The sequence below is a fragment of the Xiphophorus hellerii genome, chromosome 2, assembly GCF_003331165.1.
Source record: "Xiphophorus hellerii strain 12219 chromosome 2, Xiphophorus_hellerii-4.1, whole genome shotgun sequence".
Lineage (NCBI taxonomy): Eukaryota > Metazoa > Chordata > Actinopteri > Cyprinodontiformes > Poeciliidae > Xiphophorus > Xiphophorus hellerii.
Window position 1 is genome coordinate 4,935,315 of NC_045673.1, and position 438,716 is coordinate 5,374,030.

At 39.0% G+C, this 438,716-nt stretch overlaps 22 protein-coding genes, 4 long non-coding RNA genes, 1 other non-coding gene and 3 pseudogenes across 40 annotated transcripts; 23 read left to right on the top strand and 7 right to left on the bottom strand.

Moving 5' to 3' along the window:
* The first annotated feature begins 5,207 nt into the window (after nt 1-5,207).
* On the top strand, nt 5,208-26,022 carry rpgrip1l (RPGRIP1 like). 3 transcript variants are annotated; one of them, XM_032548612.1, is made up of 26 exons: nt 5,208-5,295; nt 6,936-7,031; nt 7,600-7,744; nt 8,659-8,972; nt 10,120-10,219; nt 11,133-11,276; nt 11,355-11,460; nt 11,982-12,128; nt 12,204-12,277; nt 14,100-14,239; nt 14,327-14,433; nt 14,518-14,568; nt 15,291-15,470; nt 15,566-15,683; nt 16,645-17,097; nt 17,549-17,667; nt 17,781-18,114; nt 18,637-18,914; nt 19,005-19,103; nt 19,941-20,009; nt 20,088-20,226; nt 21,068-21,156; nt 22,167-22,353; nt 23,060-23,144; nt 24,516-24,652; nt 25,333-26,022. In XM_032548612.1, the coding sequence occupies exons 2-26, from the start codon at nt 6,944-6,946 to the stop codon at nt 25,434-25,436; spliced, it is 3,807 nt and encodes a 1,268-aa protein (XP_032404503.1). In that variant the 5' UTR covers nt 5,208-5,295; nt 6,936-6,943; the 3' UTR covers nt 25,437-26,022. The 3 variants fall into 3 exon arrangements, with proteins under 3 accessions (XP_032404503.1, XP_032404509.1, XP_032404517.1); XM_032548618.1 differs by lacking the exon at nt 11,133-11,276; XM_032548626.1 differs by lacking the exons at nt 5,208-5,295; nt 6,936-7,031; nt 7,600-7,744; nt 8,659-8,972 and having other exon boundaries at nt 11,098-11,276.
* A 104-nt stretch (nt 26,023-26,126) lies between these two features.
* Nucleotides 26,127-45,217, top strand: nox5 (NADPH oxidase, EF-hand calcium binding domain 5). Its single transcript, XM_032548637.1, has 17 exons — nt 26,127-26,848; nt 31,001-31,130; nt 32,685-32,835; nt 33,777-33,987; nt 34,052-34,289; nt 35,448-35,601; nt 36,474-36,646; nt 37,867-38,049; nt 38,467-38,599; nt 38,814-38,956; nt 39,531-39,722; nt 40,241-40,285; nt 41,190-41,314; nt 41,673-41,757; nt 41,849-41,948; nt 44,352-44,518; nt 44,740-45,217. Exons 2-17 carry the CDS (start codon nt 31,011-31,013, stop codon nt 44,869-44,871), a joined length of 2,352 nt encoding a protein of 783 aa, XP_032404528.1. The 5' UTR covers nt 26,127-26,848; nt 31,001-31,010; the 3' UTR covers nt 44,872-45,217.
* A 631-nt stretch (nt 45,218-45,848) lies between these two features.
* On the top strand, nt 45,849-72,207 carry ambra1b (autophagy/beclin-1 regulator 1b). Of its 4 annotated transcripts, XM_032583360.1 has the most exons (19): nt 45,849-46,137; nt 53,904-54,114; nt 55,067-55,125; nt 55,716-55,899; nt 57,072-57,244; nt 57,461-57,527; nt 58,263-59,773; nt 61,017-61,103; nt 62,233-62,421; nt 63,470-63,550; nt 63,629-63,729; nt 63,978-64,088; nt 64,740-64,928; nt 65,006-65,160; nt 65,704-65,843; nt 67,046-67,150; nt 68,039-68,226; nt 68,810-68,929; nt 69,248-69,759. In XM_032583360.1, the coding sequence occupies exons 2-19, from the start codon at nt 53,983-53,985 to the stop codon at nt 69,757-69,759; spliced, it is 4,104 nt and encodes a 1,367-aa protein (XP_032439251.1). In that variant the 5' UTR covers nt 45,849-46,137; nt 53,904-53,982. The 4 variants fall into 4 exon arrangements, with proteins under 4 accessions (XP_032439251.1, XP_032439269.1, XP_032439259.1 ...); XM_032583378.1 differs by lacking the exon at nt 61,017-61,103 and having other exon boundaries at nt 69,248-72,207; XM_032583368.1 differs by lacking the exon at nt 45,849-46,137 and having other exon boundaries at nt 53,983-54,114; nt 69,248-72,207.
* Nucleotides 72,208-75,623: 3,416 nt separating this feature from the next.
* chrm4b (cholinergic receptor, muscarinic 4b) lies at nt 75,624-78,799 on the top strand. Its single transcript, XM_032581270.1, has 2 exons — nt 75,624-77,111; nt 77,988-78,799. The coding sequence occupies exons 1-2, from the start codon at nt 76,242-76,244 to the stop codon at nt 78,381-78,383; spliced, it is 1,266 nt and encodes a 421-aa protein (XP_032437161.1). The 5' UTR covers nt 75,624-76,241; the 3' UTR covers nt 78,384-78,799.
* Nucleotides 78,800-79,176: 377 nt separating this feature from the next.
* Nucleotides 79,177-89,515, bottom strand: mdkb (midkine b). The gene is made up of 5 exons (XM_032581283.1): nt 89,350-89,515; nt 83,478-83,566; nt 81,542-81,715; nt 80,435-80,593; nt 79,177-79,595 (listed from the first exon to the last, which is right to left on the bottom strand). Exons 2-5 carry the CDS (start codon nt 83,563-83,565, stop codon nt 79,576-79,578), a joined length of 441 nt encoding a protein of 146 aa, XP_032437174.1. The 5' UTR covers nt 83,566; nt 89,350-89,515; the 3' UTR covers nt 79,177-79,575.
* Nucleotides 89,516-90,919: 1,404 nt separating this feature from the next.
* dgkzb (diacylglycerol kinase, zeta b) lies at nt 90,920-163,383 on the bottom strand. Of its 3 annotated transcripts, XM_032581240.1 has the most exons (34): nt 124,262-124,761; nt 122,171-123,134; nt 120,807-120,906; nt 119,061-119,156; nt 118,834-118,911; nt 118,702-118,758; nt 118,544-118,612; nt 117,059-117,130; nt 116,873-116,989; nt 115,769-115,843; nt 115,305-115,406; nt 114,956-115,038; nt 114,813-114,873; nt 114,625-114,738; nt 113,353-113,493; nt 113,198-113,276; nt 112,243-112,298; nt 112,097-112,159; nt 110,561-110,634; nt 110,355-110,466; nt 109,157-109,356; nt 107,997-108,097; nt 106,405-106,517; nt 106,233-106,302; nt 106,126-106,166; nt 103,349-103,497; nt 102,051-102,128; nt 100,938-101,006; nt 99,413-99,447; nt 98,092-98,135; nt 96,055-96,175; nt 95,317-95,353; nt 95,121-95,220; nt 90,920-91,798 (listed from the first exon to the last, which is right to left on the bottom strand). In XM_032581240.1, the coding sequence occupies exons 1-34, from the start codon at nt 124,359-124,361 to the stop codon at nt 91,682-91,684; spliced, it is 3,888 nt and encodes a 1,295-aa protein (XP_032437131.1). In that variant the 5' UTR covers nt 124,362-124,761; the 3' UTR covers nt 90,920-91,681. The 3 variants fall into 3 exon arrangements, with proteins under 3 accessions (XP_032437131.1, XP_032437149.1, XP_032437140.1); XM_032581258.1 differs by lacking the exons at nt 122,171-123,134; nt 124,262-124,761 and adding an exon at nt 162,673-163,383; XM_032581249.1 differs by lacking the exon at nt 100,938-101,006 and having other exon boundaries at nt 124,262-124,760.
* Nucleotides 163,384-173,988: 10,605 nt separating this feature from the next.
* Nucleotides 173,989-209,183, top strand: phf21ab (PHD finger protein 21Ab). 4 transcript variants are annotated; one of them, XM_032581305.1, is made up of 19 exons: nt 173,989-174,484; nt 181,462-181,501; nt 182,449-182,500; nt 182,593-182,682; nt 182,766-182,798; nt 182,884-182,949; nt 185,292-185,444; nt 186,298-186,528; nt 190,304-190,399; nt 191,748-192,074; nt 192,643-192,822; nt 192,928-192,979; nt 193,069-193,148; nt 193,757-193,817; nt 198,474-198,496; nt 199,051-199,206; nt 200,687-200,762; nt 201,974-202,077; nt 202,349-209,183. In XM_032581305.1, the coding sequence occupies exons 3-19, from the start codon at nt 182,459-182,461 to the stop codon at nt 203,012-203,014; spliced, it is 2,436 nt and encodes an 811-aa protein (XP_032437196.1). In that variant the 5' UTR covers nt 173,989-174,484; nt 181,462-181,501; nt 182,449-182,458; the 3' UTR covers nt 203,015-209,183. The 4 variants fall into 4 exon arrangements, with proteins under 4 accessions (XP_032437196.1, XP_032437186.1, XP_032437212.1 ...); XM_032581295.1 differs by lacking the exon at nt 198,474-198,496 and adding an exon at nt 198,613-198,719; XM_032581321.1 differs by lacking the exon at nt 199,051-199,206 and having other exon boundaries at nt 173,990-174,484.
* A 1,313-nt stretch (nt 209,184-210,496) lies between these two features.
* Nucleotides 210,497-210,568, top strand: trnam-cau (transfer RNA methionine (anticodon CAU)). Its single transcript has one exon. It is a non-coding gene; the product is annotated as a tRNA-Met (tRNA).
* Nucleotides 210,569-211,639: 1,071 nt separating this feature from the next.
* LOC116731533 (uncharacterized) lies at nt 211,640-217,811 on the top strand. 3 transcript variants are annotated; one of them, XM_032581346.1, is made up of 8 exons: nt 211,640-212,368; nt 212,957-213,097; nt 213,664-213,827; nt 214,053-214,398; nt 216,013-216,122; nt 216,475-216,781; nt 217,426-217,480; nt 217,697-217,811. In XM_032581346.1, the coding sequence occupies exons 1-8, from the start codon at nt 212,125-212,127 to the stop codon at nt 217,701-217,703; spliced, it is 1,374 nt and encodes a 457-aa protein (XP_032437237.1). In that variant the 5' UTR covers nt 211,640-212,124; the 3' UTR covers nt 217,704-217,811. The 3 variants fall into 3 exon arrangements, with proteins under 3 accessions (XP_032437237.1, XP_032437246.1, XP_032437253.1); XM_032581355.1 differs by having other exon boundaries at nt 214,053-214,392; XM_032581362.1 differs by lacking the exons at nt 217,426-217,480; nt 217,697-217,811 and adding an exon at nt 217,069-217,367 and having other exon boundaries at nt 211,643-212,368.
* LOC116731554 (probable serine/threonine-protein kinase samkC) lies at nt 217,735-224,324 on the top strand. 2 transcript variants are annotated; one of them, XM_032581374.1, is made up of 5 exons: nt 217,735-218,022; nt 218,599-218,739; nt 218,960-219,123; nt 220,471-220,906; nt 222,171-224,324. In XM_032581374.1, the coding sequence occupies exons 1-5, from the start codon at nt 217,779-217,781 to the stop codon at nt 222,530-222,532; spliced, it is 1,347 nt and encodes a 448-aa protein (XP_032437265.1). In that variant the 5' UTR covers nt 217,735-217,778; the 3' UTR covers nt 222,533-224,324. The 2 variants fall into 2 exon arrangements, with proteins under 2 accessions (XP_032437265.1, XP_032437273.1); XM_032581382.1 differs by having other exon boundaries at nt 220,471-220,900.
* A 1,065-nt stretch (nt 224,325-225,389) lies between these two features.
* On the top strand, nt 225,390-234,031 carry prdm11 (PR domain containing 11). Its single transcript, XM_032581335.1, is given in 10 exon segments — nt 225,390-225,998; nt 227,281-227,444; nt 227,514-227,655; nt 227,657-227,774; nt 227,855-227,922; nt 228,545-228,734; nt 229,593-229,964; nt 229,966-230,014; nt 230,439-231,769; nt 231,771-234,031. Coding segments are annotated over 9 exon segments (3,111 nt in total). The 5' UTR covers nt 225,390-225,998; nt 227,281-227,416; the 3' UTR covers nt 232,584-234,031.
* Nucleotides 234,032-238,319: 4,288 nt separating this feature from the next.
* On the top strand, nt 238,320-242,774 carry cd59b (CD59 molecule (CD59 blood group) b). Its single transcript, XM_032577401.1, has 3 exons — nt 238,320-238,560; nt 241,422-241,523; nt 242,417-242,774. Exons 1-3 carry the CDS (start codon nt 238,506-238,508, stop codon nt 242,614-242,616), a joined length of 357 nt encoding a protein of 118 aa, XP_032433292.1. The 5' UTR covers nt 238,320-238,505; the 3' UTR covers nt 242,617-242,774.
* Nucleotides 242,775-243,813: 1,039 nt separating this feature from the next.
* On the bottom strand, nt 243,814-249,354 carry kcnj11l (potassium inwardly rectifying channel subfamily J member 11, like). The gene is given in 8 exon segments (XM_032581415.1): nt 243,814-244,961; nt 244,963-245,217; nt 245,219-245,370; nt 246,303-246,510; nt 246,584-246,853; nt 247,697-247,936; nt 248,175-248,337; nt 249,211-249,354. Coding segments are annotated over 7 exon segments (1,308 nt in total). The 5' UTR covers nt 248,334-248,337; nt 249,211-249,354; the 3' UTR covers nt 243,814-244,937.
* A 6,815-nt stretch (nt 249,355-256,169) lies between these two features.
* On the top strand, nt 256,170-262,231 carry LOC116731617 (uncharacterized). The gene is made up of 8 exons (XM_032581433.1): nt 256,170-256,408; nt 257,173-257,266; nt 257,337-257,424; nt 258,802-259,108; nt 259,199-259,292; nt 259,625-259,712; nt 260,670-260,981; nt 261,967-262,231. Exons 1-7 carry the CDS (start codon nt 256,291-256,293, stop codon nt 260,784-260,786), a joined length of 906 nt encoding a protein of 301 aa, XP_032437324.1. The 5' UTR covers nt 256,170-256,290; the 3' UTR covers nt 260,787-260,981; nt 261,967-262,231.
* A 6,080-nt stretch (nt 262,232-268,311) lies between these two features.
* On the top strand, nt 268,312-276,662 carry LOC116731647 (protein FAM3C-like). The gene is given in 11 exon segments (XM_032581466.1): nt 268,312-268,402; nt 271,899-271,937; nt 272,471-272,557; nt 273,335-273,391; nt 273,467-273,575; nt 273,748-273,806; nt 274,610-274,635; nt 274,637-274,661; nt 274,733-274,817; nt 275,715-275,841; nt 275,933-276,662. Coding segments are annotated over 11 exon segments (720 nt in total). The 5' UTR covers nt 268,312-268,383; the 3' UTR covers nt 276,020-276,662.
* On the top strand, nt 268,409-269,643 carry LOC116731689 (uncharacterized). Its single transcript, XR_004341609.1, has 2 exons — nt 268,409-268,569; nt 268,640-269,643. It is a non-coding gene; the product is annotated as an uncharacterized LOC116731689 (long non-coding RNA).
* Nucleotides 276,663-281,873: 5,211 nt separating the features above from the next.
* Nucleotides 281,874-293,950, top strand: LOC116731567 (GTPase IMAP family member 8-like). Its single transcript, XM_032581395.1, has 5 exons — nt 281,874-282,000; nt 290,591-290,687; nt 291,599-292,285; nt 292,382-292,450; nt 292,702-293,950. Exons 2-5 carry the CDS (start codon nt 290,657-290,659, stop codon nt 293,586-293,588), a joined length of 1,674 nt encoding a protein of 557 aa, XP_032437286.1. The 5' UTR covers nt 281,874-282,000; nt 290,591-290,656; the 3' UTR covers nt 293,589-293,950.
* On the bottom strand, nt 281,980-286,012 carry LOC116731606 (GTPase IMAP family member 9-like; annotated as a pseudogene).
* LOC116710420 (GTPase IMAP family member 7-like) lies at nt 288,762-369,580 on the top strand. The gene is made up of 4 exons (XM_032549443.1): nt 288,762-288,842; nt 304,819-304,962; nt 341,683-342,242; nt 369,059-369,580. The coding sequence occupies exons 2-4, from the start codon at nt 304,941-304,943 to the stop codon at nt 369,443-369,445; spliced, it is 969 nt and encodes a 322-aa protein (XP_032405334.1). The 5' UTR covers nt 288,762-288,842; nt 304,819-304,940; the 3' UTR covers nt 369,446-369,580.
* LOC116731657 (GTPase IMAP family member 9-like) lies at nt 296,482-300,147 on the top strand (annotated as a pseudogene).
* Nucleotides 309,178-330,822, bottom strand: LOC116731572 (GTPase IMAP family member 8-like). The gene is made up of 4 exons (XM_032581406.1): nt 330,728-330,822; nt 313,741-314,332; nt 312,732-312,778; nt 309,178-310,036 (listed from the first exon to the last, which is right to left on the bottom strand). Exons 1-4 carry the CDS (start codon nt 330,735-330,737, stop codon nt 309,318-309,320), a joined length of 1,368 nt encoding a protein of 455 aa, XP_032437297.1. The 5' UTR covers nt 330,738-330,822; the 3' UTR covers nt 309,178-309,317.
* LOC116731677 (uncharacterized) lies at nt 315,805-317,628 on the top strand. The gene is made up of 3 exons (XR_004341604.1): nt 315,805-316,308; nt 316,550-316,718; nt 316,901-317,628. It is a non-coding gene; the product is annotated as an uncharacterized LOC116731677 (long non-coding RNA).
* Nucleotides 321,564-328,692, bottom strand: LOC116731637 (GTPase IMAP family member 9-like). Its single transcript, XM_032581456.1, has 2 exons — nt 328,581-328,692; nt 321,564-322,941 (listed from the first exon to the last, which is right to left on the bottom strand). The coding sequence occupies exons 1-2, from the start codon at nt 328,609-328,611 to the stop codon at nt 322,085-322,087; spliced, it is 888 nt and encodes a 295-aa protein (XP_032437347.1). The 5' UTR covers nt 328,612-328,692; the 3' UTR covers nt 321,564-322,084.
* Nucleotides 333,926-340,041, top strand: LOC116731624 (GTPase IMAP family member 7-like). The gene is made up of 2 exons (XM_032581445.1): nt 333,926-333,971; nt 339,021-340,041. Exons 1-2 carry the CDS (start codon nt 333,962-333,964, stop codon nt 339,914-339,916), a joined length of 906 nt encoding a protein of 301 aa, XP_032437336.1. The 5' UTR covers nt 333,926-333,961; the 3' UTR covers nt 339,917-340,041.
* On the top strand, nt 336,254-338,772 carry LOC116731695 (uncharacterized). The gene is made up of 3 exons (XR_004341610.1): nt 336,254-336,453; nt 337,168-337,170; nt 338,762-338,772. It is a non-coding gene; the product is annotated as an uncharacterized LOC116731695 (long non-coding RNA).
* LOC116731682 (uncharacterized) lies at nt 345,675-368,990 on the top strand. The gene is made up of 2 exons (XR_004341607.1): nt 345,675-346,997; nt 368,541-368,990. It is a non-coding gene; the product is annotated as an uncharacterized LOC116731682 (long non-coding RNA).
* A 6,435-nt stretch (nt 369,581-376,015) lies between the features above and the next one.
* LOC116710430 (basic proline-rich protein-like) lies at nt 376,016-377,851 on the bottom strand. The gene is made up of 3 exons (XM_032549454.1): nt 377,781-377,851; nt 377,458-377,692; nt 376,016-377,299 (listed from the first exon to the last, which is right to left on the bottom strand). Exons 1-3 carry the CDS (start codon nt 377,849-377,851, stop codon nt 376,496-376,498), a joined length of 1,110 nt encoding a protein of 369 aa, XP_032405345.1. The 3' UTR covers nt 376,016-376,495.
* LOC116731594 (GTPase IMAP family member 4-like) lies at nt 377,261-382,207 on the top strand (annotated as a pseudogene).
* A 365-nt stretch (nt 382,208-382,572) lies between these two features.
* Nucleotides 382,573-409,043, top strand: zfc3h1 (zinc finger C3H1-type containing). Its single transcript, XM_032581485.1, is given in 44 exon segments — nt 382,573-383,274; nt 384,048-384,443; nt 385,006-385,184; nt 385,347-385,355; nt 386,256-386,282; nt 386,284-386,681; nt 386,949-387,150; nt 387,236-387,359; nt 387,428-387,468; nt 387,470-387,523; nt 388,492-388,683; nt 389,729-389,887; nt 389,987-390,061; nt 390,063-390,125; nt 390,749-390,867; nt 390,946-391,074; nt 391,159-391,333; nt 392,337-392,465; nt 394,334-394,420; nt 394,422-394,901; nt 394,903-394,959; nt 394,961-394,978; nt 395,550-395,656; nt 395,989-396,070; nt 396,072-396,121; nt 396,464-396,585; nt 396,685-396,786; nt 396,868-396,996; nt 397,956-398,130; nt 398,206-398,392; nt 399,363-399,551; nt 399,855-400,040; nt 400,042-400,093; nt 400,170-400,275; nt 404,690-404,888; nt 404,976-405,070; nt 405,648-405,755; nt 405,828-405,932; nt 406,019-406,172; nt 406,537-406,637; nt 406,733-406,834; nt 406,972-407,011; nt 407,547-407,609; nt 408,389-409,043. Coding segments are annotated over 44 exon segments (6,207 nt in total). The 5' UTR covers nt 382,573-382,745; the 3' UTR covers nt 408,500-409,043.
* A 1,403-nt stretch (nt 409,044-410,446) lies between these two features.
* Nucleotides 410,447-424,782, top strand: tbc1d15 (TBC1 domain family, member 15). The gene is given in 19 exon segments (XM_032548988.1): nt 410,447-410,536; nt 411,119-411,220; nt 412,487-412,528; nt 412,530-412,562; nt 412,650-412,797; nt 413,836-414,043; nt 415,517-415,619; nt 416,376-416,573; nt 418,711-418,806; nt 418,808-418,840; nt 419,258-419,361; nt 420,300-420,394; nt 421,287-421,403; nt 421,898-421,998; nt 422,108-422,207; nt 422,295-422,392; nt 422,887-423,003; nt 423,105-423,191; nt 424,178-424,782. Coding segments are annotated over 19 exon segments (1,968 nt in total). The 5' UTR covers nt 410,447-410,518; the 3' UTR covers nt 424,346-424,782.
* The last annotated feature ends 13,934 nt before the right edge of the window (nt 424,783-438,716 follow it).

Genomic DNA, 438,716 nt, shown 5'->3' on the forward strand with positions numbered 1-438,716 from the left:
AATAATTCGAACCTTTTCTCTCAGAATTTGCACTTTTGTTTCTCGGAATTCAAAAGTCGTAATTCTTTTTTTTCCTAGTGTCCTTATTTCTCTTCCATATATGAGCCAATTCTGAATATTAAAGAAAAGAAAGAGCAGCTGTGTGTTGTTTTATTTTTTCAATAAAACCATTAAACAAATATTACTATTTTAGATCCAGATTATCTTACAGTTGCAAACCAAACCAGAGCAGAAACAATAAATCACATGTTTTTGCTGCTTCCCCTCAGAAACGTGTTTGACTCCTGAAATCTTGATATGGATCTGAATAATTAACTCCAGCTGAGTGCAGAGGAACCCCGGCTGCAGGCGGTTTGTTGGCGATGTTTATCTGATTGTAACGCTTTACTTTTCGCACGCGCCGGAGAGAGAGAGAGAGAGAGAGACTGCAGAACAAAAGCAACAAAGTGACAGGGAGAGGCAGCAGCAGGGAAGACGAACAGATTGGAGGAGATTAATCTCCCAATAAGGCAGAAACAAAGAGGACTTCTTCTGTTCTGACGTATTTACTCCTAATGAGGTGAGTGACCCTCCCTCTGAAGTGCCGCTGATTAAACACCGAAACCAGCAGAATAATGGGATTAAACCAGACAAACACAAGGAAAAACAAACCAGAGCTTCACTTCATTGTGCTTCACATTTGAATTGGAATTAATAAATTTCACAGTTTGGTTTTAATCTGCATTTAATAATCATTACAGTTTATTAAAGACGCAGAATCCCTGAGCTGTTAGAGACTCAATCTGCAGTAATTATGATCAAACAAAATGGCTGCCTGATGGCTCAGGAAACACCTGAATCATCAGCTGCTTATTAACACAGATGGAAACATGGCTGGTGCTCATCACCATGGCAACAGCCCAACAGGAAGTTACCTCATAGAGAAGATGGACAGATGGGAGGTGGAGGGCTGGATTCACAGCTCCATCCATCCATCTATCCATCCATCCATCCATTTTCCAACTGTTCATCCATCCATCATCCATCTGTTCATCCATTATCCAACTGTTCATCCATCCATCCATTTTCCAACTGTTCATTCATCCATCCATTAGAACATCCATCCATCGGAACATCCATTCATCCATCCATTATCCAACTGTCCATTCATCCAGCCATCCATCTATCAGTCATTGAATTTCTGCTAGATTAAAATGAAGTTTTATAATTATTCATCTTTTCCTGGTTGATTTTATTTGAAAACTTTCAGACTCTCAGACAGACATCCTCACCTGAGCAGGTTGTTAACCCACATAAAAAATAAACGTGTGACTAAATCAGTAAAATGGACAGAAGGTGAAGATCTTATTGATCTGAATATGTACCAGGAGTTTGTTACTGATTGTTTCTTGCCTTTAAATGCAAAATATGAAACCCTGATTTCTTCTGTGTTTATCAGTGACAGCTCCTTCAAATCAGCGCCGGTTCTTCCCGTACTGACGGTAAATAAAACATTAGTGAGTTAAAGCTGCGGCTGTAATTGGTTCAGCAGCGACGGGAGATGGGTTTCCAACCTGACACGCAGCGGAGGTAATTACACCTGAGCGCTGCGCCGCAGACCGGCCGACATGTCGTCACATCTCCAGCGCTGACGGCGGGATGAGAGGCGACGACAGAAACACTGAGCCGCGCTGACAGCGGAGTAAACAAACACCATTCATCTGTCCTCACCGGAGGAACAAGCTGACCTTTTTTAACTCTGAAGACAATTCAGCAGGGAGCGATTTAAACATTTCAAAGTTTAATCGGCTCCAATTTGAAGTGTTTTCTTCTTAACTGACACCTTTGTCTTGTTTCAACCCTCCATCATGATCCCCAGGAGGAACAGATTAAACATTTTAGCAGCAGATCGTCTTTTCAAGAGTCTGACTGCACACTTAAAAGATGGTTTGAAAACACAAAGCAGAGGGATGACCTGCTGACCTCAACCACGCATATGAAAAGCAGCGTATATTTCTTGATATGACGAAATGTCTGTCTGTCTGTCTTCTTTTTTGGGAGCAAGTGAGAAGTCTGCAGGAGTTCACACTATTCATGTCTGTGGACCTGAAGGCTTGACTTCTGAAAAAGGCAAATTTCACAAGACATTTTGGTGTGTGTGACTGACGGTGAAGACGTTACTGCATGATCTCACTTTAGTTTTGTTTCCAAGATTAGGCAGAAAGAGCCACAGAGCGAACATGACGCTATCAGGAGCTGCGATTCCATTACAAATGTGTGCAGAGATATTCCAGCAATGTTAAAAAAAAACAAACAATTTTGACAAACTAAAAAGGAAACGCAATTTAAATCATATGAGAATACATTTGTTCACAATAAGTGATTAAAATCATACCCCGTCATCATCCTCCAACTACTTCCTGTTGCCTTCTTTGTCTTTTCCGCCAGTAGTAACATCCTGATGTGATGCGACAAAATGGATTTCCATTGCAGTTCTTCAAAATATACTGATCTTGACATGGCTGCTGAAATACGCCTTCCTTTGAGTGTTAAAACATTTTAGCGAAAAACATGAGCTATTTCAAAATTTTCATGTTTCCATTAAGCTATTTTGTTTTGTAATTCCACTTTGCGCAATTTTAAAATCAGCAGAAACACAAATACTGAAGACATTACTGCAGAATTTTAGCTTAGTTTAGTTTCCAAGATCCGGTGGAAAAAGCTGCAGAGCGGACATGACATCAGTAGCTGCATTTCTACTACAAAAGTGCGCAAAATGTTGACGATCGAAAAAACACAATTTTGCAATTGCAGTGTTTCCGTTAAATAAGAAACACAATTAAAATCAAACATGAATAAGTTTGTTCATGTGAGAAGTCATTAAAAACATGTAGAGTCATCATCCTCCAACTACTTCCTGTTGTCTTCTTCGTTGTTTTTGCCAGTAGCAAAGTCAGGTTGTTGATCACATGACTGTTGGTATCCAAAACAAGTATTTCTATTACAGTTTTCCAAAATATTCTAATTTCAATACGAGGGAAAATCCACCTCATCTTACTGCAGAAAACATTTTATCAAAAAATATTAGATTTTTTTTCTTTAGAAATTGGCGTTTTTCCATTAAGCTAATTTATTTATATAGTAAATGGAAACGCAACTATTAGGTCAGAGGTGGCTTATTATGCTATTTAAACTACTGGTATTCATAAGTTCTGTAAAAACAGGCAAGTGTCAGTAAATCATGAGATTATTTTTGAATTGTCTCTTATTCGATTCTTTTAATTTTTACATGCAGAAAATAAATAAACTTTTTTATGAAGCAGAAACTAAAAAAAATGAACAATGCAGCTTTCGGAGGAGCAGACTTGTGAATGAAGGACAAAGACAGCACGATCCCCTCTGACGTTCAACAGCTGCCACCTAGCGGTGCTTCGGGATATTTCAGAGATTTCTGAATAATTCAGAGGACCAGGGTGCCGCTTTAACTGATTTTAAGTCTTTCACAAACATTTAATCCAGATCAGAACCATCAGGTGTTGTAAGAAAAACTGTCAAGGCAACTTTAAATTCAGTTTTTTGCTTCTTTTAGAGTCCATACTATAAATTTTATATAAATAACTAACAATTTTTTGATGATATTTATTTTCTGATGACAAAATCGTTTTTGCACACAAAAATCCAAATGAGTTTGGATAAATAGCAAACTAAGGGCTAATAAAAATAGATACTTGGTGTCAGTACATACTTTTCTGTTGGAATAAAACAAATGATAAGATTATTTGTCCAAAAATACATGAATAAAAAAATGCAAGAGGAAGTGTTACAAAATTCCTGTTGGTCTTCATTGATTGTTAATCTTAAATATTATATTGAAGATTTAACAAAAGAAAAAAAGTCCAAATGTACTGCTTTGTTTTTAAGCAGTATATCTATATTTTCCCCTATTGACCATTTTATGATGTAAAACCCTTTAAACTGCCTTGTTGCCAAAATACAAAAAAACTTGACTTTTACTTGACTTGATTTTGAGTCTAATTTACGTTATTGCCGTTTCTTATGATGTAATGCTTTTCCAATTCATGCAAAAATCTAGAAAATCTCAAGAGTTGTCAACATGTCTTAATACTACAAAATAATCTAACAAATTAGAATATTTGTTTGTAGGGCTATTACATGTTCTTTGCACATTGCTGTGTGGAAGAAATATTTTCCTGCTGTTTATGCAAGAAAATGTAACAAAATCATAAATATGAGTTGCTTTGACCTGCTGAACATTAATTTCACTCAAAAAGAATGAAACCCAGATGACTTAGCTGTAATTCCTTTTGTTATTTGATGCATCTTAATTTTCCATTTGCTTCCATCTCTTTCTGGTCACTTTGCATGTTTTTTGTATTACTTTAAGTCTTTTATGGTCAGCGACGCCTGGATTTCTCTGGACCTGCAGACACCAACATTTTCCCTCTCCCATTGAAGAGTAACATTCTCAGACCTACCTGCCTCCCTCCTTTTTGTAAATCTGAATAAACAGCCTGACGCCATATGCTTTGGGGGAATCTGCCTATATTAGAATAAGGGGGTAGAGATGACTGTACGAAGGTCCTGCACGCTCGTCTGATCATGCACTTGACAGCTGCTGCACGGACCCATGCATGGCCTGCTGAACACCAGCTTGGTGGGCATCATGAATGTGAACGGCAGACCAACTCCCTGACAGATTTCACTGCGTTACCAGAAGAGGGGAGGGGTCAAAGGTTACAACACACTGTGTCACGGCCCAATGGAGTCTGACATGTGGAGAAAACTCATCCTTTCCAGCCGGATTGCTCATCTCAGGATGCAAAATTAGATCCATCGGAGATTCATGAGAGGCGTCTGACAGCCGGCCTGTCAGACTGTGTGATACGGCAACGAGTCGCCTCTGCATCACGCTGCTCACATGTGCATGTACAAACTGTCAGGCTGTCATGGCTTAAACATGATTTAAATCACAGGAGATGAAGGAGATACACAAATATTCATAAACAAACACAAACACAACCTCTTTGCACAGTCAGACAAAGTTTTGAACTGTATTTATTTAGATTCCTGTTCGCTTTAAGAGCTTTATATCACTTAACATTACTATTTCAATCCTTTAAAACTGCATAAACACAAAAAGAAAGGCGGTGAGCCATTATTTAAAAAAAAAAAAAAAAAGACTACAATTCCCAGAAGGCTTTACCCTTCTGCGCATGCGTTCCAATACCATAGCGACATAAACGGTTGTTTTCGGTAGCAACCGTGACTCTGAGCGGAATAAAGTCTTTTTTAAAGGTAAGAAGCGATTAAAAAGTACTTAAGATACTAAAGATGGTACATTATAGTGAAACATACACTTATGTATATTAAAAAGGTCATATTTGACCTTAAATAGGTGATTGAGTGACACCGTTAGCTTCGACGTTAGCTTCAATCTGATGGAGATAAGCTTGAATAAACCATTTACTCTGGAAAATTTCTGGAATTTTATTAAGATGTTTACAGATCAGGATAAGTATGATATGAGAAAATATAGCAAAAGGGAAAATAAAATATTTGTGTCATTTCCAGAAGGTTCCATTAATTTCCATCCATTCATCCAACCATCGTTTTATTTAATCATCCGTCCATTTATCCATCCATTTGACCTGCCAGAGAGGATTTGGTAAGTTTCTCAAGAGCATAACCCTCAAAATAAACTCGCTGTTCAATCCACAAAGGCATTGCTCTTACAAATGTGCCTCCATAAGGAAATAAAGAAACTTTCCAACGTATTATTCTGAAGTGTTGTTACAAGAAAGTCATGATAAAACGAGTTTTGTGGAAAGTTTCAGACAGAATCTCTGTAACACGTTGATATTGTTCAATTTGACGTGAGGGAGACTGTAAAGTTGTACTCAGTTTGCTTACTTTTTATTACAGTACACGCTTAGAAAAACATTGTAAACATTTTATTGAAATGTAACTAAAATATATTAACTCTGGAAAATAATGCACAAGTGTGCCTGAAGGAGAAATGGTGCAATCAGCAAGTCTTCTTATCGGATGTAGTCATGTATGAAATTAAAAAATAAATAGCAGGAAGTCAAAAAAACTCAAATGTTTGTGTTTATTATAGTTCCTGAACTTGACCTGTGGTGTGTTTGTGCTATTTAGGGATGGATGATGTGGACTTAAAATCTTGTCATAATATTTTAACGTATTTATTCCAATAACAATGAAAGTGATGATAAAAAGCATTTAAAATGTTTAATTCTGCCTTTTTGTGGCAGTAGTTTGTATGGGTGGGATTGTGTTGCACTTGTGTCAAAGCCTTACAGACTACAACAAAATCAAAAAAAAAGAAAACTTACCAAACTACTTCAAAATAACAGTTTGAAATCAACAAACGAACAATAATTGTAGTTTTTATGGCTTGTCGACATCATCATGGATAGCAGAGGTCTGCAACTCCAGTTCTCAATGGTCGGTGTGCTGCAACGCTTAGATGTGTACCCAGGGTTGGCCCAAGGCGTAGCAAACTAAGCAGCCGCTTACGGCCCCATGGAGGCTTGGCCCTGTGTGTACCTGCTCCAACAAGTGGCTGAACTACCTCCTCAGTATGCAGTCAGGTTCTCCAGAGTCCTGTTAATCACCTGGTTATTCAGCTCAGGTGAAGCAGAGACACTTCTAGAAGTTGCAGGACATCTGATGTAAAGTTCACTGTTATTACCATAAACTGTACATTAAAATTCTTATAAACTTTGCAATAATTCCTCAACCCCAGTGCTCTTTCTGCTGTTTGCTTTGCAAATCAGATGCTGAGGTGGAGCTAGTTCAGGGGTTTGCAGCAAAAGCTGTCTACAGAGAAATCCTATATTAATCTAAATGTTTGTGGCTGGATGTCGTCTGTGACTGAAATCTGAGAATTTAAAGAAGGTTGTATTTGTTTTCAGATTGGAACATGTCGTATGTCCTCGATGAGACGGCTTCAGACCTCCCGGTCAGAGACATGACCATCAACTTGTCCCGACTTACCGGCGCTCCACAAAGTGCGTCACGCCTCCTGGATAACGTGTGCACAGATCTATGTGTAGGCCTGTCACAATAAATCAATTAATCAATTAATCACAGGATAAATTTAAATGAGCCCAGTAATTTCTATTTGCATCATTTATTGCTTTTTTTCTTTTCTCTCTCTTTTTCAACCAAAAACTGAATAACAAAAGTCATCCGTCTGGTTTATTTTGGATATTAAAAATGTCTTCCAGGTCCAGTGTTAAACATTTGTTAGAATTTATTGATCTTTGAGAGAATGTGTCCTTTCATTATTATAACATTACCATTATATTACTCTAAAATGGTCTCAAAACAACAATTTTATTGTTTCTTCTGGGACAATTAATCGTCCAGCAAAATTTTTCCATTATTATTGTGACAGGCCTACATATGTACAGTTCCTATTTCTACTGTTAAAAGTTCAACCAGCAACTGGACTTAAATGCATCGAAGTGTATTTTCAGTTAACTCAAACATGTCAATGTATTTAACTTTGAAATGTTAAATACCCAGGCTGAGGTCTGACGTTAGTAAAGGTGTTGATGCTGTTTCCACCTGCAGATCTGAGTGTGCATCAGCACGCCCGGGAGAAGCAGAACATCGGGAAGATGCCCAGGGACGAGCTGGAGGACCGCTACCTGCGTCTCCTGGAGGAGACGCTGCAGCAAAAACAGCAACTTCACACACAGAATGACAAGATTAAGAAGTGAGACACACACCCCAATCAGTATTACTGTTTTCAAATGGATCTGTTCCACACAAAGGGGCTGACCTGATTTTTATCCTACATGTTTGCTAGTTATCTTTCTCACTGTAAGCAATGTGTATGTCTTATAAAAGAATTGCAGTGTGGAGTTCTGCAAGGCAGCTGCTTGGGACCTGTGTTGTTTTCAGCCTGCTTTTTGCCCTGCAGCAAGCCACGATGGCGATTTATGCTAATGATGCCACAATATACAGCTCTGGAAAAAATTACGAGCACTGAAAACCTCCTGGTTATTCCACCAAATATTGATTTCTGAACTCTTCCTGAGTTAAAATATTAGTATTATTGTTTCTAAATGAATATGAACTTGTTTTCTTTGGATTATTTGAGGTTTAAAAGCTCTACATCTTTTTTGTTATTTTGACCATTTCTCATTTTCTGCAAATAAATACAAAATTTTTGCTTGGAATTACAGAGACATGTTGTCAGTAGTTCATAGAATAAAAGAACAAAGTTCATTGTACTCAAACATACCTATAAAGAGTAAAATCAGAGAAACTGGGATGTGCTGTGGTGGCGCAGGGGCTAAGCACAACCCACATACGGAGGCCTTAGTCCTCGACGCAGCTGTCGCAGGTTTGATTCCCAGTTTTTTTCAATGTAAAATTTCTGAAACTTTAACAAAAACTGCAGGTGTGTGTCTGTATCTGGTGAATTTTTGGCTAAAACATGTTTGTGGGTAGAAAATTTAGAAGTTTTACCCAAGTAGGAGTAGAGATACTTAATAACAAAATTACTAAAGTAAAAGTAAAACGTACAGCATAGTAAAAATACTTCTAAAAGTAAATGTTTTCCCAAAAAAAGTTACTCCAGTAAATGTAAATCTGACATTCAGTAACACTGCGACTCTTGACCAGGTTGGGCACGAAGCTGATGAAGCTGGTGAAGGACCGCGGGCGGATGGAGCAGCTGGCTGCCGGCACAGCTCACGCTCCGACCCGATTCAGAGACGTGGAGATGGAGGAAATGGTCGAGGAGCTGCAGGATAAAGTCAGAGCGCTGCAGGGTGAGAAGGAGGGGTTGAAACAGCGCCTCCTGGTGGCCAAACAGCAGATCCTCAACTCGTACAGCCGGAGGCAGGCGCAGTATGAACACGTTCCTTCCCGGGTGAACTCTGGCCTGAAGAAGCTCAGAGACGATGCTTCATCTCCGTCTCCTGCTCGACCAAGAAGTGAGTCCAGGCTGAATCAGTTTTTTTTTCCCTAAAAAAACTGATAATGAAGAGAAACATTTACAGAATGTCAGAGGATGGAGCCAGTTTATTTCATTATAAACACATGGCTGTAGACTATGTATAGAGATGTTCCAATCTGATACTAATGCCTGTTTCGGTCCCAATATTGACAAAAATTCTAAATCAATTTGTCCAATCAAAAGGGCAGATCTATTCAGTCTAATTCTACACTTTGTTCTCTGAGTGACATTATGCTTTATTATTTATTTTAAATTATACGATTCCTAATTTCACTTTCTGGACCATTTGACTGAACATTTGTTGCAATTTATCTAAAAAGAAATTTGACCAAGGTAGTCAACCTATTGTTTTTGAAAGTTTATTATTTATTTTAAATTTGTTGTTTCACTCCTAATTGCACTGACCGGATAAATTAAAATTGTTTTTACATGTTTGACCAGGCTTGTGAAGCTGTTGGGGTTTTTAAATGTGCTGTACACATGTGCTGTGCAGAGTTAGCAAATAAATCTGCAATGCGGTACATTTATGTCTTAAAAAAAAGAAAAGAAATGTTTTTAGTGAGTTGAGCTGTTTTTCTGTATCTGATCAATATCGACCGATACCAAACCTCAGATATCGGTGTCGGGATCAAAAGTGAAAAACGTGGAACATTGTGTCCATTACAATTAGGAGACCAAATCTGTTCAGTCAGGATTTATTAAATCATTATCATGTGAATCTGTTCATTCAGAACTAACTGAATCTGTTCAGTTTAGACCAACTGAATATGTTGAGTCAGCATCCTCTGAATCCATTCAGTTAGGATCATTTGAATATCTTAAGTCAGAACCATCTGAATCTGTTCATTCAGAAAGACCTGAATCTCTTCAGCCGAGATGAACAATGAATCTGTTCAATCAGTACCAACGGAATCTGTTCAGTAAGGATCATCCGAATCTATTCATTCAAAGCCAACTGAATCAGTTCAATTCAGACCTTTTGAACCTAGTAATTCAGAACCAGTTGAACCTGGTCAGTAATGATTGTATAAATCAGTTCAGACCACCTTCATCTGTTCAGTTCAGACCATTTGGTTCTATTCAGTCAGGATGACAGAAACTCACTCAGTATGTCTCTTCCTCAGGTGGGAGGAGTTTGGAAGGAGGCAGGAGACCTCCGACTGGCCCGATTCCTCGATACGGACACAACCTGCTGGGAGAGGCGAGGGCCGAGATCCGCAACCTGTAAATTCTGTTTGTTTTGCATCATTACCACAAAATCATTAATTATGTGTCTTTTTGTATCATCTGAGTCATATGTTCCATGTTTGTCTCAGAGGTCTCTTGGTTGAATACTATAGAGCCGTTGCAGCGTAACGTCACGCACGCAAGATCCCGCCCCCATGTCGCTGCTGGAGAACAAAAAGCTGACAATGACTAGGATTGTTTTTAGCTGTCAATTTATCAACGTAACACGCTAAATCTTAAATGTATGCCTGATATATAAAAGAAAGAGGGATGCAGTGCTTTGCTACTAATTGTCAACTTTATGACAACTAGATAACAAGTCAGGAAAATGTTTTAATTCAGAAAAAAATAGCGAGAGAGAAGGAAGTAGTTTGGTTACGCTAGCTTGACTTTGACAAATTATTAATTATTGCAAAATAAACATCAAGCCTAAAAACATGAAACTGTAATGGACTGAATGTTCTGTTCTTTGCGTGGGAAATGTTTACGTGGTTTTTTTTGTGTTGAATCTTGATACAGTCGCTATGGCAACGAGTCTGCGTGTAGCGCAGTTGACACAGAGAGTGAGAAAAACGTGGTTTTGCGTTGTTCTTCAACGGTTTTTCTGTTTTATTTTTCCCTTTGCTGTGGCGCACTGTAATAAATTAGTAATACCTATATCTCCAGGTTTCATTTTGTGAACAGAGTTGTTCTACAGCTGCAGCGCGGTTATGGACGGCATGTAAAAGAATCATCTTTTTGCCTTGCAGCGTTGTGCGTATGTGCAAAACGTCCGATGTAAACAATAACATGCAAAGGATTTCTTACTGTAGTGAAGAATTCGCTGTGTGTTTGTTTGAAAATGTTGAGAAAAAGCTCATTCAGAAATGTTTTAGGAGCTGTAGTGAGTGGATGTTTCATGGTGCTCCAGAGAGAACATGGTGGAGTCTCAGCGGAGTCGTATGGAGGAGCTGGAAAGAGCGTCAGGGGATCTGAGGGAGGAGCTGAGAAGGAGGGAGGAGGATTTCGAGGAGAGGCTCCTTCTGGCCCGACAGCAGCAGTCTTCCACTCTAAAGTTGGTTTCTTCATGGAGGAGAGCTGCCTAACTGCAGCCCGAGCACGGGGATCTAAACACACCCTGTTTTCCTCGCAGGTCGCAGGTCAGCAGCAACGTGTCGATGATTAAACTGCAGAAGCAGCTGGCTGACAGATCCAACACCGTGACAGAGCTGGAGAACCGATATCGGCTGCTGCAGGAGGTGAGAAGTTTGATCTAGGATGATCAAACATTTAGAGAAACAACCAATCAGAGTCAGGAGGAGGGTCTTAGTGCTGCCAATCACTCTTATGCTCACACCGTAACCCTTTCTCCTTGCTCTGCTACAGCTGGTTCACCACAGCATAGCCTGTCATGAATGCTCAGTTAGTTAGCATGTCCACCAATGATGGCAGATAAACACACATTCACATTAAAATAAAATTAAAAAGGCATCATAATGCAAAAGTTGTAAAAATTTAAGTCAGATAAAAACTGGACAGAAATTAGCTGTTAAGATCATCTTTATTTGATTGGTTGTTTTTGAAAACAACCAATGAGAGCCAGGAGTGTCTTAGCACTGGCAATCAACCTCATGTACACGCTGCTAAATGTGGCAATGATGCTTGACGCCCAAAATTTCCTTGGGTCAAACAAAGCAGCTGAAATGTTTCTTCTCGTGAGATTTAACGTCCGCATTCAGCGCCGCAGCAGGAGAAACTGAAGCTCACCTGTGTTCTCCAGGCCCAGCGGACAATGAAGGCGAGTAACGACGCGGCGATGGCGAAGGTGGATGACCTGACGGCCCAGCTGAAAGCTGAGCGCATGAAGAATCTGGAGCTGGACAAGCAGCTGCAGACCGTCAATGTCACCAAGATCCTGGTGGAGCAGGTGAGATGCAGAGCCGTTACCGTAGTTACAGGCATTCCGGTGAGCGCGCTCAGTAGCCTCCGTGTTTGTCGACAGTTACAGGAGCGGATCGGTGACGTGGAGCAGGAGAAGGAGCTGCTGAAGGAGAGCAACAAGAAGCTGCTGAACAGGTGAGCAGGGAGGCAGGTGAGCAGGTGAACGGCTGAGGCTATGAACTTAAAGTTTAGAGTACAGTGAACCCTCGTTTTTCGCGGGGGTTAGGTTCCAAAAACAACCCGTGATAGGCGAAATCCGTGAAGTAGTTACCTTTATTTGTTACAATTATTATACAGCATAATTAAATACTCTACATTGAAACCAAAGAACAAAAACTGTTTTCAGGCCTAAGCATTTTTTTAACAAATAGAACGCTTTCTTACAAGTAACTACAGTAAAATAATAATTTTAGTCATCAGTAGGAAGTACAGTAGGACAAATTGTGACTCGCGTATTTCACTGTTCCTCTGACTGTGACGCTGCGGCCTCACTCCGCTCTCTAGTGGCTTTTTCTTCTGAAGCCTGTGGTGCAGGTGTGTTTTTTCAAGAAAAGAATATAGTTATCGGTAGTTGTTGTCGCTCTTTTTTCTTCTGGGCAAAAATATTTGCCAAAATTTGCCAGTTTGCCATTACGTATATTTAAATACCGTAATGTTATTGGCACACAGGTAGAGAAGAAGCGCGGAGACTGTTTAGCCATCAGGACGCAGAACACAATGCACGGTGAAAAAAAAAAACTGCACAAAAAACTCAGCGAAACAGCGAGGCCGTGAAAGGTGAACCGCGTTATAGCGAGGGTTCACTGTACCCAAAAATTGTTCTGAAGTAAGTGTAGCACTACTTCTACATATTCTTACCCAAGTAAAAGTAAAACGTAGCCGTCCGATAAGTGATTTAAGTAAGAGTAAAAAAGTATTTTTTTAAAAAGTCTGCTCAAGTACTGAGTAACTGATCAAATTATCATTTAATATTTAAAAATTACATCGTCAGAAGGATAATCAAAAGAATGAAGTTAAGTGAAAATTTTGGTATTTTAAGGACCAAAAAGACAACAAATCATATCAGTAAAAAAAACTAATTCAGGCAAGAAAAATGTTTTATAATCAATTTCTTTCAATAAAAACTTAAGAAACTTGAACAAAACCTGCAGGTGTGTGTCTGGTGAATCAAAATCAAAGTTATGATGATGAAAATTATCACAATAAATTATAAACGATACGATAAATGCCCAGCCCTATTACCAAATAGGAGTTAGGGATTGAAAGGTTAATAGTTGGACAGGTGAGCAGGTGGACAGGTGAAGAGGTAAACAATCAGCTAGATGAGAAGATAGTAGGGTTACAGCTAACAATTTTCCTATTTATTGATTATTGTCGGATACAAATTTGGCTGATTCAGATTTTTCGCCAAACCACTTAAGCTTTTTTATACAATATTAAAAATACATTAAAATATAATAATAAATAATAAAATAATATAAGCAAATAATTCATTTCCTATTTGAGCAAGAAAATAAACATTTTACTTCCTAAAATGCAATAACTGCATTGCTTTAGTGAAATTGAACATGATGAAGCTAAAACTATTCTAGGTAATGTGTTTCAGCTTAAGCATATTTTTATCTTAAATGCAAAACGTATATTTATTTTACAGTTTTGGTTTAATTTCCTCTCTGAGTTTGTTGTTCTTTCAGCAAATGGTGTCGTTTTAGTCCATATTAATTGATTACTAAATTAGTTGATGATTATTTCAATAACCGATTCATCTGATTAATTGTCTCAGCCCTAGAAGTTATAGAGCTAATTAAATGGACAGGTGAGCAGGTGGACGGGTTGCTGACCTTTAAAGTTGTCCAGATTCTCTCAGACTTTAGGTTTCTGTAGTTTCGTGCCTCTGTCGGGTCTCAGCTCAGCTGTGTCTCACCGTCATCGCCTCCGTTTCTCGTTTTGTCCGCAGCGCCTTCGATGTCTCTCAGCAGCAGAAGTGGCATCTCCAGGAGCAACAGCTGAAGCTACAGATCGTCCAGCTGGAGACGGCACTCAAGGCCGACCTTGTGGACAAAAACGAAATCCTGGACAGGATCAAGTCTGAGAGAGGTCTGTTCCCGTCTCATAACGTCAACCTCCGGGTTAAATCAGGATAATAAGAGACGTAAAATAAGTAAATCTCTCTGACTGATTCAGACAAAAATGAGCGGCTGACAGAAGAAAACCAGAAGCTTCAGCTTCAGTTTCTGGAACAGAAGCAACAGGTGGAGAAACTGAATGAGCATCTGAAGTTCCAGAGCAGAGTGAGCATCTCCACCAAACCATAACCCTGAGATCTGATCCTTCAGATGATAAATGTGCTCAATCTGACGCTCCTCTCTTTACAGGAGAAGGATTACACCGCGGCTGAACTCACAGAGGCCCTGCTGCTCATTAAAGTAAGAAGATCAAATATTATCATTGCAAAAACACAAAATATGACCAAGTCTATCAATCAATCAGTCAAGTTTATTTTTATTGCACATATCAGCAACAAGGCAGTTCAAACTGCTTTACATCATCAAAACACAAAAATACAAAGTCACATAACAAACAGTCAACTATTGAGAAAACAAGTAGACATTACATCATTACACATCAAAATGTTGCTTAATGTTTCATTTATTATGGTTCAAAAGCAACTCTAAGCTGCTTGGTTTTTAGCTTTGATAGGGACTCAGTGTTTCTGCTATTTTGCAGTTTTCTGGAAGTTTGTTTCAGGTTAGAGCAAATATCTTAGTGTGTTTGAATTAAGACCAAACTAACTTACAAATAACACTTTAGCAAGCCACAGGAGCTTGTCAGTAATTTCTTAGTATTGATCATAAATGACTAAATCCACTGACAGATTATTTTACTGATACTGATAACAAGACATTTTTTCCATGTTATATACAAAATAATCTGCCAATGGATCAAGCACTTTTTCAACAGAATTAAGGATTTATTGAGCTAAAATTAGCTCATATATCTTTCTAAAAAGTTACTTGTAAGTTAGTTTTGTTTAATTTAAGTGCACCAAGATATTTGTACTAGAAACTAGACCAAAATTTCTTGGTAAGATTTTGCAGTGATCCTGTTTATCACCCTGGGCAAAAATAACATCCAGATCTTTTCCCAGAAGCAGAAGTGTGAGAAGAGCGGAGATCTGGCCTTCCTGGTAGAGGTGGATGAGGATGGGAGCGGCGCCCAGCAGGGCTCCATCAGAGAGCTGCGGGCCGCTCACGCTGAAACCATCCAGGAGCTGGAGAAGACCAGGAACCTCCTGAACATGGAGAGCCAGATCAGCAAAGACTACAAGGTGGAGAAGCACACACAGACCAGCAAATATCATTTTTGCTTCAGAGTTTAGCCGATAACTCTGTTCCGTCTGTTTTCTGTTCCGTCGGTCTTCAGGTGGAGCTGGAGGCGGCTTTACGGAAGATGAGCAGCGATAAAGTCGGGTTTGAGCAGAAGCTGGAGCGTCAGATTCAGCTGCTGGACACCAGAGCAGCAAAGATCTCCAAGTTGGAAGGTATTCATCGAAACGTCCATCTACAGTTGGATTTTATTTAAATTTGTTTATTTAAAACCAGAGGTTACTGTGTAGACAAAAGACTGAACCTTTCTAAATATTTAGGGCCAATCTAAATATAGCTTGCTAACTAAATATTTACCTCCAACTTAAATATTTTTTAGCTTTCTTACTGAATATTTAGCATCAAACTAATTATTGGGCTTGCTAATAATATAGTTCCAAACTAAATATTTAGCTCCAAACTCAATATTTAGCTCAAAATTAAATATTTGTTTTTAGCTTTTTAGCTAAATATTTTACTTCAAACTAGTTTTTTAGCTTACTAAGAATGCAGCTCCAAACTAAACACTTATAGCTTCCTAACTAGATATCTAGCGCCAAACTAAATGTTTGTTAGATTGATTACTAAATATTTAGCAACACACTAAACAAATAGCCTTATAACTAAATATTTTTGCTTTAGTTAGCTAACCAAATATTTAGTTTGCTCATTAAATATTTAACTCCAAACTAAACATTTAGCTTTCTAACTAAAAATAAGCTCCAAACTAAATCATTTTAAACTTGCCATCTAAATATCTTGTGAATATTTAGTAGTTATTTTGTAAACTACATATTTAATTAGCTTATTAAATATTTTGATTGAAACTGGGAGATTTATAAATGAATTACTAACATTGGCAAAAATATGATTTTGAAAAATGAACCTCTTCTTTTATTACAGATTTTAAAAAAACAAAATTGTTAAAGAATCTGAATTTCTAAGATGAATTTTGTTCTCATACAGTATCACAGTTGCAGGAAAATTTGTATCTATAAACGATGTTTGTTTGTTTACTAGAAGCAAACAGTTGACTCTGATCGTCTCCTACTGTGCATCCTTTCAAACTTTGGGTTTCAGTTTCTGCTTCTGCAGCTTCGATGATCCTTCAGCTGAGTATTTGTTCTGATTCTGTAGGTCAGCTCAGAGACATTGCTTACGGCACCAAGTCCTTTCCCTTCAAACCGGACATGACGGCTGAAGATGAGGCGGAGTTTTCCGATGAAGACGTCCATCTGGACCGAGGAGAAAACCTCCTGGAGCTGCAGATAGTCGGCGCCTCGCTGACTCCTCCGGCCCTGCAGGCTCTCGGCGACGCAGAGCCCTCCACCTTCTGCACCTACTCCTTCTACCTGTTCGAGCCGCACGCCACTCCGGTGGCGACGGGCCGCAGCCCAAGGTACGGCTTCACCTCCAAGTACGTGATGAACATGGACGAGCGCTCGGTGGAGTACCTGCGCCGCAGCCCGGTGAAGGTGGAGCTGCACCAGGCGCTGGGAGTGGACTGGAGGACGGTGGCGACGGCGCAGCTGCGGCTGCAGCAGCTGCTGGAGCAGCAGGGGAAGGTTTACGGCAGCATCCCGCTGGTTGGTGAGTGACAACGCCCACATGCAACCCGGCAACATAAATAAAAGCACGCGGGAGACGACCGTTGGTCTTATTTGACAGAAATGACGGAGCACAAACCTGGAAAAAACAAATTTTGGAGGACCTGAGTGAAGTTGGCGCCCCCACCTTCAAATAAAAAGAAATTGGTGTGAAACTTTTGTAAAGCAAAAATCTTTGTTTGTGCTGCTGTTGTTTTAAAGATATTAATTAATGTTTCCAGAGGTCATGAAATGTCAACCAGCCTCATCCAACTTCTTCAAATCAGACAAAATTGATCTTAATCAACTCGACTATGTTGGGCAGTAATAATTTTCATTCGTGCTGCTTTTGCTTTGAAGATGTTGATGATGACCTTTTTATGAGCACAAGTCGAACTTTAATCAGTTTGGCTTTTCTGTGTAAAGAGTAAAAAGTATTTTTACATTTTAATCAGGAATTCATGAAGACGCCCGAAGCTTCGGGTCCCTGGAATACTGGCTGCGACTGAAGAACCCAATAACAGAGACGACCAGCGCCAACCGAGACAAGATGAAGGCTGTGGACCAACCACAGGTCATCCATCAGAACATCCATCCACCCATCAGAACATCCATCCATCCAGCTGTTACAGATCATTCAGTAATTTTCTGTATTTTTTTCTCCCTTCTTGTATTTTTCTAACTCAGCCACCGACCGGCGCCAGCAGGAACGAACTCCTGATCTGCGTCCAGCGGTGCCGAGGCCTTCGGTCCAGGAGCTCCAGCTCAACGAGTCCCTATGTCGTCTACAAGTTCTTTAACTTCCCCGATTATCCGACGGCCACCGTGGACGACAGCGGCGAGCCGGAGTTCAATGACCTCAAGTCCTACTCCGTCCTGATGGACGATGACCTGGACCGGTTCCTGAAGACGGAGGGGCTCCAGTTCTACGTGTTCGACTACAAAGAGGAGCAGCTGGATGCCTACCTGGGGAAAACCCGAGTACCGCTGCTGTCCCTGACCCAAGATCAGGAGGTCTCAGGTGAGATTTATGAGGGATTTATTGGAATTCAGGTAAATAAAACACTTTAATAATCCTGAGTGGATTTACTCAGAGTTACTGGGCCAGACTTTAGAAAGGCTAACTGGGCCAGTAGAGCAGGGCCCCGATTTATGTTTGGGGGGGCCTGAAAATATTTTTCTTTTCTTTTTTAACAAATGCGTGTTTTCCAAATATTTAATTAAATATATTATAAGTAGTATAAGTAGCTGTATTCTAAGTACTATATCCAATGTTCAAGTATGTAAAAATTCTGAAGCTATAATAGATTTCACACTGCAAATACACAAAATCTTAGCAAGTATTTTTGGTTTAGTTTCTTGTGCAAACATCTTATTACACTTGAAATAAGTAACTTTTCAGCAATATATAGGAGCTTGTTTTAACTCAATAAATCCTTAATATTAATGAAATGGTGCTAAATGTTTGATTTTTTTCTGTGAGAAAAGTGAATCAACCTTGCTTGTTGTTGCTGCTCAGTTTGGTGTGTTTTTTTTTCCCCAGGTATGTTTGAACTTACTGATCCCTCTGGAAAACCTGCCGGCAGCTTAGACGTAACGCTGAGGTGGAAGTCCGCATACAGTCCCTCAGCGGGGATCACCAGAGCTGCTGAAGAGCCCAGCTTGTTCCCAGAGCAACAGGCTGGAGATCCGGTCGATCCTCATCAGGAACAGATGAACGTTGAGGCGGAGAAAAAAGACGGATGGCGGGAAGATGTTGAAGAGATGCTGGAGGAGGAGATGGAAAAGTTTAGGAGCTCTGACGCTGCAACTGTTTCTAAGGTCAGACATTCACCTTTGGCATCTTTGAGTTTACAGTCAATGTGCAGAATTTCAGACAGAAAAAGGTGTTATTGTCTGTTTTAACATTAGGCGGTACTGCCCACAATCAGAGGACAGAAGACGCTGGAGCGGGACGGATCAGGGGCCAAACGGGTCACGTTTGTTGATGTGACACCTGAAGAAGAAAAGGTGAGATCTGTGGGATCTGTGGGATTAAATTGTTTGGTCCCAAAAACTCTGATTTGAACTGGAGAAACAAACAACTATCAAAACAGAAAAGTACCAAAATGTGGTAGGTAAAAGGGACTTATTACTCAAAATTCACATTTTACACAAATTTTGTACTTCCATTTGGGTTTCCACTGCTTCAAAACAGCCCAATACTTAAAAAAGCACGTTTTTTGGCAGTAAGTTAATGTTTTTGGTGTCTGGAAAATTAGCCATTTAAAAAACCTCCCAATTGTTAAGTCACATTCAACGGGAAATTGCTGCTACCTAGCAACCCACGTTGAGCTCCAGCCCGTTACCTAGCAACCCAAACTGAATTCCACAATGTTCAGTCAGCTGGTTTTACTGCTACAAGCGCTGAACAATGGCTGCTGGAAAACACAAGTGCCTAGTTGTGTGCCTGGGCACTTGTGTGCCTAGTTGTCTATACAACTAGTAATGTCTATACAAACATGTTTGTATAGACCCTAGACCTGTCCTAACCTGTTTAAGGAAGCGTAATAGGTCACCTTTATTGCCTAATATTCAGTTGACAATATCGATTAAGCTGCATTTTCTCCATCACAATGCTCCCATCGCTGTTTGTGAGCTTTAGCACCTCGACCAGTAAATCAAAAACAGGCCAAGCATAGTGTTGGAATGCAGAATTGAATTTTAACATACCTAAAGTTTGAAACAAATCCACCCTTTGCAGTTTTGATATTGAGTAGAGTCGGATATTCTTTACTCTTCACAAGACTTCAGGCCTTCGTCTTTTATGTTCAGTGTATAAAAATTGTTTTCATGTTTCTTTCACAGTTTAATAAGCAGAGCTCAGCAGAAAGCCTTCCAGATAAACAGAAGACAACGTTTTCACCTGATGTTCAGGTAAACTTAAACATGAGTTATTCTAACAGTGACTCTTGTGAATGACTCGTCCTCACCCTGACCCGTTTGTCTTCACAGGCGGCGCCCAAAGCTCCTCACAGGACAGCAGAGGAAGGCAATGATGAGGAGGAAGAGTCTCATGTTTCCGAAGGGCAGCTGGTTCAGGACGCGCAGTCCTACTCTGACGACTCTGACATCTCCGAGGAAATCATCGAAGGTTGGAATGCTGATCATTAAAAAACATTTTCCATATTTCAGGATGGATTTATTTAGCTTTTAATTTATAATAACTTCCAAATAAAGAGGAACATAAAATGCAGTGATGGAGAATCAGTCTGACATGAATTCCAGGGCTTCGTCTTACAGAGTGAATAAAATCCAGCAAGTTTGATGCTTTACCATGTAAATAAAAAAAAGGTATTCCGACTTATGATACAGAAACACAAAATCTTACCAAGCATTTTTGTTTAGTTTCTAGTTCAAATATCTTATTACACCTGAACTGAAACAAAACTAACTTACAAGTAACTAAGGAAGGCAGTTACTTGTAATAGTTTCATCAGCTCTTTTTGGCGACTGTGAAGAACCGGTGGCAGTAGAGAATCATTTATTAATTCCCACACTAATTCACCTTATACTTGTAATTTGCACATAATTTTGTTTCCCATGGTTGCCTTTTTTTACTTGTAAATTTGTATTTAAAAAAATTTCAGTCCAAATTAGACAGATATTCCCGTCTAACTTGGGCTGGTAACCCCTACAATGCTATGTGAATTATGTGCAAAGAATTTTGGCACTTGTATATAAAATATGCGATTTTCTTATGTCTCTTTCTGTTTCTTTCTGTCATGATACAGGTCTTAAATTTAATTTATATTGGTCTTAAAAATTCTTAAATTTGAGTTGGTGAAACCTACAAAAACTCTGTTTAACATCTAGCTGATGTCCAGCTCCGTCTGAAGGGGATTTTAACTTTTTTTCTGATATTTCCTCAGAATAAATTTAAAGCATAAAAGTTTAATTAATGTTGTTGTTGTTGTTGTTTTGATTTGTTCCAGATGTGGAGGAGGCTCCAGCTGCTGCTGAGCCTCAGGGAGCGTCCGACAGTGACGACTGCATCGTTCAGGGACAGGCAACACGGAGGAAGGTCAGTGAACGCCACATGATGTCATTTAACTAAGGGCGTCCAAAATGTGGCCTGGGATCCATTTGCAGCCTTTTTAATATTTCGTTCTGTCCTTTTTTTTCAGGAAGCAAATGTCAGAATATTAAAATAAAAGATGTGGAAAGATGACGCTGTTTGCATTTTAGTTTTATTGTTAATTATTAATATCAGCCAGGACAAACACAGACCCAGGTCTTGTTGCTACGCTAAGCCTATATTAAAAAATGTTTCCAGCCACAAAAAAAGACACAAATAGCTCAAATCTTAAGCCTGATTTGTTAAAGCAATTGTCCAAAATATGGATACACCAATATAAAAATTTGGCCCGATATCAGTATTGCTGTTAAAGCCGATAACCGATATTTACAGATATCATAGGTATTTTTCTACTGTTCTGATACCGTCTGGGGGAAAAAACTACCAGAGACAGATGGCAACAATATGGGCATAGACATTGATTATTAATTTCGGCCCAGTTTTATTTATTGTGCCGATACCGATATATTAAAAATGACTAATATTGGCCAATACTGATGTTAGTAACGAGATATTTTTTGCATCCTTTGCCCGAAATGTTTTTTTACATTTTGGACCTACAATTGCTTAAATATTACTGTTCCACTATTACATGTTTAATTAATTATTTAAAAAAAGTCAGACAATTTGTTTTTGTATTTTTATTTTCCAACTGAGCATTAAAGTTCACAGATTTGTGATTTAAAGGATTAAGAGTGACTTATTGTTACATTTTATTCTATTTTCTAACATTTTAAAACACTAGAACTAAAATGAACTCCAGTTTTTTTGATTCAATATCTGAAGTCTAATTTGTTTTACTGGTAACTTTCATGACAAATTTGAAAGAAAAACATATTTTACATATAACAGTTTTAGTCTGTGAGTTTGTGTTGTGAACTGAACCCTAAAGTTAGTTTTTAAATCCAGCTGCAGCTTCATTAACCTGATTCAGTGAAACGATGTTTGGTTTACAGCTGTGTGAGCGAGTCCGGGTGGAGGTGGTTTCTCTCAGCTTGATGCCTGAGTCCCGGCTGGCGCGGGACAACACTGTGGTGCGTCTGTTTGTGGAGTACAACTTCCTGGATCTGCCCACCGAGGAGACGCCGCTGTCGCTGCCCAAACCCCCACTGGGGCGCAGCATCAACTTCAACTACAGCAAAGGTCTGTAACTCCTGGATCATGCTCGGTTCTGTTCAGAGACTCTTGAGTTTCTGTTTTCGTTTTGAGCCAAATTCTAGTTTCTGATGCTGAATTTAAACAGGAAGTTTGTTCTGTTAAAGATAGAAAATGGATTTAAGTCTACGTTCTCACTGCAGCCTGAGGTGACCCAATCTGACTTTTTGTCAAATCAGATTTTTTTGGCCAAAATTTTAAATTAACTTTATATTTTGGTCCATCTGGTAGCGTAATTTTTTTATATTAAATGACAGTTGCTCAGTACTTGAGTAGACTTTTTACCAAATACTGTTTTACTCTAACTTGAGTAATTTCTCGGATGGCTACTTTTTACTTTGACTTAAAATTATATTGAAGTAGTTCTACTCTTACTTGAACCCAATTTTTGGCTACTCTGCCACCTCTGACTAAAACAGACTCTGACTCATCTGTATTTTGCCAAAATCAGTTTATTTTGGTTGAAATCTGCAGCTCTGCATACTTGAATGTGCACAAATACAGAGAGATCTTTTTTTACTTACATAAAAAGGCTAGTTTGTACTGATAATCATCAGTTAAACTGGTTTAAATGTACATCATTTTACAAAATCAGATAAAGCCAACTTGTTTCACAGTTTGAGAGCGTAATTACAGAAGAAATCCCGTTATGCTTATTGTTTGTCTGTTTGTTGGCTTGTTTGTGTTTCCGTAGTGATTCTTGTAGACGCAGAGAACAACGCAGCGAGGCGACGGCTGCTAAAGGAAGTCCTTCAGGGCCGAAACTCTCAGATGGAGAGGTAAGCAATATCATTATATTTAACTAAAACCAACTAATAACAAAAACTGGAATTGAGAAAACATTTTCATTAACTGAAATAAATAAAAACCGTAATTAAAGGGGGAAAAACTACAACTAACTGGAACAATATTGTGTATTTATAAAACTTCTGTTGAGTATTCATTACCCATTTGATGTAAACATAATCACAATACTTTGACCTTTTAACCAAAGATTGAAAAAACTAAAACTACTACTGCAACTAATAAAAGCTAAACTAAAACTAAACAATATGTAACTAATAATAACTAGCAAATCCACTCTAAAAACTAATTAAAACTAACTGAACTGGATAAACAAAAGGTCACAATAAAATAAAACTATAATGAAAAAACCCAAAACTATTAAAACTGTGGAGGTCAGGAGATGAGAACGGTGAGACAGGAAGTGACATCGAGATGATTACCAAGTTTGCTATCTCTAACCAGATTACATGGAATGTATTTAGAATGGAAACACCTTTATTGTGTTGTATATATTATGACAGAATATATAAATAATAATAACAGTGTAAATGTCTTCAGGGAAGTGAACATTTATTGGTTTTAAGTCTGTTGGGAGGAGCTTTGAGTTTAAACAGGTTCATCTCCATATTCATTTTGTTTTTCCAGGAATATTCCTGTTTTTATGCATCAGATTGCTCTGGAAGTGTTCCAGTGTTCAGTTAATCTCTTACTTTAATCTTCGAGTGAATAAAACATGATTCCTTGATGTGGCCGCATTTCCTCCAGCAGGATCTGGAGATCATATATGAAGGAAGGAAACCAGAGCCAGCTGTTAGGCTGCCAACGAAACAAAAGAAAAATCAACAAACCTGCAGGCCAGCCCCTGAGGAAGATGCTTTGTCAAAGAGATTGATATTTAAATATACAATTTAAAAGTTTCAAGCAACTTTTAAATTTTAAACCAAACAAAAAACAAATCATCATGAGAGCCTCGGTTTGATCAGTTTCTAGTTTTAGCATGAAATTAGATTTTATATCTTCATCGAATGGTTGAATGTATGGAAATTAGCCAAAGTTATAATTTTGGCTCATTTTAGCTTATACACTGTTCCATCTGACACTGTGTTGAATTTCTCGAGACAACTGTTTGTGATTTTCTACTAGATTTTAAACCAATCCCACATTTCAGAAAGGGAAGGACAAACGTTTGTGTCACTCGCTGCGTTTCTGTTACAAATGTGATCAAAACTTTGTTTATATTCTGCTAATGTCGAAAAAACAAAACTTTGCAATTGCTGTATTTTCATTAAATATAAAACACAATTAAAATCGCACGTGAATAAGTTTGATGATGATGATGATGATGATGATGCGTCTGCCAACAGAATCCGGTTCACAGTGGTGAGCGAGCCGCCGGAGGAAGAGGAGCAAGAGAGGGAGTGTGAGGACGTGGGCGTGGCCTATCTGAGGATCCCAGAGATCCTGGAGAAACAGGCGGATATGATGGAGGCCAGCCTGAGCGGTGAGCGCACACACACACACACACACACACCTCCACACACTGAGAGTAAAAGGATCATCTGATTCAGCTCCGTCATTAAGATCTACCAGTTACGATTTGTAAAGTGGACTTGTTTCAATATGGCTGCTCTTCGAAGAGCGGCCATATCTAATATATATTCATCATCTAATAAGATGTGGTGAAAACATGTTTATTTTTACAGGAAGTCACACATGTAAGAGTTCATCTAAAATCAGCGTTACATGCAGTGCCTGCAGCTCTAAACTGAATAAATTGAAAATGGTGTTAGCTTGTGGAAAGTAAAGTTTAAATGATATAAGAGCTTATGAAAACAGATTTTATGGGCGCCGCCATGTTGAAATTCCGACTTGTTAACTAAAACGTTATGTCAGGTTTGATGCCAAACCCAGCTCCGTTCCCACTTCCCAGGTTTACTGGAAAGCAACATGACTCAAAGATCTGCACATTTTTATATTCAGATGCCTGCTTTAATAAATATTTTAAAGATTTGAAGAAGGTTGCAAATCTTTTTTCACCAACAAATGCTACTTCTTCCTGTATTTTTTGTTTTTTACTTTTTTTTGCTCCAAAATCTGCAGATCTGTCAGTTTCTTTGCTTATTTCTGCAGCTGTATCTCCCCTCTGCTGCTCATTATCTCCATGTCTCTGTGTCACTGCAGTGCTGGACATGGAGGACAGCAGCCAGGTGGTGGGACAGCTGACCGTGTCCATGGAGGGACTCCAGGCTCTGCGGGCCATCATGGAGGACCAGGACCTGGAGTGAAGCTGCAGCTCTTGATTTCAGGAGGATTCGGGTCACTGTTCTGTTGGTCCATCAGAATAAACGGAGAGTAAAGCGTCCTGGTTTTTAAACGTCCAGGAGAGACTTTGAACTGCACAGTGGGAATCAACCAGAGTGATTCTTTCAGCTCCAGAGCCTCAGCTGACAGGAAGCTCTCTGTAAATATGATTACTCCTTAATTTGTTAGAATCTCTGATCCGTTTCCCGTCTTCAGATCTCTCACTGCTAATCAGACGAAGTCAGGACAGACAAGATAATGTCAAACACGGCGTTCTGCATTTTCTGCAGTCTGTGAGCTGTTTGGACTCAGGTTATCTGCAGAAGCTGTTATTCTGCAGGTTGGAGCAGCTCCTCTGGCAAGTCAGCCTCAGGTGGTTCCTCCTCCAGCACCGACAGGTGAGAAAACACCTGAATGTTTTACAGTTTCACTTCCGATGACGAGAAACAAGCAAAACAATGCCTCATTTGATTTCATGTTTTTATACCAGACTTAGCAAACAGTCTCACTCTGTGCCTTAAATTATTTTGAACATAGGTTCTTCTAATAAACGTTTCTTCAGAGTCCAAACATGTCTGTTCTGGAAAATGTTATTCTCTTTATTTCAAGACAAAACACGTAAGTTTTAAAAACCTTGTTGAAAGTAAGACTGGAGGATATTGGCTGAAAAACTTATATCAGTTTATATCAATAATTATTGATTATTTTATTTGTTTTAAATATCTGAAATATTGCCAAACTGGCGATGTGAACTTTCCTCTTTTATACAGCTTCCTTCCACACTGTTGTTTTTAATTTTAAGCGTTTTTAAGGAATGGTGGCGAAACCTGAAACTGCTGCTGCGCAAGTTACTCAACAGGTTGTTGCTAGGCAACCCAGGAGTGAGTGAGCTGTTGCTAGGTAACCAAAGAGTGAGTGAGTTAGTTGATATCACCAACCCAGCCTTCATGTCTCAGAATGCTGTCGGTTCTGGATCAGAGTTCAGTGAATATTCCATAGATTGAATATTCAGACAGAATATTCAATCTATAGAATAAGATATATATTGTAATAGACGTATTGATCACATGTCTATCACAATATATATTTTTACTGATTTACTGTCCAGCACTAAGTTTTAGCTAAAGAATTTAAACAGTGAACCGTTTTTCTGGGATTGTTTTACTTTTTCTGGGATTTTAGGAAATTTTAGTGGAGCAGCGTTTTTTTTCCTCCGTAGAAAGGGAGAGTTGCAGATTGGGCTGCGCGCGCGTGTTATGCAGCGGCTCAGCGGGCGGCAGGATGTCGGCTGCAGCTGACTCGCCTCAGAACAGCAGCAGGAGAAGCAGAACCAGACGAAGGAGATCCGGAGCAGCAGCAGAACCCACGCCGGACGGAGCCACTTCCACTGCAGCAGGTAAAACTGACCTGAGAACAGTTTCCCTTTGAGAATAGAGCAGATTTAGTTGCTTTTACTGCAAAAGAGACTACTTAAATTAATAAAAGACTGATTTTATGTTCACGATAAAATCCTACAATAACAAGAAATAAAATACAGAGAAAGGTTTGAATAGTTGTGGAATATTTCTGGTGGGTTTGGTCCAGAATAAAAATTATACTACAAAGTTTTTGGAAAGAGTAACTGAAGAAAATGCTCTGCTAGATCCATTGTGGATTTCTCTGCAGCTCTGAAAGAACTGTTTGTGATCTGTAACTTCTCATCTGTAATTTTTTTTTTTTGCCATTTTCAGTTAAATCTGCATTCAGTGAAGTTTGCAGACTGTAATTAAAAGTTAGTCTTACCATAATGTCATTATTATTATTAAACATTTCAGATTCCCTAGTTATCCTAAAAAAAGTCAAAAATATTCAGAAATATTTTAATATGCCACAAATGTATCATAACTACAATAACTGCTATGCACAATATTAATATCTGTGGGTTTGTTGCTGTTATATTGTGTCATGAATTAACAGTTTGCATGTAAGAAATCAATTTAATCTGTAGTAGAAGCTCCTACATGATCTAATAAGAAAATAAGGATATATTTATATATTCAACAGTAATGTTGCCACATAATTTACTGATATACAGTCCCACTTTAAGCACAGTAAAATCTTCATTTTCCTTTTAAACTTTTCTCCAAACATCTTCCAAGGTTTGTTTGTTCTAATTAGCGCTGTTGCGAAGCTGTACAAAATCAAAAATGTAATGTTTTAATACAGAAAATTAAAACATGTTCCTATCTGAAGGATTGTGAATCAAATCTCTGATTAAATAATAATTTCAATAAGATTTCTCTTTTCTAAAGCAAACCAATCAGTCATCAGTAAACATAATCAGCTGTATTGATCCGAGTTTTTTGGAAATAAAAACATGAGGAGTGTTCCTGGTTCTGGTGTCAATGATGGCGGTGTTGTCTGCAGCTGATGTTGCTATGACAACAGCCTGTTCTTTGGTGTTGAACCGAAGGACGATCAGCTGGTGCTGAAGGCTGAACGAACCGCAGCAGCAGATCGTCTCTGGGAACAGTTTGGAGTAGTGACGCAAACAATCAACAAATTTACTATTAACTGTTTATTGCTGGTTTATTAATTTAAAATTATTTCCAATATATTAACTATTAACTTCCGTTCAGACCGCCTTTTAGTGTTGTAGTTTGGCCGCCGTTCAGCAGAGGGCGCCGCTGGTCATCCTTAAACGGAGCCAGTTGATCGATACAGAAACAAAGATGGCGGCCAGACCAGAACAGGAAAAAGAAACGGCCCAATCTGAGTCCGGTGTTTGACGCAAAAACCACTTTATGCGGTTCTGTTTAGAAATATAAACACTCGGCAAGCTGCTTAAATGAAGTTTGATCTTAATATCGCTCATTCAGCCCAGCTGCTTGATGGAGCAGCGTTATTAAAAATGTAATAACGTTGACGATAAGATAAATCAACTTTGCATCCCTAGTTCGGAGTATTGATTATTGATAAATCAGAATATGTTAAGCTGTAGACAGAACTCTGAGTTGTTATGATGGAGCAGCTGCTAGATGCAGAACAAGATGACTATCAAACGGCTGGACTGTTGAGGGAGAATAGAAGAAAATTTAATGAGTAGGACATGAGATCCACATGAATGGTGCGAGATTTAAATAGATTTTTTTTTCTTTCAAAGAATTCAAACAGGGAGTTTTAACACAGTTTTTGAAACTACGTTTTGTCATAATGACAGTGAACATAGTTTTCACATGTCCACACTCCCACAAAAAACTTTGATCTCAATCCGATCTGGACATTTCTACCTGCTGAGTGCAGCAGATCAATTTGTTCTTGGACATCTGGGTTTTTACAGGAATCATTCCCACTTTTCTGAGAAAAAACCCCCCAATAAATTACTCTGCAGTTTTTCTGATGAGTGACTAGATCACTTCACCAGCCCAAAGTATCTCCTGGTGGATGATCATGACTGAGTGGTGCTGAAAATCACCTGCATTGTGTAATTGACTTTGGAGCAAAAAGTGTTTGGTTGAGGCGCAGTTTTCTAACCTATATGTATATAGTTGACCCTATACGGATTTGAGAAAATTATCTTGTTGTAACTTTCAAACCATCATTGGTAAGAAATAATCAGTCAGGAGTGCTGACATAAACATTTGCTGCATGTTTTCCCTACGCTTCTTGCTCAATAAAAAAAGCCATGAGAGACAAAACAAAAACTTTTTAAAAATATGGCAAATTTGAAACTGACAATAAAATGTCAATAACAAAGTTTGAAAGTAGAAATCCTTAAAGGGGACCTGTGATGCAAAAAACATTTGTTTTTTTGTTCTGTTTTTTACATTTTTGTCCAGTTCAAATTCAAATGCAATTCAAAAATACATTATCCCAAAATTAAATTAAATATTATTGTAACAAATTTAGTCAGTTATTGTAGAATAATAATAATTGGGTCTCAACTGCTTCTAAAAGCAGCCCAAGCACTTAAAAATATACCCAGCTATTTTTAGTGATAAATTAAAACTTTTTTTAGTTTAAAAAACCTTATGAATGTAACATCACAAATCAGCAGGCACTGCAATTTACCTAGCAACCCCAGTGGAGCTCAGCCTGTTACCTAGCAACTCCAGTGGAGCTCTTGCGCATTTCGTCAGCTGGTTTTACTGCTGCATTCTCTGTACAATGGCTGCTGGAAGAGACAAGTGTTTTGTTGATGACTTACCAGCTGGAGACCACTTTCTGCATTCTTTTTGGCTGTGCAGGAGGCTCCACTTCTGTTTTTCGGAGATGTATGGTTGTATAATTGTGCAGCTGTTTGCAGCTATTTTCACATGCGAGTGTAAACGTTGAGTTGGCCAGCAGCAGCTTATTTAAAGTTAAAGTGACAAGACGCCCTAAAACAACTCATTCTGAAAGCAGCTCAAAATAGGCAGAACTGACTAAATTAAAATCTGATCATCTAAGGATGATTTTGTGCAAAATATGTATTGAAGATATTTTGTATTGTCCATAGACTGATTCTAACCTGTTCAAGGAAGCATAATAAGTCACCTTATAAGCAACTTTCTCACCGACAGATCCAGGAACATCAAAAAGTTTATTTGCGTTGCTCATGTAGAGCCGACTTAAATTTTGTTTCTGCACGGCTACAGTTTCCCTTCAGACACGAAAATCCACAGATCTCTGTTATCCAGAACGGAAACGTTGTTCCTGTGTGACCTGACCCTAAAACGCTGAGTGCTGGGCGTCGGCCCACGGGGCATCAGAAAAAAACCTACACACTCAGGATGACGGCTGTGTGTTTTGGACTGCATTCAGCTCTTTACTCAGTTCACATGAGAAGAATTTTTTTCTTCAAGGAAAAACATACGGATCCAATCACCTCCTTAATGTCCCCATGTTCTTTAAACTACTGAATATCTGTTTATTTCAAAGAGAATCAGATTATAGCTGCTCTGTTCAAGCACCGAAAGAAATGCAAACAGAAGAAATCATATTAAACAGAATCCAACATTTTTTATCTCCAAACTAAACAAACACCTTACATTTGTTTTGGAATATTCAAATTCAAACTGTACTGATAAATTATAATTGATTCAGTTCAAGTCTTTTTTTACACAATAATTCAAAGTTTCTTATGCAAGGCAACTTTATTTATATACTAGCTTTCAGCCAGAAGCAACTTCAACTTAATAACAACCTTCAAGATAAAACACATCAAAACAAATTTAGATTAAAAGATTTAGATTAAAAAGCTTTAAAATTAAATAAGGTTTAAAAAAACACAGTAGGAAGAAGCTTTGGGTTTGTATTTCAACAGCAAAGATGTTTAGTATTTTATACTTTAGGGAGATTATGTAGCAATTAGTAATAAAATGAAAGTGGCCCGAGATTGGCGCCTTGAGGGACCCCACATTTGATTCTTTTTTGGTCATATTAGCAATTAGCAACTGTTCCCAGCTGGCCAAATAAAATCTCATACACTTTTCCAGTCTGGATCAATTTAAAATGGGTCACCAGTGAAGAGTGAGATGAGCGAATAGTGATGCCTGAAATGGTGGATAAACCTTTCTCTACACTGAAGGGCTTTAATCATGAGTGTGGATGAAGATTCCCGCTGGCTGGAGTGGGTAACCAAACAGTTTGAGACCATCGCTGGAGACGACAAAGAAATTGACATCGATGAGTTTAAAACTGCACTCAAAGTCAAAGAGGTAAGAAACAGCCAAAAATCTTAGAACAAAACCTGATTTTACCACAAGGCAAAAACACAAGGTGGTCTTCTACTACCAGATAAGGCAGGGGTGTCAAACTCCAGTCCTCAAGGGCCGCTGTCCTGCAACTTTTAGATTTGCCTCTGCTGCACCACACCTGAATAGAATAATTAGGTCATTAGCAAGGCTCTGGAGAACTTATCCGCACAAGGAGGAGGTAATTAAGCCATTTCATTCCAGTGTTTTGTACCTGTGGCACATCTAAAAACTGCAGGACACCGGCCCTTGAGGACTGGAGTTTGACACCTGTGAGATAAGGTAATCAGGGTTTAGATGCACAAAAAAACTGAAAATATATCATTTAGATCCACTATTTGTTTCTTTCCCTGTAAAAATTAATTGTATAAGTTGTTTGGCATTGAAATGCAGACGCTGCTATTTTGAATCTTTGTTCTTGTTCTTTTTCCATAGAAATATTTGGTTTCCATATATTAAAATTTAAAGCTGAACCCGGAATAGTTTCTGCACCTTTTGGCTACGACAGAAACCTACGTAGCTCAACTATGCTTCTCAGAAAAAGTAACATTTAAAGTTTAATCTGCTGTAACGTTGTTGGATAAATACTTGGTTAAACATGCTTATTGTTTAACACAATCACTGGTTTAATTAAGGTTAAAAGGGGCAGTATTATGTGAAATCAACGTTTTTTTTTAGCTTTACATCATGCTATAATGTCATCAAAAACATACATGGAGTGTTGTTTGATTCTTTCAAGCATGTTTGAGAAATCCTTTAATCTCCATTCAGCTGTCCAAAACACCTGGTCGAACCTAGCCCCGCCTTCGAGGCGCAGCTCCTCCTCAGAGCTTCAGCTTTCAAGTTTCTTTCTGCCTCACAGAGCAGCCCTCCCCCACTCAGCTCCTTCAGACTAGCCAGCAGCAATTAGCAAGCACATGGCGGAAGAGTGTGTCAGCTGAGCCCATTATACGAGATACTTTCAGTGCAACGCCTGTAAAAACGTTGTGAAAGGGTTAATAGAGGAGCCATGTGGTGATGACTTCCTGAAGGCGGAGTTTCAGAAAGAGCAGGAGTTTTTAAAGAACCAGTGGTCCGACTTCAAGGCATTAAATTACAAAGTCAAATTTCTTTTAAGTCGTATTTGATGTGTGCAGATATCAAATAATACTATGTGGCCATGTATAAAATGGCCACATAGTATTATTTTATAGATGTACTATAAAATACATAATACTGCATCTTTAATGATTTTTTTTCTAACTTTCTCACAGAAAGTTTGATGTTTGATCAGATGCTGCAGATTCTGATCCAGAGAAATATTCAGAAGCATTCCAGTTCAAACTATGTTTATGCCACAGTTTGATCTCCACATGTACGGTTTACACATCAAAACGTAGATATTTCCGCTGACTGCAGGGAGAACAACCAAAATCAAGGTGCTGTTGAAGGTTTTTCATGTTTATGCTGCTTTATGATTGTTTCCAGGAAGTCTTGTGTTTTCACAGTCTGTTCTGATTATATTTTGCTTGTTTCCAGTCTTTCTTTGCCGAGCGTTTCTTTGCTCTGTTCGACTCGGATGGCAGCGGATCCATCAGTCTAGACGAGCTGCTCAAAGCTCTGAACCTCCTCATCCACGGCGACGAGACCGACAAGCTGCGCTTCCTGTTCCAGGTCTACGACGTCGACGGTGTGTTCGCACTATGACCGTAAACAGTGGAGGCAGGGCAGAGATGTATGACGGCGTATTAATGCCTTTGTAGATATTAATAAAGGAGGTGTAAATTTTGGCCAAACATTTTTTATATTTATCTGAGAAATTTTCTAGAATATGGACATTTCTGATTATGAAAAGCTGAAAATAGCCAACTTTTGAAAATCAAAAATGTCCATGCTTTTCCACAACATTTCTGAGAAATATTAAAATTTCAGATTTTTTTCTCACCAATTTTCTTTTTTTTTTTTCTTCGAAGAGTTTTTGCGGCGCTAGTAGCTCTTTTTTTTTGCGACAGTAGGCAGACAGGAAAGAGGGCATGGAGAGGGGGGAGGACATGTGGCAAAGGTCGCCGGGAGTCGAACCCGTGACATCCGCGTCGAGGACTAAGGCCTCCAAACGTGGAGCATGCTAACCCCCTGGTTTCTTTTTAATCTCAAAAATGTCCTAATTTTTTCTTAAAATTTCTAAGATTTAAATTTTATTTTGGTAAATTTTCAACTTCCAGAGCTCAGTAATTTACCTGTTTTTTTAAGAAAATTTCTAAGATTAATCTTAAAATTAAAAAAAAATTTTGCTAATATTTCTACTTTTCAAAATCAGAAATTTACTATTTTCTTCTAGAAAAATTTTGAGGTTAATCTCAACTTCTGATTTTTTTTTTTTTTATCCCAAATTGTCAACTTTCAGAACTCAGAAACTCAGGACTGATTTTATGTTTGCAATTTTTTTTTTTTACTTTTCAGGCTCAGAAAAGTCCTTATTTTTCAAGAAAATTTCTAAAATAAATCTCAAAATGTAATTGTTTTTCTTGCAAATTGTTAACTTTTGGAGTTCAGAAATTCCTTGTTTTTTCCAGAACATTTCTGAGTTTCTTGGCAGAAATGTAAAATGTTGTATTTGTTTCGTGCTAACAGGCAGCGGTTCGATCGACCCAGACGAGCTGAGAACGGTTCTGAAGTCATGTCTGCAGGAGAGCGCCATCTCTCTGCCAGAAGAGAAACTGGACGACCTGACGCTGGTTCTGTTCGAGTCCGCCGACAAAGACAGCAGCGGCTCCATCACCTTCGAAGAACTGAAAGCTGAGCTGGAGAACTTTCCAGAGGTGATGGAGAATCTGACCATCAGGTGAGCGCGTAGTTCTCCGCTCTGTGATGTCAGAAAGACAGGTTTTAACAGCTGTCGTCCACAGCGCCGCTAACTGGCTGAAACCGCCAGATCAGGAGCAGAAGAAGCCTCAGACGCCCCGGTACCTGACCCGGGCCTACTGGCAGAACAACAGCCGGAAGCTCCTGTTCCTGTGCAGCTACGTTCTGCTCAACCTGATGCTGTTCGTCGCCGCCATGTTGTACCACCGCAAAGGCGGCGGCTGGTTCATGCTGGCCAAGGGCTGCGGCCAGTGTCTGAACTTCAACTGCACGTTCGTGATGGTACGGCGGAAATATTGTCACCAGTTAGCGCCTTTTCTACTTAAATACAACAAAAATCCAACATTATTTCTGCTAAGGCTGGTAGGGTAGGTCAATAGCTGAAATGATTGTTTCCGACTGCAGAAAATGGAAAATAGAAGAGGATTAGAGCCACTAAAAAAAATAATTAAATTCTGATTGTAACTCTGAATTTTGACCTTTATAGAATTCTTCAGCATTCTGACTTTTAGTCTTAGAATTCTGAATTTTTCCTCAGAGTTCCGAGGATTTTTTTTTCAGAATTCTGACTTTAACCTCAGAATTCTGACTCTTCTTCTCAGAACTATTTTTTCCTGAGTTCTAACATTTCTTATTAGAATTCTGACTTTTTAAATCAGAATTCTGTTTGGTTTTTGTTTTCAAAATTCTGATATTTTACCTCAGAATTCTAACTATTCCCCTGAGACTTTTGACATTTTTTTTCTCAAAATTCAGAATTTTTTCCACAGAATTAACATTTTTTTTCTAAAAATTGTGACTTTTCCTTTCATAATTCTGACTTTTAGTCTCAGAATTATGACTTTACACCCAAAATGCTTATTCTGTGTCCATATATATCAAAATTCCAAATAAATAACCAAGTTTACATTCTTAATTGTGTCAGATATGTTGCTTGTATATGAAAAATATTCACATAATCTTTTCTTCCTTGTTACAGGATTTGTAAACCTGTACTTTATCCACACTGAAACCCCATCTCAGATTTACTTGGTATATTTTACGACTAGATTTGTCTGATGGTGCATAAACAGTTTTTATCCGGAGAAAAGTCAGGATTCTGTGATTAAAGTCAGATTTTTTTCAGTGGCCTTAATCTCCTTTCTTAGAAAAAGAGATTTGTTTTTCTTCACCTGATCATCAGGGGTCTGGAACCTGTGGCTCCATTGCCTCCAGTGGCTCTTTGGACATTCCACAATGGCTCCTTATAACATGGCTGAAATACTGAAGAACTAACTAATGTTTTTTTAATATCAAAAAGTATATTTTACTGGTATCTAATAGAACAGTTGCATTGAATTTCTACAAAACACACACCAAGTATGTCTGTCTAGGTTTACGTTTAGTGAGCCTCCAGTTCATCTGAATCAGTTTTCCTATCTAGTGTCTGCGTGTTTTCAGGTGTTGATGCTGCGACGCTGTCTGACGTGGCTCCGGGCCACCTGGGTCGTCAGAGTCCTTCCTTTGGACCAGAACATCCTGCTACATCAGATTGTTGGCTACGCCATCCTCTTCTTCACACTAGTGCACACAGCGGCACACATCATCAACTTTGGTACTCAGCATAAACATGACCTGCTAATCAATAATGAGTTTTTTCAGGCTGTCCTCGCATCCTTAAGATGTTGTAAAAAGTCTAAAATCTATGTATCTAAATTAAGACTTTAGATGTTTTAAGTTGATTTCTTAAAAAAGTAAGTAGCCTTTTGATATGTTAATGACAGATCTTTAATTTTATCTTGACGTGACAATTTAATTCTGTATGTATTTTCTTCTGTGAGGTAGGACGAAATATTAGGGCCAAATTAAGAAAATAAAAAGAACAAAATTACAAGAATAAAGTGATAAGAGAACAAAGTCAAAATAATACAAGAATAAAGTAGTAATAATAAGAGTCGTAAAAACACGAGAATAGTCATAGATTGGAAATAAGGTTGTAGTATTTCAAGAATAAAATCGTAATTTTGTGACTTTATTCTCTACATGACTTTATTCTCGTACGACGTTATTCTTGTAATAGGACTTTATTCTCATAATATTATGACATTATTTTTTTATTTTCTTACTTTATTCTCATTATTTTATTATTTATTTATTTTAAAGTTTGAGTGGCATTCAGACATATTCATTGCGTTTTTATGTAGTTGTGAATAATTTTGTGACTTTTTACTGACTGCTAGCATACACTTGCTAACTAGCTAGATGGCTAGCTTCTTAGCTTATTTGCGTTTATCACGAGCAAGTTCAAATGTATCGCCAGTTTGCTGGACAACGTTCGTACGTTTCAGTTGAGATATAGATCTCAAATTCTATTCATAATTGTCTTTAAACGTTTTAAAATTTTAAATTTGAGTTTGTGAAACCTGAAGAAACCCTGTTTTTACAAAAAGCTAATTACACCTGTTGTTCTGACGCCTTGTATCTCAGCCCGTAAGTCACAAAGCGGGGGGTTCAGTCTGTGGGAGTACCTGCTAACCACCAGGCCGGGGATCGGCTGGGTGAAGGGGACGTCGTCGCTGACCGGGGTCATCCTGCAGCTGCTGATCTGCCTCATGGTGTTCTGCTCCAGCACCTTCGTCCGTCGCAGCGGACACTTCGAGGTCTGAATCTGTAGAAACTTAGCCTGGCCTTTGAATTCCTATTTCGCTCGATTAAAATCTCGCTTCACAGACAGCTCGGACTTTCTCCCGTTTACAAGGATTCCCTCCAGTACAGTTTTTTTATACTGAGCCAATCAGCAAATGTAAGAAAAAAATTGTGACACATAATGTTGATTTTCTTAGTCTGTCTGTAGTTTTTGCAAGTTTTAGCCGTTCACTTTGTGATTGTCATTCTTCCAAATATTGGATTAACATTAACAGCCATCTTGTTCCACCAGTGGAGGATGGTTGCTTATATGCAATTTCTGGTAAGCTTCATGGCATCCAACTGGCACTTTACACTCATCATGGTCAAAAATTAACGATTGGGTAATAAGGTTGGGCGATGAGGACTTGAAGTTTTATCAGGACACTTTGTGGTAATATTGTGATAAACTAAGGGTGCACTGATTGCAGTTTTCTGGCCGATGATCAATTACGATCTTTAAAAAGCCTCACCTGCCGATTCTGATTTTGGCCAGTACCAACTTTTTTGTCTCAAATGTTGTTAAATATAGTAAAAACAGTTGCTGAGTGGGCTGACTATTGTTAACTGCAAACATGACCTGGTGGGTCGGTCTGTCAGTCTCACAGAGAGCAGAAGAGGACAGAGATTGATTTTTAGACCTTTGCTAAGTTAGATAAGACTGGGGAATAAGATCAGTTTCACATGTCAGTATTGACCGGTCACCAATCTCCCAAAATAAAGGAAATCAGCAAAGATAAATCGGTGCACCCCTATTATAAACAATAAAATATTCTCATTAATTGTAGTACCCTTCACCTAAACCATAGTCACACAGATTAATGTGATTTGTATCACTGAACTGCACACAGTCATGGCACTGAATCATATTTTCAAATTTATTGATTCATCTTTTTTGAACAAACAATGGAGAAAAATAGTCAAAATAATAATACTGAGAATACGGACAGTTTTGGGGATTTAACTGGAATTTATTGTGATAAATCAAAATATTATAAGAAATTTATCAAGATAAATAATAGACAATAAATTTTTTCCTCTAAATGCCCACCCCTATTGGGTAACATTTAACACTTCAACAGACTCTAGGAAGCAATCGTTTCTTAACAGCTCAGAAAAACTATTTTGCTTCATAACTCTTTCAACAGCTGATTATCTGTACTTTTCTGATCGCTACCTGTTCTGTCTCTTCCAGGTGTTCTATTGGACTCACCTGTCCTACATCTGGGTCTGGATCCTCCTCATCATTCATTGTGCAAACTTCTGGAAGTGGTTTGTGGTTCCAGGCTTCGTCTTCCTGCTGGAGAAGATCGTGGGAATCGCCGTGTCTCGTATCGGAGGCCTTTACATCGTAGAAGTCAACCTGCTGCCGTCCAAGGTGCACAAAACAAATCTCCTCTCCAGTGGTGTCCTGAAGTGATTGCAGGCAACAAAAATAAGATTTTCTATTTTAAAACCCTGAAATTTGTGAATTTTTTTTAGAATCTGCACATGCAATATTGAAGTATACTAAATACAACAGTCATGTTTTAGGTGTGCTTTTACTCTTATTAACATTTTCCCCATTCCTTTTTCCCTTTTCTGTTTTTTTAGACATTTTTCTTTCACTTTTTCTGCTTCTCCAGTTTTTCCTTTCTATTTTTTCCTTTATTTTCTTTTTTCCCTTTTTATCTGTTTTCTTCCTGTTTTTTTAAAGGCACAAACTGATTTGATATGTTCTGATATGTTTGGTTGATTTTAAATACATAGTAAATTTTCCTGTATCAAGTCTGCTCTCTGTTCCTGAATTAACCAGGTGACTCACCTGGTGATCAGGCGTCCCCAGTTCTTCCAGTTTAAACCTGGAGATTACATCTACATCAACATCCCAGTGATTGCCAAGTACGAGTGGCACCCGTTCACGATCAGCAGCGCCCCCGAGCAGCCAGGTGTGGACAGACATTCACCCCCTTTCTCATTAAAATTCACCTGAATCCTTTCAGGAAGTAAAAACTTTTCTGAAGTGTAAATTCTCAGTAGGTCACATTCACAGTTTTGAAATTTGTTTGGATTTTGTCACCAAACACGTCAAATAAATGTACAGTTTTGTCATTCAGAAAGCATAATAACATGAATTGTCTGTTCATGACCTCTGACCTGCAGACACCATGTGGTTACATGTGCGCTCCATGGGCCAGTGGACCAACCGGCTGTACGAATACTTCAGACAGCCGGAGAGCCAGGCGGTTTGTCCCAAGCGGCTGGCCACCAGTCTGAGGAAGCGGCGCCAGGAGAAGAGGCAGCAGGTAGGAACATCCTGACGCTCTGTAGCTGGTTCCAGTTGTACCCAGAACTGGGAAATTCCAACTTCCCAGCTGGGAAAAAATTAGGGCAATTATACAAGTGTACATCTTTAAAAAGCAGAAGTAGAGCCTTCTGCACAACCAACATGAATGCAGGAAGTGGTTTCTGGATGATAAGTCAACAACAAAACACCTGTCTTTTCCAGCAGCCATTGTACGGCACATACAGCAGCAAATCCAGCTGACCGAAGGAGCTGGAGCTCACTGGGTTGCTAGGTGACGGGTGGAGCTCTGCTGGGTTTGCTGGGTAACGGACAGTGCTGGCTGATTTGTGACGTTGCATTATGGAGGTCTTTGAAACAAGTAAACAACAGCTAGATGTTTTTTTTAATTGCTGTGCTGTTTTTAGAAACAGTTGAGACCAAATTGTTGTTATTCTACAATAGCTCCTTAATTAAATGAGTTATAACAATATTTACTTTCCTTTTTGGATAATAAAGTATTTTTGAATTTTATTTGAACTAAACTGGACAATAACTGAAACGCAGTATTTATCACTGACATCTGTGCTCCTCAGAAGGGCCAGATGTTCCTCTCCTCGGAGTCACAGAAAGCCGTGGCTTCGAACCAGGATGACACCATCGAGCTGACGATGTTCCGGCAGAACTGGTCGCAGTCCGGATCGGCTTCAGACCCAGAGTCTCTGGTGGAGTTTCCTCTGGAGGAGCCTGGGCTGACGGAGAGAGGAGAGACCCCACCTCTCAGAGAGGTCAGAGCTGCTGACTGGCTGGATAACAGTACTGGTTCTGACTGGCTGGATAACAGTACTGGTTCTGAGACAGATCCAAAGGAAAGGAGACGTTATGCTGGAGGATTCTACCTCTAACACCCAAAATTACACACTGAAACACTGCAGCCTTTTAAAATGGTTCCTCGTTTAAAAGCATCCCTCTGTCAGAAAATAAGCTGAGTGCAGCATCTCTGTTCAGAGAAGATCTCAGATCCGAGCCGCTAAAGAAACACACCGATAGTTCAGATTAAAAACTGATTAAAATCTGAAGTTTAAATGTCAACAAGTGAAAAAATATATTTGGTTTATTTGTTTGAACTGACATCCATCCATCATCATCCTACAAACATGTTTTCATTACAACATAATAATCTGTAGGGAATCTGTACAGTGAATTGTTTTGCTGCAGCGTAAACTGTAAAACAGAATCTTCTCTAGTTTATTTAAAGACATTTTAACTCTCGGATCTGATCCTCTGCTCCTTGTTTTACCTGCAGGTTTCTGCCAAGTCTGGTGAGAATCACCAATTCTGCAACATAAAGGTACCAATCTGATAACTCTGATAACTCTCTGGCTTGTTACCAACCTCTGTACTGTTCATGTCAATTCAAAGTGTGAAGATGGTTGTAAACCTACAGAAAATATTCCTCCCTATCTCTGTTTTATGATGTTTCTTTTTGGTGTTTAGATGGTTTACATTGTTATGCCAAACTGTTGCAGCTCATTTAAATTCTGTTTCACTACAACCAGAGATTTTAATGTGTTTTATTAGTATTTTATATGATGGAGCAACACAAACGGCTGAATAACTGTGCAGTGTTAATAAGATACAGTGATGTTGGAACATCACAAAAAGTGTATCTGTCAGGGCAGATGACTCTGAGTAGAGATGCATCAATACGATATTCATGTCTGTATCGATCTTGATATTGAGAAAAATTCTAGATCGAGTATCAGTGACAATGTTCCTGATCTATAAGGGCAGATCTGTTCAGTCTAATTCTATGCTTTGTGTTCTGAGTGACACCATGCTTTATTTATTTATTTTACCTTACATTAAAAATTTGTTATTACACTTTCTGAACCTTTTGAAGGAAGATTTGTTGCAGTTTAATTTTATATGTTTGACCAAGGTGAACAATATTGTTTTTGTCAGTATTAGTTTCATTATTTATTTTACATTGGCTATTCTACTCATAATTGCACTGGCTGAACATATTAAGGTTGTTTATACATGTTTGGCCAAGCTTGTGAAGCTGTTGGTGTATTTAAGAGTTATGAAATAAATTGGTAATTTGGTGCATTTATGTCTGTTTAAAAAAAATAAGCATTTCATGTCAACTCAGTGATGTATCGGCCGATAAAAAACCTCAGATATCGGTATCAGATATGAAGAAAGCGTATCGGTGCATCTTGAGTTCTGAGTGTGTTTGTTTTATGTGTCAGTGTTACGTAGACGGACCGTACGGGACTCCGACCCGGCAGATCTTCGCCTCAGAACACGCCGTGCTAATCGGAGCAGGAATAGGAATCACACCTTTCGCCTCCATCTTGCAAAGCATCATGTACCGGTGAGAAAACCCTCCAACGCTCAGTCTGTTCCTAGTCCTCTGGTTTTACTGGTTATACTGGTGGAGAGCACACGGAGCTACTGATTAGACCATTTTACCATCCAGCTATCCATCCTCTCTCTTCTTCTTTCACTCAATCTGAAGTCTTTACTCGCCTCCACTTTTCCATTACATCTCTTTCAACCTGACCTCTAAAGCTGCTCAAAGATCTGCTTGATGAAGTTCATCATCTCCTACAATAAACATCTGAATCCAGATTCAGAGTGGAGTTATCACATTTCCTCTTGGCAGGTCTTCCTGTCTGCTCTGATGTTGATGAGAGCCACCTGTCTCTAACCCGGTTGTTGTTCTACCTCAGGTACCGCATGAGGAAGCACACCTATCCCAACTGTAGCTCCTCAGGGTGTGAAAACGTTAAAGACAGCGACATGAGGCTGCGTAAAGTAAGAACACGTCGCCCTGCAGTCTGTCCTGAGACATTAACATGTCCTATCTGATGGAGCGGACGTGTTTCCGTCTGTTTCCACTCTGCAGGTCGACTTCATCTGGATCAATAGAGACCAGAAGTCCTTCGAATGGTTCGTTAGTTTGCTGACTAAGCTGGAGATGGAGCAGGCCGACGGGGAGCCGGAAGGTGAGAGTAAATACCTGCAGCTGGTCACAAAAAGATGAGCTGATTGAGAACTAAACTGCAGGGCTGAAGAAAGAATGGATCCAGATGTTATCATGTTATGAAAACAATTAAAACACTTACAATTAATTGTCAATTAAAGGTCTAATAAATTAAAGTTAGTTTCAATCCATTGACTAAAACATGTCCTTGTCTATTAGTCTTGTAGTTTGGCCGCCATTGCAGCAGAGGGCGTCGATGGTCATCCTTAAGCGCAGCCGTTAGGAACAAATATGGCGGCCATACCAGAACGTGAAAGAGAGATGGTCCAAAGAGAGTCCGGTTTGGGATGAAAAATGTACTTTATGTAATTCTGTTTAGAAATATAAACATTCAAGAAGTTCCTTGAATGTTTATTTCGGTTGAATGAGCGCTATTTGTCACCTTAATAGCGCTCATTCAGCCGAGGTGCAACGGCGCGTCAACTTCTCAACCAAAAACTACTGACATGTTCCAAAGATTAGAATATGTTGATAGAAAAGCGGAGTAGATGATGGAGAAAAATTGTAACATGATTGAAAAAACACGATGCCAATAATCAAGGATTTAGCATTCCTTCAAGGCCAACCACAGTTCTGTATGAATATTTCTGTTAATTGGGGAATTAAGTGTTTCATATATTTTATTCTTTTCATTTTTTAATTTTTCTATTCAGCAATATAACAGGTTCCTGTTTGCTATATTTTATAAATATGCCTAAGTTTATTAATGTGAGAAAATCACAGTTTGCTGTTTATTCAGTCAGTGTTAATATAGCTGACAAAAAATATGTTAAAATGTAATGTTTTTTTAAATTCAGCATCTTTTTAAAAAAATAGCCTTTTATGTTGTGGAAAGACAATTATCCCTCTTAACACAACGTAAACTCAAGTTTCTAAGAGAATAGCAGCTTATTGATTAATCGTTAGTGATAAGATCTAGCTTTAGATAAACTTATCAACTGATACCTTGCATCCTTAACTACACCATATTTCAAAATAAATCTGAAATAAATGATGATAATTTGTTTTAATTGTGTTATATTGGTCTAATGTCACGCCATAAAACAGTTACATCACAGCAGCAGCTCAGGTTTCATTGACAAATAAATGTCCATATTGCTGGGTTTCAGACACGTGACCCGGGTGACCCGGATGACGCTTGAAATTCAGATGGAGGGCCGGAAGGGAATTTCTCCGGTTCAAAACAAAGCTAAATTGATCACAACAGTACCCTAATGTCCTAAATAGGCTGGAACCGACAAGGCATCTCAAAAAAATACGCGTATATTTAGGATATGATTCGTATTATCTCAGTAAAAAAAAAAAAAAACTTCTCTTATAATATTGAGAATTTACCCGCATTCAAGGATCCAGAAGAAACTTTTCAACTGCCTGGGGAATACAGTTATTTAGTTTCAAGTTGGGTCAAGCATTTAGGATCAAAAGAAACATTAAATGGCTGTCGACTTGTTTCTGCCGGGTGAGTAATGAATTGTGCTATTTTAAGTAATTAGTCTGTGATGACGAGGCTATCGCTAACAACGAATTAACTTATGTTATTTCTATGAGCTTGGATATGCCGGTAGATCATTTATTTAGCTTCTGTAAACCCAAATTCACGCTGGAGTTGTATGTTAATGTTGAGTCGTTGTAGGACGCTGGTCAACGATTTGCTCCGATCTACATAAACCCCTATAATCGTGTCTGGACACGAATGTAGTTCATGGCCAGACACAAAGCATGTGGGGGAACAGTCACAGTTCACTGTGACTGTATGGCTTCGTAGGTTTTATTTAATTTATTTAGCTTTTTTTTTCTAGCATGAAAATCCCACTGAATAAACATTATGTTTTTTTGTCTGTGACTCGGCACTGAGCTAGCTGCTAACAACATCTCTGAGGTCAACCACACTGGGGCATAAAAATAATATATCTTACCTTACATATGAATGCTTGGCTTTCTAACTAACTGTCCAATAAAAAATCTGAAAATACAATTTAAACAATGCGATTGTTAGAAAGTGGCACTGCAAACTCTGGCGTTGTTAGTTTCTGCACTTCCTGTTATTAGCTGTAGATTGTTGATCCACTTTTCTCCTCTTTTTTCGGTATTTAAAAAAAAAAATTCCCTTCGAAACACGAAAATAACGTTTATCTTACTCTCTGCTAGAACGGTTGGAACAACCATACATGACTCAAACTATAGATATTTGGTGCTGGATCAGCAGAAATAAATGGGCCGCATTGACTTCCGGCCCTCCATCTGCATTGGGTGACGTCGGTGCTACGTCATCTGAAGCCCAGGAATTGTTGCATCGTTTTGTTATGAGTCTCATCTCCTCAAAAAGGGTGAAGTCGGGTTTATTAACACAGCTGCTGTTTGCCAGGTCAGTTCCTGGAGATGCACATGTACATGACCTCAGCGCTCAGCAAGAACGACATGAAGGCCATCGGCCTGCAGATGGCGCTCGACCTTCTGGCCAAGAAAGAAGAGAAAGACTCCATCACAGGTCTGAGGACCAGAACTCAGCCAGGCCGACCCGAATGGGAGAAGGTGAGAATCCATCGGAGGAGGAGGATGATGATTCACTTATTAATCAAACTATTAGTTTATGTCTGACATTAGTTCATTTGTTCATTTATCTCCAAGGTGTGGTGCTGGAAAAGATTGAAAACTTACCTTGTAAAATGCTTGAAAAGTTCTTGAATTTTGCTGTGGGGACAGTGAACGAACCATCAGTCTGGTCTTCAGTTGTTTGTGTTTCAATCTTTCAGGTTTTCCAGAAACTGTCCGAGGAAAACAAAGGAAAAGTTCACGTGTTTTACTGCGGCGCTCCGGCTCTGGCTAAAGTCATCAAAGCTCAGTGTGAACACTTCGGCTTCAACTTCTACAAGGAAAACTTCTGAGGATGTCTTTGTTCATGTGATTTAATATTTCTATGAGGACAAAACCTGACAGAACACCAGCTGAAGGAAGCAAACTGCAGTCACACTAAAGATTTAAGACTTATTTAGACTTAGAGTTAAGTTTTAGTTAGATTTAATTTAGGGATTCAGTTATGATGCTTAAAGTCTGCTCTGTAAATAGAATGTCTCTATATGCCAAAATATAAATCATAATTGTTGGAATTAAAAGTGATATTTTTTTCTGTTTTAAAGAAATAATAAAAACCATGAACCATAGATCTCAGTCAGTCATTTGTTACAGCTAGCCTTTGTTAAATTCAATAAAAGGATAAATTACACACATTGATTCAGTCTACTTTAAGCATTTCTTTTCCTGGTATAATGCCTTGTCTCTCATTCCTCGCAAAGCTGTCATCATCCCTGTAAGCTACGACACTTTTTCTTCCACACTTTTTCCTTCCACTCAACTTTCTATCTCTATGTTTGAATACAGCACAGTAAAGAACAGCTTCTTGAGCAATGATCTGTGGTGACTTACCCTCATTGTGAAAGTCCATAGCATAATTTCGTAATCTACAAATAGTTTGAGTGTATTTCTTATGAATTTTATTACTAAAATAAAGAAACTTTTATTGCTAATCTAATTATTTGAATTAACCTCGATTTACCCATATGTCTGTTAGTTAAAATAATTTTTTTTTGCTTATGTTTTTTTTCTGTGACATTATTTTTAGATTACATCAGTGGATGATTTGTAAACCGTTTGACTCTGATTTATCTAGTCCATTTAAGGAGCGCCAGTCGACTGAAGAGCAACTTCTCTGTCAGAATTAACGAAACAGCCTGATTTTCTAGAAGCTTTATTGTTTGAGAATTAGTGCAGAATGCATACACCAACGTTAAAGCTAATATTTCACCTTTGCGCCCTACGTTGGTGGTTTATATTAAAAATATCCTCCTTACATTAGTAGAGTTCGATTACTCGGCGATCTGCGAGCCAACCTGCGGAGTTAGCCTGGTTAGCCGTTAGCTGGATGCGCAGCAGCAGAGTGCCGTCTGGCAGCTATTTAACCATCGGACCGATGTCTCAAAAATCAACCTGGATTTGTTTTACCTCGTTGGAGACGAACGTTGGCCGCTAATCTTAACGGAGCCTGCCCAGCAGAGTGACCCGGAGACGCGGATGTTTCTGTCTGACGGTTTATTGTTCAGCGGCTAACCGAAGCTAGCCTGTTAGCAGCTAACCCGTTAGCAGCGGCTGTGAAGGTAGGCCGAGCTCCGATTATTCGGCTTTAAATGTGGATTTTTTTTTATTTTGTGATTTAAATGCTGGGTTTATACTCTCACCTTTTACTATAGCTTTTTATAAAGGATATTTAGAAACACTGGATATACTTAAACAGCTATTAATGTAGGTTTTAGCTTCATCTAAAGGTTAGCTGGACATATCGAGCTAACATCACCAGATTAACGATTACTGGTTTGTTAGTGTCTCTTTTAGGTTAGTTAGTGACTTTGTTGTAAATTAACTATGCTTGGGTGACTTGGTACATTGAACTCCAGATGATGTTGACATTTTATAATGTTTTTAGGTGTTAGAGAGTCGAAGTTGGACACAAACAGTGTTCAAAATGGATTTATCCAGACCTTATTTCTCGGTATCACACAAGAATATTCACACAAGAGACAAATACAAGACCAGCAGCAATAAATGATATACAAATGTAACATTTTTCCGTAAAAATATAACTCTAAGCAATAAAAAAATGTAATTAAATACTGTGACATGAGATAATTTCTCATAAAGGACAGTTTTTCTTCAGGCCAACATCCTAGTTTGCAGAAACTGTTCCTGAATCAGATTCTTGGAATCTGGAACCTCCTGTTACTTCTGCCTCATGGTAGGAGTTGGAAATGATCTTCTGCCCCCACATAGAAATCCTGGATGGCTTCAGATCTCTACTGGCATCATGCTGAGCTCATCAGATCGTTACAGCTGTCCCACCATGATGCAGAAGTTCCTGGAGTCCTGCTGATTCTTTGACCAGAATCAGGATCCTTTTTTTCCAGACAAGAAGTAGTACATATTTAAAAAATAAGAAATAAATCAAGTGAATATCTATCTGGTATATCTAAGTCTGTAACCATAAGGAATAAATCAATAAATTGCATAATAAATTAAAATAGGTGTGATATTTTCCATTTGCGTGCATGTTTGGGTAGTTTGCCTAATCGTTAATGTGATGCTGGTCTTTAATATTGAAAAGTCACTATTTTTGAAAAATACAGCAAACTTTTGACCCGCAGTACAATGTGGTTAGTTTGACTCTTTATTTTGTTACAAAAGTCCTGACTGGAAGTTTTGCTTGTTTTCCCACTCTGAGCCTAATGATTCCTATGGTGTTTTGTTGAGGCTTCATAATCTGTTTTGCTTATTGATTTATTTTGCATATTAAAATGTCTTCCAGTTCCAGTGTTACGTGGACATATCAGTATGTTAATACTGATATCAGTATGTTAATACTGACATATCAGTATGTTAATACTGATATGTATTAACATACTGATATCAGTATTAACATAACATATCAGTATGTTTCTATTGGAAACTGTTTTCTTTCCAGTTAACCAGGAATTTCTGCTCTTTATCTCTGACTGACTGTATTAGTTTGAAACCTAGATTGAAATCAGATCCTTTTTATAAAATGGTTGCTGTTTGATCTGATTGGTTCACTTTGATTTATGAAGTAAGACCAATCATAAGAATATGTTAGTTAATTGGAAATGTGAAGTGTTGTCTCATTAGCTTTTTTAAAATAATCATAAAGCTCCATTTGAGGGATATTATTGCTTGTTCTCAGTTATAATGGGAGTTCAGGTTGGTTATAATTTCTTGTGACTATTGTCCTCCTGATCAGATTTACTTTTTTTGTTACCAGAAAATGCTGGGAATGTGGTTTGCTGATTTCAGTTTTCATGACTCATTCTGACTTGCAGTCCTCAATCCAGACAGTTTGTATTTATTTTATTGAAATAAAAAGTGTCCAGTGCTGTGTGTTTAATTTATGCATCGATAAGTGAGAAAAACGTTGTCATAACTGAAGGAAAATGCAGATCATCCATTAACTCGGTTTGTGCTTTTTAGACTGGATTAGGAAGAAGTTGGAGAAACTGAACAGAAATTAAAAACCTAAACTGAAAAGCAAAGCTACAATCTGGCTGGGATTTAATCCAGGATCTTCCTGCTGTTTCCCTCTGTGTGAAACCTGTTAATATTATTATTAAAGAGGCTAAAGTGGAGGAAAATTCCTCCCTTGATGTGATTTACAGTCCTTACTCTGCCCTGACGACTCATTCTAATAGAGCAGTGTGTTACGGACAAAAATGTTACATTTCCATTTATTTTTCAGCTATTTCAATTATTACATAAGCCTGTCACAATAAGCTATCTATTAATCACATGATCAGTTAAAACAAGCTTGATAATTTCCATTCTGATATTTTTTTGAAGGGTAATATTGTTTAGGGAGGCAAAATAATCCATTTTATTTATGGTTTCTATTGTGTGTGTGTTTCTTTTTTTTTGTTTCATTGTTTTTATGGTTGTTTTATTTTGGATAACAACCAAAATAATTGGTTGTTATTTTGTGTATGTTGTTAAAACATACATAAAGTGTATGTTTTGCAATACATTTTAATTACAAAATTAAAATGTATTGGTTTTTGAGAGGGAAGACTTGTATTATTATACCATTATCATTGTATTATTTTAAAATTACATAGAAACAAAGTCTTATATTGCAATATTTTATTGTCCAGTAAAATTTATCATGTGACAGGCCTATTATCACAATATGATTTCAGATTACCAGTCGTTTCTAGCAAAGCACGTTTCATTACAAACTGCAACGACAAATTAAAATAAACATTAATTACTAATAATATCAAAAGTCACAAACCTTTCCGTTAAGCATTGTGGATCACAAATAAACAAGATTTAAAATATATATACTTTCTAATCTATCAGTTTGACGATGAACAAAATCAATTTGCAGCTGTTTCTATGAGTGATTATGTTGCATGTTAAGCATAGTGTAATTATAATTTACACAAACTGGTTGCAAAATATGTCGAATCGCATTATGAGTGTGTTCTGCATTCATATCACAAAGAAATTGTTTTTCTCTTTTCTCTCTTCCAAACAAAAACTGGATGACAAAAGTTCTTTGGTCTTAACTAGTCCTGCTTTTTTTTTTTTTTGAGGATGGTTTTGTTTACAGAGACTTAATAATTTATTTTATTAATTGTTTTTGTTGTTTTGCTTATTTATTTTGGATATTTGAAATGTCTTCCAATATTATCGCAGTAACGTCTGGAGCAATTTATCGGCCAGCAAAATGTATGAGTTATCAGGCCTAAATATAGTGATAGCGCAACTGTTATGCTCATTGCAATATTTTCTCATATTCTGCAGCCCTGCTTCCCCATCTTGTAAAAATGCTTAAATGTTAGGTCACAACTAATGTCTCTTATTGAACTTTTAAGTTTTTCTTTGATAATTTCTGTCGTTTTCTCCTCAGTAAAATGTTAAACTTTTCTTGCGTTCAAAATGAAAGTTTTTTTCTGAATTAAATGTGCTGACTTCCTTCCCTCTCCTCTGACTGAGATTGATGCTTTAAATCCAGGTGTCACCCCGATCCGCCCCGCTCTCTGAATGAAACCCAAGCGCTGCGGCGGGGTCAGCGAAAGGTCACGTATTAATCACGCAATAATCCACACAGTTCAGCTGTGTGGATTATTCTGATCTTAGGCACTTCATGCCGACCTGTTTACTCCTTAATCTGGCGGTGACACATCATCTGGTGACACTGTTCATTCCACAGCTGATACTGACTTGTAGCGGAGTGTGTGTGTGTGTGGGGGGGTGTATGTGGACAGGAGTAAGATATGCAACTCTAAATTAAGCTTTGTGTTTAAAGATTTCAGATGGGATCAGTTTTAGAGGTCAGGTAGAATCTGTTCATGTGAATAGACCCTTTTCACATGACGTCACACAACTTCCGTTTTGGCTCGAAGCTGTGTATCCTTAGTTCCGGTGTACATAGTAAGTAATGATAAAGTTGTCTATTTCATATATATATATGAGAGAGAGAGAGAGAGAGAGAGAGAGAGAGAGAGATGTATAAATCTGACAGCATATGTTGATCAGACAGATCACCGGAGCATGGAGTTTACACAGTCTCTAAAACATTTGCCTAAAATAAGATTTGAAGATATATCACGATTTGCAAACCAGTTCTCTCTGACAAAAAAATCTAAATTAGACAAAGGCTACAAATTCTTCACCGAACAATACCTGTTTGACTATGAAGGTAGGTATTTTTGTTTTGCGTAACCGTTAGCTTAGCATTAGTGAATTTTGTTAGCTAGCTAACTACGTGACATAACTGTTCCTTAACCAGAACTTTTTACTGTTTTTGAACTATAACGTTTTAGGCTCTAATCTTGATCAGATTATTAAATTATAGACTGGAGTTGCCACTCATCCCATAAAATAGGGATTTGTTTGTTATAAGCAGAGATGTCCGGTGCCGCCGCTGCTTTGTAATGCCTTTAATCGGACCACTTTTTCAGTAACGAATAATCTAACGAGTTCGTATTTCAAATCCAGTAATCAGATTAAAGTTATTTATCCAAATCATTGCACATTAATATTTTCTTGTGTATTTATTTTTATTCCTTCTTTGCGTCTTTGGGAGAGACTCTGTGACAGTTAGCAGTGACAGAAACATGAACAGTGCATGGAGATGCGCATTTTGTTGCTGGAAAAACAGAAATATCGTCAAGCCCAACTGTTATTTGTGGCTTTTGTCTTGTTTTTTCTAAACTTATAAAACATAATGATTCACCGGTAAATGAACCTCTAAACGTTACATCACTGACAGGCGGCGGTGTATATGTTTCCTAACTGTGGCTAAAGCTGCTGCTAGCTGGTTTACTCATGATCGGAAGCTGGTTCCTTTGAATACAGTTGGAGAATGGTAAATTGACAATGACTGATAACGGTTATCTAGCACGTAAACACCGTTTTATAAAATACAGAGAGTGAACCTCTAACGTTACAGCGCTGACAGGCGGCGGTGTATATGTTTCCTAACTGTGGCTAAAGCTGCTGCTAGCTGGTTTACTCATGATCAGAGGCTGGTTCCTTTGAATACAGTTGGAGAATGGTAAATTGACAATGACTTATAACGGTTATCTAGCACGTAAACACTGTTTTATAAAACACAGAAAGTGAACCTCTAAACGTTACAGCGCTGACAGAGAGTATATTTTTCCTAAATGTGGCTAAAGCTGCTGCTAGGTGGTTTACTCTCCGATCGGAGGCTGTTTATTTTATACACAGATAGAGAATGGTGAATTTACAATGATTAGTAACAGCTATCTAACACTTAAATGCTGTTATTATTAAACTTACCTTTTATTATATCCTTAAGATTATGAGAATGCGGGAAGTTTTCAGCTTGGTTCCCAAGGCAAAATCACACCGGAAGTAAAGATACCCAGTTTTGAGTTATGGCGGCCATTGTCTGACGTCACTGTGAAAAGGGTCTATTAGGTCAATAATCAATAAATCACTTAATGGCATTTTAAGTTAAAACAAGCTCAATAATTACCATTTGCATGAATTTTTGTCTCTTTCTCTTCTTTTTTCTCCTTTTCTTCCAAAAACTGGATGACAAAAGTTTCAGTCTGGTGCTTTAGTCTCAACTAAACCTTTTGTTTTTTAACGACAGTTTTTGGATATTTTGGGATATTTAAAATTTCTTCCTGTTCCAGTGTTAAATGTTCCTCAGAATTTAAAGTTTATTAACTTTGAGAATGTGTCCTTTTATTGTTACATCAATATCACAGGGTTTTCCCTAGAAAACATGCTAAGCCCGGCGGCCCGCCAGGCTTATAATACACTGGGGGAAGCCCTGTATCATTATATTATTTGAAAATGATCTCAGGACAACAGTATTATTGCTTATTTCAATAACTTCTGGGACAATTTAGCTGTAATATATTTCTTGTTTTTACATAATCAGTAAGCAAAACGAAATTTTATGCTGGTTCTGATAAATATCAGAATCAGAATATTGTTTGTTTTAATAAAACAAAGTATTCTGATGAAAATGCTTTAGCGTGTTTGCCATATTTGAGAAGAACAAAAAGAAGTGCCTTAATTCTTCTTCTTCATGTAGATTATCTCAGCAACAAGAACAGGAAGTGGGTCAGTCTTTAGAAACTTTTGCCTTATTTAGCAGAGTTTATCGTTGGTTCCACCCAGGTCTGCTTTTTTTGAGTCTGTGGTTTTATTTACTCTAAAACAAAGTTGCAAGTGAAAAATGTGGTCAGAAAAAGTTTCCATTTTATGATTTTAATTTGTATCAGTTTTGAAAGCTCAGGCCTTTAACAAAGAAATAACAAAACGGTATGTCTGAATCAATCTACCTGGACCCATGAAACAAGTTTATTTGGCTCACAAATGGCCCCCGGGCCACACTTTGGACACCCCTGAGCTAACGTTACTTTTACAGCGGATTTTGAACTTTTCTCTGCTTATTTACAGGATTTTTATTTTTAAATTTTTGGGGTTTAGAAAAGAGCAGATTGAACATATTCTGTTTTTTTTCTGTGAATCAGTGAAGCTGCTGAACTTGTATACTTTTTTTAAATAAAATTTTCCACCTTTAATCAAATATCTGGAGCATATAATCAGCATCATAAACTGTTTCTGTTGAAGCATTGTGAAAAAACGAGACGGAGAAGCGCTGTGTCATGGACGTTTTATTTATTGAGCGCTAGCTGCTCGTCTGACGGCGTTCCTGTTCCTGTGAGGAACGTTGCAGATGGAAACTCTGTAAATTCAAGTGCTAGTTAAACCTTAAAGCTGCAGAGATCAGCAGACTGAAATCTGAATAAATGCATGTTGTTTTTTTTTCGTTTCAAAGTGAGAATAATTATTACTCTGGATTAACGGCTGCTGAGGAAACGAAACTCCTCATCGTCTCTGATGCAGCTTTGGTACTTTTTTTATTTTCTTCCTGGTCTGATTCAGAGGTTTTATGGTTGCTTGAATTTCACTTTGGTGTTTTTAAGGTTTGGAAAGTGCTTGATTTCTTATAAAGCCCTTGAAAGTGCTTGATATTGAAATTGCACAGTTTTGTAATAAAGTGCAAACCTTTGCTTGATTAAAATCTGCTTATATATTTTAGGAGAAAGTTGTTATACTGAACATTTCAGACTACCTTGTGAGCATAATAATATTTTGTTTACCAAAATAAAATAAAAAATATATATATTACAAATAGTGTCCTTTTCCCTCTTAATGCATAATAATCAGTTATCAATGATCAAAAAAAGACATTAATTCTTAACTGATTTGAGTTTTTTGGGAAATTGCTGCAGCTGAATTAAATTAAGCATGTCTTGGTTTTTATTCATGTTAGTTTTTAGTAATTTCTGACAATTTTATAATTATTATTTTTACCAAACTTAATTTAATTTTCTGTTTCATCATTTATCCACCTGTGATGCTGTGATTGTTGTGAAGCTCTTTGGTCAGCTGAGGTTGTTGTAAATGTACTACATAAATAAACTTTGACTTGATTTTTTAAAGTGTTTACAGATGAATTGACAACGTATCTATAAACTATTTATTAGTCATCTATAAATGGAGCATTACTGTAGAGTGGTACCAAATTTTGCTACATTTTAGTTTACATTGTAAATGTCAAATTCTATAACAATACATTATTAATAACAGTAATTAATGATATACAATAATGAATTGAAACTGTATCTTTTACTTTTTATTTTTTTATCCCCAAAGTGATGCTGGAAAAGTTTGAAAACTTACCTTGAAAAGTGTTTGTACGCTTTTCTCACAGTAAAATTCAAACTGCTGATAGTTCCTCAGTGTTTTTGCTGTTTTCTAATAGAATTATGGTGAAAATATTTTCTGAATCGATCTGTTTCTGTCATAGCCTGACCTCTGCATGGCGACAACAGACTGACGGCAACAGGAGAGAGCAGCCAATCAGCTGAGCCCCGCCCCGTAGCAACATGGCGTCCCGTCAGAGGAACTCGGTCCGGATCCTGTCGAGCCGGGAGCGGGGATCCCAGACATTCGGCTCGCAGCGGCTCCTGCAGCTGCTGGTGGAGGAGAAGGTCCGCTGGATGAAATGGCAGAGTCAGGTGGGTTAAAAACGCTCAAGTCCCAACAGCTTGGATTTAATGAAACTGGACATCCTCAGCACATAAATGCTGCAATCAAGTGCAGCCTTCCACCAAATGCCTAGTGTTCTCCTGATCATCCATTATGAATGGCAATAAACATAGAAATACATTAATGGCTCAATAAAGTAATGTTGATCAAATATTGCATCCAAAAAATATACAGAAAAAAACACTTATTTTATTTGATCACAGTGTAGAAAAATGTATATTATTTTTAACATGTCGCTGTTTAATTTTTCATTTTATTTCCAATCTTACAGTTTTTATTAACTTTTTTTTAAAAATTGATAATTTTTTGTATTTACCATCAGATTTTATTTCAGTATTTATTTATTTTTGCATATTCTGTGTTTATTTACCCTCCTCTATTATTTTTTACGTTTTCACAAAGAATCAGAAGGGAAAAGAGAAAATGATGAAAACGAAAATATTAATCTTCAAATAAATGGAAAAAGAGAGGAGAAAATAAATCAGTGTACAATTAAAAAGTGACCCAAAAAATACAAAGTAAATACAGGTAATTAAATGTAACAGTAGATTAAAAAATAACATTTATGAAATAAAAATTGGAAATGAAATGGAAAGTTAAATAATACCAATCATTTTAAATTAATACTGTTGAAAATGATAAACACTGATTTAAATGAGTCAGGAAAGTTTTTATTTTTTGGAATCAAAATTGGCACTTTCATTATTTTATCAAGTCATTCATTTATTTTTATGTTTATTGACCAATTTTGTCAGGATAAGTCCTCCGTAGCCACCTGTAAAGGACTCATATTTTTCAGCCATCTTGTTTTTTGTTATTATTAACAGGACATTAATTTAAAGTGTTTCAAATAACGGATGTTTTAGGATTATTCATTTATTCTGGATTGAGTTTAAATGTTTTGGTTTTTGTCTCTTCTAGAAAGTGGAGCTTCCAGACAGCCCTCGATCAACGTTCCTGCTGGCCTTCAGCCCGGACAGGTCACTCACACGCATGCATGGACACACACATGCACGCCCCCACACACCCGCCTTCAAAAGACTTTGTCTGCAGTACTAGAAATGCTTTTAAAAACATAAACATTAGAACTAAAGACCAAAGAAAACTCTTGAATTTTAGAATAAAAGATTAAGCTTTTAAGCTTTGATTAGCTTTTTATTTTTACATTAGCGTCCTTAATCAATTAGATTTCATCTTTAAGAAGTAAAATCTCTTAACTTCTCCCTCCATGGTCAAGACGGGCAGCGACACCGAACGAGTGAGGTGGGTCGAAGAGCTGTCGCCATGAAGCGAGGCCGGGAACCCAACCGGAAGATTTAACCCTCCAAAACGCTGCGTCACACTGAGGCTTTAAATAAAAACATGTTTAGTTTTAGTTCAGGCCTTTTGGAAGTGAGCTTCTGTTCAGTTTAGGAGAGGGTGATATTGTTTGAATAAAATCTGAGATCGCTCTGAGTTCCAGAACAATGAACAAAGTCTCCATGTTTTCAGTTATTCCCCTCATGTCAACTTAAATGTTAAAACCAACTGGAATCATTAATGATTAAAACTGCCTCATTTGTTCCTGCAGGTCTTTAATGGCCTCCACACACGTCAACCATAACATCTACATAACGGAGGTGAAGACTGGAAAGTGCCTCCATTCCTTAGTGGGCCATCGAAGAACCCCCTGGTGTGTGACCTTTCACCCCACTATTGCTGGCTTGGTGGCCTCCGGGTGCCTTGATGGGGAAGTCCGCATTTGGGACCTGCATGTGAGTGCAGAATAAGTTGGGACTGTTTCAGGAAATCTCTTCATCTTTGTCCAGTAATAAGTGTAAACTGAGAAGACATTCAGTACGACTAGAAGGAATCCTGAACCAAACAAAGTAAAACTTTAAAAATTGTGATAAATGTTGCAGTTTGACATTTGGATCAGATTTGGTTTGGATCATCTAAGTTTTACTCTTTTGTTTGCTTGCAAATATTATAACAAAAAACAGAATTATTTCATTTTGGGCTGAAACGATTAATCTGATTAATTGATCATTGAAATAATTGTCAACTAATTTACAAATTCATGAATATTAACTGGAATATGTATGTCAAACATGGCCATTTGATGAAAACAGCACATTCAGAGCAATAATAAAGCCAAAACTGTGCAAAAATATATACATTTTGTGTTTAAGAACTGTTGTCTATAAGTAAGTTCTACCCAGAACTTTACTTGGAACATAGTTTTAGCTTCACCGGAGAAACTTCTGTTTAAAAAATTTTTCCCGCTGAGCTCTTTTTGTTATCTAATTATTATCGAATTATTAATCATTTAATCCAAAAAATAATGATCAGATTAGGTCTGCACTGTATTGATGTTAAGCCAACCAGAAATGACTGAACTTTTTACATGTTGATGTAAAGCTTTCAGCTTCAAGCTTTAAGCTACACAAAAGAAATGCAGTTTTATTGCATTTTAGGCAATAAAATGTTTCTTATTTAAAAAAAGAAGTTGAAATATTTGTTCATTTTCATCTTTTAATGTGTTTCTAACATTGCATAAAAAGGCTTCAGAGGCTAGATGAAAAAAATATACCAAAGGTACCATTTCTTTTATCTGATTAATCAATTTTTAAAATCATTTTAGTTGCAGCTTCACTTTCATTAACCTGCTGATTATCCAACAAAAGTCTTAATTCATAACTTTAAATGTAAAAATTCATAATATTGTTCTTGCATTGAAAAACAATAGAAAACCTGAACTTCTCATGTTGCACCTTTAACATAAAACCTGTCATGAAAAACAACAATATTTCAACTGCATGTTTTGTACTCAGAAATGTCTGAATTATGACTGAATGAAAACGGGAATATAAGCATTAAAAACATACCAGTACAAATATTTTATTTCCATTACTTTGTTGGGCTGAACTGGGTGATTTGCTTTCAGGGCGGCAGTGAGAGCTGGTTTACGGAGAGCAACGTGGCCATCGCCTCTCTGGCCTTCCACCCGACCGCCCAGCTCCTCCTCATCGCCACCAACAATGAGCTTCACTTCTGGGACTGGAGCCGCCCGGAGCCCTTCGCCGTGGTCAAGACGGGCAGCGACACAGAACGAGTGAGGTGGGTCGAAGAGCCGTCGCCACGATGCGAGGCCGGGAACCCAACCGGAAGATTTAACCCTCCAAAACGCTGCGTCACACTAAGGCTTTGAATAAAAACATGTTTACTTTTAGTTCAGGCCGTTTGGAAGTGAGCTTCTGCTCAGTTTAGGGGAGGGTGATAAATTGGAAGAAAATTGTAAAAAAATAAAAGTCCTGTTCTTGTTGTTTGTTCCAGGTTGGTGAGATTTGATCCTCTGGGTCACAACCTGCTCACGGCGATTGTGAATCCGTCCAATCAGCAGGTGAGTTGTGCAAAAATTTCCAAATTCTCTGGCATATTTCAGTTTCACTGAAAGATGTTGACTTTTATACTTTTCGCTGTTTATTTCTGCCCCTTTTGCTCAAGCTGAATTGGCAAGAAGGCTTTCATTCACTACGCTCTCTCTTCATCAAACTCATTACAAGAAACTTTTAGATTGACTGTACTTGCCTTGTTTAGTTTCTTTAAATATAAACTAAAATGTCTTGAGGCAGATTGTTGTTTTTTTAATAGCTTTTCATTTTCTTTTAACCTTTTGGTTAAGATTTCCTTGAAAAACAGGTTTAACATCTCAATGGATATTTTTATCCTGGTAAAATAAAGATTAGTTCTTAACATTTGTCTTGTGATTTTTCTCCACTTGTAAGATGGGAAAAATATCTTGCTATAAGTGAAATAATCTTGCAGATGAACTAGCACTTTTTCATCAGTATTAAGGAATTATTGGCTTAAAAGTTCATTTCTTGCTGGAAATGTTACTTGTAAGTGAGATGTTCCTTGTTTCAAGTGCACTAAGATATTTGCATTACAAATTACTTAAAAGACTTAACATTTCTTTTAAGTCATTACAAATCTTACCAAGTATACAAATACTTGGTAAGATTTAGTGTTTCTGAAGTGACGTTTTAAATTGCTATTGGTGTTAATCAGTGTTTTTATTTTGAAGAAAATCTTCATGTTGGTCATTTCCACGTTTGATGAGTTTCTTCTGTCCCAGAATGAGGAAGACTCTGAGGTCCCGATGGACAGCGTGGAGATGCCTCACTTCCGCCAGCGCTCCTTCCTGCCATCCCAGCCGGTTCGCCGGACGCCAATCCTCCACAACTTCCTGCACATCTTGTCGTCTTCTCGCTCCCCGGGACCCAACGTCGGAGCCGAGCAGCAGCCGCCGCCTCCTCCGCCTCCGCGGTCCATAAGCGGCAGCGGAGTCAGCGAATCGCCCGGCGGTCCCAGTGGCCCCTCGCTCCCCGGCTGCACCCAGCACCTGGGCATGGTGTGCGTCTGCACCCGCTGCTCCGTCAGCCGGAAGCGCTGCCTGCCCACCGGCGCCTCCACATCGACACCGTCGGTTTCCACGGAGACGCCAACGCTCTCCACGGCCTCCACCTTCTCTTCGGCCCGCACAGAGCCGCGGCAGCCCTCGGAGCGGCCCTCCGCCTTCACCTCCGTCTATTACAGCGCCGGCGCCTCCCTGAACCCCATCATGCCGAACATCATGGAGCCGCTGGGATCAGCGCGGCCCGGCCCGGACTGGACCCGCAGCCTGCTCAACATGCGGGACAGCGCGGCAGGCCCCGCCATGCTTCCTCCCAGGACCTCCTCCTCTTCCTCCGTCAGCCTGCTGTCGGTGCTCCGCCAGCAGGATGGCTCGTCCCAGTCACCGCTCTACACCTCCGCCTCCGAGGGGCGGGGCTTTGCCCAGCAGGGGGAGCCGGGGAGCCGGGACGGCGCCGGGACGAGCAGTGGCCACCACCCGTTCTGGGATGGCGGCCGCGGCTCCTCGGCCTCCTTCCGGAACGTTCTGCAGTGCAACCTGAGCCGCTACTTCCTGGAGTTCGACCGCATTGACATCGACTCGTCGCTGGGCGGCAGCATCGCCGATGGCAACCAGGAGCCGAGCCAAGAGCTGCTGAACAACAACATGGATCCGGACAGGCCGGCCCAGTCCTCCTCTTCCTCGCCAACCATCATCCACTACCAGCCGCCAGCACCACCGCCCGCCTCCCACAGCCTGGAGAACAACGTGCCACCGCCACCGCCGACCTCCAGGGGTCACCACCTGAACCGCTGCCGGGCCTGCCACAACCTACTCACCTTCAACCAGGACTCCCAGCGCTGGGAGCGCACGCACCAGACTTCCTCCACCACCTCCTCCTCTTCCTCGCTGGATCCTCCCTCCTCTTCCTCCTCCTTCCCCTCGCCTGCCGCCGCCTGGCAGCCGGAGGAGAGCAGGAGGACGCTGGAGACCCAGGAGAGGGAGAGGAGGGCGGCGCCAGAGACCAGCGAGCAGCCACCTCTTCCTCCAGGTGGAGGAGGAGCGGTGGCGTTTCCGCTGGCGCCGCCACCCAGTCAGACCACCGAACAGACAGTGGGCCTGGTCTACAACCAGGACACGGCGCAGTGGGAGAGGGTGTACCGGCAGGCCACCACCAGCCGGGCCGTTGAGCCGCCAGAGGCCTTAAGCCAAGAAATGCCTGTTGACCCGCCGGATGAGGATTCCCTGAGGAGGTACGGCGCTGCAGTCGGCTCCGATCCGGGATCAAAGTTATCGATTAAAGGGGCAGTATCATGTAAAATTAACTTTTTTGAGCTTTACATCATGTTATAATGTTATTCCCTCAAATCATACCTGGAATGTTGCTTTGATCCTTTAATCTCCATGGCAACCATTCAGGTGTGCAGAACCACCTGGGTGGATCTAGCCCCACCTTCAAGGCGCAGCTCCTCCTCAGAGCTGCCGTTTCTGAGCTTCCGCCTTACAGAGCAGCTCCTTCAGACTAGCCAGCAGCAGTTAGCAAATACCTGCTGGAACTGCTCATTATAGCAGCTACTTTTCAATGAAACGTAGCTGCTTGTTGTTAAAGGATTAATGGAGGAGCCATGTTGTGATGACTTCCTGAAGGTGGAGTTTCACACAGAACAGAAGTTTCTTAAAGAGACAGCGAAAGTAATATTTCTTTTAAGTCATATTTGATATAACTATATATGTATAATTTTTATGTCAATTGAAGGTCACATGGTTACTTTATTTTGCTATAAAATGTCACTCTGTGCCTGGAAAACACAATACTGCCCCTTTAAAAACCTGAGTTTTCTTTTGTATCAGGAGGGCCAGCCGTCTTCCTCAACATAAAGAGCTACATTTTCCATAATGTTCTCAATTAAAAAACAAAAGCAGGTAGTTATGGGGTGCTGATTGTAAACAGTCAAACATTAATAGCAATTACATGTTCAGCCCAAGAGGAAAAAAACATGTGGACTAATATTTCATAGCTGTTAAAAAATCCTAAGTAAATTTGATCTAACTTGAATAAATTAAAATGTAAGTCATATTATAAATAAAGTATCATTCATACATGGATAAATGTCAGCTTCAAAATAAAATTGTATTTTAGTTGCAAACAAAATGTCTATAGTAGATGCGGGTGCAGTAGCTGCAGATGGTCTCTAACCTAATATTAGGAAAAATGGATATAAAAATATCGCCCCTTTTAGTGTCATTATGTTGTGGAAATTTAACGCAATTATTCCATAAAACTGCTTCAAAACAGCTAAAAACGTAATTTCTTATATCTATATGTGGTTTTTAGTGAAGTCATTCAGAGCCATTTTGAAAGGTCCAAAGATCCACTTGATTTAGTGTTTGAGGAAGGCCAGAAAAAGTCCTAAATCCGTCCAATTTTTCTATTTTAACACTGAAGTTCCTCCACGCTGCAGAAATCCCGTTCTAACAACGGTCTGTTCCCGACAGGCGGCTGCTGGAGTCATCCCTGCTATCGTTGTCTCGATACGACATGTCCGGGTCCAGAGACCATCCCATCTACCCAGACCCGGCCAGGTACCACACAGCTCTCACCGGCCAGACTTTTATTCTCCAGCAGGATAGAGCTGTTTATCAACAGGACTCTATCCAGATAAACGAAAACAAAACTGAAGTTATTATCTTTGGACCTAAAGAGGAACAATCTACAGTCAGACACAGCTTTAGTTCTTACAGCTGGAAACAAGAAATCAGACCCGAAATCTGAGTTTGAGCCTTCAGAGACGCATAAAGACGGTTAAAGATTCAGTCTTTTATCACCTGAAGAACATTTCCAGGATTAAAGGACTAATAGAGAAACTATTCACAGGTCTGCCTAAAAAGTCAATCAGATCCAGAACGCTGCTGCTGGTGTTCTGACTAAAACCAGGAAGATAGAGAACATCACCCAGTCCTAAAGTCCTTCCACTGGCTCCCTGTTGCTCAGAGAATAGACTTTAAAATACTGTTGTTAGTTTATAAATCACTGAACGGCTCAGCACCACAATACATTAAAGATCTGCTGTTGTCATAGCAACCTTCCAGACCTTCTCAGGTCTTCTGGTTCTGTTCTGCATCCCCAGAACCAAACATGAAGAAGCAGGATTCAGCTTCTATGCACCACAAATCTGGAACAAACTTCCAGAAAACTGCAAAACAGCCGAAACACTGAATTCCCTTAAACAAGACTAAAAATTAGAAGTGTAGACTAGCATGTGAAACCGATCTTCTCTACCTCATCAAAGGTCTAAAAATCAGCCGCTGTCCTCTTCTGCCCTGCACTGAGAGGTCTGACTGACTGACCGGGCCCACCAGGTCATGTCTCCATGTTTACAGTTAACAATAGTGACCCCACAATTCAACAACTTTCTTGCTATATTTAACAACTTTTCAGACAAAAACCATCGGTATCGGCAGGTCAAAAGTTTTGAAGATGGGTCATCGGCTAGAAAACTGCAATCGGTTCACCCCAACTAAAAACCCACCTGTTTAGCTTTGCCTTTGATTAGCAGTAACTGGAACAGTGGTTAACTTATATGATGTATGTTACTGATTTTTATTAACTGCCTAGTTGCTGAAAATGTTCTATTTATATAAAATTGATTTTAACTGTGATTGGCTGCAGTTGAACCCGTCTGTGACCTGAAGCGCTTTCTTTGCTCTGCAGGCTTTCTCCTGCAGCCTACTATGCTCAGAGGATGATCCAGTATCTGTCCAGGAGGGACAGCATCCGCCAGCGTTCCCTTCGGTACCAGCAGAACCACCGCATGCGGACCATGTCCACGTCCTCCGACAGCCCCACCCCCAACCCGTCCAGCGCCATGGACAACAGCGACGTCGACTTCGAGGAGCTGGAGTTAGTGCTTACTTTGTGTTTAACTTCCCCGCAGAGACACGATTCCTTTAGGCAGGATAAGAATCTGGAATTTAATCAGCAGCCGGAAAATTATTCTGCAGTTTTGTGATTTATTAGGCCTACAAACAACAAAAAACTATTGTTTTATTTAAACATATTTGCATATTTGAATCGGAAATCTGAGGTAAATTAAATTAAACTTGGGTAAGAGTAGCTATCCTTCAACATAATTTTACTCAAGCAAAAGTAAAGCAGTATTTGGTAAAAAATCTACTCAATTACTGAGTAACTGATCAAATTATCAATCATTTAATATTTAAAAATGACATAATCAGATGGACCAAAATCTAAAGTCAAATGACAATAATTCATATAAGTAACAATAAATAACAAAATCAAGCAAAACAAATATTTATTTCAGTTAAAAACTTGTGAAACTTTAACAAAGACTTCAGGTGTGTGTCTGATGAATTATTGGTTAAAACCTTGGTACCCTCAGTGATGGATAACGATTATTTTGGTAACAGATTATTCTAATCAAAGCAGATAAATGCAGAGTTTTCATTTAACTATTTCAGTTTGTTACTCAGTGCATTAAAATGCAAGAAATAATTATTTTTTGTCCTTTTTTAAGTTAGAAAATAACATTTTATTTCCTGGACTTCAACAACACAGTATTTTTTTAGTGTATGCTTAATTATTTGCAGCTAAAAATTACTTCTAACATCAGCATGTAAAAAGTTCCTCCCTTCCTGCTCGACCTGTAATCAGTACAGTGTTGGACTGATCTGTTGAAGTACTTCAGTAATTAATAATTGGATTTAAAAGGTGCTTAATTGCAGATTTATTTATTTTTACTAAATTTGTACCAGGTGAAACTAAAACTTCTGGGTAGAACACATTTAGAGACCAATAGAAAATATATAGGTTTTCTGTACAGTTTTGTCTTAATTATTGCTCTAAATATGTTTTTTCAGCAAATGAAAGTGTCTGAGTCCTTCAGAAACAGTGTAAGGAACAAATACGAACCTTTCCTGTTTTCCTGCAGTGATAATGGAGACCGAGCGAGACACCGGACACCACGGAATGCCAGGATGTCTGCTCCGTCGCTGGGGCGATTTGTCCCGCGGTGAGTCCGTTACACGATTAATCCCGGGTTACATTTGGTTTCCACCAAATGCTGAAATAATCTGGTTTGGTCCTGCAGCCGCTTCCTCCTGCCGGAGTACCTGCCGTACGCCGGGATCTTCCATGAACGAGGACAGCCGGGTCTGGCTACACACTCGTCTGTCAACAGAGTTCTCGCTGGTAAGGGAGACTATAATCTGTTTAAAAGTTTAAAACATTCACAGATGAGTAATATTACATATGCATTTGAGCCGCATCAGAGATCGCTTTAACCAAACCGAGACCTGGTTTCTAGACAGACCAGAGTTTGATTCACACCTCGCCAAACGAACCAAACTTTCTAGACAAACAAATTAGATTTTGATTTTAGTGGACCAAGCAGAGCTGGTGTGAATGCAGCCTTGATCTGTTTTCTACTCCATTTTTAGGAGCCTCTATTGGCGAAGGTCAGTCGGCGGTCGCCAGCAACATCGCCAACACGACGTACCGCCTGCAGTGGTGGGACTTCACCAAGTTTGACCTCCCAGAGATCAGTAACGGTACGAGAACTCCTCCATTCCTCCCTCGTTCCCCTCATTTCTTCTGATTTCTTGATGATTTTAATACTTGTTAGGCGTCCAGTACCGGCGAAGATGTTAACTTTTTTTCTTACACTCATTACTGCACCTCATATTTGGTATCCATGGAAACATCAGACTCTTGGCTAGAAGTTGATAAAAAGTATTTAAGTTTATGTCCAACGGCTGCAGGACAGATGTCAGTTACCAGAACCCTTCATGAAAAAGACATTGTAGGGAACTCTGTGAGTGCCAAAAAATATTTTGGTGTTTTTATAATTTAATTTTGTTTATTGTATTCATTTGCAGTTTAACATGTCACGTGTCAACGCAATAAAAGAAATTCACGAAACTTTAACAAAAACTGTAGTTTCTGTGTCTGGTGAATTTCTGGTTAAAACATGTTTGTTTCTCATTCAGTGGGTGGAAAATACAGAAATTTTACTCAAGTAAGATCAGAGAAACTTCATAATAAAATTACTCAAGTAAAAATAAAAAGTGCAGCGTAGTAAAAATATTCTTTATAGTACTTTTTTTTTCAAAAACATTACTCAAATGTAATTGAGTAAATGGAACTAGTTACTACCCACCTCTGAGTTTGAGTTAATGAATGTTTGTGTTTCTTGTTTACAGCCTCGGTCAACGTTCTGGTGCCAAACTGTAAAATCTACAATGACGCCAGCTGCGACATTTCCGCAGACGGTCAGCTGCTGGCGGTTTTCATTCCCAGCAGTCAGCGGGGTTTTCCTGACGAGGGCATTTTGGCCATCTACTCTCTGGCGCCACACAACCTGGGAGAAATGCTCTACACCAAGAGATTTGGTACGCCGCCGCCACCAACCGCCGCTTTATCTTTTCCTGACTCCGCCCCCTGTTAAAGCTGTTCTTCCCCCCCTCAGGTCCCAACGCCATCTCCGTCAGCCTGTCCCCTATGGGATGCTACGTCATGGTGGGCCTGGCGTCCCGCAGAATCCTGCTGCATCCCTCCACCGACCACATGGTGGCGCAGGTGTTCCGCCTGCAGCAGCCGCACGGTGGAGAGACATCCATGAGGGTGAGAAGAAGAAGAAACAAGGGCGGAGCAATGTTTTTCTGTATTTCCTAATACAGAACAACTTAAATTGACTTAGAATGTTTCTTTTTATAAACACAGACATAAATGTACTGAATTATACATTTATTTGATAACTGCACCAGTACAGCACACTTAAATACACCAAACTGGTCACATCAAATCCTGGTAACTAAGCTTTTTTTCTCATTAAAGTAAATTTTTTCCTTGTAATTTTAAGACATTCGGGTAAAATTGGGCCTTTTTTTCCTGTTGACTGTATTCCCTTAACTAACAAACATTTTCATATCCTCTCCCTGACACTTTGTCTTACAATTCAGAAAAGGGTTTACTCTTAAAAAAATGCTTTTTGAAAATATTTTCTGTCATGTCTCTCTTTTTTTTTTTTTTTGTTTAGAAAAGAAAGCGAGCAAAAAAAAAAAAAAAATCGGACCTTCTTTGTTTAAATCTTTGGAAAATAAAGTTTTACACCCAGATTTCCTGACGTTCAGGTGTTCAGGATGTTTGTGGTTCTCTGCCTCCCAGATGGTCTTTAACGTGGTTTACCCCATGGCTCCGGACCAGAGACGCCACGTCAGCATCAACTCGGCCCGGTGGCTGCCGGACCCGGCCATGGGTCTGGCCTACGGCACCAACAAGGGAGACCTCGTGATCTGCCGGCCCGTGTGAGTCCAACACCTCCGACTCTGCCTGAATGTCACAAATCTGAACCAGAAAACACAAAAAACGTTGGCTGTTCACCTCATAAAGCAGGTGAAGAATGGTACATCCTGTCAGAAACTAATTCTGACCAATCAGAACCAAGGAACGGCGTCACTTCCTGTGCCATGGAGAGAGGAGGAGGTCAGATTTTTGTTTAGTATCCTCAGGTTTGTCTGTAGAATCATTCAGAACTGAAGGGTTTTTGATTTGTTCCAGGTTCTGAATATTTCTGGAGCACTTTGGGATTAAATTTAACCCAGATTTTGAAAAATGTTGGAGAATAAAAAGTAGAGTCAAAAAATAAACTTGCATTTCCAGGTTTTATTCTTTATCCACTGTCTAAATGTTGCAGCCTTCCCTCTTTTCATTAGCATCCTTTACTCTTTCCTGTCTTCCTTTCTTTTAATCTGTCCTTCATTTATCTCTCCATTCCCTTTTGTGATAATCTCTCTCCTCCTTCCTTGTTTCCTTGTTTTCTTTATACGTTTCTCTGTCCTATCATTCCTTCCATTATTCCTTATTTTTCCTGTTTCCTTCTTTCCTCTTCTACTCTCTTGATCTTTTTAAAAAATCTTCTTTTCTTTTTCCCGTTTTTGTTTTTTCTATCTTTTGTCATTTTTTCATCTTTGTTTTTTCCTTTTTTCATTTTTTATTTCTTTCCTTTTTTTCCTCTTCCTTTCTGTTAGTCTTTTTTCTCTTTTTCCTTTTGACTGTTTCCTTTTTTATTGTTTTTCTTTTTCCCCTCTTTTTTCTTTTGTCCATTTTTCTTTTCTTTATTTTTTGTTTTTCTTTTCTCATTTTTTCCCACTTTTTCTTTTTTCCGTTTTTCCTTTTTCTCTCTCTCTCTCTCTCTGTCTCCCCCCTTCCCGTCCCTCCAGATCTTCAGTTTCATTTATCAGACGGTTTTTTGTGTCTCTCTGCTCATCATTCGCTCTGACCTCCATCATCCTGATGGAAACTTAAGCATCATGTGACCCGGCCTCCTCCTCTCCTCCATGTAACCTCGTTATCCTAATGAACGCCCTCACAGGAAGAACTCTAAGTGGAAAAGCCCATTTGGATCCGTTAACGAGGCTGCGAACCGAGTGATTCCTTCCTCCACGCTGCAGATTTCCTGATTGGACCCGCATTAACCCGGGACACGTTTCCGTCCGTTTGTGTTCAGGTTCTACAGAAGCGACGGTGAGAGTCCTGCAGAGCCCAGCAGCGAACCGCTGTTCTCCGTCAACAACAGCGGAACCGGCCGGACCCGAGGTTTTGACAGACCAGGGTGAGAGATTCAGAGGCCGAGTCAATCTGGACGCTTTATTCATGGAAACGAATACGAAAATTATTTTATTTTCACAAAATGATCTAATTATTCAATCCCTCCAGGAATCTACCACCACAATTATTGACGCAGATTCTCTCATAATTTGCAGAATTTGGGTAGATTTGCATTTTTTTCTTATTTTTATCTTTATTGATTCCCAAAGAAGCAAATTTTACTAAATGGTCATAAAAGCACAACACTTGATGGGAAAAGTCAATTAGACTCGTGCATTATGATAAACAAAGCAACCGATACTTTGACAGCGATTTTAATAAACAATAGGAAGAAAAATGTAAAATAAATAGTAAGAAATGTAAAGAAATAAAACGGAATACACATACCAATATTAAATAATAATGGGTGTAGGCTTGTCACAATAAGCAATAAATCAATTAATTTCATGATAAATAAATTATTTTCATTTGCAGGACTTGTTGTTTTTTTCTTTCTTTCTATGAAAAACTTGATGATAAAAGTCCTGAAAAAAGGGGCCAAAAGACTGAAGACTTTTTTCCATCTGGTTTTTGGTAGAAAGAGAAAAACAATAAATCATGCAAATGTAAATTATTGAACTCGTTTTTATTTTTCATGCGATTAATTGATTTGTTTCTTATTGTGATTTTATTCTGGTTACTCAATTCTTTTTTTTTTTCTCTGCTTTGCCGTAATACTCAGTCGTAGAAAATAACGTAAAGTTTGTGGATTAATGAGACGATATAGAATATGTTAATATGAAATGATCTGAAGTGTGACGAGTTTATGGAACAGATTCAGGTTGAGGTTTAAAAGCAGCTCAGAGTGAATGAATGAATGAATGAGTGAATCCTCTGTTCGTTTTTTCCTCAGACCAAACCGCTCCGGCTGGAGGCTCGACAGAGACATGGGGCTGATGAACGCTATCGGTCTGCAGCCCAGAAACCCCGCCCCCTCAGTGACATCACAGGGAACGCAGACGCCGATCGTCCAGCTGCAGAACGCCGAGACGCAGACGGAGAGAGAGCTGTCGGAGCCCGGCGCGTCCCAGCAGCCCCCCAGTACGAACCCACTCTTCTGTTAGAACATCCCGGCATTCTGCCGTCATCTCTAGTTTTCAGATTAGTTCATGTTAAATCATCCAGATGAACTGATTCTGTCACAATAATCAATATAAATCAATCGCATAATAAATTAAAGCTCAATTTTCATTTGCATGATTTATCGTTTTTCTCTTTTTTCTCTTTCTGCCAAAAACTGGATGATAAAAGTCTCCAGTCTGGTGCTTTAGTCTCAACTAAACCCTTTTTGAAGGACAATTTTGTTTCATAGTTAATTTTATTTGTTGTTTCTGTTATTTTATTTATTTTGGATATTTAAAATGTCCTCCAGTTTTAAATGCTCATCATAATTTAAAGTTCATTGATCTTTGAGAATGTGTTCTTGCATTATTATGTTATTACTATTTCTTGAAAATGGTCTCAAAACAACAAAATTTATCTCAATAACTTCTGGGACAGTTTATTGTCCAGCAGGATAGCCGATCCGTTCTCTACGTCTCTCAGAACCGGTCTTTGGTTCTGTTTGGTTTTAGTAGAAATGCAGAGACAGAAACATCCTGATGGAGTTTTTGTCTCTCCTCAGGCGCTGAAGCTCCATCTACGAGTCGAGCCGCTCAGGTTCCTCCAGAGACGGCCGAGAGCAGCGCCGTCCAAGATGGAGTCCGGACTGAAGCGTCCGCCGAGTCGGGCGGTCCGGCAGCCGGTAACTGACTCACCGTCTGGATTTACTGTCTCGTTCTCTGGAGGATTGTTTTCATATAACCACATTGAATTTAAGTCGTGTAGTCAGGTGGTCCGCATCTTAAACATTAAACATATACGTATTTATATAAAATTAAATGTGTGTGTTTTTAAAATGAGTTTTTTTGTTTATCAAAATATATGCATAGACTTAAACTTGGTGAAACCTGCAGGAACTCTTTGTTGTGTGAAGAAACACAGCGAACCCGGATCGCATCGTCTACCTGCTGATGATCCGGCGGTCGTGATGGAGGGATGAATCGAGTCGTTTCTCTTTCAGGTCCGGCCGAGTCCGCCGAGTTTGGTTCCGGAGAGGACGCCCTGGCTCGGATCCGGCGGCTGATCGCGGAGGGCGGCATGACAGCGGTGGTGCAGCGGGAGCAGAGCACCACCATGGCGTCCATGGGCGGCTTTGGCAACAATATTATTGTCAGCCACCGCATCCACCGGGGCTCCCAGACGGGCCCAGGGGCCTCCAGGGCCCCCGCCGACCCACCCCTCCTCGTCCCCCAGCCCTTCCCGCTCCGCCCCCTACCGGCCGCCGACCGCCTCTCCCCCATGTGGGGCCCCCAGGTGCTCCGAGGCCCCGCACCATCAGGGCTCTCCGTAGCAGTGGACATGGACGACGTCTTCGACGGCGGACGGAACGACGATGACGACTCGCTGCCTGGACCTTCTGCCTCCTCCCTGCTGCTGTCCTCCCCTTCTTCCTCCTCCTCATCCTCTCACAGCCCGTTGTCCGGCAACGGAGGCAGGCCCAACAGTTACCCCGGCGACCCGTACAGCAGGTAGTGCTCTGATTGGCCGAGAGGAGCAGGTCCGGAGTGCTGCTCAAAGCCTTAACTCTCACAGAAACAGGTGCTGCTTTGACACTGAAGGCCCCTTCCTCACCCTGCCTCACTCCTCTTCCTCACTCGTCATTAGTTTCCCACCGCACTTTTCAACCCAGGCTGAAGCTGAGCTGAACTGCTGTCATTCCTCCTCGACTTCTCCGCTTCGAAGTGCCATCTCTGAGGGGGTGATGAAGAGGAGGAGGAAGAGGAGGCCGCTCACCTTCCTCACAGATTGTCCGCAGCGCGCCGCGTTCGGCGCCGTGTGATGTAGAGGCTTAAAGCAGAGACTGAAGTGTTCAGCACCGAGTTTTTGTTATGTGAGACTCTTTGGTTTTTGGTTTGGGGGACGCCGTCCTGTGAGAGGACAGTGGGGGTCGGGAGGTGGGCGGGGTCAAAGGTTATAGGTGGACAGTCCTGACTGCAGACTGATTGGACAAGTGAGACTGAATCTGCGGATCATGAAAAAAACCCCGTGTTTTTTGTTTTTAAAAGGAGAGCGACCGTTTTCCCACCGATGGGGGAAACCACAGGACTGTTCAAGCCCCGCCCCCTATCCTTCTTAAAACCCAGTTGCACTACGGTGTGTTTTGGTGCTACATGAGCCTGAACAGAAGTGTGTGTGCGTGTGTGTGATTTTAATGAATGACTTTTGATTTCATCCATCATGTCTGTTTGTTCACGGTTCTGTTCCAGAATCCGGTCCGTCATCTAGACCTCCAGGAGTTCTGGAAAACTTTGGATCAGCGAAACCGAGTCAAAATCTACGGCGGGATATCAAAGGCTAATAAACAAAATTTAAATGAAATTACAAGAATAAAGTTGTAACATTATGAGAATAAAGCTGTAGTGTAATAACTTTATTCTAGTAGGACCAGACTAGGTGGAAAAAAAGAGAAACTTCTTTACGCGAAAAGTCGCAGTATTGTGAGAAAAAAGTTGTAATATTACTGAAAGTTGTAGAAGAATAAAGCCGTAATATTACAAAAATTAAGTCAGAATATTATAATGTACCATGCGCACTACTATAACTTATTGTAATATTAAGGCTTAATTCTCGCGCTACTACAGCTTTATTTGTCGTAGTAGAGCGACTTTGGAGAACAGTCATCATATTACAGTAGCTTATTCTCGCATTACGACTTTATTCTCGCATTACGACTTTATTCTCGCATTACGACTTTATTCTCGCATTACGACTTTATTCTCGTGATGCTTTGAATTTATTCTTGTAATATTACAAACTTTTTCTCACGTTCCAGGATTAGTTTCATAATTTAATTTTTTTCTTTTCTTATCCTGGACCTGATACTACGTCATCAATCTCATCCAGAATCCTAGCAGAACTTCATCAGGAACAGAACAGCAGACCCGGTCCAGGAAGGTCTGTTTGAGGAGCAGAAATGGACCAGAACTGCCTAACGGATCCGGGTCGGAAACTCGACTTCTGTCTCCTTTTCCAAAATGACTCCTAACAAATCCTGTGTCTGCCAGAACCGGGTTCTGGTTCCGTACCGGGTTTGTTTTTGAGTCAGAACGTTCAAAGGCCCAATCAGGTTTCTTTTTTCGCCCTTTGAACGCCGGCCAATCAAATCATGGACTGACTTTGTTCCTGATCATGTGACTGATCCAGTTGTTTCTGCAAAGCAGCGCTGAGTTCTCCTCTTCAGCATCCGGTTCCGACCCAATCAGAACTCTGCTGCAGGAAATCTCTTCATGAAGGCATCTTCCAGCGGTTCTGATGGACTCTGCACTTCAACAGGATTACGACCAGAACTTCTCCTGAATTGATCCCACGGAGCCCACTGGTGTCGTCAGTGTGTTCAAACTCTGAACCTGGACTGGTGAAGTTCTGTTTCTGGTTCCGGTTTTAATCGGATCGGAGTACCAACCGAAGCTCTAAGCGTTTACCAGCTGATCTGGAGTCAGATTCAACATAAGAAACTGGAGAAGTGCCCTCAAAGCATCATGGGATTCGGAGTTCTGTTCGGTAAAATTAAAGCAACTTGACTCCTCCAGACCTTCATCTCCTCCTCCTCCTCTGCTGTCTGGATCCATGTGACGTTCGGTACCGATCACCGTGGTAGTTACATATCTGTTACCATGGCAACAGCAAAACCTCCTGAGCTGACTTGATTGGTGAATGCTTTAGACCCAGTTTCTCTGTGACGTGTGTGTGGTGTGTGTTCAGGTTGCGGAGGGATGAGTGTAAACGCTGAACGGTACTGCTGTGTCAGGATCCCACTGTGGAGTTCGGACGGCTCCGACCCGACTCTTTGACTTTTAGACGTGATGTAATTAAAGAGCTTTGAGAGTTTCTCTGTGATGTGACGAATGTTTGTGTCTTATCCACACGATTCAACACTAACATATTTCATTCATAAAATACAAAAATAAATGATAAATATGCCTTTTTTTTTTTTCTTTCTTTTTAACGTTAAGTCAGAGGTGTTCAAAGTATGGCTGCGGGCCGTGTGTGGACCTCGGACTGAGTTTGTGCGGCCCCCAAACTGCAGCTCAATAATGATGCAGAAAATGTAAACTTTTTATTTGCAACCGTGGCGAAATTATTACTGACATAATGTTCCATGGAAAATTTTAAGTATGACACAAATTTTATATCTTTTTTTATAAACAAGCTTTTATAAGTAGAACCATGTTTATCCAGAGACTTTTACTAAAAAACCGGCTTTGCTGCACATGACTCAGCTTTGAATTTGGCTAAATATAGCTACCATTTAGAAAGGAAGTGTCTTCAGTAAACGTGTGAAATCTTTTTCTCTTTTTTGAGGTATGGTGGTTAACATCCTTTTCTACAGAAAAATGCTATTTGTTTCATTTTAGTTTTTTGGTTTTTTTTTTTTTTTGCTTTTTTCTTGACCCAGCTGTTTTACTAGACAGTTATGGTCCATGTGACAAAACTTTTCTCTTAAACAATGGAGTTCTTTCTCTATTTTGTCCCAAAAATCCCTCACAACTGATCATTATTTGCTTATTTCTTATTATTCCTGATCAGTCCAAATTAATTTCAAATAACTGCAGTTCTTAAATTCAGATTCAGTCAAATTCAGTTTGAGAATATTGGGTATCTAAATAATCCCAGCTGATTGTGCCGAGTCATTGACTCACTAGCAATTCTCTTCTTGAGCAAGCATGTGGGGAAAGTGGAGAGGAACACTCCGCTTTTAACAGGAAGAGACTCCCATCACAATCCAGCTGTGACTCAGGGTTGAGAGAAAAATAAACAGGAGGACTTGTAGGGATGCACCGATGTGTAAAATTTTGCTGTTATGGCCAATATTTCCCGATATTTTTACTAATTTGTTTAAAAACTGTAAAAGCATGTAAAACTAAATCTAGGTCACACCTAAACAACATGTGGGTCTGAGTTTAGGAATATTCCTCCTATGATAAAAACAAATTCAATCTTAATTTCTTGTAATTATTACAAAACCGTCAAATTAAATCAGACTGAACAAACGATACTTGGGATGTTTTGTCCGGTCAACTCGGTCCGGTTGGCAACAAAATCACAACATTTCTTACATTTTCAGCTGCTGCGGTTCGTTTTCACAACAATCCAAACCGTTTGAGAAACCTTCAGCAGGGAGGTTGTGTAGCTGAAGGTGAGTGAAGAAGGTATTCCTGAGGTTAAAGGGTCAAACCATCAGGGCTTGAGAGAAGGACGAAGATGTGAGCTACTGTCGCCATGGTAACACCTGTCCAACGGATCAGACAACGGCTTGATCTTTTTTTCAGAGACGACTGTATATGAAAGATTTCCTTAACAGAACAGAAAGAGGAACGGTTGGATTCCCGTTGGGCAGAAATCCTTTAAAGGAGACTTATTATACTTCAGGTTAGGACGGATCTGTGGTCTATTCAAAACATGTTCATTTTTGCACAAAGTCATTCTTGGTGAGATTTTAGTCAGTTCTGACAACTTAGACCTCCTTTGGGACCTCCTGTCACTTTAAATCCAACTAAGCTGCTGCAGGCCACGCCCCCCAACTCAACGTTTACACTCCCACATAAAAATGACTGTAACCGTACATCTTTGAAAAGCAGAAGTGGAGCCTCCTATGCAACCAACAAGAAGGCAGCAGGTGGTTTCTGGGTGGTAAGTCTACAAAAAACATTTGTCAGTTCCAGCAGCCATTGTACAGTGGCAAAACTGGCTATTACCTAGCTTGGGTTGCTAAGTCACAATATAGCTTGACTTAGCAACTTTTGAAACAACTTATTTTCTAAAAACATCAACTTATTGCCGGCAACAGTTTTTTTTTAAGTGTTTGGTCTGTTTTTAAATAGAAGTATAAAAATGTGCAATTGTGAATTTTAATTGACACGTCCCATTTAAAAAGAAGACGGAGGATCCTGGAAATGTGTGTTCTGGACAGAAAGAGACCAGGAAGAACTAAGCTGAGGAGTTCCTCTTTTTAACACGGTAGTGGCGGTGTCATGGCACGGGCCTGTGTGACTGTACTGCAAACATCACTTGTTAAAATTACGGAAATATACACAACAGCTTTGGAGAACTTTCTCATTAATTTAATGGAATTTAGTCACTTTTTTATCAATGATCAATAATACTTCCACTGATCAGGTTTTATGTTTATATTAAAGCTTATTCAACATTTTGTCCTTTTTTTTCATGTGTATTTTTAAATCTATAAACTTTTCATGCCCTCCTGCATGAAGCTGACTGCTGCTGTTGGTCAGTGATGAAGACGGTGTGATGTTTCCTCCTGCTGCCGGCGTTACGGCCTCATGAGGCTGATCTGAGGTCAGATCAGGCGGCGGCAGCAGTGACCGCAGGGTGAGGCTCTGACGATGAGGAGGGACGAACTCTTCCTCACGTCCTTATAAGCCGCTCTGAGTGAAGGCGACGGTGATCAGCCTGAGCAGCTGCAGCAGCTTCATAACCAGGTGAGATTTTTACTGATTTATTTCATTCATTTAAATTTCCTGCATTCAGAAGAATCAGGAAATGTTTTAATTACATTTATGGCTTTCTGTATAATCATTAAAAATGCTGCTAGATCAGAAATTATTTAGAAATTATCAACTTTCCCGATTGAATGTATGTTTTTTAATTGATTTCCTCCACTTAATGTGGACGTAGCTCACATTTGGAGTATTGAGATAATGTCTTTATTTGAAACTAAATCAGCTTTTAGACAATAAAAGTTGTGAATAAGAAGATTTTTGTTATATTTAGAGCTAAACATTGTGTAAGAAGACAAATGAAAATAAAATCATAGCTGGAGGGATTTTGGAAAAATAACTGCAGGAACTGTAAAAATTCAAATTAAATTAAACAAATACTTTTTTGAACCCAAAAATAATTTAATTAATGGGCTTTGTGCGTCTTAAGGTGCTGAAAGATGGCAAAGCAATTGATGTAATTTGGCACCTTACAGATAAATACAGCTTTAATTTGATTGAGAAAATAAAACTTGAACACACAGTTGTTATTTTGATTTATGTCCAGAGGTCCACAGAAAACGTTGTGGCGGGCCGGATGTGGCCCCTGGTCCTCGAGTTTGACACACGTAGATGCAGCGTCAACTCTTCTCTCTGGCCTTCATGTTTCTCCTAGAAAACCTTCATCGACGTTAAACTTTGACTGCACAAAGATTCACTTTCACAACAGTAGGAAGAACCTGCAACTTTTCAGATGATTCTGTCGATGAATCGTATTCAAATGGCACATTCTGCAATTTTTTTCATTTAAGCCTTTTTATGCAATGTTACAATACAGTAAAATAAATACATTTGTTTTCTTAAATCAGAAAATGTACATTTTATTGCCTAAAATGCCGTATCATAGCATTTCTTTAGGGGAGGTTTGATCCTGGATGCATCTGCAGCTCAAAACATCAACCTGTGAAAAGCTACAACGCCTTAGCAGAATGCTCAGCCCGTCTGCTTGACAGAATACAGCGTAGCGCTGATCTATTGGTTATTTTTGGAGATTTTTTTTGATGAAGGTGATTAATTAGGTGAAGCTAACACCTCAGCTACTAGAGGACTTCTGGGTAAAATATATTCACAAGAACTTTTTATCTTAAATGGAAAATGTATGCATTTTATGTAGCGTTCTGGTTTAGTTTCTGCTCTGAGGGAGTTATTCTTTCACCAACTGGCCTTTATATGAGGGTATACGCCAGTTAACGTAATCGATTACTAAATTAGTTGCCAATTATTGAAATAATTGATTAATCAAAATTAATCTGATTAATCAATTAACTTCTAGTCAGTTTTCTTTTCTTGTGACCTCTGGTCATGATGTTGGCGCTCTCACAGGCTTTGGAAGAGAAAAAGGTCCACAGAGTCACAGAATACTCCAGTCAACGATTAACTGATTGCTAAATTAGTTGACAATTAAAGTGATTAATCGTTTCAGCCCACATTGCTCGCAGCTTGGGTGGAGGCAGCATTATGCCTGGGCTCATGGTGCCTGTAGGAAGCGTGGGTCTGATGGCGGACCCCACCCTCAACGCCTCCACTTGGTCCCGCCCTTCTGTGAACGCCTCATCCCAGTATCCAATCGGAGCATACGGCACTGCCGAGCTGATCCTGGTTGTCATGGCAACCGTCTCCCTTAGCGTTCTAACAGTTGTCGGCAACACGCTGGTCATCCTGTCCATCAAGGTGAACCGCCACCTGCAGACCGTCAACAACTACTTCCTGTTGAGCCTGGCGGCCGCCGACCTGTTCATCGGCCTGCTGTCCATGAACTTGTACACGATGTACCGACTGCGGGGCCGCTGGCCGCTGGGGGCCGCGCTCTGCGACACCTGGCTCGTCCTGGACTACGGGGTGAGCAACGCGTCGGTGCTGAACCTGCTGCTGATCAGTTTGGACCGCTACCTGTGCACAACATGGCCGCTCAGCTACCCGGTGCAGCGGACGGGCCGCGTGGCGGGCCTGATGATCGGCGGCGCCTGGCTGCTGTCATTCCTGCTTTGGGCGCCCGCCATCTTGTGCTGGCAGAGCGTCGGCGGCCGGCGGGTCATCCCGGACGGACACTGCTACATCCACCTCCTGGCGAGCCCCGCCGTCACGCTGGGCACCACGCTGTCGTCCTTCTACCTGCCGGCGCTCGTCATGATCGGGTTGTACAGCCGGTTGTCGGCCGCCAGCCGCCGCAGGCTGACTTGTCTTCAGGCGGAGCAGGGGACGCCTAAGACGGGGGACCCGCCGGTGAAAGGCTTCACCTGGAAACGACGCAGCTGGATGGCCAGCAACCTGGGCTCTGATCTGTCTCTGAACCAGCGGGGAAGTCCGGCGAACAGCTGTAAACGCCTGGTAGGTAATCTACCTACAGTATGGAGTATTAGGGCCGTACTAATAAAAATAAAAAATTGAAGTCATATTTCCAGAATAAATTAATATTTAGAGAATAAAATCTCAATGTGACAACAATACGAGAATAAAGTCATATTTTGAGAATAAATTCATAAGAAAAAAGTCATAATAATGGAAATAAAGTCATAGTAATATGAGAATAAAGTTGTATTCTGGAAATAAATGTATATTTTGAATAAAAAGTTAGAGTTATAATATTTTAAGAACAATGTAATAATGCTACAATAAAATAATATTTCCAGAATAAATTAATATTTCGAGAATAATGTAGTAATATGAGAATAAAGTCGTGACTTTATTCTGGTAATACTATGAGTTTATTTTTGTATTATTTCCACTTTATTCTCGTAATATGACTTGATTTTCGTTTCATTTTTCTTTGCATGGCCCTAAAACTCTGTCCAACATCTGCGTCTTCATAGCACATCAGTAATTTTTTAATTAGAAGTTGACTTTGCTCCGCTATTAAGGTAAAACTTAAGGTGCTTGTTGTGTGTTTTCATTTATAAAAGGAAGCATAAAGTGCATTTTCCATCCCAAACCAGACTGGACCGTTTGTCTTTCCTGTTCTGGTAAACCTCCGCCATCTTTGTTTCTGTGTCAATGGCTCCGCCTCAAGATGTCCAGCGGCGCCCTCTACTGGATGGCGGTGAAACTACACCACCAAAAGAAGGCCTGAGCGGACGTTATTGGTTAATCGATTGGAACTCATTTTAATCTAATAAACAATTAATCGACAGTTGTTTGCATCCCTGCTGCTGCCTGTCAGTTCTGAAGGAACTGTGTCTTCACAAAACGAACTGTCTGTCTCATCAGCAGCCGCTCTCCCGAACCTCCTCATGTGCAGCGGGAGACGAAGACGCCTTATCGATCACCGACCTCCACAGCTCGGCCTCCGCGGCGCTGACCTCCTGCCCCAGCTTCCGGTCCCAGGAGCGGAGGAGGCGCCGGGTGATGGCGCGGGAGAGGAGGCTGACCAACACCATCCTCGCCATCTTGTTGGCCTTCATCATCACCTGGACGCCCTACCACGTCATGGCGGTCATCGCCGCCTTTCGTCACATCCGAATCCCCGACGCTCTGTGGACTACGGGCTACTGGCTGTGCTACGTCAACAGCACCATCAACCCCTGCTGCTACTCGCTGTGCAACGTCACGTTCCGGAAAACCTTCTGCTGCCTGCTGAGCTGCCGCACCCGGAAGCTGCATTAACGCGGAAACAGGTGAAACAGGAAGCAGGTGTTTACCGTGACGTATTAGTAGAACGAAGATGGAGTTAACGTCCGCCAAATAACTCAGAAAATGTCCGAGTCTAAAACATTCTTCTTTCGAAACTCAGAAATGTAAATGTTTTTCTAGAAAATTGTTCTGAGATTAATCTGAATATTTCCGAATTGTAAATGCTATGTAAATTTGCATCAGGTATTTAGCACAGCATATTATGAGGTAGGAAAAAATGAGTAAATTTTTTTCAAAGGACTCAATTGTCCAAAAGTCTTAAATTTTTTAAGTATTCAATTAAAAGGAGCATTTTGGGCCTTTAAAACTCATTAATGTAAATGTTTTTCTATAAAATGTCTGAGATCACTGTGAAAATTTGTTTTTCAAGAAAATTTTTGACTTTTCAAACTAAGTAATGTCCTTTTTTTTCATAGAAAATTTGTGAGGTTAATCTCAAATTTTCTGATTTCTTTCTAACAAATTTGCAACTTTTCAAAGTTTTTTTTTTTTTCTAGAAAATTTCTGAGAATAATCTCGAGAATCTATTAAAAAATAATTAGAAATTTGTGCAGAATCTGTTCAGTCAGGAATTTGCTCAGGTTCAGGAGCTCATGAAGAAAACTTTAGTAAATAATTTAAAATCCTTTTGAATCAACAATCTGAAATTGGGAATCTGTTCAAGAATCTGTTCAGGTTTGTAGCTGAAACATTCCCCGTCGTATCTGATCAGTTTTCCGTCAGCCTGACAGAAATCATGTTGCTTTAATAGACAAACACACAAAAGTTTTCACCAAAACAATGTACAGCATTTATTTGTTCATTTGTACAAGTCTTATCAATAATCTGTAATTCCAAAAATAAACTTTCCCTCAGTTCAGATGTTGAAGCATCAAACTGTGGATGATCTGCCGGATCAACTTTTCCCCTAAAAACTTTTAAAACTACAGGGAGGAGCATTAAACTACCAGCTACTGAACGAAGGTTATTCTGATCAGCTAAAGCTTAAATCCAAGGAAAACAGGAGAACATCAAATCAGAGCAGGAGTCAGCGAGTCGGACGGGTCAGTTTGAGGACAGGAAGTCTGTTTTGGAGTCTCTGGTTTTAAATTTGAAGAACGGAAGACGATTGTTCAGCTGGCGGAGGAGGAGAAATCCTGTCGTCTTCTGGTCCACTCTCCCTTCTTCAGTTTGATTTCTTCTCCCCTGAAGACGAAAACAAAAAAGTTTAAAGTGGAGCCGAGCCTTGTTGCTAGGAAACGGTAAAAGTATTGATCATGTGACCAGTTAGAAGGAATCATCATTTAATGAAGTCTGAAGGTGGTGAGAGTTTTATTTCTTTAAAAAAATAAACTTTTTTCACTTTTAAATGTGAATTTTGTTTGTCATAGGTTTAATAAGAATTGTTTTTAAAATAACAGATATTTTTTATTTTAATTGTGCTATGTGAATTTTCACCCAAAAACTCAGAAATGTTTAAATTAATGTCAAATTTTCTAGAAAAACATTGGAAAGTTCTGAGCTCAAAGAATCAAACATTTGTGTGAAAAAAACTCTAATTTTTAGATTCATCTCAAATGTTTTCTACTAAACACCAGGACATTTTTGGGCTTAAAAAGTCGACAATTTGCAAGAAAATATTTTGTTTAATCCCAGAAAATTTCTGGAAAATAATGGAAATTTCTGGGATTAAACTAAATATTTCTCGAGTTTTTGTTTTGCAAGGTTTTGACTTTTGGAGCTCAGAAATTTCAAAGATTTTCTGTAAAATTTCTGAGGTTTTTCTCACTAATTGCTTTTTACTTTTTTAGCACCAAAGTAAAAACATTTAAGAAAATTTTTGAGAATCAAGAATTTCTGATTTTTTTTGGCAAAAATTTACTCCTTTATTGCCCCAATATGGCGCTGTAGTTTAGCAGTAAAACAGTTTTTTCTCATTGTTTGAAAGGAAGCTCAACATCCTGAAATATGTACAGATCTATAAGTTAGTGAAGTAGTGATGAAACTGAGCCTGGCTGCTGGTGCTGCAGCCGTTGAGGCCTCACCTCTGGTCTTCTTGGGTTTGTGGGAGCAGGGCTTGGACACCTTGACGGTGCTCTGGCAGTCGGCGTTGAACAGAGCCCTCTTCAGCGTTCCTGACCGGCTCTTGGTGTTGGACCCGGTGTCGCAGGAACTCCACGCTCCGAACTTGTACTTACAGTCGCCTGAGAACAAGAAGATACAATTACCGACCCAAAGTGTTCTTGCAATCACAGTCTAAATTTAAAGATTTTTGTTTTCAGATTAACCATAAATGTTCAGCTGAGAGTGTGATGATGTCACACACTGATTTTCTTTTTTATTAAACTGCTTTATGTTCACAGTTTCAGCTCCACATCTACAGTTTGTATATCAAATTGAAGGTTTCTGTTAAACAGATTTCTGTTAAATTGTGCAGAAACTCCACTTTATCTCATTACTAATATTATATTTCAGCTCCAACATTTTCTTTTCAAACTAGAAAATCCAAGTTTGGAAATCTTCTGCATAAAACTATCAAAATTTAAAAAATGTTTTTTTTTATTAAGAAAAACAAAACAACTTTTTTTAAATAAGTTTTTTTTAATATTTCATTTCCATAATGAAATAAACAAAACCCCAACAAGAAATTTCAACTTTCAGTCATAATTATGTGATTCAAAGTCATGATTTTCTAATAATTTAATAATTATAACTTTGTATATTATAATTTTCACTTTATATCTCATAAATTTGATCTTTAAAGTTGAAATCTTGACTTTGTATCTCAAAAGTATGACTTCATTTTATAATTATGATTTTGAATGAATATAGTATTCATTAATTAATACAAAATATTTTCAGTTTTTTTTCTTTATTTATTTTGTGGTTTTTCACTAACACGTATCCTGTACTTTGATGTAAAATAAATTTCTATTTAAAAAAATTCTGACTTTTATTGTTGTAATTATTCTGATTCAAACGTTGACCACCAGGAGGCGCCATCATTCACTTTACTGACCTTAACTTCATTTCCTAACAAAGTACAGTTATTAACTTTAAAGCTGTTTTCTGTCCCCTGGGGGTCCCTCTCCTCCATAAGCCCCTCCCCCTTGCGTTAGTGACCCCATGACCCCTGAGTGTGAGAGTCTCACTGATGTCCTTCTTCCAGTTGCAGGGGATCCTGCAGTTGATCTTGTCGGTACGATCTTTGCACGTCGCCTCCCTCAGTCCGTCTCCACAGTCTCCGTGATCCGGTACACATTTCCCGTACCGGGTCTCTGCCGCGGTGCATTCAGAGGCCGGTCGGGATTTATCAGGTTTCCCACCTGCAGAGCGGAGAAACGTCAAACCAACGTGACACCATCATCATCATCATCTGTTTTAAACGTTTCTACTTCCTCCAGTCAGATTTCTTGGTTTTAAACTCGTTTGTTGAGCCGTTTCTAAGTATTTTCATGCTCTGATGTCTTCATCCCTTAGACAGGGGTGTCCAAAGTGTGGCGCGGGGGCCCTTTGTGCCCGTTGAATGCATTTTTTTTTTGTGGTCCCCAAGCATAATAGTTTGGGGTCTTTCATTTTAGTTAAGTTTTATTTAATTGTGACTTTTTGTCAAATTCAGTTTTAATTTTTAATTAGTTTTTAGTGTGTTTGCTAGTTTTTATTAGATGAATATTGCTTTGTTTTTATTAGTTGCAGTAGTAGTTCTAGTTTCTTCATACTTTGGTTAATTTTTAGGTTCAGAATTCATGAATTAATTAATGAATACTCAATAAAGGAAAACGTTTTCTAAAAATGAACAACCAGCCGACTGGAGTTTTATCCCAACTTTTGCTGTCGGCATTTTGCGGGACGATTATGGAGCCAAAATTATAGATCAGTTCGAAAGGCTAATAAATAGATTCATAAACACGGAAACGAAAGATATTACATCTATAATTTCAGTATGTAACTGAAAACTAACTTTTATAGTTCCAGTTAGTTTTTCCACATCAATTACCGTTTTTATTTATTTTAGCTAGAAATTTTTTTTCTCAATTTCAAGTTTTATTGTTTTGTTAGTTTCAATAAAAACCAACTTCAGTTCAAGAATGATGCAGCTGGTTGATGAAAACGACTTACAACACAAAGTATTTATGTTTTTATAAACAGTCTTTTACAATATGCCATGTTTATCCACGATGTTTCACGGAAAAGTCGACTTTGCTTCACTAAAATAAGCTTTTGTTTAAGTTATTAAATTTGTCTAAATATAGCACTTTCCATAGATAGTGACCCAAATCCTGTTCTTATAGTGAGAATAAACATGTTCAATCGAGCCCAAATGAATAAACGTGCAAAATGATTTATAAGTTCTGATCTATGATGAACAACAATAATTCACACATTTAATAATAATTTTAAATCTTTGACTCCTGAACGAAACGGGGCCGATCACAAAGCCTTGAGGGACTCCATCAATCAGAATCTGTTGGCACCCGGTCCAAACGTGCATCCTGAGTCAAGGGTTAAAGCGCGTTTCATTTGGAAGAGGATTGGGGTCACTGAAAAAAGAAATTCTGAATATTCTCATAATTCTTCCTCTGTATTCTAACCAGATTTGCACCCTGGGGAAACTATTTTGGTCTCCTTTCAATGAAATGGGACTTTCAGGGATCCGTCAGCCATGAAAAACTGGTTTAAGTCCAACATGCTCCTCCAGAAAGTTTATTATCCTAATCCACAACTCGCATCGTGTTCACTGAAGCCGGTTCCTCCCAGGTGCCAATCTCCTTTAAAGTCAGAATTTTGATTAAAAAAAGAGACAGGATTCTGATAAAGTCAGGATTCTGTTAAAAACGTCAGAATTCTGATAAATTCTGATGAAAAGATTCAAAATTCAGATTAAAAAAAGTCAGAATCTGATTTTAAAAAGTCTGAATTCCAATAAAACAAAAGGTCAGGATTCTGTCAAGAAAAAAGTCAGGATTCTGATTAAAAAAAGTCAAAATCCCTACAAAATGTTTTTTATTTACAGTGAAGCGAGAACTGAACGGAGCAGAGTAGCGCAGGACGGCATTTAGAGCTGATTGTGGCGGCGTTTTGTCTCACCTTTGTGATGTTTGGCTCGTTTGTTGGCCTCGACGGCGAGCGTGAGAGCCAGGAGCAGCAGCAGCGTCACTGAGAACAAACTTCGCATCCTGCAGAGACCAAAACAGGGAGGGAGACACAGTCAGGCTCATCAGCCAGCAAAACACGCAGAGATGACGGGGTCGGGGGTCGTCTCCCTGCAGATTACTGAGCTGCAGCTGCTGGATGCGTCAACACAAACACCGACACGTGCACAGATGTACAGTCAGGGGGAGATGCCCCACTGCAGGGATTACTGAGCAGGCTTAATGGGCTCAAAGGGGGTCAGGGGGCCCAAGTCACTCAGATTCACAAAACAGCGAGAGAGAGTTCACAAAGAGACACAAAGCACGTTTACAAACTCAGAAAAATGGATCATAAAGAGACGAGGCTGGAAAAGAGCGACCCGATACGCCGCAGAAAACTTCAACAAGAGACGGAAACAAAGAGGCAATTAACTCCTGAAAAACGATTCTGAAGAGATTAAATGAACACAAACAGGGCTGGATTTCACTGCATAAACAGGCACACATCAAATAAAGCTCATAACAGGGCGAAGCAAAACTAAATTCATCCCAGTTAACCTCAACAAGGTAACTCAAAACAGACACAAAGAGATGGATGATTACTAAACACCGACCCAGAAAGCCTAAAATATTCTGCAAATATGACATAAAACTGGAAACAAGTTAGAAAAACAGACGGATGATTACTAAACACTGACTCAGAAAGCCTCAAAAGAAACAAAACTGCAATAAACACATGCAAATCTGACATAAAATGGAAAATTAAATGATGTGAAACTGGAAAAAACCCCAGACACAAAACACCTTTAGAATCTCGTTATGTTTTATAAAGCAAAACAATGAAATCCTATAAACTGACCCAGAAAGGCAGAAACATCGCAGACAGAATCAAAGAGCATGAAAAACGCAGAAAACATGTCTGCAAAATTCACTACAACACAGAAGCAAAGCAACACAACAAAAAACAGCCTAAACAGAGAAACTCAGTAACAGCATTCATTACAAAGTGTTTTTATATAAAATACTAAATAAGACCAACAGAAAATAGAACACACAGGAAGACACTCAAGGAAAAAATGAGTAACAATCCAAACTTTTTGTCAAACAAGAAAAACAGACTTCTACAGTCTCGATCAGAGAAAAGCAAGAAAACCTAAAATCAGCCATGGAGGCAAACTGTCAAGCCTGTTAAGCCTTCTGATTGATCAGAATCAGGATTTTAGTACTGAATTCGGAGTATTAATCGAAGCAAAAGTTCATGAAATAACTGGATTGATGAGATTATGAAGGTGAGGCAAACTGAGCCTCACCTGGGATTGCGCAACCTCTCGTTAACTGCACTACCTGCCATTCTGAGAGCATGTTCCTCCTGTCTGTACGCCGCCAGTAAAATGGTTAAAAAACACTTAATATATTAACTGATTTAACCATAATTTAGCTTATATGATATAATGTACAGTGTTTTTTGTCACCAATTGTGTGTGTAACGTGTTTCGTGGGCTGAGGAGCGACCAGAAACGGCAGAGATCAGATTAGAGGTGAGGCAGGCAGTTTCCTGGCCTCATGGCAGGGGGCGCTCATGATCCCACACATTGTGACTCCACAACGGCAGAGTAAGAGACAGTAGCAGCGAGCTAGCCATGGAGATAGCCACAGAGCTAGCCACGGAGTTAGCCATGGAGCTAGCCATGGAGTTAGCCATGGAGCTAGCCACAGAGCTAGCCACAGAGCTAGCCACGGAGTTAGCCATGGAGCTAGCCACGGAGTTAGCCATGGAGCTAGCCACGGAGCTAGCCACACAGTCAAGTGCAGCGATATATTTATAGTTTTCTCCTCTTACCACAGCAATCACTTATTAATAATCACAAAATAAACCTAAAACCATACCACTGCAACAGACTGAATGTTCTGCTCTTGGTGTGGGAAATATCTGAGTATTTTTAAAAAATTTTTGCGTCGTTGTCAGTTGCTATGGCAACGAGTTTGCGCTGCGCTGTTACAGAGAGCGGGAAAGAAGTGGTTTTGAGTTCTTTAACGGTTTTCCCTTTGCTGTGGAGCACAGCACGAAATTAATAATATCTACACGTCCAAGTTTGATTGAGTTAACGGAATTATTCTGCAGCGGCAGCGCGGCTATGTAGAAGAATTGTCTTTTTGTAAATGAGCTGCTAAATGAGCTAACGGTAGAGAAACAACTGACTGCTACAGAAAAACAGGTTATCTGCCGTCAATGGTAGCCATGCTAATTAGCATTAACATTCATGGCAGGATCTGCATATAGAGGTTGATTGACAGCACTAAGTCCCGCCTCCTGGCTCTAATTGGTTGTTTGTAGTTTGCACTGGGAGAAGACAGAGGAGTTTGATTTTTTCATAGATTATCCGTCTCATACCAAACCATCACGACACAGTTTCAACAAATATGTAAAAAACTATTTTTTTTTATAAACGTTACATACTGCAGCTTTAAGTCAATTATTTTAACATATTTTAGTCTAAAAATGATTGAAAAACAGAAAACCTTCAAGATTAAAAGTACAGTGCGTTAAAAATACTCCAAAAAGTACTTCTTTTTCTTTTTCAAAAAAGTTACTTAAGTAAATGTTAGTTGGTACCTTTTACTTTTATTTGAGTCATTTTATTATGAAGTATTTCTTGTCTTACTTGAGTAAAATGTCTGTATTTTCTGCCCACTGAATGAAAAATAAACATGTTTTAACCACAAATCCACCAGACACAGAGACACACCTGCAGTTTCTGTTACACTTTCTTAAGTTGTTTTTTTTTAAAGAAACTGATTTGGAAGAAATGTTCATTTGCCTGATTTTGTTATTTTTTTGTTACTTATATGAATTATTGTCATTTTGGTCCTTAAAATACCAAATTTCCATTTAATTTGGTAGTTTGGTCTGCCTGATAATGTCATTTTTAAATATTAAATGATTGATAATTTGATCATTTACTCAGTACTTGAGTAGACTTTTTGCGTAATGAGTAATACGGCTATATTTTACTTTTACTTGACTAAAGTATGTTGAAGTAGTGCTGCTCTTCCTCTGTATAAAGTTTTTGGGTACCAAAGTCTCCTGGTGACGGTTTCTAACAAAATAATCTGATTTTTCAGCTTTGAAGCCTCCTGTTGTCACTTTAATCTGCTGAAGGCTCCGTCCGGCCGGACCAGATGGTCCAAACTGGGACCGGGTCAAATCTCCTCCTCCTCCTCCAATCTGAGGCAGTTTAAACCCAATAATCTGAGCGCGGGGGTAGCTGCAGGATTATGGAAGTGGGCTAATGTATGCAGAGCGTGTTGCGCCGCCAGCACACGTCCTGATCCGTGTTTCTGCGGGACGATGGATGCTTCAGATGTGAGCTGGCTCTTTGTGCTGGGAGATGACAGACTCCTCTTTCATGCGAGCTCTGCTTCTCTTTCACGCGAGCTCTGCTTCTCTTTCACATGTCAGCTGGCCTCCTCGCTCCTCCTGCAGCCTTTCATCGAGAAAGAACCGGCTCTCAGCAGGCCTCCAGTCTGCTCCCTACCAACGAAGAAGAGGAAGAGGAGGAGGAGGCCAGGGCAGCTGAAAGAGCTCTTTAGATTCCCACTCAAAAGAATACTGATTCATTGGAGCAAAACAAAGCCTCCTCTAGCCTGGTTTCACTTCTCTAAAGCTCAACACAGATTCCACGCCACCTCCGAGGACCCCAAGCTCCCCCACTGGTCCTGGGGCCTTCGCCTTCGTCCCTGAATGGGAGCCGATTAGCATGAGAAAACAATCAGATCTTCACATGAAGAAAAGGAAACGGGATGCTCCCTTTGGTTGGAGGGCAGGAACAACATTTAAAGAACTTCCTTCAGGAATCCCGAGGTTCATGTTGGAGAGAAAAAGAGTCCCCCCGAAAAAAAACAACAAAAAAACGCCACGAGAGTCCCACGTCCCTGAAGATCCTGATCCAGGATGCTCTCAAAACACAACATCTGATTTCTGAAGTTAGCTTCATCATTCCTGATCTCCTTCTTCTTCTCCAGCTAGAAACTTGAGTTTCCGAGAGGAAACCATATTAGTATTAATCAGTTTACGATTAACTGTCGATTAATGGTTCATTATTTTCAAATTTGTTTCAAAAGATTAACCAATAATGTCCATTTAGAACTTCTTTTAGTGTTGCAGTTTGGCCGCCATCCAGCAGAGGGCGCCGCTGGTCATTCTGAAGCACAGACTTTAATACAGAAACAAAGATGGCGGCGGTGCCATACCAGAACGGGAAAGAGAAACGGTCTAAACAAAGCCCAGTGAGCGATGAAAAATTGACTTTAAGCGGTTCAGTTTTGAAATATAAACACCTCAACTCGTTAAGTTTCACGATAATATTGCTTATTCAGCTGTGCTGCGTCAAAAAATTACTGATGTGGTACAAATATGAGGAAGCGGAGAAAAAACAAATATGATGCTAATTAGCAAGGTGTGTAGTGAGTTAATGCACTTAATAGAGAGAAGAGCAACCAAACATCTGCATGAATATCTCTCTAATCGTGACGTATTAAGAGTTTAGCATATTTTCCTCTTTTATTTTTCCAGGTAGCAACTTATTTGGTTCCTGTTTTGTTATATTTTATAGGCATGCCTAATTTTAAAAACGTGAGTAAACAGCAATTTCCAGTTTTTTCCAGTTAGCATTTAATACAGTGGGCACAAAATAATGTTAACATTTAATTATGGTTTTAAAATGTAACATATTATGAAAAATGTAGCTTTATGTGACAGTCGGTAATCAGAATTTTAAGAAAATGGCCGCTTATCAACTAATCATTAAAATGAATCGATTAATTAATTAACAACTTACATCCTTATTGAGAAATCTTTATCTGATTAAAAGAAAAACACACAATCTGAGTCCAGAAGGTCAATTAAAAAACATTTTATCTCCTGATTGTTCAGACGGTTCTGCAGGTCGATGAAGATCCGACTTTAGGCTCTGCAACGGATCTTAACTTTGGCTTCAAATTAAAAAGAACCAGTTAATGTTTTTTAAAATACAAATAATAAAAAAGGCAAGATTTTAACCAATTTTTTGGATTTTTTCCTGCAGTATTTGTTCCGAATTTCGACACAAAAGGAGATTAAAAGTAATATGCTTTTACACTGGAATCTCTCTGTGTGTGTTTTAATATTCATACTTTTTTTCTATTGATCTTTCTTTTACATCCTAGAAATAAAAAGAAAACTTTAAAAACTACTTTTCAAAAATAGAAATGTTACATTTGCGGTTCTAAACGAGTTTTATTTTCTGTCCTGAGAGGAAAATGGCTCTTTAGGAAGGAAAGGTTTTACATTCCTGATCTAAACCAACATTTTCCAAGAGTTTTTCCTCAGGAGCAGCTGCTCAGTGAGTCAACATGCACGGTGAATATTTCAATCTTCTAATTACTGGAGAGAGAAAAAAAACCTCACCGGGAGGAGCTTTCAACTGAACACAGTAACCCATCCCCACTTTGCATTCATTTTTAATCATTACTTTTTCCTTCATGTCCATTTTATCGCCATTCTTTCACTTCTTTTCTTTTCTGACTGTTTTTCCCCTTTTAATCACAATAAGCATCATCAAGCTTGAGCCAAATCAGTAATCAGATCCATATCTGAACACATGATGAACAAAAGAATCAACGATTAAAGCGGAAAAACTCATAAATTCCTCTAAAACGAAGCTTTTCTTCCCTGTAACCAGAGATGTTTCATTTAAAATGTCATCCTGCTGATGAACTGAGTGATAAATGCGGGTTTGAATCCGGAATGAAACCTGAATCCAGAGCCGATGGAAAAGCTGCAGACTTACGTGTTAAACTCAGAGGAGACGCCTGTCGCGCTGTGGAGTCGTAGCTTTATGTCTCCGGTTCAGCCGCGGCTCCTCAACAACCCCTCAGACACGCGCGCGCGCACGCACACACTTCGTGCACGTGCACGCCGCTGAGTACCGGCCTCGCGGTGACGTCGCAGGCCGTAATCCTGCTTCAGATAACTGCAGCGCACATTTAAGCTATGTTTGACGGGAACGCCCGCTTGATACACACCGAACTGAACCGGAACTAAGTTCACTAATGATCCGGAACCGGCTCTGGGATCCGGTTGCTCACCATAGAGACAGCAGTCTGTGATCACCCATCCACCCATCCTGATGAAGAAGTACTAGTTCCATTGATTATTTCACTTATAAGATGGGAAAAATTAAATTTAAAGGAATTGTTGACTTAAAACAAGCCAGTATATCTTGTTAAGAAGTTACATCTAAGTTAGTTTTGTCTTATTTTAAGTGCATTAAGATATTACCACTAGAATACAGACCAAAAACACTTGGTAAGATTTTGTGTTTTTGCAGTGTGTGAAGCACGAAGGTGGAAGTGTCATGAAACGTTACTGAAGTTGTATGAGATAATCTATCTGGAATCTGGAAAACACTTTTTGTTTCATGTATATATTTGTTAAATTAGTGAAAACGTGGTCAGTTTTTACAGCAGGAACTGGTTTCCTGAGGCTGAGAGCGATCTAAGCGAGTCATTTGTTTAGTTTTGTTGTTTCTCAGATGTTTTCTGTTGTGTCTGAAGGATCTTGTCTGGTTTTCCAGAGCGTCTGCCTCAACCCGCCCGGATCCCGATGGCTCAGTCATGCGTACGGCTCTTTGTTCCCGTCTGCAGCTGGGAGCAAAGCGCAGCAGGAGGCAGCCGGGTCATTCAACCCTGGAGGAAAACCTGTCATTACTCACGTCTCCTCCTCCAAATGAATTCCTGAAACATTCCCTTTAAAATCCCAAACAGGTTTGGACCCATCGTCCACTCTGCAGAGCCCGGGATGTTTCACCCACTGTAATCCCAGTTTCATCCGACCTGACTTCACAGCAAAACATAAAATCTTACCAATTTGTTGTTTTGTTTTTGGTCCAGTTTCCACTGCAAATATCTTTGTATGCTGTTACATGAAAGTTAGTTTTGCCTTATTTGCACAGAAGAGGATTAAGGCGACTAAAACAATTACTGATTTTAATGTCAAAGTTCATTTGAGATTAAAATTCTTTTAATTTTTTTCAGAATTGAGTGTTTCAGAATTTAGAGCTTTTCCTCAAAATTTTGATTTTAATCTCAGAAATTTGACTATCATCTCACAATTCTATTTTTTCCCTGAAAATTTGGATTTACTTCAAAATTCATATTTTTTTCCTCAGAATTCTGATTTTAATTAGAATTTTGATCTCAGAGTTTTTATAATTTTTTTCTCAGAATTTTGCCATTAGTCTCACAATTTGACTAATCTCAGAATTGTGTACTTTTACATGTTTGTTTTTTAATCTCAGACACTTGTCATTTAGGCTGAAATAGGGGAACATTCATCAGTTTTGCTTCATGAAAACCAAATAATTTTGTTGCCGACATGCTTTATTGCAGGTCATTCAGAAATGATGAAACCAAACAATCCTTACATGAATATCTTACAGTGATAAGAGTCTCCTGACTGACGTAGAAGCTCGTTATAATCATTCGTGCTGCTTTGGCAGAATCTGGATTCGGCTTCTTTTTACTAAGGGCTTTGCGAGTATTTACAGTCCACAGACATCAAAACGAAAGCTCTCCGCTGTAACAGACAAGTAAAACATTAAAAACTGATTACAGGCAACGTGAGTTTATCTCTACAATCTGATCATAAATATTTAAATTCATCGCTGTCTACATTAAATATCCAAACATTTATTTGTTTGCAGTGAACATCCAAAAGGTCACTAGAAGCTTAACAGAAGACACGTTTTGCTTTATTGGATATGAAAGCTGCAGAAACATGAATGCTGTCGCTGTGGGTCGCCAGCAGCTGCGTCGCTCTCTCTGTGCGTCCTTGTGGCTCGAAAATAAAAACTAGTTTGAGTTTGTTTTAGTGTCCACGAGCCTTTTGTGTCGCTCAGTTCGGCCGCGGCACTGAGCTTTCTTCAGGCAACCGGATTCATCAAGACGCCTCGTCTCTCATCAGTTAAAGCACAAAAAAAAGAAGAAGAAGGAGAAGAATCCATCTGGCTCCGACAGCAGAGAGGATCTGTTCAGTTTACATTCCGACATACGGAGCTCTGTGGAGAACGAGAACGAAAAAATAAAAAGAACAACAGAGTCGGCAGGAGAAAGGCGTCCGGGTCACACCGCCGTCTCCTGGTCCTCTCTCTGGATCATCTGGTAATGTTGGCAGTTCTCCAGGTAGTTGGCCAGTTCCTGGTCGTCGGCCTTGGCGGCCCGATGTTTGGGAGTGTCGCCCTGAAAGACGAGAGCAACGGGTGGCTTTAGTTTATTTAAGGATTCCTATTAGTTTCTACTGTAATATTCTCCTTCTACAGCACAAACATTACAATAAAAATTACACTATTACCTGTGAGTATTAGGAACATCCTAATACAAAAATGAAAAAAATGTAATTATGAAAATAAAATGGTAGTAGAATAAGTGAAATTATGAGAATAAAGGTGAAATAATATGAGAATAAAGTTATAATATTACGAGTTATACTGTTACAAGAACAAAGTTAAAAGTTGGGATAATAATAATGAGAATAAAGTCGGAATATTATGACTATATTCTTATAATGCTATGACTTTACATATACTTATTATTTTTGATATACAGTATTCAGAACTTTATTCTTGTAGTGTGACTACTCTCAATTTTTTTATTTTTGTAGTTGCCTTAATACAAACTTTACAAAAACAAAAAAATATATGTCACAAGATTTCTTAAAAACAAAAAATCAAAAATACAAACCAGTCACCTCAACAATTTAAAAGTATTAAAAAGAAACAATAACCAGATTTTTAAGGGTCTTTTTAAACATTATATGATCACCAAGATGATTTTTTGGGAGCTTAATTTCTGGGCCCAGATAATGTCAAAGTAACAATAAAGGCTCTTCTAATGTTAAAACCATGAAACGGAGAACAGATCTGTCTCCAAACAGCAGAGCTGGGATTTCCTGGGCTAGTAGTTATTAGTTAAGCTAACTACTATGACAGGAACGGGTAATTTACTAGGTATTGGCTAGGCTAATGGGTTAGCTACCAGCTCGACTTACTGCTATGGTAATAGCCAGGCTAACTATAATGGATGAGCTGACTGTTAGACAAAATGGCAGGCTAACAAGTAATATTTAGAAATGACTTGACTAAGCTAACTGCTACGTTAATGGTTGTGCTAACTGCCAGAGGAAATGGTGAAGCTTTACAAGCATCTGCAACCAGGTGCTAATAGATAGCTGGATAAAATGATACCCAATAGCTAGCCTACGCTAATATCTGCGACTAAAGCTAGGCTAACTGCTATTGCTAGCTGAATAGTTAACAACGTATGTTAGTAAAAGATTGGGTGATTAACTGTTGAGCCAAAATCTAAGGAAATGGTCATATTAACTAAAAGGCTAGCTGTTGGGACACTGGCTGGGACATTCAAGCTATGCTAACAGGCAGGTTAGCAGCAGAAATGTGTTTTTCCTAACACTGGTGAACGATTAAAGATAAATTAAGAGCTTTAAAGCTAAACCTAACATCCAGGAGCTGGGAACCGTTCTGAACTCGAAAGTTAAAGATAACCTGACTAAATCTGATCTTTTCATCTGAAAACGTAGCTTGAGGCCAAACGGACGGACGGATGGATGGATGGTGTGAGAAATGAGGGAGGAGAAGCCTCTCAGCCGTCTAAACTCCTGCGGTGAATTCCCGCTCAGCACCAACTATGGACTCTAAATAACACATAAACTCTTTATTTGTGTAGCGGAGGAGAGAAAGCTCAGATTATGGGCTGTTTCCTGTTACCACTGGCTTCACCATGGCGACGGTGAGCCAAGGCTTTTGTGTGTTGAGGATGAAGGCCGGGGAATCCCGCGGAGCTTCGTTTCTCACTGACACACAACATTAATCACTTTATAAAAGTGGGTCAAATACTACTGGAGATCCATTTAAAGTGCGGAGGGACGGATCGGGCTGGTGGCCGCCGTCCTGCCAGCAAAAAAAAAAAAAAGAAAAGAAAATGGCTTCATACAGCAAGAAGCGGTTGCTGACCAGAAACTAAATCTTTACCGATAATTTGCTGACTCTGAGTTTGAAAAGAACCAAAACATTTCCAGAAAAGCTCACTTAACAATGATCAGACGCAGATAGAAAATCGGGGCTAATTCACATGCAGCCAGATATCTGGGAATAGGAATATATTTTTATTTGTTTTGACCTTTCATCCACACAAAAACTCTGTTTTATATCACTAAAAATTATTATTTATAAAAACTCTGACATGGAGATTTGAGAAAACAAAGATTTAAGGTTCAGCACATTACAGTTTGCAACAAATAATGCATCAATACATCCACATTTTGCTTTGATATGATTTTTCTGATTAACTTTATGTTCTAATATGCTGTTTAAAAATAGTCCAACCTAGTTATCTGTCCAAACAAATGAACCTCCTGGCGCCATGTTTAATTACAAACAGGAAGTCATGAATGATTTGATGCAATCTGATTGGCTAGCAGGTTTTAGCTTAGCGCTGCACTGCCCCCTATGGGTTTGGCATGTTAAAAGGAACTTTTGGGGTCAGATTTGTGGGGATTGTTGTAAATTTTCTGTGTACTTTTTATTTTTTAAGTGATGTAGTAGAAATATTTGGTTATATATAGTCCCGTCTACCTGTGTGTAAAAGGCTTTAGACTCACAAACACTTAAAGATTTTCAGAAAAACAATCAGAAAAAGACAAAAACGAAGGAGATAATCTGGGCAAAGACGAGTAAAAAATAACTACATTAAATTAGCACAAAATAACCAGAAAATGGATCAACCAGAACTTTGAAAAGAGGAAAAATATTTAAAACTTATTAACCAAAATTAATGCCATGTTTTTTGTTGCTATTTTTCCCCGTCTTTTCCACTTCTACTAAAAATATCTGTGTGATTCTAGATTAAATGAAACAATGAATTTTAGAGAAAATAATAATAATAAAAATGAGAAAATAACTGCCAAGATGAGGCAAAAAATAAAGTATGTTTTTCCATTTTTAGTTGTGACACCACTTGGTTATGTTCCGTTTATTTTTTCTTTGTCATAAATGTACCAATTTTAATGTGCGCTTCTTTTTGGTTTGTTTATTTTTATTGAATTATTTTTGTTGTTCCTTCTCTTATCTAATTGGTTATTTGTTATTTTGTCAATCAATAGCTCCGCGTGTTGGTCTGTAATATTTGTTTGGTAAGTAGCAATTGGTGAATAAATAATAATAAAAAAACCCAAAATGAAAACAGGGTGACAGAAAACAACAGAGAAAAATCTACCAAAGAGACAATCTATAGGGAGGATAAACAAATTTCAAGAACTGCAAAACTCTTCAGAAATATATCAGGACAGACAAAAGATTTGAATGACAAATTCAAAAAGATGCTAAGAAACAACAAATTGATGAAAATGTACACAAGTCTAAAAAAATCCCTCAATTTGTCTGCAAACTGAGAAACTGAAAACTTTTTCTAAAGCAGAATAATTGAATTAACGTTCTGATGAAAGAGTAGTGTGGTAAATCTGACTTTGTGCTCCAGGTGAGTTTACCTGCAGGTCCGTCTTCATGAGCGACGCCCCCGCCTCCACCAGGAAGTGACAGATGCTCCTCTGGCATAGAGCGGCGGCTTTATGGAGCGCCGTCTCTCCTCTGGAACAAAACCGGGGAAAACGGATTCACTTCCTGGAACGTTTGGACTTTGTTAGGACAGAACAAATACGAAACTTCGGGACAAAGTGGACTCACGTCTCCGTCTCTGCGAGGTCCAGGTGGGAGGCGGGAACTGATGGGAGAAGAAAACAAATTCAAGAGACTGAAGCTACAAACTCTTTAAATATAACGATGAATGTTTGATGAAGTGATGAAAAGGAGGAGAAGCGATCAGTTGAAACTGATGATGACAAAACGAGCTAAACAATTACGTTTTTATCGTTTCATTCAGGCCGAGGTGAAAAACCTGCAGATGTTTTACTGCTTCATTTTTATCTGATCACAACTACAAAGGCCTCATAAAGTTTTTTTTTTTTTTTTTTTACCCCTCCAGGGGGTCTTTTGTGGGCTCTAGTGTCCCTTATATGACAGTAGGCTGACAGGAAACGGGGAAGGAGAGGGGGGAAGACATGCGGCAAATGTCGTCGGGTCCGGGAGTCGAACCCGCGACGGCCGCGTCGAGGACTCAAGGCCTCCAAATATGGGTCGCGCTAACCGCTACGCCACCACGGCACGCCCAGGCCTCATAAAGTTGGAGGGAAGATGAAAAAAAGGGGAAATTTTAAATTTCAAGTACCGCCCTGGGCAACTGCCCATACAGCAGATTTAAAGACCAAACTGCCACTCAAGATTTTCTGACAGCTGAAAATAGGAGCGCTGTGAAGCAAAAACAGCGGACATGTTCTGCTTTTGTTGCCATGGTGATCTCCCAGGTCTAATCCCAACCATGACCGCTAGTTTTCTGATTCAACAGCAGCTTTTGGGGCGTCTCACCGTTTTCGATGAGGTACTTGACGATGTCTTTGCTGCCGGTCTGGACGGCGTGATGCAGCAGCGTGAAGCCGTCTGCGTCCTGCAGCGCCAACTGCGCCCCCTGCTGGTGGAGCTCCGTCAGCTACAGGAGGGAACAGACGCATTGAGAGAGAAATCTGCATCATTTACAACATCTTGTATATAAAAAAGCTGCTGAAGTTCTGCAGTTAAAACAAAGCTTCAGGTTAGAGTTTGGTGGAAGGAAAAATATTAACCTGGTTCACAGAGAAAAATATTCATTTGAGGTCCAACTAATCTAAAAAAAAAAAAAGAAACCTGGGAATTTCACTGAACTGAAACTCAGGAGTTTTAACTAAACTAACTTTAATGTAATAAGGTTAAAATGTGCTAAAATATATCAGAGAAAATGCCTCTAATGTCGTTCAGATCCTGGTATTTTATGATCTATTTAAAAATCTATACCTTACTTTGTAGAGGAATATAATTATATTAATAGTTAATTATGTTGTTTGGTTGGTTCGCACTAAGATATGTTTTAACCTAAAAGAAATGTATTGTGTCAAATGGACTGGATCAACCTGACCTATAAGTCAGGAAAGAATTCAGATTTGGAGAGAAGTGGAATAGAAATCTCTAAAGAGAGGAAAAGTTGTTAGTTTAAGTTGTTGTGCAAGAAAGTTCTGGCACCAGACATTTCCTTGCTCGCCAGCAAGGAACCGGGCCGAAGCTCGAGACGTGGGAAAGAACCTCTGTTTGGACAGATAAGGAACAAACAATTTGACTAATAGAACCTCTGAAATGGAGCAGATGTTGAGGTCAAGACGCCTCTAATTATTCCAGGAGGTCAACTCCTAATTCTCGGAACTTCCAATACACATCCAGTGAAAGATGGAGCCAGAAGAGCTACGCAAATGGAGGAGAGCAACGCCATTGGTCGAATACACACCAGTGGAGCTGGGACTCTATACAAAAACTGATATCAGAAGTAGAAAGCAAGAGATTTTGGGTTTCTGTGATGATGTGAATGTGATGTTTTGGTTCCGCAGAAAAATCTCTTCCCGTTCGACTATGAGCAGAAGGAGTTACAAGTCTACGAGTAATTCTTTATTTATATATTCTATGAGTTTAGGCACCTTTAGAATCCTCTATAACTTTTAACGGAATTATCCCAAACTTTGTAGAAGTTTGATATTGTTAGTAAAAGTTAGACAAATTTAGCACTTAAGGGCTTTTTGTAATGTTTAGACAATACTGAGCATTAAAATTGCAAACAGGTGAAACCTAAAACTCTGATCTAATGTCTGAATCCAAGAAAACCAATGAAATGCTAGAGAAACTACAAAAAATTATCTTTTAAAATTTGTTTTACACTAAATATTGGCAAAAAACAAACAAAAATATATTTATTCGAATATGTATGAAAAAAAACAAAAATAAAAACTATGAGATTGTAAATCAATTTGATCCTTTCTAACTTTTTTAAAATTAAATATTTGCACAAAACAAAGAAAAAACAGCATTTTTAAAGTTTTGGATCCAAGGAAACCAGTAAAATTGCCTTTTCTCTCAACTCCAAAGCTAAAGAAACTAAAAAAATAAATAAGAGATTTGATAATTTCTACTTTGTTTTAAAGTTTTCCCACTGTGGTCTGGGATTTGACAGAGACAGTGAGCAACTTCACAGCTTTTTACACTAAATCTTAGCACAGAACAAAGAAAAAAAATATAGTTACAGAGAAAACCTATCAAATTGTTTAAAATTTTATAACTTTTAATCTTTCTAAATAGAAAAACCAAGATTCAAGTTTGAAAACTGAAACTTTTTTATTTTGACAATAAGTACAAGATTTTACTGAACTGTTTCTACTAATCTGTGTTGAGCAAGAAACTTTGAAATAAAATATTAACATTTTTGTTTCTTCTTCTGGGCGTTTTCAGGTCCTGGTTACATCAGTGAATGAAATAACTGAAGGATCAGCAGGTAAAAAGTTTCAGTACTTTCTGGTTTCTCCCAGTTTCTGAGGTCTGCAGACTCACCCTGCTCAGGTTCTCATTCTTGACGCAGCTGATCAGCTCCGCATCTAAAATCAGAAACAGATGAAGGCTTGAAAACCAAAGAACAGCGTCATCTAGTGGTCACATCTAGAACATACAGTATTTAAAAAAAATTGCGTTTGCTTTGGTTTTGCATCATTAATAAAGGTTTAAAAAAAGGAGGGCGGCCCCTGGACTGATTTTGTGAATCAAATAAATTAGGACAAAACTACGACTTTTAAACTAAAATCTACTTACAAAAATGTTACTTGGGTTTTTCCCGGTTTTCTTCTATTGTCATGGTAACATCTACTCATTGACTTAAACTCTAAAGTACAAATTGTTGCACCCAAATCTGTTTTTAATTGTTTTATTAAACCTTAACTAAACATCACATGAAGACTAACCTAGATGTTGTTGTTTTTTTACTTTTTGCTGAGAAAATACTACAAAAAAAAAAAAATATATATATATATATAGAAAAAATAAGTTTTTCTTCCAGCTTTCATCAAGCCCAAAATAAGTAGGCTGGATGAATTTCATTTAATAAGGAAAACATTTAATTTTTGGATCTGCAAACCTTTTTCTACAACAACAAAAAAATCTTTTGTTTAATTGTTTAATTTAAAAAAGTACATGCTTAGTTTATTGTTGAGTATGTTAAAACCCATCACTTTGGTGACTTTATTTTAAAAAAATTATATTTATTTGACCCACAGCGCTTTTGAGCTGAAGATTCTGGTCCACGTGACAAAACGTTTGGACATCCGCAGTCCAAAGTAATTTAAGCATTAATTTAAGACCATGCCTGCTGCAGGATGTGTCACTATGGTAACTGCAGGCATGTCTGTATTAATGCAAACCATTAATCGATTTACAATTAACTGATGACGGTTTATTAGATTAAATGAGTTCAAATCAATTAACTAATCCACTCAGATCTTCTTTTAGTGTTGTAGTTTGGCCGCCATCCTGCAGAGGGCGCCGCTGGTCATCTGGAAGCAGAGCCAGAAACAAAGATGGCGAAACCAAACCATAACAATAAAGACAAACGGAGTCCCGTGAGGGATGGAAAACGCACTTTATGCGGTTCTGTTTTAAAATATAAACACTCTTTAAGTAACATTTCATCTCATTAATGGTTATTCAGCCGAGCTGCACGACGAAGCTGCATATTATTCAAAATGCAGCCCTTTATGTTATGGAAAGACGATCAGCCCTCTTTATACAAGAGACAATTCTGGATTGTAAATTAATTCTGTGTCGATCGATAACATCAATCAACCTTAGATTAACTCACTAATCTCCAACAGGTCAGATTTACCTTTTTCAGGGTCCTGTGAGGTAGCAGTGGAGGTTCTGTGAGGAGATAAACGACAGAATCAGAACCAACCGGGATGAGAGTGAGAAGATATTCAAGCTTGACCTTTGACCTCAATTAAAACACCAACCAGAACTCCACCCAAACACCACAGTAAAACTCTTTACTACTCAGGAAATCTGTGCACAACACAGACTGTTCCCACACCACCACATGTTAAAGCCAAAACACACAGAGAGGAGATTATCTACTGCTTTGGTCTGAACCTTCCCGGCATGCATTTGTTTCATTATTTTAAATAATCTGCAGTGTTTTTATAAAACGAAGACACCATTTTCCCCCCTGCAAATATCTAATACAGCCTGTTCTACTTCTGTCCAGTAGGCGGCAGTACTCAATGTTTTGAACCTGTTTGAATTTAATTTTATTTCCAGTTTCAAAAGTTCTGGATTTTAGATCCAATTTTGTTTTCCCTGCAACTTTTTGTTAAAGAATGAAAATTGAGCAGCAGTTAGAGCTCGTCCAATCATAAACACTTTTCATTTCTAATTTAAAATAACAAGAAAATAAAAAGGATTGATTTCTAATTTTAAAAAAATCTAAATAGTAATATTAAAATAAAAATGTAAGAAATAATTAGATTTCAGAAATAAGTTTTAAAACGCATGCCCCGCCCAAATTTATAAATGACTTGAATAAGATTAGAAATAAAAAATAAAATGTATAAGAAAAGTAAACATCTGATCTTTAAAAAGCATTTTTTCCCAAAATTTATAAATGAATTAAATTAATAAGAAATAAATTATAACCAAAAATATTAAAGTATTTTAAAAAGCATTTTCCCCAAAAAATTTATAAATCAATTGAATATAAATATAAATAAAATAAAAAATGCATTCGGTTTCTAAAATAAATAAATAAATACATTTTGTTTCAATTAATTAATTAAAAGACAGAATATTTTTAAAAATATATAAATAAGTGTAAAATGAAATAAATATTTTAAAAAGTATTTGATTTCTCAGGAGAACAATTTAAGACTCTGCTTAGATCTGTCCTGCTCTGCTGTTGTCTGGAGAGTTTCTCTTGAACCGTTTTTTCTGCAGGGCGTCTAAAGCAGAAACTGTGAGAAGTTAAAACCAGCCTCTCAGTGTGAATGCATCAACATACAAACACATCATCAGAAATGAAGGCAAAGCCGCTTCGCCACAGCTGCACATCATCTCCTCCTGCAGAGCTCAGCATGTTTCGCAGAAAGAAGTTGAGACAGAGGCATCAGCAGAAAGCAGAACCCAGAGCAGAGGAGAAACCAGGAGGAACCAGGAGGAGCCAGGAGGAGTCAGGAGGAACCAAGAGGAACCAGAAGGAACCAGAAGGAACCAGGAGGAAACAAGAGGAACCAGGAGGAATCAGGAGGAGCCAGGAGGAGCCAGGAGGAAACAAGAGGAACCAGGAGGAGCCAGGAGGAAACAGGAGGAACCAAGAGGAGCCAGGAGGAACCAGGAGGACAGAGACAGTTTGGTCCTACCTAACTGCTGGTCTGAAATCAGCCGCGGTCGTAACGGAGCGATCGACACTGATTATCTTTGCTCCTCTCCTTCACATCACAGACAGGAAACAGCAGACATGACAGCGGGAGGAAGTTAGCGGGACCTACAGGCGATTCTTCACTTCACACACGACACAAGCAGAGCCGCTCCAGCAGGGGGCGCTCTGGTCTCACTCTGCAGACGGTCAGGGCTGGAGGAAGTTCTCAAAAACTGATCTGAGTCAGTTTGTTTTCCATTCGGATCAGTCAGGAGATGCATTCCAGAAATGGTCTGGATCAGAACCATCAGATCATGTCTGATGGTCCATTTTCTCTAAATCAATATTCAGTTTCTCTTCTTGTGATTTTGAAATATTTTTAAGCTGAACATGAATTTATTTTTGGTCATCATTTGAGCCGCAAACTAGGAAATACAAACAAGTGTTAAACATTAAAACTTTGATTTTTTTTAAAAACAATCAAAAAATGTATTTAGTTCTAGTTTTAGTCAAACGGTTCTGGACCATGTGGACTTCTCAGAGATCGGTCAGAGTTTTTCTCTGGACTTTGGTTCCTTTTCTCTCTGAGTTTCAGTCTAAAATCCGACTGTTGTGTGACTCGGACCAGACTCCTGAGAGAGAACGAGTCTCTAGTGGTGAACAAGTTCCTGACTCGAAACAGAGCTAAGACTCGAGAACTACAAACAGAAGCCAGACTTGGATCAGAACCGTCATTCCATTTAAATAGTCCTTTAGTCTGCAGACCAGAACCAATGATCCAGACTAGAATGATCCGGGCCAGAACAATCTAAACCAGAACAAGCCGGACTAGATTAAACAATCTGAACTAGAACGATCCAGACCAGAATAAACGATCCAGACTAGAACCAGATCCAGACCAGATCCAATGATCCAGACTAGAATGATCCAAACTAGAACCAACGATCCAGATCAGTTCAACAGATGACAGCAACCTCTGACTGCTTGGACAGGAAACTGTCGCAGAAATGGAGCCTCTAACAGCTCCTGGTACCAGAACATTGGACGTGAAAATTTCCTCCACCCCAGCTGTCCAGAGAGGCGTGTGTGTGTGTGTGTGTGTGTGTGTGTTTACCTTTGCAGAGTAGTTTTAGGTGAGGTCTGGGTCAAAGCCTCTGACACCGAATTGTCACTGGAGATCCTCTTCCTCTGCCTGAAACACAGACACACACTCTTCACTGTGTGTTTTCCAGTTTATCCTCGGGGACCGATCGATCATGACTGAGTGACCAACGCAGAGACAGATGAGCGTCTCCGTGGCAACAGCACTCCAAACAGCAGCTGGAGCTCATTTCATTACTGATTTCTGCATTAAATGACCTCCCCTCCTACTATCTGAGACGATGAGCTGCTCCAGTACCAACATCCTCCAGCAGGAGGCGTTCTGCTCACTTAAAGGTGACCTACTATGATTTCTTGAACACATTAGGATAGATCGTTATCCTACATTAGGATAGTATGCTAAGGGGCACCCCTGGTACCCCTTGGCATACCAGGGGTGCCCAAAGTCGGCCCTGGAGTGCCGGCATCCTGCATGTTTTAGTTCTCTCTCTGGTGGTAGCAACAGCCTCCTCAGCAAGTCAATATTCTTCTTAGGCTTCTAATGAGCCATCAATGGATCCAGGGCAGTTAAACCAGGAAGAGAAGTAAAACACGCAGGATGCCGGCCCTCGAGGACTGACCACTGGCCTATACAAAGCATGTTTATTATATGTTTTGCACAGAGTCATTCTGAGATCATGATATGAATGATAATGTTTGGTCAGAACTGTTTTAGGGCATCTATTATATCCAAATAAGCTGCTGTTGACCACGCCCCCCCAACACAATGTTTACAATCACACATGAAAATAGCTGCAAACAGATGCGCAATTATACAACCTTACATCTCTGAAAAGCAAAAGTGGAGCCTCCTGCACAACCAATAAGAATGCAGCAAGTGGTTTCTGGATGGTAAGTCAGCAAAACACTTGTCTTTTCCAGCAGCCATTATAAAGCAGTCAAACCAGCCGATGAAACTGGCTGGAACTCTGCTTAGGTTGCTAGGTAACGGGCATAACTGTGCTGGGGTTGCAAGGCAATGTCACACTGCCTGACGAATGTCACTTAAAGGGAGACGACTCGTTTTCCAGGCACCAAAAAAACATTAACTTATTGCCAAAAGTGTTTAGAAGCAGAAAAGACCCAAATGGAAGAACAGAAACATGCAAAACTTTGAATTTTGGACGATAAATCCCCTTTAAAGGAGTTATGTTTATAAGCTTAAAATATAAGTCTGTTTTTTCAGCTTTAATCTTGATAAATGTCAAACTAAAATGACACGTTCCTGGACATGTTCTTAGATTTCAGCAGATGAATCAGAAAGAAACTCACCTGGGAGAGGTGGGTGACGAGGGGGAGCAGGGGAAGGAGAACTGGTCCGGCAAACTGGGGGAGGTTCCCACAGTCTCCTTTTCCACCAGCTCTGGGTCCAGGATGTAGAGCTCATCCTGAGAGATCTCCGTCACGTAGTTCAGGTGTTCCTGGGGGGGGGGAAATAAGAAAAACATCAAGTCTCACATCAGCTCAGATTCAGTTTTAATTTTTAAAGTCAGGAAAATTGTCTTTAATTAAAGAAGTTTGGTAAAAACAAAAAAAATATAGATATAAATATTACTTCTGCACTGATGATTTGGTGGCATTTAGAAATATACAATAATTCATGGAATTTTCTTTGACTAAATTATTTGCCCGAGTTTTTGCCTCAGCAAAAAGTGGGAGGAGTTTGGAGAGGCCATGGAGAAAGACTTCCGTACGGCTTCGAGGCGATTCTGGTCCACCATCCGGCGTCTCAGGGGGGGGAAGCGGTGCAGCACCAACACTGTTTATAGTGGGGATGGTGTGCTGCTGACCTCTACTCGGGACGTTGTGGGCCGGTGGGCAGAGTACTTCGAAGACCTCCTCAATCCCACCAACATGCCTTCCACTGAGGAAGCGGAGCCTGGGGACTCTAGGTTGGGCTCTCCAATCTCTGGGGGCGAGGTCGCCGAGGTGGTTAAAAAGCTCCTCGGTGGCAAGGCCCCGGGGGTGGATGAGATCCGCCCGGAGTTCCTTAAGGCTCTGGATGTTGTAGGGTTGTGTTGGTTGACGCGACTCTGCAATGTCGCATGGACATCGGGGGCAGTTCCCCTGGATTGGCAGACTGGGGTGGTGGTCCCCCTGTTCAAAAAGGGGGACCGGAGGGTGTGCTCCAATTATAGAGGGGTCACACTCTTAAGCCTCCCTGGCAAGGTCTATTCAGGGGTCCTGGAGAGGAGGGTCCGTCGGATAGTCGAACCTCGGATTCAGGAAGAGCAGTGTGGTTTTCGTCCTGGTCGTGGAACGCTGGACCAGCTCTACACCCTCGGCAGGGTCCTGGAGGGTGCATGGGAGTTCGCCCAACCAGTCTACATGTGTTTTGTGGACTTGGAGAAGGCGTTCGACCGTGTCCCTCGGGGAGCCCTGTGGGGGGTTCTCCGGGAGTATGGGGTACCGGGCCCTTTGATACGGGCTGTCAGGTCCCTGTATGACCGGTGTCAGAGTCTGGTCCGCATTGCCGGCAGTAAGTCGGGCTCGTTTCCGGTGAGAGTTGGACTCCGCCAGGGCTGCCCTTTGTCACCGATTCTGTTCATCACTTTCATGGACAGAATTTCTAGGCGCAGCCAAGGTGTTGAGGGGATCCGATTTGGTGGCATTAGGATCTCATCTCTGCTTTTCGCAGACGATGTGGTCCTTTTGGCTTCATCAGATCGTGATCTGCAGCTCTCGCTGGAGCGGTTCGCAGCCGAGTGTGAAGCGGCCGGGATGGGGATCAGTGCCTCCAAATCCGAGGCCATGGTCTTGAGCCGGAAAAGGGTAGAGTGCCTTCTCCGGGTCAGGGGGGGTGTCCTGCCCCAAGTGGAGGAGTTTAAGTATCTCGGGATCTTGTTCACGAATGGGGGAAGAAGGGAGCGGGAGATCGACAGGCGGATTGGCGCAGCGTCTGCTGTCAAGCGGGCGCTGTACCGGTCCGTTGTGGTGAAGAGAGAGCTGAGCCAAAAAGCGAAGCTCTCGATTTACCGGTCGATCTACGTTCCCACCCTCATCTATGGTCATGAGCTTTGGGTCATGACCGAAAGAACGAGATCGCGGATACAAGCGGCCGAAATGGGTTTTCTCCGTAGGGTGGCTGGACTCTCCCTTAGAGATAGGGTGAGAAGCTCAGTCATCCGGGAGGGACTCAGAGTAGAGCCGCTGCTCCTTCACATCGAGAGGAGCCAGTTGAGGTGGCTCGGGCATCTGGTCAGGATGCCTCCTGGACGCCTCCCTGGTGAGGTGTTCCGGGCACGTCCCACCGGGAGGAGGCCCCGGGGAAGACCCAGGACACGCTGGAGGGACTATGCCTCTCGGCTGGCCTGGGAACGCCTCGGGATTCCCCTGGAGGAGCTAGAAGAAGTGGCTGGGGAGAGGGAAGTCTGGGCCTCCCTTCTGAAGCTGCTACCCCCGCGACCCGACCTCGGATAAGCGGAAGAAGATGGATGGATGGATGGATGGATGGATAAATTATTTGCAGATTTTTTCCAAGAGAATATCTAAAATATTCAGCTTGGGAAGTTGAAATAACTCGGCGTAATGCTGCAGTGCAAAGTAGTTAATCAGGGAGCGCCATTCATTCTCCTTGGTGCTGATTGGTTGAAGAGCAGAAATAGTCCTACACTGTATTGATACGTCCAGCAGAAAGAACTGCGGTAGTGCTAACCAGGAAGTGGACTACAGCGCAAGGCATTCTGGGTAAATACAACTAAAACAAACCTGCGAGTAAAGCGCTGGTTTATTATTAGACAAAAGAGAAATCCTACAAACACAAAGTTTCATTTAAATAGGAGAAATTAAAATTAAAGTATTTTTAATCAGTCTCGCTCACAGAGTGGACTAGACTCATCCAGAACCTCCACTGGGTTCTGGTTCTGACTGTCATGGACCAGAATTAAGTAAAAATATAGAGTTGAGTTTTATTTAACCTCGTATCAGTTGCTAGTTTGTGATCCGTTGAACAAAGAAAACACTCAGGAAAACACTAAGGTCTCTAAGGTCATAAAGGTCTCCACGTTTTGTTTCCTGAAGGTCTGCAGAGCAGAAACCTCTGGTCCTACCTGAGCCCGGTCGATCCTGTAGAACCGGTCTGCAGTCGTACCTGGAAACAGAAAGGCCGGTCAGGATTGGTCAGGATCTGAGGTGAGATGTTGAGTGTGAGGCTTACAGTCCAGGAAACACCAGTTGATGGAGAGTTTTTGTGACGACAGACTCTCTCCTTTCATCTCATCTCCGTCCTGCAGGATCAGAAAAAGAACCAGGATGAAACCCGGTTCTACCAGACTCCTGCCAGATCTGCTCCACCGTCACCAGCAACACCTGGATAACCAGGTACGCACCTGCTCTACTTCCTGGTCCTGGTTGTCCTGGTTGTCCTGGAGACGCTCGATGTGCAGCCGGCACATCTCCAGGTCGCTGTCGCCAGGGACGACGATGACTCCCAGCGGCGTCGCTGCACAAACGATCGTCAAATTTATCATCTCTGGGTTTAGATTGGGGTGTTCAAAGTGAGGCTCGGGGGCCATTTGTGGCCCTTGGAACAATTTAATCAAAATTTAAGACTGACTTGAAGTTGGTTTGCCAGGATGTCGATGCAAATGCATATTTACACATTTAGGGGTGCAATTTTCAACCTTTTTCCATAACGATACAGACAATTTAAAATCCTAAAATGGAAATTATAAGGTGCAACACAAAGTATTCATTAAGGTTTTTGTTTTGAATTTAATTTATTTTAATAGTAAAAGGGACAAAAACCTTCATTAAATTGAAGACTTGTCCCTAACCGTTTAATAAAGTTAATTGTTGTTTTTGCTGAAAAGACACAAAAGGTATCTAGAAAAAGATAAACAACCTAAAAAGTTTCGAACATAAATTGCTGGGTTTTGTTAGTTTTTTTTATCTGGCAAATCTGAAAGACCCTTTTTATGTTTTAAAGGTTTTGTGTCGACAAAATATGCTTATTATTTGCTTATTTAATTAGATATTGTATGCGTAGAATATTGTTGAGCAGGTACAAATAAAATGATTTAACAATTTTAAACGAGACATTTTTCAGCCCTCATGCTAAAAAGTTTGGACGCTAATAGTTTAAATTCTTTAAGATGCAGGTTGTGTGTCCAGTTGGGACCAAACTGAATTTATGCTATCCTGGTTCAGTTTGGCGTCACTTCAGGGATTTTTACTGGAAATAAGAACCGAATCCAGAGCCAGTCATCTAGAGATAAATTCAGAGGTTAAATCTGAGTTAAAATCTCTTTTCTTCAAAAACATCAAGTGAATTTAACAATGAATGAAGGGCTGGATATTAGGGCTGTAACTAACGCTTTCTTTAGCAACCGATTATCGGTTATTCTGACGATTAAACATATAATAATTGGCATAGTCATTTTTCAATGTAACCACTGAAATATTTTACACATTATAATAAATACAGCAAAAGATGCAAATAAAAAAAAACAATTAAATCATTTTTTAAAATAAAAAAAAAAATACACATTCATTATTTGAATCTGCAGCTAAAAATACTTCAAAATGTAAAAAGTTCAGCTCTTTCTGCTGGACTTAATGTTGATCTGGTGTTGGACGAATCTGATTATTATCTTTCACATTGACTAGATAATAATTGTAAAGCAAAAGTTGCTTTACAGAAGTTTTTTTGTTGTTTTAACTGAAAAAAAATCATCTTAAATGCAAAATGTATGTAGTTTTTCTACAGTTTTAGCTGAATTACTTCTCTGAGTGTGTTTTTCTTTCAGTAAATAGCGTTTTTGGAGTCTGTATACTCTAGTTAACAATTAATTGATCACTAAATTAGTTAGACGATTACATCAATAATTGATTAATAACAACTAAGCGGATTAAGTGTTTCAGCCCAGCTGGATTTCAGTTTTAAAGTGTGAGGAGAGTAAAACCGGAGTCCAGCACTCACAGGCCTCCTTCAGCTGGTCCTTGTCGTAATGCAGAGCCTCGTACGCCGCCATGCTGATCCGGTTCACCCTGATCTGCAGCTTCTCAGGAACCGGCTGCTGGCTGCGCACAAACACACACACACTGACATTTACACACTAACCTAAAGAGGACACACACACACACACACAACGTTTCAAGAACACAACACAGACCGAGACGAGCAAGAGCTAAGCCTCCGACTCCAAGAAAAAACCTGATAATGTCCAACAGTGCACTGCAAAAACACAAAATCTTACCAAGTAAGTTTGGTCTAATTTCTAGTGCAAATATCTTTGTAAGTTAAACTAATTTAAAAGTAACTTTTCAGCAAGATATAGAGACTTGTCTTAAGTAAATAATTCCTTAATATTAATGAAAAAGTACTGGCTCCACTGGCAGATAAATTAACTTGTAACATAGGAAAAATTTATTTTTATAATTGAAATAATCTGCCAGTAGTACTAGTATTTTTTCATCAATATTAAGGAATTATTTACTTAAAAGAAGCTCCTACATCTTGCTAAAAAAGTTACTTTTAAGTTAGTTTGTCTTATTTCAAGTCTACTAAGATTTTTGCATTAGCAATTAGATGGAAAATACTTGGTAATATTTTGTGTTTTTGCAGTGTACTCACTGATTTTTAACTTTAAAAGGGTCCACAATTAGTTGTAAAATCAATACTGTAGGTACTTTAGTTTTTATAAATGTTAATAAAATATCGTCACACAAACGTGTTGCTCACGCTGCAATGCATTATGGGTAAATGACTCTACGGGTCCGACTGCGCTAGCTCCGTCCAGCCCAAACAGTGATGAGTAACGTCCTTTTTAATTTGAACCGGAGCTCGTCGAAATCGATCGGATTGCATCCTTCCTGTGTTTACTCTGTAGATTCTGGTACAGAACGGACCAAACCGCATCATGAACCCAACGGGTGAAAAAGTTTTGGTGCATCACAAATAGCAATTTTTTTAGTTAATAGGAAAATTACGACATATTTAGGCCAACATGTTCAACTAATCTTGGATCCCTTTAAATCTTTTGGGGCTTTGGAAATGGGCTAAGAACACAGCCCTGAGGCACTCCGTCAATAACAAATCATCTCCTCCTGAGTTTAGCACCGTTCAGTCCCGACTCTTACTCGTTCAGATGCGGCATGGAGATCCTTCTCTTGGCCTTCTGGACCATGTTGGCCTGGTTACGCAGGTTGATGCGGATGATGGACGGCGCCAGCTTGCAAGGCTCGCCGTCCACCTGCATGGGGATGGACTTGAAGGTGGTGAGGGTCACCTCTTTGCACTGGTGAAGACGCTCGCCGTGGCCGCCCACCTGCAGCGTCGCCTTCACACAAAGCACACGGAAAAATGAGCGGAGTCAATATGATGACACTTAAAGGGGCAGAATTATGCATATGTGCCAGTTTAACTATGTTACCTTCAGTTGTTATAAGAATGCTGTATATATCAAACATAACTTAAAAGAAATTTGACATTGCAATTTAATGCTTTGAAATTAAAGCATTAAATTGAGGGCCTCTGTCTCTTTAAAAGCTTCTGCTCTTCAAACGCCGCCTTCAGGAAATTATAAAAACATGGCTCCTATATTAACCCTTTAACAACGTTTTATCAGCGTTCCACTGAGAAGTAGCTCCTATAATGAGTTCAGCAGATGCTCAGTTCCACCAGCTGTTTGCTAATTGCTGCCGGCTAGTCTGAAGGAGCCGAGTTGCAGGGAAGGCTGCTGGAAATATTGACTACTGTAACTTGGCAGTAAACGGTTAAAAACCACTGGTTTGATTAATAAAATCATATTTAAGCACACAATGGTTATCTTGAAGGTTCTATTTATGCATAAGTCTGGAGTATAGACGGCCACATAAAAATCTGTGGCGGGCCGGATTTGGCCCCCAGGCCTTATGTTTGGCACACGTGCTCGAACTGATAGCAGGTTGTTCTTTTGACTGAATAGCTGCTGCTGTATGTATTTTTTATTTATTTATTTATTTTCTCCCCTCCAGGGTATCTTTTGTGGGCTCTAGTGTCCCTTATATGAAAGTAGGCTGACAGGAAAGGGGGAAGGAGAGGAGGGAAGACATGCAGCAAATATCGTTGGGTCTGGGAGTTGAACCCGCGACAACCGCGTCGAGGACTCAAGGCCTCCAAACATGGGTCGTGCTATCCCCTACGCCACCACGGCACGCCCTGCTTTATGTTTTTATCTAAATTAAGGGGATTTTATTGTTCTTTTTTGCCAAATCAAACACCAGAAGCATTTATACCCAAGTCAAAAAAATTTGCAGCCAATTCCATGTGATCGCAGTGATTGAACTTTGACCTCACCAGAGAAGTCATGGTGAACCCGATGACCTCTATGCAGCCGTCGTCGTGACGCTGAGGTTCAAAGTCTTGACTCTCACTGGGGTTTCCCCACGGCGTGGTGCCGGCACAGTACCTGCAGAAAAAAACAAGAATTTAAATGATTCGCTGGAGACAGAGAGACAATGCTTTAATGCACTGTAAAAAATATTCCTCTACTGTTCTACAACCTGGGAATGTTGAGGAAGAGGAGGCACTGCAGCTTCATCTCCTGGACTTTGGCCGTCAGATCCGTGCCGTCACACTTTGAAAAGGTGAGATGACCGTAATTAAAACTGTGACCAGAATACACTCGGTATTCTGATCACAGAATACAGAGTGTGTACAGAGAGCAGATAAATAAAATCACAGCTCAGCTGAAGTAAATCAGGGAAACTAACCTAAAAATATTTCAATAAAAGTGGGAAAATGACTGAAAAACAATAAATATTAAGCAAAAGAGGCTGGAAAACACAAAGGAAGACCTGCAGCTTCAGAGAAACTCGTATTCCAGCTTTCACATCCTTATTCTTTCCATTTTGCTGTTTCTAAATAATCAAATTTCAGGACAAAATCTTCACTTGCTGCCAATAGTGGTTGAGATTAATTTTAAACATTTTCAAACAAAAGCAAGACAAGTTCTTAGTTCCAAAAGTCGAACATTTGCTAGAAAAAAACAAGAATTTAGAGATTAATCTCAGAAATTTTCTACAAAATTTGGTAATTTTTAGTTTAGAAAGCCAATAGCTTTGGACTTTTGAAACTCTGAATTTTTTGTGCTTTTTTCTGGAAAATTTCTGAGTTTCCTTGCGGAAATTTAAACGGCCCGTCATACGTTTCTTTTCCTCGTGGTCTCGTTCAATTTTCCCCCCCAAATAACTTCATTTAAACATTTATTTGTACATACTGGAGGAAAATAAAACACGGACAGCAGAGAACAAGATATACACATAAACATAATAAAATATGTAAATTATAATGTCAAAATTAAATTTGTGCTTGATAGTTGTAGTCTTTCAAGTTCAGGTATTATATAATTTTGGACTGAAGTTAGCGCTTTAGCATTAACTTCCACCAACACAAAATGATGGTGTAGCGCTATAGCATTAGCAGAACAAATGTTTACAATTATTCTTTAGGGTTAGCACAACTTTCTAGTTAGCATAACCCACCACTAACATTATGCCTGATTATTTATATTTTTGTGTTAAATATCTGCTACATCACAGCTGTGATAAGCTAGAATAGAGTATTGTTGATTTTAAAGAGAAATATTCGCTATGTTCAGACCAAATATATCCTGTGGCAGCGGTGGTTGTGTCAGAGTAAACATGAAGCTGGTTAGCTTCAATGTTTGCTGCGGCCTGGGTGGGATAATGCATCTCAGAGGCTATAAAAAGGACAGAAGAGAGGCAGTAACAAAGCCTGGCGATTTTATTGAAATGGATGAAAATCTGTTGTATCTCGTCAGATACAAAAGGCTCTGCAATGTCTCTTAATTGTGTTTTATTCTCTCTGAATGCAGGTTTGTTCAGATGGAAATAAAACCAAAACCTGCGTCTGCAGCAGTGTGTCAGACCTCAACCTGACCCGGTGATGGAAAATGATGCACAGAGCGAAATACTGGTTTTCTGAGCTTCAGAAATAAAAACCAATGGCTGTTTTTAAATGCTGCTCAGTTCTGAGAAAACGGCGTAAAGGAGAAGCTAGTGGCTGCCTTCACTCACCACCACTCTGATGTGTTTGGCGAGATCTTTGGAGCTGCCGCTCAGAAAGTCCGAAAAGGCCGTCTAAAAAAACCAAACACATGTGAATGGATGTAAGATGTTTCTGAGGAGATGGACTGAAGGAACAGGATGAGAGTCGGACTCACCCCAGCGTAGAACATCTTATTCCTGAAGCGGCTGTTGAACTTCTCCGGATTGGCCTCTGAAAACACAAAACAGGAGAAAATGGGATTGTTGTTAGGATTATAGTATATTTAGTATTTGATTAAAAACCAGCCAGCAATTAAAAAATATAATGCCAAAAACTCAATCTTCAGCTCAAACTGAAGTTCTGTGTTTGACCAAACATAGCAACTGACCGACGACTACAGTTGCTATGTTTAAATCCTGATAGACGTATCAGGATGTAACACCAAGAAACACTCAGACATTTCCCACACAAACAACAGAACATTCAGTCCGTAACAGTATTACGTTTTCAGGCTTCATGTTTATTTTGCGATTATTAATAAGCGGTGGTTGATTCTGATCTGTCAGAGATTTGGTGTTTAGGTTCCCATTTTTTTATTTTTTAACTGAACCGAATCTCACCAAATTCCACAGCACATCTACATGATAAAGTTGTCAAAGTCAAGCTAGCTTAGTTGACCTACTTCTCCCTCCCTTGCTATTTTTTTATTAAACATTTTCCTGACCTCGTAATCTAGTTGTTGTAGTGTTGACAATAGCAAAGCACTGTATCCCTTTTTCTTTTATATTTCACACATACGTTTGAGATATAGCGTGTTATGTTGACAACTTGGCAGCTAAAACGAAGCGCTAGCCTGCAAAAAGGTGACACCAGTTGATTGTTCCACAATTTTTGGAAAATTGTCTCTTCCTTTTGAATTCTGCACGTAAAAATTAACCAAAGTATGAAAAAGCTTAAACTGCTCCTATAGGTCATAAAAACTAAACTAAAACTAAGCAATATTTAATTAATAATAACTCATTGAAAATTAGCAAACAAACTCCTAAAACTAACTAAATTAGACACAAAGTCACAACAAAATAAGATATAATGAAAAACCCCAAACTACTATAACCCCGGGCCGGACTGACCTCTGGATTCATGGAAGCCCAGTGTGACGTGAGCGTCGAAGCCCAGACTGAAGTAGTTGTTGAAGACATCGATTGGGAGCTGAAAAGCAAACGTAAACAAACCGTGACGCAGCTGAGGGAACGCTCGGTTTCATCTACGCCAAACCAGAGCTGACCTTGTCGGTCTGCTGATCATCTCGCTCCTCGGGTCGAGCCTCGGCGTTCGGTTCCACGTTGAGGTTCCATCGATCCAGCTGGACAACGTTCCCGTCCTCCACGTGCGACAGGATCTTTGTGATGGGTTCGTCGGTGTAACCCTGAGACAGCAGGATGACCGGAAAACATCTTCATTTATGCTCAGGGTCTTAACCTAAAGTTTACATTTCTAAACAGGGCTGAAACGATTAATCGTGATTAAGTAATCTACCATTTTAGAAATTGATTAATTGCTTACTTGAGTATACAGAGTAAAAAAAAAGTTATTTATTGAGAGAACAACATACTCAGAGGAGCAATGAAGTCAAAACTGTAGAAAAAACACATACATTTTGCATTTAAGATTAAAAACCCATTTTGTCTGTACATGCTGTATGTTCAGACAACTTGCAATTTTAGCTTAACCTGGTTCAAATTTTGTCTATTCAATTATTAATCCAACAATAATCAGGCCTACACTGCATTGATAAGTAAAGCAGAATGGACATGAATGGTTTTCACATGTATTTTTAGCTCCAGATTCAAACCTTTACAGCTGCAACTAATGATCATTTTAGTTGCTGATTAATCGATCATTCTGATGATTAATCAAATAAAAAAAATTGGCACAATCTGCAGATTTTTCATGTAAGCCTTTTTTATACAATATTAGAAATAGATTACAATAAATAAACTAATAATTCAAATAGCCATTTCATTGCCTAAAATCTAATAGCGATATTTCTTTAATGAATGCTTAATCATTTGTAGCAAAGTACAAAGGTACTTAAATGCAAAATGTATATATTTTTTGTACAATTTTGCTTTCATTTCTGCTCTGAGTGTGTTGTTCTGTCAGCAATGGCCTTTTTTGAGTCTGTCTACTCCAGTTAATGATTAATCAAATACTAAATTAGATGATGACTATTTCAATAGTGGATTCATCGCGATTAATCGTTTTAGCCCTTTAACACAAATGATCAAATGTTCACTAAAGGAATACTGTAACTGGATTTTAGGCAATAAATTGTATATTTTGTTATTTAAAATAGGAAATGAATTATTTGTTTATTTACATCTTTTAATGTATTTCTAATATTGTATAAAAATCTGCAGAAAGTGCCATTTTTTATCAAATTAATCGATTAATTACCAGAATAATCATCAGAATAATTGGTAACTAATAATCATTACAAGAAGCTTTATTTCTAATTCAGACTAAAGGAAATAAAACCTGAATCGGCTGGACTCACCCCTCCCCAGTTCAGAGTCCTGGCCAGGTCGTTTCCCGTCCCCAGAGGAAGGATGGCGACCGGAGGCTGGGGGCGGAGCTTCAGCTGGTCCAACACGGACAGGATCCATCCCACCTGAACGGACAGAGGTCATGTGACCACAGGATCTGTTTTATTCACAGCTTTGTTTAATTCATCGTTTAACTCACGGTGCCGTCGCCACCGCAGGCCAGGATCCGCAGGTTGGGAACTTTGGAGTACATTTCCAGCCTGCAGGGGACAAAGAAACGGATCTGGCTGAAATGTTTGAGGTTCCAATGAGGAATTACATCGAATGAGGAAGACTGCTTACCCCTCTCTGGGTCCTCCTTTGGTCAGGTCAAACACCTGCCGAGGGTTCAGGTACCACATGAATGACTGGATGATCTTTGCACCCTGAAGAAGAAGAAGAGGAAGAAGAAGAGGAAGAGGAAGGCGACAAGTCAGCTGCTGAGTTATAGTAGTTTTTGATTGCAAAGATCAGAAAAACAAATGGAGGAACTGATCAACGTGAAAAGATAGTCAGTATTAGTTAATCTTAAGAAGGCACAGAGCGTTATTTATTAATATTTTAACAGTTTGTTAAGTTTTATCAATACATTTTGGCACGGCTGGTTCCTGAGAACATTTAGGATCTTGATATGAACCAAAATGAAAACTACCTGATTCCCGCCGCTTTTCGGATTAACAAACACCAGCAGAGGCTTCATTAGTTGGGAGGGGAGGGGCTTCACCAGGAAGGGCTTCCAGCGGCCATCTTGGAGCTGAAGAGCCACCAAAAGATCAGAAAGTGAGCAGACAAATGATGCAAAACGCTGCGTTCAATGTCAGTTTTAAACAAAATGTTGCGTTCAATGTCAGTTTTAAACAAAATGCTGCATTCAATGTCAGTTTTAAACAAAATGCTGCGTTCAATGTCAGTTTTAAACAAAATGCTGCGTTCAATGTCAGTTTTAAACAAAATGCTGCGTTCAATGTCAGTTTTAAACTGCATTCAGAGTCACTATGAACCAAAAAAAGCTACATCCAATGTCATTACTGACCAAACTGAATTCACTAAGGAAGAAGATTACTTGTGAAGTAAATACTGTATTTAATGCAGCACATAAAGTGGCTTTTTGCTGACCTCTGCTCCCTTCTTGGTCGACTTGTTGCACTTCAGTGACGTCCGTTTCTTCTTTTTACTGGATTTCAGAGACGTCTGCAGAAAAAGTAGAACCTATCATCAACTGCAGACTTTTCTCTAGGCTTTGAGCAACTGATCAGTCTTTGGCACACCGCCCCTCCCATTGATCCTTCAGGCATAAATCTGAAGATTTATGAGTTAGACTGAGGATAGAGTTACTAGAGATTCAATTAAAAAATACTTTATTGATTCCAAAGAGAAATTAAATAAATTAAGATAAAGTCAGCTCTAATTTATAAGCAGATTATTTATCTTTGTCAGTCAAACAAGATAAACTGAGGTTCATGTGTCAGGTATTTGGTAAACGTTTTTGCAGACAGGACTTTAAAATTTACAATGTTAGAAGAACTGTAGGTAGAAAAAAGGGCGTAAATTAACATAAAAAACCTCAGAAATGTTAAGATTAATCTCAGAAATTTTCTATAAAAAATAAGGAAATTACTGAGCTTCAAAAGTTAAAATGTGGAAAGAAAAGAAATTCTGAAATTTTGAGATTAGTCTCAGAGATTTTCTGGAAAAAAAAAACAAATTGAAAATTTGATAGAAAAAACAGAAATTTCAAAACTAACCTCAGAAACTTTCTAGAAAAAATCTTGAAAATGTCTGAGCTCCAAAAGTTATGAATTTGCGAGAAAAAAACCTGAGATTTCAAGATTAATTTCAGAACTTTCTAGAAAAAACTTGGAAATCTCTGAGTTTTAAAGGTTGAGAATCTTTAATTTTGAAACTCAGAAATTTCTTTTTAAAAAAAAGGTTTCTAGAAAATTTGACTAATCTCAAATCTTTTTAGTTTTTCGATGGAAACTTACACCTAATTTTTTTCCCCCATATAAATTGACCCAAATATGCCGTGATAAAAACTGAGTGAAAAAGCAGCAAGAACAAAATAAAAACTTCCATGAGAAAACCTGGAGATCCAGACCAGTTTAAAGGATGATGGGGAGGTCCGGATCACAGAAAGGAAAAAGAGGAAGTAGTTGGGAGGCGGCACTGGAGTTTAAAACCCAGGAGGCTGCGTAAAAAACATTTCTGGACAGTAAATACCTGCGGCTTGCGGACTCTGATGATCCATGTTGGAGGGACGATGACGGCAGCGTGGGCCCCCAGAGAGCAGCACTCCTCTATCTGCTGCAGCATGAAGCACGTCACCTTGTTGTGATACTGAAACGGAGACGGAGAGTCAGCTGGCAGGAAGTTACCTGGAGCTTTGTGTTAACGATGTCAACTCACCGCCTGTTTGCACCAAGAGCAGCTGATGGCTACGATCTCTTTGCTGTGAAATGTAAACTTCTGCTGGAAGCCCTGTTGGTGACATGATGGAGGTACAGTTGGAGGAGCTGCCGATCTGAAACTCGCACATTTGATTCCAGTTTCCTCCTTGCACAAGTTGATATGCAAGTTGTCCATTGACCAACGGTCAGTATGACTAGAAAACTGCTAAATGAATTCATTCTTTTATTTAGATCCCCATTAGTTGCAATTTTCTGCATCTACTCTTCCTGGGGTTTCACACATTCAACACAAACAAAACAATACATGACATACATACTGTAGATCACACGATAAATTCAAAATAAAAGAAGAAACTATAAAATAAACAAATACAATATAGAGGCCATCGATCAAAAATAAATTATACTATAATGAAAAACATATTAAAGAGCATTTGCTTCAATATGTCAAGCAACACATATGCAGAAAACATACACAATCAATATAACATAAAATTACAGAGAAATACCTTCTTAAAGCTGTTCATAATTCATACCCGTTTCACCATTTTATTTTAGAAAACTCTCTGCCCTAAACTCTTGAAACAGTTTCTGATTGTAACCAGCAGCAGAAACTTTGCAGCTTCTCTGTGTGTGGTTGCTATGGCAACTCCCTCTTCTTTTAGGGAGCCTACAGCGCCGTTCCACTCACCAGCCTCTAACGGTCACTGTGTACAAACTATAAGTTGTATCAGAAAAATTTCTGAACCATGAGTGTTAGAACCTTTTAGCGGGCATTCATACACGTTTTTATGCGTCTACAGAGTTTTATTTAGGAGGTACGAAAGGTTAAAGAGAGCCTGCAGTTTTATTTTAGAAAGAAAAATTCTGAGTTAAAATACAATGGGAGTGAATGAGAGTAAGTGTGAGCTCTCTGCACTTAGGGCCAAACTGATGGAAAACTGTAAGTCCTATTGCAGTGAAAGAGAAACTGTGTGAAAGTGGAGAGAAACACCAACTTTTTGATGTATTAAATGCACATATGGAGATAAAACTGTGGGGGTGAGAGTAGTTTAAATCAAACAAATTTCAGAACTTCTCTTGAGGTTAGACTCTAGAGTGTGTGACATTATTACTCTGTGCTAAATATTTTGATGGAAAATGGAAAAAACCCTCAAACAGTTACTTTGTAAAAACAGAAACAAGTTGTTTAAAGTTTGAATGGTTGTTTTATAAGTTGATGTGGGAAATGTTAGATTTTTTTCCTACATTTTTAAGCTACTGCCTAAAGTCATACTATTCTTATTCCTGAGACGTTCTGATTAACTTTTTGTTTTTCCAGCAATGTTGAAGGAGTAATAAACAGAACATTCTTTAACTGCTAAATGTCCCCAAACCAGCGATAATTTTAGACAGAAAACAACTATAAGGAGAAGAACTACTGAAGGAAATTGGTAAATCTGGTTTAGAAACAGAATAAAAACTCATCCAGTCAGAAACCAACCTTCCCACACTGCCGACACTTCCCAGTCTGCCGTCTCCTGTGGACCCAGTGATGTCGAACGACGTTGGCCTGGAGAACGAGATGTTTTTCAGAGCATTATTTACCTCAACGTTACGTCAACAGTGGACACTTTCAGATCGTGAACATGAGCCGCTGACCTCTCGGACGGCTCGAGACGCCGGTTCCCTGAACGACGGTTTGCACCTGAAGTTAATCTGGGCAGAGGACAGAAACCTTGAGCTGGGGAGGAGAGACATCTGAGACGAGGTGCTGACCTGGAGCTCATTTACCTTCTCCAGCTGCTCCATGCACATGACGTGCACCGAAATCTTGCAGCCAGCACATTTCATCCGTGGTACAGACTTTTGCTGGAAAAACAGATTGAGTTCACAGTGAGTCAGGGACATTTTCCCAAACCATGCTTGGGGCCCCAGAAAGGCTTGAGCCGGCCCTGATAGAGTCGCTCCTCTTTTCTCACTGACTGGGACCAAAAACAAACCAGTGGAGGTGAACTCACCAGAGACTTGGCGACGCAGTACTGTTCTCCAACATAACAGAAGTCTCCAGAAACACTGGCTTCGAACCAGATGTGTTCCCCATACTGGGCGTTCTCCTGCAACCCAAAATACACAAAACTGATTCACTGGGAACCAATCGTGAGCCAAACACAGAGTTTAGATCCCAAACTGCTGGATGATATGACTGAAAAATGTATCACTCTATAAGGCAGGGGTGTCCAAAGTGTGGCCCTGGGGCCATTTGTGGGCCTTGGAACAATTTTGGCCCTCCGGTGGGCACCTTTGTAATTTTTTTTAGCATGAAACTTTAAATTACATATTATAATTTAATTCTAATTGATCTTTAATGGAGCATGTTAGGCACAAAGCATTTTTCTCTTAATAGCTGTGTTTTATAAACATCCAGTGACTTTTTAATCAAAAATAAGACGAAAACACGCGTGCTGTGGTGGCGCAGGGGGTTAGCCGCCCCACGTTTGGAGGCCTTAGTCCTCGACGCGGACGTCGCGGGTTCGACTCCCAGTCCCAACGCCCTTTGCCGCATGTCCTCCCCCCTTTCCTCACCCTCCTTCCTGTCTGCCTATTGTCACAAAAAATACGAGCCACTAGCGCCGCAAAAACTCTTCGGAGAAAAAAATTTAAAAATAAGATGAAAACACATCAATTTATCTATTAAACTTGGTTAGCAGAAGAAGTGTGTTTTAAAGAAAGTTTCAATTTTGTTGCAGAGAACAGATTAAAAGATTTTCTAGACAAAGTAAACAGAAAAAAAAGAGTTAGGAAACTGTCTATCATTTTTTTAAGACAAAAAACGTCAGAATTTTAATTTTTTAAATATTTTTTTTAAAAAGGGAGAATTCTGAGAAAAAAAAGAAGATTGTCCAACCCTATATTGTATTGCATTTTTAACTGGAAAAACAATATTGACCCCAGAGTACTTTTCATTGTGGAGTTCTGGCACATGTTGCAAAAGATTTGATATATCAGTTGATCTTAATAATTATATATATATATTTTTGCTTCAGATATCTGAAATACTACCAAACTGGTGACTTTGTTGTTTTAATCTTAATTTCCCCTTGAGCTACTGCACTTCTTTTCTCCTTTCACTCTACGCCAGTATTTTTTGTATTTTTAAGCAGTTATAGAATTACTTTATTCATCCCTGCAGGGAAATTATTTCCATTTTTATGAGGCAAAACCTGAAACTGCTGCTGCGCAAGTTACTCAACAGGTTGTTGCTAGGTAACCAAAGAGTCCGAAAACTCTACATGGTTCTTTAAGTGACCACGGTTTAGTTTTAGTTCCTTTTAAGGAGGGGTGGGCAACATGGACTTTGGGTTTTATCACAATATTTTGTGGAAATGATAAAAGAGAACAACTGTTGATGCTCACAAATAATTTAAAAAATAAACAATAGTTATTCCAGTGAAATGTAGAAGTTCAGAAAAATTATGACCCAGGGGATTTTTGAAGAACAATTTTGCTTCTGCACACAGAAAAAATATTGTAATGTTTGAAAAAAAATTGAAATTTTTTTTATTGTTCCGTTTAACAAAACTTGGAAAATACTTCAAAAACATGTACATTTTCATGGGATGGAACGATTTTGTGTCCTTTGTCTATTCAGATGTTTCTAGAACGTAAACTGATGCTTTTCAAAAAGTGAAACTAATGTTGAGTCTGTGTTTTATTGAATACAACTCAGCTGTGTTTCATTTCTGAATGAATGAAACGTGACTTACGCTCCAGTCGATGGTGCTGTTGGGCTGCTGAGAGTCCGTCTGTCCGGACGCATTGGACTGAGTCGCAGCGTTCTGCAGGCCCGACTTGGCGATGGCTTTCCTGAAAACGGTAGAAGAAGAAAAAACCCTCTGAGAAAGTTTCATTTACATTGGGCGTTAAAGCAATTCAAGATTAATTGTACTAAATGTGACCAGAACTAACATCATTTCAGTTACATAGAAATGTCTTCCCATCATTAATAAATAAAATAAAATGTATGATGTAAATTATTGGAAACACTAATTACTACAGAAGTATTGATCACTAATTTTATGCTGTCCTAAAAAGAATGCAGCCCAAACTCTTCTAAAAATAGTGAAATAGTCCTTTAATTTCCACTGTACTGATTCCACTGAACTTCAGTGATATTCAGAGGAGCACAAGGACGTTTACGCACAGTGACAAAACAGTGCAAAGCACTAGGGGGCGCTGTTCCATATTGATTTGGTTCAATTAATAGAAAAACACATTTGGACTCCAACCAACAACACTTTGAGAGCTAATAGTGAGCCATGCTAACCTGGGCGGAGAGACGTTAGACCGATATACGTAACTGTCCACCATGTTTGAACAAAGAATTATTATGCTTCTAGGTTATAATTTTACACATTTTTCCCCTGGTTGACTCAAAAGAAATGTTTTTTCTTCTGAGTCAGCTTTCAAAATTTCAAACTTTGGAGCAAAACTTTAACTTTGAGCAAGATTTTATCCATCCTTACAGTATTTCTACATTTAGAGATTACATCATCACACATAGTCATCAGTCCAAGTTTTCACTCTCCTTTGTTTTCTGTAAAATAGCAACCCCAGTAGAGTTCTGGCCGTTACCTAGCAACCCCAGCAGAGTTCCAACATGTTTCGTCAGCTGCTTTTACCGCTGTATGCACTGTACAATGGCTGCTGGAATAAACAAGAGTTTTGCTGTTGACATACTTTTCAGAAACCACTTGCTGCATTCTTTGTTGGTATGCAGGAGGTTCTACTTTTGCTTTTCAAAGCTGTGTGGTTGTATAATTTTGCATCTGTTTGCAGCTATTTTTATGTGCCAGTGTAAACGTTGAGTTTGGGGGGGCGTGGCCAGGAGAAGCTTATTTGGATTTACAGTGACAGGAGGCCCTAAAACAGTTTAAAATAGCCTATTTTGATCAGACTAAAATCTCATTATCTAAGAATGATTTAGTGATAAGAGGTAATGAACATGTTTTTTATAGACTGATCCTAAACTGTTCAAGGAATCATAATAGATCATCTGTAAGTTCTTAGATATTTGGGTTTTCATCACACAGAGCTAAATTAGTGGGCAGACAGCAGCTGGACTACATACAGCAAGAAGGCACTCAGACTCTCCAGGCGGGAGTCATAGCTGTGGGGCCCCAGCGGGCTGAGGGGCCCGGGGCCCCTGTAGAAGGCCGGGTGGTTGAGGTAGTAGACGGAGCTCTTGCGGCAGGGCAGCGGGTGGCCTCTGCCCGGCCAGGGGCTCCCAGCCTTGGAGACGGTGGAGATCTTCCTCCTCTTCCTCTGGCTGGAGCTGCGGTAGCAGACAAATGGGGACAGGTCTCCGGCGAACACCTGGGAGGAGTTCCTGCGAAGGCAGCGAGGGGCCCGGATCAGGGGCCGCGATTGGGACAGAACATCAGGGGGCTTCCTCAGGACCTGCAGGGCGGAGGTAGAGAGGGAGGAGGTGGAGGCTTCGTCCTCGTCTTCCTCCTCAGGCAGCTGCTCCGTTGCCGACAACAGGCTGCCTTCTGATTGGCTGTTGCTGGAGTAATCGCTGCTGTCATCGTCTCGGTCCGATTGGAGGCTGCTGGAGCGGGAAAATGCCGCTCTGTTGTTGACTCCGCCTCTCACCTCCACCTGCTGTTCCCCTGTGGGAAGCCCCACCCCCAGGCCGCCGCCCTCGCCCTCCTCGTCCTCCTCCGCCATCTGGATGAGGCTGGCCAGCAGCATGGACGGCCCCAGCAGGTGGGTGTCAATGGTCCGCAGCTTCCCCACCTTCTTCCGACACACGGCGAACCGCGGATTCAGGCTGGGCGTGGTGGTGCTGGACCGCCGGCGGCCATGCTTTCTCTTTGGTGCCGGCGGCTGGACGGTAGAGCGTCGGCGCTGCGTCAGGGCAGAGGATGGGAGGCCCACGCTGGAGCGGCGGCGGGCCTTACTTGTGGGGATGGCGACGCTGGGCCGGCGCTGGCGGCAGGCAGCGGCAGGGTCCGCCTCCTGGGACGCTTCCTTCCTCCTGAAGTGACGACGGAAAAATGTGTCCATGTTGGACGCGGAGGGGTCTCCTACGGCTGTTGGTGTAGAAAATTATGCTGAATTACCGGAACTGATCTCAGTGAGATGTAGGGGTTGGTCATATCGTTTATCGTTTATCACGATAAATGATAAGATTTTGATTTGTCGTTAATGATAATTAAAACCCCTAAAACTGTCTGAATTGTTGGGATTGTTAATGTACCAGGGCTGCACAGTAAATCAGTCATTTGGACCACTGGACCACCTCTCTCAGTAGCTGCGTTTCCATTACAGATGTGAGCAAAACTTTGTTGGTATTTCGTTAATGTCAAGAGAAACACAATTTCGCAATTCCGTCGTTTCCATTAAATAAAAAACGCAATTGAAATCACATCTTCTATCACTTCCTGTTGTCTTTATCATTTCCACCAGTGGTAACATCCGGTTGTTGATCACATGACTGGTGTGATGCGAAAAAATGTTTCCATTGCAGTTTTGCAAAATACACTAATTTTGACACGGCCGAAAAACCGCTGGCAACAAAACGTTTCTCAAAATTGCCGTTTCTATGAAGCGAATTTACTTTTGTAATTCCAGTTTGCAGAAATGTAAGAATCAGAGGTTAAGAACGGTTGTAAATGGCATAATGGAGGAGCGTTGTTGTGACAACTTGCTGAAGTCGGTGTCAGAAGATTAGAACCTTCTTAAAGAGACAGAGGTCCATTTTTCAAGGGGTCTAATTGCAACATCAAGTTTCTTTTAATTTATTAACCACTAATCGATTAATCAAATTAAAAATTTGATTTCATTTAACCATTTTTCATGCAATATTAGAAATGCATTAAATAAAGACAACTGTGTTTTTATCCTGAATTAAAAATTTATATAATTTTCATACAGTTTTGGCTTAATTACTGTTCTTAATGTGTTGGGTTTTTTCATCAAATGCCCTTTTTTGAGTCTGTACACTCCAACTGTTAATTGATTACTAAATGAGCTGACGATTATTTCAATAATCGATTAATCACAATTAATCCGATTAATCCTTCCTGCCCTACTCGATTATGCTTTAAAATGTCACCATGTGCCTGGAAAATATGTCATGCTGCCTCTTTAAGGCTGGTTAATCCACAGGTAAATGACCTGACATGTTTTATGTCCAACAGGTTCACTTTAAACTCACATCTCAGCAGACTGCAGGACCAGGCAGCTTCTTTCTCCTCTTTTCTGTCTCTTCTGTTAAGGAAGTTTGTGTGGTTTGGTGAAACCGGACTGAACGCCATTTATCTGCAGAATTTCCCCTGAAATCTTTGAACTCCTTTCTGTGGAAGCAGAAGACGGTCTACCTCCTCTTGGTGGCGACAGCAGCCCTCTGACTGCTCGGTTCATTCAGGCTGAATAAAGGTCTCCTCATGTTACAGAAGCACCTGGAGCATGAATTATAAATCGCTCACGGGAAGTGAGGCTTTCACTCCTCAGGAGAATCAGCACGACGACAGGAAGCCGTCATCGCCTTAAACCACAACTGTAATTAAAGCCACGACAACCTGCTGCGTTCCAGGCCTCTGAACAGAAAACATCAGGAATCTGAATCTGAAAGGCCACCGTCAGCGGTCTGAATGCTCAGGCTGAGGCTCGATGATCCAAACATCACCATCCATCACTGCAAAAACAAAAACTTACCAAGTACTTTTGGCTCTAGTTTCTATTGCAAATATCTCAGTACACATGAAATAAAACAAAACCAACTTTTAAGTAACTTTTCAACAATATACAGAAGCTTGTTTTCAGTAAATAATACCTTAAAGTAGATTTTTTTAAAGTACTTATTCCACTATCAGATTATTTTTTCAAAATGTCATAAGTGAAATAATCTGCCAGTGAAAGTAGTACATTTTATCAATGTTAAGGTATTTACCAAAAACAAGCTCCCATATCTTCCAAAAAACATTACAGAAGCTTATTTTTGGAAGCTCCTGTATTTCAAGTTAGTGCACATGAAATATGAGAAAACTAAGATTTTTTCATTAAACACTAAACCAAAATACTTGGTAAAAAATTTGTGTTTTTGCAGTGCATCGAGAAAGTGTGAGCCTCTGTACAGAAGTCAGAACCTCAAAAATCAAACAGAAATTTGTCCGAAAAAAAACACACAAATGGTGAAAAAATGGTTAATAGAAGAAAAAACTACAAAGAGAGACAGAAAAAGTCCATAAAAAACAGCAAAACGCCCAGAGAACCCAAAAGAACCAACCCAGAAAGAAGCTAAACAAGCTCCAAAACAATGCAAAAACATGCATCGTGAAAACTGACAGAAAGGATGGCAACAAAACAATCAGAATTAAAGAAAACAACCCAGAGAAGTATAAATTAGAAAAAACAAAAAGATGTGAAACAAACTAAAATCAAGTTAAAGGAAACAAAATAATCTGAATGGATTATCTTTAAGAGGTCAGAACAAACAAAAAGATCTAAACGTTTAAACAGACGAGTCAACAGAAACACGGGAGGAACCTGGACGACAAGTCGCTACTTCCTGTTCTGCCAGCCTTGCTCCACCTTTAGAGAGGGTCACCAGTATCACCAGTGTTCCCAGTATTCCCAGTGTGTCTGCAGCAGTGGGTGTGATCCCTGATCCCTGCTGTGTTTCCTCGACTGTCGGCTCCAGCAGATTAGCAGGAAGACGTTACGTGAGCGTCTGCCGGCAGATTATCAGGGACAGCAGCTATTTATAGACCCTCGTCTTCTTCACCGTCACTCTGCAGTCTCACCTTTTACCCGTCTCACCTGCTCCCCATCTCACCTGCTCCCCATCTCGCCTGCTCCCCATCTCGCCTGCTCCCCATCTCGCCTGTTACCCATCTCGCCTGTTACCCGTCTCGCCTGTTACCCGTCTCGCCTGTTACCCGTCTCACCTGCTCCCCATCTCGCCTGCTCCCCATCTCGCCTGTTACCCGTCTCGCCTGTTACCCGTCTCGCCTGTTACCCGTCTCACCTGCTCCCCATCTCGCCTGCTCCCCATCTCACCTGTTACCCGTCTCGCCTGTTACCCGTCTCGCCTGTTACCCGTCTCGCCTGTTACCCGTCTCGCCTGCTCCCCATCTCACCTGCTCCCCGTCTCGCCTGTTACCCGTCTCGCCTGTTACCCGTCTCGCCTGTTACCCGTCTCACCTGTTACCCGTCTCACCTGCTCCCCATCTCGCCTGTTACCCGTCTCGCCTGTTACCTGTCTCGCCTGTTACCCGTCTCACCCGTTACCTATCTCGCCTGTTACCCGTCTCACCTGTTACCCGTCTCACCTGTTCCCCGTCTCACTTGTTCACTAGCTCGTTATCTGTCTCACCTGGTAACTATCTAAACTAGTCCTCCGTCTCACCTGTTCCAACCATTACCTGTCTTACCTGGCCTGTCTCACCTGCTACCTATCTCATATGATAATTATCTAAACTGTCATCTGTACCTCTGGTTAACTTCCTCACCTGGTAACTGTCTCACACTTTACCTATTTCACCAGTCACACGTCTCACCTGGTAGCCATCTAAACCTTTCACATGGCTTTCTTGTCACCTGTTCCAACCATTACCTGTGTCGAATGGTACCGTCTCAACTGTTAACTATCTCACCTGACACATGGCTTAATTCTCACCTGTTCCAACAATTACCCATCTCACCTGTAAACTATGTTTGTTTCGGGTCCAAAACCGCAACATTTGTTACATTTTCAGGTGGTGCGGTTCACTTTTACATTGCACTGTGTCAAACGATTCAAACTTATTTACAAAGTTGTTTCCATCCTTGCCTGTGGGGGCGCTGCACCAAGAAACACTAAAGGAAACCAGATAAAAACCTCAAAAGAAGACACTGAGCGCAACTTCCTTGCACTTTTCAGAAGTTTCTAAAAGCGATTGATGCTACTAACTGGTTATAATAAATAATTTGTATGAAGAAAAATCTTTGCTACAAAAAGAAAACCAAGCTAATCTATGAATACTTTCACAATAATATACCTCAAATTGTGTTTGTATTTATGATTCCCAGCTTCATTTGTACATATTTCACACACACCGTTTAACATTTTGCATTGCTGCTGTTGCTGTGTAAAATATAATTCAATCCTAAGATTAATAATCTGTAGTGCGATGAAATATAAAGCCCTGAATTCTGTGTCACATGTGGGAGATTTTTTCTGCACGAGGCAGAGCTTGTTTCCATACATTTGCATGTTTCACAGCGCCTCTCTTGTTTTCTGCCTCTGTATTAGAAAGCTGGGACGCTCTGCTTTGCCTCGACGTTTTTCCAGGCGTCTGGATCGTTATCTGCAGCAGCATGAAACCAAACAGTTTATCAAACAGTCAACTAAACGCCGGCTGCTTTTTAATTATAAAACCATTGTTGCCTCGGCAGCTGACGAAGCTGCTAACGTCTGATGATGAAGATGAATGCACTTTATAAATTATATTTTACATTAAAAACTATATTTGAATGCTTATATTTTTTATTTTTACTGTTTAATAGAGTATATATTGAAGTTTTGGATTTTTTTCATCTTTATTTTTGTAGTAAAATAACCAAGAATCATCTCTATCTGCAAAGTTTGTGAACACAGGAAATTTGGTTTCATCTTGCTCTCAATCAATCAATCAAATCAATCAAATTTTATTTGTATAGCACATTTCAGCAGCAAGGCATTTCAAAGTGCTTTACATCATAACAAACGAAGATATTACGTTAAACCAGCAGGAACTGTTGCTAAATTCAACAGGTTTCCACTTTGCTCTCAATGAATACATTTTAAATATAAATATATAAGAAGGGAAACAAATTAAAAACTTTAAAATAATTACACTTTTTTTTTTATTTAAAGTTTTTTTTTAAATTTACCATTTGTTTCCTGAAGAAGGACTTTCAGCTCTGTGTTGCTAAATTTACTTCAGATTTTTTCTTGTTTACAAACCAAGTTTCTTAAAAAACCCAGAAATAATCATTTTTAAAACATGAGACAAGATTTGAAAGTCAAACTTTACGATTTTAAGCAAATATTTTGTATCCTGATTCGTTAAAATTAAAAATAGCAACGTAACAGGAGCAGCAGCGACGGTTTTAAGGGTTTGATCGTATCGGGAATGTTTTCTGGCAGCAAACAGGAGCATCAGAAGATCAGGAGAGGAAATCTGAGCCTAATCTGAGAGCAATCTGTCTCATTAAAGCCGAGATCGATCCGCCAAGAGGCAGAAACACCGGCTGAGATGGTCCAGTGGTTTTAAAATAAATCAAAACACCAAACAACAACAGAATAAAAGAAAAGCAGCAGATCTTCGCAGCTGAATACAACCTGACAGGCGGCGGAGAGACGCTGGGTCCTGCGCAGATGGAGACCAGAGGCAGCACTGCGTGAACGCACAGCAAGCGGCCGGTTTAAATAAACTCTGCGGGCTGAAAACTGCAGCTTCACCTCAGCTTCCCTCCTCTGAGCCGAGCCGCTGATCCAGGACCAGCTCTCTGCTTCACATGTAAATAACCCAAACTCATCCCGATTTAGCTTCCTGGCGGAGGAGACCAGAGCTGATCCAGGATCAGGTTTATGTTTGTATCCAGAGCGGTAAGCAAGTCACCAACAACTGATCCAAGACCAGTTAACGTGTGAACCGCTTAATAGAAATGATCTAAACGAGGCCCAATTAAGATCATGAATGTTCCCAAAGGTCCGTTTGAGCCAGAATGAGTTGATAAAAACCCAGTAAACTGCACAAATATTAAGCTGTCAGTACCTTCAATTTAAAGGTGACCTATTTTACTTCCTTGAACAGATTAGAACAGGTCTGTGGTGGTACAAAATATGTTGGTTACATTTTTTGCACAAAATAATTTTTAGATGATCAGATTTTAGTTTAATCAGTTCTGCCTACTTTGAGCTGTTTTAGGGCGTCTTGTCTCTTTAAATCCAAATAAGCTGCTGCTGGCCACGCCCCCCAACTCGACTTACACACGTACATGAAAATGGCTGCAGACAGATGCGCACGTCTACAACCATACACCTTTGAAAAGCAGAAGTGCACAACCAACAAGAATGCAGCAAGTAGTTTCTGGATAGTATGTCAACAACAAAACACTTGTCTTTTCCAGCAGCCATTGTACAACAGTAAAGCCAGCTGAACAAATGTGCTGGAGTTCAGCTTGGGTTGCTAGGTAACGGATGGAACTCTTCTGGGGTTGCTAGGTAACGGCGCAGTGCCTGCTGATTTGCTATGTTTTATTGGTTTCATTTTCCAGAAACCAAAACACATGAACTTATTGACAACAAAAAGGCTAAATGTTTTATTAAGTGCTTGTACTGTTTTTAGAATCAGTAGAAACTCAAATATAAAAACATGGAAAACATGAATTTTCAATAAATATCCAACATCTTTCACATTGATCAGTCCCTCCAGGATTTTGCGATTGTTTTTGTGATTTTTTTTTTGCAATCAAAATCACGGATTTTGTGGTGCTAATTTAGTGATTTAAGTAATTTTGCAATATTAGCGCTTATGTGACAGTAAATGTAACTTTTTGATAGATCATGGACTATAACTTGACATCAAGTAATACCAAGGCAGCAGTGCAGAAGAAGTCAGAAATACTGCCACCTACAGGTGGGAGTTAGCCTCAATTAAACTCAATGTTTTGACCATTTGTGAGGAGAAATTGTAATAAATTCACAGACAGAAAAAATGCAGGGATCTGTTGATTTTTTGTGAATTTCTCAGCGGCTGATCCAGGACCAGCTGATCTGCAGCTGCTTTTTATAAATTGCTCTTCAGTAGAGATGAATGGAGCCGCCGGCCGCTCCAGCGACTCCTCATTAACACTTCAAGGCCAAAGCGCGCTGCTACATTATGGATCCAATTAGGGAGAAAAATGACAGGAAGCGAGGCCGCATGTTAATCTGTCCAAACACGACGTCTGACTCACGGCTCGTCTTCCTGCAGACAGGACGGGCTGATCGCGGGTTAATTAGAGACTCTGATTCTGGTCCTGGTTCTGCTTCTAGATCAGCCGATCTGATTGTTTTAAGGCAGAAAACAACAAACTGAATTCAGGATGCTGTGAAAACGGAGCTGCGCGATCAGACGATCATATTGATTACAACATTTTTTTTCCCCCCACCAATTCACTCCTTGGGTTTCAATAGTTAAAAATGAGCCGCCATCTTGTTTTACAGCTTCTGTTTATTTGGACTTGAATTCAGGTCAACTCCACGGCAGAATGGTTAGGCTTCGATTTTACTTGGCCTTCACAAAGTTCGCTTTTGAGCCGCCATTTGTTTTCCTTGCTGCTGATTGGCTGAAACTCCAACAGCGGAAATACGACAGACTGCAGTTTCTGCTCCTAGTGCTTTGACTGTTCCACTGTGTGTTGATGCATATTAAGGTAAATCTGGGGCTGGAACTAATAAAATATTAGCATTTTTAGAGGGTTTTTCATTTATTCTTGGACTTTAGCTGTTCGCAGGCCGCTGCAATTCCTAAAACAGCAGGAACTAGTTTGGTTTTTCTTTAAAAACTATTTTCTGCTTTTTTAAAGAGAGGTTACTATGTACTTTTCAGGTATATTCTGCCTTTTTACTGCACAATGTATATATTAAACATAACTTGCAAGAAATTCAACTTCTAAAATTAATGCCATGAAATTGGGCCTTTGTCTCTCTCCTACGATTTCCCTTTAGCAACATTTGTACTATCATTGCACTGAGAAGTAATTCCTATAATAAGCTCAGCGGATAAACGGTTCCACCTGGTGTTTGCTAATTGCTGCTGGCTAGTCTGTAGGAGGAGAAACTCAAAGATTCCTCAGACATGTGTGAAAGAATAAAAGCAACACTCCAGGTATGTTTTTAATGAGGGAGTAACATTGGAAACACGAGTAAAGCTCAAAAAAGTTGACGATTAAACCTGAAGGTGCTTCCACATAACAGAATGAAAATATTTAACATTTTGATTGTAAAAATATTCTGTGTATTTTGCCGTTTATCCTGGCAAGTATTTTTCATTTTTTATGTTTTTTAGGAAGTTTGATTCCCACTTTCTGCAGTAGATATAAACCAAAGCCAGAACCTGTGATTCGTTCAGTTAAAACCTCAACCTATGCATAAACAAACTAACCATTTTATGCTAGTTGTGTGGGTTTTGTTTAAGACATAATCTTATTTTTTTGGTTTAGTTTCTTTTTGTTTTACAGCTGGGAGATAAACCAGTTTTATATGATTCCAGATGTTCTGTCTGAAGCTCTGCCCTGTTTAACTGATGATAAAAACCTTCAGTTTTTGCATCCTGATCGTAAAACAGCGAGCTCCGCTTCGTCCGCAGGCAGCAGGAATTCATTTGAGACTCTCTTCTCGTTGCTATGTTTCAATTAGAGGACAGATTTGAAACCTGGAAGAGGCTTAAAAGATCAGCAGCTCCCATTGGGTCGCCTCCTTCTGCTGCCTGGACAGATTAGCGTCAGCTGCTAACAGGAAGGTGTGACTCTCAGATCCTTTCCTGTGCAACGCTTCTCTGGGAAAAATGGGAATTTACTTCTTATAAGACAAAAATGTTTCAGATTAAAAAACAACACTGAAGAAACGAGGATTGGAAATTGAGTTAGAGAGAAGTTGGTTTTAAACATTTTGGATGTTAAATATATCCAGAAAGTCTGAAACAAGCTGGTATTCTCTCCAAGAACTTCTTCAAAGTTCAGTTCACAGAAATTAAATCTCACAATAAATTAAAACGAGCTCAATAATTTCCATTTGTGTGATTAATTGTTTTTTCACCTTTTTTTTCTATCAGAAACTGGATGATAAAAATCTTCAGTCTGGTGCTTTGGTCTCAACTAAACCTTATTTTTAAAGATTATTTTGTTTATAGAGACTTAAACATTAATTTTATTTATTGTTTCTGTTTACATTGGATGTTTAAAAAGGTTTCCAGTTCCAGTGTTAAAAATGTTCATTAGAATTTAAAATTTATTGATCTTTGAGAATGTTTTCCTGCGTTATTATTGTGCCATTATCATATTACTTGAAGATGGTCTCAAAACAACAATATTATTGTTTATCGCGACGATTCCTAGGATAATTTATTGTCCAGCAAAATTTTTTATCATGACAGACGTAGTTCAGCTTAAACTTTTTACAACATCAATTCAACATTCAGAAAACGTTCATTCCTCATGACGCCACCTGTTTTTGTTAAAGCGCACCAGTCGCAGTTTCACCAGACCAAGGACAGCAGATAAAGGTCCAGAAAAATTAAAAATTTTGCTGGACGATAAAATGTCCCAAAATTTATTGCACTAAGTAATAATATTACTGTTTTAGAAACAATTTTCAACTGATATCATGGAATAATGGAAGTTCACCCTCTAAAAGATTAATAAATATTAATTTTGTATCAAACACTCTACACTGGAAGTTTTCTATACAAGATAATAAAACCAAAAACAATAAATAAAAAGGCGCAAAACTGAAATCATATTTAAAATGGGTCCGGATGAAGCAAAATTATGTCAGAATAGAAATGATCAAGCTTATTTTAATTTATCATGTGATTAATAGTTTGCTTAAGCACTAACACTTAAAAATGCTGATATAAATTTAATTGTAAAAATTATTGTTTACATCAGTGTAAAACAAAATGTAGATTTGTTTTCCCTTTAGGGATAAAGAACAAGAGTATAAATCTAAACATTTCTTATCCTGAATATTTACACACACACACACACACGCAATGTCAAATTTATTTTTATAGCACCTTTTAAAAAAAGGTTTGAAATTGCACCAAAGTGCTGTACAAAAACAATAACACAATAGAATAAGTTGATAAAAAGAGAAAGAGAAAAAAAATCATAATACAAAAGACTAATAATAAGTAAATAAAATAAAAATAAGACATCAAACAGAAAAGTTACAGTATCAGGCCTCAATTAAATGCCACCGAATAAAAATAAGTTTTAAGAAGTGATTTTGAAATGATCCAGGCGGCTCTGATCCAGACTTTTAAGATGATGAAACCCTTTTCCTCACTATGAACCTCATCTGTATCCGGTTCCTCTTAATGCGGCTGTATCCAGTTGCAGGGAAACTGATCCCAGATCAGGTGAGAGTGATGGATCGGCTTTCTGATCCAGTCAGACGGGAGACAAACCACTGAGGAGTCACTTCAGATCCGCAGCTATAAGGGTTTAATAAAAACAGAACCGGCTTTCTCCTTCCTGCCTCCCGGGTTTGTTTTGCAGTTTTTGTCCCTGTGCTGCCATCTAGTGGTCAAACTAGTTACAGCCCATCAGCTCGGAGCGTGGAGGTGTTCCTGGTTCCTTTCCATCCTCTCCTCTCCTCCTCGGAGTCTCGGCCTCCCCTCCGGACCCGGCTATTTTTAGAAACAGGGCAGTGAGTGACAAAGATAGTCCAGGAAGTGGGTCTGTGTAATCCCTGGGTTCTGACGGCCTCACACACACTGTAATGGGGTCAGAGGTCGTTCTGCGGGTCTGTCCCGCTCCGATGGACCTCATCTGCAGAGACGGTTCTGACTCTTATCTCAAAGTGGTGAGTTGGTGCAGTAACCCAGTTCCTCTTATAGCAGAGAAAACCACCAGCACACACACACACACACTTATATTTCTGACCGTATTAGGAAATTACAGTAACCTCCATTCGCTTTTTTATTTCTCTTTGCTCTTCACCATGACTGACACTTACCCTTAAATAGGAAGGAAGAAAGGAAAGATAAGAAAGAGGAAAAAAAGATAGGAAGGTAAGACAGAAAAAAGGACAGAAAGAAAAAGGAAGACAGTGAAAGAGAGATAAAGGCAGAGAAAGAGAGAAAGGAAAAGAGAAAGAGGAAAAAATAGAGAGAAATAGTAAAAAAAAAGAAAGAAAGAATGAAACAGCCAGAAAAAGAGACAGAATCTAAATATGTTTTAATTCAGAAACTTATCTGTGAATCTGTTCAGATTGGAATTTTGATCAAGTTCTGGAATCAGTTCATAGTTGAAAATCTGTTCATGAATCAGTCCAAAATCTGAAATCTGAAAAGAATCTGTTTGCAAAGCTGTTGATGTTAGAATTTTGATTAGATTCTGCAGTCAGTTCATAGTCAGAATTCTGTACAAAGTCTGAAATCTGTTCAGGAATCTATTCAACGTCCTAATTTTGATCAGAATCTGGAATCAGTTCACAGTCATATATTGATTCAGAATCTGGACTCTGTTTAGGAATCTGTTCAAAGTTGGGAAATTACCACAAATAATCAATCCGACCCAGAACACAATCTGTTCAGAATCTAGGCTTAGAATCCATCAATAATCACATTTTAAATTGTTCAAATTTAAAATCTGTTTCTTACTTTTTTTTTGTCACATTTTCCTTCTGTTGACAAAAGTTCACTTTAGAAGATAAAAATCTGGAGCTGTGAGGTTCCTGGTTGTGATCAGAACCAGATGAGAACTTATGGTCCGTTTCAGCCTGAACTCAGAACTTCACGCATGACAACCTGCAGACCAATTACCCGCGAGCTCAGACACTTCCTCACGTGTCAACACGCCGTTTAGCAATGCCGTGTTGCTAAATGCCGTGTGTTGTGCTGTAGAGCCACACAAAACCTCTAAAACAAGCCGGACCCGACCCGAAAGCAAAAGTGTCTGCGGCGAGACACTGGCGTGCGGCACAAGCCCTGCTGACCTCCGGGTCGCAGAGTTTCTGTTAGTGATCCGAGAACTGGCTCAAAGTCTGAACGGCGGGAGGAAACAAAGTGGCGACGCTTTTATTAACTTCCAGCTCCTGCAAATATTTACCTCGGATACACAGTCGCAGCATGTGAGCCGCGCGGCTGGGAAAATCTCCCAGGATTCATTTCCACTCAAAATGCAGAGAAAACGTTACATATCTCAGATTCTTCATGAGTTTGTGATCAACTCTGGCTGGTTGTGTTTTCCGTTCCCTTCGTTAACGAGCTCTGTAATGTTTTTCAAATGCAGCTGCACGGAAACACGGCTGTTGTGTATTCATAAAAATGAGCTGCTTTTCATTAAAAACACCAGGGCAGCGCAGATGGTTCATCAGATCTGGATACAAAACGGACAGAAAATCCTGAAAGTTTGGGTCGATTTGCCCTTAAAGATGCAATATCTGACTTTGATCAGAGAGAAAAATATTTGTTGAAACTGTCATGTCATGACAGTTTGATATGAGACGGATTATGTGTAAAGAAAAATATATTAGCCCTCCCAGTGTTAACATTAAACAACCAATCAGAGCCAGGGGGCGGGTCTTAGCGCTGTCAATCATGTCTATTTACCTCTCCCCGTTGTGAATAATAAGGCTAGTTAGCATTGTTACCAAAGATGGTGCATAAACAGTTTTCCTGTAATGGCGAGTTGTTTCTCCGTCATTAGCACATTTAGCAGCATATAAACGAGATTGATTGACAGCGCTAAGACCCTCCTTCTGACTCTCATTGGTTGTTTTTGGTGCATTTCTTCAGACGGCAATAGTAGCTCTGGGAAGAGGTGGAGCAGATCGATTTTTTAACAGATGATCTGAATCATAGTTGGGACTTTTACAATAACAAACTTTGCTGGATGAAAAATTGTCCCAGATGTTTTCGCAATAAACGACAATATTGTTGTTTTGAGATCATTTTCAAGTAAAATAAGGGTTATGGCATAATAACGTAAAAGCACATTCTGACCGATCTATAAACTTTAAATTGTAATGAACATTTAACACTGGAACTGGAACACATTCCAAATATCCAAAATAAATAAACAAAAACAACAGAAACAACAAATAAAATGAACTATAAAGTCAAAAAACAAAAATGGTTAGTTGAGACTAAAGCACCAGACTGAAGACTTTCATCATACAGTTTTTAGTAGAAAATGAGAAAAACAATAAATCATGCAAATGGAAATGATTGAGCTCGATTTAATTTATCTCACAGTTAATTGATTTATTGTTTATTACGACAGGCCTAACAACATAGCTTCTGCCAGTCATGAATGCTAAGGCTAGTTAGCATGGTCACCGATGATGGCAGATAAATGGTTTTCCTGCATCTTTAAGTTGTTTATCCTCCTTTAGCACCATTAGCAGCTAATTCACAATCTTAACTGACACCACTAAGACCCGCCTCCTGGCTCTTACTAGTTGTTTTTGGTCTGGAGATCAGAGAAAACGCCGATCTTTCCGCAGATTATCTGTCTCAAACTGTCACAACACAGAGACTGTTCCACCAAATATGTGTCTTTTATAAAAGTTACATACTGCAGCTTTAAATTCTAAACTAGGGCATGGAAATCATTTCCAGGATGGAAGAAAATCTCAGTCCCAGTCACACCCATCATGCCACCTGTCACACAAAGCCAACAAACTGTTTGTTTCCTGAAAGCATAGCTATCATGTTGCCGTATATAAACAGACGAACCTGTAAGACACAACTCAGGGCATAAAAATAGACATCAGGTCTGTTTTTTCCCCTCTGTCCCCGCCCCAAGCTGTGATGTCACAGCAGGTGTTTTCCATCAGGTGTGAGAGGTCAAAGCCCTGCAGTAGTATGAGAGAAGCCGGCGGCGGGGATTCGGTTTCAGGCTGAAACAGAATCAGAGCTCAGAGAGCGAAACCCGATCCGCCGGCGGATCAGAGTTCATCTCTGAGGAAACATAGAAAACACTCAAACATTCACACAAATCACACCTGAAACGATCAATCAGATTAATCGTGATAAATAGACTAAAATCAACTAATTTAGTAATCGATTAATCGTTAACTGGAGTATAAAGACTCAAAAAAGTCAGTTTGATGAAAAAACAACAAATTTAGAGCAGTAACAAAACTGTACAAAATAAATATACATACAGTCAATGTAAAAACCGTTGACTGTTAGAACAGAAGTAATTATTTATTACAGTAAAACTGTATCTGGTTGTAAATACATTTAAAAAATACAAATTGCATCTCAGTCTCACGATGAAAACTATGATGGGAACAACTGAGAAAAGAGAGAAAACGGTCATTCAGACTTAGAGTCAAGCTGCTTTCTACCTTTCTGCTATTTTAGGACGATTTACAGACATTCACAGTCATATTTTCAGCTGATTGTGATCGATAAATAAGTGAGGGTGTAAACGACCGAATAGTCTGGGGGTAAATGATGGAAAGATGGAAATATTCAGGTCCAAATCAGGGATATCTATAAACAAATCGCTGAGACTGACTCACATCTAAAGCAGGCCAACAAACTGACTTCTTCACTCAGGTTTCAATGAAGAAATAATTTTTATTTTCTTCAGCAATATGACAGAACCTTTAAACAAACCAACCCAGACCAGACTATTAGTTTTATTAGTTGTGAAGCTTTTCTGATGTCAGTAGTTAAGATTCTCGTACAATCAGCTGTTTCCCAGATTTTAGAAATGTTATTTGTTCACATAACAGCAAAAGGTGACATAAAAACAAAGGATGCATTCCCACCGTCCCCGTTTGTTCCGATTTAATCCAACTCCAGTTCATCTGTGTAGAAAGTCTGGTTTGTTTTTGGAGGAGAGAATGCGGAAATCGAACCAAAACAGTGAACTCTGGTCTGTCGAATGATCTAAAAATGGTTTGGTCGAACCGCAGTTCGAGTAAATATGTAAATGTAAGCAGACCGTTCCATAAGCAGGAAGTGAACTATATCACATTATCGGTAAATAAAATTTTTTAAAAAAAGACGCTAGGCTAGTGCTTGTGGGAGAAATTACTCATTTTGCCAAAGACAAAAGAGAAATCCTACAACCGCTAAAATCTGACGATATGGGATTTTTTTTTACATTTCTCAAAGAACAAAGTCTTCTTTTCACGTCATTTCCTTCAGTGGTTTTTGGTGCAGCACCCCCACAGGTGAGGAGGGTAAAAGTTTTTCAAAGGGTTTGTATTAGGGGTGCACCAATTTATCGGTGTCAATTTCCTTAATTTCGGGAGATCGGTGATTGGCCAATATTTATATGAAAGTCAATCTTATCCACTGATCTTATCTAAAAATCAGCCACTGTCCTGTTTTGTGAGAGGTTTGACTGACAGACCGGCCCACGAGGTGATACCTATATATTTGGAGTTAGCAACATTTCAGACAAAAATACTTGGTATCTACCAAAATCGGAATCGGCAGGTCAGGCTCTTTAAAGATCAGTAATCGGCAATCGGTCAAAAAACTGCATCAGTGCAGCTTTAGTTTGAATAATTTGACACAAACCAATGTGAAAGTGAATCGCAGAAACTGAAAATATAACAAATATTTCAATCTTTGTCCCCAATCGATCCGAGTCTACTGGAACAGAAAACACCCAAAGTGTCACGTTAATCCCTGATTAAATCCAGATTGATGTTCCTGCTCAACCTTTTCAGGTTCACAGGGAAGTCTGTTTGTACCGTAAACACCATAAATCTACTGAAAACCATAACAAGAACGCCTGTTCTCTGAGCTAAAACTGACATTTACAGCCTGTTTGCAGGCAAACAAGCAGCTTCAATCTAAAGAGCAGAAATTTCTCAACAAATTGAGGAACCTGACCGCTTCTTTCCTCTTCAGACAAGAACTTCAATCTCATGCAACACAAAGTTGCAAAACATCTCAAAGTGTAGCTGAGATCTAAGAACTCATGCAGCAGCAGACTGTGTTCAGGTGGAAACAGCCCAGAGTTTTCACCTGCGATCAGAGGAAGACAGACACGACCTCGACCTGACAGAGACAAGCTCCTGCCGAGATCCTTCAGGATCACAGCGAATGAAGAAGAGCTGCACTTCCTCCGACTGTCGGTTCTCATCAGCTACTCCACCCACGCTCCAAATCAGAACAAGTATCGACCAGCACAACTTCACAAAAGTAAAACATGAACTGTTTAATTAGAATTGGCTTTTTAAGCAAGCACAAGTTGTTTTCTGAATGAGATTCCAGAGAAATGGGAGGAAAAAAGAAATCGGAATCAGAAAAAAGATCAGTTTCAGGGCTGAACAAAGCTCTGATGGCATCAGTGTGAACAGAAACCAGCCGTTTGGACGGCTGAGTGCTCGTCTGTTGAACAGGTGATGACAGAACAGGTGAGATGTGTTCACAGCGCAGCATTTTGAAACCCAACTTATTCATTTAAACTGAAAGTAAGCAGCTTAGATCCGGTCCTTCTGATCATTACTGATAAACACTCTGAGAACAGATTTAAGATGCACAGACATGAACGAGTTTCACTGCCAGTGATTCAAAAATGAAGAATGAAGAAGGAGAGCAGATGAGAGAAGGAGCCTCTGTAACTATAAAAATTTGATTTATTTTGAGTTTAACAAAATAAACTGAAAAATATGCAAATAAATCTGAGTGTCGTCGGCGCAGAGCGTGATCAGAAAAAAAAAAACAATCACATGAAGAATCTAAAAAATGGGAAGCAATGTTTTACTATTAAGTGTCAAAACTATGACAGCTGGATAACACAGTAGAAAGGGATTTTATTTCGCAGTTTAGTAAAGAGTTAGTTTAAAAAAAATGGTAATAAATGTATGTCTGGAGTGAAGGCGACACAGAGGAAAAGAACAAATCAGGTGAGTTGTTCTCCACCTGATTTTCAATGTTATTTTTCCCCTTTGCTCTGGCGCACTGCAGATGCTGCGATTCCTGAAAGTTTAGTAAACAATAAAAACTGGACTAATTACTTTGTTACTTTGAGTTGATTGTGATCGATATAAAAGTGAGAGAATAAATGACAAAATAGCCTGGGGATAAATGATGGAAAGATGGAAATATTCAAATCTAAATGAGAAACTGACTCGCATCTAAACCGGGTTTACAAATGGACTCCGAAAAATCATATCTTTAGCTCAGGTTCAGGTTTCAATTGAGAATTAATTTTTATTTTATTCAGAAATATGACACAACCTTTAAATCAACCAACACTCTTTTCTTTGCACTAGTTGTAAAACAGCTTTTCTGGTGTCAGTAGCTCCATTTCCCCTACAGCCAGATGTTTCCCAGCTTTTAGAAATGTTTAGATAATATTTTTAATAGGTTAGAATATATCACAAAGTATACTTTATGTATATATATTTTATATATATTCAACAAACTACATGTCCTACAGCAGCAATTACTGGTATGTAAAATTAAATTAATTGTCCAATATAAAAAACTAAATTTGTTTCATCCTCTTTTGCATCTCGACAGAAATGAAACTGTTTATAATACTGATACTTAAATATGAAGCAGATGTTTTCAGCAAAGGCCTAAAAATCAACCACTGTCAATCAATGAAGTTTATCTGTGTAGCACATTTCAGCAACAAGGCAGTTCAAAGTGCTTTACATCATAAAAACACAAAGAAATATCGTCCTCTTTTGCTCTCCTGTTAGAGAGATTTGACTGACAGAACGGCCCACCTGGGCATGTTAACCCAGCTGGGCTTTCTTTCTATATTTGGCAGCATTTCAGACAAAAAAAGAAAAATAATTAAATCAGTATCGGCTGAAACTGTAGCCGGTAATCTGTGATCTTGTTCATAGATCAACAGAGAATACAAATTTTATACGGATCAAGTATTGGCAGATTTCTCGGCTTTAATTTGTGTTATATGTGATAGCAATCAAATAAGAAATAACCATTTTAGTGACATATTCAGGCTCATCCTGGATTTTCATGGTTTGGTGGATATAAATCAACGTTTATGGTGCCTGAAAGTGAACAGAACTAGCTATGGCGGCTAATAGGCGCCGTCCAAGCAGCTGGACTTGTTTATAGGTCAGAGGTGTCCAAACGTTTTGCCACTTGGGCCAAAAGGATTAAGTCAGAGGTACTTCCGGGCCAAAAATTTTTAAATAAATAATAGAAAGACTAAAATAAAATTAAGCAGTGAGATTTTTTTTATAGAAAAGAGATGATATTTTCATTGTAGATCCAAAACGTTCAAGTAATTTTACTAGGGGTGCACCAATTGCAGTTTTCTGGCTGGTCGCCAATAACCCATCTTTAAAAAGCTTAACCTGCCGATTCCGATTTTGGCCGATACCAATTTTTTGGTCTGAAATGTTGCTCAGTATAGCAAGAAAGTTGTTGAGTTGCAACAGTGGGGTCATTATTGTTAATTGTAAACGTGGAGACATAACTTGGTGGGCCGGTCAGTCAAACCTTTCTCACCGGAGAGAAAAACAGGACAGTGGTTGATTCTTAGACATTTGCCAAGCTAGATAACATCGGTGGATCAGATCAGCCTCACATGTAAAAATCGGCCGATCACAGATCTCCCAAAGTTAAGGAAATCGGCACCCATAAATCGGTGCACTCCTAAGTTTAAATTTAATAAAATTACGGTTTCTGTATTAAAATAAATTTTACCTAGTTTTCATCTATATCTTTTGAGTTTGATTGAACAAATTTATTCTGTTACAAGAAAAATATTTGAGTCACTTTCTTTCAAAAACAATTCCTATATTTAGCCAAGTTTATTATTATTACTTATTATAAAAGCCCCGGTTATAAAAAGACAATACTTTGTGCTGTACTTAACATTTTCTACTGTAAGAAACGAAAATTGGTTATAATTTTACCCTGATTACAAATAAAAAGTTTGGCCAAATTTGTATAATTCTTGTATTGAAGTTCGGGGTCACAATAAAATCCCTCCAAAGGTCAGAAATGGCCCCCACGCCGCAGACACCAGGTGCTAGGTGTTCATTAACAGATCAATAAGACCTCGAAGAACCCGTAGGATCAGAGCCTACAATCAATAGCACCATGTTTAAGAGAAGTGGGCCGGGAACGCAGCCCTGAGGTACAGCACAAGTCAGAGAGACTGACTGAAAATGACAGCTGCTGATGCTGCAAAAGAAACTGATCTGCAGATCAGCTGAGTTGATAAATACCCTCAAATACCAACAAACTGATCGACAAAAGAGGTAAGAAAGTAGAAAATGTCAGATGAGATCAAACAAGCCAACTTGCATGCAAAACGAATGAACATTGGTCGAGATTACTGCACAAAGTCAACGACAGGAATGCAATTACCCAAGCATACAAAAAGACAGAAAACATGTCAGGATCATCAACATGCAGATCATTTCCTGACTCACTGTTCAAAACAAGAGATTATTATTAGTTACAAGATTTTTGCATGTCAGGCAGTTTTTATGTGCATTAATTTAAAACTCCAGACAACCGTAGAGTATCATTTGGGCCCAACTGGTCACCACTTCTACTTTCTAGAGGCGCCGCTGCAGAATGAATGTGAGGATCCTACTGAGTAATATGCAATCACGTAAAAACGTGAAGTAGACTTACAAACAGTTAAAGGTCAACATCAATATGGAGATAAATGTCACCGTGTTTAAACATCAGCAGCTCCGTTTCAAAACAGGAAATATTCTTTACTAAACTGTAACGTCTGATCATTCAGAGCAAGGACAGAGAAAAAAGATAAACATTGAAAAAATTGGAGAAATTACAAATTTCACCTCATTTGCTCAGATTTTAGAATAATCTCAATCAGTTTTAACCAGTTTTGTGTCAGAAGCTGTAATAGCTTCAGATTGGGGTTTATGCCAGTTTTTTTATGGGGATGTTTGTTTTTTGAAATATATAAGCAATAAATCAATTAATCGCGTGAAAAATTAAAGCAAAATCAATCATTTCCATTTGTATGATTTATTGTTTTTCTCTTTCGACCAAAAACTGGATGATAAAAATCTTCAACCTGATGTTTTGGTCTCAACTGACCTTTTTTTCAAGGACAATTTTGCTTAGAAATTTCATGATTCATTTTATTTGTTATTTCTGTTTTGTTTGTTTATGTTTGATATTTAAAATGTCTTCCAGTTCCAGTGTTAAATGTTTCCAAGAATTTGAAGTGTATTGATGTCTTAGAATGTGTTCTTGCATTTTTATGTCATTATCATATTATTACTTGAAAATAGTCTCAAAACAACAATATTATCGTTATCGCAATAACTTCTTTAGCGATTTATCGTCCAGTAAAACTTGTTATTGTGGCAGGCCCACCTACAAACCTATGCCTCAGGTTGGTTGAAGTGAAATCTGGTGTAGTTCGAATGCCAACTGGACCGCTCCAAAATCAGGAAGTGGTCTAATGTGAAGGGGATTCTGGGTAAAACAAACTAGCATCTAACATTAGCAGTGGAAATAAAAGCAAAATCCTACAAAATATGATGTCACTTCATTTTTGTTTACGTTTTGTGAAGAATGAAGTTGAGCTCAGTGTTTTCTTCAGAGGTTTTTGTATTGTTTTCTTCAGTAATTCTTGGTGCAGCGCCACCACAGGTGTGGAGGGGAACAGGTTTTTCAAAAAGTTTGGATTGTTTTAAACATTGCAGTGTGAAAGTGAACCGCAGCTGAAAATGTAACGAATGTTTAAATTTTGCTCCCCAGTTGAACCGAATCTGTCAGGTGTGAAAACACTAATAATCAGACCAGAAAAAACTATTGATCTTTTGAAAAACTTAGTTGAGTTCATGTTGTTTTGGTGCTGGAGAGATAAACCAGACATCACCAGGCCTCATGGCCTTCAGTAGTTTATATTTCCAGTAGCAGCAGCCAAAGGATGTGGCAGCGTCGTTCTCCTTTGAATCCGTCGCTCGTTTCTTGAGCGGATCAGGAAGGAGAAGAGGAGGAAGGAAGTGAGGAGGAGGAGTGGAGTCTACCTCCTCATCCTCGGAGAGAGCTGTAGATTGAATCCTCTTCTCCGGAGTCCAACGCTCCCAGCAGGCACTAAAAATGAGCGCCTTTAATTAATTGCTCTGCCAATCCATTAATAGCAGCTATAATTAGAGGACCATGGGAGATCGCTGGCAGATTAAACGATCCAGCTGAATGAACCTCGGGTTGCACTTGTTACCTTTTTTATTCACCACAGAGACTTTCTAGGGCCTCATATTGTTTTTTCTAACAGACCGCTATGCTTCACACTTAGTCATATTTCATAAAAGTGTGAATATTTTCAGCTGACGGTGGGTCTTGTGCAACAAATTGTGACTCTCTTTAGTGCAACAAAGGCAAAACTTTTTGTTTCTTGATGGCTCCTGCTAACCATGATGACAAAAATCCAGTTTGTGACTAAAAAGCATGCTGGTGTGTTACTCAGAGGTCCCTGCAGATCAAGGAAGTCTCAGATCTGGGAACACATGAGCTCAGACACATGCGTGTCCTCTGCATGTGAACGGCTCATTTAGAGCAGCAAGCATGTGGGTCATTCCAGCAGCAGGTGAATCTGTTGGGTATTTTCCTCATTTAATGCATCAGTTTAGAGTCAAATAACTACTGGGTGGATTAAAACTAATAATAACAGTAATAATTTAGCTATTAATTGCTTAAATTTAACCCTGAAAACAAAGTTGCTGCAGGGAATTAAAAGCTTGTTTCTTTTTTTTAGCATTGTTGCTAACTGTGGGCAACATAAACCTGTATTGAATAAACAGTGGAGAAATGCAGTAAAAATAAAAATACTGACAGTTTTAGGGGTTTTAAATGTCATTAATTGGAATTTATTATGAAAACAATAAATCAAAATCTTATTATGATAAGAAATTTATCACCATTAATGATAAATGATACGATACATGGCCCAGATCAACTGTTGTTTGCAGCAAGAAGACCCTGGGTTTACATGTTCTGCCTGTGCATACATCAGTTCTTCCTGGGTACTCCAGCTTCCTCCAACAACATGACTGGTAGGTAGGGCTGAAACAATTAATCGTGATTAATCGATTGTTGAAATTGTCAACTAATTTAATAATTGATTAATCGTTAACTAGAGTTTACAGACTCAAAACAAGGTAATTTTGCTGTAAGAACAACATATTCAGAGCAGTAGACAAGCCAAAATTGTATAAAAAATATGCATATTTTGCATTTTAAGATGAAGAACCTGTAAACCTGTTCTACCCAAAACTCCTCAAGTGGCAGTTTTAGTTTCACCTGGTTTTTGCATCCAGGCAATAAAAAGTATTTTTATCCTTATTTTGAAAAGAAATGTAATTGTTTGTATATTTTCATCTTTTAATACATCTGTATTAAAATAAGCTTAAGAGGTTTAAAGAAAAATCTGCAGAATTTGAAAATTTATATTTGATTAATCGATTAATCATCACAATAATCGATAACTAAAATTAACGGCATCCCCTCTGTTAGTCTCTAAATTGGCTCTGTGTATATGTTTGCTTCCCAGTGACGACCTGCTAATAAACGACTACAGATGACGGATTGATGTTTCTTCCAGACATCTCCCTTTGCGAAGACAAAAAGAATCAGAAAAATTACTTCAGCGTAGATCAGGGGTGTCCAAACTTTTTGTCACATGGGCCAAACTCATCAAGTCAAAAGTATTCATGTGTTGAGAAAATTTAAATACCTAAAATCAAGCAAATAAAGTTGTTTGATTGTTTTTGTTTTCTAGGAAAGGAATGTTGTTCATCACAGATTAAAAATTTGAAAGTATTTTGCACATTTGCTGTATTAAAAGAAAGGCATCTGGTTTTTAGCTTCTTTTGTATTTGTTGAAAAAAATTATTCCCAGTAAAAGAACAGGATTAGGCTCTCTCAAAAGGCTATCCAAATGTAATAAATTAAATAAAAGCTGATTTTGGTGCAACAAAGTTGGCATTTCAGAAAAACTCTCTGGATGTATATGACTATTTATTATAAAAGATTGTTTATAAAATCACATGTTTTTATAAGTACACACATAGTTTAACTTTTTATATCATAAGAAAATTATGTCCGTAATAATTTTGCCCAAAAACGTAATCTGCACCGGGGCGTGCTGTGGTGGCGCAGGAGGTTAGCACGCCCCATGTTTGGAGGCCTTAGTCCTCGACGCGGACGTCGCGGGTTCGACTCCCGGTCCCGACGACCTTTGCCGCATGTCTTCCCCCCTCTCCTCACCCTCCTTCCTGTCTGCCTACTGTCGAAAAAATACGAGCCACTAGCGCCGCAAAAACTCTTCGGAGAAAAAAAAAAAGAATGATGATGAAAAAGTAATCTGCATCAACCACCTGTGCTGGACAGGACAGATTATTTTTTAACTGAAGTAGGAGGCCACAAAAATATGGCCAGGGATCACAAATGGCCCCTGCGCCGCACTTTGGACACTCCTGGTGTAGATAAAACCCATCTGGTGCAGATTGTGTTTTATCACAGGTGTTTAGTTTCCCATTTCTGACAGAAGCTCACAGAAAACGACTCTGTCTCATCTTATTCAGGTTTAGCTTCACCAAATTAGCATCATGTGAACCGTTTCCTCTAAATTCATCTTTCAAAGTTGCTCCACTCACGTCGCATGTTGAACGAACCGCACGCATTATGAAGCCTGGTTAAGTTCTGATTCGTCCGTTTTGTTTATTTTTACAGTAACTGCGTTTCCCCATGAGGAGAGTAAATGTTGTAATGCTTCATAAAACAGGAACAACAAGATTCAAATGAAATGCTTTAACGACCAAACACTTCAGCAGGTTTTAAAAAGCATAATTCATGTGAAATATGAGAAATCTACATGTTAATTAGAAACTGATTCTCAATTGTCTCCATAGAACTTCATCCTGCAGCCAATAAATATGAATCTAGACCAAAAAATAACTAAATGAATGGTTTTAGATGTGAAAATGAAGAAATTAAAGGTATTTCTGTAGAGGAAGTAGAAAAACGGATTAAGTAAAATAAGTCAATTTCTCTTCATATTAATATTTCTAATATTTCCACTGACATGAAATTCACACAAGATGTCAGCAGCAACCCAAGCAATCGACTACTGGGTTGGAAATCAAAGCAATTAATCCACAAATGAAGGAATGGATGAACACAGAGACAACAGGAAGAAGTATTGAACAGATGGTACTAAAAGTACTGATGCACTGATATGAAAATTTGGGCCGATTTTCCAGGCACAAAGTGCAATTTCATACCATAATCAAGTAATTATATTACCTTCAGTAATTATAAAATTCTATATATATTAAATATGACTTAAATTAAATTTTACGCCTCAAAATTGGGCCTCTGTCTCTTTAAAAACTCCTGCTCTTTTTGAAACTCTGCTTTCAGGAAGTCATCACAACACCCCTCCTCTATTAACCCTTTAAAAATGTGTTGTTTTTTTTTACCAGCGTTTCACTGAGAAGTAGTTGCTATAATGAGCTCAGCAGATTCTCAGTTCCACCACATGTTTGCTAATTGCTGCTGGCTAGTCTGAAGGGGCGCTCTTTGAGGCGGAACCGTGGAAACTGCAGCTCAGAGGAAGAGATGCGCCTTGAAGGCGGGGCTAGGTCCACCCAGGTGTTTTGCACAGCCGAATGGTTGCCATGGAGACTAAATGATTTCTCAAACATACATGAAAGAATCAAAGCAACCCTCCAAGTTTGTTTTTGATGAGGAAATAACATTAAATAAAGTGCGAACTGAATACAACTTTCCAAAATGTAAACAAAAAATTATTTCTACTTTTGGATTATTGCTCCAGTATGATAAAATTTTAGAAATGTTGTTTTAAATCGTTTTGCGTTGTTTTATGGAGTTTGTTTTCACCAATCATATAACCTTGTTCAATACCTCTGTAATTAAAACTTTTTTTTTAAATTTAAACAGTATTCCTCCTTATATCTGCAAATGCATTTCAGCAGATTTCTTTGCTTTCTGTTTCCTTCCTGTTCAATTCCTATTTCCTGCATCATCCCAATTCACTCCAGTAACTTCCACTGTGGATCAATTTTCCTTGATTTCTTTGTATGTGTGTATTTTACATCAAAGGTGAGAAAAACATTACTTACTTCACCCGCTGTAAATAATTACTTAATTTCCTGTTAAAAAGTTTCTAATTTCAAAGGATAATCCTGTCAACAGTCTAGACTTTTCAAGTTTGTTGTTTGGAAGTTCAGAGATCAAACATTTTGATGATTTCTAACCTTTGTCTGTTTTATTTGCACACATTTATCTGCCAGTAAATGAAAAAAGGAAGCCAGTCATGATTGCTAAAAATACCAACGATGAGTCAAGATGTCAGGTCAACGACGGTTCAAACGGTCAAACAGAAACTTCAAACGGAAACCGCAAGAGAAATAAAACATGATTAAGGAAAATCCAGCAACAACAATACATTTTAGCTGTTAATTAAGTCACTTTCTAGAAGGAAATGCTTCTCTGGTGTTAAAGATTTGAATCTTTTCTTTTTGTTTGCATGAATTGAAAAGTTTTAGGGTTTCGGTTTGTCCTTTGGACCGACTCTTTTTAAACTTCTTTCATATTTTTGATATTTTTCTTCACTTTTAGATGCATACAAAGGAATTCCTGGTTTATAATTACAGCATTTTGTTCATACCAGATCCGACTTTATCGCTTTCTTTTCTAAAAAAAGAAATTATGAATGATATTTTCAAAAAGGAGTTCTTATTTCGATCATTTCTTCTGTTCGTCTTGGGACCAAGCTACAAGAATTTTTGTTTAGTTACGAGAATATAATGATAATATTATCAGAATAAAGATGTAATTGTACCAGAAGAATGTCTCAAAATTATGAGAAAAAAAACCTTCAAGTTTGAGATCTAATGTGGTCAAATAAATTAATGTAGTTCTTGTTGTTGCTCAGTCATTTTAAAGATAATAATTTCATGCTGATGTGTTCAAATATTATTTTATTTGTAAAACTGATACCAAAGTATAACTTCACAAGATGCTCAACTTTCCTCATTTTATGTTTTTTGTGTAACGAACGTACGAGTCCTCATAAAATTACTGCTTCATTCTCCTAATATCATAACATAATTCTGGCAATATTACAAATTTATTCTCGTATTATTTAAACTCTTTTGTCATATGTCTTCATTGTACACATATTATGACTTTATTCTCCTATTTCAAAAATAAAAAAATCGTAGCCTGGCCCTGAATTAGTTGACCTGAATTAAAAGTTCAAATAAATTGTTAGGAAAGTTATCCTCCTGTTCATTTACTCATGAGTTTATTTTACAAGTTATGTTTTCATATTATTCTTTTCATATTATTCTTTTATATTATTACTCTCATATTATTCTTCTTTTTATATTTACTTAACTTCTCTTTCTTTTGTAGTATGTTATTAACTTTGTTTAGGATGTTTGCTTAGAAGCTAAAAACGTTAAAACATTCATGTGTTATTAGTTCCATATGTAACTGATTAGTTGTGGTCAGCCACATGCCCTTATAAGGGCATGTCCATGAGAGGTTCCAGAATGTAAAGACGGTTGGTCAATTCTCTGTGTGACTGTGTGAAGAGAAGCCCAACCTCCTTTTTCTATACAATAAAGAGAAATGCAAAGAAAGAACTGGTAGAATTGAGTCCGGACAGTGTTTGACAGCGATTCGTCGCGTCTGTTCTCAATTCTCCTATTCTGCAGAAAAGAAATCAAAAGAAACCTAATCTCTGTCTCTGGCTGGTTCTTTGCAGGTTGTGACAAAATAAACCTATCATTTTTGGGGGCTCGTCCGGGATTCCCAACATACCCGCCGCTGACAGACGGAGGACAGACGCGCTGAAAACTGCCGGCAGTCAGGTTCTTTAACCTGAAAGTCCCGGGGGGTAAATTCCCCGCTGGGCCAGTGTCTTAGGTCAACCTCTTTCGGCCAACGGCGGATTGACGGGACTCAGGACCGAGACAGAGCAGGAATCAGCCAAGTAAGTAAATAATGTGGTATCCGGGTGGTTTTCAGTCCCCCGTTTGATGTAAAGTAAAGAAGGGAAAGTATAAAACACACACACGAAGGGAAAGAAACCTGTGAAACCTTAAAAAAAACAGTGGGAAAGCAAGTGGTGGGCCTTGTTGGGGATGTGTAGCAAGAATCCTCCACTCAAATCATTTATTGAGTTGAGTCGAAGCGAGGATTACCACGACAAGAATTTAACCACCACCCCACTTCCAACCCCCGTTCTGTAGCGTCCACCCTAGGTGTCATAAAGAACGGGACGAAAACACTGTAAAAAATGGGTTCTTCACATGGGAAGGTGAAAAGTCTTAAAGGGGATGAAAAGTTTATGTGTGAGATGGAGCCAGGTAACTTAAAATACCTCGCTAAATGGAAAAAAAAGTACGGAGTAAATGGTGTATTGAAAGTGGAACAATGGAAGGACGTGGTGTGTAAATTAGAAACAAGTGTTAGTTCAAAAACTGGTACCAGACAACAGAAAAAATTAAAGGAACTTGTAGTTGCACGTAAGTGGTTAACCCAGGCACAAAATAGACATAATGCGCGTGCTAAAAATAAATTAGGCCGAAAAACCGAAGCTTTGTTTGTTAGACCAGAAGATAATGAAACTCAACCTCGAGCTCAAGTATGTGCACAAAAAACCCCACCCCCAGCCTTTGACCCAAAGGAGGACGCTCCTGAGGCATTAAGGGGGGTTTCAACAGGCCAGCCTGCAAAACTAGAAAAAAAACAGGAAACTTTGGGTCCCTCTCAATCTACTCGCAGTAAAACAACCCCAATAACTGCTAAAATCCATGTACAAATGGAAAATCCTCCTCCATATAATTCTTCTAAAACTCCGGGTTCTTCTAGCTCATATCAAAAGTTGTACCCTTCACTGTCTGAGCCATCAGAAGAGTTATATCCGATGGTTCAGGTTGCAAATCCTAATCCGGGAGAGGAAAATAAACAACCTACAATACTAGTTTTCCGTCCGTGGTCTCTTGAAGAAGCCAGAAAAGCTGTAGAAGGTGTAACTTCTCCAAAAGAAGATCTTGATAAATGGATCATGGATATGGAAGGGATTTATAATTCTTATGGATTAAATGGATATGAATTTGGCCAAGCCTTGCAATCTTCTTTAGGGAAAGATTGGGCAAAAGTCCGGGGCACTTATACTGGATACTCAATCCGTTCTCCAGGAACTGCTTTACCATACCAAACGACTATGGGAGGTGAATTACAACATCAGTGGGATCAAGTTCAACAAAAAGCTAGAGAGGTTTTTGCTAGGCATGCAGATTATTCCCACCTTGGTTCAATTAAACAAAAATCAGGGGAAGATGTCGATGATTTTAAAATCCGTTTTGAAAACGAATATAAATTTCATAGCGGCATTATGTTCAGTGATCACAACGGCTCTCCTTACTAACAACAGTTAAAAAATATGTTAATGTCCGGGTTTCTCCCACACATTGCTAAATGGATTAGAAAACATCTGGTAGCATTTAACACCTCCACCGTTCATGAGTTAATGGAGTATGCACGGCATGCAGAGAAACATGCAAAAACAAAGGGAGATGCACAAATCTTCTGGGCAGATTCCACCTCTGACCCAGAGGAAGTGTTTTCATTTCAAAGCACCCGACCCCCTCAAGGAAATAGAGGTGGTTTTCAAGGAAATAGAGGTGGCCCTCGGTCTAGGGGGTTGTCTCAGTTAAGAAATAGAATACCACAAACAGAGGAGGGGTGTTGGATTTGTGGGTCACTAGATCACTGGTCAAAAGAATGTCCTAATCAGAGACAGGCGCCACACCAAAGGGGGAGGAGGAGAGGTCGCAGGGGCAATTCACGACCTTATCAGGCGTGACTAGATGAATCAACTGTTAAAAACGAAGTTCAGACTCAAGTTGTTAATGTGTATGGGACAATGGAACTATTAAATGCATTAAAAGAAAAGCCGTATATTGTTCTGACTGTCCATGGTCAGCCTGTGACTTTCTTATGTGACTCTGGAGCTTGTAAAACTTGCGTTAAAGACAGTGTAGGACTCAAATCCTCCAATACTCCTATATTTGTAAAATCAGCAAATGGTCAAACTTCACAGGAGTGGATGTCACGCTGTACTGACATCTGTGATCCACAGACAGGAAAAAGGCTGCACGCCCCTGTTGTAATTTCACCTAGCTGCCCAATTAATCTCTTAGGGCGCGATTTGATGGGAAAATTAGGCATTGCAATTTTCCCTACAAAGGGAGGAATGAAAGCTGTAAGAGTTGAAAATGTTATGGCCACAGTAACTGAAAAACCAATGTATTATGCTCTGCAGCTGCCATTTCTTAAACAGATAAGTGAAAAAAGTGAACTCTTAATCAAAGCAAAAGAGTCTCTGTCTGTCCCTGTTGATGAAACACCGTTAGCAGAACTAGAAGTTATCATGAATGTGTGTTTAACAACAGATGACAGATATGCAAAAAAATTCTTAAAGCAGGAACCAATGTTGGTGACTACTCAGTATTTATATACTGACGGAAACTCATTTGCAGCAGCTTCTGTGCTTCTGCCCACACAACAGCTATCTCTTTATTGCCTACCAGGGGTCCCACATCTGTCTTTGTTTAAAGCTGATGACACACAAAGCAGAGACACAGGTCCCCGTTTAAAAGCAGCAGAAATGGCATCTGATTTTCTGCCTTGTTCTCAAAAATTAGGCTGGACGTACAGTCCGAGTACACAGCTTTGGAGAATGTCGTACAAAGTTCTCTTCGATACAGAACCAAAAGTTACAGATTCTCCTTGACTTAATCTAGATTCTACAGTCCTACTATCGCAGTCTGATGAGGATGACCTACAGACTTTGCCTGCTTCATTATGGTCCACAGGTCCAACAGATGTAGGATTAATTACTATAGTGGAACCAGTCACTATTACTCCAAAATCACAGTGTAGGCCCAGAATAAAACAATACCCGTTAAAACCGGATGCACAGGAAGGAATAAAACCTGTTGTACAGGACCTTTTGGATGCTGGAATAATTAGACCATGTTTTGATTCACCATGTAACACTCCAATTTTTCCAGTACAAAAGGCTGATGGAAAAAATTGGCGGATGATCCAAGATCTCCGAGCTGTAAATGCAGCAGTCCAAACTCGAGCCCCAAACGTTCCAGATCCACACACGTTGCTTAATTCCCTAGACCCAGAAAGCAAATTTTTCACCGTGATCGATTTAAGTAATGCTTTTTTCTCAATACCAGTACATCCTGACTCACAATACTGGTTTGCTTTCACTTTTGAAGGAAAAAAGTATACTTATACGCGTTTGCCACAGGGTTTTGCTGATAGTCCAACTATTTTCACACAAGCAGTTATGACTTGTCTGGAAAGTTTTACTCCGCAAAATGGTAGTCAAATCCTGGTATATGTAGATGATCTTCTCATAGCATCTAAAAGTAAAGCAGCATGTAAAGCAGATTCTCTGCAACTTTTACATCACCTTGCATCTACTGGAAATAAAGTTAGCAAATCAAAATTACAGTGGGTTCAACAACAAGTTCGCTATTTGGGACATCAGATTTCTGAAAATGGGAAGGAAATACATGATGAGCGTAAATCTGCAATAGCGAATGCTCCAAAACCTGTAACAAAAAAACAGATGATGGCTTTTCTAGGCCTCTGTAATTATTGCAGAGCCTGGATCCCACAGTTTGCAGAAAAAACACAACTGCTACTTAATCTCATTTATGAGACTCCTATGGCCATGTCTGAGGTGATAACATGGACACCTGAAGCTGAAAAACAGTTCACAGATTTGAAAACAGAGCTTATCTCATCCACAGTTCTTGCGCTACCTGATTACAGGAAGCCATTCGTTCAAACTGTTGATTGTAAAAATGGGTTTATGTGTTCAGTCCTGTTACAGTCTCATGGAGGAAAATTAAAACCTATCGCATATTATTCCAAACGGCTAGACTCAGTCGCATCTGCACTTCCTTTATGTCTACAAGCTGTATGCTCAGCTGCTCTAGCGGTAGAAAGTTCAGCAGAAGTGGTCTTATATCACCCACTAAATTTATTAGTTCCTCATGCTGTAGATGTGCTGTTGTTGCAGGCAAAAATGTCTTTTCTGTCACCTGCTCGACAGCTCTCCTACACAGCACTTTTGCTTTCTCAGCCTCATTTAACAATTCAGAGATGTACTGTTCTTAATCCTGCTACTCTTGTTCCAACTGCTACAGATGGTGTTCCACATGACTGTGTGTTTGAAACTGAAAAATTACAATTACCTCGTCCAGATTTGTCTGATGTGCCATTAAAAACTGGCAATGTATGGTTTGTGGATGGATCTTGTTCCAAAAATTACAAAGGGGAGACTCAAACAGGTTACGCAGTGGTGACCTCTGCTGGTGAAGTAGTTGAAGCCAAACAGATCAAAGCTCATCATTCAGCCCAGGCTGCTGAACTAGTTGCTTTGACCAGGGCTTGCGAGTTGGCTAAAGGTCAAGATGTCACTATTTATACTGATAGTCAATATGCATTTTCTACAGTTTTCTTTTTTGCTAAACAATGGGAACGCAGGGGTATGACTACTAGTACTGGCAAATCTGTTACACATGCTAAGCTTCTGTTATCGCTGCTTCAGGCCATACTTTTACCATCTAAGTTGGCCCTTCTCAAATGTGTTGCTCACACTAAAGGGACTGATTTTGTGTCTACTGGTAATCGTTATGCAGATAACACGGCTAAGCTAGCTGCTACAGGCGCTTTTGGTGTGTCAGAGATATATCATGCGACATCACAGGAACTTCTTATTGATCTAGAAATTCTCCTGTCACACCAACAAGCTGCTCACCGTGCTGAACAACGCTCATGGTTCAGTAAGGGTGCTGTTAAGAACACAACAGGCCTTTATATGCTTAACAATAAACCTATTCTTCCTAAAAGTCTTTTTAATGCTGCAGCAATTCTGACTCATAGTTGTTGCCATGTGTCCACAGGTGGGATGGTTCACATAATTCAGCAGCATTTTTCAGTGTTTGGGTTTAATGTATATGCTAAAACTTTCTGTAGAGCATGTACAATCTGTGTAAGACATAATCCACAAGGAAATGTTCGACCAAAGAGGGGTCAATTTCCTAAGCCACAATACCCATTTGAGACTATGCATATGGATTTCATTGAACTTTCTCAAAGTGGTCCCTATAAATTTTGCTTAGTGATGATTGATGCTTTTTCTAAATGGGTTGAAATTGTCCCATCAAAACATGCGGATGCCCTAACTGTAGCTAAAGCAATATGCAGAACTATCATTCCAACTCATGGCATCCCACAGAAAATCTACAGTGACAATGGTCCACATTTTGTGAATCAAGTCATTCGGTTAATGGCAGACAGATTGCAGATAACATTAAAAAATCACTGTTCATACCATCCCCAAAGCGCTGGGTTAATTGAAAGAGCAAATTCTACTGTTAAATCCAGACTTAAAAAATGTATGGAAGACACTAAAAGGCCATGGCCAGAGTGTCTGGATTTAGTGAAAATGTACATGAGAATTGTGCCCACTGAGAATGGTTTAACTCCTTTTGAAATAGTACACGGCAGAGCTTTTAAGCTTCCTTTATTTAAAGACACCACACCACCACCAGATGACAGTGAAAAAACTTTAGCTGATTACATGAAGGAAATGTTACAGTCTAAAGAAGTGTCAAATGCAAATTCACTGCCAGAAGAACCTTTGTCTTCACAGGACCTCCAGGTGGTGAAACCAGGCGATTGGGTTTTCATCAAGGCCATTAAGAGACAGAACTGGGCCTGCCCACGGTGGGAGGGACCGTTTCAAGTGCTTTTGACCACTCCCACTGCAGTAAAGATCGCTGAGAGACCATCCTGGATTCACCTCAGCCACTGTAAGTTGCAGAGAGTGTTGGAGACCTAGGTGGGGGCAGTGGGGAAGTTCTGACTACAAAGGGGTGTGGCTATATAGGGTCACACATCTCAACGTCAGCAGAAGAACTCATCACATCCCTGTTCCATAGAGTCCTAGGTAAACTCTAACATCTCTGTAACTGAGCAAAGATGGGGTCCTCATGGAGATGGGGCCTCTTTTGTGCTGTGGCTGCTGTGTGCGTGTCCTGTTTTTTCAGTCCAACCTCACTAATCCATCTGGGGAGAAGATTTGTCCATACCACTGCTATGAAGATCTGGCTAGGACACCTTCCAGACCATCACCATGACAACATATGGCAGACTTATGTGGAGATGTTGGCCAAAGAACGGAACATGACCAACTGCTACGTCTGCTCGGTGATGCCAAAGTCTACCAGAAAACCTACTCTGTATGTCAGTCCCATGAACAGGTCCCAAGCTGTCTGTTTTGCCTCTTGTGCTTTACGTTTCATGCCAGCGACTCCAGTCAACACTTCAGATGGTGACATCCTGATGAAAAGAGTGTGCACTGGCGTGACGCCCATCTTCACCTACAGTAATGTTACTGGATACCCATCACGGATGAAAGCTGTCACGATGTCAGGGACAAAACATCCGGTCTGTATCCATTCTCCACCAGGAAACTGGACTGTTCGGGTAGGCCATGTACCTGGATGCCAGCAAAATATCACTGATTTATTTCCTAGCTCCGTTTGTCCAAGTGCTGATGGGACTCTTATTCCATGTCCCATGTGGACACCTCGAGGAAATTATCCCACTGAGGGTGGTTGGTTTCTGTGTGGAGGAAGTAATATCTATGCATCGCTACCCATGAACTGGTCAGGTACTTGTGCTCCTGTGTTTGTTTCTGATCATACCATCATTGTATCTACTGCAGCAGTACACTCTCATCACCTGCGACGGCGGAGAAATTCAGAAATTGTTTTCCAGCCACATGATCCTATCTGGGGTTCAAATGTTCCCAAAGAACACAAACATTGGAGTACTGCTGGGAAATGGGGACTGTCAATTTTTCCATGGGTTGGAGTAGCAAAATCTATGCTGATGATTGAAACTTTGGATTACAGAATGAAGACCCTGGTAAATATTACCATGGACATTGAGAGAGGACAGAATCAACAACTTAGTGAAATGCGACTGATGGTTCTCCAAAACAGGATGGTGTTAGACATACTTACAGCTAGTCAGGGTGGTGTGTGTGTAATGATAGGAACATCTTGTTGTACTTATATTTCTGATGCTAATGAAACTCATATTGCTGAAGCCATGTCTGCCTTAAAGAATCTGCAACAAGCCATGTTACAGGATGCTGTTCCCTCACAAGGAGATTTCCTTTCTTGGTTCATATCTGGACCATGGTGGCACCTGCTGTTGAAATTAATGATGCCTCTTCTTATTATTCTTTTCTTGTTTTGTATTTTTACTGCCTGCATAATCCCATGTCTAAAATCTCTGATAGCCAAAACTGTTGGACATGTTCTATATCAATATCAACTTGTTGCCTCTATCACTGAGGGGCACCCTGATGTCTAACGTTATGATGGATGCATTGAAAATGTGCCAGCAAGTGATGTATTCCTGATGTCTGTGTTAGACTTTTCATGCTTAATATGAAAAACAGGTGGGAAATGTTAGGAAAGTTATCCTCCTGTTCATTTACTCATGAGTTTATTTTACAAGTTATGTTTTCATATTATTCTTTTCATATTATTCTTTTATATTATTACTCTCATATTATTCTTCTTTTTATATTTACTTAACTTCTCTTTCTTTTGTAGTATGTTATTAACTTTGTTTAGGATGTTTGCTTAGAAGCTAAAAACGTTAAAACATTCATGTGTTATTAGTTCCATATGTAACTGATTAGTTGTGGTCAGCCACATGCCCTTATAAGGGCATGTCCATGAGAGGTTCCAGAATGTAAAGACGGTTGGTCAATTCTCTGTGTGACTGTGTGAAGAGAAGCCCAACCTCCTTTTTCTATACAATAAAGAGAAATGCAAAGAAAGAACTGGTAGAATTGAGTCCGGACAGTGTTTGACAGCGATTCGTCGCGTCTGTTCTCAATTCTCCTATTCTGCAGAAAAGAAATCAAAAGAAACCTAATCTCTGTCTCTGGCTGGTTCTTTGCAGGTTGTGACAAAATAAACCTATCATAAATACTATAAAACACGCTTGTAAAACAAAATGGCCGCCCTGGACGCGCTGACATCATTCTGAAGAATAGCAGAAAAAAAAAACAGATTTCCCAAAAAGTCTTCAAAAACCAAATATTTGATTGATAATTGATTTATTACCCAGTCCTACTATAAATATCAGTCAGAAAGACAAAGTGTCTGATACGTTTTGGTTCTTTTCGGTTTTTATTGAATTTGTTTCAGGTTAAAGTAAAAAGCAACAACAACTCTATGTGGAAAAGGGAAAAAAAAGGTCAAGAAACTGAAGCATTTGTCTTTTTTAGGGCAGCAGGTTTCCAGATCTGGTCTAAACAGCATTTACAATCTTTTTATAGTTTCTGTGGCAAAATAAAACAATTAAAAAACACCCCCAAGATCAGATCATATCTGTAACCGTTTTCACTGAAACTCTGACTCGCTTCAGCGCTTAACGCCAGCTGGAAACATCTGGATGAAGATGAAAACCACAGCAGGATCGTTTCTCTCTTCCTGTGCATGCAGAGGCGTCCGCCGACTGTCACAAACTAATTTCACTGTTTTCTAATTCATAGAGGCTCCTTAAATCTCCTTCTGATTCATTTTAGAAATGAGTGGAGTAGAAGCATCATCATCAGGAAAACATCTTTCGAGCTGTAAATATTCAGAGTTGATCTGAAAATGATCGCCTCTGCTGGATTTTTCGCATGTAAACCTCCGACTCAAAAGTTTCCAGTAAATTAAAACGTCAAGCACGTTGTTTTGGAGCATCTGAATCGGCATTTAATTACACAAAATGGCAAAAGATGATGAAAAGTTTCCGAATCGAGGCTTAAAACAGCAGAAAACAGCGAAGGCACAAGGAAACTGAAAAATGTTTTGTAATGCGAACCGATCTGATGGGAAACAGATTCATAGAAACTAAACTGGTGACAAAACATTTACTTAAACAATAATAGAGAGCGGAGGAGTCGTATGGTAATTCACAAAGAGCGCTGAAACGTCAAATGAAACTAAATTCAGATTCATTCCCATCTAAACATCCGGTCTCAGCTATAAATGGGCTTCATGTCGTTCCATCAAAGAAATAACGCAAAATCCAATAGATAAAATAATAACTCAATATAATATGTCTGATAAAATGTTGATAATTTCACTGAATTCCGATCCAGAACAGCAAAGCATTCTGGGGGATGTAGGCAGATGAAACGCTTTAGCAGCTCAACCTCTCACAGCTAGCTAAAAAATGTTGGTGGAATCAACTGACTCTCTCACTCTTTGGTTACCTAGCAACTCTCTCACTCTTTTTGGTTACCTAGCAACGGCCTACATGCAGCAGCAGTTTCAAGCTCCCCCCACCAACATATTCGGCAATGTTGCCAGACGAGGCCGGTTTCTGCTCAGCTTTTAAGCTTGTTTGGCTGTAAAAAAACAACTTTGGTGGGTTGTTAAAATTTTTACTGTTTTTCACAACAATGGCTGGGCTTTTTAGGAAGGTTTCATATGGAAATTCTTTCAAAATAGTTGTCACTGTGTGGCAGAAAACCACATAACTTTTAATAAAATGCAGTGTTACTGCACTTATCTTGTTAGTTCATTTATTTTGAAATGGCTAGTATTTGTTGAATGTGACATCATCAATGATTAGTTATTGGTTAATCAAGTGTCGCTAGTGTAAAACAGAGGTTCCAACATTATTTAAAAAGACACCTGAACGCCCCCTACAGATTGGAGCCCTGGGCTACTGCCCCGACATCAGGCCCAGTTTATGAATAAAAACATGGCCACCACCAATACTGTTATGTTTAATGCCGAAATATTGTGCAACTCTAATATAAATGTAGTTCGACTACAAAGTAAACATGGAGAAAAAAAAGCATCAATAATTTCTAAGAGGAATTCATCTTTTAAAATCTTGAACACAGAAGAATTATTTTCTGTATCAGGTTTTCGTATTTATCCAGAGCTGAAACACACAGAACCAAATTTCAGGTTTTCTGGGAAATCTGACATTACTGATGACCGGCGGATCAAAGAACCAATCAAATTCCACAAAACAGCAACAACTATGCAATATGTTGAGTTTCTTTTTATCTGCAGTAAAATAAACCTGTCAGCTGCACACTGCAAAAACACAAAACCTCACAAAGTACTTTTGGTCTAGTTTCTATTGGAAAATATCTTAATACACTTAAAATAAGACACAATTAACTCACAAGTAACTATTTAGCAAGATTAAGGTGCTTGTTTTAGATCATTAATTCCTTATTTCTGATTTCAAAAACATATGAGTTCTACTAGCAGATAATTGTACTTATAACAAGACATTTTTGAATGTTTTAAGTGATATATCTGTCAGTGGAACTGTTACTTTTTGATCAATATTAATATTATTGTGCCTAAAAGTTACTTGTAACTTATTACACTCGATTTTCCTCGATGGCAAATTTATAAAAGCATATTGTTTGTGTTCACTTAATATCTGTACGTCTATAAGTCAAATTCTGTTTCTGTCCACAAACTTGGCAAATAAAGCTAATTGTGAAAATCGTTTTTGGATTTTTTTTTTATATTTAAAGTTAAGCAAATAGTCTGAAAGCTAAAACTTCCCATCAGCGTTACCTGCAGATTCCTGCATCATAAAACAATAAACTGGCCTAAATTTTCAGCCCTCAGTTAGTGGCAGAGTTGAAATAAAAACTAATTATTTCAGCACTGTGTCGTCTTTTCTGAATGTTCGTCTCGACAGAGGAGAAATTCCTGGGTAGTCATGAAAACTTTCTGTTTCAGGCTAAACTGCTGCTCTTCCTCCAGACGTGAAACCGTCAGAAACATGTTGCTGCTGCTGCACCAACATGCTGCATCATCACAGCTGGATGCAAATCAAAACAGGACTTGCAGGTTATTTAACATCTTCTGCTGTGATCACGGTTTTACGTTCATTACTAAATATCTTCCTTAGACCTTAAAGGTAGGGAGGAAAACACTTTACACTTTTGTTCCCACGGTGGCTCAGCTTTATTCTTCTTTCACATTTAGAAAATATTAAACGAAATCACATGGACATTCTGCAGAAACACGGATCTCTCAGCTTTATGAGCAAATTGATCATTTATTCATTTCAAAACGGCGTCTTCGGTCAGAGGCTTCTTCAGATTCACTGTAATACAGACTGCTACAGCAGATCTTTCCTGCCAACAGCCATCACCATGTACAATAAGTATTTGAAGAATTTTAATTAATGTGAGTTACAACAACATTTAATTTCCCTTTGGGATCATATGAATTGTGTTTCTTCCTCCCTTCAGGTTTTATTTCCGGTTATTTAGTCTAAATAAAAATTTCTACGGATTAAACCCATTTCAATTACCATTTCTACTATTTGTCAGTTATCTTTAATTGTTTTCTGGACCTGATTTTGTCTGTAATAAGTTTTCAGTCATTAAAAATATGTTTATATTGCGTTTTCTACCATCTGCTGGTTTTTTGGAGCACATTTCTGCTCACGCTCCAGGACTGAACGGGTTCAGAAAATGTTCTTTTCTAATTCAAACTGAATGAATCATTTTTTTCAATCAATTTTTACCCAGTGCAGTTTAACAACTGACATACAAGTAACTTTTCAGCATAGGCGCTTGTTTTAAGTCAATAATTCCTTAAGTTAATATAAATGAAAAAAAAAAACTAGCTCAACTGGCAGATTATTTCACTTAGAACAATAAACTTTCCCTTCTTACAAGTGAAATAATCTCGTGCAGCTAGTACACTGTCAATTTTTCGGAATTAGTTAAGAAGCTCCTATATCTTGCTGAAAAGTTACTTTTAAATTAGTTTTGCCTTATTTCAAGACTACTACGATATCTGCACTAAAAACTAGACAAAAATACTTGCTAAAATGTTGCGTTTTTGCAGCTGTTCTCTTTTTATTTTCTGAAAGAAATGTCTGATTCCTGCTCAGATCACCCAGGTCGACAGGTTCAGTCAACCTGGGTGTATTTGTTGCAATGCTCCTTGTGTGTTCTCATGTAATAAGTTAAATAATTTGTTGTAATTACCGGGTGCAGTCTTCTGGCCGATCACTAACTGATCTTTAAAAAAGCCGTTCTGCCGATTCTGTTTTTTGCCGATACCATTTTTTTTTTTTTTATCTGAAATGTCGCTCAATATAGCAAGACAGTAGTTGAACTGGTAACAGTGGGGTGACTATTGTTAACCGTATACGTGCAGACATGACCGGGTGGGCTGGTCTGTCAGTCAAACTTATCTCACTGGAGAGCAGAAGAGGACAGAGGTTGATTTTTAGACCTTTGCTGAGGTAGAGAAGATCGGCTTCGCATGTAAAAATCGGCCGATTACCGATCTCCAAAATTAAGGAAATCGGCTGGCCGATGAATTGGTGCACCCATAGTTGTAATGCTACTTATTGTGTGTTCCCATGTTATAAGTGAAATGATCTGCCACTGAAATTAGAACTTTATATCAACATAAGGAATTATTGACTTAAAACAAACTCCTACAGCTTGGTGAAAGTTAGTTTTACATTAAATCAAGTGTACTAAGATATTTGAACCAAAAATACTTGCTAAAATGTGTTTTGCAGTGTTCTGGTAGCATTTATGATAATCTTCTATGTTTGCAGCTGTTCTCTTTACATTTTCTGATAAAAACGTCTAATTCCTGCTCAGATCTGTCCAGTTTACGCTCTCTAGCCCTGTGGGTTTCACTCAGCCATGTGTGCGTCTGTTGCAAACCCGCTTTTCGGCGGAAACGCATCAAAAAGGAGCAGAAGAGGAGCAACTCACTTCCTGCAGAAGATCCTGAAGCCGAAGGTCCTGCTGTTTTGCTGGCAGCTGGGCGCCGGGGCCTCGGAGGGCAGCTCTGCGTTGGAGGCTGAGGAGGACGATGGGGAGGTGACGGGCTGCTCCTCCTGCTCCTCCTGCTGCTCCTCCTGCTGATCCATATCCCCCTGCTCCGCTCACAGGCTGGGCTGGTCCGGGGTCAGCTGCTGCGGGCTGCACGCAGCCATGCTGACAGCTGCTCAACTTTCCACTGACAGCTCTCAGACACAGGAAGTGCAGCTTCAGATCTTCCGCGTGCCAAGCTTCACTTCACAGCAGGAAGCTGAAACTCTCAGTTGTTTTTTCTTGTTGTTGTTGAGGAGGTGGAGGTAGTTGGGGTAAAATGGGGGGTGTTGGTTTCTACGCTCACCTCCTTACTTCCTTCCTGGTCCTAACTAACCCTCCCAGCCTGAGGAAGCCTCTCTCCTCTGCATGCTCTCTGAACACAGCTGCATATCCAGGAAGTTTCCAAACAAATGAAGAGGGAAAAACTCGGGGCTCCTCTTCCTCCCGGCTCCTCTTCCTCCTCTCGGGTCGACCTGTTGCTGCTCCTCTTCACAGTTTGGCCGAGTCCAGCGTCTCTGCTGTTGTGCTTCACTCTTTTCTCTTGACTTTTTATCTCAGCTCTCTGTCTCTCCCTCTCCTTTTCCTCCCTGTCTCCGCCCACAGTCCCGCTTCTCGGCTTCCGATTGGCTGGTTACAGAGAGGGGAGCTCTGCTGCCACCTGCCGGCGCCCGAGTCGCCCTGCAGGTGCAGAAAGGAGACCTAAGAAGAAAGGAAACGAGAGGAGGAAAGTAGTGAACTCATTTTTTTTTCCAGGAGACTCATATTTCGTTTTCTTTGTGTTTACTAAAATCGGAGGTTTCAGGTGAAATTAATCATGCTGCTCCTCTTCACCGCATGAGTTTGCTCCTCTTCACTTGGATCGCACCTCTGCAGCTCGGCTCGGTTTGCCCTCCCACATACGTTTTACATAAAGATGGTAAAAACATCCCACACTGCAGTGAAGCTGAGGTCGCGCGGCCGCACCGAGACCCACGCACGCTACTTCACCGCATGCACGTGGCGGCTTCATCCCCCGGGTTCCCGCTCTAAGGAGGAACCGCACCGTGAGATGAGGCAGGTTATTTTTGACAGCCAATTAAAACGGAGGTGCAGCGGGCAGGAGGACGGTTACCTTGAAAAAAAAAAAAAAAAGATCTTCCACGTGCGCTGCGGAGCACACAATGCTAGAAATCATAAAAATAAAAAAAACAAACAACAACAAAGAGAAAACATTTCCAAATCCTCCAACTGTATCTGCTTCAGTTCAGAGAGGGACAGCTAATATGCAGACACATTTTCATTGCACAAACAGCTGTCAAACACAACACGCAGACTTGTGGCGCCCGCTGCAGCCTGGCGCCCCCATGCATCACATATAAGGGCCGCAACACAGAGAGAGCGACAAATGACAGCGACGAATGGCTCTAATGGCCTCTAGCTGTGATTTCCATTAACCATAAAATTGCACAAATTAAAATGACAAAAATAATTTTACTTAAAGTTTTGTGCACTAGGATGAGTTGGTTTTTGAGCCAATGGAAACATTAGTCACATGATGAACAGCGAGATGTTACTACTGGTGAAAACGCTGAAGAAGTTGACAGGAAGTAGTAGGAAGATTTTGTTTTGTTTTTTTATTATTTTATTTTAATCATCCAGCAAGAACAAGTCGTTGATTACAGGGATAACCGCAAATGCAGCGTTCGAACCGAGTCTACTACAATCAACACTCTGAAAACTCAAAAACTTGTCATGGATCAGAGCACAGGGAACGCTGCGGCATGGTGCTACGGTGACCTGCTGTCAGAGTGGATCTGGTGGATCAAACGAGTGGGACGTGAAGCCTGTTTGGGGCCCGGTTCGTCCCACATAATCACATCATGCGGAGCGTCTGCAGCTGGGCGGGGACAGATATCTGTCCTGCAGCTCCGACAGCACACACACACACTCTGCAAGTAATCCCATTACCGATCCCTGTAACACAGTACCATCATAAACTACTGTTTGATCCTCACTTATTACATTACGCATAATGAGCCGATGAAACGTGCTCAGAACCGAAGGAGGCGTGATCGCAGACACCAAACTCACATTTATTCATTTTAAAAAGTTAGGACAGTAAATCTGCCCTGCTACAGACTGGCGACCTGCCCAGGGTGACCCGCCTCTGGCCCAGAACGCCAGCTGGAGAAAGTCACCTCCCGACCCGTTTAGGGACAAGGGTGTAAGAAAATGGATGGATGGACAACTAATCATAAAGATATTTAATATTTATTTTAGCAAATCTGAATATTTCATGTAACTAAAACAACAAAAACAAAGAAAATTGAACTTTAAAATGTTCTTATATAAAATGCAGTTTATAGAGAATTAGAACACACAAAGTTTTTTTTGTCAGATCTCTAGTGTAAATATGTTAGCACACTTTAAATAAGACAAAACTAACATATAAGTAACTTTTCAGCAAATGTCTTTTTATGAGGGAAATAATCTGAAAACAGAAAACGTTTTTTCAAAAAATATTAAGGAATTGTTTTAAACAAATTCCTGTATATTGCTGAAAAGTTACTTGTAAGGTATTTTTGTCTTATTTCAGTTAAACTGGATCAAAATACTTGGTAAAATGTTGTGTTTTTGCAGTGCAACCTCACATTTATTCCTACTAAAAATGACTTAAACCACAGTTAAATCAACTTGAGGTGGGCGATATAGACTTAAAGTTTTATCACAATATTACATGGAGTTACTGTCATAACAATAAAAGTGACAATAATAACTATTGCTTGTTTTTTAGCTAACTGTAAAGCTAATACACCAATCATATCCCCACAAATATAAATACTGTTGTTGAAAAACATTTGTAACGCTTCTTTAGGACATCGGTGAGAAATAAAAAAATATGATTTGTATCACTGAACTGCACACAGTAACTGGATATAATCATATTTTCTGATTTATTGATATATAATGATTTAATTTATTTGGTAGGAACAATGCACATTAACATTTTTGTAAATGTACCAGAATTAATCAAAAGGTCAATTTGTCTTAAAAACAAGCAAAGGTTATATAAACAAGGTTTAAATGACTTAATTGTACAAATTTAGTCAATAAATGCAAAACTTTATTGAAAAAACAGTAGAATAAAATAGTAAATATAACAATCCCAACAATATGGACAGTTTTAGGGTTTTTAAACATCATTACTTGGAATTTATTGTGACAGCGATTAATCAAAATCTTATCACAGTAAGAAATTTATAGCAATAAATGCAGCATAAAAACTGACCTAGATCGGGTTTTTTGCTTTTTGTTTTTGATGGCTGCTTCTCATATGTGGTTCTGGTTCCGCGGAAGCAGAGTAGGGTTAGTTTTTCTTTCATGTAAATAATCCCCCCCGGCATTTTATTAATAGCAAACGAAAGTAAAGATGTGTTTGTTGATGTTCGGCTTCCATCGGTTTGAGTCAGACATGACGCGTCTCTGTGAAAAGCAGCCAAAGAAATTCCTCATCTCGTCTTTCACCCAGCAGGACCAGAAACTCCAGTCGGGCGCGGAGCCTGAAAGGTGAGCCGATGGGGTCGCGTCAGGACGCGGATCAACTCCGATCCGGGTTTGTTTAGACGCGGGGCTCGTCCTGTTCGACTTGTCATAGACTCAAGGAATTTTCTTGCAGAAAAGATCCCTGCGGCTATTTTTTAAAAACATCTTTCTGTCTTTCACACCCCTTTTTGTTTGACAGTCATTTCTTCCTGTCATCTGGATGTAGAGATAAATCATTTAACTGCCTGCGTTTGTCTGATACGGACCAGATCTGAACGTGTGAGACAACAGAATGGGTGCAGTCCCACCAGCTACGTTTAGTCCGCTTTAATCAAACAGTTTAGTTCGTCTACAAGGTCCAGTTTGTTTGGGGAGGTGTGAATGCGCATTCGAACTCTGATGCGGACCATAAAAGCGAACTCTGGTCCACCTAAAAATCTCGGCCTTGGTTCGGTTGAAATTAACTCTGGTGTGTTTTGTGAATACCAAGCGGACAGGAGGTCACCAAAAACAAAAAGAAGTGGAATATAGCGCAGGACATTCTGGGTAAATACAACCAAGACAAAGTAGCACCTTAGCTGGAGAAATGGCTTGTGTGGGTTTTTTTTGGTTGTTTTACCAATGACAAAAGAGAAATCCTACAACTGCTAAAATCTGACGCCATTTTTCTTTGCATGCAAACAAGGAGGTTTCGCTCAGTGTCTTCTTCATGTCGTTTCCTTCAGTGGTTCTTGGTGCGAAAGTGAACTCTGGTCCGGTTGGGTCACAGGTTGGCTGAAGTGAACTCTGGCTTGGTTTAAATACATATGTGGATACAACAGGACCAGAGACGGCTCCAAAATCAAGAAGTGGAATACGGCGCAGGGCATTCTGGGTAAATACGACCAAAACAAACGAGTCTCTAGAGCTACCAGGACTTTGACCAAAGACAAGAGAGAACTCCTACAATGGCTAAAATCTGACACTACTCCAGTTTTGTTTACATTTCGTGAAGAAGGAAGTTGCTCTCAGTGTTTTCTTCTGAGGTTTTTGTGTCGTTTCCTCCAGTGGATCTTGGTGTAGCGCCTCCACAGGCGGGGAAAGGTACAGGTGTTTCAAAGGGTTTGGTTTGTTTGACACAGTGCAGTGTGAAAATGTAACAAATATTGCAATTTTGGTCCCCAATCGAATTGTCTACTGAATTATCAGCAGTGAAAAAATCCTTAGTCCACTTCCTGGTTTGGAGAGGTCTCCGGTCCGCTTGGTGTTCACATATGAATTCAAACCTCACCAGAGTTCACATTTTTGGAGTTCGATTGTGCATTCACATCTCCCCAATTGAACCGGACCTTCTGGACAATTGACTGGACCTTCTGGACAAACGGACTGGAGTATGATGAGAGTGGACTAAACAGGGCTGGTGTGAATGCAGCCTTAGTTTGCTGCAGAGTGAACCTTGTTCCTCAACCCTGGATCTCCTTAGACTGTCGGTTTTCTGGACCCGGTTCCTGTAGCCTGAACCGGCCTGCAGCCTCGTCCTGCTGTGGTTTCTGAGTCTGTGTGGGATGTGGAGGATCAGTGGGAGGCTCAGCAGCGTGAACGTTGGAACATCCGAAGGAGAATATTTGTGGATGAAATCCGCAGATGTGGAGCGGAGCCGCAGTGGAGGTGGAGGCAGGTGGAGAGGCGCCACATCCAGCCCCCTCCTCTCCGTCTTTTACATAAAGAGCGTTATGAAATCCCGTCGACAATCTGCTCGGATTCACTCAAGCCTCTCTCATGAGTCACTTCCAGCTGCTAAAAGTAGCAGAGCTGCCGTTATGTCATCAGAGGGCAGTGTTTCCCTGCGTCGAGGAGCTCTGTGGGCTCAGATACTGGAGTGTGAGCTTGTTTCCTCTTCACACCGACTCTGCTGCTTCCTACAGAATCATGACTCCGAGTCTGCTCACAAAAACCCTCCGAAGGTCTTTTATAATTAGGGGTTTAGTCATTTATCTCTTCTAATTCACAAAACATTTAGAGCAATTAGAGACTCTTTAAAAATATCCTCTAAAACAGCTGACTGACCTTAAATAAACTGTGCAAATTGGAATTTGGTAAATAAATTTGCTTAATAGAAAAATGATAGAAAAAATGTAATCATGATCAATAAATTTGGACTACTTCTTTCACACACACACAAAAAAAACAGAATAAACTTTAATATTCAAGAGGAAACTGATTTCTGCAAAAAATAATGACAGTGAAGTAAAAATATGCAACATGATAGGTGACCCAATTCAACAGAGGTCCAGCCAAGTGGCGCTGCTTGTCCCACAGTAGTGGCATTGACCAGATAACCAGAATGTCTAGTTTCCAGTGCACATGTCTTAGTACAGCTTAAATAAGACAAAACTAACTTACAAGTAATGATATAGCAGCTTGTTTTACATGAATAATTCCTTAATATTAATAAAAATGTGCTTGTTCTACTGACAGATTATTTTACTTATAACATGGGAAAAATGTCTTGTCATAAGTGAAATAATCCACCAATGGAGCTAGTGCTAGTAAGGTATTATTAATTGAAAACAAACTGCTATATCTTGATCAAAAGCTACTTATAAGTTAGTTTTGTCTTATTTTATCTGTAAAATTTGCACTAGAAACTAGACAAGAAATACTCAGACAAGAATACAGGACAAGAAAACAAGAATAGATGAATTATAAGAGAAAAAAAGTTAAAATTAGGTGAATTTTTTACAGCTTCATAAAGACAGAAAATAAAAATAGGAACAAATGTATTTGAGTGTTTCAAAAGCGGTTTTATTATGTGTTTTGACATTTCATCCCATAATCAAGTAACAGTTGTTATTAAAAATGGTGTGTAAATCAAATATAACTTAAAAGAAATTTAACTTCCTGATGTAATGCCTTGAAATTGGGCCTCTGTCTCTTTAAGAAACTCCTGCTCTTTCTTAAATTCAGGAAGTCATCATAACATGGCTCCTCTATTAACCCTTTAACAATATTTTCACCAGTGTTGCTCTTAGAAGTAGCTCCTATAACGAGCTTAGCTGATGTTTGCTAATTGCTGCTGGCTAGTCTGAAGGAGCATATTGAAGGGGTCTTGGGGGAGGATGCGCTCGGAAACTGCAGCTCCAAGGACTAGAATCGTCTTGAAGGCGGAGCTAAGTCCACCCAGGCGTTTCCCACAGCTGAATTTTTGCCATGGAGATTGAAGGATTTCTCAAACATGCATGAAAGAATCGAAGCAACATTACAGGAAATAAAACTACAGCTAAAACTATAACTAAAGCTTAAAAAAGTTGATTTTACACAACGCTGCCCTTTAAAAAATGATTCTGCACAAAGTTTAGATGAGATAAAGCAAAAAGAGACTAAAAAAGAAATGTGTGTTTCAGTGTGTTGGCCCACACAGAGCATCTCCTCCAGCTCTGGTGTCCTACTTGGATTCATAGTTAATTTTTTATTTATTTATTTATTAATTTATTTATTTTTGCTGCTTTGAGTTTTTTCTCTCTGATCAGTTTAACGGGTTTAAATCCAGATCTGAGCTGCAGAACAAAGAGGCAGAGCTGCTCTTCGAAGGAGAACAGACACCTCTGGAAACGCATTAACCACGTTATCAAGATCTAACACGGACCGGAAGTTCTCTCTCCATGTCAACATCCATCTGCTGCGCTCTGATTGGACTACGCGGAACCACAGAGCCGCCTGATTGGTCCTTTCTCTGGTTTCATCTTGTTTGGTTTTAACATGAATCAGAAACATGATGCTGATAGTTTCCAGCTGTGTGCGGCATGTTGGTGGTATCAGCTGATTTAAAAACCATTAATGTTCAAGACTGATAGATGTTTACTCTTTACGAAGAGAATTAGCTGATGAATATCAAATCTTAATAACCAAGAAACTAAGTAGGAAGTTTATTCAAAAACCAAAAATTTGATTAACTACAAAATCGATTTACCACCCAGTCCTAGAAGACGTTAAAAAAAGAGACAGAATAATTAATTTTTGGAAAATCTGTATTTTTTTTCACCAATTTCCTCCCTGAGTGATGTCAGTGCGGCCAGAGCCGCCATCTTGTTTTGAAATTTACAGCTTCTTTTTATTTGGACTTTGAATTCATATCAATCAAAATATAGAGGTCAAGCTAACATTTCATTTTAATTACAAGAATAAATTAATAAGATTGCCGTAATAAATTTGCAGTTTTAGGAGATTAAAGTAGCAATTTTATGACAACTCCAAGACAAAACATAACCAAACATTAAAATGAAGAATATTAATCTTGTGAAGTTTGGTATAAGTTTTAAAGATAAGGAAATAATCTTTCAACATGTCAGCATAAAATTATAACCAGTTGCAGGACTTTGGAAGTATTGAGCAAACAAATGTATAACTCTATAGGTTGTCTTATTTTTAAAAATTATCCTAACTTTAAAAGGTTCATCTGTTAAACATGGTCTTTTTTCTGATATTATTAATATATTCTCATAATTAAGGAATAATTCATTTTCTTTCTGACATTAGATTTTATTTTTTGCAATTTTTTTCTTGTCAAAAAGCCAAATTTTGTTATTTTTTTGTTGATTTCTAAAAGCAATAAAACTGTAAAAAGTCCAAAATGGACTTTTTTTTTTTTTTTTTTTTTTAAATCTAATGTGTCTTACTGAGTGATGGAGTCACTGGAAAATAAATTAAATTCTCATCAGTGTCCTAATAAATTGACTGTGTGGGTGTGAAATGGATGTTTCTTTTTATTTATTTGTAAAGCACATTGGGACACTTTGTTCTGAATAAATTGACTGGTACTGATTAGAAGTATTTCCACCAAGAAATTATATTATTATTTATTAGAAATTATTGATTGAGGATTTTTTTTTTGTAATTTAAAAGAAAGAAAGGAAGAGAAAAAGAAAGGGAATTTTGTTTGTCCATCAGTTTCCTCTTTACTCACAGCTGGTTTGCTGATTGGACCGACAGAAAGTATCAGGACGCCGCAGAAACTTTTCCCCGTGTCTGCGGACCTGGATTGACCCTCAGAGGTCAGAGGTCAGGGTGAATCTGAAGGTGACGCTGCGATGTGTTCACCGGTGACATTGCTCCCTCTAGTGGCGGCTGTGGCTCATTACAGAACAGTAAATAACTGCATGAGCAAACAAAGAGCAGCAGCTGTTCGGAGCAGCAGGTTAAAGTCAATTTGTGCGGAATGAGCCTGAATGCATCTGAATCATGAATCCTCAATCAAAACTCAGACGGTTTAGATGATCAATCATCTCTATGTTTGTTTTCTTTTGAGTCAGGATTAATGTAAACTGAGCAAATTTATAATTTCTGGGTCCATAAACCTCCCTTCATTATTATTTAATCTCAAACAAAAGGAAGATTTTTAAAAGCTTTGCCTGATTGATCATTTTTATTTTTAAATGTCAATCAATTTATCATTACAGACTATTATTTGTAATTTAGTACTATACACTTTTTGATAATTCAGAAATATTTTACGTTTTTATATGTATTATATTTACTAATGTAATTTTTTTTTAATTAACATTAATTAGCTGTTCATATAAAGTTATTTACAAATGATTTATTTATTTTTCTTATATATTTTATTAAACTTCTAGAATTACTGTCATTATTAAAGTTGTATTTATTAGAAGTTAAATGTAGAATACTAATTATATCTATACTTTTATAATGTATTGTACTTTGAGATAATTAAATGTTTTCTGTGTTCATTTGTATTATATATTTAAATTGTTGTAAAATTAATATTTATGAATTATTCATAAAGTTATGTAGAAATGTTATTTACTTTATTAAATATTTTATTGCATTAGTCAGAGAAAAAAAACTATTTTGCAATTGCTGTGTTTGCTATTGCTATTGCAGAGTTATCAAATAAATTTGTAATTCAACACATTTATGTCTGTTTTTGTTTTTTTTAATATATTAAAGAAACATTTTAAGTAAATTCAGCCGTTTTCCTGTATCGGATCGGCATCAACTGATACTAAATCATATCGGTATCAGAAGTGAAAAAAGATAATCAGAGCATCTCTACTCATTTTTGTTCTATTATATTTTTCATTGGACTTTCAGGATGAAAATCATTCAATTCTGGTTGCCTGCAGAGAAACATGTGCCAACTTTCACAAAATAAACCAAAAGACACAAAAACAAACTGAAAGAGCAAAAAGTTCAGGAAACTGAATTTAAACATGCACAAAGAAACAGACCAGAAAAGTTCACAGAAAATACTGTAAACAGACAAAATGGAGTCAAAAATTACAGAAAAACAAACTGTAGATGACAAAATGCTACAAATATGAAGTAGAAAGCAGCATCACAGTAGCTGTGACTCCATTATATTTATGTGCAAAACTTTGTCAATATTCAACCTCTGTTGAAAAACCGACAATATTACAATTGCAGTGTTTCCATTAAATAAGAAACAAAATTAAAATCACACGTCGATAAGTTTGTTTACAATAAGTGGATAAAATACATGCCACACTATCATCTATCATCCTCCCACCACTTCCTGTCATCTTCATGTTTTAACTTGGACATTAAAGGACTTAATGGATTATTTTATTGTAATTGTTTTGTAAAAAAAAAAAAAAAAAAGCCTAAATTTGTTGACATTATCAATTTTTAAAAGCAACAAAACTGTAAATACTTTCCAAAAGAACTATATTCACCAATAAAACAAGAAGTTCAAACTGATGTTAAACTGTTTTCAGTTTTACTTCTGCTAGCTCCAGTTGGTTGGACCTCTGTTGAATTAGGTCAGTGGTTTTAAAGGCCTGATATTTATATCTATTTTGTTTCATACTTTATTTATCTTAGACATTAAATGACTTTTTATTTTGTAATTTTTGTAAAATAAGTTAGTCTAACTTTGCTGACCATGATTGTTTTTTAAAAGCAACAAAACTGTAAATACTTTCTAAAAGAAATGTTTTCAAGATGTCTCACTTAGTGCTACAATTAGTGGAAAAAAACAACAGATTTTTAAAATAATATTGTAACCTATATGAATGTATAGGTTTAAATTTGATGTTTTTTGTAAAGCACCGTGAGATATTTTTGTGAATTATAAATGTTTGGGATAAAATGCTTAACTAATGTATTAAAAACTGCAGGCAAGGTGTTAGCAGAATGCCACAATGTTAAGAGTGATTTAAAAAAAAAACACAAAACGCTAAAATAAAAGTTGTTTTTTACTACTTTCAGTAAAAAATGTACTAAAAAAATCTAAATTTAGTGTTTTCAGTCTTTCTTTTAACAGTGTGGTATTCTGCAAGCACATTGCTAGTTTTTAATTCATTATTTAAAGATAGTTCAGCATTTTAACCTCAAAGCACATTGAATAAATAAATAAAAAACTGATGCTAAACTGTTTTCTGTTCTATTTTTGCTTTCTCATTCCTCCAGGTATGTGGTTCTTTGTGAAGCTGCTCTTCAGCTAAAACACTGCAGCAGAGGGAAAAGGCCGAGCCACCTGCCTTCTTCTTCTTCTTCTGTTTTTATAAAGTGCATCAACAGTCGCGAACAGCTGAACATGGAGGCTGGGAACGGACGGCCCGCCTGTGAGAAGGAGAACACAACAAGAACACAACTCCATCCTCGGCGTGTGTGTGTGTGTGTGTGTGTGTGTGTGTGTGTGTGTGCGAGAAAGACTTTCTCTCCGTAGAGTTTCACTGAGTTTACATCCGGGTTTTTTCCCTAGGCAATGGGAGTCGCAGCACCGCCGTTCCTTAGGCAAAGTGAAATAAATTCGCCGCACCGACACAAAAAGTAGTCCGCTCACCGAACAGCCTTTCTGTCCGGCTCGGTTTTATGATCGGTCCGTTTTAACGAACTTTGGCGCCGAACTAAGCCGGTATCAAACGCTTCGTGGCGGATTGGGGAGGTTTTTGTGGGCCGCGGTGTAGTTTTTGTGCCCCCTTCCTCCAGCTTGGCGGCGCAGGGATCTGTGTTGTGCTGAGGCTGAGCTGAATGAGATTGAAGAAGAGTTCTTCTTGTTTTGTAGCTTCAGTTTCTCTGTTTTTACTCGTTTTTTTTACTCCAACAGCAGAACAAAGTGCAGTTCTGCGGGCAGGAGGCGGCCGGACTCCCGCTCAGCTGTGGCTCCACCGTGGATCGGCTGCTGGGAGGAAAATATTTAATTAATCTGGAGGAGGACTGCTGCTGAGTAAGTGGGCTTTTTTTAAATTTCATAACTTTAATTCAGTCCTGTGTGGAAGTTCAGAAGGCTGAAGGATGAGTCTGATGCTCTGAGCAGGTGTGCGGGCAGGTGTGTGAGCGGCCGCAGGGTGTGTGTTCCGGCTGGCTGTGTGTGTTTAGCTGCGGACCGAGGTTCTGGAGTTCTGGAGGACAAGGGGCCGACAGAACTTAGAGCCACCGACAGACGGCGGCTCTCCGTCAGGGTTTGTTCCGAAAAGATGGCGTCCTTCAGGGTTGTTGCTCATCTTCTCCCTCGGTTTTTTCTCCGGGTCTCCAACGGAGGCTCCTCACGGCTCTTTGCGTGAAGTTATCCGCCTGCTGGCGCCGTTAGCCCGGGCAGCTAGCAGGGTAGTTAGCATTAGCGGCTAACGTTAACGGTGCTGAAGTTGGCCTCTGATTGATAGCTATTTAGTAAAGGAGCATTCCGCTGTTTTGGGGAAAATCTGGACTAAAATTTATCAGCTGTTGCTTAAAATTTACAATACCAAAATTAGTGAAACATGAACTGAATAATTGTAAATTATGTGTAACACATGATATGGTTTATGTAACTTACTCTGATTGTTTTGACACAAGTTAGGAGGACAATCTAATTCTCTTCTTGGCATCTATTTTAAATAGGGCTGTGCCTGCCAACTTTGGACAAGTCAAACTTGTTCTGTAGTGTTAGAAAGATTTCCTTAAACATTTCAATATGCAAAAGTTTGATTCTATTTATAAAAACACAAGCTGTCCATTTTAAGTCTACCTAAATTAGGGTTCTGCCTGAAAACTGCTCTACTTAAACAATCTAAAAGTGATTTAAGTGATCCAGACTGGGTAAATATTCTTTAAGAAAGCAGTTTGGCATTTGTAAAACAGTTTACTCTGTTTATGAAAACAAAAGTTAAATGCAAATATTTTTATTTTAAAATATATGTTCCTAAGCTGCTTTAAAGAAATTTGGATTCATTAAAACAAACTATTAAAAGTTCACATGTAGTCAATTTACTGATGGTATTTATTTTGGCTGAAATGCTTTGAAATTACTCTTAATGGGACTTTGACAAATAAAACAAGTTTATTTTATCTCAAACTGTGTTTTTAAAGCTATATAAGCATTTACAATAATAATTCTGTCTTTACTGGTCAGTCTGAGTTTTATAACCGAGCTTGATATAACAAAGTCCAGATGGCAGAACAGTGACAATTATAATTTTCTTTAACTTTAAAAAATGATATAAAAGTTTCTTCCCATATGTTAAAGTATTTATTAACGATGCAGAATAATTAATTCCAGGTTTGAACTGAGCAAGTGTTTCAGATTTTTACTCGGTACTAATCTTAAGGTAGTTCAGTATTTCGAAAAACAGCGGAATGCTCCTTTACTGGCATCTGTGAATCAGACACCAACTTCAGGCCGCATCCACTTGTTCTCGGTGAACGGTCGGAGCTTTCACACCGACAAAAAAAAAAAAAAAAAAAAGAAAAAGCGACAAAACAACGAAGATCCTGCTGAAATGTCCCCCGGTATCCCTCTGCTGGGAATCTGTCAGGCAGCTCGGAGGGTGTGTTGAGGCCGGCCGCGGTCGGTTAGCAGCGGTTTAATGGCTGGTTTCCCCCTGAATCGAAAGAAAAGCGGAGTTTGTAGAGCTGCTCGCAGGATCAACCCTCCATCTTAGCCTCACTTCTTGGTGTTTTCGGGCCTCTGCTGCTGCGGCGGCATGCAGCTTCATGGAAGTTTATATCCCGACAACTTTCCGACCCAATCAGCTTAATTACACAACATCCCGTCCGGGACGCCGAACCTGGTGCTTTCACTTTTATTCCCTAGTCACTGGGAATACTGGAGTGTAATCTGGAGCTGCTGGAAACGCCAGCAGCTGTTAGGATTTAATTTCAGAGCACATGAAGCATCACTGCGGGTTTACAATAACAATAAAGACCTACTTTTTCCTGCTTTTATAAAGAAAAGTGATTATTTTTTATTCTAAACTACTTTTGTTATTGTTTCCCAATATATCCCAGTGGGAATACTGGACTTTTTTCTATTTTCTCTGTGAGGATTCCCTGGTAGTTTGTTGTATTTTAGTAGTTTAATGTAGTGCTGATAATAGTACTTTTGCTTTCCACCAAACTGAAGACAGAAACAATCCTTTAATATAATTGCATCATTAAAGCTATAAATTTTAGCTCTGATTGACATCAATATTTTTTATTTATTTAGATTTAACTAGGGAATATAATCTGTTTTTAGAGTACTAATGTGTACAAACCATTTAGATGTACTCTGACAGCAGAAATATTTAAATATTCGGTGTGAATTTAATATATACTCTACTTCAACTACCTTTTTAAACTTATAACTAAATAGAAACTGAAACTTTCATTGTTTTCCAGTACATCTAACAGAAAATACTAAATTTATTCTGTTTTTTTTCTGGACATTTAAAGCATATTTATGTTTGAAAATATTACAAAACCTCAGTAGTTGGTTATATTTTATTAGTTTTTAAGCCTTATTTGAGTTATTTTAACTTTTCCATTAAGCTCTGGATGTGAATAATTAAAAATATTTTAATAAAGTCAAATAAATATTTGGTAAAATCCTCCTGGTATAGTTGACAGTTTGATTGTTTTAATATAAAAGTTTTCATCAGGTAGTACAAGTTTCAGTTGCGTTAAATCTAAATACTCGACTGTTTTCCAAGAAAAACATTTTGAAAAGTTTTTAAAAGGTACTTTGTTCCTTTTGTTTGCCTTTAAAGTACTACTGCAAACACCTTATTAAATTGTACTTGAAAAACAGAAGTACTAAAGTATTTTTCTATTTTAAAAAGCTGTACTTGTACTTTCCTGCACTTCAAATTAAATATATTTATTCAGATCTTGAAACTGTAATTTTTACTACAGATTACTATATGAAAGTACCTCATTAAACCACTTTGAAAGTATTTTTATCCTGAGTTAATTTGTAATTTTTCCTCCAGAATATTTTAGTGAGAAAGCTGTAAAGTGTTCTTAAGAAACAAAGTACATTTTATCCACTTTAAAGTACTACAATGTATGTAGAAATGAGCAAAACTTAAGTATTTTTTCCATTTTAAATACAATAAACAGTACTTTCACTTACTTTCAGGGTAAATAACGCAATATTTCACATTTAGATTCAGATTATATAATCAAACTTTATTAGTTTGCTGTATTGTAATAGTTTTCAGTACCAATGAAAGTATCTTTCAGTTGTATTTCAAACAGAAATACAGTCGGTTTAATTCTGATTTATTCATATTTGCAGTTTAATATTGAAGTAGTTTTTAATCAGGTACTACAGTATCTGTTAAAGTTCAATAATGTAAACAAATATTTGACAGTTTAACGTGTCAAAACAAAGTACTTTGAAGTACTGCTGTGTTTTTGGAAAGTAGTTAATAGTAAGCAGAACTTATTCAACATTTTTTCATTAAAAACAAAACTATACTTTTAATTCTCGTTAGAATAAATGACGTACTTGTGAAACTGGGGTGTTTTCATTATTGCTTCCCAGTTTGTTTTACTGGGAATTCTGGCTTTTACGCTGGTTATTTCTGTGGACGGAAAGAAAATTCAGGACTAAAAAAATGAAGTATTTTGTGATTTATTTTTGCAGAGTACTAATAAAGTACCGAGTATGCACCGATATGCAGTTATCTGTATACTTTGGTTTCTTTACTGTTCCAGTTTGTGAAACTAAAGCTGGCAAGTTGTACTTGTATAAAACTGACGGTATTGCAGTTAAAAGTAACTGTGTACTACTTTGTACTTCATATATATTGAGCAGTTTGATTGTCTTGGTTTCATTTTGTTTTTATTTTTCTGTTCATTTTACAGGAAAAGTTGAAAGAACTTCAGTCTGGCTGATCTGAATCGGGTTTAAAGTTCTGATAAAACTATTACTGGATGATCTTCTGCTGCTTTAACAATTAAACCACGTCCTTTATTTAAATACTTCAGAGCTCAGCAGTATACACTGCACAACTTTAAAATGCTTTTTTATGCTCATTAACGGGTTTTAGAAAGTATCTTGTAGTACTATAGTAGTTTCTAACTGGTAAAAGAAGCTTAAATCACTTTTTAAAAAAGCATTTTCAGCAGATTCTCACAAAGCTTCAGGTGTTTTTATGTATTTAGAATAGTTTAGAAACAAATGCCTCTGTGTTGTTGTAAAGTATTTTGATATTCAAATACTGAAGTGACAAAGTTTCTGCGTATTTTTACTTCCCTCCTGCTTGGTTTTACGTTTCACATGCAAATGTTCTAACAGAGTTCTGACGCTGATTATTTTACGCTTTAACCTCACAGGGTGGGGATAGTTTAGGTTTCAGGACGGGAACGTTTAGTGGAAAAGTACTTCCAAAGTTTTTGATACTTTGGAAGTAAAAGTATGACAGTTTTCCACATCTGGAGCAACTTGTAGGACTTTCACCCCGTTTTAATACTTGTACTAGACCTCAGCAAGAATAAAGTACTGCAGAAAGTTAAGTAAATACTTCCTGGTTCTGGAAGAACTTTAAGGTTTTAGTATCAGAACCCCTAAAGTTCAGTTCAGTTTGAAATTTTCACTGTTTTATTTTTGACTCTGCTAAACAAAACTTTGTCACTTCAAAAATGTTTTAAGTTTAGCAATGAAAAAAAAAAAAACTTTATTCAAAATCCAGACAGAATTTCAAAGTATTATAGTACTTTACGTCAAATAATATTCAATTTAGTATTTTTGTTTGCATTTGATTTATAATAAAAAAAATTTTCATCCTTGTGAGGAACTAACGGATGTTTATCTCTAAGTAAAATGTAAATACTTGACTGTTTTCACCAGAATTTAAACTTTAAAGGAAGTTTTATTTCTTTACAACAGTGTTTAAAAACCTAATTTATGTTATTCCTAAAACACAGTTAAAAAACAAACAAAACCAAGACAATAATAATAATATAAAAACATTAATAGATTAAAATGATGCACTAAAAAAACACATAGTTGTAAAAGCAGCTAGAAACTATTTTTCACTTTTAAAAGTTCTGCTGTCTCTGTATTAGTTGTACTTTGATATTTAAAACGCCGCGCGTCACTGGCTTGATTCACAGGTTTAAAATAGTTTTTATTTTTTGTTTCCAACCAAGTCTTAATAATAAAAGGTTGTAGAGTAAATCAACTTTTAAATCAAAATGCACATACAAAAACGTTGGATGCAGCACAAAGTAATCACCGTTTCCTTCTGTTGTCATGGCAACTAGGACCACATCTCCTCATTGGCTTAAACTTTAAAAAAAACACAAATCTGCTTTTAAAACTCAACTAATAACAGGAAATGTTTTTCAATGTTTTTACAGCTGAGAATAAATTTTATTTTATTTTTTTCAGTTTTCTTTAATAAAGTCCAGAATAATTTAAGAAGAAAAACAAAAGAAAAACATTACAATTTTTGGATCTACAATGCTGTTCCCACAATAAAATCTGATTAATTAGAATAGTTCACATTTAGTTTATTTTTGAGCAGGGAAAGAAAAAAAAAATCAACATTTTTGGTTATTTTAGTTCTTAAAAATTATATTTTTAAAAGTTTTTACACGACTTTTTCTAGAGGGTCTCTGTGCTGCACAGAAAAGTCTAGAAAACAATAAAAATGTTCTAAGTGGTGTAAGGATAGAAAACATAACTGGACTGTGTTCCTGTTGCTCTGATGTCTGTTTAATTTGCCAGATTAGATTATGAGTTCAACCTGTTGGCCTCCAAGATCTTAGTTGTTGGATTTGGTAATCTGCAGATTCTGAGATTAAACGCCTCATATGTTGATGTATTTGGAGAAAATGGGGAAAAATGTTTTTTATTCCTAAAGGTTGAAGCTGCTTGAATGAGAAACAAACTGAAAAATGATCAAGTTTTTAAAAAATATATCTTTTTTTTAAAGAATATATTTAGCAGATTTGAACCAGCAAACTACTCAGCAGTTCCTGGTTATTTTAGATCAACTTTATCTCTGGACTGTCTTTTTTATTAATTAACTTTGTTTAATTATTTTATTTTTTATGATTTAAATTTTTTTTTGTTTATTTTATGTAGTTTTTTTCCTAGTCTTTCTAAAGAAAATCTTGATGTTCAGAGGAATATTTATTATTAATAACCACTTTAAAGCGGTTTTATGTTTCTGCAGTGTTGCACTTTCTCTGAAGCGTTGCTGCAGTATTTCTCTGGTTGGAAAATGTTTGTACAAATAGTTATTTTCAGCTACATGAGGCTCAAAATAAAGACTGAGTCAGATTTATCGGCATTTAAATGAGAAAAAGAAGTCACAGAGTTCAAACAGGTAATAAAATCTGAGCTGATTTTTATTTCTCTGCTTGTTTTAACTCTAACTTTGCTTTTCAGTGAAATTTCCTGAGTTTTTAGCCTTTCGTTTCTTTGAGTGTTTTTTGTTTCCCCCTTTTTGTGACTGCTCATTAAAAATAAACGGGTTTTGTTTAGGTTTGACTTCCAGCTGTAAATCTGCCAGATCTTCTCCAGAATAATTTATGTTCTTGCTGATGGATGAGTTTCATTTCAGACCTTCAGAGGATTCGGACGTTTTTGTTTTTCTGTAAATTAAACTTGTTTTATCTAACCCGTAGGCAGCCAGCAGGGGGTGCTGTGGAAAAAAAAAATAATTATTGGACCATTAGATGAAATAGGAAGGTTTCTAGTTGAATATAATGAAATTTTGACCCGATTATGAGTTATAAATGACTAATTTCATGTTTCTAGTAATAATTAAGGATCTTGAAACATTAATATCTTTGGATTAGTTGCAAACACATGGAGCCTGATGTCTTTTTTGTGATTTTTTTTTTTAAAGACATTTCTTTATTCTCTTTTAATGGAAATCTGTTGATTTGCTGTCCTTTATGAAAATGAGGGTTGATTTTGTGATGGAGTGCGTTTGTTGTGTTTTCCAGGGCAGCACAGAGGCGTGGAGTCCAGTCCCACAGCCAGGTGGTAAGTCCTGTTTAATGACAACAACAATGCATAAAGTCTTAATTCAAATACTGTACAGATTTATTTTTTTGTTTAGTTCTTTCATCTATAACTTTTAGTGGAACATTTGCATCATTCTGTCAAAAAAAGCTCCTAAACTCAAAGGAAAGTAAATTAACTGGATATTTTGGTTGTTTATTACCATAAAAATCTCAAATGTAACATATTTTAGCTCCAGTAAAAACAAAATTAAAGCACTACAGATGATTTTCTAAAGGGGAAATGATGTCTGCTGTCTTTTAAAAACGGGATTTTCAGATCTGGAGGAGTTTCTGTGTTTTATAATTGTTACTTTGTCCTCCACTGGACTGAAACGGAGAGTGAAATCAGCCAAAACCAAAAGAAAGATCTTCAGAAAGTGTGTAGATCTGCTGATGTAAATGAAAACCTGCATCAGGACCTAAAATCAGTTTCAGATGATGTCAGCAGGGCGTGGTCTCTGTGTTGCGTTCGAGTGCTGTGGGTTCTCTCTGATATAAGGAGCCACAGAGCAACAATTTTAATGTTTTTTGTTTGTTTGTTGTTTTTTTTACTTTTCCTCACTTTCTTTTCTAAAAAATAGCTTATGGAGAATATTGTCAAAAAGTGGACTTTATTCCAATCATGGCTATGAGAGTTTTTGCTTAATATTGGCAGAAAGAAAGTCGCATTTTTACCAGAAAAAAACAGGAGTTATCGAGAACTATAACTCCTGATTTCTTCTTAATTGTTTCAAAGTTTTGCTACTATTGACATTGTTTTAATTTATAATTTTATTAACTGATTTATTTCTTATTGTGACAAGCCTGTTCAAAAACCAATAATCAGATTAATAAAATCGATTTCTTGCCCAGTCTTTGTCGGTATATTTATTCCTAATAAGTCCGGAATCGATTCCAGAGTTTAACACTTTTCCTTTTTGCTTTCAGCGGCACTTTAATGCTTCAGTTGGATGGTTTTCCTACTGGAGAAGGTGTTCAGGTAAAAACGCAGCGCCGCTTTGAATGCACCGCTCAGACAGGAAGCCGTCATCGGCAAACAGGAAGTGGTAACCGGACGGGTTTGTGTTCCAGGCTGATCGATCGGCTGGCAGACTGACTGGATCCATGATGGAACTACAGACGCTACAGGAGGCTCTGAAGGTGGAGATCCAGATCCATCAGGTGAGTCTCCGGGTCCAACACCCGCAGGATGCTGCTGCCACCACCAGGTGTCGCTGTGACCTGTTATTTTTCTCCTTCTGCAGAAACTGGTGGCCCAGATGAAGCAGGACCCGCAGGTAAAACCCAGCAGGTCTCCGTGTGGGTCCAGTCCAGGATCCGGTCCGGTTCTACTCAGCCTGACCCGCTTTGTTTTTGTTTCAGAATGCAGATCTAAAGAAGCAGCTCCACGAACTCCAGGCAAAGATCACAGCGCTCAGCGAGAAGCAGGTGAGTCCACAGGTAGACCGACTCACCTGGAGGTCAAGGGTCAGGGCGGGTCCTGGCAACACGGACCCAGGACCGGTCCGTGTTGCCCGGTCCTGGGCAGTACGGACCAGTTCTACTGCTGCCTGGACCGGTTCTGCTTATACAGATATTTGTACCCTTCTCTTTTTTTTCTATCATTCCTTCCTTCCTTCCTTTGCATCCTTCCTTCATTCCTACTTTGTATCCTTTAATTCTTTCCTTCATTTTATTTTTTTTTCAACCTTCTTTCCTTGGTTGTTTGTGTCCTTCTTTCCTTTTTTGTTTGCACCTTTCCTTCCTTTTATATGTCCTACCTTCTTTCCTTCATTGCATCTTCATTTCATCCTTCCTTTTTTGTGTCCGTTCTCCCTTCCTTCTTTGTATCATTCCTTTCTTCCCTCCTTCCTTGTTTTCTTCCTTCCTTCTTTGTAGCCTTCCTACCTTGTATCCTCTCACTTTTTTATGTGTCATTCCTTCCTCCCTTCCTTCTTTGAATCCTTCCTTCTTTTCATCTTTCCTTTTTACTTCCTTGCTTCCTTCTTTCCTCTCTTCCTTCCTTGTCGATACCAGTGATCTGGTAACTTTAATTTAACTGAATTAAACTTGGTGACAGGATGATGTTGATCTTCATAACATGCAGAGAGGTTCTGACCTCCTCTGAGTTCTGCTGACCCCTGACCACTATGACCTCTCCGTGGACGACTAGTTTGGCCTCAGAACAAACCGGAGACTCTTGACCCGTTCTGATGTGTAACTTGGAGCTGATGATCTCGATGTTCTCCTGGTTTCATTCTGCAGACAGGAACCTCAGACTTTTATTCTGAAAATAACCAGGAAGTCTAAAGCCTGATTTCCTCAGTTTTAAAGGAGAAATTCACATTGTTTTGGTTTTTTATGAAGTGATTTAAAAATATATATTTTTCTCTCTTTCTGGCTGACATTTCTGTTTATCTGCAGGTTATTTAACAGATTTTCTATGTTCTCTTTTTTTTTGCTTAGATTATTCCATCAATGCTGTTTTTGTATTTCTTTTAATCTTCTTTATGGCTGATTGTGGCTTTGCCGTAACTTCTTTGCAGTTACTTTTTGTTCTTGAGTATCTGTTTGTTTCTTTATGATAATGTGAGTAATAATGTAAATGAGCTGCAGCAGTTGTCGCTTCAGATTGATTTTTCTTTAAAAACTGGAGTTGTTTTTTTTAGTTTCAGCTTCAGGATCCTGAAGACTTGATGCTGAAGCGTCTTTGTTGTTGGTTGCAGATCTATTTTTGTCGTCTTTCTGAGCGTTTCTATTTCTGTCCGTTCCCTGCAGGTTGGATTTTTTTATTTGTTTTGCTGTGATGAGTGTGGACTCTGAGGTGAAACGCACAGATCAGACGGTTCCCATCATGCAGGATGGAGACGCTTGGTTGTGAAAAGCTGCTTTAATCTTAAGTTTTATTTCATATCTGTGGGTCAAACTTCCCATTCGTCTTAATTATACTTCTTCTAATGAAGCTGAAAGCTCAGCAGGGTTTGTATAGGTGCTGGAAATCCTTGCAAATGCTTTTATTTTAATTAGTTTGGCATTTCTACAGTCTGGAATAATCCAGAATCTGATTTCTGTAGTTTTTTATGAGCCTTGAGAAACGTAGAAGAAATTATGGATTAGAAATAAACTTTTGTCAGACTTTATTTCTGTTCCCACTGTCCAGAACTTCTTTTCTTACTGACTTCCTTCCTTGTAACATTCCTTCCCTCCTTTCTTTTACCTGTCCTTTCTTTTCTTTTTTGTGTTTTTCAATACCTTCATCCTTATAATGTTCCTTCCTTCCTTTCTTCCTTGTTGCATTCCTTTCTCCATTATTTCCTTCCTCCTTCTTTGTAACCTTTCTTTATTCCTTGTAACCTTCCATCTTTCTTTGTATCCTTGCTTTCTTCCTTCCTTGTACTTTTTGTTTCTTGTCTTCTTTATAAATTTATGTCATAATATAAAAGAAGATCATTAACACTTAGCAAAAATATTGATAAATAATCAGTAAACAGATTGAATGTTTTCAGTTCTGACTAAAAAGAGTCTTCTGGTTCTGGTACTGAGGAGTTCTGGTCCAGGTCGGGTTTAACACAAGCCCAGTTCCTGTTGCTGCTCATCAGTATTTTTAAGGTGGTTCCTTCCTGATAGATTGAATGAATCTCTGACTGTCATGAAAAGAGGAGAAATGTTCCATGTGTTTGTATAAAAGTAACAAACTACAATAAATAAAAGTGTTCACAGTTTGATTTTGTGGACATTTCAGAGGTGAATAAAGGAGAAAACTGATTTTTATTTGTTTTGTTTGTGTTCAGAAAAAGGTGGTGGAGCAGCTGAGGAAGGAGCTGCTGGTGAAGCAGGAACCAGAGCCCAAACTGCAGCTGCAGGTTCAAGCTGCTCCAGTAGGGGGCGACCTGAAGCCGACCAACCTGCTGCAGAGCCAGCAGATAACTGGAGGACTGCAGCAGGTGGGTGACTGCCACCTCTCTGCTCTGATTCAATTCAGTTTGATAATATTTTATTTATATAATTGTTAAAACTGTCACCATGTCATGACAATGTAATATGAGAGATGGCCTGTGAAAAGATTGATTACCATCTGAAGAAATTCACCACAACAACCAATCACAGCCAGGAGCATTGTCTTAGTGCTGTCAATCAACCTCGTGTACTCACTGTTCAATGTGCTAATGGTCAAAACACAACTTATACTGTAGTTACAGAAAAACTGTTTATCTGCTGCCATCGGTGGCCATGGTAACTAGCTTTAGCATTCACAACAAACTCTTCTATGGCGCTAAATTGGGGTCATAAAGTTTGTTAAAAAAAACTCAAAACTTTGGGCTTGAAAAATTATTTTGAAACTAAATAAAGTTTTGAAACTGAAGATAAAGTTTTGAAACGGAAAAACAATTTCAAAACTACTCTTCAAATTCAAGGTTTTTTATTTTTTCATTTTCAAATTTGCTTTTTTTTTTTGACAAACTTTATGGCAGTAGTATGCTAGCGGCAGCTTAGCAAGGGAATGAGCGAGATGGTAGATGAGCAGCAACACACATGATTGACAGCGCTAAGACCCGCCCCCTGGCTCTGAATGGTTATTTCTTGTTAGTACTGGAAGAAGGCAGAAGAGCTAAATTTTTTCACAGATTATGTCTCATAACATACTGTCGCAGCATAGTAACAGTTTCAACAAATATATACAAAATATATTTTTTACAAACATTACGTACTGCAGCTTTAAATGTTTTAACTCTTATGAATTCTTCAGATTTAATCCCGTTGTTCTCCGAGTTAATCTGGGTGAATTTCTCTGATCAGACGCTGACGGTCACGCCGGTCCTCACCGCCAAGACCCTGGTGCTCAAAGCCGCCGCCACGCCCACCCTGCCCGGCGCCATCCTGTCGCAGCGCCCGCCCACTGTCGCTATGGTAACCACAGCCATTACCAAGCCCGACTCGCAGAGCGTCCCCATCAACCTTCAGGTGGCCAGCCGGCTGACCAATCAGAGCTCGGAGCCTGTACGGCTGGTGTCCAAGAACGCAGTGGTGGTGAGTTCGTCCCGCCGCGGCTCCGGGGCCAGTTTCTGAGCACCAGGTTAGACGCTTCCCAAGATGCTCCCGGACCTCAGATAGGCTCGCCACGTCTGGAGCGAGTTCTGCCAGGCCGTGGTGTGAGTGGTGGCCGTTCAGCTGCTGCGAGATGGAGTCCATGAGGCGCAGAAATTAGACGGTTCATTTCTGATCTCCTCAGCATTTGCTGTTTGTCACAGAGGAATCCGTTTTCCCTAACTCTGCAGCAGCTTTACTTAAAACTGACCCGCTGAAGTGAGTTTCCATCAACAGCCCCCCATAGGTCGCACAAAAGGTTAATATAGATAAAAATCAACCTCAACCAACTTCATGTACTCGCTGCTAAGTGTGCTAACGGCGCAGAAACAACTTACAGTTACAGGAAAAACGAAAGCGTTTATCAGGTGTCATCGGTGGCTATGCTAACTAGCCTTAGCATTCACAATCTAGTCTGAAAAGTGTGGCATGCATTTATATTTAGGCTTGTCACATTAACAAATTTGTGGCCCTTAAAGTGATTTTATTTTCCTCCTGACATTAAGTCAAGATGGTAAAAATTTGGCCAATGAATAGAAAACTAATGATTCATAAAATTGGAAATTGTCTTGACTCTATACAGATTTAATTTTTTATTTTAAAAATTTTAATTAAATTGTTTATTGTTGAGTGAAACAAAAAAAATCACAAACTAATTTTAGCATTTGTAATATCTTAAAAGTGTGGTGTGTATTTATATTTAGGCCTGTCACAATAACACATTTTTGTGGACAACAATATGTCTCAGAAGTTATTGCGATAAACAATAGTATTGTTGTTTTGAGACCATTTTGGATTAAAATAATAATAATCCAACTGTACCCTCTCAAAAATCAAATAACTTTCAGCCCTTTTTGTGTTTTGGACTCTTAATAGTATACAAATTTCAATTAAAAAACAAACATTTATTGTGAAGTTAGTTAGAAAAAATCACAAACTAATTTTTGCATTTTTAATTTTGTAAATTTTGTGACCCATCAGTAGTTTAAACTTCCCAGTTTTGGAATCCAGGGCAAAAACTTTGGACACCACTTGTTTAGATTAGATATTAAATGCAATGGCCTAGTCAAAGTTCAGAACTAAATCTATCTGAGAATCTGTGAACATCAAAGTCCAGATTTTCTCCAAGTACAAGAACAATTTTGCAAAGAAGAATGAAGAGAAAATTGTTTCCCAAAGCTTGGGTGGTTGAATGTACAAATGCATGCCACACTTTCCAGATTTTGATGTCTTCTTTTCTTTTAAAGGAGCAGTATATGATATTGACTTTTTTAAGCCTTAAATCATGTTTATAATGTTGTTCCCTCATCAAAAACATACAGAGTGTTTCTTTGAGTCTTTTATGTTTGAGAAATGCTTTAATCTCCCTGGCAACCATACAGCTATGCTGAATGCCTGGTTGGACGCAGCCCCACCTTCAAGGCACTGCTCCTCCTTAAAGCTGCAGTTTCCAAGCTTCTGCCTCTCAGAGCAGCCTTCCATACTCCTGTAGAGTAGCCAGCTCCTTCAGACTAGCCAGCAGCGATTAGCAAACACCTGCTGAGCTCATAGGAGCTTCCTCTCAGTGAGACGCTGGTAAAAACGTTGTTAAAGGGTTAATAGAGGAGTCATGTTGTGATGACTTCCCCAAGGCGGAGTTTCAGAGAGCAGGAGTTTTTAAAGAGACAGAGGCCCATTTTCAAGGTGTTGAATTAGAAAGTCTTAAAATTATTTTAATTCATATTTGATATATACAGCATTTTTTAACAACTGAAGTAAAAATAGTTACTTGATTGTTGTTTAAAATGGCACTGTGTACCTGGAAAACACAATACTGCCTGTCAGTGTTGTAGTCAAGACCACCTAACCCAAGACAAAGACAAGACCAAGACCAGAGTGTATCGAGTCCAAGTCAAGACCAAGACTTTTAGGGTCCGAGACCGAGTCAAGACCAAGACCAGCGCCCTGCGCTACATGACACGATAAAATGTGAAATATGATCAAAATTGCTAATCAGATTGATCTGAAAGATTCACATTTCCATAAAAACACCTAGATATTAAATACTTAGAGCTGAAGTAAATTTAACCAATATTAAAAGCGGAACAAGCTCTTTGTTCTGCTTATCTAAAAAGATAACGCCCTGGGCATTTGCCCATATCATTCATATCAGAAATCACCACTGTCTGCACCATTAAACATAGCAATTGAGGCAATGCCCTGACGGTAAACAACGCTCAACTATGAACACTGACCAGAGCAACAAGCAAGAAGTAACCAAGCACAAGACTCTCACCATGACTGTTCTCATCCTCTCCCACTGCATGAAGCCAGGCAGCACAAAGCTGTAATGTCTGTCATCATGGCAGACATTACAGCTGCCACTTTGAACGAAAACAATCAAAGAGCAATGCGCGTGTTCTGCGTGCTCTTTCGTTCTTGTGTTTTATTTATTTGCTAATTAAATAAATATCAATGTATATAATTAAATAAAATAATGATAGCCACTGCAGTGTACGCAGAGCATTACAAGAACAAAGAACGGCTCTCAGTGAGGCTCCAGTTCTATCTTCTTAGTAAAGAGAAGTTTAGAAGACTCGGATAGTTCGTGAATGTCACATCACTATATTGCAGACTTTTGGACACAGTGTTGTCCCATATATCTGACACGTTAGTCAACACCCCCGCACAATAATTCAGCGCAGTGAGTGACTTTTTCTCATCACAAATGCTTACGTGTCTCTGTACAGCTAGCTTTGCTAACATTACGTCAACGGAGCTCACCTTTCTTTGAGCTTCTTTTCTAAGTGACGAAAAAAGTTAGACGTAGTCCCCCCCGTGTGTGAAAGCGAAGCGCTGCTGAATTAGCTGTCGCCATCGGATTTCTTATGATTTATGCAGCGCAATTCTATTACTGACGATTAGACAGACATCTTCTCAAATATGGGCTCAAAGAAAACCACTGCGCGTGTCTTGGAGCGTGGCGTGCGAGTGAAAGGTGGGGAGGTGGGAGGAGAGGGGAATAACAGAAACACGTAATGGGTAAGTCACGTTATTGCTTGGATTTTAATCGGTGCGTTTTGCATCCAGTGAAAACAATCATGTTGACAAATAAATTGGACAGTATGCTGTAAGTTTAGTCATATTTCCACAATTGCACTCTTGACTGGTCTTGAAATGAAATCCCGAGTCCTCAGCGCCCGAGACGAGACTGAGACCATCAATAAATGGTCTCGAGACCAAGACCGGTCTCGAGTACTACAACACTGCTGCTTGTTTAATCATCTTTTGCTATCCAGTTATTAATCGGTTAATAGAGGAGCGATGTTGTGACAACTTCCTGAAGAGCAGGACATCTTAAAGAGACAGAGGCCCAATTTCAACGCATTAAATTGTGAAGTCAGATTAGATATAGAAAATTTTTTAACAACTGAAGTTAACATAGTTACTTGATTGTTTTTTGATTTGCAGTATGGGCCTGGAAAACACATGATACTGCCCCTTTAACTAAACTAATTTGTGGTGGACTGCCATATAAAGCTCTAATGAAACGCAGAGTTTTGGTTTTACATAACAAACGAAGCTAAACCGATGTTGGTGCGGATGCATCTCAGAGGAGCTGAAAGATGAGTCGTGTTGTGACGGCAGCGGTCGGTCTGTCGGTTGGTCGGGTTGATCAGCTACCAGCTGTGTGGGTGTCGGACCCACAGACCCACATTCTGCTGTGGTTTTGTCTCAGCTGCAGGCCACCACCACCTCCTCCGCCCAGCCAATCAGAGTTCCTCAGTTTGTCCCTCCTCCTAGACTGACGCCTCGGCCCACCTTTCAGCCACAGGTGCGTCCCAGAAGCCCCGCCTCCACAACCTGACCCCCTCCCCTCCCGCTCCTCCTCCCCTCAGACCAGTGTGTGTGGCCCTACCTGAGGTGATGTGCTCACTCTCCAGCAGAGGGCAGCAAAGCAAACACTCCTGCCTTGCTCCGTGGCACTAAAACATTGTTTTCTCTGTGCCGCCTCATCCCTTTTCCTCGTGTTGTGCTTCCTTTTTGTTTTTTTTCCGACTGACCCGTGAGCAGGTGGTTGTGGAGGGGTCGTGACCCCCTCTGACTCTGTGTATGCGTGTGTGTGTTGACCGTATCGTGGTGACGGTTTGTTCTCCTGCAGCTTCTTGGTATTTTTTCAGTTCCTGGCTGTTTGTGTGTTTTGTTTTTTTTTTTGTTTTTTTGATTAATCCTGGAAGTTGAAGCGGAAATGTTGGCAAATATTTGAGCTGAGTAACGCCTCTGGGAGCCGCCTCGCCCCCTGGTGTCTGCAGCATGAACTGCAGCAGCCACTGCAGAGACCAGGAGGCGTAACGATAGAGACAAGCAGTACAACCTGTTTGTAGTGATCAGCCTAGAGTTGGGCGATGTGGACTAAAAATTTACTTGTTGCTCATTCATTTTAAAGCTTTGCTATTAATAGTTTGATGCTGATTTGTTAGAAGGTGAAGTATTTCCTTGTATGTGAAACAGATAGCATAAAACATAACTACAAGATGCTCTATATTCTTTATATTAATTTATTTTTTGCCTGTTGGAGTTCTCATAAAATAGCAACTTTTATTCTTCTAATATGACCACTGTACTCTAGCAACATTATGATTTTATTCTCAAAATTAAAAATGTTAGCCTGACCCTTATATCTTATCGTAGAGTTGACCTAAATTCAAAGTCCAAATAAGTGGAAGCGGTAAAACACGAAACAAGATGGCCGCCCTGGGTGTGCTGACATCACTGAACTTTTGAAACCCAAGGAATTCATTGTTTAAAAAAAAAATCCCGATTTTGGAAAAATGTAATCTCCAAAAACCAAAAATTGATTTGTTGCCCCGCCCTAGATTAGCCTTCATTGAGTCTTGAACATTTTTGTTACCATGGTGATATAATACATACCCAGCTGAAGACGTGAAGGAAGCGCAACTGAAGATATCAAACACGGCACAAATGGAGCTTTAACACTGATGGAGAGAATGATTAGAACAGAACATGTTGGAGAACAGGAATACTTGGGAATACTCGGCGTCCTGGGAGCCTGTGGAAGTTGGTTTCAGGAACACCAGTCAGCCTGAAGATCTCCGAGTCGTTACCCAGCCGTGTCTGATTTCCACACGCCCGTTTCCTGACTGGTTGTTTGTCGTCAACAGGTCAGGCCGAGGCTGGCCACGCCCACCAACGTCCCCATTGCCCCGGCCCCTCCCCCGCCAATGATGGCGGCCCCCCAGCTGCTCCAGAGGCCCGTCATGCTGGCCACCAAGCTGGCGACCTCGCTGCCCTCGGCCGCGCCCATCCACCAGGTCCGCATCGTCAACGGGCAGCCGTGCGGCAAGACGGGCGCCGCCCCGCTGACCGGCATCGTCATCACCACGCCCGTCACTGCCACGCCCACGCGACTTGCAAGCCCCGCCTCCCTCCCTGTTCCCCCGCCTCCAGCCCCGCCCATTCAGATCAGCAGCCTGATCGCTGAACCCAAGGTAAGAGTCCATGATGGCTATCAGAGTGCCACTTCACAGTAGCTGCGTCTCCATTACAAACCTGCACAAAACTTTACTAATCTAGAAAAAGCACAATTTCAAAATTCAAATTTCGCAAAAGTTATTTGTTGGACAGCTACTCTTTACTTTTACTTGACTAAAAATATGTTGAAGTAATGCTACTTTTACCTGAGTACAATTTTTGTGTACTCTGCCCAACGCGGTATGAGCAGCGCCACACAGAGGTTGATTGACAGCTCTAAGACCCTCCCTCTGGCTCTAATTGGTTGTTTGTAGTTAGCAGCTCATTTTTTCAGACCATCTCAAATCAAACTGTCACAAGACACTGATGGTTTCAACAAATATGTAAAAAATATTTTGTTATATAAAGCTACATACTGCAGCTTTAAGCAGATTTATTTTCAGAATTCCAATTTGCACAGTTATGTGTTGAATGGAAACGCAGCCATTGGTGCAGTCTGGGAGCTATCTGTAAACTATATGAACTATCTGGGTTTTATTTCAAGCACCATGTGATTTCTCATGGGTCCTGGTTATCCTCCTGCAGCTCTTCATCTCTCCAAACCTTAACCTGCTGTCGTCACCTTCCTCCTCCTCCTCCTCATCCTCCTCTCAGCAGACTGTTAAACTGGAAACAGCAGAACAGAAAGCTGCGGTCAGCCTGCCGTCCTCCTCCACCCCGTCTCTCTCTCCACCCCCTCGACCCAAAAAGGAGGAGAACCCCGAGGTGAGACCAGCAGAACTCTTCATATTGAAAGCTTTCTCTTAGTTTATCCAAATATGATTTGAACTTCTCCATGTGCTGTTGATAAAGCCGCTCTTCCTCTTTCAGAAACTGGCCTTCATGGTGTCTCTGGGCCTCGTCACACACGACCACCTGGAAGGTGAGCGGTGCTCCCGGCAGCTGCTGGTCCAAAAGCTGCTGCAAAACAAACGTTTTCAGCTCTGAAACTTTTGGTTTCTGTCCTTGCAGAGATCCAGAGCAAAAGGCAGGAGAGGAAGAGGAGAACGACGGCCAACCCGGTGTATAGCGGAGCCGTGTTCGAGCCCGAGGTAACGTCGATTTGAGCACACAGGTTTATTTTAATCAGTCCCTCCTGGATATTATGGTTTTTGTGATTGTTGCAGTCTAAAATGACTGATTTATCAAAATGCAAAACAAGAATTCCTTATTGGTCAATTACACCATGACTGTATACAAAGAATAAGCAAATCCGACAAAACATCACAGAATGATTTTCGAACATTACCGTTTTGCATCCCACATGCTTTCATCTTGCAAGTTTGACTTTCAAGACATGTCATGAAACAGGAAGTTAAATTAAAAGGAAGGGGATTGATAAAAATTCAAGTGAGTTGCAATGATTGATCAGAGAAGAAGGAAATGCAGAAAGCATTTGCAGAAAAGTTGCGACGAGTGCTTAAAATTGCAAGTATATACTGTAAATAATTTGCGAATGATGACTGAATTTGCATTTTTTGTTGCAAATGCAACACCATAACTTCCTGGAGGGACCGCTGAAGGAGTTTGAGGACCAGATCAGCAGCTCTCATGCTGAGTTAACCTACAGATTCTCAGAGTTTAGTTTGGACAGAACTAAACTCAGATAAAATCAGACTTTTTTTCTGTTGTTGATCCAGTTGTTCTGTTTATGTTTCAGAGGAAAAAGAGTGCAGTGAGTTACCTGAACAGCCCTCTGCACCAGGGGACCAGGAAGAGAGGTCTGTATGAAACTCAGAGACCAACTCCCAGTCCAAACCAGTTCCAATCTGTAGAGACTAGATTTATTAACACGCTGTGCAACTCCTCCTCCTTTCCTCTACTGCTTCCTTTCGCTTCCGTCAGGCGGATTTCTGCTCGTTTGTCAGAGCGCTTCCATGAACAACCTCAGCGAAGTCGGACTTTGGTCTCCTTGTGTGTCTGTTAAACGACGTTCAGTTGAATCCAAACATGTTCACATACGTGTTCTTTGAGGCGTGCAGTCAGATGCATACATGAATAGTCAGGGAGAGAACTGGGAGCTTAGAAAGTAGTTTCGTAATAAAAAAAATATACACAATCATTTGGAATCAGAACTTCAAAGCTAATTTTTAAAATTTTGGCTAAAAATCTGAAAATGATAGAAGATGGTAGGTGTGGTAACATCCTCAGCCTGCTGTCCACAAATTTATAAAACCACTTTGATCAGGTGGTTCAATTGAATAGTTATAATAGTATTGAACAGTACTCTAATACTGTTCAATAGGTACATGCAAGCTAATCAAAAACAGCCATTTGGTCTATAATGGTTTTATTGGGTAACGCTAATTAAAAAGTTAGTTGTGTTAACCCTTAATCACTAATCATAAACATTAGTTCTGCGCTATACCAACACGGTACTTAGTCGAAGCTAACGCTAAAGTGCTTCGGAAATGGAACTGTTGGGTAAAAATTTTACCCCACTTCAAAATAAGAGCATAAATATTAATGGCTAATTACTTAAGTCGATAACCAAAGCTTTAACTCTTTAGCACATGTTGAATAAAGGGAGTTAGGGTTTAAATGGAAAATGGTTTAAATGAAGTTGGGTATAAATGGAGAAAGTTTGTGTGTGCTAACCGTTTTCAAAGTTGGCAAAAACGCGAAAGCAAAATCAAAGAAATTGGCTACAATGTTAGCGGAAATGTGCCTACCATTGGTTCTCAGTTTGGAACGTCTCAATAAGCTCTTCACTAAATGGATGGGAGGAAATTTGAGGGTAACTGCACATCACCAGGGTATTTTATTAACACCTAATGGCACTATACTTTATAAATACCAAGTGGAGTACAAATTAAATCCTAAAGGTCTTTCCATAAGAAGCTCCTCCCTTTCTTCGGTCTCCCAGCAACCAGCAAATCTGAGCTATGGTGGTGGTGGACTAATGGTTCCTGCTTGAGTGGCTCGCTGTGGTGGGTTCAGACTGGTTTCTGGAGCTCTTTGATAAACATCCATAAATCCAGTTTAACCTTTTAACAGAAATGCATCCTGGAATCTGAAGGCAGTACTAATGTCTAATTTCAATAATAATAATAAGAAAAAGGTGTCTGTTTCTGAGAGTCATGTTCCTGCTGTAACACGACTAACAGGCAGCTGCTGGTGTAACATCTCACTGGTCTTCGACTGGGGGACTATACTGGTTTAACAGGAAGCATTTTAAACTTAATAAACGGATGAATGTTGTCGTTTTAACTCGGAGCTAGATGCTAGCGCACCTTTAATTGGATCTCAGGTCCCATTTGGGCCCTCAGAACGTCAGCTTCACCTACAGCTGAGGTTCTGACACGCTTGATGGGGAAGTGAGGCGATGGTCAGACTCTCCTGGTTTCATTTACTTCACTTCCTGTTTGTCTTTTGACTTTCAGCCTTGTTAAGTCCCCACTGTCATTGGTTCATGGCCTGATGATAATGGATGTCGCTATTATTTGCCAATCAAGGCAGGTTCAGTGGCGGGTTAATGAAATCTGAAGCTGGGCGTACACTGCGCCGTATTTTCAGTCATATTCAGCTCGCTGGGTTCAATAAATCACATGTTCTCACACTGTATCTGCGTTCCCAACGCGTCTGAATATGAAGAAAAATAGAAGAAGTTTTCGTGATTATGAAACAAAAGCAAACATTCTTTTTTGCCAATCCTTTTTTCTTTTTAACTGTTCAGAATTGGACTTGAATTTATTTATATAAATTCATATGTGCATATATATATATATATATATATATATATATATATATATATATATATATATATATATATAATCCCATATAGGACAAGCCCCTACATGGGATGTACCACCAGCAAATAACCCAAGTGGCTGATATCAGTAAATCCTACCAATGGCTGGAAAAAGCTGGACTCAAGGACAGCACAGAGGCCCTCATCCTGGCCGCCCAAGAACAGGCCCTAAACACCAGAGCAATAGAGGCCCAGATATACCACACCAGACAAGACCCAAGGTGTAGGTTGTGCAAGGAGGCCCCTGAGACAGTCCAGCACATAACAGCAGGGTGCAAGATACTGGCAGGGAAAGCGTACATGGAACGACATAACCAAGTTGCAGGCATAGTGTACAGAAACATCTGTGCAGAATATGGACTGGAAACCCCGAGATCAAAGTGGGAAACACCCCCAAAGGTGGCGGAGAACGCCAGAGCTAAGATCCTGTGGGACTTCCAGATCCAGACAGACAAAATGGTAATGGCGAACCAACCAGACATTGTCGTAGTGGATAAACAACAGAGGAAAGCCGTTGTGATAGATGTAGCAATACCAAGCGACTGCAACATCAGGAAAAAGGAGCACGAGAAACTAGAGAAATACCAGAGCCTCAGGGAGGAACTGGAGAGGGCCTGGAAGGTGAAGACCACAGTGGTGCCTGTGGTCATCGGGGCCCTCGGGGCAGTCACCCCCAAACTGGACCAATGGCTACAACAGATCCCAGGAACAACATCAGACATCTCAGTCCAGAAATGTGCAGTCCTTGGCACAGCCAAGATACTGCGCAGAACCCTCAAGCTCCCAGGCCTCTGGTAGAGGACCCGAGCTCAGAGGATAAGAACCACCCGCGGTGGGTGAGAAGGGAATTTTTTTTTTTTTTTATAACATATAATACAAACTCATATTTTGTACATTTTTGTACTTCCATTTGCGTCTCTACTGCTTGTAGAAGCAAACCTAGCACTTTTTTAAAATCATTTTTGGCAAAAGTTAATATTTTGGAAAATGACCCATTTTAAAAACTTCCAGATAAGTCACATTCAAGGGGCACAGAGTAGTTACCTAGCAACCCCGGCCAAGCCCAGCCTCGTTACCTTGCAACCGAAATGGAACTCCAGCATTTGTGGTCAACTACAGTAGTTTCACCACTATATAATGACTGCTGGAAAAGACAAGTGTATGTTCTGTTCAAGTAATTTTTGAATTATGCTTTTCTGGCAGTAGTGAAACCGAACAAAAAAAATTTGATTATGGACCAGATTAGTTACAAACAAGTAAAAACAGAAGAACCCTGGAGTGGGGGGCAAATACTTACTCACTGATCTGTCTGTAACCTTACAGTGAGTTCTGGATCTATTCTAGACTATAGCCAGACCCAGTCTGATTAATGGATGGGCATTTATTCTGGTCATGAGAATTCTTATTTATTTTTGCAATGATACATTTCAGTTATTGGTGGTGGATAAATGAAAACCAAAGTGACTGTATGATCAGAAATTTTATTTTTGCTATTTTCTCCACTTTGTTTCACTAAATATCAGTAAATTCAAAAATGTTATTAGATGCAATTTAGTGATATAATCAGACTTCTTTATGCGGTTGATGTCCTAAAGAAGCGTACTGCAAATGGAAATGTTTTTCAAGAGCAGTATTTGTGTTTGTGTGGCTACAATGCCACATAGTTATAGTTACCTAAAAAATAACTATTAGGTCCTTTTTAATAGAATTATAGTTCTTATTAAAAAAGAACTAACAAGTTCTTTTCTTTTTTGCCTAAAAAGAACTAACAAGTTCTTTTTTAGGTAGATGTATGACTGTATCACAATAGTACCAAAAATATTGTGATAAAGTACATATCACCCACCCTAGTTCAGACGAGAGACACACTGATCCGATATAGATATCGGTATCGGACGTTATTAAAAAAAGTCTTAATCTGGTATTGGTGACAATGTGTCTATAAGTGAAGATCTATTTGGTCTAATTCTATGCATTGTGCTCTGAGCGACGTCATGCTTTATTATTTATTTAAGATTATATTTAGAATTATTAATAATTGCACTTTCTAAACCATTTGACAGATGGTCTGTTGTAGTTTATTTTTACATGTTTGACCAGGTAGTCGACCTATTGTTTTAGTCAGTTTCTTTATTTATTTTATATTGGCTGTTATTCTCCTAATTGCTCTGACTGAACAAATTAAATATGTTGTTTTTACATGTTTCACCAAGCTTGTGAAGTTATTGGTGTATTTAAGTTTGGTGTACTGATACAGAGTTATCAAATAAATTTGTAATTTAGTACACTTATGCCTGTGTTTAAAAAAAACAAAACATTTTAAGGTAATTCAGCGCTGTTTTTTTTTCTATATTTGTGTGGCATCGGCTGATGCTAAACCTCAGATATTGGTATCGGAAGTGAAAAAAGTGGATCGGTGCCATGAAACGGATGGATTTTGGTCGCATTTTCCTGCGGTTTGAACGTAGCTGAAGTTAAAGACAAATAGGGCGTGAGTTTGGTTGAGAGGTGTTACCTGAGCAGGTGTATTGGCCTGTCTGTAGCCTGCATGGAGCTGGTGTCGTTCACTAACACTGCTGTCTGTGCTTCTGACTCCTCTTCCTCACTGCTCCCTGATTCATGCTAGCCAACGAAGACTCCCTTTCCAAGGTATGTCATACAGACGCTCTGTTTTTTTTGTCTTCTCCCCCCTCTCCATCTTTCTTTTTTTTTTGTTTTGTTTTGTTTTGTTTTTCCGTCTTTGTCGTCTGTCTCATTCCACCCAGGTCGCCCACCCAAATTCAGCAGCGTCCCGGAGCTGGGCAGCCTCACCCCGACCTCCCCCTCCAGCCCCGTCCGTCCCCTCCCCCTGCCCAGCCCCGGCTCTGGGGACGTAAGTAACGATGGGGGAGACGGCGGACGCCCCCGTCACACGCAGCCCCGCTGTCGCCCATTCACACACACCGCCATCACTTTGTTGTCCATGTGGTAACCATGAGCCATCACTTCCTGTCATTCAGCCTTACAAAGTGAACAGAGTCCATGAATAACACACACATCCTAACAGACACACACACATCCATCAGAGCTCTAAACGAGACCAGCTGTAAACTAAACCAGATCACGGTCCCGCCCCCTTCCCTTTGCCCCGCCTCGCCCCGCCTCTCCATGCAGGGTGGGTGGGGCTCTTACGGAAACTGATTTGGTCCAATTCTTCCTCGCAGGGAGACATCCACGAGGATTTCTGCACTGTGTGCAGACGCAGTGGCCAGTTGCTCATGTGCGACACGTGTTCTCGTGTTTATCACCTGGACTGCCTGGATCCACCCCTGAAAACCATTCCTAAAGGCATGTGGATCTGTCCAAAATGCCAAGACCAGGTAACCGCAGCAGCAGAGACTGATCCAGAGTCAGGGGAGCGTTAGCTGTGCTGTTGTCAGGGCTGAAACGATTAATTGGATTGATCATGATTAATCGATTATTGAAATAATCATCAAATAATGTAGTAATCGATTAATCATTAACTGGAGTTTACAGACTCAAAAAAAGGCCATTTGCTATACAGTCAGAGCAGTAATTTAGCCAAAACTGTATAAAAATATATACATTTTGCATTTAAGATGACATACTGATCTACCCAAAACTTAATTTGCATAGTTTTAGCTTCACCCAGTTAAAATTTTGTGGAAAAATATTTTATTAAAGGGACAGAATTATGTCAGATTTACTTTTTTGAGCTTTACATCATGGTATAATGTTATCCCCCCCTATCAAAAACATACCTGGAGTGTTGCTTTGAATCTTTCATGCACGTTTGAGAAGTCCTTCAATCTCCATGGCAACCATTCAGATGTTCAAAACACCTGAGTGGACCTAGCTCCGCCCTTAAGGTGCAGCTCCTCCTTAAAGCTGCAGTTTCCAAGCTTCCACCTCACAGAACAGCCCTTTCTCTGTGACTCCCCCCTCAGTTCCTTCAGACTAGCCAACAGCAATTAGCAAACACCTGCTGGGCTCATTACATGACCTACTTCTCAATGCAGCCCGGGTAAGAATGTGTTAACGGGTTGTCTTCCTGAAAGATCCTGAGTTTTTAAAGAGACAGAATCCAACATCTAGGCGTTTAAATTACAAAGTCAAATTTCTTAAGTCATATTTGATATATACAGCAGTTTTATAACAACCAAAGTTAAAATAGTTACTTGATTTGCTATAATATGCCACAATGTGTTAGGAAAATACATAATACTGCCCCTTTAATAACTTTTTGCTATCCAAGTATTAGTAGATTAAAAGAAAAAGTCATAAACTTTGTTGATGAGTCAAGCAGAAAGGTCTGAGCGCTCCATATTTTGATTTTAAGAGTATTTTTTAGCTGCAGATACATCCTTTGCTACAAATGATCGAGCATCCGCTGTAGGAATGCTATGTTGTTGCATTTTGAGCAATAAAATGTTTGTTTTCTTATTTTAAAAAATGTTTATCTGCAATTTTTAAATATACTCTAATACATAAAAAAGGCTTAAATGACATTTCTGCAGAATGTGCCAGTTTTTTTTTTTATCCAATTAATCATCAAAAATAATCAATAGATTAATTGCTAACAAGAAAAATGGTTAGCTGTAATATTAAACGCTGTTTCAGCTTTAGGACTGTTCAGTACTTTGTAAGCACACACATGATGCAGTACTGTTTTTTTTGTGCTTATGTCTCATTCATTGTGTCAGTTGAGGTTGACATCTCACGTCCATCCACTCCATCACCCGTTCCCCGTCAGTCCCACGCAGCGTGGAGGCTAACCTCGACTCTTTAAATCTGTTCTGGGTCTCAGCCTTTGTGACACCCCTGAGCTTGTCCCCTCAGATCCTGAAAAAAGAAGAAGCCATTCCCTGGCCCGGCACCCTGGCTATCGTTCATTCCTACATCGCATACAAAGAAGGTGAGTCTTCCTCAAGGTTCCTCCAGGGGCTTGAAATCCTCAAAAATGCTTGAATTTCAAGTTTGGAAAGTGCTTGGTTTCTGTTTAAAGTCATTGAAAGTGCTTGATATTCAAACTAAGTTTCGGAATAAAGTGCAGTGTAACCTTTGGGTAAAAGTTTAAATTTGTAAAGTGTTATTTACAGTTGAAACCAGATATTTAAATTGGTCCTGTTGTGCAAAATTCACATTTTGGAGGTTTTTTGTATTTCTGGTTGTGTTTCAAATGGTTCTAGAAACGGAACAAGCGCTTAAAAAAATTAAATCCTAGCTGTTTTTTGGCAATAAATTAGTGTTTTTTGGTGTCTGCAAAATGACCAGTTTCATTAGTCACATTCCAGGGGCACTACGCCTGTTACCTAGCAACCCTAACCTAGCCCAGGTCGGTTACCTAGCAACCCAAGCAGAATTCCAGCACGTTTCACCAGCTAGTTTTGTTGTTGATAGGCTGTTATACTCCTAGTTGATGGAACAGAGTTCTGTTGTTTTTACATGTTTGATCAAGCTTGGTGTATTTAAGTGCTATACTAGTGCAGAGTTATCAAATAAATTTGTAATTTAATACATTTTTACCTGTGTTTTAAAAAAGAAAAATTTTAAGTCAATTCAGCACTGATTTTTTTTTTTTTTCTGTCTCGGATCTGAATCGACCAATATTGAACCTCAAATATCTGTATCGATATCGGAAGTGAACAAAGAGGCTCGGTACAGCCCTACCTAGCATCCAGAAACTAATTGCTGCATTCTTGTTGCTTTTGCAGGAGGCTTCTGCTTTTCAAAGATGTGCGGTTGTATAATTGCACATTTGTTTGTAGCCAGTTTAATGTGCGAGTGTAAGTGTTGAGTTGGCCAGCAGCAGCTTGAATTTGAATTTAAACCGGCAAAGGCCCTAAGACAGCCGAGGTAGAACTGAGCAGACTAAAATCTTATTAAGAATGATTTTGTGCAAAAAATGTAATGGACATGTTTTGTGTAGCTTATCAACCTATCCTAACTTGTTCAAGGAATCATAACTGGTCACCTTTAAAGGTAATAATAAGACAGACACATTTTTTTTGTCATTGTCTGAAGTTAAATCTGACTAAATTTCTCGTTTTACACAAGCTGCAATTATTAAAATTATTTTTATTTGCTTAACTGTTGCTAAACTGCTAAGACTGTTCTGTGTTTCAGCTAAAGAAGAGGAGAAGCAGAAGCTGATGAAGTGGAGCTCGGAGCTGAAACTGGAGCGCGAGCAGCTGGAACAGAGAGTCAAGCAGCTCAGTAACTCCATAACGGTGAGAAACATCCGCTTTTCAACAAGATATATAAGCTTCTTTTAAGTCAACAACTCTTGAAAAAATTTATTCTAGTATCACTTGCACTTATAAGACATTTTTCTCACAAGTGGGAAAAAAAATCTGTTAGTGGAATTTGTACTAGTCACTAAAACTCTTTGTTTTATAGAGGTGATAATATCCTATGATGATACATTTCTGCTACATTTCCTCTTAATTTTGTCAACAAATTTTTGCCTGTCTGATCTGATTCTGCTGCTTCTTTCTGCAGAAGTGCATGGAGACCAAAAACACCATCCTGGCTCGTCAGAAGGAGATGCAGCTTTCCCTGGACAAAGTCAAGCATCTCATTCGCCTCATCCAAGCCTTCAACTTCAACCAGGCCCTGGCGGAAACGGAGGGAAAGGACGTCCGGGTGCAGGACAGTCCTCGGATCGTTGTCAGCTCCGGAGCTGCAGCTGAAGTTGGCGCGGCGGGGAAGCCGGTGGTGAGCAGCTCTCTGGTCAGCAGCAAACAGGAGGAGCAGCAGACAGAAGGAGCAGCAGCAGCAGGGGGAGATGGCGGAGGAGGAGGAGGAGGAGGAGGAGACGGCAACAGCACAGTGCTGACTAACTGCCCTGCTGCTGGGGCAGGGGTTGCGCCGGGGTTAGGGGGTCACACAGAGACCACTCCTTGTGTCGAGGTACAGCCTGAGACTGAGGCAGCTCCTACGGCTCCTGCAAAGGTTGCCACCACCAACGGTACGACGGAGCCGCCGCCATGCCCCGCCCACAGCCCCTCCGCCGCTGAGAACAAGATATCTGCCGTGAACCCTGCAGAGACGGCGGTGGAGAAGAAGCAGGAGGAGCTCAGCGACGGCAGCAACAACAGCAAAACCTCAGAACCCTCCCAGCATTCTTTGCCAGCTCTGCTTAGCAGTTTGGACGATAAAAAGTAACACTGCGTCCCTGTGGCTGCAGGAAGTCAAACATATATATTAAAAAAAAAGACCTTTGCTTGCACCGCACGGTGCCCTGAAGTTGCCAATCTGTATAAATGTTGTTTGTTTGCATTGTATTGTCAGACTGTGTCAATGGTAGATGTACAGCCCAAGTCACATGACTCTGGGAAGACCCGGGTCATCATGCCAATTAGTGATAGACGTCATGGAGGGAACACTCAAAGGAAGATTTTCTTCATCATCACACCGGTGTGTGCCTGTTACAGTGGCCCCTGTGTTCTGTTGACGGCTCCAAGGAGAACCCAGAACATGGAACCAAACATCTGTCGGGGGGAGCTGGTCCAAGAAGCAGTGTTGTAAACGTTTGTGTACTGAAAAGAGAGCCTGTTTGCGTCCTCGTCCCGTTGACCCTGACGGGAACGGCGCTCCACAGTCCGAGTTCTCAATTAATTTCCTCACCTGAAACCAAACCAGAACCCAATCAGGACCGATCTGTCCTAACCCAAAGGCTTCAATTTGATTCAAGCTGTCATCACAAAACAAAATTGATGAGGCAAATGTGACCATGAAGTGTGTTTTCAAAACTTGAGGTTTGTCACCCATTACTTGCCCAGTCTGCTCTCACCAGGTTCCGCCCTTTTTTGGTCAGACCCCGCCCACTTTTGGTCAGACTCCGCCCACTTTTCTTTAGACTCTGCCCATGTCCTGCATCAGCTCAGTTTAAATTTGATTGGATGAAAAGTTATGACACACCCTTTAGTTCAGGAGGAGTTGCAAACATTTACATTTTTTTTGGTTTTATATGAAAAGAAACAAAATGAGTTAAACACATGAGGGCACTCCAGCCTTTTGTAGATTTATAGAAAAGTGTTGCGACTAATCATAAATTTAAAAACCGAAGTTAAACGCCTTAATCCAATAACCCTTGAGTTATTGGATTATTTAACTCAAGGGTGTCCAACGTGTGGCCAGGGTACCATTTCTGGCTCTTGAAATTATTTTGTCTGCCCCATGACTTCAAGTCAAGAATGGTAAAAAAATTTGGCTAACAGAATAGAAAACAATTGATGAGCCAAAGAAATTGCCATTTGTCAGTTCTTCTTTTAATAAGAAACTGGTCCAAAACCTATTTTATGTTTTGGATTTTTAATATTATCTAGATTTAATTAAAATGTTATTTATTTTTAGTAGGTAGAACTAAAAGAAATTGCTATAATAAAATTGTTGTATTTTAAATATATTTAATTTTGTGGCCTGCCAGTAATTTAAATTTGCTAGTTTTGATCCCCAGGACATTATGGAAAAGCTCTCATGTGTCTCTGGTGCAGGAAGTCCAAACCATATATTTCCAAAGTTTTATCTTCAGTTTAAGTTTTGACTTGAGCTCAGTTTGTTGAGTTACTTCCTCTTTATAGGGCATTTCACCTTGTCAAACAGTTCAGAGAACATTTCAGGGTCCCCAAAGGTCCCACCAACCAGTGAAGAAAGGTCTAATGTAGGTCCAGAACTGGGTTTCCTTTAAAAGTGAACTCGCACTGAGTCGCAAAGTTCCTTTGAGTCATGCTGAAGCCTTTGAGACTTTAAATTAATCCAAAAATAGTCCAACTCCGTCGGTTGACCCTGTCGCCCACCATCATCACCCTCCTTTCAGTCCTAGGTTTTGTACCAGGGTCTCCCAGTGAAGAGGGTCCAGCCCTCTGGGAGATTACAGATGTTCCCTGATGGACACCGGGTTGAACCCCGATTTGGTCCCGAGATGAGGACGAACAGGAGCGGTAGCCTAACAGATGTTCTCAGTGGTGTCGGTCAGTGTAGTGATTGAGTTTTCATTCGTGAGTCGTGTGTGTGAGTGCGTGTGTGTGTGTGTGTGTGTCAACTGTGAGCACTAAATGTGAATTTGCAATATTGCAACGTCAACACACACAAACTCTATCTGGGCTGTTTGTTTTTTATAGGAAAAGATATTCAGGTCTTCCTAGTCTCCAGAATAAGTGCTTTCTGTTCCTGAACCTGCTGGACTGGCATCATCATCATCATCATTGCCATCGTCGTCATCATCGCCGCTGCCGCCGCTGGGCGGTGGTGATCGTTTGAATCCTGAACTGCCAAAATCCTGATGTTGTTTCCAAATTCAGCAGGGACTCGTCCTCTTACTGTCCTCCAAGATCAAATCATCGGAAAGATTCAGATGCAAAGTCCCGGCCGAGACAGGAGAGTGTTGGGAACAATAACCACAGCAGGACGTGTTCCAGTCCGGAAAAACGGAGGGATCTGTTGGAGGTTAAAGGACGACAACACAATTCCTGAGATTAAAGCACAAGCTTGCTGCATTACAAAGAAGTGCTGAAGAGCTTTTTGTACGTTCCCGTGGAGTTAAACAGAGTATGCATCTCTTCATTGTCGTGTGATTTCCCCTTACATTGCCAATATGTCCCCTCGGTATGACCCTGAGGCTGGAGTCCGATTAGGAGTTTGTCCCACTGAGTCTGGCTTGGAGCCGGAACATGAAGCCGATGGTTATCGGAGCAATTGATCGGAACGTTGACAAGGTGAATAGAGATTAAAGTTGCCACCATTTATGCTGGAAACTTTAGTTTTACTTGGGGTTCCTTTGGTTCTCTGACGTGCTCACTCCTTCCTGAATGTGAGGAAATGTTTCAGACATTTTTAAGGAGAATTCCCTCTGAAAATTCCTTTTGTTACACAAAATCAGTCCAGAAGTGTATATCACCAACTCAAGTCCTCAAGAGCTACCATCCTGCTGTAACTTTTAGATCCAGCCCTGCTCCAACACGTCTGAATTACCTCCTTACCTTGTCATAAAATACTGCTACGGTACTTTGTACCTTGAGATAACGAGGCATTTGTTTGATTCTGGTATCTTGGAGCAGGGATGCATCTAAAGTCGAACTTGAGGACTGGAGATATGCCTTATTTCTACTGAGTGGTGCTGTTCTGGACACTATTTGGTCTGTTTGAACAGACCTGTACCACAGCCTTCCTGGGCTCCCTTCAGTTGTACGTCTATGGGACAATAGTACAGTTAGAGCAGAGATACTTGTGTCACACCACAGGCCATTTGGAGGATATGAGATAAGCATGAGACATACTAGTAAGTTATATTTGTTGTTTCATTGCAATATTGTGTTTAGGTTTAACCCTGCCTGCCCAGTGAGAGTCCAACTGGCAATGGAAACACTCCCTTGAGAATGCCTGACTGTACAGTAGAGTATCATACAGACCTATTATGTACCTCTCAGTCGAAATGAGGCAAAAAGATGCTTCTCTGCTCCAACAAGAAGAATCCCTGTTGGATACTGTCCACTAAGGACAAGCTAATTCCTTAGCTAAGAAATTGTTATAAGTGACATTTCCTTAGCTTGTCACTTATAACAAGCTAAGGAATTACCTACTTAGCTTGTCATAAAAAACTGCAGAGGCCTGGTAATGAGTCATTTGTTTGATTCTGGTGTCTTGGAGCAGGAATGTATCGAAAGTAGTATTTGATGAATAGACATATGCCTCTTTTCCACTGAGCGGTATGGTTGGTGCAGTTCAATGTACTATTTTTTTTATGTTTCTGTAGTAAAAGAAGCTCATACAACAACCCATACTGCACCATCCCTAGGCATTCTTCAATTGTATGTCAGTTAGGCTGGAGCTATTGGTGTTTCACAACACAGTCCATTGTTTGGGGGACACGAGAAATCCTAGCAAATCACATTTGTCGTTGCACTTGTATGAGGCAGCATTAGACGTTTGGGTTTGACCCCACTTGTCTGGTGAGAGTCCGACTTGTGGAGGGAACGCTCTTGAATATACTGGATCATGACTCAGTGCAAACAAGGCAAAAGAGGCCTCTCTTCTCTAACACACCTGCATTACTTTCTTAGCTAGTTGTGAAGTACTGCAAAGGACTAGTAACGGGCCATTTGTTTGATTCTGGTGTCTTGGAGAAGGGATGCATCTAAAGTTGAGGACTGGAGTTATGCCTCGTTTCAACAGAGCAGTGCAGTTTGGTATGCTTTTTGTCGGTTTCCAATGAAAAAGCAGCCCATAGAATCAGTCTATACTGCACCATTCCTGGACTCCCTTCAGTTGTAGGTATATGGGACAATGGCACTGTTATGGTGGAGTTACTGGTGTCATACAGTCCATTGATTGGGGGACAGAAAAACATTATTGCTTGAGACATACTAGTTCTCAACTTTGGGCATTTGGGTTTAACTTCCTCTGCCCGGTGAGAGTCCAGTGTTGGTGCTGGAAATGCTCTCCCTCATGAATAAACCAGACAACAAAATAACATATTGGACCGTACTGACCAATACCATACCGCTCAATGAAAGCGAGGCTCTAGAGACCCCACCACTAAGCTCAACAGACAAATATCCCAACACTTCTTGGATTTCTGCTCTCCTAGAAAAGACCCGTTTCCTCTCATGATGGTGGGGGTGAGCTCCTGTTTGGGTGGTGATCTATTGCAGGCGTCTTAGTTTTTATTTAAATTCATATCATGCAGACTCTTGTGAGTGAATCAGCATATCCCAATGGCACCTGGTTTTCTCCCATCAGCTGCACAGACTGCCTTCATTCCAAACACCCCAGAGAAATATGTGTGTGTGGAGGGTGTGTGTGTTGGGTGTGTCCTGTAGAGTTCAGCTGATCTGACGGGGGATGAGCCAGACAGGAAACCCAAGTGTCCCCGCTTCCTTTTGGGTCCCACTTGTCTTGTGTAAATCTCAATTGGGTGGACGTGGTTCTCATTCCGGCCCGTAGATCCGACTGGTCATCAGGTCTCTGGATCCTTCCCTTCTGTACAGTAGGTACCTTTGAGTGCCTTTCTTCAAACAGCAGATAATATTTGTCTCTTGACTTGCACTGTGACTCGTAAAACTTAACAAACCCTCCGGGATCGCTCCCCACCTGACACCGAGCCCTGTCCACAATAGCCCTGCCCCAGAGGAAGCTGCGCCCTACTCCGCAGGCTGCCAGGAGTCGATGCAAGCTCGCCACTTCACACCAACCCGTTTGATTTGACCACATAGTGTTCTGTTGTTCATCCCTAGAAGTTGCCTTAAATGTATTTTATTTTCTGGTGAAATGTTCAGATTTTGGGTCAGAGGGGGTGGGGTTTGTGCAGAGGCAGTCTGAGATCGCACTCTGATCCGTTTGTCATGCACTTTCAGTTTGATCAGTATTATCAGAGCAGAGATGGGTTATGTTTTATTTTGAAAAAGCCCCCCGCCCTCTCTTTCTTCCTGTCTCTTATTTTGGAGGAGGGATGAGTTTGCAGGATCAGGTCACATGACCCGGAACGCATTGAACAAACCTGGGCCCAGCCAGCATCACCTGTGCTCGCTGTGGTGCAGCACATGCCTTCTTATGCAAGTTTTTATACCAACCTTTTTTATTATGCATTGCTTCGGTTTTTTTATGTTTTTATGTGAAACTTAAGTCACCTTTTTTCTGTTTTTCTCTGAACATTCTGGCATCTCGATGCCAAACGTGTGCATGTGTTTACACATTCAGGTAGCCATTCAGGGTGGGTTTTCCTGACGGTGCCGAGAGGTTTGCTTTTATTAGGGGGGGGAGGTATTCTGTTGCAGTACTGCGAGTGACCACCGGGGGGCGGACTGGAGCGAGAGTTTGGCGCCATCTCGGCTCTCCTTTTAGCTTAGCTTTTGTTTAACTGCCGTTGCTGCGTGGAAACGGGGCGTTGAGATCTAAAATGCTCCTTAGTTGAAGTCTGGAAGCAAATATATCCAAAGAACTCTGCATATCATCGGGGTGTGAGTTTTCTGCGTCGTCCATCGACGGTTTGTGGGACACGCTCGGGGGGCTTCGGCGTGGGTCCTGGGGAGGAGGTTTGCTTTTCATCTTTCGGTTTTAAAGCGATCAAGTCATGATTGTGGCCTTCTAGTATTCTGTGGGTTCATGACGTCATTCACCTGTTGTTCCCGCTCAGCATCCATCTATCCACCCATTTATTCTGTCTGGATCCTCTACACCTGCAGCTTCTTACCTCATCCACAGCTGAGTCCGTCGGGGGGTGTGTTGAGTGCAAAAAATCTGAAAAATACTACAAAAAAATAAAAATAGAAAAAAAAAATGAATCTAAAAAATGAAAAGAAGTCTTTTTCTATCTTCCATTCGGTGAGATGCATTGTAGCGATCAGAATAAAGAAAAAGTTCACCTGGTGTGCTGAATAATGTGTAAATTGGTTATTACACAATCTGAATATTTGTATAATTGTTTGTATTTTTTCATAATGATTTTGGAAAGGAATGTGTTTATTTTTTTGACTTCTGTTCCAGATGTGTCTTCTGTTGGCCTGACATTGTGACTGGTCTGGTGGGATTCTTACCTCTGTATTGAGCCTCTTCTGTGATGAATTCTTTGTATGCAGTGTTTAGGAAATACTGTAGGGAACATGGGGAGGAGTTGATATTAGGAGCATTTGATCAATTTGTATTTATTTATTTTATCATTTTGTTAAAATAAATTGTGAAAAACAAAAAAAATCATTTCCTGAAATTATTTATTTGCAATCTACCTTTAAGGTAATGCTTACCTTGATTATAGGCATGAATTAAGAAAAATAAGTTGACTATGCTAATTTAAACTTAATGAGGAGACATTAGTACTCTTAGTAAAAGAAAAATATAGCCAAACAACTCTTAGTCTCCGTCAGTTTTTTATGCATTGAACAATAAATTAAGTGAATTTGTTCTCAAACAGTTCTGCATAAATACAGAATAAACACCAAATATGAACGTTTATTTTAAAAAATCCTTAATAGTTAACACTCAAAACTGTGGAATGAGAAATACTAATAAACATGTAGCAGGGAAACCATTTTTATTGTCATTTATTGTTTATAATTATTGTACTTTATCTTTTATATTCACAACTGTTCTGCTTTATCAAAATGACCGTTTTATTTTAATTGACCTCTTGGCCCTTTTAAAATAGACCTTTCTTGGGCTCAATGAATTCTTACTAATTAAATGAAGGTTAATTTAAAAAATAAAACTGAAACTCCAATAAAGTTTAGTGTAGGTTTGAAGAATAAATGTTATGAGGAATTTGAAATGAGGCCAAATTTAAGAACAGCTAGTTCATAATGAAAATCAGAAAATAAAACATTATTTTAATAAAACAGAAATCGAAAAGGAAATCGTTAGAAATCTTAAGTGCATTTTGTTTAAATATGTTTCTTTAGCTCACTAATACTGGATGTTTTTTTCACTTTCGACCTGAATGCTAGATGCTATCACGTGTGGGCGGGGCCAGGAAACGCATGAAAACATACATAGAAATAAAAATTGCATCTCATAATAGCGCGTATTTTCGTCCTCTACTGAATATTTGAACTGGCGCTAACATGTTGATTTAACACTACAAGCAAAAAACATTTTGGGGGAAAATTTTCATGGGTGCTAGTATTACATAGCGATATGTTGCCATTGAACCACAGCAGCAGAGTGGCGCAGCGGAAGCGTGCTGGGCCCATAACCCAGAGGTCGATGGATCGAAACCATCCTCTGCTATGGTTTTATTTATTTTTTGGATGTAGGAAAACTTAGGGTTAACTTTTATGAGTAGAAGATTAAACACAATGCCTTTTAAGATATTATTAGCTTGGTTGTCCCCAGAAAAGGCGTGAGTGCTAATGTTGTTAGCAGCTAGTTTAGTGCCGACATTATCATTTTACAATTTACTCTATACTGGTTTTTAGGTTGTCCAAGCGCAGCAGGTGATGCTGATTCCCCAGACTGGGCCCTAACAAGAAGTAACAAGAGGCCGCAAACAGAAGCATCACGACAGCAGGTGGGAAGAGCCAGGCCAGGTAAGCTTCCCTACGCTGCCATTGAAGAGGAAGTAAACAGTCTGGAAGATGATCTCCGTGATGAAAGCTCACCAATCCCCGAAAATTAATAATTTTTTAAAAATAAATTCTCTGAACCTAATTTTTAATAACTAAATATTTGTACATTTTCCACGTTAAAAACCATTTATTTGTCCTTAAAGTGACGTCACATACTTGTGGATTGTGGGTATTGCAGTGCGTGAACGTCGTCGGGATTATAACGCGGCTGTATTGGTGAAACTCTCAGCTGTGTATGAATTAGAGGATAAGAAAATAGCTCAGTTTAATCCGATTAGTGTTATTCCTCCATGGCTATTTCCTGAGGTAAATGTAGATATGAGACTTCTTAAAATTAAAAATGAGTGGAATTTAAATGAAATAGGGATAAAGACTGATATATATTTAAGAAATTCATATTATAATTACCTTGAAATATATTTAGATGGTTTTAAGAATTTAAAAGAATGTGTGGGAATATGAATATATATACTAGAGTTTAAAAAATATATTTCTAAAAGAATATCAGATCAACAATAACAATTACAATTCCTTTTGGGAAAGGGGAAGGGAAATCACTTATTAAGAGTAAAGAAAAGGAAAAATGGCAAAAAAAAGGTGGAATGAAGATAAGAAAGGAAGAAGATTATATGAAGTACAAAAGTCAGTATTAATTAGAAATATTAATGAGAGAAACAGAAGGGGATAAATAATAATGATTAGATTAGGTCATACCTATTTAAATGACATTTTGTATTTAATAGGGAGGAAAAATAATGATTCATGTGAAGGATGTGGTGAGAAAGAAAATGTAGAACACATATTGATGAACTGTAAGACATATGAACCTGAACCCGATGGCACTTTTTAAATTTCGTTGTTCTTGTGACAATGACAATAAAGATTCATATTATCTTATCTGAAAGGGAGAGATTGAGAAGAATGGTTGGAAGGACAGGTCAAGAATGGAGTCTTAAAGGAATATTGGGGAATGAATTAAATATAATGGATATTTACAGATTAAGGAAAACATTATTTATTTATCTTCAGAATACAAAATTAAAAAATAGAATTTGATAGATGTGAAATAATGTTGCTACACACTCGTGTACAGTAGGTGGCGGTATGCACCGTAAAGTTGCTTGCGATCCGCCATAATAGAAAAGAAGAAGAAGAAGAAGAACAACAACAACAACAACAACTCTCAGCTGTTTCCTGCGTGTTTGTTCCACGCGAGAAATGGGGGGCAGAGAATGTTGCGTGATTAGCTGTGGGAGCAGCTCCCACGACCACCAGGGCAGGATGTTCCTGAACGGCCTGAGCTTCCACTGCTTCCCTGCGTGGAGAACGAAGGAAGGCGACTTTATATCGGAGCTAACGAGGCGGCGGAGAGACGCGTGGGTGACCGCCGTGGGCCGCAGAGAAATCACCTTCGACCGCATCCCGTCCTCCATGAGAGTCTGCTCCAGACACTTTCTGTCTGGTGAGTCCAAACAGGTTTTATTTCTCTGCTCAGGGCGAAGAAAGAGGATTCAGAGAGATATTAGCATCAATGCTAATCACAGCACAGCCGCCATATTGGTCAGGGCGACTCTCCTTTCATATCATCGCTTTTTTAATGCCATATAAATTTATCTTCAAATCATTGGGTTTAATACTAGAGAAAGTTTATCTGTGGTAACACTATAATTTATTATTTAATGATAATACAAAACTGATAATAGGCGTTTTTAAATTTGTGAAAAATTTTCGGTTCATATAAAGGTAAAAAAAAAATAAAAATCTTGTTTCAAGGCAACATTGCTACCAACTTTGCCACCATACAGCAGTTTACCTTCTTCCCATATCTGGGGAGAAACCCCACACAGTAGCAGTAGAAGTTATTTTTATTGTTTGAAAATATTTTTAAAAAAAAACCTTTTCATGCACTGGAAATGCTAATTATGAATGTTTGGTTGCATATGGACAGAAAAATCCTGTTGATGCATAAAAGTTTATGGAAGCACTTTCTGTTGGGCCACTCTTTGTAAACAAGCTTGAGCAAAAAAATTTATTCATTGTTCTATTAAAGGAAAACCAGCGTATGAGATGCTGGACTCGGATCCAGACTGGGTGCCGTCTCTACACCTGGGTCATGATGGTGATGATGAATATGAAGAAAAGTCCTGGAATAAAAGAAGAAGGTTGTCTTCGAATGAGAAACCAGGAGAAGGTGGGTCTCAAAGATTAGTTTCAAACATTTTTTAATGTGCGCTCAAACCTGCATCACTAACAGTCTGACGCATGTAAAAACCTAGATGTGAGAAGACAGTGAATCGCATTTTTGTTGAGAACAGGGTTCGTAGGTCAGACCAAATCAAGTTCCGGGGATCATAATGTTATGCCTCCTCCGTGTATAAACTGAGATTATTTTCTGTTCCTGCACAGAGCATCGCTTAGTGGGAACATGCCCAATTAAAACAACAGAACAGAACCGGGTCAAACTAAAGCTTTTCCACTTGAGTTCTGGGTATCAAGTATTTCAGACATTTTTTGTACAGTTTTGGCTGAATTACTGCTTTGAGGAAGTTGTTGTTTTAGCAAAAGGCATTTTCTTGAGTCTGTATGCTCCACTCATCTATTAATTGATTACTAAATTAGTTGATTATTTCAATAATCGATTTATTAATAGGTTGAAGTAAAAGTCATCAGCAGAAGTAAGCATTAAATGCTCTAAAATATCCTGTTAGTCGGCTGCCTTGACAGTGAACTGACTGAATGTTGTCCCTCTGCGTTCAGGAGCAGATGGTGCTGCTGAAGCCAGGAAGCCTCCTCCGCCTGCGTGGAAAGAAGTGAAATCTGCCCTGCAGTCTCTTCTGGAGGGTAAAACCGTCATCAGTCAGCAGCAGGGAGACGATCAGCAGAACCAAGGCGCTGAGACGAGGACCGACTCCAGCTTCCGGGTACTAGAGGCGTTTGATTTGGTTAAACAGTTTTCTTTGTTTTTTTTAAACTAGGGATTTAAGTTATCAATTAATAAGTTAATCTGAAGTTGATTAATCTTATCTATGAATTAACAATTGATTAATAAGCAGTCATTTTCTTAAAAACTCTAATTCTCTGTTTTAAACTGATATTTGGGGTTCTATGAAAGAGAAGAAGTTTGACTAATCCTCCATTTTTTGCAGGACTTCTTCAGGAACGCTCTGGAGTTGTCTCTGGAGGCCTCCATCCAGGCCAGAGCTCGCTCCAAGAGTCGGCCTCCGTCCACAGAGTACGAAGTGGAGCTGAACGTCAAGCTTCCATCTTCTCCAGGAGAACCGTCTGCTCTGGAAGAGCCATCCTCTTCACAGCCATCTTTTTCACAACCATCCTCTTCACCGTCGTGTGCGAACTGCTCCACGATGCTGCAGAGGATTCGAGAGCTGGAGCAGAAGTTGTTTGAAGTCACCAACAAACATGAGATCAAAGTGCTGAACAGACCCAAGCAAACGATCACAGAGGAGACCAGACCCTCTGGGGAAGAGGGTGAGTGTAAGTTTCAGGAAGCTGAAGAGCTGAAAGTCTATTTTCTCTCTTTTCTCATTTTTACATGTAGTCATGAACTAATTCACCTGTTGAGATGAGAATCTGGACCAAATATTTCCCAGAACCTGCAATAACAAATGCAGACCTTAGCAGTTTTGTTTTTTAATTTCTGAAATAGTTCCTGCATTGAATTACATTGTTTAGTTACATTAGTTTTGCATGTTCTTGAAAACACAGTTACCACAATAGTATCCGTGATATTATTTCTTTCTTGTCATTATGTTAGAAATGTTTTTGTTTACATTATTTTACACAAACATCGACATCCAATAGACACAAATTTATCCATCTTGTTTCTGGTATTATTTTATGTTTATATTTATTCTAAAACCTAAAAAAGAATAAAATGGTGGTTCTTTAAAAATAGGCACAAATTTCATAAAGCAGGTTAGGGCTGAAATAATTAGAGCTGGATTGTTGTTTTAACCTCAAGAGGGACAAAAGTCTGATTTTTTTATTATTTGGAGATAAAATTCCCACTTTATCATTATATTTTCTAACAGACAAAAAAAAGTTTTATTTTAAATTTTTTTGTCCTGTGCTAAAACAACTCAGAATATTAACGTCATCATTCTCCACCTCTTCTGTTCACTGATTCGGTAAAAATTCTTCCAGAGAAATCCAACTCAATGGGAGAAATCCCAGAGATGAGAATCGAGTGGCAAAAGCCAAGCTGGTTGTATTCCAAATTAATATTTCCTCACAATTCTACATTCAAATACTTTATGATTTTCTATCCAATTACTAATCGGTTAATCCAGAAAATAATCAACAAATTAGTCCTACACTGTATTGATAAGTAAAGCAGAAGGGGATAAACTTTTCACATATTAGAAGTATTTTTTAGCTAGAGATTATGGTGGCCCTGAGGTCCAAACCACTTCAGCAAATTGAAAGCACAATTACAAATTACAAAAGCCCTACAACATTAACGAAACGGAAGAGGTATGTTCCAGTGGGAGACCTAAGAAATCGCTGATTGGACTACAGCCCGTTTTACTTTTGAACCTGAAGTTATTCTGGTGCGCTTCGTTTTAATGAGAAGCAAAGCAAGCGGGAATACGGTCATGTTGCCATGTATTGCCCAAACTGTGGAAAAGAGCTGGTTGAGCTGTCACCAAACTTTTGTAGCAGTTGTGGCAAGAGGTTTCAAGAAATTTGCATGGAAGATACTCCACAATGTTCAAGTGAGTTAATAAGCATAAAGATATATTTATGTTTCCTATGGATGTAGTAACTTGCTAACTTTGGTGGTCTCCAGACCGTGTCCACTGTCGTTTAGTTGTTCATTGTAAATGCAATTAAAAGTACACAAAGTCGATATAATACAGCAGCATGGTATTAGCGATATATAGTAAGGTCCGTTACAGCCTTAGGCACTGCTTCTAGGGTAATTTTGTCGTTCTGGTTCTTTTGCACTGCGATCAAGCTAGCCGCCTTTTCGGAAGCGAACCCGCACTCAGTTTAGACCTGTTTTACTAGCTTTACTGCAGTTTGTAATACATGTCGTCTGTTTGCATGAATGTGATGTGCAACATTTTTTCTTTACTTTACTTCTAGCACAACAGCCTGTTCCATCCTGCCCTGCACCAGCCCTCAGCACCTTCCTTGAATACAGAAAAAAGAAAAATGAGGAGCGGTTAAAGCAAAAGGAAAAAACGAAAGTCCGGGTAGGTCCGGTATGGCTCCGACCAGAAACAAGCAGCTTTTAAGTAATAGACTTGGTTAAAAAAGTTCCACATAGCAAAGCTATACAGAATAATTGTTTAACAGTAACAGCAAACTGTCAATTAATGATCAGTCAGAACAGTAAATCATCTACTGATTAATTATTGAGTAATAATTTTCCAATCATTGTTCTGTTTGCATCAGTTCAAAAGTAAAAGCTTGAAAATGACTGATGATAGTTAATGGATCTATTTGGATGTTATTGTAACATAATAGAGAATGAATTAAAACAGTTGGCTATTCTTTAAAAAACAAACATTGCTCAGTCTTCCACATAATTCTTTTTTGTTTCAGATAAATATTGGCTTGATGGCCATTCACAAGGATTGTCTAAAGCCACAGCGTGGAAGAACCATTTCGCTTGCAACAGATCCAGATGTCTCTGCCACACCTCTGCTCAGTCTTGCTGTTAAACAAATGAAGGACTTCAACAAAGATGTAAACGATAGACCTTTCCTCCTTCTGTACCCAGATGGGACAGAGGTAATTAATATCCCTGGGACACAAACACCGTTTACTCTTGCAGCTTATAAGGCTGAAGTTGGCAAGTCATATCAAAGGATCTCTCTTTTCCTCTGCTTGACAAGGGACTTTGAAGAAGGTAAGCTCAGATGTTTGTGTCTGGCACATTGCACTAACTTCAATAAATTTAAATTTTAAAACTGTGCAATTAAGCATTAGTGGCATGAACCAATTAAGTAAAAAGTATACATAGATTGGCTCCTACATGTCAACTTACTACCCAGAAACTTGATAGGTAGACACTCAGTTATTAGTTTTTACCAGTGCTGTGTTTGTGCTTCCAGATACAATGTAATATAGTTGACCGGTACTATCACTTAGTAGAAGTTAAATTGGCTTGTTTTGTTTTTTCCCCTTGTTTTGCAGTTGGAAAATTGTCAAACTTATCCGATCCAAATTAAGTCCAGACTAAAAAAATTTATGGAAGAGACCAAAAGGCCATGGCCAGAGTGTCTGGATTTAGTAAAAATGTACAGGAGAATTGTACCGACTGGAAATGGTTGAACTCCTTTTGAAGCAATACATGGCAGACCTTTTAAACTTCCTTTGTTTAAAGACACCACACCCCCGCCAGACGACAGTGAAAAACCTCTAGCTGATTACATGAAAGAAATGTTACAGTCTAAGGAAATGTCAAATTAAAAGAAGAAATCTCTTGAACCATATTTGCGAAGTCAGAATATAATTAATAATACAATTGTGACGGATATTTTCTATATTTAGTACAAGTACTTGGAATCAGAAGCATCAGGACAGCAGGTGGGAAGAGCCAGGCCAGGTAAGCTTCCCTACGCTGCCATTGAAGAGGAAGTAAACAGTCTGGAAGATGATCTCTGTGGTGAAAGCTCACCAATCCCCGAAAATTAATAATTTTTTAAAATAAATTCTCTGAACCTAATTTTTAATAACTAAATATTTGTACATTTTCCACGTTAAAAACCATTTATTTGTCCTTAAAGTGACATCACATACTTGTGGATTGTGGGTATTGCAGTGCGTGAACGTCGTCGGGATTATAACGCGGCAGTATTGGTGGAACTCTCAGCTGTTTCCTGCCTGTTTGTTCCACGCGAGAAATGGGGGGCAGAGAATGTTGCGTGATTAGCTGTGGGAGCAGCTCCCACGACCACCAGGGCAGGATGTTCCTGAACGGCCTGAGCTTCCACTGCTTCCCTGCGTGGAGAACGAAGGAAGGCGACTTTATATCGGAGCTAACGAGGCGGCGGAGAGACGCGTGGGTGACCGCCGTGGGCCGCAGAGAAATCACCTTCGACCGCATCCCGTCCTCCATGAGAGTCTGCTCCAGACACTTTCTGTCTGGTGAGTCCAAACAGGTTTTATTTCTCTGCTCAGCGCGAAGAAAGAGGATTCAGAGAGATATTAGCATCAATGCACACAGCACAGCCGCCATATTGGTCAGGGCGACTCTCCTTTCATATCATCGCTTTTTAATGCCATATACATTTATCTTCAAATCATTGGGTTTAATACTAGAGAAAGTTTATCTGTGGTGACATTATAATTTATTATTTAATGCTAATAAAAACTGATAATAGGCGTTTTTAAATTTGTGAAAACTTTTCGGTTCATATAAAGGTAAAAAAAAGTCTTGTTGCAAGGCAACATTGCTACCAACTTTGCCACCATACAGCAGTTTACCTTCTTCCCATATCTGGGGAGAAACCCCACACAGTAGCAGTAGAAGCTATTTTTATTGTTTGAAAAACAAAACAAAAAATACCCTTTTCATTCATTTTAAATGCTAATTATGAATGTTTAGTTGCATATGGACAGAAAAATCCTGTTGATGCATATAAATTTATGGAAGCACTTTCTGTTGGGCCACTCTTTGTAAACAAGCTTGAGCAAAAATTTTTATTCATTGTCCTATTAAAGGAAAACCAGCATATGAGATGCTGGACTCGGATCCAGACTGGGTGCCGTCTCTACACCTGGGTCATGATGGTGATGATGAATATGAAGAAAAGTCCTGGAATAAAAGAAGAAGGTTGTCTTCGGATGAGAAACCAGTAGAAGGTGGGTCTCAAAGATTAGTTTTAAACATTTTTTAATGTGCGCTCAAACCTGCATCACTAACAGTCTGACGCATGTAAAAACCTAGATGTGAGAAGACAGTGAATCGCATTTTTGTTGAGAACAGGGAAGTAAGCAGAAGTAAGCATTAAATGCTCTAATATATCCTGTTAGTCAGCTGCCTTGACGGTGAACTGACTGAATGTTGTCCCTCTGCGTTCAGGAGCAGATGGTGCTGCTGAAGCCAGGAAGCCTCCTCCGCCTGCGTGGAAAGATGTGAAATCTGCCCTGCAGTCTCTTCTGGAGGGTAAAACCATCATCAGTCAGCAGCAGGGAGACGATCAGCAGAACCAAGGCGCTGAGACGAGGACCGACTCCAGCTTCCGGGTACTAGAGGCGTTTGATTTGGTTAAACAGTTTTCTTTCTTTTTTTTAAACTAGGGATTTAAGTTATCAATTAATAAGTTAATCTGAAGTTGATTAATCTTATCTATGAATTAACAATTGATTAATAAGCCGTCATTTTCTTAAAAACTTGAGTTTTCTCTTATGTTATTTGGGCCGACAGTCTTGCCATAACACAAATTTCTAAATTTCTCATTTAGAAAGAAACACATCAGTGTACTGTTATCCCTACGTGTTGGATACACCGTGTATGTTAACGTAGATTAACAGCAAACCAAACTCAATGTTTATGAGCCAGGAAGCCGAGCGTCTTGCTCCTTTATTACGGTCTTACAATTCTCTACAATTGTGTGGGAAGCTCAATGAAAGCGTTAAGTGAAACTATAAACAGAAAAGAAATATGCATTAGCTCTAAATACACAGAATAAACTTCTAATATCAGAAAACAATAATTACAATTAACTCTAGCTGTTGTTAAGAAACAGTCACGATCATTACTACTCAAAAAAAAATAGTGGGACATGGCTAATTACTGGAGTACACATTTGAAAAAACCGATCTCTAAATAAATCCTAATAAAACATATAACACCAAACAGAACACAGATTAAACTTTCAGCCGTTGCTTTCGGAGGTGTTGGAAAAGATTGACGACACAGAAGTCTGTAGATTAAAAGGCAGGTTTCCTTTCTGCTAACACCTGTTCCTAGCTGCTGCTGCCTCTGCTACGCACAATGCACTGCTACCTCAAAATTCCCCTTCAAAATAAAATACAGATAAACCAATACTGTAGAAGTTTCTAAACTAAATTATTAAGGCATATTCCTAGCTTCTAGCCTTGGGCAGAACAATCAGTATTTTAACATTTTTATGTCAGCTGTGTTAAATACTTACTGAATAAACGGCAACATTGTGGTTTTCTCACATTATTAAACTTAGACGTGTTTATAAAATGCAACAAAATGGGAACATCTTGGTTTGCTGGGTAGAAAAATAAAAGATGAAAAGAATAAAACTTGATACTGTCTTTGAGGAGGAACGAAAACTTTATTTCTACTCTGAGTCAAAGAAAATGACAGAAAATGTGGTGAAGTTCTCTGTTGTCAGGGAGTTTACGATTCAGAGAGTTAGTCCTGCGTCTTGGTGTAATGCCTTTGAAGAAATGAAGAACTTTGCTGTCTCTTTGGTTTGTAAAGGCTGCAGAGCCTAGCAAACGATATTAGTAAATCGATTTGCAACTAATTTATCATCTAGTAATTCTCTGTTTTAAACTGATATTTGGGGTTCTATGAAAGAGAAGAAGTTTCACTAATCCTTCATTTTTTTCCAGGACTTCTTCAGGAACGCTCTGGAGTCGTCTCTGGAGGCCTCCATCCAGGCCAGAGCTCGCTCTAAGAGTCGGTCGCCGTCCACAGAGTACGAAGTGGAGCTGAACGTCAAGCTTCCATCTTCTCCAGGAGAACCGTCTGCTCTAGAAGAGCCATCCTCTTCACAGCCATCCTCTTCACAGCCATCCTCTTCACAGCCATCCTCTTCACAGCCATCCTCTTCACAGCCATCTTTTTCACAGCCATCTTTTTTACAGCCATCTTTTTCACAACCATCCTCTTCACCGTCGTGTGCGAACTGCTCCACGATGCTGCAGAGGATTCGAGAGCTGGAGCAGAAGCTGTTTGAAGTCGCCAGCAGACATAAGTTCAAAGTGCTGAACAGACCCAAGCAAACGATCACAGAGGAGACCAGACCCTCTGGGGAAGAGGGTGAGTGTAAGTTTCAGGAAGTTGAAGAGCTGAAAGTCTATTTTCTCTCTTTTCTAATTTTTACATGTAGTCATGAACTAATTCACCTGTTGGGATGAGAATCTGAACCAAATATTTCCCAGAACCTTCAATAACAAATGCAGACCTTAGCAGTTTTGTTTTTTAATTTCTGAAATAATTCCTGCATTGAATTTTCACAACACAGTGACCACGATAGTATCCGTGATATTATTTCTTTCTTGTCATTATGTTAGAAATGTTTTTGTTTACATTATTTTACACAAACATCGACATCCAATAGACACAAATTTATCCATCTTATTTCTGGTAATATTTTATGTTTATATTTATTTTAAATATAAATATAAGAAAGAATAAAATGGTGGTTCTTTAAAAATAGGCACAAATTTCAGAAAGCAGGTTAGGGCTGAAATAATTAGAGCTGGATTGTTGTTTTTACCTCAAGAGGGGCAAAAGTCTGATTTTTTTATTATTTTTATTTTTCCTGGAGATAAAATTCCCACTTTATCATTATATTTTCTAACAGACAAAAAAAAGTTTTATTTTAAATTTTTTTGTCCTGTGCTAAAACAACTCAGAATATTAACGTGATCACTCTCCACCTCTTCTGTTCACTGATTCGGTAAAAATTCTTCCAGAGAAATCCAACTCAATGGGAGAAATCCCAGAGATGAGAATCAAGTGGCAAAAGCCAAGCTGGTTGTATTCCAAATTAATATTTCCTCAGAATTCTACATTCAAATACTTTATGATTTTCTATCCAATTACTAATCGGTTAATCCAGAAAATAATAAACATATTAGTCCTACACTGTATTGATGTTAAGTGAATCAGAAGGGGATAAACTTTTCACATATTAAAAGTGTTTTTTAGCTGGAGATGCATCCGTTGCTACAAATGACCAAAACATCAACTAATAACAATAAAATGCTTATTTTCTTATGTGAAGAGGAATTTAATTATTTGCTTATTTACATCTTTTAATGTATTCCTGATATTATATAAAAATTCTTAAGTGGTTAAATAAAAAAGTTGAAGTATGTACCAATTTTTATATGATTAATCAATTAACTGTCAGAATAATTGATTGATCAATAACTAAACCATTTGCAGCCCTATGATGGACAGTTCTGTGCCTTTCGGGTCAAGAATGAATGATCAGTGGAAACGTGTAACGTTTGAGTTTCTAAGCCCATTTTCCAGTTCCAGTCTCGTCGTTCTGATGGTTCTGATTGTTCTGTCTCCGCAGCGACGGCTCACGTTGGACCAGTTCAAGCCACTCCTTCCACCTCCCGCCCTCCTCGTCCTCCTCAGCGCCGCCGCCACTGCTTCAGGAAGGAGTGGGTCAAGATCTTCCCGTTCCTCCGGTACTCTCCAAGCCTCAACATCATGTGGTGCCACGTGTGCCGCGTTCACGCGGACTCGTTCTGCCAGAACCATCGTCTGATCAAAGGCTCCAATCATTTCACCAAGTCCAGCATAAGGAAGCACACCAACTCCGCCTACCACCAGCAGAACATGCAGCGCTTCCTGTGGAGCAGCCACACGCCGCTCGAGGAGCCGTCGGGTCCGTCGGGTCCGTCAGATCCACCCGCGGAGCCACAATCATAATGAAGAAGCAAAAACAAAGGCTCCGGAAAAGTTTTTACTGAATAAGCTCAACAGCATAATAGACAAAGCGTTAAAAATGGATCCTTCTGTTGGTTTGCAGTTTTTGTGTGGTACATTGGTGAATGTTTTTCCTGTCAGATCAGAACCTTTTCGAGGCCTGAAACATCTGTGCAAAGTACCGAAACAACATGGTACTTTGCACAGATCGATTCCATCGATTCGCTACTTTCTGATCTTCCTGGTGATTCTACAACTTCTGAACGAGAGAAACTGGAGCTGAGTGGTTTTTGAGGACTAAAGTTTTGGAAAATACATTTGTGTTTTTTCACCACACACTCCTTTGTTTACATATTCTAGAGTGATGTCAGCGGACCTAGAGCTGCCATCTTGTTTGCGGAGCGTGTTCTACTGCTCTTTATTTATTTGGACGTTGAATTCAGGTCAACTTTACAACAGAATATTAGTATGAGGCTAAGTTTATTTTTGTTTAAAGTATAATAATGCCATAATATTATAGGATTCCCATTTTTTTGAGTAACGTCAGCGCACCAAGAGCCGCCATCTTGTTTGTTAAATGTTACAGCTTCTCTTGATTTCAGGTCAAATACGTCGAAATATTTTAGGTCAGGCTATGATATTTTTATTTTAGTTATGAGAATAAATATTACAAAAATACAGTCTTAGCCTGCCTGGCGCCCCCCAAGATGTCGCCCGTATCAGAAACCTCAACCGGATAAGATAATACTTCACCTTTTAACACATCAGCGTCAAATTATTGGGACTTTGAAACAATTGAGCAATGACTAAGTCTAAGAAAGAATAACAAACTGGACTGGTCACGTCTGATAACTAAGCCAATTTTTATCATTTTAAGAATTTATTTGTGATAAACTTGTCTTTTTCTGCTAATACTGTGAATATATTATTATTAAACAAATTCTCTTGTAGATGGCCCTGATGTCCGTAGTACCACTCCAAGAAGAAAAGATATTTTCTATCATTTTGAGGTTCTTTTTCTTCTTTTTAGAAAAGAAAGCGGTCAATAAAAAACATCAAGTGAAATCGGATCTGGTATGAAAAAATGTGGAGATATTATTTTTAAACCTAGAAACATTCCTGAAATCGATCAAATCAACTTTTGAAACGTCACCAACTCTGGGTCAGTTACCATGGTAACAAACCCCGATAACAGCCGAAGCAGGTTGTTACGATACTACTGACCAGGTCGTTGTGTTAGCCGGGAAGCTAAAGCACTCAATTCACACATAATTGGATCCATGGAAACGTCCATTTTGGTTAAATCAATGGAGACTAAAAGAACCGTATCCCAAAGGGAAAACAAATGGTTCCGATTGGAGCCGTCTGTGTTAAGAGCTAGTAAAGCTAACGTCCGGTTCTCACAATGATGGCTGCTGCTGCTGTTTTTCACTCGGGTGTTTCTCACTTCCTGTTATGATCCTGGATTAGAAGAATCTGTGAGCTGCTGCCGTTTTGGTGAGAAAGTTCATATTTTCTGACTAAATCTGTGAAATACGGAAGCATTCAACTGTCAAAGCTTAGAAATAAATTCTGGAGCACTAAGAATAAGAAAGGTGGTAACAGTAAAACAGAAATGCCTCTTGTGACTTTTTTTTAAAAACATGTATAATAAATTTTGCATTTCGTTTGGAGACACTTCACCTGAATTTATTTCCAAGCTCTGGCAGTTAAAACCATTAAGCTGTGAATTTATGACACTAAACCTTTTATTTTATTTTAAAAGTGCATTAAAGAAAGACATTAATGGAGTTGATATTTGTGTTGCCTCCCTCTGTTTGTGCTGATTTTTATTACTACTAAGAGTTAAGAAAGTTGTTCTTGAGCTCAGATTAGTTCTTGTGGATCAGGTCGGATGGGTCAAAGTGAGCCAGGTTCAAATGAGGAGAACCAAACCAATCAGAAACCACAAGCTCACACGTTTATTTTTACCACATGATCAAACTGATGAGTCCTTTGGAACACCAGCAGGGGGCGCAAAGAGTCAGTTCAGATGCAGGATATATCGCACTGACATCGGTATCGGTCCGATAAATAAAAATGGTCTGATATTAACAAGCGATATTTATTATCATCTTGTTACTGTTTGTCGTGTGGCGTTTGGTCATGTGACACTAACTATGTTTCCAGTGACCATATAATTGTTTAAATTGGCTGTACAAAACTACATTTCTTTAATAGAAACACACTAATCTTGAGGAGGAGCTTTGTCCACCTAGGTGTTTTGCACAGCTGAATGGTTGCCATGGAGATTCGAGGATTTCTCAAGCATGCATGAGAGAATAAAAGTGACACTGCAGGCATGTTTTGCCGAGGGAATATCATTATAACTTGATGTAAAGCTAAAAGAAGTTTATTTTACATAGTTCTGTCCCTTTAATAAAGGATTTGTAATATAAACGATTTAAATTGGGCCTGTTTCTTTAAAAACTCCGGCTCCTTCAGGAAGTCATCACATCATCGCTCCTCTATTAACCCTTTAAGAACATTTTTACCAGTGTTGTGCTGAGGAATAGCTCGTAATGGGCTCACCAGATTTTTGCTAAATGCTGCTGGCTAGTCTGAAGGAGTAACTGGGGGAGTTGCAGAGAAAAGGGGCTCTGTGAGGTGGAAGCTCAGAAACTTGCAGTTCGGAGGAGGAATGTTGTTCTCAAAGGCGGGGCTAGGTCCACCCAGGCGTTTTGCACAGCTGAGTGGTTGCCATGGAGATTACAGGATTTCTCAAACATGCATGAAAGAATCAAAGCAACACTCTTGCTATGTTTAGACGAGGGAATATCATTATAACATGATGTGAAGCTCAAAAAAGTCAATTTTGCATAATTTTAATGCAAATAATAAATTTATGTTTGAGGGGCCCCTAAGCTGGGTTCTGCCCTGGGGCCGGCATTCTCCTAATTCTGGCCCTGCAGAAGTGCTAACGTGATTAAATTGGATATTTATTACTGTACCTAGAGGCTTCTTTTCAGGTTTATAAATCATAGAAGGGCTGTAGGGGAAAATCCAGATGTGTTTCTCCACCCCAGATGATCAGGGTAACCTCAGCATAGTTTGGAGAAATTTACTGATAATTTTCTTGCTGCAGATCAGTTTAGAGCCGATATTTAACCTGCAGGATATAAATCTGTTTAATGTCCATTCACAGCGGGCGTTAGAGCCCCGTCCAGCCGCCGCCCGGTGCTCGCCGACCGGACTCTGCATCGGATTCCCACCGTTAACTTTAATATTCGCGCAGCTGCTTTCTTCCGCCTCTCCATGTCATTTCCTGTGATAAAAATGGTGGCCACTGCTAAAGAAGGCGACTGAGTCGGTGCAAACAATTTAACGCAAACTTTGCCACCGCAGAGCCAGCGGCCGGAGGAGGAAGAGGAGCAGAGAGGAGCTTCAGCCTAGGGAGAAGCTCGGCGTCCCCGCAGCGTGTCTGGTCCAGGTGGGTCCGGGTCTGTGGCCACCGTGGCCACCGAAAATGGCTTCCGAAAACAGCAGGCAGATCGCCAGCAGCCTGCAGGTCCTCTGGTGCAAGGGGGGAAAAAGAGTGGCGCAGATCTGCGCTCAGCACAGCCGCAAAGTGCGCAGTTATCCGTGGATTTGACCGGAGGTGACGCACAAAGTTAAAGAGAAGTTTTAGTTTGGGAATGTTTTATGTTGCAGAGATTATTTCATCTATCACAGCTTCACACACAGGAGTAAAACTCGTTTTCATTTTGGGCCATTTTGAGATCCTGGATGTCATTAAATGGCCGGTTGCGCAAAAATATATCTATAAAAACCCTTAAACAAACTTAAAATATTAATAAATCACTGTTTCTGCATCAGATAAGTTCCTAAAATCAAACAATGCTTAATGTCTTTTCACATTAATCGGTCGGACCTTCACGAAATGAATTGGGATTTTTTGCAATCAGAATCACATTTTTGTGAATTTTTTTTTAAAGGAATTTCGCAATTTTTGCACTTATGGGTAACGATAAATGTGACTTTATAACTCAAATTATCAATCACCACTGTGTACTAGGGCCATTGTAAAAAGGCAATTTTTAGATAAAGGTCTGAAATGCCCCCCCTATAAAAAAAAAAGTAAATTTATGGTTATAACGTCAAAGATTTGTTAGAAAAAACTGTTATGTTGTTAGATAAATCCTAGAAATGTTTTAGAAAAACAGCAAAATTTCTCAACTTAAAAAGTCAAAACATTTTGTGGAAAAAACGCATTTAAAAAAATGCAATTGTAATTGATTTTGTAGATTTGTCTCTGCCAAAATCTCAGAAATTTTGTAGAGAAAACAAGAATCATTTCTGAGCTTCCAAAGTCGAATGAAATGTAAATTGACGTCATCGTAGAAAGTCGCGGGTAAATCTACTTTAATGGGAGGAAATCCAGACAGAGCACTGAGGAGAAATTAGGGCGGAATTGTGCACGTAATTCCGTCTCAATCACAGACTCAGTGTTGTTTCATGAACAACGGATGCAAAACACTTTAAGTTTATTTCTGCTTATGTAAATATTTTGTTAAGTTAAGTTCAGTAATGTGATCAGTTAACTTGATTACATCAGTCCCGCTGACTAAAACCCAATATTACTTATTACAAGTGTTTATTTATCTGCAGTGTCCAAACTTATCTTTGAAATCTGACCAGCAGGGGTCGCTGTTTGCCCACTTTACCATAGTCGTAAGTGTTTCCTCATCTGTGTTTATTTTCTTAATTTGCAGATTCAGGTTTCAGTACCGGAAACCAGGAAGACGTTTCCTGTGATGAAGATGAAAAATCAGTTTTCAGCAGCAGTAACAGCCCTCAGATGTCTAACACCAGAACCATGAGCTGGATTTCTACCAACATGGTTCCATCATGACCCAACAGCCATCGGACTCCTGGTGTGAGTGTCTTCATCATCTCTTTCCCTCAGTGTTTAGGTTCTTCTTCTGATGATGTTTTCGTCCTCCAGTCTGCGAGGACTGTCGGACGTATTTCCAGGAGGAGTGTCCGTCCCACGGGCCGCCGCTCTTCGTCCCCGATACGCCAGTGGCCCCTGGACCGGCCAACAGGGCGGCTCTCACGGTCCCATCAGGCCTGGAGGTCGTCACTGAGGGAGGGCCAGGTAGATATTCGCTGCGTGGATGCAATCTTCCCAAAGGGGGCGCTGTTTGGTCCGTACCAGGGTGAGCTGGTATCCAAGGAGGAACCAGCCAGCTCCTTCTCCTGGATTGTAAGTTCAAACCAGTCTAGCTCCAGTTTGTGACCAGTTTAGGACAAAATGAAGCCTAAAGTAGCTGTTTGGTGTTCCAGATTGTCGGTTTGAACAATTCGTCTCAGTCCATCGATGGCGGCGATGAGACCAAAGCCAACTGGATGAGGTAAACATTTCTCTGAATGGATAAAATGACTCCATATTAGGGACGATAAATCAATTTTGACGATTAATGAAATGTTTGGTTTTTGAAGATTTAATATTTTGAACATTTGAATTATTTATTTATTTGACTTTTTTTTTTTTAACAAATGCACTCCTTGGGTTTCCATAGTTGCAGAGTGTTGTCAACGTGCCCAGAGCCGCCATCTTGTTTAATAAACATATTTTTATCTTACAGCTTCTGTTTATTTACACTTTGAATTCAGGTCAACTTTACAACAGTTTATTAGGGCCAGGCTAATATTTAATCTTTTTAAGTTACGAGAATTAAAGTCGTAATTTAAATAGTAACTTTATGAGAATCCCAACACAAAAAATAACAAAAAAATTATTATGAGGAATATGTTATATTTTAGTATCGGTTTTAGAGATTAGAAAATTAATCATCAGAATGGAAATTATTGAGCTTATTTTCATTTATCGTGCGATTAACTGATTAATCGTTGACAGACTTTCTCCCTCATGGATTAAAAACTGGGATCTGGTTTCACAGGAGAGTCTGACAACTCAAGCCTCCCATTTTACATTTATAATCTCTTAGATAACGGCTTTGGCCTGATCCACAGGTTTGTTCGTACCTCAGTCAGAGGACAGCGACAGGAACCTGACGGCCTTCCAGCACAAGCGGAAACATCTACTTCAGAGTCTGCAGGAGGCTGGAGGCCGGAGAGAAGCTCAGGGTTTGGTACAGCGGCGACTACATCCAGAAACTTCAGTGCGTCTCTCAAGACAGCATCAATCGCAACCTGGACACAGGTAGGGCTGCAGCTACTGATTCATTTAGTAGTCAGTTATTCTGATGATTAATCTGAGTTTTAAAGCTTGGCACGTTCTTAGATTCTCAATTTAACCACTTAAGCATTTTTATATAATATTAAAATGCATTAAAAGATGTAAATAAAAACATATTTCAGTCCACTTGAGGAGTTCTGGCTAAAACATATTTATAGTCACAGGTGTTTTACCTTAAAATGCAAGATATTTATTTATTTATTTCATTTTCAGTTTTGTCTCAATCACTGCTTTGAGTTCTGAGTCCATATACTCCAGTTAACTACTAATCAATTCCTAAATTAGTTGATGATTATTAATCCAATTCAGCCCAAGATTATTCCATTGATTATTCCGACAAGTAATCAATTTTTAAAAATTGGTACATTTTCAGATTTTTCATTTTTAAGTCTTCTTTCTAAAATATCGGAAATACATAATAAGATGCAAATAAGCAAATAATTAAATTGTTTTTTAAAATATGAAAATAAATATTTTGTTGCCTAATATGCAGTAACATAGACTTCCTTTAATGAATAAACTAGATAAATAATAATATTAATCAATTAATCACAATTAACCCGATTAATCGTTTCAGCCCTAGACAAAGGTGAAACGCAGCAGATTAATAAGAACCGAAACTTTGGTCCCTCTAGTGACATATGAACGTATTTGTCCACCAGATGGCGCTGTTTTACCGAATTTTTTGTTTATAGTTGTTTTGTACCATTTGAACTTACAGCACTCTGCCCACCTGTACTATTTTTGCCTTTTGTCCCCCATATGAACAACTGAAGACCTTTAGGCTTTTATCTGTAAGCGATGTATCTGGTTCTGTTTCAGGTCCTGAGACAGTCAACAGTCCCCCAAAGTCTCCATAAGGAGCTTCCAGCTCCTAAACTGTGCACCGGCAAGCAGTCCTGTGAAGAAACAGACGGTCAGCCTCCTGCCAAGAAGAAGAAGATTGATCTGATTTTCAAAGACGTTATAGAAGCTTCTCTGGAGGACTGCACTAAGCCCAGGTCTGGATCCAGTCCCAGTGTTCCCAACTTAAAGGTGGAGAAGGGTGAGGATAACCTGACCAGCGGAGAACCCTCCACCTCCTTCTGCCCCAACTGCGTCAAACTGAAGAGGAGGATTCTGGAGCTGGAGGAGGAGCTGTCTCATCTCAGAAAGCAGCAGGGGAACTCGGTTGGTCCATCAAGTTCTGAACTTCCAACCGGATCCACCGCATCCCGAACAGGGTCCCATCGAGGACTCTCAAGGTGGGTTCAAATACATGAGCTGTACGATGCAGTTGGTGAGTCCACAAGTCATTTAGACGTAGGAAGAAGTTGCTTAAGCTTTAGAGGTGAAGATAAGAGAGCAGCAGTTTGGTTTCGTACAAAGTTCTCCAGATATGGACAAGAAGAAACTTCCTGGAGAACCTGCCTCAATGTCTCAGTTTCCATTAACCATACAATTGTCCAAATTGGAAATTAGAAAAATACATTTGCTAAATAGAAACACCTATTAAAAAATAATAATAATAATTTGTCCACCAGATGGTGCTGTTTTTGCACTGGGATCTGGTGTTTAGTTGTTTTGTGTTTCATACGGAGCCGTTGGATCAGATGCTAAAACGGGTCCGGTGTGTTTTGGCCTTGGCACTTTTCTTTCAGCAAAGATTAAACAAGTTTGTGTTCACAGGTATGGAACCCTTGACGCCCACTCAGATGGTACTGGATGAAGATGACCAGGAAGTGGACTCGGCTGATGAGTCGGTTTCAGCCGACCTTGTGATTTCCCCAGAGGACTCATCAAAGCCTTACTCTGGATCAAGCAGACGAATTCGCCGCTTCAAGCAGGAGTGGCTGAAGAAGTTCTGGTTTCTTCGGTACTCACCGACCCTTAATGAAATGTGGTGCCATGTCTGCCGCCAGTACACCGTCCAGTCGTCTCGAACGTCAGCCTTCATCATCGGCTCCAAGCAATTCAAGATCCACACCATCAAGCTGCACAGCCAGAGCAACCTCCACAAGAAGTGTCTGCAGCTCTACAAGCTGCGGATGCATCCTGAGAAGACGGAGGAGATGTGCAAGAACATGACGATTCTGTTCAACGCGGCGTACCACCTGGCTCTCGAGGGACGGGCCTTTTCCGACCTACGTCCTCTGGCTGAACTACTGAAGAAGTGCGAACTCAAAATTGTAGATCAGTACATGAATGAGGGTGACTGTCAGATTTTGGTCCACCACATCGCTCGAGCTCTGAAGGAAGAATTGGCTGAGAAGATGCGTCTGTCTCCTTTCCTGAGCGTCATTATGGATGCTCAAAATGACGACCTTTACTCAGATTTGGTGGCAGTTTATGTCCAGTTCACAACCAGTGACAGTTCCCCACAAATGGAGTTCCTGTCCTTAGAGAGAGTGAGCATGCCGAACGTGGATGGATACCTCCAGCTTCTGGATCGGGCCTTCAGCGTCTTGGGACTCAGATTTCAGGACTTGCTGGTTGTAGGTCTTGGAGTGGATGGCACCAACATCTCCTCAGGGATTAGAGGAAGCCTTTACATATCTGTCCAAAAGACTTTTCCTTGGATCCTCTGTCTTCCCATATTGATCCACCGGCCTCATCTGGAGGTACTGGACGCCATCAGTGGGAAGGAGCTCTCCTGTCTTGAGGATCTGGAAAACAACCTGAAGCAGCTCCTCAGTTTCTACCGCTACTCTCCACGCATGATGGCCGAGCTGCGATCCACCGCTCCGACTCTGTCCGAGGAGACGGAGTTCCTGGGTGACATCAGAGCCGTTCGATGGATCATAGGAGAACCAAACGTCCTGAATGCACTCATCAAGGATTACCTGGAGGTTTTGGCACACCTGAAGGAGATCAGCAACCAAACACAGCGGGATGACGCTGCAGCTATAGCCCTCACACTCCTCCAGTTCCTCATGGACTATCAGTCTGTGAAACTCATCTACTTCTTGCTGGACATCATAGCTGTTCTCTCGCGACTGGCCCTCACCTTCCAGGGGGAAGCACCTGCTGGTGTCGCAGGTGGAAGCCAGGCTAGAGGAGGCGATTCAGGAAATTGGCCAGTTGGTGGATTGTCCTGGTGAATATCTGCAGGAGTTTGAGGAAAACTTCAGGGAAAGCTTCAATGGTGTCGCTTTGAAGAACCTTCGTGTTGCAGAGTCCAAGTTTCAGTCCATCCGGAAAAAGATCTGCAGCAGAAGTCAGGGGATCCTGTCACAGAGGCTGGACCTGCAGAGCCGCTCCTTCACCAAAGCCTGCAAGGTGCTGGACCTGAACAGCTGGCCCGGCAACCGTGAAGACCTGAAGACGTTCGGTGAGGAGGAAATCCAGATCATATTCAACCACCTGGACTCCATTCCTTCTGCAGGTCAGGACGGCCGGACGGAGAACAGGAGCAACCTGCTGGTGGAATGGAAGGAGCTGAAGGTGGACTACTTCAGCATGAACAGCTTCAAAGACATTCTGATTCACATCTGCAGGTACAAGCAGCGTTTCCCGCTGCTGAACCAGATTTTGCAGGTCGTCAGGGTCCTGCCCAGCTCAACGGCCTGCTGCGATAAAGGTAGAGGCGCTCTGCAGAGGATTTGTAAGAACAACCGTTCCCGGCTGACCCTGGAGCAGATGAACGACCTGCTCACCATGGCCGTCAACGGACCGCCCGTCGCAAACTTTGACGCAAAGCGAGCGTTGGACAGCTGGTTTGAGGAGAAGTCTGGGAGCAGCTACTCTCTTTCGGCCGAGGTGTTGAACAGGATGTCGGATGTTGATCCAAAGTCAGGCCTGCACAGCGGTGACATCAATGCAGAATATCTGTAGTCAACAGGATAACAAACCACAAAAAACTAGAAGAAAAGAGGAGGAAAACCTTTATGCACTGGGAAGTGATGACAGGAAAAGAATTTATTACAGACGGATCAGGAAGGAGGTTCTATCTAAAACAGCTGTGAAAGATGTTAAGGTTCTAATTTGGGATGCAAATTATTGACTTATGAGTTAATATAAAGTTGATTGATTTTATCTATCAACTTATGATTAATTTCTAAGAGACCATTTTCATGAAAACCTCAGTTTTCTCTTGTATGAAGACGGCCGGCCGCCTCTTCTGCATAACATAAAGGGCAACATTTTCATAAAATGCAGAATTTAAAAACAAAGTCATTCAATTTTAACACTAAATTCTCTCCTGGAAACAGAGCTGAGCGATATGGCTTAAAATTGAAATCTCCAGAATTTTTTCATTCCAGGTCCAACATCCCATTTCAATGGATTTTTTATTTTTTCGCTCATATTCTTTTGTAAAAAAGAAATTACAAATCACAGAAAATACAGCTGTAACATTCTCATAATATTACAACTGAATTCTGGTAATGTTACGACTTTATTCTCATAATTTAATAAAATAAAATCTTAGCTTTGTACTAATATTTTATTGAAGAGTTGACCTGAATTCAAAGTCCAAATAAATAGACATTGTAAAACAAACAATAAAGATGGCGGCTAACTAATTATGAAAACTGGTGGGGAAAAAAAACATCCAGATTTTCCAAAAATTAAATTTTCAAAAACCAAAAATATTTAATGCAATCGATTTATCGACCATCCCTGCCTGGAGGCAGCTGTAGATTCTCTTGTTCCGCTTCTAGATTCTCCTGCGTCCTTTTCTGGATCCTCCTCCGGATCTTACTGGATTTTCTTTGCGATTTTTCCCTCTGCTTCCTCCCGTTGGTTCTCCTTTGGATTCCTGCTCCGTTTTCTGGATCCTCCTATGGATCGCTGAAGTTGTGCTCCGAGCTGCACGTGCTGGCAGAATAAGACGGTCACCCTGAGGAACAATGAGTTGGTGTCAGAGTGAATGTCTGTCTCTGTTTCAGCTGATTTAGCAGCAGGACGCTCAGTCTCAGTGCCTGACAATAACACAGTGTATGGATGTATAAAGGCTTTATAATTCTGTATAAAAACGGTGCAAATGCTGTCGTGTCTCGTTTTTAAAGAGAGTATTTTTCTCTGCTATGTAAAGATTGTCGAACTGAATGAATGCTAAAGCTGCTCTGGGTGTCTTTTCTTCTGCTTCTCTCCCTGTTTGTTTACATTTTCACAGCAGTGAATGACTTGAATTAAAACTTTCCCTTTCAGTGATGCAAAGGCTTCCCAGCTGCATGATCAACACGTTTAATGCATTAACGAATGCTGGAATAGAGGGTTTATTTTTCATTAAATATCAGTGGTTTCTTTTGGTCAAATAAAGGAATAATGTGACATTTTTTAAAGCTTTCATTCTGAAGTTGTTCCAGATGTGAAGCGTTGTTTGTGTTTCTACTTTCCTAAAAAACACACCATTGGTTTTTGGCAATAAGTTAATGTACTGCAACACCAGCCAAGCCCAGTTCATCGCCTAGCAACCCAAGCAGAGCTCTAGCACGTTTGGTCAGCAGGTCTTACCACTGTATGCACTGTACAACGGCTGCTGGAAAAGACAAGTGTTTTGTTGTTGGTCCAAAGAGATGAAAACACAGTTTCTCTGTGAATCTTCTTCTCACTGATAGTCAGAACCGACACTATCCTGCCTCTAATTTATGTTTTTAAAGGTGACCTATTATGAAAAATTCACATTTTGCACATTTTCATATTTCAGTTTAGGTGTCTCCTGCTTCTAAAAACAGCCTAAGAGTTCAAGATATGTAGATGTCAGTTGGCAAGTTAATGTTTTTATTTGTTGTTTTTTGCTTGGAAAATGAGCCATTTCAAAAACCTTCCGATTGTTAAGTCACATTTGACGGGCACTGCTTTGTTACCTAGCAACCCCAGCAGGTTGTTGTTACCTAGCAACCCAAGCTGAACTCCAGCACGCTTGGTCAGCTGGTTTTACTACAATGGCTGCAGGAAAAGACAAGTATTTTGTTGATTTCCCATTCTTGTTTGTTGTTTAATTGTGCATCAGTTGGCAGCCATTTTGTGAGTGTAAATGTTGAGTTTGGGGGCGTGGCCAGAAGCAGCTTCTTTACATTTAAAGTGACAGGAGACCCTAAAACAGCTCATTCTGAGAGGAGCACACTCTAAAACCTCATTATCTAAGAATGATTTTGTGCAATAAATGTAAGAAACATGTTTTTATGAACCATAGGACCTATCCTAACCTGTTCAAAGAAGCATAATAGATCATCTTAAGACTTTGGTTTTCTGGCAGAGACTCAGATTTTAACAAAGTTCACAGCTTACGTTTGGATCTTTAGCTAATTTATTCCTTAACCTTTTATCATCCATTCAAAAACAGTTTGGGATTCTTTCCCTGTAGGAAAACTGGTCAGGATGTTTGGGATCATTAACTCAGAAGTCACATGTTGGAAAGCTCCTTTGCAGTGCAGGCTTTAGTGGGACCCAGTGGGAGGGCAATGGGCCCAGTTGGGTCAGAGATTCTGAACCCATTCAACAAACAATTTACCCATCAGAGCATCAGACCACATCTACGGAAATGAAATTAATACAAGGAGTCGTTTGTCGCCAGGAGACGGCGACCAGAGAAGATTTAATGAGAGCACAAAACAACTTCCTGCCAAGTTTTCCAAAAATTTGGACTCCAGTCTGCAGGAGAGAAAGAAACTGGGAGCACTGGGGAGAAACGGATCAACAAAAAGAGACAATGGAGAGGAAGTTCTGTGACCCAATGTTTTCATATGAAATATGAAAGAGACGTTTATTAGCTTAAAACACCAACAGAATCATTTATTTAGCTCAAATATCAGAGGAGCTTCTCTTGTATTTACAGCTCATGTTTGCATGTGTAACTAGTTAGTAACTAGTTACATTTACTCAGTTACATTTACTTGAGTAACTTGGGAAAAAAAAATATACTTTTTACTTTTAGTTGAATAATATTTTTATAAAGTGTTGTTACTGTAACATGAGTAAAAGTTTTGAAAACTTTCCACACTGAGAGGAAATTCAATGAAAAAGGAAAAAAGCAGGAGAAACAAACACAACAAGCTAAAGCTTCTGGCAAACATTTCACCTTGTCCTTTTTTATTTTTCCAGTTTCACTTTTTCTACCCCATTTTTCCTTTTTTTAAATTTTCCTTTTTCTTTTTTCCTTTTTTCTCCTTTCTTTTTTCTTTTCCTCTTTCTTTCCTTTTTTTCTTTCGTCTTTTATTATTTTTCTAATTTTCCTTTTTCCCTTTCTTTTTTCTCTCATTTCTTTTCCCCTTCCCCTTTCTCTCATCCTTTTTTCTTTCTTTCTTCCCTTTTCCTTTTTCCTCGTCACCCTGTTCTAACTTACAGTATTTGAGCTAAAGACTATAAGCATAATAAGATTTTTTTATGATTTGTAAACGTGTTGCCTGAATATGTTATCTTGTAATCATGTCATTTATTTGTATTCATTTTTTTTTATCATTTTAGTCCTTAAAATACCAAAATTTGGACATAACTTTAGATTTTTGTCGGTTTGATGACATCATTTTTAAAATATTATATCAGACAGTTCAGATTTTGTTTCCCATAATCACATCTGACCTGATTTCATGTAACTTAGAAATCAAAGTTTCCTGGTGGAAGATCAGTGATTAAATTAAACCGAATTAATTTCGTATCCATCAGATTATTTCTCCTCTTTTAGCTGCAGGGACGTTTTCACAGTAAAAGGAAAATGTTTGTCTGCAGCAGCAGCTGGAGAGCAACAGTCGCGTCTCTGTGAGCTGCTGCTGACGGTCCCGTCTGTCACCAGAACGAACCTCCATCCTGAACAGAATAAGTTTAGTTTTTTATCTTGCCGTACAATAATTGAAGCAGTGGTGTTCAAACAGGAGCGCATGGGCCACTTTCAGCCCTTTGGATTATTTTCTGGGGCCCTCAGTCACAGTCAGTTCTTTAATGAACTGACTCTAAACCTCAATTTTCAGGATTCAGTTCAGCTGACAGAAATCGGGTATTTACTTTCCGACTGATGGCTGCCCTTTTTAAAATCTCAAAGTTAACAATATAACTATTTTAGTTGAAAATTTCAAATAAAATACACATGAACAGACATAAAATATTAGGTGATTTCCCAAAGGAATTTAGAACTAGTAAACCCAAAGTGAAACAAATCAGTTCCACGTTTCTGGAGAAACCTTTAAAGGTTTATGCGGCGTCTGGATGTCTGCAGAAACACAAAGCCCTCATACCGAAGCAGAGCCAGTTTCTCCCACGTCACAGGCTGACTGCAGACTGGCAGTCGGTTCTCTCTCAAAACAAACCCACTCAGATCTGACGGCATCAAAGCCCTGAACCTCTGAACGTTCAGGGCTTTGATGAACGTTTGAGACTGACCACCAGCAGGTCAGTCTCAAACTGTTTTATCACGTGGGCCAAAATTGTCAGCGTGAAAGATACAAGATAAAAGTAAAACAAAAAACATAAAATCAACAGAAAGTCATCTAGTGATTAAATTATTATGGGCTTGATAGAAAAAAAAATATTCTCAGTTATAAAAACAGGATTTGGGTCACTTCGTTTCAAAATGCTTGATATTTTAAGGCAAGTTTATTATGCAAAATTCAGATTCTGCAGGTTTTTGTTTCTTCCATTTTGATCTCAGCTGCCTCTAAAAACATTAAAACGTAAAAAAAAAAAAAAAAAAAACATTAAAAAAGAGAAACACCAGCCAGCTTTGGAGGAATAAGTTAATGTTTTTAGGTGTCTGGAAAACAAGTCACAACTGACACATTGCAGGTTACCTAGCAACCACAGCTAAACTCTGCCCTGCTACCTAGCAACCAAACCAGAGCTCCAGCACATTTGGTCAGCTGGCATTACCATTGCATTGGCTGTATAATGGCTAGTGGAAAAGACAAGTGTTTTGACTTACGATCAAGAAATTACTCGCTGCATTCTTGTCGGTTGTGCAGGAGGTTCCACTTTGGCTTTTCAAAGATGTAGCTATAAAATTTGGCATCTGTTTGCAGCCATTTTCAAGTGTGAGTATAAACGTTGAGTTAGACTAGCTCAATACTTTTGCATTTGTTTTGGTTGTATTTACCCAGAATGCCTTGCACTATAGTTCACTTCCTGCTTTTTGAGCAGTCTCTGGTGCATTAGAACAGTGCCAGAGTTCACTTTACTCGAACTGAGACCTCAGTTTTTAGTATGACATAAAGTATTCATGTTTTTACGAAGAAACTTTTCGAATAAGTAAAGTCAAGCTGCTGACCACGTCCCTAGTGGGAGAAATGACTTGTGGTCTTTTACCAAAGACTTAAAACCGCTTCTCGTTTTTTGTTTACATTTTGTGAAGGAAGTTGTGCTCAGTGTCTTCGGAGGTTTTCCTGTCGTTTCCTTCAGTTGTTCTTGGTGCAGCGCCACCACAGGTGAGGAGGCGAACAGGTTTTTTAATTAGTTTGTTTAATTTGACACAGTGCAGTGTGAAAAAATGAACCATACCAGCAGAAAATGTAACAAAAATCACAGTTTTGGACGCTTATCGAACCGAGTCTACTGGACTATCAGGTGTAAAAAAACAAAACAAAACATAAAAACCCAGTTGGAGCAGAACCTGGATCAGGAATCAACACAGATAAACAGTCTGAGCAGACGGGAAGCACCAGAGGCAGAGTGGTTGTTTCAGAGGAGGAGGAGGTTCTGAACACTGCGGGTCTTTGTGGTCCGGTGGACAAAGAGCTGCTGTCCGGCGTCCTCTGCGGGTCACAGCCGAACAGACCGACACCGAGCAAGACGCTCCGCTAACAACTGCTTCACTTCAGCTGCGACATGAAGCGCTGCCTCGGACTGGTTCTGCTGCTCTGGTCCGGGATGCTGCATGTGGGTGAGTGGAACTGGACCCGGCAGAACCTGATCTTTAGAGAGAGAGAGAGAGAAACAAACTGCAGAGAAGAAACGCTCCAAGGAAAATATTCACATTAGTTAAACATTTCTGATTTTAGTTTTGGATCAACTAACTTTCATTTTGGGATTTTGTCTCTAAGATTGAAGCTGTGAAGAGATTTTTGTTGCCACAGATTCACACATTTCTGATTTTGAGGTTGAGCACATCGCAAAAACACAAACTCTTACCAAGTATTACTGGAGGTATCTTGAATTAAGACAAAACGAACATAATTAACTTTTCAGCAAGATATAGGAAACTTGTTTTAAGTCAACAATTCCTTAATATTGATTTTAAAAAGTCAATATTTTGACTTTTTCACTCCTATAGAAACTTTTAGGTAAAGGGAAAAGGTGTGTGAGCGAAGCGGCCTTCACACCTGGCTCAGGTAAACCAGTTCTGTCAGGAGGAATGAGATAAAATCCCAGCAAACCCAAAAGAGTTTGATTTAATTCATAAAGTTGAGAGGTAATATTATCCACTACTAGAGAAAAGTGTCACAATCTATACATGTTTGGACTTTTAGTTTCATCTGTTTATTCAGTCTTTTTAAATCATTTGTTTATTTTGGTTTTAGATTTGGTTCTTTATTTTATTTCATTGTGTGTTTCATTAGATTTGAGTTGTTTTTGTTTATGTTTTGGATTATTTACTTGCTGTTCATTCTCTTTCATTTTGCCTTCGTTTACTTATTGGTTGTTACTTAATGTGTTTTAAGCTTTAGCTTCTGCTGCTGTTTCTGTTAATGTCAGGGTTTCCCATCGCCTCATTTCTTCTGCCTGTGTTGGAGAATTGAAAGGTGGCTAACTCTTGAATATGTAGGTGAATAAATCCCACGGAGACGTAATTCCTTGCTAGCCACGACGGGTTTGGGAGATTTATTACACTCTTCCACGGATTCGTCTTACAGCTTCATCAGTACAAAACCAAAAATCTCTCCGTATTCTTAACATCACCCTTTTTTATACAACCTCATCTTTACTGATGTGAGTTGGAAAGTTTCAACCAATAGCAATACTGCCTTTGATTTACTTAAGGATCCTGGCAGCCTGTAGACTGAGTGTGTGTTGGACGTCCTTGGAAATATTCTGACCTCTTGACCTCAACATCTGCTCCATTTCAGGATTGCCAAATAAGTCAAATCATCACAAATTATTGTTCTTATTTGTCAAAACAGCATCCTTCCCAAGTCATATTTGGTCCAACTTTTGTGCTTCGCACGCAAGGGAAGGGAGAGCGTCCCGGAGAGGTGCCAAGAATCCTCTCGCAAAAACAACTCCATAAATAATACTTCCTCTCTTACACCTGCCCTCTGTTTTCCAGCTGCCTCTACTCACCTCTGATTAGCCGAAGACAGTTTTATTCAAAAATATGAAGGAAAAAAACCAAACAAACAAAAAAATAAAACACACCTGGCTCAGGTGTAATGTGCCAGAATAATGAGAGAATCTCTCAATAATATTCTGGCTTTAGACAAATAGAAACAAATTTATTACTACCAGCTGAAACAGGAAACATTCAGTCTAATTTGACATCAGAGAAATGAAAAGCTCACAATTTATTTTTATTATTGATTATTGTCAATAATCGATCTGAAATACAGTTCCCCAGAAATAAAACTTTTTAAGGTTTATAGGCGTTACGACCCGTAGATGAAAGTTTATTCAAATTATGTAAAAAATTTGAATCAGCTTTAAAAGCTTCTGTTCGGGGCTGGAATTAACTATCAATTAATCTGTTGATTATTCTGACAATTAATCGAATAATAAATTTGGCACATTCTGCAGATTTTTCATTCAACCGTTTAAACCTTTTAATACAAGATTAAAAATACATTAGAAGACGCAAATAAACTGTAGCGGCTAAAATCCTATATTTTAGGCTACTGGTTGTTGTGCTTGAAGGCGTTGTTCTTACGTGCGTTCAGTAGAGATTATCATGCCGATCTTTAGTTTGACTTATAAAAAGATCATTTATTGTACAGAACAATGTCCATTGTTTTGCTACTTCCATGTAGTTACACATAAATTCGACATCAAAACCTAAACCAAACACAATGGAAAACTGTTGCCTCTTCCCATTAACAACACCTGAACCGAATCACGGTTGACCTTAAATACCCATCCCCCATCAGACACACAGAACTCAAAATGAAATTCGACCCCTGGTGGCGATAAACACAGAAAAGGATAAATGGCTCCTACATAAACAAATAATTCACTTCATTGTTCAAGTGAGAAAATCAACATTTCATTGCCTAAACTGCAATAAAATCCTTTAGTGAACGTTTGATCATCTGCAGCTAAAACATATTTCCACATGTGAGAAGCTGAGCTCTTTCTGCTGGACTAACTTCAGGCCAGTAGCTTCTGTTTTTACTAACTGATTCATAACTGAACATCAGTTTGGCTGATCAACAGGAGATTTTGTTTTACAGAATTTGAACCAGGTGAAGCTAAAACTTGCAACTTGGTACAACGTTTATCCGACAAACAAAGATTTTTTTGTATCTTAAATGCAAAATATTTATATTTTTTCTCCAGTTTAGTCTCAATTAGTGCTTTAAATATGTTGCTTTTCAAGAAATTGACTTTTTTTTTTAGCTGTTTATTCCAGGTAACGATTAATCAGTTATTAGTTGATGATTATGTCAATAATCAATTCGTTAATCTGAATAATCGTTTCTGCTCTACTAGTCTACTGTCTGATCAGTCAGATTTTCTTCTAAAAATGACATCAGATCTATGAACAATGGGAACCAGCAGCGATCTTCCTCCTGACTCTCTGCTCCTCTTCTTCAGGTTCTGGGCTTCGCTGCTACAGGTGTGCGGATTATACGGGTCGCTGCGAGAACGTGCAGGAGTGCACATTTGAAGACTCGTGCATCTCTCTGAGCGATCAAGGTCGGTTTAACTAGACCGTACTTACACACACTTTCATACCAAAGAGCCTTCTGTAGGACCCAAGATGACATGTTAGGGTTTTGGAGACTTCTCTCAGCATTTTGCGGCCTGCTTTAAAGGTGAACTTGCTTAATGACCAGACCTGGGCTCTTCTGCAGCTGTTTGTCCTCTTAAAATCCTTTATCAGACGAATAAGCTTCTTCAATTCATTTTCTTCAAATAGCATTTTAGATTATACTTCTTCACTCTCACTTTACACCAAATTATATATTTGAAATTTAAACCTACAATGTCGTATTAAGGCCATTGTAAATAGAAAAAAAGAAGCGTAAGTTTCAGCCAAAAAACTCAAGATATTTTCTAGAAAATAATTGGAAAATTTTGACATCCAAAAGTCTGGTAATTTGCTAGAAAAACATCTGAAATTTTGATCTTAATTCCAGAAATTTTCCAGAAAAAAATTGAGTTTGAAAAGTTGAAAATTTGACAGAGAAAACTCAGAAATTTTGCGATATTAAAAATGTTCTAGAAATAAATTGGAAATTTCTGAGTTTGAAAAGTTGCCAGATTTGACTTTTGAGACTCAGAAAATTTGCAAAAGTATAACATTTGTGACTTCAGAACTCAGACAGTTTCCAAGTTTTTTCTAGAAGATTTCTGAAATTTATATTAAAACTTCTGATTATTTTCTAGCAAATTTTAAAGTGTTTTGGCAAAAGTTTACTCCTCTATCTACAGTGGCCCTGATACGCCGTCCGGTCTGGTCCGGTCATACAAACCTCCACCACAATGTTCCCCTCAGGATTTTAAGACTTTTATTTCTTTTTTTGTCTTGTTATGTTTAAGTTTAATATTCGGACTCTGCCCAGGTTCTCAGGTGTTCTGTGTTGCAGGTGGGAAGACGATCCGGCAGTGTATCCGGTACACAGACTGTGATGTGTCCCGCCTCACCCAGATGTTCCCGTCCATCTCCAGATTCACATACAGGTGCTGCAACAGTAACCTGTGTAACTCGGGCTCCACGGCCCCCGCAGCCGGCCTGGTCTTGGTTCTGCTGTGGTCCCTGTTGAGCCTTTGGTGGTTCTGGTTCTGAATCGCTGCAGCTGCTCTGGATATAAACGTTAACTTTATATCGCTGGTTGTTTTCAGGCTCCTGCGGCTCCTCAGGTCTCTTCTGTAAATCTGATTTTACTAATTTGAAATGTGATTTTCTGTTGGTTTAGCAGGAAATAAAATGTTCTGGCTTTTAAATTCTGGTTCTGGTTGGTTTTTTTTGTTTGGTTCTCGGGAACAAGATGTTGTTGCATCCTTGAATCTGGTTCAGGTCAAATTGGGTCAATCAGGGGTTTTTCTGTGGTGCTGAATTGAGGCCATAAAGTTTATTCCCAAAACTTTTATTTTAAACTGAAAAAAAAGAAAAAAAAAAGAAATGTAAAACAAAATTGCCTCTGAAAATAAAAAGATCTGAAACAGAGAAAAAAATAAATATGAACAGTAGTTTTGAACTTTTTTAGTTTAAAATCTTTTTTCAGGATTAAAATAGTTTTTCTGCTTCAAAAAAAATATTTTTTCACATAAAAAAACAAACAAACATCTGAGCAAATTTTTGGCCCCAATTTAGCTCCATAGATCTCCTGAATCAAAACCTTAATTTGACCTAGTTATAAAAGCAGGCTACTGAGTTACCTTTAAAGGACTATTAATTCTGGTAATAAATAAACACTTTAACACCAACAAATGTTATATAAACATTGATGATATTTTAGTGATTATGGTTCTTCCATACAGTCGAAATCTGCGTTGACCTTTGCTTCACTCTGACCAGTCATTACCTTCAGCTACTGAAGTCTAGACTGGATTCAAACTAATAAAAATACAAATAGACATCTAGTGTAACTATGATATTAACTGCTTATCATCTTTCAACAGAACTTTTGTTCAAAAATCCTGAACTACAAGAAGAGGCAGCAGCGCCCCCTGCTGGACGAAACATCTGATCTGTGGACTGAGTTTGCAGTTGGTCCTTTGGTTTCATTATTTTCACTATCATAATGTTGCACTGCTCTCACTCAAAGAAAGCCTGCTTGCTTACAAATATCCTCTAATATCCCTTAAAACTGAATTTGTGTATGGAAGTCCATTCCTGCCAAGAAAGAAAAAAAAAAAAAACCCAACAGAAAGTCATAATTTAAACTTTCAAAGTCAAAATTATGAGATATAAAGCCATAACTTCAACTGGATTGATCTCAAGACGACAGCTATTTTAAAGTAGATAAATGATACAAAGAAGTTGCAGACAAAAAATACAAAACTAATTTATTTAAACATTATAAATAACAAGAACAATAAAGATTATTTTTCCATCTACTGAGAGGTAAAATATCCAGAGCAGTCCTCTGAATATCCTTTATGTATTCAGTAAATAATCTGGATATGTGAAAGTCATCAATAATTTACAGAAACAAGAAAAAAGCACCACAAAAACATGACAAATCAACAATAAAACAGGTGACCTATTATGCTTCCTTGAGCAGGTTGGGATAAGTTTATGGGCTGTACAAAACACGTTAATTTAATTGTTTGAACAAAATGATTCTTAATTAATTAGATTTTAGTCTGGTCAGTTCAGTTCTGCCTATTTTGAACTGTTTGGCCTCCTGTTACTTAAAATCCAAATAGGCTGCTGCTGGCCACACCCCCTAACTCAATGTTTACATATGCACATGAAAATGGCTGCAAACAGATGTGCATTTATACAACCTGGGTGTTCTGCTTTGAAAAGCAGAAGTGGAGCCTCCTGTACAACCAACAAGAATGGTGCAAGTGGTTTCTGGATGGTAAGTCAAGAAACAAATACTTGTCTTTTCTAGCAGCCATTGTACAGCGCATACAGAGGAAAAGTCATCTGACCAAATGGACTGCTTAGGTTGCTAGGTAACAGGTTGCTAGGTAACCCGCAGTGCCTGTGGAATGTGACTTAATCTAAGGTTTTTGAAATGGCTCATTTTCCAAGCAAAATACCCACTAACTTTGCTTGAAAATGTTTGTTTTTTTAAAACATCCATTTGGATGGGTTTAAAAAAACCAACAAAAAAACCAGTTGGGCTGTTTCTAGAAGCAGGAGAAACCCAAATTGAAAATAAAAATGTGAATTTTGTATAATAGGCCCCCTTTAAAGAGCGAAATCAGAAGCAGGATAGAGTCTGTTCTGACTACCAGTGAAGATTCACAGATGAAGTCTGGTTTCATCTCTTTGGACCTTCTCAGTAACTGGCGCTCTCTGTCTTATTTTTTATGTCTCTTTGGTCCTTGTGGGTCTCAGAGGATGTTTGAACTTTGAACAGCTGGAATGAATCTAAATTTAAAGACACATTTGAGTACGAACACACTGAATCAGGAATAAGTTCTGTTCGTTCAGTCGCTCAGGTCTCCAGGGTCCCTCCTCCTCAACCTGCCGTCCAATCACCTCCAGCTGCACTTTCTTCTTCTGCCCCTTCTGCTCCGTGTCTTTCTCCTGCTTCTCTGATTGGGCGTACCACGGCTGGGGGGCGGAGCCGTCGCAGGCGCGCCCTCCTCTGCGGAAACCCCCCCTGCCGGCTCTGACCAGCCCCCAGCCCTGCAGGTGAGTCTCGGACGTCCCCTCATGGACGCCCCGGGTCTGGTCCAGCTCCTTGGCGCTGAGCGACGACATCCGGAACCGGCACCGTGTTTCCGAACTTGGAGTAGTCCACGCAGTAGCGGCCGTCTTCCTCGGTGATGATGGAGACGAACCGCCGCCCCCACAGGATCTCCTCGGGGGTGTAGGAGGTGCGAGCCTGCATGCTGATGCCCGTCGTCTCCACCACACCTGGAAGAAGAAAAATATCAGAATCGGTTTGTGGAAACAGAACTATAAATCCCCCAATGCTGCATCAGAACCACGTGGGCCAGGAGTCTGCAACCTTTATAATACAAAGATCCAGTTTGCTCTCAGTGGAGCCACAAATATTACATGCAACGGTATACAGGGCCATTGAAGACATAAAAGAAGTAAGGAGTTAATTTCTGTTTTAAAAAAAGTCAGAAATGTTTTAGAAATGTTGGTAATTTCTGAATTTGAAAAGTTGAAAATGTGTTAGAAAAAAACTCAGAAATTTTGACATTAATTTCAGAAATATTCTAGAAAAGTCATGGAAATTTCTGAGTTAGAAATTTAAGTAAATTTCTAAAAGTCTAAATTTTTCAACTTTCCAAACTCAGAAACATCCAGAAATTTTCTAGAAATTTTCTGAGTTCTCAAAATTTCGGAATTTTTTATGACAATTTTCTAACTTTTCAAGCTGAAAGGCAAAAATTAGCTGGAAAAGCTCTGAGTTTGAGAAGTCGGATGTGTTTGACTTTTAGACGTGTGAAAAGTTGAAAATTTGCTATAGAAAAAACTTAGAAATGTTTAGTTTTATCTTAGAAATTATCTAGAAAACATGGAATTTTTTTTAGTTTGAAAAGTGGAAAATGTAAAACTTTTCAAACTGAAAAAATTTCTAAAAGTTTAACATTTTGGACTTTTCAAACTCAGAAAAATTCAGAAATTTCCAAGTTATTTCTAGAAAATTTCTGAGATTAACTTAAAAATTTCAGATTTTATTTAATTTATTTATTTTCAGAAATTTTACTCTTACATAGTACTGCCCCTTTAAGAGCCATCGTGAAAGAGCCACTTGCAGGCTCGGGAGCCTCAGGTTGTAGATCCCCGGTGTACAACCTGTAGTCAGGTGGAACCAGGTGAGGGCGGGGCCTGACCTTCCAGGATGACGATGATCTCCAGGTCTTCTGCGGCCAGGGAATGGGCGGACAGGTCGTACAGCGGACTCCCTCTCTCGATGGTGTGGCTGATGATCAGAGGAGAAACCAGGAAGATGCCGTTGCTCCTCAGAGGGTTCTCCACCTGGATGTCCAGCTGGCACACCGGGATCACCTCCCCCTCAGACGTCACGGTGCGTCGGATCACCTGCGGGGAAGCAGCGGCGCTTTCGTTAGCATCGTATCCGGTGTTGGTGGTTCCAGAGGAACTGAAGTTTCACCTGCAGCTGCACGGTGGCGGAGATGATCATACTCTTCCTCAGGTCTCCGACTCGTAACATGAAGGTGGGTCGGCCGTTTCGAGTGGCGATGACGGCGTTCCTGGAGAAGATGAGCGTCTCCGCCCTCCGGTTGGCCTGCGCCGTCTTCATGAAGACGCAGCCGAGCATCACGGCGTTGATGATCAGCCCCAGGATGTTCTGGATGATCAGCATGATGATGGCGACGGGACACTCCTCCGTCACCATCCTGCCGCCGAATCCGATGGTCACCTGGAGTCGGAAGGGGAGCGTTACCAAATAAGGGTTAGATTAGAGTCGAATTAGATTAAAATTAGTTACTTTAATTATTAACGTCTGCTAGACCATATTTTAGTGTTGTAGTTCGGCCGCCATCCAGCAGAGGGCGCCGCTGGTCATTCTTAAGTGGAGCCGTTGGAATAGAAACAAAGATGGCGGAGCGATATCAGAAATGTTTTGAAATATAAACACTCGACAAGCTAATTTGTTACCACTTTAATATTCTGATATTCTGCTGAGCTGCATGACGGAGCAGCGACAAGTTCTCATTCAAAAATTACTGATGTGCCGTAAAGGTGAGAACGTGATGGCAGGAAAACAGGCACAACACAGAAAAGTTGTAACATTATGGAAAAATACATGATCTCAAGAAGCAAGGTTGAGTTTGACGGCTGTCATCAGTTAAACTTTATGGAAGCAAAGTTTTAACATTCTTTCAAGAGCGAATACAGACAATACTTGTACATGAACATCTCTCTGTTAACGGGGGATTTAGTGTTTAACATTTTATTCTTTTCATCTTTTTTTCTGTTCAGCAACTTCAGTGTTTCCTGTTTTGTTATTATATTGTGTTACATAATGTGAGAAAACCTACATGTGTCTATTTAGCTAAATACAAATAACTAAAGTTAAAATTCTAGGATATCTTCTTTAAATTCAGCATATTATGAAAAATTAGCCCTTCGTGTTACAGAAAGATGGTCGACCCACTTGATACAAGAAAAATAAGTTCTTAAGAAAGAAAACGTTTCGATCGTTAAGATCAATCAACTTTAGTTTAACTCATTAATATCTTGCAGCAGCAGAGATGTTCACCTGGACTTCGATGGAGAAGAGGAAGGCTGAAGTGAAGGAGTGGATGGCGGTGACGCAGGGCACCGGACCCGTGTCGTCGTCTGGGTCACGGGGCTCCAGGTCTCCATGAGCGAAGGCCAGGAGCCACCAGATCATCGCGAATAGCATCCAGGAGCAGAGGAAGGCCGAGGTGAAGATGAGGAGGGAGTGCTGCCACTTCAGGTCCACCATGGTGGTGAAGACGTCCTGCAGGAAGCGACCCTGTGAGAGAAAACGAGAAAACATCACAACATGGCTGACCTCCGACCCCGCTGAAGGCTCATCTTTCTTCTTCGTCATGTTAGGACCACCTCTGCATCGAGTCCAATCTAGTTGCATCTTTATAACAGAATCTATTATTATCCTGATTTCAGAAATATGCGAACGTTTTTCACCAGAACCGACCCGCATCCCGGGTCCACAGTCTCGAACTAAACAGAAACAGACTCGGCCCGTCTACCTGCTCCCTGATGTTCTTGTGAGCCACGTTGCAGGATCCAGTTTTGGTGATGAAGCGAGCTCGCAGGGACTTGGTGCGGCTGCGGTTCGGCTGGTTCTGGTCCTCGGCCAGCCGGGTCAGCAGGAACCCGTCCGGCAGGAGGCCCTTCCTGGCCAACATGGTGCTACAATAACAGAACAACATGCAATATTTACTTCATCTGATGGGACAAAAGATCTTCGAAAGCAAGTTTTAAAGCTGCTTTTCTTGCACATAAAACATTTTTCTTTTTTCCATTTTATTAAATGTTCAGGTTTGGTTTAATAAGCTGTGTTGCTAAAATAAAACAGAAATAACTCATCACAAGCTGCTCGGTTCTGGATCTCTTTTCCTTTATGACACTAATTAACGTGAACCCAACCTGCAGCGTGTCACTTCCTGAAAGATCGCCATCAGGTTTTATGAGTAAGAACATCCAGAACCAAACCCTCTGACTTCATTAATTACAGTAAACCTGCAACTAAAGATTATCTCAGTAAAGAGGTAAAGAAAGTTTTATATCTGAAATGCAAAATATAAATATTTTTTGTACAGTTTTGACTTAATTACTGCTCTCAGGGTTTTCTTGTTTAATCTAACGGCCATTTTTATTTTAATATCAATTATTTTAATATCTATTATTTTAATATCTAAAGGAACAATCTGATCTCCCTGGCCTGATGCAGGAATAGTAAATAAGGTCACAGAGATCCGCTTTCTGCAGTTAGCGCTTCTTCACAATATTTCTGTGCTGTTGTGTTTCTGTGTTTAGGATCTGATCTCATCCTGCGCTTCGGTTTTCCCAGATTTTCCTGAAAGATCCTGGAAAATCCTGGAAAAATCGCCGATAACGAGGAAACGACGCTCAAGTTAACGCGACTCCTTCACCGGGACACGTCGTTTCACCTTCATCCTCATCCTCATCATCATCATCGGGTAGATAAACATCAGCACCTGCAGACGCGCGCACAGGAGTCCGAGCGCGCGCGCACACGGTTGCGATGTCACGTGGTGTTACCTGTTGAGGTGGGAAGCGGATCAAAGGTGATCGGGGGAAGTTTTCAGGACGTGATCCGCGACACGGACTCCATCATTCCCATCAGGATGTTCTGAGACAGGGAGAACCGAGTTAGGGTGGAACAGGTGAGAACACAGCTTCCGGTTCGACCCTTCAAAATAAGACAGGCATGCAGGGTTTTTTTTAAGGTCAAAAACGGATTTATGCTATTTTTATTTGTAAATGTAAAAATGTAAATTGTATTACCAACTTAATAATAATAATTATTATTATTTTAATTAATTTATTTATAATATATATTATTATTATAATACCTGTTATTATAGGTCACGTTATTTTCTACTTTGTCTTTCACATTTTGACTTCTTTTAAAAAACTATTTTCAATCTTTTATGTGTTCAGTTCTTCAAGACAAGAAAAAAATCATTTTTACAATTTTTCTTCTCACGTCACACACAAGATAAAATCAAAAGCTACTTTTAAACACTTTATATTTTATTCATCATTCCATCCACTTAAATGTTCATACGGCTTTTAAAACGTCTAGTCTGAATTAAACTGTAAAATTAGATTTCCTGCTTTTTAATTGTATGAATATTTTAAACTTGACTTTATTCTGCAGGATCCTGAACAGGTTCATTGTGCAGAGACTTCCTGCTGCCTGCAGGGGGCAGCAGAGCCCAGTTTAGATCCCATAGAAACATTTAAAGTCGTTATTGTCATAATGTTACTGTCTCAGATTATCAGCCTCACCACCGAAGTTTGAACAAATTAACAACTTACAGTTACATGTTCCAGATCAGCCATCATATTATGACCATAAATGTCTAGCAGATTTATTTTTTACCACTAAACTGATATCTTGTGATGGAGAAACAAAAAATATCTTCCCAGTTTACGGACCACAAAGTCAGTAAAGTCAAAAGGTGTGTGCCCAAGGTGGGCTTCACTTATTTTGTCTACCAAAATTCAATAAAAAAAAAGATACATAAAAATCTATAGAATATTCAATCTCTAATTATTATATTAATAATTAGAAATCATAATTAGATCATAATTATTATATTATCATAATTAGAGAGCATTGCTAAAGTTAAATAACCTTAGCAATGCTTCTGACCTAAAAAAAAAGAAAAGAAATTTGTGTACATATATATATATATATATATATATATATATATATATATATATACTGTATATATTTATATACATATATAATTGTAATTCATCTTTCTTTTTAGCCTTGTTCACGTTTCTTCTGGACAAAAATTACAACAATTTGTGTCTATCTGCAAACAGACACAAATATAAACACATCAGAGTATTTGTTTACGATAAATTAAGACTACTTCAAGACTTCCCCCCTATATACACCTTTACTGACTGAGAAGAAAATAAACTGCCCCTCATTCCTTATTTATTAAAGTTAGAATCCTGATCTCAGTTTTTTCTGTCATAATTTGTTTTTATTTACAGTAAAAGACTCCCTCAATTTCCTGAGGGAGTCTTCCCAAGGGATCAATAAAGTACAAGTCTAAGTCTAAGTCATTAGAGTATATAATATAATATAATATAATATAATATAATATAATATAATATAATATAATATAATATAATATAATATAATATGTGTCTGTAACTCCACCCTCTCCAGATTTCGGTCACATGACTTCAGGGAGGTTTGGGCGGAGGTATCGAGCGCTCCTTTCTTCAGCACCAGGAGCAGCAGCAGCTAGCTCTGGTACCTCCATCGGGTGTATTTACGGTTCTGCCCGATGATTCTGCGGCGGTGTCATTAAGTTCTGACACATGCCGGACATCGGAACCTGTCCCAGCTGTCTGTAACCGGACTCTCAGCTCGGCAGGAAGCTCGGATCTGTTTGGTTTGTTGTGTTGTGTTAGCCGGAAAAAAAGCTAACGGACGGTTTAACCAGTTCGGAGCTCTGCCGAACCGAACTGGACCCAACTTGCTGAATGGACCGAAGCTGGAGGAAGCTGGAGGACCCGAACTACACGATGAGCTAACTTGTAGGAAGCGGGCCCGAACACCAGAACGAGTCCCCGCTCTCCCATGATCACCATGGAGCCCACCCTCCAACCGAGCCTGCAGCCGAACCTCCAGGAGAACTCCTACAAGAGTGAGTATCTGCAGCCCCTCTGGCTCCTGTCCTAGCTGATGCACCCGTGACCTTTGACCTCTGACCTACAGTGACGGAGGAGGACGTGAAGAGGCTGATCCACTTCCGGGCCTCCAACGAGGTTCTGTTCACTGGGAAGAGGAATTCGGCTAAGATCGCCTGGAGGTGAGGAGGTCTCAGCATGGTCTGGGCCGAGTCAGGATTGGTTCTGTGGTCCAGGTCAAGGTTTTGTCCTCTGAGTTGGAATTGAAGGCACCAGAGACACACCTGCACTTTTTAAAAAGTTTAATCAGTTTTTTTATTGAAAAAAATTGATTTGGAAAAATTTTCTTTTGCCATGATTTTGTTATTTTTTGTTACTAAAATGAATTGTTGTCATTTTTGTCCTTAAAATACCAAAAATTTCCACTTAACTTTATACTTTGGTTCATCTGATGATGTAATTTTTGTTTTGATCTTTTACTCAGTACTTGAGCAGACTTTTTACCAAAATACTTTTTTACTTTTACTTGAGTAAAACTACGCTTGAAGTCGTACTACTCTTACTGGAGTCTAATTTTTGGAAACTCTGCCCTCATCTGGAAATACATCAGATTAAACCCAGAGACTCCTGCTGTAGAACAAATGAATCCAGAGTTTTGGCCTCGTTTTAAATCATCCCGTTCGACGTCTGCTGCCCGTTTCATCATTCCCCACACATGGAGTCTATAAACTCTCCGTTCTTGGGTTATCTCAGTCTCAGATGTTATCCTCTGTCGCTCCTCAGCACCATCCTGAAGGGTTTGGGTCTGGAGGGGAAGCTGACGGCTGACCAGATCGCCAAGAAATGGGACAACCTGCGGACCAAGTATAAGGTGAGTTCAGGTTACAGAGGGATGATCGGCAATTTATAAACTGTTTTTCACATCAGCACAAACTGCTGTTCAAGATAAAACATAAAATAATTAAAGAGATTGTGAGAGTTAAGCAATTGAAAGAAAAATGCATGAGTGAGATAACTGGGTCTGTAACAATCAGTCGCATTAATCTTGAGAAATCGGTTATTCAAATAATCGTTGACTTATTTAGTTACTGATTAATCTAGATATAACTAGAGTATAAAAGGCTATTTACTGAAAGAACAGCATATTCAGAGTAGTAATTTAACCAAAACTGCAAAAAAAAAATAATTATGGTTTGCATTTAAGATTAAAAAAAAACCTTGGTCTGTAAAAATGTTCTACTCAGAACTCCTAAAGTGGCGTAGTTAAAGTTCACCTGTTTCAAATTCTGTAAAAACAAAACAAATCTCATGTTAATGTTAGAAGACTGTATCTTTTAGCTGCAGATGCCATAAATCATCAATCATTCACTAAAAGGATTCCTTTTTTGTTGCATTTTGGCAATAAAGTGTTTATTTTCTTATTTAAAATATTTGTAATTTTTAATATATTTCTAATATTGTATAAAATAAGCTTAAGTGGTTAAAAGAAAAATCAGAAAATGTGCCAGTTTTTGTTTAATGATTAAATCGTTTAGAATAAAGTAATCTTTAGTTAAAATCCTAATTTATACCAGGAATGCACTGATGTTAAAATTTGGACCGATATCAACATATTATGACCGATAACTGATATTTGTTGATATATGTTTGTACACCGATTAATCATCAGAACAATCAATTAGTAAGATAATTTTTAGTTAGAGCTCTAAAGATAATATATATTGACATTAATAAAGGCAAATTAGATAAATAGATGCATCTGGATTTATTTTAAAACAAAAAGAGCAGCTGTGAAGGAAAGTTGTCCTGTTGACTTTTGGCCACAACCTGAAGACTTTAGGAAAAAACTAACAAATTCAGATTTTTAGCACAAACAGAACAAAACCTAATTTTAAGACAGATAAACTGGACCCGATCAGTCACTGGTATGTGAAAGGACTGATATTTTTAAAGTGAACAGGAAGACATTGTGATTAATATAAAACTGGTTTGTTTCTGGGTCAAACCTGAACGTTACGGTTTGATTTCTTCAGGTAAAACTCGTATAACTTTGGTTGATTTTAGCTAGAAAAAAAGCTGTTTTTTCCTCAACATTTTGTTATTTTTGTGTCACATGTTGAGCTCAACATGTTTAATGTTCAGGGTTCGGTCAGGATAAATGTAGGAAAAGACACTCAGTACCAGACTGCCATTGTTTAAAGGGGGCAGGGAATGCTGTGTCACCACTTCCTTCCTTCCTGTCTCGTATCCTGTGACTTGTCTTTCCTTTCTTTCTTCCTTCCTCTCTCATGTCCTTTTGTCCCTTGTCTTACATTCTTGTTGTCCATTTTCCGTCCATGTGACCTTCATTTCTTCTTTTTTGTCTCTGATTTCTTGCGTCCTACTTCCTTTCCTGCAGTACTTCCCTCTTTCCTGATTTTCTTCTTTCTTTTCTTGTGGCCTTTCCATGTCCGTTCTTTCCCTGTCATCTCTTCCATCTATGAAGATCTGACTCTGAATCCCAAAACCTGTTAACCTGGGTGTGGTTAAGAGGGGAGCAGAAAGGAAGATGCATGTGGTTTCTGTCATTCCCCCAAAATGAGGGATCTAGAGTTTTGATGATAAAATCTGAATAAAATGCCACCACATGTTTTGTACATCACCAGATGTTAAGATTCACAACAAGGTAGCGTAAAAAAACAGCACATCTCATTATTTACCTTATTAGAACAACATGTTACTATATGTTTTATTTTTGATACTAATGGCTTGCCATACAGTCTATGGAGAAAAACTGGAAGTGGAAAAAGTAAGAAATTTGTCTGACCTTGATGAACTCTACTTTCCTTTACTTCCTTCTTTCCTGTCTGTCTTTTTTTCTTTCCTTATTTCTAGTTATGTTTTAAATTTTTCTAATATTTTTGCTTCTGTTTTACTGGATCAAGTGATCAATTTAGATAACTTTTCAAAAACACACACACAGTTAGATATCATCAGCGTAAAAATGGTGAAGGACTTGAATAAAAATACTGAATAATATCGACTAGATGGCAGAATACAGGATGAAAATAGGGAAGTGCCCGGTATTGAGCCATGGGGAACCCCAATAATTTAAATAGTGTTAACAAATGGAGCACTTTTTAGCATTTACAGAGTAATTACTAACAGCAGCTGCTACACTAATAAGGATTTTGATGGGTTCTGTTATCTTTTTGGGTCTTTTTAATCAACTCCCCCAAATATTCCTGCATTAAACCCTCTGCTGTAACAGCTGGATCTCTCACAGAACCAGCCCTGCTGTGAGGACGCAGTCAGACTATAAACCGGCTTTAGCTCATCATTTATTTATCCCTCCTTCAGATGTTTGAGTTCTGTTCGTGTAGCTCAGCGGGACGGGATGTGACCAGGGAATCTGCATAAACACAACACCGAGCTGCAGGGGTTTTTAATAACACAGCAGTGGAGAGGTTCTGGGTTTGCTTCATCTGCTGCTGCAGCCTTTTTAAAGCTCTGATGTTAGCTAAACTTCTGCAGGAGTTCATAAAGAAAAACAGAAATTTAGAGTAATTTCAGTAAAAAATGAGAAAACACTGGTTTTTTTTTTACCATTTCAAAACTTTGGTAAAAATCTCCTACATCTTTCCAGATACCTGGATTATTTAGGGTGCATTCACACCAGTCATGTTTAGTCTGCTTTAACCAACTCTACTTCATTTGTCTAGAAAGTCAGGTTTGTTTGGGGACGCAGTTGAATCAAACAAGCGAACTCTGGTCCACCTAAAAATCTCAGTCTTGGTTTGGATGAAGTGAATTCTGGTGCGGTACGAATCCATATGTGGATGTCAAACTGGAAACCGCTACAAAAGCAGAAAGTTGACTCAAACACAAGGCATTCTGGGTAAATATGACCAAAACAAAAGCGAGAGTGCTGTTAAAATCTGATGCTACTCTAGGTCTGGACAATAAATCAATAACAATTGGACATATATCGATAGATTATATGTCCAATAGAATATTCAGTAATTTCACCGAACGCAGAATCGCACAGCATTCTGGGAAATGAAGGCAGAGGAAAGACTTTAGCTGCTCAACCTTTCATGGCTAGCTAAGATAGATTTGTGGAATCAACTGACTCACTCACTCTATTGTTACCTAGCAACTCTCTCACTCTGGTTACCTAGCAACTCTCTCACTCTTTGGTTACCTAGCAACAGCCTGTTGAGTAACTTGTGCAGCAGCAGTTTCAGGTTTCACCACTGTGCCTCAAAACTACTTAAAAATAAAAGAAACAAAGGCGTGGAGTGAAAACTGTGGATAAAACAGGAAAGCTCATGCCATCAGTTTGGCAATATTTCAGAAATTTAAAACAAAAAACAAATCAATAATTATCAGTATCGACTGACATGAAACGCTTACGTCATGATGCGTTTTTCAGCCGTATCATCCAAACCTACTCCACTCTGTTTTTGTTTACATTTCGTGAAGAAGGAAGTTTCTCTCAGTGTCTTCTTCAGACGTCTGTGTCGTTTCCTTCAGTGGTTCTTTGTGCAGCGCCCCCACAGGCGAGGAGGAGAACAGGTTTTTCAATTAGTTCGGATTGTTTGACCCAGTGCAATGAGAAAGAGAATTACAGCAGCTGAAAATGTAGCAAATGTTGCAATTTTGGTTCCCAATCAGGTGTGAAAAACCCCCTTACCGCTTCTACCAGTTACTGCAGTTTCTCGTCTGAGCCTGCAGGGGTCACTGTGTTCCTCTTTCAGGACCTGAAACAGCCTTACCAGGGCCAGGAGCATCTTGGGGTCGTGGTGGAGTCTTGGCCCTGGTTCCACATCATGGACGAAGCGATGCAGGGCCGCCTGTTTAACAGCAGCCTGGTTCTGAGTCCGGACAGTCCCTGCAACGCAGCCCACCCCCCCGACTGCCAGCCCTGCCAGAACCAGGAGAACACGGACATCCTGGAGTTCCTCATCAAGACAGGAGATGGACGAGACGGTGACGGGCGAGCCGGTGGAGGAAGACGAGCCGGTCCACGCCGAGGCCCTGCCCACTGGCGGCGTTCCCATGGGATGGCGGAGGATGACAGAGTGCACGTATAAAAGTAGGTGAACCTTCCTGAGATCATTATAGTAACACATCAACATAATGATTTGGAAAAAAAATACTTTTATGAGTTATTTTACTATGAAGTATTGCTACTCTTACTTGAGTAAAATTTCTCCACCCACTGTGAGTAACTTAAATGACAACGTTTGTTTTAGCCAAAATTCAGACAGACACACAAACCTGCAGTTTTTGTTAAAGTTTTATATTGAAAGAAACTAATTTGGAAAAATATTTCTTTTGCTTGATTTTGTTACAAACATCTTTCAGGGATGAAAATCTAACAGTAACACAGAAATGAACTTGACTCTTTAGCTGGACTAACATTCACCATAAAATTGTGAAAATTGGAATTGCAAAAATAAAATTACTGAATAGAAACACGCCACCAGTTTTGACAAAAGGTTTTTGCACCAGGATGAGGTGGTTTTTTTGGCTGTATTAAAATTTTGTGAATTTAACAAAATTGCAATGGAAACACTTTGAATCAGTCATGTGACGAACAACCGGATGTGACAGGAACTGGTTGGAAGATGATAGTGCAGCATGTTTTGTTTTTTAGTGACTTATCACATGAACAAACTTATTCATGTGTGATTTTAATTGCGTTTCTTACTAACTGGACATAGAATTGTGAATTGTGTTTTGTGGACATTAGCATATCGTGATAGTTTTGTGCACATTTGTAATGGAAACCCAGCTAGTGATTTTATTATTTTCACCTTGTGCTTCTGTTTCTAACCCGATTTTTCTGCCCAACAGTGACCGAGGCAGAAACCGAGAGGATGATCAAACTTCGAGCTGCAAACGAAGCGCTGTTCACGGGGAGAAAACACTCGGCCAAGCCAGCCTGGAGGTGAGATTCCCTCACTTTAAATTATAACTTTTTCAGCCTAAGTTAGAAACGTTGCCTTTGTTTTCCTCAGAGCCATCCTGTTCGAGCTCGGCCTGCAGGGGCGGCTGACCACAGAGCAGCTGGCCAAGAAGTGGGACAACCTGAAGAGGAGGTATAAGGTACATAAACCGCCTGAACCCCCAGAGCCTCCTGCAGCGATGCTGTAGGGAGAGAAATCTGCCCCAATATTACTGCAAGCAAAGAACATGTTCCAAAAATAAAAACTAGGAATCTACCAATATGGAAATATTTAACATTGCTGTTAGAGTCGGTAACAGTTACTTACTGTCACATGACAGCAAATATGTGACAGCCTCCTTCACTTCCCCCACAGAAGCAAACGGAAACAAGATGGAAATAAATACTGGTTGCTAATATTAGAACAGTTTTATTTACCAAACTGACACAAATATGTAAAAAAAAAAAAGACAAATCCTGATATTGTACATTAAATGAATAAAAATAAAATGATTTCCAAACTGCATCATTGAAACTTTACAACATGTATGCAGTAGTTGATCTACTTTTTTGTAGTTTGCTATATTTATGGAGGGTTTTTTTTTTCAAATTGTTTTTCAAATTTTAATTTTTTTCAGATTTACTTTTTGCAAAAAAAAATTCTGATTTATTTATCTACTTATTTTACTGAATTTTATTTTTCTCCAAAAAATATAGAACAAATTTAACAAATTGCATTTTTGTCAATAATACTGGAACAAATTTCTCTCCATACAGTGAAGGCATCGAGGTGCCTGTGAGCGATCCAAAACACTTTGTCTGGCTTTTTACAACGTCTTTAAATTTGTGATATAAATGGTTCACGGGGCAGGAAAAGCTTTACAGCACCAGCTGTTAATTAGAGCCTTACGGTGCATTCAGCCCTGTTTGGTCCACTTTAAGTCGAACTCTGGTTCATTTGTCTAGAAAGTTCAGTTCGTTTTGTGAGGTGTGATCGAGCAATTGAACTCCAAAAAAGAAAACTCTGGCCCGTCTACAAACCTTGTTCTTTGTTCGGTTAAAGTGAGCTCTGGTGCGGTTCAAATGCTTATGTGAATCCAAGCAGACTGGAGACCGCTCCAAAAGCTGGAAGCAGACTATAGTGCAGGGCATTCTGGGTAAATACAACCAAAACAAACATGAGAATTTAACCCTAGCAGGAGAAATGATTTGTGGTCTTTAACCAAAGACAAAAGACAAATCATACAACTGTTAAATTTTTGTTTACATTTTGTGAAGAAGGAAGTGTCTTCTTTTGAGGTTTTTGTGTTGTTTGATTCAGTAGTTGTTGGTGTAGCGCCCCCTCAGGCAAGGAGAGGAACAGTTTTTTCAAAAGACTTGGTTCATTTGACTCAGTGCAATGTGAAAGTGAACTGCAGCAGCTGAAAATGTAACAAATGTTAGAATTTTGGTCCCCAATCTAACGGAATCTACCAGACCATCAGGTGTGAAAACTTCCTTAAACGATGGTGATGAGGATCTGTGTGCGTCTCCTCCAGGAGCTGAAGTTTCCGTCCCGCGGTGTGGAGGCCAACCCAAGCTCCTGGCCCTGGTTCTACCGGATGAACGACGCCATGGAGGGCCGAATGGCCAACGCCGCGCCCATCCTCGCTCCCATCGTGGAGGACGGAGACGAGGAGTGCGAGACTCTCTTGCCGACGCCAAAGAAACGAGCGCGGCGAAGCCGGGGCGGGATGGCCGAGTTCCTGACGGAGTCTGAGATGGATCTGTTGGTCGATAACGAAGAGAAGATCGGATCATCGGCTCTGGGAGATCTACATCGGAACACAGAGTTCACCTACAAATGTAAGAGACCGGAAACAGGAGGGGGTTGTTGTTGGGTTGTGGATGAGTTCACTCAGATTAATGTCCCGGTGAAACTGGAAATGTCCACAGTAACAGAAGACGACACGAGGCGACTGATTGAGCTGCGAGCTGCTAATGAGGTTCTGTTCACTGGCAGGAGGAACACGGCGAAACCTGCCTGGAGGTCAGGAATGTCAACACTTACACTAACATCACTGACGGAGACCAGGGGTCCCATCACTAATATAACAGGATTATTTTATTACGTTGTGTTCAATTGATTTAATTGTGACATTTAATTGACCATCCTTCCTGTATGGCGAGAATGTGGGAAAATATTTTAATACAACTGAAATAAAGAACCATTTTGTTGGTAAATCAATTAAACATAATATCAATAATCCTATTTTATTAGTAACAGAGCCCTGGTCTCCATCACAATCACAGTTGAAGCACCTTTAATATTCATGATTCCAGCTAAGCTTCCTGTTTAAAAAGGTTCTGGTTCTGATTCAGGGGGATTGTGAAGGAGATGGGTCTGACTGGGAGGATAACTCCAGACCAGGTGGCCAAGAAATGGGACAACCTGAAGACTAAATTCAAGGTTTGTTCTAAAGTATCGACTGTTTTACTGTGAAAAATGTCTTTTTTTCTCTCTCAAATTCACAACAAACTTCATAAAGTTAGTAAATTTATTTATCTGACAGAAATTAACAATTAAAACCTGATTAAAAATCTCAAGGAAAAACTAAATAGGACAGATAATTAAGGCTGAAATGATTAATTGTGACAAATCGATTATTTAAATAATTTAGTTATCGATTAATCGTTAACTGAAGCACAGAGACTTAAAAAAGATTATATGTTGAAAAAACGATACGGTATATTTAGAACAGTAATTGGGATAATTGGGGAAATTATTTCTGTCATTTGTAATTTCTTTTTTTAGAAAAATAAAGCGAGGAACAATTGATTCAAATTGGATCTAGTACAGAAAAATATTAAATGTTATTTTTAAACCATAATGCCTGACGTATCCTGCACTGCAAAAACATAAAATCTTAACAATTAATTCTTGTCTAATATATAGTACAAATATCTTAGTATACTTGAAATACGACAAAACTAACTTACAAGTAACTTTTCAGAAAGATATAGGAACTTGTTTTAAGTAAATAATTCCTTAATATTGAAAAGTTCTAGTTTCACTAGCAGATCATTTCATTAATAACAAAACATTTTTCCCATGTTATAAGTGAAAATAATCTAGTACTTTTTCACCAATATAAAGCAATTATTAAGCCCAAACAAGCTCTTATCTGTTGCTGAGAAGTTACTTGTTAGTTTTGTCTTATTTCAAGTGAAATAAGATATTTGTGCTAGAAACTAGACCAAAATTACTTTAATATTTTGCAGTTTATACAGTGTGATTCTTATAATTACTCCCAGATTCTCTGGAAACTGTTGCGAAGGTCATTCAATTATAAACTATGTAAATTTATCAGAATAAATCCGTCTTTTTAGTGCTGCTGGTTCTGAATCTTGTGTCCTGCCTGTGAAGGACCTCAAGTTTCCTCCTCGCGGTATGGAGGCCCAGACCAACCCGGCCTCCTGGCCCTGGTTCCAGTTGATGAGCGACGCTCTGGAGGGCCGGCTGGCAATAAAGCCCCCAGAGTGACGCCGGTGTGGACCAGCGAGGAGGACGCCGTGTTCGGGTCGTCCCCGCCCCCCGACTGTCTGATGGGGGAGCGGAGCGGCATGTCGGAGCTGGACGGCATGGTGGGCGGAGACCACGGCGAGGCCGACGCCACCGTCACCTACATCGACGCCAGCGGAGAGGAGTGCGCCACGCCGTCAGAGCTCTCCTACAAAAGTACGTACAAGTACTTTCCTGGTTCACACTCTATGATTTTCTTCATCTTTGTGTCTTTACTATTAATCAATAAGCCTGTCATGATAACACGTTTTGTTGTCCCAGAAATTATTGTGATAAATATAATAATATTGTTGTTTTGAAGTCAGTTTTAAGTAATTTAATGATAATGGAATAATAATGCAAGAACACATTCTCAGAGATCATTAAACTTTAAATTTTAATGAACATTTAACACTGGAACTGGAAGACATTTTAATTACCCATTATATATCAACAAAACAACAGAAACAACAAATAAATGATTTATGAAGTTGCTGTAAACAAATTTGACTTTCAAACAAAAGACTTGTTCAGACCAAAACATCAGATTGAAAACATTTGTCCTACAGTTTTAGAGAGACAGGAGAAAAACTATAAATCATGCAAATGGAAATTGAGCTTGTTTTAATTGATCATTCTATTAATCGATTACTTTATCTTGTATGTACGTTACACAACTTTACATAGCTCCTATTAAGGTAACCTAAAGAGCACGTATTTTGCAAAAATGTAATAATTTCTGCTCATTTTAAAATATTCTTTTGTTAAGAATGAAATAATTTTATATGTAAATTGCACAGTACCACATTGCATCAACAGGTGGCGCAAATGTTTAATTTATTACTATTAATCTGAACTAAAAAAAGATATTCTTAGTCAAAATCAACAATTAATATTTAGCTTAAAATCATATTCATGTTGGAATAGTTTAGCAGGAAGTCAGGACTTAATTATTTCATAAACTGGCCAATGTTCCGGTTTATCTTGGTCCGGTTTGTTTTGGATTTCTTATTAACACTAAAACTAACTGAGGTCAGATCAGTCTACATGCAAAACCCCTAGGATGGAGCTGCAGGAAACGTTTCCTCTGCTGTAATGATGTGGACACAAGCTGCTTATCTGATCTGAACTCATCCTGAATCCGTCTCATCTGTTTGTTCAGGAAGAAGGAAAATATGGGTCGCTGCTTCAGAACCTCCAAAATACGGGACAGATCCAGCACAACGCCAGGCTTAACAGCATGATAATGTGTTATCGTGATGTCAATGCACAATACTTTTTATTTCACCAACATTTGAGATGAATCCACCTAAACAAGATTTAATTTGATTCTGCTCTGAATGTGAGTGAATGTAAGTAGTTACTGCCCATCTCTGGCCATTTCCATCTGACATGACAGATTAAAAAGAGGAATTTAATCAACATAATATTTTTATTTATCTCTTATTACTTACATCTTTCCAGCTGATGTCTTTAAAGCAAGATCGCAACCTCAAGAAGAGTGTAAATAATGTCTTTAAAACTAATCCAATAGCAACTTGCATTTTTATTCTAAAGCACATTACTTATTTATCATTAAGTTTTGTTTAAACAGCTGCTTTAAATCGTTCTCACCTCCATGTCCAGTTAAAAACTCCTGGCATAAACTATAAAAAGCTAGAATCACTGAGAGTTTTCTTTTGTTCCCGTTACTTTTTATAGTTGCAGAGTCTCCGGTTCTTTGTACATTTATCCATGCAAGTCTATAAAATACATTTTTCGACGTAGCTGCGACTTTTGACCGGAAGAATCGATTACAGACGAAGCACAGTTGCGCCACGCTTTCTACGTCGACATAATATTTTTATCTAGATGTAAGTCAGTAAGGAGAGGAGTGCCATCTAGTGTCTGTGAATACAAATTGCAGGCTAAAGTCAACATCCGGGCTATACGCGACCTTTGGCAACGGTATCAGTGATTCAGGGGGAAAACGAACCAAACTTACCAGAGGTCAAACAGCGAGTAATTTCCAGGAACACGTGACTGCAGCGGCTCTCTGTTGCGTCTGCTTCCCAGTGAGCGACCAGGACACCAGAAGGATGATCAAACTCCGAGCTTCCAACGAGGTGCTCTTCACCGGGAGGAGGAACGCTGCCAAAGCTGCCTGGAGGTGAGGCGGAGATGCTTTCTTTTGCAAAAAAAAATTAATGAGTAGTGGTTCGTTAGATTAAAACTGGTTCCAGTCGGTTAGCTAAAAACTTAAAACTTTTAGTGTTATAGTTTCGTCGCCATCCAGCAGAGGGCGCAGTTGGTCATCGTTAATAACCGGAGCCGTTGATACAAAAACAAAGATGGCGGAGGTTTCCAGAATGGGGAAAGAGAAGCGATCCAAACGGTGTCCGGTTTGGGATGCAAAATGCACTTTGCGCGATGATAGAAAAGCCGTGGGTATAACGCAGAAAATAAAATAATATAAAAAACATAAGATTTTGATTTTGATGGCTGTCTGAGTTGATTTACTTCATGGAGTGAAGTTTTGACATTCCTTTCAAAGCGGTATTTCTGTATAAGTATCTCTCTTTTCATGGGTATTTAAGTTTTTCATACGTTTAATTTTTTTATCTTTTATATTTTTAGTCATCACCAAAAAGGTTCTTGTTTTTGTTATATATTCTTAAATATGTCTGTTTAATAATGTGAGAAAAACAAATTTTTTTCTGTTTATTCAGTCGGTATTTAATACAGCTGACACAAAAATGTCTCATTCAGCATATTATAAAAAAAAAAATAGCCCTTTATGTGATGGATAGGACGGTTGGCCCTGTTGAAACAAGCTAAAACTCAGGAAGATCAGCCAACTTTAGATTAACTTATCAATGGATAACTTGCATCCGTAGTTGATGATGATGTTATGACCTGCTTCCTCAGAGCCATCTTGAAGGAGCTCAGCCTGCAGGGAAAAGTTTCCACCTACCAGATGGCAAAGAAGTGGGACAATCTGAAGAGGAGGTACAAGGTGAGACATTCCCACCATCCTATCACAGGGAATGGTGAGGCTTAGTCCACACGTAGCTGGATATCTCTGAAAATTAATACATTTTTATGTATTTTGGCATTTAATCCACATGAAAAATGACCTTTTTTTATCACTAAAAGTGATTATTTATAGAGACTCAACTTAAAAAAAACACCAACATATCCACCTACTGGCTTTTACAAGATTCCCAGTCAACATTGTCTTGTGTTTTATTAACTTTAGGAGTTCTGGTTAGAACATATTTACAAACTAAGAAGTTTATTTAATCTTAAATGCAAAATGTATATATTTTTGTGCATTTAGTTATTTATTGTTTGAGTGCAGTTCCTTCAGCAAATGGCCTTCTGTAGAGTTTGTTTTCTCCAGTTTTTGACTATTCAATTACTAAATTAGTTGATCATTAATTCAATAATCATGATTTACTCAATTAATCATTTCAACCCTATTTCTGTTGTGAGTCAGGTCCCTAAGAAAGCAGTATTCTGGAAAGTCAACTTTTTTTAAGCTTTACATCATGTTATAATGTTATTCCCTCATCAAAACAGACCTGGAGTGTTGCTTTGAATCTTTCATGCATGTTTGAGAAATGCTTTAATTTCCATGACAACCATTCAGCTGTACAAAATGCCGGAGTGGACCTAGCCCTGCCTACGAGACACGGCTCCTCCTCAGAGCTGCAGTTTACAAGCGCCCAAAGTCCTTGCAACTCCCTCACTGAGCTCCTTCAGACTAGCCAGCAGCAATTAGCAAACACCTGATAGAACTGAGCATCTGCTGAGCTCATTACAGGAGCTACTTCTCAGTGAAACGCTGGTAGAAACGTTGTTAAAGGGTTAATAGAGGAGCCATGTTGCGATGACTTCCTGAAGGAGGAGTTTCAGAAAGAGCAGGAGTTTTTAAAGAGACAGAGGCACAATTTTAAAACGTTAAGATGTGCAGTCCTATCTGATAGTGTTTTTATAACAACTGACGGTAACATAGTTACTTAATTATGCTATAAAATGGGACTATGTGCCACACAATACTGCCTCTTTAAATTTAATTCATAATGGTCTTGAACTAAATTTGGTGAAAGCTGCAGAAACCGTGTCCCACCTTCTGTTCAGGACCTGAAGTATCCTCCCGTTGGGATGGAGAGTGCTGCTGACAGCGCCTCCTCCTGGCCGTGGTTCCACCTGATGAACGATGCCATGGAAGGGGCGTCTGGCCGGTAGCGCCCCCCTCCTCACGCCTCTAACTCAGGATGACTGACCAGCATCCAGACCCCGCCCCCAGACACAAGCTCCGCCTCCCTCCTGCTGCAGCAGCCGTCCTCCTCCACGGACTTCCAGGAGCCGTGCGGCGGGACGCTGGGAGGACTGGAGCGGGAGTGGGAGGCGGTGGAGCGGGAGCGAGCGTCGTTGGAGCGGGAGCGGGAGACGGTGGAACGGGACCGGGCGGCGGTGCAGGTGGAGCGGCTGTGGTTGGACCGGGAGCGGGCGGCCGTGGAGCAGGACCGTGCCCTGGTGGAGCAGGAGAGGGCGGCGCTGGTCCGGGACAGGGAGGCGCTGAACCAGCGGGCCCTGATGATGAACCCTGTGGGACACCTGAACAGCCTGATGTAGGCGGGACGATGTGGAGACGCAGAGCGTCATCCTGCTGTGGATCCAGACTGATGCTGCTGGAGGAAAAAAGGCTGGTCCTGGCTCAGGTTCAGATCCTGGTTCTGCAGGTCCACCGGGTTTATCAGGGAGTTATTGTCTCCTTCTTTACTGCTCATCATCTCGGAGTCAAACCGACTCAAATCACAAAATCTTACCAAGTACTTTTGGTCTACGTTTCTAGTACAAATATCTTAGTTTACTTAAAATAAGACAAAGATAACTGAAAGGAAACATTTCAGCAAGATATATGACAGAGGTGTCCAAACATTTTACAAAATGGGCCTGAATCCTAAAGTTCAAAGTACTCAGGGGCCGTACTGTCCTTCTAATTTAAATAAAAAATAATGCTGTTATGAATTAAAGAAATGTTTTTATGTTCTCAATACAACAGCATATTAGAGCCATTGTAAATAGAAGAAAAGTAGTAAATTTTCACCAAAAAACTAAACTAGATTAATCTCAGAATTCTTTTTTCTTTTTTTTGAAAAAAACATGGAAATTTCTGAATTTCAAATGTTGAAAAATTTTGAGTGATTAATTGGAATAATTTGAATAATTTGAGTGAAACTATTCCAGGGCACAAACTTTACGCATCCCTGATATAGTAGCTTGTTTTAGGTCAGTAATTATTTAATATTGATTTTAAAAAGTTATAGTTCCAGTAGCAGATTATTCCACTTTGTTATTCAGTGTTATACAGGAAAAGGTTCACTTTGTCAATATGAAGGAATTATCAACTTAAAAGAAGCTCCTATAAATCTCCGAAGTTACTTGTAAGTTAGTTTTGTTTTATTTCAAGTCTACTACAATATTTGCACTAGAAACTAGACAAAAATACTTAGTAAGATTTTGTATTTTTAGTGTTTTTATTACTTTTTTAAAATTTAAGACAGCTTTCCTCCTGGTAAGAAACTGCGTAATCGGGTGAAACGGCGGCCTCTTTGGGTGAACTCTGGAACTGAATCCTCATCCAGTCACATCTGCAGCGACTGTGTGAGTCCATCACTGGTTAAAAGAAATAAGTTTGTTTTATTTTTATAATCTCTGACGTTCTGCTCTGTAATTTATGACCCGAGTTGAAGAAGAAGAAGAAGAAGAAGAAGAAGAGAGATGCAGCAGTTTCCGTCCTGAAGTGCTTTCACAGAAGCAGCGCCCCCTGCTGCTGGAACAGACATTTTAAAAACGTTTGAATGTTTTACACCGTGTTGTAAAAACTGCCTTTTAATTTTCTGTCCTGACATTTGTCTGTTCATGTGTCAAGTTTCTGTGGAGGATTAAAACTCTGAGTCTTTATCGATTTGATAATATGATCACTGTCGTCCACTTTCTCTTATTTGGTTTCTTATGAATTTGATCAGGTTACTGAATAAAATCGAGCAGAATTTTACATTTAAACAATGCAATAAGCCTTTTAACTATCTATCTAATGTAGTTTGTGCAAAGTCAAGAATTTTGTGTTCGTCGGGCCCCAAAGCCGTAGCCCAGGGCCCCACATCCTTCTAAATCCGGCCCTGCATACCGAGTAGGGCTGAAACAAATAGTAGTGATGAATCAATTATTGAAATAATCATCAACTAATTTAGTAATCAATTAATTGTGGAGTATAAAGACTAAAGGCCAATTGGTGAACAAAACTTAAGAGCAGTATTAAGTATTAAGAGACCTATTAATCTATTAGGACCTTTAAGAATAGATGAGAGCAAAAATGTATTTAACATGTATAAGTAATACGTTCCATAATAAAGTAAACAACATTTTTAAACAAAAATATTTTATGAAATTCACAATAAATCCAGATTAGTTTATAAATTTTGTACACAAAGTAATAAAACACATAAAAGTATAAATAATTATAGGATATTGAAGTAACCACTGAGAGAAAAGATTGAAGATTAGTTTCCTTTCAACTCACTACAGTAACATTCCTATAGTGAAAGTCAGTGTGAAAGTTCATAAATCAGCAGCTGAGTGCCAGGAAACACTGAGTGTCATCAGCATACAGTATTCACAAAGGTAAAGTCTGTTTCTCCTGAAGGTGTTTCACAAAGGCTGCATGTAGGTATCAAAAAAGACAAGGGATCTAAAACTGAGCCTTGTGGAACACCGTATTTAAATGATTATCGGTGCTTACAGAAACAAACCTCTTTTAAGCAGGAAATATCAGGATGTTTTAAGTAAACCGTGTCAGAATTATTACTGATCAATATTTTGATTTAGGAGAAAATTAATATCTGACATGATCATGGATGAACTGAAGCTTTCACACCCTGGAGGCAACGAGAAAAACGGGCTCAGGGCAACTAAACTGGAAACTAAAACTTAGATGCTGCGACACTCCCTGAACGCACCACGCGGCGGTTTGACCGAACAATCAGCCGTAGACCCAGACGAACGACTTCATGCTCTTAACAGAAGCCATGAACCTGAAACTTCAGGCTTTAACATTCAAATTCTTTTCAAACTGAACAATTGTGTGGTTCCTCACACTTTAGATCCTCCTGTGGGGTTTAAACCTGCACACTGTTTGGATTAATTGCAACAAAGACGATTTACATAGATTTTGAAACAAGTAATACAAAATAATAATGACTAATAAACATAAGTATAATCAAAAGGGTTATTTTTACACTATTAAAGTGTTAAATTCTGATAGATTATTAATTATGAAACTCAAAGAACCGATGCAAGCTAAAAATAAACATTCCTAACTTCTAAGTTAGGAATGTTTGTGAGTGTAATGTGAATGTAATTATCTATAAAGGAAACTTAAGGAAACTTATCCGGCCTCCGCAGCCGGACTGTGACTGTGCAGCTGCTGATTGGCTGTTTGTAGGCAGCAGGGGGCGGAGCAAGTTCAACCTGTTCCTCCTGGATTCCACCTGAGGCCGATCACAGTGAATGGCAGCCGGACGTAAGAAACATGTTCTCCTTCAGAGTCGGTCAGTTTGATCTCATTTCTTCATGATTTTGATTTATTTCTCTGCTCTGTTTGAAGGTCAGCTGGCTTACCTGAACAGGTGTTTACAGTAGAGCAAAATTACCTATACAGGTGTTGGTTGTTAGCAGTAGAGAAAACATACCTGTACAGGTGTTAATCATAGAGTAAGTTACCTGTACAGATATTAAATGTTAGCAATAAAGCAGAAGTACCTGTACAAGTGTTAATAATAGAGTAGAAATAATTGTATAGGTGTTAATAGTAGAGGAAATATCCTGTACAGGTGTTAGTTATTAACAGAGTAAACATAACTACAGGTGTTGATATTAGAATATTATTACCTTTACAGGTGTTAATAATACACCAAAACATTCTGTGCAGGAGTTAATTGATAGTATTAGAGCAGAATTACCTTTTCAGGTGTTAATGATGTAGCTAGTTTACCTGTTCAGGTGTTAATGAGGTAGCTAGTTTACCTGTCCAGGTGTTAGTGAGGTAGCTAGTTTACCTGTTCAGATCTTAATGATGCAGCTAGTCTACCTGTTCACCTGTTAATGAGGTAGCTAGTTTATCTGTCCAGGTGTTAGTGAGGTAGCTAGTTTACCTGTTCAGGTTTTAATGATGTAGCTAGTTTACCTGTCCAGGTGTTAATGAGGTAGCTAGTTTACCTGTCCAGGTGTTAATGAGGTAGCTAGTTTACCTGTCCAGGTGTTAGTGAGGTAGCTAGTTTACCTGTTCAGGTTTTAATGATGTAGCTAGTTTACCTGTCCAGGTGTTAATGAGGTAGCTAGTTTACCTGTCCAGGTGTTAGTGAGGTAGCTAGTTTACCTGTCCAGGTGTTAATGAGGTAGCTAGTTTACCTGTCCAGGTGTTAGTGAGGTAGCTAGTTTACCTGTCCAGGTGTTAGTGAGGTAGCTAGTTTACCTGTCCAGGTGTTAGTGAGGTAGCTAGTTTACCTGTCCAGGTGTTAGTGAGGTAGCTAGTTTACCTGTCCAGGTGTAACTCGTGTATCTGGTACAATCCTGCCTCATCTGTTTGCTAACGGTTAATATTTCAGGTATTTCCTTCCAACAGTCTGGATTTGATTCATTTCACCTGCTTAAGATTTTAATTTCCGCTGTTTTAAAGTGAATCATGAACCGGAGTTTCACTGAAAATGTTTCTTATCTTATCTTCCTGTAATCTCAGTGAGTGAAGTTCAGATCTTTATCTTGATCAAACTTTAAGAGACAAATGAGCGAATACAGTTTGGCAGTGAGTCAGGTTGAGACGACATGCCAGTAAAACTAAAGACCAAACCAACCGGAAAGTCCAGCTTCTTGTCTCCCAGGATTTTCTGCTCTGTCTGTTAAAGTACATAAAATATTTCAGTGTTTTTGTTGCTGTGTTTCTGAACGTTCTGCCTGCTGATCAGCAAAGAGTCTTTGTTGCATCAGCGATGGAAAAGTGTTGACATCTTGTGAATCCTGATGAGGTTTTCCTCAAAGCATCAAGAAGAAACCAGTTTCTAATGTTTCACTTCTGACAGAAAAAGTGAAGATAAAACTTTGCACTGTTCTGTGCGAGAAGAACACAAATGTGTCAGAAAAATGATCATAGTGTTCTTATTTCTTATCTGATTGCTATAACATATATGCCTTACATTAAAGCTGAGAAAATTAATGTTTTGATACATATAATATATATTCTACATAGATATATATTTATAGACAGTTTGGTTTCTATAATTTCTGTCAAAATGCAAGAAATAACTAAAATAATTTCTCTTTTATATTGGACAATTAAGTGAATTTGACAAAATTACAGCTGTACTAGGAACCAGTTTGTTAGATTTTATGAAATATTTTATCCTATCTGAAGATTATGAACCGAGACTTTCTGAACTAAAGAGTAAATTAGTTCAGCTTCTGCCCTTTACTGAACTTTAAGGAATTACAATGGCTGCAATGCGCCACAACAATGGGAAAAATAAAAACAGCAAACATTTGTTGCTGAAAAACAAATGAAGAACAACTCAAAAATTATTTCTTCACGCCGTCTGTGTCGACTTTGTGCCTCGCCGGAGCTCCGTTGCCGTGGCAACCAGATGACGACAGCTCCTCTAGCCAATAGGGCAGAGATTAAGTTAAAGTGTATCAACGGCAAAAAACACGCAACATTTTCCTCTCAACAGAACACAAAACCTGTAACGGACCGTTTAGTTTGGCTACATTAGATTTTCAGGTTTGATGTTTATTTATTGAGTTAATTTCTGTTACACAATAGGCTCATTTGTAGTTGATTAATTGAAGGGTTACTAACAAAAATACACACAGAACGACGAACGTTGCTTCCATAAAACAGTCAGAAAACTGTATGGAACCAAGCTAACTGCTTCACGTCTTCTTTTTTGCTCTCCAGCATTTTTATTATGAATTTTCAAGTATTTCCACTTGAAAATACTTGATGGAGATTTTACACAAAAACATACCAACACACCAAGATCTTAGTGATGAGAAAATATCTAAATATAAAAGAGGCGTACAGTAATCATATACAATAACAAATAATGTTACGAAATGAACAGGCAGCTTTCTTTACCCTGCCAGTTCACAGCATAAGTGAATAACTGAGGTTTTTAATTCAGTTCAAAAGTACTTTATTGATCCCAAAGGGAAATGAAACATTGTTGTAACTCATTAATTAAGATTCTTCAAAGAGTTATTTCTGGTGATGGCTGTGTGCAGAACGATCTCCTGCAGCAGTCTGTATTACAGAGAATCTGAAGAAGCCTCTGACTGAAGACACACTGACAGCCTCATGAAAGCTCAGAGTTAGCCATCATTTTCTTGATTTTCTGATGAATCATTCTTTCTGATAAGAACTGGATGATTCACATTTTTATTTCCTGTTTTTGATTCATGTGAATCCTGGTGGAACAGGAAACCAGAAAATCCCAAACAAAAATATCCGGCAATCTGCAGCAAGTTTGAGTTTATTTCTCCTCATGTCTGTTCAGGAAATGCTCAGCGCTCACTGCTTATTCTACTCTATTTATTTTATTAGTTTTATGTATATCTGAACATAAAACAATGCATAACAATGGCTGTATCCGTACATAACCTCTGAATAAACCCCTGCAGCCATCATCTGTGTTCGATCTTTACTGTCTCTTCAAGACGCTTCAACTTTTCCCTTATTATTAGTTATCTGCAGAAAGTCATTATTTTATATCTGATTGTAAAGATCAGTTTAAGTTGTCGACTTGTTAACATGTTTGAACAGTAATCTTGGTCTGAAGCTGATTTGTTCACAGATTATTGATGTGTTTTAACTCTAATCTAGTCTGTGTTTTTCTGAGTTTGTGCTGAAGTTCGTTTTAAATCCTTTAATCTTTGGTATAATCTTGAAACCACTCGGAGGATTTACCGGCCGCAGACGATGATTCATCCTCTCACCTGTCTGACCTGTTTGCCCTGAAAAATTCAACACTCACAACGTCACTTCTTATATTTCAGGGAAAAACAACATTGGGAGTCAATGCAACGTCATCAGATGTAAGTTTCAAACCTCCCTGATTTTATCAGTTTGATAAAACTGGAAAAACACAAAAATCTTACCAAAGTTTTTTTGTCTATTCTGGTGCAAACATCTTAATATACTTGAAATAAGACAAAACTAACTTATAAGTAACTTTTCCACAAGATATAGGAGTTTGTTTTAAGTAAATAATTCCTTATTGTTGAAAAAGATTGTTTCACTTATGGGAAAATGTCTTGTAAGTTAAATAATATTTTTCATCAATATTAAAGTACTATTGACTTAATACAATCCTCTGTATTTTGCTATAAAGTTATTTCTATGTTAGCTTTTGTCTTATTGCAGGTGTACTAAGATACTTGCTCCAGAAACTAGACAAAAATACTTGGTAAGATTTAGTTGTTTAGCGGTGAACGTCCCGGTTTTTGTATTCGCTCCTGCTGCGGAAATAATCTGACCGGTTCAGAACCTGGTCAGAAAATCTTCATCTTTATTCTCCTGTTGTTTCTCTAAAACTGATTTTTTTTTCATTTATCTTTTTGTCTTCCAGGGTTTCTCCAGGCGCTGACGTTCTTCATCATCCTGCTGTTCATCGTCGTCATCTTCCTGAAGCTCTACAGCGACCAAAAGCTCACAGGTCAGAACCTCCAGATTCTGCTGGGAGAGACGGTTTCTGTGTCACAGTGATGATTAGGATGATGTCAATAAAAGTCTTGCAGATGATCTTGTTTTCTCCATAAAAAGAGATTCATTTCAGGTTTCCTGGACGATAAACTGAGTCAAATTTTTTGTTTTTGAAAATTGTATTTCTGGAAATTGTTTTTCCAGAAATTATCTGGATTTTTTTCCACCAGTGTCATAGTTCAGATCGCGTGATGTCACCACACCCATATCCGCCATCTTGTTTGACCAGCGTGTTTTTTATCTTTGATTTATTTGGACTTTTAATTCAGATGAGCTCTACGACAGAATACTAGAGATAAAACTTTATATTTTTAATTACAAGAATAAAGTCAGAATACTGTCGTAATATTAGGAAAATAAAGTAGTAATTTTATGAGAACTCCAACAAAAAATACAAATTAAACGAGGGAGATTGAGCATCTTGTGTAGATACACTTTGGTACAAGTTTTGCAGATAATACTTAATAGAAACACTTAATCTTTTTTCTGGTAAAATTGTGTTTTTATTTCTGCGAAGATTATGACTATTCTCTCATAACAAAACAAAAATTATCACAGTTAGTATTCTGTCGTCCAACTCACAGAAGGGATGTTTGGAAAAAAAAATTCATTTTTTGAAAATGCTTTTTTGTCATTTGTAAAGCAAATGACAGAAAAACTGATTAAAATTTGACTTGATTTAGAATTTTTAAATTTTTTATTTCACTTTTACTTGTTTCTTCTCTTGCAGATATAACTAAAAATGCGCTGAGCTCCAGTCGGACCTCCAAGTTGGGCTCCAACGCAGGTGAGTCTGAACCCGGTCAGAACAGACCGGGTCTTGTGGGTTTGTTGGGATCTGATTTGTGTTTTTTTCCTGCAGAAGGGCCATGTTCCAGGAAGAACGTCTGTCCAGAGAATCACATCAGTTTCTTCGTCCAGAGCGGAGCTGCGAACGTCGTTCCTCCAAAGATCTGCGTCAACAACAAGCTGTAGGATCTCCGTCCTCTTCTTTCTGTCTGCTCTGTTCGTCTCTTTATGGACGTTTAATTCAGTTTGTTTGGTCTTTTTTGTTGTTTTGTGTCTCTCTGGACCTTTTGCTTTATTTCAGTCATGTTGTTGTTCAGATGATGTTTGTCGACTCTCAGTGTTTTGTTGCTTCAGGGCTTTAGGAACCGTTTTGAACAACGCTGACACCGGAATCAACATCGTGGTGGTAAATGGTGAGTGATGGGGATTAAACCCGGTTTTTTACATTTTAATTTAGAGAGTAATTATAACTAATTGTAACTAGTTTTGCATTTATTTAACTTAACCTGAAATATGTATTTTTTATTTACTTCTAGAACTTTTTTTTAATCATAAAAGCAGCTGTTTTTACGACGTGCATATTAGAGTCATTGTACAAAGAAACTTAATAAATAGGAGAACATTTCCACCAAAAAAATTCAGAAATTTTCTGAATAAAAAAGGAAAATTTCTGAGCTTGAAAAGTCAAAAAATTGCTTAAAATTTTTTTGATTAATTTCAGAAATCTTCTAGAAAATTCTTGGAAATTTCTGAGTTTCAAAAGTTGAAAATTTGTCAGAAAAAAACTGAAATTTTAAGATTTAACCGGATAAAAAATTTAGGAAAAACTAGGAAATTTCTGAGTTTCAGAAGTTGAACATTTTTTACTTTTAATGTTTTTAATCATTTTATTTACTTTCTTTTTTTCTCAACTTTTTTCCCCATAATTTTGCCTTTTCTAATTATTTAGATTTTGTCTTATGAGTTCAACATTTTCGTCATCATTTGGACTCCAATTTTAAAATAGGTGATCAGCAAAGTAAAAAAAAAAAAACATAAATAAAAATATAAAGTTACTCCATATCTTTTTTTCTCTAGGTGGCTCCTATATCCTGTTACAGTTTTTCATACAGATTAGAAGCTAAATAAAATGATTTTTAGTATTTTTTAATAATAAGTGGTAACAGGCCGCAGAACCCGTCCGGAGTTCTGATCTCACCTGGTTTGTGTCCGGCAGGTAAATCCGGAGACCTCGTGAAGACGGATCACTTACAACATGTACAGCGGCGGTATGTCGCCATCATGAGTACCGGATTCTGTCGGATCCAAACGGATCCTGATGCTGATGTTTGTGTTGCAGAAGTGGAGCCGCTCATCGAGTTCCTGAAGAACATCGAGATGGGTTCTGTGGTTCTGATGGCCGTCTACGACGAGGGATCTAGAAGGTCAGTTCTCCTAAAGACGCTTCATATCTACGGAGAAAAGCTTAAATCTGCTCTGAGGAAATAAGAAAAAGTTTCTAAAGAGCAAAACTAATTAAAGTCTGAAAAAATGCCAGAAATAATTTGATCCCAGTTTGTTTTATTAACTTCATTAAAATGAAAGTTTGACATTAATTTTATATGATTTATGATTTGATCACAGAAATACAGTCACGCCGTAATCAGACTTTCTTCATAACTAAAGATTTTTACTGTCAGATTATTTATCAGAAACATGAAGAAATTTAGTTTTATTTCAAACACGTGAGAGGATACATTATATTTATAGACAAATACATGGGTAATAATGTTGAATTAGTTATTTACTTATAGTTCCTAGTATCTATTGTTAATTTATTAATTTTTATTTATTTGTTCACTTCTACTTATTTATTAATTGCTTTATCCATTTATTTTAATCATTTTATTTACCTGCAAATATTTTGCTATTTATTATTTTTTTACTTATTGATTTAGTTTTTGTTTGTATTTACTATATAATTATTTGTATTCAGTCAATATTTTTTTCATAATATTTTTCTGTATTTTTTCACTAATACTTATTTATTAATTGCTGCTCGTTCATTTTAATTTATTTACTTGTTGATACTAATTAATTATTAACTAAATAATCAATTCATTTACTTACTGATATTAATTAATTAATTATATATAGTTACTTATTTATATAATAAACAATTATATATACAGTTTCATATATTATATAAATATAATTTATATACATTTTTACATAGAATTTTTTTCTAAATTAATATATATATATATTTTTTATAAATAAATATGTATTTACTTACTAATATTTATGTATCAGGCCCAACATCCAGTGTTTTGTCCCATCAGGTTAAATGAGGAGGCCCGGACTCTGATCTCGGACCTGGGCAGCTCCGTCATCCATTACCTGGGATATCGGGATAACTGGGTGTTTGTTGGTGGGAAAGGGACGACGGGGAAAAGCAACTTCGAGAAGGTAAAGTCATCAAATGAAATTAATTTAAACCTGGTTTGCTGACTCCTCTGTCTGCTGTGAAACTGAAATCTGATCCATTCGTGTGTTTCAGCACATGAAGAGCGACGATTCCAAAAACAAGTACGAGAACTGGCCTGAGATGGTGGAGATGGAGGGCTGCATTCCCAAATACGTGTAATAATCCTGGAAAAATCAGCAAGAAGCTGCAGGACGGGATCTTTAGGACTTACGTATTAAACTGATCTGGATGAATCCATGAGATCCTCCACATCCTGCAGAAAGCTGGGCCTGATGCTGTGACTCAGAGTCCAGGTTAAATTAAAGTAATCCGGTCCAGCTTTGGATGGAATAATTAATCTGTATTCAAAGGGAAACAGGAAACATCTAAACATCTCCACTGATCCAGGATCCTAATCCATCTGGAATAATCCTGCTGCTGCTGACGTTTAACTTTCCTCAAAGTCCAGCTTCACCTGCAGGAGCTTCTGGAGACAATTTCCAGACTTCAGCAGATTAAAAGCAAATTAACAGATTATTAGGGGATCATGAGGAGGCACGGTGTTTTTACAGGAAGGGGATTTGATGAATTTTCAGTTGTCAGATAGAAAAAGTGGGAAAAGGTAAAAAATATAAATATTTCTATAGAATGAAACATTTATATTCTGGTTTTTAACTTATTTTTCTGTTTTTTATTAAATAAATCATGTTTTTACTTTATGATCTTTGTTTTAAACTTTCATTTTAATCCTAAAGAAACCATTAATCAACTGAAATAAACAGAAAAAGCAGACTAGTTAGTTAGTTAGTTAGTTAGTTAGTTAGTTAGTTAGTTAGTTAGTTAGTTAGTTAGTTAGTTAGTTAGTTAGTTAGTTAGTTAGTTAGTTAGTTAGTGACAGATACAAAATAACAGGGACAAATTCCAGAATTTTGATTAAAGTCAGAATTTTTAAATTAAAATCAGAATTCTGAATTTAAAATCAGAATTCTAAGATTAATGTCGGGTTTCTTCTTTTTTCCAGTGACCCTAATTTTCTTCCGAATGTTTTTGACTCAGCCGGAGTTTTTTTATTTTTTATTTTTTTAACATATTGAATCTGGTCTTAAACTTTAAATTGATAGCGAGTGAGTGCCAAATTAAGAGAGCCGTTTGAAATAAAAGTGTTTCTATAATAAGCAACCTTACATTCCAGCTACTAAAAGCTGCTCTGGTAGATCTGCTGTCGCCCTGCAGTTACTAAAATAACCACAGACAAGACTGGAATAAATTCTTCCTGGAAGTAAACAAGAAGGACCGGAGGAACAAAGGCAACTCTAAAACATTCCAACCCAATTAAGGAACAAACACAACGGTGGTTTTGTTGAGTAAGAAGGTGAAAAGTCATCAGTTCTGAACAGATTGACCCCTCTGACCCCAAACGGATCCAGAACTTTCAGGAGGAACTGAATAGTTAATATAGAGAAGAACTGTTTCTGTTCTGGTCCGAACTGTGAGCCCTTTTTTCTCATCACAAGCGTTCCCTAATCTATCTAGAATATGTAGAGGAGAAAGATTCATTTGTGTGGATTATTAGATTATTTTGTGTTGTGAAATGTAATTTCTAAGCAATGGAACAATAAAAATACAGCAAAGCGGCTCAATTTACAGCTCTACATGAACTCTGCTGCCAACTAGTGGTTAAATGTAAAATAACAACAAAAATAACTAACTGCAAAAGCACAAAATCTTACCACGCATTTTTGGTCTAGTTTCTTTTGCAAATATCTCAACACACTTGAAATAAGACAAAACTAACTTACAAGTAACTTTTTTAGCAAGATATACCAGTTTTTTAAAAGTAAATAATTCCATAAAATTATTTTTTAAAAGTACTAGTTCCAATGGCAAATTATTTCACTTATAACATGGGAAAAATGTATTCTTGTGAAATAATATAATAGTTCAACCAGTAGTGTTTTGTCAATACTAAGCAATTATTGACTTAAAACAAGTTCCTATATCTTGCTGAAGTTATTTGTGACTTTGTTTTGTCTTATTTCAAGTGTATTAAGAGTTTTGCACTTTAAGATTTTGTGTTTTTCCAGTGAAGTTATAGCATATAAACTCTGAGTATTAAAAAGTATCCACATATAAAACGTTTTGAGATGGATTAACTTAAATATGTCAATAAATGTTGCACTAATTGTTGTAAATCGAGTCCAACATTCCTAGTGCATGTGTGACTTTTAAAAACTGAGGCGATCCAAACCAATAACATGTGGATAACTGAGGTTAAAAAAGTGTTAAGTCTAGGGTTCCCAACAATAAGTTGACAAACTATTTTCTTATGGAATGAAATTTCAACATATTTTAAACATGTTTTAAGAGCCTATAAGACTGCAGAAAAAGCAGCTGTGTTTATTTAGGGAGGATCTGACTTATTTGTTTTTCTCAAGGAATTTTGCAGGAAGTTCACTGTTTAATTTTGATAACTCAAATAAAACAGAAGAAACTCAGAGATAAGGGGACAAACAGTGACAACTGAAGACAAACAGACATTAGTCTTGTCCTACCGGATTTAAAGTTCCTGTGGATCAGATGAAATCAGATTTCTTGGTTAATTTCTCCTAATTATATTCAGTGTTGTCTGAACAAACACTTCACATCCTGCAGACCTCCTGTTCTGAGAGCAGTTTTAACCCTGAAGCAACAGAAATGACTTTTTAAAGCTAGAAAATTTCACATCCCTTCCTCTTCACTTCCTTTGTTGAAAATCATCCACAATTGCTCAAGTAAAGCTCCAAAAATTTAGAATATTATGAAAAATATCATGAAAAAGAGAATTTTTTTTGTCAAGCATTTCAGAAACAGTCCAGTTCTTTACCTCTCAAACATTTACCTTCCTCTCAACGTTTTATGAATGTGCTACAGCGTTTTCTGAGACATTACATTTTGAGTTTTCATCATCTGTTTATCCATAATCGTCGCACTGTCTTTGTTTCTTTTTTCACCCGTATGATTGAGTACATTTCTGGTGCAATACCAGTTTCTGCCAGAAGATGGCAGTAGCGGCAAATACCAGCGAGGCTAACTTCAGGCCTAGAAGAAGCTCAGAGTCACGAAACCATTTTTTTTTTTTTTTTTAAAGAAGCAGGTTTCTGTTTTAACAGGTGGGTGAAGTCTACAATAAATCGATAAGGTACCATTTCTGTAAGTGTTTGAGTGGAGAACAGCATTTTATTGACACAGATTGTATTTTGAGGAATTCCTGTGTGTATTTTATTAGAAATGACTGTTAACTGTCGCTAGCCTAAATGCTAATTACCGTCGGTGAAACTGCCTTTAGAGTGCTTCTGTTACCTTCTTCGAAGAAAAAGTTTGGCGGTTTTACGGTTATTTACTCCGTAATTTTTGGTTAGAGGGCAATTACAATGTATCTTTTGGTTGTTTTTAAAGGTTTTGTCAGCTCCAGTGTCCTTTATTTGACAGTTGTCAAGCAGAAAGCGGGTTATGAGAAAGAGAGTCCACACGTTCTAAGAAAATAACAATAAATAAATAAATTACGAGAATAAAGTAACGAAATTACGAGAATAAAAATAATAATACGAGAATAAAGTCGTAGTACTACAAGGCATCCATAATATGACGACTTTTTTTCTGGTAATATTGGCACCAATTCTTGTAATTTTATTTTTGTAATTTTATTTTTTCCTTAGTTTGCCCCTAAATACTCAAAGTACAACATTGGAAATGTATTTCTATTAGTAATGTTATGTGAGCTGAGTTCATGATTGTTTGTCTGTTCTAATTAATATGTTTTATTTTTTACATAATATATAACAGGACTGTACCAAACAACTGTGAAATTATTAAAATCTAAGTCGTACGTTTTATAAAAGCAGTGTAAGTATAATTGCACTTATATTACTTTACTAAAGAAACATGATTTCTATTTTCACAGAATAAAAACACACAGATCATCTGCCGTCACATTCACATGAAACCGGACAGCATGGAATTAATAATTGAAATCGTATATGGAGTCCAGCAGCAGAGCAGACTGGAGAAGGTAGGAAAACAGGAAACATTATGCCAATCAGCAGTTTTTCTTTTGTTTTGTTTTTTAACCTGAAACCAGTTGAACTGTTTCTGTTGCACTGAGAGCTGAAGGATGTCTCAAAAGGCCTGCAAACAGCGCCACCTTGTGGAGTTTTAGAGCTGTTGGATCAGGCTGGCAACACCTGATTTCTCTCACTCTGACATTCAGTTTCCCATCACCAAGTGAACTGACTGCTCAAACAAATGTTTTTCTCGCTTCATTTCACAGAAAAAAGGTACACAAACATCTGCTGCAGCTTCCAGACTCCTGCTGCTTTAATAATCTGCTGGTCAAGTCCGATGCGAAGGGACTTCAGCTTCTTCTGCTTCCTGCAAGAAAACATGCAGTCATGATGAAAACATGAATAGAGAGGTATCAGAACCGATCTTTTTCCTTTACTCTTCTCAGCAGACAGTTTCTGTATCAACATTGTGAAGTTTCTTTATTCAGACCTTAATAATTAAGTGTCTGCTGATATTCAGTGCTCTGATAATCAGCAGACTCTGATAATCTTCAGATTGTGGAGAAATGTTCTGCAGACGGTGCAGGTTTCCTCAAGAGACTCCGACGGTCTGTAGAACTGTGTGAACGACCTTTTCTCTGAACATGTTAGCAAATCTAAAACCTCTCTGAATATGTATTAGGGCTGTTGTAAACAATTATTCTAGTAATCAAGCAATCTATCAATTATTCTTATGATTAGTCAAGTAATCAAATAAAAAAAATTATAAATAAAATCTTAGTAAATACTACCATAACAGCAGTAATAACATTGGATATCAACATCGGCCCAATTTTCAGATTTGTGCATCCCTAACAATTAGTTTTCTGTAGTTTAGAAAATTAACCTGTAACAGTAATGGCTCACTTTTTTAGTTAACCTGAACAAAAATGATAGAAAATCTGAAAAATCAACAGGCTCACAAGAAAATTCATAAAAAATCTAATTTTCTTTTATGTATTCATATTGAGTCAATTTAATAGGTGAACTCTCACATTGCTCAGCCACTGATAGCTTTTATGTCCATATTTCCCGTTTTGCATGACAAATTTTGGTGCATGCAAAATCCAGTCAGTGTGATGAAAAACATACTGTTTTTTTTGTGTACCGGGCCAGTACACATGTACATCGCTTTATCATACATACATATCATATCATAAATCTCTAAGGCTCCACAAGGAGGCGCTGTTTGGAACCTTTGGATTCTTCAGCTCATAGTGTAGCAGGGACAATTCAACTGGTTTCATGCGTTCATCTTCAGTCGTATTGATTATTGCAACAGCGTCTTCACAGGTCTGTCCAACAAATCAATCAAACAGCTGCAGCTGATCCAGAATGCTGCTGCTCGCGTTCTCACTAAAACCAGGAAGATAGAGCACATAACACCAGTTTTAAAGTCCCTCCACTGGCTCCCTGTAGCTCAAAGAATAGACTTTAAAATACTGTTGTTAGTTTATAAATCACTGAACGGCTTAGCACCACAATACATTAAAGATCTGCTGTTGTTGTATCAACCTTCCAGACCTCTCAGGTCTTCCGGTTCTGGTCTGCTCTGCATCCCCAGAACCAGAACCAAACGAGGAGAAGCAGCTTTCAGCATCTATGCACCACAAATTTGGAACAAACTTCCAGAAAACTGTAAAACAGCTGAAACACTGAGTTCTTTTAAATCTCAACTGAAAACCCACCTGTTTAGAATTGTATTTGAAATGTAATCAATTACAAACTTATTGATGTAAGTTTGTAATTGACTTACATCAATTATATGTAAGTCAATTACAAATTGACATCAGTCATGATGAATATAGAATCATCATGACTTAATGATTGATTCTATATTGCATTGTGTTTCTGTGTTTGTAATGATGTAAAGCACTTTGAAATGTCTTGCTGCTGAAATATGCTATACAAATAAAATTTTATTGATTGATTGATTGATGTAAAACACCTGCTGATTAAAATCACGTTTCCAGTTCTCTGTCCTTCTCCATGTTGATCTGTTCTGCTGCTGGACCTGAAACTTCCCATATTCCAGTTATCTACGTATGTTGTCCAGTTTCATGATGGCAGACAAACTGATTTGTGAGTAAAAGTGCTTTTATTCTGCAAAAACAGAAATCAGATTTTTTAGTAATGGCTTTGCTGTGATAATGGTTATACTCCATTTATATAATGTAGTAATTACACAATTGTTTGTACTGTCTGCTATTATGTATAAAATCAAACATGTTAATTAACATAGACAAAAAAAGCATGAACTTAGCTTACATTACATTATGTAATCAAGCAGGTTATGATTGTAAATATTAATCATTGTTCAACTGATTGACAGTTAATCCGTCCTCAGTTAAGCCATTAACTAGGTAGATAAATATCTTCTTATACTGGTAAATATTTTTTTATTCATGTAACATCATAGTTTAATAAGCTGCAGCCAAAACATCACACATATTATCACTGTGTAGAACATCCCATCTTTTGCACTGCTGCTGCAGCTCCAACAATTGCTCCCAGATTAACTCCAACACCAGCTCCAATAGCAATTCCGATTGGTCCTCCCAAAACTCCAACAGCAGCTCCAACACCTGCTCCAGTAGCAGCTCCAGCAGCAGCAGCCCCCAGAGTAGCACGCATAAACAAGTTGTCTTTCTCTGCCTGCCTTCTTGCATCTTCAGGATCAATTTCTGGATTTTCTCTGATTAATCGATCTGCTTCTTCATGCTTGGCTCTCTGCTACCTCTTCAAACATTTCATTGGTATAGAAACTTCCTCCATTTCCCTTAACCAGTCTGTTGATCTTCTGCAGCAAGTCCCCTGACTTGACCAGGATCCTCAACTTTGTTGTCAAAGACATGATATTTATCTTCAAATGTCTGGAAGAAGGCACACTGACTGATGAAATGCCGTAGAGGTCTGTGTTTTAGTAACATTTCTCCTATTGTAATATTTTCCCGTTTTAGATTCGTCTCCATGGGTAAACAGGATCATAGTGTATGTGGCTGCTTCATTGCCAAAAATTTTCTGGATAATTTTTAAGCTTCTTTCTTCTTCTGTGGTGAATCTGGTCGGCTTGGAGCACCATCAGGAACACATGAGGACCAGGAGCCGCCAGGCAGATGCCTTTCGCAATTTCTTCCATAATCTCTTTATGACTTTTATTTGTATCAAACAGACCTGGAGTATCAATAACAGCCAGATTTAAACCATTCAAAATCATTGATTTTCTTCTCACAGACCGATGTCTCAGAGGAAAAAGAGAGACAAGAATGAAAAAGTCTTCCTCCCAACATGGTGTTTCCTGCTGCACTTTTTCCAACTCCAGTTTTCCCAAGAAGAACAATCCTGAGCGCCGTATCTTTTTTAGCTGTTGGAGAATTTGAAGACAACAATAAAGAGGGAGAATTTTAATTCATGATAACTTCAAAGTAACTTAAAATATGTCTAATGATGCCAATTACAGAATTAGATGTTTCTTTTTAGATGTATAGATTGGGAGGAGAATTTAGATGTTTCAATTTTCAGCTAATAATGTCTGCAGAAATATTTTTGTATTAGATTAATAGTTTCATGGACTTAGATCAACCCCAGTATTTTCATATACATGAGTTGCTATACTTTCAGTAACTATTAGTAAGCTTGCACCAAGCTTATCTGAGCTCCTGCAAAAAATAATGTTGACAGAGTTTTAGATTCCTCAAGAAAAGACACTGTGTCTCATTACACCGATGAAGTGGTTTCCATTCAATCTTCCTTTAGATAAGAACTGTAGTTCTGGATGCCTGAAGTTTGCGGCTGTCTGAGTGGAATCTTTTCCCAGACGCTTCATCCTAGCAGCTGCTGACACCTTGGCTTCTTTGCTCATCAAACCCACAACTCACTGCCCCACCAGATGCCTTATTGTCCATAAGAGCTGCTCTAATAAGATGTTGTGTCTGGGCAGAGAAAGTTAAATTAATCAATCTAGTTCTGTCAGTCACGTTTATTTGTATAGCACATTTCAGCAACAAGGCATTTCAAAGTGCTTTGCATCAAAAAAACAAAAATACAAAGTCAGAGACGACTCAGTAATTACATTTTGTCAAGTGCCATGTTACACATCAGATGGTTGATTAATGTTTAATTTATAATGTTTCAAAAGCAACTCTAAACAGGTGGATTTTTAGTCTAGATTTAAAGGAACTCAGTGTTTCAGCTGTTTTGCAGTTTTCTGGAAGTTTGTTCCAGATTTGTGGTGAATAGAAGCTGAATGCTGCTTCTCCATGTTTGTTTCTGGTTCTGGGGATGCAGAGCAGAACCAGAATAGGGGATTAACAGGCTTCTGCAGCACTTGATGAAATGCAGAGAAGGTCATGCAATCATTTGAGTCAGGGTTTCTGGAACAGAGACAGATCTTAAAATACGTTCATTGGTTAGAGCTCTGGTAAATTAACAGCTATGTACTTGTATCACCTGCTCAGACCGAGATGTTCAACCGGTCCCTTTGACTATACCCGGTGTCCTGCAGATGTAATATGTGGCTCTGCCTCACCAGACCTGAGTCAATTAATCAGGCAATCAGCAGCACTTTGGAGAACTTGACTGCACTGAGGAGGTAATTCAGCAATGTGATTCAGGTGTGTTTATCCAGGGACGCATCTAAAAGTTGCAGGACTCGTGACTTGGATTTGCAGGATTCCTACTCTAAAGGATAAGATTTCCATCAAGACTTAGCTTTAACATTTTAATATGAACTTAAGGCAGAGAAAAAATAAAAAACAGTCTTCACTCTGGGCCTTCTGCTAACAATTACCCACAAATCATGCGTCGTCCTGCTTGTCTCAGTGAAGCCCTGCACAGAGACTTAAACTTTCTTTTAAGTCAATCAATCTGCCTAAGTTCCGCCTTGGCAGGTAGCACAGTCTCACGTGGATCAGGATTTGTGACCCAACTGGTCTTAACTGGTTTCTGTCTTGTAAAACCTTAGGGGCCTTTCCGAAGTGAGTTCAAACTCAAAAGAGAAAACAACTCCAAATAAGGCAAAGGCTCTTTGCAGCTTCCTACAATCTAGGAATTGTGGAAACGTTCTTAGTATTTGAGTATTATTATTCTACACAAAGAAATCAGAGCTCTCTTAACATGACTTAAAATACAAAAAACATCTAACACTGCATTTTATTCTGCCAAACTGAGATGCCAAGCAAAACAGGAGACATAAGGAAAACCAAGGAAGTTTACACAGGCGGGAAGTGGCTAAAACCACCGGTGAGAGTATAGGAGGGGATCGAGGTAGAGCCACCAAACTCTTTAGAGAAAAGAAATGGAGCAGAAGAGGGACAAACTGAGCACAAATCAGGAAAACTTCACCCCATTTTGTTTTGTTTTGGCTGAGAGACACATGATCCTGTTAGTTTTAAGTTTAACTGTGCATGCTGTGTTTTGTCCTGGATTGTTTTGATTTAAAAAAATATATATCAAAGCTGTAAATTATATTAATAATTAAAATTTAGCACATTTTAGGTAGTTTTTAAATTTTTTTTTTTACCTGGTATCCTTAAATCTTGAAGTATCTGAGAATCCTTAAATTCTATTCACTTAAAATTTATAATGCTTTCCAAGTCAGTGTTGATGTTTCACATCAAATTTCAATTTTGTTATGGGTTGAATATACATACTTTAATGAAATAGAAAATAATTGTTGCCTCTGCAAACAAAGAGAAAACTCCATGGAAAACTTTTTCATTCACTTGTGCAAAAAAGAAAGTTTGAAGGGAAGTCATTTCTGAAAATTATTAAAGGTTAAATGTTAGGACTAGAAGATATTTTACACTAAAAATACATTTTGATATTTAATGATACTTAATGGAAGGTATAATATTTTATATTTCAGTATAAAAACAACTGAAACAATGAACCTGTTAGAGGTTAATTATTTAAACATTTTCTGATAAGGTTTGCCCTCTATAGATAATAAGCTATTAATCATAAACTCTTATTACCAGCTGGACGATAGTTGGTCATTTCCATTATGTCCCTGCAGGCTGTTGATTTGTAACGATACAAGGTTGTTGATTTCTTGGCAACTAATGTTTGTATCAGTTCTGTTTTATGGATCCGGGTTCTTGGCTCCTCCCTTTGGATCTGTCTGCCAATCTGTCTGACAGGGCAGTCACTGTCAGAACTATGCAGGATGCTTTCAAATAGAAAACCATGAGGGAACGTAATAAACTAAATGTTTTGAGAAACACACACATATAATAGTTCACTACATGTATCTATTAGTTACGACTGTTAGATGGGTTGCTTGGGAAGCAACTCTTCTAGAGCAATTTCCACTAAATCAGCTCAGCTGTAGAAATTTGTAAAAAATCAAACCAGATGTTCAAACTGCTATTTGCTTTGTACAGAGAGTCTGGACGTTGGGCCTTTGGAGAAATAATTGCTTGCTAGAGGCTTGGACTCTGTTGAAGTTTTAAACTTTACCCAGTTGCTAACATTTAGCCAGGATGTATATAATGGGCGAGTTCTACGCTATGAAGCTTTCCAGAAATTCCCTGCATTGTAAACAACCGTCCTCCTCTGCTGCAGAGAGAAGTGCCGAAACGAACTAGATGGTTGTTGCTGTTAATTAAATATTTGGAAGTGTGGCCAACACAGATTGAATGACTCCCATGGATAGAATAGACGTCACTTCCTCCATTGCCACTGCAGCAGAGGAAGTGAATAATAACTGAAGTTATGTTTGGACCCAAAGAGGACTGATCTGGTCAGCACACAGTTTCAGTTGTTACAGCTAGAAACCAGCGATCAGGTTGAACCTTCAGAGCCACATAAAGACAGTTACAAAGTCGGCCTTCTGTCACCTGAAGAACATTTCCAGCATTAGAGGACTAATGTCTCAGTAAGATCTAGAGAAACTCATCCATGGGTTTGTCTTTAGTCGCATTGATTACTTCACAGGTCTGCCTAAAAAAATCAGAGAGCTGCAGCTGATCCATAACGCTGCTGCTGCTGCTCTGACTAAAACCAGGATGTTTTTATGTTTCTATGATGTAAAAGCACTTTGAACTGTCTTGTTGCTGAAATGTACTATACAAATGAACTTGACTGATTTCTAAAACTACAGTCAGAATACATTTCTAAAGCTGCACAGAAAATGTAGCTAATTGCTCCGTTCTGTCTGGGTTCTTGTTTGTCAGCAATATTATTTGTGGTGTTAATGCACAAAATCTGAAGGTAAGAGGTCAAAAGAGAGAGGAAAATATTTTCTTGTTTGTCACTTCAGGGTTTCATTCTTGCTTTTTGCAGTTGATGTGGTTTTGTTAGTTTGTTGAAGAGTAAACCTTCAGCATGGACTGAAGTGATTCCTAGCCAGCTGTTTGTCTGAGGCCAACAACTGGAAATGGGTGGATCGATTCTTTGATTCAAGGATCAGGCTATGTTACAAACAGAAGAGTGAAAGTATCATGATATGTTTTATACAAGTGGTGAAGTTGAAGGTTGTGAAAATAAGGTAACATTTTTCTATATATGCCATATGAGAAAAGTGGCCAAGACAGTAAGCAATGGGAGACAAGAGAAGCGAAACTCCTTATCAGATCAGAGAAGTGGAAGAACATTAAGTAAACTTGTAAGACCAAAAGCAGTACGCGCAATAAAAAAAAAGTAAAACGAGTCCATGAATAAAATAAATAGAAAATCAAAATTTTATTTTACTGAAAAGTAGCAGAATTATGAGAAAAAGTTGAGAGATTTTTCCTGGTTTGTGGTGTTTGGTTTGTGCACCAACTGTCCTTTCACACATTGCTAAGAACATCTAAATGTTGCCTATGGTTGCTGCTATGTATATATATATATATATATATACTATTTGTTTTTTCTAAATTTTATGTTCATTAATTAGGATGAAAAGAAGCAGCTGAGCAGCGTATTTAATATCTATACTTTCATCCAATGTCCTGGAAAAGTAGATGCAACTCTTTTTGACACTTCAGCAGAAAGAAATTTATCAAAGTCGGTTCATCATTATAGTAACATGACTTAAAAAACATCATCGGACTTATTTTAAACTAATCAACAGGTAGAGAACGCCCTCTGCTGGAAAGCAGGTGACAATATCAAAGTGCACTGATTTACTTTATATTTTAAACACTAAACCTTTCGTTTTATAGAAGTTATTTTTCTTTCTGCTGAGGACATTGTGGTATTGGCATGTCGATAATTATATGGATAACTGAATGTGTAATAAAACTAATGACAGTTTTTGATGAAGTCTTTTCAAACAGTTACATTTCCAAGTGCTTTAGTGCAAAATTATTGAACCCCTTTTTCTCTGAGGGAAACCAATTACCGTCAGAAGTTGCCTAATGACTAAATGGAGTCCATCTGTGTATAAATAAAAATAAATTAACAAGAAATATAAAGAACCTAGAAATATGACAAAACACTGGATTGAAGATGAGAAAGGAAAGAATTTGTATAAAATACAAAAGTCTGTATAATTTAAAATGTTGGTGAGAGAAACAGAAGAAAATAAATTATTTTGATTATTCAATAATTACTAAATGACATGTTGTATTTGATTGGAAAGAAAAACAATAAACGCGAGGGATGTAGAGGGAAACAAAATATAGAAACTGATGAAATGTGAAGAATATGGATCTGAAAGAAGGAAAAGAGTCTTAAAGGAATATTGGGAATTGAAGTAAATGATGAGGAAATTTATATATGGAAAGCATTATTTTTTCTATATGACAGAATTTAAAAAACAGAATTTAATTGGTTTGAGTTAAGGCTGTTACACATACATGTTGCTCACGATCTGTTATAAAAAAGAAGAAGCAGGTTCCAACACGTTTTGCTTTTGGCATAAAGCCACTTTCGTTTTCACCAACGTGTGTTTCTATCTTGGCTTTAACCTCAGCGACAGCTCGTCTTCTGTTACACTGGTAAGAAAATAAGGTTATTTATCAACATTGTTTTTGATAAACTTTGTAATCTGAACATGTAAATGATAAAGTTAGTTACTTTATTTTCATCTTCTGTCTAGTATCAACTTTAGCCACATTAGACTAGAAAACAATCTGCTAACGCCAGTGGTGAATGTCTAGAGACGACTCTATTAATGGGAACAGTCTAATAAGTGTTGCTGCATTTTAATGCTTTGGTGAAGACAGTCTGTATTTTCTTGCCTTATTTGACACCAGGGCTCCTGTTTTATAAGCAGGTTAAGCAAGTTATGGATGGCAGTTATTCTGAATAAACTAGTATCTGTGTGATAATCTGAGTTTTCAGGTTTCAGAACTGGAGACATCAAGTTAGCTCTGAGTTAAAGCTAAAGTATGTAACTGTTATAAAAATAATACATTCTTTTTTACATATTTCTTGAATATGTCACTATATTGTGACAATATGCTATTAGACACATAATCTACAACATTTTTTTAGCCCCTTTGCCTTTTCTCAGTGCTAACTAGAAATGACCAATCAGTGCCAGGAGGAGGATCTCAGCGCTGTTAATCACCATCCATGTAGCGCTACTCATTCACAATGATGGCAGATAAACTGTTGTCCTATAAAGATAAGTTGTTTCTGCGCCATTAGCACATTGAGCAGCTAGTACATGAGAGTGATTGACAGCGCTAAGACTCTCCTCCCGGCTCTGATTGGTTATTTTTGGTCAGGTTGCATTTGCGTTGCATTTCTTCAGACAGCATATAGACTGTATATAAAAACTCTAGGCAAGCCGAACACGCAGGGTAGACTTGTGACAAATATGTGATGAACAGACCAGCTAAGCCTGTCCCAATAATCAATAAATCAGTTCATCGAAAGATAAATTAAGACAAACTCAATCATTTCCATTTGCATGATTTTTCTCTTCTTTCTTTTTTGTACCAAAACCTGGATAGCAAAAGTCTTCAGTCTGGTGCTTTGGCCTCAACTATCCCCCCTTTTTTTGAAGGATAGTTTTGCTTTACAGATTCTTCATGATTCATTTTATTTGTTGTTTCTGTTGTTTATTTATTTTGGATATTTAAAATGTTTTCCAGTTCCAGTGATAAAAAAATCATTAGGATTTAAGGTTTATTGATCTTTGAGAATGTGTTCTTGCATTATTATGTCATTAACATTATATGATTTGAAAATGGTCTCAAAACAACAATATTATTTATCACAATAACTTGAGACAATTTATTATATAATAATATAATAACTTTTGTTAATGTTACAGGCCTACGACCAGCATCAGATATGATTTTCATTCTACAAAACTTAATTTGACTAACATGTCAACTACATGTGTTGATTAAGTGCATTTAAATCTAAATAGAATAAAATAAAGTAGACGATTCTTGTTGTTCCATGTTGGTAAGATTCAGACGTGTCAATGGCAAAGCGAAAGGAAAGTGACAGTTTACAGGTTAAGACACTAAAACCAGAGCGATAATAAAAAAACTAAAAACTATAAGAACCAATCAGGAAAAACAGGAGCCACAAAAGTTTTGATAGGCTGTTTAGTAAAGAAGAATAAAACTCAGGATGGAATAAAATAAAATGTATTATTTGAACACACCTTATGGTCATCAAAAAGGTTTCTCAGATTTATAAAATATAAAAAACAGTCAAGTGACACTGATGACAGCACATACAGTGAACCGGTTCAGCCTGTAGAAGCTCTTGTTTTTCATTGCAGACCTCATCATAACGAACCCGGGTTTTTAAACGTTGTAAGCCGCTGTTTTCTGGATATACAGCTTCAATGGATTTATCACCAACATCCGCTGTTTGTGGTAAGTAAATAGAGCTTTTTTTTGCTTTGCTTTTTAAAACATGAGACTGAACAAGAGTACAAGAACATGGCGGTTACACCAGAAAATGTCACTTTGAATTGTTTTGTTGCTTAAATGTAATAAACACTGATTTCAGCTTAGCGTTTATTTGTTTATTTTTTTTTATTATTCATTTGTCCTAAATCTAAGATCACAGATGATTAAAAACTAAGAAAAAATAAATGCAAAATTTTTCTTCAGATATTATTTCATTCAAATAACTGTCTTAAAAGTCAAGTTTATTTATATTTCAGCTACAAGAAAATTCAAATTGCTTTTCATGATAAAAAGATATACATAAAATCATGTGACCGTGGGAAAATAAAGAGAAGTTCTGAAAAGTTGTAATCCAGACTAGAAATAGAGTTCTGGTTATTATTAATTCAATGCAACCAACCGGGTGTTTAATATTTATTTATGGTGTATTCGCACCAGAAACGTCCTCTGGTCTGGACCGAAAACGGACTTTATGATTTGGTTTGGTGCATGGCGCTTTACCGGGTCCAATAATCTATTCAAATCAACAAAAGAATAATCTCAAGATATGAAAACAAAGATTTTGGAATGACTTAACCAAAGACCTACCTGATCCCAGTAGGGACAAGGATGTATGATAATGGATGGACTTAACCAAAGTACAGAGTTAGATCTAATGTTGGCTAAAAACTGAAATAGATTTTCTTACATGAGGATGATTGGCAAAGTATAAAAGGAAATGTATTTTGCTACAAATCCTTTTTATTGTTTCTACAAATTTGCAATCTATCTAATTTTCTTTTAGATTAATAAATGTAACCATAACATATCCTTTTATAACTGACATCTATCTGAATAAAAAATGCTCAGGTTGTTGTTTTCTAATTCTCCAACAGCTGAAAAGGAGCCAGAACTCAGGATTGTTCTTCTTGGAAAAACTGGAGTTGGAAAAAGTGCAGCAGCAAAAACCATATTAGGGAAGAAAGCTTTTAAGTCTCATCCTTGGTTTTCCTCAGTGGCATTGTTCTGTGAGAAGAAAACCAATGTTTATGCAGGTCTAAATCTGGATGTTATTGATACTCCATTCCTGTTTAGGACGATAAAAAGTAATAAAGATATTGTGATGGAGATTGCTAAAGGCATCAGCATGGCGGCTCCTGGTCCGCTTGTGTTCCTGATTGTGCTCCAACCGACCAGATTCACACCAGAAGATGAAAAAGTGGTGGAACTAATTAAGAAAATGCTTGGAGAAGAAGCAGCCAGATACACCATGGTCCTGTTTACCCATGGAGACGAACTGAGAAAGGAAAACACTAACATTGAAGACCTGTTAGAAAAACACCAGCCTCTAAAACACATCATCAGTCAGTTCTCCAACCTGGAGAAATTTGAAGATAAATATCATGTTTTTGACAATAATGTTGAGGATCCTGCTCAAGTCAGCGAACTGCTGGAGAAGATCCAAAGAATGGTTCAGCAAAATGGAGGAAGTTACTACAGCAATGAGATGTTCAGAGAGTCTCATAGAGCGAAGCAAGAAGAAATGGGACGACCGCTCAGATTAACAAGAGCTGCTCCTCAAGGTAAGGCTGGGCGATATGACCCAAAATCAATATTATAACATTCTGGTCAGTTCATCTAAATAACAATAAGTGGATGTTAACTCTAATCACCCCCAGCTGCTGCACTCCTGGAGATAAAGAACGTGATGGCCCAGCACAAACTCTTCACAGCCACTTATATTGGTGGTATAATTTATGCAATTATTTTTATTACCACTTTAATTAAAAATAAAGTGGCAATCAACAAAGTTTATAAAATATGTTTTTTTGTCAAGTTATGTAATTCTGTGATCTACCTCATTTTTTCCCACCAAATCAGTTAATCTGAGAAACGCATCATTCTGTATTTTACGTCATCAAACCCATTTTTAGTTTCTACTTTTATCTGAAAAAAGAAATTGATTTCAGTTTATCATTGTTTTCTAATTCTCCAACAGCTAAAAATCCGGACCGTAGGATTGTTCTTCTTGGAAGAACTGGAGTTGGAAAAAGTGCAGCGGGAAACACCATTTTAGGAGGAAGATTGTTTCAGTCTAGATTCTCTAATTCTTCTGTGACATCGGTCTGTCAGAGGGAAAGCAATTTTGTCCATGGCTTAAATCTGGATGTTGTTGACACTCCAGATCTGTTTGGGTCAAACCTGGAGTATCTGGTCTGCCCCAAACAGATCGCTAGATGCATCAGCATGGCGGCTCCTGGTCCTCATGTCTTCCTGATTGTTCTCCAACCGACCAGATTCACAGCAGAAGAAAGAAAAACTGTGGAAATAATCCAGAGATTGTTTGGAGAAGAAGCAGCCAAATACACCATGGTCCTGTTTACATATGGAGATGTGCTGAAAGAGAAAAACATAACAATGGAAAACCTGTTAGAAAAACACCAACCTCTAAAATGCTTCATCAGTCAGTGCTCCGTCTTGGAGAAATTTGAAGAAAAATATCATGTTTTTGACAACAAAGCTGCAGGAAGAACTCAAGTCAGCGAACTTCTAAACAAGATCAACAAAATGGTTAAGCAAAATGGAGGAAGTTACTACAGCAATGAGATGTTCAGAGAGGCACAGAGAGCCAAGCAACAAGAAATGGACCGACTGCGCAGAGAAAATCCAGGGACAGTTTTTAAAGATCGAAGAAAAAAGGCAGAGAGAGAGAACTCATTTATCCGTGCTGCTATGGATGCTGCTGCAGGTGGAGCTGCTGCAGGTGGAGCTGCTGCAGGTGGAGCTGCTGCAGGTGGAGCTGCTGCAGGTGGAGCTGCTGCAGGTGGAGTTACAAACATCTCCAACATGTTAGAGTTGGTAGGAGGGCAGCTGCTGCTAGAGTGAGAGGGGAAAGGGTTAGAGATGCACCGATCCGATATTAATACCCGTATCAGTTATTGATGACGGTGGTAATTGATGGTGACACACCAAATTACAGAATTATTTTGTTTTACGTTATGTTTATTAGATATTTTGAATATTTATACGGAAAAAGGGAAAAGGGACAACAACAGGACAAAACTTATACAGGACAGAAATAGAAAACAAAACATAAATAACTGTAATTACTGGAACAAAGTAACCCATGTAAATATAATATGGGTCATTTTTGCACCAAAAATGTGAATTTCAGACCTGCTACAATGTAAAGGCTTCAACGTGTTTAAAGTGAAAGATGCATTTTAAAGATATTCATCATCCCGGTTCACATTTATGGCCTTTTAATTTTGAGATAATCCAGAACTCGCTCCCATTTTTTAAATGCATTTTCCATTCAGATAATTTCTCAGTCTTTCTAATACAATAATTTCACAAATTAAGTTTTCCCACAACTGGACTGAAGAGGCGTTGAAACAAACACCTCTAATCATTATGGACTTTCTAGTCAACATCAATAGGAATTGTTCAGTCTCTTTGTCAGTAATCCAGGTGAAAAGTTTTTTTATTTTTATTTATGTTAAAGCAATATAAAGCACATGAATATATATAGGCTATATTCGTGCATTTGTACCAGCCATAATCAGAGTTTCAAATGAGTCTTCAATTCATGATTTAATCGTTAATTTAAATCATGAAAGCCCAATTATATTATATTTTTGTTAAAGTAATTCTAACTTTCTATCATTTGTTAGCTGTGTGGTTTTTGAAAGCTTTAGGAATCATATTCCCTCAAAACATTCTGGATCAAAACATTCTGCAGGTTCAGATAGTGACTGCATTGGCAGACAGATTCAATGGAAGGAGCCAAGAACCAAACTATAAGACTGCATAGATCAGGGGTCTCAAACTCCAGTCCTGCAACGTTTAGATGTGCCTCTGCTGCACCACACCTGAACAGAATAATTAGGTCATTAAGGCTCTGGAGAACTGATCTACACAAGGAGGAGGTCATCAAGTCATTTCATTCTAGTGTTTTGTACCTGTGGCACATCTAAAATCTGCAGGACTGCGGCCCTCGAGGACTGGAGTTTGAGACCCCTGGCATAGATGTTACAGAAAATGTGTCCTGGTTGGTTGGCAGCTAAATGAGCCTGACTCATATTTTTTTACTCCTCATTAACTCAGGAGATGGAAGTACACATAGTAAAATAAATGTCTATTATTTTGTGTCATTAGAGCCGCTGTGTGAATTGTGGTCAGGCCCTGTAGTCACATTTATATGTATGTCAAGAAGTAACTTCATTTACACCTTTGTGAGCTCGAATGTGTCATGTTCCGTGTTTTTCTGTGTGTTTATTTTGAGTTTCCTGTGTCTCTGTGTCTCCGTGTTGTCCTGTTCTCCCCTCGATTACTCCCAGGTGTTTCTAGTTTCCCTAATTACCTCCTGTGTATTTAGTGTCACCTGTGTGTCTGTGTCTTTGTCGGGTCCTCGTCTCTTTTGGCATCTAGTCTGTCAGTCCGTCGTCCCTGTCCGTTGTTTTACGGTTGCTACCGGCGTCGAGCCCTGGCTTCCGCTCGGCCGTGCTGCCCGTTTGCATGGGACCATGTTGGACTGTGTTGCACTGGACATTCATCATTAAAATCATTTACTCTGGGGCGTGCTGTGGTGGCGCAGGGGGTTAGCACGCCCCACGTTTGGAGGCCTTAGTCCTCAACGTGGACGTCGCTGGTTCGACTCCTGGTCCTGACGACCTTTACCGCATGTCTTCCCCCCTCTCATCACCCTCCTTCCTGTCTGCCTACTGTGGAAAAAATACGAGCCACTAGCGCCGCAAAAACTTTTCGGAGGAAAAATAAAAAAATAAAATCATTTACTCACTTCAACCTGGGTCTACAGCGTCTGCCTCACCACCTACACCACACCGTTTCATGACAAAATGCCTTGTTTAGGTTGCTTCCACTGAATATTTCACACGTTTAGTTTGTCACTAGAATATTATGAAGAATTGATTTAACTTTCATTTTAGTTCCAGTGAGTCTGAATCCCTGTACTGTTCTGACTGACCAGCTTTTTTAGGCACTTTTTAAATGAGCTCTTATGCCTTTCTAATAAACTTTATTTTACTTTCATTTGGTCCTTAACAAAACCCTATTCCAGTTACTGAACTGGTTTATTTTAAATGGACATACTTGACATTATTAAACAGAAAGTGAACACAGGATTTTACTTCAACCTTCAGAAAGCCACACCTGCTAGATTTACTTGCTATGACATTTTATCTAAAGGACAGTAAGTACTAAAGGCCTACAGTCGTACTTGGAACACTTGATTTGGGTGTGACTCTTCCTGTTAAGGCCCTCACCATCACTAACACTTCTCATTCTCAATTAACAAGAATTGTCAAAGCTTACAGGTAAAGAGAAGCACCTGCATTTATTTATCTGGCCACCAACCCAAGTATGTTCATCCATCCATATCGTCCTCCATTCACCGCACCCTGTTTACCTGAAAACATTAACAAGAATCCATTCATCGCAACAAACTAGAATCCTCACCTGAATCAAATCATTCCTCCAACCTGCTGTTCTCATTATTAACAAAACCTCCAAGAACCAACTGAGATGTTTTAACTTCTTTCTCTCTATTTTAGATTTTGTTCCAGAACTGAAACCATGGAACCGGAGATTGAAATCAATTCACTCTGAAAAGAAGCAGACAAATATTTTTGGACTGAAATTAAATCCAACTTCCTTTCATATGAGCTGGTCTTTCTGTGATTGTTGAAACTTTTAGTTGTAATATTTCTTCAGGACATTCTGCTTAAAGCGTCCTGGGTGGTTCTGACTGTGATGGCAAACAAATTCAGAAGGAGGAGGAGTTTGGACTCGGAATATAACACAGCAGGAATTAAGAAGTAAAATTATTTACCACCATCAACAGCAAAACATCACAAATCAACTGCCTGCAAGAGAACAGTGGAAATGGCCAACGTCAGCCTACGATCGACTTGGTAAGAAGTTTCATTCATTATAATCTCCAGAAGGCAAATATCATTTACCAGAAAAAAATAGATAAGGAATCTTAAAGAGTTTGTACTGGAACCGCATTTTAAACATTTTTTTTCATTAAATATAGAAAAATATACTACAAAATATTTTCCTTCTTGTAAAATATCTTCTAACTAGAACATTTAACAACAGCGATGAGTGACGACTGTTTTCTCCTGTAAAGGCAACAATGTTTTTCTACAAAACAATGGCCAACAACAGCTGCAATTGGTAATGAAGGTTTTCATTAAAGAGGCACTTTGCTCATCATTACATCATCACACTTGAAAGTATTTTATTTGGATTTAATGTGAAAAACATGAAGCAGTTCTAAATTATAAAGACAATAGATAATCGTACATTGTTTTCAAACTGGTTTATACCTACAGCTAGTATTTCATAGCAACATGAGAAATATATTAAATGATAAAAAGAAATTGAAATGGTTGATTTTTATTTTTGTGCTGAAGTTGAAGACAAATGATATCGGAACAAAAATTACATATGTTTACATACATAAATCTTTGAGCTCTTAGAATGTTTTAGGACATTTCAATGTAAATAGTTGCCAGGTTTAATAAAATATTAACACCACAGACAGTTAACTCTGATGATACAGAGAGCCTTTTTTAAAGGATTTTACTATAGAGGCCTCTATTTAACAGTTGTCACTTGGCAGACAGGAGGTTGTGAGAAAGAGGAAAGACAAGCAGCAAAGGTCATCAGGTCCCTTACCTGAAGTAAACACCCCACACCTGGAAGGACTGAGATTCCAACAAAGTTTTCAGGTCTATCTAGCACTGCATGCGGTCTGAAGATTAATTTGCTGTGGTCATAGAGATTTGGTGGAAAATAATCGAAAGAAAAAATTGTCAGTGGGAAACATGCACTTAAACACTTTTACCCAGAGCATTTAGAGGGCAGAATAAAGTTTATTCCATTTTTAAAATTGGAGTCTGGAAAAATGTAAAAGATGGATAAATGTCTGCAACTGACCTCATGAACAGCTGAATACTACAATGATAGTATTACAGCAACATGTTCATATGAAGGATTGGTCATAATTACATCAGATGCCTTGTGGTTAAATCAAAGATCAATGGGTCAAACTGGGTCCAAAACAATAAATATGTGCTATGGCTACAAATGGGTTCAGTTTATGTGTAAAGCAGTTAAATTTTATGTAGGTACAACAAATATTAATACACAGCCTGACATACATGATCAAAACATAGTTCAGATACACAGTATTAAGTCATTGCTCACCTGCTTTTTGCAAGTAGCAAAATGCTCAGAGCACACCTGTACAGTTATGACATAAAAATGACTGGTTAAATATTAGCTTCATGGATTTTACTGAGTTGATGAAAGTAGAGGTTAAAGTTGAAGAACAGAACTTTTAATATTTTATCTCCTCAAGTTATTCCAATTGACGGATGCAGCAAAATGAAATGAGAATTGATCTAGTGTATGAATTATGTGTGTTAAAATATATTAAATAATCTATATACAAAAACCACGAGTTTAGATCAGCTAGTGTGTGAGCATATTCTCAGCTTTGTGCCTCTATTGTTTTGGTTTTCTACACTATACAACACTCTTCATTGGGTATTTATTTAGAAAATATTTCTTAAAGGAAATTTTCATAAGAAATGACACCTTGCAAAGTTTATAAAAACAAATATTCAAGTTATTTCATTCTGTGGTCTACATAAATTTTTCTCCAGATCTGTAAAAATAAGCATGAAACATCATTTGTATTTAAGTATTAAGTAAGTTAAGTATTTGGCATAACTTTACCCATTTTTAGTTTGTACTTCTATTTGGGAAAAAATTATTTCAGTTTATTGTTGTTTTCTAATTCTTCAACAGGTCAAAAGAAGACAGGCCTCAGGATTGTTCTTCTTGGAGGAACTGGAGTCGGAAAAAGTGCAGCAGGAAACACAATTTTAGGAGGAAGATTGTTTCAGTCTAAAGTCTCTCTTTCCTCTGTGACAACAGTCTGTCAGAGGGAAACCAGTAATGTTGGTGGTTTAAATCTGGATGTCATTGATACTCCAGGTCTATTTGAGACAGGTAAAGGTAATGAAGAGGTTGTGGAGGAGATACCTAAAGCCATCAGCATGGCGGCTCCTGGTCCTCATGTCTTCCTGATTGTTCTCCAACCAACCAGATTCACTAAAGAAGATGAAAAAATTGTGGAGATAATCCAGGAAATGTTTGGAGAAGCAGCAGCCAGATACACCATGATCCTGTTTACCCATGGAGACGAGCTGAAAAAGGAAAACAGTGACAATGGAAAACCTGTTAGAAACATCCCAGCCTCTAACAGACATCATCAGTCAGTGCTCCATCCTGCAGGAATTTGAAGATAAATATCATGTCTTTGACAACAATGTTGAGGATCCTGGTCAAGTCAGAGGATTGATGCAGAAGATCAACAGAATGGTTAAGGGAAATGGAGGAAGTTTCTATACCAATGAAATGTTTGAAGAGGCACAAAGAGCCGAGCAAGAAGAATCAGAACGACTTCGCAGAGAAAATTCTGGCAATAATCCTGGAGATGCAAGAGGGCAGACAGAGAGAAACAACTTGATGATCCAGGGTGCTTGTTTGGGAGCTTTAGCACTGGCTTGTGGAATGGCTGTTGGAGCTTTTGGTGGCAATTGCTGTTGTGCAGATCGTGAGGCAGTGGTTAGAGCTGCAGTAGCAGTGAAAGAGAAAGCCTGCATTATACAGTGATGATTGTGTCTGATGTTTTGGCCGCAGCTTATGAAATCATGATTAAAATGTTCAGCTGTGTTATGATCAACGTGCTGAATCCCTAATTAACATCCTGAATATCAGAGCATGAATGTGTGAAAATATGAAGATAACTTGCAACATATTATCTTGTACTGCTGACTCAAAGTTTATATATTTAGCTGAGTCTCTTCGAAATGAAGCCACTAAAGAGCTGCAACACCTCAACTCTTTACTTCCTCCTTAATTCATAAAATAAGGAGGAAGTAATGGTGCATTACTTCTATATTTTGTTTCTGTATAAACTTATCTTAACTGAGTTTCTGTCCTCTGCACTTCATTCATCCATCCTGCGGATGAGGGATGGATGAAACTGTTGGGTTCTGCAGGGAGTGGTTTCCTTCTCCTTCACAGGGTGGCAGGCTGATGGGATCCAGCTGTTGCTCATCACCACCAATCTGCAAGGTCCTTAAAGGGGAGCGGCTTCCCAGAGTCAGATGCCAGATGGTTCCGCTTCTACAGTGTGAACCCGAGCTGAACACTCTCTGAACTGGCCCCACCTGAAGAATCGGATCCTAGCTGCTCTGTTTGGCCTTGCACCTGGGTGCGTGACGCCGCCACTCAGCTGCTGCCTGTCCGCCTTCAATCGCCTGCTGGAACTTCCCCCATCTGGAAAACCACCACACCTACTGTTGGACCCCCATGTACTCTCCTCTGCTTACCTCAACCCTGCAGCCCGTAAGTCACCATCAGGTTACTCCATCATTCCCTTCATTACTTCCCACTTTAACCGCTCGCCCTTTGCAGTTCCTCCGCTGGCCCTGGTTCCTCCCTGCTGCCGCAGATCGACGGCCCCTCCACACACTCTCCAGCACATTCAGTTACTAAATAAATCTGTTAAAACTGTTTGGGTGTCCGTAGTTGTTGCTTGCCTTAAGAGTCCTAGAAACCTCGCATTATGACAGAAACTATAAAACTTTCTTCCTCTGAATGATATTTTTACCAATGGATGTAAAATAAACTGAATTCAACTGTAATGTGATTTATTTGAATTATATTATAAAATGAGTTTGATTCAACTGGACCTCATAATCTCATATGATCGATTGCCATATAATTAATTCAGATTTGTGTGTAAACAAGTTCATTAATATTTTATCCATGTTTTAACATGCTAATAAATAGAGACATTAAAATACAGTCTGACTCCTTTTATTGTATTCACACATTTTTCAGTTTCTAATAGTTGTAGCAGCAGAAGGTAAAAGATTTATTTAGTGCTTTGCTCTTTAAATTCACGTCTCACCTGAGCAGAGTAGCCAAAAGGAAACACCTCTATGGGAATTGGACCAAGACCATCAGCACCAATAGGACAAACGTGGTTTCACAATTTAAAAAGTTACATTTATTTCTAGTTTTCTTTAAAAGACATTTAAGACCAAAAACAACTCAGGAAAATGAAGTGGAAGAGTTAAAGCCTGAGGCCTGACAGCAGGGAGGGCGGTCTGAACAGGGAAACTGGTTCCTAAACTAAAATAAAAAAGGACAAAGCAAATAAATCACCTCAAGAACTTCTGAACATTTACTCAGTCCTGACGGGAACCCGGCACCAACCACCTCCACCTCCTCAGCTTGACACGAGGAACGGACGGTTTGGTTGCACAGCAAATGCAAAACTATGATTCAGAAAATCTGAACAGTATCACAGCATGTAGTAATTGTATGTGATCATAATGTAATTTGTTAGAGTTCCTTTTGGGAAAGCAGAGGGCAAATAAAGTATTAATAAAAGTGAAGAACTAGAAATATGGCAAAAAAAAAACCACACTATAGAATGAAGATGAGAATTAAACAAAAACAAAAGTCAGTATTAATTGAAAATGTTGAAACAGGTGAGAAGATATAATACAGGTAAAAGCCAGTAAATTAGAATATTTTGAAAAACTTGATTTATTTCAGTAATTGCATTCAAAAGGTGTAACTTGTACATCATATTTATTCATTGCACACAGACTGATGCATTCAAATGTTTATTTCATTTAATTTTGATGATTTGAAGTGGCAACAAATGAAAATCCAAAATTCCGTGCGTCACAAAATTAGAATATTGTGTAAGGGTTAAATTTTGAAGACACCTGGTGCCACAAACTAATCAGCTGATTAACTCAAAACACCTGCAAAGGGCTTTAAATGGTCTCTCAGTCCAGTTCTGAAGCCTACACAAACATGGGGAAGACTTCAGATTTGACAGCTGTCCAAAAGGCGACCATCGACACATTGCACAAGGAGGGAAAGACACAAAAGGTTATTGCTGAAGAGGCTGGCTGTTCTCAGAGCTCTGTGTCCAAACACATTAATAGAGAGGCAAAGGGAGGGAAAAACTGTGGTCAGAAAAAGTGTACAAGCGATAGGGATCACCGCGCCCTAGTCAAGATTGTGAAAAAAACCCATTCAAAAATGTTGGGGAGATTCACAAGGAGTGGACAGCTGCTGGAGTCAGTGCTTCAAGATCCACCACCAAGAGACGCTTGAAAGACATGGGTTTCAACTGCTGCATACCTCGTGTCAAGCCACTGTTGACCAAGAAACAGCGCGAAAAGCGTCTCACCTGGGCTAAGGAAAAAAAGAGCTGGACTGCTGCTGAGTGGTCCAAAGTCATGTTTTCTGACGAAAGCAAATTTTGCATTTCCTTTGGAAATCGAGGTCCCAGAGTCTGGAGGAAGACAGGAGAGGCACAGGATCCACGTTGCCTGAAGTCTAGTGTAAAGTTTCCACCATCAGTGATGGTTTGGGGTGCCATGTCATCTGCTGGTGTTGGTCCACTCTGTTTCCTGAGATCCAGGGTCAACGCAGCCGTCTACCAGCAAGTTTTAGAGCACTTCATGCTTCCTGCTGCTGACCTGCTCTATGGAGATGGAGATTTCAGGTTCCAACAGGACTTGGCGCCTGCACACAGCGCAAAATCTACCCGTGCCTGGTTTACGGACCATGGTATTTCTGTTCTAAATTGGCCAGCCAACTCCCCTGACCTTAGCCCCATAGAAAATCTGTGGGGTATTGTGAAAAGGAAGATGCAGAATGCCAGACCCAAAAACGCAGAAGAGTTGAAGGCCACTATCAGAGCAACCTGGGCTCTCATAACACATGAGCAGTGCCAGAAACTCATCGACTCCATGCCACGCCGCATTAATGCAGTAATTGAGGCAAAAGGAGCTCCAACCAAGTATTGAGTATTGTACATGCTCATATTTTTCATTTTCATACTTTTCAGTTGGCCAACATTTCTAAAAAATCCCTTTTTTGTATTAGCCTTAAGTAATATTCTAATTTTGTGACACACGGAATTTTGGATTTTCATTTGTTGCCACTTCAAATCATCAAAATTAAATGAAATAAACATTTGAATGCATCAGTCTGTGCGCAATGAATAAATATGATGTACAAGTTACACCTTTTGAATGCAATTACTGAAATAAATCAAGTTTTTCAAAATATTCTAATTTACTGGCTTTTACCTGTATATATTATAATATTTATTTAATTTGGAAGATAAGATAAACATGAGGGATGTGGAGGGAAACAACATGTCGAACATTTATTGATGAATTGTGAAGCAAATCTGAAAGGAAATTGAGGAAAATGGTGAGAAGAAAAAGAATGGAGTCTAAAAGGAATATTGGAAACTGTAATAAATAAAGAGAAATTTTAGATAATAAGGAAAGCTTTATTTATTTATCTTCATGATGCGAAATTAAAAAACTGAATTTAATGAGTAATGCTGTTACAGCTTCATGTACAGTAGGTGGCGGTATTCAGCTATAAGTTCTTGACGATCCGCCATTATGGAAAAAAAGAAGAAGTTGTAATTCAGACTAGAATTAATAAATGTTGTACATATTAATCTAAGGCAACTCTAAAGAATTGGAGTTTAAGCACCGATTTGGGGAGCATTCACACCGGGAAAATGGTCTGGAAAATGCACAGTTCTTTGTTCTGTTTGGTGCGTTTTGCTTTCACCTTGTGCTTTTTTACAAGTGGACTATAATTTATGAACCAATACCTGCTGGTGACAGACATCGCTCCCATTGGACAGAAATGATGGGAAATGGTTTTTAATGTCAAGCAGCAGCTCATTAAACGCAGGTTTCACGATGTGACATTTCTAATTTTGGTACCAAAGACTGCTGAGGCTGAATGGGACAAGATGCTCTGTGTGTTTTCACCCAACAGCATCGCTAAGCAGATATACTGTATATATATATATATATATATATATATATATATATATATATATATATATATATATATATATATATATATATATATATATTTATTTATTTTTTTTTCCCTCCGATTTTTATTTTACGACAATCCTACAAAGTCCTGCAGTGTGTGGTGTGTTGCGTGGTGGTGTGTTGAATATGCCCGATTGTCTCAGCCTATGGGATTTTTTCCCGACTGAACGCAGCCTGTTGAATGTGACAGGCAGCCAATCAGAAAGCGCGGTGACGTAAGAACGGAGGGAATCCCAAACAGTTGTCATGGCAACTGAGAGACCGGTGGACATCGGAGGTGATATGTGGAAATGTTTATTACTATATGTAAAAGTTATTTTTATGTATGTTTATTATATGTGGTTTTGTTTATTCAGTTAAAAATGTTAACTACGAGAAAACATGCTGAAAAAAGTAAAATGCAACTCCTTAATTACATGAATGGAAATAGAATAACATTTATATGGGAAATGCAGTTTCAGAATAAAATTTACATTAATGTAAATTAATTACTTATCACACATACTAGAACTTTGCTACATTAAATCTGTCATTTTAACATAAGTCGGTCATGCTGAGTGTTCGTCGAAACATTTATTTAATATCAGGAAAATGTTCTTCAAATCTGTGTAACCAGGTTCTGCTTCCCTCCACTGTACCATGCCGGCCCAAGTAACCCCTCCACTCTGCGTTGTGTAGATTTTTTAATGAAGACGAGAAGTTTCTGGCTGATCAGGCAGTTTATTTCCTGAATGAGAACATATGGGGGGTTCAAATCAGAGAAACGGCTCAGCTTCACTCAGCACACTACTACAGAGCGTAAAGTTAGCCTTTAGCTTAGCACATGAAGTGTTTTACAATATTAACTAAACTAAAAGTACAAACATTGGTGCCAGGAACACATCTAGTAAATTTCACACTATTTGTCAAACGCAATTGTGAAAACTGCACCTCTTGTGCAGTTTTCACAGACTGGCACTGAGTACAGGAGCCAGCAACATTTAACCAGCCACACAGAGAGGGGGCGCTATTTCCCCATTGCACTGATACAAATAAAGCAAGTGGGATTCTACAACTTAAACCTAAACACTGTTACATCTGCATGGTTCTGACAGTGACTGTGTTGGCAGAGACAGTCCAGTCTGGAACCAGACTGTGAAACAGCAGGAATCAAAAAGTTAAAGTTTTCACTACCAAGAAATCAACAGCCACACATCATCCCAGATCAACTGCCTGCAAGAGGACAATAGCAATGACCAGCCATAGTTCAGTTGGTAAGAAAAATACATGATTTATAACTTATGATAAAATGGAAATTCTATAATGTCACGATGAGCCACAACACAAGTTAGTTTGTTAAAAATGTTTCATTTTTATGGGTGGACATAAACTCAAGAAGTTGCAGAATCATTTTTGCAGTTTTCTATTTGGAGGCTTTAAATGACATCCATGAAAAATCAAAGATTCATTACTCAAATAAGTTAGTAAATTAATGAATAAATTAATTATACTTCTGAAAACAAATAATTGGAGAAACGCATTTTAAGAGTTTTCAAAGGTCCAATTTACTGCTTGCGTACTGAAAGTATGCGAAAGGCTGCAAACCTTGATGTGGCCGTAGATACTCGAGTTGAATCCTGGTCTCAGGCGCTTAACCACATTAAAAATAATAATATTAATAATAAAACGTCCATGGACATTTGGATAAACATGGACATTTGTTTATTGCAATAATGAAAAAATATTTTAAAATTAATCTTTCTTGGCAATAGATTGTGGGAATAAGTCTGATGTAAATGTTGCTCTGCAGCTCCTGAACTGCTGTGTTGTTTCCAGAACCAGAGTCCGACCTCAGAGTGGTGCTGGTGGGTCAGGAAAGAGTCGGGAAGAGCTCAGCAGGAAACACCATCCTGAGAAATAAGGAGTTTAACTCTGAAGACGGTCTCAAGCTGCTGACTCTGAGCAGTAAGAGGGCAGAAAATGAAGTTTTGTCTCGTAGAGTCTCTGTGGTGGACACGCCTGGACTCTGCAGTTCTGTTCTTAAACCAGAAGAAGTGAAAGCTGAGATCCAGAGAGCTGTGGAGCTGAGCTCTCCTGGTCCTCATGTTTTTCTGCTCACCATCAAGCTGGGAAGATTCACTGAACAGGAGGAGAGAGGATTGGAGATGCTGCAGGAGATTCTGGGTCCAGAGGTTTCCAAGAACACCATGATTCTGTTCACCCACCGAGACCGACTGGAACAAACAGGCATCGATGTTGATGAGTTTGTAAAAAGAGATGAAAACTTGCAGAAACTGGTTAAGAGCTGCAGTGGGATGTATCATGTGTTCAACAACAAGAAGATGGAAGACAGGAAGCAGGTCCAGGATCTGCTGGACAAAATAGATTCACTCTCAGACAGAGGACGTCGTTATTATCAGAGGCAGAGTTCTCAGATCACTTTCTTTAGATGGGCTCAGTTATTGTGGTCAGACTGGAGATTCAAACTGGGAGTTTGCTTCCTGTGCTGTTGGATATTGAGCGACATATTGAGTCGGTTGAGAAAAGAAGAGATGAAGTAAAAAGTTACCTGAGGAAGAAGGTTTCATGGAAAATGTCAGTGTGAATAAAATGATCATTATCCGTTACAATCCAAACATTTGTCGTATTGTTCCCACCCTCATCTATGGTCATGAGCTTTGGGTCATGACCGAAAGAATGAGATTGCGGATACAAGCGGCCAAAATGGGTTTTCTCCGTAGGGTGGCTGGGCTCTCCCTTAGAGATAGGGTGAGAAGCTCAGTCATCCGGGAGAGACTCAGAGTAGAGCCGCTGCTCCTTCACATCGAGAGGAGCCAGTTGAGGTGGCTCTGGCATCTGGTCAGGATGCCTCCTGGACGCCTCCCTGGTGAGGTGTTCTGGGCACGTCCCACCGGGAGGAGGCCCCGGGGAAGACCCAGGACACGCTGGAGGGACTATGTCTCTCGGCTGGCCTGGGAACGCCTCGGGATTCCCCCGGAAGAGCTGGAAGAAGTGGCTGGGGAGAGGGAAGTCTGGGCCTCCCTTCTGAAGCTGCTGCCCCCACGACCCGACCCCGGATAAGGGGAAGAAGATGGATGGATGGATCTGGGAACCGCCTTTTAGAAACTTAAAAATGCGGGAATACAGTGAACCCTCGCTATATCGCGGTTGACCTTTCGCGGTCTCGCTGCTTCACGGATTTGAATCGTACATTGTGTTCTGCATTCTGATTGGCTTAACAGTCTCTCCGCTTCTTCTCTGCCTGTGTGTCAATAACGTTGCGGTTTAATATGCACACGTACGTAAAACAGCTTGCCAAATTTAAGTTTAGCAAATTCTCTTGCAATTTCAAGAATCTTTTTGCCCAGAAGAAAAAAGAGCGACAACAACTACTGATAACTTTGTTCTTCTCTCGAAAAAACACACCTGCACCGCGGACTTTAGAAGAAAAACCCGCTACAGAGCGGAGTCAGGATGCAGCGGCTCAGTCAGAAGAGCAATGAAATACACGTGAGTCACTATTTGTTCTGCTGTACTTTGTATTTTTTTTTTTTCATTATCATTTTTAATTTTCTCCCGCTCTAATTCAATGACTCGGGTCGCGGTAATGTCCAAATCTGGAACAAGCTTCCAGAAAACTTCAAAACTGCTGAAACACTGAGTTCCTTTAAATCTAGACTTAAAACCCACCTGATTAGAGTTGCTTTTGAAGCCTAATCGATTAAGAATTTAACGATGGCACTTGATTTAATGTAATGTATCAATTGTTGATTGTTGCATGACTTTGTGTTTTTTGTGTTTTTATGATGTAAAGCACTTTGAAATACCTTGCTGTTGCATGTAAACTTGATTGATTAATTAATTAATTGATTGATAAAGCAGCAGTGAACACAATTTTACTAGTTGACTTAATTCCATTCAGTTTATTTATTTAGTATATAACAAGTGATTCAAGGGACCCCAAAAACAAAACCCTCCCATTTATAAACACACATGCAGTCAGTTCAGTTCAGTCACACAGGCAGATTCATGGTCAATTTCAAATTTTATTGTAAAGTCAGGCAAATTCAGTTTATTATTCTATTTTTTAAAGTTTTTTTTTAAAGGCAGAAGTCAATTTCTGTGACCCCTGAAGTTAGCCATGGGTCACAGAAATTATTCCAGATTTGAAACATAATCAGGCAAGGAATTCATGACTTATTAAAGTTTGTTGACATTATTAGAATAAAATTCATCTATTTGTCCCTCAGTAGAAAAACTCCAAATGTACGTAATAAACTCAAGAAAATTATTTCATTTTTATTGTTTCAAAGCTTTATTGCAACTGGAACAAGAAGAAAGAACAAAAATCAGTTCTGGTTTATACAGTTATAAAATTAAATCAATAATCAGAATATTAAATGTTGATTTCCTCCCTTGTCTTGATGTCAAAGGCAAAGAAAATGATATAATTGAGCAGGTGGTGATTGTTATTAATCACCACCTGATTGATTAATCAAGTCAATCAATAATTAATAATTGTTAATCAATCAATAATTACTCAGAGACAAATGTCTGAAATCAGAACAAATCAGAAGGACATATACTGCAAAACCCATTCACTGTTTACTGAGAGGGAAAAGTGATTCACCATAAACAAAACCCAACCATCTCAGTACTGTCAGGACACTGAATGTATCTTCATAACTTCAGATTGTTCTGCTGATAGTTTAAACTGTAGAACGTGAAAAGTTCAAATCTTGGAACATTGTTTCATAACTAAATCTTATAGGTCCAGAACTTAAATGAGAGATGATGACGCTCGGCTGATCAGATGTTTCTAATTTAGTGACATAATGAAAAGCTAGCGCTGTTGCCTTGCAGCAAGAAGGTCGTGGGTTCGATTCCAGGCTTGGGGTCTTTCTGCACGGAGTTTGCATGTTCTCCCTGTGTATGGTGGGTTCTCTCCGGGTACTCCGGCTTCCTCCCACAGTCCAAAACCATGACTGTTAGGTTAATTGGTCTCGCTAAATTCTGCCCACCTGTCCAGGGTGACCCCGCCTCTCGCATGAAATGTCTCGCTGGAGAGGCACCAGCACCTCCTGACCCCAGTAGGGATAAGGGTGTAAGAAGATGACAGATGGATGGATGGATGGATGGATGGATGGTCGGTCATTGGACGTAACAGAAACTCTGTAAATAGACACTAACAGGTCCCATAGAATTGCACAAAAATCCGTGAGAGACGGCAGAGTCCCCTGCTCGAAATTCTGTGAAAGAGGAGTACGGAGCCTCTTGCCAGAAGCCCATTAAAATGCATCTACATCGTTTTAAACTGTGTGATTGTGAGCGTGAGTGGGAATAAAAATAGCAACAGGTATTTTGTTCCATATAACACAGTAGGAGTGTAACAGGTAAACCTTTTATTAATGCAAAAGCAAGAACCCCCCACTTGATAACTTTGTGTTTCTGTGTTTGATATGATGTAAAGCACTTTGAAATGCCTTGCTGCTGAAATGTGCTATACAAATAAAATTTGATTGATTGATGGATGGATGGATGGATGGATGGATCAAAAGTCTGCATATTACTGGTAAATATTTTGTTATTTATGAAAATCAAGGTTTAATCCAAAACAACACAGACACCATTACTGTATAACACATGTGCCATCTCTCCCTCTAGTATTAACGTCTGGATTTTCTCGGAGCTGTTGTTTAATTTCGTCATGGTTTGCTCTCTGTGCCTCTTCAAACATTGCATTGGTGTAGAAATTTCCTCTATTTCCCTCAACCATTCTGATGATCTTGTCCACCAGTTTACTGACTTGATCGGGATCCTCAACTTTGTTGTCAAAAACATGATATTTATCTTCAAATTTCTCCAGGATGGAGCACTGACTGATGATGTGTTTTAGATGTTGGGATGTTTCTAACAGATCTTCTATTCTAATGTTTGCCTCTCTCAGCACGTCTCCATGGGTAAACAGGATCATGGTGTGTTTGGCTGCTTTTTCTCCAAACATTGTCTGGAGTATTTCAGTGTTTCTTTCGTCTTCAGTAGTGAATTTGTTCAGTTGGAGCACAACCAGGAAGACATGAGGACCAGGAGCCGCCATGCTGATGCATCTAGTGATCTCTCTCATAACCTCTTCATTACGTTTATATATATCAAACAGACCTGGAGTATCAATAACAGCCAGATTTAAGCCAGCAACATTACTGGTTTCCTTCTGACAGACTGATGTCACAGAGGAAAGAGAGACTTTAGACTCAAAAGCTTTCTTCCCTGTGATTCTGTTTCCTGTTGCACTTTTACCAACTCCAGTTTTCCCAAGAAGAACAATCCTGAAGTCGGGCTTTTCTTCAGCTGTTGAATTAGAAAACAACAATAAACTGAAAACCATTTTTATTCAGATAGATGCCAGTTAAACAGATCAGTTATAGATATGCTACGGTTAACAATATGATCACACAATTCTAAAAACAATAAAAGAAAACAAATAATAATATTTTTTCTTTTAAACGTTGCAAATTATCCTCATATAAGAAAATCTGTTTCAGCTTTTAGTTAACATTTTCTAAAGAAACTAAGATTGTTATAATTAAGCCTGTTGCAATGACAAATTTTGCTAGATGATAAATTGTCCCAGAAGTTATTGCGATAAACAATAATATTATTATTCTGAGGCCATTTTCAAGTAACATAATGGTACTTGATTATGGTAAAAGTCTTCAATCTGGTGCTTTGTTGCATTCAATATTTTGTATAAAGAGAGAGAGAAAAACAATAAATCATTGTTTAATTTATTATGGTATTTATTGATTTATTCCTTATTGCGACAAACATAGTTGTGATCTTCGTTAAGGTTCAGTAAAACTAAGATAAGCAAATAAGTACTTAAAATATGTTATACAGTTCAGCTAGTGAACATTAAATATCCTTTCATAAACATACAAACAGCTAAAATTGACCAGATTGTTTTCAGCCCTTTTATGATAAATCAATCTATATTTTATTTGTTAGAGCTGAACTCTAAGTTATTATTCCCAAATTAAAATTTTCCTCTCATGAGGTCATTATTTTGTTGATTTGAATATATTATTGGTATATTGATGTGTTGATTTGATCGATTTATTGATTTTGACTGTAATAATATTTAACAAATAAGTTTAAAAACAAACTAAGATTTGAAGCAATTTCATAAGTTAAAGACCATAAAGTCTTGGATATATTATTAATTTATTATGTATAATAACCTTTTAATTCCAGTGTCAAAAAAATTGCAGTGAACAAATTTTTCTTCTTCATGGTTTTTCAGCAGAGCTTTTAGTTCAATCAGTGACCCAGAATAAATTTATACAAAAAGGATCATGTGACTGTCTATGAACTGATATATGATGATTAATGATTTAATCTGTGTATGAACTGATGTGACAATCGTTAACATAATATCCAGTTAATAAACAAAAAATGGTAATTGAAAAGCAAACTTCTAGTAACCATGACCTCAATCAGGTTCCAGTTTGGTTCACCTTGAATATTTATATTATCTGCAAAGGCATCTGACATACCAGAGGATATTTGTTAATTTTGTGCTACTTCAAAAAACCAAACAAAGCTCAGCAGCCTATAGTGAAAAAAGGAATTACATGAAGCAATCCAGACATCTAAAAAATGCTATTTTGTTGCATTTTATTCAAGCTGCAGTATATAACTTTAATAAAAAATATGTTTTCTCCATATTTGTTAAAGCTGTCACCTTTTCGTGACAGTTTGTTATGAGACAGATAATCTGTGAAAACAATCAATCTCCTCCACCTGAACTGCTATTGCTAGCTAAAGTAATGCAACGTTCCTACCAAAACAACCAATCAGAACCAGGGGGAGGGACTTGCTGCTGTCAATCAACCTCATTCACTCACTGCTAAATGTGCCAATGGTGGAGAAACAACATATCATTACTGGAAAAATGTTTATCTGCTGTCACTGGTAGCTATGCTAACTAGACTGAGCATTCACAGCATGCTGCGTTAGCTGCAGCATAGGGATGAGCAGCCGCATGAGATTGTGATTGACAGCACTAAAACTCTCCTGCCTCTGATTGGTTGTTTCTAGAAAGTACTGAGAGAAGGCAGAGGAAATAGATTTTTAACAGATTATCTCTCATGCCATACTGTCCCAACATAATGACAGTTTTAACAAATATGTGAAAAAATATATATTTTTATAAAAGTTACATACTGCAGCTTTAATTTCACTCAGGAGAGGGCAGGTCAGGAGGGACTTGAGCTGCTGCTGACTGACTCATCTGTTGTTAAGTGGTAAAAGGTATAGGGACAAGTTAAATATATGAATATATTGGTAATTTCTTTCCTTAATTCATTAAATGTTAGTGAAATGGAGGCAAACAGTCTGCAGCTAAGCTAACTAAGCTGAATGGTTGATAATCTCACACAGTTTACCCACCTCTAGGAGAAAAACTGGGTTACAAATGGACACTTTTACCTTTTTCTCTCTCTGTCTCTATTTTTTGGAAACCTAATTTATTATTTTTCTTAGCAGCATATTAACAGCCTCAGTCGTTCTTGTTTTCCACTGACTGCTGCTGAACATCGTCAGGCTCCAAGCAGGAATGAACCATTTCATGCAGATCCAGGGGGGTTTAGGGCAAATGTGTGTTTTTGGTCTGGGAGGGGTAATTTTTACTGCTAAAAACAATTTTAGAAAACACAATATAATTAATTTTGTAATTGACAAGGCCCCATTTTTTACATTTCCATGAACAAAAAAAGAAAAAATAATTGTGGAGGGCCCCCTGTTGGCCAGGGGCCCTTGCTCTTATGCACATTATCTATTACCTGATGTATTTACACATACACCAGGTAATAAAGGAGAAGCTCTATTGTTTACATCCAAATGAATTTTGCCCCATCATGTTTGGTGTGTTTTTTGTTATTTTATGAGGTTTAAAGTGGTTCATTTTCATCATTTAAGTTTAAACAAGTTTTAAAAATCGTGAAAAATTATTGGGTTCAACCCTCTGGAGTTAAATAAAACTTACTGGATTCAGATTTCCGTGAAGCTCCACCTGTAGGTGCCATCTTGCCACTGCATTTTACAAAAAACAACATTGAGGGCACGTGTCAGCTCTTAAAATGACAGAAAGAAAAAATATATAATTATAATAATGAAGAAACTACAGTCAATATTTACAAAACCTTCACAGATTTTTAATTAAAATACATTTTCAGAAAAGCTTGTGTCTGACTGAAACAGTTAAAATAAACTGTCCTGCTGAAGCAGAGATCTAGTTTTAAATATTTCAGAAGAAATGTAATTATATAAAAATCTCAACATTTACAACAATGTATTTAAGCTATACAGGTTGACAAAATGCAGGTTCATCATCCGCTGGTGATGTTTGTTATTGGCATATTAAAACAAGTTGAAAGACTTTTCTTAAAACATCATGATTGGGCTTTAAACACTTTAACAGTAATTCTGTTTGTGCTCTGAGTAAATATACACTGTTTTACTTTTTAGCTAAATAAACTTAAACTCCGTTGACAAATACAGAAAATTATAAAAGTTCATTATTTGTTTCTATGGATGATTTTGTTTTAAAAAAAAAAAAGAATCTTGAACATGAATATTTTTCTGACTTGATTGTGTCACTTTATGATAATCTACAGCAAAAGTTTTGTTTTAATATTTGTTAAAGTTGTGACAATGATACTGAAGTAATCAAATAACTGATTTATTATGTTTAAAATTGAGATTAATTACAAAGCATCTTTGGAATTCATTTAATAAAGGTAATATTTATTCACACTGACTTTTTCTCTGAATTTTAACTCAATTTCCAGCCACTATTTCTCCAGCGATCTCTAACTTGATTCATCTCTTATCTAAACCAGTTGATGATATTGTTAAACATTCTGCAGCACAGTTCGTAAAGTCTGAGTGATAATTTCCAAAGAGGCCACAGTAACAGAGACCCTATGTTGTAAATGATCTGAGAAATCTTCCTGCAATCATTGCCAGTAAAGAAACAGTCAGAACATACTAACCTGGACTTTCTCTGATAATAACGACGTCCTCCTTCTGAGAGTGAATCTATTTTATCCAGTAGATCCTGGACCTGCTTCCTGTTTTCCATGTTGTTATTGAACACATGATACATCCCACTGCAGCTCTTAACCAGTTTCTGCAAGTTTTCATCTCTTTGTACAAACTGATGAATATCGATGCCTGTTTGTTCCAGTCGGTCTCCGTAGGTGAACAGGATCATGGTGTTCTTGGAAACCTCTGGACCCAGAATCTCCTGCAGCATATCCAATCCTCTCTTCTCCTGTTCAGTGAATCTTCCCAGCTGGATGGTGAGCAGAAAAACATGAGGACCAGGAGAGCTCAGCTCCACAGCTCTCTGGATCTCAGCTTTCACTTCTTCTGGTGTAAGAACAGAGCAGCAGAGTCCGGGCGTGTCCACCACAGAGACTCTACGAGACAAAACTTCTCCTTCTGCCCTCTTACTGCTCAGAGTCAGAGGAACCAAACTGAGTTCAGAGTTAAACTCCTTCCTTCCCAGGATGGTGTTTCCTGCTGAGCTCTTCCCGACTCTTTCCTGACCCACCAGCACCACTCTGAGGTCGGCAGCTGGTTCTGAAAACAACACAGCAGTTTAGGAGCTGCAGAGCAACATTTAGCTTCTGATAGTATTATAGGTAACAGGCATTAGTTGTCAGATTTAACATTTAACATCCTTACAGTGTGATATCTTTTCAGTCATTCTCCTGTTTGTAAAGTAACATCAGGAATCTGAACCACAATTATTACCTGGTTAACTTAAACTGGTTAATTAATTTTGAAGCCATCTTACACAACTGACTAACAGCTCAGACCAACAAGTGCACTGTAAAAAAAGTCTGTAAATTAAACAGTAAAAATCTGTGAAATCATGACAGAAAAATGTTGTAAAGAAAAACACAATGATATTTTGTTCATTTAACAGTATGATGTTGTATAATGTAGAACCGAAAATTATTGTAAATTTTAAAATAGAAAATTGCAAATAATACTGTATTTTGTTGTGGAAAACACACATTTTGTATGTTTAATGGAAAAAGTTGTATCCTTCACAACATTTTTACATTTCAGCAGTGAAAAACTAACATTTACATTCTGTGATTATTAAATCCAAATGAATTGGAAGCTAGCTTACCATTTTTTTTGCTAGGGAGAAGTAAGTTTGGGCTTCCCTGTTTAAGCTGTTGCCCCTGTGACCCAACTCCAGATAAGTGGAAGATGGATGGATGGATGGACAATGAAATAAATGAATAAATTAATAGATTTGGAAATTAATGTGGAATTACGTAATTATGATTCCACATTGTTTACTTCCAATTTTGTTTACTAGTTATCTATTTATATTCACTTGTGTTTTCCCACTTCTTTAGATTGTCATTTCCTCTTTAATTCATTTACTTATTCTTTGCCAATTTTGATTGGATCATTTCTTCATATTTCACGACTAACGTGGAGGAAACACCTGAATTTTTCTCGAACCACACTCCATACTGGTAAGTGGCGGTAATGCTACTGTAAGTTTGTTGCCAACCGCCAATAAATACCAAGAAGAAGAAGAAACACCTGAATCAACAAGGAAGTCATGTACTTGCTTATTGGTACATGTATTTTATTTTTATTTATTTTTTTTGCTAACACTGGATTTTTTACCTTCACCGTTGCGATTATAAGCTCAAAGTTCGGCTACTGCAAGAAAGACAGAGATCACCGCTTTGTGCTCAAGTTCTCCCATTCGCTGGACAGCGCGGTCTGTTCTGCTCTCTGATTGGTCCGCTTACCTGGCGCCTGAAAGCTGTTTTGAACAAGTTCGTTCAACGGTTCTCATCTCAGAAGAAGCTGAATTGTGCTCAAACCTTCGACAAAGAAAAGAAGGCTGTTTGGACCTCGTCAGCTTTCAGCAAATGTAAGTTAAGCTTTATTTTCTTCAAACGTAAAAGGCACGGTAATTTGTGTTTCTGCGGAGATTAATTTTGTTTTTAAGGCGTCATATTGCTTCTTGGAACAATATGCAGTCGAATCACTTTTTGCTACACCTGTAACACGTGTAACTTGTTGGGTAGGTTGAAATTGTTTAAACATGATTACATGTACGTTTTGCTGTAAAACACTAGAATCATTGAGGGGCTATGTGTTGCATTGCAGAGTGCACAGAAACGAGCCCAGTTGTGTATTCAAATGCCTCGGCACAGAATGTAAGCGGACATTTTGTACATATGCAGCGTTTAAAACTCATTTTTACCGAGTTCACAACGTGGCTTCACAACCCGAATCAGCCAAAGCCATTGTTGCTAAATTGAAATGCACCATTTCATTGTGTGGGCACCGAAGCCAAACTGTGAAAGAAGTCGTTGCTCATTTAAAGGAGCATATAATGGAGGGGCGGCCTGTAGCATGTCCAGTAAAAGCCTGCAAAAAAGTTTTCAGTGTCAAATCATCATTCACAGCTCATATGTCCCGTAAACATAGAGATTTTTCTGTGGATAACATTGATGTTTTGTACAAGGAAACTACAAATAAGATCGTTAGTCTGACTCCCACTATCATTGTGTGTGGTGAGTTCATTTTTGTTTTTCCAGTTTCTTTGACCTGTTGTCTTTTTTGTTGTCTTGTCCCCTTTCTTTGCCCTTTTGTCCATCTGGCATTTTGTTTAATATTGTTTTTTTTCAATTATTTTCTTATGCTTTTACTATACTAATATTTTTTTTGTACTTTTTACTTAATTTGTTATTTTTCATATAAATGTCATTGTTTTGTTGTATCAGGAGTCTAAATTTGTTTGTTCTTTCTCCTTAGGTCAATCCTGCTTCCATGCTAAACGATTCATGCTGAGTGTGGATCAACAGATTGGAAACAACAACATCTCCTGTTTTATTTCTGCCCTCTGCATGATGTTTGGGAGCTATTATTGTTTTAACATACATTATCCATCGGGGCTGGCGTCTACACTGGAGTTTCTGCAGAGGTATGAGTTGTTTTTTTTGTTTTTTTTAATTGTAGGGAGTTAAATTTGACTTTTGACAACTTTTATATCTTGAATAAAATGTTTATTTCTTTGTGAAGTGTAACCTGGTTGACAACGCAGAAGGGAACCGGTTACAGAAGCACATTTTGATGTAGTTTTCTGTTTGTCCTCTTTATCTTAAGGTGTTTCTTCTCAATCAACCCAGACAAGGGCAGTAAGGTGGAAGAAACCCGTAAACCCAGACTGCGTGTGAACCCCCGTGTACTCACCTTGATCCAGGAACTTTCGGATCATGAGTGGCGTGATGTTTGAGAAAGGACTAAAGTCAGTGAGTTATCAAGACAGTGTTTAATCTTAACAGAGCTGAATAGATTTGTAAATGTATGTTGCATCTCACACCGTGTCTGCTGAAGTTAAAAAAGTTGAAAAGACATATTTATATTTGTTCAGTGGCTGAATTTTGCTCCATGTCAGAAAGGACAAATGAGAATTTCATTGAAAATATGTTTTCAATTAAAATGTTTATTTGTTTCTAAAAAAAAATTTGAATTATCATTATAGATACAGTTTATATTGGGCTTCCTTGTGTTTTAAATTTGCATTTAACTGGTAAATGTTTGTTGAAATTTGATGTTTATAGATATTTGAAAATAGAATTGTTTCTAAAAAAGAAAAACTTTTGAAGCAAACAAACATTATTATTAAAATGTATACTGGAAATAGAAATGTATTGTATGTTATAATCTTCAAGCCCCCCCTCCAAAAAAAGGGGGTGAAAGTTGGTTCTCATACTGTTTCTGATAAAGTTAAAAAGGTTGAAGAAATTTATATCTATTCAGCAGGTGCATTTGCTTCATGTGCTTCATGATGTTCAGAAAAGACAAATGAGAAAATAAATATTTCAAAGGCATGTAAGTGTATGTTTATTTTTTTAAGATTATCATAGATACAATTTATATTGGGCTTCCTTGTGTTTTAAAGTTTCCTTTAAGTGGGAAATGTTTGTTGAAATTTGATGCTTATAGATATTTAAAAATATAATTATTAGTAAAAAGAAAAAAATTTAGAGCAAATTTCTGTTTTTCAGAAAGTATTAATAAAATGTTTTAAATTGACATTTTAACAGTTTTAATCTGTTATTTAAAGGTATTTTATCAGTAGGACTAAATGAAGTTTTTTTGTACAACAAACAAAAACTGGGTAAATCTTACTGGAAAAAAGTGTAAAATAACAGCATTATTATGATAATTCATCAGAAAAAGTTGGTTAAAATTACTTGATAAAACTGTTTTATTACAAAAATAACCCTTTTCAAATCACAGTAAAAATTTGTGCAAAACTATGGGAAAATCTGTTCATTTCACAATTTAACACTGTTGTAATTACTGTTTGGTCAGTAAAACAGTTTACATGTTCACTGTGTTTTCTACAGAATTATTCTGGCAACCACAGCTGCCAGTTTTTTTTTGTAAAAACAACAGAATTTTTTTTACAGTGTGGGGGAACAGCACTACCCTACATGTAACTGAAGAAGACGGCACAGTTTCTGTCTCATTTAAAAGTTAAATCAACAAAGATACTCAATACCTTTGAATTTACATATTTTTAGATTTATAGTCTATCTGGTAACTGGAAACCATCCCATTCCTATTAGAGACTGAAAAATGTGTAAATACAATAAAAGGAGTTACAGACTATTTTTAAATTTTCTATTTATTTACATGTTAGAAAACAGTTAAAGTCGTAATGATGCATGTTTTTCTTGTTTGCTCACATTTGAATGAATTTAGCTACTTAAGGCATCAAAGCCATTTATATTTGTCCATGTCCTAATATTTAAAAGCCAAACTCATTTCGTAACAGCACACTACAATCACATTCTGTAATGTTACATTTTGTAATTAATTTAAATCTGCAGTATATATTTTTTATAGAAAATAATTTTCTACATATTTGTTGAATCTGTCACCATGAAGTCACTGTATGGGATGAGATAGATAATCTGTGGGAAATAAATAGACCTTGTCTACCTTCTCCCAGTGCTCCCAGTGAAACAACTAATCAGAACCTGGAGGTGCTGTGAATCCCAATCTCGTGTGGTACCTCTGGTTTCCCTCCCCCTTCCTCCTTGTTCTCTGCAAGGAGGAAGGGGAGGGAACATCGCTTGCAGCTTTTTTTCCCCATCAGCAGATCCTGTTGTGATCTGCTGATTAGTCATTGGTGGCTAGTTAGCACAGCCACCAGTGACAGCTGATAAACGATTTTCCTGTAACTGTAAATTGTCATTAGCCATTAGCACATTGAACAGTGAGTACATGAGGATGATTGACAGCGCCAACTTCCTGGTTCTGATTGGTTGTTTTTGGTTGAGAGTGATGCATTTCTTCAGACGGCAATAGTAGCTCAGGTTGAAGGTGGAGATTGATGTTTTCACAGTTTATCGGTTTCATATCAAACTGTATCAACATGATGGCAATTTTAACAAATATGTAAAAAAAATTCTTTATGAAAATTAGATACTGCAGCTTTAATGCCTGTTTATTAAAAGTTTGTCTGAGAAGATTAGCCAGACACAACACAGTAGCAGGCACGTCCAGAGGGGGGGCCAGAGGGGCCTTGAGCCCCCGCCGATTTTATCCTTGATGCTCCTAGTGCACATTTTGAGTTTTATTTATTTATTTAATTATTATTTAAAAAAATGTTTAAATCTGTGTGTCAGGAGGCCTGCTTGTGCCCCTCAATTGTCGGACCACTTTTTTCAGTAACAAGTAATCTAACGCGTTGCTATTTCAAATCTGGTAGTCAAACTACAGTTACTTACTGAAACCACTTTGCTTTACTGTACGTTACTAGTTTCTTTTGTAATTTAATTATATTTCCTCTACGTGTCTTGGGGAGTGACCGCCGTTTCTATGCGACAATATCAGCAACGACAGAAATGTAAACAATGGAGGAAGGAGGGAAGTGTCCATTTTGTTGGTGGAAAAACAGGAACTATTTTAAGTTTCTGTCGCCAAGTCTGATTATTATTTAGCGGCTTTGGGCTTGTTTTTTCTTTTTTCTAAAGTCTCTAGCAAATTTAATGAGTGGAGGGTTGCGCTTTTGGGCTGTTTTTGAAAGTTTCTCATTTGGGCTTGGAAATAAGCAGAGACACATAATAAATCCCAGGATTTGTCTGGCATTAAGGTGGTTTTAGTCAGACTCTCCCTGTCCATCATTTCCCGGATGATCCATCCTGCTGTGTCTTTGTTAATGTCAAGTTAATATATTTGCTGTGAATGACGTCGAGCTTCGTGCTGCACTCCAGAAAACTGCAAACATTGAGACTAATCTGAACAGCGCAATAAATGTGAAAACAGCCACGAACGAACGAGTCCGAAAAGTTGTGCAACTAAACACCATTATAATTATTAATATTAAGATAAGTATCACAAATCTATGCAGCTGTTGCAGTTAAGTATTGGCAAAGATCAATGTAATTTTCACAGTGTTGTTGTTAACAGCTTCAGAAAGTAACTAAAAAGTTACTTTTAATGTAACTTAGTTACTTTCCAAATCAAGTAGTCAGTAATCTAACTAAGTTACTTTTTCAAGGAGTAATCAGTAATCTCATTACTTTAAAAAAGTTACTTTTTTAAAGCAACTATACCATCACTGGCTGTGATGTATTTGTGAACAAACCCAACTGAAACACAAAGATTACGCCATAGTGTTGCCATGGTAACACAACAATCAAACTATCAAAATTATTCTTTAAACTTTTACAAAGTAAACTTCCTAATAAATCCTAAATGTACTATTTATTTTTCTCAGCTGAATCCATTAAATAAAATTTAATAACATTGTTATTCTCTATAAATGATGCTACAGGTTTAGATCTATGGTCTGTGTTACAATTAAACCATTTCTAGGGGCCCCTGAATGTCTGGAGGCCCCTGAATGTCTGGAGGCCCCTGAATGGCCCCTACCAACAGCTACTCAGTTTTCTTTGCCTTGATATCCCAGTCTTATAATTCTAGATCTAGAGGTTTAACATCAAACTATTATATAGAGTTAACCCCTTTGAGCTTTTTGGATCTATAAATCAGTCTGCAGCCAGGTTGTTCTAGAGGTTAAATAGATATTATTAGGGCTTCATTAGTAAAATGGCAGCAAATTAGCTTATTTCATAACTTTATAACCTTTGACCTTCTCTCCTCTGGTCTATTTAACAGCTACAGTCTCAGATCAGCTCAGCCCTCCAGGACTGTCAGCAGCAGAAACAAAAACTTTATACCTGTTGGGGAAAATATAGATTATATTTGCTTTGCATTGTCCTCACATTATGAGAATGATACAGTATGGTCCAATTAAATATTATATTCTTGATTAATATGGGTTGTTGCTATGTTGATGTGGTGTTTTAAGATCTTGTTCAATGTTCCCTTTTTTAACTTTGAGCCCCTGCCCCTCCAAAGGTCTCTGCACGGCCCTGCATCTTCATCTACAGGAGAAACGCAGCTAAACATAAAACTTTCAGTCGGCAGTAGACGAGTTAAGGAGCTCTGTCATCTGGCGGAGCCATCCTGACTGATCAAACTGAGCAGAAATGTGATGAGAAATTAAAACAATAATGAATAATTGATTCATGAGAATAAAAAGAATTTTTTCCAAACGATTTTATAACATGTTTTCATGTTTGAGAAGATGAGCTGTTATTACTGTGTTTTTGATGTATGCATGAATTTATAACAGATTATCCATCAGTTGTTACATGTAAACATAAAGTTGATTATTAGAATAAAACGATGTATTTATCTTTTAGTGAGAAAATACCAAGTGGAAATAATAAGCTACACAAAAAGCTTCATTATTTCTTTTTAAAAGCTTTATTAGCGCTTTAGCAACACGAGGAAATAACACAAATCAACAATGTCCATAACTTGTCTTTACGTTACATAAACCAGCAAGCAATATTTTTAATCACCAGATTATAAAAAGATTTCTTGTCCAGCATCAGAGGAAATCATCATTTTAATAAAATGTATCGTTAAATGAAATGTATTTGTTATGGTTACTGTCAGCTCAAGCTCCTGTAAATCACAAAGCATCTTCAGATTTTCACATTTTGCAATATTGATCAGGCTGATTGACAACTAAAGATATGAATAAATCAATCAATCAAACCAACAGCCTCATAATTAAGAGATAATAACTCTTCCTTGCTCAGTTCTGCTGCCGCTGTTTAAATATTTCAGTAACTGATTAATTACGAATTAATTAGTATATGTGCTGCTTATTACGTAATCTGCTTATTACTGGCACTTATTTTGTTATTTATAAAAATCAGGATTTAATAAGCTGCGGCCAAAACATCACACACATCATTACTGTATGACACAGGCCTTCTTTGTCACTGCTTGAGCAGCTGCAGCCACAGCTACAGCTACAGCTCCAGCTACAGCTTCAGCTAAAGCTCCAATTACAACTTCAGCTGCAGCACAAAGAGCCTTCAGAACAGCACGGATAAATGGGTTGTCGCTCTCTGCCATCTTTCTGGCCTCCTGAGGGTTGATGTTTGGATTCTGTCTGCGAAGTCTTTCCGCTTCTTCCTGGACGGCTTTCTGCGCCTCTTCAAACATCTCATTGGTGTAGAAACTCCCTCCATTTCTCTGAACCATTCTATTGATCTTCTGCAGCAATCCCCTGACTTGATCAGGATCCTCAACTGTGTTGTCAAAAACATGATATTTATCTTCAAATTCCTCCAGGATGGAGCACTGACTGATGATCTCTTTTAGAGGCTGGGATGTTTCTAACAGGTCTCTCATTGTCTTGTATCCCCTTTTCAGCTCGTCTCCATGGGTAAACAGGATCATGGTGTATTTGGCTGCTGCTTCTCCAAACATTTTCTGGATTATTTCCACTGTTTGTTTTTCTTCTGGTGTGAATCTGGTCGGTTGGAGAACAATCAGGAAGACATGAGGACCAGGAGCCGCCATGCTGATGCATCTAGCGATTTCTGTCACAACCTCTTCATTAGTTTTCTCCGTATCAAACAGACCTGGAGTATCAATAACAGCCAGATTTTGACCAGCAAAAACATTGGTTTCCTTCTCACAGACTGATGTCACAGAGGAGAAAGAGAGTGTAGATCTGAAAGCTTTCTTCCCTAAAATGGTGTTTCCTGCTGCACTTTTGCCGATTCCAGTTTTCCCAACAAGAACAATCCTGAGATCCACAGCTGCTGGAGAATTAGAAAACAATAATAAACTGAAAGCAGTTTTATTCAGATAGAAGTAAACTAAAACAATACCAGTTACAAAACAATACCTCCCCTTCAGTGGAAGAGGTTAGAGTTAGCAAGATGGCTCGCCCAGGGCGCCAAACAGGCTCACGTGAGAAAATCTACCGTATTTTCTGCACTATAAGGCGCACCTAAAGACCTTCAATGTTCTCAAAAGCCGACAGTGCGCCATATAATCCGGTGCGCCTTATATATGGACCAATATTGAGCCACAGCAGGTCTCGCAACTACGGTAAGCAGCCGCCGACTTCATTTTCCCCGTAGAAGAAGAAGCGCGCGGTGCACGCTGGGTTTTGTGTAAAGACCCCAAAATGGCTCCTATTAAGAGACACACTTACGACGCAGAGTTTGAGCTCAAGGCGATCAGTCAGGCAGTAGAACACGGGAATAGAGCAGCAGCGAGAGAATTTAACATGAACGAATCAATGGTGTGGAAGTGGAGGAAGCCTAATTTTAATTATCCACATGTCAACCTCTGATGAGTCTATGCATCTATTATTTTAAACAATGAAATGTATTTATTTTCATCAAGTCCTCTGATTAAAAAAAGGAGATGAAGTTTGTCTTGCTATTCATTGTCTCTCTAAATTCTCCTTATGGTTGTTTGTCCTGTCTGTCTCTGTGTTGCCCTGCGATGGACTGGTGACCTGTCCAGGGTGACCCCGCCTCTCGCCCGTTGACCTCTGGAGATAAACACCAGCGCCCTTCGTGAGGAATAAGGTAGAAAGATGATGGATGAATGGATGTCCGGTTTGGTTATAACGCATTCTCCCACAAAGTTTTGACAGATTCTTAGCCTGGCCTGGATGTTTCTTTAAAAAAGAACAATTTTGTCTTTAAAACCCACTTGGTCATCATACAACCTCAAGATTGATCACTTGTCTTTTGACAGTCATGTTATTATATATCATTATTTATTAAAATATTTATAATTGCATTTATGTATTTAACAGCTTTTCTTCTCCTGTTCAGTGAGGACACTTTTTAACATTTTTATTAAGATTTTTATTATTTCTATCTAGGCTTTTTTTTGCACCTTTTAAATTTGTATCTGAACCAGTTAAACCAAAATGAATCTGATGTGAACTGAACTGTATCGCATGCTAGATTCTGAATGATAATAAAAGTATCTTGTATTTAATTTTGAGTCATAACTGGCATTGCCTCGGGACAATGTTAACTATCATTTGAGTCAAACTAATTTAGACAAAAAAAATTTATTGAACCTGTTCTGACTTCATTTGTCTTCAACTTCACCTGCAGTAGAGAAAATAAGTACTGAACATTCAATCCTTTTTCTCTGAAAATGCATTTCCCAAACTGCTGTCTAAGAAATTCACACCAGATGTTGGTTACAACCTTCAAAAATATTTAACTACCACAACTAGAAAATAAATACAGGAGAAGTAAGTGGTTTGACTTCATCTGGTGTGAATTTATTTTAGCATTTTGGTTAAATTTAATTGCATTAAAGTTCATCACTTCATTATTATTATTATTATTATTATTATTTTTTTTTTTTTTTTTTTTTGTTGTTGGTGCTATACTTAATTCAAGGATGCGGGGGTGACAACTGTCTTTAGGCCCCATCTGGAACAGCCACTGGATTAACTCTGAAGGGTCCCTACGATTGTATTCTGACTTCCTATCCAAATATACTGTATCACTGTCATTTTTAGGGAATTTGCCACTGTCATGGACGCTGTCCCTAAAGAAGCTCTGATGCTCTTTAAAGGGTGTTTTCATTCATGTAGAGCTGTAGATATCCTTTCTTCTTCGTTTGAATCTGCTGTGGGCAAAATGTATCTTCTAACCCCCCAAGAAACAGGAATATAAAGCCCATATTTCAGAAGGACAATGGTACTATGTCTTATCTACAGCGGTCTCTAGTGGAGGGAGTTTGTGATATCAAATGGACAATTTAATGGACTTTGTCTTCTAAATCAGTGGTCCTCAACCCCCGGGCCGCGGGCCGGTACCGGTCCGTGGACCAATTGGTACCGGGCCGCGCAAAAAATAATTAAATATGTCCGTTTTATGTATTATTTGAGTCTGGAGGATCTTTTATTTTGAAAATCCTTTAACCGGATTCTCTCGGTTACGTCTAGCGCCAACATTGAGCCACAAGCAGCAAAATGAGTCAGAAACAGATCAGATGTCTTTGCGAAGGGGAAAAGGCCCAGAGAAGAGACAGGAGGTCGGATTTATCCCGGTAGGTGATTCCCACCTTCCTAGCTCTGCATGACCGGCTGTTAATGAGGCAATGAAGCTTCAAACTGCTTCGCCACTAGAGACCAAGAACCCTGAGCATCAGCAACACTTCGGGTGTCTCTCATCACTCCCAGATGGGACCGTCTGGTTGCAGAGAAACAAGCTCAGGGCTCCCATTAGTTGTTATCGTGAGTTAAAATTTTCACGAAAGTAAAATGTTCGTTTTTGTGGCGCATCTGTATCTTATTTTGAAGGGATTTGTAAACGTTACCATAGCAACCAGAGTCAGATAGCATTCAGGCAGTGGTGGAGATGAGATGAGAGAAGTAGAGCTTGTGAGTTTTAGGTCTGGTTCACACGGCGCGATTTAAGGATTGTGGGCCGATTTTCCAAACCTCTGTGACCACAGAGCCGATAAAAGCAGTGGCGTATCTAGGCCTGTTTTAGGGGGGCCTGTAGCCCCCCCAAGAAACAGCCCCCCTAAAACTGTATCTCAGCACCGCTGAATCAGGTTGCCACCCATCCCGTAAAATACGGAGTCGTCCCATATTTGGAGGTTAAACGTGCGTCCCGTATTGAACCGATACATAACTGTCCGATAGAAACGCCTATCATACACACATCAACACTAAGTTTAACAATAATGGCCAAAATAAAACACAGGAAATATTAAGGTCAGCTAAATTGTCGTGGCGGCAGCTAAAAGGACCCCAGGAGGCTACGGACCGACGCTGAACGTCACGGTTGCCTAGTGACGGACACTACGCAGCCGCGGTGAGCTGCTATCAACCCTCGTCTTTTTAAAACGTCCTCGACCCGATTCCATGTCCTTAGAAGCAAAAACGCTTTTAAAAATACAGACGTGAGTGAAAAGACGCGCATTACAAGCGGAACAATTTCAGATACCGTGAACATCGAAAGACAAAAAAAAAGTGTCCGTCGTGGCGCAGTGTGCTGCTGTATGATAGACAGAATGGATCAGGAGAGGAACCGCAGACCCATCAGAACCTAAAGAACCAGAAATCAGCGTCTCTTCATCCTCAGTCATCTCCTGAGGCTGACATGGTACAGAACATTTAGTTATGATTGATTAAGTTTCTTATTGTGATTTTAGCTGAATATTGTGGTTTGATTCTTTGCTTAGGATGTTGAGTTTGGATGATATTTAATAAATAATAGCAATAGCCAAAATAAGTGGCCATTTAAAGAACAAATCATACGAATAGATTAACAGTAAATACATAAATATTTCCTACATTACATTACTTTCTGTGTGTTTTATTCAAAAATGTTGATATATTTTATGAATAATTGTCCAGTGGTCATTTAATGTATTATTTCACTAATATTTTATTAATGTGGTTTACCAGTTTGGATAATCTGACTTCCTATCAATGAAGAAAAAACATGCTAAGCAAAAATACACCAGTCCTGCAGCCCAGGGCCGGTTCTAGAGGGGGGCTTAGAGGGTTCTAAAGAAATTATACTAAATAAATGTCTTTTTTAAATATTCAGTGGTAGATATTTTTTCTTCACAATATTCTTTTTAAGGTTATTAAAAATACATTAAAATTATTTTAATAAAAATTAATTTAATGAATTAAAAATTATAAATTGCTCTTTTAGCTGCTGTATTGAGATAGGATCAGACTTTCCATCTACTAAATCAGGATCTGCAACCTGAATCTCTGGAGACACAAGTGGCTCTTTGGCTCACATTATTAAATGATGAAATATTAATCTGTTTTTGTTTAATTCTTTTTTAAAGTCTCTTCATAAAAACATTGTCTGGACGGGCCCCTGTGGTAAATTTGGTCTAGAACCTCTAAAGAAAACAGTAAAGACAGTTATATATATATATATATATATATATATATTTTTTTTTAACCAGACTTGTATCATCAGCACCTTTATTCATATGACAATTTGCAATGCAAAATATTATGCTTAGTGACTTTTTGCAATGGGCAATGCAGTACTTAATTAATTTAGAATTATTTTTATATTTTTGAATGAAATTGTGTACAGCATTGGCTTTATTTATTTGAAGAGTATTTTGTAGTTTTGTACAAAATGTTGTATATGTGCAAAATATTTGGATAAATAATGTGTTAGTCTGATCCTGGTACTTAGCCTGGTTAATTTCACTTATTGGTCGTTTTTTGAAGTTTGATTAGTGACTGTTGTGTTGTTTTATAATTAATTTCATAATCTCTCTGGAATCACTTAAATAAGGTAAAACTAAAGAACAGTGCAGAATGTTGGAGTTATCCTGGTTCTTTGCGAAGAAAAAGGTGTTTTATCCTGAAACTATGACAGACCCACTTCATGAATTGTGAACTAAAATAGTAAAACCCCGACTCATAATTTCTACTTTTCCATAGATGGACATTCATTCTTGTTTAAAGAAAAAAGGCCAACAGCTGCATAACGTTCAGATAAAAATAAAGGTAATGCAATTTCTAAGTATGATTTTCAAATAAAGTTCAAATAATAAAATGTTCAATAAATAAAATGACTAGTGAAAACTAGTCATTAACCTGAACATCTACCTTGATAATAAGCTGGTTTTAGGTTTATTAATCCTATGCATTTAGTAAAATGTTCTTCAAATGAAATGCAGAGTTTTGAGTAGATTTTATTATAATTTCCACACTAGGACTGAGTGACTCCACAGCTGCTTGTGTCTCATTAATGTTAGCAGATGTTGGCAGGCATGATGTGGTCTTGAGATTCTGTTTCAAACTGAGTTTATACACCTCTGGAAAAAATGTGAAGTTTCTCTGATTTTACTCTTTATAGTTATATGTTTGAGTAAAATGAACATTGCTCTTTTGTTCTGTGAATTACTCTTAATTTTGTTTGTGAATATAATTAAATAAGCAGTTAGATTTAGAAAACCGCACCAACGAATATCTTCTCATGGGTCTTAGCCTTGCTGGGGGCTCAGCACCCCTAAAGGTCAGATCCTAGAATCGCCCCTGGATAAAAGTCCAACAGGTTCGTGTGTCCGGCCACACGGCAGGAGCAACACACCGATTAAACTCACGAACATCCCGGTTCCAGAAGAAAGTCCAGTAAAACCCCCAACATACCAAACGTGAATTTAGAATAATCAAACCCGGTGACGATGTAGAAGCAGCAGTGATAATTTGTGGCTCATTTAAGCGATAAAAGACGAAACAAATAGAAAAGGCGTTTGATAAAAGACGGCGGGATCAGCCGCTCTATTTACAGCTCTATGATTTGGAGGTGAGTTTTGTTTGTTTGTTGTTAACATTTTTAACTGAATAAACAAAACCACATATAATAAACATATATAAAAATGACCTTTACATATAGTAATAAACATTTCCACATATCACCTCCGATGTCCACCGGACTCTCAGTTGCCATGACAGCTGTTTGAGATTCCTCTCCGTTACGTCACCGCGCTTTCTGATTGGCTGCCTGTCACATTCAACAGGCTGCTTCTCGCTCCCAGTCAGTAAAAACCCCACAAGCTGCCAAGACAAAACACCACCGCGTAACACACCACACACTGCAGGACGTTGTAAGATTGTGGTAAAGGGAAAGTCGGGGCAAAAAAAAACAAAAAAAAAAGGCTTTAGCTGGAACCCCAACATGCAAAGCATTATGTGACGCTTCCCCCGGGCCGCAACAGAATCGCCAAGTCTTGACCGGTCCGCGGTAATAAAAAGGTTGGGGACCGCTGACCTAAATGCTTCATTACAAACGAACTCTGTGATCTAAGTTTTATATTCAGAAATGCAAGTTTTCCACAAAGAAGCCTCAATCTAAACTATTTTAACCTCAATTCTTGAAACATGTAGAAACCATATGTACCTCATTAAATTCAAAAAGCTGCAAAGACTCTTGGTGCCTTAAAATTATTTAACTGTGTTTCTTAACCTATTGTCTTATTTGTTCTTGTTCTGTATTTATTCTTCTTTTACATGTAATTTTTCTAATCTTGCTTCCCCAGGCATTTTTAATTATTCCCTTTTTTCACCTTGTTTTGCTAAAATGACCCAATAAAGAGAGAAGATAAACACACTGACAAGTGCCTTAAATTATTTTCCCTAAAAGTTGTTCACCAAGCGTTTTTTTAATTTTTATTTTAAGATTTCCAGTTTTCTCTACTAATTCATTACAAAAACAAAACAAATTGTTCCACAAACTCAGTTGTCTGAAATGATGTGGAATGACACAGGAAATATTATATTAATTTAATTTATCATTGTCATTATATAATTGCTCAACAAAATATAAATTACTTTCAACCAAATATTGTCTCAGATTTTTATCTGTGAAGCATTTTAAAAATCATGCATGCTTTTCATTCCTCTGTACAATTATATACTTCTTCATATTAGTATATAATCCAGTCTAAATAAATATATATACTGAACAAAACTATAAACGCCCCATGTCAAACATGAGTTTAGTGAACATTTGGGTTACGCAATATCTAGAGAAACTCAAAATATATTTTCAGTAATTACTGATCTTCATATTGGCATTGATAACATCGTGGTACGGCTATTTGTAGCGGACTGACGGTGCTCTGAACATGATCGGTGTGAGGCGTCTGTTGTGCCGACTAATAGTCTCATCAGCTGTTTGTGTCGCTGGTCTTAGTTGATCCTGCAGACGGACGAGCCAGATGTGGCCATCTTGTGTGGTCACATGTGGCTGATGAAGATGAGGTCGATTTGCAGTAGCGTCAGTCTGTTGGAAGCGAATTCTTAGTCGGCCAATAGTCCGTCTAAGAGTTCATTGAGTCATGCAGCTACTGCTCTGGTGGAAATCCCTGCATCCAACATGCCAATGACACGCTCCCACATAACTGGTGACATCTCAGGCATTGTGACAAAATGTGACATTTTGGGATGGCCTTTTATTGTCCCCAGTCCAAGGATTGTCCAGTTGTTGCTCATTTGTCTGATCACCCACTGGACATGCCCCACCCATGCACTGAGCAAATAAACAACTCACTGAGTAATGCTCACTGACTGCAAGTTGGGTTAAAAATTATACATAAATCAAGAGAAATATGACTTTTGTACAATAAAATGTCAGCAAATGCTCATTTACTGTTGTTAATGAGACATGAAACAATATTTGACATGAGGCGTTTATGTTTTTGTTCAGTATAGTTTGTTTGTTAGAGTGATGAGAAGAAAAAAGTGCCTCTTTGGAAGAAATAAACTTTTTATTTATATACATTTTTTTTTTTACTTTTTATTTTTGGCAGCTATGGTTTAAGTTAAATAGTTTTTCTGTTCATCAAATGTGAGCCACAGTGAAAATATAGATTACTTGTGATTCTCTATTTAATCATCTAGAGCTCTGGTATAATAATCCCTAAATACATTTCATTTTGCCAGAGTTAAGAAGTCATTCAAAACAAGAGAAAAGATGGAAATTATGTTCACACAGTCAGAAATTTGTTGAACTTAATTGAAATCCTCCAGAGATATTAATATATAAAATTTTAAACTCTTCTTACCAGCAGCCATTTTCACTGTTTTCTTGCAGGCAGTTGATTTGTGATGATGTGTGGTGTTGATTTCTTGCTTGCAAATAATTCTCCTTTTTCTGCGCCTTGTGTTTTATAGTCAGTTCTTGGCTCCTCCCCTTGAATCTTTCTAGTCTAGTCTGCCAAGAGAGTCACTCAGAACCGTACAGGACTTTAAGTATATTGCTTTTCATGTCATAGAAACGCTTGATTAGTATATTTTGAGTGTGCTATTTTTGTGATTGAATTACATTTAAAATATAGTTAGAATGTATTTTAAGTATATGGCATTACATATTTTTTATATTAGTACTGTGATTACAGTATGCTACAATTACACTTTTGGTTTATTATAATTGCTAATGAAGTAACTTTTTAGTTACTTAGTGTCTTTAATTATTCTGCTTTTCCACTTTGTACATTACATGCTTCATTCTCACTGCAGCACTGCAAACACATCAGGCTACCAGAACACAGAAGGATCCATGTCAGATACAAATCAGCTTAGACGCCTTCACTGGCATCTGCTTCCTATTCGACACGCCTATCGCTTCCTGCAGACCTCACTAAAAAGGCGCACATTCTAGAAGCAAACAAAGAATCTCACATTCCTTAAATATAAAGATGAGCATTTATATGGGATATTATTTACACACACACACACCTATTAGAAAGTTCCCCATAATTAAATAGGCTATTTCATTACTGTAGTTACATTTGGTAGTGTAGTTTTGTGCTAACTGCACAAAAGTGCATTTAAATTATTGAATTAAAGGAGCCAAGAACCTCCATTGAATCTCCACTATAAGACAGCGTAGATGTTACAGAAAACGTGTCCTGCTTTGTTAGCAGTATTAAGGAAGAATAATAATTTAACATTAGTTTTGGACAAAAGTTTAGCTTCTTCTTCCTTAGAGTCCCGGAATCTCTGGCAGGCGGGCTGCGGCTGGAGGAAGTGAAACCACGACACTGCGCGTTGACGTCACAGATCACAGAATTTAATTCATACAGAGCAATCGACAACAAAGCTGCAGAGATACAGAGATATATTCATTACCTGTAACAGGAGAAATAGAAAAAGACACACAAAGAAACAAGGGGGGCAAAGACGCGTCTTTGGAGAAAGCTTATTATGCCAAAAAGCAAAACAGTGGTAGCATTCTGAATTTTTAACGTTTACATGAAGTTTTATACTGAGTGGGCGTTTCTTCAATTTAATATATTCAACTAAGGCGTTCCGCTCTTTAACCAATTAGAAACTCCCGTAGGGACTACAGGAAACTTGAGAAGTCTCCTAATTTACAACGAATTTCCAAAGGCGTCTGGTTTCTTTCGAGAGACAAGGGCGGACCAGTTAATCTTGGACGATACCAGGTACGAATGTCCCCGGCGCCGAGAGTCTTAAGATAAGATTTCGCAGACACCCATAAATCTGACGTCTCTTCCATTATCTCTCCTAACGTTCTCGAAGAGACTTGCATCTGGTAATTTTCAAGAAATGTTATCTTTGCAAACCCCTTTTTTGCTTTTGGACACTCAGCCCCCCAAAAGATTAAGTTCTGCCAAAATAATACATAAAATCCACAGGACAAAATAAAGTATACTTTCCTGAGCCATTTTCTAATAGTAAAGAAAACATTTTCATTCAAACAATTTCCATTTGCTTCTAATATCGTCACAGATAATACAATTTTCAAATACATTCATCCTTTAATAGTTTTTTAAAATGAGATAATACAATCTTCAGTAAACATGGTATTAATACTTAGAAATTAAATGTTACGGGGTTTCAATCTTCTATTTTGCATTAGTTTTACACCATCGCAAATGCTGGCCTCCAGCAGTTCTCCCCAACTGCCTGCAAGAATGTTTATTTATGTTTCTGTGTTCTGGCCGGGCTGCAAGCGGCCCCATTTAGTGATCTGCATTCTAACCCCTGTCTGTCCGGTTCAAAACAAGAGTATCAAACCTACCCTTTTACACATACGTAAAATTAACTGCATTAAGCACCAAAATCAATAATTTTCCTCAACAGCAGCTAAATGAGCCAGGCGCATATTTTTTTACTCCTCATTAACGCAGAAGATGGAAGCACATAGTAAAAAAAATGACAGTGTCATGTCAGTCTTATGCACACTCCATCAAATAAAGTATTTAAAAAATGGTACTATATTGAAAGCACAATGAAATTAGTTTCACCTGGAAAGAGTGTTGTAATGGATTGTAAGAATTGTAAATAATATCCCACATACATGCTCATCTTTATATTTAAGGAATGTGAGATTCTTTGTTTGCTTCTAGAATGTGCGCCTTTTTAGTGAGGTCTGCAGGAAGCGATAGGCGTGTCGAATAGGAAGCAGATGCCAGACACTGTGGAGCCAAAACTGAAACCTGACCTGACAGGAAAAAACACCCAAATGCTAAAAGAAAAAGTTTATGACTCAGAGACACAGGAACTGTGCTTGAGACCTCACATGCACTAATACAGGAGACTCCATCGTATTGAAAAGATTTTTGATTGTGTGTTTTCAGCTGGTTTATCCCTCTCCTTTAGCAATATGCAAACTTGTGTAACTACTGACCGCCCTAAGAAATGAAAAAGAAAGGATGTGGAAGAGCATGGTTTAGAGTGACAGGAGAATGTAACTAAAACATGCTCCTTGCAAGTAAATCTAAAAACTCACTTGGGTCTCTCTTCTTTGTGTTTGTGTGAAGGCGTCTAAGCTGATTTGTATCTGACATGGATCCTTCTGTGTTCTGGTAGCCTGATGTGTTTGCAGTGCTGTAGTGAGTATGAAGCATGTAATGTACAAAGTGGAAAAGCAGAATAATTAAAGACATTAAGTAACTAAAAAGTTACTTCATTAGCAATTATAATAAACCAAAAGTGTAATTGTAGCATACTGTAATCACACTACTAATATAAAAATATGTAATGCCATATACTTAAAATACATTCTAAATATATTTTAAATGTAATTCAATCACAAAAATAGCACACTCAAAATATACTAATCAAGCGTTTCTATGACATGAAAAGCAATATACTTAAAGTCCTGTACGGTTCTGAGTGACTCTATTGGCAGACTAGACTAGAAAGATTCAAGGGGAGGAGCCAAGAACTGACTATAAAACACAAGGCGCAGAAAAAGGAGAATTATTTGCAAGCAAGAAATCAACACCACACATCATCACAAATCAACTGCCTGCAAGAAAACAGTGAAAATGGCTGCTGGTAAGAAGAGTTTAAAATTTTATATATTAATATCTCTGGAGGATTTCAATTAAGTTCAACAAATTTCTGACTCTGTGAACATAATTTCCATCTTTTCTCCTGTTTTGAATGACTTCTTAACTCTGGCAAAATGAAATGTATTTAGGGATTATTATACCAGAGCTCTAGATGATTAAATAGAGAATCACAAGTAATCTATATTTTCACTGTGGCTCATATTTTATGAACAGAAAAACTATTTAACTTAAATCATAGCTGCCAAAAATAAAAAGTAAAAAACAAAAATGTATATAAATAAGAGGTTTATTTCTTCCAAAGAGGCACTTTTTTCTTCTCATCACTCTAACAAACAAACTATACTGAACAAAAACATAAACGCCTCATGTCAAATATTGTTTCATGTCTAGTTAACAACTGTAAATGAGCATTTGCTGACATTTTATTGTACAAAAGTCATATTTCTCTTGATTTATGTATAACTTTTAACCCAACTTGCAGTCAGTGAGCATTACTCAGTGAGTTGTTTATTTGCTCAGTGCATGGGTGGGGCATGTCCAGTGGGTGATCAGACAAATGAGCAACAACTGGACAATCCTTGGACTGGGGACAATAAAAGGCCATCCCAAAATGTCACATTTTGTCACAATGCCTGAGATGTCACCAGTTATGTGGGAGCGTGTCATTGGCATGTTGGATGCAGGGATTTCCACCAGAGCAGTAGCTGCATGACTCAATGAACTCTTAGACGGACGATTGGCCGACTAAGAATTCGCTTCCAACAGACTGACGCTACTGCAAACCGACCTCATCTTCATCAGCCACATGTGACCACACAAGATGGCCACATCTGGCTCGTCTGTCTGCAGGATCAACTAAGACCAGCGACACAAACAGCTGATGAGAATATTAGTCGGCACAACAGACGCCTCACACCGATCATGTTCAGAGCACCGTCAGTCCGCTACAAATAGCCGTACCACGATGTTATCAATGCCAATATGAAGATCAGTAATTACTGAAAATATATTTTGAGTTTCTCTATATATTGCGTAACCCAAATGTTCACTAAACTCTTATGTTTGACATGGGGCGTTTATATTTTTGTTCAGTGTATATATTTATTTAGACTGGATTATATACTAATATGAAGAAGTATATAATTGTACAGAGGAATGAAAAGCATGCATGATTTTTAAAATGCTTCACAGATAAAAATCTGAGACAATATTTGGTTGAAAGTAATTTATATTTTGTTGAGCAATTATATAATGACAATGATAAATTAAATTAATATAATATTCCCTGTGTCATTCCACATCATTTCAGACAACTGAGTTTGTGGAACAATTTGTTTTGTTTTTGTAATGAATTAGTAGAGAAAATTGGAAATTTTGTTAAAATAAAAATTAAAAAAACGCTTGGTGAACAACTTTTAGGGAAAATAATTTAAGGCACTTGTCAGTGTGTTTATCTTCTCTCTTTATTGGGTCATTTTAGCAAAACAAGGTGAAAAAAGGGAATAATTAAAAATGCCTGGGGGAGCAAGATTAGAAAAATTACATGTAAAAGAAGAATAAATACAGAACAAGAACAAATAAGACAATAGGTTAAGAAACACAGTTAAATAATTTTAAGGCACCAAGAGTCTTTGCAGCTTTTTGAATTTAATGAGGTACATATGGTTTCTACATGTTTCAAGAATTGAGGTAAAAATAGTTTAGATTGAGGCTTCTTTGTGGAAAACTTGCATTTCTGAATATAAAACTTAGATCACAGAGTTCGTTTGTAATGAAGCATTTAGGTCAGTGGTCCCCAACCTTTTTATTACCGCGGACCGGTCAAGACTTGGCGATTCTGTTGCGGCCCGGGGGAAGCGTCACATAATGCTTTGCATGTTGGGGTTCCAGCTAAAGCCTTTTTTTTTTTTTTTTTTGCCCCGACTTTCCCTTTACGACAATCTTACAACGTCCTGCAGTGTGTGGTGTGTTACGCGGTGGTGTTTTGTCTTGGCAGCTTGTGGGGTTTTTACTGACTGGGAGCGAGAAGCAGCCTGTTGAATGTGACAGGCAGCCAATCAGAAAGCGCGGTGACGTAACGGAGAGGAATCTCAAATAGTTGACATGGCAACTGAGAGTCCGGTGGACATCGGAGGTGATATGTGGAAATGTTTATTACTATATGTAAAGGTCATTTTTATATATGTTTATTATATGTGGTTTTGTTTATTCAGTTAAAAATGTTAACAACAAACAAACAAAACTCACCTCCAAATCATAGAGCTGTAAATAGAGCAGCTGCTCCCGCCGTCTTTTATCAAACGCCTTTTCTATTTGTTTCGTCTTTTATCGCTTAAATGAGCCACAAATTATCACTGCTGCTTCTACATCGTCACCGGGTTTGATTATTCTAAATTCACGTTTGGTATGTTGGGGGTTTTACTGGACTTTCTTCTGGAACCGGGATGTTCGTGAGTTTAACCGGTGTGTTGCTCCTGCCGTGTGGCCGGACACACGAACCTGTTGGACTTTTATCCAGGGGCGATTCTAGGATCTGACCTTTAGGGGTGCTGAGCCCCCAGCAAGGCTAAGACCCATGAGAAGATATTCGTTGGTGCGGTTTTCTAAATCTAACTGCTTATTTAATTATATTCACAAACAAAATTAAGAGTAATTCACAGAACAAAAGAACAATGTTCATTTTACTCAAACATATAACTATAAAGAGTAAAATCAGAGAAACTTCACATTTTTTCCAGAGGTGTATAAACTCAGTTTGAAACAGAATCTCAAGACCACATCATGCCTGCCAACATCTGCTAACATTAATGAGACACAAGCAGCTGTGGAGTCACTCAGTCCTAGTGTGGAAATTAAAATAAAATCTACTCAAAACTATGCATTTCATTTGAAGAACATTTTACTAAATGCATAGGATTAATAAACCTAAAACCAGCTTATTATCAAGGTAGATGTTCAGGTTAATGACTAGTTTTCACTAGTCATTTTATTCATTGAACATTTTATTATTTGAACTTTATTTGAAAATCATACTTAGAAATTGCATTACCCTTATTTTTATCTGAACGTTATGCAGCTGTTGGCCTTTTTTCTTTAAACAAGAATGAATGTCCATCTATGGAAAAGTAGAAATTATGAGTCGGGGTTTTACTATTTTAGTTCACAATTCATGAAGTGAGTCTGTCATAGTTTCAGGATAAAACACCTTTTCCTTTGCAAAGAACCAAGATAACTCCAACATTCTGCACTGTTCTTTAGTTTTACCTTATTTAAGTGATTCCAGAGAGATTATGAAATTAATTATAAAACAACACAACAGTCACTAATCAAACTTCAAAAAAGACCAATAAGAGTAATTAACCAGGCTAAGGACCAGGATCAGATTAACACATTATTTATCCAAATATTTTGCACATATACAACATTTTGTACAGAACTACAAAATACTCTTCAAATAAATAAAGCCAATGCTGTACACAATTTCATTCAAAAATATAAAAATAATTCTAAATTAATTAAGTATTGCATTGCCCATTGCAAAAAGTCACTAAGCATAATATTTTGCATTGCAAATTGTCATCTGAATAAAGGTGCTGATGATACAAGTCTGACCCCTTATAGCTGGTTAAAATATATATATATATATATATATATATATATATTTATATATATATATATATATATATATATATGTATATATATAACTGTCTTTACTGTTTTCTTTAGAGGTTCTAGACCAAATTTACCACAGGGGCCCGTCCAGACAATGTTTTTATGAAGAGACTTTAAAAAAGAATTAAACAAAAACAGATTAATATTTCATCATTTAATAATGTGAACCAAAGAGCCACTTGTGTCTCCAGAGATTCAGGTTGCAGATCTCTGATAGTAAAACTGCTGTTATATTAGATTTACCAATGTTTTGGTTTTTATACAATTACCCAATTACTAACATATTTGTTTACAACAGCCCTATTTGATACCTTGAGATATGTTGGTTTCAGCTCATTTTGTGATTATTTTTATTTTAACGTAGGGCTGTGATTTGGCTCTATGTGTTTTTATGTTGCTCGAACTTCACTGAGTCATTTTTTGTTGTTTTAACTGTAAAACACTTTAGTTCTGCACTGATCGTCTTAATTGGCTTTATTGTTAGATTGTATGTAAACTCTGTCATATGGAAGAGAAATTTTATTATTCAACATTTTACTGGGTTCAATATTAAATACAATATTGAACCCCAGTAATATTGCTTAATATTACTGGGTAATAATAAGCCCAGTATAATTATGCTGGGTCCAATATTACAGGTAATAATGCTGAATAACAGAAAATAAAGTATTTTAATGGTTTGGTCAGAGTGAATCTGACAGAAAATATGTGAACTTATCAGAAAATGTCTGTGGACAAAATAGACATTTAAAAATATACTGTATGAGTGTGAAAGGATTTTAACTGATCTATATACAAAAACCAAGAGGTAGAGCAACTTGTGTATTAACTAATCTGTAGGATTTATTCAAATTATTTTGTGTGTGTTTGCTTTGGTTTGATGATGCCTAAATATACAACAACATCCATTGGTTATAAAAACATTTTAAAGAAACTATTAGCTGAAGCTTGAAACACATTTTAATAACTTTAATAATAATGATGGTCAAAGTTTATAAAAATAGTTTTTTTAAAGTTATTTATACTTTTCTTCCAGATTAATGAACCTAAACATGAACATATTATTTTGTAACTGACATCATTAAAGCCTTTTTAGTGGAGGTGGTGTGGTGGTGCAGTGGTAACACACAACACACATGGAGGCCTTAGTCCTCCACACAGACGTCACAAGTTCAAGTCTTGACCTGATGACCTTTGCTGCATGTCTTCCCTCTTTCATTGCCTACTTTCCTGTCTAGTTACTCTCAAAATAAAACCCATCTGAGCCAAAAAATGATTTTAAAACTTTTTAGTTTCTACTCTAAAGTAATTTGAACAAAAATTACTTTTGGTTTATTGTTGTTTTCTAATTCTTCAACAGCTGGAAAGGAGCCAGACCTCAGGATTGCTCTTGTTGGGAAAACTGGAGTTGGTAAAAGTGCAGCAGGAAACACCATTTTAGGGAGGGAAGCTTTTGAGTCTACACTCTCTTTTTCCTCTTTGACATCAGAGTGTAAGAAGGAAACTACTAGTTTTGCTGGTCTAAATCTGGCTGTTATTGATACTCCAGGTGTGTTTGATACAGATAAGAGTAATAAAGAGATTGTGGAGGAGATCACTAAATGCATCAGCATGGCGGCTCCTGGTCCTCATGTCTTCCTGATTGTTCTCCAACCAACCAGATTCACAGAAGAAGAAAAAAAAACTGTCGAAATAATTAAGACAATGTTTGGAAAAGAAGCAGCCACATACAGCATGATCTTGTTTACTCAGGGAGATGTGCTGAAAAGGGGAAACAAGACAATAGAAGATCTGTTAGAAACATCCCAACATCTAAAACACATCATCAGACAGTGCTCCATCCTGGAGAAATTTGAAGATAAATATCATGTTTTTGACAACACAGTTGAGGATCCTGGTCAAGTCAGGGGACTGGTGCAGAAGATCAACAGAATGGTTCAGCGAAATGGAGGAAGTTGCTACACCAATGAAATGTTCAGAGAGGCAGAAAGAGCCAAGCAAGAAGAAATGGAACGACTGCTAAGAAAATATCCAGACATGAATCCTGAGGCTGCAAGAAGGCAGGCAGAGACAGACAACTCATTTATCCATGCTGTCCTGGGGGCTGCTGCTGCTGGAGGTGCTTTCGGAGCTGCTGTCGGAGGTGTCTTGGGACCATTAGGAGCTGCTGCTGGAGCTGCTGCTGGAGCTGCTGCTGGAGCTGCTGCTGGAGCTATAGTAGCAGTGAAAAAGAACGGAGCATGTGTTATACAGTGATGAGTTTGATACTTTGGCCACAGCTTATTAAACCCTGATTTTCATGAATAACAAAATATGTATCAAATATTTGATCATGTAATTAATTATTTAATAAATATTTCAGCATCTGTGGCTGAGATGAGGAAGGAAGAACCTTTATGTCTTTATTACCAAATTCTTTGTTTCCTGTTTATTTCAGTCACACGTAAAACTGTAAAATCAACAAACATATCAGGTCAAATTTTCAAGCAAACCTATTTGCCCCTCATTTGATTGTAGAGGAATCACACAAAGGTTTAAATAACCTGTGAATTTACATAAAACCTCAGCATGACAGGGTGAACAATCTGAGAGGATGAACACATGAATGTCATAAAATGGTGTAGATGTAGAGCAGATGATCAAAATACAGAGACTAAAATCCTCAACACACTGAACTGGGTTTGATTCCCAACCATCAGACATTTGCAAAATATTTTCCACTTTTGTGTCTCAATTTCCTATCTGGTAATTTATAAAAAAAGCCACTAGATCAAAAGTTATTAAATAAATAAGACCGCCTCGTTAATAAATAGGCTACTTCAGTGCTCTATTTACTTATTTCGTTATACAATTATAATGCTTAACAACACAGAGTGTGTGTATTGAATTAAACTTCCAAATACATTTATATTTATTGTTGTTGTCATAGAAAAACAATCTGTACGAATAAAAATCACAAAAATACTCTAAGTTTTGTAGTGAAATCTTAAATTAACTTTCTAACCTGAAATAAAGTTTTGAAAATTAAATTACTAAAACATGCTACAAACATCATTAAAACTTTTGGAATGTAGAAATTTTAAAAGTCTTGACAATCAAGTGCAGTTTGTCTTTATTGTTTTATATCTCAGTTTCTGATCACAGTTTATCCAGCCAGGATGACTTTATCTGGATAACTCATGTGCTGCTGCCTCAATGTTTAAATGTTCAGCTTTGCTTCCTATTGATGAAGCTGCTGGTTCCAATATTTAGATTTTTTATGGATCATTTCTACTGAATTGTGTTTCTGCCTGATTTTCTCAAACCAAGTTTTACCAACAGGCCATAAATGAACACATTTATTTAACTGCACTGTATTGAATGTGATTGAATTACATGTTATGAAATGAGTTTGGCTGAACTGGATTCCAGTAATCAGATATGGACGATTCTAAATTTATTATTTATTCACATTGGCAGTGAATTTACACCATTTATATAAATAAATTCCTTCAGATTTGTGTGTAAACAAGAAAAACAAACATGATTATTATTTTATCCATGTTCTAACATGTAAATAAATAAAGATCTTAAAATAATCTTTGATTCCTTTCATTGTTTTTACACATTTTCAGTTTCTAATTTCCATGGGATGGTTTCCAGTTACCAGATGGACACTGGATTTAAAACGTTGTAAATCCAAACATCTATTGTGTTTCATTGTTTACATTTTTAATGATATTCACACTGTGTGCAGTTTTCTCCAGTTGTATGTAGTGTAGAGCAGCGCCCCGCCCCCACCTGTTGCTCTAAGCTGTCAGTCAGTTTAGAGCTAATTAATCAGTTTATGTTAACCAGATTTTATCTGTGGTCAGATTTCTACTTTTATTTCACAAACAGCAGAATAGCACAAATGACATCACATTCTAAGAAAACAGATTCTTTGGTGGTTAAAATAAAGTTAAATCTGATGCCTGTTACCTATAATACTATCAGAAGCTAAATGTTGCTCTGCAGCTCCTGAACTGCTGTGTTGTTTTCAGAACCAGAGTCCGACCTCAGAGTGGTGCTGGTGGGTCAGGAAAGAGTCGGGAAGAGCTCAGCAGGAAACACCGTCCTGGGAAGGAAGGAGTTTAACTCTGAACTCAGTTTGTCTCCTCTGACTCTGAGCAGTAAGAGGGCAGAAGGAGAAGTTTTGTCTCGTAGAGTCTCTGTGGTGGACACGCCCGGACTCTGCAGCTCTGTTCTTAAACCAGAAGAAGTGAAAGCTGAGATCCAGAGAGCTGTGGAGCTGAGCTCTCCTGGTCCTCATGTTTTTCTGCTCACCATCCAGCTGGGAAGATTCACTGAACAAGAGAAGAGAGGATTGAAGATGCTGCAGGAGATTCTGGGTCCAGAGGTTTCCAAGAACATCATGATCCTGTTCACCTACGGAGACCGACTGGAACAAACAGGCATCGATATTCATCAGTTTGTAAAAAGAGATAAAAACTTGCAGAAACTGGTTAAGAGCTGCAGTGGGATGTATCATGTGTTCAATAACCAGAAGATGGAAGACAGGAAGCAGGTCCAGGATCTGCTGGAAAAAATAGATTCACTCAGGAAACGTCGTTATTTCCCCAAGATAACTTATTATCTTGGTTATTCTCCCAAAATAACAACAACTGCATTAGTATCTATTGTTCTTGTTATTTCATTAGCAATAGCATTCAAAGTGTTCAGATCAGGAGCTACACAGCAAAATATGGAGCAGAGTGTAAATATCTCCTCAATTCTGAGTTAAAATTATACTTTGTAAAGTGTTAATATTTTAACTCTTTAATAGTGTTAAATATTTGACACATGATGCCACATAGAGGCACATTATAACAGAAAATTATGTTATTTCCTTTCACTGTAACATACTTCATGTCATTTTATTACACAATAAAATGTATCTTCAACATTGAAACTGTGTTATTTCTTTTAAAAAATCTTTTACATTCATTGTTTTATTTTACAGAATGTTAAAAGTACATCCTGTGGGTATAAGACTAATATATTTCTAACAAGGCTATAGATAATAAATACATATTGGGATGGCAGCCCCACAGTTTCAGGAAGATAAGTATAATTCTCATTGTAACTCAGAAATCTTCTATCACATGGTCTTCTTATAGTTTTAAATATGTACCAGAATGATTGGAGAAACAGACAAACTCATACAATAATCAACATATTGCAGCAGAATGATGCTGCAATGCTGCCAAACATCTGATCCACAAAATGATGCATTAGCAGCCAATAAAAATCACTCATATAACATTGAAAGACTATCACACAATTAATAGCTGAAACATTTTTGCATCAAAACTTAAAATAGACCTAAAAGGAGAAAAAATCTAGTTTGTGGTTAAAATCAGTCCAGCAGCTTCTGAGTTTATACTTTAAATAAAAATACAATAAATAACTGTAATTATAACTCAAATTATTTTTTATCCCTTTCTGCTGATTCCACCAACTAATAGTAAGTTGCCATCTTTGTTGTGGCAGATGCTGAGTAGATTGGAGCCATGCATGGTGTAATGCTAACCAACCAAAAGGTAAATGTTGGAGCCTTAAGACTGCAGTATGTAACTTTTATAAAAATGTATTGTTTTACATATTTGTTTAAACTATGTTGTGATAATATGTTATGAGACAGAAAATCTGTGAAAAAATTTAGCTCCTCTTTTTCACCTGAGGGTTTTAAAAACAACTAGTCAGAGCCAAGAGGCACCTTGTCAACCACACACTGCGCTAGCTGCATTCATAACCTGCAGCTAGCTGCATTCATAACCTGCAGCTAGCGCAGTGTGTCATAAATGCTACAGCTAGTTAGCATGGCCACCGATGATGCCGAATTAGCGGTTTTCATGTAGTAGTAAGTATTTTCTCACTGCTAAATTAACACATTTAGCAGTGAATACATGGAGCTGACTGACAAAACTAAGACCTTCCTCTTGGCTCTGATTGGTTGATTGTAGTTGTGACGTGGTAGCTGAGCTTTTCTTCAGATAGTAGATCAGAAAGGAGGTGGAGGAAATCAATCTTTTCTCAGATTATCTGTCTCATAACAAACTGTTACAAAATAGTGACAGTTTGAACAAATATGTAAAAACTTATTTTTAATAAAAGTTACATGCATCTTTAAGATACTGCTCCTTCTCATTTGTGAAGCAGAAATTCAAATTCAAACATACTTTATTAATCCCACAGAGAAATTAAATGTTGCAGCTCATTAATTCAGATTCTTGAAAGAGTTATTAAAGATGGCAGGAAAGATCTCTTGTATTACAGTGACTCTGAAGAAGCCTCGCTTTTATTTTTAATTATGTCCGTTTTGGTCCTCCATACAATTCTACATAAGGTCTGAAAGGGGTAATGTGATTTTTATCAGCAGTTGTTTTATCTGAAATCAGTTTAACTGTTTCTACTACACTGAGAAGGTCCACCTCAAAAGGTTGCCAACATCGCCACCTTGTGGAGTTTTAGAGCTATTGCCATCACTGGCAACAGCTGATTCCTCTCACTTTGAAATTCAGAGTTAACAGCAGCAATGAACTCAAACAAATATCTTTTAGCTTCTTTTCACAGAAAAAGAAAGTTTCAGAAACTGCTGCAGCTTCCAGGGTCCTGCTGCTGGAATAATCGACTGGTCAAGTCAACGATCCAGCAGGACTTCAGCTTGTTATGTAGGAAAACATTCAGTCATAATGGGAGACCAGGATACAGAGGAATCAGAACTGATTTAATCCTTCATTCTTTGCAGCAGACAGTCATCTGTATGAACATGAAGTTTCTTTGTCCAAACCTTAATAAAGGTCACTGTGTCTGCTGATGTTCAGCACTCTGATGCAGAATCCAAAATCCTCGTTCATGATCCAGATGTTCATGGTTTCTCATCAGGACCTCAGTCATCAAGAGACTCCATCCATCTGGAAAACTGTGTGGACGACCTGATCTCTGAACAATGTTCTTACAGATGGACACATTTCACACTAAGGAAACTAATTTTAAATGTTGTTTACTGATCATAGAGGACATCGTCAGGAGTTAATGTAGGGACTTTAGAACTGGGTGATGTTCTCTATCTTTAGTCAGAACTCCAGCAGCAGCGTTCTGGATCTGATTGGTTTTTTATTCAGACCTGTGAAAACACTGTTGCATTAATTAATACGAGTAAAGGTAAATGTATGGATAAATTTGTCTAGCTCTTGCTGAGACATTAGTCCTCGAATCCTGGAAATGTTTCATGTTTGTAACTGTCTTTATGTGGTTCTGAAGGCTCAGGTCAGAGTTCATCACTAGATTTCAGGCCTGATCTCTCATTTCCACCTGTAATAACTGAAGCTGTTGTTATAACCTGAGTTAGAGACAGCATGCAGATATTTAAGAGGCTGTCTCTGCCTTGGCTCTGCTATGACCTCAAGTTTCATGAAAGTAAGTCTTGTTTTTCATGGCCTAATGATTTTTTACAATACAATGAAGATTTATCTGATGGGATTTTTATAAAATCTAAAAACTGGGCAACACAAACTGGATCAGACACATTTCTCTGTAAGTCAAGTCCACAGTGTTTTGTTATGGGAAAAGAAAATTACCTTACAGATAAGATACCTTCTAAGAGGAAATGAAACCAGTTTGTACTTTTTAAAACTATCATGTGGCAAATCATTTGTCATACAAACTCATCCATGCGTTTACCTTTAGTTGCATTGATCACTGCAACAGCATCTTCACAGCTGTAACGGATCCAGAACGCTGCTGCTGGTGTTCTGATTAAAACCAGGAAGATAGAGAACATAACACCAGTTCTAAAGTCCTTCACTGGCTCCCTGCAGCTCAGAGAATAGACTTTAAAATACTGTTAGTTTATAAATCACTGAATGGCTTAGCACCACAACACATTAAAGACCTGCTGCTGTTGTCATAGCAACCTTCCAGACCTCTCAGGTCTTCTGGTTCTGGTTCTGCTCTGCATCCAGAACCAGAACCAAACATGGAGAAGCAGCTTCTATGAACCTCAAATCTGGAACAAACTTCCTGAAAACTGCAAAACAGTCGAAACACTGAGTTCCTTTAAATGTAGACTAAAAACCTATTTGTTCGTGTTTGTGGCCAGAGAGGCACGCGAGTGGGCACGTCATGTGTGAGTGGCGCCTAGACGAAAAACCGCATATCAGAAACTGAACTCATCAAAATGCCCAAAAATGCCATAGTTTTTCTACATCTGTCTACTTGAGGGTGCTTATTGGAATCTTGCTTCTGATTTGTTCAGTATTGTATTCTCTGTCATTCATTTTCTTCTTTTTTATATCTGCAAAAGTTATCCAGCAAACTTTTTCACTTCTCTGGTCTAGTAAGTTGTTCTGCTTCTCTCAGACTCAGGCTCAAGTGGTTTCCCTCTTTATTCAGCCTTCATATTCTGTTCCTTAATTACTGATCAACATGTTTGAAACATTTCATAAAAATAAAATGTATCACATATTAAATAATTTTAAATAATAAAAATAACAATTTGAATCACAAATTGTTATTTTAAAAATCACATTATGCTTTAGTTAATCTTTGTTCATTATTGAATATACGAGTAGGCTAAATCTAAAAACATTTAAATGTTAAAAATCAAGTCCTTGAATTCTAAAACTGCACTTTAATAGGGCAACATTTCAGAAAATCCATTCATATATTATATAGAATCACTACATATAGTGATATATTCCATGCCTTTCTTGTAATTTTGATGTTTATGGCTTAAAGAGAATGAAGTCATAAAAAAAAAGATTACAATACTGTGAAAAATGTTATTATTGAAAACTTAAAACCCCTGCAAAGGTTTCCTGAGCCTTTTAACCAGTGGTTAAAGTCCAGCAGCCTTAAGAGGATTGTCAAGTGAAATCCGTTCCAGAAGAGCCACCACTGACAGATGAATGTGAAACATGGACTAAAGATTTCACTTTCCCCATGTAAAGCCACTCCTGAACCAGAGACAGAGTCATAGGTATTTTATGTGACCTGAGGAGAAAAGGAAATGAACAGCTGCAGTTAGGGGCCGTTATCAAAGCAATCCGCCCCCCCCCTCCACACACACAAGATGCTACCCTGGGCAGTTGCCCATATCCCCCATATCAGAAACCACCACTGTACATACTGTAGTTCTGACTGTAACTGTATCAGCAGACAGACTCAAAGGGAGGAGTCTGGAACCAGACTATAAAACAGCATCAACATAAAAAGTTAAACCATTTTCTACCAGGAAAGAAACCAAGAGCCACAGATCATCACAGATCAACTTCCTGCCAGAAGACAGTCAAGATGTCCAACTATCAAAAACTCGGTAAGGAGAGTTTACGATTTTATACATTATTATCTCTAGGGGCAAACATTATTTACCAGCAAAATATATAAAATAAAAAAACATTTAGTATTGATACCACATTTTAGTTGTTTTAATTATTTTTCATTAAATATAAAATACTAAAAAGTATCTTTGTGTAAAATACCTTCCAGCCTCAACATTTAGCCTTTAACAAGTGACAGTGATGATTCCCATATAAACTTTTATCTTTTTGCACGAGTTCAGTGATTTAGTTCACTGAAAGGCTCAGCACCACAACACATTAAAGACCTGCTGGTGTATCAACCATCCAGAACTCTCAGGTCTTCTGGTTCTGGTTCTGTTATGCACCCAGAACCAGAACCAAACATGGAGAAGCAGCATTCAGCTTCTATGCACCACAAATCTGGAATAAACTTCCAGAAAACTGCCAAACAGCCGAAACACTGAGTGCCTTTAAGTCTAGACTAAAAACCCAGTGGGTTAGAGTTTCTTTAGAAACATAATAAATGAAAAATTAATCAACATTTTGACGTGAAACGATGGCACTTGACAAAATGTAATGATTCAATTGTTGACTGTTTTATGATTTTGTATTTTTGTGTTTTTATGATGTGAAGCATTTTGAAATGCCTTGATGCTGAAATGTGCAACACAAATAAACTTGACTTGACAAGTTTCTCTCATCTTCTTTAAAGCACAAATCAATTTTCTGTAGGGATCGTGGCCGTGGTGGCATGGTGAAGGTAGACATCCAGCCATTGCAACATGTTTGGCTCTAAATTCCACATATTTCAGCCAAAGTGACCAAATTCACTATAGTTGATCCTGTAGCTCCAAATTTGTTGAATTTCTGACCTCATGGATTTGGTTTTGTCTTTTACTGTTTCTCTTCTGAAAACCCATCTTTTCTCCTGGCATTTGATACCAGGGCTGAAACGATTCCTCCAGTGATTCGAGTACCTTGATTATTAAAATTCCACGAGGAAAATTTATCTGACTTGAAGCCTCGTTAATTTATATTTTACTATTTAGCACCATGTTCTGGGTCGTTACTTGATTGCTCAGCTCTCTCACTTCCACCTGAGTTGTTAATGAAAGCTAAGTGTTAGCAGCATAAGGTCCAGTTTTCAAGTTGGGCCTGGGAGGATTTTATTGATCGGTGATGATGTCTGGGTCTTTGTCGTTTCTCGGGGAACACTAAGTATCCTTAAAATGACTGGCGCGATGCCTGCAGTACGGTAGCTTTTCTCCTCTGGTTCAGAGTGAACAGCAGAGAAGAGCTGCAGGATTATTTATACAGGTGAGCGGATAACTGAACACTGCGGGCGGCTGTGTTTTAGATAATTAACGTAAGTGCAGCTTTACAGACGAACCGGTAAATAAATGTCATATCATCCCAGTCGCCACTACTAGGTGGCGTTACATACCTGGTAGATGTTTCTGCGTCGCTGTTATTGCTGAACACAAAGCTATAAATGTCTGGGGAAGGTGAGAGTTCATCTATTAAACTGACTGGAGATGAATAAATAAACCAAAAGCTGGAATATAGACATTTTTTATAATCATATTTGTGAGCTTACCTCTTTATTATTGGGGCCTGCCATGCAAAGCAATGGCAGGAACCTATTGCTATTCTCCCAAGAAAAGTTTCTTTATTATTATTATTATTGGGGCCTGCCATGCAAAGCAATGGCAGGAACCTATTACTCTACACCCAACAAGGTGTCTCTTTATTCTTTATTTTTCTTCCGTAACCGTTAATGCGGCTCATACCGCTGGGTGCACACCTACAAATGAGGTATCAAAACGTGCAGAAAATTCACGCCATTGGAGCTATTATTTTTGGTGGGATTTGGGCTTAACGTGGCGACATAATTCGCAAAAAACTGCGAAAAAAACCCCATTATAACTCAATGGGAAAAATCCTAGAAATACCCTATTTTTGAGGATTTGCTGTGTCGTCACAAATTCACCTAGAAATGCCATTCAAATTTCATTTTGTAGATACGTCTGTGATCTCTTCGAAAGTGAAGACGGCTCGTCGATACCAGTTACGGTTTGTCCACAATTTGCCTCTAAGCGACCCAAACTTTCTCATTTTTGCTCAAATTAGAGTGACAACCGATGTAGGTTCAGACCTGGGCACAACATTTCTTTCTCTCATCGCTGTAAATGTTCTGAGTGAGGTACAGATATGAATCTCGGGACTATCGCAGAAGACACATTGAACTGTCATACGCTGCAAACGCTTTTCGAATATGTATTACGGTTCCCGAACAAGAAGGATTTGTTTACAATGCTTTTTTGTCAGTAAAATGTGTTTGCTCAAACACACAATTGTGTGTTTGACAGCTCAGCGCTCAGAGCTCACACCTGCTGAGACCATTATTTGCCATAGCAACGGAACTCAAGAGGCTATTGGCTGCTGATTTGGACTACAGATACGCATCATTGTAGTTCTATCTATCCTCAGTTGAAACAGATCAGGACTGAGAACTGGCCTTTAGAACTACCTGCTGCTATGGGCTGTATATAACTGATTTAACTCAGTAACTGTTACACATGGGATTAGTTTGGAACTTTAAAATTGAGCATACTGAAAATTTCAAAATAAAAGCCTTGAATATTTTACATGACGTAATTGCTCTTTTTGGCCGTATATGACTTTTTCATCCAAAGCAATGTTACACATGGGATTAGTTTGGAACTTTAAAATGGAGCATAATAATAATTTCAAAATAAAAGCCTTGAATATTTTACATGACGTAATTGCTCTTATTGGCCGTATATGACTTTTTCATCCAAAGCAATGTTACACATGGGATTAGTTCGGAACTTTAAAATGGAGCATAATAATAATTTCAAAATAAAAGCCTTGAATATTTTTACATAATGTAATTGCTTTTTTTGGCCGTATATGACGTTTTCATCCAAAGCACTGTTACACATGGGATTAGTTTTGAACTTTAAAATGAAGCTTAACAAAAATTTCAAAATAAAAGCCTTGAATATTTTTACATCATGTAATTGCTCTTTTGAGCTTTATTTGACTTTTTCATCCAAAGCAATGTTACACATGGGATTAGTTCGGAACTTTAAAATGGAGCATAATAATAATTTCAAAATAAAAGCCTTGAATATTTTTACATCAGGTAATTGCGCTTTTTGGCTTTATGTGACTTTTTTATCCAAAGCACTGTTACACAATGGAATAGTTTGGCCCTCTGAAATGAAGCATACTGAAAATTTCAAAATAAAAGCCTTGAATATTTTTACGTCATGTAATTGCTCTTTTTGGCCGTATATGACTTTTTCATCCAAAGCAATGTTACACATGGGATTAGTTCGGAACTTTAAAATGGAGCATAATAATAATTTCAAAATAAAAGCCTTGAATATTTTTACATAATGTAATTGCTTTTTTTGGCCGTATATGACGTTTTCATCCAAAGCACTGTTACACATGGGATTAGTTTTGAACTTTAAAATGAAGCTTAACAAAAATTTCAAAATAAAAGCCTTGAATATTTTTACATCATGTAATTGCTCTTTTGAGCTTTATTTGACTTTTTCATCCAAAGCAATGTTACACATGGGATTAGTTCGGAACTTTAAAATGGAGCATAATAATAATTTCAAAATAAAAGCCTTGAATATTTTTACATCAGGTAATTGCGCTTTTTGGCTTTATGTGACTTTTTTATCCAAAGCACTGTTACACAATGGAATAGTTTGGCCCTCTGAAATGAAGCATACTGAAAATTTCAAAATAAAAGCCTTGAATATTTTTACGTCATGTAATTGCTCTTTTTGGCCGTATATGACTTTTTCATCCAAAGCACTGTTACACATGGGATTTGTTCGGAACTTTAAAATGGAGCATAATAATAATTTCAAAATAAAAGCCTTGAATATTTTTACATCATGTAATTGCTCTTTTTGGCCGTATATGACTTTTTCATCCAAAGCACTGTTACACATGGGATTAATTCGGAACTTTAAAATGGAGCATAATAATAATTTCAAAATAAAAGCCTTGAATATTTTTACATCATGTAATTGCTCTTTTTGGCCGTATATGACTTTTTCATCCAAAGCACTGTTACACATGGGATTAGTTCGGAACTTTAAAATGGAGCATAATAATAATATCAAAATAAAAGCCTTGAATATTTTTACATCATGTAATTGCTCTTTTTGGCCGTATATGACTTTTTCATCCAAAGCACTGTTACGCATGGGATTAGTTCGGAACTTTAAAATGGAGCATAATAATAATTTCAAAATAAAAGCCTTGAATATTTGTACATCATATAATTGCTCTTTTTGGCCGTATATGACTTTTTCATCCAAAGCACTGTTACGCATGGGATTAGTTCGGAACTTTAAAATGGAGCATAATAATAATTTCAAAATAAAAGCCTTGAATATTTGTACATCATGTAATTGCTCTTTTTGGCCGTATATGACTTTTTCATCCAAAGCACTGTTACGCATGGGATTAGTTCGGAACTTTAAAATGGAGCATAATAATAATTTCAAAATAAAAGCCTTGAATATTTGTACATCATGTAATTGCTCTTTTTGGCCGTATATGACTTTTTCATCCAAAGCACTGTTACGCATGGGATTAGTTCGGAACTTTAAAATGAAGCATAATAATAATTTCAAAATAAAAGCCTTGAATATTTTTACATCAGGTAATTGCTGTTTTTGGCTTTGTATGACTTTTTCATCCAAAGCACTGTTACGCATGGGATTAGTTCGGAACTTTAAAATGGAGCATAATAATAATTTCAAAATAAAAGCCTTGAATATTTTTACATCATGTAATTGCTCTTTTTGGCCGTATATGACTTTTTCATCCAAAGCACTGTTACGCATGGGATTAGTTCGGAACTTTAAAATGGAGCATAATAATAATTTCAAAATAAAAGCCTTGAATATTTGTACATCATGTAATTGCTCTTTTTGGTCGTATATGACTTTTTCATCCAAAGCACTGTTACACATGGGATTAGTTCGGAACTTTAAAATGGAGCATAATAATAATTTCAAAATAAAAGCCTTGAATATTTTTACATCAGGTAATTGCTGTTTTTGGCTTTGTATGACTTTTTCATCCAAAGCACTGTTACGCATGGGATTAGTTCGGAACTTTAAAATGGAGCATAATAATAATTTCAAAATAAAAGCCTTGAATATTTGTACATCATGTAATTGCTCTTTTTAGCCGTATATGACTCTTTCATCCAAAGCACTGTTACACAATGGAATAGTTTGGCCCTCTGAAATGAAGCATACTGAAAATTTCAAAATAAAAGCCTTGAATATTTTTACGTCATGTAATTGCTCTTTTTGGCCGTATATGACTTTTTCATCCAAAGCACTGTTACACATGGGATTTGTTCGGAACTTTAAAATGGAGCATAATAATAATTTCAAAATAAAAGCCTTGAATATTTTTACATCATGTAATTGCTCTTTTTGGCCGTATATGACTTTTTCATCCAAAGCACTGTTACACATGGGATTAATTCGGAACTTTAAAATGGAGCATAATAATAATTTCAAAATAAAAGCCTTGAATATTTTTACATCATGTAATTGCTCTTTTTGGCCGTATATGACTTTTTCATCCAAAGCACTGTTACACATGGGATTAGTTCGGAACTTTAAAATGGAGCATAATAATAATATCAAAATAAAAGCCTTGAATATTTTTACATCATGTAATTGCTCTTTTTGGCCGTATATGACTTTTTCATCCAAAGCACTGTTACGCATGGGATTAGTTCGGAACTTTAAAATGGAGCATAATAATAATTTCAAAATAAAAGCCTTGAATATTTGTACATCATGTAATTGCTCTTTTTGGCCGTATATGACTTTTTCATCCAAAGCACTGTTACGCATGGGATTAGTTCGGAACTTTAAAATGGAGCATAATAATAATTTCAAAATAAAAGCCTTGAATATTTGTACATCATGTAATTGCTCTTTTTGGCCGTATATGACTTTTTCATCCAAAGCACTGTTACGCATGGGATTAGTTCGGAACTTTAAAATGGAGCATAATAATAATTTCAAAATAAAAGCCTTGAATATTTGTACATCATGTAATTGCTCTTTTTGGCCGTATATGACTTTTTCATCCAAAGCACTGTTACGCATGGGATTAGTTCGGAACTTTAAAATGAAGCATAATAATAATTTCAAAATAAAAGCCTTGAATATTTTTACATCAGGTAATTGCTGTTTTTGGCTTTGTATGACTTTTTCATCCAAAGCACTGTTACGCATGGGATTAGTTCGGAACTTTAAAATGGAGCATAATAATAATTTCAAAATAAAAGCCTTGAATATTTTTACATCATGTAATTGCTCTTTTTGGCCGTATATGACTTTTTCATCCAAAGCACTGTTACGCATGGGATTAGTTCGGAACTTTAAAATGGAGCATAATAATAATTTCAAAATAAAAGCCTTGAATATTTGTACATCATGTAATTGCTCTTTTTGGTCGTATATGACTTTTTCATCCAAAGCACTGTTACACATGGGATTAGTTCGGAACTTTAAAATGGAGCATAATAATAATTTCAAAATAAAAGCCTTGAATATTTTTACATCAGGTAATTGCTGTTTTTGGCTTTGTATGACTTTTTCATCCAAAGCACTGTTACGCATGGGATTAGTTCGGAACTTTAAAATGGAGCATAATAATAATTTCAAAATAAAAGCCTTGAATATTTGTACATCATGTAATTGCTCTTTTTAGCCGTATATGACTCTTTCATCCAAAGCACTGTTACACAATGGAATAGTTTGGCCCTCTGAAATGAAGCATACTGAAAATTTCAAAATAAAAGCCTTGAATATTTTTAAATCAGATAATTGCTCTGTTGAGCATTATATAACTGATTTAACCCAATGACTATTACGCATGGGATTAGTTTGGCCCTTTGAAAAGAAGTTTAACAAAACTTCCAAAATAAAAGCCTTGACAAAAATTTTAAATCGTACTGAATGGTGCACGTCCGCCTCGCTTAACGTTCTTGCGGTTCTCCGGGTGCCATTGATTACGTTGCGGCGTCCTTTAGCGTCGATGCCGATTTGTGGCGTGACGACGCCGGGCCCAACCCCCACGGGCGCGCCTTGGCAGGCCCCGGCTAAATTTCTTCCGAAATTGGGGCCTGCCATGCAAAGCAATGGCAGGAACCTATTACTATTGTCGGAGAGAAGCGTCTCTTTAATATTCTTCTTCTTTATTTTTCTTCCGTCACCGTTAATGCGGCTCATACCGCTGGGTGCACACCTACAAATGAGGTATCAAAACGTGCAGAAAATTCACGCCATTGGAGCTATTATTTTTGGTGGGATTTGGGGTTAACGTGGCGACATAATTCGCAAAAAACTACGAAAAAAAACCCATTATAAGTCAATGGGAAAAATCCTGGAAATACCCTATTTTTGAGGATTTTCTGTGTCGTCACAAATTCACCTAGAAATGCCATTCAAATTTCATTTTGTAGATACGTCTGTGATCTCTTCGAAAGTGAAGACGGCTCGTCGATACCAGTTACGGTTTGTCCACAATTTGTCTCTAAGCGACCCAAAGTTTCTCATTTTTCCTAAAGTTAGAGTGCGTCTCTGGCTGCTTAGAGTGAGAGATCAAGACAACTTTTTCAGCCCAAATCATTTTTGAAATCGCCATCACGCCCACAAATATCGCACGATTAGTATCAAAATCGGTCCTGACATTGATACGCCTGTCTGCTCCGGTAAAATGTTTTCGAAATTTATCTAGACCGTACGGTTTTCTGTCACGGTGCTTCAGAGCAAAGTCATGCGACAGGATTTTCGAGGCTCTCAGGCTCTTTCACTAACACTTCACACCTTGGTGTGAAACTTATTTAACATAGCAACGGAACTCAAGAGGCTATTGGCTGCTGGTTTGGACTACAAATACGCATCGCTGTAGTTCTAACTATAGTGGAACCCTCAGTTGAAACAGATCAGGACTGAGAACTGGCCTTTAGAACTAATTGCTGCTATGGGCTGTATATAACTGATTTAACTCAGTAACTGTTACACATGGGATTAGTTTGGAACTTTAAAATTAAGCATATTGAAAATTTCAAAATAAAAGCCCTGAATATTTTTACATGACGTAATTGCTCTTTTTGGCTTTATTTGACTTTTCCATCCAAAGCACTGTTACACATGGGATTAGTTTGGAACTTTAAAATTAAGCATACTGAAAATTTCAAAATAAAAGCCTTGAATATTTTACATGACGTAATTGCTCTTTTTGGCCGTATATGACTTTTTCATCCAAAGCAATGTTACACATGGGATTAGTTCGGAACTTTAAAATGGAGCATAATAATAATTTCAAAATAAAAGCCTTGAATATTTTTACATCAGGTAATTGCTGTTTTTGGCTTTATGTGACTTTTTCATCCAAAGCACTGTTACACGTGGTATTAGTTTGGCCCTCTGAAATGAAGCATACTGAAAATTTCAAAATAAAAGCCTTGAATATTTTTACATCATGTAATTGCTTTTTTTGGCCGTATATGACTTTTTCATGCAAAGCACTGTTACACATGGGATTAGTTCGGAACTTTAAAATGGAGCATAATAATAGATTCAAAATAAAAGCCTTGAATATTTTTACATCATGTAATTGCTCTTTTTGGCTTTATTTGACTTTTTCATCCAAAGCACTGTTACACATGGTATTAGTTTGGCCCTTTGAAATGAAGCATACAGAAAATTTCAAAATAAAAGCCTTGAATATTTTTTACATGAAGTAATTGCTCTTTTTGGCTTTATTTGACTTTTTCATCCAAAGCACTGTTACACGTGGTATTAGTTCGGAACTTTGAAATGAAGCATACTGAAAATTTCAAAATAAAAGCCTTGAATATTTTTACATTACGTAATTGCTCTTTTTGGCTTTATTTGACTTTTTCATCCAAAGCACTGTTACACATGGTATTAGTTTGGCCCTTTGAAATGAAGCATACTGAAAATTTCAAAATAAAAGCCTTGAATATTTTTACATCATGTAATTGCTCTTTTTGGCTTTATTTGACTTTTTCATCCAAAGCACTGTTACACATGGTATTAGTTTGGCCCTTTGAAATGAAGCATACTGAAAATTTCAAAATAAAAGCCTTGAATATTTTTACATCATGTAATTGCTCTTTTTGGCTTTATTTGACTTTTTCATCCAAAGCACTGTTACACATGGTATTAGCTTGGCCCTTTGAAATGAAGCATACTTGAAAATTTCAAAATAAAAGCCTTGAATAGTTTTACATCAGGTAATTGCTGTTTTTGGCTTTATTTGACTTTTTCATCCAAAGCACTGTTACACATGGTATTAGTTTGGCCCTTTAAAATTAAGCATACTGAAAATGTCAAAATAAAAGCCTTGAATATTTTTACATCAGGTAATTGCTGTTTTTGGCTTTATATGACTTTTTCATCCAAAGCACTCTTACACGTGGAATTAGTTCAGAACTTTAAAATGAAGCATACTGAAAATTTCAAAATAAAAGCCTTGAATATTTTTACATGACGTAATTGCTCTTTTTGGCTTTATTTGACTTTTTCATCCAAAGCACTCTTACATGTGGTATTAGTTCAGAACTTTAAAATGAAGCATACTGAAAATTTCAAAATAAAAGCCTTAAATATTTTTACATCAGCTACTTGTGTTTTGAGCATTATATAACTATTTTATCCCAAGGACTATTACGCATGGGATTAGTTTGGCCCTTTAAAATGAAGTTTAACAAAACTTCCAAAATAAAAGCCTTGACAACATTTTAAATCGTACTGAATGGTGCACGTCCGCCTTACTTAACGTTCTTGCGGTTCTCCGCGTGCCACTGATTACGTTGCGGCGTTCTTAAGCGTCGATGCCAATTTGTAGCGTGACGACGCCGGGCCCGAACCCCACGGGCGCGCCTTGGCAGGCCCCTGCTAAATTTCTTCCGAAATTTTCTAGTTGGGGCCTGCCATGCAAAGCAATGGCAGGAACCTATTGTTATTGTCGGAGAAAGTGTTTCTTTATTCTTCTTTATTTTTCTTCCGTAACCGTTAATGCGGCTCATACTGCTGGGTGCACACCTACAAATGAGGTATCAAAACGTGCAGAAAATTCACGCCATTCCAGCTATTACTTTTGGTGGGATTTGGGCTTAACGTGGCGACATAATTCGCAAAAAACTACGAAAAAAACCCCATTATAAGTCAATGGGAAAAATCCTAGAAATACCCTATTTTTGAGGATTTTCTGTGTCGTCACAAATTCACCTAGAAATGCCATTCAAATTTCATTTTGTAGATACGTCTGTGATCTCTTCGAAAGTGAAGACGGCTCGTCGATACCAGTTACGGTTTGTCCACAATTTGCCTCTAAGCGACCCAAAGTTTCTCATTTTTCTTCAAATTAGAGTGACAGCCCATCTCGGTTCATATCTGGGCACAACATTTCTTTCTCTCATCACTGTAAATGTTCTGAGTGAGGTACAGATATGAATCTCGGGACTATCGCAGAAGACACATTGAACTGTCATACGCTTAAAACGCTTTTCGAATATGTATTACGGTTCCCGAACAAGAAGGATTTGTTTCCAATGCTTTTTTTCAGTAAAGTGTGTTTGCTCAAACACACTTGTGTGTTTGAGACCTCAGAGCTCAGAGCTCACACCTGCTGAGACCATTATTTACCATAGCAACGGAACTCAAGAGGCTATTGGCTGCTGGTTAGGACTACGAATACGCATCACTGTAGTTCTATCTATAGTGGAATACTCAGTTGAAACAGATCAGGACTGAACTGGCCTTTACAACTAATTGCTGCTTTGGGCTGTATATAACTGATTTAACTCAGTAACTGTTACACATGGGATTAGTTTTACACTTTAAAATTAAGCATATTGAAAATTTCACAATAAAAGCCCTGAATATTTTTACATGACGTAATTGCTCTTTTTTGGCTTTATTTGACTTTTTCATCCAAAGCACTGTTACACATGGTATTAGTTTGGCCCTTTAAAATGAGGCTTAACAAAAATTTCAAAATAAAAGCCCTGAATATTTTTACATGACGTAATTGCTCTTTTTTGGCTTTATTTGACTTTTTCATCCAAAGCACTGTTACACATGGTATTAGTTCAGAACTTTAAAATGAAGCATACTGAAAATTTCAAAATAAAAGCCTTGAATATTTTTACATCATGTAATTGCTCTTTTTGGCTTTATATGACTTTTTCATCCAAAGCACTGTTACACATGGGATTAGTTTGGAACTTTAAAATGAAGCATACTGAAAATTTCAAAATAAAAGCCTTGAATATTTTTACATCATGTAATTGCTCTTTTTGGCTTTATTTGACTTTTTCATCCAAAGCACTGTTACACATGGGATTAGTTTGGCCCTTTGAAATGAAGCATACTGAAAATTTTAAAATAAAAGCCTTGAATATTTTTACATGACGTAATTGCTGTTTGTGGCTTTATGTGACTTTTTCATCCAAAGCACTGTTACACATGGGATTAGTTTGGAACTTTAAAATTAAGCATACTGAAAATTTCAAAATAAAAGCCTTGAATATTTTACATGACGTAATTGCTTTTTTTGGCCGTATATGACTTTTTCATCCAAAGCACTGTTACACATGGGATTAGTTCGGAACTTTAAAATGGAGCATACTGAAAATTTCAAAATAAAAGCCTTGAATATTTTTACATCAGCTACTTGTGTTTTGAGCATTATATAACTATTTTAACCCAAGGACTATTACGCAAGGGATTAGTTTGGCCCTTTGAAATGAAGTTTAACAAAACTTCCAAAATAAAAGCCTTGACAACATTTTAAATCGTACTGAATGGTGCACGTCCGCCTCGCTTAACGTTCTTGTGGTTCTCCGCGTGCCACTGGTTACGTTGCGGCGTTCTTTGGCGTCGACGCCGATTTGTGGCGTGACGACGCCGGGCCCAAGCCCGACGGGCGCGCCTTGGCAGGCCCCGGCTAAATTTCTTCAGAAATTTTGTTTTTCTAGTTATTCTTTATTTTTCTTCCGTAACCGTTAATGCGGCTCATACCGCTGCGTGCACACCTACAAAAGAGGTATCAAAACCTGCAGAAAATTCACGCCATTCCAGCTATTACTTTTGGTGGGATTCGGGATGAACATGGCGACATAATTCGCAAAAAACTACGAAAAAAACCCCATTATAAGTCAATGGGAAAAATCCTGGAAATACCCTATTTTTGAGGATTTTCTGTGTCGTCACAAATTCACCTAGAAATGCCATTCAAATTTCATTTTGTAGATACGTCTGTGATCTCTTCGAAAGTGAAGACGGCTCGTCGATACCAGTTACGGTTTGTCCACAATTTGTCTCTAAGCGACCCAAAGTTTCTCATTTTTCCTAAAGTTAGAGTGCTTCTCTCGCTGATTAGAGTGAGAGATCAAGACAACTTTTTCCACCCAAATCATTTTTGAAATCGCCATCACGCCCACAAATATCGCACGATTAGTATCAAAATCGGTCCTGACATTGATACGCCTGTCTGCTCCGGTAAAATGTTTTCGAAATTTATCTAGACCGTACGGTTTTCTGTCACGGTGCTTCAGAGCAAAGTCATGCGACAGGATTTTCTGAGGCTCTCAGGCTGTTTCACTAACACTTTCACACCTTGGTGTGAAACTTATTTAACATAGCAACGGATCTCAAGAGGCTATTGGCTGCTGGTTTGGACTACAAATACGCATCATTGTAGTTCTATCTATCCTCAGTTGAAACAGATCAGGACTGAGAACTGGCCTTTACAACTAATTGCTGCTATGGGCTGTATATAACTGATTTAACTCAGTAACTGTTACACATGGGATTAGTTTGGAACTTTAAAATTAAGCATATTGAAAATTTCAAAATAAAAGCCCTGAATATTTTTACATGACGTAATTGCTCTTTTTGGCTTTATTTGACTTTTTCATCCAAAGCACTCTTACACGTGGTATTAGTTCAGAACTTTAAAATGAACCATACTGAAAATTTCAAAATAAAAGCCTTGAATATTTTTACATCATGTAATTGCTCTTTTTGGCCGTATATGACTTTTTCATCCAAAGCACTGTTACACATGGGATTAGTTCGGAACTTTAAAATGGAGCATAATAATAATTTCAAAATAAAAGCCTTGAATATTTTTACATCATGTAATTGGTCTTTTTGGCCGCATATGACTTTTTCATCCAAAGCACTGTTACGCATGGGATTAGTTCGGAACTTTAAAATGGAGCATAATAATAATTTCAAAATAAAAGCCTTGAATATTTTTACATCATGTAATTGGTCTTTTTGGCCGCATATGACTTTTTCATCCAAAGCACTGTTACGCATGGGATTAGTTCGGAACTTTAAAATGGAGCATAATAATAATTTCAAAATAAAAGCCTTGAATATTTTTACATCATGTAATTGCTCTTTTTGGCCGCATATGACTTTTTCATCCAAAGCACTGTTACACATGGGATTAGTTCGGAACTTTAAAATGGAGCATAATAATAATTTCAAAATAAAAGCCTTGAATATTTTTACATCATGTAATTGCTGTTTTTGGCTTTCTATGACTTTTTCATCCAAAGCACTGTTACACATGGGATTCGTTCGGAACTTTAAAATGGAGCATAATAATAATTTCAAAATAAAAGCCTTGAATATTTTTACATCAGGTAATTGCGCTTTTTGGCTTTATGTGACTTTTTTATCCAAAGCACTGTTACACAATGGAATACTTTGGCCCTCTGAAATGAAGCATACTGCAAATTTCAAAATAAAACCATTGAATATTTTTTAATCAGATAATTGCTCTGTTGAGCATTATGTAACTGATTTAACCCAATGACTATTACGCATGGGATTAGTTTGGCCCTTTGAAATGAAGTTTAACAAAACTTCCAAAATAAAAGCCTTGACAAAAATTTTAAATCATACTGAATGGTGCACGTCCGCCTTACTTAACGTTCTTGCGGTTCTCCGCGTGCCATTGATTACGTTGCGGCGTTCTTTTGCGTCGATGCCAATTTGTAGCGTGACGACGCCGGGCCCATACCCCACGGGCGCGCCTTGGCAGGCCCCGGCTAAATTTCTTCAGAAATTTTGTTTTTCTAGTATCTTTATTTATATCTTTATTTATTTTTCTTCCATCACCGTTAATGCGGCTCGTACCGCTGCGAGCCCACCCACAAAAGTGGTATCAAAACGTGCGGCTCGGTGCCGAGAAGGGAGCTATTATTTTTATAAGGAATCGGACTTACGATGGCGACGTAAAAAGCGTCAAACGAGCCAAATTTCCAACTGCCGAAACGCAGAGCCTAACTGACACCAACTGCCGCTTTTTTAGAGTGAGAAATGAAGAGAATTTTTGACCCCAAATTAATTTTGAGATCGCCCTCACGCCCACAAATATTGCCCAATTGGTATCAAACTCGGTCATGACATCGATACGCATGCCTGCTCCGGTAAAATGTTTTCGAAATTTCTCTAGGGCTTACGGTTTTCTGTCAAGGTGCTTCAGAGCGAAATCATGCGCCAGGATAACTGACGCTCTCCCAGATTCACTTCCATGTATTTCTGAAAAATTTCTGTGCTCTGCATACACCATTTTTGTCTCATCACTGCAATTACTGTGAGTGAGCTACAAATATGAATCGCGGTACTATGGGAGACGACAAATAGCCCTCTCATATGCTTCAAACGGTTTTCCAATACGTCTCTCGGTTCCTGAACGGCAAGGAGTTGTTCGGACTGCTTTTTCCATATAAACCAATGGGGTGTCTCACAAAGATAGAATTTTTTGTCCACCTTTCTCTCACACACACACATGACAGTTAGCAGAGGATTGATAACCATAGCAACGGAACACAGGAGGGGATTGGCTGCTGGTTAGGACTACAAATACGCATCACTGTAGTTCTAATCAATACTCAGTTAAAACAGAGGGCTGAGCTGCCATTTAGAGCTACAGGCTGTTTTGGTCAGTAAATAACGGATTTAACCCAAACACTGTTAGACATTTTAATTAGTGTGATCATTTAATATGAAGCTTATGTATTTTTTCAAAATAAAAGCCTCAATATCCCCCTCAGGTTAATGCACCGCTGTAGGCGGTGCAATAATATTAGCATGCATTATATTTTTCTCTCAGGTTAGGGAACTGCCTTGCGCAGCAAGGCAGTTCATTAGCATTAGCCTTTTACCTTAAATAAGCTATTAGCTATTTTCTTACTTGTTAGCCATGTTTAATATACTGAGTGGAGTAAGTCAATTACAGACAACATTCTAATGATATCCCACATGCTATTGACAGCATGTAGAGAAAGATATGTTCAGAAAAACTAACTGCTTCAAACAGTTAGAATTCTGTCTCTCCGTCTCTGTCTCACTCACACGACAGGTGAGCTGCTCTTTAGAACTACAATGACTGAAGGTTAGAACTACAACATGGCGGACACTGAGTGTCTACAAAAGAGGTCTGAGCTGAATGTCAGAACTACAACATGGTGGAACTGTCAGTTACTACAGAGGAGGACTGAGCTGGCCTTTAGAACTACTTGTGTTTTCGGCTTTTTATAACTGATTTTACCCAATCATTGTTACACATGGATTTAATGTGGCAATTTAAAATAAAGCTTAATGAAAATTTCAAAATAAAAGCCTTGACAATTTTTGCATCAGAAAATTGCTCTTTTGAGCTCTATATAACTGATTTAACCCAGCAATTGTTACACATGGGATTAGTGTGGCAATTTAAAATTAAGCTTAATGAAAATTTCAAAATAAAAGCCTTGAATATTTTTACATTATGTAATTGCTCTTTTTGGCTTTATGTGACTTTTTTATCCAAAGCACTGATACACATGGGAATAGTTTGGCCCTTTGAAATGAAGCTTAACAAAAATTTCAAAATAAAAGCCTTGACAATTTTTACATCAGATAATTGCTCTTTTGAGCTTTATATAACTGATTTAACCCAGCAATTGTTACACATGGGATTAGTGTGGCAATTTAAAATTAAGCTTAATGAAAATTTCAAAATAAAAGCCTTGAATATTTTTACATTATGTAATTGCTCTTTTTGGCTTTATGTGACTTTTTTATCCAAAGCACTGATACACATGGGAATAGTTTGGCCCTTTGAAATGAAGCTTAACAAAAATTTCAAAATAAAAGCCTTGACAATTTTTACATCAGATAATTGCTCTTTTTGACTTTGTGTGACTTTTTAATCCAAAGCACTGTTACAAATGGGATGAGTTTGGCCCTTTGAAATGAAGCTTAACAAAAATTTCAAAATAAAAGCCTTGCCAATTTTTACATCAGATAATTGTTCTTGTGAGCATTATATAACTGATTTTATCCAATCACTGTTATACATGGTATTAGTTTGCACCTTGGAAAGGAAGCTTAACAACAATTTGAAAATAAAAGCCTTGACAAATCTTACATTAGGTAATTGCACTTTTGAGCAATAAATAACTGATTTAACCCAATGACTATTAGACATGGGATTAGTTTGGACCTTTGAAATTAAGCTTAACAAAAATTTCAAAATAAAAGCCTCAACATGCCCCTGAGGTTAGTGCACCGCCGCAGGCGGTGCAATAATATTATTCTGCATTATCTTTTTCTCTGAGGTTAGGGAAGAGTTCATTAGCATTAGCATTTTAGCTTCAATAAGCTATTAGCTATTTATTTGACTTATTAGCCATGTTTAGTATACTGAATGGAGTAAGTCCATTATAGAGAACATCCTAGTGATGTCCCACATGCTAGTGACAGCAATGATGCTAACATTAGCATTTTTGCTAATTTTAGCTGATGCACTTACTTTATCATACTGAATGGTGCAAGTGCATGTTAGTCAACATTCTTGTCATTGTCCTCATATGATTGCAGCTTTCTTTAGCATTGATGCTAATTTCTAGCATCAGAACGCTGGGTCCAAACCGACGGGCACACTTTGGCAGGCCCCGGTTAAATTTCTTCAGGAATTTTCTAGTTGGGGCCTGCCATGCAAAGCAATGGCAGGAACCTATTACTATTGTCGGAGAGAAGCGTCTCTTTAATATTCTTCTTCTTTATTTTTCTTCCGTCACCGTTAATGCGGCTCATACCGCTGGGTGCACACCTACAAATGAGGTATCAAAACGTGCAGAAAATTCACGCCATTGGAGCTATTATTTTTGGTGGGATTTGGGGTTAACGTGGCGACATAATTCGCAAAAAACTACGAAAAAAACCCCATTATAAGTCAATGGGAAAAATCCTGGAAATACCCTATTTTTGAGGATTTTCTGTGTCGTCACGAATTCACCTAGAAATGCCATTCAAATTTCATTTTGTAGATACGTCTGTGATCTCTTCGAAAGTGAAGACGGCTCGTCGATACCAGTTACGGTTTGTCCACAATTTGCCTCTAAGCGACCCAAAGTTTCTCATTTTTCCGAAAATTACAGTGCTTCTCTGATTGATTAGAGTGAGAGATCAAGACAACTTTTTCAACCCAAATCATTTTTGAAATCGCCATCACGCCCACAAATATCGCACGATTGGTATCAAAATCGGTCCTGACATTGATACGCCTGTCTGCTCCGGTAAAATGTTTTCGAAATTTATCTAGACCGTACGGTTTTCTGTCACGGTGCTTCAGAGCAAAGTCATGCGACAGGATTTTCTGAGGCTGTCTCAGGCTCTCTCCCATGTATTTGAATAGAATTTCAGATCTGGGCACAACATTTCTTTCTCTCATCGCTGTAAATGTTCTGAGTGAGGTACAGATATGAATCTCGGGACTATCGCAGAAGACACATAGCCCTCTCATACGCTCGAAACGCTTTTCGAATATGTATTACGGTTCCCGAACAAGAAGGATTTGTTTCCAATGCTTTTTTGTCAGTAAAACGTGTTTGCTCAAACACACAATTGTGTGTTTGAGAGCTCAGAGCTCAGAGCTCACACCCTGCTGAGACCATTATTTGCCATAGCAACGGATCTCAAGAGGCTATTGGCTGCTGGTTTGGACTACGAATACGCATCGCTGTAGTTCTATCTATCCTCAGTTGAAACAGATCAGGACTGAACTGGCCTTTAGAACTACCTGCTGCTATGGGCTGTATATAACTGATTTAACTCAGTAACTGTTACACATGGGATTAGTTTTGAACTTTAAAATGAAGCTTAACAAAAATTTCACAATAAAAGCCTTGAATATTTTTACATCATGTAATTGCTCTTTTTGGCTTTATTTGACTTTTTCATCCAAAGCACTGTTACACATGGTATTAGTTTGGCCCTTTGAAATGAAGCTTAACAAAAATTTCAAAATAAAAGCCTTGAATATTTTTACATCAGGAAATTGCTCTTTTGAGCTTTATATAACTGATTTAACCCAGCAATTGTTACACATGTGATTAGTGTGGCAATTTAAAATTAAGCTTGATGAAAATTTCAAAATAAAAGCCTTGAATATTTTTACATCAGGTAATTGCTGTTTTTGGCTTTATGTGACTTTTTCATCCAAAGCACTGTTACACGTGGTATTAGTTTGGCCCTCTGAAATGAAGCATACTGAACATTTCAAAATAAAAGCCTTGAATATTTTTACATCAACTACTTGCTTTTTCAGCATTATATAACTGATTTAACCCAATGACTATTACACATGGGATTAAAATAGACTGTTTTGCATGAGCAGCAGATAGATCCTCTATTGCACATGTGTCAAACTCAAGGCCCGCGGGCCACATGTGGCCGGCTACGTCATTTTATGTCGCCCTCTCCCCCCTACCACCGTTTTACAGCCCCATTGATTGACTTAAAATAGGTTTTGAGCACGAATTGACTGCAACCTACATATCCCATAATGCCTTCCGATTCTTACCAACCAACATTACGGCTTCTCGCCACTAGAGTGCAGCAGAGTCACCTCAAGCTGATTATTAATTTTCCCAGCGAATAAAACTGAAAGATCGACAAGCTAACAAGCTAAAGAGCGAAGTCCCGTGATGTTTCAATCGAGGACTTTTACCGTCTACTGCCCCCTGATTTGATGCCACAGCTTCGACTCCATGCAGCTCGTGTTTTGTCCACGTTTGGAAGCACCTATCTGTGCGAACAGATGTTTTCAATAATGACTTTAAACAAGACCAAGCACAGATCGCGCATTACTGACGAAAACCTACACGCCGTTTTGCGGATTGCCACAGAATAGAACTAAAACCAGACATCGACGAACTGACCAGGGGAAAACGGTGCCAGACATCCGGCCAGAAAACATTGGTAAGCACAAACAAACTACATTTAAATAGAATGGATGTAAAACCAAAACGCAGTATACTGGAATATGCATATAGTTTATTGATTTTGCTTGTGTTTTGTTTATTTACAGAACACAACGCAATTTTTAAACTGAGCAGTAATTTTACATCCATGCAAACTCAAATGTAATATTTAAAACTTGAATACATAAAATCAGTTATTTAACAATATGAGGTGTTGTTTAAAAATAAAAAAGATAGCAATTTCTTTTTATTGCAGAGACATTAGATTCTTAAATTTATGGTATTCTTTAAATGTTGTAATTTTGGTTCATTGTAAACTTTACCTGTAAAACGTTTGTAGAAATCTTTAACATAAGGTCAATATATATTTTTAAACTGTAATATGTTGTGTGTGTGCGTTATTGAAAATTTATATTTGTGACAATCATTAGGTAAATGCTAATGAACTGCCTTCCTGCAGTTTATGAGCATTGAACTGTTACTAAACAGTTCAATGCAAGGTTCATTAGCGTTAGCATTTTAGCTGCAATAAGCTATTAGGTATTTATTTTACTTTTTAGCAATGTTTAGTATACTGAATGGAGTAAATCAATTACAGAAAATATCCTAGTGATTTCCCACATGCTGATGAAAGCAATGACGCTAACATTAGCGTTTCTGCTGATTTTAGCTGATATACTTACTTTATAATACTGAATGGTGCACGTCCGCCTCGCTTAACGTTCTTGCGATTCTCCGCGTGCCACTGATTACGTCGCGGCGTTCTTTAGCGTCGACGCCGATTTGTAGCGTGACGACGCCGGGCCCATGCCCGACGGGCGCGCCTTGGCAGGCCCCGGCTAAATTTCTTCCGAAATTTTCTAGTTAAATTGAATATAATTTCAGATTTTTGTATAACTTTTCTTCAGGTTAACTTAGCTATTATTGTTACAAATTAATTTTTTAAACTACAGAGAAGTTATTGTTAGGGAAGCTCAAATATAAAAAATTGGACTGATGTTGATATGCGATAGTAAAACTGCTGTTATATTAGATTTACCAATGTTTTGGTTTTTATCCGATTAGTAGATTAATCGTAAGAATAATCAATAGATTACTCGATTACTAAAATATTCATTTACAACATCCCTATTTGATACCTTGAGATATGTTGGTTTCAGCTCATTTTGTGATTATTTTTATTTTAACGTAGGGCTGTGATTTGGCTCTATGTGTTTTTATGTTGCTCGAACTTCATTGAGTCATTTTTTCTTGTTTTAACTGTAAAACATTTTAGTTCTGCACTGATCGTCTTAATTGGCTTTATTGTTAGATTGTATGTAAACTCTGTCATATGGAAGAGAAATTTTATTATTCAACATTTTACTGGGTCCAATATTAAATACAATATTGAACCCCAGTAATATTACCTAATATTACTGGATAATTTTAAGCCCAGTATAATTATGAATAATGTTGAATTACAGAAAATAAAGTATTTTAATGGTTTGGTCAGAGTGAATCTGACAGAAAATATGTAAACTTATCAGAAAATGTCTGTGGACAAAATAGACATTTAAAAATATACTGTATGAGTGTGAAAGGATTTTAACTGATCTATATACAAAAACCAAGAGGTAGAGCAACTTGTGTATTAACTAATCTGTAGGATTTATTTAAATTGCTTTGTGTGTTTGCTTTGGTTTGATGATGCCTAAATATACAACAACATCCATTGATTATAAAAACATTTTAAAGAAACTATTAGCTGAAGCTTGAAACACATTTTAATAACTTTAATAATAATGATGGTCAAAATTTATAAAAATAGTTTTTTTAAAGTTATTTATATTTTTCTTCCAGATTAATGAACCTAACCATGAACATATTATTTTGTAACTGACATCATTAAAGCCTTTTCAGTGGAGGTGGTGTGGTGGTGCAGTGGTAACACACAACCCACACATGGAGGCCTTAGTCCTCCACACAGACGTCACAAGTTCAAGTCTTGACCTGATGACCTTTGCTGCATGTCTTCCCTCTTTCATTGCCTACTTTCCTGTCTAGTTACTCTCAAAATAAAACCCATCTGAGCAAAAAATCCTTTAAAAACGTTTTAGTTTCTACTCTAAAGTAATTTAAATGAAAATTGCTTTTGGTTTATTGTTGTTTTCTAATTCTTCAACAGCTGGAAAGGAGCCAGACCTCAGGATTGTTCTTGTTGGGAAAATTGGAGTTGGTAAAAGTGCAGCAGGAAACACCATTTTAGGGAGGGAAGCTTTTGAGTCTAAACTCTGTCTTTCCTCTGTGACATCAGAGTGTAAGAAGGAAACTACTAGTTTTGCTGGTCTAAATCTGGCTGTTATTGATACTCCAGGTCTGTTTGATACAGATAAGAGTAATAAAGAGGTTATGACAGAGATCACTAAATCCATCAGCATGGCGGCTCCTGGTCCTCATGTCTTCCTGATTGTTCTCCAACCAACCAGATTCACAGCAGAAGAAGAAAAAACTGTGAAAATAATTCAGACAATGTTTGGAGAAGATGCTGCCAAATACACCATGATCCTGTTTACCCAGGGAGACGAGCTTAAAAGGGCAAACATTAAAATAGAAAACCTGTTAGAAAAATCCCAACCTCTAAAACACATTGTCAGTCAGTCCTCTGTCTTGCAGAAATTTGAAGATAAATATCATGTTTTTGACAATGTTGAGGATCCTGGTCAAGTCAGGGGATTGCTGCAGAAGATCCAAAGAATGGTTCAGAGAAATGGAGGAAGTTTCTACACCAATGAAATGTTCAGAGAGGCAGAAAGAGCCAAGCAAGAAGAAATGGAACGACAGTGTCAAGATGCAAGAAGACAGGCAGAGAGAGAAAACTTAATTATCCATGGTGTCCTGGAGGCTGCTGCTGCAGGAGGTGTTGTTGGAGGTGTTTGTGGAGCAGGTATTGGAGCTATTGCAGGAGCTATCAGGGGACCGATAGGAGCTGCCATTGGAGCTGGTGTTGGAGCTGCTGTTGGATTTCCTGTTGGAGCAATGCTTGAAGCTTTAGCAGCAGTGAAAAGGATGGGAGAATGTGTTATACAGTGATGATGTGTTTGATACTTTGGCCACAGCTTATTAAACCCTGATTGTCATGAATAACAAAATATGTATCAGTAATAAAATATTTTATCATGTAATTAATTATTTAATAAATATTTCAGCATCTGTGTCTGAGATGAGGAAGGAAAAACCTTTATGTCTTTATTACCAAGTTCTTTGATTCCTGTTTATTTCAGTCACATGTAAAACTGTCAACAGTCTGAATAATATAGTGAATAAATCTAAATATAACTTGTAGTGTAAAGAACCTGTGAGCCATCAATGAGGGTAGAAACAAATGGAGTTACTTTAGCAATACTTTATCTTAAGCTGCTGATTTATTCTGATTTCTCTTAAAGTAAATATTTATTTCTAGTCTGGTGAGTAATAATAACAATCATTACCTGCTGGTTTAACTGGTACCGAAATTTTAAAAAAAACAAACATAATTAAATTATGGAAGACTCTGTTGCTTTATTAAATCTGTGAGAATTGCACTTTTCTAAATCAAATCAACAAAAACATCAGGTCAAATTTTCAAGCAATTCTAGTTGGGGTTCATTTGATTGTAAAGGATTCACACAAAGGTTTAAATAACTTGTGAACATAAACTGTTAATTTTTCATAAAACGTGAAAATGACAGGGTGAGCTGAGAGGATGGACACATGAATGTCATAAAATGGTGTAAATGTAGAGCAGATGATTAAAATACAGAGACTAAAATCCTCAACACACTGAACTGGGTTTGATTCCCAAAATTCTCACATTTGCAACATATTTTCCACTTTCGTGACTCGATTTCCTATCTGGTAATTTCAAAAAAAGCCACTAGTTCCTAAATTATTACATAAATAAGAGCGACCCATTAATAAATAGGCTACATCAGTAATCTATTTACTTATTTTGTTGTACAATTGTACTGATAAACAACACACAGTTAATGTATTGAATTCAAATACATTTATATTTATTGTTGTTGTCATAGAAACATCCTGTACGAATAGAAATCACAAATATACTCTAAGTTTTGTAGTGAAATCTTAAATTAGCTTTCTAACCTGAAATAAAGTTTTGAAAATTAAATTACTAAAACATGCTACACACATCATTTAAAACCTTTGGAAAGTAATTCTTTTTAAAGTCTTGACAATCAAATACAGTTTGTGATTATTATTGTTTAAAATCTCAATTTCTGATCACAGTTTATCCAGCCAGGATGACTTTATCTGGATAACTCATGTGCTGCTGCCTCAATGTTTAAATGTTCAGCTTTGCTTCCTATTGATGAAGCTGCTTGGTTCTAAAATTTAAATTTGGATAGAAAGGGGTAATGTGATTTTAATCAGCAGTTGTTTTATCTGAAATCAGTTCAACTGTTTCTACTACACTGAGAAGGTCCACCTCAAAAGGTTGCCAACATCGCCACCTTGTGGAGTTTTAGAGCTATTGCCATCACTGGCAACAGCTGATTCCTCTCACTCTGAAATTCAGAGTTAGAGACCACGTTCTTGTTCAAAACTTATCTAAAAGAGGAGGACCTGGAAAAATACAGTGCTTACTGGAAAAACAAAACTAGAAAGAAGATGGGCAAGACAGTCCAGTTTATGTGGTGACACCATTGGATGGTGAAGGGAGGGAAAGAATCCTCCATGTCTTACTATCCTGTCCTTATCTTATTGATGGACAAGACACTAAAGAGCCAAGAGAAAAACACAACCAAAAGAGACAAGTAAACAGACAAACACGCCAAAACAGAGACCAAACATTGTTCTCTCATCGTTGCAAACATCGCCACCTTGTGGAGTTTTAGAGCTATTGCCATCACTTGGCAACAGCTGATTCCTCTCACTCTGAAATTCAGAGTTAACAGCAGCAATGAACTCAAACAAATATTCATTTAGCTTCTTTTCACAGAAAAAGAAAGTTTCAGAAACTGCTGCAGCTTCCAGGGTCCTGCTGCTGGAATAATCGACTGGTCAAGTCAACGATCCAGCAGGACTTCAGCTTGTTATGTAGGAAAACATTCAGTCATAATGGGAGACCAGGATACAGAGGAATCAGAACTGATTTAATCCCTTCATTCTTTGCAGCAGACAGTCATCTGTATGAACATGAAGTTTCTTTGTCCAAACCTTAATAAAGGTCACTGTGTCTGCTGATGTTCAGCACTCTGATGCAGAATCCAAAATCCTCATTCATGATCCAGATGTTCATGTTTTCTCATCAGGACTTCAGTCATCAAGAAACTCCATCCATCTGGAAAACTGTGTGGACGACCTGATCTCTGAACAATGTTCTTACAGATGGACACATTTCACACTAAGGAAACTAATTTTAAATGTTGTTTACTGATCATAGAGGACATCGTCCTGTCTGAGTCTAAATTTACAAAAAGCTCTTCTGAAGAGATATGTCCTCATTTCTTCTAGGAATTGGTTTAAATAAACACGACTATTTTTTCCTCCACTTTAAGTTTTTGTTAGAACCAACAGACCCAGAGGAAATACCAAATGGTGGTAAAGTGCTAAAAAAAATCATTTCAAAGCTTTATTACAGCTGTAACAACACAAGGAAGTAACACAAATCAGTAATGTCCCAGTTTCTTCTGTTAGATCATGGATATGGAGGACCAAAACTGACATAATAAGAAATAAAAGCATAAATATATATTTAGTTTTTCCTTGTCCTTACACGAGTTTCGGTCAAAAAATGTATATATTTTCTTTTTCATTTCCCCTAAACATGCGTTTTTGTCAAGAAAAGTAGATATTTTGTTTTGTCTTTTCCTTTTACAAGCCTTCTTTTGTCATTGCCTCCTCTCCTTTTTCTTGTCCTTTTTCTGCTTCTCTGTGTGCATCTTTATGTTAATGAGGAGAGCTGCCTTCTATGTCCAGCTCCTCTATTGGCCAATAGAGCTTTGGAAAAGACGTTGTGCAACGTTTACGTCTCGCGCAGTTGCTCGTTGCCATCTTTACAGGCCACAGACCAAAACAAACTTTACAAGGAAAAACTAAATATGTATTTATGCTTTTATTTCTTTTTATGTCAGTTTTAGTCCTCCATACTGAAAGTAGATTTAATCCAAAATCTTGGAAGGTTTTATGAATATTGACTGTTATATTATTATTGTATTGACTATTTTGTTTGCGTTTTAAGAGATGACAAGTGTCTCCAAGTTGTATTTTTTAAATGCAATGGCACGGCGGGGTCGGCAGGTGGTGCTGTTCAACCATCCAGTCAGATTTTCCAACGGGACGTCTAAGCATATTTACAATTTGATTAAAGTATATTTATATTGTTCAAATTAACCACAAATGTCATATTTACAAGAAAAACAGGCCCAATTTCCAGATCAATCTAGAAATAGAAGCATATTAAATAAATTTACAGCCATTCCTGTAAATAAAGAAGAAAATTCTCATAACTATTTAGTAAATAATGAGTGACCGAAAGTTGAGACGAATGTTGTTTAAATTTTATTGGTGGCCATTTTAATACCACGAATGACTGAATAAGTTTCTTCATCAGATTTTGTGGTTCAAAGATGGCCGCCGTTTGTCTTGTCTGAATCTTAAAGTAGAAAATTAAATCATCCAGGTTCTTATGTCTTCAAGGCATCATTTTAGACGACTCAACTGATTGGATTCTTCTTGGTCATATTTGTACGAGTCTCCGTCAGCCATTGGGTCAAAGGTCATCGGTCCATCACAGAGACGTACAGGAAAACAACCACAGACATGAAGGAGGACATGACCATCTGTAAAACATTCTTCCACAATTATCTGAGTTTGCATCAGAAAGCTGAACATCAGCAGAAACAATGGCCTTAGTTAACTTCTGAATAAAGGAAACTCCATAATGTTCATACAAAACAAAACTGCCTGCTGAGAAGAATGAAAGAAGAAGATCAGTTCTGATACCAAACAGACACAACAAGCTCAGATGGTGGAGCTGATAGTGAAGCTGATATTTCCTAAGCCTGTCATGTTGCCTCCATCTTGTCGTAGCACATCAGCTTATTAATCTCTGCTGCAGCCATTCCTGTGATGCAGGACCACACACTAAGCTGGAGCAGGAAAACATTCAAAGTCACGATAGGAGGCCTGAATAGAGAGAATCCACTTTCAATCCAACATTTTCTTACAATGAAGCTGAGCTGAAAACACTGAGAGCAACTTCCTTCTTCACAAAATGTAAATAAAGGATATTCTCTGAATTACAGAGCTGCATCAGCTGCTGTTAAGTTTCCTCTAGTCACACAACATACAGAGTTTCATTTATTCATATAAACACAAAAGACCAACTTCCTGTTTATCTGCAGCTGCTGCTTTCAGTCATGTTTCACTGAAACCTTTCTGTAATTCTCCTGAAATATTGAGTCTTTTTCTACCAGCAGAAAACGGAGTTGAGTTTTAGTTTGAGTTAAATTGGAGTTTTGTAAAGCATCCAATAATTTTGTGAAAATATAATTGATGCTGATGTTGTCCAGTGAATATCCAAAAACTTTGCAAGTCCTTCAGAAACCCTGAGAAACTTCATATCTCTTTAGAGTAAATTAAATAAAGAGTTCAGTGATACGGCACTAGGGCTGCACTGATGATTATTTCAATTAATCAGAAACAAATTGGCTCATTATGCAAAGGTTTTATTTAACCACTTAATTCTTATTTTATACAACGTTAAAGCACAATAAAAGATATAAATAAAGAAATTTTTTTCTTTTTTTTTGCTTAAAATGCAATAACAGTATTTCTACAGTGAACGCTTCATCATTTGCTGCACAAGATGCATCTGCAGCTAAAATCACCTTGTGAAACGTTCAGTTCTTTCTGCTTGATTTAACCTTAACATAGTTTAGAGCCGATGTGTCGATTATTTTTTTAAATGAACTAATAACTGGATATCAAAATGTGATTTGTGGGAGATTTTATTTTCATAACTTCGCCAGGTGAAGCTAAAAATGCCACTTGAGGAGAACATATTTACAGACCAAGGTTTTTTATATTTTGAATCCAAAATGTAAATAGTTTTTGTACAGTTTTGGCTTCATATCTGCTATGAATATGTTGGTATTTAGCAAATAGCCTTTTTAGAGTTTGTAGCGATTAATTGATTACTAAATTAGTTGATGATTATTTCGATAATTTATTCATCACAATTAATACGTTTAATTGTTCCAGCTCCATATAACACCTTTCAAAACTTTCTGTGGTAACAAAAAAGACTAAAACCAACAACTTTAAACATCACTACATGAATATGTAGATTTAAAAGAGTTTAGGACAGTTTGGATCACAAAACGAAAAGTCTGGAAACATTTGAGACATTTAGATGATCAAATCTTTCCTGTTTGTTCCTCAGTCAGTCAGTCAGGTTTTCTGTTTTCTCCTTTATACGTTTCATCCTCAGTTTTCCTTCAATGTTACCAGTTCAGACTTTGATCCTATCTGCATGTTTGGTTATCAGATTAAGTACATTTGTGTCATCAACAGTATATATGATCAGAGAACTGCACGCATATGACTTCTTTCACTCTTCTTTTTCTTCACATAAATACCTTTAAATCTGATGTGATTTTAAACTAGTTTTGTTGTGTTTATTTCAACATCTGAACAGGGACACTGCGTACTGATACACAGCTTGAGCAACACAAATATAAACACACCCAATTACAACAAAGGCTGATTTTCATTTATTGTTCTCCTGCCAGAAGATACAGAGTGAATGACCTAAAATTTAAAAAAAATCTCTAAAATAAAAAACACGCAAACAAAACAATACATTATATACATTATATGGGTTATACAACAAGTTGTACGTCTCAGATGATTATCAACACAGATACAGCAGTATCAGATGTTTTTTCCTTTGATATTCTGAAAGAACCACCTGATTGAGCTCAAGCACCAATTTACCTCCAGGTTCTCCAGCAGACAGAAGCAGCTTCAGTGATCAGAGCAGGAAAATATTCACCAGTGAGCCTGATACAGAACCTGCATCACTGTAACTACTTTTTATTGATTTCAGTGGTTAAATAAGGATCTTTGGTAGAGATATCGAGTTCTTGTCTTCTGAAAGATAGAAAAGTGTTGTTGACTTTGACTAACCGACTCTTGGTCATTTAAACCAACATCTTTCCCCTGAAATTATTTTAATTAACCTTTTATTTAAATCTTTATTATGAAATATGTCCTTGTACAGTGTGTAAACAGGGACCAGCAGGTTTCTGTGGATTAAAACACCCTATATTTGATGACAGACCTCCAACAAAAGTTTTCTTCATATGTTGTACATATCATGGGAGGGGATCACGGGTCAGGCGATTATATAAGTACCGAGACGGGAGTCAAAATATTCATCAGTAACGCATCAACAGCGGCTCTACATTAACCTACTTCCACCTGCAACACATCCAGAGGAAAAGGTAAGTTTGTATAAATATATAAACTCCTTCCTGGTTCTCTTTGGATGTTTCTAAAATGTTTCAATGACTATCATTTTATGTGTTGATTTATTTTATACATTTTATATGTTTGATCTTTTTTTTAATGGTGCTAAAGATTCATTTCTTTTATTCCAGTTTTTCTCAGTTAAACAATTTTTTTTCTGCCTGAATTTTGATAGTGTTTAACTTTTAACATTTGTAAATGCAAAACCTAATTACCAACAATTATTTTCTCTATCTTGACTTTATTTAATTTAGTCTCTAAATGTGACCGCAAATCACAAATTAAGTAAATTTATAATTTCGCTCTGAAAATATTTGAAAATATTATTTACTGTATCAACTTTACTTGGACTTGTTACTATATATTTCTAACTATTCCTTAGTAAGTGGGTCTTGTATATTCTAATTTTGTATTATTGAAAAGAAATTTCAGATGAGTTATTTTCTTAAATTATTTATGATTTTTAGGCAGGTTAGCTTTTGTCTTCTAGCACATCTGAACTTGAATAATTCAATAAACTTTCCACCTCTTTTAATAGAAAATAATTTTTCTGCATGTTAAAATTTGTGTTTTTTGAATAGCTAAAAAGCAGAATCCATTTTTATTTTATTTTGTTGTTTGGACCAGCAAACAACAAAAACTGTGTTTTTGTTTGGACCAAAAACACAGCCCAACCAGGGTGGGCAGAGGAGCAGGAGGCGGACCGTCGTGGGAGGCGGAGGAGAGGCTGGGCCCTTGGAGGCAGGTGTGGCGGACGACGTCGGCGCAGGAAGCGGACCCCTTGGGGAGGGTCCAGCAGGCGTTGGTGGTGCAGGTACAGGACCACCGGAGGCAGGTCCGGCGGCACAGATGCCGGGCCACAGGAGCTCTAGGAACACCGGGAGGCGACGAGGGAGCAGTAGGAGACTCGGAGGGAGCACCAGGGGGCGGAGACTCGGAGGGAGCACCAGGAGGCGGAGACTCGGAGGGAGCACCCGGAGGCGGAGACTCGGACGGAGCACCAGGGGGCGGAGACTCGGAGGGAGCACCAGGAGGCGGAGACTCGGAGGGAGCACCAGGGGGCGGAGACTCGGAGGGTGTACTAGGGGGCGGAGACTCGGAGGGAGCACCAGGAGGGGGAGAATCGCAGGGAGCACCAGGAGGGGGAGCCTCGGAGGGAGCACCAGGGGGCGGAGACTCGGACGGAGCACCAGGGGGCGGAGACTCTGAGGGACCACTAGGGGGCGGAGACTCGGAGGGAGCACCAGGGGGCGGAGACTCGGACAGAGCACCAGGGGGCGGAGACTCGGAGGGAGCACCAGGAGGGCGAGACTGAGGGACCACGAGGGGCAGGGACTCGGAGGGAGCACCAGGGGGCAGGGACTCGGAGGGAGCACCGGGGGCAGGGACTTGGAGGGAACACTGGGACCACTAGGGGGCGACGAGGGAATACTGGGAGAGGGTTCTGGAGGGACATAAGGGATGTACCCACTAACTGGGGCAGTTAACCCACTAACTCGGGTGGACCACACCACCAACCGTGCCGCCTATAGGCCAGGAGCCAGCTTGGCCGCCTTGAATCCCATTACCATGGGGACGGTGGCTGGAGACACGGAGAAAGTGGCAGCTGCAGGCGGAGAGGCTGCAGCGGCGGCGAGAGGAGCAAAGTCTGCTGAAGCAGCTAGAGGTGTGGCTGGAAGTGTGGCTGGAGTGGGGGAGACTGTAGTGGCGGTGAGGGCGGAGAGACCGCTGTGGCGATGACTGGAGGTGTTGCGGCTGCAGGAGCTGGAGCCAGAAGTGGCGCCGGCTCCGGAGACACAGGAGCTGGGGTGGTGGAGCGGAAGAATGGGATGTCCGGCTTGGGAGGCAGAGGGTCACTAGCTAAACGGCTAGAGCTGTCTGGCGTTCCCACTCTGCCTCCTGCTTCCATACCAACCCCAGGTACGGAAGGCGAGGAATCCAGTATTCTGACATCAGAACCATGCGCGTGGCGAAACCGAGCCCGTCTGCAGACAGAGTAGGATTTGGCCATAGCCTTCACATAGTCCTTGATAGTTGATGTAAGATCCTTCAAGCCATCTGGGTCCATGATGTTATTAATTTTAGCATACCTCATTGTAGTTCCTTGCGTCTGGTCCTTTTGTCAGAAATTGCGGGTGTAGGTGGTGAGGCAAGACGCTGTAGACCCAGGTGAAAATTAATGATGTTGTTTAATCATGAAAATATGGCACAAAAATACTCCAAAGTCCAAAACCCAGGCAGCTCTGCTGAGCGGTAGACAAGGGCTCAACACAGGTAGCGACTGGTACACGAATGGACGGCTTACGACGGACTGAGAAAACATTAGACAAACGACAGATACAAGATGAGAACCCGACGGAGACGCAGAGACACAGGTGACACTAAATACACAGGAGGTAATCAGGGAACGAGACACACCTATTCCTGTAAATAAATAATAAATAAGTTCCTTCAGTCAATTCGCATAGATACTTTGTAACTAGCGAACATTTCTTTCACCTAGTTAAAGATGAAAAAAATGTTGTTTAAATTCTTAATGGCGGTCAATTTAATTTCATCCAGAGTCCATGACTGAAGAAATTTGATTATCAAATTCTCTTGTCTGTGCGTGAGACTGATCCAGCTCTCTTTGCACCTGGTCCCACCCATTCAAATAAGGAAGCTCTGAACCACCAGATTTGTCTGTGAACCAGAGACTCATCTAGTATCAAACCTTACGCTGCTTGTTTTCAAGTTGGTAATATCCACCTTAAATAAATTGAGTGTAGTGTATGAAATATTTTTTTTGGAAATGCTACAGATATTTTCCTGAAATTTGTGCAGAGCGGAGGTTCACCTAGTTAAAGATGAAAAAAATGTTGTTTAAATAACAGGTACCATAGAATTACACAAAAATCCGTGAGGGACGGCGGAGTCCCCGCTCGAAATTCCAAGAAAGAGGAGTACGGAGCCTCAACTTTTACTTTCAAAGTTAAACTTCATGTTATTATTGACCTTGTAGTCTATGTACAGACTCCAATGCTATACACACACGCACACACACCCCCACACACACGTATCTGTATGAGTTTCTGTGTGCTAAACCTATTGGTGTAGCACACAGAAACCGGTTTCTGTGTACAAACAGAAAGTTACTTGTATACTAGGTTTCTGTTTCAGATAAAAGTTTTTCTTGTGTTGGAATATACCATGGGAGGGGATCTGGGTCGGGTTGTTATATAGGAACAGAGACAAGACTGGAGCTGTTCATCAGCGACGGCTCTACATCGACACACCTTAACCTGTTGTAAGGAACATGTCCAAAACAAAAGGTGAGTTAGAAAACCTTTAAACTTCTGATCCACTTAGTTGTTGTTTTTTTTTAAATCATGATTGCCATGTTTTTGTAGTTGAGGATTTAAATGCAGCAGGCAGGAAACATAGGATTGAGTTGAACATTTAATGAAAACAGTGCAGATAAGACCTACAAAAATGCAGGAACCCAGAAAGAAACAAAAGATAATCCAAAACACAGCCAGACAGGAGAAATGAAGCAGGTAAGGAGAAGTACGGGAACGCGATGGGAGTTGACAAGACAAGCCGGCGAGGAGTAACTGATAATAAACTGCTTAAATATGAGGGAGTTTGAATGTGGAACAAAACGGCTGATGAGCTAACAGAGGTGAGTGGAGGGAGAAGGAGGGAGAGAGAGAAAAATGGCGAACTAGGGAGCAGAAAATAAAATACTACAGAATAATTTAATTAAATAAACATAATAAAACTAGAGTGACAAAGAAAAACTACCTGGAATAAACATAACAGCATCAGAATTCCTTTTAATGTCATTGTGCATAAAGAAATGTAAACAATATCAACTCTCAAAGGCAGGTAAAATAACCGAATGGAATAAATAAACATATCAATAAATATAAAAATATGGGACACAGAATAAATAAATAAACTGGCAAGAACCGAAGAACTGAAGAAAACAGGAACAAGACTGGTCTAAAAAAAAGGAAACAAAGTAACAATGAAACTAAAATGACCAATAAAGGACTGAAGTAAAGTGAAACAAAAACATAACTGATCTAAATAAAACAGGAACAAAAAACCCACAGAAATAAACAAACCCAACCAAACATCCAGGGATCCTAACAATGAAAAAGTTTTGATCACTTTTGTATTGTTTTTTTTTCTAAATGAATATAAAACAGTTTGAATATATGATCTTGTTGTGACTGGTAAGAAGAGCACACGATTTGTCTTCCAACTAAAGTCCTGGCTATTTTTTAAAATATTACAAACAATGTATTCATTAAGGAAAATGGTTAAATAAAGATCAAAGTAATTTGATCATCATTTATCTTTTTCCTATCTGTTCGTCCCTTTTAGGTTCACGGGTGGACGTGGGAGAGGCTAAGAAGAAGAAATGTGATCAGAAAACAGGTGAGACCAAATCTATTTGATTTATTTGTATTATTTAATCTTCAAAATATAACCATAAAAAATATTGTCATACAGATTTTATTTGTAGCTAATGCAGCCTAGTATTTTTTGAGTTGCCTCTGATCAAATTTACTTCAAAGTGATTTTCTGCTACGGTTTGGGTCTGATATTGAAACATGCATGTAAAGTAACATTTAAAACATCTTAAAGGCTGCATTTGGCGCCACCTATCCTGACATATAGAGAGTGAAAGCAGGAGAATCTACTGACACTGTACCGAAAACAAATGCAAGGCATAGCAGAGGTTTCACTAAGGTAAAAAAAAATAAACATGTTAACGAGATAAAAGGACACAAAGCGATAAGATGTCTACAGAAAGTGTGGTGTAACTACTGCAAAAGCAACACACACAAGGAATTATTGTGCAAGAAAAGGGAAATCAAGATAGAGTTAGACAAATAAAGAGGCCAAGATAGTTTCTTCAACGTTTAATACTTCAAAATTAAACCTATATATATATATATATTTGACATATTACAGTGTCAACAATTCTTCAACAAATGTGATTGCAACAGTATAGTATGATTTTACAAAACTTTTCTTTCAAATAAACATTTAATTTTCAGTTTCAAACATTATTTGTGATCTTTTTTTTTCTTCTTCCAGTTGAAGATCCAGAAGACGTTACCATTTTGCTCATTGGCAAAACTGGAACTGGCAAAAGCTCTGTGGGAAACATCATTGTGAACGCTAATCATTTTGAAGTTGGCAAGAATACAGTGGGGTGCGAGAAGAAAAGACATCCCCTGCCTGATGGCCGTAGATTGGCAGTGATCGATACTCCGGGTCTGTTTCACACCAAACTGACAGCTGAGGAGATGAAGACACAGCTGACTAGATGTGTCTCACTGTGCGCTCCTGGTCCTCATGTGTTCCTGATTGTGATCGAGCCAAAACGTTTCTCAAGAGAAGACAAAGAGATGGTGAAAATGATCAAGAGGATGTTTGGAGATGGAGCAGCTAAATATACCATGGCCTTGTTCAGTCATGGAGATGAAATGGAGAGAGATGGAGTCTCAGTAGAAAGAGCTGTGTATTTCAACCCATCTTTCAATGATTTTCTCAGCAAATGTAAAGGAGGTTTTCATGTTTTTAACAACAAAGAGAACAGGAATCAAGTTAATGAGCTGGTGGGGAAGATTGACAATATGGTTCAGAGAAATGGAGGCAGGTGCTACACAAACGATATGTTCAGAGAAGCCCAAAGAGCCATTAGTCGTGAGATTTCTCAGGCTGGAGTAAATAGAGAGACAGCAGAGAGAAACAACTCGTTTATTCGAGCTGTTGAGCGAGCTGCTGCAGTTGCAGCTGCTGCTGAAGCTGCTGCTGAAGCTGCAGCCGAGGCCGCTGTTGCAGCCACTGCTGAAGCTATAGCTGCAGCAGCGGCTGAAGCTATTGTTGAAGCCTGCTGTTGGAGTGGCAGATGTTGTGAGTACAGTCACAGCAGTGAGAGAAGATGGATGCGTAACTCAGTGATAATCATCCGATTAGAAATAGTTGCAAGTAACCACAATGATAGTGAATGGGCTTGTAAGCTGTTAGTGAATAGTAATTATTAAATACATAACTGATTAAACACTTTTAATATAACCTTTAACATTAAACTACAACATGTGATTTGTGATTTAAAGACAATGATTAACATTGTCTTGGTTTGTGATCTGCATATTTAATCTAAGAGAATAAATTTGTTTCATTGTTCATTTATTTATTTTAGTTTGTTGTCAACAATAAATTCAAAAGATGATTTTTATTAACTAATATCTACAAAGTGATTTGGAGTATATGGCATGTTCTTTACTTTGTGTTCATAATAAATATTTAAACACTTTATTCAATTCTGTTTGGTAAGTTCTTTTAACCAGTTTTTTAAAGAAGTACAAATATAAAAGCAAACGTTTTACACTAGAATAGAATAAAATAGAATAAAATATAGATGTTGGTATTTCCCTGATCTCTGTTTTCCTTTTATGTTCAATGTTTTTCCATCACCCAGCCGGTTCTCTATAACTGCCTTTATTTGGGATGTGAACCTCACCAGTTCATTCATTCATTCATTCATTCATTCATTCATTCATTCATTCATTCATTCATTCATTCATTTCAATTATTTATATACACTATTTTTAGAAAACAGTTAAAAAAAGCTACCGGAAGTTTCCTTCTTCCTTATATGGTCTGCTTCCAGGTTGCTGAAGTCTCGCACAGCTTGCTTGCATCGCGGTAGTTTGGATTAGCCGTTCAACTAGCAGTGAGCTAACTAAGAAGAACCAGAGTGGACTCCGGAGAACCCAGAGAACCACCCAGAGGACTGAGCTCCTCCGCGGCCGCCTGTTGACCCACAGCCCGCGATCACTGCGCTCACCCCAACATGAATTCAAATACAGCCGGTCAATCAACGCCAGAAGACGGGGAACTAGAGGACGGAGAGATCTGTGATGATGAAACCGAGGAGAGAGCTCCTCCGCGGCGGGGGGAAGGGCGCAGGCCCCGCGGCGGCGCCAGGCCGCGGCCGAGAAAACCGCACCAGTCACCGCACAGCTTGCGGCCTCTTCTGGGACCCCCACCGCAGGATTTTAGGCACATGATGCCCTACAACCCCGGACCTCACCTTCACGGCCCGTTCCCCCCCAACCTAAGACAGCCAGACCGTCCTCCAGTCCCTCCGCCTCCTGGGATGCCGCTTCCGCCGCCGCCCGGCCTCTGTCTGCTCGGAGAGCCCAACAACCGCTCCAACTTCTGGGAGCGGAGCCATGGAGCTCTGGGACGGTTTCGACACCGGGGCTTGCCGAACGGAGGACGAGGGTCCTGGAACCGAGGTCGAGGTCTCGGGGGGAACAACAGAGGAGGGCCTGGGAGACCCGGACCGGTGGACATCCACGGATCTCCCTCCAGAAAGCGTATCCTTCACGGATCTGACAGGTTTAGAACTGGACCGGATCAGGTTCCGATTACTTCAGGCTATTCACTGAGCTACCGGGAAACCCAGAACCAGTTCAGAACCGCACTGCGAAAACACAACGTCTTATTTGTTTTTGTTTAGTTTCTGGAGCCAATATCTTAGTACACTAGAAATAAAACAAAACTAACAAGTTACTTTTCTCGAGATAAAGCAGTTTTAAGTCAATAATTGTTGAATATGAATGAAAAAGTATTAGTGTCACTGGCAGATTATTTTTACTTATGGAATAAATGATTCAGTAGTTGTTCCAGATAAATTTGTTTAATAGTCAGATTTGTTTCTAACACCCAGACTATCAGATAGTGATCAACATCTTTTGTATGTTTAATTTCAAATAAACTGACTTAGTTTTTTGATGTTGCTGTTTGATCAGGTTTAAGAGACATAGACAGACTTTATCAATGTAAATATGTACAATAAAATGATTAATGGGAGTTTAGTGTTATGGGATGAAGCAGTCGTGGAATCTGGTTGTTCTGTGTTCGTTTTAGGGAAATACAAACTCAGATGATCTGATTTATCAATATTCAGATGAAATATGAGGTTATTTCATTACACATGGAGTTTCTGGAATAATTTCAATAATTCTCCATCAGCTTTGTAGGCTGGAATTTCAGTAATGTCTCCAAAACTGCTTTATCTTCAGGAAAACTAAACCTTTTTCCCTCCCTGACATGTAAAATTATTAGTTTTTCTTATCAAGAACCTCAGAGAAGCAACCGCCGAGAGTCCGGGTCAGGAAAGTGGGTCCTAACGCCACCAGACAGGATCCCAGCATGAACGAGAGCTTTGAGGATCTGCTGTCCAAGTACAAGCAGATCCAGCTGGAGCTGGACTGCATCCGCAAAGCCGAGACCATGGCGCTGGAGCCGGCCGCCTCTCCTGCTGCGGAGGAAGCCCCCGCCGCTGCTTCTCCTACTGCAGAGGTCCGAACGGAGCCGGAACCGACACCAGAACTGCCTCTAGGTCAAATCGGAGCAGAGCAGATGGAGAAGGATGAGAAGAAGGCTTTCCAGGCGTTCAACATCAAACCACTGCGGCACAAACTTCTGACGCCGGCTGAACTGGATGAGCTGCGTAAGAAGCTGGAAGGCCAGGAGGCAGGAGGTGAGTTTATTTCCACAGATTTTCCACTGTGGAAAATTGTGACGTAAAGGTCTGTCATAATAACAAAATTTGCTGGACGATAAATCGTCCCAGAGGTTATAACAATAAACAATAATGTTGTTTTGAGACCATTTTCAATAATAAAATGGTAATTACCCAATAAAACGCGCTCAAACATCAATAAACTTGAAATTCTCATAAACATTTAAGTCTGGAGCTGGAAGACATTTTAAATATTCAAAATAAATCAACAAAATGGCAAATAATATCAACTATGAAGTCTGAACAAATTTGTCCTTCATAAAACAGACCAAAGCATCAGACTGAAGACTTTTATCATCCAGTATTTGGTAGAAAGAGAGAGAAAAACAATAATTCAAATGTAAATTATTGAACTCATTTTAAATTATGATGCGATTAATTGATTTATTACTTATTGCAGCAGACCCAATGACGTATCCACACTGATACGTGAGGCGTTGTGTCTGTAAGCAGAACTCAGCCGAGCAGAACCTCAGTTGTCCTGTCAGGGTTTCACTCCAGTGCCGTTGTGTGTCACCAGGTGCAGAAGCAGGAAGCTCCGACGCTACAGAACCTGAAGAAAATGTGGCTGCAGCTGCAGAGGAGAATCAGAGCGCGTCCTGTGGCGAGGAAACCCTTCCAGAGGAGAAGCAGAACGCTCAGGATGTCATCTTGTGTCGCAGTGAATCGTCGGCATCCAGCGAAGAGTCGACTCTGTCAGTCTGACAAGGTGAGCTGAACACAGAACTTGCATCTTTTTCACACCTGTTAGTCATTCCACACCAGTTGTTTTTTATTTTTAAGCAGTTATGAGGCACAGTGGCGAAACCTTACACTGCTGCTGCGCAAGTTATTCAACAGGCTGTTGCTAGGTAACCAAAGAGTGAAAGAGTTGGTGCCACCAGCCTGAGAGGTTGAGCAGCTAAGGGTGTTTTCACACCTGGTAGTCCGGTAGATTTCAGTTACATTTTCAGCTGCTGCAGTTTGCTTCTAAAATGTTTGTTTGTTTGAAACAAGCAAACTCACCTGTGGTGGCGCTGCACCGAGAACCACTGAAGGAAACAACATACAAACCTCAGAAGAAGACACTGAGCGCAACTTCCTTCTTCACAAAATGTAAACAAAAATGGAGTGGCGTCAGATTTTAATGGCTGTAGGATTTTTTAATTTTGTTTTTTGTCTTTGGTAAAAGACTAAGAACCATTTCTCCCGTTAGCGCTAGACTCTCACATTTGTTTTGGTTCCATTTACCCAGAATGCCCTGCACTGTAGTCCACTTCCTGCTTTTGGTCTCCGGTCTGCTTGCGTCCACATATTCATTCAAACCGCACCACAGTTCAGTTAAACCAAACAGAGATCGAGGTTTTTAGGTGGAACTCTGTCTCTTTGGTCCTACATCAGAGTAGATTAAACATTCACACCTCACCAAACGAACCAGACTTTCTAGACAAACAGACCTAGAATTGGAATAAAGCGGACTAAACGTGGCTGGAGTGAATGGACCTCTACTGTCTTTCCTCTGCCTACATCTCCCAGAATGCTGTGCGGTTCTGGATTAAAATTTCAGAAAAATTATTGAATACTCTATCAGACGTATTATCTACTAATACTGGACTATCACGATATATATTATCAATTATTGTCCAACCCTAGCCTGAGTCCTGGTACTGATTTAAAAATCATGTCAGTTTCCATGGTGATGCTGCAGCTGTGATTCTAATATGTTGGATGCTTCCCAGCTTTAGTGTGACCTGGGTCATGTGACCATCATGTGTGTCTGTATCTCCTCAGCCGGTGGAGAAGCTGGAGGAGGAGGAGCTTATCGGAGCTGCAGCTCCGCCTCCTGGCGCTGCAGTCGGCCAGTAAGAAGTGGCAGCAGCAGGAGCAGCAGGTGATGAAGAAGAGCAAAGATCGGATCGTTAAAGCCTCGCAGGAGAAGAACTCTGCTCCCGGTTCTGGAGCCGCTCTGCCGGAGAGGCAGCGAGTCACCACCAGGTCCGCCTCCTCTGCTGCTGCTGCTGCTGCCGCCGCCGCCGCTGCGGCCGCAGAGCAGAACAGGAACAGGTCCAAACCGTCAGACAGAGACAGAACCAAAAGCATCAGATCGGCCGACAGGGACCGGATCAGACAGAGTCCAAAGCTGGGGCCCAGAGTCGTGATGGAGAGGAGCCGAACGCCAGGAAAAGCTCACGGAGCGAAGAGGCTGATCAGCCCAGGTGAGATGAAGGAAGTGGGTGGAGCTTAGAGAATTTAAAGTTTTGTTTGTCCTTTGAAGGACGCCTGTCTCTACAGGATCCTGTTGGACCTAGAGCTGGGCGATACGGCATAAAATGAAATCAGATTTATCAGTTTTTCCAAAGATTTGTCTTCAGAAACCAAAATTTGATTAATTGATTAAACCAATTAATTGCCCGACTGTAATGACCCTCCTGACCTCTGACCCTCCTGATCCCATCATGTTTGCCCCTCTCTCTCTCTCAAGGCTTCCTCGGCCAAGCAGGCGGTCAGGAAGCAGCAGCTCCGTACCTGGAAGCTGCAGCGGAAAGAGGAGGAAACTCGGTGGCAGGAGGAAGAGGAGCGCCGGAAACGTGAGGAGGAAATTCGCCAGATCCGTGACCTGTCCAACCAGGACGAGCAGTACAACCGCTTCATGAAGCTGGTGGGGGGCAAGCGGACGCGCAGCAGGGTGAGAACCTCATCGGCGCGACGCGAGCTGAGCTCAGGTGAATGTGATGTCATCGTCTGGTCACCAATCAGCTGCCTGTGTTCAGTCCAGGGATCAAGACCACAGGAAGTCTGCCGGGAAGCCGGGCCTGGACTCCTCAGGGAGCCTCTACCAGTATGACAACTACGATGAGGTCGCCATGGATACGGACAGTGAGACCAGCTCACCCGGTGAGTAGGATACACACAGCTGACCCGTACTTCCTGTTTACGGCTGAATGACACGTTTCCTGTTTCAGTGCCGTCTCCGATGCACAACCTGCTGCCGGCAGACGAGGCGGACGTGTTTCCCTCCACTGGGCTTCTACGGCGCCGAGGCTGGAGCCTACGGAATGGTACGCTCCAAGCACCAGGCTTTGTTTACATCCTCATTGCTAAATGGGACACTTCCCACCACTCTGATCATTTAATCACAATGAATTAAACTCTGTTTACTACTCTGTTCATTTAACCTTAGCAACATTTCCTACACAGTTTAGTTAATATGAACTCCTCACCAATCTGAACTCTAATGAAACACTTCCCTGTACTCTGACCATTTACTATAAACTCGGAATGGAATGCTTCCCACAACAATGCCAGTTTTAATGTTAAACTACTCAGATTTGAACATTTGATATGAACAGATTGGAACGCTCCCCCGTACTCTCAACATTTTGTCAATGCTTTGACTAATATCAAATTGTATTTTAGTCCTATTTTTACTTTTAAGTGAGTGTTTGCTCTATTATTTTTCTTCCTTTTATTATCCATATTTAATTGGGTTTGAATGCCTGGTTAAATAAAGGTTACATACATACAAGCATAATGGAACACTCCCCAGTACTCTGTCATTTTACTATAAACTCAGAGTGGAATGCTTCCCACAACACTGTTGGTTTAATATCCGCTCCTCAAATTAAAAACCTCCCCCTCCACTGTAATTCCCTCAGAGTGAACTTGGATTGGGACGTTCCATATTTTTCTGACTTTTTTTTCAAACATAAACTCAGAATGGAACGCTCCCCAGTACTTTTGACAGTTTACCATAAACTCTGAATGGAATGCTTCCCACAGCAGTGTTTGTTTAATATCAACTCCAATTGGAACACTCCCCACCTCTCTAATTCCTCAAAGTAATCTTAGAATGGAACGCCCCCCCACCTCCTTGACCGTTCAGTATAAACTCTAAATGGAATGTGTCCCAATACACATTATATAATTTCAGAAAAGAACGCTCCCCACTTGTTTCTGTTTAATCTGATTATAGTGGTGAATAAAGTACTCTATTACTCTATGGATTTAATGTCTCTCTCCTCCTCAGGATTTCGCGCAGGCTTTCCTCTCCCCCCTGCTGTCTGGTATTCCTCCGCCGCCTCCGCCTCTCCCCCCGCCTCCTGATGACCTGGAGCCCCCACCCAAACCGCCGTTTGCTGACGAAGAGGAGGAGGAGGAGATGCTGCTCAGGGAGACATGTCTGATGTCGATGGCCAACAAGAGGGTCGCAGCGGCCGAGGTGAGTCTTACTGATGAATAAGTGACTGTTTAATTTCACAGTAAAATGTTCCACTGAGCTTTCAGAAGAAAAAAAACAATAGTTTTCCTCATTTAGACCTGGTCTGATCTTGGTTTCTAACTACTACAGGTCATCAGATGCTTAAAATCCTTGAAAATGCTTGAATTTCAATCAGATGTTTTTTGAATGTTTGTGCTTCAGTATTACATCTGCAAAGTTCTGCAATAAACGTTTAGGAGAAAAGACTCCTTACAGAAAGTCAAGAGATTATTTATACTGTGTCAAAGCATTAAATCTGAACAGGATTAACATAAACTGATTTGTTCAGTATAATAAATATTTATTATTCCTAATGACTGAATTAGTTATAGATCTGTGTAATGGAAATAAGGGTTATCTTTTATTTTACATGTTGGGAAATTGGAGAGTTTTTTGTTGGATTAGTGTTTCGTTCACAGACCAGTCTGGTGTATTCAGATGTGTGTGAGAATTTCAAAACATAAAATTTAGTTACATTTTAGCTTACTTTATCCCTGCTACATACAATACTGTTACCACTGCAAAAACACCTAATATTGCCTAAGTATTTTAGTCTAGTTTCTAGTGCAAATATTTTAGTTTAGCCTTATTTCAGTTCTTCTAGCTTACAAGTAACTTTTCAGCAAGATACAGGAGCTTGTTTTAAATTAATAATTCTTGAATGCTGATTAAAAATACTAGTTCCACTGTTAGATTATTTCACTTGTAGCATGAAAAAAATGTCTTGCTATAAGTACGTAAACAAAATCTGCCAGTGGAACCAGTACGTTTTCATTTATTTTCAAGAATTACTGACTTCAAACAAGTTGCTATATCTTGCTGTAAAGTTACTTGTAAGTTAGTTTTGTCTTATTTCAAGTGTACTAAGACATTTGCACTAAAAACTGGACTAAAAATATGATTATGCGTTTTAGCAACATTAATAAATGATGTTATATATTTGCATTTATCTGTTGAATATTTCTGTGGGAAGTGTGAACTCTGCTACGTTTTCTGTCCCGATCAGAAGAGCTCCAGCGGTCCTCCGTCCCCCAGCTGTCTGCCTCCTGCTGAGCTGCAGCTGCCTCCCCGAGGGAACCTGAGCACGGTCAACCTGAACACGGTGCCGCCGTCCCGGAGCAGCCGCTTCAGCAGAGCTCATCCTGCAGCCAGAGGTCCACTGGTGGTGAGTCTCTCCCAGATGTTCCCACTTTTCCCCAAACTGTTCTGTATTGTCACACACTGATCCAGGATCAGCCTCTCGCTCATGAATGTCTCTCTTCAGCTTCCCAGGCACAAGTCAGTGGTGGTTTCCCTCAAAGATTCAGACGACAGCGACTCGGACATGGACGCCTGCAGCTTCCTCACAGAGCGTGTTTGGAGGGCTGGAGTTCATGATCAAAGAGGTCCGACGGACTGTGGAGGTGAGCAACTGTTAGTCCAGGGTGTCTGAGCATCCTTAAACTAGGGCCTTAAAATGTCTTATGTTTTTGTTGTTGCTTATTTGTTTAAATATTTGGCCTTAAAAATGTTAATCACGGGTCTTACATTTTGTTGTGACAGGACTATTTAATCTTCTATTTGTAGTTTTTTGGGAGCGGTTCAAATTTTGAGTCGCCTTATCTCTGTTCACTGGAAAAAACATCAAATCTTACCAAGTATTTTTGTCTAGTTTCTAGTGTAAATCTCTAAGCACACTTGAAATAAGACAAAACTAATTTACAAGTAACTTTTCAGCAAGATGTAGGAGCTTGTTTGCCCCTACATTGGCCCTCTTCTGCACCCTTTTTTCAGTGCCTGTTTTTCAGAGGGGCACTGAAAAAATAACTGACTTTATTCTCAGAATTTTGACTCTTTTCCTCGTAATTTAGATTTTTTTTTCCTCATAATTCTGACTTAAATCTATATTTATAGTTTTTTCTGTCTTAAATTTCACTCAGAGTGGCATTAGAACAGCCTTAAAAAGTCTTAAATTTGACTTGCTGAAACCTGCAGATACGTTGTAATCTAACATTCAGAGCATCCTTTGTTTTCTAATGTTTGGCAGGCGACGAAGCCGAAAACAGCCTCAGCATGTGAGAAGGAGAACAACCCGGTCAGAACCCCAGAATCTCTCCCTGAAGCCAAGAAGGCGGAGTACCGGCTCCTCAAAGAGGAGATCGCCAGGTAGTAGCAGGACGCCGTAATGAACACGACATAAACGTTGAGATGTGTGACGGGCTGAAACGTGTCCTGATGCTGCAGCAGGGAGAAGCAGAAGATGCTGAAGGATCACAGCTCTACTGCTGCGGCTGATCATGTTCTGGAGTCTTCCTCAAAACCGGCGGCTGAGCTGAGGCTGACTGAGACCGAGCAGAGACTCAACAAGCACAGGTGAGACACCTCAACACCTGCAGGAGCTGTTCCTGAGGCGTTCATGGTTCACCCAGCTCATCCTGTCTCATCCTGTCTCCACAGAGAGCTGCTGCAGAGGGACGAGGCCGTTCTCAGACACCTGCTGCAGCAGGAGCTGAAGAAGACAGAGACACTAAGAGCAGCTGAAACCAAGATGGTCAAACTGAGGGAGCAGCTGGCGGCGTCGGAGAAGATCGTAGCAGCCAACAGGACGCTGCTGAGGAAGCTGCAGGAACAGGTGCGTAGGCCTGTCATGGTAACAGATTTTGCAGGACGATAAATTGTCCCAGAAGTTATTGCGATAACTGTAGTTTTGAGACCATTTTCCAGTGATATTTAACGGTAATGGCATAATAATTCAAGAAAACACTCTCAAAGATAAATAAACTTTAACTTCTCATGAGCATTTAACACTGGAACTGGAAGACATTTTAAATATCCAAAATAAATAAACAAAACAACAATAAATAAAATGAATTATGAAGTCTGTGTAAACAAAACTGGCCTTAAAAAAAAGAACCAAACTGAGGACTTGTCATCTAGTTTTTGGTAGAAAGAAAAGAGAAAAACAATAAATCACGCAAATGGATGTTATTGAGCTCGTTTTAATTTATGATACAATTAATTGATTTATTGCGACAGGCATGAAGGTGTGGTAATACTAAACCTTGGCGATATGGCTTAAAGATAAAAACTCTTGATTTTTTTCCTTTCCAAACCTGAATTTAATAGATTTTTCTCTTTATTTTGTAAAAAAAAAGAAAGAAATAAAGACAGGAAAATATTTCCAAAAAATTACTTTTATTTCAAGTATCCCTTCTGTTTTACGGCCAGTCTACAAGAATTTTTATTCCATTATGAAAATAGAAAATATAGACACATTGTTATATAGACACAGTGTTAGTTATATTTATCAGGACTTGACCTGGCTAGCTCAGTTTATATGGTTCTTTCTTCAAAAAGCAGGGTCTTTTCAAACTCCTGCTTACTGATGATTTAATTCTGATGGTTAAATGATGAAGTATTAAGTTTTATCTGTATACCAAAGTGTAACAGTCTCAAGATGACATCATCCAGAACTATGGAGAGCATAGGTGGGGGAAAAAAATCCAGATTTTCCACAAATTAAATCTTCTAAAACCAAAACTTTGATCAAATCGAATAATCACCCAGCCTCAGCTCATACCCGACCTCATCCCGTCGGTGTCTGAGAGCTCACTGCAGAGTCCTGTCCCCTGCAGGTTCACCGCGTTGAGCAGCGGGTTTCCCAGAAGAAGACTTTATCCGTCCGACTGGAGCAGGATCTGATGCAGGCCCAGAAGGCTGCTGGCAGAGGATCCAAACGTCCCACAGAGTCCAATCAAACCCTGGTGAGACACGGCTTCAACTTCCTGGTCCTTACTTCATGTTTACAACACTCCAGAAAAATAAAAGTTTAGAGATGCTGTAAAACTTAACTGTGAAAAGAGTCATGAAAATGATAAAAGAATATTTGAATACATAAATATTTTATGTTTTCAATGTCATCAACATCCTTTACTTGGAAAATAAACCACAACCTAAAGGGGAACCGGACTGGACTGTTTGTGTACTGGTCCAAAGTCCTTTTTTAAAGATAAAAATACATTTTTATTCAAGTTGCTTGACGTCCATTTTGATGCTTTCACAGCCAATGAACTTTCCAGGTGTTGATCCACTGTGTTGTTGTTTTTTAAATTAAATTAAAGTCAGAACATTCCTCTGTCAGGAACTTTCATAGATCTTCATGCTTCCTTCTTCTGTCAAGCTTTATGGAAATGCATGAGTTAATTTTCCAGAAGGAACCGGCATTGGCACACACTTCCCAAGTCTTTAATTACCATGAAATAACTGTGATTGATTGGCCAGGGAAAAAAAATTCTTTTCATGATCACCAATTTTTAGGTGTGTCTGTACTTTCCATTTGTCTGTCACTTTTTCCCTGATGCATAGAATTTTCCCTATTGAGGGACAAATAAAGGATTATTCTGAGAGTCCCCCGACTGTACAGCACATGTATTCAGTAGGCCAATATTTCTGGTTTTCACTTTTTAAATTGAGTTGCTACTAAAAAATATTCCCATAATATTAAAACGTATTAAGATACACCTGCAACCTCTCTGAGAACTACTCCAAGAAGCAACTGCGCCCCCTGCGGTCAGTGTAGCGGCACAGTTTGGTAACACACCTGTAATAAATCTCCTAACCTTCCGACCGAACCGGATTTATCCGGAACTCTGCCGAACTCCACAGTTACAGTACAGGTAAACATATTTGTTCGAAGGTCTGTATAATCAGGTATCGATTAATTTGATCGATTGAAGCCCTCTGTTTTTATTATCTCAGATGTGATAACGGACTTCATGACTAGCTGACACGTATTACAGCTGTAAAATGATTCAGCTTCAACATAAGTGGTTTAGCTGGAAATTAATCAAATAGGCTGCAAGCGCTTAACCTTGATATGTCAACAATGACTGAGCATCAAGTTAGGCTAATCGAATAGCTAATCGAATAACTAGCTACATGTGTCTGTAAGATAACGTTGACTCAGCAATATTGGTTTAAGCAATAACTAGCCTTGATAACCAGCTAGACGAGTTGAACTTGTCGGCTAGCAAGGATTAGCATGAAGTTACAGTGGTTTAACTGGTACCTAATCCAAAAACTAGCTGCAAATATCAAACCTGTAAGCTAATGACTCAGCATTGCAGCAATTTAATCAGTAACTAATCGAATGATTTTTACAGGATCTATATCTGCAAGCTAACAATTACTCAGCATCAAGTTACAGTGATTTAACTGCTAACTAATGTAATATCTAGCTAGATGATTTAAACCTTTAAGCTAACAAAGAATCAGCACCTATAGATGATACTGATCAATATGAGGATAAGGATATGACTCAAATAAACAAATAATAAAGTCTTGCAGTGTTTCTGGTTTGGGTTCACTGGGGGAAACCCTGTATGTAGCAGCTGTGAAGGATATTTTTGCATTGCAATGAATTATTAGCAGTGTGGATGTTGCCAAGAGAGATATTGTGATAACTATAAATTTGTCATATGTTGTGCAACCCTAAAAACCACTGCTGAAAACTACGACCTGGTTGAATGTCCCAGAAATTCCTGTTTTCACTCGCTGCGTTGTGAGAGATTTTCAAAGCTGATCTCCAGAAATAAGAACTGTCTCTGATTGTGTTTCTGTTCTGTCTCTGCAGTCCAGTAAGCTGCAGCGTCTGGATGCGGCACCTCGCGGCTCTGAGAGACACTTCGCCGAGCTCATCGCTCAGAAACGGCGATTACAAGCAGCTGGAGTCAGAGTACGCCCTCAAGATCCAGAAACTGAAGGAGGCTCAGGCTCGGCGGAACAAAGCAATCCCAACAGAACCTCCACCCCCAGCTGTTGTCCCACCACCCACCCCTCAGATCCAGCAGCTGCCCCCCTCCAGCCCCTTCCACCTGCCTCAGCCCTCCCTGCACGACCTGTCCCAGGACAAGCTGGTTCTAGACAGCGAGGACGTCCCCGAAGCAGAGGATCCAGAACCAGAATCCGCCCTTGCCCCGGCTGCGGCTAAAGGCAGCCGCCGCTCCTCCCTCCGGCAGTCCAGTAGCTCCTTCACCAAACCCCACCTGGAGACCCCAAGCTCTGCCCCCTCTAAAGACGGCGGCAGCAGTAAGCCTACCAAGATGGCGTCCAGCACCGAGATGGCGTCCAGCGCCGAGCTTCCTGTGGAGCTGTTTGCCGGGCTGGACATGGACGGCCTGAAGAGCCGGTACCAGCAGCAAGGCCCGACTGGAGGAGCTGCTGCAGAGGGAGCTGCAGAATCTAAAGGAGGACACAAATAACTTCCCCCACTGGACAGGTAATGACCTCTGACCTCTGATACAGCTCTTACTTAAAGCTGAAGTATTTAACTTATAAGAAACATATTTGTCATCCGTCATGTATGAGACAGATCATCTGTGAAAAAACGGACCACCTCGGCTACACTCCCAGTGCTCCCAGTACTAACTGCAGAAACAACCAATCAGAGTCAGGGAGGAGGGTCTTAGCGTTGTCAATCATCCTCATATATTCTCTAATCACACACTCCTCCTTTCTCTTTGTTAAGCTACAGCTGGTTAACTAAAACATAGCCTGCCACAAATGCTAAGGCTAGTTAGCATGGCCACTGATGATGGTGGATAAACAATTTTCCTGTAATGTTGTGCTGTTTCTCCGCCATTAGCACATTGAGCAGCAAGTACATAAGGTTGATTGACAGCACTAAGACCTTCCTCCTGGCTCTTTTTAGGCACCTGGCTAAAAGGAGTTATCTGTTTTTAGAGGAGCTTGGTGAATTGAACTGACTGATCTGGAAGTCAATCATTACCAAATCATTAGGAAATATGTTTTTAGAGTTAACTCCTGTTTTTGTTTTTGTTCCTGGTCAGATGGTCCCAGTGGAGCTGGAAGCTGGGAACCAACCTGTGGTGTCGGAGCTGAAGCCGGTCTCGTTTGAGCCGTATCGCAGCCCGCTGCTGGTCTTCAGGTCGTACAGGTAGGAACCACCAAGCTGATGGCAGTCACAACATAAACTCTTCATCACACACTTCAGTAGGGCTGGTCAATAAAAAATAAAATCGTAACCTGGTCGTAATTAATAGAAGCTGTAAAACACGCTTATCAAACAAGATGGCCGCCCTGCACATGCTCACTTCACTCTGAATTATGGAAACCCAAAGAGTTCATTGGAGAAAAAATATTCCACATTTTCCAAGATTAAAATCATTAAAAACTATAAATTCAGTTAATTAATGAAATTGATTTATCGTCCCAGCAGTACAATGAAGTTGTTTTCTTAAGTTTTCCAACCGTGTTTCTCTCTGGCAGGTTCAGTCCGTACTACAGGACCAAGGAGAAGTTTTCCCTGAGCTCCGTTACCTACAGCAACACCATCGAACCAAACAAATGCTTTCTGTCGCTTCGACCTGACCGGAACCTGCAACGACGACGGCTGCAGATGGTGAGCGCCCCTTTTTTCTTTTTTTTTCTTTTTTTTTAAAGAACAATTTTGTTTACAGAGACTTCATAATTTATTTTATTTGTTGTTTCTGTTTATTTATTTTGGATGTTTAAAATATCTTCCAGTTCCAGTGTTAAATGTTATTTAGAATGTGTTCTTTCACTATTATGGCATTACTATTATATTATTGGAAAATGGTCTCAAAACAACAATATTATTGTTTATTGCAGTAACTACCGGGACAGTTTATCATCCAGTATATAGCATCTAGCGATTCTTCAAAATGTCCATCAGAAACTTTGACGTAAACTTTGTTTCTGTAATGTCCTTCTCTGTCTGCAGGCAGCACATGAGGAACTGCACGCTGAGTGGGAACCAGCTCTTCCAGGACATCCTGTCCTATAATCTGACCCTGATTGGCTGTTCGGAGAGCAGCTCAGACGAAGAGGTCCGCAGCGCCACAGGTGGGTTTAATCAGAGAGGGAAGAGAGAAGTCCTGGAGTGTTTCTCGGTCAGGATCAGTGAAAACCAGAATCAACTGTCAAACTGTTTTCGTTGTGCAGAGAGCTACATGAAGAAGCTGTTTGGTCCAAACAAAGATCGGATGGGGATCGATCAGAAGGCGGTTCTGCTCATCAGTAAAGTCAACGAAAGCAAGCGACACGGTTGGTAGTTCCTCCTTCAGCCATTTGATCATCAGCTGCTGGTGTCAGACCTGTGACTTCATCTGCTCATGGACTCCTCAGTGCCTCCATACACAACCTGCAAAGACACCAGGAGGTGGAAACCAAAGCCATCGGCGCCGGGATTCAACGCCCCTGAAGACGACAGCGATGGCGAGGCGGCAGCTGCGTATCTGACGCCTGCAGGAAGAGGTGAGACTCTTCAATCTTCTACAGTTGGCTCCAGAAGTGAGGAGCAGAACTTATAAAAGCTTTCTTAAAGAAACAGTGTTACGTAAAATCGAACTTTTTAGAGTTCTACATCATGTTATAATGTTATTCCCACATCAGAGACATACCTGGAGTTTTGACTTGATTCTTTCATGCATGCTTGAGAAATCCTTTAATCTCCATGGCAACCATTCAGCTATGCAAAACGCCTGGGTGGACCTAGCCCCACCTTCAAGAGTAAAGCTCCTCCTCAGAGCTGCAGTTTTCAATCTTTTGAGCTTCTGCATTACAGATCCACCCTCCCCCGTGACTCCTCCTCCACTGAGCTCCTTCAGACTAGCCAGCAGCAATTAGCAAACACCTGGTGGAACTGCGCGTCTACTGAACTCGTTATAGCAGCTACTTCTCAGTGAAATGCTGGTATAAACATTAAAGGATTCATGGAGGAGTGATATTATTATGACTTCTTGAAATCATTTTCAGAAAGAGCAGGAGTTTCTTAAAGAGACAGTGGCCCAATTGCAAGGTGTTAACTTAGACACATTTTTTCCAAGTCATATTTGATATAGGATTTTTATAATGAACTGAAGGTAACATTGTTACTTCATTGTGGTGTAAAATGGCACTATGTGGTTGGAAAATACATCATACTGTTACTGTAAGGCTTTGTGATGAAGCATGCGAAATAAATTACATCACCATAATAAACAGAACTGGATTTTAAAATAAACAAAACATTTTCTTTTCTTTTTTTTTTTTTTTTTACATAAAAATGGTGTCTTTTTAAAAATAATTTTTCTGTCAGTATGGATTATATTTATCAATTATTTTCCACAACCTTACCAGACACAGCGATGATTAAGAGACAGATATTCTTCCTTATGTTTTGACTCTTTCTTGCAGTTTTAATAACTCGTCTCTGTGTGTCGGTGTCTGACCAGACGACCTGTCAAAGAGCATCATACCTGCCGTGGACGTCGTTACCTCTGAGGACCGGCGCTACTTCATCAGCGAGACAGACGACATCTCCAACCTGGAGGCCAGCATCCTGGAGAGTCCCAGAGACACTCAGCTGTGGATCAAACTGGCCTTCAAGTACCTGAACCAGAGTGAGGCGTAAGTTCCCACCTGAGCTGCTGGTTCCTCCCCGGTTCTGGTTCTGGGGTTTACCTGGTGTTTGGGTCTTTGTAGGTCTGCGGCGGAGTGTCTGGAAGCGGCTCTGAACACGCTGTCTCGAGCTCTGGAGAGTAACTGCGACGACCCGGAGGTGTGGAGCCACTACCTGTCTCTGTTCTCCAGGCGAGGCAGCCAGGAGGAAGTGAGGGAGATGTGTGAGATGGCCGTGGAGCACGCAGCCGACCACCGGGTCTGGTGGAACGTAGGTTCTCCCCTTTCACTCCACAGGGTTCCTACAGGGGCTTAAAGATCCTTAAAGAGGCTTAGATTTCAATTAGGTGGTTTTAAAGTTTTAAAGTGTTTTGACATTCAAACTGCACAGTTTGGAAATAAAGTGCAATTTTATGTTTGATTTAAACGCTAAATTTGGAAAGCATTATTTACAGTTGAAACCAGATATTTTTATACACCTGGCAAAAGAACAGACACATTTATTTCTCCCTGTGTGAAAACTTTTCTTGTTTCACGGCCGTATAAAATTACCAAAATTATTTCCATTTACTAAATGCAAAGAAAATTTATTGAGGATATTTTTCGCAGATTTTTATTTTTTTGTATTGTATTTTTATATTGTGTATTAGTATTTAATTTGAGCAGGAATGTCATTTACCTAAACTTAAAAAAAATGTAATTCAAAAATACTTTATTTAATTTCCCTTGGGATTAATGCTTTTATAACTCATTAATTCAGATTATTCAAATAGTTACTGTAGATAGTGATGCAGTGAGTGTTTATTATTCTTAATTGCTCAATGACCTATTGTTACATTTTATATATTATTGAAGTTGTTGGATATCTTTGTTAAATTAGTATTTTGTTTTTCAGACCAATCAGTTGTACAAGGTGTGAGAGACTTTTCAAACCATAAAATTTTGTTTAGTTTACCTTCTCCCTGCTGTAGACTGTAGACATTCTTAACAGTTATAAATTATGTCATATGATAGTGAATTTAAAGTGTGTGCTTTAGTTAATTTATATTGTTTTTATCTCAAAAGTGATGCTGGAAAAGTTTGAAAACCTACTTTTGAACATTTTTGAAAAGTTCTTATATTTTCCTGTAGAAAGTTCACCAACTCTGACTCTTCATTCCTCACTGATGTCGAACAGTCAGGTGTTGAACCTCCATCAGGAGTTTCTTTGGGTCTCATGGTCCGTTCTGTCTGCTCCTCAGTACCTGAACCTGGAGCGGTCGTTTGAGGGGAAGGACTACGTCTGCGACCGGCTGCTGCAGTTCCTGCAGGACGAGGCGGCGGCTGGCGTCACAGAGAAGCTTTCCTTCCAGCTGATGGAGGCTCTGCTCTACAGAGTGCAACTTAGTCTGTTCACGGGCCGGATGGAGAGCGCTTTGGCCGTCCTACAGGTAGAACTTCACCTCCAGATCCTGATGAGACCGTTAATAAGCAGACAAGAGTCATGACCGATTGCTCACACTGGCTGCTTTCACACAGCAGACAAATGTGACCTAAAGCTGCTTTTTTTTTTTTTTGCCAAAATGTGACATCCAGATGACTTTTTTGCAGCTTTCTGAACAACTCAATTATGATCTTTTCACCCCCCAAAAAATCTGATCTATGCCACTTTAATATGTGGAATGAATTTGGATACATATCCGATAGTTTTCAAAGTGTCTGCAGTCAGAACGCTCATGTCGCATTTTTTCCAGGCGTCCTTGAAATCGGCTCAGGACCACAGCACGGCGGAGTTCCTGACGGCCAGCGACCGGGCGCTCCTCTGGCTCTGCTACATTCACCTGACCGAGTTCGACCAGCTGCCGGCGAGCCTCTACGACCCGCCGGAGTCCGGCCCGGGACGGCTCGTCTGCACCAAGTCCTTCCAGCTGCCCTGGAGGAACGCAGGACGACATCAGCACGCCGCCCGACATCCTCATTGCGCTTTTCAAAGGTCTGAGGTGGCAGCGCCGGATCACAGCAGCTCAGACTCTGACCTGAGATTCTCACCTGGTCTGTTGCTGTTTCAGATGCCATCAATCAGTGCAGTGAGGAGAGTATGACAGATGCTGAGAGGACGCTGGCCTGCATGCCGCTTTACACAAACCTCATCCTGCTTTACAAAGTTCTGCAGAGGTGAGTCCATCGCTCTTCTCCCTGCAGAGAATAACTCGCCACACAAATCCCAGTGTGAATGCTGGGACTCTACTGGGATAAAGCAGCTGCAGACAAACTCTCTGTGTGAACCAGTTGGAGTTTAAGAATGTAACTAAACCCCCAAATTAACTTTTTATTTGTTGATATACTGTAAGTAGGTTATCTAGGGTTCTATTTTTATGTTTCTGTGCAAATTTGGACTTTTTCTTGTAAATATGTTTAGTTCTGCATAGGGCTGGCTAATACTGCTGTCTATTTTTTTCAAACCAGATCCTATTTTAATTTTTTTTCTTCTTTTCTAAAAAAGAAAAAAAGGCAACCCATCTGTGAGTTGAACGGTGTATCAGGGCCATGTTACAAGAATTTTTAATTACAAGAATATAGTGATAATAATAACAGAAGAAAGACAAAATTTCTTAAAATTCTGAGAAAATGAGAAGAAAAGATTAGCTCTGAGGATCTGACGTGACTAGCTCAATACATGTTGTTCTTTCTTTGAAAACTCAGCCGTTGTTCAATTATTGCAAAGTCCTACTTCTGATCATTTCATTCTGATGTGTAAGTTTTTCTTTACTTGTAAACCTTAAACCAAAGGATAACTTCACAAACTGCTAAATCTCTCACAATGACTTTATTCTTGTAATTTACTAAATAAAATCTTAGCCTGACTCACAATATTCTGTTGTAAAGTTGACCTGAATAAATCTAAATAATTCGAAGCTATAAAAAACATGCTTGTCAAACAAAATGGCCACCCTGGGTGTGATGACATCACTCTGAACCTAAGGAGTGAGTTGGTGGGAGAAAAATATAAATTTTCCCAAAATAAATTATTTAAAAACCAAAAACCTGGCTATGGGCCAGGGTTATTCTTTCATATGGGGGTGAGTTAAACTTTAAGAGCAAACTTGGCGTTTATTTAATAAACAGTTTGAGTTTATGAGTTTGAGCCCATGGAGGTGGCAGCCTCCATGGGCTGCCACCTTATCGTGGTGGAGGGGTTTGAGTGTCCCAATGATCCTAGGAGCTATGCTGTCTGGGGCTTCATGCCCCTGGTAGGGTCACCCAAGGCAGACAGGTCCTAGGTGAGGGACCAGACAAAGCGCAGCCCGAAGACCCCAATGATGGATAAAAACATTGGACTTGGTGTTCCCTCGCCCGGACGCGGGTCACCGGGGCCCCACTCTGGAGCCAGGCCTGGAGGGGGGGCACGATGGCGAGCGTCTGGTGGCCGGGCTTTTACCCATGGAGCCCGGCCGGGCTCAGCCCGAAGAGGAAACATGGGCCCCCCCTCCCATGGGCCCACCACCCGTGGGAGGGGCCAAAGGGGTCGGGTGCAGTGTGGGATGGGTGGCAGCAGAGGGAGGGGACCCTGGCGGTCCGATCCTCGGTTGCAGAAACTGGCTCTTGGGACGTGGAATGTCACCTCTCTGGTGGGGAAGGAGCCGGAGCTAGTGCGTGAGGTCGAGAGGTTCCGGCTAGAAATAGTCGGTCTCACCTCGACGCACGGCTCTGGTTCTGGAACCAGTCTCCTTGAGAGGGGCTGGACATACTTCCACTCTGGAGTTGCCCAAGGTGAGAGGCGTCGGGCAGGAGTGGGCATACTTGTTGCTCCCCATCTCGACGCCTGTACGTTGGGGTTTACCCCGGTGAACGAGAGGGTAGCATCCCTCCGCCTACGGGTGGGGGGACGGGTTCTGACTGTCGTTTGTGCTTACGGGCCGAACGACAGTTCAGATTACCCACCCTTTTTGGAGTCCTTAGAGGGGGTACTGGAGAGTGCTCCTCCTGGGGACTCCCTTGTTCTGCTGGGGGACTTCAACGCTCACGTGGGCAATGACAGTGAGACCTGGAGGGGCGTGGTTGGGAGGAACGGCCCGCCCGACCTGAACTCGAGCGGTGTTCTGTTGCTGGACTTCTGTGCTCGCCATGGATTGTCCATAACGAACACCATGTTCAAGCATAAGGGTGTCCATATGTGCACTTGGCACCAGGACACCCTAGGCCGCAGTTCGATGATCGACTTTGTCATCGTCTCATCGGATCTGCGGCCGTATGTCTTGGACACTCGGGTGAAGAGAGGTGCGGAGCTGTCCACTGACCACTACCTGGTGGTGAGTTGGCTCCGGTGGTGGGGGCGAAAGCCGGTCAGACCTGGCAGGCCCAAACGTGTTGTGAGGGTCTGCTGGGAACGTCTGGCGGAATCCCCTGTGAGACGGAGCTTTAACTCCCATCTCCGGCAAAACTTCGAACACGTCCCGGGGGAGGTGGGGGACATGGAGTCTGAGTGGACCGTGTTCCGTGCCTCCATTGTCGAGGCGGCCGATCGGAGCTGTGGCCGCAAGGTTGTCGGTGCCTGTCGCGGCGGCAACCCTCGAACCCGCTGGTGGACACCTTCGGTGAGGGATGCCGTCAGGCTGAAGAAGGAGTCCTATCGGGCCTTTTTGGCCTGTGGGACTCCGGAAGCAGCTGATGGGTACCGGCGGGCGAAGCGGCATGCGGCTCGGGCGGTTGCTGAGGCAAAAACTCGGGCGTGGGAGGAGTTTGGAGAGGCCATGGAGAAAGACTTCCGTACGGCTTCGAGGCGATTCTGGTCCACCATCCGGCGTCTCAGGGGGGGGAAGCGGTGCAGCACCAACACTGTTTATAGTGGGGATGGTGTGCTGCTGACCTCTACTCGGGACGTTGTGGGCCGGTGGGCAGAGTACTTCGAAGACCTCCTCAATCCCACCAACATGCCTTCCACTGAGGAAGCGGAGCCTGGGGACTCTGGGTTGGGCTCTCCAATCTCTGGGGGCGAGGTCGCCGAGGTGGTTAAAAAGCTCCTCGGTGGCAGGGCCCCGGGGGTGGATGAGATCCGCCCGGAGTTCCTTAAGGCTCTGGATGTTGTAGGGTTGTGTTGGTTGACGCGACTCTGCAATGTCGCATGGACATCGGGGGCAGTTCCCCTGGATTGGCAGACTGGGGTGGTGGTCCCCCTGTTCAAAAAGGGGGACCGGAGGGTGTGCTCCAATTATAGAGGGGTCACACTCTTAAGCCTCCCTGGCAAGGTCTATTCAGGGGTCCTGGAGAGGAGGGTCCGTCGGATAGTCGAACCTCGGATTCAGGAAGAGCAGTGTGGTTTTCGTCCTGGTCGTGGAACGCTGGACCAGCTCTACACCCTCGGCAGGGTCCTGGAGGGTGCATGGGAGTTCGCCCAACCAGTCTACATGTGTTTTGTGGACTTGGAGAAGGCGTTCGACCGTGTCCCTCGGGGAGCCCTGTGGGGGGTTCTCCGGGAGTATGGGGTACCGGGCCCTTTGATACGGGCTGTCAGGTCCCTGTATGACCGGTGTCAGAGTCTGGTCCGCATTGCCGGCAGTAAGTCGGGCTCGTTTCCGGTGAGAGTTGGACTCCGCCAGGGCTGCCCTTTGTCACCGATTCTGTTCATCACTTTCATGGACAGAATTTCTAGGCGCAGCCAAGGTGTTGAGGGGATCCGATTTGGTGGCCTTAGGATCTCATCTCTGCTTTTCGCAGACGATGTGGTCCTTTTGGCTTCATCAGATCGTGATCTGCAGCTCTCGCTGGAGCGGTTCGCAGCCGAGTGTGAAGCGGCCGGGATGGGGATCAGTGCCTCCAAATCCGAGGCCATGGTCTTGAGCCGGAAAAGGGTAGAGTGCCTTCTCCGGGTCAGGGGGGGTGTCCTGCCCCAAGTGGAGGAGTTTAAGTATCTCGGGATCTTGTTCACGAATGGGGGAAGAAGGGAGCGGGAGATCGACAGGCGGATTGGCGCAGCGTCTGCTGTCAAGCGGGCGCTGTACCGGTCCGTCGTGGTGAAGAGAGAGCTGAGCCAAAAAGCGAAGCTCTCGATTTACCGGTCGATCTACGTTCCCACCCTCATCTATGGTCATGAGCTTTGGGTCATGACCGAAAGAACGAGATCGCGGATACAAGCGGCCGAAATGGGTTTTCTCCGTAGGGTGGCTGGGCTCTCCCTTAGAGATAGGGTGAGAAGCTCAGTCATCCGGGAGGGACTCAGAGTAGAGCCGCTGCTCCTTCACATCGAGAGGAGCCAGTTGAGGTGGCTCGGGCATCTGGTCAGGATGCCTCCTGGACGCCTCCCTGGTGAGGTGTTCCGGGCACGTCCCACCGGGAGGAGGCCCCGGGGAAGACCCAGGACACGCTGGAGGGACTATGTCTCTCGGCTGGCCTGGGAACGCCTTGGGATTCCCCCGGAGGAGCTAGAAGAAGTGGCTGGGGAGAGGGAAGTCTGGGCCTCCCTTCTGAAGCTGCTACCCCCGCGACCCGACCTCGGATAAGCGGAAGAAGATGGATGGATGGATGGATGGATGGATGGATGGATGGATGGGTTTGAGTTTCACCCTGATGAGTAATATTTGTGACCCTTCAGGTTTGACGATGGTGTGGATCTGTGCCTCTCTCTGTTGGAGTTTTGTCCCGACTCGTGCACGCTGCGCGACGTTCTGGCCGACCTCCACATCAGCAGAGGGAACGGCGAGCAGGCGGTCAGCATGTGGCTGAACGCGCTGGCTGACTGTCCGCACAACGCTCAGGTGTTCTACCACTGCTGCAGGTTCCTCATGGCCCAGGTGAGCTCCCCTACCTGCTTACAGACCGCCGGTAAGAGAGCTTACAAGCTGCTGTTCTTCATCCTGGCTCTTTAACATCCTCTGCAGGACAAGTCCAACGCCATCCCGCCTCTGTTCCGAGGATTCATCCTGTCACTCTGTGAAGACGAGCAGAGTCAGAAGACGCCTGTGGATGTTCTGCGGTAAATAAAGGGGACATTTTGCACATTTTTGTACTTTGATTTGGGTTCTACTGCTTCTAACTAAACCGCCCAAGGAAAAGGAGCCAATAACCTCCTTATTAAGTTACATTTGACATGCACTGCACTGTTTCCTAGCAACCCCAGCAGAGTTCCACCCGTTACCTAGCAACCCCAGCTGAGCACCAGTACAGTTGGTCAGCTGGTTTTGCCACTGTATGAGTTTTACAATGGCTGCTGAAAAAAAGAGAATGGTTTTTGTTGTGGTTGACTTACCATTCAGAAACCACTTGGTGCATCATATGTGTCAAACTCAAGACCTGGGGGCCAAATCCGGTGGCCCTCCTGACTCTAGAGGTTCAAGATAAACCCTAATCCCTAACCCTGAAAGAAGATAATAACAGGCAGAACTGAGACTAAAATCTGATTATCTAAGAATGCAAAAACTGTAATGAACATGTTTTGTACAGACCATAGATCTATCCTAACCTGTTCAAGGAAGCAAAATAGGTCATCTTTAAAGCTCTGCAGATGTCCACAAAGGTTTATGTGAGATTACCGCTGCTTTCTGTCCCATCAGTCACATCCTGGGCTTCTCCAGCCAGATTCTGCTGATCAGTCCCATCATCAAGAAAGAGCTGGAGGAGCAGCTCAGTCAGCAGACGTCCTTCCTTCACCTGCTTCACTGGTGAGTGCTCTCTCTGCTGGAAGCCTCAGGGATAAAACTGGGTTGTCTTTAGAGTTAGAGCTCTGCTTTCAGTCGCTGGATGTGGCTGCACGGTTCAGAGGAAGAGGCCGTCGAGGCGTTTGAGCGAGCATTGGGGTCCATCCTGCAGCTGGAGGAGCTTCACACGCTGTGGATGGAGTGAGTGTTACTGCTGTTGGATGAAATGTAATGAAACAGAAAGGTTCATCCTCACTCCTCTCACACCGACTCTGTTCTTCTCTCAGCTACCTGCTGTTCAGCTGCAGACCACAGACTCTGAGCGTCTCCAAAAAGCTGTTCCCAGATCTGGTCCATCGCTGCCTCAGCACACTCCCGTCACGGTTGGAGCTTCCCTTCAATCCTGCACAATTCTGGAGCTGCTACCACTTCCATAATAAGGTAAGGATTCAGCTCAGACTTCATCGCATCTCCAATGACACATAACTACTCAGATTGTAGGAAAGCAGATGTCTGACTCAACCAGAAACTTTACTTATAAATCCAGTAGAGCTGAAATAATTTGGGGGGAAATTATCTAGACTCGGTTTGATTGGGGACCAAAGCTGCATTTTCAGCTGCTGCGATTCACTTTCACACTGCACTGTGTCAAACAAACTAAACCCATTGAAAAGCTTGACTTTTTGTTTTGTCTGATTAATTGCTAGGATTGAGTTCCCCAATCTACACAGAGATACAGTTGTAAAATCCAGTTCAGTGACAACAGGACTTGTATAACCCAATTGGTTGCCATTTCCTTCTCCAGGTTGTGTCCCTCTACATGAAATACATCCCGCTGTCCCAACGCGCTCTGGTCCTGGAGAGGCTGAGAAACGCCATGCCGAGCAACCCTGAGCTGGGCCTTAGGTACACACACACACAGCCAGGTGTCTGAGAGTCGGAGGCAGTCTGCTCCTGGTGTTGTGTTGCATCTGTGTGTGAGTCGTGTTGTTGCTTTGCAGGTTGTTGCATCAGGAGTTTGTTGAGGGAAACATGGAGCAGCTGAAGTTTCAGGCCCGCATGCTGACCAGCAACACTCCTCGATGTTTGTCCAGCTGGAGAATGTGAGTGACTGTGGTTCCTGGCTGTTCCTGACACAGTTTGATGAAGACACTTCTGATGGTGTCGAACATGAAGAGCACGCTGTGTGTCGCTCCAGTGAGATCAGAGCTGACTGACTGTTTGTGGTGTTTGTGTCCAGAGCAATCGCTGTGGAGCGGGAGCTGAAGGAGCGTGGCCAGGTGAGTCAGGGGTCTGCATTATCCATTAACTGATATCATTCATCTTGCAGTGACCACAAGCGGCCACCAGGTGTCAGACTTGCTGTTTAACCTGAACACTTGTGTTTTCACACCAGACAGTTCGGTAGATTTGGTTAGATTGGGGATAGAATTGAAACATTTATTGAATTTTCAGCTGCTGGGTGAATGACATGTTCCCCTCCTCGCCTGTGGTGGCGCTGCATCAAGAACTACTGAAGGAAACGACACAAAAACCTCTGAAGAAGACAGAGAGCTTTTTGGAGATTTGTTTCACACCAGAAACAAATCTCAAAATCAGTTGTAGATCTGAGATAAATGTCCCTGCAGCAGCGGGTCTTTGGGTATTTTTTGAATTTTGAAGCTCATCTCTCTCCTGCAGGTGTTACCTGTCCACACCTGTCCCAGCTGTTTTTGTTTGTTTGTTTGTTTGTTTGTCTCTGCTAAACTGAGCCGACGCTCCGGCGTCTCCGGCTCTTCTTCTTCTTCTCTTTTATTTTTTCTGTTGTTCTTCTAGATGCGTCTTCTGTATCAGCAAGCTCTCCAAAACCTGCCGCTGTGCGCCGCCCTGTGGAAAGATGTAATTCACCTGTGACACACACAAACACACATACACACACAAACATACAGGTAACGCTGCCTCACCTCCTGAGTCTGAGCTCACTCACTGTGAAATTAAGACTCTTATTTTGAAATATTTTCTAAAATCAGGGGTTGGAGTTGATGATATCTGCATCTGAGCCAGATTTGCTCAATTCTAGAATGGAGGTTTTGTGGGGGCTGCAGAAAATCTTTCAGAAGGCTGCAAATGGCCCCGAGCTGCACTTTGGGCACCCAAGGCTTAGAGAGTTCGCTTTCAGAAGCAGCTACAGATGAGTTAGAGGAGTATTAATCAGTTAGCATCAGGGATGCAACTAACAAATATTTTACTCATCAGTTGTTCTGACGATTAATCAGTTTAAAAAAAATTGTCTGTATATTCCAGTTAACGATTAATAGTTCACTAAATTAGTTGACAATTATTTCAGTAATCCATTAATCGTGATTAATTTGATCAATCGATCCAGCCCTAGTTAAGATTGATGAGTCAATCTGGATCAGATAATTAGTTATTAATGCTCTGAATATGTTGGGGGGGGGGTTTTCAGCTAATTAATCGTTTCAGTTTTAGTATTGATGAGTCGATGTGGATCAGGTGACTGAGCTGTTTTGACTCACCTGTGTACAGCATGTTCACCTGGCCCTTCCCTCCGCCCCCTCCATCCCTGTGACCTCATCTGTCTGTCCCCCCACCCCCCCTCCCTCTGTGTTCCTCCTGTCTCCCCCGTCTTCCCCCCCCCCCGCCCCTCCTCTCTGCAGCGGTTGTTGTTCGAAGCAGCGGAGGGCGGCGCCTCCGACCGTCTGCGGCGGCTGGTGGACTGCTGTCAGCAGACGGGGGTCAACCTGAGTATCGGGGGGGTGGATCTGTGATCAGACTGATAGTAGAGCTGATCAGTAGGTGACTGATTGACGAGGTAAGGCCACGCCCCCCCAGTCTGCCATCCTCCTACCTCAGTGAATGTAAGTATGCTGCTGCTGAGTGACGCCTTTGCTCTTCATCACCTTCTCTTTAGTTGCTCTCACCTTTCAGTTGGACTCATTTCCCTCCCTTTTTTTAGTTAACTCACCTAAAGAGGGGTGGGGGCAGCCCCACCCCAACCCAGACCCTCCCCCACTTTTTTTGTTTTCTTTATGTGTGGACTTTTATTTTGGTAAACCGATGAAAGACAAGTGTTCAGGTTATTGACCCAGTATCTGTGCGGAGACGGCCCCGCCCGCCTGTGTAGTGTTTTCTGATTGGCTGAGTATTGTAAGAGACTGCCTCGGAAACGGAAGGTCGCCGCGGGAACCCGCCGAGCTCAGCCGGACTGCTCATGTGCAATCTGTTGTCATGACAACTCAAGAGACTTTTGTGCTGCCACTTTTGTTTTCTACGTGTCAGATGTTATTAAATTATTTTATATGAAAATGGAAATGAGCATCTTGGGTTTTTCTTGTGTCTGAGTGATTGTTTGAATACCAAGATAACATCACACTATAAAATGAAATGGTTATAAAGTTAAAGCTAATCCATGTTATATTTAATGTGGGAGTCCAATTAAAGACACCAGAAGACTCCTGATGAAGACGATGATCATCTAACCCATCATGAAGACAAATCTTTGCTGAACGACAACATATGACTAAAAATAGAAGGAAATAAAAATTTATATAACATCCACCAAACCAATGAAGAAACTAAAGTTTATAGATTAACAGATAAATCTATTTTGAGTCTTTTATAAGGAAATTGAACATGTCACATGTTGACATAAGAAAACGTTTTTAACAGAAAGTAGTTTGAAGAAAAAAAAATCTCGTATAATCTACCCCTCTTCTCAAAAGTCAGTTTGCTATACCATAAGCAACTAAGCATCAGTTAATCATCCACATAGATAAATCTTTAGACACAAAACAGGCTATGTTTACAAATAAAAATAAAGATGATAAAGAAAATGAAAATCCTATATGTTGGTTCACATATATTGTTTTCATAGGTGAAATACTGTACTTAATTAATGGAAGTATATCTGAAATTTTTTCTGATCTCCGACTCCAAATCCCAAAGGAATTGAAAGAGAGACTCCATGGATGCAGAGCAGAACCAGAAAGGGAGAAAAAGTTCAAACTGTCTCTTCAATCAAAGAGAACCAAAGTATTTTTGGTTCAGGACAAAACAAAAACTGCTGTTGGGACAGTTTTAAGTAATTGATCCTACAGTGAGGTGAATCAGAAAGTGCACACTAGAGTGAAATCTGATAATTTACGTATGGCAAGACACTGTTACATAAAATACCTGTAAGATATTTTAATATAACCAAAAGGTTTGAATCAAGCTTAAGCAAATACCAAAAAAGTCTTCATTCAATGTATTTACAAATTGTGTCTATAGAATATTTTATAACCTCAATCACCAACAAAATAATTAAATAAGTTTTATTTCTGTAATTCATCACATTTTTATGCAGTTCCGATGTTTGCCTTTCCTAAGGCTGCACCTGTTCTGCCCACACTAGGACGTTTAGATCTACTGAATTCATATTAAACAAGCCAGCTGTTTACAACTGAAATTACATTATTTTGAAGAAAATATGTTTTAATGGTGGGCTTAATTGGAAATGAGACCTCAAATCAAATTAGAGCTCCAAATAATCTTGGGTCGGCGCTGGTTGAAAAATATGTTATCTTTCATTTTATGCCTATTTCAATAAATGTATTGCATTTTGTTGTGTTTTTTATTTATTTATTGTAATGTACTTCTATTTAAATTTCTGCTTTAACTTATTTCGTTTTATTTATTTTTTACTTTACGGGAAGTTCCATGTTTTCGTCACAGGAAGCTGAGCTGTCAGTTTTGTTTTGGCAGCTGCTTGTCACGTGATGTGTTGTCGTCAGCGGTAGAGCAGCAACATGGCGGAGCTGTTAAAGGTAGGAAAACATGAGTTTCAACAGCTGTTCCGAGACCGGAGTTTGATCTAGAATTGGGCCGAGCTGCGTGGGGGTTTCCGGGCTTCACCTCCGGTATTTGACCGCAGAGTTAGCTGCCGAGGTATCCGCAGTAGGGGGTGGCAGCACCGGGGAGGACGGTTAGGGAGACCGTAACAGTCTGTGCTGCACTCCAAACCGGTTCTCCTCCGGACTGGTCCGGTTCTCCGGGTGTCGGACACACGGAGGATTCGGTGGGACGACGGGTTGTTCTTCAGACTGACGCCCAGACTGCTGTCCCGGCTTCAGGCCAAGTTCCCTCCCCCGGTTCTGCTAGCAAAGTTCCCAGAATCACAAGAGATGAAGCAGCCAGTCTGTTACACCCGGTTAAAATGACATAAATGTGACTTTAAAGTCAGGAAAAACTCTGGTTTATGTCATAAATCAGTGTTTGCGCCGTTTTTCCCCCGTAGAAAACGGTTCTGCGTGGTTTTTAAATCTGATCTGGGTTCTGTGATTCCTGATTGGATCTTAGTTTTCAGGTGAACGTCCTGTCTCTCAGTAACTGAACTTTTCCCACTGCAGGTGATATTTGAACACGAAGGGATTTTCCTCCATCCGAGCCCAGATGAAGGAAGCCCGGATCAAGATTTGCTGGTTTCAGGATCCCTTCGTATCATAGAGAAGGTGAAACTAAAAAAATCCCCTGGTCTTTTTCCACACAGAAACTCGTTCCGTTGACGCTTCTGATTGGTTTTTAGTCACAACTTCTTTCTTCTTTGATTTTAGTTTGCTCCGAAAAAAAAGATAAAACCTTTTTACTTCTGATGGTCAGCTGTAGGGATTCAAATGAGTTACAATCGATTAACTGTTAATGTCCGCTTAGATCTTACTTTATTTTTGTAGTTCGGCCGCCGTCCAGCAGAGGGCGCCGCTGGTCATCCTTAAGCGGAGCCAGTTGATTCAGGGATAAAGATGGTGGAGTCATCCGAGATCGGGAAAGAGAAACGGTCCAAATGGAGTCCTGTGGGATGCAAAATTCTGCAGTTCTGTTTTAAAATATAAACATCTGACAATCTTCTTATTCAAGTATCTTGAGCAACAAGCAGTCAGAAACTTATATTGAGAGAGAAAAAAACAAAGGGAGTGCAGGATGACATGAAAGCCACGTAGCACAATAAATGCATAATAATGTTAGAAAACAAAATATGTACTAAACAGCTGATAATACTGTAACTGGGTATTAATAATCATTAACTTTTGGATCTATGTCAAAACTCAAACTTTTGCAGCCGTCTAAGTCCAAAAAACAATATTTTTCCAAAATATATGTTATTTCTAGCGAAATATAGACAGAACAATTACAAACAATATCTTACAACTTAGATGAAAACAAAAATTAACTTAATCTTAGCTTACAAATTCAAAAAGAGAACAAAAATATTATTTAAAAAACCGCCAGTCGTCCAAACTGATTTAAGTATATTCCAACTGCTTGATAGAACTTATGACACAGAAATTGGCCACAACAGGTTATACTATCACAGCATCCTTTCATCATTTTCACAGACTTAAAGAGAAGCGATATTTCTTTTAGAAACTCAATCAATAACTGTTATTTTTACAGGAATGGAAACCTGGAACCCACTTTCTTCATCTGTTATAAATGTAACGAATGCTAGAGCTTTTAAAAGAGCCCTACTTTATTATTTTATTATAATTGTGAAAATGTTTCTAATATAACTTTATTTTATTATAAGAAGTGTTATAATTCTGCATTGATGAATTAATATGGTATTTTTCTAATGTTATGTTAAGTGTGTTGCTGTTTTTTTAACAGTTTTTTATGATGTGGACTCCAGGAATTGTAGCCATTATTATGGAAACTGCAGATGGGGATCCAAATAAGGATCCCTGGTCAGCTGACGAGTCTGCTGCTTCTTCTACCTGCAGGATGCAGAGATTCTGGTGGAATACCGCCCTCTGGAGGACAGCGTGGATCCCGTCCAACATGCTGTGCGCTGGACAGGTTTGTCTCTTCTCGCTCTGTGACCTCAGCGACCTTTAGAGCGCCGTGATCTCAGGGGACGTTCAGGTGTGTCGTGTTTCTCCTCAGGACTCCAGCTCAGTGGTGGAGTGGGGCCAGTCTGCCGGAGAGAAGTCCCAGTCCCGGCAGCTGCTGGAGACACAGCAGAGCTACGAGACCGAGTGGGACATGGTGAACGCCGTCTCCTTCAAGAAGAAGAACTACACCAACGGAGAGCGTGAGTCCAGGAGACTTCCTGTCAGCTGACTGATGGAGGAAAGGCGACAGAGTGCAGCTGAACTTAGGGCGGGGCATTTATCGTAAAAAAAATTCGGAGCAAAAATTTAGATTTATTGTTGCCTCAATAAATTTAAATTTATAATGTTAAATCAAGGTATCCAAAGTGCGGCCAAGAGGCAATTTTTGGGCCTTGGACTGATTTTGTGTGGCTCCGACTGCAGTTTGAGAATAATTCAAATTTGTCTTGTTCAGCAGATAAAGAGTTCTGATGGAAACCTTATTTGCAATCAGGGTCAAATTATTACCAACATAATTTTCTTACAAATCAAAATATTACCTACGACACAAAGTATTTAGTTTTTGTTATAACAAGGCTTTAATATTGAGTAGAACCACATTTATCCAGAAGTTTTTACTGAGAAGATGACTTTGTTGCACCTAAATCAGCTTTTATTTAATTTACGTCGGCTAAATATGGGAAAGAAATTGACCCAAATCCTGTCCTTATAGCTCAGAGCAAATTTGCTAACTCAAGACAAAAAAAAAAATAATAGAAAACTTGATGCCTTTCTTTTAATGCGGCAAATATGCAGAATCCTTTTCATCAATAAATATCAGTAAATTCAAAAATATTATTAAATGCAGGTAATGTGTTCAGTTTTGTGATATAAATAATTTTTTTTAACTAAGAAGTGTCTTGATGAAGTCTGACTGAAATGAGAATGTTTTTAAGAACAATGTTTGTGTTTGTGGTGCTGTGATTTCTGGCCCTTGCAGTTACAGCTAAAAACTCAGTATTAAGCTGCCCACCTTCTACATCCAATGATCAGAAAAGCTGCTGAGTCATAAAATCATCTCAGTTTTCTGATGACATTAAAAAAACAAACATAAAGAAAACAACAAAACTTCGAAATATTTTTAAGTAAACAGGAACTGAGTTTGTTTTCAGGTTTTCAAAGAGTTAAAGGTGAAATCTGTGTGTGTATCTTTAAATAAATCATGCTGTGTTTTCTAAGCCCTGCGTCTCGTCTGTCAGGCTCTCTGAATCACAGCCATGAGCGGAGTCGCTGGGCGTTTTCTGTGAACATCAGCGACCTCAAGTCCATCACAGTGAAGGAGGAAGGTTGGACCTTTCTCATCCTACAGCTGAAGGACTCCTCCAGCTCCATCCCGGCGCTGCACTTCCACCAGGGCGGCAGCAGAGAGTTCCTGGACAGCCTGCGGAGGTTCGCTCTGCTGACAGAGTGAGTAGCTGCAGGGTTCAGGTTCTTACAGCAACAGAACCATCCAGGCATCGAAAGGGAGTGAGGCTTGTTCTACACAGTCAGAGATAGAGTGAAGATATTTTTACTTCAGGCTTGGCTGTTTTACAGCAGCAGCAGTCAATGGGTTTGAGGTATTAAATTATAGAAAGTTAGGAAATTAATACAACCAACAACTAATAGGTCTGTTTAGGATAAACCTGGTTTTTCTCGAGTCTCATTGAGGGGCAGTATTATGTATTTTCCAGGCACATAGTGCCATTTTAATTATTAAAACGCATTTAAAATGCGTGTTAATAATTTTATATTTTAATACGGTATCTAAAAGTAGTTCAAGCCATATATCTGTTCACACAAATGAACTTCCTGGTACCATGTTTAATTCCTAACAGGAAGTTGTTTTTGTTCTTTATAAAAGTGAAAGTATAACAAGCTTCTGCTTCTACCTACACTTTTTTCGCCTGTATTTTGTGTCTTTGCCATTGACAGAAATTTTAATATTATTTCTCTATTTCTGTTCTAGTTTTGTCTTGTTTTTTTTTCTTTTTCTTTTTTGTTTTTTTTTTCAGGATTTTTCATTTTTTGATTTGCGTCAAAGTAGCTAAAATAACTAAATAAATAAAGTAATATTATTGGCTGACAGGTTTCAGCTTAGCGCTACACTGCCCCCTATGGGTTTGGCATTTTTAAACAATGCTTAGTGGGGTATTTGTGTTTGTTTATGTGGATGAAAATTTTTCTGAAACTGATTCTATGTGAAGGATTTTTTTTAAAACAATGTGGCAGAGATTTTCCTTTTTATAAAGACCTGGCTACATGTGTACAAGCACTAGGATTTCTTTGAGTCATTAACTTGCAGCAATACCTCGTGCTCAGCAAGCACATGGTGACAGTGGGAAGGAATCACTCTGATATAGCACCGGCACAACCCGACCTTCCTGGGTTGTTAAAAGACGATGTGGTCCATTCAGACTGTCTGACACACAGGTTGTCAGACACATCGAAACACTTGGTAAAGTTTCCACTATTGACAAGGATCCTCTATGCAGAACCTCTTTGCCTTCCTGTGTGCAGATTTTACTCTCTGATAATCGATCCGTCTGATCCTGATTCAGACCGGCTGAAGTTTGGAGGCTTTCTGCTGGTTTTCAGTAAACAGACGGACTGTGTGCGCGTCTGGAGAAACGCGTCATTTATATGTTAATTTCTGTGATGATGAAACGTTCCGAGTCGGAGATGAAGTCAGATTACGGCAGGAGGCTCTCTGCAGCTGATAACTCTTATTAAAGTTCTTATCTGCAGCTCAGTGAAAGGCAGGATCGGTGCCGGATGTTTGGATTCAGATCTGTGACAGAGTGACGCTCTGCCTACGCTCTTACACACACACGCATACACGCCCACATACACTACATACACACACACACACACCTGACAGAGGGTCTGTGTGTGTTTCAGGTGTCCTGAGGATGAAACGCGTCTGTTGGTCAGCACTCCAAGCAAAGCTCTGTCCCAGTCCTTTGAGAACCTGCTGGACGACAACAACTTTGGACTTGTTCATGTAAGAACACACACAACACACACACACACAATCCTCTTCACAGTCATCGTTCCTCGATGTCATGTTTTTCTAGCGTTTTCATTTTTCCTACAGAGTGTGATTGATTGCTCTTATCAGGTTGTTATCAATCTCTTAGGATTAGTTTAAGATTGGTTTGAATCTTTCCTAAAGAACAAGGATTTCTTTGTGTCAATATGTAACTTCTCATTTGCAATGGACACAAGTCACATGTGGACAACCACAAGGTTCCCTCTTTTTAAATATCTATATTAATATCTATATATTTCATATCAATGTTCCTAGTAGCTCAGGTTAAAACAAGAAATAAAATTAGCTTCCATAACGATGGGTGCACTGATAAATTGATAAAATATCGGCCCCAATTTCCTTACTTTTGGGAGATTGGTGATCAGCCAATTCTTACATGTGAAGCTGATCTCATGATATTTCGACTTTATTTTCGTATTATCACAATTTTATGCCTGTAATATTATGATTTTATTTAACTGTAATTTTGAACAAAACAGTCAAAACACTGACTTCCTTCAAATCCAGCCTAAAACCCATTTGTTCAGAGTTGCCTTTCATTCATAATAACTGGAATATTGATCAACATATTTCATGTATATTTGCTTGATGATTTTGTCAGCATGTAATGTTTATTGCATGTTGTGTTGTTATGATGTAAAGCTCTGAACTGCCTTGTTGCTGAAATGTGCTCTACAGGTAACCCTGATTTGACTTTTCCTCCTGCAGAAGTTTAAGCGTGACCCTTATGTGACGACGCTGGGCAGCTTCTCCAAAGTCACCAACTACATCTACGACGCCCTGCGGGGGACAGAGGAGCAGCAGCAGCAGCGCCCCCCGGAGGAAGTGGCCGACCTGCTGGGGGAAGTCATCCCAGGGCTGGAGATCAACCAGCAGGAGGAGCCGGGCTTCGAGGTCATCACCAGGGTAAGCAGCCGACCTCCAGCTCATCAGCTGATGTCTCCTCCTAAAAAGTGATGACATTGTTAATTGGAACTTTTTGTATAAGGTCTTAGAAAAATTTGGATTTAATGAGACATTTGTAAATTGTATTAAATCAATTTATCAGGAGCCAACTGCAAGGATTAAAATAAATGGCAACCTGTCAGGAAGATTTACTCTGGAGAGAGGAACAAGGCGGGGATGCTGCCTCTCACCGAGTCTTTTTGCACTGTTTATAGAGCCACTAGCTCAGATGATTAGGCAGGAAGAGGAAATGAAAGGAGGGGAAGAACATAAAATAGGGTTGTTTGCAGATGACATTTTGATTGATCTAAAAAACCCAAATGAAATGTTTTTAAAAACAGTAAGTTTGCTTGAGGAGTATGGGAAATTCTCTGGATACAAAATTAATGTGGAAAAAACACAGATCCTAACAATAAATTACTCCCTGCAGCAGAAAATAAGGGATACCTACAAACTTAAGTGGAATGAAAAATCTATAAAATATTTGGGGGTAAACATAACCAAAACAATTGACAAACTCTATGATGCAAATTATTTAGAAATAAACCACAATATTAAGAAAGACCTGGGGCGATGGATGGACATTGGCTTGGATCTCAGCTCTAGAGTGGAGATAATTAAAATAAATATTTTACCACGACTGTTATACCTGTTTCAGTCCCTGCCACTGACTATCCCGCAAAAACAATTTGTAGAATGGGACAGATGGATTTCAAGGTTTATATGGAATGGGAACAAACCTAGGGTCAGATATAAAACACTTCAGCTCCCAAAAGATAAAGGAGGCCTGGGTTTACCAGCCCTAAAAGAATATTTCTGGGCCGCACAAATTAGACCTCTGGTATGTTGGTGCAATGATGACTATGTTTCAAAATGGAAAAATCTGGAAATAAGTAGAAAAGACATAGAAGTTAAAAATTTAATAGCACATAAAATACTCTTAGGCAAACTAAGCAATAAGCTAGATTCAATAACTAAAACTACGATTGAAATATGGAACACAGTAATTGATAAATACAATTTAGAGAAAGAAACAAGGAGTTTGAGCTGGTTTGCTTGGGATCCGAGGTTTAAACCAGGTATTTATGATACAGGCTTCAAACAATGGGTAAATAAAGGTGCCACAGCAATATGTAAATTGACTGAAAAGGGCAATCTGCTGAGCTTCAATAGCTTAAAGGGAAAATATGAGCTGGAGGATCAAGACCAGTATAGATACCTGCAAATAAAAGATTATTATGAGAAAGAGATAAAAACCAACGTAAGTAAAATAATAGAGATAAGGCCTACGAGGGGAATAAATTGCGGGTTATTTCAGCACTATACCAGGGACTGATGGCAGGCAGGAAGACATCTGTTATGTACATTAAAGAAAAATGGGAGGACTGAATTGAAGGAGCACATAAGCGAGGAGGGATGATTTAATATTTGTAAAGTGCAGTGCACGGCCACCTGCTCCCAGTGTGTGGAGGGAATTTAATTGGAAAAACATGATTAGATTTTTTATAACACCAAAGATCAGGTCCGGGATGGTATCCAGTTCACAACCATGCTGGAGACTCTGTGGCCAGACTGACTGTAGGCCATACACACATATTCTGGTCTTGTCAAAAGCTAACTACATACTGGCATAATGTTAGCCTTATCTTGAAAAACATATTGGGATATGGAATACCCAGATCATGTAAAACACTCTACCTGGGATGCCTCACACACGATGTAATTCAAAAGGATGATGAATATCTGTTAAAAATATTACTTTCAGCATCAAGGAAAACCATCACAAAATTATGGTATAGACAAGACCCTCCTGCAGTGGAGCAGTGGCTGAACATTGTGGAAGAGATTTTCGTAATGGAGAAAATCACATATAGACTAAGATTGCAGGAGGACAAGTTTGTTGTTAAATGGTTAAAATGGAGCGACTACAGACGCAAGGAGAATGCCATTGTTGTATCCAGCTAAATATGGACACGGTTGTCCAACATTGTGTATGAAGTTGAATACCTCTCCACTGTATGTGTTCAGAAATGTTCAATAAAAAATAAGTATTAAAAAAAAAAAAAAAGTGATGACATCATCTCCTATAACATGACAGATCGACCTGGGGACGAGGCCGCAGGTGAGCCGGGCGGAGCCGGTGTCGGCAGACGAGTGGAGTAAACACCAGGACCCCGAGGGCAGGATAGAGAACGAGGCCTGCGCTCAGGCAGAGGATCTTTAAGGGGGCAAGTCTTCCGTTACATCCACAACGAGACGATTGATTTATTAAATTATCTTGTTTTTCACCCCAACTGGTGTCAGACTGATAACAGCTTTGTCTGAAAATTATGGCTGCAATTAAGGATTGTCTTAATGCTCTTTTATGCTATCGATTAATTTCTTATCCTATCGATTAATTACTTCTTCTATTGATTAATAATAATAAATAATGGTTATTTATTAATTAGCACATTCTGCAGATTCTTTATTTAACATCTTGTCTTTTTTTACTAGAACATTAGAAATACATTAAAATATGCAAATAAAATAATTCCATTCATTTTTAAATTAAGAAAATAAACATTATATTGTCTAAAATTCAATAACTTTTATAGCATGTATATGACCATGTGACCAGATGCTGTGTGTGTGTTTACCTGCAGGGTCTGTGTCACGCCATGAGGAGGGAAGCCTGGAAGTTCCTGTTGGGGTATTATCCGTGGACGAGCACGTTGGAGGAGAGGAAGTCTCTGCAGAAAGCCAAAACGTACGACACACACACACCACACACACATTGGATCAACCAGTTCTGAAAGGTTTAAAACTGTTACAATAATAAAAATAACCACAAGTGGAAATATTGGAGACACACACCCAAATTTGTATTTCTACCCATATTTGGATATTTTATTGACTTCCATTAATTTTAATAGTTTTAATAACCCTTACCATTACCAGTGTATTTTTACCTTAACCAAAGCTTCATTCACATCGTACCCAGTGGCGGCTCTTGCTTGGGCGACCCTTGCTTCAGAGCACAGGAATATTATGTGACATAAGGTATTTTAAACCGCAGATATGATGGAGTAAAAGTGTCACAAATCACGAAAAATATTTTTAAAGAGTGTAATCGGTGTAAAATAATCTACTCCGGTGAACCGCTGTGCTTTAGTCTGAGGTCCAAAAGCCAAAAGACTTCAAAATGCTCTTTTTATGTTTTCACTAAATTAATTAAGGTCCACTCTTGGCCGTCAGAGAAGTTCATTAATGTCAAATATAAGCAGGTGAACTATGGGATATTGTGTGGTTTCCATAGTAACGGTGGCTAATCCTGTAATTACATCACTAATTAAGGTGAACTTGATCATTTCCATTCAGATGTTTAATATTTTTTAAGAGCAATTTTGTTTACAGACATCCCAAACCATTTTATTTATAGTTTTGGTTGTAACTAGTTCTTATTTCCATTTTATTTGGCTTTGGTTTAATATTTAAAATATTTTCCAGTTCCAGCGTTAAGAGTTCATTACAAAATTAAAGTTTAGTTGTTTGCATTATTATTATTATGCCATTATCAATATATTATTTGAAAACTGTCTCAAAAAAACAACATTATTGTTTATCGCAATATTTAGCGGGACAATTTATCATAAAGTGTAATTAGTTATGGTGATGAGTGTGAGGGTGAATGTTTGTGTTTCCCAGAGATGAATACTTCCGGATGAAGCTGCAGTGGAAATCCATCAGTGAGGAGCAGGAGAGGAGAAACTCCAGACTGAGAGACTACAAGAGCCTGATCGGTGAGGAAGAGGAGGACTCCGCAATCTTCATCACTTAAATCGTCATAAATGTAATGTGTCACCAAAAGGCCGCATGTGAGAATCAATAAATCTGCTGGCTTCCAACCTGAGGGGGGCGCCAGAGATCTCACTGCTTGGTGTCCAAACTTTTTAAGTGGTTTAAAAGCATTACTTCCAGGTCAAGAAAAAAAAATACAACTAAACTCGAACAAATAAAATAGGTTTTCTTTTGTAAGAGAAGGAGATGTTATTCATAATAGATCTAAAACTTTAAAAATGATCTTGCATATTTGCTGTTATAAAATAAATGAATCAAGTTTTCTAAATGTTTTTGGCTCAGCAAAACAAATTTAATCTCAGTTTGAAGAACAGGATATGGGTCATTTATTTCAAAACACTTGCTAAATTACATTTAATAAATTGGATTAAAGCTGATTTGGGTGAATCAAAGTAAAAGTTTTGGAATAAACGTGGCTCTAATCATTAGAAAAGCTTTGTCATAAAAAGGTAAATACTTTTGTTGTACCTGATTGCAATTTTTTTTTTAAAGTCTCAATCTGCATCAATTGCAGTTGGAAGCCACACAAAATCACTTCAAGGGCCACATATGGCCCCCAGGCTGCACTTTGGACACTGATTCTCTAAGTTATGACCAAATGTTCAGCTGAAGCTTTGATCCTGCCCTTTTCACCTTCATATAGTTATATTGAATTGCAGACATTGATGTCGCCTTTCTTCATGCTGATCTGTCCGGTTCCACCATCTTGGAAAGTAGAAACAGTTGGAGCTTTTTGTTTCTCCTCCTCTGATGGAGACAGGAACAGAAATGCGGTGTGAGGTCAAGCGTTGAAGCTAGTGTTACAGCTCCATGTTTGTTTTCTTTCTGCTGCAGAGAAAGACGTGAACCGAACAGACCGAACGAACCGCTTCTACGAAGGTCTGAACAACCCGGGCCTGACCCTGCTGCACGACATCCTGATGACCTACTGCATGTACGACTTCGACCTGGGTGAGAGCTTCATGCCGCTCACTGGTTCTTCTGGGTTCGCGTACCTTCATTAAAAGTTGGCAGGAAGACGATTGAGGCTTATTAGTGATTAAAAAAAAAGTGATGATAATCATCTTTAAAGGGGCAGTATCATGTACAATCAGCTTTTTTGAGTTTTACATCATGTTATAATGTTATACCCGCCTCACAAACATAGCTGTAGTGTTTCTTTGATTCTTCCATGCATGTTTGAGCAATCCTTTAATTTCCATGGCAACCATTCAGCTGTGCAAAACAACTGGGTGAACCTAGCTCCGCCTTTAAGGCGCACAGCTCCTCCTCAGAGCTGCAGTTTCCAAGCTTCTGCCTCAGCAGAGCAGTGTTATAAAATTGCACTTTGTTTGGACGTTAGGTGAAGCATCCTGAACAGCATTTCTGATTGCTCTGGGTCTTCAGAACCGACCGGGTTCAGTTTCTCCCTCCGGGATTTTGACCGGCCCTCCATGTTTCTCCAGGTTACGTTCAGGGGATGAGCGACCTGCTGTCGCCGATCCTGTTCGTCATGGAGAACGAGGTCGATGCGTTCTGGTGTTTCGTCTCCTTCATGGACCAGATGGTGAGAAACCAACCAAAACCAGAACCAACAATATAGCCTTTGAGAACCAGAACCATCCATGTTTGATGGTCCATTAAAATTTGACATGTTGGGTTTGTTTTTGCTGCAGCACCAGAACTTTGAGGAGCAGATGCAGGGCATGAAGACACAGCTGATCCAGCTCAGCACGCTGCTCAGGCTGCTGGACCTGGCGTTCTGGAACTACCTCGGTACAGAGACGGTAGTCGGGCCGGGTTGCATTCTGGCCACGGTCCCGAGTTGGATCCATGTCTCTGACGTGTCTCTGTGTGTTTCAGAGTCCCAGGAGTCCGGATATCTGTACTTCTGCTTCCGCTGGCTGCTGATCCGCTTCAAGAGGGAGCTGATCTTCAGCGATGTCCTGCGGCTTTGGGAGGTCAGTCCGAAGATCGGATCCGATGAGGGTTTACTGTAGATTTCAGAACCAATAACATAATTTATGCTACGTTCACACAGCAGCCAAATGAGACCCAAATACAACTTTTTCACTGCAGTCTGATTAGCCCAATTAAAATTTTTTCAGCCCCCCAAAAAATACAATCTGTGTCACTATGGCAGTGACTTCTGTACCTTTTTTTTGTAAAGTAAAAAATATTTCACTTTTCAAACTGAGAAATTTCGTTGTTTTTTCTAAAATATCTCTGAGATTTCTGGTGGAAATTTACTTTTTTGTTTCTATCTGCGATGGCCGGAACACGCCGTCAAGCTGTAGCTTTAGCAGTAATACAGTTGAATATCATGTAAAATTGTAGTGTACTTCTTTTGGCTTTGCTAAAGACACAGTATTTGTGAGGTAAGAGCCACTCCCTGGTTCTGCTACCTGGTTGTTCTGGTTCCTGATGACGTCACGTCGTTTCTGTTCATCCCCAGGTCATGTGGACCGAGCTGCCTTGTCAGAACTTCCACCTGCTGGTCTGCTGTGCCATCCTGGACTCTGAGAAGCAGAAGATCATGGAGGAGAACTATGGCTTCAACGAGATCCTGAAGGTAACGCAGAGCTGATTAGCTTCAGCCGATTAGCTGGATCATGTTCTAGTGACGAACGATCAGATCAATGGAGTCTATCGATCGGGTTTCTTCTGTTGCAGCACATCAATGAGCTCTCCATGAAGCTCAACATCGAGGAGATCCTGCAGAAAGCCGAGGGCATCTACCTTCAGATCCGCAGCTGCAAGGTGGGTGTTAAGTTTTCATTGCCTATGTGTGACCCTGGTCACCATGGTAACGCGACTCCCAGGGATCTCCGCTTGTTTACTGAGGCTGTTACTACTAAATATCAGTTCTGTACTGAGACAACACAAGTTATTGATGAATGTAGACTTTTTTGAGCTTGTCTGTCTATTAACAATTAATTGATAAACAACAATTTTCTTAAAAACTTGAGTTTTCTCTAGTATGAAGATGGTTTTTCATAATATGCTGGATTTAAAAAAGAAAAAACAATGTGGAACTTAAGGAGCTTGTCGAGGGTTCATATTTCAAATAGAATCACAGTAAGTGAATTTTTCAACGCACACATCTAAATTTTTTATCTGGACCGTTTCCATTCCTGGGTTAGCTCTGCCACTTTGTTTTTGTAACTGGCTTCGCTCAGCGGCGCCCTCTTATGGAAGGTGGCTAAACTGCAACACTGAAAGAAAGTCTATGGGGATGTTATTAGTTAATCGATTAGAACTAATTTTAAAACAATCGACCGTTATATTGACAATTAACTAACAGATTCCCAACCGTTTTGATGCCATGGAAAATGTTATATATTGTGACTTTATTAATCTCTTACATTTCTTTTCGCACTAGTTAAGTTAGCTTGAGGAGCAACACAGCTTGATAAATTTAACTGGCAGCTGATCAGAAAGATTAGCGTGGAATATAACATTCAATAACCTATTTTAACAAATGTCTTATAATGATGTTACAGAATATTTTATATTTAAAAGACTTAAAATGTATGATTTGAAAATTTATTAGATTCAGTTTTTTTTATTGTATTTTTTTCTAATCTTTCTTTAACTTTCTGAGGCCCCACTTTGAAAAAGAATAGATTAATCGTTAGCATCCCTAATTGAGACGGATGTTGGAGGCTCAGATGGTCCAGTTTAAATCTCCTGGTGTTGATTTAACTAGGGCCCGGTTCTGATTCTGATCCGCTCCTCCTCTGCAGGACTTGCCTCACTCCATCAGCTCCATCCTGGGCTTCGACACGCAGCACCGAGTCTCCAGCCAGGCGGACTCTGGCTCTCGACCCGTCCAGCAGCAGGACGCCTGTTCTAACGGACACTGCAGAGACAACAGACCCCAGAACAGCTGCAGAGGGGTCTTCACGTCGTAGTTAATGCATAGACTGACTGTAGGTCAGCAGGGGGCGCCGTGTAGCCCCCAGGAGGATCCGGGAAAGGTGTACAAAGGATTGCAGATTATTTTTCTAACTTCTTGTATCGTCTCTTTGCTCCCGATGTTTTCTAAAATCCTGACCTGCAGGACGGACAGGAGCAAGTGGGGACTCCCCTGGACTCTCACACATGTGCCACACGCGTGTGGATCTGTTTCCTGAGTCAGAACTCGCCTGCAGATCAGACGCTGCCTCAGAATCTGTCCTTCTTGCCGACAGCAGCTAATCAGTATTTTATTATCGACGCATCAGCTGATTATTGATTTGTTTGTTTTTTATCTGTAAAGTGTAAATGCCCAAAGTGACGTCCTTAAACTGCTCAGTCTGTCCCAAACTGAGGTGCATTATTTTCTTTCATTAAAAAGCTGCCAATGAAGGTTTTGGTCTCTGCGTATGAACAGCTTCGTCCTCATCTTCCTCAGAATGCGCCATTCCAAATGTTTCTGCAGCTGCTGGAGGAGGACATTAAGATCCACAGGGTTTCAATTAGGTTCATCACTTGCTTAATTGATCAATAAAGGAATCGTTATTTACATATAGCGACTCTTCACACTAACCTAAGCCTCCTTTATTTAAGCTACTAAAGAGTATTGAAGTTGATATTTGTTCAATCCATTTCGCCTTCTGTTTCCGTTATAATTTCTGCTTCCAAAGTGAGAAAAAACTCACAATGAAAACACAAAAAAAAGGCATCGCACTCTGTAATATTGTGCTTTATCTATCGGTAAAAATACAATGTATGATTTTTTTTTTTTAATTACCTTTAAACCCCTTAAAACTTTTTTAATTTGAACATTAATAACTACATTAAACTCATTACATCTGGAGATAAAAATGTTACCTTTAGCCTGTTACATTGAAACATAAATCAATAAGGAAATTCCATCTTAAACTTGTTAAATCACATAATGATGAAATTCCACCTTTAACTTGTTACATTTGGATATAAAAAATAACACATTAAACCTACTGCATCAGATTTTTTAAAGTCATCTTTAAACTCATTACATATCAATACATGAAACTAAAACCATAAAATATCTGAAGTTAAAATTTCTTTTCCCATAGCAATACTGCTGTTATGGTGGAATTCACCTATATTTTCTCGTTATTTTTTAATTTGATTTTCAGAATAACCATTTACAGCAGCCCTAAAACTATTTGATAATCTACATTATTAGAGGTTTCTTAAATAATGTAAATAAACATATCAGTTTGACTCTAGTTATAAATATGGTTGTTAGTTATCGATTAATGAGGTAATCTAAAGCTGATTTCTGTTGATCAATTAATATATTTTTATTGATCAATTAACTATATATATATTACTGTTTCTGTATTTTTTTCTAAAACTATCAGTTTGTTCTTAGAAACATTTTGAAAACATAAAAACTTCAGTTTTACATTATAAAAAATGAATATAAAATTTTGTTTCTCTAAATTAATCTAAATATATATTAGGGATAGATTATGAATAAAACATTTAGTGCTATTAACATGAATTTTATTAGAGGTTTAGATTCGGACTGTTTCTTTGCAGTTGGGCAGGTTTTACAGGTTTAGTTTTACCTTGTGTTTGGACTGGAAAATGTCAAATCTGGCAACAGCCGCGAATGGCGCCATTTTTGTCATTAATGAGCGTGAGGCGCATGCGCCATGCGCCATGCTGGATAGAAATATGACGCAGCTTCTGCGTGAGCTCCATTTGGAAAACGACTCGGTTAGCACGTTGCCGCACGGAGACACGAAGCTGTCAGTCTGATGTTCATGAACTTTAGAACCTGGATTAAAAATGATACGGATCTCCCAAGACGCGGAATCCGAGTGGACGCCCAGCCTTATCAAAGAAACTTTTGTGGATCTGACTGAAATCGTGTCAGTCTTCATCGAGGCCTTGTTTGCTGCCTTGTAGTCGACCGAAAGGTAGGCCGCAGTGATGGCAAGTAGGCCGCGGGAGCACCATGTTTGAAATCGCTGCGTTGGACATTCTGTAAGTTATTTTTCGGAAACCTTATTCCAAGTTGTTTGTCTTTTTCACTGATAAAGTTGTTGAAGCCATTTTTTTGTGTCTCAACAGAGCAGCACACGAGGAGAGACCCGACCATGGCCTCTCAGCGGCGGTTTGTTTGGTTGCTAGCGTCCCCGAAACATTTGGAGCTAGCAGTTCGTCGGGCCTTGTACTTGACCGACGAGTAGGCTGCAGTGATGGCAGGTCGGCCGCGGGAGCGCCATGTTTGAAATCGCTGCGTTTGTTATTCGGTAAGTTATTTTTCGGAAACCTTAACGAAGCTGAACTTGGTTTCCGACTCAAGCTTCCGATTTGGAAAAGCTCTAAAGGACGATTCCACCTAATTTTTCCACTACCTTCCGCATATTTAATCTACTCTAGTTAAAAAACTACAACACATAGATACTTCAAACTTGGACTGGATTATTCTGCTCTAATAGCTTAATCTTTAAAACCATGTTTCATGTTTGGGATTTGTGAAACTTCAGTAAATGTTGTTTTCACCACTTTTTTGCCTCTGGATCACACTAGAATTGCTCCAGTTCCTAAACTACAACATCTAGGCACTTCAAACCTGGACTAGATTATTCTCAACTATTAGGAGAGTATTTATAACCATGTTTGGGATTTTGTGAAACCTTTTTCTGATTTGTGAAACTTAAATAAAGATTGACTTCACCACCTTTTTTTATTTTATTATTTTGGTCACACTAGAACTGCTCCAGTTCCAAAACTACAACACATAGAAACTTCAAGCCTGGACTAGATTATTCTGCTCTAATAGTAGAATATTTAAACCATGTTTGGGTTTTGTGAAACTTTTCTCTGATTTGAAACACTCCAATAAATGTTGATTTCGCCACTTTTTTTGGATCTCTGTCATAGAACTGCTCCAGTTCCAAAACTACAACTCCTAGACTCCTCAAACCTGGACTGGATTATTTTCAACCAATAGCAGAATATTTTAATCCATGTTTGTGATTTGTGAAACCTTTATTTGATTTGTGAAACTTCACTTAACAGACCACTGTAGAAGATCTTTCCTTCCAGCAACCATCACCATCTACAATAACTCTTTGAAGAATTAATGAGTTACACCAACATTTAATTTCCCTTTGAGATTAATAAAGTGGTTTTGAATTAGAATTGAATTTGAAAAAAAAAAAAAACTGCATGTAACAAGTGTGAATAGTAATCTGAACTATAGTGAAGTTTCACAAATCACATAAAGATTTCACAAATCACAAGCATGGTTTTAAATATTCCATTAGTTGAAAATAATCCAGTCCAGGTTTGAAGAGTCATGGTGTTGTAGTTTTGGAGCTGGAGCAGTTCTACTATGACGGAGATCCAAAAAACAATGGTGAAATTAACATTTATTGAAGTTTCACAAATCAGAAAAGTTTCACAAGTCCCAAACATGGTTTTAAAAATTCTACTATTAGAGCAGAATAATCCAGACCAGGTCTGAGGTGTCTAGGTGTTGTAGTTTTTTAACTAGCGTAGATTAAAGATGTGGAAGGTAGTGAAAAATTAGGTTTAATTGCCCTTTAGCCATTTTCCGACTTGGAAACCAACTTCTGTTTTGCAAAACCTTACTCCAAGTCAGTGTTTCTCAAACTTTTTCAGGCTGAGGACCATTTAACAAACACTCAGGGATTACCTAACCTGAAATTGCCCCACGATAACATATATGATGCAACCTGAAATGAAAATATTAGTCTCTTAACTCACGTACTGTTTTTTTGGGGGTTTTTTTCATCCTAATGAGAAGAGTGTTGTTGTTTGGTAAAGGTGACAGGCCATGACAAAGCCATGAACATGTCTACTTGGGCATTTTGAGTTATTGATTGTGAAAGAGTGAAGTCTAAGCTTTCCAATTATGTGAAACACATGGAAATAATAAAGAATTATTTACTACCAAGTGTTGCATACATTAATAACATTTAGGGCTGTTTGTGATTTGGAAGCACAATTAAAGAAAAATAGACTTGAATTGGTTTAACAGAAACAAAAATCATTTTCTGCACCATTAAATATAAAAAAATAATCCACCCATTTCTAGAAATTGTATTTATTTATTGTATTTATGTAATTTTATATATTTTAATTGAATACCAATAACAATAGCTGTTGACCTGAAAGCAGAGCATCATTCATTACAAAGGAAAGTTGTAAAAACAAAGAACAGTTTTGACTAACTGGAGCGATTCCTACCACTAACCGTTCAAAGGAATCCAATCTCTAGCGAGCGACACATCAACACTCAGCAGCTGTGACTTGGCTTTCTCTGATCATATAATATTCCTGGAGTTGTTTTCTTTCCACCGGTATCTGCAGCTTTTCTTTTTAGTAACCTGGTTTTAAGCCAGTTTTCCATCATTATTTTTTAACACAATCCTTTGGTAAGTTAGCTGTCGTGTCACACTTTGAGCTCACGTCAGGCAAATAAACAGTCGCTTACATGCACCTCGCGGACCACCAGTGGTGCGGGGACCACAGTTTGAGGAACACTGTTTTAAGTTGTTTGTCTTTTTCACTGATGAAGTTGTTAAAGCCATTTTTTTGTGTCTAAACAGAGCAGCACACAAGGAGAGACTCGACCATGGCCTCTTAGCGGCGGTTTGTTTGGTTGCTGGCGTCCCTGAAACATTTGAGGATATATAATGGCATCTGGAGCGAGCGGTTGATCGATAATGGATTTACTTCAATCAAGCTGAGGATTCCCTTCAATCAAGCTGAGGATTCCCTTCAATCAAGCTGAGGATCGCTTCCCTCAAGCTGAGGAATCGCTACAAGGTGCCTGGCGGATCCGCCCAACCCATCAAAGGTTGGTTAAGTCAAAGAACTGTTCCAATGGCGGGTCCAGAAGACATCTCAGGGTAGGAGCTGTTGCGGGTTTTGCTATGCTACGCTGCTGATGCTGTTGAAGGCCAACGCTAGGCCTCTTGGTGTGCTGGTTTGGTTTGATTCTCTGCTGAGAATCAGTGAGCTGAGAAGGAATCTGCTGTTTTAAATCCTTCTGTCAATGGGTTTTTAGTGGTGCTTGAAGCAATTGCTGTGGTCTTGTGACCTGTGAAGGTTTAGGTTTAACTAGACTGAAGTTCCTGGCTTAAAGTCAGTTGTGATGTGAGATAAAGATGGCTGCCAAGGATTTGGCAAATACAGTTTAGAGGTTGTAGGAAGTGATTCAGCTTATACTTGATAAACCTTGATAACATACCTACTTATTAGTGCTAATATAATGTGGCTATGTTGACATTAGTATAGCTGCATTAGGATAATATTTATCTTTCCAATTAATATCAAATATATTTTTGGGTAAAGATGAGGTCTTTATATTCTGACATGCATATTTTTATATATTTTTTGCACCTATTTAATATTTAGTTTGAAATTTAGGGTTCATACTTTAATAATTCTAAAAACTCAAACAAATTTTATTTACGTTCAATTTAAACATAAAAAAACGATAAATTTTTGCGCCAAAACAACGGAATTTCGTCATGCGATTTCATTTCCTCTGGATGACAATGGAGGGATCTGCTGGCGCTGACTTCACTTCTCCTGGACTACAACAGAAATCTGCTGGAGCTTCAAATCGGAGGTAATGCTCACACTGTAATCCACCATCTCTTATTTGCAGGATTTCAGCTGAACTCCCATGTGTCCTTCTGGAGAGGATCGATTGGGACCTGTCCTTTAGTGTTTAAGTTTGTTTTTAACCCATTTTCTCTCCTAGACTAAGTACCTGTCTGAGCTTTTGTTGTAAATAACTTTTTTTTCCCTCATAGCTAAAGCCACCAAATAAAGTGGCTTGTACTACAACTAACTCTCTTCTCCTAGACAGACACTCTTGGAGCAGCTCTTTTTCTTTTTCCATCTCTCTATTTACTCTGTCCTTTCAAATCCCCCGGGGGTAGTGATAGATGGCCTTTCATACAGAGCTAACTTCTGGTTCTGTTGGAGGGTTCTTCCTGTTAAAGGGAAGTTTATCCTCTCCACTGTCACTGCATGCATGAGGTATTGTTTTAGCTAACTTAACTGTTAACCAATTTAAATAATTGGTGCAGTGTTGACTTCTTTTGGAAAGTTGTCCGGTTAAAGAGAAGTTTTTCTTCTCCACTGTCACCAGATAGGATCCTTAGTATGAGTCATTGCTTTAGCTTAACTTTTAACCAATTTAAATAATTGGTGCAGTGTTAACCTTATTTTTGGAAAGTCTTCCTCTTAAAGGGAAGTTTTTCTTTTTGGGAAGTCTTCCTGTTAAAGGGATTTTTTTCCTCCACTGTCACCACATGCACCCTCGGTGTCTGTGGTGGTGGATGATAGTTTTGAGCTCATGGTTGAGAATTTAAGGCCTTGTCAACACCACATGGTGTATGAACTGGGAAGTTATAGAAGCTGATCATCTGTTGAGATGGAATGACGACTCTGAAGACACCAGACGGCGTCAGACTGTGAAAGGTATGTGTGAGAATCCAACGCTGGGAAATGTGGTTTGCTACTTCTGGTATCCACCCCTCATCCGATGACTTCAAGGATATGAAGTCATCGGATGAGTTCAAAGAATTTATCAAATGAGTACAATGAAGGGATCAGTCCATTTCATACACAATGCTCCACACAAGAAAAACACAATAGCCAATGTGGTTAACTAGCCTTGAGTCCACTCCTCAAGGCTATGAACTCATCCGATGACTTCTCACTCCTCAAGGCTATGAAGTCATCGGATGCGTTCAAGGAATTTCTTACAAAGAAGGAATTGATCCATTTCATTCACAATGCTCCATGGAAGAGAAACACAGACTATTTGAAAGGTAGTTCTGATGTTTGTTACAAAAGGGTAACGGTGTGAAAGCAAGACCGAGCGAAGGTTAAAGGGTTGGGTTACTCTTCAGTAGGGTGTGTGTGAAAATAAAGCCCCCCCGACGGGATAAGGGGTTAGTTGCCTTCTGTAGCAGCACAAAGTGCTGGACAGATCAATAAAAACAAACAATTACCCACCCCAACCTCACATGGAAAAACACACAACTGCATGGAAAATGCTCAGACTAAACAGACATGATTCAGCTCAGGAAATAGCAGTTAAAATTTCCTGCCCATTGGTTGCCTTTCGGTGGGGTGTGAAAACTAACCCTCCCGATGGGTAAAGGTGTGAAAACTAGCCAACTAAACTTTGATTCTTCAGTCAAATATGTGTATGGGCCTCATTATAAAGATTACTAAGAAGGTAGCAATAAAGATAACATTGCAGCGATGACTGGGAAGTGACAGAAGCCGATCAACAATTTCTGCTGAGATGGAACGACTGACTCTGAAGACGCCAGAAGACTCCAGAAGACTCCAGATGACTCCAGACTGTGAAAGGTAGGAGTGTGAATCCAACGCCAGGAAATGTGGTTTGCTACTTCTGGTAGCCACTCCTCATCTGATGACTTTAAGGCTCTGAAGTCATCAGATGAGTTCAAAAAATTTGGTATCAAATGAGTACAACGAAGGGATCAGTCCATTTCATACACAATGCTCCACACAAGAAAAACACAATAGCCCATTTGAAAGGTAATTCTGATGTTTGTTACAAAAGGGTAAAGGTGTGAAAACGAGGATAACTGAAGGTTAAAGGGTTGGACTACTCTTCAGTCGTGTCTGTGAAAATGAAGCCCCCGATGGGGTAAGAGGTTCAATCAATCAATTTTATTTATAAAGCAACCTTCAAACTGAAAGCAGCTCAAAGTGCTGTACAGATCAATAAAAACAATTACCCACCCCAACCCCACATGGAAACACACAACTGCATAGAAAATGCTCAAACTAAGCAGAAATGATTCAATGCAGGAAATACAGTTAAAATTTCCTGCCTGTTGGTTGCCTTTTGGTTGGGAGTGAAAACAAACACTATTGACAGGTAAAGGTGTGAAAACTAACCAACCAAACTTTGATTTGTCAGTCAAATGTGTGTATGGAATCCATTCTAGAGATTACTAAGAAGGTAACAAGACATTCCATGCACAATGCTCCACACGAGAAAAACACAATGGTCCATTTGAAAGGTAGTTCTGATGTTGGTTACAAAAGGGTAAAGGTGTGAAAGCGAGCCTGAGCGAAGGTTAAAGGGTTAGTTGACTTTCGGTCATGTGTGTGAAGACAAATTCTCCTGAAAGGTAAAGTTTTGGTTGACTTTCAGTCATGTGTGTGAAGACAAATCCTCCAGACGGGTAAAGTGTTGGTTGCCTTTCGGTCATGTGTGTGAAAACAGACCCTCCAGACGGGACAATGGTTTAGCTACCCTTTGGTCGGGTTTGTGTGAAAACAAACCTTCCCGACGGGACATGGGTTTAGTTGCCCTTCGGTCGGGTTTGTGTGAAAACGAACTCTCCCGACTGGACAATGGTTTAGCTGCCCTTCGGTCGGGTTTGTGTGAAAACGAACCTTCCCGACGGGACATGGGTTTAGCTGCTCTTCGGTCAGGTTTGTATGAAAACGAACCTTACCGACGGGACAAGGGTTTAGCTGCCCTTCGGTCGGGTTTGTATGAAAACGAACCTTACCGACGGGACATGGGTTTAGCTGCTCTTCGGTCAGGTTTGTATGAAAACGAACCTTACCGACGGGACAAGGGTTTAGCTGCTCTTCGGTTGGGTTTGTGTGACAACGAACTCTCCCGACGGGACAAAGGTTTAGCTGCTCTTCGGTCAGGTTTGTGTGAAAACGAACCTTACCGAGGGGACATGGGTTTAGCTGCTCTTCGGTCGGGTTTGTGTGAAAACGAACCTTACCGATGGGACATGGGTTTAGCTGCTCTTCGGTCGGGTTTGTGTGAAAACGAACTCTCCCGACGGGACAAAGGTTTAGCTGCTCTTCGGTCGGGTTTGTGTGAAAACGAACCTTACCGACGGGACAAAGGTTTAGCTGCCCTTCGGTCGGGTTTGTGTGAAAACGAACCTTACCGACGGGACAAGGGTTTAGCTGCCCTTCGGTCAGGTTTGTGTGAAAACGAACCTTACCAATGGGTAAAGGTGTGAAAACTAACCAACCAAATTCAGATTCTTCAGTCAGGGTTAAACCTGCACCCTGTTGTCCTGTTGTCGTCCTGTCTTGTTGTCCTTCAGGAACCCTCCTGGATCATTGCTCCAACGACAATGAAAAAGAACCTCATCACCACCCTGCTTATGGATGACTTAGTGACCCTACCATCGGGTTTAGAAGTCTTCCTCAAGAAATGTTGCAGGTATTTTGCCGTTTAAATGATAGTTGCGTGTTTTTGAAAAGTGACAGTTTCATTCTGGGTTAAGGGTTTGACCTTAAATCTGCACCTGTCCTGTTGTCCTTTAGGAATCCTCTTGGATCATCTTTTTGTCTTGGATTTCGCTCTCCCTAACCCCTCTCATCGACCGACAGGAAAATGGCTGAACTTAAAACTTTGGCCTCATGGAGCTACTTTTCTCTTCTTTTTTGGGGGGGACAATTTTGTTTAGAGACTTCATAATTATTGTTTTTGTTTTGTTTATTGTTCATTGATATTTGAGAAAATGTTTAGACTGGTTTATTGTGATCTGTTTGTATTTATGCTGCTGTTTGTCATTTTCTGTTTCTACTACAGTAATAATTTTAACTGTTTTTGTTTTCTCAGTTATTTTTCTTTCCATAGATTCTACACTTAGTCTGGTGTTCTGATTGGCTGTGGTTTCTTCCTGGAGGAGGGCATTGGCTGACATGAGTTCACGAACATGGAAAGTTCTCCTGGATCAGTTGACCCGTTGCTGTGTCTCTGCTCTGTCTTCTCTCAGCTCCAGTCGGTCATGGCAGCTGCCTGCTGGTACTGAGCCCGGTTCTGGTTCTGCTGGAGGTTTGTTCCTGGTAGAGAGGAGTTCTTCCTCTCCACTGTCGCTACATGCACGTTCTGTAAGAGCGACTGCTGTAAAGTCATCGACTCAACACAAGCAATTTGCTGTCGCCCCCTGCTGGTCAGATGGAGTGAATGCCGTAAGTAATGACTCCATACAGTCTGCTGGGTTTTATTTGGTACAAACTTTTTAAACTATTTTAATAATCAACTGGACTTATTGTACTAGCAATTGGAGTACATGTGATTGAACTAAAATAACTTCAAAATGCATTGAGACGACATTTGTTGTGAATTGGCAATAAATAAAATTTTACTTTCAAACTAACAAATGAGCCCCAGCAATAAACAATATAAAAAACCAAGCAAAAACCCCAATAACAATACAAAAAAGTTCAAAACCCCAAAAGTAGATATCAAAACGTTCAAAAAACTAAAAGTAGATATCAAAACGTTCAAACCCCCAAAAGTAGATATCAAAAGGTTAAAAGCTTATAATGTTAATTCATAACAATGTTGTCGATGCATTTTACAAAAAGCCATTTCAATTTAGTCAGATTACTATTGATCCAAGTTATTAATTCATTTTGTTCAGTTAATTATAGAGTAATTTAAAAAGTTTGTACCACATAAAACCCAGCAGACTGTATGGAGTCATTACTTACAGCATTCACTCCTCCTGACCAGCAGGGGGCCGACAGCAAATCGCTTGTGTTGAGTTGTTGACTTTACAGCAGTCCCTCTTACAGAGCATGCATGTAGCGACAGTGGAGAAGAAGAACTCCTCTCTACCAGGAACAAACCTCCAGCAGAACCAGAACCGGGCTCAGTACCAGCAGGCATCTGCCATGACCGACTGGAGCTGAGAGAAGACAGAGCAGAGACACAGCAACAGGGTCAACTGATCCAGGAGAACTTTCTATGTTCATGAACTCATGTCAGCCAATGCCCTCCTCCAGGAAGAAACCACAGCCAATCAGAACATGTGTAGAATCTAAACAAAAATAACTGAGAATACAAAATTTAGTTTCTAACTAAGTTTTTTAGTTAGAAAAGTTTTAGTTTCTAACTAAACTTTTTGTTTAGTTAGAAACCAGAGTGCCACCTTCTGGCCTCTCCCAGATCAGTTCAGGTCAGAGAATGGAACTGTTTCTGTCTATTTTTCCCCTCCGTGGGCTGCCACCTTATCGTGGTGGAGGGGTTTGAGTGTCCCAGTGATCCTAGGGCTGTCGGAGGCTTCGTGCCTCCTATTTGGGTCGGGTCTACCGGGGCAAACGGGTCCTAGGTGAGGGATGGGACCAAGAGCAGCCCAAAGATTGCTTAGAAATATTCCTGTTTAGATATAGACATGCTTCCTGTGTAGCTGAGTTAATTTTATTTATTTTTTATTTTTTTTTTCTTATGAACCTTCTCAAAACACCCTTTTGTTGAATTGACATGTCTGTTATCACTTTTGCACTGCGGCAGGCTATTTCTGTTTTATATTGCTTTTATTATCCTACTGTAAATTTTGTTCTGGGAGGACGGTTATTAGTGTTGCACAAAGCAAGATTCTGTGACGTAGCTGCAGCCGCCAGGCAAAAGCTGCCTAACTGAGCTGCTGGTTAAGATGTGTGCTAATGCTACCTCTCACTCTCAGTAATGTTTATAACATTAAAAATAGTTCTCACAGTTTTTGTGCTGCATAAAAATATGTTAACTGTCTTTAAGTGTTTTAAAAACTTTGGGTTTGATTAAAATTAAACTGTTACTCTTATAAAGTTTGTTTGAAGTTTTCCCTCCAAAATGTGTTTGGGCCGCAGGGATCTGACTGACTGTGACCATACCTGATGATGGTTGAGTGTGTTTTATAGGTATGTGATGAATACAGTTTTCTGTTGTAGTTTTATATCTTTTAATTTAATGACTTTATTACAGAATAGGTCCTTTATGCATTCTTTTACATAAAGTAAAAATTTAAAGTTTTGTATTATATTTTTAATTTTTATTTATATTATTTTGCATTATGTATTAACATATTTCATTGATGCTCATTTGTACACGATTTTATTTTTCTTTATTCCATTTGCTGTTAATATAAAAAGGGTTAAGCTGCCTAACTGAGCTGCTGGGATCTGACTGACTGTGTGTATCATACCTGATGATGGTTGAGTGTGTCCCACACTGTTTTATAGGAATAAACTGACGCAGATCCTGATTCCAGTGTGACGTTATTGATCCTTTTTACAACTGTTACACCCACTTACAACCAGAAGCTATTGACAGAAGTCAATAGCTAGGGCTTTAAACGATTCCTTGAGTGATTCGAGTACCTCGATTATTAAAATTATTCGAGGAAAATTTATCTGCCTCGAAGCTTTCGTTAAATTGTTTTATTTAGTGCACCGTGTTCTGGCCGGGTTAGCTACGCTCTTATTTCCACTTGAGTTGTTGATGAAAGCGAAGTGTTAGCAGCATAGCGTCCAGTTTTCGGCCTGGGAGGATTTTATTGATTCATGATGTTGTCCGGGGTTTTGTAGTTTTTCGGGGGACCAACAATCATCCTTAAAATCTTCCCTCTCGGAGCTGCTGCCTGGTGGCCGGTTCAGAGCGAACGGGGGGGGGGAAGAGCGCTGCAGGTGTATTTATACAGGTGAGCAGATAGATTCAAGACGGACGGGCGGCTGCTCATTAGATGATTAATAGCTGGCAGGTGTTTCTGTGTGCGACGAACGAAGGAGTCAAATCCCGTCGCTAACATGAACACAAAGCTTTAAATGTCTGGGCAAGACGAGAGTTCATCTATTAAACTGACTGGAGATGAATACATCAAAAGCTGGAGTATAGACATTTCTTCATTAGCGTATTTGTGAGCCTGCCTCTTTATTATTGATTTGAATATAACTTCAGATTCTTGTATAGCTTTTCTTCAGGTTAACTTAGAAAGTGAGCTATTATTGCTATGAGTTAATGTTCTAAACTACAGAAAAGTGTTAGGGAAGCTCAAATATGAAAATTTGGTCTGATGAAATGCGATAGTTCTACTGCTATGTGAGATACCAATGTTTTAGTTTATATTTGTTATATCAAATTACCCGATTAATCGTAAGAATAATCAATAGATTACTCTATTACTAAAATATTCATTTACAACAGCCCAAGTCAACACATCTAAAGCTGCTATTTTGTTTGACATGCATGTTTTACAGCATTTTTTTTTTTTTACTTTTAATTGATATTAACTCTACAGCGCAGTGCTTTAAACATTTGACAAATCAAACAAAGTCTTAAATATTGTCGTTTTTAAACTAGACGATATATATCCAGTATTAAAATACTTTAAATTAAAGACATAGAAGTGTCATCCAATAATTCTCAACATCCTGTTCACTTTCACAGTTGATTAGCTATAATAAAATATTAATTGTTATTAAGTCTATCAACAGTGTTTGCATCCCTAGTTGTGGCCTGTTTTTTCCGTTCAGGCCCTGGTTGACTCTAAAATGTCACATTTGTCGAAGCCTCCTTTAAATGTCAGCTGAGCAACTTTCATGGCGCTGATGGACGTCTCTTCCTCTTCCTGGTCTGATACGAGCCATTTGAAGGTGGAGGAGACGGCCGCCGGTATCACCTGCCATCTGCTCATAAAGCTGCACAGAACCAGAACAAAGCTGCTCGGCTTTCATTTCCTGTTCTGCAGGAAATTGGGAAAGAGGCGGCCGATAGCTGCTGCTGCTTATCAGCTGCTTCCTCTCTGCTTCATGAAGACACGGAGCGTCAGTCAGAGCTTCACCTGCGCTCCTCATCCTCACTGTAACGGAGGTCCGACTTGACATTTAGACAACAGCAAAGCCTTCAGTTCTGAGAAAAATAGAGAGTTTATTAAAGCAGACAAACGGGGATAAAAATGCAGCCTGGAAATATAAACAAGTCAGTAGGCTGCGTTTCCAATCGACTGTAAAATTACTAAAATAAATGAGCTTATAGCAAATACACCAATTTCGAAGAGTAATTCAGGATTTTGATAGAAAGTTTCTGCACTAGGATCAGGTGTTTTTAACAGCTGGATCAAAATTAGTGTATTTTGCAAAAGTGCAATGTGATCAATAATCGGATGTTACTACTGGTGGAAAAGACAGGACAACGGCAGGAAGTAGGATGAATTGATGGCGTGATGTTTTTTTTTACAAATGTATTCATGTGTGATTTTAATTGGATTCTTAGTTAATGGAAACAGCCATTGCGAAATGTGTTTTTTTGACATTAGTGTAAATATGCATTGCAACCATTACTCTATTACAATTTGAGTACCTCTCTGTAATACTAAGATAAATATCAGTGATATTTACTGTAGTACTTGCTGCCAAACTAGCAAAATTAGCTTAGCTAATGTAGCTTTTATCTACAAGCTAAGAGGGACGTAGCCTACGTGTTTATCTGCCAGTCACCAGAACCTTGTTATTCATGTGAAGAGTTCC

Excerpts from the sequence above, each read along its gene's own strand:
- LOC116710420 (XM_032549443.1), top strand. The coding sequence starts at position 304,941 with ATGACCAGCCATAGTTCAGTTG. Across the intron at positions 304,963-341,682 it reads GACCAGCCATAGTTCAGTTG|AACCAGAGTCCGACCTCAGA; the intron begins GTAAGAAAAATA and ends TGTTGTTTTCAG. Across the intron at positions 342,243-369,058 it reads AAAAAATAGATTCACTCAGG|AATGTTGAGGATCCTGGTCA; the intron begins AAACGTCGTTAT and ends CATGTTTTTGAC.
- LOC116731617 (XM_032581433.1), top strand. The coding sequence starts at position 256,291 with ATGGACGAGACGGTGACGGGCGAGCCGGTGGAGGAAGACGAGCCGGTC. Across the intron at positions 257,267-257,336 it reads TCGGCCAAGCCAGCCTGGAG|AGCCATCCTGTTCGAGCTCG; the intron begins GTGAGATTCCCT and ends TGTTTTCCTCAG. Across the intron at positions 259,713-260,669 it reads ACCTGAAGACTAAATTCAAG|GACCTCAAGTTTCCTCCTCG; the intron begins GTTTGTTCTAAA and ends CTGCCTGTGAAG.
- LOC116710430 (XM_032549454.1), bottom strand. The coding sequence starts at position 377,851 with ATGGTTCTGATGTCAGAATACTGGATTCCTCGCCTTCCGTACCTGGGG. Across the intron at positions 377,693-377,780 it reads GTATGGAAGCAGGAGGCAGA|CTCCTGTGTCTCCGGAGCCG; the intron begins GTGGGAACGCCA and ends CCACCACCCCAG. Across the intron at positions 377,300-377,457 it reads CTCCAGCCACCGTCCCCATG|TGGTCCCAGTGTTCCCTCCA; the intron begins GTAATGGGATTC and ends GTCGCCCCCTAG.
- dgkzb (XM_032581240.1), bottom strand. The coding sequence starts at position 124,361 with ATGGCGTTCAGTCCGGTTTCACCAAACCACACAAACTTCCTTAACAGA. Across the intron at positions 123,135-124,261 it reads GTCCTGCAGTCTGCTGAGAT|CCGTAGGAGACCCCTCCGCG; the intron begins GTGAGTTTAAAG and ends CTACACCAACAG. Across the intron at positions 106,518-107,996 it reads GGACCAGCTGAAGGAGGCCT|CGACGCCGCTGGGAGTCATC; the intron begins GTGAGTGCTGGA and ends TCGTTTGTGCAG.
- phf21ab (XM_032581295.1), top strand. The coding sequence starts at position 182,459 with ATGCTTCAGTTGGATGGTTTTCCTACTGGAGAAGGTGTTCAG. Across the intron at positions 192,075-192,642 it reads GCCTGATCGCTGAACCCAAG|CTCTTCATCTCTCCAAACCT; the intron begins GTAAGAGTCCAT and ends ATCCTCCTGCAG. Across the intron at positions 192,823-192,927 it reads AAAAGGAGGAGAACCCCGAG|AAACTGGCCTTCATGGTGTC; the intron begins GTGAGACCAGCA and ends TTCCTCTTTCAG.
- chrm4b (XM_032581270.1), top strand. The coding sequence starts at position 76,242 with ATGCCTGGGCTCATGGTGCCTGTAGGAAGCGTGGGTCTGATGGCGGAC. Across the intron at positions 77,112-77,987 it reads CGAACAGCTGTAAACGCCTG|CAGCCGCTCTCCCGAACCTC; the intron begins GTAGGTAATCTA and ends CTGTCTCATCAG.
- LOC116731567 (XM_032581395.1), top strand. The coding sequence starts at position 290,657 with ATGGATTTATCACCAACATCCGCTGTTTGTG. Across the intron at positions 290,688-291,598 it reads ACCAACATCCGCTGTTTGTG|CTGAAAAGGAGCCAGAACTC; the intron begins GTAAGTAAATAG and ends ATTCTCCAACAG. Across the intron at positions 292,451-292,701 it reads CACAGCCACTTATATTGGTG|CTAAAAATCCGGACCGTAGG; the intron begins GTATAATTTATG and ends ATTCTCCAACAG.
- LOC116731533 (XM_032581346.1), top strand. The coding sequence starts at position 212,125 with ATGGGGGGCAGAGAATGTTGCGTGATTAGCTGTGGGAGCAGCTCCCAC. Across the intron at positions 216,123-216,474 it reads AGGAAAAAACGAAAGTCCGG|ATAAATATTGGCTTGATGGC; the intron begins GTAGGTCCGGTA and ends TTTTTGTTTCAG. Across the intron at positions 216,782-217,425 it reads GACAAGGGACTTTGAAGAAG|TACAAGTACTTGGAATCAGA; the intron begins GTAAGCTCAGAT and ends TTCTATATTTAG.
- cd59b (XM_032577401.1), top strand. The coding sequence starts at position 238,506 with ATGAAGCGCTGCCTCGGACTGGTTCTGCTGCTCTGGTCCGGGATGCTG. Across the intron at positions 238,561-241,421 it reads GTCCGGGATGCTGCATGTGG|GTTCTGGGCTTCGCTGCTAC; the intron begins GTGAGTGGAACT and ends CCTCTTCTTCAG. Across the intron at positions 241,524-242,416 it reads CATCTCTCTGAGCGATCAAG|GTGGGAAGACGATCCGGCAG; the intron begins GTCGGTTTAACT and ends TCTGTGTTGCAG.
- LOC116731572 (XM_032581406.1), bottom strand. Across the intron at positions 312,779-313,740 it reads TATTATCAGAGAAAGTCCAG|TGGCAAGATGGCACCTACAG; the intron begins GTTAGTATGTTC and ends TGTAAAATGCAG. Across the intron at positions 310,037-312,731 it reads TTCACGGAAATCTGAATCCA|CTGAAGAAAAGCCCGACTTC; the intron begins GTAAGTTTTATT and ends CTAATTCAACAG.
- rpgrip1l (XM_032548612.1), top strand. The coding sequence starts at position 6,944 with ATGTCGTATGTCCTCGATGAGACGGCTTCAGACCTCCCGGTCAGAGAC. Across the intron at positions 7,032-7,599 it reads ACTTACCGGCGCTCCACAAA|ATCTGAGTGTGCATCAGCAC; the intron begins GTGCGTCACGCC and ends TTCCACCTGCAG. Across the intron at positions 15,471-15,565 it reads AGATCAGCAAAGACTACAAG|GTGGAGCTGGAGGCGGCTTT; the intron begins GTGGAGAAGCAC and ends GTCGGTCTTCAG.
- LOC116731637 (XM_032581456.1), bottom strand. The coding sequence starts at position 328,611 with ATGGCAACTGAGAGTCCGGTGGACATCGGAG. Across the intron at positions 322,942-328,580 it reads GAGTCCGGTGGACATCGGAG|CTGTGGATCTCAGGATTGTT; the intron begins GTGATATGTGGA and ends ATTCTCCAGCAG.
- nox5 (XM_032548637.1), top strand. The coding sequence starts at position 31,011 with ATGAGTGTGGATGAAGATTCCCGCTGGCTGGAGTGGGTAACCAAACAG. Across the intron at positions 31,131-32,684 it reads CTGCACTCAAAGTCAAAGAG|TCTTTCTTTGCCGAGCGTTT; the intron begins GTAAGAAACAGC and ends GCTTGTTTCCAG. Across the intron at positions 32,836-33,776 it reads CCAGGTCTACGACGTCGACG|GCAGCGGTTCGATCGACCCA; the intron begins GTGTGTTCGCAC and ends TCGTGCTAACAG.
- mdkb (XM_032581283.1), bottom strand. The coding sequence starts at position 83,565 with ATGCGAAGTTTGTTCTCAGTGACGCTGCTGCTGCTCCTGGCTCTCACG. Across the intron at positions 81,716-83,477 it reads ACGAGCCAAACATCACAAAG|GTGGGAAACCTGATAAATCC; the intron begins GTGAGACAAAAC and ends TCCGCTCTGCAG. Across the intron at positions 80,594-81,541 it reads CAACTGGAAGAAGGACATCA|GCGACTGTAAGTACAAGTTC; the intron begins GTGAGACTCTCA and ends TCTTGTTCTCAG.
- LOC116731554 (XM_032581374.1), top strand. The coding sequence starts at position 217,779 with ATGGGGGGCAGAGAATGTTGCGTGATTAGCTGTGGGAGCAGCTCCCAC. Across the intron at positions 218,023-218,598 it reads CTCCAGACACTTTCTGTCTG|GAAAACCAGCATATGAGATG; the intron begins GTGAGTCCAAAC and ends GTCCTATTAAAG. Across the intron at positions 219,124-220,470 it reads GGACCGACTCCAGCTTCCGG|GACTTCTTCAGGAACGCTCT; the intron begins GTACTAGAGGCG and ends ATTTTTTTCCAG.
- ambra1b (XM_032583360.1), top strand. The coding sequence starts at position 53,983 with ATGGCGTCCCGTCAGAGGAACTCGGTCCGGATCCTGTCGAGCCGGGAG. Across the intron at positions 54,115-55,066 it reads GGATGAAATGGCAGAGTCAG|AAAGTGGAGCTTCCAGACAG; the intron begins GTGGGTTAAAAA and ends TGTCTCTTCTAG. Across the intron at positions 62,422-63,469 it reads GTCGACTTCGAGGAGCTGGA|TGATAATGGAGACCGAGCGA; the intron begins GTTAGTGCTTAC and ends GTTTTCCTGCAG.